General features: G+C 38.8%; 3 protein-coding genes and 1 pseudogene across 8 annotated transcripts; 3 read left to right on the top strand and 1 right to left on the bottom strand.

Annotated features, from left to right (window-relative positions):
• The first annotated feature begins 8,208 nt into the window (after positions 1-8,208).
• On the top strand, positions 8,209-37,816 carry LOC126637974 (pituitary tumor-transforming gene 1 protein-interacting protein-like). The gene is made up of 7 exons (XM_050311562.1): positions 8,209-8,476; positions 13,298-13,350; positions 17,270-17,378; positions 21,429-21,537; positions 25,085-25,153; positions 29,491-29,537; positions 36,220-37,816. The coding sequence occupies exons 1-7, from the start codon at positions 8,224-8,226 to the stop codon at positions 36,267-36,269; spliced, it is 690 nt and encodes a 229-aa protein (XP_050167519.1). The 5' UTR covers positions 8,209-8,223; the 3' UTR covers positions 36,270-37,816.
• Positions 37,817-55,570: 17,754 nt separating this feature from the next.
• CDK14 (cyclin dependent kinase 14) lies at positions 55,571-364,648 on the top strand. Of its 6 annotated transcripts, none has more exons than XM_050333430.1 (15): positions 55,571-55,707; positions 62,468-62,499; positions 138,170-138,415; positions 148,071-148,165; positions 159,085-159,164; positions 186,966-187,060; positions 201,936-201,998; positions 214,000-214,123; positions 235,940-236,060; positions 244,771-244,864; positions 267,467-267,530; positions 278,113-278,161; positions 299,196-299,335; positions 303,314-303,460; positions 323,687-323,759. In XM_050333430.1, the coding sequence occupies exons 1-14, from the start codon at positions 55,617-55,619 to the stop codon at positions 303,427-303,429; spliced, it is 1,410 nt and encodes a 469-aa protein (XP_050189387.1). In that variant the 5' UTR covers positions 55,571-55,616; the 3' UTR covers positions 303,430-303,460; positions 323,687-323,759. The 6 variants fall into 6 exon arrangements, with proteins under 6 accessions (XP_050189387.1, XP_050189378.1, XP_050189374.1 ...); XM_050333421.1 differs by lacking the exon at positions 323,687-323,759 and adding an exon at positions 355,728-356,048 and having other exon boundaries at positions 55,572-55,707; XM_050333417.1 differs by lacking the exon at positions 323,687-323,759 and adding an exon at positions 360,444-364,648 and having other exon boundaries at positions 55,573-55,707.
• LOC126650184 (exostosin-like 3) lies at positions 345,616-374,089 on the bottom strand (annotated as a pseudogene).
• A 30,231-nt stretch (positions 374,090-404,320) lies between these two features.
• Positions 404,321-408,119, top strand: FZD1 (frizzled class receptor 1). The gene has a single exon (XM_050333405.1). The coding sequence runs from the start codon at positions 404,552-404,554 to the stop codon at positions 406,292-406,294; it is 1,743 nt and encodes a 580-aa protein (XP_050189362.1). The 5' UTR covers positions 404,321-404,551; the 3' UTR covers positions 406,295-408,119.
• Positions 408,120-507,699: the final 99,580 nt, after the last annotated feature.

The following is a 507,699-nucleotide window of genomic DNA, read 5'->3' as shown; positions in this document are numbered from 1 at the left end:
AAGTACTAAAACGCTGCAGCTTTTGTTTGATTCTCAAGTCAGCCAAGTAAATTACCTTTTCTTTAGAAGAAATGTTTCATTTGACAGTTTCTGTCCCTGGAAAATTGTCCTTTTCTCCTAAGAACCTTTCTCTACATCATACTTCTCTTTGTTTCACAGATGACCTCATTCCCAAAACAATTCCAGGGTTCTCTGCTTGCTTTCCTAGCACGAGTAAGTCAGTTCTCTGGGTTCAGATGTCCAAAGCAGCCCTTCAGGAAGCATATTTTACACGACAATATCTCAAATGACACCTCATTACTTCTGCAGGGCACCAGAGATGGCATGAGGGGCTGTAAAAGCTCCTGTATGGTCTGTCACAGATAACACAGCCTACGACTGGATTTGCTTGAATGTTATTGTAAATTAACAAACTAAAATTGATCCTGCTTCCTGGGTTGGTTCTGGAAATTATTTTTTTTCTCACAGCTTTTTTTACAATGTTTTGCATTTCGTTTTGTTATTGATAATCCTCTACTGTAGTAATTCAACATATTTTCTTGGCTTTATTTCTGGCCCTGCTGTCACTTCTGTCTCCTAAGAGGAATAAACACAAGTTCCTTAATGGCAGAAAGCTACTAATTTGTTTTCTTGAGGTCTTAAAGTTTCCTCTGTACTTTGAAATTACTATAACATTTCCTGAAAATAATGTCTGTGGCCAACCACTATGCCTGTTGTGTCTCTTGTCACTTATCCAAAGTGCACAACTGTAACTGAACATGAGAAGGGAAGATGTAGCAGAAGGCAGAACTTCCTTTTCCATTGGCACAGACACGGAGGAAAAAAATCAGAAATTTGGACATCGGGTTTAAACTGAAAATCCCCATTCAGTATATGACCCACCCATAAACAAATCTGTCACCCACTGCCTAGAAAGAAACAATCTGTAAATCAAAGCAAGGATTTGATCAGAATTGTTTTGAAAATGTCTGTGTGTAAAGGCAGGCACTTGTAAACTCCCAGATTCCCAACATCACAGTTCCATAGCACAAGCAAGGAGATTTGGGCAGGATGCTGTGTTCACTGGAACCTTTGTAATGCTGCTACTTTCTGAAACAGTAGTTCTCTGCTTTGGGTAATACGGGTGAGTCTATACTGTGAAACTAAGCAGGGTAATCAACACTATCTTCTCTGTATCTGAACTTCTTCAAAGGAGCAAGATATAAGTACTTGATACAGTCAAGATTCCAGGTGAAGTAATTCTGGGATGAGTGCTGGATGGTGATACATTCCTATTTTTAAATATGGGAATTTTATACTGCATATGAAAGAAGAAGAGAAGGGATTCCTTTTCTGTGATGGTGTAGAACTGGTATTGCACAAAATTGCTGGACAATAACTAGACACAGATACAATTTCTTACTTAGCCTTAAATTAGCCTTAGATCAAAGCTACAGCAGGATGTTTTGGTATTAGGATTCTTCAATTACTTAAGTTGATTCAACGAGCAAGTTATATTAGCACTTTATATAGAAAATACTCAGAACAGAGATATATGAGATTTCAGTACTACAGTCTTTGCATAGCTATATGGCATTTTGAAACAAATCCAAGTCTGCAGCAGAGGGAAGAAAAGTTGAAGTACTGACAAGCCAGGAAATACACAGTATTAAGAAAAAGATCCAATATCCAACTGAAATAGTCTGTTAACTCATATGATATGGATTGTGAAATGCCAAGTAAAACCCGGTCCCCTTAAGTTTAGAAAATGGACTAAATAAGAGCAGCTGTGTGGGTAACTAATTATCCCATTCTTTGGCATTAAATTGTTAGCTGATTTTTACCAGTTTTTGACAACAGAAGTCTTTCTGTTGTTGAAGCCTGGGAAATAAGAGCCGAGGGATATTTTCTGTCAGTTTGTTAAGCCAATAGCTTAATTCAAGTGGAGTTACTAATTTCTGGAATGCAACAGAATCCTTCTTTTATTGGGCTGATCCATTTTGTGACTCTCCCATTTACCCTACCCCAACTGATTGCAGCTCTACAATGTCTCTTGCCCCAGCTACGACTGAGGCAAGACTTAATAAGGCAAAGCCAATGATAAATACAAAGCATGCAATTAAGTGTCATTACATTAATTCATTTGGAGGAAAAAGCAGAATCTTGGAAACACATTTCTCTAGAGATCAACAGCAATTTTAAACAGCACAAAGCAAAACAGCGTGATCTGTGTGGCATTATAGCCATGTTCCCAGGCCTTGTTAAACCTTAAGACAGACCCACAGGAAATCACGAGTTGCCTATCTTATTTCACAGCTGGATGAATGCTGTTCTGCATAGTTTTCAATTACAGGGGTGCTGTGGCAGGAGCTGTGGTATTTAAGTGTTGTGTGAGGCGGATGAAAGTCAAGTTGTCCTTTAGTTATAGTTGTGGTGTAACTGGTTCTTAGGGGTGTCCCTGTGTGCACACTCAGTGCCCCAAACTCATTAACTCCCTGGGTGATCCAGGAACTCCTCAGTTAGTCCCTGCACAGAAGAGACAAGCAACTGAGCAAAAGTAAGGTGACAGACTTGGCTCCTCACCACCTCCACAATAAAGGATCTGACTAACTATTGTGAGAGATCTGCACATGGGGATTTCAGACAGTCCTAAGGGTTCCTCCCAAGCAGCTCCTGCTGTCCCAAGACAAATTTCTACACCTAAAATTGTCACATAACATCCTGGGTAAAGACTCTGGCTCTTCCAGAGCCTCCTGGTGGTTCCTGCTGCAGCACTGACTGGATTGCATGCAGATAGGATGCTTGTAAACTGTAGAAACTGTTCCTTTAGATATAGAAGTGGTCACACAGGACAATCTTTTTGCAAATGGAGAATGATGCTTTAGTTTAAAATAATCTACAACAATGGATAATGCACATGCTGAAGTAGTCACATAGGAGCCAGCTGGCATGTGAAAATTGAGCAGAGAAGCAGCTGGGGGAGTCTCTTCTGATCCAGCAACTCCTGTCACTACCCAGACTGCAACCAACCATCCTGTTTAGGAGATCTGAGCAATATCCCTATGCCAAGGCCCCAGACATCATTTTTCTCGAACACTCCGTCCATTTTTTGTGCCACACTGCTCAGCCAAAAAACAAATCAACCCTGCCATCAAAGAAATGGTGCGTATAACAAATAGTCTTTGCCTAAGTAAGTCCAATGTTTTTCAAAATAAATTAGTTAGCCCTGCTAAGAGTGATTAGTTCAGTACAAGATATATTAGAAAATTCATTACCGTCTCTTGTTTGAAATATTACAGAGAGCTAAATGTTAACAGCTGTTTATGCACTGCCAGATTTGACTGAAATACAAGTTTTGAAGCACCTGGCTTGTTATTTTGGTCACAGTAGTATTACAATAAATCTAACAATAGACTATAATTCAATTTGACTGCAATTCAGCAGTCACATACACCTATTCACAATTATTCTTTTTCAAAAATATTCCCATGTAACAGGAGCTGAGAAAGTTAGAAGGCAAAAATTTTCACTATATGCTTTTTTTGATGAGATTAATATTTTTATCTCTCAGTATAACCACAAGATAATTCAGTAATTATGCAGATACATTTTTGAAAAGTATGTTTATTCCCTAAATATTAAGTGAATGGTCACCTGAGTACAGTCCAGTGAAAACCAAAGAAAATCACTTGTTACCACCAGCCTTAGCAGAGACACTGATCTGATCCTGTATATTCCCCTAGGTTACCTCTTTGCAAGTGAAAACTCACTGTGGGTGCAAATCTTATTTCCATGACAGCAGAAGCCTCCATCAATTGAGAAGACTGATTATTTTAACTGTCCCAGTAGTATTCTGCTGATCACGTCTGAATTTATTAAGACCATTTAACAGCCAATTTAATCTCCTGTTTAATCTCAAGGTTTGCCTGAAAGATGAAAGTGGGCCATGGCATTTATAGCAAAACCACAAAACCCTTGAATAAACTGCATTGCTCTGATCCCTGCAAATATCTGCCATCTGTGTGTTTGCAGGACTGGATCTAATTTGTTTATGATACTTAAAACTTCTAATCATTCAGATCTCTAGGAATTCTATTTCAGCAAAGATGATTTATGGAAGAGTGGTTATTATAAGACAGAAGGTGGATATTGACCTGGAGGATCTAATTTTCTTTACTTGACCTTGAGAAATAGCCTGAACTCATGGCTGCACATTTTCCTCCATAAAATAGTATTATTAATATTTTTAATTTCAGGAAGATAGTTGTAGAAGCCATTTTATCAAAGTCTGAATACACTTTTAAGAAGACTATATGAAAGTGCACATTCTTATACCCTGTAGGTATTTAATCAGTGGTAAAGGCGCGGCGCTATCACCGCGGAGACCCGGGTTCGATTCCCGGTCAGGGCCACTCCCGGGCAGGTGGGGCTCGTCAGCCCTTAAAGGCAACCCACCTACGTCCTGAGGACCTCGCTGCCACCGTCCAAGCTCGCTTGGCCCCAGCAGATGAACCTTAGGATTAAAGGGTGGGCTCAGTTCCGCGCACACTGTGTCTCACCTAAAAAATCCAATGCGCAGGCTGGAAGGTGGAAAGACCTTCCCCAGATCTTCGCTCGCGAAGACTGGCCATTAACTTTTAACAAAGTACTAGACTGCACATGTACCCTCTTGCATGAGTTCAGGGAAACCATGAAGCCTTAATATGAAGCCAACATATATTTAAGCTGGTCCTGCAACTGAGAAATCAAACAAACAAACAAAACCCTCGGGGATACAATTTCTCCTCTGCTATGCCAGCACAAAAATTTGGTACCGTGCTCAGTGAACCACAGAAACTAACTTCCACTTGCCCCAAACTCCTTAACTCCCTGGGTGACCCAGGAACTCCACAGTTAGTCCCTGCATAGAAGAGACAATCAACTGATCTCATATTCACTGTAGGCATGCAGGAACGTTTTTCTTCCTATACCACAGTGGTTTTCAGATACAAGAACACAAGTATTCAGGGACAGAGAAGTACGGACTGATTTTTTTGGAAACACTGATCTGAAGACACATTCATGCTACAGCCAGCCACAAACTAAAACAAACTCTTTGAATAATGTATTGCTGTAGTGAAATACCTTTTACCAGGACCTACGTTCATAAGCCCAACACAGGAAAAAAAAAAAAAAAGTGACATTTTAATCCCTTTTGTGACTTATCAGCTGAATTATTTAAGCATATTGCAATCAGGCAAGCTGGGTAAACTCAGTCACAGTGATGAAGTAATACTATCATTAAGGGAATCAACTGAACACACAGAGACTTTGTATCCCATATAATCACCTTTGAGATTGTTAGTGCCGGTAATGATGAAAAATAAATGAGCTAAAAAAAGAAGACAAGATTCTGTCAGCCCAATCTGTTCTTTGTTCAGCTACCCAGTGAATGGCTCATTCAGCTGTTCTATCACTACAGAGGAACTGGAGCAGAGATGAGGAAAAGGGTCCAAAGGTGATGTTGAAAATGCATGAGTAGAAAAAAACTGTTGAAAACCCATTCAAATCTACATGCACATGGAATTATGATAGAAAAAAGAAAAATCTGTTTTAACTTCTGAGATTTTTGTTTACAATCTTACTATATACAGCTTGTTCCAAACCCAGTTACTTGGTAGATCACTTTTTCTTGTCATCTACACTCCATTTCCTGGGAATTTATGTCTGCTGAGGGAGTGGCTACCTAACCAAGAAAAAATGTGTTTCATTACTATAGAAATAGTTATTGTGAGAGAATTACTGTAGCTGTTCATAAATTATATTAATGTTTTCTTCCCCCAAAGGAAAAATAAAGCTAAATAAGAGAAGATGGATATAACCATAGTTCCGAAGAGCTCTCAGCAAATTCTATTTTTCTCCCCTTCTCCCATAACACTTGGCTCCAGCTAAAAGATACTTCCTCTAACATAACCATGCCAGAGGCAAGTCAAGGAAAAATCACAAAATCTGGCTTGGAATTTGAGCTGTTTTATGAGAAGCTGTTCTTCACTGAATACATAAAACCATCCAATCCTAAGATAAAAAATTAGCTAGAGGACTTCCCCTTTGCCTCAAACATAATTCAGTAAAATCATGTGGAATATAACATATGCTCTGAAGAAAAAGAAAATTAATAAGAACAGATGTATAAAGTCATTTCAAGGGCACTTTTAGCCCAGTATCTCGCCTAGAATGGCAGTGAACAACAGCCGCCTAAGGAAGAATGTCAGAATAAAGCAGTCATGTAATGCATCTTCCTCAGCAATTGCACACAGCTTTTGGCAGTGTGGTTCAGGGACTTTCTGAACCAGAGGTAATATCTTGGTATTTAATAACTGTTAAAAGACATATTCATGGAAAAAATTCCAGATTGGTGGCCTAACCTAAACTTGTAGTGTCCTTAATATCCAAGTACAGAGTTTCACAACTTTAACCTCTTTTCTTCTAAGTACTTTTTTTTTCTTCAATCTTCTACTTGATAATTGTGTTCAATGCCCTCCAGGTCTTGTATTAGAAAGAAGTCCTTCTGCATTCACTTTTTCTGTGCCACTCATGACTTTATACATCTCTGTCATATGCCTCCGTAGCTATGATCTATTGAATTATTACTTGCAAACATTTCCTTATCTTTGTTAGTCTTTGTCACCTGTGTGCCTCTGCTATTCCAAGCGCACATTCCAAGTGACTTCAAGAAACAAGAAAAAAAGAAGGGTTTCAAAGCATAAAGATTTATAGATTTGAACACCTGACGAAAGATGTCCCTGCTCATTGCAGGGGAGTGAGACTAGATGACCTTTAAAGGTTCCTTCCAACCCAAAGCATTCAACGATTCTGCCAGCTGAAGCAGGCTGACGTCATGAGGAAGTATTGTCCTGCATTAACGTCAGGTAAAAAAATATCTTTGTGTCCATATGACCTATACACCCACGCTTTTGCCTTTATTTTTCTAACATCCCTGAAGACCAAGAAGCTGCTGCAAAAAATCGAAAGATGATATAGACAAAATCAAATGTAAATAACTTTTTAATGCAAAGATTGAAACTTAATTTAAGGTAAGGGCACCTTACTCAGTTTCTATCCGTTCAATTTTACACACTGGCCTAAGCTACCAAATATAATAGCAGTTGTCATAATTCCCTCTGAACTTTTTGCTAGAGCTACTCATCTTTTACTGTGTGGGACTTTAGGGAGATTAATCTCTGCAGTAAGGTGAATCAGATGTCTAAATATAGATAGGATGGCAAGGTCAACCGCTGTGAAGGACATTCCTCTTACTTCATGTAAAAGCTCAAGTGTATTTGCAAAAGCATTTCAAACAGCTCAGTTCTACTCTCCCTATACCCACAAACCAACTCCAATACTTTTGAGAGCAACACTGGTCTCATTTCACAAGACTAATAAAAATGGTCCAAATAGAAGAGGAGGAGTGTTTGAGAATGGAGGTCACAAGCAGCTAGAGTCATCACTGACTGAACAATAACATATTTGGAGGGAGTGTTTGCTTCCTACTTGAAGCAGAATCTTTGAGCACTAACAAATCCTACACCAGTACTTTGGTTATTGATTGCCCAATACCAAACTTCCCATTCCTGAACACAGTCACGGTGTTTAAAGTTCAGCTATGGGATCATTTAATTAAAAAGCAAGGTTGGTTGTCTTAGCATGGCAGGGTATCTCACTTGTTGGCCATTAAGGATTTGATTCGGTGCCTAACCACAGCTGTCTAGGGCTGCTGAGATGCCCAAAATGTTCTGTGTGTCCTTACCCTGCCATCTCAGAGGGTTTGGGGTCTGTTTCTTTTGTTCCTGTGCTGTAACTTGCAGCCTGATCTGGGTGTTCTGTACACCCCTTGGCACTTCAAAGAGTGTTAAATGCTTCTGTAAGGCCCTAAGAGGTGGGTCACTGTGCACAACCAACAGCTCACTAGTCTTTTTTAAGGAAAAGGTGATGGCAAATTTTCAGTTTGTCTCCATCTCTTTATTCTCTTCTCTGACAGCCCTGGCTTGGGGATGTCTTTGTTGGCTCTGGCAGCCTGCTGGCCCATCCTCACTGAGGAACGACAGAAGCAAGCAGGAGCCAGGGCTCAGGATCCTCGCCACCTCCTTGCCCTCACAGGCACCGGAGAGTTCACACTGCAAAGGCAGGAAAAGAAGGCGTCACATCCAAAGACCTACATGCCCATGGGAGAGGAAAAGGCCGGGTGTATCACAGAAATGGGCCACTATGACTGCAGCTCAGCTGCCCCGCAGTCCCGCCGCTCGCACCGCACCAGGCCCGCCCCGCTCCGCCCCGCGGGGCTCCGGCGCCTGCGCGGGCCGGGCGGGGAGCGATCCCGGGCCCGGAGCGAGCGCGATCCCGGCTCATCCCGCCATGGAGGCGCGGCGGTGGCCGCTGTGGCTGCAGAGCCTGGCGCTGTTCTGGGGCCGCGCCACGATGGGGTTGGCGCAGAGCCCCACCAGGACCCCGCCGGCGCTGGGTAAGGCAGGGCGGGCAGCACGGGAGCGCAGGGTTCCCTTCCTTTCCCTTCCCTTTCGCTCTCTTCCTTTCCCTTCCCTTTCGCTCTCTTCCTTTCCCTTCCCTTCCCTGTGCCCCGCGGTGCGGCCGTGGGGCCTTCCCGGCGGGTGTGCCCGGAGTCCGCGCTCGGCCCTGAGCGGGGCACGGCGGGGACGGGCCGGGGCCTGCCGGGGCCCAGCGCCGCCCGCAGCCCTCACGAGAGCCGGGGGAGCCCGGGGCTCGCCGTGCGGCTCCTCCCCCGGCCCGGAGCGGGTTCCGTGGGGCGGGGGGAGCAGCCCGCTCCCGGCCGAAGGACAGGCCGATGGCGCTGGGGTTTGCCGGCCTGCGGGCGTGTCGGGAGCTTTGCTGCTCGGGGCCGGCAGTCAGAGAGTCACAGGATGGGTCAGGTTGGAAGGGACCGCAGTGGGTCATCTGATCCGACCTCCCTGCTGAAGCAGGGTCATCCCGGAGCACACAGTCGCCTAGGTTTGCTCTGTCCGGGAGGGTGAGGAGGAACGTGGCTTGGAAGGAGAAGCTGATGGAGATGCTCTTCTCACCCTGTTCTCTTGGAATCGTTTATGTCAGAGCTGCTTTTGGCAGCCAGTTGGTGAAGCTCGGCCTCAGATTTGCTTGTCCGCTCACAGATGTGACCACAAAGGTGCATGTTGGGTTAGCTGGCATTAAATTAGGGTATCTCAAGTGGACCTTGATGTGTGTTTCTAGACTCTAGTGTGAGGTGTTTAATTGCTTTTAGTGAAGGATTTATACTCGAAAAGGGAGTATCCAACTTTGTGAGACAACTGACTTGAAGCAACACAGAAAGGGAGCTGTCAGTGTTCCTCAGCTGTTAAAGAGGAAGTAACAAAAGGTAAACCTGCCAACAACTGCGAGTTAATCAGCTTCTTTCTAGTAGTTCTGAGAAACGTAAACAAAACCAAAGTCTGAGTTTGGAGTCAAAACTTTGTTGAATTCGTAGCGGGATTCCTTATGGATTTCCTTAGAAGAAGCTTTAATGTAATATTCTTATAGGAATACAGGAATTTACTCTTGACAATAAGTTGGATTGTTACGGAATAGGGTCATGATTACACAGAAAGATATGGGTGACCTTTATGGAATAAATATTAGAAATATGTTTGAAGTGAAAAAAAAGATTGTTATGCTATATGAGTATTATGTATTATTCTAATCTTAAATTGAAACAGTTGGAAAAAAGTGGGGAGGTAAGCTTGTTGACTGTCAGATGCGTATCAGTTACTGAAGGGATGCTCTCCCCAAGACAGAGAAGACAGTTCTGTGGTAGTTTTGCAAAACTGTTGGACCTTGTATGCCATCCTGCTAAATATTCCTCCACCTCAGCACCTGTGTTCAACAGAGCTGGACTGGCATAAAGCAGGACTACAAAGGCTGTATTGTTCCCTGTTTCAGAAAATACCAAGAAGAGTATGGTTTTAATTGCTGGAGCAGAAGGAAGCTTGAGGGAGAAAGTACGTCTGTACCAGAAGGAGGGAACAACTGTTTTACGTTGAAGAAAGTGGTGTCCTAAGAAAGGAGACAGAGATCACATTAAAATAAACCAGCTGTGAATAAGCTTAATGTAGATGTTGGAAGGGAGCCCCTGGTGGTCTAGTGGTTAAGGGTGCGGTGCTGTCACCGCCGAGGCCCGGGTTCGATTCCTGGTCAGGGACACTCCCCGGGCAGATGGAGCTCGTTAGCCGTGTAAGGTAATCCATCTATGTCCTGAGGACCTCTCTGCCACCGTCCAAGCTCGCTTGGCCCCGGCAGATGAACCTTAGGATTAAAGGGTGGGCTCAGTTCCGCGCACACTGTGTCTCACCTAAAAAATCCAATGCGCAGGCTGGAAGGTGTAAAGACCTTCCCCGGATCTTCGCTCGCGAAGACTGACCATTAGATGTTGGAAGGTTTTTGACTGTCTGAGCAGTTGTGTTGTTTAGTTTTAGTGGGATGGTAAGAGGTATCACCCCCAGTTCCTCACTGATCTTAAGGCTGTACAGCAGTCATCCGTCCTTGTATGTGCTGTATAGACCCCTGTGTTCCTGGAGGGAAAAAAAGAAACCAAAAAATCCCAATGCTACATGTAATACCTTCATGCATAAATACATATTGGGAAGGGGGGAAAGCTGTTTTTAAGCAAAATAGAGTTTTATTGTCAGTGCTGTTCTATTTTGCCTGTATTTGGTGGAGGAACAGACTTTGTTCTATGTTTGTGCAGTTTTCCTTGTCCATAAGGATGTCTCTTAAAAAGTAAGATCATACAGATAGTTAGAATATAGTTAACTCAGTACAATTCCTGTATGGCTGGGCAGCGTTTTAGTTGTAATTAAAAATTAAAAGTGCATGGACAGTAATAGCTTTTTCTTATCGTGTGTAAATATAATCTTCATACAGCTACAGTTCACTCTGCACAAGGTGTTGCACTAAACTATTTTGGTAAAAATTGCATTTTTCAAAATAACGCTTCCACTACTTAGTAAACCAGGCTTGGTATGTAAAAACGATTTCTCATTTTATTGTATGTTAGGTCATTAAAGCTGATGTTATATAGCAGTATAGAAGGAATTACTATATTTGAAAAATACTGTTTAAAATACATTTCAAATTATTGTTGATAGTGATAGTATGGTTTACATTTATTGTTTTCCTCAATAGAAATAATACCGCATATTCTTGAAATGCTAGAGGGAAACTGTCAGCTTCATATATGTTTGAATGTGAAAAAAATAGTTCAAAGTTATTTTTGTTTAATGTGCTGGTACTGGTAATGCTTTAGCAAGGTAGATTGGAGGGGATGACTGTGTTTTTCGTTTTCTGTTTGAGAGACATTTTATTCTACCTTCTCCTGTGGAGGACGTTGTAACTGGTGGGAAATTTGTATATCTTTATAAGTGATGTGATTTGGTGAAAATGTATAAAGCAGAATGAAATTTTTTGTTTTCAGTCACATAGTAATGTTAAATTTTGTAATAGTGGTACATAACATTGGTTTTATTTTTGAGATATGTATTGCGATATATCTGGAAGTATTTTTGCTAACACTTATGCTGTTCTTTAGACTTCTAGAATTTATGTTTATTCTAATTGTTTTTAACAGTTTATGTCTCCATCTTTTGATTATATGTCTGTAGAACTTATCTACTATAGTATGGCAATAGGAAGGCAGTTAAAAAAGAAACAGCATGAGAAGTTTGATAAAAATCTAAAGAATGTTATATTTCTTCACTTTGCTGTAGATTATTCTGGAACTGAAAATGTAACCTAAATTTCATTTTAGAAATCTAAATCTAACCTAAATCTTGTCTAGTGTACTTGCATGTTTCTGACAGTGCTTTGCTAATTCATGTTCAGAAAGCTAGTTTGTTTGGGTGTTTTAAATCTTAGATTGAAAATGTAATTAAGCATTTTTATAGTAAGCATGGTGATACTCCATGCGGAATAATCCCATTTGAAAATTTTTGAGTTTAAACTGAGAACTGTTTCTAAAGCTGCTTTTCGTGTTGTTTTTCCATGAATTGGTGTATGGGCCTCACACTGAAGCTGTTAACCAGTGCCAGGCTGCCAGGCTGGGTCACTGTTCTGGTATTGGTAACAATTTAATTGGTACCAGAAAAAGTAGTAGGGTGTTTTTCTCTACAAAAATATTAATTAAAGCTGAGTATACATGTATATAATGTGTGTATATATATATAAAATATATATATACACATATATATGATGCATAATGTATATAAAATACATTTAATGTTAGGAATTAGTACTAGAAAGATATACTATTGAATTATGAAAAGAAAATATTGAAATATATAGTTGTCTCACAAGTAAATAATGTAGCTCAAATTGATAACTGCTTGTGACTAATGCAGTTTTTCATTAAAGCTTTAATTGAATTCCTGATTTGGAGATATTTTCCCCTTGTATTTGTGATATTTATAGAAATATTTAAAAGTTTGTTTCATTAAATAGTATAAAAATTATCATAGGAACTGCAGTTATTGGAAGAAAAATCCAGGTTTAGACAAGAAGAGACTTGCCCTCATCTTTCAAGTAGTTCATCTAGGTCAAGACTTTGGCATGTATGTGGTCCTGTGGGCAATAAGTTATATCTGAGTTATGGATAAAAAGACTGGTCTTAACATGATAAACATGCAGTACTTCTACAGGAAGTAAATGCGAACACCAGTAAATATTTTTTTTTTTTACATCCAAAGAGAATGTGCATTAAATGCTTCTGTGTCACTTGTCTTTCAAACTTCTGTGAAAGTTCTTGTTGAACACTTGCAAATTAACTTTGTGCCCTATGTTTGGAAGTGGTTTTTTATTGTTATTTAAAATCATGTCATTTGGAGAGCTTTATCTTTTAAAGCCTTTTCCCCCAGAAAAAAGGTTAATATCTATGGAAGGGGATCAACCGTAGGCAAGGGTCAGCTTTTGCAAAGGTTTCGAAGGTGCAAAATTCAGAATGTTCCCTAAATTGAAGTCCTAGAACTTCAGCAGAGATATGGGAGGCTTTTGGGTTAAATCTCCTGCATTGTCCATAGAGAAAAAAAAAAGGCATATTAAAGGTATCCTTGAGTTGCTTCCCTGTATCAGAGGTCAAATTTAAATGTTTTTTATCTCTGTTTGTTGCAGTTCTCCTAGAATGGAGTTACTGAGATTTCATTACCTCTTTCAAAATTGTGGCTTGTATCTAGAACCAGAAAAAAGAAAATGATAAATGTTATGATAAATACTTGACCTGGTGGAATAAATATATAATCTCTGCGTGTTTGTTTGTTTGTTTCTCTAGCATGTTCAGAATTTTCCCAGAAGTCCTGTGACGAATGTCTAAAAAATGTTTCGGTAAGATTTTTAGCATCTTTTTTGATTGATGTAAATTTCCACTTCTTATGAAGTCAAATTGTTAGGGTTTCTTTGGCTGTTTGGTGGGGTTCTTGTTTTGTTTTTAATGATGAATCTACTCAAACTCCCCCTAACAAGAGGAAGTCAAGATCAGTCAGTTCTGTTATCTATTCTTATTTGAATGATGGAGTCAACTGATGTGCTACTTCCTCCGTGCTGCCAGTGTGCTTTCACTTTGCCAGGGGTGCTCCATGATTTGTTCACTCAGTGTGTTTCTCTGCTTTGTTGAAGAGGACAGACTGAATCCAGGCTTCCGGTGTCAATGTATGCTCAGGGCTTTCATAGCTCAACTGAGCAAGTTGATGTTGGTGCTGGTTCAGACTTATTTTGTGAGCAGCACTTAGCTAAATGTACATCTTAAAAAAGAACAAGATAAGCTCGATTTTATGTGGCTAAAATGCCTTGCATTTCTTGTATGCTGAAAAGAAGAACTGGGAAATTAATGTGAATAAACTGGAAGTGCCTTTCTCTGAAGATGCCCCAAGAATCCATTTAACTGAGGCAGATTGGATCAGCACTTTGTAGATGTCCAGGTTTGTTGGCCTCTCCATTGACTACCTCGGACTGTATGTGCTTAAGACTGCCAGGCTGGGTCACTGTTTTCATACCAAAATATTTAGATTTCCAGTGAGATTGCAATAGGGCAGACATTTAAACATTAGAATTTGTTTCTTTCTCCTTTGCTGAAAACTTTTTTGACTCCACAGTAAGGATTGTAATAAGCATGCAAAGGGCGTCAGTCCCTCCAGAGTAAAGTGAGAGATTGTTTCAAATTCAAACTTCAGATGTCACTGAGAAGAAATATTTCAGGTGTCTTTAAGTTACATATGTCACTGCAAAACTTTTTCACTAGGGAAGACTGAGGACTTTCTGAATTTACCTCATCTTATGCATATTTTGACTTTTAAAGGAAAATATATTAATTAGCTTGTATTGATGTGGTTATCGCATATTTGCGATATGAATATTTGTTGTCAGAAGAATGGCATTGTGTAAAGAACTCTTCATCTTCAGAAGTATAGAGAAGGAAAAGGAAAATTACTGGTTAAATGTTCAGCACTGGCAGTAGTGTGACCCCAACTTCAAATAAGTGCTGCTGCAGGTACATGAGCACAGCTTTTATTAACCTGAGAGCTACATGTTCACCCTGTGAGAGAAATAAATCCTTTAGCTGTGTTTGTGTGCTGAAGACACTAACGGAGTTATGGATACATTGTTTTCAGAATCTGACACCAAAGACAGTGTCTGGGTTTGTTTTGGTGACAGAATGATGGATGATTCAGGGCAACTGCTTCAACAGCACCGGTGTTAACCTTGAAGAAACTTTAGACTTGATGCAGATAATTTGCACATACATTAAAAAAAAAAAAAAAAAGCTAGAGAACAAAGCCATTAGCACTTCTGTGAGCAATACAAAAGCAACAGATTGCTGAAATTACTTTTATTGCTTCAGTAGAAAAAAAATCAGGTTTTCATATTGGTGGTAAAATAGCAGCAGCATATAAAAATGAAAATTAAACGTTAGGTGAATAGATAAAAACAATTCCAACTATCCATGAAATGCAATCATTTACTTCAGTTAAATAAAATTATAATTCAAAATGATAAAATTTTGTTGATAATAATTTTAAATGGGTTCATCTTTTGGGTTGATGAATACCTATTTTTTGTGGTTTTTATCAATAAGTTCTGAGTGGCACTTTTACAGATAGGCTTTTGAATTTCATAGTATTCCTTAAATATGGTACATTAAAAGGTAACATATAAGGGTTTTGATTAGATCTGTTGAATTCTGAAACTCAATTTACTTACCTCAAAGTAGTATTTACTGCTATGACTGACAGATTACCAGGTATATTAAAATTTGATAACTTTATCTGTTATCAGATAATATGTAAATATTTATTGATTAAGACCTTGTGAGAGTTTTCTCTTCTGTGACAGCATGTGATGCAAGTACTAGTTAGAGATAGGACTTCATTTTAAAACTTGAGTGCATGTGTAGAGCCTCAGCGTTTTGGAGAATATTCCAAAGTCTCATTTTTAGCTTTTGAGTAGTCTGCTAATATGTTTTCCCCCTCAGCTGTTTATTTTTATCATTCTCAGTCTTTGTCCTAATAATAAATGTATGGAATCTAAATTCTTGTGGAAAGTGGATTTTAAGCATGCTACACATTAGAAAAAAAAAAAAAAAGGTAAAAGTAGCTATAAGAAATTGTGATCAAGAAATGTAGTCAATTTTTGGAGAGAAGGGTGGGGATAACAGTCACTTGCATACATTTATCTGAATATAAAGGAAGAAGAATTCATTTTGTGTTCATAGTTACTGTAGTATCTCTTTTAATACTGAAAATATGTCTTTAAAATGAGTGTTGACTGAATTAATGATGTTGGACATCAATATCCATTTGAAGCTGTTCTAAATTAAAGTCACTAATAGCTATGAGAGTATGAACATTGTTTCTAGCATACTCTCCAAAGGATATATGACTTGCCTCTAAATAAAGTCTTTTCAATCTTCATTTTTAGCTTATGTAGATAAGGAAATGTTTCACCCTTGGATGTTGAGTTGTTGGGCTTTTTCTAACTTGATAATTAGGTCAATTTTTAGCATTGGGAATAAGTCAATTGAAATATTTTCATGTAGTTCAGCCTCCACCCCAGTCAGTAGCTGTATCAGGTATTGCCTTTTGGGCTAGACACATTTTTACTAGTTAGATGCAGGAGTCTCCATCAGTGATCCAGCTGGCCTTTCTGGGCCCCTTGTTGTCACCAGCAGTAGAGTCATTCAGATTAGATGAGTCCTCATGAGTCACCTAGTCCAGCCTCCTACTCAAAACAGGGCCAACATTACATTTGAAGTTTAACAATGACTTTTACTATACCTCCCATTAGTCATTATTTTTTAACTCTTAATTCTTATTAAATACTCGATTAAAAAAGCCCAATTTTTTATCTTACATTCTTGATTAAAGGGACAGGGATTTTTGCAAAGTTTATTTTACTTTCCTAATTATTTTTGTTGATGTGTCTGTATGGGTATGTTTATCTTGCACAGTCTAGCTACTACAAAATATTAATGCATTTTTCTTGCTTCCACTTTTCTCAAGAAAGCAGAATCTGCTACAAGTGGTTTTGTTTGTATTTAACGTTTTCTAACCCGTTAAGAGCAAGATAACAGGTTTTGTGCAACTAAGGGTGTATGTCAGAGATGTTCTTGATAGTACTGTTAGATAAAGCATAGTTCCTGAATGAACTCTTTCTGTAATTAATCCTAAAAAACTATGTTTTGTCAAAGATTCCTATTACTGTTGTTCAAAACTACTTCACGGCTTTAGTTGTGTAGTAAAGGACTTTTGAATAAGTATTTATTTTAACAGATGAAAACCAAAATGTAAGCTTGATGCCCAGTGATGGCTTAAAAAGCATTTACTGTTTTCTTTCTGTTGATAATCAAATACAGGGCTGAAGTAAGATTATAAGTGTATTATTATTCTTTAAGATCCCACGTGTTTGAAAATCCTGAGCAGTTGGCTTTTTGATTTTGAACCTCTTGTTAATTCCAGTAGTTTTAAACCCAAGGCATTTTATCCTGAAGTATAGAGTACCTCAATATGTTCCCCCATGTATTTTCAGGCTAGTGTAAGTATTTGTTACCTTAAGTACAAAATGTTCTTATTCTCAATTCAGTTTAGGTTTTGCTGAGAAATTGTACCAGGACTTCAGTAGTCTTGATAATGTAAAGCACTTCCATTTCTACAGTATTGTACTCATGTAAGAATGCTGTCTTTGGAGAGGTGCATTAAATTGTTAACTGTTTTTGAAGATGAATAATTAGGGTTTTTTGTTTCTTTTGCAGTGCCTTTGGTGTTACACCAACAACACTTGCATTGATTACCCTGTAAGAAGCATTCTTCCACCATCTTCCTTGTGTTCCCTCTCTAATGCTCGATGGGGAGTTTGCTGGAGTAGGTACTAATTTTACTTTTGCTGTAGAGAGTTACTTATGAGTATGATTAAAATAAGCCTATTACTTGCTAGAGCTGTTTCCTGATAATTTATGTGGAGTGGTGGGGGAGAAGGCAGTGGTTATGATTTGGAGCCATGATCTCTAATCTTCTGGACTTACAGTCAATGTTAAAGAAGGTCTCTTTGTAAACAGCCAATGTAGTTATGTTGATCCAACGGCTTTAAAACTTTTTTACCTTTTTAAAAATTTCTTGATGTGTTGGGTGATTTGTCTACATCTACAGTTCCTTTATTATATTCCAGTGGCATCAGTGAACCAATACCACAGGAAAGAGTCACACAGAAATTCTTGAATGCTATTTTTACTTAAACAACTGAAATAACAGTGTAGTCTGTGGCACTGAAGACAGTGTAGATAAGGTTAAAAAGGAAGCTGCAGAGGACCATGTAGGTTTTTAGTACTGCATCATTTACCTGTTCTTAGATTTCCATTTGCTTTTCATGTTTTATTACAAAATACGGAACACACCATAATGCTGCCATCATGGGCTTTTTTTCCAATACTGTGCATACAGATCTAAATTTGGACTAGATTGTAACAGAGAACAAATTAGACTTTGGAAAGCTTGTCTTATGAAACAAGAGTACAACTTCAGCAAAGCGAAGGCTTACTGCTTTCTGTGTATTTGTTCATGGACACCAGGAGGCTAAAGAACAAAAACAATTCAGGGTGAACTATCAGTAACTGTTAACTGTAAATTAGAGGAAAGTTCCCACACTTAGCACAGAGAGATTATGCAGTAGTCTAAATCAGAGTAGCAGAAGTAGAAGATTGCTGTTCAAGTGGAACATGCGTGTTTCTGAACACAACCACTTAATCCCTGCAAACAGAGTGAGTAGATTAAACAGTACAGGAGAACTTTATCAATTCATTATTCTTACAGAAGGGCTTTGGACTTTGTTTTTGAGAAAAAACATTTGTGCTTTTGAACTCTTAGGGTACAGTAGAGACATTATTTCAGTAATAAGGCACACTTCTAAGAAAACTGGGCTTGCAGTATCATAATAAATGCTGTTACTATGAAATATTTAGCAAACTTTTTTTCTGAAAGTGTGGAGGGTTGACTCCTGCCAATGGCTAAGTATTCACACAGCTGCTTCCTCCTTCCCTCCCTTTATCCCTTGGGATGGAGGGAGAAAATAGAAAAAAAGCAAGAAAACTCATGGATTGAGATAGAGGTAGTTTAATAGGTGAAGGAAAAAGAGGGAAAGAAAAGAAAAAGTCAAGCAAAGGAGGTTGCTTATCACCTCCCGCAGGAAGGCGAGGTGGTAAACTCCCATTGGGTTTGATGCCTCCCCAAACAGATGACTCCAAACTGTCCCTTGGAAGCCAGTTATACCCTGTACTTATTTTTCTTTTACCTCAGATTTCATTGCTGACCACAACATTATAAGGTGTGGAACACCTCTTTGGCCAGTTTGGGTCAACTGTTCTGTCAGCATCCCCTCCTGACCTCTCCAGTCTTTTGTTTATGTCCAGCCCTGCTCGCTGAGGGGAACAGAGAGAAGGAGGGGAAAAAGAGAATATTTTAATGTTCTTCAAGCCTGTTCAACAACAGCCAAAAGCATTGGTGTGTTACCAGCACTTTTTAGCCAGAAATCCAAAAGCACAGCATCAAACCAGCTACTATGAAGTTTAACACTGTCAGACCCACCAAAGTAGAGAAACACATCCTTTTGCAAAACAGTGATTACCAGTGTCTACTGATACTAAGAGTGTTCTTAAGAGTTTACTCCTGCTGTAGAAATGGCTTATAGCTTGGCTTATACATATATGGCTTATACATTTGTGTTTCTAGATTGACTGTACCTTAATCACTAAATGAATACTTCATAATTGTCCCAGTTTAAGTGAGACAAGGGTCTTTGGCTGAGGAAGGATTAGGAGTTAAAGACCCAAACTTCTCTTTCTAAGCAATTATAAATCCAAAATTAAGAGGCTCTGATTGAAGGAAAACAAATTATGGAAAAGGGAAAATAACAGCCCTTTATTAAAAGGTATGTGTGTATTAACAGGAATACGAAAAAAAACTAAGTAAAATAACTAAGCAATACTCCTATACCCACCAATAATCCCCTTCAAGAACAAAACCGATACACCGGCAAAAGGAAGATTAAACAGTTCGATTTTGCACCCTTTGATGCAGTTCCAACCACAGTCAGCAGGGGGCGCCGTCGGGTCACTGGAGATGCAAAATTTGTAATGTCCTGTACCATTCACCAGGTGGCGCTGTTGGGTCACTGAAGGTGCAGAACTTGTAGTGTCCTATTGTAGTCACCAGGTGGCGCTGTTGGATCACTGGAGGAGCAGAACTTGTGATGTCCAGTGCCCGTCACCAGGCGGCGCTGTGAGATCCTTGGCTGCCGCCAGGTGGGGGGGTGGGGGGAAAGGAAGGGGAAGGAAAAACAACAGCAATAAAACAGAAAGTTCTCCCAATGGAAGAAAACTCACAAACTTCAGCTGATTAGGGTCCGTTGTAAGCAGGGCCTGCAGCCAGCCACAGCTGAGCCAAGAGCAGCAGCAAAAAAACTCCCCTCCAACAGGAAAAAAAAAAAAACAAAGAAACCCGGCAGTGTCTGCAGCCCACAGCAGGCTCCCCTCAGGGTAGAGAGACTGCGCTCTCCCCCCAGCCTCCACCCCTTTCCAGTCACACACCAGCCAACTCCTCCCCCTTCATTGTCAAGGAAACTAATCTCGGCCATTAGTGGGCAGGGCCGATTCTTTTTTCAACTAATGGCCCATATACAGAGCACACACACACGGCAGGGGGAAAGGAAAGAAAAATTCCTTGCTAAAATCGGAACTATGACAATAATGGAGCACATTCTCAGAAAAAAAACCAAAACAAGAACAAAAAAATAGTCAATTACATATTTCCTTAATAGATTTTTTACAAATTATAGGCAGCAGTGTGCCATGGGTTTTTATAGTCTTAGTGAGACTGTCCCCTTTGGACACAGCAAGAGAATTCATTAACTTGTGATGGTGGTGGTGCTGTTTTTCCTTTGAGCAAATAAAATTAAGAGATGAATGTTCTTCACCGTTGCTGAAAATGAAGGTGAATATTGGAGCTCTCAAAATTAAAAACAAAGGACTGGCTTCCAGTTACAATTTTATGTGAAATAAGATGTGTTGACAGATTATTAACCAGCATGAAGTGAAGAACAGTATAGAGGCAGTGTAATGCAAAGTAGCTTAATTGTGGGTTTTTTTCATGATTAATAAGCAAATGAAACAGGTAATGGAGACAGGAATGCAGACTGAAAACTGACAGTCTTTTTCTACAGTTTGTTAAAAGATTCAAAATTTTTTTTTTGCTTCATTTAAGTAGTATACTTAATTAAATTTTGTTTAAAACAATTTTTTATTTTTACTGAATGAGTTATATGTAATTGTTTGTAACTTGTAGGGAAGTAACAGAGTGAGAAATGTGGTATGAAATGTGTTACTTTCATAATTTACATTTGGGAATTTACCCATGTATTGTAATTGGAAACTATGTTTACCCAGTAAATGATAACACAGAAGCAAAAACACTTGCTGGGATGTAATCTTTGGCAGGATATGTGAAGGCTATGCCTTGGCCAGGCATGAGATGATGAGATCTGCAGAGAAGTAAGAGATTCTTTGGCTTGTGCATGTGATCAGAGAGCACAGACTCTCTGAACTCTGAACTTTGCTAGGTTTGACTGTCTTACCACAGAAGGACAGAACTGTGAAATACACGAGTAGACATGTAACACATGAAGTATTATAGATGACTTACTGGTATAAAGAGAAATGTTACTTAATGTCTGTTCAGATTGGATTATGTATAATAGCAAAATTTGAATGTGGTATGTTCATTTTAACCAGGGTAGTTGCACATAATTATGTAGGGGTTTTGCATATAGAGATGAAAAAATGCCTGGGAAGGAGGGGAAGAATTATCAGAAAGAGAAAAGTTAATGCTGAAGTCTAACAAGTTGATTATGTTCATATTTTTCAGTAAATTTTGAGGCTTTAATTATTGCCATGGCTGTAGTAGCTGGACTCATCCTGGTGTCTGTAACAGTCTGTTGCTGTTACTGCTGTTACTGCAGAAGACGTTCCAGGAGGTAAATACATATATTTGTTTCCTTTACTAACATTGGGTGCTGGTCTTTCCTACCTACCTACAATTTTTACTCTCCAAGAATATTTTCACTTGGAAGGAATTTTGGTCACTTTATTTTATTTGTTTGAGAAAGACAACAAAAAAAGACATGTTTAGTGACAGTATTGACACTGAAAATGATACTGGAATGACACTGAAGTGATGTTTGTAGTGGTAACAATGCTGATGTGTTCAACTTCAGGTAAGCTGTTGCTTTACTTCTACATTTTACACTTTTGTATTATGATTGGACATGAAAGATTTTAATGACCAAATAAATCCTTGCTTCTTGTGATAATGGAACAAATAATTTCTTTCAAGGCAAGCTCATGTACAGCAAAAAGGGACCAGGTGGATAGATAATAAGTAACTGAGCAGCAATGTTCTACAGCACTTGGCATCCACGCTTCAGCTCTAGAATCTGTCAGTATCTAACTGGTGATCTGTCCTTGGTAACAAAATGTTCTTGAACAAAATATTCTAAATAATACTTAAGAGAGTAAGATAATACTTAATTAAGTAAGATAATACTTCTTTTACTCTGAGATACTAAGAATGACTGACTTATTTTTGAATAAAGTAATACTGCAAAAACTAAATGTTCTTGGAGGACTCTTTTTTTAACTGGCTCCAAAGGGAGGGAAATAGTTGATGAGTACTTAAAATAGATGAGTTAGTGCTGCCTTGTGAACTGATCAGTGCTTATTCCCTAACGAATCACCTGGAAGGCCATGTTTATTGGGACAGCACAATATGCTTCCCTCTATCATTGAAGCTTAAAGCTCAGCTTTCTGGGCAGTGTAGTTTCATCTATCTCTGTTCCTTATGTCCTTCAGTACTTCTGGTGTGAATAAAACTTGGACCTTATTTCTTGGTCTGAAATAATTTGCATACTTTTTCAAGTACATGTGACTCTTGTTCTTGTTTAAGGGTTGTGTTTGGGTTTTTTTTAAAGAACTTACATAACTGTACAGTGTTTTGTGCTAACCTTTAAACCAGAGAAATATAGTACATCTGTGACTTTTAAGAAGTGAGAAAATAATTGTAAATAGCATCTCATTCCTTTCTTTCTTCCTTGAGGAAGATTCATGCACCTGTTTTGCTGGTAGGTTGGTCTGACAAGTCTGCCCTAGTGCAGACATGGATGACTCTTTAGCCCTGTGCTGATAAGCCCTGGAGGTATATGAACAGGTTTAGATCTTATGTAAGATCTGCCAGCATCCTCTGCAGAACAACTGAGTAGGCCCCTGTAGCTGACATGCCAACAAATAAAGCTTGGATCCTGTGAAAAGAGATATTTGTGCCAGACTTCAGTTTTATTAGCTAAGTTGTCAATCAGTACTGCAACATCTAATTCGACAAATAGAGGGTTAGTTAAGAGTCATCTTATGCCAGGACTCCAAAGGTGTCAAGCTTAATCTTCTGACCCTTAGAGGATTTAAAGGTCTTGTCAAAGTGGAGTCCAGCTTATTTCAGGAGGATTTGGAATGTGTCATTACACTGAAGCTTGATGTATTACTGGCTTTAAACCCACTAGTTCTTAGCAGGAATTCTTTTGCTCTCTTTTTCCTCATTTTAGTGGACTCATTTTCCACACAACTTTTTTTTTTTTTATGAATTGGAGGAAGGAAAGTTTATAGAAATTTACTATTTTATTTACTCTTTAGATGTCATCTGCGATCTCAGGTGTAAACTTTTGCGGAAGCATTGGTATTCCTTCTGGGAGTTCTTAAGCTGTGGTGTTTCAGTGCTTAGGAAGCCAGCACTTACCTTTTCCGTGAACACAGAGAATACTTAAATGCATTAACCCCCACATCAGTAATGTAGGTGACTCAGCTGTCTCCATTCCTACCACAGGAATTCTAGGATTATTGTTGCATTGTTTCAGTTCATTATTTTTATACTCTGTGTTTGGACTTCCCGTAGTCTGGTTCCATGCACTTGAGATAGTTTCATGAATAGTAATTGTTCGTGAAACTATAGTAAATTGACTATCTTGAACTTCAGTTACCAACCACTTTTTTTAATTGTATAATCTCATACTTTTCTGAATTTTGAAGAAAAACTCCATTTTCTGAAGGTATCTACAAATCAGAATATATTTAATGCTCTTTAATTATAGGGAAGAAATGTATTTTCTGAATCATATACCAGCATTTTATTTATTTGGTGTTTTCATATTTTGCAACACCGATGTGCAGTGAGATTATTGCTTAGTTATGCTGGAGTCTCCAGTAAAGTAGTTTTACAGAAAGGTGTCCAAGAATGGGGCACCATAGTCTTCCTGGACATGCTAATATGTGGAATTGATTAGTTTTACAGAAGGGTCTAACATAGTTTTCCAGTAAAGGTGACCTGTTGTGTTTCCTCCTGCTAAACTCCCCCATGATTTTTCTGGTTCTTTATGTGGATAAAGGAGGAACTGGAAAATTTTTATATGGAACATTGCATGGATTCTAAGTTACTGGGTTGTACTGAAATGACTAAAATGTTCAGAGATAAATGGACTGATTGAGCACCTTAAAGAATCAAGTTCAGATGTCCAGTTCTAGTGTCTGAATTTTGTATATTAAAGTATTTGACATGCTGTAATTAACCACTGGATGTCACCCTTGCTTAGCTTGTAGGCTGGATGCTGCAGATGTGTGGTGCTGCAACTGTTTAAGTATATTAATCTTGTAAATATTCTTCTCAAATATCTTCAGAAGTGCATTCACTTCTGGAAGATGATTAGCATAGCAGTTGTCCATTTACTAATGATGAAGAGTTGTCATTAATTCTGTCAGGAAAAAGCTAAAGACATAAACATTGTTTGGCATTTGTTTTAGCGTTCTACAATTCTTGTAGTCTCCCTAATGGTTAAGTGAAGCTGAACCTTTTCCAAAGCAGGTCACAAAGCTTAAGTGCCTGTATTCAGTGGAGCGTATCAGCACATGCACAACTCAGATGTACTGTGTAGGCTCAGCATTTCCCAGAATCACACAGCTGATGCACTCAGGTAAATCCTTGCTCATTCCAGAACAGACTGCTTTCCTGAGGGCAGCTTGAGATTGGATAGCAATGGTTGTTGAAAAGATAAATTGTTCTGGCATCAGAGGCTTATGAACCATCAATCTTCTTCCAGGGGACAACAATGGACTTAGCTGTGCATGTGCAGTACACTTACTCTAAAAGGGGGGGTGACACGTGGGGAAAATGGCAAATACGAGTTCTGCTTCTGGAACAATCTGCAGCCTGTTCCTACGAGGCTGTAAGTTGCACTGTTGAGGCTGAAGGGCACATAGCTACAGTGAGTGGGGTGTTTAGATAGTACAAAATGTGAAAGGATAATTACACAAACTTGTCAATTATACTATTCAGCAATGAAATTTTACGTGGCTGTGAAGAAATATCTCTGGTCAGACTATAAATTCTTTTTGAAAACAAATCAAGCGACTAGATAGTGATTGCTTAGCAGTGAAGTTGCTTTTTCCTCCTCTTACACTTTCCACTTCTCCTTATTTTTGTAGTAGACCAGATGAAGAAGAAGAGCAGCTAGCTAGGAAGAGAGAGGAACGAAGACTACAGTCTCTTCAGAGGTGAGTCTGGACAGCTTGATGTGCTTCTTGATGATATAGGAGTATTCTGCCTTTCTAAGGAATGCATGGAATACGAAACAAAGAGGCATTGTGGAGTTAGGCGTGACAGTGTCAGGTTTTTACAAAACAGGGCTTATTCTGAGATTGGTGAACCTGGTTAGGAACCTGTATTCTTGTAAGTAAACAGGGAGCAAATGAGGATACCCACTGTGGCAGGTACATGAGTACTCTGTGCCAACCAAGAGCAAACAGGAGGAAAGTGTCTGAAGTCTTGTCTAGTCTCTCCTGGACTGATGCCTGCCTGTGGCATGAGTTAATACCCAAGCTGAGGCTGGGATTAAGAGGTGAGATCCACTTGTTGGATACATTCGGTTATTGGTTCTTTTAAAATCTGGGAAAGGCAGAGAAGTTGATAGTGACATACCTATTTGAAATTTGGCTCAGGGACTCAAAACTTTGCCTCAGACCTCATTGTAGCCTTAATTTCATATTTCCATCCTTTCTGCTAAAGCTGTATCACAATGTAAAAAGAAGGGCAAGAGTCAGCTCTCATACAGTGTTTCTCATCTGCATTCCTTCAGATATAGGCGTTTATACCTTAGTTCTACCGTGACTTTTGATAGGTTTTACATTTTTCTTTAGATAAACAATATTCATAGATAGGGCAATGATGCCTGGTACAGGCGAGATGTACCTTTTGAATCATTCTTCCTTTCATGGTCTTCACTTTTGAGATTCACAGTGAGTTAGCCTTCAGCAAGACAAGAGTGTTCTAGCTGTCAGGTATGGGTTTGAATCCCCACATACTGACAAGGAAATTAATCTTAGGCTTGCCACTTCCTGGTTTTGTTCTCTAAAGACTCATCTGCCAAGTAACAGGTGGGCACCTTCGCTGCCTGCCTGATGCCTGCTGTTTTCTCCTGAACTCAGATTGATTGTTAATATGAGCAGGGAGTTAGGGAGCAAGGCATGCTTCCATGTGAGAATCCTTGTGGGGCTCTTGCATGAAGACATAAAGTTTCTCTATTACAGATGTGCATAAGGAGACAAGGCAGGTACATTTCTGACTGGGCACAGAAGTGGGAGTTAGTAAGGTGGTCTCACAGATGCATTTGCTGTTGCTCGTGTATCTGACTGGCAGGAGCTGAGAGAATCATTGTAAGGTAATGGCAAGCTTAATCTGAGAAGAAAAGGGATGCAGACTTGTTTTCAGAAACATCTGAATTTGAGAGCAGAAAGTGTTGTACTTAAGCGTGCACAGAAGGATAAGAAATAGGTGTCCAGTTTAGGAAATATACTCACACATAGTTGTTCCACACAGTTTCTCAGACAAGTGATGCTGAGTATTTGCAATGGATCAGAAAAAAAGGGAGTTTTCTACCTGTTAATCCAATTATAACTAGTCATGGCACAATAGGCAGAGTGCTAGTGTGAAGGTGATGTTTCTCCTGTAATGCTTTTATTCCTTTCTAAAGAGAAGGGATCCAGTGAGGAATAGCCAACATTTTTTTTGTGCCAAAGCTGTGTACCTTCTTGTGCTGAAATGTACATCCTTAATTATGCTGTTTTGTTCAGTTAGGGCAACACTTACCCATGTTTGTTATAAAGCAAAGACTTCTGACCAGGTGCATAATAGGGGTTGATTGTGTGGCATAACTTTTCCATTGTGATTTGTGTATCAACTTTAAATTCTTGGCACAGTTAATCTGTAGGAAGCCTGATACTGTTTGAGTGTAAGGTTTGCTGTGCACACGCCAAGTAAGTAGTGTTGCACCAGGCAATTAGCAACACAGAGCTAATACCAAGTCCATTCTTGAATTAGGCCTAGGAACAAGGATCACTGGGAGCAGACTACTCTGCCAGAATGATTGTTGCAGCCTTTCTTAGAGCAGCATCCCTGTTTTCCAGCTTGTCTCAGGAGTGTGTCTGTGAAACTGAAACTGTTCTGATTGCAGGAGAGAGTTTAGCAGCCCTGGGGTATTCCTGTGTTCTGAACATTCATACCTATTGTATGTGTGGCTGGGTGTCATGGGAAAACACAAGGAGTAAGCCACTTTCAGCAACCAGAACACCTCACCCTACCCATTGCTTGCTTCCTCTGAGACCTTTGGAGATTGAATTGTTAGTAGCAGGCTGAAGACCAAATTAATATTCTCAACAAGCCATTTTTGCTGAGCAAACTGCAGAGGAAAACACAGGATATCTGGAGTTCAGTTTTTGACTGAAAAGAGTTATCTTATTGCATAGCTTTAGGCCTTTATTGGACTTCATGTCATCTCTAACATGAAACACCATTTTTAAACATAGCATCAGGTAGTGAGTCTTTCTGTACACTCGTTTAATTATTTACAGCTGCAAATACATGGTACATTTATATGTTATATTTATATATTTTATAAGCCATTATTTGTTTTAGAAGTCTATAAACAAATGAAAAACAATGAGATCACTACCAAGTATAATTTTGTAGTGTACTGGTATGGGAGAAGTAGGAGGGAGGCCATGGAAAGAAAGGATTGCAGTTCATTTGTGAAGAACCAAGTATGGAAAATTATAATGTGAATTGTTAGTATTGGGAAGAATACCGTTTCAGCTTACAGCAGTGGGGACAACTTGCGTGAGGAACCAAGAATTTAGTGTACAGAAGATGGAGTAACAGCAGTAGTGTTAAGAAACAGAGCCAACTCGGAAGATTAAAGTGACTTCAGCTGATCATAATGTCAAGATGTGGACGGTGCAGTGAGTCACCTGGATGGCTGATTCAGTGACTGCCAGTTCAGAATTGCATCTGATTCTCCTCGGTCGATGTGCTTTCAGCAGAATTTCTCTATTCTCTGAGATCCCTTACCTCATATAATGTCTTCCTCTTACGTAACACAAAAAGCAGAAATCCTGTTGTCAGGTTACCCTCAGTAGGTCCATTTGTCCCATCCTTTTTCTGTACTCTTCAGCATCTCGGTCCTGACTTTCTTCCTCTAGGTGAATTTCATCGCCCTTAATCACCAGTCCCCTCGTCCTGCATTTGGTCAGGTTGTTTATTGTGCTGCCTGGGCTTAAATGTGGAAGGGGATGTAAGGGAGATTGGATATCTTAGGGAAGCAGAAGTGGAAGGTTTTTGAGTCTGTCTTGCTTGTTTTTTCTCATCATGCTTTATGTGCTTGCTTTTCCAGAAGTGCAGTTGCTGGAAAAGGCAAGTTCAGCCCTTCAGCTCTGTAGGAAGCAGGATAATTGCTTCTGAGGACACACAGGATCTGATTAGCAGTAGGAATAGTTTGGAGGTGGGATATGCATAGGGCAGTTGGGATCTTTGGTGAATTAAGCTGTCAGTGCTGAACAGCTTTCTGCTGAATATGTGCAAATTGGAATTCAGTAAAAGTCACAACTTGTCTAACTGGATTGAATTTTGACAGGGAGAGCAAACGGTGTATTTTTAAATTTTCATTAGAGACACTGAGTTGCCAAATTCTATGTCCCTTCCTCAAAATATATAGATCCTGGATCATACTTCTGAAACAGATGTGTAGGAGCTTTTGTGTTTGTTTTTTAAACTAAGCAAAATATAGGCTTCCTTTGAAATATATGAAAACAGTATCTGAGGAATGATGGAATGATTTCCATTTAAACATCCTTAATTTTTTCCCCCTTAACCTTTGCGAAGGGGAAGAAGAAATTGACTCATCAGACTCTTGGTTTATGCAAATAATTAAAGTTTGGCAATATTAGATACAGTCTTGAAAACTGTCTTATGATCAGAAACTTAAAGAACAGTTTATATATAGCACAATATTTTAATTTATTCTCTGCATGGATGCCATGCTGGATTTTTGACACCAGTAGTTTTCACTTACACTTGCTGTACAGCTTAAACAAAACAGCAATACACATTTTATCTTTTTAGAATGGTTACGATGAATTAGGATTCTGAAGCATACTGTATTCACAGCTAAATTTTACAGTTATGCTCCCTGCTGGAAAGCATTAGGGAGTCTTCCAGCATAGTGTAGTGCCTTGGCTGTTATCTAGAGATGAAAACCTCAGTGTGTGTATATGTGCGTATATGTGGATGTGTTACTTTTATACAGAAAAAACTATTTCTTATTACTTATTTTAATACATCTTATTTTGACATTATTGGTTAGTGAGAAGTTATAGGGTGTCTTGTAGATGCATAAAGTGTATATAGAAAGATAAGATCTGTAACTGCTAAATGTGATTTTTAAAAAATTTGTAATTGCTTACTAATGTAAAAAATGCTGTTGTCTGTTTTGGATGTAATTATATTTTGCTTACAGCTCAAAACAGTCTGAATGTTCTTTTGATGCCTTTATTTCTTGCAGGAAACATGAAAGAAAACTGAAGCACGATGAAATACGTAAGAAGTATGGTATGTGTTATCTTGTTTTGGTACTCTGTATCTAAGTTGATTCCTTTTTCCTAATTATTATTAAAATTCACAGCAGAAACAAGCTGCTTTATGAGCAGCAGAAGTAATCAAGCCCAGTTTCCCACTGATGCATGTCTTCTGACACCTGAACACCTGATCTCAGCACTATTATGTGCCTGTTCTCTTCCTGCACTGATGCTCCCACTGGGCAAGGCGCAGTGTGCTGGATGGGGTGTTTGCTTGGGATGGGCATTTAAATATATTGATTAAAATAAGTGGTTCTTTCTGTTTGGAAGTAAGAATACTGATTTTGGGGGCTCTTTTGTTTGTTTGTTCTTGAATGTGGTAAATCAAGCTAGTTGAACTTCGCTACTAAACTCATGGCTATTAAAGGAGGATAGACTGGCTAGCAGATAGGAGGCTTTTTAAATCAAGATTGGAAAAGAAGGGTAGAGGGTGCAGCCTAATGTAGGGATTAAAATTGTTATTTTTTTCTTTGTTTTTAACTGGAGCTATAGTCCAGTAGTATAACATCACAAGACTGTAGGACCTGCTATGCTGTATAGGAGGCTCTTATTATGTAGGCTTGTCAGTGCTTGCACTTTTCATTTGATTTGTTCATAGGGTTAATAGTACTGTGTATTCAGAGACAGATATGCTAAATCTCTGCTGCATTTTTTATTATGCAGATTGCACTGAAGTCAGAGGGGGTGATTCTAGGGGTCTGAACAGTCACTCAAAGCCGTTAATTTTCATCCTCTTGTTAAACTGATTGGCAGAGTCTGGGGATGTCTTCATGAATCTGCAGCCTGCCCTTTGGCTGATGCAAAAGTGATACAGACAATCTCTCTAGGGAATTCTCTGCCTGGAGAGCGTTTGCAAAACAATGTTGCTTTGCTGGAATGGAGAAAAACTACACTGAAGCTTGAGATACAGGAGGAAGAATGGTGTAGAAACTGGAAGTAATTTTTTGTTAAACATCAGTCTTTGAAGTTCAGCTCTGTGGTATTTTATACAATAATCGACCCTGTATACCAACCACAATTCAGTTTCAAGAGGTGTTTGGGGGGTTGACATCAATAATTCAGATGTAAAAAAAAAAAAAAAAAAAAAACCAAAATCCAAACAGCAAAATAAAACAACACAGGCTTTTTGTGTTTGTTTTTCCTTAGAAGAGACTTCAGAGTCAATCTCAACAAGTTTGAATCATTGGGGTGGATCTGGTCAAGAACTTAGGACAATGGCTGTGTTCTCACAGTAACTTGCAGCACTCTGTGCAGACATGCACATACCTTTGCATCTCATTGATGCAGCCAAGAATGGTCCTGAATTGGGTGTCACAGTTCTGGTACCGAAGCACTGCACTGGGAATGTTCAGAAGGCTGTGTTCAGTTCTGTTCAATCAGTGCATGGCCCTTACGTTTTAGTGAAGACAGTTCTCTCTTCAGTGCTTAACTTTCAGACTTCTGTGGGATGCTTTGCTGGATCTTGTTGGAGTACCTGGGTTTCCTGAAGTATATAACTGCGTAATCAGTGCCTCTGGAATATGTACACCAAATTCAGCAAATATTGCTTGTAGCTGTACCGTGCACACAATCATATGAGAGCCAGTGTCATTTTGCCTCTGCTTGAAGCATGTTAGTCTGTCAATGACTTAACTAGAAACAAGTTCATACTGACATCACCTTGCAGTTATGTTTTGCAGTGCAGTTTACCTGCACTTCTATACTAGCAAACTTCTATATGAAGTTTATTTATTGGCAGGTTTGCTTTATTGCCTAAGCAAAGATTAATTTATGTTATCAGGTATACATTTGAGGCCTGGATTCTCATAATTAATTTTTGTCCTAAAGAAAAACCTAATTCTTACATAAATAATTGGCACATCCTGAAAGAAGGTATGTAACTGAGTAAACATTAAATACAAAATATGTAAAAAATGTGAAGTATCCTAAATATAAATGCTATGGTATATATGGGTTGTATTCTGATAATATGCAGACAAATGATTGTCAGAATAATTCAGTGAGACATGGAGTAGACTTGGATCTTCTGTCCTCAGTTTTTACTGTCTAGGAAATATAGATGTTAGCATATTAAACATAATCTAAGAAAAATTGCTGCAAATAATTACGGAGGCACTAGATTGCTTTACACTCTTACACACGGCAAAGTGGATTCTCAGTTAAGTAGGCATGGGTGAGTGGCAGAACGACAATGACTTTGTTAACCTGACTCTGTAGATTAAGATGATCATGGCCGAAATTTCAGTATTTGGTTGGCTTTAAGGGAATGCCTTTTCCCATTTCATCCACCAGCTTTCCATACCCCATTTAAATGGTAATTACACATTTATAATGCATTGCAGGTGTCACTCTAGCCACAGTCCTTTGGGAGCATTGGAAGCAATACAGAGCTTTAGCAACCAGGAGTACACACTTTGAATTGTTTCTTTGTTGCACAATTTGATGGTATTTTTCATTTGCTCACATATATGAATGCAATATGATTACACAAATTATATGTTGACTCTTAGGAAAAATTTAAAGTAGAATTCAGAAGACTTTGCAGCTTGTGTAGTATACAAAGGAGCTATAATTTAATTCCTGCTGCATTTGCTGCTATTGTGTGTTCAGTATAGTATTAGTATAGATCTACTTTCTTATTTATTTCAGGATTTTGCCTGGTATTAGTAGAAGGATTCTTTCTCTTAATTTTTAGAAAATTACTACCATTTCATTGCTTCAGTTCTGCAAAGGTTTTGATCAGCTGTTTTAATGATATGTAATCCTATCTCCTTTGTTTTATGTGAGACATTGATTTTTATATTCAGTAGTTTGTCACAGTAAATATTCTTTCTGTTCAAGGTAGAACTTTGTCTTGACCTTCTTTACCATTCTGAATGCAAGGCAGGAAAACCTTGCATTGCTGGACACTGAAAGCTGTTTAGTTTGCTGTCAAGAATACAGTAGTCAATCTGGAGGTTAAAAATAAAGAGGAAAAGTTTAATAAGGGGTGAAGACATGCAGCAAACTAGGTTGAGTTTTTTCCAAGCATAGACTCTTGTAAGTATTTCAGTTGTTAATTCTGATTTTGGGCAGTGCTGATATATGATGAGAGTCAGATCTCAGTGACTGAGAACCTGCATAGTTAGATAGTATACAATCTAAATGAATATGTTGGAAAGAAACATTAATTTCTTACCATTGCTTTTTCATTTCATACATATTAGGAGGCCTCATGATTTCATACAAGCTAACAAAAGATACTTGACTACTATACCTTTCAGGTTTTTGAGTGTTTTTTAGATACTGCTAAGTAGGTCAAATACTAACCTCAAAATGAGGATAAATAGAACGAAGATGTTAAAAGTTCTTGTAAGTGACCTGTGTGTCAATATTCAAGTTCACCAGTAACATGTAATGGACTTGATTACAAACAGGACCCCTGAAGCAACAAACATCTGGCTTCTTTGAACCCCGGAGTGTAAATGACAAGTTGGGCAGTTGCTCTCATGTCAAATGGGAAACAGCAGAGAGACAACTCGTGTGTGGTTCAAGGCAGCACATGAGCTTTAGCTGAACCAGCTGTGCTGTCCCATTAGCATTGGCTCACAGCTCTGTGGAGAGGCACAGATAAGGGCAGCTGTAGCAGCTGACAGGAGCTTTTTGGCACTCTCCTTTTTTTGTGTGTCTGTCCAGATTGTTTTTGTCCACTTGCTGGAGCCTGATACAACTTCTTCAGTAAGAACTGGTGGAAGTGACGAACTGCTGTGTCCCTCCTTTCACTTAATGTAACCTTATGATGTACTTAGAATGTTGAGGAAAAGAAATTTAAACACTGGGTGCAGATTTGAGAGCGAGACTGAGAGCAAAGAGTATCGGGTGTTGTAACCTGTGGTTAATTCTCATTTGGAAGGAAGGCTTGTCATTTCTCTTGGACTCTGTATCTCCTGGGAGATCAATTTCTGAAGTCGTGACCAATAGTATTCCCACTAGATTGATGCATAGTTCTTAAAGCTTGTTCAGTTTCAGTATTGTACAATAAAACAGATCAGAGATTTTAAGTTAAGCATACTAATGCCTAGTTGGTGGTGATTATATCTGTTCATTCCTAAACATAATTCAGTAAAATGACAGCAAGTACTACTGGGAATGGCATTTTCAGTGAGGAGTAAAAGTTCCATACTCCCTTGAAATATGAGGATTAGTTCTCTAAAATGTCTTTTAGCCAAGTGTTTTGGGGCAGGGGCAGAGAAAAGTATATTTGCTCCTCAGAATAGTATAGGAAAAGTTTATCAGGACTCTTACACCATCATCTGGTTAATTTGAAATTGGCTTATTGGATGTAGAAAATCTTTTCCTTTGGATTTAAGCTGTAAAGAACAGTATCTTTTACTGTGCTGTTTTCAGACCTATGAAGTGTCGAGTATGTATCCTGAATGAAGTATCTAGAAGACATACTAAGCGCTTGCCAGACTCTGTAGAGAGAAGTATGCATTCCTATGTTTGTCAGGGAATCTGGTACCACCACTTGCCACTTGGTGGGAAGGGTTTTGAAGTTTGGTGTGTTTATTTCTAAGTGGAACTTAATGAGTGCAGGGAGTTTATGCAACGTCAATTGTAATAATAATGGCAATTTCTAGGATTGATGCTGATTTTCTGTAAATGTTGTGTAGATGTGGTTTTTATTTGAAACAGTTGAAATACTGAAGTACTGCAAATTTTTTTTTTAAATTGGACTACTTAGTTATGTTTCAGGTAACTAAATATATTAGGATCCATATATTCTAACTGCCAAACTATTAACCAGTCTGGAGGAAGGAGGGGGTGGTGGTGATGGTCTGGAAATAAAGAAAATATTTCTTCTCACTGTTTGGTTTGGGCTTATATTAATGCAGGAATGTTACCTGAAGGCACTAAAGGTTGAATGGCAGGCAAAGGATAAGAGGGATTTTTTATTATGTGTTAGGTTAGTTGTCAGATAGAGTAGACTTAACAGACATCACAACTCTGTTGAAATGCATGAAAGGCAAGATTAAAATTTGGCAAGTAACCTCTTTCTAAAATTTTAAAAATATAAAAATCTCAAAATATTGTAGATAATTTTCAACCTAAGCATATTCTTATTACACAAATGCGTAATTTTTTTTTTAACAATTAGAGAAGGGGATATTAGCCCTGATGCAAGGTACTATACCAGGTAAATAGGCTGTATTTCATGTTACTTGGCAGAAGCTTTATAAATGTGATTACCTTACTCCTTTTTTCACAAGTAAGAGCCATTGTATGAGGGCTGATTTAAATATTAGCCTTTACAAGATGACTGCTCATAATCTTGTATATTTGAGTGATTATAGGACTTTTCATACTTATTCCTTAATATTTACTGTTCCCTATCAGGTAGGTAGTTGCAGTAACTGATACAGTAATCAGCACTAAGCAGTTGTGCTTCTTGGTTGGGATCTTAAAATAACCTGGCAGTTCAAACAAAGCTTTCCAACTGCAACAAGGTGGGCAAAAGTCTAGTCTGCCTTTGACACCATTAGCTTTTGACTTTCAGGTAGACTAGTGAATATTCAATATCTGTGTGCCAGGTGCATGTGGAAAAGAGGTACGGTGTGAAAAGGTCTGAGGGGAGTTCTTACAAGATTTGGCAGTGACTAGTGTAATTTTGTTTTCACTGTTGTGAATCTGAACATTTGTTATTTGCTCAGCTGCACTGTCATATGTCTCCATGCCTAAACAATTGACCTACAGAAGAGTCCAGGTTTGCCAAACATCAGTATAAAAATCCCAGGCGAAAAGATAGCAGTAGTGTTCCTGTTCTTTCACAACAAAAGGTCAGCCCCTGGACTCTTACAGGACTCCTTTATTTTTAGTAAGTGCTTTTACCTGCGCCAAATCTGGTGGGTGGTTTCAAGTCTCTTTGAAATAATTATTGTGTGGAACAGTGATTGCTCAGCTAACCCTTACAGAGGATGGTCTGCATATCTAGACACTCAGAATAATTGGATAGCTTTGCAGTGCTTACTGTGACAGTATTGTGGTAAAGTCATTAAGGATCTTTGTGATGGAAACATACTGCAACCTGAATTAAGTGATGCTCTTGTTCTGGTCCCTTGAGGTTTTAGTGCATGTAGAAGTCATCTTCATTTGTTCTTAGAGATTATTGTCCTGTTGCAGAAAAGCTGTAAGTGGCTGAATGTGACAGATGGTTGGGTATAATCAAAGTAGAACTAAGTCAGAGTAGTAGCATCTTACATTTTAAAAGGATGATGATCTTACAGTCACTTTCATTTATAAACTGGCAAGCCTGAATCTGTTCTTCCTGGCACATCTCTATGCTTAGATTTTTGTCAACTTGACTCTCACAAGTGCATTTTTTAGGGTATACTTCACCATTGAGAAATGTTTTTTCCATAGTAATTTTTCATACAGAAATGTTCTCTCCCTGCTAAATCACGAAATACTATTCGTGATTATAGCTGGAGAAATACAATTGCTTAAGAACACTTTCAATTTATTGTAATACTTGAGTGTTTAGGTAATAGAGCAATTATTACAAGAATTGCCTTTTGGATTTGTCTGATGGAATACCTATTGAAGTGAAGTCAGTAACTCAAGGTATTTCTGTGATACTGGTAAGAAAGTGATAAATGTGGTCCTGTTTTGTTTTACAGGTCTTCTCCAGGATTCTGATAACCCATACAGCAGATTTGAGAATGAATAAAGCTGAGCACCTTCCACTAGATCTGTGATTCCAGCATACAGGAAAACTGTTTTCATTTGCCCTCTGTGCTCTTTTGCTTTTGGTTTTTTTCCCTGGAGTGTTTTTTCCTGGTTGGAAAACTAGAATCAGCTAAAGACTTTATGAAATAACGTGTTTCTATCTCCTACCTATATAGAACTAATTTTTATAAATGTTTTTTGTTGTTGAAATGTTTGGTGAATTTTATTGTGACTATCTTTTCTCTTCTTTAAACTGTATTTTATTACTTAATGTAGATGGTTAGTAGTCACAATTGTGTTTGAGTTCAGTCTTAACTGCCACTTAAAACAGTTGTTCCCATGTTCCTAAATAAAGATTTTATATATATATATATAATATATATATATGTAAAATAAAAAGCAATATGGAAGCACAGCTTCACATGGCAGAAATAGTTGATGAGAAAATACATCACGCACTTCTTGTGAGTAGAGGTTTTTTCCATCTGGAAAAAGATCTTCCAAGAGTGTAATATGTAAGGGTTGAGAGAGAGGAGCATATTTGTCTTTGAATAATTCAGTTCAGTTGTGGAAATGTGAATATGTACTCTGGATATAGCACTGATGTGAAAAAGAAACTACTTCACTTAGCAAAATCAAAAGAAGGTAATTCTTGAAATATACATGGTTATGTGTGCCTAAATATAAGAAACCTCAGTCTGTGTGAAATCTTTCTTTTGTGAGCTTAATATATAATGAAAAAAAAAAAAAAGTTAAAAGTTGCCCAGATTCTGCAGTTTACCAGAGCTGACCCTGACCAGCAGCTGAGCACTGCCCAGCTACTTCCTCGCTCAGGGGGATGAGGGAGGGAATGGGAACAGCAGAGGGTTGAGATAAAAACACTGTAAGTGAAGAAAAGGAGGGTAAGTGGGAACAAGTCATGCAAAGGGAACTGGCACCTCCCAGAATCAGATCTCTGCCCAGCCTCCTCTTAGTTTTTCTTGGTGACCCTTGAATATCATTTGGGTCAGTTCTGGCCAGCTGTCCCATTTGTGTCCCCTCCCAGCTTCTTGCTCATCCCTGGCCTACTTGCTGGAGCGGTCAGAGTGGGGAAAAAATGAAACCTTGATGCTGTGCAAAGCAACGCTCGGCAAAAGCCAAAGCACTGGTGTCTTACCAGCACTGTTCCTGCCACAAATCCAAAGCAAAGCAGCACCATACGGGCTGCTGTGAAGAAAGTTACCTCAATCCCAGCCAGACCCAGTATAGCAAGAATACAGAAGTATTTTTTTAACCTTTTATTGTTCTGTTGATATTTCTATAATGTGATTTATTTCCTGTCTTTCTTTTCATAGAGGTGTTTTCTTGAGCATTTTTAGTAGCTTACCAGTATGATGTGACAAGCAAAGGGCTCTTCTGCCCCCCCAGTCCAATGTATATTCCCATTTATTCTGTATACTTTAAATAATCTCCCTTGCTGTATATTATCTATTACACAAATGTACATTATTGAAGATATCTGTGTTATTTTTATCCACATTCCTAAAATAAACACTTTAACATCTTGAATTTGGTTCTGCTCAGTTCTGTTGTTCCATACAATTTTAAATTGTCTTGGTTTAAAAGAAGTTATCAAGTATGAGTTTGGGAGAAGAAAAACATTACTGGCTTTCTGTGGCAGGAATTAGATCTTGCCTGTGGGTGAGGAGGGGAATTGCCATTCCTTCCAGTGCCAAAGAACCTGCCTCTACTTAGGCTTTAGTAACTATCAAGGGTTGGGCTTGATGATCTCGGAGGTCTTTTCCAACCCAGTTGATTCTATGATTCTGTCACTTATCACTGATTTTGGTACAGTGTTTGCTTCCATTCTTTCACTGGTTTTACCTACACAAACAGTTTTTCTGTATAGAGTTTCTCAGGAATTTGTATAAAAATATGTTTTCCACTTCCTGAATCTGGACTGTAATTCGTGTTAGTGGAATAGTGGTCTAGTTTTCCTTTTTTTTTTTCCCTTAACTTGTATTTAGCACTTTATTAGTAGGCACTGTGTTTAATTTCATGTTTCTTTATCTGTCAACCATTGTCAAGTTTGAAGTATTATTCAAATGGCTGTCTTTGAAGAATGATGGCCTGTGATAACAGTGAGTTGATAGTGTGGAAATAAAACATGCTGATGGTTTTCCCTGGAGATAACTTTTGCAAAAATGATGAAGGTCTGCCTGCTGTCTCACGACCCAAGTAGTGACATTCCTGACTTAATAGAAGAGCATTTTTCTTCAGCACCTGCTACAGCATACAAAGGGCTGTCATGAATTCTAACAAAAGGGGGAGGAGGGACAACCTTTCTTACCATTTCAAAGATGGTAAAGTACTTGGAGAACCAAAATATTTTGAGATTAGGTAATGGGAGAATTAACATTCCTAAGTCACAGTTAAGGGCATCAAAAGGTGTTGACTGCAGTCAAATTTATCTTAAGTAGACTTACCATATACTAAACCCTAACTTTAGGCAATAGTTTATACAAAATGTTAAACTGGACAACTAATACAATGTAATTTTGCTGATACACTTAATGAGTTTGAAGAGACTGTTGTGGACAGCAGCCTTAGAACTTAATAGTAAAGGCAGAAATCCCCAAACAAGCTCTAGACTTTAGATTATTTAACCTTTTCTTTCTCTGTTCAGCAGAGCAATTAATAGTATGGAAAATACCCATATTTCAATATTTTAATTACCTTCTCTGCTTTCCTATATGTCAGTATTTATTTCTTTTACAGAAATACTGCCTTGGCTTATCAATAAAAGGGTTGCTTAGTGTAGCCACAAGTAATTGGGAAAACAGCTGTATAAAGAGGTATCATTGTATCTTTGTTTCTCAGGTGTGGAATCAAAGGGATTTACTATTTTCTGTGTAAGTTTCTCCTCCACACTTTTTCAACAAAAGAGAAAGAAGAGATGCAGCATAATAACAAAATGCAAGTAGGGAGACAGCATAAGCTAAGCCTCAGAGCTATATCTCTCCTCATCATCTGTTTTTCTGACTTCCCCTCCGTTCACAATCTATTCTCTTTCCTCTGTGTACACTTTTAGTGGTTATTTCCTGTTAATTTTAGTATTGAAGGATTACTACCTGAAAAGAAGAGTAGTCTCTGAAGTGAACAAGTTAAAATTTGTGTTTATCTTTCCACAGGATAGAACTTCCAGTACTGAAGAATCAAGTGGGTCAGGTTTAAGAGTGATGTAGGTGGATGTTAGTGGATGTTACTTATTTAAGTAAAGAAAATGTTAGTAAATTGAAGCATATTGTTTTAACTTACTTTAATGCAGGAACATACTTTTTACCACTTCTGAAATCTTCGATTTGATGATGACTCCATTAAGTTGTCTGCACCATGTCTTACTTCATTGTTATTTGATTATTAAATAGACACCTGGAAGGAATTTTGGAAAAGGGTAAATTCTTTTTTCCCTTAGAGTATCTTTGTTTCAGACTCCCATACATAGCTCTTATCATCTGTGCTTTCAAAAGTTTCTTATTACACCAAGTACATGTGTGAGGAAGGGCCCTGGGCTGCATGCTGGTGTCTTGCATCCCTAGGATGCCCCCAGCTGAACTGCTGATCATGCAGTTCTCTAGATTTTAGCTGGTCCAGGAAGTGAGAGGGAATCAGATGGCATGCTTTTTTCCTGTCTTCTTCTGAGTTTCAGGGGCCAAACAGAAACATGGTGAAGAACTAAAAAGACAACACTAAGGGGAAATAATGGGGAGGTGATCAGGATGGGACTGGGGAGGTCAATAGCCTGGGAAGATGGTGAAGTTGGCAGCAATTGCATGTGGTTGTGCCCCCAGTTTGTGCCTGTGTTGGGGCTTGGTCACCCTCTGTTTTGGGGTTCTAATCAGCCAGCATTTCTCACTGCCCTGGTGCTTCAAAGTGTGAACTGAGGAGGTTTTGTGGGTGAAAGGTTTTCAAGGCTCACATATGCTCTGATCTTTCCTAAGGCAGCAGGGCCAAGCTTGCTGTCCATTTTGTGATGTATCTTTTCTGTGGGTCCTAGGACAGCTACTTGAAGGGCAGAAAAGAGGCATGCTTGTCAAAGTACATAGAAAGTGGCATATCATGACTGAAGTATCAACATCTCCAGGGTATTCCTAATGTTATGTTTCTGCTTGGTGACACTTGACAGAATCCTCTGAGACCATTCCCCAAATGCTGCTTCACCCAAACCTGAGAAGAAATAGTCATGATTCTGATACCTTCAAACAATCTTCAAAACCTTCATTTATTTTAATTAATGGCTTCACATGGTTTATGCTCAATATCTGACTAAGCAAACACACTTAGTCTTTGTTGTGACATCATTGAAGGCTTTGGACTTGGCATGAGAGGATCAAATGTTTAAATGCTTAGAAGCGTGCGTTGACTCTCAAGCCCAGCGCTCTATTTTGTCAGGTCCATGTCAGCTTCCTGGCTAGGTCTTCTTGTCATGTGTCTCTGGTTATGTGTGAGTTCAAGTGTGTTTATCCTCAACAACATGCTTTAGTTATCAAGAAAAACAATCTCTGCTTGGTTTTCTGATTCTGAGTTCCTACAGCAGACATTAAATGTCATAGATGAAAACAGAATTCTTTGTTCCACTCTGACTCTTCCTTGCTATTTTTAAACCATGGTGAAGTGATAAAGACTTGGATATGTGCAATCAGTGAATGAACCAAACCATCCATGAATGGGAAGAGTTGTGGGTTGTGAAGGGAGGCAAAAGGGAATAGATAGTGGAGAAACAATAGAGCAGTGGTCAAAAAAAGGTGTTACCTTTTACACAAGTTTGATGAGATTTGATTTTATATTTTGTTATGTCCTGTCATCTTAAGTAGAAATCAAAATACACAGCTACACTATATTGCTCTATCAGACATTCCCAGGTTGATTTATTTGCTGCATCAATAACCAGGTTTACCACGTGTAGGAAGACTGCCTGAAAATCACTAACTTCCTTATCTTTTCCCTATCTTACACAGTTTACAAAGAAAATATTTAGTGGTGTCTTACGTGAGGTCCCACAAAGGAGGAAGGACAGAAGGTAAGTCTAGACCTAAAGAAACCCGCCAGTGGATTTCAGCAGCTTAACAATTTATCAGTCTTCTGACTGAATGTCTCGACCATCAGTATGTATTATTAATCAAATGGAGTGACTTTTCTCTTGCTGATGTAGCAATTGCTTCTAAACAAGAAAAAGTAATAGAGGGCAGAGTTTTTCAGCTGTCACTTTGAGTCAAGTGGTTGTGTGGCAGATAAATGGGTGATAGACTAAGCAAAGTCACTTTGAGAGCCCTGTAAGCTTGCATCTGCTTATTAACATGATGAAGTAAGACGCAGGATAAAGATAAAGTTATTTGCAGTCTGTCCAGAGATTTGGTTTTGTTTTGGGGTTGGTTTTTTTTTTTTTTTAAGCATTTGACCTTCAGTCTACTCCATGTAAGGAGCTGTCAAGTTGCAGCACAGTAGAAAGAATTAGGAAATGTTTAATTACTCCAAGTTGAGGTGGATTTTCATAGCAGTGTTTCTGTCATGGTTCCTAAACTCACTACTTCACTGACCTGCATCTCATGGGCAACCTTTCCTGTACCCCTACTTGTCGCCTGACTTGAAATAGTACCAGGCCCTTGGTGTTCTCAGACCTGCTCTAGTTACTTATTTTCCATGCATCAATTCAGGAATCACACACACATACCACTCTTGCCCTCAAGGGGAGTCCTTCAAGCTCCCATTACTTCTTTTCATTATTTCTTTTTCCTTTCTGTGAACTTGGCAATTCTTACAACCAATGACCTCTTTAAGTTCTCAGCCATGGCAAAACAGGGTTTGCAATGTATCAAAGTGGTAATCTCCAAGGTGACAATTTTGCCTATTGTACTGCAGAAGTACCATAGTTTTCTTTAATGCTGCAGTCTTCTTCATGTATATTCTTGAAATTCCAGTAATCAAGATTGCCATGGAGTGAATTCAGATCAGTTATGCACTGGACAAATGAGTTTGGTATGCAAAAGAGTCATCATGGCGTCTGCAAAGGGAAATCCTGCCTCCCTGACCTCCAGGGTTGTAGGAAAGGGATAGTGAACACACAGGAAAAATCCGTCTGACCTTGAATAAACTTTGGTGAATTTGAGCCAGTGGGATTAGCTGGACTATGACTTCCAAGGAAGAAATACATACAGTACACTCAAATTAGGCTGAGGTAGTCAGGATCCAAGCCCATTTCCAATTTCCCTGTTATCAGAATTGCCATTTCCATCTGTGAGAAGAATATGAAGAAGAAAAAAAAAAAGTCATGTTTGTAATAACAAACGGTCAACATAGGAATATTTACATAAGGCAGAATCACTCTTGTCTTTATTACACGTCCACGTTCTAGGAATATCAGAAGCACCAGCTTCATCATACTGATGCGTGCCTGACATTACCAAAATAGGTTAATAAATTCTCCCCTAGAGCTTATCATGCATACATATGGGCATCTATGTCATATTAAAAGGGTGTTTAAGGCTTTAACATGGGCCATGAAACTGCAAAAGGAGAGTTTTCAAGGCTATCACAATGCTGAACTAGTCCACTCACCAAATGTAGAATATTATGGTTAGCCAAAGCTGCCCAGGCTGATGATCATAGAATCAACTGGGTTGGAAAAGACCTCTGAGATCAAGTCCAATCCTTGATCCAACACCGCTGTGGTTACTAGACCAGGGCACCAAGTGCCCCATCCAGTCTCATCTTAAAAACCTCCAGGAATGGTGAATCCACCACCTCCCTGGACAGCCCATTCCAATGCCTGATCACTCTCTCTGTAAAAAATTTCTTCCTAATATCCAACCTAAAACTCTCCTGGCAGAGCTTAAGACCATAATTCCATAACAGGCAATGAAATGGTTGGGTGCAGGAAATCTTTTAGCACAAGGAGGTTTTGGGCCTTAAAACTGAAGTAAGAGTAAGGGATGGTTGTGGTTGTGCATCCCCCTTCCTCCCCCATAGGCCCCACCATGATCTGAGAAATTTTTTTAGCAACCTTAAAACACTCATTTTATTACAATGGTACAAACCCGTCTTCCTAGAGAAATTTGGAGAATCCCTTTTTCGGTGGGTTGATTTTTTTATCAAATGCGTTTTGTTTGCAGCCTTTGCTCTGGGCTGCAGTGCACTGGGCCAGCTGTGCCTAACACTTGTCATCACTCTGTGTGTATGTCAAACTGTTACCAACCTTGTAGCTCGTTTCTTTCTACATAACTTGCAGTAGTTCCAGCTACTCACCCTGCATTTCTATTAGTGGCATGAAACCCCTAATCGCCCAATTAGAATGTGTAATGATACTGTAAAAATCCCTATTAGACTGAGCAAAGGAATATTTAAAAAAGCTTGTAATAGTAGTCACTAGACATGATAGTAGAAGAGGGAGGATAGATATATGAGGTTTATTACATACAGATAACATGGTACTTTCTAAATTGAACTTCAAAGGACTATGCCCAGTTTGTTAATGTAATTACTCATATGAAAAATTATCACAATATAATGAATAAATTAAAAATGTTATCTATACAGTATGTTATCAGTCTAGTTCTCAGACTGGAATTGAAAAGAACACAAAGAATTACAAGAATTTAGGCTCTTGCTTATTTTCACATTCACACGGCATTTAAAATACTCTAGATCCTTTGTTAAACTGTATTATAAATCAGATTTAAATACAGGAAGATAGAAATCTCTTTGCTTTCATTTGGGAGAATACATGATGTTTTCAGACATATATTGTAGAATCTGGCAACTTAAATGCTAGATTCCTCTCCCTCAAAGAATAAATCAAGGGTTTAGAAACTATTGGGAGAGTGGGGAGGTAAATAAGTGAAACCCTTTGATATCTGTTTCTTACCTACACTTCAAGGTAAGGTTTACCATCTATTAACCTTGAGGCAGTGTTCTGCACTTGCCACTTTCTGTATCATTTTCCCTTAAATTACTCCATATTTATTAACATGTCTGTTAGTAGCAAGCACGCCCTGGCTGGGCCTTTCTCTCTCCTCTCTGTGTCAGGAGCAGAAGGGGAAGGCTGTGTGGGAGTTACTGCAGGCCCTTTGGCTGGCCCCGTGTGTGTGTATGAATCTCCAGCAGAATCCGTTCCCTGGCCCGGCTCACCGAGCAGGCACACGAGCCCCGGTGCTGGATTGTGCAGGGCAGAGCTCCAGCTGCCTGCCCACAGCCTGGCTTAACTCCTGGGGGTGTTGGCCCCATTGGAAGAAAAGCACCGTGCTGGCTTAGTTTTCATTCATGAGGAAAGATTTTTCTTTCAAAAGATTTTTAAACTTTGGAAAACACGAATAGACAGACTCTGCAGATAGATATGAACGTGTCAGTCAGAGAAGGTATTTAATGCCCTCAGGCTAGACACCAGCATATCTGGTGATCAGACAGTCCTGTGATGGACTTGGATCCTGAATATGATGGAATTGTTCTACGGTGTTGGTTTTGATCATTGCATTGGTTAGCACTTTTCTTAAATGAGAATCACAAGGGAGCTGTCATTTGAACAAGTACCTAATTAGATCATGTTGTGAAGCAAAAAAAAGGAACCATAAACCTGTCTTTTATTACAAATTTCCTTCCTGACATTCTTTTCAGTACACCAAATAGATTAGAAATACATTTTTGCTTTTATCCCCTGGATGAACCTGATGAACTTCTATTCTAAAATACAGATATATGACTTTCTAAAATACAGATAAATGACTTTGTCCAAATTAAGACAGATAAAAATATACTTAATGAAAGAGGATACTGAAACACCAAGGAGCAAAACTTGGTACCTGGGACTTGCAGCAAGACACAAAGTATCAGGTATCTTTTTAATTAATTTTGAACACGGTAAAGCAAGTCTTCACTTTTAAGTTATTCTCTGAAGATCTATGATTCAAAACTGTGCTGATTTACTCAGCATGAAAGCTGCTCAGCTGGACAGAAGGCTAGATGCAGCCTGAGCTGTTCGTCATTAGTGGGACCAATGTTCTTGTTGACATCAAACACAGACCATGAATCACAGCAGCTGAATTGTTTATTTGAAAAGATAGATAATCTTTGGACAACATTGCACCACAGCAAACCCTGCTAGGTCACTGGCTATCACTTTCCAAGGCCAACCTCTAATCTTCAGTGTAAAAGGGGAAAAACCAGAGTGATGCTGTGGAATCATCTTGTTTCTGGTAAACAATAAAAAAAAAAGCAAATTTGAACTCAGTTAAATGACAGAAAATGTCTATCTCTGTACAGTATCTGGAACTGCAGAATACAATGAACCCTTTGAGGTCTGTGTGGTTGCTGTGCCTTGAAGCACACTGGAGAAGGATCTAGCTTGTAGCATGGTTGGTCACTACAACACTGCTGATTTGAAGGTCCAAAATGATCAACAGTCTAGAGACAGATAGCACTCTCTCATGCAGTAAATAAATAGAGAGGTTACCCAATATCTACATATTACTGTGGCAAAGTTCTTTTCCTCACTCTGATGCAGCTGACTACAGCTGACAATATCTGTCTGTTCCCTGAAGGACCACGTCCTTCACCCCCTAGTCTGTTTTATCCTGAAGAATGTCCAGAATATACTCCCTTCTCCACTGCTTGATAGTTTCTTTTCTCTGCTGTTGCTCTCATAACAAGGAGCTTTTTGTGAGGTCATGAGTTATTCTGATTTACTGGCTTTCCATCTTTCCTCTTTCTGTTCTCATTAGCAGTTGGAAAATAGACTGATAAATTTTTATAAAATGTAAGGTTTAAGGTTCTTCTGTGTCAAAGTAGCTATCTATGAACCGGAGGAACCAGGTAAAAAGATGGGTCTAAGGCAATAGAGGTTTTGTTTCATTTAATTGGTGTGGAGGAATGAGGGCTTAGTGTCACCTCCTTTGGGATGCTTGGAGCACCACATGCAATTATGAGAGACTTGTTTTGTGAACTCAGGAAGCTGGAATTATCAGGGGCTTTCCTTAGGACTGTATCACTCACAAACTCTTTTTTCTGAAAGACATTTTTCCTAGCATGGACTCTGTCAAGTGAAGCTTTAGCCAGAAAAAAATTACTTTGCAGTGAATTTGTCTTCCAAATCACTCCTCGGGGATTTTTTCCCCTGGGTATATGCACTTATTTATATTGTGTATCACTTTTTATAAAACTTAGAGACACATCCATTCTGGATGACTGTAACTGCAAGAGGAATTTCAGAAATATTGTAAATGCTTTAGAAAGTAATGTGGGATTGCTTACTTTCTAAACTCTTACTGTAATAAACTGAATCATACTGAAAGTCCTGTCCATTTTGCCACATTTTATACATGCGTCTCCTTATAATGGAGAAACATAAAATACATATTCTGAAAATTTTCGTACAATTAAATGAAGTCCTCCTAGAGTACCTTGTGACTGTGAATTTTTTGTGTATACACTTAGAAATAAAAATGGGAATTAGTTCTGAATCACCTACTTATTTTAATCTAAATTTTCCTTCAAAGATTTTAGGTACTTCATTTCAAATTTGAGGTTAGCAGACATGAGTATGTCCCGGGCTTGAAGTCAGTGTTTTTTAAATCTGATCTTTAAATCCTCAGTAAGGTAAATAATCAAAAAATACAAACTTTATTTAAAGTTAGTTGCAAAATTGCATGTGTTTTGGGATCAATTCATTACTGATGCAAGCAGACTTATCTTGTAATAATCCATGTTTACATATGGACCAACAACAGTAATTAATTTGAGAGGTCAGTGGGATACTAGGACCTCTTATCATTGAATTCTGAAGCCACTCTGCAGTTCTAGCTTACAGCTTTGCAGGGATGACTCATAGGTCTTCCTCTCTGTCTTAGACTGACTTCCTTCTGCTCAGATCTGAACCTGCTTCTCTGTTAGCTCCTCTTGTGTGTTCAGCTGAATTGTCCAAGTCCACTGCCTTCCTCTTCATGTCATCTCACCCACGCCCCTCTGATGGGCCTCCTTGCCTCCAGCTCTGGTACCTCAAAAATGCATGTTTCAAAGAGACTGCTCAGCCCTTGGAGAGCACTCCTTCCACCCAGCACATCTCACAGAATAACAGTCACAGAATATTCTGAGATGGAAGGCACCCTCAAGGATCATTGAGTCCAACTCTTAAGTGAATGACCCATGTAGGGATCAAATCCATGACCTTGATGTTATTAGCAGCATGATCCAACAATATTTGTTCATGATTCTTTTCACTGCCTTTGGAGAGCTGTATATTTTACATACAATTCCTCCAAGAGGCAGCAGGATCCCAGTGGGGACTGTTGCTGTGCAGGCAATGGATGGAATGGACTCTGGATAGCCCAGGCTGCAGGAGTGAACTGAAAGAAGATTCCACTAAATCTAATGCAAATACTCTCTGCTCTGACTTTTTTTTTTTGCTAGTTTGTATGAACAACTCTTCATTAAAATAACTTGTGTTGTCACCTGGCTTATAGGTCAGCCACCCTGAGTTTTCACAGCACTGTCCTGACAAGACTGTCACAAGTACCATAATTAGTTGGTGTGCCTGGCGTCCATCACAAATTTAATACAATAACCTGAGCTTTTCTCCTCCTAATTTTTTTAGGAGGTTTCACCTTTTAGAATTTACTCCATACATTATTAAAAAAAAAAATCTGAGGAAATTGTCACATCTAATTTTCATAAGAATCTAGGCTATTTAAATCCAACAACCCCTTCTTGTCCAATGTGGCTTTTCTTCTCTCTTCATGCAACTAAAACTCTCTTCATCTCACAAGCTGGCTACCACAAGCTCCTAGCCTTCAGGTTTGACAAAGGTTTTTTATCCTGCTTCCAAAATCTTTTTTATAGGTCATATTTCCCGCATATCATACTGAGTATTTCTTTCCCACTTTGTTTCTTTCTGCTGCCTCTACACCTTCTGCTGCATTAAACACCCCCACCTTTTCTTTCCTTTTAAAACTCCTAATTACATAAATCCATGCACTTCTTAAGTTCTGCAGTGGCACCAACCCCTGCTTCTAATTAGTGTTTCCAACTCTTCTTAGTTGAATTTTCCTTAAAATGTCTTTATACTTTTTTCCCCTAACTCCTGGAAGCAGGGCTTTAAACAAGCACAAAGCCTCTCTTTCATCTTCCTCAAAACCTCATATTTCCTGGGAGTTATACTCCATAGTGGCCAATTTGCTGTGCCTTGCTCTTCTGACTCATTTTGCAGATGATGGGTACTACAGTTCTCCAGCTATCACATCTACTGCAACAGTCCTCCATTGACTGCAACACTTTTGTGACAGGGACCCTACCTGCATTCCCTGTGCAGATATCACTTCTGTGTGGCTCCTGATCACTGTATAAGCCCCCTAAATGGCAACCAGAGCCTGTACTGCTACTGCGTTGTAAGAAAGACCTGAATTGAGAGACCTGGAGCACTCATTTGTGCTGAGTATGAAAACCAACTATACTGCGATCTGGTAGTGAAGGACAGTACTCAGCTGTGATTTTGTGGTACTTAATTTTGTGCAGTACTTCGTTACCACAGTGATAGGAACTAAATAAAACTCTAAGATACAGTTTCTGAAACTTCCATCAGCACAGTGGCATGTGGGCTGGGCTGGACTGTTTTTAACCGGCTTAGGTGCTGATTTTGGGATGGGTGCTCAGTGGAAAGAACACAATGGTTGCCTACATGCCGGAAGTCCATCTAGATTTTCATATTAAGAGGTCAGATCTTAATTTTGACAAAGCAGCTTTTCATATACAAAACTTGCAAATGTTTTGTATTATTTTTGAGAGAGAATTTCTCTCTGCACAGGGAAGTAACATTCCCATTATGCTCTGTCCTACAGATTTGAGCAGTCCAAAAAGGAACAGAGAGATATGAATAAATGGAGTCCATCCAATAATACCGCTTCTCTAGCATGCTTCTTTAATATCTGGTGTAAATGATAGTAATTGCAAATGATTTAATTAGATAAGAAATGGGGATAAAATTCCAAAAACAAATCAAGAAAAAGTTGAGAGATTTTAGAAATAAAGTAGGGTTAATATTTCAAGCTTGTTTCTATGAGATATCAGCATATGGGTTTTTAATTTTACATGTAGTGCTTAAAAATTCACACTGAGAATCCACTGGCTTTGTGTGCCTATGTGTTTTTAAAATCATAGGTTCTGTACAAGACACCCTTGCCCATGAGAAAGTTTCCCTGGCTGCACATACCAGTTATCATATTTTCCCAGTTGGGAAAAGCCCATTCAGTTGGGCTTTGTGTGTGTAAAGGCACAGACCTTTGAGTTGTACACATAACGGCTACAGTGCTGATGAGATTTTTTGCAAAGAAAAGTCATGATGTTACAGTAAACACCCTTTATTCAATGGTTATGATCAAATGACATGATTCACACATGCTTTTTGAGTGCATCTAAGTGGATCAACTTCAGCCCTCCTGCTGTTTCGTTTTGCAATGTTTTCATCATGAAAGTATTTGTTGAACATTTTGGTGGCTTCAAAACATTGGGATCTGATATCACAGTGGTTGAGGCCATTACATATTAAATCCCATTTTCCCTTTTACTAGGCTTTTATCAAGATGGCACAAGAAAAAGAGCTTGTTAAAAGGTGTTTCCACTTATTTCACAGGGACAACATTCAGCATCAATTCTATGTTGCTAGGTAGCCAGGTGATGTTAAACTCGGCTCATTCCTGCAAATCTAACATACGTTCACTTGCCCGGCAGAATCTCTGAGATGGCACAATTTCTACAGAAGCATATACTGTAAAAGCTTTAAGTTTATAATCAATGATTATGTTACTTTGAAGTATGTAGGTTTCTGACACATTGTCATGATTTTTTTTCTCTGCACTCCCTATTGTCAGTGTGATTTCCATCCATCTGTGTGTACAGGGTCTGACTGGGATGGAGTTAATTCTCTTCATAGCAGCTTGTAGGATGCTGTATTTTAGATTTATTATCGAAACAATGCTGATAATAGACTACTGCTTTAGCTATTGCTGGGCAGTGCTTGTACAGCATCAAGGCCATCTCTGTTTCTCATGCTGCCCAAGCAGTGAATAGATTAAGGGTGCACAAGAAGTGGGGAGGGGATACAACCAGGTAGATGACCCAAACTCTCCAAAGTGATATTCCAAGCCATATAATGATATGCTCAGCAGTACACTGGAGAGGAGTAGAGTTTAGGTAAATTAGCCATCTTTTGCCTCAGAAAGAGGCTGGGCATCACTCTGCCTCGGGGACGTGGCAAGTGATTGCTCTTGTGTCTCTTATTTTTTGTTTTCTTTCTTACTCTGCTTCTTCTTTGCTTATAAAATTATCAACCCACGAGTTTTCTCATGGTTGCTCTTACTTTTCTCTTCTGTTCTGTGGATATGAGTAAGCAGCTGTGCAGTGCTCAGCTGCCTATTGTGGTTAACCCACAGTTCTATGTCATGGCCAAACCGAAAAGAATTCACGCTTCCCTAGAAATGAACTACTCGTGTACGCCACAAGGAAGCTGCCTAACAGGCACAGGAACTATGAGTTTCAAAGATGCTGTGTTCCACCTGTAGCCATTTCACCCCGATGTGATGGTGCAAAGTAAGAATGAAACAGAAAGAAAGTGACCCCGCACATTATTTGTACATGTAATATAGTGACCACGAGAGGGTACTAGAGGTGTAAAACCACGGGTGGCTCAGCAGGTCACTTCTAACCAGCAGCCAAACCTAAGACACCAGGAAAACCATTTTTTTTCCATTGTGGCTTTGGAATCATGGGTGTGAACCTTAACTCATCCCTTCCTACCCCACAGGGCAGGGTTTGGTGGCAGCAGCTGGGCTGGAGGGCCTGTTTGCCCTCCATTCATCAGCAGGGATGCATGGAATATCAACAAGGGGACATTTCCCCATGTTAATAAAAACTTTGATTTCATGACAACCACCAACCAGTAAGGCAACACATGATATGTCAGCTCTGAGACCTTTTTAGGGGAACAAGTTCTGATGTGGATGTCAATTACACAGGTACTGTTCTGTAATTGCCAAAGTTTACTTTTTGTCACTAATGCGTTTTGCTGGCAGAGCTTAAAGGTTGTGTCCCTAAGGATACAGCACCATTTGTGTTAGCAGAGCCTGGCTTTCTCTTCAGATAGCAGTCATCTTGGATTGAGTATTATTAGAGGACAAGTGAAAGTGAGATTGTGGGGGCAGGGTGAGGAGGGGGGTTGTTATGTGACTTTACATCCATCTTCATCACTGGAGGGTCATGAAAAGATTGCTGTGTTAACAAGCAACACAGCTCCCAGCACTCAGGTCCCAGACGCTGCAGCAGAGAGATCTTTTCAAGGTGAGCAGGCTGGCCTAATGGAGAATGTCTCCAGCCAGGGAGATTTATGAAAATCTACTTTACACTGGCAGCAGAAGGCCTCACAAGACTGTTCTCTCCCCAGGGGAGTTACGCTGATTGTCTCATCACCCCAGAGAGTCTTACTCCCTGGACAGACCACTAGATGCAAGGTCTTACTCTGCCCATATAACACTCCAAATCAACGGCATTAAATACCTCTTCTACAAACACACACTGCTTGTTTATGTGCTCCTAAGGTTTCTGAAATTCAAACACTTGGCCCAGGAATGTAACTTAAGTATGCTGCCTTTCAAGAGCCCCTAAGGAGAAATGTTACGGAGGTGGGGAGTGAGTGGGGGGAACAAACACTGGGGTTTAGAGAGAGCTCAGACCACATAAAATTACCCCATAAAATCAACAGCAAATGCCCTGAGATCTGGAAAGTGCACAGATCTGCATTACACTCTGAGCCACCATCTGCACCACGCATCACGGATTTACTTTTTGTCGTTTCATCTTACCCTGCAAGTAATGAATAGCGCAACCGCGGCTGCTCCATCTGCAGTGAGGAGACTGCTGGCACACCCTGTGCTCCGGGCCCATGACCACACTGCTTAGAGCTCCAAACAATATGTTCTTTTACACAATAACGAACAAACTGCCAGCCCTGCTCTCTCCCCTTCTTCAGAAATAACCTATGCCTCAGTGTGAAACACTGAAATGATGAAGCTCGCTGGCTCGCATGATACAGGGAGGCAAACGTTTCCTGTTGTCCAACTTACAAGTGATATCTTGGCAACTATTTTTCCTGCACTTGATAGCACTTACATTTGTAGAGTGATTCAGCATGACTCAGTGTCAGCAGTGGAGGCCAGGATTTATAGGGAATTCTTACCAAAGCCAGGCAAGGAGATGCTTGGGTCATAAAGTAACTGCAAGCAGTTTTTGTTTAGGGTGTATCTTCAGGGAGCTGATGTGACAAAGGATGCTGTAAATAACATGTCTGGCTTTTTATAATCTAGATGCCCCATTAAATGCACACATGCTTTAACTTGGTAGAGGCTTGTGAAAGAAGGCAGCAAAAAGCAGTATCATTTTGCATGTTTTTCATGTAAATTTTTTTATGCCACAAATTGCAAGACTTAAATATGAAACCAGAGCTGAAAGCCTGTCCCTACAAGGAAGTAAAACATCATCATCAGAGTAGCTGCTATCTCTGTGGTTTACAAATTACATGTTTCTGCTTTACTAGTTTCCTGAGATGGGTGATGGAAATACAGAGATGAGAAATAGGAACCACCAGCTTATGAGCTTGATCAAAGCTACAAAAGTGATTCCGCATTCCTGAATTAAATGAATTTTCAACACTAGTGCCCTTGGTAACAGAAGAGGTTTGGGTTGTGGAAAGAACAAAGGAAAGACTTAGAAATATTTCTGTAGAGTAAAGACCATGGAGGGGAAAATGACATGAATTGCAGTGTGCATTTTGAGAATATGTGCACAGCTGGAAGCTGGAAGATCATTCTTCCTCTGGTGGAGAAAGTCTGTGTAACACCTCTGCATCCTGAGGTCATACAATTTTCAGAAGACAAGACCTGGGTTTCTCTCACTGGCACCACATTGGTGTCTAATTTAGACAAAATTTTCATTGATTTAAAAGATCCTGACACACGCTTGTAGATCACTCCCAAGCAGCTGCAAAGCCAGATGCCTGTTAGAAATGCTGGGTTGCCTATTCTTCTAAGAAAGCTGAACCCACTGCAGTAGCCTGGCAGAGACTTGTCCTTCACAAGTGATAAAGTGATAGCTTATCCAGACATAGGGAGAAAAATGGGAATATCGTTCCAAATTCACTAGGTGCTAGGATCTAGGCTAATTCACTACATAAGACAGCACCTATCAATTAAGCATGGTTAATTACAGGTTCCTGAGAAGCTCTCAGGAATGATATCCCTAATTGCTGAAAGCAAGCCACAGACTGAATTATAGTGGTGTTGGTACAAGTCTCAGGCGAGCAGCAGGGCTGCAAAGAGTGAATGGCATGCACAGAAAATGAAAAGGGTTCAAATGCTAAACTCGGTTTTAGCTCCTGGACCAGAATATTTTATTTACGATGATGGCATTTTCCTCTCCACTCAGAGCACGGGTAGTTATGTTAGATTTAAACAAAGATCAAACTATCAGCTATTATTAAGGACTTAAATGTCTTTTTTTTTGCAGTGATTGAATTAAACATCCTTAAATACCTGTGTTCTCCGTCCTTTTTTCCTTCTAGCCCCCTTGCCTGTTTCTTCCTAGTTTTTATTTCTCCTCCTTTTCCCTGCATTGCTCTCTGCAGTGTTCCAGTTTCCACTCTTTCTCAATTTCCTTCCATAATATGACATAGACTACATCGAAAATGCCATTTTAGCTCCCATTTCAAAGATGTTAGCAGGGTCAACAGGATTCATGCTTCTCGAAACCTTTTTATCAAACTGTCTGTAGATTCTGGGGTTGTGAATAAGACATTTTACCAGGGTTGCTGTACCACTTACATAGCAGGACAAGTTCCCATTATCTTTTATGCCACAAGAGACAGATGCAGTCTACATACAGTAGATTAAAGTAGATAATTATAGAGTTGCACCTTGAGATGCTGCGTACTGTCCACCCCGTTGCATTGTAATAGAAAGGTCCAGTCTTAGAACGTAGAGTTGTAGATGGCTTGAACCCCACTCCCCTAAACACTTGTCTAGACAAACGTGCTTCTAAAACTGAGCTTAGACACTGTATAATCCCAGTAAAATGTGTTATCTAGCCTCATTAAAACCCAAGTTCATTTTAACCAGATAACATGCATTAAAATACAATTTGAACCACATCAACCTTGACTTTAAAATGTGTTACCTAACACGTATTGTTCTCGAAAAGTACCTGCTTTATATTTTAGACTAGACATGACCATCCATCTTGATGGGTTAAACTGATTTATTTTTCAATAATGTTGGTTCAAGTGAGTTAACAAGATCAAAAGCTCCCAGCACTCATTAAGTTGCAGGCTAATGCGCTTGGAAGGCACTTTATAGGGCTGTGCTTGGAGACACACGTGGAGAGGAGCCCAAGTTTCAACTTGACGGGCCGGGTGCTTACGGTGAGCGGGGTGCCCATTGCCCACCGAGAAATGATTTCCCACCACAGCAGCAGGGGCACCGTCCTTGGGGGCAGTCCGGGCGGGTTCATTCTCCCACTGCCAAACTCCCCCGACCCGCATCCGCCTCGGGCAGCCTCGGCCCGGGGGCGAGCATCGCTCCCTCGGCAGCGCCGGCCCCGCCGGCCCGGGGGCACCGCAGCGCGTCCCCAGAGACCGCGATGCAGCAGCGGGGGGCGCGGACACCCCCGGGAGGACGCGAGGCATCCTCTCCGCCTGCAGACGCCACCGCACACCCCTTTTCGCGCGGCCCCTGCTCGGAGCGCTCCCCGCGCCCGGGACGCGCCGCAGACAGAGCATCCCTCGGCGCGGCCCCAGCGCTCCCCGCCGGCCCCCCTCACGCCCCCGCCGCCGCCGCCCTTCCTCCCCGGGGCTCCCCGGCCCGCCCAGGCTCCTCCTCCTCCTTTCTCTCAATGCACCCTCCCTTCCTCACGCCCTCCTTCCCTCCCTCCCTCTCTCCCGTCGCCGGCGCCCGCAGCCCCTCGCCGGACTTTCCTTTCGCTCCTCCATCTCTGCTCGGCGCTGCGAGTCCCCCCTCGCCCTGCCCGCCTTGCCCGGCTGTGCCGGGGCAGCCCGGGGAGGGGGCGGTCGGGGCGATGAGCCGGGCGGTGGCGGCGCGGAGCCGAGCAGCAGCAGCAGCAGCAGCCGCGGCCACGGCGTAGGGCTCCTTTCCCGGACGGGACCGGGGCTGTCCCGCGGCGCTCGGCGGCTTCTCGGGGCACGGGGGGAGCCCCCGAGCCGTGGGGGAGTTGTCTCCCCGAGTCGGGGCAGCGGGGGTGGCGGCAGGCGAGCGGGGGTGGGTCGCCCCCCATGTGTGACATGATTGACTCGCAGTCCGCCGAGAAGATCAGCAGGATGAAAAAGTTGCGGAGAACTTTATCGGAGAGCTTCGGCCGAATAGGTGAGTTCCGCGGCTGGGCCCCGCTGGCACTGCCCGGCACCCGGGGGTCCCGGTGGGGAGGGGGCGGTGGGTCAGCGCTGCCAGGCTGGGAACACGCGAACCGACACCGTCCCCGAATGACGTTTCTTGGCAAGAAAGCTCGGGAAAATAACAACTCTTGCAGCCCCAGCAGTGCTGCATGGGTCCGTGATGGAGTTAGCCCAAAATCGGCTGGGAAGAACAAACTATAATTGAGAGTTGGCTCACGTGCCCCCACTGCCAAAGGGAAACCTCCACCAAAAGCAGTCTGTTATTTTCGATTTGTTGCAGGTCTGGTAATTTGTGCGGGCTGCAGATTGTTTTTAGTTGAGGAATGAGATGCTGAGGCAGGTAACGGCGGTCCAGGGATTTAGGAGGCCAGACAAAAGAAGTCTGTCTGTCGTCTGCTCGAAGTCTTGTCGTTCTGTCACTGACATAAAGCATCCTGAGGTACTGTCATCTGAATGCCGCTGCATATTACCTCCTAGTGTCACTACATCGTGTTTGGTTTTGACACGAGTTTATCTTGCAGTTGACTTTTTTACTGAGAACAATGCCAAAGAGTTCTGGTCTGCTTGGACTTGTGTTTCTCTTAGTCTTTGGCACTCTGTATTGCTTAATTCACTGTTTAAAACGTTAATTCCTGTTGAGAGCATCAACACACAGCTGAGCAGGGAGAGAAGGTACCTCAGAGGAGCTGTGAAGTACCCCGAGTTGGCCGATCAAAGCAGCTGGAGGTAGTTCTGTAATACCTGTGAGCAGATGCAGCAGCCCCTGTCCTTCTGTAAGGGCCCTTCCACAGTCCTCGCACGTTGATCTTCCCACTGCGATCTTGATCTTTCTCCTTACAGTCAGTCTGGCTGGCAGACCGGGGTCAATTTGCAGGGCTGCTTTGTCCCAGTGAGAGAATGTGGAGTGCCTGTGCCGCAGACATGAGCTGTGGCTCTTCCTCAATAACCCTACCAAAGAGGTGCACTGGAGTATTTGGGCATTATGATTTTTCACATGTTGTGTATGCATTCAGTGTACCACCTTTAGCTTTTAAGGACTGCGAGCTTTTAAGTGTACAATCAAATTCGAAGTCACGTATTTTTTATTGTCCTACTGCAGGATGAAAAAGACTGAGAAAAGCCCATTCGTATTTGTAAACTAGAGAGTTTCAAGGGTAAAGGCAAAGTTATGACTGTGAAGCAAATGTCAAGTCACTGTTATGAATCTCTCTGTCCCTGTATGAAAATAGCTTTCACCTATCACCAGTCTTAAACTTGTAAAATATGTTTAACTTTCTTTGATTACAAAAAAATTGAGAGCAGTCAGATATTTGGTCTGATATGTGTCTCTGTGCATGTATAGATGCAGAGACACTTCCACAGAACTGTGGAAGGGTTTTACTAATGGTGGAAGTCATTAACAAAGAAAATGTTTTGAATGAGGATGCTGCTTTGTTGTAACAGTGACAGTCCCGTTAATGCCTTTTAGGGAGCAAGGCCCCTCTGGCTGGTAATTTTTGCATGTTTCAGTTGGCTCGGTTGGGTGATCATCTGTTTTTGTCATTTTCCACAAATTAAACAACCTTTTAGTTTCCTTGGGAGCTCTGGCCTGATTTTAGGTACATGGATTTTTATGTCTTACAGCTCTTCCAGTTCTCTGTGTATATGTGCAAAAGTGTAGGAGTTTGGTTGGGTGAGGGGTTTGTTTGTTTGTTTGTTTGCTTGCTGGTGGTTGTTTTGTGTTTAAAACAGCTGCTACCAGCAAGATTTTTCAATCTTCAGGTGCTCTAATATTTTGACCATTGTTCTGGTAACTGCACTTTGAGCGAAAAAACTTCTAATTTATCTGTATGAGGTTTGAACCTAGTCTGCTCCCTATACCAGAGCCACAGATAAGCCCAAGCAAAGAAACTCTAAACTTGCATACCAGGAAATCCTTGGTTAAAAAAATGTGCTATACTTAACACTAATATTGAAGTGAAGGAGAGAAAACCAAAACCTCACTGGAAAAAGTCTTTCAGGGTATTTGCCACTTGGGTTTTAAAGCTCTTTTTGTAAGAGCTAGTTGTTATAAGTTAGTATAAGAATTTAGACAACTCAATTCCAATTAAACATTGATAAATTTATTAAGCAAGCGATAATAAAGCAAAACAGCGCTGGGTGGCCTGGAGGGCAAGTGCCCTGCCGAAGCACACACCAAAATGTAGTAAATGTTCCTTTTTATACATTTCCAAGTCCCGAGTTTTTAATGCGGCTGCGTTGAGGCTTGAGTTTGTAGCTCATTCTTAAGTGGTCATCTGGTATTTGTCAGAGATGAAAGGTGCAGTTTCTTATCAGTTGTAAATTTTACTGATACTGATACTTGTTTGCTTAGCAAGATGTCTGCAATTATTTTTACTGATACTTGCTTGATTAACAGGATGTCCATGAAACTTATCTTGTTGAATTATAACAAAAGTTCCTTATTCCCTCATACACATAAGATTTTATGAACAAAGTTAACCCTTCTATTACACTAGTCACTCAGTGAGATTAACAAATTACAAATTTTATGTGGATCTAATTGTAATTTTGTCAGTCATCTGTTCAGTTGTGATTTATTATAAATAGTAAATTCCTGACAGTGTTCAAGGCCAGGTTGGATGGGGCTTTGAGCAACATGGTCTAGTGTAAGTCATCCCTGTCCATGGCAGGGGGTTTGGGATGATCTTTAAGGTTTATTCCAACCCCAACCATTCTGTGATTCTATAAAATAAACATGATTTATTAACTTTTCCTGTTCTACTTCAGTTGTTTTCATAGGTTTAAGTACACAATATAGCATCATGACCATAGTCATATAAATGATATGAGAGTAGTATGATGTTTGAATCAAATAATTAGTGAGTCAAACCTTCATGTGCTGCAGTAGGGAAGATCTAATGATCATTCTTGAAATGACAAGGCACCACTAGGCCTCCCTGCGTGTGTGCAGAGTTCTGTCTGCCAAATACAGTTCTCTCAATACTGCAAGATCCCAAACTTTGATACCAGATTTCAGTACCAAAGTTTATATTAGCCTCTTGAATAAGAGTGGTGGAAATGTGCCCTAATTGCCATTGGCAGTGTTTTTTTTCCTTAAGGCTTGCAGGTTAGTACTCAATAAACTACCTTCTCCTCACCAAGTAATCCTATTTGAGAGGTTATATCTGCAATTAATTTATAAGATTATTTTTTTTTACAGTGTGCTAAACTGTGTTAAGTAGTATTTGAAGCTTTTTCCCCAACATCTCCAGATAAAGCCATTGTAGTTACTCCTGGGGCACAGCAGAGCCCAAAGAGTACCAAGGGCAGGCTCGACGTAGAGTTGGCCCATTTTCTCACCTGTGAACTGATGCTTTGGAGCCACTGGCTTTCCAGTGGCTCGCAGAGGATGATGAAGACCTGGCTCATCATGCAAAACTGTGATCAGTCCCGTAACTGTTACAGTACCTATTACTGAAAATGTTTATTTTGTTGAGCTGAAAAATGTGATGTATGAAATTGCCCATCACTGAGCCTTTTCCTTAGCATTTGCTTCATGCCATTATGTGCAAATCTGGCAAAGGATGATACAGCACTGTGGTGGGTTGGAGGAAATGTGTGTGGCCCGTGGTGCTAAATTGAAGTTTATGTTCTAAAACAGACAGGGTGGCTTTTTGCTGTAGAAATTACATGCTCCCACTTCCAGAGAAATGAGCTGTCTTTGCAGCTCAGGTACCCTTTCCTCCTGGCAGAAATTTTCTGGTATTTCAAGGAGTGTCCCTCTTAAAATTTATCTCATCATAAAGAACTTACATTACTAAGAATATGAAAGGTTTACATCATTCTTTTCATTGATATGTTTGTGCCAGCCTATCCATTTTTATGCAAACATCCATATTAGTTTAAAAAATCTGGTTTCCTTACATACTCTTGGCCATATAAATGAATACATCATAAATCTATGTTAAGATTCAGTTACTCACTGTTTAATTTAGCATTTAAACCTTTATTAGGTTTGGTTCTTAGTTTTTCACTTTGATAATTATGTAATTAAAATTAATAATGAATAATTTTATAAAATTAATGACAGTAATTTAGTTATGTAAAGAGTCCTTAGCTATGCATTTGCTGAAATTCATATAGTACCAAAATCATATTTGAGATCTCTTCAGCTGACGTCACTTAACTTCTGTTTTCTTGTACAATTTTTTTAGTCAAAACCTAACACCCAGTTGCAAGGAAAGGAAGAAAGAAAGAGAAAACATTGATGAGATTGATCACAGTGTGCTGAAAACAGTCTGTGTCCCTTCTGAGTATCCCTGGGCTTTGTTAGTAGTTCCTCACTAATACAAAGGTTATCTCCACTAATCTCCTCTGATGTACATACACATAGCTCACATACCTGAGATAATGAGAAGTTCATTTGTAAACAGTTTATTTTTTTTTAAGTTCAGCAGGGCTTTTTTTTTACCAGTTTAAAAAGGAAAGGGTTGCACTAAAGAGAAAAAAAGTATTTCTAATACATTTTGTTGTATAAAATATGCTACTTTGATGTTTACTTTTGGAAATGCTATGTAGCGAGTTGGTTGGGACTGATAATATTATTAAACAGATTCTTATTAAATGGGTGGCCAGAACTCTCATCTTCTTTTGGTGATTATTAAAAGCCCTCTTTTAGTCAAAGGTAGATGTTAAAGACAAGTAAAATATATGCAATGATTAAAGATTCCCATTTCTTCTTGTTCTGTTACATGGGGAATTTTGTTTAGCTATCTGTTGTTTGTCTATTCCTGGAATGTTTTGATCATGTGAAAATCTTGTGTTTTGGTAAGGGAGAAAAGCATGACCTAGGAGTGTCATATACTAATTTATAGCTTGTAAGTCATTGTGACCTGAAATGTACTTGAGAAGATGAAAAGTGTACTCTTAAAAAGTGTTCCACAAGTTGGGATGTTTTCTTTTTTTCTTTAGGTCTTTCTTTCCTTTGCTCTTTTGCTCTTTCTTTCGCTCTTTTGCTGTTTCTTTCTTTTGCTCTTTCTTTCACTCTTTCTTTTGCTCTTTCTCTCTTTCCTTCTTTCTTTCCTTTCTTCCTTCCTTTCTTCCTCTTTTTCTTTCTTCTTTTCTCCCTTCCTCCCTCCCCTCCCTTCTTCTCTTCCTTCTTCTCTTTTCTTTTTCTTTTTGGAATATCCTGACTCATAGTTCTGAGTATTTGGGATTGGCAGTCTGAAAACGTTTTGTTCACCCTTCAAAACCATAAAAAACCATTTCATTATAAAAATGTACAATGTGTGCCTCAGACCTCCTCAGCAAAATACCAGGTTTTTCCTTTGTTTTGTTGTTTGGTTTTTTTTTTTTTTTTTTTTTTTTTTTACTGACTGTGAAATCTAGATGAGTAATTGTGAAACAGTGATCTTCAAAGATTTCAGAGAAGATATGTTTAAAGGAAGGCTGGACCTTCCCTGTTTTTGTGTACAAGAATAACTACCATTTCTGCCTTGCTGCCCATGGTGGAGGTTCTGGAGCTGCAGCACTGTTTGCACAGGTGTCCTGCCTCTGTTGCACCTCTGATGCAGCTTCTACAGTTGGTTTTGGGTTATTTTTTTTGTTTGTTTGTTTTTAATCTGGTAACACAGTTGCTCCTGAAGACAGGTTTTAGAAGGGGTGTTGGTTTTGAAACTACTAGGGCAGGAGCATCTAAAAGAGCAAAGAAACTACTGGAGCCTAGATCCTCAGCCATGCTAGGTGCTTAAGTATTTATATCCTGCAGAAATAAATGCATTTGAAGTGTAAGAAATATTACACTGCTTAAATGGTGAGAAGGGACCCTTCTGGGGCAGCACTGCACAAACCGTATGGTGGTTCAGATGACCTCACTCAAATTGTAAACCTTCGTGATTTAAACTGAAAAGAAACAGCACAATCATCAATGCAATGGTTTATCTAATTTTAGCTCTTCAAGAGAAGGAAACAAAGAGCACTTTCAGGTCATGACGTGCAGTCCCTGGTGGGTTTGGTTGTGGCGCACAGAGAAAAGGAACCAGGCTCGTACCTTCAGACTGACACGGTTCAGTGGAGATTTGGAGAAGCTAATTTTCTGTACATTTCAATAAAGATGTCCAGCATGCTAAAGGAAAACTTTTCATCAGCTTTATCTTTGCTATGACTTCAGAACTATTCATGTTTTCATTTTCTTACTTTACCAGTTCACATGTTTTCTGCACTGTTTTCCCCTTCCTTGTTTGTTGATTAATTGCTTGTTAACAATTTGAGAAAGAAATCTCCTCTTCTCTAGTGCAAGCCATATTAAAATAATACAAAAGGAAAAAAAAAACCCCTACAATGCATACTACATCATAAAGGTTTAGCACTTGAGAAATTGAATATGTAGTTAGGTGTTTATTATACTTTTCTTATTTGAAGTTCAGTCAAGCTCTTCATAAAGGGTTTTCACCTTCACTAGGAATTAAAATAAAAAATAAAACCCATCCTTATGAACTCTTATTTTCTTTAACCGGAGAGGTTAATATTTTTCATAAATATGTAAATTTACTTTATTGGAAACACTCTGTGCAGTCCTACATTCCATTTACAGATTCAGATTTTGAGTATAAAATTGTTATTCATGCCAGCCAGTTCTTTCCTATTATAACAGGAAAATGATACTGTTTTTCTTTTTTCTGGTGTTAGTTACTTTGTGCTCATTGAGATGCAATACAGATAACAATTTCTTTTTTCTTTTTATTTTAAAGCCTTGAAGAAAGAAGATAGCAGCTTTGATGAGGTAGGTTAAATATCTTTGTACCTTACATAGCCCAGGTATGCCTCAGTATTTCTCAATAACTCTAAAAGAAACCCATAGATAGTAGTGTTATGATGTCCATGTGTGTTAGTACATGCATATTGCTCAAATGTATTTTCCAAATAACTGCCAGAAGAATCTGTTAGCCAAAAGCTCTGAATGGAATGCTGGGGTTTTTTGGAATAAACTAAAACTGAATGTTGTATGAAAGGTGGTCACTGACAACCATTCAATGCAGAGAAATACTGCATGCAGAGAAAATACTTTATTGAACTTTGCCAATGGTAATTCTCATAATTGTAAGCCTGTACTGTAACAGAGGGGGCAAAAACATCACTCTTGAGAGAACACCTTACATAAAGTGCTGCTGCTTTGGCTTCTTGATGATCATCTCAGAGAGAGAGATGCTTCTTAGGAAATTTAAAAAACAAACAAACAAACAAAACCACAAAAAACAACCAACCCAACAGCACAAAACCAGCAACTAGTTGTATTGATTATTCAATGTAATCAGTTTGAGGTCTTGACCTATCTGCCATATGATATGCATGTTAATTTGTAAAATATGCTGCTCACGATTTGTGCCTGAGAGGTCCAGGTCAGTGCAAGTTGTCCTGCAGAGCAAGTTTATGCAGGAAGAGGTTTAGGTCTTGGTGTGATGACTTGTCATACTGTAGTCAATACTTGCCTTGTACTTCCCTCTACCACCATAGCTGGAAGCAAATGGAAGTATTTTCATGTGTTGGTGTTATGCTTCTAGCATTTCTGTCTTTTCTTCTTCATTGCATGCTGCAAGCTTAAATTCTTGGCTGATTACAGTGAGATAGCTGTTGTGTAATGCCAGATTCTAGAATAAATAAATGATGATGTAATGTCCTGGATTCTGGATCAAATCAGACTTCATCTCTTTCTAAACAGATCACACTGATGCTCAAATGCAGTAATAGCAATATAGATGTTTTGTGCTTTTCTGACATGCCAGAAAGCTGTAACTTGGCTTGACCTCTCCCAGGTCTGGAGTGAAGGTCACAGGGTCAGGCTCTGTTTTCAGGAACTCTTTTTGCATCATGCGGTGGTCCCAACTATTTTATTTCTCTTGTAACACTGATAGAATTTGATTCCTCGTAAAAGTTAAACCTGTGTGGATACATAGTTGGTAAATTCTGAATCCTTGTTTTACAACCCTTGGTCTGTTTTTGTCCTGTACTTTCTTCTGAAGGCTGCAGTGGTCTATTTGTGCTGTAACGTACCCAGTGTGTACCTCTTATTAAATCTGATGCAGAATTTAAAGGGCACATTAAAAAGCAGGGTCTTATGAAGATGGCATTTTTTCAGTCCCCTCTCCTTCCCCAGGATTGTTTATCTGCAGGTTGCATTTATTGTCTTTAAACCTGGTTTTCTGCTTGAACAGGAGACAACTTGAGCAAACTTTGTATTTACATTTTGGAGGTTGGGGGGAAAATAATCTTTCAACTATGTTTTCAGTGAAATCTGACAGATTGTTGATGTGAGCTACTGCAGAGGCAGTATGAGATGGCTAGTGGGAAGGGTACACAAAAGAATTTTCTTCCATCTCCTGTAAGTAGGGAAGAGCTTGATGTGACATAAGCATCAATCGGTTCCATAGTTTTAGGTGTCATTTCTTAGAAGAAAGAAAAGCATGCTGAGATTTTATGTTGTCCTCTTCAAATTCAACACGACAGTTCTTGGCCATTTTCTATCCTAAAGTGTGAATCAGAGAATGGGCTGTACCACATATCATTTAATTCTTTTCCTTTCAAGCATCCTTCAAATCAGAAGATGAAATAGACTTTGGCAACAATAGTATACCTGATTGTAATGAAACTAACTTCTGAGGGAGACAGTATCTGTGAGCAGAGGAGTGGGCACATTTGTTGGTCTCAGAAGGCCACCCTGAAAAACACTACTAAGACCATACCATGATATAAAAGGAAAGCAGTATAGTCTTCTGACTAGTATATGTAGTATTGATGTATCAGGGATGCAGTTATGAAGGAAGTTAGGATGACAGTAAGTGGGAATATCAGATGAGAAGAAGAGAGAGGAGGTACTTGTCCAAAGCTGTATGTCAGCTTTGTGAGTCTCCTACTACAAAAAAATGAAATAATCAACTATTGAAGGAGAAATTGCATTTAAGAAACAGCATGTTCTCCCTGTATGACTAGTGGAAAGATACTCTTTTTCCTTTCTTGGTGCTGAAAGATACTGTGTATCTCTTCTCACCCTGTGTTTCCCCTGTCCCGCAGGGAGGTTGACCTGTGAAGCAGGACTTGAACAAGTAGCAATGAACTTGCCGAGGGGCTTTGCGCCACTTGGCAGGTAGAGGAGGAACTTGTGTTTTAGCCTTTCCAGTTGTGACCAGAACACCAGCAGCAGAAGATGGCCAGCAGGGACTTGAAATCTCTGAGGGGGAGGGAAAGTGGGGTGAAGAGGAAAGATGATCCTCCCAAAGCTGCAAGGTTTGGATTGGCAGCTGAGTCAGTTGTTAGCTTATTCTGTGCATTGTAGGTCTACATGAAGTGCTTACTTGTTGCTCTCTCAAGAAGCAAGAAGGAAAAAATTGAGCTGTTCAGTGGCTCTTATTTTACCTGCTTTAATTGCACACAGTAGCTGAGAAATGTACAGCACTGCAGGAAGTCGTCTTTCTTTTCAAGAGAAACTACTAACAATTAAGATGTCAAATACGACAGGCAAGTGTACCACATAATTGCTTTCTGTGTGTTATGAAATTAATCTCTCCAGTAAATTAGGACCAAAAGAATCATGAGCAGTGAATCCTGTGAATGAGCTGTGTGTCAGAAAATAGTCTTATTTGTAGAATTGTTTCAGGGATCTTAGTGGTGTAATTAGTCCAGCCTGTAAGGTCAGAGCACAACAATATTGTAAAGGAGTAGTCTAGGATTTCTCACTTTTTTTTTCCTGCCTGCTGTTGTGTTGCTTTGATTAAATTTTGAGTGAAAAAACCTCCTTTCTGTAGATGCCACCAACTTTAACTTTGGTCTGTGAGATCACTTGAATTAATCCATTTAATGGATTTAGTGGTAGCGTGCTCACCTTCCTAAGATGTTATGATATCTTCCAGAGACTCATATGAATAAAGGAGTGAATATAGACCACTCTTTCATTCAAAGGAGCAAAGTAATTATGTAGTTTTGTTTTTTTTCTTTCTTAATCTTTAGCCTGTTCCTTTTTGTCATACTGGTCACACTGTGGGAACTGAAACATGGGCCTGCACCAGTATGTATTGAAATCAGTGGAAATATTCTCAGTGTTTTCAGTGGTTTGTGGATTAGTTTCTTCTGTCATGAAGTATCATGACTGGGGCAGTGAGGGAGGGTCAAGCTGTTCTTCCCTGTTTTCAGAGTCAGTTTATTTGAGTGGGAGTGAGTCAGGCATCTTCTCCTTGTGTCCTAAAATATACCTTGCATGTTCTCTGAAGCAACCTAAGTTTCACTCTCTGAGTATAGGTTTTGGCACATTTAGCATCTGTTTTGCAGTTTTAGGCAAAGCACTGATTATCTACTCTGGATACCAAGATAAAATGAACAACTCTGAGGATCAGCACTGAATGAAAAGAGCAGTCTATAAACAAACGTGTCCCTTGAGTGAACATTTTATTTGTGCTCCAGTAGTTTGTCAAAGTTTAGATTAATAACTTCCAGCTACATAGGATTGCTTTGAAGTCTTTGGACCATTGGTGTAGCAAGTGTCCACTCTGCCTTATAATGATAGAACCATTTTCTTTTTCACGTGAATGTGATCAAGGCCAATAACATGTGGCTGAATTGTAGCATGTTTGTGGGAATGACAGCCAGTGTTGATACTGTGACTAAACACAAGCCTGGTAACCTGTTCCTCTGATTAGCTGCTTCCTGTTGTGATTTATTTCTAAATTATTGTCAGTCAGTCTCAAGCTGTTGGTTCTTGTCCTGTCCTTGATTTCTCTAAGCACTTATTTCATGGTTTAAGAACTTCAGTCACATGTATGCACACTAAATACTTTAATATCAATATCACAATGCAGTCAAATTGCTTTGATTATTGCTTCTTATATAGTGAGTTGTATTGCCATTGCTTAGCTGTATTTTAATGTTAATTTTTCCCAGTATCAAGATTAGGGTACTGTGATTGTGTCTGCTACGTGTGTAATACTGTCAGACTTCACCCAGTAACTTTGAAGCCGGCTGACACTAGATGTTTAGATGCTTGGTGGAAAAGCATGTGAGCTGGCTGAGGGATAGAGATAAGAATCTCCTTTGATGGAGAAGCTGGAATGCAAGTTCTTGTGAGTGTATGAGAATCTGTTTGGAGGTGTTGTGAATACTCTGAACTTCTCAAAATCATTGATACTCATCTACTCCTTACTACATTTAGAATCTCCAACTCTGAGCAATTTATTTCACTCATGGAACAGCTTCCATGTGTTTGAAGTGGAAGTGTGTGAAAGGGGAGGGAGTTTTGCCAAGTTACTTCTTGATTCTGTAATGTGCTTACTCTCACAGTCTGTCTCTCTCACCCCAAACCGAAAAGGCTACTCCCTCTGTGGGATGTTGGCATGAAAAATGTCTTGGTTTAAAGGACACCCGTCTCTGAACCAGAACTTTAGTGTAGAGATTATTTTGTATTTGAAGAGTTAAAGGAAAGGGTGTAGATGGAAAAGAGAAGGGCTCTGCAAAGCATGAACAAGAGGCATTTGAATGCCATAATGCAGGAGGCACATAATACACTAAATAATTTTTCTGTATTTTTTTTAAAGTTTTATTTATAATAAGTAGCTTGAGAGAGAAGTACATGTAGAAAGTATAGATATAGAACTACGCCTTTTCCTCCTGCAGGAATTATGGGAGATGGAGGAGAGAAAAAAATGTTGCTCTCTTGAGACTCGGTGTTACTTTTTGTAGGATCTTGGAGTAAACATTGATTATTTTGCTCCTTGGAGACTTAAAAGGTGGGGTTGGTATTTGACATATGTAGAGAACAGCTTATGATAACAGGGATTTTGAAAGACTGCTTATTGTCCCCTCTTCTCCAGTGCAGTAATTCTTTATTGGTCTAAATACAGTACAGACATTACTAGTCATGGCTGAGCTGTCAGCTCCCTGATGACTCTGTTTATATTTAGGAAACAGGATTCTGGTGGCTACTGAACTGCTTTATGTTGTGATAGGTGGTATGTTGTGGTGGAGAATTTCCAGAGAGCGGGTATGGGTAATGTTTATAAATGGCCTGAATATCTTTGAGGTGGTGCTGAGAACTTGTGTTTGACTTAGGGTATGTGATGACTTTGATGCAGTTCTCATCTGCTTAATACTGGGACAAGTAGCTAGTGTGTAGTTAGCAGTTGTGACATGTGACTGAAGGCTGATGGGGAACAGATGTAGGAGGGAATGTCATAAAGATAAAAAATCCTAAAACTGAATTTGGAAAAAACCCTAGAAGTACAGGTGTCAAAACAGTTTCTAAATAATACCAGGGAACTGGGTCAGAAAAACTTCATCTGGTGGTTTAAGTTACTTTGCCAAATGTGTACAAAGGTGTTTAGAACGTCTGGAAAAATTTGTTCTTCAGATATATTGTCACAAAACAAATAAGAGGAAACATAATTCCAGGCAAAAGATAACTCCGTACTGGAAGGTGCTGCTTTTGAAGTGTTATGAGAGATACGAGAGGAGCAAATTTTTGGGAGGAGAAAAGAGGGAGATAGAAGCTCAGTAATGTAATCCAATGCTTCCTGCAGGAGGACCGTCTTCATTCATGCTGTTCTTGGGTTCACAAGGTCTTTCTGTGTCCAATAGAGATTTTTCCAGACTGCCAACTTTGGGAGGGAAGATTGATCGGTGGGGATGCTGTTGTCTCATGCACCTGTCCCTTACAGAGGCAATTTCCCAGGAGATGGCTTGTGTTCCTACCTCTCCTAGTTCCCCTTCTTCTTTCCACCAGGGAAGATCCACTGCTGAGGATCTGGTGCTGGCACAGTGGATCCCTGGCACAGATGGCTTAGATATCAGCTTGCCCAACTGATTTACTGGTCTCTGTTGCCATGTGTCTTTTGAGGCCATTCCAATGAAATACAAATCCTAGTTGTATGGCTAGTTCTTAGGACTGGTGTGTGATGCTCGTGTGTGCCCATTTGTAGTACCAGCATTTCAGTTCTTATAAAACCATTGTCAGCTGCTTAAAGGGAGCAATTGTTTCCTCTACCTGAAGACTGATAGTACTATTAGCATTGCACTTTGGGTGAATCTGAGAATGAGGAGTGGGAATGGAAGAGAACAAATATTGTCATTCTGCTAGAGCTCCTTGTTGGATCAGCTGTGGGACAGATGTGCCTTCTGTGGGACAGATGTGCCTTCTGTGGGACAGATGTGCCATTGATCTGTAAAAATGCTGGTTTGTGAAACTTCCGGTGACTTAAAGCCCGAACCTTGGTCAGCCTCACATAATCTCTCAGAGAATTAACAATATTTTTATGGTGACCAGGGATTCCTGTCACTTCCCTGAGCTGTGTTGCATGTGGAGGAAAGTCAGGAAGACTTGAGACACCTCAGAACCAGGTCTAGGTGACCACAATGCACGCTGGTAACTGAGAAATGGCAGGAAAGCCACCAAGAAAAGCTGAGTGTTAAGTAACTCTTCTGTTGTGTCCAGTTTCAAGGCTTTGAAGCAAAATCTGAGACCATGTGGAAAGTTTTGAGATTTAATTGGCAGTGACTCTATACCCATTCAGTGCAGGAATTGTTCTTGATGTTGGGGGATGGACATGGCCTTTAGGAGATGAAAGTTTGAGAACCCTCTGTTGTGGCTGAGGAAGAGTTTTCATCTTGAAGCATCCCTTAAATCTGTTGAGTAGCAGTGGTTTGAATTTTTGCCCCAGTCATCAATGTGTTCAGCTGTGCATTCTTCTGCCTGGCGTGTTTGGTGACAATGCATCCATTTACCTTTCAGAACGTGTGCATTATTTTCATTGAGTAAGAAGAGTGTTTAAGTTAATTGTGAACCTAATTACTCTCTTCCTTCTCTGCCTTCTCTTCTCCTGTAGACACTGGATGGAAGAAGGGTTCATGTTATGAGTTAATATGCACGTGTCCTTTGCTTAATTTTTCTTTAAAAATGGATAGAACAAAAAAGCAGAACTTGGTCTAAATCCATGTCCACAGCAATGACTTGTGAGCATCTGGACAAAATGCCGTTCTGATCTACAGAAAGAGAAGCATTGCAAAATGAAGATAAATTTCCAGGCCTAGTCCTCTCCCTTGTACATGTGTATTTTGGGATGTTTCTGCTGATGAGATTGAGAGGATATGTGCGTCCCAGGAATGTGGACTCTGAATGAAAGCTGTTATTATTTTGATGAAGTATACTTACATGTAAATACTGCTGTTTATTTTCTTGGGATATATGGGATATAGTAATTTGTTGATAGATTAAATAGAGTAACAATAATGCTTTATGTATAGCTTCTTGTTCTTGGTTCTGCTGGACAATCTCCTGGTTGTGAGGAGAGAAATAGTCATGTCACTTATTACTTTTTTGCTTTTTTCTTTCTTCCAAGCCCCACTACTAACAGATGTATGACTATATCTAAATCTTCTCATGAAGGCATCTAAATGAAAATGATCTCTGTCTACTTTTTAACTTTACTGAGAAATTCTGCATGTATGATGCCTCATCTGCAGTGTGTCACAATATCACTGACAACCACATATTTGCAGGATCCCATCCGTGGTAACCAAGGTTTTGAGTCAATTGACATATCTTCCTATTTATTTGGAAGGGAGAAGAAAAGGAGATTACAGGCTCTGACTAGCTTATTTAAACCAAATGGATTTTATGTGCACAGAACAATGTCATTTTGTTGATATTAAGACTTAAAGAAATTGCCATTGCCTTATACCTCTTTTATATAAATTCTGGAATTTATCCATTTCCCCTTCCAACAAACCTTTCTACTTTGAAACCAGTTGAGTCAGTCCTGCTAGTACTTCTTGTACTCTTTTCAGATATAGCAATTCTCCTTATCAAATTTGAAAGTTCAAACTTGACTATTACAGGTTGTTTAAATATGAAATATATGCTGTAATTTAATAACCAAAAATAAGTGTGAATGCTGCAGAAAACTTAATGATAAATGACAGAGTCAGGGCTACTGAGAGAGCACAAAATGCATTATCACCAATTCTGAGTAACAACTGGAATTGATTGTATTTGGGTCTCTTGACATAGTTATTTAAATTGAATTATGTTTCTCAGTAGAATCCAGGTGTTCACTTTTTTAAGTGTCTAGAAATAAAAACACTACTAGCGTCAGAAGCTATTTATTCACTGCTGTGCCAACCCAGGAAATCCAGTGACTTACAGTTTTTTTCCTGCTGCCATGTACTCAGCAGGGCTTTTCTTTGTATGTGAACCTCTTTGATAGCTCACATGTACAAAAAGATGTTCTTCTATACACATGTATTTGAGGAATCTTTCTGTTTCTTTTAGTGAGAGTAAACTGAACTTGTTACCAGTGGATCATTATTGTACATAATCACACTCAGCACCATTTTATTTTAGGGATCTTTACCTTCCTTTTCCTCTGCTGATACTGCACACTGAGACTGTACCTGAGGCCGGCTTCATGCTGTTTTGGACTCGTTTTCTGTCTTCTGTCTTGAAAATTCAACACTCTGAAGGAATTTGTTTGAGGTCACTTGCTGTGATTAGTTAGGTCAGATATGCCCTTCAGCTTTGAGATATGAAAGACTTTTTGTTATCCCAAATATGTTGTAAGAAACAGTGCAGAGGCTAGGATTCATATTTTGGCTCGTGTTATTTTTCTTAAATTAATACCCTCTCAGATGAAGCATTTTTTCTTACTGTGTTGTTAGTTAGAAGGAGAATGTGTTGAAATTCATATAGAGCTTAATCAGTGTTCCCTTATTTTTATCTCCTTCTCTCCATTAACAGTTATTGTTGCTATCTGAGAGAGAAACAAGATCTTGACATATTATTTTTTGGAAGTCCTTCTATTACATTTGGGGTTTTTTGTTGTTGCTCATTTGTTTTTGTTTGTTTGTTTTTTCTTTTTTGAAAACTATCTGCACACACATCTGACCTGTCCCCCATGGGACTGGTGTGTCTAGCTTCTTCTTTATTTCTTTGTAATTAGTTGTCCTCTTACTATAACAACTTCTGGTTTTATTTTAGTTATTTCCTTTTATTCAGTATGGTGACCAAAACTGTATCATAGTTCAAATACAGTGCCTTTAGCTGTTGGTTAGCTCTTAGGCACAGAGACAGTTCTTTGATTTCTTCTTTTTCTTTCTTGTTTGTGCCTGTTTTCATTTATAGCTTAGTCTCAGTGTAATTATCTATGTTCACTGTATGTCTTTATTCTATTCATCATGTTCTTAAATTGTTTTTTTTACTTTGACCATGGTGACAAGGGTGCTACTGAAGTCCTTGGCAGTTGTTGAGGCAGCTGCTGAGGGCACGGGAGCCCATCCGGGTGTGAGCCCATGTCCTGAGTGGAGTGGGCAGGGAGAGGGGAGCACCTGCAGGCTGCCTGAGGCTGCTGGCACTGTCAGGCACTGGCAGAAGCAATACGAAGTGTGGTTTGGTGGCTTTCATTTATTTATTGGCCTTCTAAATAGCCAGACTTATTAAATGATGTCCAACCTGCTGTCCTTTGTCAATGCCAATTCCTGATGCAGTTTTACAGTTAAAACAGCAATCTCTGCTTGCACAGAAAAAAGTTTTTTAGCTTATCCGTGTGAAGAATGACGCCAGTTCCATTTGTCAGATTCATTAGAATTCTTACCATGTCCTGGCTTGTTTAGATGTGGGAAGTCTCTCATGACTGCAGGTTTGCTCAGTTTGGAGGGGGAAATATTTTTTGTTTTAAAAAAGAAAGAAAAAAGCAGTCATGATTTGTTTTGGCTCTTCATGCACAGAGAGGAACCAGATACAAACAGGATGTTTGTTAGAGGCATCTCCTACTGACCTTGGAGATGCACAGAATTCCAGAAACTAGAGGACAGCATCTGGAGAAATACTTGAGGGTTTTTTTGGTTTGTTTGGGGTTTTGTTTGTTTGTTTGTTTGTTTGTTTTTTAAGTTAGTTAGTTAGTTATTACTGTGGTATGGCTCAGTTAAATGTGATTTGTCTGGCCATCATCAAATAGGACAGATGCTCAGAGAAGATGAAGGGATATGCATAATTTGCTTGCCCTTCAAAAAGGCATGCCTGTAGTTCTTGAAGATTTTTCTGTTCAAATCAGTAAGAAAATGGTATTTTTATCTTTGAAAGTAATTTTGCAGCAACTAAGCGGTTACGAGTTGGGCTACATATATTTTTTTATATCTTAAGAACAGGCCTTTTCAGTGGTGTGGAGAGAATGCTTAGTTGTACATTTCATATGGACATGTGTAGACAGTGGGCTCAAACTGTGAGATTTGTGATGATATTTGGCAACCAAAAAGTTGTGATAGTCAACGAAAGGTTCTTCCAAAAGTAAAAAAAAAAAAGTTACTGTTATGAAGAAAAGCTCTATCATATTTGAACAAATACTGTCAGGAAACACAAGACTCTTTTTCCTAAATTTCTGTCTTGTGTGTTAATTGTAATGACTTTCTAACTGAAACGATCTGGTAGGTTTATTTCTAATATTCCTAATTCTTTCCTAATTCCTAATTATTTCATTCATCCACAAGTGGGGAAGAAATGATGTAGACTTTCACAGTCTAAGTGGTGTTTCATTTTGGCGTTGGCAGTTAAGCTTCAGAGAGGACAACGGTGTGAATCTATGCCCATAGGACCTAGTACAGCTCATGAGTATATTTAATACTCACTGCTGAGGAGCTGAGCCTAAGAGATGATTTCAGGAGGCTGCTGGGGTTCAGCAGTGATGCAAGACTTCGGAGCAAATGTTCTACTGTAAGTGGATCCTCATCTTAGAAGCCTTTGTGAATTGGGTTTATTTTATTGTTAAAATTTGAAAGAATGTCATGGCTGTCAGTTTCTTGCTCAGTTTCTATCTCTTTTGAAAAAATGTAGAGAGAAAGCCTCTTGGAGAGGAAGGCAAAAAATGGAAAAAGTAATTCTTTTTTCTTTTGCCAAAGAACATAGGTAGAATTGGAGATATTCAGTGGGAATATTTTAATTATCCTCTGAGTTTGCTTCTTAGCCTTCTTCAACATTTCGAATGTAGATATTAAATCAAGAAGTTAGACTGAATTGTCATGATTCACAAGCTCACTGTGTTACCACAGGACCACATAACTTGCACTCATGGTATGTCAGGAATGGTCTGAGCTACTCTGAGAGACAACATCCAGAATAAACCCAGTATCATCCACCACAGCCTTTAACTATGTACAGGAAGAAATTTTGCCTGGAGTAAAAAAAAGAGGCTCAGTCTCCAAGTTCAGACAACACTGTTTTCCTAATACTTATTATGCTGGGGACTGACCAGCTTTGCAGAATGGAACATGGGGGTCCTGGTGGACATGAAGTTCAGTGTGAGCCAGCAATGTGTCCTTGCTGCAAAGGCAATGGTATCTTGGGGTGCATTAGGAGGAGTGTGGCCAGCAGGTGAAGGGAAGTGATCCGTCCCTTTCACTCAGCACTGATGAGGCCACACCTGCAGTACAGTTGAGTTCTGGTTCCTCAGTATAAGGCAGACATAGAGAAGACCCACTAAGGTGATTAAGAGACTGAAGCATCTCTCCTGTGAGGAAAGACTGAAAGAACTGGGACTGTTCAGCCTGGAGAAGAAAAGGCTCATCAGGTGATCTTACCAATGTCTATAAATGCCTGAAGGGAGGATGTACAGAAGATAAAGGCTCTTCTTAGTGCCCTGTGACGGAACCAAGGGTAGTGGGCAAAAACTGAAACACAGGGAGTTGAAAACCTCTGAACATCAGGAAACATGTATTTTTCTGTGAGGGTGACCAAGCACTAACAGAAGTTGCCCATTAAGACTGTAGAGTCACCATCTGTGGAAAAGTCATCTGGACAACCTGCCCATCATGTGCAATGTGATTTAGGTGGCACTGCTTGCACAGATAGGTTGGACCAGATGACCTGCAGAGGAGCCTTCCAATCTCCACCATTCTGTGATTCATGAACTGTATTACAGGCTACTTTCTTTCTGCAATCGTTTGAAGCTTCATGCATTGCTTGTCACAGACAATTGACTTATTGATAGTTTTGTCATGTGTGATCACCTATGATACTCTAAGTATCTAAAGAGGCGTGATTTGCTTCAAATAATTGTTGCCCAAGTTCTATAAAGACTGTACGAGGTACCGTTTCAAACCACTTGTTTATAAAAGCTTAGAACAAATGTCAATGTGAAGATTATCTAGAAACACCTGTAATAAAAAGTTTATGTTTAGAAGCTCATTCCTATCCACTATTCATCTGCTGGAGACACCTCTGGAAAAGTCCTTCTGTTTCTTTCCCTCAAATCTCAACACTTTGTATTCCAGAGCAAGCAACACAGAGCTTATTGATGTGGTTTGAATTTTTTCCTCTTACAGGGATACGTAACTTTGCCTCTTATCTCTTATTTCCTTGAGGAATTAAAAAAAAAAAAAAGGGGGCTCTTGTGCTGTTTGTTTTTACATACATACATACATATATTTATACATATATACCCACATAATATGTGTATTTAAGCTTCTCCTTTCCCTGCTCTTCCATGAGGTTAGTTTCAAAGAGGGAGGCTCTGAGGGAGTAACCTATAGATGGAAACCACCTGTATTTATGAACCTTTAAAAGAATCACATGCTTCCAACAGAAATAAAACATCTTTTGCCTGGAATTATTCCTTCATAGCAAACATGCAGTCATTTTGCAGCTCTGGATTGATCTGTCTGGAAAGAGGAAATATTTGGTGCCAACAGCATGAGAGCAAAAATAAGCTTTGTCTAATAAACAGAATTCTGCACCATGTCTTCAGTTTTCCCTTTGTAAAGGACACTAGTAAAGTGGGAGAGGGACAGCATTGGAGAAGAGTGAAGAATTTTCTTCTTTTTTTATAGTGGTGGTTTTGGTGGTTTTAGGCAGTAGAGTGAGAGGGGAGATACTTTTTTTAGTATGTCGTCCTTCTTTCATAAACCTGGGGGAAGGGGGAGTATCCCATCACACTTAGTACTACTGTGTGCATTTTTTTTCCTTGGCTTTCACATTTATTTATTCTTTAGATATGTTTCAAACTCTTCTTAAATACACATTATATGGACTTGTGTGGAGCAAATCTGAGTTAGTTAAAACTTCTCAATTCTTAATCTGAAGTGTGGCCTTTAAGTGCTTCTTACAGTGAATTGCTCTGCTTATGGACTTGTTCCTGAAATGTTTCCAGTTCTGGAACTGGCATGAACATTAAGAAATATCCTGTGGAAAAAATAGCTGGGGAACCAGAGTGTAACCAAAATTACTCATTTAATCTTACCAGCTGTCAACGGGACTCCTGGTCATAATTCTGGCTTTGACACTTCGGGGTCTAAGGCTTGATTTCCAGGACAAGGTCTGTGAGTTGATGATGGTAATAGGGCTGTATTCCTAACTTGGAAAGGCTGTACTGTACCTGTAACTTGTTTGCTTATGCATAAAGCTACTGTCAGCATCAAGGAAGCACAGCTGAATGACCTCTATTTTTGAAAGTGTGGCATACCTTTATTTCATTTTTCTGCTTAAGATTGACACATGATCACATATTTTACCTCTCTTTTTTTTTTTTTTTACACAAAGTTTACCCTTTAAGAGGTAAACTGCCTTATATTAGCTTGCATTTCTGTGGAATTGCTGCCATTTCGTAATAGCAGGATGACATGCATCTTGCAAACTCATTCATGAAGCTCTGTGCTGAGCCCCAAACTTCTTCAGTAAAATAGTTCAAAAGATTGTGCTCATTATGCTAATAAATGGTACCCTTAGGCTCCTGCTTGATCAGGGTAGGGGATGCTTTAAAACTGGCCCATAATTAATTGTGCAGTAAAACAGAATTATTGTTAATTTATGTTTTTAAGAGAAGGGACTAAATTATGTTCGCTCTTGCTGCACAGTTTTGGAAATGAAAAATATGCATTAATAAACAACATGTCTGTAATTAATTAATGGTCCCCTGGAGAGGGTTTGCTCCCAAACTAGCTAATTAGTGTGTAAAATACTAAAAAATTAATCCCAAAACACATAATGAAAAATCAGCTATGGGTTAGTGAATTGTGGTCATTAAAATAGATTTTTTATTTATTTATTTTTTTTTAATTTTGTCTTAATGGTTTAAGTTAACAACCGAGACAAATGCAAAACAAAACACCAATGCTGAGGTGCATTTTGACACGTCTAATTAATATGCTGTGCCAGTAAAAATATCGTAAAGTTCTCACCAGAATTAATGTGGGCTATAAAACTATTGTTTATTCTGGACTGATTAAAAAATGAGTATCAACTACTGTTTTGTTTTTTATTGCTAGGGAAGACCTGGGTAGGGCCTAAATATTAGAGTCTTCAAATTGATCCTTCCCTACATTTTCTGTTATCACTCTTTAATCTTCTGTTACATCTGTTGTTTTTCTCCCTTTTCAGATAGACTGATAGATTTCTTGAATTTGATCAGAAAAACACATTTCAAAAACCTACTTGTAACCAAGATGGGGTCAGCAGTTAGTGTACCTTTTAATAAACAGGTTACTGTGTACTCCTCCTTCACATATTGGTAACTGAAGTAGACTCTAGTATCTGGTTCCTAAATTCTTCGTAAAGTTTTTGCACAGGGTGAAGTGCACTGTGCTTTGTGTGCTGAGAGCCTCACTGGCTTCCAGGGAAATACACGAACATGCCAAAAATGTGCGTACTCGTAGAATCAAGGCCTTAATTTGTAAAATGATACTTAATGAGAAAAACGGGCACAAGGTAGTAATTTTTCTTGTTGAAAACAATGGTTACTGCTCAGGTAAATGTTAGCAGAATTGATTGATTGATTGCCGACAAGAGGCGTAGAAGTGATTAACGTGACAATGTACAAATCATGTCACCATTTTTTTCCCTTGCAGCTGCAGTAGGCATATAAACTGAACTTTCAGGTTTCTAGGTTTTTTTGGAAGAAAAAAAGTGTGTTACTGAAAACTTGGGAAAGAAAATGAAAATTCTTTTGTACTTAAGTTTTCCTTGTGAAATCTCTGTGTAATGCTGCTTCAGCCTAACTGATATCTATTTCTTTTATACTATTTAAGTGATGCTTTGATGCATGCATAGGCACCTCCCACACTCCTTTCCTTCCCCACTCCTAAATCCTGCTATGTTATGCTTCAATATGAAAAGATGAATCCTGCTTTTCTTCTTAGAAAATGAGTTTTCCAACTCATTCTGCATTTGTCTTTGGCTACATGCAACATTAAAAAATTGTTTTAAGGAAGGGTATGTTTAAGAAGTATCAAAGGCTATTAGAAATATTCATAATGACTTTCAATCTTTTAAGGTAATAAAAGAAACACAAATCTGCTTTCAGATATAAGGAAAAATTTGGTATTGATTCTAAGGCTATTCAAAGCGGTTGTATCTAAATATGAATGCGAGTACAGAATAAATTAATTGCTGTTAATTGGAGGGAATTTTTCTGTGGAGAGCTCAATTGAATTGATCTCATTGCCTCGTGTTGCTGACTCTGCCTTCCTGCAGTACAAGTGCTCTAGGACTGGTTCTGAAGGCAAAAGTCTTGGAGTGGGGGTGATTTTTTTTCCCCCAAGATCTGGGACAGTGAAGCATGTCTGGGCAACAGAGCAGATGTTGGAGGAGGGGACAAATAAAAAACATCTGGAAGTTCCTCTCACTGGAAGGGTATGCACACTCCCTCAACAGAAACCACAGAGATTATCTATTGAGTGACAGAGAAAGCGTACTGGCTGAGTGGTTTCATCCAATTGGCATCCTTATGTTTGGAGCTAAGGGCACATAAAAATCACAGTGACGTGGTAATGTTTCTTAGGGGTAATTTTGTTAAACAATACTACTTTTGCTGGTGAAACTCTAGGTGTAGTTTTGGCTTTGTTTTGGTTTATCTTTTGCAGTTCATGATTTATCTTACTCAGATGCCTGGCATAAATAAAGAGAAGAAAATATATCATTTTGCTGAAATAAAACATCTCTTAGAAGTCTATCTAATCACTAGAGATTTTGACAAATCCATCGTGGAATAACCTAGAGAGAGAATGAAGAGAAGAACAGTGAAGAAAAACTAGACTATAGTGAAAGCATCTGGGTATTTTTCAGGGAGGGGAAGATGTCTTAATACTTACATAGTATTCAAAATGTGACTTCATTCTCTAGAGAATGTACAAACTTCACAAAAATGTTAATGAAAAGCAAGTGTTTTATTATGAAGTTGTCTTCTTTCTGCCTTCGTGAAAATTCTTAAATATTTTATAATAACTTACAACTAAACTGTTTTCCTCTGGTTCCTTTTAACATCTAGTTTCTATTTGCATTCCTAGTCAGAATAGTTTCACCTTACATCTTGGATTTCCTGTGCAGTATTTCTAAATGGGACCACAGGGACTTGTTGCTTTAATTTGTTTGTATTTTGTTTCCTTCAAGCTTGGATATATCTGTGGGCATTTTCTTGTGTATGTGTGCATGTGCTCTTTTGCTGAACAACAGGGGAGAGTTGTGAGTAAAGGCTCCTTTGCTGTAGAAGTGTAGTATGCCTTAATCTTTGAACTGGGAAATAAACATTTTATCTATCCTTCAAAGTACTGAGATTTCAGATCCCTTTTTTGTCTGTAGCAGGATGAGAAACCTCCTTTATCCTCTTCCTAAAAAAGATCCAGCCCTCTGTGAAAAAGCTGATAGTGTTTCAGCATGTGTGTCTTACATCCCAGCTGAGTTTTGTGATCGCCAGATAATATTCTGTTTTACAGAGATGAGGAGACAGATCTAAGTCCAATTTTGGTTCTGAAAAATCCTTTCTTAATGGCAGCTTTCCTGAAACCATTATGCTCCAGCAAAAAAATGGAAAATTTTTGCCCAGCCCAATGTTTTTCTATTTTGACACAATACATGATAGTGCTTTATGTTTAATAAAGATTATGTATAACTTTTGACATATTTCTTAAAGATGTGCTTATCATCATCTGTATTTCAAAATCTTTTGTGTACGGAAGTTCAGTTATCTTGCTTGTAGCTCTCACAGTAATATACCACAGGCTATTGTATATGTCAACTTATTTTTTGTGCTTTGTATGTCTACTTTTGTGGAATCATTTTCATTTCCTCTTCTCTTTACATTTGGTTCTTATGCTTCAGAATACTGCTTGTCTCAAATTAACTTTTTTTTTTTTCAAATGGGAGTATTAGTTTTTACCTTCACTGTGTAGAATTTTAGCAGTGTTGATGCCGTTTGTACTTCCATTGTTTGGGGTCTGACAGCCCTGCCACTAATTTCAACATTTCCACGGGTTCATAAGAATGCAATAAAATACTTCCGTGTAGAAAAGTGGCATACCAAAATTTCAACTGAAAGGAAAAAATAAGGTTGGAAGAAACCTCACTAGGTCATTTTGTGTAGTCTCCCATTTGAATATTTTGGAAAATAATCCTATAGAAAATACCTAGAAAACAAGGGAAGCTGGAGGGGTTTTACTTCTGCTCTGAATTTAAAGAAATACATAAGCCCAAAATACAGGCAAATATTCACTTTATAAGCACATTTTTTTTCTTCCCAAAAATAAAGGTAAAAGAAAAAAAGAATAGGATGTGCATTTCTGTTGGCATGTAGCCTCTTTCCACAAAAATGTTATGAATTATGGTAGTAGCCCATATTTGCATAACACTGGAACAGAAACTGTAGTTGCAGTATTACTGGGAAGAAATACTAGACTTGCTCTGTCTTGTCTCTGATTGTTTAATTACTAAAATTTATTTAAAGAACTTCCAGCACTTGCTAAAGGTGTTCTGCAGTTTCCATTCACAGAGATATATTTCTTGGTAATCCGGGGTTCTGAACCCTAAAAGATGGGATTCTGAAAGTACTTTACAATACAGAATGTCTTTTTATTCTTAAAAATGCCCACATTATCTTGCAGTTGTGTTAAATAATTTATTTTCATATATGGAGTTTGAAACATGGTACTTCTGCTGTTTCATTTCAGCAAATTATGAGTGCTTAAGTATGTAACAGAGATATATTTTAAACAGCATGATAACTTCATACTGCACATGTATTTATACTAGAGCTTTTTAGTGAAGACCTTATGTGATGGGTTTACCCCCGCCAGCAACCAAGCACCTAGCATTGCCTCCCTCTGCTAGCAGTGTGATGGGAGACAGAATTGCAAAAGAAAAGTCTGTGAGTTGAGGTAAACACATTTTAATAAGTGAAGGGAAGAAAAAAGAACCCCAAGTGATGCAAAGGCAATCACTCACCACCTCCTGCAGGTAGAGTGATGCCCAGTCAGTCTCTGAGCAGCAGCTACCTTGGAAACTTCAAACACCCAGTTTTTATTGCTGATCACCATATTACGTGTCCCAGAATATCCCTTTGGTCAGTTGGGGTCAGCTGTCCTAGCTGTGTCCCCTTCAAAGCTCTTGACCACCCTCTGCCTGATCATCATGTAGGCAGTGTGAGAAGCAGAGAAGGTATTGAGACCATGCGAGCACGAGTTGGCAGCAGCAGAAACATTGCTGTGTTACCTACAGTTTTGGTCATAACTGCAAACAGCACCAGATGGGCTGCCATGAAGAAAATTAATGCCAGCCAGGCAGGGACAGCACGCCTTACCTTGTTTTTCAGTTTATGTTGCTACAAACAGCAGTACTTAAATGCTTTAGGAGGACATTAACCTTGACCATGCAGTACTCTGGAGGCTGGAGTTCCTGCTCTGAGAGCTCCAAGGGCACCACATTTCCCAGAACAGCTGGGTTTTATGAAAGAAATGTTTTCTGCTGTTACTGTCAAGTAAATAATGATACCAAATTTTGTTAACTGTCTGGTGGCACCTGAAAACTTCTGGTAGTAACTGCAGCTTCTTAATGCATTTAATATTAAACTTAAAGGCTTATAACTTTACTAATGTTATGACAGATGTGTGTATGAATTTTTATATCCTGATCACATTTCTATAGGGAGTTTTGTGGTGTGACTTGGATGAAGTTTGTTGAACATTATCTTTGTGTACCATTCTTTGTTGGTGTGAGTGGTATGTGGTATCTTACTCTAAATCATTGTGGGACTTCCTTGCTGGGAGAGGGCAGTCTAGAGGAAAGGTTCCAGGGTCCTGAAATAAATCATCAGGAGCAGCATCCTACTTTCCTTTCATTTGTCTAGCAAAGCCACATTGTCCAGGACCCCTCTGGTTGTTTACAGATCAAGAGAAACAGTTGACCCATTCATGCCTTCTGGCATAATTGCATCTCATGTCTGTACTATCCTATCTGCCTGTTTTCCCAGCAGATTCTACTGTCCTGAATGACTGGCATTCGAGAGGGACCGGTTAAAGAACACGGAGTCTTGCACACAGCCATTGATATGGAGACTGCTGTAAAGGGGAAACAAAAGTATATTGTTGTTTAGAGACATCTGTCAGAGATGTGGAAGGACGGAAGGAATGAATGAATGAATGAAGGAAGGAAGGAAGGAAGGAAGGAAGGAAGGAAGGAAGGAAGTGGGTACACTCCATCTTGTGTCAGTGTTGGGGAGATGATGGAGAAGGCAACAGATGGCTTCAGTTACCTGTTGAAGGATCAGGATGCTTACAAGTTGGCTTAGAGGGGTCAACTAGATGGTCAAACCGGCAAAGTAACTTGGAGAGTCTTTTGGAAGGATGGACTGCCTCCTCTTCAGACAATTATCTGAAATAAAAGGAGATGAAGTAATTCAAACAGAACCTAGATTTGAGGCAGTCCACTGAAACACCATCTGTTTCTTGAAAATAAGTCTTTCAGATCAAGTGAACCAGTATTTTATCACCCCCCAGGTAAAAAGTGGGAAAAGGAGAGGAAGTTAGGAAGAGTTCTGTGAGTGCACATAAGAAAAAATCATTATGAAAAGTGATTAAGTACTTCAAAAATGTCACTTGATCTAGGAATTGGGTTTCTGACATAAAGCTCTGAATGTGACATAACAACATCAACATTCCCATCTGGTAGGGTGATTTCCTCCTTCAATTATTTTGACTTTGGGAGCCTTCTTGTTCTGGAGCTGCAGTTGACAAGAGGCAAATTTCTGTTCAGTGCACTAGGAAGGAGAGCAGGAATTCTGTGTCTTTGTATAGCATCTCATTTCATATGCACTTCAACATTTACTATTCAAATAATATTGAAGTAAATAATATCTCCCATTAATTAATGAGAGAGAAATCTTGACTGTATTTGAAGGACCTCTGCCCAGAAGGGAATTTAAACAAATTTTAAAATATGCATGACTAATCAGAAATCCATTTGTTAAAGCTGCACAAAAGCCACTGTAGCAGGGCTGTTTCTACAGATTCGTTGTCATCTTTATTCACTGATGTATAGATAGTACAGGTGTGAGTAGGTATCTGAATGAATTAGTGTTAGGGTCAAAAGGATACTGAGGGGAAAAAAGACATCTTGGCTCTTAGAAATTAAATCTGAACCCATATGAAGCTTTCTAATAGGGCAGGAAAAGCGGATCCCTTTCAAGATCAAAACAAAAGCTGAGAAGGGCACGTGTTAGTGGCTTCCAGACAGTTTCAGTGTCCAGCATTAGAGATAAAGGTCTTCATAGACAAAAAGCTGGAAAATTTTATTAATTTACAAAATGTGATGTAATGAAGTAGCTTAATAACTTATTGTGGGTAAATTAGTATATGAACACAAGCTATAAATTACATCAGCAGTTTGATCATCAATGCTGTGGTTTTTTTAGCAGATCATTTTTTCAATATACTTTGAAAGTGCTTTCATTGTATTTTAGGAGGTGAGATTCAGTCAAAAGAAAGTGAGAATATGTCACCAGTGTAATTTCCTACTAGTTGTGGTCCTGAGAGCTTGTTTCTAGTAGGTCTGATGAGGGAAGATAGTTAATTTGGGTTTCTAAAGTCTTTTTAGCTTAAAGTGCTTCATGCAGAGGGGTGTAATTTTCTGTTTGACTTCCACCAATAGCATTTGTATGTAGAAAGCAAGTAGTGGGAAGGAAAGGAACTAAATAGTTACAAAACAAAGAATATAAGAGTGCTGCTTTATTTTTTAAAAATTTCTGCTTGCTCTTGCTCCTTCTTCCCCTCTGAGCACAAATACTTATTTTTTTAAAATTGAGGAGTACTTTTCTACACATTGGAGCACTTTTCTATCCCTGGAAAGTACATAGAATATAGTGCTTACATATTTCTGAGGGCAGTAAGGTTGGGACAGAGCCTCGCTGAGAGGAAGTTGGAGTCCCAAGATGTTTCTTTTTCTTTCTTCCCTGGCTCTTCTGGGGAATGTCAGCCAGCTGAAGTGAACTCTGCATGCTCAAAAAGTAAAACATTTGCCAAAGTAGCTCTGCAGACTGTATAAATAAACTATGTGGCAGAAGGATGCCAGAGAAAATCTAAGATTGAGGATATTTGCAGTCACTTCCTTCAGTTTTGTAGCATTACCAAGACCTCTCTAAGATGAAGGAATGTTTTATTTTTCGATGTAAAGGGTCTGTTTTGCGTTGCTAAGGAATAACATGTGGGAAAGAGGAGGAGCAAGACACTATCATTTCTTTTGCCCATCAGTGAGCAATACTTTGAGGCAATAAGCAGATTCTCCTATAGCTGTGCTCAGCATGTTAGAAATCAAATAGGACAAAGCCTCCTTTCCAGCACAGAAGGAAGAAAGTGGAGTGAGAGGAATAAAAAGAAAAAACCAAAAGGTGTCTAGCCTGGTAGTATTACCAGAGTAAGAGAATTGTGAGGGAGGATGATGGAGAACACAGGGAAAGACTTGGAAGCTGATTTACTAGTTGGGAATGTATAGAGAGGCTTTTAATAACATCTCTTTGGGTTTTTCCTTTCTGAATCGTGTCATATGACTGATGGAGAAGTCTGTGAGGAAAAATATCCTCCAACCTTTTGTGGTTTACATGTGAATGGAGGCAGCTGGTGGGAGCCATGCCAGAGGTTGCTGTTGTGCTGTCCAAAGCAATTGCCTCTGAATTGCTTGCAAGGACTGAGAAAAATGGAACTGGTATTGCTTTATGAAAAGAAGTTACTCTGAAAAAGGTGTTCTTGTGATTCTGTTGTTGTGAGTCTTTCAAGCAAATAATGTATCAAATCAGTGCCTTCTTTGAAGACCAAAGAAATATTGATACTATGTTATTAAGGGACATAGAATCAAAACAGCTATCTTTCCTAAAAATACAGTTTTTGATGGCTGTACAAGTCTGTGGTATGGGTCGTACATTGCAGGGTTGTGTGCAGTGTTCCCCCCTCTAGATCAAGCTAATCAAATGATCTGCTTCTCTTTCCTATTTGGAGCGTAATGTATTCAAGTACCACTGAGACACACACTGTGTTTTGGCAAGGCCGTTTATTGTCTCTACCAGTGATTGCTAGGAAAAGTAGTTTATGTTGATGGTAGATTTCCAATCCCATGCCCCCTGAGCTGTCTTCAGTTGATAAGCTAATTAATTGGTGGAGAAAAATGGTGCTGAGACCCTTGCTGCATGGCACCATGAGCATCTTTAGATGTGGAGGTGAATCGAGCACATAATCCTAAACAAACTGCTCATTGCTGGATCTGTGTCAACCCACAGCAGCTGCTGGTTTTGAACTTGGGAACATTTAGACTTGATTGATTAACTACTAAAATGGTGTTAGCAGTAGGATTTGGATATATATTAAGCACCTGATAGGAACACATTACAAATGTATGCAGCTGCAGACTGGTGTCTGACCTAAGCAGGGCTGAGATGAACAGGATATACTCCTAATGAGATTAAGTGGAGTATCCCTTTTCTCATAACTTCACAGATGAGTCACATTCATAGGCATTTGATAAGCTCGTGGTCGGAACTGCAAGATCTAAGATCCTTTAAGATACCTGTTTGGCAGAGTCTAAATGTCAGTGTGGAAATGTGGAGGGTTACAGCTCTATGCACGTGCATACCTTTACATCCTTAGTTTATGTGCATCTATGCAGTGTTGGCTGTTGCCACAGGTTCAGAAGCATTTGAACAACAGTAAGTCCAGATAATTCTTTGTTCTTGTATTTCACTGCCACAGTATTCATAGAGTGTTAGAAAGTCCTTTTCCCATTGGAAAGTAGCACTGAGAATAGCAGGCATCTGAATAAATTATTTCTTTGGCTGAAGAGGTAAAGGCTTTTGAACAGAAGTCCTGCCTTCAAACCTGGGCAACAAATGTTCTGTGCATGCCAAGTGCGTGTTGTTTGTGCTTTCACTCTCAGATGTGGTAATTTCAAATTTAATCATGTGAAGGATTGTATTTATTTTACTCATGTGTTACTAATCTGTGTAATTTAACAGCAAGTAGGGACATAAACTTCATTAAGATCCAGATGATAAAAAAAAAAAAAATTGGCTGAGATCCCTCATCTCATTCTAATACTGAAAGCAGAAAGTGGCAGTGGGAAGCACAAAACTGTGATTACAAAAGCTGTTATTTTTTTGCTGATTCCTGCATTATAACCTGGGGTGATGGTGCAGCGGTGTTAGAAAGGATCTTCCATTTCTGCAGTTTGTTTCCCTCTGTGCTTGTCCCCTATGTATTTAATTAGATTTATTTGGTTGGTTTGTTTGCACTGGGACTTAGGATAGAAAATAGTCCTTAGGATGACTGAGTGCCTTTTGCCTGCTGCTGGGAGTGGAGCAGCACTGGTGAGTGCCTCTTCTGTATCTGGGGCAGTAACAGAAATGTGTAGCTACCTGTGTTGTGTACAAATGAATGCTTCAATTTTGGGGAGCAGGCTACACAGCTTCCAAGGAGAAAATGTGCAAATCTGTTTTGAAAAAAGTTACTCATATTTAATAAGCAGTACCTGATACATTAAAAAAAATTAAAATTGCATTTTGATTTTCATAATGAAACACTATTTTTTTAAAAATAGGAATAAAGGGTATGTGAGAATGCAAACAAAAGGAGTGGAAGTTTTTATGAACTTTATGTTTGTAAGTTGAGGGGAAACTACCTCATCATCAGGAAAAGAATAAAAAGCAAAGGAATTAAGAAGCCTGGAAAGTTTTTGACTTAAGGACAAGTTATGGAAATAATAAGCTTAATTTTCTATAATTTCATGCCCTGTAATACTTGTTTTGAAATCAGACTTGAAAATAACTATACCACCACAGGCCTACGTTGCCACCATCCCAGGGCACAAAGGTCATACTAAAGTGAGAAGCTGGTGAAGCCTGGGGCTGAGAGCTCAGGTTGCTGCCAGCTGGGGAAGGTGCTGATCCCAACAACAGCACCTGGAGGTTTTTGACACAATTGCTCTTGATGTTTGCTACTTCTAGAAACTGGATTCCTCAGTCTTGTGGGATGTGTCCAAGGCTGAGGAGTTTAGCAGTGGCTTGGATATCTTGGGTGTCACAACTACTTAACTTCATCTGGTTATTCTGTTATGAATACATTTGGCTAATGGCTTTAGAGAGCATGAAATGTACTAATTACAAGCATGTATTTAAAGCCACAAGGAGGTAAAATGAAACCCCTCCAATCTGCTCACATCTCTGGTCTTTTTCTTTTCTGTACAGATAGGTAAGGCTAAAGTCTGTTATATTGGAATTGAATGGTAAAAGTTAAACAATGACTCTATGTCTAATGGTTCTTGCATGTCACATATTCTTTGAGTAAGTTTTTTAGCCCAACAAATTAGAGATTTCTAGCTCTGGAAGTCAGGTTTTGAGTTGTTGCATCTAACTTCTAAAACTTAATATTTTTGTTCCTTGTGTGGGCAAGAATGTTTGATTTGCTTTCTGGTTTACTACAGCAACTTTTTTACTATATAAATACCTTTAGAATTTTTCTAGCAGTTACTTTTATTGGGAAGAGTGAATTAATTTTAAAAGTGTATCAAGCCCACAGTTTACTAAATCAGTATATTTAAAAAAACTTTAGTATGGAACACATATTAAGTTGTCTGTATTTGTTTTAAGTAAAGGCTGTTCAAATGAATTGTGATATTTGTTGCATACCAGCTATTGCCAGGAATCAGTGATTTGTCATTCAATGCATTACCAAAGGGTGGTAAGACAGATTTTGCATGAGAATGACATTTTCTTTATTATAATATTATTTTTCTTATTGACATAGTAGAGCCCTGAAAATAGGTGTCATGCCTTTATTTAACTGAGTGGGTGTGAGTTCAATGTGAATTCAAACTTACACTGTGACTGAGAAAGCTGGAAAATGTTTATTTGTGTCCAGCATCCAGTGATTTAATTACTTAAGTATGGCCTTTTGATGTTTGAAAGTTTGACATGCACTGGGGTGTATTACACTGTGGGAGCTGCCTTTAAAAACAGAAGAATTAGCCATAGAAAACTCCTGTTGAAAATTAATGCTTTCGTTTCTGCCTTATAAAATAGTTGTAGTCTCTGGAGCAGTTCTTTCTTCCTGCTTATATCCCCTTTGGATTTAAAGTGCTGTCGTGGCAGTAATTTGTAGGCAAAAGGGCCATTTTGTTTCTGTAGGGTATTTTTTTTGGTATGCTCTGTTCTTGATTGTGCAAGTCTCTCTAAGGAAAAAAAAAGACCACTAGTTCTTGAAGAATATGAGGTGCAGCATGAGCTAAAGCATTTGACAACCTATTTGATTAAGCTGGCTTTGGCAGGATTAGTCATATGGCATTTGATTACCAGACTTTTGATTAGTCATGGTGTTTCAGCAAAGCCTGTTTGAGAAGGACATCAACATTGTACAGTGTGGTGGATTGACCTTGGTTGGACTCCATGCCCACTATCCGTTCTATCACTCCCCTCCTCAGCAGGATGGAGGAGTGAGAAAATAAGATGGAAAAAAACTTGCAGGTCAAGATAAAGGCAGTTTAATAGAGCAAAGGTCACACACATGGAAGCAAAGGAAAACAAAAGACTTTATTCTCTACTTCCCATCAGCAGGGGATGTCCAGCCACTTTCTGGGAAGCAGGGCTTTAGTGCATCTAGTGGCTGCTCTGGAAAACAAATGTCATAATGATGAATGTCCCCCCTTCCTCCTCCTTTCTTTTAGCTTTTATTGCTCAGCAGATGCCGTATGTTATGGAATATCCCTTGGGTCAGTTGGGGTCAGCTGTCCCTGCTTTGTCCCCTCCCAAGATTTTGCCCAGCTCTAGTTTACTGGTAGAGGGGCTGAGAATGTTGAGGAGACAGCTCTGATGTTGTGCAAGCAGTTCCCAAAATACGAGTGTGTTATCAACACCTCTCTAGCTATTGATGTAAAGCACAGCACTATGAAAGCTGCTATGGGCAAAATGAGCTCCATCTCAGCCAGATCCAATACACATGACTTTGGATTCTGCAAGCTTCCTAGTGCTGAGGATTTCTGGATTTATGACATCATTTCCCAAAGCATTATGCCTAGAGAAACTGATTGCTTATGTGTTGGATGTCATACTCCTTGATGCATTAAAAACTAGCTGGATGGCTGAGCCCAGAGAATGTGGTGAATGGTGCTACCTCCAGTTGGTGTCCAGTCACTAGTGGGGTTTCCCAAGGTTCATTACTGGGACCAGTCCTGTTTAATATCTTTATCGATGATCTAGACGAGGGAATCAAGGGCACCCTCAGTCAGAGTGCAGACAACACCAAGTTGGATAGGACTTTTGTTCTGGTGGAGGCTAGGAAGGCTCTGCAGAGGGATCTGTACAGGCTATATCAATGGGCCAAGGGCAATGGTATGAGGTTCAAGAAGGTGAAGTGTGGGGACCTGCCTTGGATCTCAACAACCCCAGGCAGTGCTATAGGCTGGGGGCAGAGTGGCTGGAAATCTGCCTGGTGAAAAATGACCTGGGTGTGCTGGTTGGCAGATGGCTGGACATGAGCCAGCAGTGTGCCCAGGTGGCCTAGAAGGCCAATGGCACTTTGGCCTTTATCAGCAATAGTGTGGCCAGCAGGACTAGGGCAGTGATTGTCTCTCTGTGCTCAACACTGGTGAGGCTGCATCTCAAATAACTGGTTCAGTTTTGGGCCCCTCAGTACAAAAAAGACACTGAGGTGCCAAAGTGAGTCCAGAGAAGGGCAACAAAGCTGGGGAAGGGTCTGGAGCACAAGTCTAATAAGGAGCAGCTGAGGGAACTGAGTTTGTTTAGCCTGGAGAAGAGAAGGCTGAGGGGAGACCTCATCACTCTCAACGACTACCTGAAAGGAGGTTGTAGTGAGGTGGAGGTCAGTCTCTTCTCCCAGGTAATAAGCCAGCAGGACAAGAGGAAATTACCTCCTGTACCAGGGGAGGTTTAGATTGGATATTAGGAAAAAATTCTTCACTTGAGAGACATGTCAAGCGTTGGAACAGGCTGTCCAGGGAAGTGGATGAGTCACCATCCTTGGAGGTACTTAAAAGATGTAAGAAAAGTAAATGTAATAAAAAAGACACAAAAAAAGACTTGAAAGTGTAGATGGGGTGCTTGGGGATATGGTTTAGCGGTGGACTTGGCAGTCTTAGGTTAATGGTTGGAGTTGATGATCTTAAAGTTCTTTTCCAACCAAATGATTCTACGATTTGATGAATCTGTATCCTAATTTTTGCAGTGAAGATTTAGCCAAGCTTACTCAGTTTTCTATACTGGGAACTTAAATGTTGAGTATCCCCTTTTTTTGAAAGGGCTCCTTTGCTTTAAATTTGATTCTCACAACCTCTATTCTTACTCTGTTACATTATGTGTTTTAATGCATTAAAATTCACTAGGTAATAAAAATAGAGTAAATAAGTCAGAAGAAAATTTAAAAGGCTGTTTAATTCTTGATCTGATTTAAAGCGAGTTGAAACAGTTCTTTTGATGGACCAACTTTTACTTGTATTGGGCTTCTCTAGGGCAGTGGAATAATCTCTGGTGGGAGAAGTTAAATGACTTCAAGTTGGAGGATATTCCATTAAAATTTTGGCCAGTAAATGAGTTCTCTTTGAGTTTTGGTTTTTTATATTGAAGGCTCCTGCTATGAAATAGAGAGGCCTTCACTGCTTTACTTCAAAGCAGATCACTGCTTAAAAGTCTATGCTTCTGTTAACTCTGTTGTCCAAAGAGAACATTAGCTTCTGTTTTACAAATTGCCTTTAAGTCTTCAATTTCGTTTGTAAAGCTGTTCCTTCTGTGTTTAATACCACCAAGAGGCTAAAGGAAAATGCATCTCTCTCTGTCTGTGTTCAATACAGGAGACTCAAGTTCAGCAAGTATTTGAAAACCATTGTACATGATGTGTGAAATCAGAAGAGATAGATCTATACTGAGCAAGCTGTTTCCTACAAAATATTTCTCCAAATAGAATTGAAGTGGATGTGGAATAACTTATTTTCCATATAGGAATAGCGAGAACTTGTTGCCTACACAGTAATTCTGAGAACCAGTTGTCTCATGATCATCAGCATCACATTAGTTTTATTTATTTATCTATGAATCCATCTATCCACCTATATATATAGATATGTAGATATATATATGGCCAGTTTATCTACCAGATCACCCTTAAAACCTTAAGGTTAGCTCATCTGAATAAAGGATTTTCAAAATTATAAAGGCAGCTGGGACCCTCAGAATTATTGCTTTCCCCATGACATATTGGGAAGTAGAAAGATGTCCTACTCTAAACTGTTATGTTACCATCTGAGAGCAAGCAAATGACACAGTAACTCATGCTCAGCAAACCTCCCCTTGCCCCCAGACTCCCTTGGTGCTGGTAGGAGGCAGCAGCTGGAGCCTAAATGTTTTTGTACAAATTGGAAAACTAGAAAATCTTAATTTCCCCTAATGGTCACTCTGGGCACAAGGGTAGTGCTGTAAAATTGTGATTAGTGGGAATCAGAAGGGCTCTGCTGGTCCTTTCCTACTCTCAATTTTTCTATTTATTTTGATACAAAACATTTTTGCCGTGGCAAAATATAATATATTTGCTACTGTTGGTAATTATTTTTTCAAGAATATTTAGGAGTACAGTGTGCCTGAATGCTTTTGGAAACACTTAGTTTCCAATAGTTGTGTCCCACCCAAAACTGGTTCCAAAACCATGCTCTAGGAGTCCCTAGTGTGTGTTGTGCCACAATATGCACAACATTCAAGTTATAAGAGCAGCTAAAACAGCCACTGTTTCATTACATGAGTCCCTTCTCTTGACTGTCTGTGCAAAACAGATTTTAGCAGTACACTTGATAAGTAAAGAAAGTTTAGATAAAATGGATATATGAAAACCTGTCTTGATTACTCTGACTGAATCAAATATTGGTGCAGCAGATCTTTGTAATATCTTTTAGTCTAAATTGTTTTACTCAAGTAAAATATACCTTCTAACACAAGATTTGCCAATATATTTTCAGCTGCTTTGGTTTTTTCCAGTTTTTTAATAAAAATGCAGCATTGTTTTTCTGTCACCAGGAAGTGTGTATTTATTGCTTTGTGAAATGGAAATGGGTTGAGATCTCATAATAAACAGCTCCAACTATTTATTAAATAATTTTTGATAACTGCAGATTCATTATTTGATACAACATATATTTTTTTACATATAACTTAAAGTGACTGAACCAGTATGTTTTAAGTGCATCTTCTTGTTCTGTTTTTGTCTCCTCATCCTTTCATCCACACACAAATCCTAATTCTCTCACTCCCTTTTCAAAATGCCCTTTGTTTCCATCTCTGTCTCTGCACATCTGGTTGCCCTGCTCTTCCCCTTCCCCCCTCCAGCTTGATAGTCTCATTTTTAAAGCTTTGTACTGCAAAGTACATAATTAAGCAGTAAGACATGACAGGGCATGAATATTGTTGTATTAATTGGGAGGGGAGAAAGAGGGAAACGAAAGGAAAACTACAAAGAAACAATACCAGCTGGCACTCCATGGGTATATAATTTGCAAGTCATTTAGAAAAAGGCTCATCCGTGGGGTGGAATCTTCATTGGAAAGTGATGGCCAAGCCCATGCACCAAATGGATGCTTCTCAGAGAGAAGCTTTGCTTTGCACTTGCGGCAGCGTAGTTACTGGAGCTCTTACTTGTTAGATCTTCTCTGATCTCTGCTGCTGGTCTGTCATGACCAGAGGGGCTCTGCAGCCAAAAACCTATTAACTGCTCCACGGAGATAGATGGTTTCTTTTGGAGGAGGGGCTATTGCAGTGCAAGTGACATTTTTCTGCTGAGAAGTAGGTGTTAATAATATCATTCATACTTAGCCAAAGTGACTGTAACATCTGTCTGTGTGTTAGTAATTGTAACAGCCATTTCCACTTGAAAATGCGCAAAGAAAACACCAATGAGTGGTTGGCAAGGGCCTGCAAGTGTGAAGTCTCTACTGCCTGACTCTATGTTCAAGTGGTGTACAGTAAAACTGAGTCTTTCAGCAGGAAGAAAGAGGGGAAATAAATTCCCAATCTCTTAAGAAAAGAGTGAGTTGGTAGCAGACACAGTGGTGAGAGCTGGGAGAAATAACTATGCACAGCTCCATTGCTCTAAAACTAGAACTGCTCTTTATTTTTTCTGTAAATTTAATGGTATTTTAGAAATAGTGACTTGTGCAATTGCACTGGGTCAGACTCAAAGCTTTTAAAAGAAAAATTCTAATTGAATTCCAATCCCGTCTCTGGTTTCATGGACTTGTTCTGTTTGCATTTCAAATGCAATCCTGAATTAAAGTGAAGCTATAGAACATGCCTACAGATATTTGAAACAACGAGGCTTCTGCATGTAAATGTCATTGAGAATTAAACATGTAGTTTAACTTTATCATCTGTGTGCGTGTGTGAGCACAATGATACATTGCTGTCCTAGCCTGTAATAGCACAAAATGGTAAGGACCAGAGATGCACTTCATGACAGCTAATAAACTACAGGACATTTTGTCTGCTTTCTCAGACTTTCTTCCTCTCAACTGGTTACTTTCTTGAGTGGTTCAAGAAATACAGAGAAGTTATTCAAGAAATCAGTGACACATGGCAGAAAAATTTCTTCCTCTTCTGTAAATTTGTAAGTCTGATGTAAGACTGATTTAGGTGATCTTGGCTGTTTTCTTTCCATTTATAAATGAATTGGCAGGCAAATGTGCAGCACTGAATGTAGTTAGATTGCATGGATGCAGTGCACTCATATATATGACTTTGCATTGCATATGAAATTAATATGTTTGTATATGATCAGCAAAGCATTGGCCACTAGTTTTAATGCTGAACAGCTTTATCATTTGAGAAAGTAGTTTTTAATGTGTGTGGGTTTTAAAATAAGCTATGACACTGGAGCATCAGAGCCGTAGTAGGACCAAAATTTTTGTGGCCAGTTGTGCTGTTCAGAAGAAATTCCAGATAAAACATTCCAGCTTCTTCTTAGTAATTATCCTGAGCCAGAATAGGAACTGGTACCCACTGTGCTTTCATGCCTTGTTTTCCTGGCCACTGGAAAAGACAGTCTTGTTCTAATTTTGTATTTAAAACAAACATAATTCTGTTAACTCCATATGCATCCTGTAGACCACCTTGCTTTGTGTAGTGATTTTTACCTTCCAGAATCCCCTACATTATAGTGATTTATTTTCATTTTACCTTCTCTCTTGGAGGGAGGGCAATACTTTAATCTTCCATTCCAATGTCTGGTGGCTGCACTTTGTGTGCTCTTAAGGTGTGTGCGCTTGCACTTGATGTAGTTTTTGTTACTCATGAGCTGGGATTCATTCACTTTTCGGATTTGCAGAGTCTTGTGATTGGCATCTGTAGTCAGTGCTTGCTGAAGGTACTGAGAATTGAACATGAATATAACGTGGGCAGAACGTGGATCTGCTTTGAAAACTGTTGAAGCAATTTTGTTAATTTATTCATCCTGTATTATACTAGAGCAGCTTTGAGAGGATTGCCTTGGTCTCTTGGGAGAAATTCTCTCATAAAGATAAATGAATAAATAATGAAAACTCATTGAGTGATCCTACAGCAAATAAAAGAACCTAGTGTATTTCTTGAATCCCATTCTGAAATTGTTGAAATGTAGTAAACACGGGGGAAGGAAAAAACATTTTTCACTTCCATTTTGCTGTTTCTGCTGTATAGATTCTGTCACTGCTGCTTTATGAAGTACTTCGCTTTCACATTTGCATCCAAATTGAGCTAGACCTTTCTGAATCAGGGTAATTAAAAAAAAATTAATGCTTATTTTTTCCCCCTGAGAGTTAACTATGCCCATAGCACCATCAAGGGAGTGGATATTATGGCTTTTGACTGAAACTTTCATAGAAGTGCAGTGAGAACGAGACGCATTTAGCTGAATTTCGGACTTCTGATACACAGTAAAGTTGCAGAGCCCAGTGTATCAGTCTGTCTTCCAGTTAAGTGTGCTTCAAACTTGTGAGGTTCTTGCTACAGCTCTTGTGGTTTTTGATTATTTTTTTGTCAAAATAGTTCCAGTTTCCCCATTAAGACTTTGGTTTCCACCACACTTAAGTGAGGATATTGTATCATCCTCACCCATACAAAGGAGTGTTGCAGATGCCTTAAGAGGCTGCGTGACTGTAAGTAACTGAAAATCCAGTTGATAGATATTTCTCCTTCAACTTCTAGTAGCTCTCGTTCTCTTGTCCTCCTTTCCTCCTAGTGCTCTACTGCCTGGTAACAGATGCTGTTTGATTTCTATGTTTTCCATGTTTTGACTCACCTGTTCTGGATTTGCGTAAGAATTCAAAAATTCTGCTTAATTTTCCCTTTACATTTTTAAGTGCTATATCCCAGGCTTCAGAATTTGTGGCTTCTTTTTTATAATGGAGTATTAAAATATCTTGTCACTGATATTGTCTTGGCCTTTATCAGCAAGGTTCTTGTCCACATTTTCCATCTGAGAGCAATGGAAAGCTTGCCCTTGTCTCTGACTGCATGAAAAAAACACATTCTCACTCTGCTTTTGTTGTATCCTTATTGCCGCAAGCGGAATTTCATTTGTTATATGGTGGCATTTCTGTTTTCCAGATGTTAATGGCAACAAAAATTTCTTTCTGTCTACTTTTCTTTTTGATTCATTTAATTCTATTTTTTACCTCATGATATTCATATATTTGGTGTGTTTTATGTACCTATTTTTATTTATTGCACAAGAGGAGTATATTTCTTGTTTGAGAACATGATCTTCATTCAAATCATAAAATCAAGAAATCCATATGCCATTTGTTTATGCTAGTAGCAAAATTGCTAGAATTAGTAATTCTGTTGCAGTATCCTTTAGTGCATAGAAGATTTTGGTAAGCAAGAATGATTTTGGAGACCAGTAGTAAAGAATTAAATATTACTGGGACTGCAAAAACCTATGGAAATTTGACTGCATTGGTATGGATATGGAAGGGTGACTGTTCAAAAGAGTAATAAATATTTAAGTGTTTAAAGTTAAAAATCAAAAGAACCAAAAAGTCAAGGTAAATACTGCAGCTGGGAGAATTCTTACCTATTTAGACAATCTGAATCAAAAATACTATTTTCCCAAATTATTGGGTTTGGAAGTGCCAGTGCAGCATTAACCCCAAGTTAACGGGCAGTTGCTGGATAGGGATTAGATCTTAGGTGCCCTGTGCACCTATTTCCTGGGCTGCCAAGTCCACTTGTAACTCCAACACAATGCCTTGCAATAGGAAAATACATTGTTGGAATATCTGTGCCATATAGAGTTGTGGCAGAAAGTGTAATTCACATAAGAAATACAGCCCATGGAAGTATGACATGGGGAGAGAAAAAAAGGTGGGTGGAACACAAACATTTTCCTATGTAAATAGAAATAATTTTTAAGTGGAAAATAGAAAGGCTTTAACGTTCCTAACTATTTTCTACTAAAATCAGCCTCTTTTTCATGAGAACAGAACAATGTAGAAAAACTCTCTGCAACCGGTTGTCATTAAAAAAGGATTTGACTGAAATGGTTTTAATTTGTGTTTGTGTTTGTGTGTGTGTGTATGTGTGTGTGTGTGTATTTGGGGATGGAAGGATGTTGGCTGAGGTTGTGGTGTGACTTCTTTTCCCAAACACCAAGGAAGAGTAGTGAAGTTTCGGAGTCAGTTTTCTGATGATATTGTGGAACATTCACCATGTTAAAAAAAGTTTAAAAACTGGTTGAGATGAATACTTGTCAGAAATTGTTTCAATTTAAGCAGTTTTTCCTTGGGAATGTCTTGCTTTCCAAGAAGTTTAAGGACCAATGTAGATGGTTTCCAACCAATGGAAGAAACTGAAGGTCTTTCAAATCTCCAGGGCCGTAAACTATTCCCAGTGCACATAACTACACAGTAATGTAGTGGGCAGAAATTTATGCTTGATCTCAGCTGGTTATAAGTCTGTGCCCTGGAGCATGAAGACTGAGGTTCTTGCAATTTTTAGTTTCGTTACAGAGGCTATTAATCATTCTGTTCAATCCCTTCTTGAGTATTGCTAAGCTCTTTGTTCAATATGTTCTGAGCTATTGAACCTCACAGGTCAATTACTCAGTGTTTATAAAGCTAATTCTAGATTTTGACCGACAGTGAAAACATAACCCTTGGTGGGACCAGCTATTGCTTTTAAATCAGCTGTTGTTTTCTACATTACATAGGTGAGGGGAAAAAACAACAAACTGATAAACTATTAAGATTTCACAAAAGGGGAAAGGCAGCTAAATGCAGACGAGCTTTTGAAATTTCTGTAACCTCATCTTTGTTTCTGGTCAGATTTCTCAGTAGTAATTTTGGGGTTAATGTTAACTCTTAACAGACTGTCGACCTCCCACGTCGCAGTGGGGGGTTTTCTCCAGCGGATGGATGTCTACTTCTGCTGCAGTGTAGGGAACGTGTAGGGAATGTGAAATTTCATCCCTCACTCCCCAAAAGGCATCTGCACATGGTAGGCCCAGATAGATACCTGGGACATTTTTCTTTAAATCCCTAGTAATTTCATTAGCCTGATTCCGATGATGTACTGAAAAAAAACCACCCAAAACAATGAAGAGAACCCAATCCAAAATTAAATGCCAAAATACACAATGAAAACAACTGGATCCCAGTATTTTGTTACATATTCTGAAAATGTCAGGAAATCATGGTTACTATTAGGATAGCCGTCAATTTATAAAAGGATATCAGCTTCCCAGACAATTTAGTGGACTTGGGAGAAGACCATCTGGAGGAGAAACGGAGCATATCCAATGATTGCAGAAGAGAATCATCACCAGTATCACACTCAATTAATGCAAATGTTCAGCTGTCGAATTGCTGCATAAAAAGCTGACACAACATCACCTTGATTTTTCCTTGGGGAAAATTAAAAAAAAAAAAAATCACCCTAATTGGGGAATGAAAATTGCCTAGCATTAGGAGTGTAGGCCAAAAGTTATATGTTTCTTTCTCTTCTAGGAAGGGTGGTAGCTGGCTAATTTGTTTGCTGTGAAATGAAAACTTTCTCATGAACCTGCATGTAGTTGTGTAACATACATTTCATTGTGGTGAGTTGAATAGGCTGGGAAGTTTCCTTCCAAAATTAAATGTACTTCTTTTAGAAAATATTTTCCCAGCTTGAACAGGCAAATATTACATTTCTTTTGAAATGCTGAATGTTAAGCATGTCTGAATCAGTACTTCCACTCAGAAAGGAAAGGACCTTCCTTTCTCTTGCATTTATTTCCCCTGATTGGCCTCTGCAGTGAGGCCATTTGGGAACTGGCCAAAGAGCCAGTTCATCATGTAGGAAAGAGACCAGACTCACAAATACTTTCAATTTACAAAGTAAAAAGTTTTGGATCATGTTTTGAACTAAACAGGGATTACTTGAGTTGCTCTGTGATTTTCTAAGCAAGACAAATGTATTCATTCAAGTCGCTAAGAAATAATGTGGATTTTTTTCCTGCTAGATTCCAAATCTCATTTGGAAATCTTTCAAGTATGAGTAGACAAGTTGGACTGAGTAGTCCAGTTAGCATTACCATCTTACTCAATACTGTGTCAACTTCTCCATCAGACAGGAAACACTTTACTGCAGAGATTTTTTTTTTCAGCAGTAGAAAGAATTCTATGGAATTGTAGGTTAATTCAGGTCAGAAGGGACCTGAGGAAATCTCTTGTTCATCATTCTCACGTTATCCAGAAGTCCAGTCATTGCATCAGAGAAGGTAGTTTGATTGGTCAGGCAGCCAAACCCCTGCTAAATTCATGCCAGCTATTCCCAGTCACCACCACTTTGATGTCCTGGAAATGTGCTCCAAGAGGACTTGCTCCACAATCTTCCCAAGGACTTAAGCGAAGGTGACCATTTTGTAGTTCTCTGATTGTCCTTTTGGTCCAGTCTCCATTCCTAAGGGATTTTCATGTCACCTGAAGTCTACTTCAGGAAAATGTCGATACTTAGGTGTCTACTTTGCAAACCTAAATTCTTACTTCAGGCTGTCTGAAAATGCTTAAAAGAGAAAAAAATATCCTTTCACTGTTCTTTTTCTAGAAATTAAAATAGATTCTTTCAGGTGTGGGTTTTTTCCCCCAATACTCTGTTCTCTATAGAAATTGTAGTTTACAGTTATTATGGGTGTTTTCAAATACAATTAAGGCATTTCCACATTTGTAACAAGGTTGATAACCTGCTCACTCATCTAACCACCTAAAAACGTCAGAAACTGTTTTGTAGCACACCTCAGTCCTTTTTCTATAGCCAGATTTTGTCAGAGGTGCTGTGGTTGCCATGACCTCTTTATGAGGATGCCAAGTGCTAATGCAGGATCACAGTGCCAAGGAAAATTGTGGGGTTCAGTATTTGACAGCACACCCTGTTCTCATCCTTGGAGGGGTGGTTGGCTAAGATTCTGGGAAAAATGGTGGTGGCTTTATTTTTGGCAGAGAGAAGATGTTACATAAGTAATATCAAAGCTGCAGGTACCTTTGAAAATAGTTGTGTGTGCTGGATTTTTTCATTGCCATCTGATCTCTCTCTAGGATCACCTGGATCTTCAACACCGGTAGCTAGTGTTCTGACAGAGCTTATTGCAAAGTGTGAATCAGAGCCCTAAAGTTTTGTTTGTCTAAACCAGCAACCTAGATAGCATCTGCGTCTGCCTGGCTGTTTTCTTGACTCTAAGCATTACTCATTTGGCTGAACACTTGACTCACTGACCATTTTGCTCTTAGTGTACTCTGGGAAGGATTCTGGAATGCCTGAGCAAATATTTTGGAGATTTTAATCTCTGTTTTGACTAATATGAGCAGTGGCCTTCAGGTATTCCACAAAAGGCTCTTTGAATATTATTGAATATATACAAAAACTGAATCACTGGCATTTTAGGTAGGGAGTATGCAAGACACATGGATTTGTCATTGCACAAGTCATTCACATCTCTGCTTTGCCTGGGAAGGGTGTCTCTATTGCCATTTGCCTGGGGCTGGTCTGGTCTGGACTGATGTGATGATCAGCTGCACTGATGGTGCAGGTGAGTCTCGTGGTGGTGGCAGGGAGAAGCAGTGCCACTCAAGGAGATGTGGGCTGTCTTTGTCTGTGCCTGCTCACCCCAACCCACTCATGGGTGCTTCATGCTGAGAACCACCTTTTTGTGCCTCTGACATGTAGCATGAATAGTCACATATGTGTGGAATAAAAGTATGAAATCTAGACTGTCTTGTTTGTTATAAACAGCTGGGAATACACTGTGTATTTCATATTTATTAGCACTAAAAATTATGTGGTGGCACTTCAGCAACAAGGTTTTCACTATTCTGAGAAGCAAACATATAACCATAAATGATACTTGGGTGTGCAGGCTATTAAATATGTAGCCTTATCTTTATGTAGCCCTATTTTGTGGTGTGCACACAAACTGTGTCCTTCCATCTATCAGCTAGTATTGTATTGCAACCAAAGAAATAATGTGATTAATGTGCAATACAGATAGAAACACTGACACTCAGGGATGTGTATATAGGGCCCTATATAAAGATATTAAGCTAATAATGCGTTAGATTCATAAATTGTTTTCCAGAGTTTACTTACAGAATAAGTAAATTATTATGGATTGTTCAGTAATACTGATTTACACTGGGATAAATAATCTGTCATAGGAATGCAATTGGAAATTAGGTGTTTAAGTAAGTTTTATATTGGACAGTCTTAAAATACTGCCTGCAGCGTTGTTGAAAAAATTAAAGTTGTTACATAATAATATATCCTATAGAAACTATTTCAAGAAAGGTCTATGGAGAAAACTGGAGAAATTTAGAAGAAAGGTATCTTTTTTCTCTTGCATATGTATATATAGGTTGTATTAATCCTAATCAGACAAATATTTTGCCTTGTGAGCAGTATTTTGTTTGCCAAAATTTATTTAGCAAAAGCCTGATTTCTTTAAAGGCTACATGTCATAAAAAGCATATTTTTTTTCCTCAGTTCTCAGTTATATGATGGAAACTATGAAAGTGTTTAGAATGCCTTTTGTTGAAGCATCTGTGGTTTGTTAGCTTTTAACTAACAGGGAATGGTTAAATGTGTTAATTTTGCTGTATGAATTTGGAAAATCTCTGGGCCTTTTATATGAGCAGTTTCTTTTCTGCTTGTATTTTGTGGCCATAGTCACTTTCTGGCTTATTTTCATGCAGTTCATGGGGTTAAAACCTCTTTGGTGTCCACAGCAAGGCCCTTGTGCTTGCTGAATCCACTTAAAATGAATTCTGTAAAGCTACAGAATGTTGTATTTCAGATTGTTCATTGAAGAATGACTATTAAACATATATGTGAAGGAAGGAAGCTTAATGTTCCTGGATTTTCCATTCTTTTTCTTTTTCAGAAAAATAACAGAAAACCAGGTGTCCACAATTTCTAGCCTAAAGGTGAAATTTCCTTACAAGGTAGTTTCCTGTGGCAGCTGATTTTTTTTTTTTTCCTAGCAGTCTGCATGCTTTTAGCAGGCTGGCTTTTGTCTGATGGCTGTTAATGTCACCTGTACATGAGTTAGACCATTTTGAAGTCTTTTAAGTCTTGCAGATAAAGGGGGTTCATACATATGGTGGTGAGCTTTGACTTCTCTGATACAATACTGCAGCATCTTTCTCCAAGTGAGACAAAGAAATTGGTGTTGGGTGTGTTTTAGGAGAAAGCCTTTTTTATTCCTGCTTTACTTTAAACCCCAGAGTCTTAGCTTCAGAGGTCTACAGAACCTGATTGCATCCATCTATCGGTGCTCTCCTTGCCAAATTATTGCCTATCTTTTTTTTTTTTTTTTTGCATTTTTACCTTCACTGTTTGTGTGCCTTGAACTTTCCTTCAGTAAACATCTGCTAAAATTGCCTCAACCCTTTTTAATCTACTCTGCTTTTTTTGCTAGTTTTACTGTTATTCCTTTCCCCATGTTGGAGTCGTGCAGACTGCCCTTGTCATATGTTAGTCCATTTAAATAAATAAACATTCCCAGTTTGTTATGGTTTGCCTGTGGCACACTCTATCAAGCGGCGGGTCTTGGTCATGTGTTTCATGAGCAGGAGACTTGATTAGCGACTTCAATCAGTGACTTGGAAGGTGAGTGTCAGGTCTTTGAAAAATTCATATCAGCTCTGTGCACGGGAACAGCTTAATCCACTGGGATGCCAGCCATTTGAGTGGGTAAAATGTAAGCAGAGGGTTTTGACTGCGCCAGCTGTGCGATGGGGAAGCAGCTGGAGCGCTGCCGGAGAGCAGTTGGCAGCACTGAGCAGTGACAGAGGGGCTTCAGAGTCAGATCGCAGTATAAACAGTTGTCTAGCTGAAAGGATTAGAGGAAGCATTTCTTTACTTCCATTATTAACTGATTATGAAAAATGGAGCTAATGTTTTAACTGTAAGCTCTGATATGACAAATAGACTCATGCAGAATGTAGCTTACTTGGGACTGCAGTGAAATCAGTGGAGCAGAACAGGATTTTCTCTGTATTTTTGGTGGTGGGAGGTGGGAGTGTCATCGAGACATGCCATTGCAAAGCATTTTGTGTATCTTCTTAGACAACTAAACTAATCATTATGCAAATACATAGGATGTTAGAAAAGTATCTTAAAGACAAATGAGTGGAAAAAAATTCCAAATGTTACAGTTTTTATTATTACAACCTTTAAAGCACTATAATTTAAAATAGTTTTGACTGGGGAAAAAAAGTTGCAAAGTTTAATTGGATGGGGGGAAGAAATACCCTTTTACTGAAGTTTCAAGCCAGACTGCTAACCTCTTGAATGCTGAATCAGTATTTGACAGCAGTACTTACTTTTGCAGAATTAAAATATTTAACAAATGTTTTCTTAATTCAATAACTAGTTTATTCAGAGACTGGAAGCTAGTTGGAAGCTGCAAATCAGGATGCTTTGTTCTCATCTTCACTGTATCTGCAAAAATGAGCCTGAAGCGATGACATGTACCACTTCTTCAATGACAAAAAAATAGCAATGAGAAACCCTTCTGATTTCTAGTAACTGCAGACAATAATGTACTTGCTAAAAGATGAAACTTATTTTTGTGCTTTTTCTTGTCTACAATGGCTTTATTTACTCAAATATTTAAAATCATAGTATTAATGTATTTTAATTCTAGTTTCCTTTTAAGTACTGCTTAAGAAAAATTATCTGGAAATGATTTTTATTTATTAGACCTCAATTGCTTGTTTCTTAATGCTAAAATGTAAATTGAAAATGTGAATACATACATAATTGCTGAAGCTCATCACTGTGTATTTCTTGCTTAGAAGAAATTGCAAACTTAATACAGCACTTCCAGTTAGTTGAAAACAGCTCTTTTATTATCAACTGATAACATATAACCATTTAAGGAAAATACTTTGGTACAAACTTATAACAAGTTCTAAAATAAACTATTCAACTTGATTAAAAGGGGTGATTAAAATTTCTTTTCAACGGAAATAAGTAGGACAAATTTCTATATCTGTCAGTGGTTTTTATTCTTGAAGGCAAAAAACCCTGTCATTAGGGACTCTTAAAACATCCAGACATAGAGACTGTGGTTAAATCTGAAATCTAACAGTGTTCTGTAAATTCTGTGTAGTTGAGGACTCACAGCTTTTCAAAGAAGCCAACAGCTGATGTGTCTGAGAAACAGGTCACCAAATTTTCATTCGGGGGTAATTTTCTTTTTAGAGTGCAAAGTAAAGAAAACAGTTTAAGTTCTATTCATTCAATGCTACCATTTCTCAATGAAGTCATGTACTTACTGCAAAAATGTTTTCCCATGATGACCTTTTTCTCTTACGTAACTGTGTGTGATCTATGTTTCTGTTTGTGTAAAAACAAGAAATCCTACATGAATCAAAGCAATTAAAAAAAAAAGTAAAACACAACCCAACCCCTCCCCCGAGAACTGAGTCTACCATGTAGGTTATATAAAATGTACGCTGGTAAGTAAAGCCATGACTTTTACAGTTGTGAGGGAGGTTAAACAAAGCCTGGAGTCATGTGCAATGACTTTCCTATTTGTCTTCTGAAACCTCATTACACTTTGCAAATCTACTGCCTGTATTAATGCTGATTCCCTAATGCTAATTCTTGGGAGCTCAATGCAATATATTTCTGCTGATTTCTGACTGTCATTAGTAACCATGAAGATATTACTTATATCTGAATTTGCCAGTCCATTGTTTGGGGCCTTCTATTTGCAGTTCCTACTCATGAAGTCTTGGCTGATTTTTGTTGACTTAAAAGTCAGGCAATGTTCATGTTCTAGTGAAAATTTTGGGAGAAAGGGCAATGTAAGTTCATCTGAGAGGATAGAGAAGGGTTTTTATCACAGTATGTTTAATACGAAACATGATAAAGGCTAGGAGTTAAGGTTGAATGATTTAAATTTGAGTGATTGGAGTAGGTTTATAATGTGTAAGCTTAGTGGATCATACTTCAGAACTGCCTACCCTAAAACTGCTTCAGAAGCATTTAGGTAACACACTGTCAGTGCACAGTGTGCTCAAACATTTTTGAACGATCTGTGGTTGGGTCAGTGAGCACAGGTGACACAGAGGGTAAGGCTGTGTGGAACCAGAGTAGTGCAGACTCTGAGCAGGCTGGGTGCGTGGGGGTTTGCCAGTGTGTGTACAAGCACAGTAATCCAGTAAGCTCACAGGCTGAGTTAAGTTTCAGAAACCGATATCTGTTTTTGTTCAAAATCACAACTGTGAAATTATCTCGTGCAAATGAGAAAAATCCACTATATAAAATGCATTTAAAAAATGCCTACAAGAGACGACGGAGATGAAGCACTGCTGACCCCGTGCTACCTACAGTACAATGACCAAGCATTTCTATAATGTGATTACTTTTCACATTAAGTTGAGTGAATTACAGCATGTTTTGTCTGAAATGTGTGCTCTAGTTGCAGCATGAGTGAATTCTAGGGCTTTTAAAGTATTGCAACTGTTCTGTTGTCATGGCTGCTTTGCAATCAGTTGCAGTTCAGCACTTACTAAGGAATATAATTTCTTTTTTAAAGGGAATGTTATGATAGAGGCATATCTTAATAGATTACAGTGAGGGAAAGAAATGTTTTTGGAAGGAAGCCATGAAAGGAGGGAGTAAAGATGACATGTTTATGATACAGTGCATAATGCCTCAAATCTGATTTTATTTCATGTCTTTAATACTAATTATTGATGCTGGTGTTAAGCCAAAGTAATAGTTTAATATCAAACTTTAAAACCCTAAGGTTGTTCTATTGAGTGGAGACATTACGGCAAGATTGAAGGAAATGCTGTTACTGGAGTATGCCAACCTGATAGCAGAATAAATTTTGTATAAAAGGCCAGGATTGAATGAATGCATTAGATTTCACAGTACTTACAACCTCAGAACCAAGCTGCATTCAAAAACCATTTCTTTTCTTCTGGCAGAGAAAGTGCTGTGATGCTTTTGGCAAGTTATTAAACATCTGAGCATTAATATTCCATCTGAGGGAGAAAGAAATTATTATCTTTCTCAGTGGATTTTGAAGATAGATTTCTTAGCACATCTTGAAGATATTCAGATGTTACAGTATTAGGGTAGATGGCCGTGGAAATGCAAAGATGAAGTCAAATGATGAAGACAAAAGTTATTCAGTATTACTTGCTTTCCTTTGCCATCATAACACAAAGAAGTTTTATCCTCTTTAATGTGTTTTTTGGATTGGTGTGGTTTTTTTAGCCTTTTGGTCAAAAACAATGAAATGAACCTTTGCCAAGACTGAAGTTTGGCACCTTCTCATGAAAGAGCACTTTATTTCTGATGCTTTAAGTGCAAGGGCCTCCATGCAACAGTCTAAGGAAAATCTCTTTTTCTATTAGAAAATAGCTAACTTGGTTCTGCTCTAAAGATATTTTATTATGGTAAACCTACATTTTCCAGTGGAAATTAATAGGTAACCGTGCATCACTGTATCTTTTCCATCATATCTGTGAAAAATAAGAGAAAGCCACTGTAGTTGTTTACTATATAAAAAGGGGTGTATTCATATTTTTTCATATTAATATGTTAATTGGACTTATGCCAAGCTTAAATTAACAACTTGGCTTGTTCAGAAAGGATTTACACGAACTAAACTATCCCAGTTATGTGTAATGTGTAATTCAGGAAATGCTTGTAGCACTTCAGATATAAATTCTTATATGTGGGTTTGGGGTTTTTCGGTATTCGGCTTTTTTTGGTGGTGGTGGTCCGGGTTTTTTTCTGTGTGTTTTAATGGTTCTGTTACCTGTATCTTCATGCCCTGGCCTTTGCTAAAGGAATACCCAGGTTTGTGGGTTTTTACTTTATGCTTACATAATAAAGTGGGTTTTTTTATTTTGTGTCTTTTTACTTGCATGTTTAGAAACCTACTGCCAGGTGTTTTATTATAGTGCTGGTATGCAGACTTCCTGGTGCATCATATGGAAATGGCTTCATACCTTTAATTGTTATTCATTTTTATTACTTTGACTTGAGATTTTGGTTAAAGAACAGCTGTTTGATAAGGGCAGGCTTAATGTTGTTTATATTACCTGGGTTTGAAATGAAAAGCAGCAATTAAAAAATGTAAATGAATATTTCTGGAAAGTGACCCCAGGGATGCACTTGATCTGTGTTGTTGCTACTGTTTATGTAATGGAGCCGTATTATGCAGTTTAATTTTCCATGATAGCTTGCCCCTGCCTTCTCAAAAGTTGAGCTTTAGGGGAATGCAGTTGACAGAGTAAGAATAAAGGCTAAAGAATTAATTTAGTGCAAGGGAATCTCAAACCCAAGTCCCTTGAATTTTGAGATCATATCAAACATTGCACCAACTTGGAAGGAAACCTGTATGGCCTTTCCCAGAGTGACACATAGGCTGGTACGTGCTCTCACGTGGTAAACTCTCCTACTCTCTGTCTTCTGTAACTTTCATTTGCATTGAAATAACTTGGGAAATGGCAGTGCTCAGGCCTGGCATGATCCTTGGAATGATGTGTCGGCAAAGGCTGTTTCATTTGTTTTCAGTTAGACACCTGCTACTAGCAGGAAAGAATAAGGATAGGAAAAGAATAATCTAATTATTCAGGTATGGAACAAGAATTTATTTCAGATCTCTGTAAATACTACCAACAGCCTTTGCTGGCAATCATCATATTAAACTGTCCTCAGTGAGCCAACATTATTAAGCTATACTTTTCAAAGACAGTTTTGAATTGCTTGACCACCAATTAGTTTTTTAAAAAATACATGGTCAGTAAGTGTGCCTATCAAAAGATTGAGTCATTTTAGTTTCAGGGCTTGTTTGAAGCAGAAATACATCAGCCTAGAAATGAGTATGGACTTTGGAGGATGAGGTGAAGGGCACCCATTATTCGTTATGCAGAAAAAAATTCCAAATTATTCTGCTTGCTTTCTGTCCGCATTCTTCATGAAGGAGTAAAACGGGCAGAGTCACTGAGATGTTGAGGGAGGAAGAGCTCTTGTTCTCCTTACTTGATAGCACGTGCATTCTGCAAGCCAGGCTGTTAGCTGCTTCACTTTGCAGATGCCAATTTTTAGGAAAGGTAAGGAGATGTAAGAGCGATCAATAATTTCAGAAGTTTAACATCCTTACTGTCTCAGACACTTAGAGTTTGACAAGGGCTAGCCTTTATTCCAAAAAGGAGTTTTCTTCTCTTTTGTAATTTCATCCAGATTTCCGTAACTTGGCACACTGAAAACAGTCTTAATTAACGCCTATTAAAGACTTGTTAAAGCATAGCTAAACTTTGTAGGATTTCCTATTGTAAAAGCACACTGGAATTCCTTAGAGGACCTGTGCTAAACTACCTGTGCATATGCTGAAGCATGAGTAGTGACTTCACTCTGATAAGGGACAGAATCAGACTCCTTCTCCCCTCAGGATTTGGGTGATAACCTGAGGTGCCTGGAGAACGTGAGAATAAGGATGTTGTTGTTCCCCTGAGTATATTCAGTGCTTCTAATATATGCAGAAAAAGGAGCCTAACGAGAAATTTGGAGGGTTCAGGAAGGGTTCAGGTGTGTATGGGTATGTATAATACCCATATGAGGGTAATAACATAATACCTTGGATAAAGGCATAAGAGTGGGTATGGAGGGCTAGGAGCAAAGGCAGCATCAGAAGCAGTTTTTAGGCAGAATGAGAAAGAGTTTGGGAGTGTGGGGGAGATCATCTCTAGTATTTGGTGGTTCTTTTGGGAATTCAGATCTTTCTGTGGAGTCCTCAGTTTCCCCATTCTGTTTCAGCAAGTAGGTGTGAAATTCATTGATAAGCAAAACTTAAACACGGCTGATCCATTTGGGGATGATAACTATTACTGCTGGCATTGTTTGAACTTAATTACAGAAGTCTGTGATCTAGTCTTCCTGTTAACAATATAGCTGGAGATTAATCTTTATGAGAGAGATCTCTATTATCAGGTATTTTAGAGGAAGGAGGAGTGTTACATACAATGGACTTGAACCAAAATGCCCTGTTAAAATTTAGCTTTAGCTGTGAACACTATTTCTTTCACTTATTTTACTCATCTTTTATACTGAGGTTTTCAGTGTTGTCATTTCTGACAACTTAATTGTAAGTCTCATAAACTTTGTTCTTGTTCTGAGATGTTTAGGATTTGGCATTAATGTGACGATCTTCTTAGCATTTCAAAAGTAACTGAGAGATAAAACCAGTGAGTGTACTGAAGACCTACTTAATTGCACTGGGGATCTTGAGCATATCATGTAAACTACTATAGAACTTTTTTTTTCTTTGACTGAGTAGGACAACAGGACCCGAGGGGCCTCGACACAAGAATTAGTTTTCTGCTACTGGTACTAGCCTTCAGAGAAATTGGGAAAGGTGGTGTCCCCCTTCCCAGAGCTGTGAAAACTGTGATAAAACCAATTAGCCATCTGTGCATGTATTGTAATTGGAGGTTTGTACTGTCATGGGCAGTTAAAGGAACAACCAGTCTTTTGTGTGTTTATCTCTCAACATACTGGTTGCACTGAGGTTAATGAGACTCTGCAGGAATGTAAACATCTCAGATATAAGTGTGGAGTATGAGATGTGTATTTTTATTGTAACATTTCAAATAGGAACTGTTTATTTTGAAGGTGTCAAGTCTGTGTTTGGCATGTGAAATCCAGAGGCAGCCGCAAGACCTTTCTCAGGAATTTTATGTGTGTTTTTTTATATCACTGTGGCTTCAGTGGAATCTTAGTTGGAATTCTTCTTGTCTGAATTTTTATTGCCTTAGTAATTGTATCTATTAATACTCAGTCTTTTCACATTTTAAATTATTTCCACAACATTTTCTGGGGACAGATAGATATTCTATAAGACATTCTATTCTGTATAAGCCCTCAAAATTTTAAGCTCTAAAAGCATTGCAGGATTCTTTTCAGTCATTTTTGTCAAAACTTTGTCAGGCAGCAGCCATAATGTTATACTGGAGTACCTTATTCATAAAGGCTTTCCCAGTTCTGTTGGGAATCATACCTCAAAGGAGGTGTTCTGCAGCATTTACATTTCTGAGACCTTCAAACCTTTGCTCAGTTTAAGTTGCAGTTTGTCCTTGAAATGCTCTAGGGGAATCATAATTTGTATGTTTTGTTGGCTGTCTTGTCCTAGACCTCCTTATCCACTTACCATTCATAATTAAGTGCAGTATTGGTTCTTAGGGTAAAACTCTTGTTTTGCTCCTGATCCTGTAGGAGGTTTTGTAAACAGAGGGTTTTATCCAATAAAATGGGGATATACACATAAAATCATAGAATATCTCATAGTGGAAGGGATCCATAAGGATCATTGAGTCCAGCTCCATGCTTCTCTCAGGACTACCTAAAACTAAACCATATGACTAAGAGCATTGCCCGTACACTCTTTGAGCTCTGACAGGCTTGTTGACATGATCACTTCCCTGAGGAGCCTGTTCCAGTGACCTATGACCCTCTCAATGGACACCCTTTTCCTAATGTCCAGTTTGAACTTCCACTGGTGAAGCTTCATGCCATTTTCTTGTGTCCTGTCACTGGTCATGTACATATTGTAGTTTGGGTTGTTTTTAATTTGGGCAACACTTTAAAATCTGAGTAAAGCTTGCCTAATGACGTGAGCGGCATATTCTCACTCACTGATATTATCTGAGGCAGGCACAACCTGGCTGAAGATTAAATGCTTTATTTGAACATCAGATTAGACAACATGAGAGAAACAATCATTTACAGCAAATACATTCTTCAAATTGCAAACTAAGTTTTACAGAAAGACAAGATATGTAACATACACAAAAATGACAAATACATCTTGCTACAAGAAGTTTCCTTCCTTTTTCTTTTTAATAGATAGTATCACTGGTTTTCTTAATTGATTCTCCTGTCACCTCTCAACTGTTCTGCTTCTGGAACCCCCACACTGAAACAGAAGGCAAGGGAGGGTGGAGTTCCCTCCATCTTTCACTGGAACAAGTAGCTGGTTTGGCCAAGAACACTCATCTTGATTTTCTGTGTATAAAGAGTCTAGTAGTGGAGACCTATTTTAATGACTAAACTGCTAGGGTAATACTTATTTTATTTTCAAGTATCAGTTAAGACATCTTACTGATTGGAAGAACAACAGAATAATCAAGTATGAGTGATTCTACTTCTTACAAGAAATTTCTAAGACATTGTGTTCACTGCTGCATAATTTTGTCCATGAGCTGTATAGGTCATGATGTTTCTTTTTTTGAGAAACAGTACATTATTATCATTTTAACTGTATGTAGATAGTCAGGGGACATCTTAGACTGTGAGAATGACTGCTTTAAGGGATTTTGGCATTGTTTTATGGTAAAGTAAGAATTCTTTTCATAGTAATCTTCTGCTAAATCTGTCAGAAATTAAATATAGCACCAGGTTTATTTTTTTCCCACAGAAGATTTTGCAAATAGGTTTAGTGCGTCCATGAGTGCTAAGAGAGCTGGTGGACACCATAGCAAGCTGCTCATGATCATCTTTGAAAGGTTGTGATGATCAGGAGAGGTGCCTGAGGTTTGGAAGAAAGCAAATGTCACCCAGGTTTTCAAAAAGGGAAAGAAGGAGGACCTATGGCACTACCTGCCAGACAGCCTTGCCTAGTCCCTGGAAAGGTCATGGAGTACCTCATTTTGAAGGCATCTCTATCCACATAGATGACAAGAAAGTGATCTGGAGTAGTCAGCATGGATTTGCTAAAGGTAGATCATGCTTGACCAACTTGATTCCTTCTATGATGAAACCTGGATGGATGAGGGGAGAGCAGTGGATATTGTCTACCTTGACTTAGCAAGGCTTTTGACTCTGTCTCTCGCAACATCCTCATAGGCAAACTCTGGAATTGTGGACTGGATGGGTGGACCGTGAAGTGGATTGAGAAATGGCTGAATGGCAGATCTCAGAAAATTGTAATCAGTGACCCAGGGTCTAATTGAAGGCCCATCATTCATGGTGTCCCCCAAGGTCCAATACTGGGCCCAGTATTGTTAACTTGTTCATGAATTACAGGTATGAAGGGACGGATGCCTCCTCAGCAAGTTCCCTGACAACACAAACATGGGAGGAGTGGCTGATACCCCAGAGGGCTGTGCTGCCCTTCAGAAGGACATCGACAACTGGGGAAAGGGGCAAGGAGGAAATGTCTGAAATTTGACAAAGGCAAGTGCAGGGCCCTGCACCTGGGAAAGGATATCCCCAGGTACCAGGGCAGGCTGGGGACTGACCTGATGGAAAGCAGTTCTGTGGAGAAGGCCCTGGGGGTCCTGGTGGACAGCAAGCTGCCCATGAACCAGCAGTGTGCTCTGGTGGCCAAGAAGGCCAATGATATCTTGGGGTGCATTAGCAAAAGCATTGTCTACAGGTTGAGGGAGGTTATCCTGCCCTATAGTCGACCCTAGAGAGGCCTCACCTGGAGTACTGTGTGCAGTCATGGGCTCCTCAATACAAGAGAGACATGGAGCTCCTAAAGTGGGTCAAAAAGAGGGCTACAAAGATGATTAAGGAACAGGACCATCTCTCTCTCTTACGAGGAAAGGCTGAGGGAACTTGGCCTGTTCAGACTAGAGAAGAGATGGCTGAGAAGGGACCTCATCAATGTCAAGAGGATGGAGCCAGTCTCTTCTCAGTGGCACCAAACAATAAAACTAGAGGCAAAGGGCAGAAACTGATGGCCAGGAAGTTCCATCTAAATATGAGAAAGAACTTCTTTACAGTGTGGGTGACTGTGCACTGGAACAGATTCTCCAGAGAGGTTGTGGAGCCTCCCTCAGTGGAGACGTTAAAACAACTTCTGGATGCAATTCTGTGCAATGTGCTCTAGGATGACCCTGCTTGAGCAGGGAGGTTGAACTAAATGACCCACTGTGATCCCTTCCAACCTGAACCATTCTGTGACTCTGTGATTCTGTCTTGTGAGACTTCTGGAGAAGTAAGTGCCTGAGCACCAAGGCAACCATGATTCAGGAGAGATGCACTGGCTGCATTTATGCATATTTCAGATACCTTCTGGAATGGCCAAAACAAAAATAGTGAAGTTATAAAGCACTGTATGGTGGTTTTGATATATGATGACTACCTAGTACAAGTTATTTTTTAATCTTGGTGTTTGGAAGCACACCTCCCCCCACTCCCCAATATTACAGAGAACTGTCATGCAAAATGAAATGTTGAGTATTTTATTGTCTCTCTGGTTTGCAACATTGTGCTGTAAATCCTGTAGGGGTAATTTAAGTGGAAGAAGATGTCCATTCAACCTTAAACCTGTCAGTTCTATGGAATCATTCACCTCTTTTATCATAAACCTTAATTTCTTCTCTTTCCTTATGTAGTAGGGAGTCTTCAACTTAGTACAAAAGAGATAAGATAAAGGCTAGAGATATTAATGAGTGTATTTTTCCCATGTCTTTTAACCAAGAGAAGTTTCATTTGAATTTGAATTTATTATACTGAAACAATATGTTTCCTTTAAAATTTCTTATAAAAATTTAAGAAATTACTGAATATCTGAAACAAGGTAGGGGAAATTCTTTCCCACCTCTGAAATTGGTATTTTGCTCCTTTTACAATTATTAAAACTTTGGAGACTTCTTCAGTTTTTTTTATAGGCCACATATTTGCTCTCAAATAAATCTATTGATTCATAAATCTGTTCTAGCCCTCTGTAGCCACTGTGTGCTCCATCACATGAAAATCCATGTTCTTCTGCTTCATGAGGCAATAGCCTATTTAACAACATATTGTAATGGGGTTCAGCTCTAGAGATACAGAAAGAGGTGGTCTGAGGAGGAAAAAAAAAAGTGCTTAGGTGGAATTTGCTGTGAGAATGGCTGCTCTGTGAACATGTAAGCTGCAGTAGCTGTTCTACCACTACTTGCATTTCTGTAGAGGTATTTTTTATAGCATGAGAAAGAGGCTTTTTTCTCTTGTCCTTTCTGAAGTTTTCTGTCTTCAGCAGCTCACTCCTCCTGAGATGCTTTCTGTTTCTTGCCTTAGAAGTCCTGGGAAAATAGATAAGCTGCTCAACATGCATTAAAGCTTTATCAGCTTCTGGACTGAAGTGCCCTTCAGTGAGAATGCCCAGGTGAATGCAACCCTCTTGTCTGAATTACTGAGATAAAACAGGACAAGAAAAGTCTGCAAGGGGCTAGTGACCCAGACAGTAAAGGACTTTTTAGGTCAAAATCAACCCTTTATATTTAACTAAAGAACAGATAAATATTAGTGCAATACCTGCAGTTCTGGTGCTTGTTTCCTGTGAGCACTTGACTCAGCATTGCAACAGCTTGAGCTTTGGCATGCCTTTTTACTGATCATCATTCTATTTCTATTTCAATTTAATTAGTGAAGAACAAAGGTGTGGATGACTGCGGTGAAACTCTTGTCCATTAAGTAGTGCAGCCTTCTAGACAAATATAGCTGTAAAGAGGGGAGATGATTCTCACAGCTGCTCCTCATGTTTAATTATGAGAACCAACAATATTGCTAAATCAGGTATTACTTGAGTGTTTCTATTCAGTTCATCAGTGACTTCTTTAATTTCATACCATGCCACCATCTGACCTACTGTTTAGCTTTCAGCAGCAGCAGCTTTTCCAGTCATTGTGATCTGTGTGGTGCTTATACATTTGCCATGTGTCATGTATGCCATAAGGAACCAGCAATATACCCATTTTTGAGTTTTAGAGGGGAATGGCAACTAACCTTCCAGGTAGGAGAAACAAGACATGGAAGAAGGATGAAAAATTGATGCATTAAAAAAAGCTATTTAGTTGAACTGCCGAAAGTTGCCCAAGGCTTTTGCAGTATAGACTATCTGGATGATAAAATGATAATGTTATTTCATGCTGATATGTACAAACTGATGCATATGAAGAAATTAACTGCAGTTATGCATGTGTAATGGTGAGTCTAAACAAATTACATTATTCTGGATAAGAATGATATGGTCATTGGATAATAGCGTGAAGATAGTGACTGGTGTTTAACAGTAGTCTAAGAAACAAGTAAACCTTCAGAAACAAATAGGAAAAGAAAGGAGAACAAAACCAAACCTGCCATTATATTGCAGAAATCGTTTTTATAAAGATATGAATTATTAACATTCATAAAACAAAAATTACACAGTCCATCTCCTTCCTATTCTGGGGACCCCAGAGCTGGATGCAGCACTCCAGGTGGGATCTCATGAAAGCAGAGTAGAGGGGCAGAATCACCTCCCTTGCCGTGCTGGCCACACTGCTGGTGATGCAGCCCAGGATGTGTTTGGCTTTCTGGCTGCCAGGGCACATTGCTGGCTCACGTCCAGCCTCTCATCCACCAACACCAACACCCCCGAGTCCTTCTCCACAGCACTGCTCTTGATCATCCCCCACCCTGTATTTGATTCTGGGGATTGCCCTGTGTCAGATGCAGCACCTTGCACTTGGCCTTATTAAACCTCATGAGATTCCCATGGGCCCATTTCTCAAGCTTGTCCAGATCTCTCTGGATAGCATCCTTTCCTTCAGGTGTGTCAACCACATCACTCAGCTTGATGTCATCAGCAAATTTCCTGAGGGTACAATCATTCCCTTCATCTCTGTCATTAATGAAGATATTAAATAACTCTTGTCCCAATATGGACCCAACAACAAAGCCTTTTATGTGAGTATCTCAGAGTAAAAATGAAAGGAGGCTAAAATCCAGTGCTTTCAAAGAAGACAAGAATTTCAGGGCATGAAATATTTAAATTGAGAAAGAGGTGAAGGTGAATCCATAATTTTGGGTTGTTTTAATTAATTTATAGAAAGCTTGTTTCTTCTAGCTATAATGCTGTGGATAACTTTGGAATGGGATATCACTGAGCTTTGTTCCAGTACAAGATGAACTGTAGCAAAATATATAACTTGAAAGTGAAACATTTTCAGGGATTCTTCCCTGGAGTCTATACTAGTAGACATTAAAAATCTATTGTTAATTCTTTATAATTGTCCCTAGAGAAAAACTTTGTAAACTCTGTCTCTAGTATTCATCGTTAAACTTTGTGTCATAGACATATTAATATGCTTTCCTGATATAGCCTTTTTTTTTTTTTTTTTTTACTTGCAAACATGAGAATTGTCAGCTATGTGGTTTTAGGAATTCTGTGTCATAGTAGATAGGTTAGTTTAATTAAAGCTACTTCAGTAAGTCATCTTGCTGATAGTTATTATCTTCCAGTCACAGAGCATACATTTGAATTTTGTACTGCTTGAGTTCTTTGTGTTGTTTTTGAACAATGTTTGACTAAGATGTTGATTTAAATGTCTTTTTTTTTTTATTTTCCTGAGCATGTGAGGTTGTGATGCTTTTTACACAACGTATTAATAATATTAAGACTTAGGTTATGTGTGTATACAGGTACATCATAAGGCATGGGAATTATGGTGCATATTTTGTCTGGAATTTTATTTATGTATTACAAAGATACCTTTATTTCTGTAGTAAAATGTTGCTCCTGTTGTTAGCACATGTAACTTTATGATGCTGAAGATGAATGACTCTGCTATCACTTACTGTCCTGCAAATTGGGGATGAGGAATTTAGGCAAACAAGATGCAGGTTATTTTCCCTGACACTTGGTATAGGCTTCATATTCTTTCCAAATAGGCTTTTTTTTTTTTGCAGCGCAATTTTAATGTATTACAAAGGCATGAACACAACACTGGCTGAGGTAGAATTCTGTCTTTGTGTAATAGTTGTGATTGTTTTTGCAAGCATGAGGGAGACAGGGCTGGGAGAAGACTATTTATTTGTTTTTATATAGCAAGGCATGCTTTATTATTGCAGGCTGAGATATGCTGGAGTCCAATTTTGCAACTAGCTAGATGCCCACCAACCAGTGGAAAGCCCACGGATCTGCTTTCTTAAGAGTAGAATAATCACAGAATTCCATACTTTGACCAAGCTCTGTACTTGGTATCTTGTACATTAACTGCTGATCTCACTGCAGGTATGAATGCTTCTGGCCTTTGCATGTCTTCTCTTTAAGTACTTTGGCTAATAATCAGAGGCTAACTTAATTCTTTAGAATAGTAGTTGTACAACACAGTTAACTTAAACAAAGGAGAAAAAAAGTGAGGCCTGGAAAATAATATCTGATTTCCCTAAAAGTAAATCCTAAATCAAGGTAAAAGACCAAATGTAAGTTCTTATCATAGATACAATGTGTTGTAGTCTGAATTATTTTATTTATGAGATCTTTGCCACCATAGCAAGGAAGGCAGAAGCAACAATAACAAATAAAGCAATCTCTGTGCAACTGTATTAGTATTCACAGTAAGATGTGACCATGTTGGGAATGTTGGAGTTAGGTTTCCCTATTGCACAGAAAGAGTATAATTGTATGAAGTCATTCAGTTAACCCTTTATATGCAAACATGGAGCTGAAAATGTATCTGGACTGACTTGAATGTTTTAGATGTGTAAAGTCATTGCACAGTGTTCTCTGTGTTGCTGCTGTTCTGTTTGAATCTGCAGTTTAAACATTCTTTGTAATTCAAACTGTAGATGGAACCAATCCCTAAACCCACAAAATCTTTTGGTCTTAGAAGTTGCAAAAATAATGGGCACTATGTTGCACTGCATTTTATTTTAAGAGTAACTTTTTAAGTGACGTTCCATGATACCAGCTAGTGCAGATGGTATATTTCAAATATTGGTATTACGAAGCAAATTTCACAGCATGTTGTACTTGGAATAATTTGTCATGCATTCCATTGTGCAATATTATCCACTGCTTCCCTTGCTATCTTAAGATACAAATGATTTTCTTTGCATTCAAACATAGCAATTTAAAAAAGGGGTCATATTTTATTGTCAGCTGTGATAGCAAGGGCTTGAACTGGACTTGGACAGGTAGTTTCCCATCCAGCCCTCTGCTTCTGAACACGGCTTGTAAATAATTCTTTTGTGAAATATTATCAGTGGCTTATGAAGTGGCTGGTTAGATGTCTAAATGACTTTCACAAGTGAGTAAATTTTCAAAAGTGTAAAATGTGTTCACTTTTCCCTTGTATATTCAGTCTGCAGTTGTCATAATGGAAGGGTTTGTGCTGAGGATCAGTGGCTCTTAGTCACGCAGTTTCTTCTGTGAGGAGAAAATGGGCTCATGGATGTATGAAACTTGTACTAATTACTGCATTTGGGTATTACTTCTTGGAAATGAGTGAACTGTTAGCTGCCTTTCTTCCTTGTGCCCTATATCCTCTCATATCTCTTGGATGATTCAATGTAGAGTAATGAAGATAGGACATTACTTACAAATTCCATTTTAACAGTATGTAATATTACCACACAGAACACAGGGTAATTACTGGCAGTTTTTCACTGTGGCATATTAATAAATGATGGTTTGCATGTTTAGTTGATTGACCATCAGAGCTGTGCCATTGTTTAATCTGTTTGAAGTGTACCAATTTGCAGATGACTGTATAACTATTATCTTGAAAGCTCCAAAGATGCCTCCTTACATGTGAGAAACTGTTCTCAAGTGCCACAGAACATTCTGGAGCCTGCTCTGAGATGAAAGCAAGACTTAAAGTATTGATCATGTGAAACTTGTATTTGGAGCTGACTTCCATGCAGAGCTTTAAAATCAAAACCCATAGGTATATAATTTTTATATATTATTTTATTAAAACTTTTAGATTAATTATTCTCCCACCCCTTCAAAAACAAACCAATATCATGCTACAGGGGCCTTTGTGTGGTCCATAAATTGCATTGGTAATTCTAGATGACCTTAGCCTTTCAGCCAGGTTTCCCAGTCCTCTCTGTGGTTCCATGGGCAGCAACAGATCAGGTATTCATGTTCCAGCCACATTATGTTTAACCACAGTCTGCAACTGGGTTTGGGATTAAGGGAAGGGATGGGACTAGCACAGGAGAAGAAGGGAGATAAGAACAGTAGGGAGTCAAGCAAAAATGTTGGGAAGCTTGCATGAATGAACAAAGAGTTCCTAACAAGGCTCAAACGTAGAAAGGAATTGTGCAGAAGGTGGAAGCAGGAACAAGTAACCGGGAAGGAATACAGAGACATCTTCCGAGCATGCAGAGATGCTGTTACAAAAGCTAAAGCCCAGCTGGAATTGGATCTGTTGAGAGATGTCAAAGGCAATGAGAAGGGTTTAATGTCATAAATGCAGATTTTTTTCAATACAGTAAAAATAATTAACTTTAAAATGTGAGAGGGTTTGGCTTCTTTGAGTTATATGCCATTACAGAGAGGTCCTGCAGAGAGACCTGGACATATCCGAGGGCTGGGCAATCATCAGCCCTATGAAACTTATTAAGGTTGAGTGCCAGATTTTGCACCTAGAACAAGGCAACCCTGGGTGTACATACAGACTGGGGAATGAGAGGCTGGAGAACAGCACTGCAAAAAGGGACCTGAGGGTCCTGGCTGATGGCAAGTTGAATATGAGTCAACAGTGCCCTGGCAGCCAGGAGGGCCAGCTGTGTCCTGGGGGCATCAGGCAAAGCATCGCCAGCTGGTCGAGGGAGAGGATTGTCCCGCTTGCTCGGTGCTGGAGCAGCCTCACCTTGAATATTGTGGCACTTTTGGGTACCACAATACAGGAAAGATATAGAGAGTGTCCAACAGAGGGCAATAGAGATGGTGAAGGGTCTAGAGGGGAAGCCATACAAGATGCAGCTGAGATCACTTGGTTTGTTCAACCTGCAGAAGAGGAAACAGAGGGGAGACCTCATTACGGTTTACAACTTCCTCACAAAGGGAAGTGGAGGGGCAGACATATTTTTTTTTTTTGTCTCTGGTAACCAGTGACATGACCTGAGGGAATGGCATGTAGCTATGTCAGGGGAGGTTTGGATTGGATATTAGGATATGTTTTTTTACCCAGAGGTAGTTGGGCACTGGAACAGGCTCCTCAGGGAAGTGAACACAGCACCAAGCCTGTCTGAGATCAAGAAGTGTTTGGACAACACTGTCAGGCACATGGTGGTTCTTGGCATGGTCCTGTGTAGGGACAGGAGTTGGACTTGATGATCCTGATGAGTCCCTTCCAACTCAGCATATTCTATGATTATATGACTTTGTAGGCTGTTTGGCTTGGTTTCTGTCTCTGTGCCTTGGCCCAACTTTTTGCCTGCTTCTGGAATGCAGTTCCATGTTTCTCTGGCTTGCCTTTTGTGTTTCCTTTTCCCATGGCTGTCCATTACTTTTCCCTTAACATGGTGCCCATCTTTTGACACATACTGATCTCTGCATGTGCTTTTTTTCTCCTGAGCACCCTTTTGCCCTATTCTCCCTCAGCCTCAGACAAATTTGATGTTGACAGAATAAGGTCAAGAAATGTAAATGTTTCAAGTGTATTTTCTCATAATTTCAGCTGGAAGAACTTTTTTTTTTCATGTTTTCTTCTGAGCCCTGCACTTGAGATCCCTTAGAAGAATATTTCACCCTAGAGAGTGGAAGTCTTTTTTTTCTTGGGGGGAGAAGAGAGATGTGAAGCCTTCTATCTGCTTAGAAACCAAGTTAAGAAACTGAGAAGTCTTCTGGAATATGCCCCTGTGACTAAGGTTGTGAAATAGATGGGGGAAAAGGTGACAAGTACTATGTAATTTTGGGAGCATCTTAGGGAATTTACTCATGCCATTCAAGATTTATTGTCATGGAAGCCACTGGTGCTAGGTTCAGCTGTCAGCCTGGAGTTGAGAAGTATTTCAGCATGTGTTTAAGTCTTGGTGACTGTGGTGAGACTTGAGCAAATGTGGTGAGTTTATGCTTCACTCTGCATTCTTCAAAGTGGGACTCTACAGGGGAGCCCATTTCCAGTGGTTTTGTGATGAGGGTCACTGGAGCTGCCAGCCTGCGGTGTGAGCCAGGGCTGTGCTTTACCTGCTAGTTCACTGCACCTCTTCATTACATAAAAATGAAAAATATTTCAGGGTGTTGAGGATGTCATGTAAGCTGAGCTGTGTGCTTTCCCTCCTGAAGGTTTTGCTTATGTTTACATTACTGTTCCCTCTCCTAGTATAGTCTGTCCAGTGCTCCCCTAACCCTGGGAGGTTTCTGGGGAGCCAGGAGCCATCTGAAGCACAGGCCAGCAGGGGTTGCTGTAGGAGTAGGAGATGGAGAAGATTCACCGCATCCCTTTTGTAGAAGCCCTCCCTGAGGGTTTGGTCCTGCTGCTCTCTTTTCCCTCCTACCGCACCCAAGCTCGCTTGGGCTCAGTAGTGGATTCCCAGCACGGAGTAGGTGTCTGTTGCTTACTCACAGCTTTGTGTATTTTGTATGTTCATAAATTAAATACTAAGTTTCATCCTTACAATGCTGAAACTGACTTCAGAGTTGATATTTTGACTCAATAAATTTTAAGTTATTTTTAGTATTTATTGTTTCTGTAAAAGTGGACGATGATACTCATAGTGCTTGTTTCCAGATGCCCATGGATTATTGCTATAGTATTACTATTTGTTACTCAAGAACTTGCTGATTTTTTTCAGGACTGGGGTGGAATTGAATTGGGAATGATTAGTTGCATCCTTTTGATTGAATGTTGAGTTTTTTCCCTTAATTCCTGTGAAATCACCATTAGATATTTTGGCTGCAGTTCTGTGTTGGGTTGAGGCAGTGTTACATTGTAAATCGATATCTTTTCAAAAAGACTGCTGTAAATTGCCTAGATAGCATATGCATGGTTACTTTGGCTGCAATGCTGCTGCAGAGCCTGGATACTCTGCCTTTCTGGGAACTCCACAGGCAAGTCCATCATATTAAAAAAAAAAAAAAAATCTTTTTAGAAAGAGCATAGTATTGCTGATGAATTTTAGACAGAGAAATATTGTACCCTCAGTGCTCATCTGTACCTTTAATATTTTACTCCACAGGGATTACCCTGTCTTGAGGGATTTCTTTGTTTGCTGCTTTAGATTTCCCCCTTTCTTAGCTGTAGTACAGCCGTACCATTTCAGCTTGCTAGTGCAGAAAGATGTTGTGAATTCAGTTGCTGAATGAGCCCAGACTGACTGCAAACACTAACATTGCTAGAGAGATGCCAAAGAGTTGCAGGTGAATCTGACCTGATCCGGGCAACAGCAAAACGGTAAGATGGGGCTTATTTAAATCTCTGGGACTAATTGGGTACTGAGGTTTCCTGTTTCAACCTGAAGCCTAGTTATCACATGCTTCCAACTTGAGCAGGATTCATTCTGTGCATGTCAGGGTGGGTTTTCTCAGGAATGCTTAACATCCAGGCAGAGGGAGGCGGTGGGAAGCTGGGAACGCCACATGAGACCTCTCGGCAGCCACCCTGGTGAGATTCCCCAGCATTACTGCCTGCGGTTTGTAAATACCAGGGAAAAGGTAGGAGAAGGCTTAAAAGCGATGCTTTTCTCGGATCAGCTTTGTATTTCTCTCTGGCAGCCTTATTTATAATTGTATTAAGAGGGTAGTATGGGCAATTTTTTCCGATACATGCTTGGCTGAACGCCCTCTGGGACGAGTGAGTGAAGGACGTGATCAGCCACTTTTTCATCTCTGCTAACAAGTCTTTGCATCTTGCTAGATCTGAATAAATGTTTTTAATAGTTACAGATTTGCTTGGTGGTGGAAGATAAAATTAAAATGATCCTTTATAAATATATACTGTATCATGGATGCCAGAATATCTTTTTGCCTTGTTAACCCCTGTCATGATTTTATTTCTCTTGTCTTTATTTAATATAACAAAAAGTGAGGTAGTCTTTTTAAGTAGTCATTCTTGAATGCTTATATAGCAGTGTGTTGACAGAGGTTTGGATCTTAGGTGGAATATTTCAATGTATGAAAGCTTAGAGTAGCAGCATGTTCAGGGAAAGAGAGGAGAAAAAGAGCAGCACTTACCATTAGTACAAGACAGATTAAAATGTGGCCACAGTATGAAATTATTTGAATTATTTCTGATGCCTTAACTGACAGCTAGTGTGTTTCAGTTGTAGATCAAGTCCTAGATTACTCTCAACTGAACAAAATAAAATGTATTTCACCATGTGTTCTAGTATTTAAAGGAACTGAACTGTGGTAGTAATGGTAGAGTGAAGAGATAAGGTTTTTGCTATTACTAGTTAAGAGTAAAAGCACAGGGGCTCTTTTCTAGGGGAGTATGCTTATCATTATGCAGCATGTGAATTATACTCCAGGAAGAGATCAGTTGTATATCAGTGTGGGATCAAATAACTAGTTTGACAGCGATTCATGTTTGTTTTTTCTGTACTTGCCAATTAAAGGGTTTTTCTTCTCTGTCACAGAATATGATTAAAGAGTGAAGATTCAGTGTTATAGCAATTATTTTCTGAAGGTTTCATTATTATTTTGCTGGAGTTCCTTCTTTAAAAAACGCTGTATGTACTGCAATATAAGTGATGTGAGGTGATCTCTTTCACACTGTATACAAACCTAATTTACATAGTTTTGTCTCAGAAAGTAGAGTTGCCTTTTTTTTTTTGGGGGGGGGGGTCAAGAATTACCTGGAATGTTTTTATTACAATAATTATTTCAGTTGTATTATTTCTTTTATTGCTTTTATGGCAGTTATCCTTTGCTTATACTGTCATGCCTATTAATAAATTGCAAACCATTGTTTAATTCATAGAAGTAATTCAACCACTTGTGTTTACTCCCGTGTTATAGAAGGAATGAAAGTCCAGGCATGTGGAATTTTTTAAAGCAAATTTTAAATTACATTTTTCTCTTAGTGTAATGTTTTCATCTACTTCATATGTTAGATTTGTTGCTTCCATCAGCTTTCTTCCTCCAAGTGTTTTTTCTTCCCAAATCTAAAGCCATCATTTCTGTTTGCTATGTTACTACAGTCTCTAGAGTTCTCCCATTTTAGTTTTCTGATCTTAAGAAATGAGTAATATTTTGAACGTATTTTATTGATAAATAATATTCCCTGTGGTAATATTTAGTTAAACACAGATCCCAAGTTAACTAGGGAGTGGAAATTAACTTTTAGTGTGGAAAATGTGTCCAAAAGTTAAGAACACAGATGGGAAAGGGAAACAAATATAGTTTAATAGGTGGTTAGTGCCAAGTGCTCTATGAAGATGAAGATCTTTGTGTGGATCAGTTTTCTAGTGAGGCCAGGGTCTGTCACAGCAGGAGATAAGGGCTTATCTGAGGAATGAGTATTTGCCATAGTCTCCTTCATGTCCTTGAGTTTGGACAGAAAGAACTTCAAGAAGTTGTAGCTGAGCAGGCTAAAAATCATCAATGTTGCATCTTAGTGCAAGGAGGTTGGCCAGCCATTGAAGTCCTATAGCAAAAAGGGTCATCTAACTATCTTTTTTATTTTAGCTATTTTGTTGTGCAAATCTTAAATAAACCAAATCCCTAGAATCTCTAAAACCAAACCTGCCCCCTCAGTTTTTGACATATCCCCCTCACACTGTAAGCATGAGTGGGCTGTTTATAGAGCTGGTCTCTAAGCAGGTGCTCTGTCTGTCTTGGGTAAGCAGTTCTTGTTTCTCCCAGAGCCCTCACGGCTGAGAACACGGATGGAGCCATTGGAGGTGACTGTGATCAGGCTGCAGAGTCAGTGTGCCTGGCTGGTCCTACGAGGCAGCTGGCATGGGCAGCTCTGCTGGGCTCCAGCTGCAGAGGGAAGGGATGAGGGATTATTTTGTTCTTTAAGGGAGATCCTTGCACAGTGCCTGCTGCCACTGGGCATTTGCCCCTGCAGGTTTCAGTAGCTGCCCTGGGCAGGTCTTTGAGGTCAGCAGAAGTTTGCTGGGGTGAGAATGTGTGGGAGTGCTCAGCTTGGGGCAGGTGAGGTTTTGGGCTGTCATGTTCAGTGACTTCTGTATAAAGGTGAGTGTAGATGTGCCCCTTTAAGGGTCAAAGGAGCTGCTGAGCAGATCCAGACAACTCTGTGGCATTATTTGCCTTTGAAGTCCCAGCAAGGCAAAAATAGTCAGTTGTGAGGCAGTGCTATACACAGTTTGTGAATTGGGTTTTGGATAATACTAATGTTAAAATGTTCCTGAGTGTTTCAGGTAGTGATAAAATGATAATTACAGCTTAAAAACCCTGTTGAAATGAAGAGGAGTATCCTAGCAAATATTAACTGAAACAACAGAGTCTGTACAATACCAGTTCTCTAATGCCTATTTCTGAACTAAAGAAAAATGTAACTGGTGTTCTTAGTTTAGGAAGAACAAATTAATTACTATTTTCTGAACTTGAGTTCACTTAGGTAGGTCCATACTGGCTTCTGTGATCTCTAATTATATTTTTCTTGTGGTACTTTGGAAGATATTTGAATGTACTGATGGTTAGTTAAGAAACAGAACCTTAAGGCCTTTATTTTTCTTAATGCTGCTATCATAATGTTAATGCCAGGACAACTTCTCCCAACAACAGCTCCATCAGTCATTAAGTGCTTCTTCCACCCACCCTTCTGCGTTTTGGTTTAGTTCCGTATATAACCTTCTGTGATCGCTTTTTCTTTTGAGAGAAGTGTATTGTATATTGTCAGAATTATTGATCATATGCATCTCTTTCACATGTGGCATGTTTTTCACTGATATCTTCTCTTCCACTCTCTAATAAAAGCCTACATATGTTTCTGGATTTAACAGTTCAGCAAAAAGCAACTAGTGAAATAGTAATTTAATGTAGTACTGATTGTTGAATTCAGGGCGGTGATTTTGCAGTATAAGATTTTTGAATCAACCCCATAAACACATAATTTTGCCTCTGTAGAAGTAACTTCCAAGTTCTCTCTGTATTGCTGGTAAGAGATATGTTTATCATATTCCTGGGTGGATGGACTTCTCTGAAGTTCCTGTATCAGTTCTAGACTGGCTTGCAGAGGACATGTAGGCACACAGTTTTATCAGTTAATTGTCTTACTCTGTGTTGATGTGCTAGTCAGAAATGGTGTGAAAAGTTTGGGTGGAGATTCTTGTTTTATTTTGCAAAAATATTTAGAATTTATGCTAGAGTAGAACTTGCTATCTCATCCTGCTGACTAGAAGATCTATTGCAGCTTCTGATTGAAAAATAACTTGATAAATTTCAACTGTACAATAAATAAATATAAAATAATCTAAGCTTGTAAGAAACATCATACCAGCAAGCTTTTGACCCAGTCTTTATCATTCTGTCCTGCAAATTGAATAGAATTTATGTCAGTTATGTTTCGGTTTTGCTGTGTCTGATGTTTGTTATTTAATAATAAATAGTATACAACTTACCTGAAAAGGAAAATACTGAATGTTGCCAAGAGAGCAATGAGGAGATGAAACCACTAGAAAAAGGCATAATGTCTATTTATATATTGTGAACGCTTAGCTTCACTTAATTAATTTCTGATACTTTTCAGTCTACAGACTTAGTGCATTTGAATAAGTCCTCTTCCATTTTATTAAGTTTTTGTGTAAGTGCAAAGAAAATGTATTTAAACCATTAGGGAATACATGTAAAATATGTTGGCCCAAACTTGCCTGTCAATAGTGGGAATTTTAATGAAAAAGGGGTTCTGTTGATAAATGTGGGCTATAGAAATGTTATATTAATGTCATACAGAAGAGTTATCTTGAAAAGTTCTGCAGTTTAATGATGGAATGGTTGGTTTTACTGCTGCCTGAGAAAGTGGTAGAAACACCCCCCTAACTTTCAAGTTGGCAAGGAATTGCCTGTATCTGGCAAAGCAGTCCATATACGTAAAATTATATAATCATAAAATGTGATTGTGCTGCTGGTAGGCAGCTATGCAGGCAAAGCCAGGCAAAATATCTGCAATCAGCCTCAGTTTTGTGAAAGTTTTTCATGAGAAGCTTAATGTACTGTAAGGATGGAGGACTTCTCACTGATGTTCTAATGATGGCTGTGATTTTTGACCGATTTGATTCTTAGGATTTGTTGCTTGTTGAAAGTGATTCATGATGAACTCACAGCTTGGAGGTGTAAATTGCCACCAACTGCAGAAGCCTTGGCTGTTTTGTACTGTTACAGCTTTTTCTTTAGAATTGAGCATAGTCATAAGTCTACTCCAGCACATGTTTTGGCTTGAACACATCAAAACAGCAGCGGTGATTTTCACTGTTGAAATAGATAGTTTTTTAAAAATTGAGCATTATCTCTGTGCTATTCATAGAATTGTTCTTACAAAGTTGCAGTTCTTCTTATGATGAGCTCTTCTTACTATCAGTTTGAAACCTCTCCATTTTAAGTTTTAGATGTCATTGTAAGTAAAGATATACTGGAGTGTTCCTCATATTCTGAATAAGTTTAGATGCTGTAATTTTCATTATGCCAGCTGACTCAATTCTGAATTGTGGGACATGGTATGTTTCTGAGCATAGCACTATATGCACTGAGAAACAAGTTTCATTATGCTTCTGTACACCTTTTTGCTTTGGAAGTGATTGTGCTGCTGCAAGTCTGACAAACTTGCAGGAGCTGCTAGAAAATTCCTTTGAGACTTTTCATTCAAGTTTTATAGAATTCTGTAACCAGGTCATTTGTCTGAAGGGGGAAAAAAAAGAAAGAACAAGTTTAAAAAAAAAAAATTCAGATGTGCATGAGATCCAAACACAGAGGAGGACTTTTCATTTAATTATTTGTGAAACTGGGCTTATCATCCTCTTCTGAACTCTCAAACTTCCATGGAAGAAAACAATGGAAGAAAAGTCATGGATGGCTGTTACTAAGGTTTCTGGGAGACTGCATTGGAATATGGGTTATTCACATCTCTGGAGATTACTTGCACAAGTGAATAATGAAAACTTGAAGCTCTTTTTCTGCCTACTCCTTTACACTGTGCTGATTTGACAGAGGATACTTTGTCAAATTCAGTGGTTTGGAAGGTGATATGTAGGGGAGCAGATCTAGAAACACTTAAGAGAGCTTGTCTTTCCTTGTGACATTGATCTGCATTGGAAGCTGCATTTCTGAGGCTGTAGGGTTGTTAACCTCAGGGCTGAAGCACCTGAGAGCAGGAGAGATTTCTTTCTTGGTGCTAGAATGAAACTTTGAAATGCATTAGCAGAATGAAACAAACAACTTTCATTACCTAGTTTTTCCTCTGGCTTTTTCTAAAGATAGTAAAAAAAAAACCCAAAAAGCAAGGAAAGAAGAAAAATGCAGAAAACAGGAAAGGGAATGAAGTACATAGATTTTTGTGTATTTTTTTTTTTATATGAAGGAAATGGTCTGAAGGAAGAAGAGCCAAACTATTTTACCATTCTAGTTGAATTATTTCTTGCAATGCACTTTCAGAGCATCTGCTGAAGATATGTGAGTCTACCGCTGATTTGTGAAGGACCATACAGCATGCTGCTTCAGTGCAATGAGGGTTGTCATCATACCAGACAGAAGATGGTTGTAAAACCTCTCCATCAGCAAATGAATATATTTCACAAAAATGATTACATGATCTGTCTCCTTCCTCTTTTCTTTGTATTAGAAAAGTACTCTTCAGCATATATGTGAAGAGCATATTGTGAAAGACCTTGAGTAGTTAAGCTTAAGTCTTATACTCTCAGTTCCATGACCAGATCTGACCAACAGCAGTATTTTTGCTCCCTGCTTGTTAGAGGACAATTTTTGTTTTAATTTGAATCAGAAGTATTTGGCAATAACTGTGAAAGAACAAAGAGACTTTCTAGGGATGGGTAAAGGAGTCTAAAAGGACTAGGTAGAACCGATTTTCAAGGCATGGAATTGTTTACGATTTATTTTCTTAAAAACCTTACTGACAGCCTCAGAATCTAGCAAGAATAGGCATTTTGTTGTCAAGTCTCTCAAGATTTCTCACACTTAACGTGGCAGTGGGAAGACTTACTGCATTTATGAATACAGCTTTGATAACTTCATGATCAGGGGGAGTGATAGAATAAAATTATAAACCTGTAAACTCAGAAGGACTTAATATACTGTTCGCACAAAACTACTAATACTGCACTTATGGAAAGAAAACTGTATAAACTTGCACTGGCACATGTAGCCATCTGTCGGAGCAGGAGGCTGATATGGAAAAGGGATTGAAATATTTTTTTAATCTTTATTTTTAAATGCTGTTCATATGGTTACAGAGGAGGATAGACAACAGCTACAAATCGGTAACTAAGTAAAAGAGTATAGAAACCACCTGTCACAATTTCATGGGAGAATGTTTATGTTCAGACACTTTCTCCACCACTCTGTTGGTTACCAAGGCATCCTTGGCTCTTGCCTTGCAGTGGAAGTTGCCTCTCCCACGCAGACACCTCTGCTGATCTCCTACTGTGCCCTCCTGTTTGGTTTATGGACGAGTGACCCTCCTGCTTTTGAACACAGCAAGTCTGGAACCAGTTTAATGGAAGCAGCAGCCTGGTTGCAATTTCAGGAAAAGCTTGCATGGCATATTACATTACATGCCACTGTAGCAAATGTGAGCATCGCTCAAGTAAAAGGAAGAATTTATTTGCCAGGCTTTATTCTAACACAGTTATTGCCTTTTGGGGCATCGGTACAGAAATAGAGCAAAACGCCCCTTTAGATCAGCTCCGTTGAATTTCTGTCTCTTTTCATGAACATTACAGGCTGTCAGGACTTCGGTGTGACCTTTTTCTCAGACCCTGTCCTTAGGTGACTCCTCCTGACGTCTCTTGTCACAGAACAGGGTTTTGCTTTGAGGACATATGTAGGCTTTTATAGACCTAAAATCTAATCCAGGTTCTCTTCAAAATCGGACCTTTTCTCCCTGTGAGGAGAGGAATATCAACTTTAATAGACTGAAAACTCACTTTTCTGAAATTAGGCTGTGCTATGAACAGGAAAAAAAAAAAAAGTTTTAGAAGTGGTCAGCTCTGCTTTGCCGTGTTGAAGGGATATCAAATCATGTACAATAATTTCTGACCTTAGGATTGTGCTTGATTCAGTAATTATGGTAATATTTAGGTATCAAGTTAGTAGAATAAATATGTGCTGTATTGCAGCTCTTGGTGGGTTAGTGGTGGTGACAGGAAAGAGCTGTGTAAACACTGCACATAATAACTTCTAGTATAAACCATTATTTTTTGATGCAAGTGTTTGAACTTCATTTTAGATTTGTATGATCTTGTGATTCCTACCACAGCCCTGATCAGTTGGCCTTTCTGTGAGACTGAGTTGTTTCTCATTTGACAATTCAGCACAGACATTTAATCTGCTCATTGAGTTCAGTGTTTCAGACAAACACACAGAATTAATGTCAGAGCTTCTAGTTCAAAAATTCTTCCATGTGGCACTTCAGTGATCTTTTTATATTTGCCTTCTTCCATATGACAAAGACAGTTGGTTTAACATCAGCTTCGGCTTCAGGAATAAAATGGCCATTTTGGGAGAGTGCCTTTGAGATGGGCCGTGGGAGATGTATGAGTAAGTTTGTGCGAGGTACAGCAAAGAGCATACTGTGTCCCTGCATACCATTTTCAGTCTCTGAACTCTGGTTTCAGTTGCATTTGCTACTTCATAACTAGCATTGCTAGCAATCTCTTCATCCAAATAAAGTTAAATATTATGTGAGAATATGAATTATAGTTCTGGGGCACAGTTGAGCCTGTTACCCCTGGAGGTTACCAGAGAGAAATGATGGGCCATCAGGACAGGAAAAGAAATGTCTTATTGTACAACCTTTTCTTTCCTTGCTTCTTCCTTCCATCCGTTCTGCCCCTCTCCTATTTTTTTTCCCCCTATCTTACTCAAGTTCTCTTCCTACTTCTTTTGGCTGTGCCCATGAAATATTCAACCAAAGGGCTGGTGTAGGTGATTACGGGGAAGGGTGAGTGTCTTCAAGGACCTCTTTCAAAATGGGCCTGATTGCACTGGTAGCTCTGGTATGAGCTGGCTGATGATGTCGTGTAGCATTACATGCTCTACTTCCCCTTTCACAATTTTATTTGCTCCCTTATCTCATCTCTTGTTCTTCATAGATCTTTTCCTGCATTGTAGCTTTCTCACCAACTGAGCTCTCTCCTCAACCTGTTCGTTTTTCTGCTTGTGGGTGAAGCAGGGTGACCCTACCCTGGGGATGATGGAGAGTTCTACCAGCTGGGCCAAGAAGAAGCAGGCAAGACCTGTGTTTGTAACAAGAAAGAGCCTCCCTACTGCTTTGTTCTGCAAAGAGAATGAATCTCCAGATAGCTGCATTTTTATTTCGAACAGAGCTGCTTGTAGTACTCCAGACCATTCCCAAACTGTATTTTATAAGTAGCAAATGTCAAATTCCAGGGATGCCAGAATCTGCAGATGACTTGTGTAGTTCTCAATTGCCATGGTACCAAAGCATGATAGAAAATAACATGCTCATAAATGGTAATAAAACCTCATATCGAGATAGGATTTTTCCAGTGAAAATTAACGACAGGCTTGCACTCTCAGCAATTCAGCTGTTGAATCAGTAGTCACTTGACTGTATATGTTTTTTTCTTCATACATCTCTCAGCTAAATGCAAGTGCTAAGTCTTATTCTCTGTAATAATGAGATTGTTGCACTACCTTCCAGCAGGCTTTGGCTCTACAAATTATAATCTATATCTTCATAACATTTCACTTAAAAAAGCCCAAGTGCTTTACAAACTTAATTAGTTCTCTCAGTTTCTGCTTGTGATAGGGTCAGAAACATTATTGCGACTAGAAAGATGAAATGTGGAAAGCTTAAGTGACTTCTTTGCCTCAAGTCACTCAATAATTTTTTCTTTTTTTTTTTTTTTTTCTCTTGGTGCCTGTTAGGTCTTGCATTTCCTTATATCTGGCCCTTTCATACAATGTCTCCTGGAATGGTGCAATTCTGATATTTTCTTCAGATTTTTCATTAGAAATTTTTAATGTTCACTCTGATATTTACCCAGCCAATCACCCTTTCACAGGATATACACAGTCGCAATGACTGATAAAGAATAGTAGATGGTTGGCAATTTTTTGATATTTTACCTAGGTCCATAGGTACTGGATGACTGAAGTAAACATTAGTAGTAAGTTAAATGTAGGAATTAAACCCCAGGTATAATGTGTCTTCCTGAAAGATGTGATGAACTTCAGAATAGTATGTCTTTACACTATACAAGCATTTAAAATTTTTTTCTTCCGTGTGTGGTAGGATGTCTGGTCTTTTCTGCCATAGTTGATTGTTCTTTGTTACTGAGGATATCTTTATTCATATGAATGAATTCCACTGATAGGGGATAGTCTATCTTTTACTAAGTACCCAAATATGTGATTAATTCAGGGGTCATTCATGACTCTTTTATAATTCATGAACTATAAGGGCTATAAATTACTTACATATTTTAATTGATCAGTATCACTCTTTCAATGCTATATTACTTTAAATTGTAAATGAAATAGTCCATGAACCTTTAATTCTAAGAATCCAATTTGTTTGGGACCTTTTGATTTTGCTAACAGTGATGAAGTGAAAAATTCTTACGTTGAAACTGCATCACAATAACTAAACCTGATACACCATTTATTATTCTCAGATTAATCCCAAATGCAGACTAAGCAGTAGTGCTTGAAATGAGATATAAGGTAATTCAAAGAGGCATCTTTATTTAGAAATGGTTCCATTAATGGTTATACTAACTTTTATTTATTTAATGGGGCTTATTACAGTCTTTATACTTGAGCAGAATGAAATCACAAGAAGTGCATTTCTCTTAACTTCAGCAGTAGTCTTTATGGGAAAAAATTGGCTAAATGCAGCCATTATGTGTTGAGATATGATAAATACCATGATGTTAGGGTGGGGGCTGTAAGAAACTATAGCTCAGTGATCCATAGTGATGTAATGATGACTAAGTCTATTTATCCTAGAGCAGCCTTGGGATCTTCTGAAATTAAATGTGAGACTGGGCAGGAGGAACAGGGAAGAAACACTGTCCAAAGCTGTGTTGTTGTCTGTCATACATTGTCTTTTGATTCTGATCAGCAACTAAGAAAGCTATAAACTATGTTGTGCTTTTTTGTGGCTGTAAGATTAGGAATTTTGAAGTACTCTCTCTTTAATGTTCTGGCTCTTTCAATAAATTAAAAAAACACACAGAAAAACACTAAAATAACTTTTAATATTAAGCTGCACTAACTTCTGTGGTGCTGCATTTTATTTTGATTTGCATTTGAAGAATCTGTAGTAGCTCAAGTAGTTATTGAAATTGACATAAATATTCTGATTTTCTAGATAAATTTCCCTTTGACTATTTCTTTCCAAAGCAGAGGAGAGCTCTTCAGGCAGCTGCAAAGTGGCTGTTTGTGCTGCAGGTTTTAAGTGGCCAAATGACTTCTGTCTCATCATCTCTCTTTTTGTCTTGTGTTTTAATTGAGCCTGAATAAGTACTTGTGGTCAAATTTTAAAAGTGGGTTTATTTCAGTCATTGGAGTTTGGAAAATGTATATTGTTTGGCAGCAGAATGTGGAACAACTTGGGGAAATACAGTTATGTATTGACATTAATGATCCCTATGTGAGAAATGTCATGTTCAGGATGCAGCATGTTCCTGGAGAGGTGCTTGGACCACACCTGGACTGACAGGGATCTTTTTTCCAAGGCTGGGGTCAGGGACTCTGAACTACTAATACTGTTACCTCACTGGGTAGGAACAGCCATTGCTGTTTTCCAGATCAAATCCTTTCCCACAAGACACCAAGTCCCTGGACAGTTTCTGAGTGCTGCTTTGGAAGTGCTTTTCCAAAGACTAACTTCAAACACAAAAAATGAGTTTCTGTAGGACCCTGCTGTTCTCTGTGTAGAAGAGCAAGACTCCTTAAAGGGAGGTTGGCGTTGGAGTGTTAGTTTAGTTTTTTCAGGATTTTCATCTTGGAACCAAAGCAGAGACTGGGTGTGCATGTCCTACCTGTGAAGTTCTCTGGTGTGAACAGGATGCGTATCATTGCCGTTGTTTTAGCTTACCTTCTTTCCCTTTTAGGAAATATATTAATTTTTTTAGTGTCATCTGCCCCTTGTCTCTGCCCCTCTCTCGCTGTTTTTGCCAACATCTATTTTTCATCACACTTCTCTGAGGTACTGAGATTCCTGCCAGGTGGGAAGTTAAGTGGCACAAAGCAACTGTTTTCTCTCTTATGTTTCATGTCTAGGGCCACCTAATAAACCCAAAGTCAGAGGTGGTGAACTGTCAAGTGACTTCCTTGAGCCTTTTCTATCTGATACAAGGTTTGGAAGGATAGTAATATTTACTCAACAATCCATACATGATACAGGGTTTTTTACATATTCCCTGTTATACCTGTAATGATCTGTAGTTGTTAAGTGTATTAAATTGGTTGGCCTATTTTTAAATACTGTTTCCTGTAAAGAAGAGTGAAAGCATAAATGAAGATCCCATACCTCCCTTCCCTGTAATTATGAGATCTACTGACTAAAATACCTCATGTGAAGTGATAACTGTGGTTTCATTGCACTGCCTTTAAAATCCAAATAGATTTGAAAATAGTTTACACCTTAGACAATTACACTTTGAATGTAGTTTGTGGTGGGGGAAGCACAAAATCATGGCAGTTTGTGAAGAGGAAAGAATCACTTCAATTGTTGACATACCTTAATATTTACTTATATGATGACTTGTTTGAAAGAAATGACAATTAAAGCTGCTTAAAGGCTCATGCTGTTTTCTAGACAGAGGTTTTTTTAAATGCATAGCATATCTATACTGAAAAGTTTCTTTCTTCCTCTTGATCGCATTTTATAAAACATAATTGTCATCTCGTGTGTGACGAACCAAGATGTTACTTGTATTGTCTCTACATATGTTTGAGGTAAGAATTTGTAATAGTTAGGGTGCCATTGATCACATCTTCATGTATCATTGGGTTTTGACTGTGGTGGTATTTATAGCATCTCAGTGAGTGTCTGGGCTCCACTGTTTTAAGTACAGCATTACATAGATTTATAGATCAAGGGCAAGAAGGGGTAATGAATCATATAGATTGACTTCCTGTGTGTAATGGCTTGATTAGCTTCTTTAGGTTTGTTTTCTGTTCTGCTAAAGCAGATATTCCACAAAATCACCCAGTTTTGAGGCTGCACTGGCATAGTTTCCTGTTCTTTCTGGATTGTCATCTTCACAAGGTGCACAAGGGTTGCTCTGGGCACAAAAAAAGGGTTAGTAAAACTGCAGTCCCCGCTCTGCAGAACCTTTGACTTACGTATATAAAACAAATGAAATGGGGTCAAAGAAAAGTTCTGTCTTACAGGGAAAATTAGCTTAGAGGGAAAGCCCAGAGTGTCACACAGGAGTGTCTAAAAGAGGCTGAAAATGCATCTGTGTTCTTTATGACAAATGCTATGCTTTAAGTGGAAAATAGTCCTTAACTCTGTTATGCAAAAAGAAAGTTGGAAATAAGAAGGTGTGTTAGGCTTCTCTTATCTATCAGCAAAGAGCTACCAGGTGGTAGACAGTGGTTTACAGGTCTAACACCCTCTGATGCTAAGTATTTGTACATATAATTTGAGAGGCTGAAATTTCTAAGAATCACTTTTGCTATGCGGGGCAATGGAAAAATGGTATTTAAAAGGCTGAATGAGTGTTTAAAAAAAAAAAATCAAAGCCATACTGTCCCTAAAAGTGGTGTGGTCAAGCTGGCGAAATCCATGATCATTTGTATGCACAGGAAGCTCTCAAAAATATGTTATACTTTAGTTTTGTTCAGCACACTGTTGCTTTTTTGCATGATAAGTCACTACAGAGTAAGTTGCACTGTTAGCTGGAGCACAGGAGCAGCTTGTCAGCATGCCCACTGCCTGAAGGCAAAAGGAATTCTATTGTGCTCTTTCTGATGGAGGGAAACCTGAAATTACCAATGTGTCTTTAATTTGCGTAATTCTGAGGTTATAGCCAGTACTCAGTGCTGGCCTTTTAGACCTGCTCCTTTCAGATTTCACTGAAGAAGAATTTCACCATAAAGCTGGACTTGGCATATCAATGACAGAATGTAAAACAACTGCTTAAATACTGTTTCTCTTCAGTGTTTTGTAGGCAGGGTAGACAGTTTGGAAATGTGTACCCTGCAACAACAGCATAAGCTTAGCTTGTGCAGTGCACTTTGGTCAGCAGTCATTTGGAGAGGATGTTTTATTTCTGCTAGGGAACTTTTGATATTGGTGAGAGAGAAGTGATGAATGAAACCCTTTGCCAGCTCTACAGTTGCAGAGCAGGCAGAGGAGCGTGGTGAGCAGACCCTGCTTTTGCATTTCCCTGCTGCCCTCAGTCTTTTCCACAGGTGATGCTGGTGTCCAACCTGTAAATCCACCGAGGTGTTTGACTTCTGAGTGGAGGGGTGGTTGGTACATCTTGGTTTTAGTCATTTGCAAGTTGGAAGTTGGCTATTATACAATGGTAGTGAGGGTTTTTATTCTACTCCAGATTTAGTTAAGTGACCTGAAGGTTAAAGTGTCTCCCTCCAAGATCTAATTCCAAAGTATTACTGCTTCCAGTAGACAATCAATAGAAACAAATGTCTTGCTTCTTTTTAATTCAATGCTTACATGGCCCACATTTAGAGCTAGACATGGAGATTTTCCAGTGGAAAAAGAAACCAGAAGCAGCATTCATGTCATTATTATCTATAGTATATTTGTAGTTGTGTATTCCAAAAATTTTAACTGGTTACAGGTGGTCTTGTTAATTTAAAAGGAAGACAAGTACAGTTTTTGAACTTTTTTCTCCGTATCTCCTTCTTTCTAGATCATAGGATTTCATAGGCTGATTTATTTGCAACCATGTTGAATAAGTAACATGGAAGTGCTGATATATTAATAGCAATTTAAATTTACATTATATTAAAACATATTTCTTGGTAGCAAGCATTACAAGAACATGGATCTGGAGAGGACAGTGGACAGTATGTGGATGCATGTCTGTGCATTTAAGTTGTTTTAGGGGAAAGAAGCCAATTAGTTTTATGAGAAGGCTAATTAAAAATTCTTTGTGTAGAAGCTCTTTATCTTTTCTCTCTGAAGTAATGTATTGCTTGTCTCTGAAGTAATAGTACAACATTACATAATTGTCTTAATTTTGGCCTGAGAAGGAATTATCATTCAGAATGAAGGGGGCTGTTCCTTTTCTCAGTTATAACTTAGTGAAGTTTTAGTCTTGGAGTAGTCACCTTAATGAGAAGAAATTTGAACCCTTGTAAAAACTGGTCTGTAACAGTAGTGACTTCCTTCATTAGAGTTGACCTGGTGCACGATCGTTTGGCCAGATGGTACTGTGCAGGAAACTTACTTTAAATTTTTAATGTAGACAAGAAATCTTTAATCTACTGTTACAGTTGATCTTCAAAAACAACAACAAAAAATGAAACCCCACAAGGTATAGTCACCCAGTATTTCTACAAACAATTGAAGTAAGTTTGATTTCAGGGCACAAAATTCCTCTGGGCAAGACAGCAAAGAATAATTGATTGTATTGGAGACACTTTGGGCTATGGGAGAAGAGTCCTGATTTAATGATAATTTCCTTTTATTTTTTTCATGTTAGATGTTTTATGGACAGCAAGTTTTTAAAAATGCTCTAGATTATGGCTGCTTGAATGGAATATTATGCTTCTTTAATTGTATATATGTGAACAGTTTACAGCAATTTAGCAGTCTATCCTTAAATACATTCAAATATAATGGAAAAAGTACATTGTGGATTACTTTGCTTTGATTTACTATGATTTAAGGTATCTTTTCTGTTTTGCATCGCACTTCATAACTGAAAACTATGAAAGTCTGAAAGCTAAAACTAATTCTTTTCTTTCCAAGTAAAAATCAAGTGTCTTATGGGTGAAAATAGAAGCTGAGGTCTCAAATACAACTCCTTACCAACTGTGTGATTTAAAAAAAAAAAAAGTTGTATATGTTGGAGCGTATTAAAATTAAAACCAGAAGTGTATATGACTGGAGTTTCTAAACCTGCTGTTCTGCTCCTTCAGTTCTTTCAAACAAGCCATAGCATATTTTGATACCTCAAGCAGCAAGTGGCGATCTTTAGAGATTGGCAGAGCCATACTTCACAGTAACAAAGAATTGAACTTCTGTGCTTTAGTGTGCCATTAAGCTGCAGTCTCACGTTTCAGTGCCTGGGAATTGATTTACTGATTTGATTTTCTGAGACATATGGTGATAATAATAATAACACTGTATAAGCATTATTTAAAAATACAATAATATACCAGTATTGAATCTTTGGCAAGCCAGCACCGAAGTGCACACACAAACTACCATCATTTATTTTAGTTTTGTCTCATCCAATTTTAAACAAATGGAAATCAATACTGCTTGTGGATATCTGTGGCTAGATTGGAGAGAGAAGTGAAGTGGCATTGTTGCCAAGAACACATTGTACAAGAAAACACAAATGCTTGAATTTTATGTATGTTCCTCTTTTGCCTTTCTTTTTCTGGATCTTTTAGTGCATTGTACAAAGATAGGCTTTTTATAGTTAAAACTGTAGTGTGCATTCCCTATGTAAAATGCACGTGTTGTTTGCAATTTTAATGTAGAAATAGTAAATGAATGCTTATGAAGTTTTTGATGCTTATTGGTGCATGGAATGATATGGACTTTAAGCCTGTTAGAGTCAACAAATGCTTTTTTTGTCTTTCAGATATGTGTCACAAAGATGTCTACACGGAACTGCCAGGGAATGGATTCAGTGATCAAACCTCTGGATACAATTCCTGAGGATAAAAAAGTTCGGGTTCAGAGGACACAGAGTAGTTTTGATCCATTTGAGAAACCAACTAATCAAGTGAAGAGGGTTCATTCAGAGAACAACGCTTGCATTAACTTCAAAACTTCATCTGCAGGGAAAGAATCACCTAAAGTCAGGCGTCACTCCAGCCCCAGCTCTGTAAGTGCACAATTCTGATATCTCTGTGTACACCAAATGGTGGAATTAATGGCACCAGATAAATATTTTCTTGCTTAAAAAGGAATTGATTACTTGGAAACAAAACTAAAAGTCATGGCTGCTATTAAAGATGTTTTCTATATATATTTGTAGTGTCATTAATATGATAGAATCAGAAAATAGAACTTTAAAAAGAATATATTATGAAATTCCTGTCAGATATTAATTAGGGTGTCTTATGGGATTTTTAAGCATTTTCCTCTCCTCATCCTGGTGTTGCATTACTGCTGCTATAATGTTTATGCTGCATATTTTGCAGAGGATTGCTTATTTTTGAAGAGGAATTCTTTCCCACAAAGTGTAGGAAACCACATGAACTGCATTTTTGATTTTTAGATTTTGGTTTTAGAGAAACAGATCAGATTTGACAGATTTTGTTTACATTTTAAAATTCTCTTTTTAAAATCAAGTAGTAAAAATAACATTTATTTCCATGTCAGAAACTCTAGAGAGAGAGAGGAGAGAGAAAAACAACTGAAAAGGGTTTGGCAACACACCATAATTGTTTTATTCTCAAGTATTTTGAAAGCAACTAGATAAATAAAATGTCATATCTTTCATGAATAATGCCCAGAACAGATTTCCCCCAAAAGACCTTCAAAATTATTGAAAAACCATTACTGTTATGCTTTGGCAAGAAAAAATCCATAATAATGTGACCTTTGAGTTGAAGACTACAGATCTAAGCAGAATGGATGTAACACTTCAAATCTTATTTGGCATGAAATAATTTAAAAGTTTGATTGCCTCTTCTTCTTCTTTTCTTTGTTTTGCTCTATCTTCTGGACGTCTTCTGTCCTCCCTACAGAAGTTTGACTGAATCCTGTCAGACTTCTAACGAGAAATGACAGAGGTTCATTTTCTGTAGATGAGCTGTGTTTAACCCATGTGAATTTAGCGGGTAAGATGTCATGCCTCCAGGGGACTGTCCTTTTTAGAAAAGGTTACATTTTAAAATGTAACCATCTGTAGCAAAAACAAATTTGCTTTTTCATCACTGCCTGGCATTTTATAGCTGCTGCCAAAGATATCTCTAGTGTATTTCATCTGAGTCCACGACAAGGAGTTTTTATCATAAAACTTTTACAATCATTAAGGATGGATGAAGTGGTTTGCACCGTGTTTACTTGTTTGTGATGCCTCATTATTGTTTGGCACCACAACTATCAATTTAAATGATGGTTTTTGGAAAGTCTTAAGATTTTTTTTTGTTATTAACTCACTCCTGATCTCTCCTGTTCCTCTTGGAAACTGTTAATAATTTTTGTTAATGCTTTATGCTCTTCTTTTGCTTTTAAAGCTGACGGGTTTCAGTTGCTTTGCTTCCAAAATTTTGAAGCAGGTGTTTTTGAAACTGTGTTTTTAGCATCTTATTCTTTTTCAGAGGGCTGATTTTCTACTGCATCCATACAATCTCCTAAGATCCCATTATTTTCTTATGTAAATGATATTAATGCTTGCTCTACCGGTACACTCCTGGATAGAGCCCTAGTTATACATAAGCTTTTGGTAATCTTTATCTGTGCTGACTCACACAGACTTGCTGGATACAGGAGGTGCATAGGAATTTCTTGGGATACAATTCTCATTTCTTAGCTTTCTGTAAATCTCCCTGATTTTTAGAGCTCTGTTCATGAACTCAGTTCTTCCTTCTGAGTGGAGGCATTGTTAGTGATTTTTTAACTCTTCTTCACAAGGAGTGATACGAAGAGTACCTGTCAAGGAGTAACCTGTGGAGTAATGGGAGTGTTCATGCCAATGAAGAGGGAAGAGCAGAAGTTCACAGAAAAAGGGAATGTTAGCCCTCTGCTTGATCAGGTCACACCTGGTCCTGCCCAGCAGACCTGAGTTCAGCCATCCAAGGCAGAGATATGCTCAAGCTGCTTCGTTCCCCAAGCCTGAATACGTTACCTCAGGCAGTGGATGTTCTGGTGCACACATTGAGTGACACCTGTGTGGTTAGTTGCAGAAATTTATCATTCAGTGCTCTTGAATAGAATTAACAAAGGGTTTGGGGTTTCTTTTCTTTAATCTAGCCGTGATGTTGTCTAGTACATGCCCTTGCTACTTCCTTCCGATCATTACTTCTTTTTATTCCATGTTAGAGGACTACAACATATTTTCCCTTACTGAGTTCATACTTGATTCTCTGGAAATTCTCCTCTTGTATAGGTTATACCAGTCTGAACTGGCATCTCAGTTTCTGTAAATGTTCTTGAGCATGCTGTGCTCTCTGGATCATACTGGCTACAGTTGTGGAATTGTGTTTCAGTTTTGACTCTACTTTCTCTAAGCTTTATTTTAAGATACTCTGATAGATGTATGCTACCTTCAATTTACACTTTCCATGCTTGATTAGTAGAGGAACTGAATTAGAGATAGGCTTCAGTTTAGTCTCTTCCCTTTCATCATTTAAAGTCCTTTGTAGCCGTGAGATAGGGAAGTGATGTCTTACAGGTGGTACATGGCTAAGGCTTGCAGTCTCCATATCATTACTTCTGCTCAGGTAAAAGTCCTTTTTATCAGAAATAATATTTTTCAAGATGTTACCTGAAAGACCTTGCTTATTATGCCCTTGGGTGTTAGCTTCTGCTTTGATTAGTTTCAGAAGTTTTATCACCTATCTGACAGGTATCAGCTTCAGTGTTTAGTGAAGATCACCAAATACTCTGGAGGTGACAGGTTACCCATTTTGTGTTTTACATACCTTTGAAATGGTCTGCATCTTCTGATGAGAAAGATGAAACACACACAGAATTTTGGGAAAGCTGGAACTCTGTGTTCCTGCCCACAGATTGTCTCTTGGCAAATAAATCTCTTGCTTTTGAACATGAAGTAATTTTCAGCGGTTAATGTCACAACTCGTTGCCACTTGGTAGAACTCCTGTGTGGTTAATTAGTGCAGACAGAAGTTAGCACTTCTTTTTGTTTGTTCGTTCTTATAAGACAATCTTCATTTTTACACTGAAAACCTTTCCACCTTCTCCTCTTGATCTAAACATAAGAAAACATCTATGAGAGAGATTTCCAAACTGCTTAAGCTGATTGAAATTGGATGTAATTATGAAATGCATTTTCCAGCAGAGCAGACTTCCTCCTTTATCACATCAGAACAGTGGATAACTTGGAGGTAGTAAGTAGGTGTTTACCTACCTGTGCATCACCTGTTGGCCACTTTTAGAAGGGAATTTGGCTTGACAAACATTTTCTCTGATCCATCCCAACACAATATGTCTGTGTGTATATTGTATATACATATATATATATATAATATACATGTAGCTACAGCTGAGTGTACTTACCTGTCTCTCTGTCTATATCTTATCTTTCTAAAACTCTATTGCTGAGTTTTTTGCCTACCAAATAAGGAAACTTACTTTCCTTTTCTCCTTAACTGAGAAAAGGTAAAACTACAAAATAAACTCAACAAAATAAAAAAAACATAACTGAGAAACAAATACATGCAACTCTTCCCAAAATTGCACTGGTTTTGACTGTAATTATCTGAAAGTTTTGTTTGAGGTCCATGCTCTTTCAGCATATGACCTTAGTTATTTCTCTCCAGTGCAAGGTGAAGTTTTATTATATTCAGAGTACACATTTTATACACTAAAATAGTCCTTTTGCACAGTATGCAAATAAAATAGTGCAAGTTTTATAAGCTAGCCATCTGCTCAAGATTTAATTGAGTAGTGATATGCATCCATTTGTTCTCTTTGAGTGGTTTAAGCTCCCTGGCAATGAATTCACATGTCATGCTAAGGTATATGTCCTACCTTTCAGTTACTTTTTAAAAAATAAATGAAGCAAAACACTAACCTTCTGCTAACTCACATAAAAGTAAAAAGCCCATTCAAATAAAAATAATTGGATAAGCAATGCTTTACTGCATTGACTCTGCTCTTTTTGGGAGAACAGCCTCTTTTCTATTTCCGTAACTAGTATTAATTTTCTGTCCTGATATATGAAACTATCCTCCAAAAGGTACAACCAAAAAAGCATGAATCCTATTATGATCCTACTGATCCTATTAGCATGTTGTAAACCAGCTGTGTAAGAAATCTAATTTTGAAACAGACACTAATGTCAGGATTTTATCTAAAAGGCATCATTTTTGTCTGCCTAAACACTTACTGTGCCATTCTTGCCTGTCTTCCTCTTCAGGTATATGCAACCTTCTACAGTTTTAGGAACCTGTTAATTAGTAGGGTAACTGCATCCCTCCTGGTTGATATGTTTTATTGAGGTAAGATGATTTCAGAATTCAGTATAGAGAATGGATTTTTCTTTACTGGCACAAAGGAAGCGTTAATAATCGTTAACCTGAGGGATACTCTCTAGATGAGAAGGCAGATAAAATGTGGCAGTTGAGCCAGCTCCTCTGCTCTAATAGCCTGGAGAATAAGTGCACAGCTTTAAAAACTGCATCCCGCCCTTTTACAGAGAGAGATCTATGGTTGCTCTTTATTTATGTCTGTGTGTTAAAGGGTTAGGAAGATGCAAGCAACAGAATGGGACCACACAGTGTGAGAGCTGAGATTAAGGCTTGATTTGGATTCTTGAACATCTTTGTATTCCCTGAATATTGTCCTAGAAAACAGTCCAACTTTCAAGGTATGATCAAATTGACCTGTTATAGGATATGACCTGAAATTAGTGTGAAAATTGCATAAGGTTTTGTGAAAGAAGGTCATTGTGCCAAAGAAGAAAAAATATAAAATTATTAAAAAATAATTATTATCTTTCATTTTTAAAATTTCATCTCCTTTAAACCTCTTGGCCTGTCTTTTACGTTCAAGTTTTTCCAGCAATGAATTTGTTCCTTTTGAGGTGTAAAACAAAATACTCAGATACTCAGTTTTGATTTGCAATAATTCACAGAGGCAATGTGAACACAATATTTTCCCTTAAATGATAATTTTATACTGAAGTTTAATATCTTGCAGTTTAAAAAAAAAAAGTCTGTTGAAAACCTAGACTTGGGAGTGTGATGGTTAAGTGTGACATTCACAAGCTGTTTTGCAGTTATGAAAAATGCATGAGAACATAACCCACACAGCTTCAATAGGAAAGTCAGGTGATTTTCACTGTAATTTTCCATTAAAGCTTTCTTTACTACATAGATTTTGAAAATTGTTGAGAAAGAGAGGTATTCACATGGCAATATAGTGCAAGGATTCATACTGTAAGATATTGGATTAAGCCTGTTATCCTTCCTACAGTCTGTATCAATGAAATGTCCATTTGAAATGACATGGTCAGAAAAGACAGTTTCTTCTCATTTCTTTTTCTCTCTGTTATTTTTTACTCTCGTGTCAGTTTGAAATACCAGCTTCTTCTATTTCTGTACTCAACATTTTGGCATACTCTTTCTATCCTTGTTACTATGATCTTTATTTCCTTAACCAGAGGGGAAAAAATATCTAATCTTGGTTACTGTAAGCCATGCTGCTAAAAATGCTCACTCCCTGTGCTTAGTGGTGCTTAGACTAATCTTGCACTGAAAAATATGTAGGGTTATAATAAGAAAGCTACCTAATGAAAACTATTTTCAAGAAAAGTGAAACAAACAATTAAACAAGGAAAATTGCCAGTGGGTTTCCTGAAGGGAAAGACGTGCAGTATTCTGCGCTCCAGTTGATAATATCCTCTTGAGGATAACATAATCTACCACAATCTGTGCTGACTTTCAAAATGACTTGGGACTGTGCTCTTCAGAGGTATGAGGACCTTTACTCCCTTCTGTTATGGTAATTCATCTAGCTTTCCCATTTGAGTTCTTTGGAAGATTTCTCCATAGCGTGAAAATTCACTTTGCAGTGAGTTTTCAAGTGGTATCAATTTCTTGCTGACAGGTTGTTTACTGCCTATTTAACTTTTTGCCTATTACAGAGTTCAATCTTGGTCACATATGCACCTGTCTAGGTTTTTTTCTTAGCTTTGTAAGTTCTTTTTTTTGTAACCCATACAAAACTATAATATGGAGCAACAGGTTTCTTTATGCCTAGGTAGACTCACTGATGAGTAAGATACAGAAGTCTATGGGGCCACAGGAAGGAGATCTGCCCTAGGCTTATATCCAACAAATTGTGATAAGAATTTTGAAGAAATTATTTGAAGGCTTTAATTAACATAAGCAAAAAATTTTCAGATCCAGTAAATAACCAGTTTTCAGACATGACAAAGATTGTCCTTTTACCACAGTCATGCTATGTCATGACAAATTTTGGTCGACAGATGTCTGAACATATGTGGCAGGTGTGCCCAGGTCTGGCCAGCAGGACCAGGTCAATGATTGTCCTATACTCATTACTGGTGAGGCTGCACCTCGAATACTGGGTTCAGTTTTGGGCCCCTCACTCCAAGAGAGACCTTGAGGTGCTGGAGCGTGACCAGAGAAGTGCAACAGAGCTTCAAACTTAAGCTTTGGAAAGTTTTGTATTTTTACATTATCTTAGTCAGTTTTTACCTCCTTTGTAATCCAGAAATAAAAGGAAAGGTAAGAAGTCCCTGAACTTCTTACCTTTGCAAGCAATTTCTGATTAGAAGTTTGAATTGATGTATGAGACTTCATTTAAAAAAAAAAAATTGAGAAAATATTGGGGAAATGGTAAAGCTGTTCCTTAATTTTCTGAAGTAATTGCATTTTCTGAGTGTTTTGGTGTTTCATTAAGAAGTATCATGCAAATTAGTCTTCTTCTGCCTGAGAATTTATTTAAACTTTTTAAATAAAATCCTCTGGAATGATTTTCTACACCAGATGCCATCAAAAATTGTAAACCTTCTCAGATTACGAATGCAAGGAACCATAATGTCCATTTTCCCAAAAGGAGATCTAATAGTGTAGGAACATGGGCAGTCCAGTCTAGCGGTCCAGTTGGAGTAGAGCTGAACTTCACTGTGGAGGTGCTGTAAGCTGGAAAGAACACACAGGCAGGCAGTGGTTTATGCTTTAGGTTTTGGGTTGCTTCTGGTCTGCTCTTACCCAAGGTGAGCAGGCACTGGACAAGTGATGGGGGCTGCTTGGGGAGGGCGTCAGGTCAGCCTTGGTGCTCAGAGCTGAGCCCTGTGGCACTGTGTGGGGTTGCCCCTGAGCACAAGACCTCTCTTGTAGGATCAGGAATGAGCTCTTCCCCTGGTCCAGTCAATACCAGCATTTAAAGTTTTGCTGGTTTTGGTGAGGATTATGCAACATCCAGGAGGAGAATGAGTCAAAAGACATGACCTTAAATCTGTACTTCTGGCAGCCGGAGTATGGAGAAAGGAGCTTGAGGTTGTAGGAATAATTATTGTTGATGATATGCTGTGTGGTAATGGATTAAAGGCATCCTGTTTCCTATCAAGATCTTAAGGCTTACAAGTTGTTGTGACCTTTATATTATGGTTTCCAGCAGTAGAGAATAAAAGAAAATCTCAGTGTGAAAATAAGAATGGATGTGAAACACATGTATAAACCCTGTCCTTTTTCTGTCTTACTATGAGGAAGCCAACAGTGAACTATTCACTGTTAACTAGGGCAGCATTTCCACTCCAAACAAAGCTACTCACTGTGTGTTCATTGCAGCCTGCAATTTGGGAAGTACTTTACTGTCCTTTTTCATTATATGCAAGACATTTAAACATCTAACCACTCTTTTTCTTAAGTTTTGGTTCGGTTTGGTTTGGTTTGGTTTTTAAATTGCATTAGTACATTATTGGATACTTAAATGAAAAGGCTACTTGAATAAATATTTTAGTCACCTCTATTAGTAACATCTGTAATCAAATTGTGATTAAAAGAAAAAATTGTTTTTAACTAGGCAAAATGCCTTTTTAAGCACAAATTGGACACCAAGAATATTACTGCCTAATCTATAATGAAGTGTTCCAAATATTGTAGCAGGAAAAAGATCTGAGAGTTCTCATATGGCAAATTTTTGTAAATCTATTAATACTTAGGAATCGGATAGCAAAATAACAGGTTGTTCCTTGGAATGGAGAGAGGTATAAAGGCTCAATTTTAAAAACATACATGGGTATGTCCTTGTACTATTCAATAGAAAGCTGAAATGTTCATCTAAAAAAGTGTGTATATGGCAAAGTGCCAGAATTTTTGCACAGGACAAATGAAGGATAGTTGAGTAAAGAGAATGTTTGCATTTTCTGGCTAATGGTTAATTGGATGTGCTGGACAGGTATGAGGAACCAAGTCAGCTTACCTGGGATGCCTTGTCTGTTTAAATAGAAGCCATTTTTAGGCTCAGTTGATTTAAAACTTTCAACCATGGTTTGACAGGAATTTACACACAGATGTGTCCTCTACTGTTATGTTTGTTCCTTTAAAGAAACCTGAAACATGAATACTTTTTGTAAATCAGACCTAGGATCCTAAATGTGAGTGTACCATGTATGCAGCTGCACACATGGCTTAGAGCCTCTCAGCTGAATTCAACCCTAAACACACTGGAGTTGCTTGTCTGCTTTTCTTTGTTTTGTAGCATTTAACCATAGTACCATCAAATCAGTCTCTCTATGGGATTTGAGTGTTAGTGCTGACCCTCCAAAATTTCTGCTGACCCTCCAAAGCTTCTGCTTTGTGATCTTTTAGTTGGTTTAGATATAGAACATCTGAGCACTGAGTCTAAAATATATGTGGGTAATGCTGAGGGCAGTTGCAGGTCAGTTTTTTGCAGTGTCCATCTAGTCTTGAGGGAAAAATAAAAAGCCCTTTCCTTCCAGACAGCTGGAAAATGGGGAAATTCGGGAAAATGGGATGCAGTTAATAAAAATCAAACAAATCAATCGAGAATTTCAATGGAAAGTTCTCATGTCAGGTAAATTCCTGGTTTTGCAGTGTTGAGTTGTTCTCTGTTAAAACTGTGTAAAAGTGGGCAAGTACCAGTCTGTTGCAAAAGCCAGCTGAGCTATCTGCCCTTTGAACAAGAATCATTGCTTAGTCTCCTTCAGTTTTAGACCCCTCACTGATGCTGCAGATCTTAAAGATACAGCACTTTATTCGACTCTCTTGCGTACACATTAAAGTATGGTGTGATTATATCCACAAACTGAAGACTGTAATCAAAGTCAAGATACTATCATTAAAGATGCTCTCCTGTTGATGTAATGGGGTATTGACTAGTTAGAGCAATATTTTTGGATAGATTTTAGTCTAAAGTCAAATAAATTTTAAAAAAAATAAACAGTTCTTTTAGCCCTGATTTTTCAGGGCAGATTAAGGATGATGTTTAGATCTCTAAACATAAAGAAGATGCTTTAGTTGTTAGCGATCTTTTTCCCTCTATGAAGTTATATATGTGAAAAATAAAACAGAAACATCTCTTTGATTAAGAACAAAATCCTTTTGATAGTTCCAATGATATAAGTGTATGGTTAATATCAGCAACCACCATCTGGGGTGCTGAATGATCTTTTCTTTGAGTAATTTATTATAATGTTTCATTAGCTCTCCTATTAATTTTTTTATTGTTGTTGGCTGATGAAAACATGTAGTTCTATGAGTTTTGATAATGATGTTTGGTCTCTAAAGGTTGAATCAAAGCAGTTAATGTTACGGGTTCAATACATGCTGAAAAGTCATCTCTTTTGTTTTGTTTAGCCTACGAGCCCTAAGTTTGGAAAAGCAGACTCATATGAAAAACTGGAAAAACTAGGGGAAGGGTCCTATGCTACAGTATACAAAGGAAAAAGCAAGTAAGTGGTGGTAGTTTTTTTCTTTATTTAATTTTATGGTTAATTGGATGTGCTGGACAGGTATGAGTGTAAATGAAGATAAGCAGAAAGTATCAACTAATGTTGCTGAACATGTACATAGATCCCTATGAATCAAAGTGCTACTCACTGCCATGTGCTCGAGTGAAAGAGGCTGAGACCATTTTGCACAGGTAACATACTACCTTCACATCAGAACAAGATGAGATCCCTGTTAATCTGATGTTTGTTTGTACTCTAATGTTGTACTACTTTCTCAATATCCATACCAAATAAACTTTTTGGGGTAAAAGAAGAATATGCTGCTGTCAGGTAAATTTTTCTGATACTCTGAGAGTAATGCTGAATATATGTCATAAGTTGTTTTCCTTTTATTTATCATTATTTAAAAGCTTGAACAAAATAATATGAAAGGAATTATTTGAATTTAGGACTACTCTAGGTTTAGTTTGTTTACAAGAGTTTATTTACAATTGTTGCAACCATTCCGCCTCAATATAATCCACTGTATACATGTCAAATATTTTTTTCATCCACTTTAATGTTTGCTATTTGTTGCAGGTTTTTTATCCCCAAATGCCCTAAGTACTTCTATATTGCATAAAATAATTCAATAAACACATTTCTGGATCTATTGCTTCCATTGAGAGTTATCTTTTGTGAAGCAGAGTGTCTTCTGTGATTTCACATATTTAATCAAGTTTCAATAATCACATTTCCAATAATAATGAAGCAGTTCTGAAAGAGGGGTTTAGTACATGTGATATCTTTATTTAAAAACTTTGGCTTTTCAATGATAGATGAGACAACTTTACCATTCCAGCAGAGAGACTATCATGATACTCATGGGACAGAAAAAAAAGAAATATATGTTAACATTTTCCAGGGTCATGAAATTGGTTAGGTACAGAAAATTATCTTTTTTTACTGAATATTTCTAATAAATCAGAATGACAGGTTTCCTCATAACAGTAGCTTTGATATTGATAAGCATAATGACAGCTGATGTGAATAAAAACATATTCTAATTGTAAAAGTATTTACACTTCTACCATGCCACTGCAGGTATTGTCTCTCACTGGCAGCTTTCTTCAAGAAAATGCATTTACATTCTGTGGTTAATGATTCAGTTATGCATCTCCATATGTTCCAGACATTATACACATAGAAGCTTTTTATTGGGCTCTACGTAATATGAGAACAGAGTATAGATTTCAGTTTGTATCTTGTGACCCAAATCCTTCAGTAAAATCACAGTGAGTATCTGGTGATAGTTATTCCATATGCCTTGGCTTTCAATAAGATTGAGCTCAGGCAACAGGCTCTCTAGATGTCCCCTCAGTCAGCAGAATGGACTGAAAGTAAAAAACAAAGCAAAGTTCTTCCCTGAAGCTATTTCATTCAGTGGTAATTTGTGAACACGTTATGAAATATAGATTTGTTAGAAATACTGTTTTAGTAGAGCTGCCTGCAGATCTGTAAGAAATACTTCAATGATTTTAATGGCAGTTGAATAATAAATTGAAATTACTGAGCATACTACGTTCTCCATTATAAATAGCTAGCTCTAGATAAGTAGGGAGAGTTATAACCGTTACATTCAACTTTATCCTGCTGCTTTGTAACATCTTCTGCAAGGTCTTTAAAATGGAATGAGGATAAGAATTCATGTGCAGAGAGTATTTCTATTGTTATAGTACTATTCCTTCCCTACTATAGTACACTATTATAGTACTATTCCTTCACCTATTTTTTTTCCTACTGAGAATTCAATAATTTCCATATTACCAAGCACTATCCAGATTCAGCACCTCCAGTCCAGATTTCTGTCTCTTGACCTAGAGAAACAGTTGAATTATTTCACAGGAGGAAGAAGCTGTACTTTAATAACTTGGGAAACACTACAAGTGCTATCTGCTATTTCAAAATTAGTTGTTTTTTAAGGTAATGTAGCTTTGTCACCTTTTCTGTCCCTATGAGAAAATTAAGAATCTCTGGCCTAGGTGATATCCCCAAAGAAGAAAGAGCATTACTGGTCTGATGTACTCTCTGGGAATGGACGGGCGTGGAGCAGAATGGATGGGCCAAGATTGGCTGAGGCCCATCCCTGGAGGTATTTAAAAGGTGTAGATATACTACTTTAAGACACATTTTAGTGATAGGCTTGCCTATGTTGTGTTAATGGTTGGACTCCATGATCATAGTGGCCTTTTCCAGCCTAAACAATTCAATGATCCTATGGTTAAGAACCAAACCTGGCTGCTGCTTTCGAGGCACATTGACTCTGTTTATAGCTTTATCTAAAAATGATACAGGAATAGATACAGAGGTTTTTTTCTAGCCCCTGATGTGGGTACCTAAGGTGAGATTGTCATATGCATCACTGTGTTCTCCTGCCTACAGACTCAGTGGGAAGAAAAATGAGCAAAATAGGTCAGAAGAGGCTTGTTTATGTTTTTATATGCCCAGTTTGACTGCTGAAGAATTAAGCTCTCATAGCACACTTTAGAATGCAGACATGTGTTTGCACATGATAGAAGAGATGGAGCTGATAATGTTTGCTTGCACACAAGTGGATTTTGGTCAAAACATTTGAGAATCCCTAATAATCAACTCTAATGCTTGGCTTTCTCATTTTGCCAAAACGTTTCTAAGATGTGTCCTTAACAGGAGCTGAAGATGGAAAATTTAAGATCAGATGGAGCTGTTTAGAACGATGCTTTCTACTCAGAATTATTGTGCTTAACATTTGTCACCAGCTGCATGTGGCAAGTAGTGGAGTTTGTTTTTTTAATGCATTCCCTGAAATGCATTTCAGCTTTTAACATTATTTCCTCTGCTGATCATAAAGATGGAATAAAACATTCTTGATCTTAGCATACTATTTTGAAAGTCTGAAAGATACATACCTGCCTCCAAAGAGACAAAATCAGCCATTCCTTTCCTAAAATTTAAAGTAATGCATGCAGTAACTTGCTCTCAGGACAATCCTGGCTTTTTATAGCTTGGAGCAGGATCAGTAGTACCCTGATACCCTTTGATGGGAAGCCCTTGTCTTTGTGTCAAATCCATTGCTTTTCTCTCTATTTGATCGTTTGTGGTAGTATCCCAGGAAAGTGAAATGAAGTTGGCTAATTCCTCTTACTGGATGATGGATTTCTCTTTTTTATAGTCAGATAAAAATGAATCCCTGGGGTGAAGAAGCAGCAGAGTGAACAGGACTGTATTACTGAGGAAAGTGAAACAGCATTCTCTGAGGCTGGGCTTTTTTGTTTATAGGAGGAATAGCCAAGCAATCATTTTTTTCTGGTTGACAGTTGCATCAATAGGCAAATCTATTTGATTTCACGTGTTGCACATCAGACATATGTAATGAAACTCATCTTGGCATGTTCATTTTCTACTTTCATTCCTATTTGATTCTCATATTTTACTTTGTTATATAAAATCCCAAGTGGCTGCTTACTGCATGAAATTCAGATGACTTTGAAGTGATTTTTTTAATGTAAAATTTTGGAGAAGTAGGCTAAGTAATTTACTAATAACAGTGTAAAAAGTAGTGCAAGTTCCATTGTATTTGACTAACACTTGGGACATTTGCCATTTAATAGGTGCAAAGCAATAGGTGTCTTTTGAAGACACTGAAGAAGTGCTGTTTGTCTGTGCATTGACATGTATGTCTTCCTGCTGCCATTGACCTCCTTCCCTCCTGAGCTTAATTATACATTTATCTGAACCTACAGTGATGGGATCTGGCTTGTTCTGTGGCACATAAATGTTGATGTGAGTTGTGAGTCTGGAGACAAAGCTGGTGACAGCATAAGGGAGCTGCTGCCAACCAGAACCCCTGGTTGCAGCATGGAGACCTTGTCTTCCTGCACTGGGAACTCTGCATATTGCACTTAAGGGAAAAACCTGTGCTTTTGGCAGAGTTACGAGTTGGCAGCGTTACAAGTTCTGTCCTCTCCTCCCACCGTGTTCAATTGCCCTTCAAGGCAAAGAATTAAAAAAGATTACCTTGGCTAAGGCGATGTGATCTGTGACTGCTGCTTGCAAAGCACTCATTCTGTGTTTTGAGAGGCAAGCCAGTGGTATCTCCACTGTGGTCTTGATCTGTTTCTTGCAAGTTCATGTGATTTTTTTACTATACCTTTACTGGTTTTGGACACCTTTACTAAGGTGCTCATAGCAGAAATGTGTAGAATTTCTAGCAGCTCAATCAACACATTTCTGCCTAATTTCCATACCATGAAATTACATAATTTCAATTTATCTCTAGTAAAATACTTGTTCTAATGAATTGAGGTCCTTATCCTTTTTAACTATTAATATGAGAAATAAGGAGAGTGCAGAGCAGAGCACATTAAGCTGATGCTGTCAGCAACAGCTCAAAAGCTGCAGAGAGAGGGCAGTCCTTCAGTCAAGGTACCTCTCTCATTTCAGTTTGAAATCTGAATTGTTTGTGTTCAAGGTGATTCCAAGATGTACTTAAAGACAAAAGGTATTTTTTGAGGTAGCCAGGGCATTTGACATTTATCTCCATCAAAGACAGTACCTTTTACTATTCACTTGAAAATCAATAGGGAGTTCATGGTACAAAGTGGAGAGAAATTGTGCTCAGGCAGGCATTAAACTCTGTGCTGGCTGTGGTTTCCATGATGTTTGGGGTAGCAGGAAATATTTGAATAACCAGTGAGAACTACCTGTATTTGTTGTTGGCATGATATATTGTAGTGTGTGTTATGAATATATAGCTGACCATCATATTTCATATCTATGTGGATGTCTGCTCACAAGAAAAAAAGGATGGTGTGTGTATTTTGTTTTTTATATTTCTGATGCTGAATCCTTCATTGAGGATGATTGATAGGACTAATTGCTGTTCTGACTTTTGTTTTTGAAGTTGCAGGATTTCTTTTACTTGTCATGAAACCTTGACTCTTTGTCTTTTGTTTTGTGTTCGGTGTATTGCAAGTGCCATAGGCTTCAAATGTTCATACTGCCACTTTTTTAGTCATACCCCCATCTTCACTCTGTGCCCATGTGAGGTGACGTGTTCACAGGCTCCCTGATATGTTTATGTGCAACAGTCCAGTTTCCTTTCATAGGAAAGTTTTTCTTCATGTTGTGAAGAATTTATTTAGAGTAATTATTTCAAAATTTTTCTGATTCATATTGCCTAAATGACCTAAACTTCCTTAACCTTTTCTTTATTTCTTGCAAATTGTGTGAAATCAGTGTTCTATAAATGAAACACTTTTCATCTGAGGATAGCAGAGGGCTGGAAAAGGAATACATATTCATGGATTATGAAAAGGCATTTTATGGTTATCAGCTAGACCTTCCCTTTTGTTTTGCCTCAGTTTTTAACCTTAACTGATTTTTGTAGGCAGATCATGACATGGGTTTATAAAGTGTGTACATAAATGTCTTTTTGAAAAATCTCTAGCATTGTAAATCTTTAATAAAAAGAATAACTTTGAGTTGAACTAGATCCAAAACTAATGATAACTATATGTTCACCTAAAATGCCAAAGGGTGGAAAAAATTTTTAAAGTAGTCTAAATATTAAAATAAGTTACTAAGATTCTAACTAGAATCTTCTAGTCATTGACTACATTGATCACTTGCTTAGTGAATTTCTCAGCACTTAAAAGAAAGATTGGGAAAATCTTCCTCCATAGTTGAATGTATAAAAAGAACATTACAGTACATATACTGTGCTTTAACCTGCAAAGCAATTTACAGAGATGACTTAGTATTATTAACTTGCATAGAGGGGGACAAAATTGAAGAAAGTGTATTTTATTACTTTTCCAGGATTGCCCAAGAAAACTTGGTAGAAAAAATGGGATAGAACATAGTTATATTAGATACACTTGGTAGAGTTATTGGATAGTCACTTATTGGCCCTCATGCATATATGCATGATTGGAATGGTAGAGCAAACACTGAAGTAATTTGCCAACTAAACGCCGCTGTGCACCAATGTATTTTCCAGTTAGCCGAGGAACGTTATCTCTCAGAAGATCCCCTGTGACTCTCGGTGTGCACAGTTGTAAGAGGCAACGAGCAATATCATTATTTGTCTCCAAATTCTCTTTATATGAGCATCAGTGGGACCCGGAGAGATAAGAGGCACCTGGAGGAGGACTGGTGCTTGGCATTGCCTTCCTGCTGCCAGTCCCATGTGATTTGATTCCAGCAACCGTAGGTCAAGTACAGCCCCTGTGCTTAGATGAGCTGCTGATTAGTTTGAACTGATGTGGGCTGGGAGGTAGGAATAGGGGACCTGGAGATAAATGCTCACTTGCTCCTGTTCAAGTGGGGACTGCCACGTTGTTTGAGACTGCCTTGAGTCCTGTGAAGAACAGGGTTCCTGAGTTACAGTGACAACACTAATTAATAATTTAAATCCTTCTTCTCTCTCAGAACTCTTTGATCTTCTGTTTTTCAGCTGTAATAAACATCAGCATTATGAAATATCTTTAATCCACCAGCTTCCTCTAAAACAAGGTAACTTTTGTCTAGGATGAGGTTAAAAGATTGTGGGATTCAAAAAGAGAAATGCTGGGGCTGTGTTAGTCTTTTGAGTATTTACATCATAGGGCTTTAGCAGGATTGTGAATGGCTTTTGTAAACTAGAAATGTTAAGTCCTTTTTAGTAAGAAAAATATAATATAAAGCATGTTTACACTGAACTGCCTTTTATGATAATGATTAAAAGAAGTCTTTACCTCAATGTGGAATTAGTTATTTGTTGGTATAAATAATCAGAGGTGACTAAATCTACAGTGAATGTGCCTCTGTCAAGTTTCTTCAAAGGAAAATTCTGGCAGAGCCTGATTTCATTAGGCCTCCATGGTCTATTTGGGGTTTTAGATGTCTGTTTATGACATTAATATCACTATGGAGTAGATCTAATTAGATATTCCCAATGTTTGATCATCAAACTCTGAGCTTTTCATGTAAATGAATATTTAACAATTGAGAGTTACATTTCTTCATAAGAATTAGTTTCTTGAAATGTGTTATCACAAACTAGAGCATCATCCCAATACCATCTAGTGATTGAAATGTTCCTAAGCTTAGCACTTGCTCAGGTTATGAGCTCAGCCTCAACTCCAGCCAGTGGTAAAACTCAGTATTAAATAAATAGATTCAAATCAGAGTGGCAGATTTTGTGTGAATTGACTCTTTTAAATGTGTATATTTAGAGCATTTATTTCATCTAAATATATCTGAAGAACTTGAGAAAATAATGTTATTGTACTCTTTTCTTCTCTCTTTGGCATCATCAGCATTATCCCCAATGAAGTCAATTAAGTCATCAGTTACTTTATATTCCTCAGTGTTATATGTTCTTAATGATGCATTAAAGGACTAAATAATTTCTAATCTTCTCTACTTTCTCATAAATGGTCACTTTTTTATAAATGTATTAATTTTGGTAACACTGATAGATGCTGTTTCAGAAAATGCAGAATTTTCTGCATTATATTAGCATTTTTTGTAATATCTGGCTTATTTGTGTTTCTTATAACATGCAGACTTTTACTTTATGCCACATAGAGTAATTTGGACTCATTTTTCTTTTGCCTACACTGCGTATATATTAGAAGAGATTATGTAACATTAAAATGCTGAATTTCCATAAATTGGAAAACTGTCCATCAGCTGCAGGTGTTTTGCCTAGAGAAAAGTACTTTTGTGTAGAGACGCTTTAGGACTTCTGTACTTTTCTGAGGGTTTTTGGATGAGTGAGAGAAAGAGCATTAGTTTAGGAGGGAGGATGGGTTATAAGTTAGAAAATAGGAATTTTTTTAGTCAATATTGTCCTTATTAGAATCTAATGAGGAAGCTGACAGGATAGACATAAGATGATAAATGTAATCTGTGACCCAGTGAAGTGTATTGTTTTGAGAAGGTGTGAAATTGTTTGCTTTGGACAGTGAGTAATAGAGGTGGTTTAATGATTCCTAGATGTTGAAAGAGGCAGCAGTGTTGCCTTTTGACTGTCTACAAGGTAGTCCGCTTGTCAGTTTTTCTGCTTGCATTTGAAAATAATGAAAATACTGAGCATGCTTTGAATGCTGTGGAAGACAAATATGAAGTAATATCTGGAAGGAATTCTGCTAACCTTATCTGATCACTACTGAAGTCTGCAAAGACAAGAATTGATAAGTTGCAGAGGTAATTTTATCCAGGTCTCCCTTTTTCAATGTTGTTTCTAAGGAAATTGCCATATTGTTTCGGCATGGCACTGCAAGATTCAGGGCATAATTTCATGACCTAGCTGGCTTGAGCCCATGATGCATTGCTTCTCAAAAGGTGGACCCAGTTCTTCTCATATATTTTCTAGTGGTTTTGAATTTTTATCATGCCTTTATAATTTTTTTTTAATGTGAATTAATTCTTTTTGGAAGGGCCAGTCTTCTCTTATTTAAGCTCTCCAAGCAGTCTCACTGTAGAGTCTATCAGGAGCAGGACAAATACAAGATAGTGGCAGGAGTGTGTGGCAGGGATTTAGCAGGAGGAAGGCCATACCCTGAGGTAGCCCTTAGCTCACCTTTTCAGCATCATCTAACTGCATCCTGAGATTTCATCAGTGGGAGGATAGTTAAATGATGTGAATATACACCCTATCTCCTTAACTGGTACTTCATAATTTCTCATATCCACAATTTTATATGCTCCTGTTCACAGAAAATGAGCTGGGAGAAAAAAAAAGGTGTTAATGACTGGGTAATAAATGAAAATAAGGAGCCTGTTGTATTATGGAAATTATAGGTTGATATATTGGAGGTAAATAATGGTAAAGAGGAGAATGAAATCCCAGAGGAACACTACTTGAGATTAGTGCGATCACTTTGATAGTGTTGAGTTGCCATTATGTCTATCAAGATGATGACAGGTACCGATGACAAAGTGGCATTGATAACTAAATAGCACAGCTCATCTACTTTGTTTAATTGTGAATTCTTTGAAATGAGTTCCATACTACTGCTAATTGTGTTATTGCTTGCTCTTCATGAATCAATAGAATGTTGAACTTTGGTTTAAAAGGAATATAACCTATTCAATACTGTATGCTATTTACCTGTCTTTCTGGCAAAAGACTCCTGTTCCCTTAATACCTCCTTGATATACTTTTTTCCATTGTATTCTGCATTGCGTTCTCTGAGCACAGTATTTGTCCTGTTCTTGATCTGCAAAATGCTCTTGCCTTTCTTACTTAAATTCTTCCTGCATAGTTATTTCACCTGTTGTAAAATATTCAAGTTATCCAGATATCTAAATGATACGTATCTGATAGGTAGGGTGGTGTATTGACAGAGCAATTGAAAACTACATGTGTATATGTGTCATGTATATGTGTCATATATATGTGTCATCAGTCCTTCTGCTTTTATAATGGTTTATTCTCCTGTTTGAGCATGACACATGAAGTTACTTGAGGCAAGGCTTATCTTCGTCTGATGCCAGAAGTCTTGTTTAAATCCAAACAAAAAATATACAGAAGGTAATTAAGGTAATTATAAAGAGAAATCCAGATAATCCAGTAGGGTTAAGCTGATAATTGTCTTTCAACAGTGACTAGTGGCCTGAGACTTGAACTGGTGCCAGCCTGAAGTACTATGAATAATTGGAAGGTGATGAGTAAACCACCTTTAGGTAACCCGGGTTTCTTAAGATGCTCAGGGTCGTCCTGCAATGTTCTGTATAGGGCTAAGGACTTTTTGGCAAAAGAAGACTAATCAGAAGAAATAAGACAGTAGCCACTCATAACGGATGACACATAACTGCAAAAATTAAAAACCTGAGGGAGAAGATGAATTCAGCGTTGGTGGGTGTCCATATCATCTTGCTTCAAAAAAACCAAACCCCACATTTTCTAGGGCCTAGTACAATAGGGAATTGCCTCCATGACTACAGGAATGTAAAGGGTCCAGTGCTTTCTTGAGTGAGCTTTGTGGCTGTAAAGACTAATTTTGCTTTTACAGAAAGAAATAGTAATTATAATGTTAACTTTTTTTTAAACTATATTATGCCCTTTATGGTAGTTTAACCTCACCATTCCTTGTCATACATGGGGAGTCTGTTAAAGTTTCAGAGGAGGGTAATGAATATCTTGAGGAAGGTGATGAATATCAGCTTCATTCAGTTTTTGTGAGATTTTATTTAGATAATCTGAACCAACTGGATTTTTTTGCAAGGCCTGGAATGCAATTCATGTGTGGTGAAATTTTGACTCCTAGAAGTGAAACCAACCAAATGGATTTTACAGTAGAATGGCGTGTTGTGAAGTTTTGTCTCTCGGAGCACAAAATATTTTTAAACTTATAAATGATAGTCATTATAACCGAAAACTAGCCCAGCCAAGAATATGCCTCAAGAACAATCCTGCTCCAACAGGAAATGACCAGAATGACCTAAAAATTATTTCACATCTCAAACTTCATAGCTTTGAAGGCGTCTGATTATGTGTGTCATGCAGTAGGAAGGAGGCAATGAGTATAGATCTGGATATACTGCAAGTGGAGTGATTAAGGAAAATCATATAATTTTTCTTTGAAAAATTGAATAAAATAATGGACAGATACTTTATAACCAAATTTTACAATGTGATACTTCTTACCAAAGCTTCAGTTTAGTGCTGTGATAGAAAGGAAACAGACTGATTCACAGCAAACTGAGATAATTTCTTGGATTGCATCTGAGTGTGAAAATATAAAACTGACATTATGGAAGCTTTGAAATGTTTCAACAGTGGTATAAATGAATCACTGGCATTGACAGGAAGAAATTGGATAAGTACATGATGAGAAACAAGTTCTAGTATGAGAAATACTGGTTTTGTGATATTTTTTTTAATTTCTGCTTCCCTCTTTCCCTTTCAGGGTAAATGGAAAGCTGGTGGCATTGAAGGTGATTAGATTACAAGAAGAGGAAGGAACCCCATTTACTGCTATCAGGGAAGGTATGCACTGACTTATAGTGATTATGTATGGGTTTTTTTCTGTAATTACATTGCACTTCTTATTTCTGTGCTATGCTGTAGTGAATATCTTGAGAATTCAAATTATATAGTTATATTCTCAGTAGGAAGAAATGTCGGTGCTTCAAAAACAAAGCCTCTAATGTGGGAGTTCTTGTAAAAGAAGGCAGCTCTGCCTCTGCTTTGGCTCCTCTTAGATTTACTATACAAACAAGTACTTAAGAGCACTTTTACTGTGGGTGTGAGAAGTCACCCTGGAAGATGAGGGAGCTGTGTAAGATGAGTTTCTTGCCTGCAGGCAGCACCTAAGATGAAGGTAGATGTAATTTTTCATACATACACAGCATGAAGCAAAGACAAGCGTTTCTTGATAAAGGCAACCAAAAGATCAGTGAGCAAAACTACAGGCATCTTAGAAGCTGTGTGTAGTTTGAAACTAGCTTTTGTTTGTTTTTCCTTCCCAGTGGACTCTAACTTGCGTGCCTTGAGAGTGATTCGTATCTAGCATGCTTGGAGATGCCTGTTAAGCTTTCTGTTCTGCTCCTTTATCCTTCCTTGTCAGCCTCTTGTGGTCCCTAGTGATGGCTGCATTATCTGAGTCTGTCTGTATTGAGCTCCTTTGCAGAAATTGCTGGATATACCTTCTCTGTGTGGGCCTTCTCTATTAGAAAGTACTAAAAATGAGCCCTGATAGAGAAATAATAAACACTTCACCATCACACCGCTGTTTCAGACTCAGCTGCAATTGGTAGTGAACTAAAGAGATGAAACTGTTACGGCTTTGAGGGACCTTTTAAAATTGTACTGTCTTGGTATAATTCCCAAGGTAGGATGAGCCGGGGAGGTACTAGAACATCAGCCCTCACAAGGTCCACAGCTGGCCCTGCATGTGAGGTGTGCAGCTTCAATTCATATGCTATATATCTGAATGTACAATGAGCCCCTTCTGGAATGGACTGGCCAAAAAAAAATTATCCATGTTTCATGTGATTGACACCCTGAAGTTAGAAGCCTTTAAAGTACTGTGGATTTCCATCTCGAGGTTGTGCATTTTAAAGGGGTCTCTTTCACAAAGGAGGGAAAACCATGGGTGGCCAATTTATGAAGGAATTTCTGCAGTTCTTCTGTAGTGCTTTGTTTGAGTAACAATCATTGAATGATCTGACACATTTATTCATAATGATATCCATTTTATCTGTGAGCTGTCTGTCCCTGCAGCTATGCCAGGATAACGAGGTGTGCAGAGGGTTATGGGTGCAGCTTTCAATATTTGTAGTGCTGAGTTCAAGTCGTAGCAGCTTGTGTTTAAAATATATTTATTTTTCTTCAGGTTTATAGTTGATATGGTACTGACTTAAAAACAAAATAGTAGGTAGAGCTTTCTAGTGCCTTTTTAGTGACACTTAAAAGGTTTTTTAATCTGAGCTTGGTCTAGAGGAAAGTTTATAGCACTGTAACTGTCAAATACAGTATAGTTTGTTTTCCTTCATAAATAGTTTGTTGTGTGAGCTCAGTATAAATAAGTATTCTTTAGGAGCAAGAACAAAGATTTTTTCTACTTGATTTCTTTTTCAAATTGCAAAGTCACACTTACACAAAAATACTTCTCCCACTGTCATTGGAAAAGTTTCCTTTTAGCTGTGACTACAATACTGTGGTTGAAGCCAGTTAAAATTCTGGTGCTTTAATATTAGTAGAACAAAGCTCTTGTCTAGAAAAGCACTTGAAGTTAATAATTAATACATATTTAAATGTGCATTGTCTCACTGATTTTGATGGGACTACGTGCATCCATTATATTTTTAAGTACTCATCTAGGCTGAGGCTAGATCCAGAGTCTTAGGGTAATGAGAGAGTTTTTTCTTGTGTCTTGTAGACTTTGGTTAGGTGGAGTCAAACTTGGGTTATAGGTTATTTGTTTGTGGGTTTGTTTTTTTTTTTGTAAATGTAATCCTGTCTGCTAGATAGTAGAATTTCATTCAAATCTGTAGGAGCCACCTGTAGAAATACAGTCTTGTATGTTTTATATTATGTAGAAGTCACTCATACGTGATGTGTTAGATGGGAAGGGGAAAAATCTGTGTTTAGTTAGGCTTTGACTTCTCAGTTGTTGGTTTTGATTTTGTTAGAAAAAAAACATTAGGACCAGAAAAGTAAGGAAGGCTGAATTACAAATGTAATTTTCAGAAGGTAACCTCACTGATGTTGTGCCAGGCCTGTATTATTTGACAGTAACAACTGCTGATGTGGACTTCACTAGCAGGACCTGAGGAAACTGTTACTTTTAGCAGCATCTACTCTGTCTTGGACATGCTGGGCTCTGTAATGTAGCTATGCTTGAATCAGCTACGGGGAAGTGGGGGGGGGGGGAGGGGGGCAGGAAGAAAAAAGAAATGTTTCTGTGAGCTCTTGAAATTATCTGAGAAGTTTGATATGGAAAAACAGTAAGAATGGGACTCTGTATTAAGTAGGTTTTTCTTAATCTTCGTTGGATGACTAGGGCTCCAGCCCTGTAATTTAGACTGGGACAAGAAGAACAAGGACAAATACCACTGAAGATGAGATCAACTTCTAATTTCAGTTATCTGAGGAGTAGTGTTCCCCTAATGGAAGAATGCATGTACGGTGGTATGAGCCAGAGGTCTGTTGGAGGGCATTTCTTTCCAAACTTTTTCCTAATGGAGAAACCAGTCAGGGTTTGACCTTGACTTATTCCTTATTTTCTACTTTTCCCTAAATGCAAGGAAATTCAGGCAAAAATCTAGTTAGTTGTAAATTAAAACTACTGCAAGTAAATTGTTTAACATTTCTCATGGTTTCTTGACTGAAAGAAAATAGCATTCCTGCTCAGTACTCCTAATGGGGATGCTGTGTGATGTTAATTAGGGGGAAGTTACAGGCTGAAATCTTAAAGAAGTGGTCATGCTGAGGGAATTTTGTAGCTGTCTGTGTACAGGGAAGCATTGTTACTGTTGTGACAGCAGCAGAATGAAGTGCAAAGAAAAACAACACTATAAAAGAAAAAGTCTAAGAAAAATAGGAAAATGCAGGATTTAAATAGGGAATGTGTGACTGCGGAGACAAGCACTAACTTGGCTGAAACAGAAAGTGGAAGGAAAAATTAAAAAAACCAAAACTGACCAAACAAAAAACCTAGTGAAGTTTCATAAGAAAAATAATAGTTAATGTCTGAGGGAGCTTTAGTTGAAACTTCAATTAAAGCTTTTAAAGTAATTCTGCTTTTACAGCAGATATGGGTTGTAATGTGTCTTCTACCATTCATCAAAGTTACATAGGTTTGAATGAAAGTAGGTAAATGTGACAGATTTATTGGTGCTGTTCAGCTATCCACTGAATTTCTAGAACATAATTTAGAAACAGCCTGTGCTAAATGTTCTTTCAACCTATCCTGAGTCAGATGTACAAGTTTACGGCATGCAGTTTATAGAATGTTTCCCTCTGAATTTAATTTACTTAGCCTGAGATAATCTAATTTGCCTTTGAAGAGCCTGAGAGAAAAAAAAAAAAGGGGAAAAAAAAAAAAAAGCCCAACTGATTCCGGTGTGTAACCTGAGTGTGTTAAACGTTTTATGCGATTTTCTGACCCCATATATGTGAGTGGTGCAGGCCACCATATTACTGTTGTGGGCTAAATGTGCCTTCAACTTTGATATCTGAGATACCACAGAGTCTGAAATTCGCTGACATGCTATTTTCTCATTTAAAATAAATTTGGCAGAATTCAATTTAGCAAATGATTTCTGGTTTAGTGTAGTTGTGGTTTATTTTCTTTTATGTAACTCTCATTATCAACTGTTTAGAGATGTTTCAGCATCACACTGGAAGTGTGATTAAACCCACTGTAGCCAGCAGAAAAGTTCACTGACCTTAACTTTCATTTCAGATATTTCATTCCCTTTGTTTCCTGTAGTATCACATGTTCATCTAGGCTAAATCCTGAACTTTGTGGTAGATTCTAATTCTAGGAACAGCTTGATTTATAGTTCTATAGTTATCTTTTTTTACTTTTGAATAATAATATTACTCATATCCTGCATGAAAAAGATTTTGTTTTTTGGATATGTATGTAGACAAACATCCCTTGGCTTTATTGGCACTTTGTTTCTGAGGTTAATTTGCTCACTGTGTTCTCCAGCAAAAAAAAATAAAATTCTTTTCTCCCCATCCTAATTGTGAAAACTTTTGCATTTGGTTTTCAATTTCCACCCTTGGAAATATTGCTATTTACTACAGTAATAAAACTCTATTCCAGTGTTTTAGTATATGGTAATGTTTCATTTCCCATAGGTCTAGATGAATTTTCAAAGCATCATCCAAGCCAGGCATGTTTTGTATGTGTTTTGGTACTTTTCCATTTAAATGTCATGATTTGGCCACTTTCAGTTTATTTCTCTTTATATTAATTATTGTGTTTGCATCTTGCAATTCATAGCTATTTGTACTGATTTTTGTTTCACATTCAAAAGTGTTCAGGTGATAAGACAGTCTCTTAATCTTTGATTTGGCAGTTGCCCAGACAATAATTTTCCATCTACTCCACTGTCAAAGGCTATGGGGTTTTTGCTACATAGTGGCATGCAAAAATAGCACATAAGTGCTTTGGAAGCAGTCTGCTCTCTTGCATTGTAAGATTACAAAGAATATAGGATTTGCTTAATGAATTTTTTTAAGTTTTAAAGAGCAGTTCATCATGCATACTGAATAAGTTTATTCTGTGACTTGGAGGAGAAAACCTAGTGCATTTGAGTGCTACTACAGAGCATGGAAGAGAGATGCTTAACTCTTGGCCACAGAAGTCTTCAAAATTTCAGGCCTCTTCCATCTTATCTCACTGTGTGGTAGGAGCAAGTCTAGAGGAGGCCACCGAGATGATTAGAGGGGTGGAGCACCTCTCCTATAAGGAAAGGCTAAGAGAATTGGGATTGTTCAGACGGGAAAAGAGAAGGCTTCAGGGTGACCTAATTGCAACTTCCCAGTACCCAAAGGGACCCTACAAGAAAGACAAAAAGAGACTATTTACAGGAGCATGTAGTGACACGACAAGGGGGAATGGCATCAAACTGGCAAAGAGCATGTTTAGATTAGATATGAAGATTAGATATGAGGATTAGATATGAGAATTTCTTTACTGTGAGGGTGGTGAGACCCTGGAACAGGTTGCCCAGAGAAGATGTGGCTACCCCATCCCTGGAAGTGTTCAAGGCCAGGTTGGATGCAACCTGGTCTAGTGAAAGGTGTCCCTGCCCATGGCAGGGGGATTAGAACTAGATGAGCTTTAAGATCCCTTCCAACCCAAGCCATTCTATGATTCTAAGAGAAACAAAAAATGAGAACATGAAAGAGTCTCTAAGAAATATATTAGAGTTTACCTTTACTCTCTAGGACATATATAATATTATATTTTATAATATTATATATTATTATATATAATTATATTTTATTATAATATATATTTAATTATTCCCCAGAACATATATTTATACCAGACAGAATTTCTGACGTTGGGAAAGTTTTCTGAGGCCTCCCTTTCTGAAATTGTCAGGCTGGAGGGGAGAAATCTTCACAGAATAGTTCTGTGGAAAATTGAAATGGAGTAACTGCTAAGAAAAGAATACAGGGACAATTAGCAGTTTGCCAAGAGAAAACTCTTACCTAAGTGAATGTGTAATTTATTGCACAGTGTTCCTAACTGGTGCACAATGGAAAACACTGCTTTATAGTAACAATACTGCAAGTGATGTAAAGCAGCTGTGCTTCTGTATTATCCTAGAGACACAGCACCCGTACCATCTAAGAGCTCCAGAAAATTGTATTTTTTCTAAGTAAATATAATTCTTGTGATGTCATACTAAATTATTACCCGAGTTATTTCACCCACTTCCCAGCTCAGTGATTTTTGACTGATACAAGGCCTAATGATCTTTACAACACTTAAGTCAACAAATGACCTCATGGCACTAGTTAGATGACTCTCTGTGATAAACCTCCTATTCATTGTATTAGAGTAGGCCTGGAAGGTTGTATGCTGTAGGTCAAGGGCACAGTGAAACAATATCTGCCTTTTTTTTTTTTTTTTAAGAAGTGTTGGTTAATCTACTGGTAGAAAGTAAAAATGAAAATTGAAATGAAAATCCTGTCTTCGCCTTTCAGTAAAGAACAAAGTGTTCTTTTTCTCAGAAGTTAAATCATCCACTTACAAAAAACAAACCTATTCATTTTATGCAACATTGTTTTGGTTTGTTTTTTGATTTTGTTTTCATTTGGTTGGTTGGTTGGTTGGTTGGTTTTTGGGGAGTGTTGTTGTTCTTTTGGGGGGTGCTTTTGCTTTTTTCTTTTTTTATTAAGGACACTTGACAACTCCTTTCTTCTGAGTGATTGGAGTTTGGAGGACTTTCATATTTCCTTCATAAATTCCAGCCAAGAAATGTAAACTTCCATAACTGAAATGCCTAAAAGCTTCATATGTGTTTGGCTCATCAAGCCTCAGGGAACTTCAAGAGATTACATTCAAGATGATGGAGATGTAACTATTCTGAGAATACATGTCACGTGAGTTACTATAGGGGGTTTGTGTCTTTATGTTTTTAGAGTCTGAGGACAAGTTCACTCTCCCCAAAAGCCACATTGCTTTGGAGCATTTAAGTAAATAAAGAAAGGGACAGTAGCTTGGCTGGCGCTTGAGGAACTTTTTTCCTTGCCTACAGAGTTGGCAGAGCTGGTACCTACTGCAGGCTAAATAGCTATGGCTCAATTAACTGTAAAGTCTTTGCAAAGCCAGTTCAGCTTATAGTCGTAACAGCTTTGGTTTTCAGTGTTGTTAAAAATAAAACACACAAGCCAAGAACCTCTGGGACACTGTGTCGTTGAATATTTGAGCTCAAGAAGTATTCAGAAGTAAGAGACCCAGCAATTTTTATTTCTCTGTCTGAACTGTTTCTGTTGTGGTCATCCTGTGGCCTTACCCAAACTGTATGCTTCCTCAAGATAAAAGAGAAATACAGGATTTCCAAATTAAGTGTGGGTGGGCTTCAAAAACTAAAGGACATTTGGAAAAGGATGTTTCTGGGACATTTGTTATGAAATGAAGTCAACTTTTAAAATTTCCAACACTTTTGGATGTTACTTATTATTAAATACCCTCTCACAATGCAGAGAAATGCATGCTATTTCTTCTTGAACATTAATAATATAAAAATTGCCTTTCATTTCTGCAGGTTTTTTTCTGAGCATTTTTTTGATACTGAGATTTTCAACTATGTTTCATTTGTGCTTTCTCCTGCATGTGCTTTCCCATACGTCTAAGAGAAGCATGTTAGATGTTTGGTGATGTGATTAATCACAGCTTGGAAGCAGTAGGATCTTTCATCTTTACTCTGCTTTCCCTCCTGCTGTTCTCCTCAGCCATGACTGGCTGCTAATTTATTTTTTTTTATTGACAGTTATCATTTGCTTTTCCCTGAATACATTTGGACTGGCTGCCTGTAACAGGTGAAATGAACTCCTGGTTATCTCAGATTAACATGGGAGAGCCACGAGTTGTCCAATTTTGTATAGAGTGCAAGTGGTTACTATGATATTATTTTTCCTGCTTTTCAGTATGTACAAATTGCACTGTGCTACTTTCTCACTTCTTTTTAGTGGACCAAATGAAAGCTTCTGTCCATGTAGGGTGCTAAGAAATGGTAGAGATTGAAAAAGTATGTCGTGCTTGTTTTTTTGTACCTTGCTATTCATAGGCTGAACATAGCTTTTCCTTCCCTCCCTTTTTTTCCCTCTAACAAATTAGTGGTTTTCTCAATTAGAAACCCTTCAGGAGAGATGGGATTACATAAATGCAATATAAATTATGGTATTTCCCTTTGAGAATCATTATATAAATTTTAAACTCTATAATGAACTCCCATCATGTGGGAAAAATGTCATGCTTTTCTGAGAAGTACAAATGCAAATTCCAAATTATCCAGCTTCATAGAGCTAAATCTGTTCCACAGAATACTCCATTCCCTCTGTCCTCCTCCCATTCTCCCTCCAATATTTTATCTGTAGTCTGCTGAGATGGAAAACAGCTGTATAAATTGAATCTTCTTTCAGTACTTTTGATGTGCAAGCTGTGACCTTCTTCTGGCTTCTGTTCTTGAGCATAGTTCAAGCAAGAAAAGAATGGTGTGACACTTTGACGATTTCTTTTTTTAATATGATCATTTTGCCATCAAGAATTCTTTCCTCATCCTTGTAATGTTAGCTTAATGGCAGACCTTTCAGGCTCTGCCCTACTTCCACCAAAGAAGTTGTCTGTGCATCCTCAGTGCTCACATGGAAGGTGTTGGATAAAGGAGCTTGTTCCAGTGCTGGAAGGTTACAAATCCATTAGTTCAGAAATGCTGTTGAAATGCCTCAGCATGGCATTTACTTACAGTTTCCTCTGCTCCGAGTTTCAGGGCTCTCTGACTTGGCTTTTGCCCCTGCTGAGGCTTTCTGCTCAGAGCAGTTTTCTTGTTTTTCTTCTCTTCCCTATTTAATGCAGGAGTCAGAACTGTTGCCTTGCAGATTCTGGGCTACTGCTCTCACTACCCCTGATAGTATGACAGGAAGGGTAGAAAAACATGACAATTACAGAATATGGAAGATATAAGGAGGTTGGCAATCCCATCTATAAGTCATGCAGAACCTTTATGCAGTCCTCATGACTTTCTTGTTTGAGTGGAAGCTGTTAAGTCACTCTTCTTATGCTGCATGAAAATGCAATCTCCTCTTATAGCACATTTTGCCACCATAAAATGTAGAGCCAAGTTAATCCTTCTACAAGTAGCTTTAGTTTTTAATCTGTGACGATATCCCAATAGGATGGTGATACAGATACCAGTTTCTTAATATGAATGGAGATGCTAGCAAGTGATGGCATGTCTCAGTTTGAACTGCTCAGAGACCCTAAGGCACCCTTCAAAGTGCCAGTATCTTCCATGGCCACCTGGTGAAGTAAGAATTTGATACCAATCTGGTGTTGAGGCAGAGAAATGTTTCTTTGTTATATCTCCCTTTTGCGAAAGGAATGATCTAAACAACAATACCATTTTGCCTTGTGGTGAAAGTAGGGACTTCAAATCTACACAAAGTCATTTGTCTTTGTCAAGATCTCCTAGTGTTTTGTGTGTATTTTTCCACTGCTGGCTCCCGGACTTTGAAAATACCAGGGCAAGGTGGCAATTCAGTGCTTGAGCTGGTTTGGTCAGAGTTTTATCCATGGTCTTTTGAACATATAAAACCAGTAGATAACTGTTGTATCTCAGCAGAATCAGTTTCAATTTTGGGTAAATGCAAAATAAGGACGTTAGAAGGTTGTGTGGTTTCCTGGTGTTACGTCTCTCCCCCTTGAAGGAGATATATCACTACACATGTGGAAAGACGTGTATGGGTAAATATGTGTATTTTGCGGTCATTTGTCTCCTGTATGTCTTTAAGACTTAAAAAGCCAATCAACCCTGTCCCCCAAAGAACTAAATCATTTGTGAAGGGTGTGAACTGTCTTTGATCAACTCAGAGAACGTCCAATGTGAGTTGGACTTGAACCCACATCTAGATAAAGATAAAATTCTTCCTGTGAAAGTTGTAACAGAAGTAATGTCTAAGAAGTGATCATCTTCTTGCTACTGACTTAAGTCATAATACATAAACATGATCAGAACAGCTTTGTGTGTTTTTAACACAGAAAGTTAATGAATGAATTATCCTAATTCTCCTGGTGTGTGTAATTTATTTAAAAATATGATATGAAACAGTCTTGGTTCATCAGACATGAGTATAACAATGAGTATAACACAGTACTTTGCTGAGGATGAATTGTTTTTAAACTTTGAAACGGTTGAGAAATATTTTCAGCAGCCTGCATCTTTGTACTGGCATGAAATATGGCAGCAGCCACTGTAGTTAAAAAGGAACACTAACACCTTCCTCATATGAAGGAAAAGATTAATTATAATCAAGACAGAGGAAAAAGTCTGTCTTGAACAGATACATCTTATACTAAAGTTATATATGTGAGAAAAAAAAATAAATCTTTTCTTTTCCTCCTTTACGTGTTTTTTTCTGTTTCTTCACATGTTCCTTTTTTCCTTTGATCTACCTGCTGTCAGATGCTGTAGGCACAGTTGTCTAGGTGAAACCATTCCTTCAGTAGACAGCACTACACCTTTTCTTCTCTTGTATTTTTCCATAGGCTGAAGATTATGTTGCAAATATTTTAGTTCAATTTTTTCCTTTTTTTTTCTGGGAGAAGTGGGAGATTTATCATTCAGGAATTATATGGAACTGAAATAAATGCTTCATAAAGGGATTTCTTCTTGCAGCATGGGTGGAGTTACTGCTTTCAGGCTTTATAATCAGTATGAAGAGAGTAGCATTTCAAAATCAGAATTTGACCTCTACTGTCTTCTTCAAAGCAATGAAAATGAATATCCACATTATTTTATTTCTGAATGTTCTTCCTGAGTAAGCAATATTGAAAAAGAAGTTGATAAGGTATCGCATTTTTCTGCTGACATGAAGGGGAAGTGGATGGTTCAGAGACAGGTAATAGGATATTGTGACCTTCCACCTCTGACCCATTTATTAAAATACAAATCATGACTGTGGAGTCTCTAAAAGCCATCACTACAGGATATACAGTTGTAGAATCTGGAACTTTGTATTTCTGGATTTTTAAGGTCTGGGCCACTTGTCACAAACTTCCACAGCTTCTCAGCTGGCAGCACATTTAGCTGGAGACAACTGAAAAGTGAACTTACAACAAAATGAATGGAGGAAGCCTTGTAAATAAGGATATTTTAGGTATGCTAAACTCAGTGATTTGTATCTGTTCTGATCTGATATAGCTTGTTTGTCATCTGTGTTTTGTGATGCTTGGTTTAGAGTTTGTTTAATCAGTGCAGAAGTGGTATTGACCAGTTTTCTTTGACTTTTACTTTGGGGTGTTACGAAGGGGTTAATGCAAATCAGGATTCTGTGGGTTTTTCTCATGAGGAGATACTCATGAGGAGATATTTACAAAACTTGCATTTTCAATGACAGGTAATTTATATTATTTAACTTTTTGCTCTGGCCCTCATGTGGAAGCTTCCTGACACTTTCTTTTTTTTTTTGGCTATAGACAACTTAAGCTGAGAGTTAATTCTTTGAAGCCCATCTTAGTTGTACAGCTCAGGTAATTAGATCCACGAGTTTTATTTAGACTTACTTATCAGCTGGTTTTCCCTGAGCAAGAGCAATGATGAACATCCAGAAGGTGGTAGGAATCTTGGTGTACCAGCATGCTAGCTTTGCAGACAGGGTAATGGCAGTGCCAGTGTGGCTGGCTTCCATTTGAAAACATTCTCCCTTTCCTAATATCTCCTAAAACTTGAGAGGACAAAGGAGCCCCAGTTGCTCTGATAGGTTAAAAACAGCTAATAAAAAAAGAAAGCAAATCAAAACTGCTCGTGATGCCTTAAGGTCCTCAAGATCCTCAGATCCGAGTATATAGAATTTTAATATAGCTTTTAACACTTTATAACTGATGACCCTTTTTCACCCGTTGTGCCAAATTCTTGAAATTCTGTTTAATGTTCTTTGTCAAGGAAAGATTTTAGCAAGAACATCCAATCTGTTGAAGGTGTACCTAAAGAACATAATATACACATTGTTTGATATAACTTCAGACAAAACTATCCAGAGGGCCCAGAATTGTTGAAATGGCTCCAAGCAGGATGGGAGGTGTTTACAAAAAAGGGAAGATATTGAGGAAGGAGGGGTCATAGAAGACCACTGACTCAAAGTGGTCAGGCATACCTAGGGGAGGGCCTAAGGGAGGTTTGGGGGATGGACAGTTTTTGAGGCCATGATGTAATGGTTAGATGTGATAATTAGCTAGTATTATAAAATTGTAACAGCTCCTCTGTGTGCTTGTGCTAAATGTATTTTATACACCTTGATGCTTTAATTAAAGACCTGCTCTATACCTTATTTACTAAACTGTCCAGAGAATTTTTCTTTGATTTTAGGCAACACTTGCAAACTAAAAACAAAACAAAAACAACAAAAACAAAACCCACAAACAAACACAAACAAAACAAAACAAAAAAAACCACACAAAAAACCAACCAACCAATCAACCAAAAAACTTCTCACCATATTTTGAAGTTTTAGTTTGGAAAAAGTCCAAATTAACATCCCTTTATGTGGTCCAAATATTTCCAAAATTTTATAACTAGAAAAAATATAATCTACTCTACTTTTTACACCCCCCCCCACACACACACTCTTCACACACTCTTACTCACTTCCCTCTCCCCCTCTTTCTTTGAAATCCAGGATGCATGCTTGCTCTTTTGTGTGCAGTGAGGGCTCAAAAAATATGTTTAATAATGGCTAGAAAATTTTCATACAAGCATTTGCTGGATTGTGTAAAGGTTTTATCAAGAAAATGAGAAGACGTGAACCCCAACCATTTAGCATATTAACCTCTGGACAAGGTAAAAATTTGCTTCTCTTTTTGTTTCATTTCTGGTTTTCTCAGCGTGGCAGTGCCTACACTGCCACCGTTAGGAAACTGCCAGTTCCTGAAGGGGCATCTGACTCAAAACCCAACAAGTTGTAGGCCCATTGACAGAAAGCTGTAAAAAACTTTCACACTTTTCCAGGTTACTTGATGTATTTGTAGTTCTAAAAGGTATTTTTCAATTTCCAGTTACGTGTTTCTCAGAAGGCCTTGGTTATAAAGCTTGCATGGTTGAAATACTGGCTTTGCATCAAGGTTTCTAACAGAATTAGCATTTGAATCAATTGAGGCCCTATTCACAAAGAAGAGGACTATTTGCATAATCAAAAATGCTTTATTTTGCATGCCAGTGGAGAAGCCAAGGGTTGTAGCTGCGGCTCACAAACAAAATTCAAGTGATCACGTTGATGTATGTCTGTATGCTGCTGTCTCTCAGTCTTGCTTGCACAAATTAGTACAAATCTATATAAAGCCAAAAGAGAAGTTTTTGGAGCACTGTGTAGTCTCCATTAAAAGCCTGATTAAACAGGCTTGGCTTAAGTTATCAGTGTAAGGATTAGATGGACTTCCCACTCTACAAAAATGTGAATAAGTTTTGGGGGACTTTTGCAGCTGGGTTGTTGCAAGACAATGGATGTCTTTCTAAAAATGTGCTCAGTAAAAACTTACGAGCTTGAAAATTGCTCTTTGTGTTGAAGAGGTCAAACTAAATATCCTATAAGAGTTTATACCTGTGGATAATATGTTCAAGACATTAACACCTTTCTGTTGGATTTCTGCCAGTACTCCAAGAGGCTTACAAATTAAATTCATTTTTTTAAAAAATATACTAATTAAAAGCTTGAGATTTAAATAAAAAATAAAAGAAAGTGAGATTTAAAGTAAATTAAAATCATCTTCAATAATAGGTATGCTCCTGAAAAAAATAATCTGTGGTTTTGAGCCTTCAGTAGGACAGTTTGAGCTTTGTGTCTGTGTGCTTCTTTGTTAAATTCAACTTCTACCTCTGGAATAAAAGTATTTCTCAGAGTGCATCTAGATCTGGAAACTAGACTGGAAATTCCATTCATCTTTATTCTATAAAATTTTAGGTTTCCAAATACTCCAGAGTTTAAGTACACCACTAAGAGATATCCCTTTCTGTGCATTGCTTTGGAGCTGTCAGCAAAAGGTGGGTTTTTTACTCTGGTTCATACACCCACGTTCTCTGCAGAGTTTGCTGTTTTTATGGTTGACCGAAGCGCATAAATTTTAAGTAGTTCAGCTTCTCATTCATTTTAATTACAGAGGCCATTAACCTTGTAAAATCATTGACAATTATAAATCTACATCTTTGGGAATTATGTAAACAAGTTTATAAAAGCTCCTGAAGTGAAATGAAAGCCAAACTGTATACAAGGACAAGGTTTTATTAACCTCACTTGTTAAAGACCAACGAAATGTCAGAAATATACCTGCAGATAATCATACACTCCTTAATGACAGTGACACCACTGCATTTCCTATGATTGTGCAGCACTCATAGTTAACGTTAAAGATACCTTCAAGATACATATACACAACTGTAGTTTCTTCTAAAGTAAATAGTTTATTGTGGTCAGAGAACTTTGGGAAAGGAGTGTATTTTACTGCCTCAGACCAGGTTTGCTAATCTGTGGACATCTTGTCAGTTTGTTTCAAATGTTATCAGGCTGTCATATGTAAGCATCCTAACCAGCTGGGGGAGAAGCATTTTGATGGACCTCTTGGAGTCTGTGATCTGTCATCACTGGGTTGCTGAGCACTAATTAGAAATAAATGAGTAGTGATCCTGTGCCTGTTTCATGGACTGATCTTTCCTTTTTTTTGTTTGGGAATATTTCTGTTCTGTTTCCATAAGGCTAGTGCTATTTGAAATACTGAACTGTGTTGTGTATTTAATGTTTAGCCTTGTGAATGTTAGCTCTTTGGCTGATGCTATTTTAATATCAATATCTAAACTGGAAAGTGCTCTTAGGAGTTTTTGATGTAACCAGTTGTTGATTTTTAGCCAAAGCTTTCTGGCATGTGTTGGAACAGGGATTTAGTATTCCTCATTTATCAATCTCCCTTAGAGGCGCAGTTTACTGTTGCAGAATGTCTGATTTAACATACACAGTAAATGGCCATGATGAAGGAGGAAGGAAATTTATTAGTGCCTATGAGTACTTGCTTCTGTCCTGATTCCTGTGACCTTTTTAGGTCAGGCTGTTTTCCTTTGGCAGAAAAACTTGGCCCATAAAAATTTAGTGACTTTGTTGGAGTCATTCTTTGATTTACTTGGGATGAGATGATGAGGCAGCAAATCACTAGTAATGAGCTCCAAGGACTTCACAGTGCTTGAGCTGTGTTTTCTGGCACACTGAGATGTTCTCACTTTAGTTGTAGAAACTAAAAATGTTTTTGCCCTTTTGCAGTATCTCAAAATACTGTTACAGATGAGCTGTCTTCAAGAGGTTGTTCAGAAAAAGATTATTTAGAGCAACATGCATTCCACTGACTTTCAGAGGTTCAGAAACTGCTTCAAAGCACTTATGGTATTGCCATATTCCTAAACCTTGCTCTTATGTGCATGACACTGTTGCTTACACTGAATTTAAACTGCTGTGCAGTCTTTTGTTTCTGTTGGGCAAGTTTGTTTGGGTTCAGTTGGTGAGATGGCAGAGTCCCATCTTTGACCATGTGATAGTGCTACATTTATAAGGAGGTTATATCCAGTAACTCGGTGATGTTCAGGTCCAGTACTGGCAACATGCTGATACACTGAGTGCTCTGATCTGGTTTGTGCTTGGTCAAATCAAATCAACAGCTAAAGTTTGATTTTTCTCCTTGCTTGATTTTTGCAAGTAGAAAGAGCTCATCAGGTGGAGGTTTTGCTACACTTATTGATTCAGCCACTCAACTTATTAGTATTCTATTTGCTTTGCCTTTCTAATTAAAAATGGAAGTTATAGAGAAATACTGTACTTATATATATAATTTATATATATGTAACTTATATATACTTATATACTATAAGTTACAGAGAAAAACTAGGCATGTTGTAGTTCTTCTAGATCCTGCTACTTGCTAAGGTGCCTTACTTGTCTTCTGTTCCATTTCTCCTCAGGAATAAGAACCTTCATGTCTCATGTGTTTGGTTAGCGAGTCACTTTTGTGTTTAGCTATAATAATAAGCAAGAAATATTTAAAGAGACAGACTAAAAAATTGTCTTTATCTCTAGGCTCATGTACTATGTGGCATGACGAACCAAGAATTAAACTCTTGGATTTTGGTTTGTTGGCTTGTCCTTAGCCTTGAAGTGAAAGTCCCCTTGTGAAACTGTTTTTTCAGGTGGTAATTTTCATTGCAAAAGTGTAAACCTCCCCTTTGTATTTAGTTTTGGTTGGGGTTTTTTTTCTGATCTTGACAGAAGTAAAAGCTCTACATGCACTGTCCATGCATTTTTGTGTCCTTTTCCCTCTTGTATTTCCTCTAGCCTTCTTGCTACCCTTTCTACTGTGCTCTGGTAGCCTGGAGGAAGACTGCCCCACTGGAATTCTTGCCACTGTCCATACCTGGGCAGCAGCAGCGAGGAGAACTAGGAGAAATGGAGGTTAAGAATAGTTGTTGGTGTGACGATCTTAGGAAGAGAATTACAACTATCCCACCGGGTCTGGAAGAATGCAACTTACCAAGGCCATTCAAAGTAGTACCTGGTGTAGAAAGCAGTAATGGGAAGATGGGAAAGGTTGGTGACTTTGGCTGGCCTCAGCCAGGAAGGAGCCTATGGCATCAAGAGTAGGGAGTCTACTTGGACAGGGCTAGCGTTTCCCAACCTTTTTGTCATTAGCAGGAGTGAAGAGAGGGGGGAGCAGAAATGGAGGATGGGACTTGGAGATGCATTCAGCCAAAAACAGGTTCGTGATTGTGATTTTGGGGAAACTGTCAAAATAGTTCTGCTGATGACACTGTCCTATAATTGATGTTGGACTCCAGACTTCTTGTCTCAAATTTCTTCTGCCTCTGGCATATACCTGAATGTACCTCAGGGAGGACGGATTCTCTCTGGGAGACTTTATCTGCTTAAGCGCAGCTTTAAAGTACAATTTTCCATTGACTAGACGTAAACTTTGACAAATTGGAAAAATTTTCACAGAAACTAGAAAAATAATTTCCTTGACCTGAAGTGCAGCTTTTGAAGGCCACCTTTCAATGAATGAGTTCTGAGAACTGTTTGAAGAAAAGGTCAGCAACATTAAAGAGCATATTTCTTCTCTAGTCCTATCTTGGAAAAGGCTAACCTGTTTTGACTGGAACAAGCACTGTTAGACACAAACTTTAAAAGATGAGACCATTTGTTTAAAGTTTGTCAAGGCAGTAGTGTCATCTTAGAGGAAAGGGTACTTTAAGAAGCAGTGCTATCAATTTTGCTACTGTCATTGTTAATTACTGTGATTCTATAAAAAGAAATTTATCTGGAAAAGCAAACAGTAAATTGCTCTAATTATAATGATGAATGACACAACAGGATCGAAGAATGGTATATTTTCAAGGGGGCTGGATGTTTTATATCTGTATGTAGTAGACAGAAAATCTGTTGACTGTTGAGTTGGCCTATAAAAAAAAATTCTTGCCACCTGTGGTGTTAATGGGTTATGCTCACAGATCCCTTTAATGTATTTTCTCACATTTCTTGAGCGTGTTTTAATTATGTTGTGGCTCAGAATGCCTTCCAATATGATTTAGATACATAAACTGATTGGTGTCGTGCATCTACACAGGTAATTTTTAATTTTCAACTAGAAAACTATGGGTATGTTTTTAGCAGAAGTAGAAGGATAGAAATGGCTAACTTACCTCAACTACATCTTCTCCAAGCATCACTTTACTTTCACATCACCCTGTCACTGTCAGCTATGACTGTCAACTCCATGAAGCTGAGACATTCCTTCAGCCCGTCTTTTTCTGTTCTAGCACCTCTCCCGCGCTCTTTGAGGGCCAGATGCTTTTTTAAGGGGCATACGATCTCTTGCTTAAAATAAAATTTTTGTCCTTTAAAACGCAAATTTCCAAGCTGAACACTGTCCACAAGATTTCGATAAGCACATGCTGCTCTAGACAGTGACATGGTAATAACAGGTCTTCACTGTCATTTAAATGTAAATTTGTAAAGTTTGCTGTCATACTGATTTAGATTCACTTACAATCTGGGGTGAATAATCCTGAGACTCCTGGTTTTTTGTCTCCTCCCCGTTGCTTGCACCTTAAATTCAACTAACATTGTTCATAGGTGCTATGAACTGCAAGAGTAAATGACAGTTAAATGAAGGGTGAGAACTGAGACAATACCCAGAGACCTCAAGGAAAAGGCAGAAGGAGGATCGCATATCTGTACCTTGTGAATTGATAGAGCCTTTACATGGGATAAGAACACTTAGAACATATTTTCAGATTATGTGCTTGCAAAGTGGATGTCCAGCACTGTCTGCACCAAAGAGCTTTGCTGTTGGTGGTAAAGCAGGGAAGTCTGTTTCCAGTATAATCTCTTTCAACTGATTTAGTCTAGAAAAAAATTTAACTTCCACTGGGTTTTGCTGCTGTAGTGTCTGCAAGCTTGCATCATCCCTTTTTTGCTTTTTTCATGTTGGAAATTAGTTTACAAGTTACTTGAGGGAATCTTGCCATTTTATAGTCTGTGTGCTTAGCCTATTTTTGGATGTGGAAGAAAAATTTATTACAAAGCTTATAGAAGGCATCAAAGAGATGCCAGAATTAAGGTTATTTCCTGTCCTTAAAAACATTTTAAACAGTATGCCTTGTTTTCAATGTGATTAATTTTGTTTACTAAAATAGTTGTAAAAATTATTATTTGCTAGCTTTGTACTGCTAACTTTGTACTAGTCTGCCTTTCTTTAACATTTTAACATCTAAACCATTCCACAAGCAATGTCATGAGCATTCCAGCTTTATTTTCCACTTATGAGCAAGAAGGCGTATTGAGCCTCACCCACCCAGAAGAAGAAAATTGACATGATCTTTTAAAGGATCCTGTCTCGCTCTCTCTTTGAAAAATAGCAAGACATATGCCACAAGCCTTTTTTTCTCCTGCCTGACAAATGACTCTGCTTTTTTTTCTTCTTTTTTTTTTCTTCTGAAGGAAATAGCCCACTGAGAAATAGAGCAAAAGTAATTTTTTTCTAAAACAGCTTTTTTGTAGAATTCCTCATTTGTACGTAGTGGCTAAAGTATGCTGGTAGACAAACTCAGTTTCGTGTTAATGCAATTAAATGATTTCCTAGGATGCCTTTCTGTCGCCTGTGTACAAAAGAAATATTCATTACAGGTACATAAGGTTAAGTGATTTCTTGTCATATTGATGCATTGGGAAAAGCAAGTAACAGAATGCCCACTGACTTCAGCAGAGCATGAGTTTCAGTGCTAGTAGTTGGTTATTTACTCCCTCATTTAGCCACTGTGATATCAATATTGCAGGTATACCATTTACAGCAGAGGATCTTTATTCTGGTTGCAAAGTCAATCATTCAGAAGTTGTCAGAATTAAGTTTAGCTGTGAAAACCTAATTTGGTCCCTCTACTTGTACTGTTCCTTCCTTAATTATACAACAGCACCATGTTTGCTCCTGCTGTGTGATCTCTGCCTGTGTCGGATGCTGATCAATTAATTTAATTCTGTGTTCTTGATGGGTGGCTCTAGCTATAGGCACCTACTGTGCATTATTAAAACACAGATGGTTTTGAAATTTTTTAGAACACTCGTCACTCTACTCTGACTACTTAAATATTTGCTCATCTTGTCAGCACCCCACTTGCTAAGAGTCCTTTTAAATGATGATTTTGAGATGACTTTCAAAGTACTTGCATAGCATTGGGTAATATCAGTGTACAGGGTTTCTTGGGGTTCTGTAATAATTGTGTGCACTCTGTGGTTCTTATAAGTGAATTAAGATCAGACGTATTTCAGAAAATGAGGAACATGGTGATGATATCAGCTTGAGTGACTTAATGTGATGCTCAGCCAGGTAAGGTTAAAGATGAGGTTGATTTTTTTCTGACTTGGACCTGGAAGAGTCTTCAGCTTCTCTGATGGATGGACAAGATCCTTCCACTGAAACTTGAAAATAAAGCTGGATCAAGTTCATACCTGGGCCTGTATAAAAGTAAAAGTTAAGCAACTACTTATTCCATCTTAAAAAAAAATTCAAGACCTGGGAATACTTAATGGTTATGAGCACATAAGTTGGCCACTGCAGGGTAAGTTACGCTGTGAATTTACAGGTTGTGGAAGTGTGAGATAAATGCAAGATAGATATGAAGCAGCTGTGAGCTGGCTTATCTCCTGGTAGTGACATCAGGAATGTGTATCTTGGAGAAGATGGGTTTTCATTGCAGCAGCCCCTGTAATTGCAGTCTGTCTTCGTTTTGAGCACTTGGGATGGCATTCTGTATTTTAATTTAGATTTTTGTTTATATACTTTTCTAAGTGTTTGGAAAAGCAACTGGAAATCCATATTCAATTTTCTGGTTTTTGCATTCCAATGTTTCATTGTGTTTGCTAGCTCTTGTATGGACACATCCTACTTGACCTGAAATGGTAGCTGATAGCTGTTGAAAATTGGAGGAGAATGTGGGAAACTGCCAGACATTTTCATTGATTCCTGCTGAAAGCAGTGGGTTGGTAATCTGTGGAAATCTTGAGTTCTGGTATGGAGATCAGTGGAGAATATGTGCTAGTGTCTGCAGACTCTTGTGTACTTCCCCCTTCATGTTTGCTCACCCAGTGTGGGAGTGCCCTGTCCCTTTTCTGTCTTGTCTACGTGGTCTTACTTTTCACTTCCTGTGGTTTTCTACCTGTGAAAAAAATGTGTCCTCTGGCTTTTCTTTCTCTACCCAGCCATCCCAGCTTCCACTGTGAATCGTGGCCTTCTGTGCCATCTCCCCCTTTTTCTGTTTCCTCTTTCCTTTCATACTGCTGATAGTGAGGCTGACCCAAAGAAGTAATTTCAAAAATTTCAACTTGACCAAATTTAAAGAATTTTCATGGAGATGGCAAAGTGTGTATTTCTATTTTAAAGGCCTCTGTATTGCCAGACTTTGAGTCTCTACTCCAAAACATGGTGTTGAGAGGTTTGGGGTTTTTTTAAAGGGAAAGTTACTCAGTGGGTTATGGAAGTTGCTACTAAAGCCTGTTTTTTGGGAGATGGGAGGAACTGTTTAGACTGAAAACTTTCAAAGTCATCCTAATGTAGATAGATATTTATGTGAAGACAGTTCCTGAAGTTCATCACCATAACAAGGCTAATAACAGCCAGTGATGGTTTAATAATTGTACTACTAGTCCCAGTCATGCTATGTGAGCATAAAAAAGTAATAGAAAGATTCCTGTTTTCATATGCTACCTGCATTATAGAGCTGTTTTCTGTACACACTCCATATTTTTGGTTTACACAGTTTCCTCCTCTCGAATACTGAAATGGTCAGTGAAGGCAAGATATGACTGGCTGCTACAAGACAGGAGTAGCATATTGCAGCTGGTTTCCACAAGAGTCTGACTTTAATAGGATGATGTCTCATTATTTTTAACCTCCATCTGTACTTGTGTCTGAAGAGTGCTGGAAACCATACACAATGCATAAATTTATATCTAGAATGTAATGAAAGAGACATTTATTTCATATGGCAGCAGTCTTCTGTATAACTGTTAGAATAATACATTGTAGTGCTTTTCAGAGCTTATTTGATCAGTCCTTCCAGTGTTTTGTTCCAGTTCAATAGGCAAAGAGGTTTCAGCAGGTTTGTGACTTGCCGTTTGCTTAGGGGACTACAGCCGTAGCAAGAAGCAGCTTTGAAGATGCCTGTGTGTTGTTACACACACACTTTTCCTGTATTTCTTCTTTAATAGCACACTACACTTTCAAGAAGGAGCAGCAAGTAGAAGTTTCACAAGTAAAAAAAGTACATGGTTAAATGTTCAGGCCACTCGTGTAAGCCTGAATTGAGACTAAGGAGGTAGGTGCAGCTAATTTGATCAATCTACAGCAGAGCAGCCTACAGTTGAAGGACTACCAAATCCTTTCTTGCAAGCCTGTGAAGCACTGTGTGCTTCCTTAATGCCAGACTGTCCTTTTTCTTTGACTTAATAAAAACTAGAATAAAGACCATTTGTTAAATCTAGAAGAGATTGCCATGAGGTTGGAATTAGCTGTAAAGAAGGTAATTGACCTATGCTTACATAATAACCCATCTGAAGTTTGTTCTTCTGCTTTTTCTTCTTCCTGTAGCTCAAAAAATCTTTTGAAATTTGTTGAGAAACTTCCTCCTAAAAAATTTTCAAAGTGGAAGAGTGACCCATATATCTTTATTGCACTGTGTTCCCTAAGATCAGAGTGGAAGCTGATCAGTTCTGTGCATTTGTAGGTATGCAGCTCTAAAATCAATTACTTGGGATAATATATGTACTATAAATAATGATCATTCTGAGGAATATATCCTGTGGTGAGAAGATGGGAAATGTCTGGTCAGTGTGGTCTCACCTAGAATGTACAGTTTTCACCGAATTGAATATTATTATATTAAGATTGTACGAAAGCAAAGCATTTGGTTGTAGTAAATCATTTCAGATGGGTGAACTGGAAAATAGCAAAGTGTAGATTTGGGGTCTGCATTTCTGAGAAGGAAATTTCTGCACATTTATTACTGCAAAACCAACAGAATACTGAATTCCCCTCTCTGTGGTAGAGTTCTAAGTAACATTTTGCACTCAGAGAGCCCTGCTGTGTGGGAAGTGGATCAGAAGCATAAGGGACATGGTGCTCTCAGGCCAAATTTTAAAAATTGCTCTAAAAGGTGTGTAGATTGAAACATAAGTTGCTGGGAGGGAAGCAGAACTTTTGTAGTTTGTGCAGGCAGTAAGACACATTTGAATGTTTGTTTAGAACACGTGATGATAGGAAAAAACCTCCATGAATGTTTTCTTACTAAAGGTGCCTTTCCAGGAGAGCTCAGAGACTGAACCCAACTGTTTATGCAAGGAAGTTGGCACTTTGACAGAGAGCACCCTTCTGTCTGCAGAGTGTGACAAGCTGCAGAATTTTAAAGATAAGTTGTTTGGCTCTGAAGCACAGCAGCTTACTTGCTTTCACAAATCAGTGTTACTGAATAGACTGTGTGTGCTTTGGCATCTCAGAAATCCAACAGGGCAGCAAAGATGCACAGTTGCACTAACAGTATTAGAGAAGTGCAAGCTGCCGTGGTGTGCAATCTCCAAGAGTAAATGTCTCCCAATGAGAGATGTCCTCCTAGAGTGACGCTGAGAAAAGGTGAGCACTGCATGTGAATAGCAGTATGGGCAGTTGTTGTCACTGGTGCATGGTAACCCCAGAGGACACTCCTACTACCATATACTGAGGAAAGCAGGCATTTTTATTGTTATACTTTTTAGAAAAATGTTGGGAGTATCACAACCTTTGCATATCTTAGGAAATATGAGAGAGCATCATCAGCAGTTGTACATTATGGTGAATATGAGCAGCATGAGGCTGAGTTCTTCTTCCACTACTGAGAAAAGCTTCCATGTCACTGAAATCTCAGCCAATTCAGAAATCATGGGTGATGGCCCTTTTATCTAGTGAGAATAAAGTGGTAGTCAGGAGCTGAAAGACTGAATGGATGATCAAAAGGGCCATAATTAACGTTCAAGCTTAATGTACTTGCCATGTCCAAAAGTACTATCTTTGCTAGTGAAAAGTTCTTCTGTGTGGCCTGGGAGTCAACAGTAATAGTTACTTTTGTTGATTTTGTCATGCAGCTGTGAAATGTTACTTCATGGAGACTCGGGAATAACCTTTCTCAAAACACTTCCAAGCAGAGGCTGATCTAAAAATCTCAAGGCTTTGTTAATGGAGTGTCAAGCTTGAGCTGATGCTGTAAACCCCACAGGGAGCAAGGCACTGATTTACTGATGCTACTCAGGTTTTGGGTAAGAGCTGGCTGTAGTCCATCTGGCTTGCCTTGCTCGTAGAGTGAGTGTACTTTAGAATTCAGCTCATCTGGGAACAGCAAAAAATCTCCTTGACCAACACAAGCGATATGGCAGCTTGCCAGTAGCTCATAATAGATGAGAGCATCCCCTTGTTGGAGAAGTCTGTGATAGTTATTCAAGCAAATGCAATGTGTTTCCTTTAAGTATGCAAATATGGTTATTAGCCCTTGATGAAAAGTGCTGAGTGTTGGTACATTTATCAGCTCAGGTCATGAACTTGCATACAAGTCACAGAAATTATTATCTTGGATGCTGTTAATTGTTAAAGTATGTCAACAATTCATCTTCCCTGTTTTTTACTGTTAGAATTTGCTGTGAGGGACTGTGCAAACACAGGTGACAGAACAAGAACCTGGCAATTCAAACCCATACAATATTTTTTTAAAAGTGTTCTAAAAAAGCATTTTAACATTATTTGCTGCTTTACTTCCTCAGAACTCTTTGGGGAAATTAATTAAGAGTGCTGCCATCTGTCTATCTTACATTTAATACCAAGGGTAAAAAAAAGAGTGCCAGTAGTTTTGAAGCAGCATTGTATAATTTTGTTATTAAAAATACATGCTAAGGATACAGCAAGTACTAGTACATCATTTGCACTTTTTGTGAGTTGTTGCAATGCTTTTTCAACAACATTTTAGTCTTTTTATCACGACTCTGTGTGAAATCTGTGGGTGATAATCACTGGATGGAGATGGTGTTCTCTGGGAGAATTATTTTGTTCTAGAACTAACACCAGGCACAGCAACACCTGACTTCTCACTGAGCCCCAGTAGCAGCTGCATTGGCAGCTTCAAAGGTAAAGTCAGTCTTGTCTCAGGCTGACGCTGATAGATTCCCTGGACTCTTTTTTATTCTTTTGGATGTGAATTTCTGGGTTTTGTCTTTGAATTAGTGGAGTTCATCCAAAGTTCTATCCCCTTTGAGTAAAAACTTGCCCAAAACAGGAGGTGTATTGGTCATCTGTTCTGAAAGGCTGTTTTTCCTGGAAAAAAAACCTATATGAGCCATCGGTTTATATTTAATTTTGTTTTTAAAGTACTCTGTGGAGGAAGAAACAGCTTTCTTATTTCAGACAACTTTTTTTTCTCTGTTTAATTTCCTCCCCTCCCCCCCCCCCTTTTTTTTTTTTTTTTTTTTTTTTAAGAAGCAAAGCAGTGTTTTCACAAAGACAGGCAATCTGGTAAGAGTCCTGATAGACGAGCACATGAAGCAATTCTCTTGCTTTCACCAGTTATGTTTGGTTTCTCACAATATAAATTGATAGTGTAATTGCTTATTTCTATGGTGTAAATTAGTGCAATTAAGATGATTTTGCTCCCTGTGCTATATTATCTACTATATTTTACTTGGCCTAACGAAGAAGATAGAAATTTCACCCTGCAGGTGATATTTTGTAGTTCTTGTAATATATGGCAGATGTTGAATATTGAGGCTGTAAAAGGGGAGAATTGTATATTAGAGAAGATAAATAAGAGAGGGGAGGGGTCTGAAGACAACAGCATTTGCAAACACCTCAGGGTAAGCTGCTTTCAATGTACTGTTTAAGCTTTAATGACTCATATACAGATTCTAGCAACAAAGTAATGGCCAGCTAGAGGAATTAAAGGCCCCAGGTGATGATCTGAACAGCAAAAGCTGACAGAGGTCATAAATACTATTACAGTTCGACAGGCTCTGCTAGGAGACAGTTTTTATGTTCCCAGTGTCTCTGCATGTATAGTCATTTGACAAGGTTTGAGGGAAGAACTGGTGAAATCTCAGTTACTTCAGGTGAACTCTTCTCAGGGTTTCCCCAAAGTTAAAAGTTCTTGTTTCTGGTAGAAGACACCTTTCAGAACAGTTGTTCCGTCATCTGTTGTTTATATACATACCTTTTTCCAGTAGCAGTTTTTCATTGTTCTCTTTTCAAAAAAACCCCAACATATCCAAATCTCTCTGAGCTTTTGCTCCAAGAAATTCTCCAAACTATAAGATGAGGATCCTGTTGTGAGAAATTAAGTGATGTTTTGCTGAAGCCAGAGTGAGCTGGGGGGGCGAGAGGGGTGCAGAGGCTAACCCTTGTTTCTTGCTTGTAGCTGCTTATTGCTTAAATGTGGTTTAGATTGTTCCTTGCACACGCACAGAGTTGTTAAGAACCAAGAGGAAAGGCTATGCTAAAGATTTGCCAAAAAAGGAAGAAGATGAAGGGGGAATGGGGGAGGGAGACCTGGGGCAAAGGTCACCCATTTTGGTGAGTGGTGTGCCTCCTTGGAGAGGGAGACACCTGATTCATCTGACTCATTTAATAAAGTAGTTTTGCTTCGATGAATTTGTCCTCTCTCAAATATATCAAGAAGTGAGTATTTCTCACACTAGGAAATTTGTACATGGCTCTTTAAGAAAAAGGCTTCTCTGCTCGATTTGTGGAATGTTAAAAGTTGCTAGATATGCACTGATTAAATGTTTAACAAGTTTAATTGTAATTACAATAGCTGATATACAATTCAGTATCAACATACTCAGAGCACAGAAAAGACTGCTGACTTTCTAAATAGTGTGAGCTGTGGAGTGCAGGCCAAAGCAAACTCCTTTGAAACATTTCTTCTCACCTATTCAGCCAGGCTGAAGGGTTGCCTCATTCCAGGTCATGGAGCTTGCTTGCAGGTTAGCAGTCCTGTCATCAGGATATCTCTGGTAATACTTTGAAGCAGCTTTATGATATTTTCCCCTTTTCTATCTGCTTTCTGCCTAGTGTGAACTCCATTGCTGCTGAGGATGCTCATGGGCAAACACTGATGCAGCCCAATGCCATGTTGCTTTTGTGTTGCTTCCAAGAGTGATGAACTTGTCCGATTGATCTCTTTAAGACCAGTATGAGAGATGATGTGTACTTAGCCTATTTTGAAACCCCTGGAGTTGCCTCCGCCTGATGAAACACCCTCAAAACATCCTTAATAGGACAGCAAGGGATAATAGTGCTGTGGAAGCTCCCTAGTCTCCATTTTGCATAGTAAAGAATTGAGACACACATTTGGTCTTTCATTATTTGCTTTGACAAAATAAGGAGGGTGACAGAAGCAAGTTGCATATTTTTCAGTTTAGAAATATGCCACTTATTTGCATGTCTTTGTATCTATTATAGAATCATAGAATCAACCAGCTTGGAAAAAACCTCTGAGATCATGAAGTCCAACACTTGATCCAACATCATTGTGGTGCCACTCAGTGCCACATCCAGTTTCATCTTAAAAGCCTCCCAGGATGGTGATTTTACCACCTCCCTGGGCAGCCCATTCCATTGCCTGATTACTCTCCCTGTAATAAATTTCTTCCTAATATCTAACATAAACCTACCCTGGCACAGCTTAAGGCTATATTATTTACTTGCTGGGGTGACTGATAGTCCTGCTCAGATGTATGTGTGAGATGACAAGGCACCGATGACAAAGTGACATTGGTAACAACATATGGAGTGTCAGCATATATTGCTAAAATATGCCATGTCTTGTGCAACATTAAATATGTAATATGGTACGAACATTAAATATGTATTATGATGTAAAAAAAATTTAGTGGAGATTACCTGAAAGTTCACTAAATAAATATTTATTTGTCTTTTCTGAAAATGTGAGCTAGTGTCATTGAAAAAATAAGTGAGAAAATAGCATGTATTTATTCTCGTAGACTAATACAAATAATTCCATCAAACCTGTGTTACATTTGAGAGAAAGAAGAATTACAGCTTAAAACACTATTCTTGGGAAAGATGCTGCACTTTGTTTATACAGCAGCTCTTTTGTGTTGGATAAGAAAGACAATGTTTTGAAAAGACATGCTTGACTTTCATTTGAGACAAAAAAATTATCCTTGAGTGTAGAAGCAGAGTTGTGTCTGGTTGAGTAGACATGACTGATTCACTTAGAGGAGGTTGTGTAAGGAAAGCATCTCTAACCACAGCTCAATTTGGCCTCAGAGTGAGGTTGAGTTTGACCAACAAGGTGGAGAAAATAGCATTGAATTGGAAGGTGTGTTCTTCAAACACACTGAATGTGTGGAATTTATGAACATAGAAGATACTAAGGTACAATTGGTTGTCAGGTTATGAAGCTTATCTAAGTCACTAAAAAAAAGAAAGCCAATCAATGTAAAGTATTTGGATTCTTTTTAAGATAACATGTTTGTTTTGCTTTTCAGCTTCTCTTTTGAAAGGATTGAAACATGCAAACATTGTGCTGCTTCATGACATCATTCACACCAAGGAAACCTTGACACTTGTGTTTGAATATGTGGTGAGTAAAGTAACTATATGTTCTAGATATGGTCCAGAGTGTATTGAATTTCATGGAAATGCTCTCTTTACCATCAGTAATCTATGAATCAGGCCAAAATAACCTTTACTTTCTTCAGGAGAGTGGTGCCTATAAGAGATGATGCTTTGTAGTGGAGTGGGCTAAATGTGGAAAGCTGGGCTAAACCAGATTCAGAGATGGAGAAGTGGCTACTAGGGCTTTTGAAGGACCTTATACTGTTGAAGTGACTTTTCAAGCTGGTACCTTACTCTGCTTCCTAGTCATAGTTTTTTTATGGGAGTTTTTTCTTTATTAATGTGATCAAGTAAGTTTAAAATGGGTGAGGATATGTAGGGAAGCAGAACAGGACTAAAGTGCTTAACAGGTAGTTCCTTCATGAAAAGCATGTATCAAGTTTAAATGGCTTGTGTTGTGACTGGCTTGTGCAGAGTCTCTTTTTATAAGCAATGTCAGTGAAAAACAGAGTGTGTTGCATGCAATTGAGAATTTGGGCTTTTTTAATTTTGCCATGACTAATGTTTTACCTACTAATTAAAACTTCAATTTTCATAGTATGTAGTGTGAGGATCTAATTGTGTTCAGAGTATTACTTTCCAAAGTATTGGCCTTGGCCTCTTAATTAATCTTTTCAGTTTTTCTAAGACAAACATATGGCATTTATGTAGAACTACTTCAGCATTTAGCTGTGGAATTATGCAATGTACTATCATAATTAACCTCCCAGTTTTCACAGATGGGTCCAAGAACATGTAATTTAAAAGAAACAAATGAGATTAGAGACAGCTAGATCTTCAGTATCATATCTATTATTGTGTTGTCTGTAAGACACTGCATTTATAAAGTACGGTGATTACTAGCTCTAGTCTTAGTACGTCTCTGCTTAAGACAAGTGGAATATTTTTGTGTTTTTCTTGTGAGGAAGCCTTAATTTGGACATGATAATGCACACAGAATCACAGCATCTTGTCTGGAGAAGCCGTTCCCCTTGTCTATGTACATTAGAGTGCTACGATGTGATGGTGTGGGTATTCAGCTATGGCAGCCTGAAGAGTGTTTGCATACAGTACCTATTTTTTTACTTTAGGTATTGGAATATTAATAAAAATATAATTCCTTGTCTTAAAATCAGTGATTCTTCTGTTCCTTACACACTGAATTAACATAGGAAAAGCCCTGATATTTAATTTTATATAATGGTCAGTGTAGACTTATTTGCATGTCTTTACATGAATACATTTTGCAGTCCTTTTATCAGCAGCTGTATTTAGCTGTATTCATCAGCACTGGTTGAGAAATGAGATATATAGAATATGTTTCTCTGTGAAATAGATGGTTTTGCCTATTATAATAAGGTAAAATTTCTGGATTTTATATCCAGCAGGGTTGTTTACAGACTCTGGCTCCCAGTCATGTGTAATATCATGGTGCTCTCCGTGATTAAGTATGGACACAAACTAATCTTCATGCAGTGGCACATTCTTCTATATTTACTTAGCTGTTTGTTTTTCAACAAGGCATGATTGGGACCAACCCTGCTGGTGGTTGCACCTTTTTATTCCCATGGTGTTTGGTAGCTATTGAGACTGTTCTAGGATCTCATTTGGTAATGGTTTCTTGAACTGATTCAAGTAATATTTTAGTATTTTGGCTTGTGGGCAGTCTCTCAAGGTGGTGCTCAGAAAAAAAGGGAAGGGTACTTTGTTCTCTCCAAACACCCTGAGGACTGTATGATAATGACATTGTAACATGCTTCTGTGCCTTGAGATGACAGAATTGCTTCACAGAAGTCTGTTTTCATTGTTAGGTAATGTAAAGTTATAGTCTGATCAAATAGCTAATGCTATCTGATAATGCCCACGTAACCTGAATTGAATTCTTGTGGGAGTGCATGATACAGGTTTTAATTGCATGATCACAATGACCTCCTTTGTTCCTTTTGTTAAAAAGCTTCCATTCAGTGCATAATATGAATGTGCAGAGGTAAAAATTACAGTTGCCCATTTAAATGTACAAATTTTGGCTTGTTAACTATGCAATCTAGCCACATAATTGGTGTTACTGAGCTCTATATCTCTAATGTCTAGTTTGTTGTTACTTTAACACCTGTATGTGGTGTAGTTCAATCATGTCAGTAATTTGCACTGAAATAAGTAAAAATATTCGTTTGATTAAAATTACATGGTGGTGTAAGTTTTTGAATGATTGAAGCCTAACAAACCTAAAAGGGGTTGGATTTTATTTATTTCATAAAGTGACATCATGGAACTGATACACTATTTCTGTTGATCACTATTGACCATTTCAAACATAATAAAAAGCAGCTGAGTGAGATGTCATGATTAAATTAGGGATGAACAGTTAGTGACCTGAGAGTTCTCTGAAAATGGAAACTTGGGTTGCTAGGTCTGTGATGATTCCATTGGAAAAATAATACTGGTGAAACATCTGAGGTTGTCAGAGGTGTTTGGTTTCAGCACTGACCCTGAAAGAGTAGAATGAAATTTAATTTCATGTAGCACCTTTCATTGCAAAATACATTGCAGTTGTAAGTTAAAACCTGAAAGTAGAATAGCCTCTGAAAGGAAACACGGCAATAATTAAATTCTCTGGGTACCTCAAATTAGATTTTTTTTTTTTAATATGAAAGGCTGTCAGAAGAAAATATGCCAGGGTGTTTTTTCTTTAACCTTGGTGGTCCGCAGAACCAAGAAGAGTCAATCTTTAAAAATTCTGTCTGACAGCTGAAGATCAGGAGAAGTTCATTCTCCATATAAGGGTTTTGGTGGTGAATGTGGAGCTGTAGATTTCTGTGGAAGAAGAGAAAGAGAGCTTACTCCTTTTGAATGAAAGAATTTAGTTGAGAACAGTTTATTGAATACAGTACCTTGTTAGTAAGGCACAATTTCTTTGTGTTCTTTATTAACTCTTACATCAGCATATTGTGAAGGGAGATTAGAGCTCAGTTTTATCATTGGATGACTGAGAACCATTGCTTGTTACCTGGGCAGTTTTGAGAATGAGCTGCCTGGAATTTCCTCTACAAAACCTGAAGGGCTGATAGTCTTTCATGTATAAATGGTACAGAAAATGGTTTCTGTATAGTTAGCTGGGATGTGCTAAACAAGACCTGAAAATAAAATGTGAAGTTTTGGCACACTTTGCGTGTAGTATCTGAGACTGCAATGACTTCCAAAGAAAAAGGTCAGTTCACTTTCCAGTTCAATGGAGCAGTATGACTGTTCACATGGGTTTTGTTCCCTTCCTTGCCAGGCTCCATTTAGGTATTAGTTGAGAAAATGTTATGAGTACGCTGGCTTTAGTGCAAGTGTCACTGATATGGTCAGCTTTGCCCAAGGAGGTGATAAATTTTACAGGTGAGATCTGAGACATATTGAGAGATCTCTGAAGATGGTTTCACACCTGTTTGTTCTAAAATGATCATTAGCTGCTACTGTTTGTTGCTTCAGTTGTTTATTTAAAAGGAAGATGACTGTATTTAGAAACATTTAATTGGTCAAAGGCAATCCTAAGCAATACATGTGGCTGCAGGCTCTGTAGAACGATAATGAGGTTTTTAGTATTATGCATAATTATGTAAGTATATTATTATCAATAAATGAACCAGCAGCGTATCATGTAAAAATGAGCTTGTATAGCAATACTTTACCTCATGCTTTCAGTATTTACGATCTAGATTTGAAACAAGAACAGATACACTCACATTTGGAAGTACGAGCTACGAGTAATATTATTTCTGCCTCTACAGTGAAAAAGCTCCAATCTAAAAGCTCTAATCTAATAATGTAATTAAACCAAAGACTTTCTAATTACCTTGCCTATTTTCATCTGTGTGTATGTTTTTGCTTCTTAAAAATTACTTTCCGTTAAAGAAGAAAGTTTAATTCCCTTTGCTTCATTACAGCAGCTAAAATAGTTTGTTATACAATGAGTTTACTTAATAAAGTTCATTAGTTACATTACCCTCCCATTTCCTGTAAGAAGAAAGTAGGTGTGAGTTTCTTATTTTAATGCTTATTGGAAATTGACATGTATACTGTTTATCAGACCAGAAAAGCACATTATTTTAGTGGATGAGAGAGCAGGGAAAAGCAGTTGTGTCTCAGAACAGTTTTTGAGCTCTGATCACTGGGATCATTCACCTAGAGGAAATTAGGAAAACTGGACACAAGGAGGAAGGAAGAGTCTTCTAATCCTTGACTGAGAGTGGAATTTATTTGGAACCTGCATTACATTATTTTATTATGAAAGTGAAATGAGGGGGGGATTTTCTTTCCATTTGAGAAGGTGCTTGTCCAGCTCCAGTAAGCAAGGACGGACAGCTAGTGGCGCTCTGCAGCAAGCCAGATGCCTCCTGCCACCTCTTGGCAAACACCCTTGCTTGTCCACTCTGGGAAGGGGCAGAGTCACTGAGGTCTCCCAGCATGGGAGCAGTTGAATTCTGTAGTTTCTGTTTACCTTGACCAGGGAAGGAGCTGTTCCCCTGTGGGTTTAATCCCAACCATTGTGCCCCAGGTTTGCCCTGAGTTGTGTTGCATGAATCACAGTCAAAAAGATGACAAAGCAAAGCTTAGAGTAAACAGAAAGGAAATCCCCTACTACTGAGAAGAGGCAGTAAGGGAATACTGCTCTTGGGAAAGCCTTGTTTTTCAAGTTTTAATGAGCAGATCAGAGAGAGGAGCTGTTGATGTCCAGGTATAGGCTGCAAATGCAAACAGAATCAGCTTTGGGAGGTAGGGATTCAAATGGGATTTCAGAAGGAAATTGCTTAGTGCTTTGCCGAGAGGTAAAGACTGTGCCAGACATGGGAATCAGCAGAAAAGAAGGAATGAAAAGTTATATTTAAATTTAAATAAAAATACTCATGCTAGGCTAAGAACTTTACACATGTCTAGCAGGAGGAGGAAAGATGTTACTCAGTTTACCTCATCATCCTGACTTTGCAGGACCTCTCAAAAGTTTTGTAGACTTCATACAGAGGGCACATGCTAATGATGTGTTAATAAGATTAATCAAGATTTACAGTCCAACAGACTGGGAGGCTATGTGTATCTGAATGTCTATTTTTAGTGCAATTTAAGGTTTTTTATAACCTTACCAAATACGGGTTAGATTTGTAGTATGCTACAATAGATGCTATTTAATAATTGACATCCATTATTTATTCTTCTTTTTATTAACAAGTGTATTCATGTAAGTATTTAAAAAAACAAAACAAAAATTGCACCCACAGCAAAATCAAAGCATAAGAAACACTTAGAATTGAGCTGATGCATGCAACATTGGAAATCACATGAGATATTCTATCTACTGATAGATCTGAATTAGGGTTTTTTCTAAAGTTATAGATAAAAATGTCAAACGTGATTGTAGTAGGATGCGTATGCACAGTAGATATGCCAGTGATGACACTCCACTTGGTACAGGTAAGGCCACCATCCTAAATGGTAAATTTGTATGCACAAAGAAGAGAAGAATCAGCTGGAGACCTGAGGGGAAAAAAGACAAGAATGAGTAAACATTGAGAATAAAGGCTTCTAAGGAAAAGTCAAAATAAGTAGGGCTCTTTAGAGTCAGGGGAAAAAAAAGGATGAGATGTTTACAACCTTTAAATATAGCAAAAGTCAGTGACCTATTTCTGTGTGAATGGTAAAGAGGATAAAATAAGACAATCTGAAATAGCAGTAAGAAAGAAAAAGATTAAACTCTAGGAATGCCTCTTTCATGGTAACAATAACAAAGCACTGAAGAAACTACTATGGGGGGATAGTTTCTCTAATACTGTCAGTTTTTAAAAACAGTTTAGGCAAATAATCAGCAGCATTACATGTCATTGATAGGAGATATAGGTAAGATTAATATATTTTCTTTTTGCAGAAAAAACCAAATCAGTTTATTTTACTAGTTTAGACAAAATAAATGGACAAAATTCTTCAGTTGTAGGGGGTTTTTTGTTTGGTTGCATTTTTGTTTTGGTTTGTTTTTTTGTTGTTGTTGTTTTTGTTTGGTTTTGTTTGTTTTTCTTTTTTAATGATTATTTCTATGTTATAGATTTCTGGACAGCTCTAGTGTTGGTAGTTCTGGTGGTATCCCACACATTCCTTATCTTTTAATTTCAGTAATGAACTGGCATTCCCCAAGTCCCTCTGGGGTGAAAGCTGACAGTATCTGAACTTGCACCAGAGACTGTCCAGTCTAATTAAACTTGTTTTTTATCAGGCTCTTTAATAATACGAGTTGTTACTATTATTTAATATCTTTTAAAATGTGGAGCTCTGATTTAGTCAGTGTAGATTGAAAAAACAAACAAACCAACAAAACACCAACCCAAAACCTGGCTGTTTGGAGAGTGATGATTACCATGGTTCTAAATCTTTAAGATAGATTTTTCCTTCCTGAACCAGTAGTATGTACCTTTGTACTAATTTAATCATACTGATAAAAAGTACATATATGAAATCTCTAAAACCAGAAACTTGGGGTAAGCAATTCTGGTGAAATAATAGTAGTAAAAATCCTGAAGTCAGAATGAGTAAATCAGTAGTTGCAGATATCTTTATATTATGTTTATAGTTTTGTGATATAAAAATTAATTAAGGAATGGTGAAAAGTAGGAATCAAGGATCAAGCCTGAGTAATAAACAGAGCCACCTCTTGAAAGTTAAAAAGCCCTTTTTGTTTTTTCTTATTTTAGTACTTGGAGTAAAGAGAATCTAATCCATGGAAGCTTCATTTTTTCTTGTCTACCTTGCAGTCTGAGCAGCAATTTTCCCTATAAAATTTTTATTAATCTTGCAATCACGCATGGACAGTTAAGATTAGGATGCATGACAGGAAAAAGTCATTCAGCCAGGGTGAAGAGAGGTCTATGTAGGATGTGGAAGCTTTTAAAGGAAGCTCTGAAGATGGCCTGGGCTTTTGTGTCCCTCACACCAGCATAGCAAAGGCTCTTGTGACAGCTGAGCTTTTGTAGACCTGTCTGTACTATCCAGTCAGTCCAGGCTGATATCAGCATGGATACTTGGCTCAGTGTGGCTGCATGTGGACTATCAGCCTCCCTGCCATGTATGTGTTCTGCTTAAGTGGTCCTGGAGCAGATACCCTCACCATGAGCTTACGGGTATCTGCCATGCTCTTATAACGAGAAGCTTTTTTGTATCTTCAGATTTTGTTTGTTTGTTATGTGTGGATATAGCAGATATAATGTTCAGTGCTATGGAAGGTCAATGATTTAGCAAATTAAAGAAAAAGTGCACACACAACATGTGTTATGGCTCGCAAAAATTGTCCCAAGTTTGTTGATTTTGGGGTCTGTAAGTCCATCACAGTTAACACAAGGTGATGATTTGATGCTAGGTTTTGATCATACTAAACAGGAATTCCTACTGGTTTTTGCAATGTCATTCTTTAGTTAAAATAATCTCACTAAATTAGATATGTTTTGTGTCCTTTCCCTGATTTACTAAGAACGCAAAGCTCATAGAATTACTAAGGTGGCCAGAGAATAAGGGGGAAAATAAACTAGCATTTTTAGAAAATTATATTTTGTTGAAGATCTCTTAGTTCATTCAGCAATTCTTTCCTCAACTGTGTGTGTCTCACTTGTCTGTAAGGGACCAGATTGTTCTTTGTGAAATGAACAGAGACTTTGTATCTATAAATAAATTTATCTTTTCTAATAATAGCCAAAAATCAGACAACTGTGCATTCCTTTTTCTCTCTGGGATTTTCAGGTATGTTTCTATCTGTGTTACCTACTCCCCCGCTGCCCAGCCTCTTTTTCTATATAGTATTGTTCATGTATTTTGAAGTATATTTATCTTTGTTGACAGTGTGAGAGAAATCCAAGGCACTAGAAACATCTGTTAGCTAAATTGTTTTCATTAAAGGTGTCTTGTGGGGCAGTTTTTTCTTTCTTGAATCCTTATTATATATCTTTCCCCTGCTGCTCAGCCCAGCTGGTGCTGGTGCCTGCTGCTGTTTTGCTGGAAGTTGCTTAGGTATCACCAGAGATAGCTTGCTTGCAGGGTATTTTTTGTTAGCATGGCTAACATTGTGTCATCTCATAGAGGAAAAGGACTGAATTATAGAAAACCACAGAAATACATGAAAATAAGAGTCTATGACACTTTTGAAAATACTAGCAACATGAAATGAGTTTAAAGTGTGGCACAGTAATCTGCAGAGCACTTAGGTTGGAGGATACGTGCCATTTAAATGGAATTAACTTTTCTTTGTTCTCACGTCACTTCAAATATTCCTACTGCCTGTGCTTTTATTGGTAAATTATATTATTGGTTTAAGAATTTGTTGGTGATAAAAGGGAAAGTATTTTTGTCAGGAAAGCTGCTAGGGCATAAATAATGTGTGCTCTCCTTTGAACAGAGAGGAATGGCTCACAACAGCCTCGCTGCCTCAGTGGAGCAGCACAATCTGTCTGCTGCATGATGGCATTGCCGGCAGCCAAATACTCCCATTTTTGTTTTAATGGAAGGGTTCTTTCACATTGCTGGTTTTACATGATGGGAATGCGGTTGGAAGTGCTTCCTGTTCCACTCACAAGCCCCGGGCTCTCTGTGCATTTTGGCTTCAAAAATGACAGCTGAAACCAATTAGGCAGCGTTATGGGATGGCTAAGTCACATGGAGATTTATCATGACCGAGGAAGAAGAAGGAAAGAATATGTATTGCATGGGAAGTAGAAGTGACTAATTTAATTAGAAGAGAATGACAATTGTATTATTATTATGGAGAAGGCTGGCAAAGTAGAGCTCATTTCATGTCAGTGGTCATGCCTTTGAAAGGAAACATCCTGCCCTTTGTCTGAACATGTTTGTGTTTGATAGCAGAGTCTCTGATTTCTGAGCAAGATAGTTGAGCAAGACAGTTATAAAGTGAAGCATTGAACATATCTGAGGACATTTGTAGCTTGTGGTTTACTCATCTATTCATATTTAGAATTTCTTCTTCAAGGGGAGAAGGGTAGAGTCTGCACCATCAACATTTGTGGGTTTTTTTTTCTCTGTTTGCATACCCTCTCTTTTCCAGAAGTAGGATGCAATGTATATAAACCTTGCTTCAGCTGTATAAGTATCAGCCAGAATTCTTTTCCCTTCAGCAGATGCTTATACACAGTATGCTCGCAAACATAAGCACACATGTCTACTAACATAAACCAGAGTCTTGCAGAATAAAAATTACCTTCATATAACTATATGCTGCCCCAAGCTTAAACGAAAACCCCAGTTCATCAGTTCATTTCTTCGTGTAAGTCTGGAGAGAGTATTTCATGAGGTTAATGAAACACTTGTGGTATTGTCACAGTTGATGATGTAGGGATGAAGTGAGTGAAAAACATTATAGAAGGAGTCTGAGCAAGTGTGCATTTTCCTTTTTTCTTTTTCTTTTTTTTCCTTGTACAACTTTCTTAATTTTTATTTAGACTATGAGCAGTTATGTTGAATAAATAACTTAATCTCTCTGTCATTTTCATGTACCTGTAGGAATTGTGATACTTGTTTCCATCACAGGGAGGAAAATATTTGTAATTCATTGAAGTTTGGGTCAAAAATGGGCACTGGCTAATGTGCTTCCATATTCAGTTTGGAAACAGGGGAATGGCTAAATTAGCATAGCTGAGCATGAGTTTTCTATTCCATGTCCTGGGAAGCATTGTGCAGCCTCTGGTCTAACAAGAAATTGTGCCATCTATTCCAGGAATGGTCAAGGGTTTCTTAATGAAAGTCTAGTTACTTGAGATGTGCACTGAGGAAAGGGTTTGTGTTTTAACATGCTGAAGAATCAAAGGTAACAAAAAGGCTGGACAGGGCCTTCTCAAAGAGGGGTACCTTTGTGTGCCAGAGCCCTGAAGTCAAGGCACAGCCCTGCAGCAGTGATCTTCTGGCACAATTTAGTGAAATACAATTATTTGAAGAAAAAAAGTTGCCAAAGTCTGCCTTAGGTTGCCTAGATTTATTTTTAATTTTTAGCCAAAATGGCCAAGATATCTTAAACCTGTATCTGGAGGACCCTTATTATAAGCCTTAGAGCATGGATTTGGAATTTAGGGAATGGGTAACCTTGTGCTGTGGGTAGCATTTAGCTATTATTTTCAAAATTGGCTGAAATTTGGTCAAGAGATAAGCTTCAGAAAAATTGTAAATTGTACTTAAGAACTATGTCTTGGAAGATTCTTCGTCTCCTCTCAAAGACTTGGCTTTAGTCTTTCACTTCAAATATTGTAGATTGATTCCCTGGAGGAAGTAAATTTTTTCTGGAGGAGCCAGCAGTGGGAGGAGAGATCAAATTGTTCACTTAAAGAGTAACAGATTTTGCACAAAACATTATTTTGTTAGTGAGGTGGCAAAGTCAAGCTCTTAAAATTAGAGGATGGCAAGATAAACATGGCCTGTGCAATCTCCTTTGATCATACTTGTGGAAGAGCCTGTTGTGCAGCTCTCTAGTGGGTTGTGTGGTGAAGGCATGTGGGGGTTGTTGAACTTTTATTTTTTTGTGCATGTTGGAAAGAGGGTGTCTTCTGAGGTTCCTGCTTCAATCAAAGTATTGTTTCAAGATAAGACCAATAATAACTGCAATGGAGAACTGGGTTCCACCCCTTCTGTATTAGGAATCATCATCACCATCAGAAATTGCTGCCATTGTAATTCAGATAAGAAAAATTTTTGCTATTCATCATGAGATTCCCAGTCTCCTTTGCAAAAGCATTGCAGATTCATAGCTGTGACTGAAGTCAGTGCTGCAGAGTAGTCAAGACAAGGCTCTCAGCCAGGCATGACAAGGACACAATGATTATGTGGATGATTATGATTAGATTTATTGCTAATATGTATCTAAATATTGCCAATTCATTTTAAACTCTTGCAGTCCAGTGTGCACCAAAGTCAGTAACAACATCTCAGCTCCCCATCTCTGGAATGCAAGAATCCAGAGAGTTCATTCTGCAATACTGATCTGGTTTTCTTAGCTGAGGACAAGCCACATTTTAAAAGTTATCATAATGTACATTTATTGGGGAAGCAAATAAAAGGTTGGATAAACCGGTGGAGTGTGAAGAGCAGGAATTAATGGGATTTTCAATTTAAGATAAACTATACCATGTACCGTCAGCATGGTATTACTTTGGTGATTAATGTGTGTTGAGGATTAAACAGTATGGCTGATAGAGTTGTTAAGAGCTAGCTCAAAGAAGAATGGGTTTAGCCAGGTCCACCTGGGATCAGATGTCACCTTGTGACAGATGCTTGTAATTATTTGGAAGTCTCTGTACTGCATTCCCAGTGTATTCTGCTTCCCTGTGAGGTGCCCTCATCCTCCGAGACAGTGGAGAATGGACTGTAGAATGTATACTGGTTGGGTTTTTTCTTCTCTTTGTACCTTATTTCAGCAGTTTCATGTTCTTGGCAATGGTAGTTGTATCTTGAATATTGCTTTAGGGTTTATATTTTATTAGATCAAGGTGGTAACCACAGCAAAGTCTCCAGTGTCACAGTGTGGCATGCTGTATTTGCAGCCACTGTTCCACTTGGGAAAGCATGTTGTCTTCCACTTAGAAATACAGCACGAATAAAAAGACTCTGTTCATCTATACGGTACCAATTTCATGGAATACCATTAGAAAACTGCTTTTATCCACTTTGCTCTTTGTTTTCTTTTCTAATGCTTTCCTGAAACTTGCATTCATGTTGCCTTCTTCAATGTCAGCTGTGCACACAAGCACTGGAGTAGACACTTGCCTGCCAAAAGGGAAAATAGGTTTAGAAAGAGCTGTCTCTGCAGTGCTGTCAGTTTTCCTGGCTATACTAATGTTTAATTCAACGTGCATTTAGTCCCTACCTTGGGAAAAGAAAAGCAGCTGATGCTGCCTTTGCTTTGCTGCTACCTTCTTTTTCTTAAAGTGAGAAACAATGTACTCTAACATCGTAAGTTGCTTTCACAACTGGTACCACAGTGTTCAGTTACTTTTATGAGAAGGACTCTAGCTCAGTTTTATGAGAGCAAATTCTTGAAAGTTTGAACAGAAAAGACTTTCTATTCCTGTTTCTTGTCTGAATGAAGATTTGGTAGAGATTTCTCTATGTCTGTAGTGTGTCTGTAGGGCAAAAAATAAATGCCAAAAGACTGCAGTACAGTTGACTCTCTGAGACTTTCAGGATTCAGAGGAAATTGATGCTTACACTGTATTTTAAGTAGACTCATGGAATCAGTTTTTGAAGGTTTTGATGCAGAAGGTTATATCAGGCTCCCAGTTGCCTTGATCCTTGGGGTAGGAAGAAGAGGTTAATGATGCATAATATAAACATGATCGTCATTGATGTTTCTGTGTGGAGAAAAGGCATCCAAATAGTAACTGAAATATAAATGTAAGAAAATGGGGTTATCCTGAACATTTATTACAAGCATATTGGAAATAAAAAAGGTAACTTATTGGTGTTCCTAGTGATCTGAATAGGATGAAAAGCTTTTGGTGAATATAAAGGTGCAGCTGGTGGGGCTTGCGTGGTGGGGCTTCAGGGATGGGACTTTGAGAAGTAGTATTGGGTTTGTCTTCCTCTGATCTGGTTTCTGTTAGCTGACCAGTTGGAGATTATAGAAATCAGTAGAAGGTGAAGGAGGCAGTAAGCTTCCCACCTATCAGGTTATCTGTTGCTCACAAAGGCTGAAAGGCTGAACTTGCATTCCTTCAACCAACCCATGCAAGGGAGCATGCAGTGCTCAGGGTTCATGCTGGGCGTGTCTGAGGATGGGACAGCACTTCCCTGGTCACCCTGACAGGCTTTCTAAATTGAAATTTCAGGCTATTCTTTAAAGTTCTTTGAGTGCTGCAGGTGCTAGCAGTATTCAAAGATTTATATTTAGGTTAAAGAAGAGAACATGTTATTCCAACAGTCTTATATTTCTCTTCAGTAACAGTTAACCCATTAAAACTTCTTATTTGACACCAGCCGCCAATATAGTAATGGTATTTCAGTTGATATTTTGCCAGAGGCAGATTCTTGTGCTGGGGTTAGTACTCAAAACCTGTTAGTTTATTCAAACAAATGACAAGGTTAGCAGATGACTTTGTTTTGGTGTTGATATAGTAAAACAAGACCAAAGCCAGCAGTGCGAGGATGCATACTGAAGGATGACTTGTCCATTTTTGGCATGGTTTATTGATACAGTTCCAAAAAACTAACTGGGAGAATAGAAGAGGACTACGTACCTGAAGTGGCTAAAGATTTACAGAAATGATGAATAAGTCTTTAAATTTCACAGAGTCTTTATGCAAAATGCAGTTCACTGGAAGTAACTATTCACAGATAGAGATGTAGCTTTAAATTTTCTTTCTAAATGCATTCACTGAAGTGTGAACTATAAATTGAAGAATTTCTTACTGTAGCCTGTGTTTTGGAAGATTTATTGTGTTGTATTTAGTGTGGTTTGCCTGTTTGAGTATGCCCTTGTGATACCCTCACTGTTCATTTTGGGATTCAGGCAATTTCCTGTAGTCAGGGCACTTGCTCTCTTGAAACCATGTAGAATTTCTGAAAGTAGTTGTGCTAGTGCACAACCTAATCATCCAGTGCATCTTATGTCATTGCAATGTTCATTTCTACATGCATGGTAGGTTTTTGTAGAATTCAGAAGAGAAGATTATGCATAATAGTTGTGGCTAGAATGAATTTTGTGGCTTGGGTGTGAAATTTCCCATGTATCCATACAGCCTTGCAAAAGAGAACTAAAGAATGCCTCCTGTTTTGGGAAATGTTGCACAGAAAAATCATTCTGCTCTGTGGAAGGCAGCTTTTGTCCAAAACTCTCACCTTGAAAACTGCCTACATTTAGCTGGGCTGTTCTGTATGTGAGGCAGGTATTGCCAAGTAGCTTTTCAAGGAATGTTGGATGATTTTTACCAGATGTGTTCAGAAACCAGATGTGGAAGGCAGAGTCTGTCTCTCTGTCTATGCTGGTTAATCTAGTGCATATTTTTGCTTTGTTTATTCTGAACATAGTTCCAGAAGCTGAGCTGTGCAAACAAATCAGTGACGCAACATGCCACTTCACTAAAACCATGCTGCTGAAGTGAAGAAGTGTAAGAGAAGAATTCAGAGAAAGTCCTGTTTCCATAGTGAAAGCAATAAATATTTACTTATTAAAAATAACATTAATCTATACATTGCAAGTCTGCTTTTTTTTCCTGAAGAGATTTTATGTGATGTTTGCAGGGAATATAGGTAACTATATTCACTGTGAAGTAAACACTTTGGTTTTGATTCTTCAGTGAAGTTGTTTCCTAAAGTATCTGTAATGGCTGTACATGCCCATCATATGTGCTTCTTTCTGAGCTGGAAGGTATCATTCAGTACTCTGACATGCAGCACTTTTCAGCTTTATTTTCTAAACCCTTAAACCATCTTCATCTAGAATCACTATAAAATTATATTTAAAATGCAGTGTTTTAATGTGAACAATTAGAGTTGCATGTGAAGTTCTCCCTTTAGGTTCTTCCTCTTCCCTCTAGATACTACCTTTGTGGTATTGATGGTGATACTTTCCTTGCAAGGTATAAAATGATACTAAAATACAGGTAATGAATTTACCATATACAGGGTGTTAGAAAAAGTATTAATTTGCATTTATTGAATATTCATGTCAGTCAAATTACCAAGGCTGTTAATTAAAATTAGTGTAAAGGTACAAGTGTATGTTTGCACATGTGTGACTGAAAAAAATCTCCTTATTTTCCATTTGTTCTGTCCACTCCTAAGTTGAGGAGTATTTATTGCTGCAGTCATATGGATATTAATACACTTTTCTCCATCTGACTTTCTTTTAGCACACTGATTTATGTCAGTACATGGACAAACACCCTGGAGGGCTTCATCCAGAGAATGTGAAGGTAAGAGTCAAAAAGAGCACACTTTCAAGGCAAACACAGTAGCATTGCAAAATGTCATGTCAAGTCTTTCATAGAAACTGTTTATATATTATATATATGAGTAAATGCTATTAACAGTGTTGATAATTCCTCCCCTCCATTCGAACATTTGCCCTTAAGATAAGACAATATTGCCCTTAAACCCCAGACTAAATGTTTTTTAGGCTGTCAGTGCTAGATCTTCAGTGAGGTAAGTCAGCGTAGGTTCACCAAGTTTGAGGGAACTGTAATGAATGGTATTAGCTTTTTATATGAGCAGATAAAATATTCCCTAATCTTTTTGCTCACTTACTTTGATGAAGCATTTTCATAGCTGATCTCACTTTGGAATTTTTTTTCCTTCTAAGGTAGATACTTGGAATCATCATGCAAGAAAGAGGGGGTTTAATAGCAGGATTTAATGGAAATATAGATGGGTAGAGACTTGATCCAGTTACTTTTTGGGAAGCCAGCCAAATGATTTTAGCATTAAATGGAAGCCAACCAGACATGCAGAATGTGTCGTGTGTGTATAGATCACTCAGATGGTATTTGTTACACCTGTCTTGCACTTTGACATCAGTCCCATTGTTGTTCTACTTTGGAAGTGTTTAAATCTTCACTTATACTGAGAGCTTTATTCCAGTATTTAACTTCTTGAAATTTAGAAGTTCATGGAAAAAAATAACTCTCTCTTTTCTGGAAAACTCAGAGGGCCTGTTTGGTTTAAGGAAAGAAAATGTTTCAAAAAGAGGAGGGATTTTTTTTTTCTGCTGTAGCTGATCATTGTTGCACATCATCTAGTTTTGTAATGTAGTTTCATGACTTTTCCATGTTCTTTGACTGAAAAGTGTCATTTACAACATATGAAGTAGATGAGAACAACTGCTATCTAACGAATTTAAGGAAAATTCTTCCTTACTGCATATATTTGTCCTAACTAAAAAAAAAAAAAAAAATTCTTTTTGAAAATGCATGTTGTGTATTCTGCAAGATAGCATCCTTGTAATGTCTGACTGTCACTCAGACATATTGCTAGTGGGAACAGGGAAGGCCCATGGGTCTTCCCAGCTTCCCAGTGCCTCTGCAAGTGTTTGGTATAAGTGAAGACTGGCTTTGAAGGTTCTTTGTGCTACTACAGATTTGCAAGGCTGCAGTGCTGTATAGTTCAAGGTCTGATATACAGTAGTCATTGTAGCTGTAATTGTTCACTACTAAAAAGACATTATAATTTGCATAATTGTACTTTCATTCGATCTTATCATGGCCCAGTGAGCTTGTCTTTGAGGAGGATGGGTGTAGGCAGATAGCTGGGCTTGCTAATGTATCATGTCACCCTCTACATCCTGAGATACTTGTCTTTTAAAATAGTAGCTGCAGACTGAACTGCAGCAGCATTTCCTTTTCAGATTTTGCTGCATATATTTGCGTGGCTATCTTTACCATCTAACGACAGTGCAACACTTCCAAAGCTCATAGACACATTAAAAATATTTCTTTGAATAAGCACATGTAGAGTCCCAAGGTACTGCTAGTTCAAGTTTTTTATAGTCCAAATGGATTTTTAATAAAAGGAAACTGGAAAAAAAAAAAAAAAAAAAAAAGAGGTGAAAACCCCCCAAATTAGGAAACTGGAGCAGATGAAACTCCCCTTCTACCATGAGGAATCCCTTGTAACAGGTTTTTTTCTCTTAAATAATATTAATGAAAATCTATTGGATATATTTAGGGTACTCTCTTGCCAGGCCAGCAGCAAAGGCTAGTGTTAATTGATGCAGTAATTAAAACCTGACATGATGGTTTGAGCTCCTACCAATTTAAAACTGAACTAGCCAGCTTGAGGTTTTCAGTGAATACCTGATCTCAAAGCTGAGTGAAAAATAACCCAAGAGAGTGATTTCTTCAGCTGTGGGGACAGAAAACCAGTCATATATGTTAAAAGCTCCCAGACCTTCACCAGCATGCCAAACTAAAAGCTTGCACTACTCTTTTCTAACAATAAGATGGTTACTTCATATATCCTAATGCTTTGTTGTGCTGTACTCAGCTTGTTGACGTACATAATTGTGGTTCTGAGAGTTTGCCACCTATGTTGGTGTTAGTTTCTGGACAAAGTTGTCTGTCTGGAGATACACCTGATTTTTAAGGGTTATGCTGAGCCATGTTAATTAGCCTTCTCTCCCTGCCAGCCCCTTCTTGCTAGAGGAGCTTTAGCAATTTCACTTTTAGTCAGACCTTTGGACAGTGTTTGTTCAGAATCAGTGGTTATGTGATCCCTAAATCCATTTAAAAAACTTCCAGTTGAGCAATTATATTCCAGTAGCAATAAATTAGTCTCGTCTCTCTGGGGCTAACCTGTGGGATTAAGCCCATTAATGCTCTCCTAGTATGACAAAAGACCCCCTGCCTTTTAATTTTGTTCTTGAGGAAAGTATTGCCTGCTGATGGATATTCCTTTCTGGCTTCTTGCCAGTTATTATAAATAGAAAACCACATAATCAAACATCTTTCTTTTTCCAAAGAATATATAAGATAGTTCCTGTAAAACAGTACTTTATAGGAAGGCAGAAGCAAAACCATTATTTAATTATGTTTTGTTTTCTATGGGACATCTCCTGCCTAATTGTATTTCTGAATTTTCTCTATATTTACAAGCTAAAGACAGTGCTTGTTCCCTCAGGCTTACTTTTAAATGAAGAACTGTAAATAGAATAAAAATCCAAATTACTTTGATGGACACACATATTGCTGTCCCCTCGGGGGTTGTGTTTGACATTGCCTTTCTTTGTGGTTTCAAATAGGCTATTTGCTGTCATTTAAATATTTTAAATAAAGACTAAGCAGGATATTATAAGTATGTGGAAGTAGAAACAAGAATGTCTCAATTGGCAGTTGTAGAAGTCTTGGGACAGTATGTTTAGGCAAATAAAACAATATTGCTTCCTGAAATATTAGGTTTAGCGTTTTTAATGGTATGTATGTATTGACACATAATAATTTCAAAGTTTCATAATTCATGCATGGAGGTGCAAGTCTTACAAATAACATCAGGCTTTAAACCCTTCAAGGAATTTTTGTGTGAAGGTGAGATGTTTTAAAAATGTCTATCCCTGAGAATGTTAAACCAAGTATCCTTGGAAAACACAATTATTTACATCTTTGGTAACTAACAAGCTTGCATGTCTAACATTTATTTATGATTATATATTAATATACTTTCTACAGTGTTATAGTTAGAGATGATGAGGTGATCAGTTAATAAGTTCCTTTGTAGTAGGCAGGGCCTCATCTTCTCATGTGTGGTTTTGAAGATATCTTCCTCAGTTTTTCCAGAACTGAAGGCACACAATAAATCTTAAATACATGGCCCCTCATATAATTATGTTTCCTGTGGAAGCCACTGCTGCAGCCTTGTACATGATTGGAAATAAGAGTTGATTTATATTTGTACTGTGTGGCACTTGCCAAGCTGCAAAACGTGCTGTGGCAAACTGACGTACAAGGTTTGCTCCTGACTCTCCCTGTGCTGCTTCTGCTGGCCTGGACTACTGAAATCTGTACTCCTGGCTTTCTTTCCTACAGCTGTTCCAGCTTTTAGAGGTAGTTCAGGCTCAACTAAAACATCTGGATTGCTTCCTAGAGCAGGAACTCTAGTGGATCATAGCAAGTAGCTGACTCTACCAGTGATATTTTTTTTTTTTTTTTTTTGATGATCTTCATTCTGATTTATGTCCCTTAAGTACTTTTTTTGTGCATTTCAGCATGTCCTGTGAAAATGTAACTGTTCTTAACTTCTTCTAACCTTTGAAATATCATTGTTATTACCACCATGTCTTTTACTCCATATTATTACATTCCCAGTAAAGCACATAAATTCCTCTTTATGTCTTGATGTATTTATTTTATAGCTGAGTTTGTTTACTGTATCTCCTATTACTGATGGAATAAGCTTGCATCTGTCATGCCTGCATTGCCTGTTTGCATCCCTGCCTTAAAAATAAATCTAATAATGAAAGCTGATTTGCTTCCTAATTAGTGGTGCTGCCTCTAAATAGCTGTAGTCTTTGAGAAAAGCGTACTCATTTTTTTCTTTTTTCTTTTCTTCTACTTTCAGTGTTAGAGGTAATATTGATTTGTGTGAGCATTTGGCAGAAAAACCCCTATCTTTGACAGAATAAAAAGGCACTTGCCTGTGACCCACTGCTCCTTAATTCATGTAACAGCAGCCTGAATGACAACGGGTTGTCAGCCAGGCAAAAAAAAGGTCTCTTAATCACTCTCAAAATCTTTTACTTCAGGCAACTTGGAAGGCTCCTGTAGTCTACTGTGACCAGAGGGAGACGGAACTTCCAGTTTGTTCTTATTCTATCTAATATTGCTGCACTGATTTGTTCCTCTCCCTGGGCACCTTTTCTCTTCCTGGGGCCAAAAAGTATTAAGAAGAAATAGGCAGACCCTCTTGTTGAGCTTTGCATCAGGAAACAGGAATATTCAGCCTTTTCCCAGGAGTCTTCAAGGCTTCAGCTCTCACCCATCTCAATTTTGAGCCTTCCTTGCTCCTAGGAAGCAGGGCACAGCAGTTTTCTATGCATAATGGATGGATATTTTTGAAGTGAAACCTCAACCGACTAAGCCCTACCCCCCACCACAACCTTTTAAAATGTATTTTATCACTGTAATACTAAGTCAGGGTATGTGGCAAAGTGTGGATTGGAATTTGGGTATTCAGCTTGCTAGGGCAGTCCAATAATCTCTGTAAAATACGCTTAAATTTCAGCAAAAAACTATAATTAGTTTGTCTTAAAAGTTTTTAAAAATGGTTTAAAAGAAATGTAATTGATAGGAATTAATGAAACATAATGGGATGCTGCAATATTTTTCTGTGCTAAATGCTCAAGAAGAGGTCAGTCAACTTAATAGCAACTATATAGTTAAAAAAATAATAACACCCCCCCCAATCATATATGACAAAAATATTGGATTTATTAAGCTAAGGATTTAATGCTGGTCTTCTGCACATTGGATTGAAAATGTTGAAATACAGTGAATGTTAATTGCTGTTACCAGAAATCTATGACGCTTAATCACTTATGGTATTCATTTATTCCGCTTTTTGCTGCAATACTATGAACATTGTCCTTAACTAACGGTTGCAGTTTTTAAAATGGAATCTGTTTTTGACAGATGAGTAATTTTGGCATTTAATGACTATTGTGAAAATTGCTAATCTGAGTCAAAGCCATAGGGTAGTTGTCATCTGATGTCTTCTGTAAACATAAATATTTATCATCGAACTGATTACAGCTTTAGAATAATCTGAAGCACAAAGGGTAGGGAAGCATCCAGAACATGGAAGGATTAGGTGGTTCCTATGTCCCATCCATATGAAGCTTTGCTGCACTTGAAGTGCAGCTGCTTGAACTTTGGCAATAGCAGAGCATTGTGTACTGGCTCTTGCTGAGCTGTAGCTCCATTTATTTTTAGCAAGATACAAACCTATATGCTTGTTAGTAAAGCATAGTATCCAAAAAGTCCAATAAAAATGCTTTCGGTTTTAGCTAGAGTTGTTTTAATTATGTAGTCCTTCCTGGCCTACTTCTGTTTGCTTTCCATTTTGTGATAATATAAATATCTGTAGTGTGCACAGGACATTTGTGTTCCCCTTTTTTGTGGGAGACATACGTTGGATGACATGGCCAGTCCTGCATCTGTATGTGTCAAACACCTGATTACGTGATGTAGGGGAAGCTGTGGTGTGTGAGAGCCTGTGTGTAACCAGAGGTATCTGACCGAAAGGTAGAATGCATAGGCTTGGATGCACAGGAAGCGGGCAGTTAAACCGTGAGAATAAATCCAGCTGTGATGTATTTTCATGTCACTGACTCACTGGGGTTTAAGGAAAGTCTTTTACTCTGAGGTGAATACCTGCTGTGGTGGTCCTTTGAATTTTATCAGTTGTTACTGGAAGCAAATCTAACTAATTTCATTCTTTTGAAATCTGTCCCTTGCCCACTAAAATTAGTGATGCTGCTGATGCGGAGTTGAATTAAAAATATATTTCAGCAGATATGCTAAGTAAAAAGCAATGTTTAATGCTGTTGAGAGGTTGCTATTTTTCATTCCTCATCCAGTGAACAAGCAGGTGTGCAGCAGACAGAATAATGTTATGCCAAATTAAGGTCGTCTTTTACACATGGCATTGAGAATTGATTATTTAAATTAGACTTTTTAGTTATCAGACATTAAATATGGCATCAGCATTTCACTCTATGTCAGTCTTGTCACTTAAAGTAATGATTAGATAATATGCACAACTGTGAACAGTAAATGTAGAATCTTTATCAGCATGTTAAAATTCATGCTAGAAGAATGTCACATTCATAAATGTGCTTGTAATTTATTGTCTGTATGATCTGTGTGGTTCATATGGCAAAAACCATGAAAATATTGTAGGGAGGAAGAGAACACTTTAAAATCTTTAAAAGTGGTAAGGCAACAATTGCCACTGTGACCTAGTTCATCAGGTAAATGAACTGGTGAAAGGTAGAAAAGGAGATTTAATTGAATTTATTTTTATTTTTACAATTCAGAAGAAAAAAACCCGAGTCTTACACTTATTGAATGTTAGCAGATGACTATAACTGATCATAAGGGAGTGTCTTTATACTCACTTAATTAAGCACACCTTCCTCATTTCGAATGACTGTAGTAGTATCCAGAGGGGACAAAAAATTATTAAAAGAGCATCAAAGAGAATAGAAGTTAGCAAATTAACACATTCCATCTCTTTCCTTTGCAGTTCTGCTGCAAATAAGTGGAAAAATCTGTATATATTTTCTTAAAGCAGTGGTGTGATGTGCATTCCCAGTGGCTGTATCGTATGCATTTCTGCATCTTTGGTAAGACTCTCATATAAGGAATGCAGGAGCAAGTTAGAAGCCTTTATAAATGTATTTTGGAGTGAATTATTTCAGAATTCTTTTGGAGGGAACTCAGTTGATTCCAGGAAGGTCAGATAGGAGAACGTTTTAGTGAGATAAAGCTTATTATGATCACAATAATCCTGCTGATTCAAATAGCTAATAATTTTTTATTCAGAGAGGATCCTTTATTCTTAGAGATGCAAATTTGTCTCAGGTCACCAATTTGTTCCTGGAATTCCTTCTTTTGACAATTTAAACAAGAGAGTCTACAAAGCTTTGACCTAAAAAGTTCAGTATTTCCCCAGGACATTTTTAGAAGGGAAAAGTTGGATTTTATCTTGTTGCTATTATCCCGGTTGGGAAGAGGGAAAAGAATAGCAAACGAAGAGTGATAAAAAAGATAGTGCTTTTGAGTTTTTGACATGCTAGCAGAAGTCACAGAGGGCCATTTCTCCTTGCTTCTGTGATAATACATATTACCAGGTAGTCTTTTCTTTTGTTAATGGTTTAAAACAGGTTGATCTAAAACTCCCAAACAATCTAATAAACCCAAATGTAACTGAGGATTGTGTAACTGAGGTTGTGTCTATTTCCAAGGCTGTGAGGTAGTACTGGAGGGATTTATTATCTCCTTTTGCCTTTGTAAATAGCCAGTAATTCACAGAAGCCTGTAATATCCTCTGGATGATAGGGACTACACTGGTTGCAAACATGAGAAGGGATGTCCTGAGTTGCGTTTCTTTTACTGGCATTTTTTGATTTGATGGCCTATAAAGACTGAATATGATTTGATTGATGCTGAATACACATTTGGGAATTCAGATGATTACGTGATACCCAGACAGTGGGGTTTGATACTTAGAGCAAACAGGAGCTTTGTATTCCCATTGGTGACTGATAATAAAGCTTCTATGGTATTGTGCATTATTTTTCAAAAGTAACTATGCTAATGGAATGGTATGAGCTTGCTAAAGGAATGACACGTTAATTCAATCTTGCTTTCAGCTTTCTGCTGAAATGATGTTAACTCCTGGTCTAGGTTAGATCAGCCCAATTTGCAATCTTTTGCTGCAGAGAGAGCAGAACCAAGATTTTTACTTATCTTCTGTAGACTTAAAAGTTCTGTGTTGCTTTTGTATCTAGGGCCTGGTCCTTTATTGTCACAATACAACGTGTACTAAGGAAGCTCAAACGCAGGAAATAGGTCAGAAATCCCTCTGTGCCATCAGGGAAAGATTTAAAAAAGTCCTCCACAGGCCTCATTATTCTGCCCTTTTAGCCAACATCCTTCCTGTCACTGGGTTCTTGATGCCTCAGCAGAGACTACGTGGGAATGGTACATTTTCTGGAGAATCTCTCTTAAGACATGTTATGAATTTCTACTTTTCACTTACCCCAATATCCTTTACCAGAAATGCTCTACCATCTCTGGGAATGGAGAGCAACTACACAGAGTCATCTGAGCACTTTACACGGATCACATGTACATGAATGTCCCCCTTTATCATTAGACTCTTAAGAGGTTTCTGAACCCCAGTCAGAAAGTGTTAGCTCCCATCAGTCCCACCCTTTAGATGTGGGTTAGACAGCCTGTGTCGGTGTCTACCTTACAAGCTCATTTAGTGGCCAACAGAGAGCAAATCATTCTGCAGCGTATGAGCCACCTTGCAGCTGTTAGATCTGTGCATGTAATGGTCTAGGCTATACACTCACCCAGGCTCATGAAAACATCAGGAAAGCTGGACTGCTCAAATCTCTCAGAAAATCTAGTAGTTTAGAACTACTATAGGCATTTGGTCGAATATTGCATACAGCTCAAGTGGCTATCCAGCCCTTACTCTTGAAAGGCTACATAGGTGCTGTTTAACCTTTCTGTGTAGTTGAGGGCTTTCTCTTGTAAGTTTTAAAAGCTGCTAATATTCTTTTAGTATCACAGTCCATAACCACCAAATTAGCTTTGACATGCAGGCATTTTTCTCACTGACAGTGAAAATTCTTCATTAAAATATGTTGCTCATTAAAGTGAGAGATGCATTACAATCAGGGGGAAAAGGGTATTTTTAATTGCTATAATAAATAAGCGAGACCTGAAGCCACAAGTGTTAGATTGGTTTTTTCCTCTGAACATAAAGTGTTGAGCCTCCTAATGTTGCTGAAAACCTGACTTGTAGAGACAAATCTCTGTCCTGATTTCTGTCTTTTTCGACTCTTACTACAATGACCTTTGTCATTTTGTGTGTTTAATTTAATCATCAAAACCTCTGTTCTTACTATTAAGCTACGAACTGGACAAAAGTGATGTCCTAGCTTGTTTATTGCAGGTTCTTTGATACTCATACAGCCTTGTGAATATTAAAATTACTAACATAAAAGCTAAAGAGCTACCAATCTGTGTTGTTTCTACCCTCACAATCTGTGCTGTTTCTACCCTAATCCATTGAAATGCATATTGAATTTGCCACTGACTCCTTTTAGAGTTGTCCTCTGGTCTGCAGGGGTCCCATCCTGTGGCCTTGGGGAAATGGCAGTTCAGTTGCTTGTTCGAAACCTGCTGCAGAAGCCCAAGGCTGAGGTTTCAGTGATCAGAATTGAGTGAGGAAGCAGCAAGTTGAGAGTATGACCATGATAGATGGTATGTTGATTTCAGATGGGGTACATGAGTAAGAGTTGATAGTACCTCATCTAGCATTCATTTTGATCCTTATGAGAGTAATGGAGATATTCTGGAAGGGGAATGGATTTCTTGGAGAAGGCTTTCTTCAGGATCCTGATGGGAACTTGACTGTGAGAGGGCAGAAGTGTTTTGTGAGGCATCAGAAACAATTCTTTCAAATTCAACTTCTGTTTTTTGTGGAGTTGGGAACCACTGGGAATGGAGAGTATTTCTTAGTGTTTCCTCTTCCCGAGCAATTCCAAAGGGCCTCTGTTTTGCAGAGTGTTCTGCTGCCAGGCGTTAGGCTTGTGTTTTCACTTAAATCTCTTCACATTTAATATTACCAAATAACTAAGGTGAGGAGGAAAAGAAAAAGCAACAAAATATCTGAGTTAACCCTGTAACAAATTCAGGAAGATTTTTTTCTCTTTCATGGTCTTCCTCTGAAGAGGTGTGAGTGAATTCATTAACTTTTGTGGAACTACTTGATGAGTACAGCATGTCTACAGGTTTGGAATAAAATTGCTTTCCAAAGCTGGCTTCAAGAGCAGATGTTGATTCTGTTTAGCTGTGAAGTTGTTGGGCCTTTTTTTTTTTTTTTTTTTTTTTAGCACATGATGTCACATCACTTGACTCATTGCATTAAAGCCAAATGAAAGACCACATTAATAAATATATTTTGAATTATTATAAAGATTACAGTACCGAAAGATACCATGATAATTAAAATTTCTTTGCATATTTAAAAATAATGTTTAAGGTAAATACCATTGATTCACCCTAGAAAACTGGTTATTTTCTCTTTTTATTTTAAAAATTATATTATATTGAATTAATGTAATAGAATTTAATTTATATTTTCAGTGTGTAATGAAAGCCATTTCTGCTTCTCGCCCTTATTAAAATAGTTTTAATGTACCATGCATTCCATTTTAACCACAATTCAAAAAGGAATGTGCATGTTACTTATGACTTTCCTGCTATTCTTTGTTTCTATATTTTGCTCTTAGGTTTCCTCAGCACATTGTTAGACCCAGCCCTAGCAAGAAGGTGATTGATATGGCTCTTTGTGCCCTGGCTAAGTAGCTAAACATAGAGTGTATTGTGTCTGCACTCAGGGAAAAAATGAAATGCAATTAAATTCATTTCAACTTCAGTAACATGACATTTCTGTTTCTTTCATGTCAGGCTTTATTCTTTTCTATAATCAGATTTTGTAACCCTTTTTATAATGTCTCTTCACTTCAGTAATCACTAAATAGGATGCTTGTGTTGCAAGTTAATTAGAAATTCTTGTGTGCCTGGGTTGACTTTTCCCAAATCCTTGGTGTGGTTTCCACATCTTGTGAGAGAGTATGTTTCACTCTCCACTGAGCTGTTCCATATCCACTCTTGAATCCTCCATGTTTAGATTTGCAAGGGATTTTTGTGTTCCCTTTTGGAAACTGAAGTATTTCTTAAAATATTTCAGGCAATAGGAAGCGTCTGTATATTAGGATAGGTTTTTCATAACTTCTGGGAGTTTATTCACCCTTTATATTGCCAAAATCCATGACGGTTAACACAGCCTTTCACAGCAAGTGCCAGTAAGAATGCAGGACAATGATGCATGCGGGAGGTGAAAAGGGGAGGACAAAAGATCTTCATCATCCAGCTCTTTGTTCATAGTTGTAAATTACAATATACACAGTAGTAATGCTTAGTTTTAGGGGTAAGAATTTGTAGAGTTCAGTGAAGGATTCAAAGAAACATGAAGAGTGAGTTAAGCTCTTATCTAAATTTACCTTAAAGACTATTGCAAGTAGATTTCAAAAGTCATCTTTTGGTTCAGTGAGAGTTATTATTTCCTAATGAAAAATATGTAAGAAACTCCCATTAAAATAAACTTTGAGGGGAAAACCTATCATACTTGCAGATTTCCTTGGGTACACAGGCATTATTGTTATGCTATTAATTTCTTTGTTTTAGCTCCAGTGTTCCATCCCCCAGCCTAATCTCCCCATCCCTATCCACCCTGTACTGTTGTTTCCTATAATTAGTGAAGATACACATCTGTCTTCAGGCTACCACCTAATCTTTAAGGCCATATGGGTAAATGGAATATAATTATAATCTGGTAGACACCGAGTCTTCTGCGCATGGTTGTGTCGCTCCTGTTCATTTTTAAGCAGGCAAATTGAATCTATGATATAGTAGGGCTTGGAGGATGGATTTAGTCCTTGCAAAGGAAATATTTTTCAGATGAGAATTTTGTTGTGTTAAATTTGGGTGGGAATTGCGCCAGTTTGGGAGGAATTCTGACAAAATGTTACTGCAATATGCAAGCACCCTGCATATTGTGAAGAATTCACCTGTGGTTATATGCAAAATATTAACAGAGGTCATTTTTTGTCCCCCTCTTTTTCAGTTATTTTTATTTCAGTTGCTGCGAGGACTGTCTTACATCCACCAGCGTTACATTTTGCACAGGGACCTGAAACCACAGAATCTCCTGATCAGTGACACGGGGGAGTTAAAGCTGGCAGACTTTGGTAGGCAAGCAGTTAATTACAAGTCTCTTATAATGTTGTAGGAATGTCAGACAGATGGTTCCATTGATTTCTCTTCCCCCCACCCTATTCCTTAGACACACCTTCTTCATTGTAGATAATTGCACATTTTACTCCTGAGTGAAGAAATTGATTATGGTCAACAAAATGCTTGATTAAAAGGGAGCATGTGAAAAACAAATACACACTCCAGTTCTCTCAAGGAAGATAGTGCTGAAAATATTTGCATTTTATTTATCATGAGACCTCTGAATTAGAATTGAAAGCAATTAAAAAAAAAATAAATAAAAAGAAGAAAAAAGAGAGAGACCTGAGGAAATACAGGCTATATGAAGGGCACAATCACTTTATGGAAACAACTCTAGGGTTGTGGAGATCTGTATTAACTTTCATTAAATGGTTGTTGAAAGAGACTGAAGGACACAAGAGTAAGTGTTCCTTCTAAAGAATATAGTGCATGGGATCACCTGGACTGCTTTCAGTATCCATTAGTCCATCATTGGGAAGACTTATGTGGAGTTTAAAGTCAGGATGAAATGTTAGCCTTTTGCTTATTTTTAATTTTTTAAGCCATTTTCTACTGGCTACACTGGGGCAAGTACTCTTTCCTCTGAAAACTGTTGGGAATGCAGATGTGGAAAATGGCAATATTTTTCTTTAGTGGTTTTTACAAAATGTTGTAGAAATTTCTTTCTTTCCTGTAGGTCAGCTTCTCAGTTACTGATTCCAGCAGAGCTTCTGAAGTAAGATGAAAATGTGACCTATTGGCTTTTTTGAAATGTCTTTTATTTTTATGACTGCTATCCACATCATGCTTCACATTTCATGCAGTATCAGTAATGAGGAAACCTTATGTGCTAATTGGCAATTTCACTGTTAATGTAGTAATGGGTTTTTGTCTTTTAATTAGCATTACTGCAATTAACAGCTCAGTGTTTATTGGGATGCTGGAGAAGGGAATAGGACTTCAGGTGGACACAGTCCACAAGAACTTGATTGGCCTTTGGATTGTAAGGCAGTTAGAGAAATAGCATTAGAAGCAATTATTATCTGGTTTTACATGCCATTTTCTGTTACCATTTTTTTGAAAACTTGCTGTTTTTTAAAATATATGCTTTAAAAAAACATTTCTGCATTTTGCATTTTACTATGAGCTTTCATCTCTTAAGTACATGAAACAGGTGAATCAATAAGTGTTCCTGTAGTGAGTGAAATAGGAGATAGTCCTCTGTTAAAGGTGCTCTGCTGTTTGATAGTAAGATTTTCATTGTATCATTTATATGTATAAAACACTGAACTGATCTGATTCCAAGTATCCCCATATTATAAGTCTTTCGGGAGATTGTAATGATGGTTCTCTGGCTATTGTGGATGCTGAAAACCATATAAAAGATCTCACAAACTCTTTTATATGCAAAATGTTTCCTATGGTGTGGGGGTGGGTTGCTGAAGCTCTGTGGCTTGTGTGGATGGGGAGAGGGAGGCTGCACGCTTTTCAGCTGTTTAAGAAAAAAGAAAACAACCCCTCTTTCACCAGAACTGTTAAAAGCATTGCTGGAGGTGTGAACTCACCGACTCAGACATTGACCTGCCTCTTGTATTGCCTGATATTGCCATAGAACAGAGGAAAGGGTGGGACGTTTGTTTTGCCCTGCTGCAGTAGGAAATGTAAGTATTAGTTCTAATGAAATTATTGCCTCATTGTGGCACCAGGCTAAATGTCCCAGTAATGACATCGAAGGCAGGATTTTCACAGCTTCATCCTGGTAGGAGCTTAAGGTTGACCATTATGAAATATTTTGATAGACTAGAAAGGTGTGTAACTACAACCAAAATGAAATACACAGTTGTAGACAATGAATGTCTAATATTGTGCAGAGGATACAGAGGATAGTTTGTTTTGACCTAACAAAAACATCTGCATAATCTACTTTTATACACAGAGAGAAGACTATATATCACCTTTTTTTTTAAAAAAAAGCTAGATTTTCTTTCATCGCTCATGACCTCGTAAAATTGAAAACCAGATGGGTTAGACTTCTCTTCTGAGAACCAAGATGAAAAATTAGAAGTGGTGAGGTTAAAGTCTGAAGGGTCATGACCTCTTTCACTTGAAACATGAGAAATGAGAGCACACCCCTGTGCTGTGTGCCTCCCTGTGCATATTTACTTATTTAAATGCTGTATTATTATAGCTCATCTTCCACATTCCCATTATGACTTTTCTTAAAAAATATGTAAAATACAGTCCTGTTTCTCTTTATGTTTTTCTGCCACGAGTGACTAATTTGCAATAATGTGCTTGGAAAGGAAGTTGGCTTACACTGTGTATTTGATTAATTACATGAGGAGCAGTATGGGAAATAGAAAGATGGTTGCTTTGCCTTCAAATGCACTCAAGGCAGGAGAAAACCTATCAAGAAATCAGTTTCTGACAGAGATAGGATTGACTTTGCTAGCACAATAAACATAAAATCCTAGAGCAAAGGCCTTTTAATCTCTAAGGACAAGACCTTCAGATTTTGGTTTCCTAAGTTTACAGAAAAGTCAACAGAATCTCTGAAGTTTTTCATTTGGTGTCAGGCTTATTTAATCTCTTCACTGTAGGATATCAAATACTTAAAAGCAGGCTGTAGTGGATCATAGTTCTTGAATAAACAAGGTAAAAGAAAGGCTATTCATGTCTGCCAGTGCATTGCACTGTGGCTGAAGTGGAATCTTTGAATAACTGTGAGCATGTGTTTTTCTATAGCAGGGCTCCCAGACATAGATACTCCACTGTGTGGGAGTGTCTTTGTTCAGACGAACAGCAGTTTGCTTTTCTGTTCATTGTGCTCTAGCTGCTAGGAAATGAACATTTATGAGAAGTCTCAGCGGTCAAATGAAAAGGGAGAACAGAATATAGAGGCTTTATCAAATTAAAAATGGATGAGCTATAAAAAATGGCTTTCTTGAGAAGATATAATAGGGGAGACTACATCTTGAATAATTGTTGCTATGAAAAATAGTCCTTGAATGCGGTACCTGCATTCTTTTTTCAATCTAGTTAAAATTCCAGAGGAAATTAAAGTATATGAGGAATTCTCTTTATGAAGTGAAGTGTAAGAATTATTTTTGATCCTATGGTGTGAATTTAGCTGTCTACCGGTTTGTTTATTTTTCCCCACATATACATCTGTCTTAAGTAGAAAGAAAGTATTTTAAACCTTTAATGAGTAATACCATAAGCAATTTGCCTCAGTCTTTTACAGGAAATCCTCAGGGTCACCGTCCCCCTAAGCTATTTGATAAGGACAGGGAGCAGAATAGATCCCCTGCAATCCAGGAGGAAGTAGCTAGTGACCTGCTGTGCCACTTAGACACTCACAGTCTGGGGGTCCAGATGGTATTCACACAAGGGTACTGGAGGGAGCTGGCAGAAGAGCCCATCAAGCCATTCTCCATCATTTATCATCAGCCCTGGTTAACTGGGAAGGTCCCAGGTGACTGGAGGCTGGACAGTGTGATACCCATCTACAAGAAGGGAACTACAGGCCTGACCTTGGTTCCGGGGAAAGTTATGGAACAGAGTATCTAGAGTGCAATCACCTGGCATGTCCAGGACAACCAGGGGATCAGGCCTGGCCAGCATGGGTTTAGGAAAGGCAGGTCCTGCTTGACCAATCTGATCTCCTTTTATGACCAGATCATCTCCCTGGTAGAAAAGGGAATGCTGTGGATGTGTGTACCCGGACTTCAAGAAAGCTTTTGATACGGCTTCCCACAGCATTTTCCTGGAGAAGCTGGCAGCCCATGGCTCGGACAGGTACACTCTCTGCTGGGTTAAAAAACTGTCTGTATGTCTGTGCCCAGAGAGTGGTGATGCATGGAGTTACATCCAGTTGGTGTCCAGTCACTAGTGGGGTTTCCCAAAGCTCATTATTGGGACCAGTCCTGTTTAATATCTTTATCGATGATCTGGATGAGGGTACCAAGGGCACCTTCAGTCAGAGTGCAAACAACCTAGTTAGGGGGGACTTTTGACCTGGTGGAGGGTAGGAAGATTCTGCAGAAGGATCTGGACAGGCTGGATCAATGGGCTGAGGCCAACTGTATGATACTCAAGAAGACCAAGTGCCCAGTCCTGCACTTGGGTCACAACAACCCCATGCAGTGTTACAGGCCTGGGAATAAGTGGCTGGAATGCAGCCCAATGGAAAACGGCTTTGAGATGCTGGTCAACAGCCAGCTGAACATGAATCAGCAGTGTGCCCAGATGATCAAAAAGGCTAATAGCATCCTGGCCAGCAGGACTAGGACAATGACTGTCCCTCCATACTCAGCACTGGTGAGGCTGCACCTTGCGTACTGTATCCAGTTTTTGGCCCCTCACTCCAAGAATGACATCGAGGTACTGGAGCATGTCCAGAGAAGGGTGACAAAGCTGGTGAAGGGTCTAGAGAGTAAGTCAAGTGAGGAGCAGCTGAGGGGACTGGGATTGTTTAGCTTGGAGGCTGAAGGGGGACCTTATTGCCTCTCTATAGGTACCTGAAAGGAGATTGCAACCAAGTGGGGATCATCATCTTCTTCCAGGCAGCTAACAACAGAACAGGAGGAAATGGTCTCAGTCTGCAGTAGAGAAGGTTCAAGTTGGATATTAGGAAGAATATCTTCACTGAAAGGATGGTTAAGCATTGGAACAGGCTGCCAAGGGAAGTGGTGGAGTCACCATTCCTGGAAGAGTTCAAGAAATGACTGGACGTGGCACTTAGTGCTGGTATTTAGTTGGTATGATGATGTTCAGTTAAAGGTTGGACTTGATGATCTTGGAGATCTTTTCCAACCTTAATGATTCTATAACTCCATTGCAAATTTAAATGAAAAGGGAGCCTTGTGCTTGATGCTAGTTACCACACAGACTGGGTTGCGTAGCTGTTCCTTAGCCTTTATTTAGTAGTTTTTCTGCACTCCATACAGTTGCTTTTTCTTTGTCTTTGGATGTGTATTGATTTATAAAAAAAGAAATAGTTGAGCCTTTGTTTAAAAAGCCATTAAGCAGTTTTAAAAGCAAGGTATTTTTCTAAAGATAAGTGCATTTATCGTAACTGTAAGTAGTGTCAAATGTCTGTATGGTATGGCAATGGATAGGAGCATGAACTCAAAGAATGAGCATGAAGGATATTTTTTTTTTTTCAAGAGTTAGTTGCAATCAATCTAAACAAAATAGTTGTCTAAGGAAATACGTGATTCATGTTCATATTAAACATTTTATAACCAGTGCTGCCTTATTTTCCAAATGTCACTTTGAACCTCTAAGAAATGGTATATACCAAAGACTGTAGGAGAAAATGCAAGTGAAAGGACCAGAGGAACAGACAAGCTCTGGCAGGCATATTATCTTTGACTGTACAGGAGGGTGCTTTTTCAGTGGCCATAGGCAGAACAGTCTGAGGTGTGGGAGGAGTTTAGAATGTGGCCCAAGGAGTTATGTGAGGAGATTAAAACATCTGAGAGTAAAATGTGCTGATAGGGGAGAAAGTTGGCAGGGTGTTGAGGAGGCAAAGGTAAGACGCTGAAGGTGCTGGAAGAGCATGATGGAGTACAGCAATAAATGACTGTGGAAAATGTAGGCTCCATGCTAAGCAGGGCAGGCGATGTCACAGAAGATGCTGATAAGGCTGAGGTGCTCCATCTCTTCCTTGTCTTGGTCTTCATGAATAAGATCTCACGGGCCTTTGTTCTCAGAGATGTAATTCAGGGAGGAAGGGAAGAGAGGAAAATAACTCAATTGGGGATTTCTGAGAACTCTTGACCTGTGCAGGTTCATTGAATTATAGAATTTCCTGAGGTGGAGGGGACCCACAAGTATCACAGAGTCCAACTCCTGGCCCTGCAGAGGACAAACCCAGGAATCACATGTGCCTGAGAGTACTGGGAAAGCTGATTGATGTAATTTTCAGGCTTCTCTCTATCATCTTTGAAAGACTGTAGGTTGAGGGAGGTCTCCAATAACTAAAGAAAAGTTAATGTTGTACCCATTTTTAAAAAGGGCAAGAGGGAAGGTCTGGGGTATTGCAGGTCGGTCAACTGCTATCACTGAGAAAATAATGGAGCAAGGCTGCTTGAAAGTAATTTCTGTACATGTGAAGAAAGTATTTGCCAGTTTTTGTCAATGTAAATCATGTTTAATCCATGGGATTGCCTTCTGTAATGAAATTACTAGCTCTGCAGTCTTCCAGTACCTAAAGAGTTGGTTACCAAGAGGATGGTGATGCATAGCATGAAGGTGGTCTTTACTAAGGTGCACAGTGGGAGAATGAGGGATAATGACCATAAGCAGAATGAGAACTGGATATGGGGATTGAAATGTTCAATATGAGAGTACTTCAGCACTGGAACAGCCCAGAGATGTGGTGAAATCTGTTTGCTTCACTGACTGGACTAAGCCTTGGGCAATCAGGCAGGTTGAAACAGGCAAATTTTCCCTGTTGTGTGGCTCTGTGGCCCAGTAAATACCATGCTTGTTTTGTTTTGTTTTTTAATGATTGGCTATTGTCATTTAGCTATTATATATGCTGATAGAAATCAAGATTGGCTAATCAGTTATGTTTGCATGCTTAATAAACTTCAGCACCAAGTCCCTAAACAGCTGATGATAATCAGGTAGGAGGCACATACCACTATCTGTGTGGGACTTTCCAGGAAGGATTTACACTTTTTGTGCTTTTTTTCTTTCTTCTCTATTCTGTAACAGCCACTATCAACCTAATATTCTGACTTTTCCAGGGACAGTGTGGACCTTTAAACTGATTATATCATGGGTACTCTTACATATTCTTTAGTTAGAATAATGTTTTGCTTTCTGGATGGAAAAATTGCTAGTTATACTTGTTATTAGATATTTTCAGATAAAAGATTTATGTAGCTTTCACATTTTGATGCACTGAGAAAGTCATCAGGGCACGTGTGTCAAGAATGAAACATTTAGGCTTGACTAGCGTGTGAGACAGTAAAAGCTCTTCTGAGGCTGTGAGAGAAACTGGCCAAGTTTCTAGTAGAGCCCTTGACCTGCTTTATCTGTGAGCTGATCAACCTGCTGCTGAGGTTTGTTTTTCAGGGGATTGCTTGTTTGTGAATCTTCCCTGCAGCTGCCTCTCACCTTCACCTTTTATGTTAGGTCTGCAGTGGAAGTGAACTTCATGAGGTGGGTGGATGAGAAGTTTGAAGACTTGTTTGGTCTCTGTTTTGGATTGTGCAGTTACTGTATTGCAACGAACTTCTGTGTCATCATATATTTTAATTGGGATGCCATTCTTTTTAGTGTGTTTGCTGACTTTTTCTCTATGCCATGGCTCTAAGACTTAGTGTATAAACTATGCAGGTACCTGAGAGACAGAAGTGCAAAGTACAATTTCAAAGTATGGAACAGCAGGTCTAGAATTGCTAGCTTGGAAATAGTTTACAAGAATAGGAAAACTTGAAGATTGATGATTTTTAAATATTTTGTATGACTTATATGTTTCTCCTCCCACACACTCCCTACCCCAATTTTTGTTAGTTTTAGTCTAACTTTAAACTGTGGTAACATTACAACAAATTCTAGTGTTGCAAAGCAAGTGAGAAAGAGTATCAGGAACTTAGTACTTTAATGATTTACTGCTTGTTCCTGCAGTAAGAGAGTTGCTCTTTCTATCTGTAGGAGTGGGCTTTGGAGAGAAAAAACAGCATGACAATTTTCATGAAAATGTCTTTCATTTACTCTTTCAAATAACACTGACCCTGAAGCTTTTCCTGACTGCTTTTGTTTGTCTTTGGGGATCTCTTTGAATGAGTAAGAAGCTGGAGGCAGTTTGCATTATGGTGGAAGCCCTGACTTAAGCTTTTGGAGTTTTGTTAATATAAAGCCCTGTGATGTAGTAAAAGAAAGAATGAAGTAAGTGTGATTCAACCATGCATCCTCCTAGATACATAGGGTGATTAATAATAGATAGAAGGAGCAAGGAGACTTGAGGATTATAATAAAGGGAATTATACTCAATGGAGTTGCAGATTAAAACTGCAGCTGAGTATGAGAGAGAATGTTTCCATGTATTTCCATATAGATTTTTCTACAGGGAGCATGTCAGGGGTATGTCATGAGGGAGAAGGTTATTGCTGCATATAGTTTACTGTTAAAATTATTAAAGCTATGTTGACAATTTGAAAAAAAATGTTCTTTTTTTTTTTTCAGTAAGAATCCTGTAAGGAATTTCTTTATAATGTACTGTATAAAATTCATATGAAAGGTTGGATAGCATAAAAGATTGCCTGCATGGATAACTACTATGTGTTTCCTGTGTAAGTGCTCCACAGAGTATCAGTTCTTGAAGATGCTGATATAAGGAGTTGCCACAGTGCCTGAAGAGCTGATATATATTGTCAGGAAAGCTTGACGAAATTGTTTTCAAAACTCCTCTGAGAGCATCTCTAGTTATGTAGGCTGGCTCCCTCTGGTAGCCTGGCTCCAAGTGAGCCTGAGAAAAAGCATGTGGTGAGACTGCAGCCACCTGGCATTTGGAGTGAGCTTTAGGAGCAGCCTGGGTGACCCCTGAGGCACCTGGTCCACAGCAGCCCTTCTGCAGGGACCAAGGAAATGGTGGCAGCTGTCTGGGTATTTGTTATCAGAGGCTGCTGCTGGTAAAGAGAACCAGTTGACCCCAAACATTGGTTAACAGACCTCTCCCCTCTGATAACAGTCTTTAAAATCTGTTCATTGGTTCTTGTACCCCCAGGAAGGACAGTGATGGGCTTCTCTGCAGACTCTATTTGTATTAAATATCAAGAAATAAAGATTACTTCAATGACAATGTTGTAAGTTGAAAAAACAGGAAGTGGGAACCTGGAAAGTGAAACCCAAACAGCCCAAACCTGAGTCAGCTTGAAGGTCTTTATAAAACACAGTTCTTTCTGTAATTAAGGTGGGAGCTTATAAAGCTGTTCATGGTGGTGGTTGAGCTGGAGGTCTGGAGCAGCAGAACAGACTCTGTATTTGTCCTGGTGTAGCTTTGAATGCTTATTACTGAGTCATTAAAAAAACCCCTTGCTATCCATGTTGCTCCCTAGATCCAGGGAAAGTGAGGCCAGAACTTAGGAGCAGAGCTGATAGGCAGCTATCAGCTACTTATTTGAATCTAGGACCTTCAAATCTTTTCTCCTAGAGGGAAGATTAAAGTTATAGGCTGCGAAAGCTGTGGGTACTGTGGACCCAAAGACAGGCTTTTTCTCCCCACCCCCCAACCTTCTTTCTCTGTTTTTAATGGTATAGCTGGTTGCTGTCAGGGAGTAGCTAAAACTGCCTCCTTCCCCTTCCCTCCCATGAACAAGGACTCCATGTGCTCTGCTTGTGACCTTCTCTTATCATGCCCAGATCTGTGGTAAAAAGGGGAGAGGAGATGTGTAAGTGACAGAAATTTTCAAACAACAGCAGTGCAAAGGGGTAGATCTGATTTCTGGCATTTAGGCAAAAGAATTGTTTTAGAGGTGAAGATGTAAGAGAATGTGTGATCTAGTGCTGCTTCAGATACTCATGCCTGCTCATATCTATTTGGTTTGTCGTTCCCATCAAGGATCTCCATCTAAATTGCTTCAGAGATCTGATGGTTTTATTGAGGTATCAGTTAAATCTAAATAAAAAAATTACCATTGTGAGAGTCAGTACAGGAAGAATAACTTGTGGACAGAAGTTTGGTTTCACAGTCTATGGAGAAAGAGTAAATTTGACACATTAACTATCTGGATACAGCAATTTGCAAAAACGGTGAGGTTCTGATTTCAGTTAACACTTCATCTTCTCTCTGCTAGTAGTAAATACGAAGCAGAGCCACATACTGAATTTTTGTCCATATTGCTCTTCACTGATTGCTTTTTAACAGTTGAAATCAAAATTCTTTAAACTTACCATACCAGTCTTTTCTGCTATTACTAAAGTAGATACTGTAACTAAAGTTCTTCACACTGAGAAGCACTGTGTAGGATTATTGACTGAAAATTATTTTTTTTTTTTTTTAGAAAGCATGAAGGAGCTGGAAGTTGGTGTGATTCACTAAATGTGTCCCCTGTTAAATGCATCTCAGATTACTTAGGATTCCATCCAGTTTTCCACTGTTACAAGTTAGAGTTATATTGAGCCTTTAAATAGGAGGAAAGCATCTTAATCATCCATTAGGGGTAATAAAAGAAGTTGGTTATGACACCATTAAAACAACGGTAATGAAAAATCTGTTTCAGAGTTTTGTACTTAAGAAGAACATGAGATTTAGATGTCATCTGTATTGCATCTGGGTTAGTGCTGACTGTGTTGTTATGAGAATCAGGATTTTTTTTTCTTGTATTCCCCACCTAAGTGTCAACCAGGCTCTTATGTGACAATTGCACAAAGGACAGGAAGAACTGTGATCTGCTGTCTGTACAGGAGAGATCCATCCATCCAAATGAGTCTGTAGATGTATTTAAAACAAACATTGTTTTAATTGGAAGAAAAAAACCTTGTTCAGTTATGCTGGTGTTCTATCAGTTTTATATGAGAATTTTTTTCTTCCTACGTATCTTGCTTCTATCATAGCCTTAGTCCATACCCTTTTGATTTATATTGATGAAATACCCTGTATTTAAAATATTAAACTTTCTTTAAAATTCTATTGTTCTGAAGCTTGTTTACTTGTTTCTTATACAGCAGTTGCAGAGAAAATGTACTACAGGAAAAAGTACTACTCATGGTAAAGCTTTTGAATATGGTCATCCAGGTAGCTCCCATAGTACTCTCCATCTTTGTTTTCTTGGTCTGATGATGATTTTGTTTAATGTTTCCTTATTTAAGAAAACATACTGTATTATCTAGTGAGAAAATTATGCCAAATTTTAAAACAATTTGAATGTAATTAGTGTGTTAATAGTTATGCATATTTATTTTACAGGAAATAATCAGCTATGCAGATATTAAAGGTTAACTGAAAAAGGTGTGGATTAAAGAAAGAATTTATCATCAGTCAGAACAAAAATATTGATATGCAAAGAAAAAGATTAATGTGAGCAGAACTGGCAGTTCATTAAGAGAAATGTGCCATTTAACACCATCTGAAATAATACCGTAATTGAGATTGCATTTTAAAGAAGTGATGGCTCTGTAATTTATAACATCATTTGTTTTGCCCCAGACAGTTTAAAACCTTACCTTTCTGTAACACAGTCACTTTTTATCTAGGTAATTTTTAATAATTTATGCATTAATTTTTTCATTCCTCTGAAAGATACAGTACTGGTTGTACTAATATATTCACAGATGCACCATTTGTTCTGCTTTAAATGAAAATCATGCCTGCAGGTCTACCTGCATTAGGATGAAAGTTGCCCCTGCATCAATTGGCCTTGATGATAGCCAGAAGAGATCAGGCAGTGCTTGCCTTAGCAATACTTAACACTTCTCCAGTGATTTCCATTTCCAAAAGCTATACAGGTAAATGATAACTCCAGGTAGCTACCCTTATGTATGTTACAAATAACTAAACTTTGCTTGACCTCTCATTCTTATAATTTGAAAGACCCAAAGTTAACAAACTTATAAGTGGGAGATCAGGAATCAGCAGCTTTTTGTCTGGGTGATGTGGGAACATTAACAAATGCTTTGCACAGGGAGAAAATGGTGCTGAGTAACTTCAGTTAGGTGGTAGAGAGAATTACTGGTAAGATTTTTGCTTTGTTGAAGATCCTCAAGCTCTTCTCTGAGGTCAGTTCAGCTTTTACCACCTTTGGTTTTTATGGCTTATAGTATGTCAGATCATACAGCAATTTTTTTTGGTGGTCATTTGAGATAGGGTAGAAGAAGATTTTCAGATGTAATCTCTTTCATTCCCACCCACAGCCATGAACATAGTCATATCCTTCTTATTGCAGCAAATTTTAAGTCACTTGGACATCAAGTTTATTTGATTTTGTGACTATATTTGCTTTTAAGGATATTTCATTGCAATTGTTTTAAGTTAGTTCTGTACTCTTCAAGTCACTGGAAATTTGGTTCCACACTGTTTACCTTAGAAAAAAACTAACTAAATAACAAACAAACAAACAAACAAAGGCATGGGTGGAGGAAGGAGAGGAATAAGAAAAAAGGCAGGAGATCACTGAAATGTGCTTCACAAACACAAATGCCTAATGTTAACTTCTTGAAATTTTGCCCATTCTGTCTTACAGTGCGCAGGATGATCCCCAGCTTTGCTACACAGGTTGCAGAATGTGAAACTAAATGAGACATGCTTACATGTACTTTCAATTTGCTCATACATACAAACTTGAAATAATTTAAGTAAATAATTCATAAAAAATGGAATGTTTCAATAGTAGTATGAGAGTAGTATTTTGTTGGTGGTCATAATACTATTAGGGATCCTTTGCTTCCAATCTACAAGTAGTTTTTATTGAGCATTGCATTCAGAAGTACATCCATTGTCTTTAAGTTAAATGAAAGAATAGAGAAAAGAATGGTGTGGTTTCATTACTAACTGGTGGGTTGACCTTGACTGGACATCAGGTGCCAATCCAGCCTCTCTATCACTCCCCTTCCCAGCTGGACAGGGGTGAGAGTAAGATGGAAAACAATTCATGGGTACGGATAAGGCAGTTTATTAAAGCAGAAGCCAGACACAGACTTGTGCCCAAAAGCAAAACAAGAGATAACACAGTTTATTCTCTACTTCCCATCAGCATCAATGGACGGCAACTCCTAAGCAGCAGGGCTTCAGCACACACAACAGTTCCTCAGCAGGCAGCCATTGGAGACAAGGAATGCCCTCCTTCCTGCTCTTTGCCTTAACTTTTATGTCTGAGCCGATGTCATGTGGTCTGGAATATCCCTTTGGTCAGTTTGGGTCAGCTGGCCTACATGTGTCCCCTCCCAGGATCTTGCCCTCGACTGAGGAAGGAATGTCACAGTGCTGATGCTGTGCTCAGCAGTAGCCAAAACATCAGCATGTTATCAACCAATGCAAAGCACAGCACTGTGAGGGCTGCTATGGGGAAATGAACTCCAGCTCAGCCAGACCCAATACAATAACGAATTTTCACTTGTGTTAGTTGTTGGAATGGAAGGTTCTGCAGTTTTACTGACTTGGTAGGCTTACATCTGTGCATAACTGACTAGATTTGGATGTATAGCTCTAGTTTTGCCATTCTGGCAGTGGTATTTTAGTGTTCATTATCACTTTAGAGAAAGATGCTACATTGGGAGCATTTGCTTTTTAACTACATATTTCCAAAGTCATACTGTTAAGGCACAACCTTAATGCCCTTCTAATGTAACTTTCTAAAAAATGAAATTGTCTGCTTTCGTTTCTTTTTTTTCTTTGACAAAATTGTATTAAGAACTGATTAGGTGGCTCTGCAGGAATATAGATGCCTGATTACTGATGCAAAATCAAATAATCATTTAGACCTAAGCATATTGGAATGTCTCTCACGTTAAACTTTTCTTATAAGATTTGTGATTCAGCTAATTTAAGATGACGTATACATTAAATGAGTTTTGAGGAGCAATTCAATTGAACAGGTGAATCTGATACTCCAGAGATTTCTGGGTTTAGATGTTGCTTTATAATATTGCTTTACAGAAGCAACAGTACTTATACAGGTTTTCTTAATGGCTTCTCTCTTGAAAGCAAAGTGAAAACAATTTTTAAAATTAGTGAAATCTTTAAGTTTCCTGTATTTATTTTGTTCTTCAATGTATTTCAAAAAGCTTTTATATAATTGAGATTTTTTTTTTTTTTAGTTTTGTTAGTTTTACACCACTGCCTGTTTTCAGATAATTTTTCTCTTACTTAACCCAGTGCAGTCAGATGTGGTTTTAGATGCTTTGGGCGTTACCTGGTATGTGAATGTCTGTACTAATGTGATAGCATATGCAAAACATACTGGAGTTCTTCGGCAGAACTCCAAGCCAGTGTTTTACCCACAAAGGAAGTACTTACTCTGTGGAGTATAAAATTGTAGCAATGACAAAAATCAACTGAATATTTGTCTTATCTATAAATAGTCTGGCTTGGGTGCTGGCAGAAGCGATCATTAGAGAACTGTTTGTGCCAGGCAGGGCAGCCATGGTTCGTAAGCGAGGCTGGATGGTGGAACAAACACAGCTGCATTCTGCAGTGTAGAAATGTGTGCTCAGATGACACTGAAGCTGGAAAAGGAGGCACCTCAAACCCACTTGCATTGGCTGTGCAGTACAGGGGCTGCTAGCTGTAGAGTTGTGCCATTTATACATAAGTCAGGCCTTGTAAGGATTGATGGTTTCAGTACCCATGTGAAGACAGTTTATCAAATTCGCAAATTCCACTCCTGGGAGGTCATGTCAAATGGCAGTGTTGTTGGACTTATAAATAAAATAGTTGTTAGATCTACTTTTCAAAAGTACTGTTTGTCTGTAAATGTTAGTGTAATTCAAATACTTGCTTCTCCATATAGTCCTGTTCTTGTTAAACTGCAAATTTGCAGTTACTTGATTAGGCTTTTAGTAGCTGACCATAACTTAAGGTATTCTTTTAATCAAAGTTCTCAAAATATTTTACCTCTAGATGGGAAATGATGGATCAGCAAAACTGTAGTATCCCCCTGGGCTAAACCACTCCACTGAGTAACATCCCAGTGGCCACGCTACTGTTGTTGCCTTTCTTCCAGCACTGCACAGATTCACTGCACTGAATTGTGGAACCCTTCAAGAGGTGGAGAGGGCAGTATGTGCATCAGTGTTGTGTGATCAGTTAAGAAACAAAATCACCTGAGTGTAAATAACAGGGATTAGATGTTTGAACTATAAGACTGCTGGTGAAAGTTAGCTTTCATGTTTCTATTTGGGTGACTGTGAATCACTACAGTAGCACCAAACTGTGCTCATTAAATAGTTCTTCAGCTGTCAAATTTAATACATCACAAAACCAGAAGGATTTAAATGGTACTGATGCCCCATATACTATTGACTTGGATCTGGTATGTGTTCAGTCCTCTTTGCACCCAAAGGGAGTGGGTGGCAGTTTGTCTACATGATGATTTTCTAAGAAAGATTAGTCCTGAAGAACATAGAGAAAGCATATTTTTTAATTTACTGGTATATTGTATTTAACCTATCTCATGCAATGGATCAAGTACTTACTGCACTTTTATTAAATGATAAGTTGTCAAGGTACCAGCTGACAAGGGTTCGTTCATTTTTACATGAACCCCAGATGGAGTCATCCAGAAATGACTCTTGCAGTCCTGCTTTTAGTTGTTCAGGTAGGGATCATTGTAAATTGTTAGCTTCTTACACAATAACCTGCAGTAAGTTGGTAACTTCTGTGTCAGTGCTTGATGATACCTCACCAAATTGGACATCCATAGCTCTCAATTTGTCTCTATACAACACTTTTCTTCTGCATCACTTTTTTTTCTTTCTCTGTGTTCCTTTGATTTTTTTAGGGGAAAATCTCAATGGCAGTGAAATATCTATACCGCAATACCTTTCTTGCCTTCAGCAAGTTCATTGCTTAGGTCTTAAAATTCCACATATAAATTATTATTATTAGTCAAGTAATTGTCCAGTACTGATTGGGCTCATTCATTCTTGGATGTTTCCCAGTTTTCTCTTTTTTTCTCAAGGAATATTAAAATATCCTAAGATGCATTAGCTCTCATTTTCAGTGACAAATTATTTTCTGCCTGTTTGTCCTTTCTAGAACTTCCCTGCACTCTGCAGATCTTCCCAATTTAAAACCATCTGCTCAGTCATTGTTAACTCCTTGCCTAATAACTTCACTGTGGAATGAGTAATTCTGACATTTTCACTTACAGCCTTATTAGCAAAGTTGTGTGTTCCTACTGGGATGTTTTTAAGAGTCAAAGGCATCACCTTCTTCCAGATTTTTTGTGAAACAAGAAATTGTTAGCTAAAAATCCAGAATCTGAAAGCAGGATTTAGATAAATCATCTGTTAAGGCTGTTGCGGGCATGTATATCATGTCCATAATGAATCCAGGTCTTTTCTGTTGTGCAGAAAGTTCTGTTAGCTTTTGCATCTGTGTGAATGTTCACAATGTACAGTTTGTTTTCCTTTTTTTTTTTTTTCTGCCCGCACTGTTATTTTTCTACTTCCAGTCTAGCATAAAGCAGTTTGAACATATTCATCCTGACCAAGAAGGCCATGGGAATAGATAAATATTCCTGGTGTCAAAAGTGGAGTGTATATTTCTTTTACATTTCCATACCAGTTTTTGCTTAGTTCCCAGTTTTTAGTGTGTTCCTTTCTGCTTACGGACGATGAAATAAGTTGGGGGTCATGGTACATGTTCAACATCAGTTTGCTTTTTTAAAAATGTATCAGAAATTCTTTATAAGGATTTTAAAGCAAGGAAAGAGACAGTGTTGTGACTAGGATGCCTTTCAGTCAAATTAACCAATGTGGTCTTATAATATGCAATCAGTAGCTGAGCTCTTTCTTGTATCCCTCTTTTCTATTCCCTATGATCCTTTGTATGGCACAGGTGGCAGAGGAAAGAGGTGATGATGAAAAATATTACTGGACTTGTTGGAAAAACACTTTTCATGAGTGCTAGAGTTGTTCTTTCTGGTAGCAGAAAAAGTATTTCTACATCTCCCCATTCTGTAACTTATGTTTGTGAATTGACAATTGAGTCCCATTCACAGACTAGAATAATTATCACCTGTGTTACTGTAAGTGATGGTCTGCAGTCATATATGAGATAAGATCTGTGATGAAAAATATTCTTTTAATAGAACAACTGATAATAGCTGGAAAAACCAGACAGACTGAGAGGCAGGCATGCCTTTTGCCTTACTGTTCTCTCTCTCTTGGGAACTGACTTCTGTACTGCAGTGTGGAAGACTAGCCATTAGTGGATGTTGGAAATTCTAATTTTGGATCCTCATTAGACTCTCCCTGTTAGTGAGTGAGTAACTTTTATAAATGAACAGCACTACCATAACATAATGGCTATATTAGGACCAGGACATAGGATATTGTAGTTAATTTATCTTATTTGAGAGGAATTTAACTCAGGTGCTCTAGTAAAACTGCATGTTGGAGACATGCGTTCAGGCAAACTGCAGAGAGACCTAAGGGCTGCAGGACACTTTTGATTGCCAAGAACTGGCTTCTGGGTTAGAGCCCTGACTGCTTCTTTGAAGCACTGTCACTGTTTCCACCCATTTTACTTCAGTTTGTTGTCATTCAGGTATTCACTGAATAAATGTGCTTCTGTTGGAAAACAAGTAGCTGAGTAAATAAGTGGACAGTTCGTGATCTACAATAGACTACATTAGCAAAATTCTAATATCGTTACTGGGTCATAGTTATGGTTTGATAAGCCATTTACCTCAAACTCTAGGTAATTATTAAATAAGCAAAACAGGAAGCTAAAAAGGAAGCACATAAAGAATATGAATCAAGGGAAAGCAGCAATTTTCTGTATGCTTGCTAGAGCCACTTTAAATATATCTAAATCAAAATAATAAACTTCTCAACACATTTAAGTTAAAATAGAAAGGGAAACCATGCACATGCTTGGTAAGCCCTTGTTTTTGCAGATGAGACTGGTTTTCTCATTTGCAGAATCATATTTGCTGTGAACAAAGGCTTCCTGGTTGTCATATCAACTTGACTAGAAAGCTATCCTGCATCCAGAGAGATATCAAATATTAATATTTGTGCTCATGTAGTCAAAGGTGTGTGTATTAGATAGGTCTTGAGTCTGGATATAGCTACAGCCTCTTGTAAAAGCCAAATACAATTTAAAAATTACAGTGATGATAAATCAGTGCAGTGTGTTTTGTCAATAATTGATCCTAGATAAAATCAGATACATCCTCTGAGTCTAAGATAAAGTCAGATGAAGTAGAGGCAATTGGGTTTACCAAGGAAGAAAATATATTCTTTTTTTTTTTTTTTAAAGTTCAGAGTAAGAGACAGCAGGAGATTTTCTGTGTTAAAGACATAAGCATAGATCATTCACTCTCTGATTTAAATACAGGGCTTTACAGGATATCCTGAGCTGTTGCTTAATGCATGAGTTAAAATAAAGTTGTGGTTTGTGTCACAGTGCAGATAGATGATGTTGTGCAGGCCTTGCACTTGGTAATGCATCAGAACAGTTTCTTCTTTCATTTTGGATAAATAATGGTCACAGTGCCTGGAGAACATGGAACAGTGTCTGTCCTTCCTGTAATTATATGTAAGTTCCCCAGTGGGTCTGATACGACCCTAATTTTAATAAGTGGGCCTTATGCTTGAATTCCTTCTCTCAAAATAGGCTGCAACAGCAGGATATGTGTTGATCTTTTATCTTTCAGGTGACACAGGAAGCGGAGGGGAGTTCACTGCTTGTCAGGAGGTCCTTCCTCCACTTTTCCAGGCAAAAAAGTGCTCAAGCAGCAATATGTAAATCTTGGGTACTCACCTGGTGATCCTCCATTTACCTTTTTGCTTTTATGTACACTGGCCATTAAGGTTTGAAGTTTTGATGATCCCCTGTAAGCTCTGTCTTTTTAAAATGAGATTGTCGCTCTTCCTGTAGTGTAACCATGGAAACAGACAGGGAACCCTTAAAGAAAGTGATCGAACATGCTGTGCTAATTAATCCTACCCTTCAGGTTTTTTTCGGTTGAAGGATGTGGTTAAATAAATTTTGCATGAGTAAGCATATTTATATGTGAAAAGGGGTATAAAATATGTAGCAAATTTTCTTGCAGAAGGATATCTGAAAAAACCCTGGTAACTGTCATCTATTTGCATCTCAAGCATCAAAACAAGAAATGCAGTTTCACATTGGTGTTTCACATATATATTTTCATAGCATTCTTTTTATACTGTAAATATATCTGAAAGATAAGAGTATTTTTTTCATGTCTCAAGTGTGATGAAAGACATTTGCATCAATTTTTAGTCTTTGAGTGAAAGTGTTTAAAATTGCAAATGCCTTCTTTATACAGACCGTTATTCAGAAAAAGTAAAGGTTGCTCCCTCCCTGAAAGAAAGCAGCTCCTCCAAGGCATTTGTCTAATTCAGGTCCTTTGAGTCCTGCACAGGGGTAGTGACTGACTGAACAGTGGAACTGTGCCAAATTTTCCCCCTCCAAATTTTAGTTTTTGTGAGTGTTCACTCCTGCTTTCCACTGGGACATTTAGTTTCCAAAGAAGTGTATGTGCCCAACAAGGAAACCAACTGGCCACGACTGAAAACATATGGCCTGTACCCATAAGCCTCCCCATAAACCAGCACACCTCTTAAAGCTGGTGATGATGTCTGATGCAAATGTATGGCCTCAACTTGCTTTTACAAATGAAGGTTTTAGTTTATAAGTTTCTCCATTCCAATGATGATCCTCCTATAACCAAGAAACCAGATGCAACAGTGAACCTCAGATGAGACTTTCATTGTGTTTTGGGAGTGAAGAATGTATTAAAGAAAAACATTTTGTTGCCCAATAGGCTGGGATTAAGTCAAAAGGGCCATTCTTTGAAAATCAGATAGATTTTACCTAACCTGGAATGGATTACAGGTGGAGTAGATCTAGAAGCAAGCAGTATGCTGAGGAAACAGCATGGATGGCATTCTCAGCAGGATGAGAGGATTTGTTCCATGCTGAATAGTCACAGAAGAGGAGGAAAGGTGTGCTTGGGCTGACTATAACGCTTGCAAAGCTCCATCCTGACCATCAAAGTGGCAGAAACTGGCCAGCAAGCATGGATATTGTATTATTTGCAGTGTGACTTCTGGTATGGCAAGCTGGGTAGTACTGATTCCTCTGTACATGGGAGATTTCTGGAATGTGTGGATCATCAGCTTTGTGTCATGGAAATCTGAGTTCATTTTTCATCCCACAAGGTCTAAAGTTTTTGACAGTTTTCCCCAAAACATATGATGTTGCTGACTTCTTCAAAATGCCTTTCCCCTGCTCGCTTGTGTCTCTTCTCTTATGAGAGCTAGCGTAGAAGATTAGAGAGGAAGTTGTTTGCAACCAAATTCAGTCTTCCTCAGACAAGACTAACAGGGAAGGCTTCGACAGGCAAAGAAGGATGGAGTCATTCACCAACCAGAATTCTCAAATTCTTTCATAATTTTTATGTTGCTTAATAATACTAGGTCCATACCCACAAATTCAGGAAATAGTGTTTCAGTTTAGTCACATGGAATATAGATGCTCAGAAACTCAGGCTTGTTAATGGTTCTGTGTGCTAGGAATAAGAACTGTTCACTGGCAAAAACATTAATCTAGAGGCAGAGGCACTGGGGAGCATGTGATGCAACCTCTTTGGGGCTGTACCTGGCCAGTCCTGGGCTGTATTTGTGAGCCAACTTACTCATCAAGCTGGTGGCCCGGTGCACAACTGTAAAAGAAGTGGAGGTCTGAGCATTTTAAAAAATGGGTTTTCTTGTTTCGAATGTAATTTTTTAAAGAAGAAATCATGGCATACAATTAAAATTATTCCTCTACAGTGGTCTAACCGCTATAATCAGCTGATAATGCAATCTGCTGGCAAGATTTGCCATCATTACTATGGAGATATATTCACTGAGACTAACTGTTCTTAAATAGCCTTTCCAGTGTATTAAGAATAAAGGGACAAACCACTCCTCATCTGCACTCTTTTTAGAATTCTCATGTTGCTTATTTCTTTCTGAGTGTATGACTTTGCTTCCTTGCTTCTGTAAGGTATAAAACATTTAGTAATTTCATTTGTTTTGTGAAAGGAAAATCAGTAGTTCAAGAAGACACAAAAAAGCACCCCGTAGTGCATTCTCCTGATTTCCATTACTTGTGCACGTCCAGTGTTCCCAGCAAGGGAGCGGATGGTCTCAAGGCAGTAGCTAGGAGCCGGTAATTTGAAAAGGCATTTGCAGGCCTTTGATTGGAACAGTCACCTCTAGCCCTGAAAATCTTTTTCCATTTTCTGGAGGAGAGAGTCTTCTGTAGGAGAAACATTGTTAGAAAAGTGTGCTCTCTACTGCTGCTTTTAGCATATGATGATCTCTCTTTTACATGAGGTAGATTATGGTTATGTAGTAATGTGAATTATTTTAAATGACAAGCTTAAAAGACAATTATTGTAAATAGTATATCTTCAGTAGGCCACAGATTTCACTGAAATGATTTCTGAAATTGGTACACTGCCAATACACATTTGTCGAGAGAGAAGAATTTTTCACATACCATTTTCTGGTGTATTTGTACAATATTAATATTTATTTGAATGGTAATGTGTAAGTGTATCTACAGCTTTCAAACATAAACTTGAATAAGCAAGCTGGGGTTTGCAGTGTAAGCTGTGGAAGATTTCCTTAGGATTCCCTAAAAAGCCAAATCTCATCTGTGACATCATTTGTATGGGAGTTTCCTTATAATTTCCTTTTTGTAAATAACTCTGAAATGAAAGGATATCGATGCCTGAGGATGAGCAGTTAATGTCAATTAAAATCTTTCTTTGTTAGTCTAGATATACCTGTTTATTTGTTTAGGTATACCACCATGTATCTTTGCATCTCTCCTGGACCTATGGTTGTCATTATGAAAAGCATATTTTATTGTCCCTTCATAATATTCACAACTCTGTTTAGCCAGGTACCAAATCATAGATGCTATCATGTTTTTTTTCATTAAGTAACTTACTCCAGTAGCAGAAGAAAAATACGGTTGCAACATGCCATCACATTACGTGTGCTCATATATCCTTTAAGGATTGTAGCTATAGAGCAAACTATTTCTTTCTTTTGTTTACATTTATTTATTTGTGTTTACCCCACAGGGCTTGCAAGAGCTAAATCAGTTCCCAGTCATACATATTCTAATGAAGTGGTAACCCTATGGTACAGGCCTCCAGATGTCCTTCTGGGATCAACAGAATATTCCACCTGCCTTGACATGTGGTAAGTGTAAGTGACAAGACTCTATGTAGACGCTTTAGCTCTTGTGGTTTTTTTGGCATGTAAAGCGAATATGTAGTGAAATTAGTGAAAGAAGTTAAAAAAACTTGTGTGTAGTAATACGTGTGGTTCACTCGGTATCTTCCTAAAGGAATCCCCTCCTGCCACCCCACTGATTTGCAGCTGGTACCTGCTGTTGACACAGCACTAGAAGACCTATTGGTGTTTTGCAAGAGATTGAGTTATTGCTTGACTTTTGTAGCCTTAGTGCGGTGCTTTCATGTGATATGACATTTGTTTTCCGTGGCCACTTGTAGCAAGGAGAAAACCTGAATCCTCTGTGTGTGAACATATAGCCTCAGTTCTTAATCTACTGTACTTGTTAGCAGTAAATCAGCATGACACTGAATAGTTTTTTTTACAAACCTACAGATTTTATTTAGACTTGCAGATTTGGAAGGGCAGTTTGATTTGAGGATTGGCAGTTTGATTGAGGAATGACTCAAAATGGTACTTCAGCAACCCAGGTCATTATTTTTTTCCTGACTAAAATGACGCAAGTACATTGGGGAAGAACACAATAATTACATCTTCAATGATATCAGTAAATTATGTCCTCTTGCATAGAGCATTTTGTATAGGTCTGGAAAAGATCCAGGTACTCAGGGACAGAGGTGGTTTGTTTGGTTTCAAATGAAGAACAGTGTCCTATTCCTCTTGTGCTTGATTTGTAGCCCTTACAATATTTTTGCTGCCCTGTACAAACTGAAGAACTATGAAAAGCTTAGGAAAAAAGCCCCAGTAATAGTTTCTTTCACAAGGCAGCAATCTGTGTAGAGGCTCAGCTACTGCCACATCAGAAATCAGATTAGGCCAAATGTGTATTGTGTTTGACAGAAGAGGTTTAGGTTTTTACTTCTATGCTTTTCTGGGTTATCTGAGACAGCACTTCCACTTTGACTGTGAGAGGTGTAGTTTCATGTTAAGGTCACTTGTGCTTACTTGGCACATTCAACAGTGAGCTCTGCTGGAGCACAGACAGGCTTGGGGCTGTACTTACACAGTGGTTGTACATAGCTGAGCCATAATTACATTAAAACCACTTGGTGGCTTCCCAGAGTGGGAGGAAGGGAGACACAGAGAAACCTGCCTACCATCAAATTCCAAGATAATTTGGTAATTTGTTATCAAAAGTGTGTTTGTAGCATTAGCATTTTTATGCAATTACTGGCATTATGTCCTTATGGCAGATACTGTGTGCACTCCTGTGTCGTTATTGATGATCTACATGATGGCAAAACTAGGCAGCCACTTCACTAAATATTTAAATAATGTTGAGGTAGAAAGCACAGCTGTTTCCTCTATTTAGAGAGAAAAAAAAAAAAAGACACAGGGCCTTTGCTATAGCCATGATAAATAACATTTCATGGTTGTTCCCCAGGAACAGAAAGTGGGACTCCCACTGAGTAGAAGACCAGCTGCATGAAAAAAGAGTCCAAATATTAACCCCTGGACAGTGGCTAGGAAGCAGGTGGCAGAGGCTGCAGGCTATTTTTACACTTCATTTGCTGGTGTAGAGAATTAGAATAGTAACTAAAAGCTAATGATCCACATGCAATGTTACATTCTCCTGCATTCTTTTTTTTTTTTAAATAGCCGCTGGCAATAAAATAATATTAATGAAGACGTACATGCATTAGTGGTGTCAGGCTGCTGATGGAAATCAATGGTGGGCTTTGTGATTTACTGCTGACAGCGTTTGATACAGCAGCATTATGTGAATGTATTATACTACCCATGACTGCATCAAAGAGTTGTGATAACCTTTGATATAGCTTGCCTTTTTTTTTTTTTCCTCTTGATGAGGACTTACTAGTAGCTAGAAAAATGGCTTTGCATTGCCTCTGGTGTAACTTGCCGTAATCCTTGAATTTTACAGTCCTTTGGAAGTCAAAGCAAGGAAAATAGGCTTCAACACATAAAGGGTTTAGGGATTACTAAAACCCATACATAAGTAACACAGAAACATAGGGAAAAAAATCCCCAAATGAACCTATTCTATTTGTTCCTTACAGGAAGAGTATAGTATTAGTAAATGAAGCAATTTAAACAGGTTATTATATCCATTTGATTCTGGTAATGCATGTGCTGCTGCTACATCTGGGTTGCTTACATCAAGAAGTCACTAGGGATATTTTATTTTGAAGTGCAGCTGGCTTTAAACTGTGTTTGCTAACAGCTGGCAATTCTTTTGCATTTCCTGTTGTTTCACTTTTTTTAAAAAATGCACTCTTAGTCACAGTACAGGTAACCTAAACGGTTACAGGCTGGGATATATTTTAAATTCATTTTCATTAACTAACATCAGCTATGTTTAATGTCGCAGAAGAAATAAATTAAAAAAGGCAAGTAAAATGTTACAAAAATGCTTCTTAAGTCACTATTATGTAACTTTGTAACATTGTTTTTTAATACATGATTTCAAATCAGATCTTAGTTCAGGGAAACCTCTCCATACAGTTTTTCTATCCTATTATTAGAAAAATAAATTGTGTTTTTCAAGAACACACCGCTTTTCACACATAGCCTGCTATGAGTGTGGATTTGAGTGCTTACTGTAATTCCATACTTGCTTTAATGAATATTTGAACAATGAAGACCTGTGACAGTAACTAAGATATTAATTACATAAAAATGGATCTTGTCTTAGGCACAGGTGCATCAAATGATGTTTTTTACACAGGGGATCTTACAAAGGCATCTTTATCCTGTTTCTCCTGCAAACATTTTGCAGTGGGAGAAACCTGAGAGCAGGAGCTCCAGTACGCCCTGAATACTTCTTGGGGCCTGGGAGAGAAAAGAGCATAAGGGAAATTAGCTCTTCTGACCTTGCCTTCAGGATTATGACTTCCACTCTTAAGAAGTGCTGATGGTATTGGTATTAATGCTGATGGATTATGGTATTAAGGTGATATGGCAATAACTATCAAGCTGTTGTTAATTAAACTTCTCTCGCTGTCAGTAAGCTCTTCAAAAGTTGTATCATCTGAATTAGCTTTTGGTTTGAAAATTCTGTAGGGTCGAATTCATAGAAATGCTGTTTGGGAGGAAACTGTCTGGGTCTGTAGTTATGGGAAGAGCATTTCAGTTCCTATCTGAAACCTACTTTTATCTGCTGGGAACATCAGATTTACTGTTACTTTTTCACTGCCAGAAATACATTTCATGTGTGTAAAGAAAGTACATTATAAAGATGCAGAAAAGAGAACCAGAAAGAACATGTTCAACAGGGAAGTATCTCAAGTTGCTCACGTCCATGGAGTATTTCCTCGAGGTTATTTTGCACTTTGCTTTACTGAACAAGTGAGTTCGATAGAAAGATTCTTGCAAAAAGTGATCATGTAGATTTCAATCTTTCATGAACATAGTATTTCTGAATATAGAAACTGAGCATTGCTACAAAGCAAAACAAATTTCTGGAGCTTTTAATTCTAGGTAACTCTGTGACACAGGCAAGAACATGAGTACTCTAGTCACTTCTAATTACAATTGCTTCAAGTTTGACTGTAAAGAAATACCTTGAGCTATCTTGCTTTCAAGTAGATCAATTTTTATTCATTGCATCTGCTTCCTGCAGAAATTTTAATGATTTTTGTCACCATGGAAGAGAAATTGTGATTCACTCATTATTTCTCATGTGAGAACTGCAATCTGTTTGCCATATTGCTGCTATATTTTTATCAGACTGTATCGTCCATCATATGTTATTTTTCACTTACCAAAGAGTAGTGGTCATGAAAGACAAATTCCAACCAAATTCAGCATTTGTGAGTATTCTGGCAGTGTGCTACTGTAGAATTAAATCAGATTTTTGTCAGCTAAGGAGACAAAAGTCTCTTGCTTTTTATTCCTGCCCTCCAAAATTTGTTTTCATAGTTCTGTTTATAAGCAGGATCATATAGGAATATGATTTTTTTCTTTTCTGAATAAATCAGATGAAATAAAAGTCTCTGTACCCTTCCAACATGTTGTATATTACCAGAATTTTATGGAAGAGGCTGCAGTACTACATCTTGGTGACAATTCCATAAAAAAATTAATCAACTGGTTTTTGAGGGGGAGTGTGTGTGGGTTTTGTGTTCTATGTTGTTTGTTGGTTTTGAGTTTTTTAAATGCTGATATATTCAACAGTACAAACTCTGTGTAGTTTGTGAAACTTGAATGAGAACTCGACTGTTCTTTTGAATTTTGGAAATCCCACCAGGGGGATTGCTGAAAGCAGTTACTTGGTTTTCATAAACTGCCTTCCAAATGCTGCACATGGAATACAGGCTTAATGACCAGATAGAAATATTATGGGAAGACCCAGCAAAGGTCTTCACCATGAAGGCCATACGGAATGTTATCACCTGTGCTGAGCCTGCTAGAAGGCAGATATGTTCAGGGCAGAAAGTTCAACAGTTTAAAATATATATAGTAAGAATGCAGGGTTTCTTTATTCTCAGTTTAAGTATAAATTAAAACTTGGGTTGGAAACAGCTCCTCATTTTGGTGTGTGTCTGTAATCTCTTTTATGGCTCCATCAAGAAAAATCATAATATTAACTGAACGAAACAACCCTTATAATCTCTTATATATTATGCCTTACCAGAGCTGTTATGTTATTTTTTTTTTCTTTTTTTACAGTGTTCAATTACATCTAGGCTGGAAATTCTTGTAGCAATAAGGATCTTTGTTACATAGAGACAGGAATGTGAATTCTTAAGCCAAACCTATAAAACCAACCCACCAGTAAGCAAGTTAATTTTAAAGGAATACCCTCTTGAATTATAAAAGCTGTGTAGGGAAAAAAAAAAAAAAAAAAAAACAGGTTCCTGAGGCAGCTTCATTTTTACAGGCTCATTTACTATGTCAATTCAAATGCAAGAGTAACTCATTTAGCTGTTCTAGTAATTCTTACTCTGTATAAGGCTGTACAGTAACAGCCAGAGTCCAAATAAATTAAGCAGGACAATAGAAGAGCAATATTAGATGCTATGGCCACATATGATCTCATCTATACATCAATAGGTTTAGTTATGCTTTTTGTCATCAGTGAGTAAACCACCCATTTCAACATTAAATGGCTGTCACTTTTACTTTGCTAGGTTATCCTGTGCCATTGCATTGGAAAGATCTATGAACAAATTTGTGGCATTTGGCTTATTTATCCAAACTCAGAAGTCCTATAAAGAGAGTAGGAAAATCTGAACTGAATACACTGAAATATGGGTTTTTTGTCAAAAAATTATTTTTCAAGTGCTGCATAAAAATGTCATTGTATGCTGAGCATGCAGACATTATACCTAAATAACACACCTTGGAGATGGCTGCACATCAAAGCCTGTATTTCATATTTCAAGGAGTAATCTTTGCGTCATCAAAACTAGGGATGGGAGTGATGCGTGAGACCATCTTATCCACCCTACTGTTAATGCAAGTCTGTTTCCTGAAGAATATTCTTATGTATTTCAGGTTGTCTAGTTTTACACAACTGTAACTCTTCCTCAAGTCCACTGGGAGGCTGAGGTATAGCACAAGTGTTAATTGTATTTCCCTATCACTCACCCTAAAAATTTTATTTCCTAAAGGCTTTCTGCTATTTCTGGTTATACTGCCTTGGACCTACCTACAGTTCTGGAAACCATTAAAATCCTAATCAGTTCTCCCTGTCTTTCATTTTGCATAATTTTAAGTACAGAGTCATCACGTTCTCCATGTCCCTTTGGTTTTCTCATAGCCAAGAATGACATAATTTTCCTAATTTTTCCTCACAAACCAGCTCTTCTGGCATGAAGATAGTTTTTGCTTTGCTCAAAACTATCTCTAACCAGTTTAAAAGTCTGTGAGGTCTACAAAAACAAGACAAAATTTTGTAGATGCTTTATCTCTTTTCCCGTTTAAAGTGTGTGCAGTTATGGTTTGTGATGCAGGGATCCTACTGTAGACTCAAGTTTCTACTTACTGTGAACCTGAAATTCACAGATACCATGAAGACATCAAAAATACCATCGAGCCATCTTGAAACCTTCCTGTGGTCTTATGGCTTTCTGGGTTTTTTTTTCCTATTTTCTAGTTCAGTGTCCTATGTTTTTGTATTATTATTATTATATTATTTTCTTTTTTTTGTTTCTATTCATTAAAGCTTCCCTTTCCATTGGCTTATTCATCAGTGTGCCAAACACCATAACCTTTGAAAACAAGGAGAAGCTTAACTTTCAAGTGGGCCGAAGGGAACAGCAGTCTTCCAGCTCAAATTTTGAATGTTTGTGCTTCTCTCCTGAATGATTTTAATAACCTTTTGATTTTTGTATTAGATGTTTATTTAACTGCAGTACCCTTTCATTTCAGCTTGGGACTAAATGAAGCACCACATTGCAAAAGAGTCCAAGACACAAAATAGGATTCTTCTTTCCAAGCAGAAAATTTTTCTTCAGTGCTGTTTGCAGTTTTTACTTGATTTTTGGCTCATATTTGTATCAAAACCACTAAAAGTGGAAAAATTTATAAATAATGTAAAACAATACAAAATTTGGCAAAATCTTCCTGCTGCCTTTACATCATTTCTGTTTAAACAGCTAGATATAGGTTCTCTGCAGATTTGTACATGCTCTCAAATGATACACTGGTTTAATCAAAAGCCTGTTTTCTGGTTGCAAGAATAGAACTCTAATCCTCTTTTCTTTCATCTAAATTCAATTGTTTTATTGCTCATCTTGAATAAATGGCTTCTGGCTTAAATCTTGATTTTTTCCTTGCCTGAGATGCTGATCATGTTTGTAAAGTATTTGACTAAGATATATTGTGCCTATCTGTGCCTAATGAAGCACTAACCAGACTAAATGATGAATGGCAGTTTAATCAATTCAGTTCATTTGGTAACCAGCAGAAGCATATGGAACATAAATTTTAACCTCTCTTTTATAAACACCTAATTTATTCTAAAATTTGACCACAACAGTGCTTTTCAAAGTTTTCCTCTACTTATCAATGCCTGAAGAGAAACTTTACTTAATATAGCTCTACTTTGGGATGTAGAATTAGAAAATAGTGATGTATATTTAATTTTCTTCTTCAAGAAATTTGACTACCAACTCTCATTGTCCTAGAACATAAAACTATTTCATTGGTTGGTACTGGTCAAAGCCTGCAGAAATGGGTGAAACATGGGTAATCTGCTGATATTCTTAGTTTAGTGGCATCTGCTAATGCCCAGCCCCAACCTTAAAGAAAATATGCAACTTGTTTTCATTAAGTTGTTCTAGAACCACTTCCTCACCAATATATGTAGACATATTCCTAAAATTAAATGCTGCTTTCTGAATGCATCATCATGATCTGTAAGCAATGAAAAGGTATGTAATTAGTACATTGCAAATAATTTAGTTCTAAAAACAAAGTTAAGTTAGAGGTTATTGCTGTGATTTTCTGACACATAAACACAACTCAGTTTTAGGGGGAGGTGGTACTGTAGTTAGTTGTACAAATTCTTAGTTCGTTTTGATATATAGTTTGGGGGTTTGAACATGTTATTGTTTTGAATGAAGAAGGTTTTTGGATGGTTGCTTACACAGACGTGGTACAGCATACATAGGTGTTTGCACATGGAAGGTCTAGAAAAATATACGCAGAAAAATGTAATTGAACAAGTTACGGTATATAATCAAATTCTCCATCCTATTGCTAGCATAGAGGGATGTTTTCTCTTAAGATTATTTTGCTGAGGGAACAAGATACTCTAGAGCTGTTTTCATCCAGAAAAGATGCAAATGCAAGTTTATTTATAATTTATTTATAATTTGTTTTCCTTTTGAGATGCAGGAAGTTCACAGGTTATTTGGAATTTGAGTTAGTCACAGAAGCTTTCCTCAATGTTAGAGAATCTATTCTTTTGTGCTGTAGTTAGTGTGTCTCAGATATTTTTTCCCTCTGATATCCCAGTACTTCTACCCCTGGCTTAATTCAATGGGATGAGGGAGACTTGTGTGAAGTATTTTTTGTGAGAAATCAAGTACAGCAGCTGTAAGGAGGTGGCTGTCGTGGTGGAAAGAGGAGGGACTCCGTGTCTTCTCAACCCATTGCAGCACCTCTCAGCCAGAGCTTGTGGGGAAAGGGGTCAGCAGCATCCCAGAGCTGTGGGCTTTGAACTGCTGTCATTTATGCTGGCAGAGGGGAGAAGAAAGTCCAAGCAATCCCATCCCTGAAGTTATCTGCATTTGGAATTAATTTAGTTTTGTGACTGTGAGCAGCCACAGGGCCTTTTTCTTTTTACTCACCCTTTTCCAGATTCTCCTCCTATGCCAAGCCCTTCCAATGTGCTTCCATGTCCCCATTCAGCTTCTCCCAAGAGTGTACTCTCACACATTTCCAGAATTTATTTGGGATGACTATGCTACTAGGAAGCACTAATATGGAGATCAGCAACTGTGTCTTTATTGGTCTCAGCACCTATGAACCATATTCCTGCTACCTCTTCGCTTGCCTTCAAATACCTGAGAAATGTTCATTTGTATTCATTGGTTTTGTTAAATGCACATTTGTCCTTCAGCCTGGCATCGATTAAAAATATATATATTATTTAAATACTGATAAAGGATGCACAAGTGTTATTGCTGGCCACTTGGTCTATAAGAAATCTTTCTAACATTGCATACTTCTTTTTTTTCTTCTGTAGGGGAGTGGGTTGTATCTTTGTAGAAATGATTCAAGGGGTCGCTGCTTTTCCAGGAATGAAAGACATTCAGGATCAACTTGAAAGGATATTTCTGGTGAGTTCTTTATTGCTGAAGTAATGTGCCTAAGACAACCAGTTATTAATTCAGAAATGTTCACATATTTCTTTGTGTCAGGAATTAAATTATGAATAGACCCAAGGATCAGAAGACTAGCCCACAAGGTTACTTGATATATTTTGTCTTAAAAGTTCAGTTTCTATTTTTTTCAATTTTGTAAATAAAGGTTTTTATGCAATTGTGGAAAAAGTTTCCTAAATGTAAGGCAGTGGAAATGCGGCTGGTTTGTCATCCTCACTTTGCAAGTTATCAAAAACAACAATTCTGGATGGTGGTTTATTAATATTCTACTAATATTGTAATGTCAATGGGAAGCATTTTTTTGTGAGACAGATATATGAAGGAATAATAAGGTAGGAGACAAAGTGAGAAACAGAAAGGGAAATCTGAAATCATGCTTATACTCGAGTTCAACAGGAGTTCATGACTACTGCTTCTGCAGCAGTCAATGGCCCTGGTTGGACCATTCATAAGGTATGTGGGTCGCTCATAGGCTCTGGTGACACATCCACATTGGGAGTGAAAGAAGAGCTAATTTGTCTCAACCACAGTCATCACTTCCACATTTTTCTTCCCAGGGTTGTGTTTTTTGGGGTTTGTTTGTTTGCTTGGGGTTTTATTTTCATTTGCTATTTATCTCACTGTGTTTTGGTTTGGCAGTTCTCTTACAAATGGCTCAGGAATGACTTTTCTTGACTCCCTGATAAAGGTCTGTATTTACTCCAATACCTCCTGGGAGCGTTGCTCTTGTGGATTGAGTTTATTCAGGGAAACTGCTCACCCAGATGAACAACAGTGGCTCCTGGTGCTGTGGGGTGGCCATCAGGGAAAGTATTGCAAGAGCAGCATCTTCCCTCAACCTGGTAATCTCTGGATTGCTTCTAACCACAAATTTAGAAGGGAAGAATGAGCATACTGTTGCTTTCAAAGGCAATTTTGTAAGTGGTCATTTATTTCAAGTGCAGAAGATTTATTTGGTATTCATTTTTGGCCCATGGAGAGAGAAAGAAAGTCTTTCATAATCTGTTTAAAACATTTACATTTTCATTTTACTCAAACTTTCTTGTCCTATATCTCTTTTGTTGGGACATCAGGGAATTTAGCATCTGCTTTTATGAAAGACTCATAAAAAAATACCTCTCTAAAACAAGACCTTATTTGATTGTGATACAAAAATAACTCATTTTCTGTAAAATCTTATGTTATTCTGCCCTCTTGGCTAATACTCTGAAAATTCTGTGCTATGGAAAAATAGCTGTGCTGCAACATAGACTGGGAATAGCACTTCTGAGAAGTTCCTGTGACGTGTCTCATTGCTTTGTTTGTTTGCCAGCTTGTGTATTTTAAGCTTAGCAACTTCTGAGCCAGTTTCCGGCTTTTGCCTTCTTAACTTATTATGCTTCTCATTTATTGGTTTTGAATTTTCTCCTTATTTATAGAACATAAATTTTGTAACCAATAAATTCCTCTTTGGGACTTCTCATCTCATTTGTTGCTGTAAAATCTCAGTGACTGTTTTTGCTGTGGAAATTAAGGGCACTTCTAACAGCAGAAATCCCTTCCTTCAAGAGGGTCTTTTTCCACACTCTATTATATGATACTGTATGTACAGTGCAGAAAAGCGATACTGATAGATATATCATATAAACCTATTTTTGTATGCCTTTTGTAAACCTTTTGTATATCTCCATTTACTTCTCTATCCTCACTATTATTTGTGAGTTAAAATGCCAAGATAAATATAACCTAGGATGTGTTTTGAGGCCTGCCATTTTTTGAAACTCTGTTTTCAAACTGCAGCTGCAAATACTGAGAACAGTGCTGAAATAACAAGGAATAATTTATTGATAATGTTTCTTTAATTTCATCTGTTGCAAACTTTCAAATAAATAGATACAATTTTGGACTGGATAGTTTTATGGTCCATTGCAAATCAGAGTTAATTTTTAAATCCCAATTAATTAGGCTTTCTAATGGAAGTGTCTAGTTACCCTTAGCTAAATAGTTTCAGTGAGTGCCTTCCTAATGTACTCTAAGCATCATTAAGAATTTAAGTTATCTACTAAAAGTTATAAAACAAAGGATTATTCTTGTTTGGTTTTGTATTTGAACAGAAGGATTAAATTCATTAATTCCCCAATGAATCATGTGTAGTGTAGTAGTTAATAGCACTGAAGTACAAAATTAATCAGGTTGTTTTACCAGATAACTAATACAATTAACTCCCACACAGTGAGCACTTACACAACTGGGAAAGAAACAGATTAGCCATTAAAAGGCTTTTCCATAGTCTTCCCATAGTTCATGTTTTCAACATTCTCCAGTGATGGTTTTCTTAAAACTGAGGGTTGTCTTCTAAAAATGGAGGAAGGTACACTCCACCTTCACACTACTCCAGCAATCCTTTTGTTCTTCTATAATACACAACTTGCAAAAAAAGGCATATTAATCTACGTCATATCTGTTGCTAATTGTTATTAGTCACAGCTATGTGTCCATAGTATGTAAGAGTTCAGGTTGCAACTTGAGGCTTTCAGGGAAGCGGTTGTATTGTAGTAGGAAAGTCACAAAATACTAAGAAATAATAGCAAGAAAAAGGGAATAACATTTAACGTGAATAAGAGTTTTAAAATCTTAAATGGCTGTTTGATTTCCTATTATATAGTGTCTATTATTAGGTAAATGAAATTAAAATACATTGTGTGTATGCTGTTTTAGCGATTATCAAGTTGAAGTCAGAGAGTCTCTAAATGTTTCTGTGTATCTCTGCCCCTGGCCTTCTTCACATATCTACATAGCAAAAGTAGATGCAACTCCGATTACCACATTTCTTCCTCATTCTGACTGATGTTAATTTATGTTTCACAATGGCTTAATTAAGTGATTGGATATAATACAGTAAGATCAGAGGTTGATCTTTCAGTTTGGTTTAAGGACTTTTCTCTTTAAGCTTGTCTCTCCTGACTTCTACTGTTTCAATTTGTAGGTTTTTAAATGGTAATATACACTGATTATTCCTGTTACAGCAGCTGTTTATAATAAGCATTCTCAGGTTCCATTACAGCCATAGGTCTCAATAAAATAGAATGGGTTTAGATACAGAATCTGTTCTCAGAATTGGACCAGCACTTGATGAATTGATGAATAAGCAGGCTGCAAGTTTTTATTGTCATACTTGGAATCTGATAATATGAATTCTTTTTCCCCCTATACTTAAAAGTGTTGATAATCTCTTTAAAAAACTGTATTTACCAAATAAAATGGGAATCACACATATAAGTAGGTTGCTTTTTCAAAGAAGCTGAGCAGTGAATTAAATGCCTTAATGCAGAGGTGTTTTGGTTTAATCAGTGTGCTTTTACTTTTACATCTTTGCTCCTGTTTTTTTCCTACATATTGAAACTGAGGTTACTTTCTGGATAGAAATGTGCCATAGAAAATGAGAGAGTAAAGTGTAAAATCAAAAAATTAAATCATAAAATCATAAAGGTTGGAAAAGACCTTCAAGATCACTGAGTCCATCCTTTGACTGAACACCACCTTGTCACCTAAACAGTAACATTAAATGCCATGTCCAGTTGTTTCCTGAACACTTACAGGGATGGTGATTCCACTACCTCCCTGGGCAGATAGTTCCAAAGCTTGACAACCCTTTCAATGAAGAAATTCTTCCTGATGTCCAAACTGAACATCCCCTGGCACAGCTTGAGGCCATTTCCTCTTGTTCTGTGGCTAGTTGTTGTAATTACAACCTGTAAGAGCTAACAAGTCTTTTTCCCTTTTTAGTATCATACTAATGATGTATCATTATCATTTCCAGCAACTGTTTGCTTTGTCATTCTCTGTGCTTGAGGTTTTATTGCAAGGTGCTAAGTCTGATGGACTGATAATGTGATGCAGTAATCTCAGCATTTCTATTTAGTCTTGTAATATGTGCACAAGACAGGAATGAAGCTTCAATGATCAAGTACACGTTGAGCAGTTAAACCATGAGAACAGGAAAAATATGTGAGGCAATCTGTTGAATCAAATTAATTACTACACAAAATTGGGAAATAGCATTTGGCTTCTGATTTGGAATAGCTAAGATATTTATCAGTAGTTTATTTCTGTTGATCATTTGTTAGCCTACATATCTCTATATGCAAACTTTGAGGTTTTCTGATCAAGGAGTACCTGCCATTGTAAATATAAAATTTAATTATGTCTAGAAGTAAAAACTGCCCCAAATATCTTCAAGTTAGCCCTGTACCAGGGAGAATTGACAGCTCCTTGGATCTGGGGATGATCACCATGAATTAGTTGAGTGTTAAAGCTGATTACACCGAGCAGCCTGCAGTGGGCCTATGTGTGCCTTACCCTGAATCATGCTGGACATAGCAACTTGGTTACAGCTCTGATTCTTATATAAGGATGTGCTTTTATACTTGCTGTTCTTAAAGATTCAGACCAGATCAGAGTTGAATTTCTTATGTTAGCTAAATTTTTCTTCTGCAGAGATTTTTTTTAAGTGGGAGATATTTCTGTATTTTCCATTTTATGTGAGCTTTCTGAGAGCCACTATAGATCAAAGTGAATTTTCCTCCCAGGCTCCGAAGCCTTCCCGATAAGGGAATAATCTGTGCATTGGCTGAACTTTAGTCTTGGTGCCAACTACATTGCAAATTATATTTCACTGCAAGAATAATGTACAAAGAGTTCTCCTGATACTTTGTAGATCTCTGCACAGGCAGGACAATGGCATTTAGATGCTATTTTATCTGTAAATGGGCATTCACTCTGTAAACATCATTCCAGGAAGCATGTGCACTGCAGGAGCATCACGCTGCAGGTAACATGTCACAGCAGGAGTGCAAATTTGCAGCCAGAAGCTTCTGTCTTTCCTGACATGCCTGTCAAACAAGCTGAGGACTTCTTTCTGATATTGGATGCTATTGCTCTGTTGGGTACCATAACACACAGTATTAAAAAGTAATTAAAAGAGAACAATATCCATTTGTTGAGCCCAGCAGCCTGATATGCCAAAGGGTGACACCAGAAACGCGAGCTTTTTGCATGCAACTGTTCAGCAAAGACTCACAAGAGTTTACTGTTTCAGATAAGTATGAAAAAGTACGTTTTCCTTTTCATTGGAAATGGAAGTGTTACTTCTGTTATTCAAGATTTAAAAGGCTAGCAATATTATTTTTTTACATATGTATACACATATAGGTGTATATGACAAGCCTCAAGTGTCTTGTTTCATGTAATGCAGGCCAGTAGTGTTTCCTCTGTGACTCAGATGTTGACAGGCATTTGTGAAGCTGCAGAGCTCTCTCCATGTGGTTCTGTATCTAAAGGTTTGCTTCATGTCACTGGCATCCTGAAATAATACTTTTTGAGAGCTTTTAAGATTATGGCAGAACCAAAGAAAACGTCCTTTCTGGTACATTGTATTAATTGCATCTTTTGGGAAGCTAGCAATGCTAAATCCAAGGGAGGAGTACTTTAAACCATTGAGTTTTAAAGTTCATCTCTGTAATCAGGTACTTAGTCAAATTTATTGTTCTTTCATTTCTGTTTCATTATTTAATACAAGTTTTTCTGTCACTCAGTAAATACTTCAGCTCTGATAAACAGCTCATTCATCTCTGATGGAACAGATGTATTTGTGAGGCTGGACCTGAGCTGAAATTTTATTTTGTGTAGGCATCGTATCTGTGGTGCTGTCTGTGTTGAAGATGATGAATCTGGCTGGAGAAAGAGCCTTCATCTTTGTAATATGGATAGTTCCTGCTTAGAGGGGAAAGTTTGTGTTTTCTGCCCACCAATGACTTCATGAGGAAAATGAGGTGTTTATTTGAAACTAATTAAGTAGAAACCTGACTGCTGAGTTCTATAACACAGTATGTAAGTAGAATAAGAGAAGTGCAATCCTGCTAATAAATCTACCTCTCCTTTGCTTTGTAATAACAATATGCAAAATATTTCGCTTCTCTTCAATACCACTGAAATTATTTAAATAAATGGTAGGCTTCTCTACCTGTGGGTCTTCCCTTTGAAGTTGTTAGCACTTGTACAGTATTTTACTGTAGTTGCCTGCAGGTTTTGCACTGATACCACTTTTGCAAGGTTCCTTTCTGAGATTTATGTCTTATGCCAACTTCAAATAAAAGTAATTCTAAACCAGGAAACTATGAACAAAATTAACCTTTAAAATTAACTTTTAAAAACAAACTAAATCTGCTATGTGTCTGTGCTCTGTAAAGGATTTTGGTAATTTTTTAAGAGTGCTTTTTAAGGACTTTTAGCTCAGTTTTTGCTCTCCTACTGCACTATATTGTTTTCTGTATCACTGCATGTGTGGTCTTTTTCCCATATAACACAGATCAAGGTATGTTAGCTAATTTGTATTTTCATGAAGAACTCCCATCCTCACCATGTCTGAGTAGTGATGATCTGTGCTGTTCTTTGCCTTATATCATTAAACCCATATGGTACTGGGCAAACAAACTAGGCCTAGGATTTAAAAATAGCAATCTTGTAAAAATGTAGGACATTTTCCAGAGGAATATTGCCTATGTGTGTCAGGAAAGAAGGCATATGTATCCTGCACTCTGTTAACATTTCTTTTGGAAAAGGGAACACATAATCTCCCATTCATCCATGTTTAAAGTCATAAAAATACTGACCAGTGTATTACGGACACTTGCCAAGGGATCTACCAGCTAGTAGCAGGAGGGAAGAGGAGGAGAGGAAGTAATTAATGAATGCGTAAGCCCATCCTTGTCTTTCAAGGGCTGGCTGGATTTTAGGCCAGCCAGTCTCACAAACTGATGCACATAGGTGTCATCTGCTTGGAAGATGTTCTTGTTCAGCCTGCTAATTCTGAGCAAAACTCTGAGTGTGGCTGGGCTGGCATTACAAGAACTTGGCTTATTATCAGCTTGGTAGTGCAAAACATGAGGAGTAATCGGCTATCGGGAAAACAAAACAAATTAAGACATGGTTCAGTGGAAAACAATGGCTTTGTGGTTTACTTTGGAACTGGAATGATTTTTACTTTCTGTCATGAGAAAAGAGCTATAGTTGTAAGGAAACTGTAGTGGGTTGACCCTGGCTGGATGCCAGGTACCCACTAAAGCTGCTCTTTCCCTCCCCTCTGCAACAGAACAGAGAAGGGAAAAAAAAGCAGTGAAGGATTCATGAGTCAAGAGCCTGGAGAGGTCACTTACTGATCACCATCACAGGCAAACAGACTCAAAGTGGGGATATTAATTAAATTTATTACTAACAGGATCAGAGCAAAAGAGTGAGAAGTAAAATAATCTTTAAAACACCTTCCCCCCACCCATCCTTCCTTCCAAACTCAACCTCCTCCCCCCAGTGGTACAGGGGGATGGGGAATGGGGGTTATGGTCAGTTGTTTCTGCCGCTGCTCAGAGAGGGGAGTCCTTCCCCTGCTTCCCATGGGGTCCCTCCCATGGGAGACGGTCCTTGATGGACCTCTCCAGCGTGAGTCCATCCTTTGGACAATAGTTCTTCATAAACTGCTGTCCTGTGGGTCACTCCTCCATGGGGTGCAGTCCTTCACGAGTGAGCTGCTCCTGTGTGGGTCCCCCACACAAGTCCTACCCGGGAAAAAACCTGCTCCAGCATGGAGCAGGCCTCTCCAAGAGCTGCAGGTCCCCAGCAGGACCCCACTCCAGCTTGCACCTCCCACAGGGTCACAGCCTCCTTTGGATATCCACCTGCTCCAGCATGGGCTCTCCGTGGGCTGCAGGGCCTCAGTTCCAGCACATGGAGATCCTCCTCCCCATCCTTCTGCACTGATGTTGGTGTCTGCATTGTTGTTCACTTGTTCTCACTCCGCTCTTCCCTGGCTGGAATTTTCACTGCTCAATAACTTTCTATTCTTGAAGATGTTATCACAGAGGTGTTACTATCTCTCCTGATTGGCTCGGCCTTGGCCAGCAGCAGGAAGCCCATCCTGGAGCTGGCTGGCATTGGCAGGGCAATCAGAAGCCACCCCTGTAGCCTCTGTACCCCACCTCCACTACCAAAACCCAGCCTCAGAAGCCCACTACAGAAGCTTTGTTTCTTTTCCAGACTCGCCTCTCACCACTGAGCAGGTAGTTACAGCCAACACCTTGAAAAAAAATATGCTGAGACTCAGCTGATTTAAATCAGTAACTGGTGTAAATCAGTGGAGCTCTGTTTACTTACACTGATGCACATCTTTGCAGTCACCTTCCTTCTTAGCCCTGTGCACCACAGAAATATACTTATTTACCGTGTAAAATCCCTCTCTGTGCAGGTTGTGTCCACAAGTGTTATGGAGCTGTAATTGCAAACATGTTGCATGCAGGTGACACTGAAAAGAAAAGCAGTTGCAAGCAATTTCTGTATATTACTAAAGGAGCTGAAGCCCATTTTGAACAAAAATGTTGGTCTGTTATCCAAAAACTTTTCTTGTAAGATACTATTGTACTGTAAAAAAACACAGGCACATTCATAAACCTGCTCTGATATGCTGGCTTTATTTACTAGGGAAGATAATCAGGTATCAAGTAGTCTCATTGCTTTATCTTTTGTAAATAAAGGAACAATATTTAATGTGCTTGAATCTTCTCTTTTCCCTTGCTTCTTTTACTTGTGTCTGATTTCACATTGCATGCCAAAAGTGGGTTTTCTGAAGAGCATCCTGATGGCTGAAATTGTTATTTATAATCTGCAGCTCAAGTTGAAAATCCTTAAGGTTGAAAATGTCTAAAAATCAATGTGAGGCAGTTTTAGATGATGATTTTAGAGATGGGTTATAAGAATCTAAGATTGATACGTCTTGCCTGTCTGCACACATTTCTTAAAAGACTTCAAGAATAATAGCTGATTTCTTCTGCCCTCTTAAGAACTGGTAAAAGTAAAAAGCTTTTTCTGTCGTTTGGGGGAAACATCCCCTTCAGCCCATGCACATGCTCTTGAGGTACCATTTGCAGTTGGGCTAATTTGAATAAAGGTAGACTTTAATACCTGTTTTAGTGTTTCAATAATCAGTGCCTTAGACTACATACTAATTTAGCAAGATGCTGAGCACTTGGCATAAGATTGTCTTCAACTATGACTGCCATTTACACAAGCTGCTAATCCTCAGTATCTTTCTATAACTAAATGTAAATTTTGAGATAGGCTTAGTGATTTCAACAGGCTTCAAGTTTTCAAGGGCAAACATTAATACACCTTGATTAGAACAGTGGTTTTTCTAGTTCATTAAATGGCTGTGGTTAAATAATTTAGGCATTTAATTTTCATATGTTGAAAAATTTGTATAACCTTGTCTAAGCTGCTTTTCATTTTAAGAGAAAATTAGCCAACAGGAAAAAGAAGCTGCATTAGTTTTAAACTGATTTGAAAAGTACTAGACACAATTATTAGTAGTAAATAGGCAAAGGAATGCAAAAAGGCTATAGAAATGAAATGTACTCCACTTCATAAGAAAATGTCAGAAAAAGAGGTCTCATAAGGCTTTGAAAATAGGAGAATTACCTGACTAGGATCCTAATGCAGTAGGCATTCTCAGTGGTTTCAGGGTGAAATAAATGGAACAGGTTCTGACATATGCAGTATTATGTCTTATTCATGTGCTTTAGTTCTTCCTTCCACAGTCTTCTGAGGGCTCCATTTAAAATAACTTGGAGGCCAAAGCAGAACTGGGTTCCCTTGCTGTCAGTTATGGGAAGAAAAATGTCCTGTGTTCGCTGTTTGTCTTTTTAACGTGCATGTATATCACTGTGTAGCTGCATTTCTGGCAATTGAGGTCTGTTTCTGAGTACATCAGAGAAAGCTAATAATATATATTGTAAGACCATAATGAGACAGTGTTTTTTTGGGGCAGAGCATGATCCAAATGTGGTGCAAACTCTCAAACCTGTCAGGGATGGAGCAGAACAGCATAAGTAAATTCCTAACAGAAAGCTTGCCCTGATGAGGAGAAATCAAAATTTTTAGCTATCTGCTTAAAAACACTGACATTTTATTTTTGATGGGTGAAAAATTAGTTGACCTTGTGAACTTGCAATTTGATTAAACTTTAATCTGTTATAAAGAGGGACTTATTGTTTTCAATAATGCCTGCTTAATTCCTTTTGCAGTTATTTTAAAATATTTTGAATTTCCTTCTCTTTTTCTAAATGGCATTATTTGCATTATAACTCTTTTTCATCTTAGAACATATTATATTTGTGGGGTTTTTTCCCTATGTATCCTGAATGTAATTGTTTTACAATAGCTGGCAATTGAGCTTTTTGCATAAGAGAAACAAAAGTGGTATCAATTTTGTATTGCTGAACTGGCTCTTCAGGAAAATCAGAGAGAAAACAGCCAGGGACTTTATCAATCCTTTAGGTATCCTTCATGTCTCATTTTGGTGTGCATCCATACAACAGGTTGTCTTAATTACTTAAAAAGAGGCCTTAATAATTTGGATGTTGGAGATCCTGAGCATTTTGGTATAATCTGCTCTGGTCTGATGACTGAGACATTCAGTTAATGACGCTGCTATGCTGCTGAACCAGCTTGTTAGAGTGTGCTAGTATTGCTTCTTCCTCTTTGAAAGGGAGGGGTAGCGATGAGGTCCTGCTGATATCATATTGCTTTATCAGCTGCTCAGCCGTTCAAAGCAGGGTAATAACTGTAGCCAGGGAAAATCCTCTTTTGTTTGTTTAATGGGTCTTTTCATGAAAGCTCTGCAATACCCTATTCCATAAAAAATTACTCAGACCAGTGAACGTTGCTGAAAACTAAGGATAGTGAAACATCTGTTTCTTACTAAAGTCATCTCTTCACTGGGCATGATTTACTTTCAGTAAAATGTATTTTCAGTGCAGCTTCCTACCACTTCTGTTTTATTTTATTTTTCCTAATGTTTTCATGGTTTTTTTCTTTTGTGGCCTTTTAATTAGCTTAATAATAACACTGTGCTGCTCATCTGCATTCCTCACATAGTCCAAGAGATCAGCTCTGCCTACAGGGTTGAGGGGTTGATTTTTCCTCTGATAACTGGTGTAGTTGATTGTCCATGTTTCATCGGTGTAACATCTCCCTTTCTTCTAATGTGGTCAGATCTTTAAAATTTATCTCTAAAATGTTATGATTTGCCTTGTAATAGCCAAGCTGCTCATGTTAAAGAATCGAAGTTGTCATTTGACTGTTCTTGTATCTGATGCCCCATCATTATTCAGGCTTTGCATCATCAATATGTCAGGCCATGAATTTCTGTAGACCTTAGTGTATTAGGGGTGGAGGATAAGAAATTGTAACTCCAATCTTTCTCTTCCTCTCTATCATTATTGATTACTAGTGGTACTGAAGTTCATTGTCATATGTTTGTGCAAATTTTCCTTTCTTTATTTGCATATACTATTTATTTAGTTACCCATTTCCCCCTCTGGTTTGTTTTTGGTTTTGTTTTTGTTTTGAAAAAGAGTGGAAACGCAGGTGTTAAGTAGCTCCAGTCTTTCAAGAATTTGCTGTCATTCATGGACACTTCATCAGTGATTGTTTCAGTGCAAGCCCCCTCAATTCCTTTTGGAGCTGTAAGCAATATGTTCTCCAAATTCTGCCCAGGTCTCATAGCTCCCTTTTCCACTGAGAGGATTGGTTCCAGCAGCTCCAGGGAAATAGTTCTCTTTTGCCCAAAAGTAACACTACCACGAGTAAGAGCTGCCACTGCAGCTGCCCTGCATGTGGTTTAAAGTTTTATTGCAGGCAGGAGATGACTACACCCTAATCCCTCCTGCATTTTGTTTTTGAGAGCTCAGAAGACATGGACAAAGTTACCGAGTGCACTAATGTTGAACCAAACTAGTGGGTTCCCTGAAGCTGGGAGTGCAGCTACCTCTTCCAGTTAAGTGACACCTGCTTTTACCTTCATTTAAATAAGCAAAATGAAAACCCTTAGGCCACCTGCCTGCTGGTTGTTAAAGCCACAGCTGCTAAATGAGAAATAAATCACAGCTAAATCACAGTTTCCAATTTTTGAAAATTTTACCATCTCGACATTCCTCATTCTTTCAAAACCCACTTCTGATCTCAACATGCGAGCATGTACCTCCTGGTGTCTGGACAATAAACTCATCCCTCTTAATGGATTTGCAAGGCAATAGGCAAAGAAAGTGTCATGAAAATGGGTAGATGTTCCAGCAAAGAATTCATTGGAAATTTCCAAAGTGCTCTGGAGTGAGGTGTGCTAGCTCACTCTGCTGCAGTGGAGGATACAGGTTCTGTTCATCCAGTCGTCCCGTAGATCTTACTGGCCTCTGGATCAGAATGAGTAACTCCCTGGGATTCTGCCCTGACCCCACTTAAAATATCTCAGGTGCTCTTTATAGCCAGTGTCTCTCCATCAGATGTAGGCTGACATTTCCCTCATTTTAGAAAATGAATATTTCTCTGCTTTGATTTTTCATTCTGATTGCTTGCTCTGTCCCTGTGATTTAGAAAGATAGTATAAAATTTTTGCTTTTGTAGCAGCAAAATGCTGCAGTTTGAAATAAATACACCAAGCATCGTGCAATGTTTTGTTGTAGGAAGAACACCTGAAGCTGTATCACTTGACATGGATTTTAAGTGATAATGTTAGACATTTTTAAAAGAGATTTGATTTGGGAATTCTGATAAGGTTCCATACAGGAATCAGCTGGATATTTAGACATCCAAGAAGAGTACTCTTACATCCACTGCATATACCCATCAGAATTTGAGCTCATTATTAATGCCCCACTGTTTCAGAAACATTGTTAACACCTGGACCTGCACATTCTTCAAATGGCAGTATGACTGGCTGCCTTCATTTTCTGCAGATTATCGCTTTAAAAACCTTGACAATATACTCATTGCATCACTGAGCTCCATGTCGCTGCACGAATATATTAAAAATTGAGATTATCACAAGAGCAAGATTGTAATTGTCAAAATAAGGAGTTGACAAACTTCTAGATGATCTGATCAGATTCTAGTGTCATGCTGTTCTGTGATGCTGAGCACCAGGCTTCATATATAGGTCTTGGTGTGTGTTACCTGCTCTGGTTTTTTTTTGGTGAAAAAAATTTTTTTCAAGAAAGTACTCTTTTTTTTTTTTTCCCAGACAGTGAGCTCAATCAGCTCAGTCAGCCCAGCTATAATATTCCATCTGCCTTAGCACAACAGCTTTCCTCAGGTGCAAATATATTTCTACCACATAAGCAGCACATGTCATGATCTTCTATTGTGCAGTGCATATGCTGTTCCTTGTGCATAAGGAATGGTGAGTCCTGTTGTGTTGTCATAACGAGGCACACATTCCTCCAATGTGTTATGACTGGGCACCAGGCCAGAGACAAAAGGTTTCCAGTATCAGAGAAGTACAGTGTGCACTTCACTGCTTCAGAATGGGGGTTTGTTCTGGGAAAATGTTGGCTGGTTTCTGTGAAAACCATTGGGTCAGGTCCTGAAGCGGTGCTAATCATTATGGTGAATGCATGTGATCCCAAATGTTCTGCTTTGTTCAAACAGTTGTAGTTAAATGACACTGTAGTGAAGAAACAGTTATTTTTATGATGATTCATGGGAAGATGCATAAATATGGTCTGTTAATTATTTAAATAAGCTCTCCAGCTGAATGGCAGCTTTAAGCCCTTAATTATCCTGATGCAGTGGCATAGCTTTGCCTGTGCCAATGAGATTGGACACTGCACTACTAGGTAGGAACTCATGTGTGTTAACTGAGCCAGTTTTATGGTCTTCAAAAAGACCATAAAGCCAGCTTTATGATCCAAAGGCAGCATTGCTTTTCCGATAAGCCAGCATTTCCAAAAAAGAAAATCCTGTGTAGCATACCTGGAATTCAAATGAGCCAGCTGCTGAGCCAGCACAGCAGGGCTTCTGGAAGTACATTTCATAAAAGCCTCCCACAGAGTTTTGGCTTTTTTTTTTTTTTCTTTTTTTCAGTTTAATGAAAAAAGTAAAAAAATTAGAAATGAATCTTTAAAAAGCATGTTTAGGAGAGGGCTCTGCAATATAAACAGGGTAGGAAATGTGAAATGGAGAGTATATACCTTCCTGTATAGAGTAAATCAGAGCAGATTTTAAAGGATATGTAAACAAGCATGACTTGTGAGCCAGGGGGTCCTTCTAACAGAAAATTGCTGTCTTCTTTTACATAAAGAAAACTGTTGTTTGTTCCCAAATGTAGGGAAGGGGGCTTCCTGGACAGATATCATCAGCATCTGCTTCTTTGCATGCATTAACACCAATCTCTTGGTGAAATCATTCCCTCTGTGTAACCTTACTGGAGAGTTCACTAGCTCTGTCAATGCCAGAAGAGCAAACTTTTCTCCTTGGAGAAGGAGCAGAGAAATCTGTTGAGGTCAATTGGAGTCTTCTGCATTAATTTTCTTCCCAGTCTTTTCCTGATCCACAGCTTTGAGGTCCACAAAAGCTTTCAAATTCTCTTCTCTTCTTACTAAGGATCATTTTCATCCTGTTGAGGTCTTTTATAATTTTTTCAGATCTAAAGCAGATATCAGAGACACTAAGTCTAGTTTAATGTCAGAATTTTTTTATTCTAGTTATGAGATTGTCAGTGGAAAGAGACTCCTCAGCACAGGTGTCTGGGACAGCTGAAGGAGCAGGTTCTCTGTTCTGCTCCTTTAGCCACGTCAGTATGGAGCATCCTTCACAGTGTCTTATTTTGGTGTGTATATAAGTTTTTAACTAACTTTTGATTTGGCAATATTGCTGCCTGGTTGCACTGGTCTGAGGGAAAATGCAATCTCAATCAGGAGTTTCCTTTTTTCCCTTCTACTGCTAATTTCACATTATGTCTCTACAACACAGGCCCCTCTGTTTTCAAAATAAGTTTGCCAAATCCTGTTCTCTTATCTTTTTTTAGAATTCATCTCATTCGCATAAATGTTTTAGGAAGAATCACTAAATAAAAAACCAGTTCTTCCACCATGTGAAGCTTTATGAATGTTGTAAGTTTCTAAAATAGGGCCTTATGATGAAATGTGCTGACTCCCTGTAGGAAGAGGATGTCATAGCCCTTTACGAGTTGTTTTACACTTGCTTTATTCTTGTTGTGAAATTTAGATTGAATACTCTGGTTTTGCTCTCACTCCAGTTTGGATTATGGACAGAATTAGTCTCTAAAAGTCATCTCACCGAGTCGCAGAAACAGCTCTCTCAAAGTGTAGTACTAAAGTATTTAGTAGGTACTTTTTGGAATAAACAAAACTCTTCCCTGACTGAGCATTTAAGGACACTGGCATGTCAAACCTCTGTAGTGCTTTGTTGTTAGGCTGGGGATTTCATTTAATCTGTCCTGATGGTCTGCAGTGCTGGGTCTGCGGTGATGCCTCTCAGTTCCTCCTTCTCCTCCTCCTCCCAGCTGTCGCTCCCAGATCACACAGAGAGAGTAGGTAGAGCCTGGCTCTGTGAAGGCAGACAGGCATCTTTATGAAGTCTCCGGTCCCTGTTGATTTCCTCATGACAGCACAGTTGCAGTGGTGTCTCTGTCAGGGTCCCTCAAAAAGGTAGCTGTGGTTACCATGGGTATGAACAGAATGATGAGTTTACTTGTGCTGCAAACAGCATGGAAACAGCGTTGGGATAAATTTAACTTGGCAATGCAGGCAGCTACTCAAATATCATTTACATATACAAAGTAAGGTTGGAAGAAATCACATATTAAATATGTTTCCTGGCAAGACTTCATTGTATTCTGCCTCTATGGGGAAAGGGAGTTAAGAGCAGTTGGGTCCTCTGCTGGTTCAAGGACCTCATTTTTCATACTTTTGTTAAAGCACAAATATTAGTTGAGCTTTTTTTTTTTTTTTTAAATCCATGTGTGTTGTTAAAATTTTATGGTAATGTTTTGCTTCCCTCATCCATACTGGCACATTACCTCAATGTTTTAGAAGACAGCTTCATCATAAATCACTTCTTATGCTCAAAGCAAGTGGTTTTATTACCCAAATATAATGGAACCATGATATTCCATTTGATGCTTGGAAGAGTCATCCTTTTTTTGAACCTCATTCTGTTCTTGCTACTTCTTTTTTCACTTTAAAGAATAAACCTCAGTAGCTTCCATTTTTTTTCACAAAACAGCATCACTTTTGAACAGCAGAAACAAGTTTATGGGGTTGGTGAGGAGGTGCCTTCTCTCTTTTTTGTTGCTGTCGTGAGTTGGCCTCATTATCTGTGTAGCAGATAGTTCACATGACTCTTGAAAGAATTTATTACCTTTTTTTTGTTAAGACAATGTTTAGGTCATTCACAGAATAACTTCCAAAGAAATACTCCAATCAGTTTGTTTTCTAATCACCCTTGTTTTCTCTTAAGTCCAAAATTCTGATTTAATTTCCTGAATGAATGCAGATCAGATTAAACACACTCTTCTGCACATTACCATTGTGCATATAAAATGGTGACTTTTGAATTTCTTTTTCATTATGCCATGTATCATCTCTGTAAGGATATTTTTTATGACTTTACTGGCATTTACAGGCACAGAAGGAAGCAAAAAGAATTATAACTGATTTTATTCGAAAAACAGAATAAGAATTTTAAAGTCTGATTTTGTCTGTAAAGAATTATGGGTTCTTGCTTACTACTTTTTTTCTGAAGAAGAATCATACAACTTATATATTCTGTCTGCTTTATCTGTTTCACTTTTTCTTTCTTACCTGGGTGGAAATAATTAAGGGATATTTTTATGACAGTTGGGTAAAAAAAGAGGGAAATTTTGCTATGAAAGACAAATAATTTTTGCTAAAATACAGTTTTTAGGTTCTGAATGAGCCTTTTAGTGCTTTCCACATGGGAAGAGACTGCCTTGATCACACAATCTCACATGAGTTGTTTTAACTTAGAATTGACATGGATTCTTGATTTAGGAATGATATGTAATTTTTGCTATTCATTTAATGACGTAAGGCTTCAATATTTTAAATCTCAAGGGCAATGAATAGGCATATAGTCTTTATTTTTCATGATTTCAATTAATATAGTGTTGCCATCTTAGCTGATAGACATTGTTTCTTTAGCAAAAAATTAGGTGACTTTTTCATTGCAGATGTGAACCCTGAAACATTCACAATCTTCCCAAAGGTGAGATGTGTTCAGCCTCAATCTAACAAACGTGTAACTGTGTTACACAAACAAATAGGTTTACTGGCCCTTATGGAAAATGAATTGCAAAACCAAACCGATGAGGTCCTGATGTGAAGAAATGACTGGTACTGAGGCAATTCAATTTCTGACTCTTATCTTTTGGATATTAAACTTGACACTCAGCTGTCACCCATCGTGCCCAGCAGAGAGTTGAAGGAAGCCTCACTGCAGTTGTCAGTCAGCAGACTCTGAGTCAGCATGCATAAATAGTTGCTGGTTTTTTTAACCTGTTGTACTAAACCCAAATGCTAAGTTGAAAGACGAAATTCTTCCCTTGTTCTTCACTACTACATGTACTTTGTGCTCACTGGTATTATCAGGTCGTAATACACCACTTTCTCTGATTGTGGAAGATGAGGTTAAGATCTACCTAACAGTGACTCCTGAAGGGAAATGTGACTGCAGGTGGATCATCTGGACAAAGGGCTTAGCACCAGGACAGACTGCAAGAAAGAGATGGCATAAGCTTCTCCTCTTCCAGACAGGATGGGAAATTCTGTGTTCAGAGGTGGCTCTGAGAGTGGTGGACCTACCATAGAAAAACCCTGGAACTTACACTGCTTCTCAAGAGCCATATCTCAAGCAATAATGTACTTTCCTCTAATGAAAAGGAAAAGAACTCCTAGGGTTTTGACTAAGTCATTAGGTATGTATGTTTTGCAAGAATGGAGCAGATTTTTGTCGAAAAACTGAACCTCCAAATCTGAAACCACCAAATCTCACTCAACAGAAGGAGACTGCTGATCTGGAAATGGCTCTGTGGTGATCATTCTCTTCCTCTTGTTTTCAGTTCCTGAGACAGCTATTGTCTCCCATGGTACATCACAGCCAAGGATTCACTAAATGCAGCAAACAGGAAGACTGGAACATAAATCTTGAACATGCTTAAAAGAAAATATGATTAAAAAACCTAAACATTTTTACGTTCAGCTTGTAACTCTTGTTAGTTAAAATTCCAGGGCATTTTTCAACAGAACCCTATTTTTTTTAAAAGGAAAAAAAAAATGCATTACTCCTGACACTTTTTTATTAAACTTTGTTTGCTCATCAAGTTGACCTAACATTAAAAAAAGAGAAAATTATGCATATTGGTTAGCCCGATTTCCATAAACCTTGTCTAAGGAAAGGCAGGTCATTTGCATGCTGATCTTGTTTTTCATTCTGCTCTGAATAATACCACAGGCTGCATGTTCTTTGTCTTGTTGAACTCCAAACCATCGCCTTTCTTGAGGATCATAGGATCTAACAAGGGTTAAAGCATTATTTCAGTAATATGCAGCTCTGTATATTCAAAACTTGTAGTGTAAAGGGGAATGCTTTTCTTTATTAATTATGCCAGCAATTGGGAAAGAGCTGCCAGGAAAGATTTGCACTGCTGCTCATCTAATACATGGCAGTAATGTGGGATGTTTTTGCTTTCAAAGCAGAATACAGGACAACATGACTAATTGTGTTGGTAAAGCGGCGTAAAGCTCACCGTAAAGTAATTATTCCCTTGCACACTGGGGACTGATGACTCTTTGCAAAATCAGATGCAAACACAAACTTTTTTCTTCTATTAAAAAATTAGGGCAATGCAATAGCCCTCAGTGTGCATTTGTGTTGTATTTGCTGGGAACATTTCTATATCATGCTTGGGTATGGAGATTTGAACAGCATGGTGTGTTTCATATCTTTCTGTCAAACTGTAACAACATCAACTGCCAGTACAGGTATTTGGACCTCAGTACCCTGATGTATTGTAAATCTGTTACTTTTACATAAATAGACTTCTTAACGTACAAATGAAATTAGAATCTGATCCTGATTTTGAATAGCAAGTTTCAAATGAGAAGGTCATTTTATCTTGTTTGTTAGAGAATAAAAGAGCCCAGAGTGTTGTCTGCAGTGTGGAACAGCAGAACCCCAGTAGGTTTTGGAATTTTCTTTGAAGAAACCATAACAACACTGATCCCTGGAAAACGTTAAATTCCATGTGAGAGTTATAGATTATTCTTGTGTTAGGAACTCAATTTTTAAAAAATAGAATGTTAAACCATGCAAGTTGAATGGTTATCTCACTGAGAAGCAAATTATCAGTAGAGAATGCAAAAAAGTTAGTCTTATTTTTTCAAATTGCCAATGCTAAATAAAAGCTTATTTCCAGTATTAAGTTGGGGCTTGATTGCCATGACAGTGGTGGTTATTTTTAGGGTTTGGAACATAAATTGGAAAGAAAAAGTGTTAAAATGCAGAAGAGGCAGAACTCTTGGTGGTAGGCTTGGGATGAGAAGTGGTGGACCATGACTGGATAGTTGGGGCTAGAAGGTCACCTGTGAAATGACAGCTCCCGCTCTTCAGTTGTTGTCCCAGGCTGCTGTGCCTCCTCTATCTCCCATTTCCACTGCTGAGGTCACGCTCTCCAGCACTGGCAGGGTACACAGTGGTTTGCTCCTTCATTTGATCAGTTAGATCCTAAGATGTTTCCAGTGGGTTGGTCTGGGTAACTAGTCTTCACTGCGAAGTGGCAGTGGTTTTTGAGTAAAACCAGAAGACTCTTGGGTTCTTCCTTCCTCCTCCACTTCCCTTTTCCATACTGGTCCCTTAATTCTCTTTTGTAAGCCACAATGTGTGAGCTCCACTTTGCTTTCTTTATAGCAGGTGTCAAAACTCATTGCTTTGGATTGCTTAATCCCACCTCATCAAAAGGGAATTGATTGCTGCTTAGAAGCATCACTTACAAGGTGATGCTTACAAATCTCTTTATGTTGACATACCTGTGAGCAGTGACTGTTTCATCTTATCCAAAACCACAGTTGTTAAACTGCTACCCTCTCCTCCTTGTTTGTTGATTGATAGTCACATATTGTGAATTTCTGCACTGTGTGTGTTAAAAATTGTGTGGAAGAAGGATGATCTTTATAGTGTTTGTATCATGCATTAAAATAAAGTGCTTGGATCCTTGCCTGAACTACCAAGTGCCCCTATCTTAAAAATGGTTAAGACCCTAGTTCTTTTCAGCCTGACTTCTATGCTTGAGAGAAGGTATAAATATTGTAGGTAGTATGAGTACTCCAAGGCACAGAACTTGTTTGTAGCTGGCTCTTAAATGCTGTAGCAGCAGTTGGGCTGGAATATTATTAAAGAAATGGATTGGAAAACCAGTTAAACAAGAAATTGTGCATCACATATGGTTCGTTTAAGAAGTGATTTCTCATCAAACTCCCTGTTACTGGACCTTAGCTGCCTCTGTCTCATCTAAAACAAGAGGTGATTAAGAACACACATGTAGAAGGATGTGCTTAATTTTCTTATATTCATAATGTTTCATGAGAGAATATTCCTTTAATTTGCTACTAGGGGTTGCAAAATCGAGTACCTTATTTCTAGATTTAAACTGATGCAAGAATGAGTCTCTGTTTTTGATCCACGGGCTCCCTCTCCTGGTCTGGGAGGTGCTTGGCACCAGGAGCCTGATCAATGCAGAAAGTAAGTGGAAGTTATTTGCATATTGATTTAGGGATATAATGTAGACAGTGTCTCCTAACTTCTTCCATGTTTAATGACAGAACTGTACTCTCTCTAATAGCAGTAATGAAATTAACAGGGGTGTTGTGATGAATGAGAATCGCAGGGTCAGGTTTATCTTATTCAAATGCCAAAGACATCGCAAGGACTGAAAGCGATGTGCTACAAATAAAGCAATATTTACAAATAAAACCAGTGACTTTGCACATAGAAATAACTTCATGAACAAATACTCTCTATATGCACTGATACTTCATCTTTGTTTCTGTGACACCTTTGTATTAATATTCTTAGATTATTAACCCATTAGTATTGTAAATTGCTTAAAAAAATTGAGACATTAGAGTCATAAAGCACACCTCATAGGTAAAAAATTTATCCATTTTAGAGGTCACTTACTTTTGCCTCAAGTTTTTAAGCCTGAATCTAAATTTTATGAAGTAAATCTGTGGCAGAGTTGAAGAGAAGTTTTTTGTGTTTTACCTTCCCAGTCTTGCTTCTAAGAATTTTTATCAGCTTGAGTTTATTGACATGAACAAATCTTTACATAGCTTAAGAAGTGAAATAGGTGTTCTAGAATGGTCCTTCCTATAATGCTGTTAATTCATATGTAAATTGCAGCTGACATAATTAAAAAAAAAAAAAATCAATCTCTTTGATTTCAATGATTTTGAGTAGATGCTGTTTTTCACATTTTTGAACCAAAGACTTACATGCTAATTTTAGGCTTGCTTTATGCTGAAATAACTGACCACAGAATGTCACAGGGATTCAAGATATGCAGGTCCAAAAGATTTATTCAGAAGATCTGCAGTGCAAGTAGGGGCAGGGCTGGGACTGGCTTTTGTACATTGATGACAATGCAAAACAAGCACAGACTGATGTGAATTGCTTTCACTTTAGAATATCAGCCTTTTTTCCCAGGGCCTGAGTTTATCACAAATATTCAAAGGAGTCTGTAGCATTTTCATTCATGTTAGAAATTGAGTGTAAATTTTGAAAAGAAAGATCTTTTACTAGTGAAATATCAAATTCCAGAGTTCATTTAGAAATGTTTTGCTAGAACTGCTAATTCAGGTGTTCCTCTTGGCTTTACTTAAAGCAAGTGTTGACAGTTATGTCTTATGAAGCAAAACCAGATTTGGGAGAACTATTATAGCAATTTTCTCAACTTACCTACTATTTGTTCCAAAGACACTGAGGGTGAACTTTTCACATGAGCAAAGGATCTAAGACGCGTGTGACCAGTGTTAAGTGTTTTGCTGCTGTGAGTTGGTCTGACTAACATTGCAAGAAGACAGTAGAAGTGAATAGAAACAACGCGTAAAATATGAGTCAGTAAAGTCTGTGTCTCCTGAAAATTTGCTGGTTTTATGTATTCTACAGGCACTTTAAAATGACAACTGTTTACTGTGCAGTTCTGTTATGCCACACTCTTTATTATCCCCTTCACCATCTTGTAAATCTTCTGTCCTGGCATCTAACAGTTATCTCTTCACCTTATTTAGGTTTATAGGGATTGAAATTATTTCTGAGCTAAATTATCTAGCCCCTGTAATGCCAGTGCTCTGAGATAGCTTGATACTTTTCTATGGAAAGTAGCTTTAACATCTATTGGTTAAATAGGCAACCTGACAGGAACACAGCACTCCTGTCTAGTTTACTGACTCACTTTACTGCACTGGTACCTTGAAACCGCAATAACATTTTAACGTTTTGTACCTTCTTCCTCCTCCTCATCCCCCAACTATGAAACCTGTTTAAAGTTTAGACTGTAAGGTACATTGAGCTTACAATGAGAAGTAGCTTTCTGTAGTGCTATGGCTATTTAAGTCTTTTCCATTAAAGCAATGTGTGTTTTTTTTCTTCTTTTGTGCACAGGTACTTGGAACACCAAATGAAGATACGTGGCCTGGAGTCCACTCTTTACCCCATTTTAAACCAGGTAGGCTGAAGTACCAAGTCCAACCAAATTCTCTCCCTGGAAGTACAGAACAGAGATAGCTGCATCCCTGCCCACAAGCTTCAAGATGACTTGGTGTGCAGTGTGTGAACCATAATGCACTTCTTCTGCTGCATTTTATTGTGCTCAGGGGGTGTGTGGGGGTTCTTTTGTTTAACTTCTTTCCCTTCTGTTTCATTTTCTTCTATTTATTACAGTATGAGCCCTGACCTGCTTGCATTCCTCAGCCACCAAGTATTGTACCTTTCAGACTGCTAGTAGGGTGATTCCTAGTCAGTATTACTCTTCTGCAGAGCACACCAAACTTTGACAAATACTAAAGGAAGCTAAAGAGTAAAGACATTGTGAAAGCTGAAGGCATTACTAGATCATCTGTTAGCACCTTTCTGCAAAGGTTCAATTTTTGAATACATATTATATTTGAAGTTGTCATATTCTACAACCATCCTTGAGAAGCCATTTCACCATCTGATACCTTTTTGTGAGATGGAGCAGCTTGTTCCCTAGAAACTAGATGGATGTGGTCAGCTTCATTATGCTACATATGTATGCATGTTTATACATGTAATATACATAGTATTGTGAATTTCTGAGTGGGGATCTTAGAAAAACATTTTTAAACAAGGAAAAGCAGGTGAATGAGTAGGAGATGTGTTGGCTCTTGAGGGTGATCAAATACTGGCGTTGGCTGTTCAGAGAGGTTTACCATCTTCATTCTGTTGAAACCCTGGCAGGACGGGACCTGAACAGCCTGAACTTGTTGGACCTGCTGTGAGTGGGTTTGGACTAGATGATAAAGAGGAGGTTACTAGATGCGCTTGGATTAAGGACTTAACTGGCTCACAATACCTTTTGCTAGGATGAATCATCTAGGTATAACCATATGACTGAAGTCTGGACATAAGTAACAGAAATTGACCCAGGAATCCACTTTCAAATATTTTTGCCCTTGCAGACCTAAGGTCTCTCAGTAAATTCCTGATTTTCCTTTGCTGTGATGATACTCCCTTCAGCTTCAGTGATAAACTGTGAAAACCTCTATCATTCCATGTTATTTCAAAGTCATCTCATAGGCCAACCATAAAGAAGAACATTCCATTTTCATTTCAGCTTGTCTTATACATCAGATCTGCAGAATCACAGTAGCTTTTTTAGGCAGCAAAGAGGCAGGAGATAAGGTAGAGGAGCTGTAAAGGACAAAGGGCTCTAGGTAGCTCGCTCTCTCTCTCTCTCGAGAAACAAATACATTATAGGGTTTACCCTGATAGGAAGACAAAACCTCGAGAAAGAGGAATGCAGACAGCTATCTTGAGCTTTGCTTTCAGTCTCTGTCCGAGACTTACTGCTGTTTAGTGAAATCACACTATACTGAACTCTAGAACTTCTTTAACAAGTACAGCTTTTCACTGAAATACTAAAAATACTACAGTGTTCTTCCCTAAAACAGCTTCTGTGTTTCTCCTTCCCAATACTAACTGAAAGGTGAGCATATACACAGGATCCTTACAGAAATATAGTGGTCTGTAACAGCAGTCCAAAGATACTGGTTTTAACAAGAATAGCGAAGAGAAGAAAACCAGGAGGTGTCAGTGAGTGCTCTTTGGGTGGATTTGTATTTATTCTGTGTGATACAGGAAAGTTTTGAACAGCAGATGGCAGCCAAGAAATTTCCTGGTTTCATTTTTCAGTTTGATTTCCAAGTGTGTTAAGGGAAGTGGGTTTATTACCATAGAAGAATATCAGGAAATAAATCCACTGTAGGCACTTCATTAAATCTGATTTTTATACAGGCATTGTGTTAGACTTGCTCTTATTTCCTCCATCCCAGACTATGGATTTTCTCAGCTAGGAATACATAATATTTATACAAGTACAGAGTGGGGACAAGAGGAAAAATGCCTCCAAGATAGGAAATGGTCACTCAGTATTTTCACCATTTCTGCATGGTGTGGTCTTTGTTCTCTCAGATTCTTTCCACATCTGTGAAATATGTACATTTGTAAGTCAGAGTAATTACTATTCTTAATGGCAACTATTTAATCATTCTAGGGCCTGTTAATGCAAAGTGCTGAGCTCCTTAATTCCCTTGCACTGTGGAGGTCTTAGAGCACTTAAAAATAAAATCCCTTTTCTGTACACATACTGTGTTCTTTACTCCCTGTGTACCACCCTATATCCTTGATGACTTTGGTAAAAGGATTTTTAGTTTGTTTTACGGTTCCTCATTTGCTGATTTTAGAAATTACAGCAATAGAAAGCATCATCTAACTGGACAACCAAAACTGGCTTACATACCCCAAAACTAGTAGTTAGATTTTATGCTGGTAAGGTATGGAATGGTTAGAGCAGCAAAACACATCACCTCTGGGATCATTCTGGTATACCAGGTATGCTCTGGACAAAAACCTCTAACCCATGGGCTAGGCTGGAATTAAAACTATTTGCTCAGGCCTTTAGGGTTGTTGGAGATATTTGGTCATGGATACCAAGTTCTCTGTTGCTTCTTAAAAATATGCTTTCCTTCGTGCCATTCTGTGCACAAAAGCTTTCTGGCTATGGCAAGGCTGTATTATCCCCTTCCACAGGTGCTCAACCAAATATGCTCCCCTCCATGATGGTTGGAAATTGTTGCTACACTTTAGCTTTCATGACTGACTTCTTTGGAGCAAAGATGGAGTTTAAAGCTTTAATAACACACTTAAGATGGCTTAATCTTTTCCCTGTGTTAGCTGAACAATGCAGGAAGGATCCTGACATGTCTTTCCAAGTCTGAACCAATTCCATTATTCTTCAGGATTTGTGAAATGACTGTGTTTAAATATAAGTGATATGGGGTTAAGTAACTCTTGTGTTTTGCATGTGTTTGTGAATTTAAGACTGATAGCTGCTAACAGTAAGTGTGATAAATTGAGAAGTGCAGAGAGCACTGGGGATGAGGATATCAACATCCACTCAGGTAAGGCTTTGGTGCTATAAACTGAGTTGTGTAAGCACAAACCAAAAGGATTTGAGCAGAAAGTATCAGTGATAAATAGTATAGTTTAAAAAAGCTGGGCACATTAAATGTCTGTGGAGTTGGAAAGATGATTGAGAGTAGAAGCAAAATTCATTGTATTTCTTGTTTGCATACAGACTTCAATAACTAATTTTCATGCTGTGATTTGATAGGGCATGGTGTGCTGTGGAGAGCTAATCACAGTTTACGAGGAGGAACATGTCTGAAAAACATGGCATTAGTCTCTTCTCTACTACAGTGGACGAGGGTCTGATTATTATGGAAAGCAGCCAGTGCATAAACAATGATGATCTCTGACATCTTAATATTCAGGAACATTTCTGAGCTTGAATAAGAAATGTGTTCCTAAGGCTAGCTGTGAGTGGCTCTATGTCATCTAAACCTCTAACCTTGGTGATTTTAACAGATTATAATATTGAACATAAAATGGTCATAATTTTGTTTGCCATTTAAAAAATCAGAAAACAACTTGTATTTTATCTTTCCACTTTGAGATTTCTGATTACTTTCTATGTAACAAATACTCCAAATAATATGGAAGATATTTAAAGGTAAAAGTTGACCTGGTCTTTAAGCTTTCTCTGGGCCCTAGCCATGGTCCTCTCAGTTTGCATTTGTACATTGTGCACACAGTCACACATATATTCATGTTCTGCATAGTAAATTACTTAAGGATAGTCTAAATAATGTATTTGAAAGTTCTGAAATACTTCAGAAGTGTTTCAGTTACTCTGGTTACCTTTGTGATTTGCTTTGGTGCTGTTAAGGATGCTATAATCTTGAGAGGGTCTTCAGATACTCAGGTGTCACCAAAGAAACCCAGCAATTCTGGATCAGCGTGAGAGTAAATTATCTGCCTCAAATAAGAAAATAGTTTGAGAAAATTATGAAAAAGTGTTAGTTGCTGTTTCAAGAAAGTCTTGAGTTTTCATCTGGAATAGAAGCCCACGTTATTGGACAGAGACACTGTAAATAATGGACATGACCAGCTGACACAGAACTTGAAAAACGTGTTTTCACTATTTATTCTTTTGTTACAATACTTTCAGAAATGTGTAAATTTGCTGCACTAAAGCAGATCCAACCACCGATCATTTCACTGGACCTATATCTCCAAGATACTGGCATTAGCTACGTCTTACCTACATGAGTTGAGATGAAGCAGTATTCCAAAACAAGCTGCTTCCTTACCAGTCTTGTGTCCGTGTCTTCCTGATTTTTGTGTATTATTCTCTCCATTGTTGTTAAATCTCCCGTTTTTCTTAGTCTGGAGTCTTGCCGACTTTTCATCTCCAGCCATTTGTCCTGGATTTAGAGTCCTACCCAAATAATTGAGCAAGATAAGTCTTTGGATCAACATCTACACTTAGTCAATTTTCACTTTTCCTGCATTCTCAATTACTGTTTGGGACTGATGCTGTGTAACCTCTATCCTGGGAAGTTAAATAGAGACTTATCAGAAGGTACTGTCAGTGAGTAAAGTGGGAGAAGGTAAGAGATGGTCACAATAGAAGATAAATGAAATGACCATGGCCATGAAGAGATGGTGATGGTCAAGGAGAAGAAGTAACTTGTTAGGAACGTGGAGAAAATGTGAGAATGCTATGTCATGTTCACTGTGCCACAGTTCCCTTACCATACTGTTTTTAGGTGAAAGAAGGTTAAATATTTAATCTTGGGCTGATGGTGTAGGAGCCTGAACCTCACAATGCTCAACAGATGATCAGACACAATAGAGAGTAATATACCTGAAAGGTGCCTTTATGAGACAATGAAAGCATCTGCTGAGCACTGATTTTTAAAAGAGAATCCCTAAAGTCAGGATGAAAAGAGGCAAGAGAAAGAGACTCTCCTTAAGGAGAAAGCAGAATACAAAAGGAGATACTGCATAAGACAGAATTTGCCAGAGACTGACAGGTACTTGATGTATTTATTAAAAAATCACAAGTCTATGACTGACAAAACCACTGCAGAACTGGTGTTCTGATTCAGAAATTCTACTTTGCTTCTCAGGTGATCAATAAATATAGATTTGGTTTAGAAATATGATCTGCCTACTTGCATCTTAACAGCTAAGTTGTTTTAATAGCCAAGTTGTTTTCAAAGGATTTAGTCGTTTAGAGTAGGGTTGGGCTGAGAGACTAAACTCTTTTGGCACAAACACATGAACATACTGTATATGAGAACATATGGCTTTTCAAACTTTCATAGCAGTTTTTCCTATAGAGTTTCACCAAAGCCTGTCAACAATTTATTACACACTGAATCAGTATCTTGTTTATTTACATCTACATTGATGCCAGCAAATGTTCCCAGGCAATGTGGGAATCTGCTGTTAAACTATTAGAGCAGCCTCTGGCCTGCCTTACCTCATGGCAATTAGCACTTACCAATAATTAATTCCTGGGCATGTTTAGGGAGTTAATGTAGGTCAGGGACTGTTCCCCATAAGAAGGAATTTCCCATCTCCTATACTGAAGGATGGAAGTGGAAGGGTGCTGCAGTAGTACTACAGGACAGTGATAGTGCATCAGCCGGACAGCAGTCTTGAGCACATTTAAATTACTGATATAGATGTATTCTTCAAGGATTTGAGTATTTGAAGAAAGGAGAGGGATCTGTAAAGGAGAATTAATTTCAAATTTCTCCCCCCTTTTTTTTTGCCAAAACTAAATTGTATTATTTGGTGTTTTCTGTGCTATCCACAACCTAAGAGAAGTAGAGTTGTGTATGTTTTCACCATTTAAAAAAATGACATTAAGCTGAAAAGTTGCAGTAACCTATTACAGATGCAGGGGAGCCAGGGTAAGCACTGCTGAAAGGCGGAACCATTTAATGTAGAAGTCCAGTGCTTCAGACAATGCTAGCTATTAAAATTACATTTTCTAATCATGCTCAGTAGGGAGTTTAAAAAACAGTATCTATCCTTCCTCTTTACACAACCTGTGCACTTCTAAAGCAGGTACTTTTGGAAGGGAGAAGAGAGGCGATGGGATGGAGAGGGAGGAGTTGAAGTAATTTTTCTCAAGGCATTTGACGTACAAAACCCCAAAGTTTAGGCTCGTGTATATGGTAAAACTCCAGCTGTGAATGAACTTCAGTGAAAACTCTAATTTCATATTAGTGCTGCAAATATTACAGTGCTTGAAAATTTGCTTGTCAACATGGATGCCTGTCTTTATATCTTCGCTATCATAAGTTAAATATTTTTAGCATTAAATCTTTAATAAAATAGCATATGAGTCTTACATATCACAATACAGTGTTAGTCACATTAGACTTAATTTAAATGTAAAGAAAACCCTTTTAAAGAAATAATGAATTAGACTTTTCAAAATATTAATTATGGTGATGTTTAAATATTTGCATTTAAGCTAATCACATTTGGTTTTAAATAGAGAAGAACATTAATCAAGGAATGCATATTAGCCATCATGTTTTGATTAACAACATAAAAAATGCCTTGAAGTCAAACTGCATTTTAAGTTCTTCGGTTTAGACTAGAAGCTGATTATCAATAGCACTAAAAAGAAGCTAAAAATCAAAATGTATTCTGCCTCTAATTCCTTATGTAGCTTTTCTTGCCTATCCTAGGTCCTTTCAAGGCAAACGTGGCAAAGGTATAATAGTTCATGTATTTTTCTGACTGATAAAAGAGAAAAAACCCTCATCTTGTTTTATGTTACTTAAAATGCAAGTGCTATTTTTTCAATTCTCACAGCAGACCAGTATTCCTGCAGTGGTCTGCTAATAAGCTCACTAGTGAGTTCTGCTGAAATTCACTTCTGTTTGAACCTGCCCTTGATGCTGGGCTGTCAGATGGAGCATGTTTATCAGGCAGATAATGATGTTTGCAGTGGAGAACATGTAGGTATATGTGTGGGCACACAAGTGAGTATGCATATGTATCAGTGTTGCTGTAGAGTGGTTGTCTAAAGGAAATAAGAAACAGACAGAAAGAAATACTGTTGTTTCTAGGACCACTTAGTGCAGTGTACTTGATGAGCTCTCTGGCCAGGCTTTTTTTTTTTTTTCCTAGGCCTTCAAACTGTCTAGAATTTGGGAGCACTGGTTTTAAGAATGTAATTTTTTTCTGATGCATCAGCTTTGTCAAATCAACCATCTCAAGAGATTACCTCCTTCTCTTCCTCTGGTTGTTCATTTCTTTTCATTGTTTGTTATTTGTTATTTGCTGTTGTTATTCAAATAACTTTGCGATGCTACTGTTTGTGGGGCACAGTCCTAAAAACTTCCTAGGCACACAAGGCATTGAGTAAGCTGTGCTGCAAGGTATGAAGCAAAGAACAGCTCAGACCCATGTACTGCCAGAGTAATTGTGTAACTGCATCACCCAGCATCGGTGGGTGGGTTGTGTGTGATGCCGAGTGGAACAGTGAGTCTGGGTTCTAAGGCTGGGCTTTTGAGGCTGTGGATGTAATATGTTAGACTAGTCCTTTGGTATGCTCCTCTAACATCCTACAAGGCATGCTACAGGAAGATGTTGTTACATCTTTCCAGTAATGAGTATGAATACTGTATGTTTGCCCTTGTTTATGCAGTCCTATATAGAGATCTCTTTACACTGCATTTGATTATGAACACGCCACTTACTCTAGATTTGGCTAACTTGGTCTTCTAAGAAGAAAATGCTAAACAATTTTAGGTGCTGTGGGATTTAAACAAAGCTAAAAATCTCTTTCTTCTTTTGTTTCACATAAGCAAAAAATCACCTTTGGCTAGTGAAATACAGCACCCATGTGAAAAGCCAGCTCTGTAATAGTGAGACATGGTTCTAGTGAGGATGATGACCGTATATTTGGGATTAAAATGCAGAGGATGAAATTTTGTTTCCTGAATTTGTTACCAAAAGATTCGCAAATATTTAAGTGCTTGCATAAAGGAAATTAAAATCATACATTTACTTTAAATTTCAGATGAGCTTACTGTGTTGATCTTCCAGTGTTTTTATTAATAATAAACACATTTAATAATAATAATAATCTAAAAATATTTGAACTCTAGTATATATACTCACAATTTGGAACTATACAAATTCAAAATACATCTGAGATCAAATTCTGATCTGTAAACATAAAGTTTTTCAGGTTTCTTAAAACTCAGCCTCATCAAAATGAGCAGCTGCCTCAGCAAAATAGTGTGCCTCGCATTCTTGACTGTGGCTTGCCTGCGCTGGAGGATGGCTGTGTGGGTGGGTGATGATCTGAGTGTCTGATGATCTGAGTAACTCTAGCATCTGCCTGTTTGCTTTTCAGTTCTGAAGGAGAGGCATTAAGTTTTTGCTATACAGGTTTTCTTCCACAAGGTTGGACTGAGATTTGGGTGCTGACTCTCATAATGAACGTCAGGCAAAGATTTTTTTTTGGGAGGGAATATTCATGTTAATTGTGCAGTATTCCCAGGATCTCGACATGCAGTCAAGATCTCCTGACTAATATTACTGTTCTTTATGATCAAATCAATGGGAGCATCTGAAAAATATGATATGCCTGAAAGTATCATAAAACGTAATTTCATGCAGTTGGTCACAGTCAGACATGTATAGCTTTAGATTTGGTTTTATTTCTAAGGAAATCTCTTCACTTACTCCCCTCAGTAAGAATTTACACAGCAACTTCTTGTTTTCCCCTCTTTAACCATTATGGTCTGCACACATTGTAGTATCAGGACTTAAGAGAAAATACACAGTGGTTTAAATTGCTTTTCCTTTTTATACTACCCAAGCTACTACCCAGCTACCAGCTACTACCCAGCTGCTAAGTGCCTGGACTGACTTTATGACTAATTGAAAAGTACTGTAGCATTTCTAATTTACAAAATTTAGGATAATGTCAGAGAAGTCAGCTAATGGTCATTTACAGTCAAATATTTTCCAAATGCAGAAACTTTGTTGGTAATAAAAGCAAAACAAAACAAAAACCCCACAAAAAACCTTTCAGACTTCTGTTTTATACACTCATCTTTGTCTAAAAGTCTTTAGCAGTATGACTATGTAGTTAGCATTTGGTGGTTTTTGCTAAGAAAGTTATTGAGTAAATTTAGATACAACATTACATAAGTGCTATTTATAATTTATATTGGTGCTGGAACTATTTGTAGTCATGTAGCTTTGACTTTCCAGTACACTTGTCACACATATCTAAAAGGGAATGATATAATTCCTTTAACTGCATCACTATAGTTAAAGCAACAAAATCTGTAAGCATGAAGTGGCCCTCAGACACAGTTTACAGGTCTGCTGCTTAACAGAAACTTCCAGTAGGGATGTCAGTGAGAACTGAAGCTTCTGCATTTGTTTTTTTTTTAGTTAAAGAGGAAAAAAAAAGAAAGAAATAGGTATAAGAAAGAAAATCAAAGCATCCACATTGATGCTAGGATTTTGCATGTGCCTTGGTTCTGGCACCTTCAGAACTGACTGCATATGAAGTGTACATGACAGCTTTAGAATTCTGATAAGCAAAGTATAGAAATACAGGAATTTGAATACAATCCCTTCCAAGTTACATTTACAGCTGTTTTTCACAATAAGACACGTGCATAGCTATGTGCATATATATGTAAAAATACTGCTGCAACTGTGCAGTGGGTCTAGTAAATGTCATGCTCATGGGTGGAGAGGAAGCAAAGTTTTTTGTTGTTGTTGTGTTTTTTTTGGTTTTTGGGGTTTTTTTAGCTTATGGAGTATTTTGTAAGTTTAGGACTTCTTCACAACAATTAATGCAATCACACTAGGGTAGCTGGCAATGGTAAGTACCAGTTTACATAGTAGAATTTCAGTGCAACAAGTCTTCATGGAAAATGTTGCTATATTCTCCAGCTGAATTTGAATGAATACAACTGCATTTGATTCTTCCTGAGAGGCATTTAGCCCTTGTTGCAAAGGTTAATGAAGTACTGCTCTTTGCTTCTGCAGCAGCTTTCATAGCATCTTCCTCTTCCAACTAGAGTCCTGCTGCAGATCAAGCATCTTCTTGGATATGAGAGGGAAAGCACTTACATCTAAAATTAAGAACTTAATGTTTGAGTAAATAAGCTGTCATTGTGCTTGTTACTTCTGCTCATTAATTGTATATATTCTTTAGAAAATGGACTCTTATGTGGCCATCACATTCTTTGTGTTACACAGACCCACACTTACTCTTATGCTGCCTGAGAAGCATGAAAACATGACAGTGAGGTCATGGAGAATTGTATTTGTCATGAAGAAAAATAAAAAAACAAACTAGATTTCAGCCTTCCCCCCCCCCAGCAGTCTAAAACTACTCCAGAAGTAATTGTAAAAGTTTATGTTCCTGCTGATGTCATGTTAAAGTTAGGGTCTTTTTTGGGTTTTGGTGTTTTGGTGTTTTTTCTCCCTGTTTGTATGGCAGTTGCTCATAGGTTAGTTTTCTTCCCTTGCCTTAGGACTTGAGCTACAGTGGATATATAGAAATTATGAAATTATGAAAATTGACAGTAAATAAATATTTTTTAAAACTAAATTCTGGTTTTAGTGTAAGCAATTGAATGTGCCTCTTCTGTTTCTTACAGAACGGTTTACACAGTACGGCCCTAAAAACCTTAGACAAGCCTGGAATAAGTAAGTATTTTTTTTAATTGCATTTTTGACTTTTTAAGGATATGATTCATGACAAGTTGAAGTTATCATAGCTAACTTAAAATGGCTCTATTCTTTTCAAATAAAACAGATTTGTATTGCCAGTTGCCCAAAAATAGGGTGAAACTGCATAGCATCATATTTTCTTCTTGAGGATGTTAGTTGGCAAGTATTGAGCTCATGGAGAGATGTTGTGTTATTGCTTTGGGGTGTCTGTTTTGAATCCTGTTTTCTCTGTTCATCTATAAAAATTAAGGAATTTTTAAAGAATATATTCCTAATCAACTTTTGAGTGTTGTTTCCACACAAACATCCCATGTTGCCAGATCTATCTGGTTATTACCATACTATTTTATATCTTAATTTTCAGGAATGAAAAAAGGCAGTGTGAATTCACCATGCTTTTTTTTTTTTACTTTCAATGTTTCCTTATTTTTTCACATTTACATCAGATGGGCATTGATACACAGGTTTTATACTCAAAATACAGATAAACCAGGGATGCCTAACCAATCTTCTGTATAAAGGTTACTAGAAGATATCTCGGCAAATGTATAATTTTGTAGACAGGATATTTGGACCTCACTGTCTTGAGCAGTTAACATCTTTTATATTTTGAAGAAAGCATACAGAGTTTGATTTGGATGAGCAGGATCACAGCTATGTCAACAATTTGTCATGTAAGAATTTTTCTATACTCTCTTTTGACCAAATTTTTTTGTAAAAAGGCTAAGCCTTTGCTGCACCAGTATTGCTATTTTCGTTAATTCAAAATTTTATTTTTGCTACTAACTGTCTGTCTTGTTGGTAGTTTACCAGGAAGTTCAAGAGATAAATCATCAGGAGACTAAAAGATCTCTAAGTTCACCACTGAAATTGAAGATGCAAAATGTTTTAGTGAAGGAGCTTCCTTGCTATAAAGAAAGAAAGTTATTGATAGAGTAGAAATCCAAATCCTTTTTCTATGTCTTAACTTATTAGCAATGAAGTATGTCTACAAATGCAAAATACATAGCATGGTCACTTGTCCAAGATGTGTTTAGGTTTATACTCACTTTGCCATTCTGTTAATTTTTCTCTATCTACTCCTTCCCAAATCAATTTGGACTGAAACACAAAGGTATTTTTCATTTAAAACAAAACCCCAATGATTTTTTAAATTGTGGTTGACTGAACAGCGAGAAATCTCTTAAGGCAGCAAAACAATTGTTAAAATTAGGTGTTAGTTGTTGGATACCACTGATGTTCATCCTTTGAGTCAAAACTTGTATTTCTGCAGTGCCAGGGATCTTTCATGACCTTGTACCTCACTTTGCAGTCTTCCATGGTTAGCAGTAGCTTTCTGATTCCTTCAATGGGATATAAACCTGGCACTGGCTTCAGTGCAGGCTTTCACAAAGGTTAGGTGTGGCTGGCTTGCATTAATTGACTTCTAACAGTCTATAGAAAAGTTCCTGGCTTGTCCAGTTCAGACTAGGAGCCTAATTTGGTGGCTTTGGTGGATAAATCCGTCTCCTGTTTACTCCTGTAGACGGAGCAACAGGAAGATTAGCTTCACTCAGATTTGGCTTTTGTGAATATCTCAAACCATTTTGCCAGTTGTTGTGATCCTTGCAGGCATCTTACAATGTTTGACTCTACCTGAGTCTTACTGCTTGGAATAATGCAATTTCCTGAAAGTCACAACTCTCCTTTTAAAAAGGAAGTCACTATAATTGTCCGTATTCTGTCCTTTAGCAATCAACAAACTTGCCAGGTAATTTTTAATTTGAAAGTAGTTAACGAAATCCAAAACCTTGGAAGAAGCAATTGTATTACAACATAGGCAATTAGATCTGGATTGGGAAAGGACAAGGAAACTAATATTGCTGTGAATGTGTTTGTTTGGGGGCAGATATTTGCGTAAGTAAGGTGAACAGATACTGGCATGCTATTCCATCCATCCTGCAGGCCTGGACTGTTTTTCTATATTTTACCAGCAGTTAAACTGTTAAAATATACAGTTATGTATTAATAAGTACAATAATGGGTTTGAATTTGAAAAGTTGCTATCTTGTATTTCCTTCAAGAACATTACATGAAATTTGTTCTCATAAAATAAATAAAAACAAATAAACAAACAAAAAAACCAACACAACCATTTTGCCTAAAACAAAGTCTCAGTCTCTCAGATTTCCTAATTGACACAAGTTGACTTAAATAAAACCATAGTTTTTTAAATTCTAAGAAACCTCTTCAAAAATATTTATACATTTTCCATGCTCTGTGCATAAAGGATTTGCAATTCTTCAGCATAAATGAAGGGATTGAAAGACTGAAAGCAATGACAATACATAGAGTTCAGTACTTCATTTGTGCAGTTCTACTATAATAGGAAATATTCAGTACCTCAAAATTATATATCATTTACATTTGAAATGTAAAGGATTTTCTCTTTTTCTAGTGTACATCTTTATCTGTGTGCTGTATTAGAGTGCTGTTGCTTGCACAGCTGTAGTTGAGGATGTATAAACATTTCTGTTTAAGACATCGTATTCCCAAGGGTTTATAATTCAGCTGTAAAACTTAACACATGGATAGACTGATTCATTCTAGAAATTTAGTTTCTTTCTTCTGGTATTTCAAAAAGCAGTAATTTCTTAAAAAACTAATCCTTTTTAACTTCCTGATTTAATTTATTGAAGATTCTTGATGACACAAAATATGTCACATTTAGAATTGTTTTAAAGGTAGTTGGCAATAAACATGAGACCCTGTGTGGAGAAAAACATACAGCCTTTTGTTTTTAAATATATATTGGTTTTGCTACAGAATTACATCCTCTCAACATCTTAGTACCTTAGAAAAACACATCTTTCTTGGAAGGATTAATGTGTATGCTTAAAATTTTCTTGAGGTGAAGTCCTGTTACTGCATTTTGTAGGGGAGGGGTTGAGATAGAAAGAAATTTAAGAATTTTTCACACAGAAATTGCCATAGAAACTGTACCACAGAGCACAACATTGAACCTTGTGCTCCCTGACTGGAAGAGTACACCTTTAATTTTCTAAACACAATGAAACTTTCACTATCTACTGTTTCATCTTTCAGGCACAGGCTGGCCCTTCATCTTGTTTATATATATATATATGTGTGTGTTTTGAGGTCCTGGCATGGAAGGGTGAGAATATGGGTTTAGAAGTCTTTTACTTCAAAATGTATGTTGTAATTCAATTTATATAAGGGGAAGTTACTAGAAGTAAGAATAATACTCTTCCAACATCGACAGAGCCAGCTTCATGTAAATTAGAAGAAATAGAGACAAAAAAAATCCAACTCCAAACTTCCAAAAAAGCCACAAATGGTAATCTGGAGGCAAAATAATTGCACCTGACCAACTGCACCAGCTTCTACAAGATGGGAATTTTAAAGGCAGGGCAAGACAATGGAACAATATTGGACACAAGCCAATAGCTCTTTAATTCCCAGTCTAACTGGAAATTAGCTAAAAGTGTGGAATTTAACAGAAATGACAAAATGAAACCCAGCAGGCTCATTATTTGAGATCCCTAAAATTCTTAAAATAGAATTGGTCAATATTAGAGGCTACTTCTGGGAAGTGTTTGAGAGAAAGAATGTAACTCTCACAGTGATTGTCAAATTACTGAAAGATTATAAAGAAAGTATTTACTAGATAAGATGGGATCTAAAAATTTTGTAGAAATGCTTATAAAATTAGGAAACAAAACTTGCATTGACATTTGCTTCTGTCTAGTAAGAAGCTTCACCTACACAGCATGACCTAACATACTGTGGAATGTAATTATAAAATACTGGTCTAAAAAGAACTAAGATGTGGTAATCTGATCTTCCTATAGAGTCCATAATGAATTATATTTTCACCTTTTTTCCTGAACTTTTCTGTTCAATTATCTCTACACAATAAAAACCAAGAAGAGCTCTGCCTTCAGAATGCAATGCAACCTCTTTCAATTTGCAAAAGCTTCTCCACAATAATAAACCCTTACAGGAGAATAACAAAGGAGAACTAATTATCCTTGTGTATATTTGGTAGGATATAAAAAGCTTTTTCAGATCCTCCTGTCATAATGGGTTGTATTGTGAGAAATGAGGTTGGAAAGAAAAGGTGCAGTTGAAAACAAATTCTGCTCTGCATAAATAAGACTACTACTTCATAATTCCCCAACATGGCTGTATTTATTATATAAATATCACTTTATTCTCACAGCCAGTCCCACTGCTGGGGATTTCTTCCTTTAACAAGATGGCCACTGTACTTGAGACCTCCCTTTCTGAGGCCAGGGTGTTTAAAAGTTGCATTCCAGGATGGACTGGCCTATTTTGGGACTGTTACTCAGTGAAAACTTCCTGAAGAAAGCAAAGTGAGTGAATAGAGACGAGTCCATGTATTTTGAGTCTGTATTTCATTTCAAGCATGACACAGACTATGGAGTTGTTTAAAGCTGAGACTTGGAAAGTGGTTTTGGTTTGGGGTTCTGTTGTTTGTTTTTTTAAGAAAATCTTTGCCTTAGTGGGATTTTGGTTAAAGAAAAAGCGCTCTTCTAATTGTCACTTTTATCCCTTCACCTCTTGTCCCTTCCCCAGCATTACTCATTGTAACTTAGTCTGTCGTTCCACTGAAGGAACACTCAAGCTCTCCAGCACAGTAGAAACAAAAAGCTTTAGTGTCGTCATTGCAGAAACGTTTCTGATGGGTAAATCCGAGCACTGAAGATTTCAGGCAGTACAGAGCAGAGGGGCTGGCTGTGTGCTCTGTGCTCAGTGTGGGTTCATCGTGGGGGTGCTGAGGCTGGCCCCTCACTTGACTGGCCAGGAGGGATCTTGGATCACGCTGGGGGAGCAAGGATGGAAACTGGACACAAAACGAAAATATTTTTTTAAAAGCATCTGTGATTTAGAGGCTTATAAACCTGCCTCTGTCTCCTAATGGTTTGCAGTGATACTGCTGCACTGGAAAAAAACCAAAAACAACAAAAAACCCAACAAAACAAAAACAAAAACCAAACAAACAAACAAAAAGCCATTTTAGATTTCCAGGGGTTTTTTTTCCCCTGTTTCCCACAAATACCCGTTGCCTGAGGGGCCTTAGGAGCCGTGTCACGGTGTTAACCCGCGGCGCACACCATCGGCCGGTGCTGTGTGGCCGCACACCCGCTAGGGGGCAGCGCCGCGCGGGCGCCTCCCGGCACCGCTCTTGGGTTTTTTGTTTATTTCACTGCTTGTTGGGGTTTATTACATTAATTTCGGGGTGGTGGAAGCCACTTGTTTGCACTGAAGCTGCCCTTTTTTTTGTGCCCGACTCTTAGCTCTGTTTTCTGTGTGCGTGGGTCCGTCAGCGTTGTGGTGAGGAATTACAGGATGCTGACTGAAGCCAAAGACAGAGAAAGATCTCTAGAGTTTCTCTGTTTGTCCTCTCACCAAGCTGAAAAATCCTTTCTGATTTATATTCGAATCTTTCTTTCAAATTGGAGCAACCGTAAAGTGCTAAAATGTTACACCTTCTAAGGGGGAGATTATTCCTAACAGACCTCATTGACAGAATATTTATCCTGACATTTAATTTATTTTTACTTTATTCTAAATTCCCCCACTTTTGTGTTGCTAAGCTTTAAGTATTATATTACATCCTCTTGGCCCAGTTAAAAATACTAATAAGCCTCCTGAACTGGACAACAAAAGCCCTTGTCTTTTTTTTTTATTTTATTTTCTTTTAATTTTTTTTTGTACTGTACCAGGAACTATGCTGCTTCATTAGTAAATTTACATTGTTACTGTCCTCTATCTTTCCCATCCATGACAGCCATGAAAATACAGCTCAAATGTACATGGATAGTCTTTGTTGTCTTCTGCAACATTTAATTCGGTATCTGGCATTGGACTAGAGTTTGTTGGCATTATTATCTCTGAACCTACCCGTATTCAGGGTAGTTTTTCCCCAGAAATAATTGTTTGTAGTTTTCTATGCTCTATCTTTTTTGTAGATTTTCTGTCCACATATCTCACTTCTATTAACTTCTTTTTATTAATTTCTTTTTCTTTTATGGTGTTTTCAGCATTTAGTGTCGTCTGAAAATTGAATCAGTATGCAGTGTATCCCTTAGACTGGGTCATTAATAAAGATGTTAAATAAAACTGTGACTAACGCTAATCCCTCTGGGACACAGCTGGACACTTCTCTTCCAACTCAGTACATTGCCGCTCATCATTACCCTTTACTTTTGGTCTGTCAGCAAGTTTTCAGTCTATGAGGTGGTGTATCACATCCCAGATCTTCAGAGTTTGTCCACAGAGCAAGATTTTTTTAATAGAAATTGCATCAAACATCATCTCTTCCTGCTTTGTTCCGCCAATGATTATGCCCTTTTTAAAAAATAATTTATCTGATGTCTTATTCATGAGTCCCCTCTTCTTTTGATTGCCATTGTTGTCTTGTTTTTTTCTGAAATTTGATTTTGCTTCCATATTGTCTGTTTTGTTTCTTTTGTATTTTGCTTCTATATTTCGTGTCAATGCCCAACAAATATTTGCCAAGATTCTATAATTTGAATATGAGAAAGGAATTATTAGCATATATTTATAATTTTTTAAATGTAGTACAATACTGCAGAATGCAGAGCAAACATAGATAATGTTACAGTAACTTAGCTACAGTAATAAGCCTATGAAGAGGAATGAGGAAAGAGAACTAAGTATTCTTGCGTAGATTTACTGGAAAGACTTTTAAAAGGTGCCTTACATTTGTTTGCTATCCTCACTAATTCCTTAAGAGTTCCTTAAGATATTGAGTCATATATCAGACAGACATGTTTATTTGGTGTTTCCAGGTATGATTTTTTTTCAGTGTATGTTCTTCATTAATGTTTTTGAGTACTTTCTGATCAACTCTTCAGATATTTCCAGTTTTTCTTTCTCCTTATGCATTTCTGCAAGCCAATGTTTTATTAATTTCTCAGAATTATGTTTTTGGTTACTCATATGTTGCCATAGTGTCTGTGTTCATGTCTTGGTTTGAAGTCTAATACTTTCTGATCAGAGGCACCAGGCATCATTATATACTCACATTCCAAATTCTACCGTCTTGCTGAAGTTCTGTACTGTTGGCTTTTCTGCTGAGTTCTCTTTTTTCCAGGTAATGACATTGCTGATAAAATTGAGTCTCTGAGATGTGTTTTTAAAATATTTGTCTTAGGTATTGAAGACATACTGTGAAGGCAGTAATATAAGTGAAGTAGACCTTACTGCTGGGTCTTTCATTATTTGTATGCAGCCATTAAAGGCAAGATTTTTCCAAAAGGAGAGTAAATATGATAGGCACCCTAAGAACTGGGTTGGCATTCAAAAGTGCTTACTGCTAAGCAACTGCTGTTGTCTCACGTGGTTTGATGCTATCCTCTGCAGTCTTGTATTACAGATAATTTTTGTCATGTATTACAGAGAATTTTTCTTTAACTGAATAGTTTCTTTGATTCTCATCTTAGGATTTCAGAAATATAAATAATTCTGAGAAATGGTGCAGACAGGCAATAAGTATAATAATATGAATAGTGCTACTGGGTTTTGTCACCACTGCAGATAGCTTAAACCAATCTCAAAACCCATGCCGTTTGGCTCAGTTGCCAGCCGGAGGCTTACAGACAGCAGTTAAGATTTTTGTATTGATACAAACATCATAAAGTATCTTTGCCTTAGGCAAATACTTATTTTACTGACTTTTATGATGATTTCATATGGGGGTTTCAGCGTAATTGTGACCACCACCTTTTCTGTGGTAGGATCACAGGTATTCAGGCATTGCTGTTTATGAGCATCTCCTGTGACCGTCTCTCAAAATTCATTCAAGAAAATCACTTCCTTTCCTGCATTTCCAGTTGCATTGTTTCATGTATCTGCCTCCAGATTTATGACTTCTTGCCTGCCACATAGGACAGAGAAACAAGAATTTTTGCTTTTTCATGAGTTGTTTTTTTTTATCCCAATTAGTGATGCAGAAAAACATCACATTGTAGGAGACTAGTGAAAACAGTGATTTCTTTCATAACTTGAAGTTATTTGTTAGCCAAACAGTTTTGTAACTCAATTTTGTGATTCCTTTAAATGACCTAGCTTAGAAAGGTTTAAGCTACCGTTAGGGAATTTGTGAAAGATGTTGGCTGCAAGCAGGTCACCATGTATGTACATTCTGTGCCTGCTTGACCCGTGTCAAAATAGGAAGATAGGAGACTATAATCCTTGCTGATGCATTAAAACAGAGAGGTTAGATTATGTATCTGCAGCAACACACTGTGAATAATGAGCCTCAGCACAGGGCTGGTGCACCTGTCATTGCTGGAGGGCAAAGAGGCAAGTGGTTCCAAAGGGAACTGACCTTTTTCTTTCAGGCATTGAGTCAATCCCTTATCCTAAGGCACACATTCTGCGTTAAAATTATTATAACTCTCCTGGTATTAGGCTGAACAACAGCTTCTGGTGAAAATCTATGGGAAAAAACAGGAAAAATATTGTGGTGATAGTTGTTTGTCTATTGTTTTTAATTAAGTCTTTATAGGAAATATATTCTGTAATTTTGAAAGACATCACTAAGTTCTTCTCTGATAAAGATGAATTTAATTAAAGTTTTAAATAAAATTTTGAAATCTTGTTTGCCTGAATTAACAGCTCACAAGATAGCAAAATATAAATGACAATGTTTATCAGTGAATGGGATAAAAAAATCCTTTTAAATTCTGTATAATACAGTGTATATCAACTGGCTGCTACCTCAACTGAATTTCTATCTGTAAGATCTGATTTACAAATAGACAACTTTCTGTTAAATTATTCACATCTCATAATAATTGATGTAACAGAGTTGATCTTATGCTGGTGCATATTTGATCATAAATTCAATGAAAACAGCCACCATCTTTGTGATGTTTGTCCAGCTAAATCCTTCAGTGAATAAAATAATAAAGATGCCAGCTGTGTTTGTTTTGTGATCACTACCACAAAAGAAGGCTGAAAATACAAATGAATAAAAGACCTAATTTTTCACATTGGATTTATAAACTCAAAATCTTACTGCAAAGAATTCAAATTAGAAAACCTAAATTTTTACTTCTGTCAATTCTCATAAACTTATTGTTTGCTTATGTTGTTCCTATGTTTAAGAATCCAGAGTATTTTTAAAATATTCATATTGTTTGGATCCAAACTTACTAAACGTAAGGGAATCTTGTAAAAATATATGACATTTATGGTTTTCTCTCTGACGTCATTGCACGTTACCAACATTTTTGCATTATCTTCTTTGGTTAGATTTTTATAGCAGTCTTAAAGCTCTGTTTACTACTGTATACTGTTAGTGTGTCTCAAACTTAATTTCACCACCCTGACATAAAAAAATCATGCTCCCGATTATTATTGGCCTTCCTTCAGCGTTATGACTTTTGCAGAATACTGTTATATTCCTTTTATTTCTTTCCTATTTGATCCTTAGAGTGCCCTTGAGTCAAGCTTTATTCGGCAACCATGAGGGCATGAATTTTCCTGAGATGTTGACAGACAGTGTTTGGTGAATATCATTTTCCTGTCAGCTACAGCCTACATCTATACTGCTAACTAAAGCAGAGCCAGGGACTATCTTCTGGCCCCCAGGCCATGTGGCAGGCCTTGGTTACAACTATGCTAAGTAACACTCGGGTGTGCATCTCCTGTGGGCTTTATGTGGTCCCCACACAGCTGCAGGTGCAGTTATTATTTGGGGGTTGTTCAGCATTAGATTTTTAAATCAAAATTTCCAGATTTACTTAAAACCCATGTTGCGGACCGTAGGAATTGTGTTTTCTAGAGTAATATATTTAATGCCTGGTACCTGTGGCCTTTTGGTAATGGTGCCTGGCATGAGTCGTTCCCTGAATTGTGTCTAGGAGTGGATTTGGAGCATGCTAATTGGTGTAGGCAAAAATAATCCAGGGGCAGTGTGGACATTCAGTAGTTGAGCAATCAGGGTCTCTCCCTAGCTCTGCTTAATTTGGCAATATAGGCTTCAAGAGAGAGCTTCTTACTATTCCCTATGCACACTTGAGCATGTTCCCAGTCGAGTTTCCTACTCTCACTGTAATGCTCGTCTTCTTTGTCACTTAGGCCTGAAGCCTCAGGGAGGATTTTTATCTTTCTTTTCCTGTCCCATGCATCCAGAACGCTATAAACATTTTACAATATTTTCCAACATACTTTTTTTTTCTTCCCCAACCAATTCTGCCACCCTGATCTTGATTATTGTAATATAGTTTTCATGTTCTCTCCTGATCAGCACCCTTCTTCAGATCATACAAAAAGCAGCTAGTAAATTCAGTTTATTTTTTTTGTCTTGTTTAGCTCCCATCCAACACTGATCATTTCACTCCCTCATTTTGAGCTCCTTCTTATCTTTTTCAAAAACTCCGTAATTTTGCCTCTTCCTCTTTTCCTTCACAAAGCCATCTATTTGCTCCCATTCCCTATTTTTGTGTCAGTGATCCCTTTCTTATATTTAAGCCTTCTCCTGTCCCCTGGATAACTCAGACAGACTCATAACTACTGCCTTCCTTTCTGGGAATCAGAGGGGCTTGTGCCCAGATACTGCATTTATCAGCTGCTTGTGGTTCCTTTTCTCCAGGCTTCTTGTTCTCATTTTGGAAGCTTCTAGGACTTGTCAGCCTCAAATATCTGCTTTCACAGAAGGTTAATGTCCATTTAGAACCCTAAAACAAGACCTAGATGTTTATTTACTGCCCCGTCTGATTCAGTGACAGCACACATGACCAGACCTGTCACAGAGCTCCATGGTTTCCAGAATTCCACATGTGCAAAATCTTTTGAAAATCCAGCTGCTTATTTTGGGTCATTAGAAGTGGTCTGAGCTCTGCTGGCAGTCAATTTTTAGTGATAGCTGGCTCATTGGGAAATCTGACCTTTAGCGGTCACTATTATAGATAACAATTTTGATTTTAGTTCTTAAATCACCTATGCTGATTTATGCCTAAATAGCAGTAACTCCCTGCTTAGCTGTCTCTCTTTCATGATACTTTGACAGGATAGGATTTGCAAAAATAGTTCAGGGTTGAGTTCTTCCCTACTGCAAGCCAATTTCTGAGTGTCAGCTCTGCATCCTCATGTGTATGTTAGTACAGGCACTTAAAAGTCCCCGTATTTCAGTAATTGGTAGTTAAAATATATGATATTTGTGGCTTGGTGCTTGACCTCCAAGCTGTTTATAGGTTAAAAGGCATAAACTCTTGCATAAAATTCAAGCAACTTTCTAAAAAGGTACTTCCATACGGGTATATGTGGATGTGTAATGTTTCACTTTTTTAAAAAAATCAATGCAAAATCATGTTGTGCTTTCTCCAAATTGCATACTAGAGAGATCCCTGATTTCTCCTTCTATGGGGGGCTGCCTAAGAAACCTAGGGGTTTTTCCGTCTTCAAGTTCAAAGTCGAATTCATACTGCCTTTAACAGATTAACGCAAGCATATTTGTCTCTCAGCAAGTATTACTGCTGTTGGCATCAGGCACTGAATTTTCAGTCTGCCAGCTTCTCCCTACCTAATGTTCACTTTAGAAAGTATCTGTCTCCATTAATGTAAAGAAGGAGTGGTGTGCTAAATCAGAAGAGTGGATCTGGAGAAGGAATAGCACTTTCTGCACCACAGTGCTGGTGTGAATGTAGTGTCCCATCCTGTGTTCTCTTCTAATTTCATCTGAACCAAGTACATGAGGGTTAGGGAGCTGCAGCTAGTTGTATATGATGTCTGTCTAAATACAGAGGCATAATAATACATAATAAGGTGGTTTTGACTGCATAGCTTGAATATATTGCCCATATGCTCTCATTATAACCATTTCAGTCTCCTCCTCTCAGTGTTTACTAGTTCTACATCATTTCCCTGTCATATCTTAGCTTAGGAATATAGTTGCAAAAAGATCAGGATGCCTGCTTTTACATAATTGCTTAGTCTCATTGGGTTCAGCCAGGCAACTCATCTATACTAAGCTAAATACATGCATATGCCTGGGGTCTGTCTTCCTGAGCTTTCTAGGCTTGGGGCATTCTCTCTGCCTCCAAATCTCTATCCACTTTTAATGAGCTGTATAAATAAATACAAAGTACTCCTGTTGGTTTCATATCCATAAAAAATATATTTTATTAGTAGGGAGGTATACAGTAATAGAAAAGATCACACCATGCTGTGGTTTAGGGAGCTGTGGGAGGACAGGATGAGTAGCTGCTTCCAAATGGTTGATGGATCTGAGGCCCTGGCAAGACAGAATTGTAGGTTAACTGTGATAAATGATCTTTGACTTCACTGACTAAGGCAAGGTCATCCTTCTTGGGGCACTGCCTGCATGCTGCAGCCTTGCAGCAAACTCTTGTTGAAGTTCTTGAGCAAACAGACCAGTTCTTATTTACATTGGAATGAAATTAAGACTTCTGAAACCCAAGATGATAAAATATCAGACAAGATGGTAGAGTTGTATAAAGCAGCAGTAATGTTTACTTACTAGCACTTAGTTCTGTCTTTTTGTTTGTTTCCTAAAGGCAATAGGTCCAGAAAGATGGCTGGATAAAGGAAGTAAAAGAAAACTTAATTTGCTACCCTAATGGGTGCACCCACTTGACAAATTTGAAATTCAGTTTGTTTGGGGTTTTTTGGTTTCCTTTGTAATATCTTTTGCATGGATTTACTTGAAGAGAAGAATCCAGGCTGTGGAGGGTGGGAGGGGAAGGAAAAGCACAGAGCTTTGACTACATTGTGTGCCAAAGGTTTATTTCAGCTATTTCTATCTTGGGGGTTGAGGGGGTTATTCCCTCCATTTTTTTTGGCTTATGTCCAGCCAGTGAGGAAATAAATATGTGAAGGAAGAATGCTATGGAATGTTAACTCCACTGCTGTATTTTCTTCCTTTTATGAAGCCCCGAGATTCAGTGAAGTTGATATAAATTCACCATGCCTTATTTTAAAAAGCATAACAGAAAGGCATTCTTCCTTTAAGAGTCAGACTGTAAAAGGTGATTTTCTTTCACTCAGTTTGGTTTAAGCCTGTAAAAAGCATTAAGTGAAAAATCTGATATATTTGTTAGGGCATTTATTGCATTACTAACTTATATTTTCAGTTCTCAGTGAAAGGTTTATAGAGAACATAAACCTTGAAGAGTTTTAGTTCAGGATTAAGGTTATATTTTCTCCATTTTCTGCTGAAATAATAGTTCATAAAATGATTGTTAGTAATTATTTTTAGCTCTGTTTATTTTCCAGGGATGTTCTGTTCAACTTTCTGAAGTGCACAAAGACAGCCTTTAAAAAACATTCACCTTGATCAGAAGATTCATGCCCTTTAAAGAATTTCCAAATAATCAAAAGCTTCACTGATATGTCACCACTGTGTTATTGTTCTTCATTAATTGCACTTACAGCAAACAAAGATGTTCCAGTAAATTACAAATCCAACATATTCTGTAATGGTCTTTCGCAGTGTAAGTAATGTGCTATGTCTTCCATAATTAGTATCTTTAATATTGGGCTAATTGGGATGCTGAAAGAATTAAAATAGCTGATTGGTGGTGACATATAAAATCAAAAAGAAGTAATTGCTAAATTCTTTCTAGGACAAAATAGTAAGGCATGTTGTAATTAAAATTTATTAGGAAATACTTATTCTGGAAAATACCTGCATCTAAGAGAAACTGCTGAAAACTGAATAAAATAATGTGAATTACTTAAGGTAGCCCTCTTTTAGTTTAATGAGTTAGCTGTGGTTTTAAACAGTTGCAAAACACTGTACCCAGTAGTCACGTTGCCTGGAATATCACAACCCCAGAATTCTCAGGCATTAAGGAAGTTACATGATCCTAAAACAGAAAAACAAATTCTCAATAGCTTAGAGTATGTTATCACTGGACATATATTGTATGTTTAATGTTTAAATAAGCTTTTCTTCATTTTAATGTCTGCTGTGTAGACTCTATACTTCTTTCTTCATTTGATGCTCCAGCATATATTGTCCTGCCAGAAAGATGCCTTGCATCAAATGTTCTGATGCTTACTCTATATCAGAATAGTATAGAACAAGGAGGGGAAATATCTGCAATATTGTCTATGAACAGTATTAGCTATCTTCCTGCCATAAGTTCTCAATAGTTGGTGCTGCGTTTGTTTGGAAGGTTTCACAGCCCAGCATATTTATTCTGAGACACCAGAGCAAGGGCTAGTCTGGGTGCATGTCAGGCTACAGAAGAACAAAACACAGGATACTGTTATATATTGTCTGTTGTCTATTGTCTGATTCTCTTTAAGCTTAGCATTTAAACATCAGATCTACCAAATTCAATTATAAGGTGATGTGTTCTGTAATGGTGTTAATGTTCTGCTTCCTCTATGAAGCAAACCTTTCAAGCTGGATTTCTCAAGCAGCATTATGTTGAAGAAATATCTCAGTACATCTGAAACAGACATGAAAACACATCAAATCTAGTGCAGAAAGATATTCAGGGAGAAATAGACTTGTATCTAAGTTTTTGTCTTGAGTTGCATTCAATGATTACACATACAAATGATTTTATGATCAAGTTGTAATTTAGCTTAATGGCCACTGGCAAATGTGAATTGCCTTGAAAGGTTGGATCACTTCATTGTCTAGCTTAGGTGTGACCAGACTGAGTCTCTGAAGCCTAATGTGACTCATGAGCAGTTAAGCATCTTAATTCTCTGTTCTGAGTTCAGGAGTTGCAACTATAATTATGATTTACCTACTGGGTTGATAGATTCTTTTAAAAATTTACCAAGTATATAAAAATGTACGACTAGAGGTAAATCTGTATTAATTAAAATAGAAAGAAAACCTACTTGCCTATATTGTTAGAACCTTCTTTTGGTATGTTCACTTTTTTTTCATTAAATGCTATTCATCTTGGCTCCTTTCCAGCTAATGGCATCTGTGCAACTGTCAAGTGAGAATTAGTTCAGACAGGCCAGGGTTATTATTACCTTCCTGGAATGCACTGAATGAACTCACCTCCATAGCCTTCCAAATGGGACTCTGACCTCTGCAACATCGACATTAACAGCAATACCAAGGAATCAAACACTGATACTTTTCTTTTTATCGCTGTGCCATATCAGTGCATATTTATCATCGGTTGTCATGGCTCTTACTGTAATAATAAATATTTTGACCACCTTTTCAGTACTTCAATGGAGCAGACTGCTGATGCTGTGATATGGTAACAATTAAAAGCAATCAAACTAATTTCTAAATTTCTGAAGAGATCCTTTCATACACCCTCATGGAAATGATGATGATCTGAAAACTGTGGAGTGCAGAAGCACAGACCACAGAGCACAGAGCAAGGGCAGATGCTGGGAGCACCATAACTGTGTTAGTGCAGACTTTGCCCCAGTCTAGCTCATCCAAGAAACCTGAGCAAGATGTTGCACTAATATGACAATCTTGCTTCTAGTGAGGTACTGAGCTACAAGAGCGCAGTTAAATTGATGGCCTAGGCAGCCTGGAGACCAGATTTTCCTACCCTGCATGTGTAGAGAGCTCAGTGTTTCTGAATCTAAACTGTTGCCAGTATCTCAATTTGGGATGCAGGTGTAGGGGAAAATCTCAGCACTGACGTGTCATTCCTGTGGCTCTGTTTGATTGTATTATTTACTGTATAGTTTGACTTGAGGTACCTCTACACTACGCTGTAGAGCAAATTCTGTATTTTGTGATTGATCAGCAGTGAGTAAAACACTGCTTCAGTGAGCCTTCAAACAGCTTTGTCTCTCTTTGTTCATCAGTTTTAGTCCTCAATACCCTCTGTGTAAAACACTGAAAAAATGGTAACATCTTTACTCTGTAAGATTCTCTTCTTGAGGTACCACCTTATGCCTTTATCTGTATCAAAAGCTAAAAGCATCGCATCAAAACTTGTTTTCACTTGTGGTGGTTTCATGATGGCTAAATGAGCTCTACAAAAGCTCCATGGAGGCACACCAGGCGCGTTAGGGAAGCAGCTCCTGCATGCTGGAGCTGGCACGTCAGGTCTTTGAAGACGGTAGGTGTTCTCGGCATGGCTGTAACTACAGAAAAAGCCGTTGTATTTTGTAAAAAAGGAAATGCTACTTAAGGTAAGCCCTGCTCTCGGTGCCACATAGCTGCTGCTAATACCATGGCGTGCATATTCAGAGGTACAATCAAGGCACATGAGGGTATGTCTGTATCTGCTGATCAGAAGAAAATGATTTGCAAAGAAAGCATTAACTACAATATATGGTGCTGTACAGTGTCAGAACCCAGGAGAGGCTAAAGGCAAGGACAAGTAGGAAAGATTGCTGTCCTCAAGCAGACTTGGGTGAAAATGGAGAGTAGAACCATTGTGGCAGTGTGTTGGTAGTGAGGTACCACAGGGACTGTACAGGAACCCTGTTTTTGAGGGGAGCACAGCGTCCTGTGTGAAACAAGCTGTGTATGGCTACTGTATGGCTGCCTGATTTATACCAATTTGTTTGTTCTCTTTGTACCTATTAAACTTTAAACTCTACTAAATGGTGTGATTGTTCAGGTTAACGGTTGTTTTGTCTTTCAGCATTTCAGGTTGGGAGTGATTGCTTAGAATAAAGAAGCAGAGCTGAGATTTCCAAGGGGAATTAGGTGCCTCTCTCCTCTAGGCCATGCCATTAGTGCCAGTTGAGAAATTAATTAATGATACATTGTGAGCGTAGTATCTTCACATGGAAAATATGCACAGCAAACGATTTTTGCTTTGGGAAGTATTTACCTCATGCTGTTAAGAGCATATAGACAGCATATTATCTCCATTTGTTTCAATGCCCATTTGTCTTAATTATTAATGTGAATTTGAGCTGCCTTCTTCATTGCATTTAAAAGCAAATCACCCCAAGTTCAGAAGTTCACTGCACATGCCCCAAACTTTTTTTTCTCAAGAGCTTAAAGCAAACTTCAGTGATCTTAGTCATGTTCTGCTTGACCAAATACTGACCTTCCTTTGCAGTAGAAAGACATTTAAGCCTGTTTTCTGAAATTAAATCAAATTCTTGTAATCCAATGAGATTTACAACTGCTCAAGTCTAGTCAGATTCATATATGTTTCAAGTGAGACAGGTTCATATGGTGTTTGTTTTTCTTGAGCTAAGGTGGTATGCAGCACTTGGGATTAAATTGAAAATCAGTGTGTTTCACAAATGTCATCAGAGTAGGTGTGTAAAAATGTTCCCAGTATTTCTCAAAATAATATCTACATATAATTTAATGCTCATTGCCAAAGGTTTCTCTGTATTCTGCTGTACACCACATTTTCTGAAAGTATGTATGCTGTCATGGCTAGTAACCGTTCTTCAGTGATTAGTGTGACAGTAAGTGAAGCGTGAATATTGAGACTTGCCATATCATGCATGCCAAGTTCCTATATGGCCCAACTGCTGTGAGACAAAACATGCTATTATGTTTTAGACACAAAGCCATATTGTATGAAATTCCATCCTGTCTCGTACTGAAGAAGGTGTATTTAAAAACCAAATCTTTTTTCTTTTCTTTAGTACTTTTTGTTAACTTTTCTGTATTAGCTATTTAACTACTGAACCCCATCAGAAAATTTAGCCTTTGTCCCTACTAAGAAATCATCTTTTAAGTTTAAATCAGGCAAATTATTAATGTTTTAAGGAGGATATTTTAAAGAGACTATTGTGAAAAAAAAATAATGAAAGAAACAAAGGCAAATGTTTCAACGTTCCAGACCACTGAGGTTATGCACTAAATGGGGTTTTCCGAACAATTCCGGTGTAGCATATGTAATTTAAACACATGATCATACAGTGCATTTTTCAGAAGTAAAATAATAGCTTGTCTTTAAACAAAGCAACAAATTAGTCATGCATTCCACTAAGGCATCAGTTTTAATACTGACAATGTCAGGAGCCCACATGCATATGCTTTTTGCAGTGTCCACTGATTTCCAGAAGTGACCTTCGCAGAATACATGAGTTTTGGAGAAGATTTTTTTCATTTCTGTGCCAAGCTCCATAAACAAAATTAGAACTTTGATGTAGAACTTTAAAAGTACAGCTGAGCCTAGGTGAAAGTGATGATTTGATCCATGGGTTACTTGGGTGATCTTTGGCCTGTATTACACAGAAAGTGACACTAGATCATTATGGTCCCTTCTCAGTTTAAAATCCATAAATGCTTGGAAACATAGTACTAATAATGTAGCAACTAGAATTTTCAAAGCAACTAACAACTAACAAACAACTAACTAACTAACTAACAACTAACAACACCCCCACACCCCGAGCACTACCTGGAGTATGATTAGTGCAGGTAGGTCTAATAATTATAGCAGATTGATCTATTTTTGCAGACTGTGCAATGAATATAGTCTTTTTTCTATGTAATAATTATAAAACCAGCTCTAATTATGGCTGATTTATTCATGATTATTTAATTAGTTGATGTGATTATGTTGCAGCCTTAGATATTTTTGTTGAGTTTATATTGTATTAATGGATAATCTGCTGATTATTTGATGCTTATCTTTGGTTTCTTGATTGATTTCAGTAAACAGGTATATTTTTTTTGTATCTAAACTGGCAAGGTGACTTTGGATTTCTAAACTGTTCCTACTCAAAATATTTTCAATTTATATTATTTAATCTGATTTTCTTGCAAAAAAAACCCAACAATAAACCTTTGCAGTATGCCAGGTACACTGATGACCTTTAATACAGTCAAAATGTTAGCATTGCTCTGTTTGAGGAACTACAGTGTCATCCATAATTTTGCTTGCAATTCAGAATTAGCTAATATTTGAATGTTACTTTCTCTTGCTTTGTCTTACTTAATTAGCATCTTCACTATACCTGTGGGTTAGCTAATGAATGGTGTAATTCTTATATTGGAAAGTAATGTTTCACTACTTACTTAAGTGGCCTCATTTTTCTGAATTAACAGTAGTTCTTATTCAAGACAGAGCAAGTTTACTATTGTTCCTAAAAAGGATGCATCTACCTCTGTGGGGAAAAAAAATGACATTGATGAAATGCATTGCCAGAACCTCTGAACAATTAATTGATGCAGGGGGGATTAGGGCTCGACAGGCCTCACAAATTTAATATAATCACCATTACATGGAAATTTTGGATGTGTAGAAGAATTAATACCAATTCTCCCTGAATATTTACTCCTCCCTTTCCTGTTCTTTCTTATAAATAACCTTTTCTTTTGGTATTTTGCTGTGTTCTGTGATAAAATTATCAGTAATTTTCATAAAAGTTTAATGAAGAATTCATTAAAAAAAACATTCAAGATGCTTCTATTTTGTCACAAACTGAAAATGAAAACAGAAAAAATTATGCCCAAACACTGGAGTTCAGATGTTTAACCTGAAATAGCAGTTCTGAATCCTAATCCTGGGAGTTCCATGAAATTATGACTGATGAGATACAATGTCCCAAAGTGGTCAGCACTTCTAGGCAATTCATCCCTGGGCAATTTCTGGACAAATATCCTGCCAGTTCTCAAGTAGAGATCAGATAGGCACAGTATTCAAATTTCTATCTAACATGCAGTTGCTAGAAATTAAAAAGACAGCCAGTGGCATATTTTTTGAATGATTGCAAATACCAGCATATCATACATATGCCAGCACATAATTTAGTAGAGATGCTTTTGACTTTTAATTTATTTTTCACACCAGCTATAGTATGGGCATGGACAAAATGTCCTTGTGACATTTGTAACTTAAAGGTCTCAATGTAATAACAATTTATTTTTTTCATTTAGTGTTTTTGGTGTTGTCTGTTCTTTGTTGAATAGACAGTTTTCACCTCTGCATATGCTGATCCATATACATTAGGCCATGTCAGCCTAGGAAAAGAGTGATGCTGTTTAATCCATCTTCTTGAATTTGTTTTCTGGAAAGTCAGCTTGAGCTGAAAATAATGAACATTTGCATGAAACATGCTGTAGGATTATCGATTTTAGAGGATAACATCATCTTTTTCAAATACTGTGGTGTTTTGGACTGAAGTTGAGAAAACAGTGCATTTAAAAATAGAGACCTTTTATACACTTTGGCATTTAACCAACAAGAGATCTTTATTGAGCATGGTTGAATTTATGAAGTTACCTATTAATAATAGAGACATGGTGTTGACAAGATTTAGCATCTCTTTTTGACTGCATATTACAAAAAGTTTGGTAGCTTTGGAAATTTAGGAGGCAGCTGTAGGTTACTAGACCCAGGCCACATATTACTGATTACCATTTTACTTTCTCCCCTCCAAGTCTATTACTTTTAGATTATATCTTGCAATATTCCCAAGAATATAGCTCCCAGTGAAACAAAAAGTTTTCTCAGACTTCTCTAGGAAGCTTAGAAAAGATAATTCACTTACAGTTTAATGTTTGCATTGCTTTAACACTTAATGAAGAGTCAACCCCCTGCCATGTGAATATATGAACAAGTAAGAAGTCAGTACGTCCCGAAAGACAAATGTCTTTGTGAAACAGGATGCGAATGTTGCAAGTTTAGCATCATTGGATTTAAAATTTGATACTCATGAAGTTGTATAAATGTTGCTGTTATTGTGAGCTTGGATTTCATGCTTTTAGATAGTAATAAGCATTTTTTTTCCAGCACTGTACATTTTTAGTCTGTCAGTATGCTCAATAAAACATAAATGGAAGAATCAAAACAGTTGCTTTCAAGATGCTGTTGCTCATGATGCTTTAGGATACTAGGCAGGGTATATGTGATATGGTATATTATATGCTCTGTAGTTGTAAAATTGTAAAATTTTGAGCTGCCAAGACAGAAATAATTCATTAACTCCCTAACCTGAGGAATAGCTTTCTTGGCCATGCTCCTGGCTATCAAGATTTGGTGTTTCAATTTGCTGACTGCAGATGGAATTAGTAAACAGAATAATGATACTGTTTTTCAGAAAAACCTTGTTTGTGTTTCAGGCTGAGCTATGTGAACCACGCAGAAGATCTAGCCTCCAAACTACTCCAGTGTTTCCCAAAGAACAGATTGTCAGCACAGGCAGCTCTGAGCCATGAGTATTTCAGTGATCTGCCCCCACGGCTATGGGAGTTAACTGATAGTGAGTATAACCACCTTGAGATGGCTTGAAAACAAAGATGCTAGTTCGTACAGATGCATTTGTGTGTGCTAACCCTCACATGCAGACAGCTTCATGGACATACACAGCCACACACCAAATATGTGACTGTGATTGTGTAGATTGAAATTACATAGTTAGCTTGACACAGGACAAAATGGATTCTTTTTTTTTTTTTTTTTTTTGCTATCTCTGCTCTGCAGTCTGCAGCCTGCTATCTTTGTATTTGATTATGTGTGCAGCCAATTGAATTGTTATAAAGCAAAAGGAAAATACAATTTACATATTTAGTGCTTCTCACTTTATAACATACAGTACTTCTTAACTAGCTGCAGCACACAGGATAAAAATCCAGCTGTGTTTGATTCACAGAATCTCTGTATGTTATAGCAGTAACCTTTAAGAAAGGACTTGGCATTCAGAGGTCTGAAAAACACCAAGTAGACAATGAGTTATTTTGATGAATCAGACTGTGTACAAAGAGATTATATTCTTAACTAAGCATGCTTTTACTGTTTACATACATCTTTTTATTTCTTTCATTAAACAAAATGCATTCCAGTTGACCTGTCATAAATATTCCTATCATCATGTATGTTGCCAATTATCTCTTTAGTAATTGTAAATCTTTTATATTGTACACATCTGTGTCATTTCTCAGTGTTAAAAGCACACTACTATTTATTCTGGGGAAAAAGTACTATCATGCATGATATTTTTTATTCGGAGAAGGTTCTTTTATTAAAAAGAGGTTTCACAGGGGAATAACAGCATTTTGCTTTAACTCAGTATGGTGAAGAGATGCATGCTTGCATTGGAACACTGTATGTTCTTTTCTGCTTACATCCATTAGCAAAGAATCTAAATCCAGTACTTCAAGGCAGAAGGTTCAGAGATGCAACCATGGAACATGTGTGTGTAACTGTGGCTGATTTAAAAGTTTGCTTGTAAAATATAGCTCCCTTTCTGAATATTAAGCCATGATAGAATCTGCTTGCTTCAGTGTCTGTATGAAAACTTTCATCTTCCAGAGGTTTAGCTTTTCCACCCTCAACAGCTGTAGTAGCCATATTTTGAGCTGGTTCTGTGGCCTGGCTGTCCAAGTACCCTACTCCCAGCTCTACTCTGAGGATTGCTCTCCCGTTTGTAAAATATGAACATTAAAATCAAAATAGCACCATTATTTTTGTCCATCACTGTCATGGATTGTGTCCTTTCTCTGCAAAAAGGTTCCCAGTTTCCCCCTCTGCCATGATGACCCACCACTCAGTTTGCTGACTGTGGTACTTGATAGGCAGAGCATTTAAAGGATGAAGGCTTTCTGTTGAATGTCTGCCTTTGCTGAAACTGATGCAAAAGAGGTTCATTTCTTCAGGAATAATGAAACATCAAGAATGCCAGTTCATTTATCCTATTTCCACTAAATGGAAAACAAAAATCACTCTGCTGTGGAGACGTCTCAATCCTTCTGACTGTGTGATTTAGTCTAGCCAGGATTTTGAATTCTGAATTCTGCAGTAGTACTTTTCTGTTAATATGGACTTATTACCCACTTGCCACTTAGTTTATCAGTCAGTGGTTAAATCCAGTTCTATCAGTGAAGTAAATGCCTACACATTATCACTCTGCAGCAGGCTGCCAACAGAGACAGTCTTGTCCTAGTCATTAACAAGCACAATGTATGCAGAACACCAGAGGGGAATTAAAACCACAAAAAATACCTCAGGGTGGTATTTTTAATATGAGAATTTAATTTGTAATTTCACAGATTAAGAATTTTGGCTGCATTAATCCTTTTATCAGCTCACAGCAGGTTATTTGCAGAAGCATAACCATAAGGCGATATTCATTGGCAGAAACACGTCTTTGCATAACGTTAAACATCAGGAGCAGTGAAACCTTTTGAAGGGGGGAGAATAAAGATGGAAAATCATTATATTTTAAAGCAAGGTTCTTCTAAATGCCTCCAGTAAAATTTGGAGTTACAGAAAGACTATTTCTGTGTCTAGTAGATAATCATTATGAAGCATAAATCCAGATGCAAGAAAGGACAATCCCAGTATCAAATACTACAATCATTTCTATTTAGTACGACTTGGATATACTTGTAAACATATTTACAAAACAAAGAAGTCATATACTTTGGAGAGTTGGGAAAATGTTTACTGTGTAGTGAAATTACTATTTTTTGTGATTCTAGTTTTCTGTGTTAATATTTTACATTGGGAAACACTACAGATAGTTAATTAAATAGAGGTATAAACATATTGAGTCTTTATGCACAACAGAAGTGTGTGTACAGACAAAATTTCCTGCTTTCCAGTTTGGTTCTAATGCTGAATTGCAAATTTGGGGATTTAGCACTAAAAAACAAGGAAAGACTCACATGTGGGGAAAAAGGCAGAGGGGAGGAATCAGTCAAATTATTTTCCATTGGAATATTGTTTCCTTGAAATCACAGCATTTCACAAAAGCATTATGACTCTACCTACATTGAAAAAGTAAAAATAGAGTGTTTCACTTTCTATTCTGCCTTAGACTGTAGTGCTATATATTTGTATTCTATGTAGTATTTTACATTATAATTTTTAATGTGGTTTATTTTAGAAATGTGTGCAAAATTAGTTTATGTGAGAAGCACAATTTCAATTTTTTTACTTGGTTGAGTTTTAAGTCAAGGCATCATTTCATCTGGATTGGAAGTTCAGTTTCCAGATAAGCTCTGTCTAACAGGTAGCCACTTACAGGTTTTAAAAACAGTACACTAAAAAAGTAAGAGTAGTGCAGTTCTGGTGAAAAAAACATTCTCTGGAAATACAATGCAATTCATGATGCAACATAGCTTTTATTCATCTCAGACCCAAGCAGTAATCTATAGATTACCTATTATACTTATTTTCTATTAAAAAAAAAAAAAAATCAGTCCTCCCACTCTTCTATTTTAATAGTGAGAGCTCATATTGATTTATTTGCATGGAATATATGCCGTTCACAATGCATGTTACTGAGGAGAGCATAATATGAAATGCAAGTTGAGGTGTCAAACTGCAGTGGGAAGGTCTGTGCATAAAACAGTAGCCAGATCTTTTAAAGGCATGGAGATGAAAGAGTAGCTTCAAAATCCACAGCTATGCCAGTTGTTAGTGCAAACCCAAAGAAAACTGTTATGGCCCTGATTAGTTCTTAGACATTTCCTTATGCAATCAGCTCTCCTGAGGATATCGTTATATGAAGGTTTGTTTTCAGGAGGGATTAAAAGTCATTGATTTTTTTCCCTGTCAGTTTGAGGCATCCTAAGTAAAAGTGAGTTTTCATATTATCAATATGTTAGTCCTTAACCATTTGCAGTTGATCCCTGTGATTATTAACACCGTGTCTACTAGTAATTAGTAGCCTGGTGTTACATTGAAACTGTCCAGGTTTTTCTAGCTCTTGCAAAAGGGGGCTGCCTTACGTAAAAACTTTTTGAGTTGTTGGGATATTTTTATCAAGCCTAGTTGCCTTTAAAAATTCAAAAATGAAAGTCAAACAAGATAGTTCATTTCTACTGACACCAAGATTCTCAAGATGTAATATGTGATATCAAATTATTGACAAACTTTGCTGGATTTTTTTACATTCTTATTTCTTTCTAAATGCTCAGCAGAAATTTGAAAGTGAAAAATACTAATTATATAGTGGTGTACAGGAAAAATAAACACACACAACCTGGAAACAGGTTTTTTTAGAAGATACATCCAGCTAAGAATGTTTGCATCATGCAACTTCCATCATAATGCATGCAGCTTCTTTCCATTCACAATTTGTACAGCGCTTGCTTGCATAAATAGCTGGTAGACGTAAAAGTTGTATTTATTTACTATGTTGTGTTGGCCATATATATTAAATAATTACTTTTAAATTCTGCTTTTGCAGAAAAAAAATAATCAGAGTTTCTGAACTGACACTCTTTTTTTGCAGTGTCTTCTATTTTTACTGTACCGAATGTAAGATTACAGCCAGAGACTGGAGAAAGCATGAGAGCCTTTGGAAAAAACAATAGTTATGGCAAAGGTGTATCAAACAGCAAACATTGAAGAATATCTGTGTTCACAACTGATAATGCAGGTAAGACATGGCTATTGAAAGGTATATCTTTGAAAATGCTCTTTAATTATCCTTAGAGAAACAAAATATAAAATTCAGCTGCACGTGTTCATGTGCAGGCTGATAATCTGTTTTTGCAGTCTTATGGCAATATGAGAAGTATAAATTTCTGGCCTTATGGGCAGGATCAGTGTCACTGACAGGTTGAAAATATTGCAAAAAGGTGGTGCTAGCATATTAATCAATAGGTTGCCTTTAATTTGGATTGGTATTTTTTTCCTCTGGTAAGATATGCAGAGAGAAAATACCTCTTGCCAGTTCTGTTGTTAAACTCTGGGACAAGGACAAGAAATTCTGTGATTCGGTTCTATGATTTAGTAGGTTTGGTCGTCTTGATACCAGAAGGATGTTCTTACAAGAGAAAGAGGTGCTGTCATATTAGTGAATATGATCTATATCCCTGGATCTACTAGTACTGTTTCTGTTCTTCAGTGGCTTTCAGTCAGTATCCCATCTTTTCAACCATAGTTATTCAGCAGTGAAATATTGTGTTGTGTGACTTCTGGTATTCTAAGTGTAGAACAGAACTTGTGAAGAGCTGGAGAGTAGAGAGGCTACTTACCAAATTACAGTAAGGGAATGGTGGGTGTTATATCATGGCATTAATTCTCTTCTTCCCATATGCATCACCCTAGTGTTTGTTCAGTGGGATTTAGCACTTGACAAACTCTTCCAGATGAGCAGTATTCCCTTATATAGCTGCTCTGTTTATGATGCTTCTCTAAATGATTTCATACCACAGTGTTTCACAAAATATCTAAAGTGCAGATCCTTTTCATCCAAAACCCAATGTCTGCCTCCTTATTTTTTATTTATTTTAAAGTCACGGTTATTTTTGCGTGTTCAGTCCATTATAACAACTTGTTACAGAAGTTCTAGGAGCTGAGATAAATGCACATGCTGCTTATGTACCTATTTGAAGATATAGTCTCATATAACTGTAGTTTATGTCTGTCTTTAGCTGTCTGCCTTTTACAATATACCTTTCTCTAATTAATTACATTTGGATTTACTGTTGTGTATTTATGTTCAATTGTTTTTTAACCCTGTAATGTTATGAAATCTGTTTGCCTGAAAGGCAGTAACTACTGAAAAACTGGAATGAATAGATTTCAGTGTTGACAGTCTGCCCCAATTTTTGCACAAGCTCTTCGCCAGCAAACCATTTAAGATTCTCTAATGTCAGAAATGAGGCTGCCTCAGAGCAGTCTGTTTACATCTTTATTGACAAGCTAATCCCTACTTTTTCCTGGGGCTGTGTCCCTGCAGACGTCTCTTCAACCTTGTCTGTTCTAACGTGACATATCATCCATCTAAAGTAAATTTAGAATGGGCCCATCTGTGCTAAAGACCTTTTGTATAGAACCTAACATGCAGAATCTCAATTCTCATGTACAGAATTTCCTTTCTGTTGCTTCCAAACAAATGTAATTTTTCATTTCTACAATATGCAGTACAAAGTTTGCATGTGCAAACAAGCATGTAAAATAGCACAAAAGAGAACTGATGGATTATTCTTACTGAATATCTATTTGAGGAGATACAGATTATGTTTTAAAAATTTTACATGTAAAGAGAAAGAGAGAACCATAAGTACCTTTGACATACATCACTGTACTGTTATGGCTGCTCAGCCACTGTTTTAATACAGAATATCCCATTTCATTGTGTAAGGTCTGACACCACTTAACAAATGTTCAGACATGTATACATTATTGATTGCAGTTTTCCATTGTGGCTTGGGATGTTGTTGTATTAGGTGCTTACCATGGAACAACATATCAGCTCCCTGTTGTAGTATTTGACTTGTGATATGAGATGGGGAGCAGCAGAGAATGCTGGAAAAGTATTAGCACCAAGCAGAAGTCCTCTTCCTTGTACCATGTGGAGAGCTGGGGATTTTTGAGATGCAACTAAAATAAGAGATGAGGCAAAAAAAAATGTGAACATTGAAACTGGATTTGAGCAAGGAATCGTTAGAATTACTGGAAACATTGAAAGGCCTGAGACCCCCAAGCAGGTGGAGGTATGAGTTAGTGTGGGAAGTGAAAGGAGTTGGGAAAAAAGACTACAGTTTTGGTTATGTGAAAAGGAGGTCTGGCACTGCGATTTTAAGCAGTAGAGCGAGGACTGGCAAGCAGGATGTTCAGTCTGCAAAATGGGTGAGTTATGAGTCAGTTATTCTAGCAGAAGTGTCAAGTTGCAGTAAGCACGATAGTAGCATTAAGGAAGGGGTATTTATTACAAATATTCTCTTAAAGTCTCCATTCACAAGGCCCAGTTAAACAAAAACGTGCATGAATAGCAAAAAGAAAGATGGCAGTAGCTCTCTAGGGCCATGAAGTTAACAGGTAAACAAGGCAAGTAGAGTTAGAGGGATGAAGGCAAACAGTACAAGCTGTTAAAATGTCAGTGGGCTTGATCAGATAACATCACAGCCAGTAGCTCAGACTACTAATAGGGTTTTTGTGGACCATACTGTATCATTGTCTTGGACTCCAAGAAGAGACAACACATTATTGCAGGAAAAAACCTAACATTTGGAGTTACCAAGGTCAACGCTGAGGCTGCTCCCTGCTGGACAAAATTAGCAAATATGTGGTAATGAGCTCCACTGCACACAGAAGAATCTGTCAGCAGTGAATTAGAAGCAGCTTTTGGTGGAGAAAGGAAAAAACCCTTTAGGCCATATCCAAGCATCTTTAAAGCTTAGTGTTAAAGCAAAAAAAAAATTATTTTGTGCCTGATGGTTTTCAGTGATATTAGTTTCCCCATGTGGAGGAAGCATCTTGGTGGAAGCATTCCCCATCTCTACATGTATGGTTGAGTTATATTGTATATATTATAGTCACCCATCTCTACATACACAGTTTTATCTAGACAAGGACCAGAAGGAACTCTAGAGCTCCATTTCCATTTGGCCAGTGGAACACATGGCTAAAGATTTTTCCTCTCTGGAGAAGGATGATTCAAATAGTAATTGAAAAGACAAGGCATTACCTGATACCAGATAGCACACAATGTTTTCTTGTGGTGATTTATAATCCCCAGTTCCCATTGGTGGACCAGAGACATGAGATGTGTTCCTGGCCTATTGTCTGCTTCATGGAACCAGCAGGGACAGCTTCATTCAGGATGGTAACACCATATGCTTTTAAAGTATTTAACCTGTATTACCATAATGAGATCCCCTGGCTTTCTAAATCTCTTTGACAATTCACTGAAGCAAAACAGAAAGTGGTCTTTATTTGTATTGCTTCACCACACGCACATGCATCCGAGCAATCCTGAATTTCAATTGCAGGATGCTGAATTCTTTCTTCTGTGTCCATTTAAATCAGCAACTGCCACCAGCCCAGCCAATCAAAGGGATGATGGCGTCATTTGGGTCAGCTCAGCTGTGTAAAACAGAATAAAGCTGAAGAGGTGACAGTTACTACTATAATGGCAAAAAGTGCTAGTTATTTGGTTCCTTCTGACCGGGCATTTTCAGCAGCACAGAATTGTTATGTAAAATTACCTTTTTGTCTTTGCTAGCTAAAGAGGTGAGTGTTATTGCATCCCCATCCAAATAGTTTCGTTTTTGTTTGTCATATTCAGTTTTACATTTATAAATTGTGTAAGAGTGTCTCTTCAGCTCTGCTGTGTGGGAACATAATTGTTGCCTGCCTTGCTCTAGTTAAGCTGCAGGGAAGCTATAGTCCAGCAGTGCATGTGTTCAGCAGTCAGTATTGAAAAGTCATTCTCATTCACTACTCCCCAGCGTTTACTGTGTTCTGGGTGTCCCAGTGTTGCTGTGTTACTGTGGAAAACCATACACTGTGCATCTAAGTCTTCATCTCTGCAGCTTTAGGGGATAAAACTGTAGTAATTACAGTGGAGAAAGGTCTGCATAAAAGAGAATTTCTGGACTGAGAGACTGCATGTCAGCCAGATTTTGTCACTATTGATTTAATCAAAAGCTGAAAGTAGCCAGTAGTGCTTTATAGGTGCAAAATCTCAAAATTCAGTGTAAAACCAGATTTGAGTGAGAAAAGCAGAGCTATTAAAGCACAGCAGTTGCCAGTTTAATTTTTTAATGTACTTTCTTTTTTTTTAATAGATGGATTCAGATAAATGTATATAGTTATTGTGCTGCTGCAGTTGAAAAGACGGAGGCCTAAGCACTGAAGATGGGAGGTTTAAATTTCTCGTGCATCTTTTAGTGCCACTGTTTATGCATGAATGTTGAGGGTCAGTTTAATTATTTAACTAATACTGGATTTGCATAAATTGGCTTCAGTGAAAAGGCTAATAAGATGCAGTTGTGGTGGGCAGCTGAAAGCAATTTGGGTTTGAGTCCAGTAATGACAGTACTAAACAGAGTTGAAATTGTAACATCAATTTTGTAAAATGTTAGATTAGTATTAAGCTGTGAAAGATAACTGCAGAATCCAAGATACTCTTTGGCTCTCTAATACTTTTAGTGTCATTATTTTCATATGTTGACGACATAATGGTTTTATGAGACTGTTCCAGCTGTGCTTTACTTAGTATCAAAGACTAAGATCACCACACTGATAGAATATATCCTAAATTAAACACACAAGGGAAAAACTCCAGGAATCGAATTATATTCTCCTCATGATATCTGTTATCTTATTTCTGTTAATCTAAAATGAAAGTTATAGGGTGAATTTTACCCTCTATTCATCCATAAAAAATTCCACCTGTATTCACTGGACTCTGTGCAGAGGGTGAAATGGACTGAGCAAATAGCTGGCCAGTGCAAGGCTATCTTCATAAAAACCGCCCACCTTACCTAAGTTACACATGGGGACTGAAGATGGAGAAGCTGTCCATCAGGTCCCCCAGTATGCCACAGTAAAGGGAACCCACCACTTGATCAAGATGTTCATAGGGCTTAGAAAATATGTTTAATGGTGTTCTCATGTCAGTACTGTAGCGATGTCACCTTGTCTGTTGTCATGTGAAATACAGTGATTTAGTTGCACTCTGAGTAAGTAGTAGAAGATACGGTCTCTTGGCTTTTTTGACAAAAAGAGTTGGTAACATAATGCATAGAAGTATGGACAGTGAATTGGTGAAGGATGCCATGCGGTCTCACTAAGATAGCTGAGCACTGGTTGTGCTGAAAGCCTGTCCGACCTGGAGACTGAAAGACCAGGCCAGCATTTATGCCTGGAAATAAGTATATGGAAATAAGTAGACATGAACAGGATTTCTAAAATCATGCACAGGATTCTCAGAGGAGAGGTACTTTGGGACTTTCTTTAGGAAAGAAGGAGGAAAGAAAGGAAGCAGAACAGAGATGGGAGGTCTTCACATTTATTGTTGCATACTCTACTTGGTAGGACAAGTATTTCAAACCTTCATGTCTAGGAGATGTTAGTTTCTTCCCTGTAATTATATACTCCAGGCCATTCTATGTGAAATTACTGGCTACATATTTATTGGCATTACTTTTTTAAATTGCTGTGTGTCGTGGCCAAATCAGCTGCAGAACTGGCAGAAGAAAAACGAAGCATTACTACTGTCATGGATTACTTTTGTCAAAGGACAATACCATGTTTTCTTGTACCGTGGCATAGTATGGAGCCTATTTTCAGTTCATTTCTAATGCATGATAACTTGCCTTCAGCACTGTGAAGATTCATTTTCAAATAATTTTTAATGTAGAGGTTTGTAATTTAACAGTCATTTATGCTATAGGAAAGATATTAGTGATATTTGGCATGAATGCATGTGCTCCGTTGCAGTGCTGTTTATTTGTCTTTCCAGCTTGTTTGCTCTTAAATTTAGGAGATGAAAGGTGGAATCCTCTGTGCCAGAAGTGCACTATATTGCATTATTAATATTAGGATAGCAAGCAATTCCCACTAGATGGTCTTTGTTGGCTGTTGATGCTTTAAGAAGTGTCTAGGCATGAAAGGCCATTTGAGTTCCAGTGGGCTGATAGTCTGGGATGACATTTGAATGCGGTGAGGACAATGTATAGATGACAATGACTGGGAGGGAGGCAAAAGCGGGTCTCAACTCTCCCTATTCTCTCATGGACAGTCACCTCTCCTTTAGGATTATTTCCTCACGTGACTCCTCAGTTAGGCTTTGTCTAAGAGGAAAGTGGAACCACTGAAGGGGAGAAACTGAGGTTTCCAGACAAAGCAGAGGCTTGCAGTGCTGCCACACAGCTCGTAACCCAGAGAGACAGCAAAGCTAATAAGAGGCATTGCCTCTCAGGCATCATTTGTAACATTCACAATTAACAGAACATTTTACTTTCAGCCATATCATAAACAAAAAATTAATTTTAGTAATTCCAGATACCAGAATTGTGTCTGTGGAGAGCAAACTTCGTGTTGCCATTTTGAGTCTGAAGCTTTCAATGCCTGATTCGCTATGAAATAAACACACGGCAAACCACTTTGGGTCTGAAGGCAACACCCATTAAAGTAAATGTGCACGGATGTTTCTGGTTGAGGGAAGGTTCTTGCCTAAATGTAGCAATAGTTTACAACTCAGTTAATAAATTACATTAATTTATTCTGCCCCATAAACTGGGATGAGGATGGATGGGTTTCCCACATCCTCCTAGTGTTAATTGCTGTAAAAAATCTTGAGAGGAAAATTCAAAAAATTCAGGAAAGAATACTAAATTCTCCAATATATAGAAGAATAGCACTGAAACATTATCTTCAGATATTGTAAGAAGTGGAAACAGAATTGAGTACTTTCATAATTTTGTGGTCTTGTTATAAATTAATCGTTGTTTTGGACCATGTATGTATTTTGAATTAGTATTTATGGAGGATCATTCTCTGCCATTAGTAACCTAGATATCAATTCTGTACAGCCAGTTCTGCAACTCTCTTTTGATGTTAATATAAGGACAACTTGTGCATTATATTGTCTGGCAGGTATATTGTAACAATACAATCATAGTATATACCTCCCTTGTTCAGTATGTGTGCTGCATGTATATTAAAATCTAGTTAGCTTACAGTCTGAAAGAAAAGAAAATCTGCACAATTAAATCTGTCCTTGTGTGCTTGAAAGATACAGCTCTAAGTAATCTGTCACATCATAAAAGGAACAAAATCAAAACAACTGAGTCATTATCATGACTCTGCTTGGTTTCAGCCCACAAAGTCACATCTAGACTCTGCAGATACTGTATTTGTCCTTTTATGTATCTGTGTGCAGACACTTGTAAATACAGAGGTGTAAATGTTGCCAGCATTTAAATTAGGTTAAAAGTGCTATTTATGGCCTGCATCAACAACAAAAAAATATTCATAATCATCCCTAGGTGAAGACACTCATTTAACGAGCTTACAGCTTCTAATTAATTCTGTAAAGAACGCCATTTGGCAGAGCAGAATTATGAGTTTTGCATATTGATGGTGGCAGGGAAAAATATATCTGTTTTCTATTTATATGGTAAAATTAACTTCTGTTCTTTAGAAAATGGCACATCTCAGAGGTATTGCTTTCAAAATGATCTCAGGGTGTAAAGAAATCAGTAATAACAGCACCAGGCATTCAGTTCTGTCCTAATTTTCCCACCAGTTTTTCAATGTTTCAGCTGCCTCAGAGATTTAAAGTACTCTCATTAGGTAGCTGGAGAGGCTGCCTGCTTGCCTACTCCATCACTAGCTTCCTCTCTCGCTCCCCCTCTCTTGCTCTCCCTTTTTTTTTCTCCCTCCTGCCTTGGGAGTGACTGTGAAGATCATTTGCTGGCATGATTGGCAGGTTAGAGCATTCGATCAGATGAGTTCCTCTTAGAGCAGGTCAAAAAGGCTGGTTAGCAGGAGCTGTCGAAAAATGCCAGCAGCATTCGAAATGGGAAATGTCATGACTTCGAGGCAGGGGGTGCCACCTGGAACAGAAAGCCCCCAGCTCATTAGCAAGTTACAGGATGCAAGCTTAACTAGAGGGAGCAGAGGAGGAAAGATAATACCCAATAGGGAAAATTATTGTGAAGTGGAATTGATTTCATGTATAATTTGTTTATCACTAGAAGGGACAAATGCTGTCCTCCTGACATGTGCGGAGGAGTGTGGACTATGAATGAAGCAACTTAGCATAATCTCCAGGTTGAGTTCTGGATTTAAAGAATGCCAACTTCTTTCTTCCCAACTGTGGAAGTGATCAGGTCATGTTGTATTAATTAAATCTGACATACTCTCAAATGGTTTATCTGGGCAATTTTAGCAATTTAACAGAACGCGGTAGATATGAGCTGCATTCATTATTAACATGGGGCAGTGGTTTGTCTTCTGAATGCAATGGGATTGGGGTTTTTCTGCAAGCTCCTGTTGTAAAAAGACATGTTTCTGTTGCAAGTTGAATTATAAAAGAACTAATTTTTCATGTGTAGTCGGACTGCATAAAATCAGAACGCAGTTTCAGCTGCATGATATAATTTTATTTCCAGGAAAAACTACATACTCTAGGAAAGTATGGATTTAAAAATAAATAAAGCATTCAGGCTTACTGTATAAAATTTAATCTGAAATGAAGACTACAGAGTCTGCTGCCTGTCATGGACTTAAAGAATGCATATAAAAAATATCAGCATTACAAAATGCTTAGTCTTCTCCAAGACATTCTGTATTAGTAAAATTGCAGGCAAACTGTTCATCCCAGGCAGTTTAACAAGCCCCTGGCTATTAATGTTGCTAACCATTCATTTGCTTCATTGGTCTGTATTTTCATATAAAAGGCATATTGCATATCAGTAGAAGTGACTGCATAGATTTTTTTTTCCCCATAGTTTTTTTCAGAAATGGTTAAGAAAATAAGATGGGATCATGATATTTTCCGGAGTCTTTCATTGTGGTATCTTTGTGCAGCTGTGAGTCTAGCTCTGCTCCTCCTGAAGACAATGGGAGAATTCTATAGACTTCAATGGAAGTAGGGCTGGCTCCCTTATCAAAATTAACATAGACAAAACAATACCATCTCAGGCTGAGTAAATGAGGTTTAAAGGCTGCAAGAGTTTCCTGAAGAACTGTTTTGCAAATTGTATTTCTTCTTGTTAAGGAATTTTGTCTTTTATATATTAAACTCATACTTCTCTCAGAAGTTTGCAGCTCATGCTTAAGCAATCTCTTGCTCAGATGCTGAGGAATGTCTGCTTAGTGTTCAGATTCTTGATGATTTTTTTTCAGCCTTCATTTTCTTCCATCCATCAAAGTTTTAAAGTCAGGAATGGAGTAGCCAGTGTTTGCTTTATTGAGTAACCACAGGCTGTTGGATTTCCCTTTCTCCACCTAATGTGAATCAGAATCAGATTTTTTTTAAAAGAGTTTCTTAATCAAAATATTTGTACAGAGTCTAACAGACAAGTGTTTTCTGTTTTGTATTTCTTGTAAAAAGCTCAGCATTAACAGCCTGCTTGTTTGGCAAAAAGAGGAGTTACTAAAGCACCATAAACACAGACATTCTTTACCTTCCAGATACCTTTTTAGTGTGAAGTTCTTTCAGATGGCCACTGTGCACACTGCCTGCTGTAGTCTGCATTACTGAACACACAGAGGTTCAGTCCTTTGCAAAGGTAAAGTTCAGTAAAGAGACCAAAATATCAAAATAAAATATCCTCTGTGCAGATCCCATGGGAGGATTTTTCCCACTGTGGATAGCTCTGTAGATGCTCAACTACTATTAAATAAAAAATTGGAAATTAATTTCAGAATTTCAGAAGGTGGTCATTACTGAATGTCTGTTCTGGTACTTTGTTTGGGGAAGTGATATGCATTTAAATTATTTGTATAGAGTTTGGAAATTAGGCATCTTTTGGTAAAAGAGAGTAAACTGTCTGGGAAATCTCCAAATGGAGTAAAGACAAGGATCAGTAAGCACTGGGCAGACCTACTAGACTTACTTTAACCCTGAGATGTATTTGAGGGACCTGTGGTGGCTATAGTTTCTGTCTGCATCTGGCAACGGCTGCTTGGACACGAGCAGAAGGATGCTTTGGCTAGGAAATTGGGCAGATGCAGATAGGTTCTTTTCTAAGACTGTATGTGACACAGGTTAGTGACCCATGCATGTCCTAGTTTCATGACCAAAGAAGGTATCACTAAGAATTAGAAAAAATAGTTAAACAACTAATATTTCCCACATATCTACATTTTCTGGCAAGAAAAAGAAGTCTCATCTGAAACAGGTGAAAGAATTTAACCATTACTCCTCATTTTCTAACCAGGCAACTTCTGGTTTTTCAAAACTGACTCAAGTGTTTTCTTAGCTTCTAGGAACTTATTAATTCAAATGAATAATAGCTGCCAGGAAAGAATTAGTAAATTCCTTACTTCCTCTCAAAATTATTATTCCTGCAATTTTCTGTCATTCACTCAAATCTTGACTTCTCTATTCTAAATAACTCCTATTTTGTTTCCTGACTCTCTAGGGAAGATGAGGCAGAAGCAATGAGTGGGAGAATTGCATATTCATCTGATCTGTATATTTTTTCTCCCTTAAATTTCTGAGGAATCACTGGAACTTACTACAGTGTGTTCTATGACATTACCCATCTTTGTGAATCATTTTTCAGATGAGAATAAGGTCTAGCACATGGTCCATAGTCCAAGTCAGTGACTTCTTTTTATCATTATTTGTGTGTAAAAACACTTTCTGTATGAACTGCCTTTGTCTTTTTTAGGGGGTGGATATATACAGTGTGTTGGAAAAATCCAGTGAGGCCTGAGGTCATCTAAATAACTCTATGTAATATGAGCAGCTGTTGATGAAATGTGGTTCAATCAGTAACATTTCAACTTTTGCTTTATGTATTACATTTCAAATTAAATAAGACAGTATAAAACAATCTGTAAGTTCAAAATAAGATTGGTCCATACAGATTTTTTTGATGTGTGTCTGTAGTCCTTGACTTTGATATCATCCACTTTTTAATCTTCTTTTTCATATGTGTTGTTAACTGTGGACTGCAGTAAAAGGATCTCTCTCTCTCTCAAAATCCTTTTTTAAGACTTTGCCTCACCACTTCTTTCTTTACTAAGCCCTTCCCCTTCATTAAATATCCCACAAATTATTTACATATATTGCTAAATCTTCAGGGAGGTATGTTTAAATAGGTTGAGGCATATTAGAGATGTCTTAACCCAACCCTGTCAAAATCCTTGAACTTTGTGCACAAGTCTTGATTTTGATTTTCTTAGCAGATGAAGCATTGCTTTTGGAACATTAACCCTTGCCCTACTTCTTCAGAAAACGTAAAAGCTGAGATTTTCTGAATTTTCAAGTCCTGGACTTGCTCTCTTGTATAGGTTGTTTTCCTCTCTTCCCAAAATCATCTCCAAACTTCACAATTTTCTGGGAGACTACTGTACCAGCTTGTGTGATATCAAAAGTAGGAGAATTGCTAATAAGTCATAGCATTGCTTATGTCATCAGGCAGCAGGACATGGTCATCTTTCCTTCTGCCAGACTCCTAAATGCAGAGCAGAGAAACAGCAGCACACCTGGGGATTTAGAGAGATGATTGAAATGTTCTTCAATGGATCAGAATAATTTAGCAATCTAATTCTCTTTCTTTGAGTTACTGTGGAAGGAAGAGGGTAAATGCTACACAGTCTGAATGCATGAGTCCTTATAGATCCATTAGAGGTAGAAAAAAGGTCTCCAGTTGCTGGACTGAAGGCAGCAATGCTGCTGGAGAGCAGCTAGAACACTACAGGCAGGTGAAGTTGGCAAAGCTTACTTATGTGATGTTTCTCACCTATTTTATTTGCATGAGAACAAGCATAGTTTCTTGCTAACAAGCATCAACATTTTCAGCTCATGTCTACTGAGAGATGCTCTGTTTTAAATTTCTGTTGTTAATCCACTGTGTGTTGTGATCACAATAATGCACAGAAGTTAAACAAACAACCCCCACCCCCAAACCTCCTCCCCTAAGAAAACAAAATCCCAGACCATGATGATAAAATAGTTCATTAAGATTTCCAGCAACAGCTTGTCAGCTTGGCTCTTAGTACTTTTTTTCCTGCCATTACAAACCACATCGATCCACAAATTACAGTCTAGGAATAAAGGGAGGGGAAAAGGATTTTACAGACATTTTATCCGTCTTACTCTTCAACATTAGGATTCTTTTTTCAAAACAGTGTTTGTACTCTAGTGTTTGAACAAAAAAAATTGCAGTCTTTTAATTCTATAATATTTTACAAGTTTAAAGGTCCTGGTGCACATCCAAATGGGAAAGAGATTGGAATGCGAAGAGATTTGGCTTTGTTGTCTCTCACTTTTCTAAATGCCCTATGCACATTTATGATGGATAGGTGTCCCAAACTTTCTGAAAGGCAGAGAATTTCAGTAGATGCAAAGTGTGTAAGTAAACGAAGGGTGCTTTCAGCTCTTCCTTTGTTTAAACTAAACCAGAAAACAGATAAGGGCAGACTTGAGGTCACATTTTGCCTTTTAAGGTAAATAATCCATGTCAGCTTCCCCAGGTTTCCATCTCAACGGTGATAAACATGAGCTGTATATAAGGCTGGATCCATCATACCCTATCCCTGTGAGAACCCCACTGTGTGCAGTGGGACATGGTATATGTTTATGTTGTGGGGAGGAGGGAAGAGTAGTATGTAAAGTGCTTTACATGTGCATAACTTGAAGAATTTAGGTTGGTCAAATGCATATACTCTGGTGCTAATAGAAACAGAGATCACTTATCACCATATCTAAGGAATTAGAAATGTATATTCATGACTCTCTGTTCCCCAAATAGGATGTCCATCATTCTGCATTAATGACATAGCTCTATTCTACTCATTTCATTTTTCTTTATGTTTTACCCAGCTGAATAGCTTAGTGCTGCCATGGGGTCCTGTATCGTATGGCAGACTTTGCCTTTTGAACTGCCCACATCACAGTTTTCTGCAGCTCCCTATCTCCACCGTCATTCCTTTTCTTCACTCTAAATGTTTCTAAGGACGAAGAAAAGAAAGAAAGAAAAGATTAAAAAAAAAAAGGGAGGGGGAGGGGGAGAGAGGAGGGGAGAAAGAGACTGCTGTGAAAAAATAAAAGTTTAAAAGAGAACCAGAATGAATGCTTCACTTGTTGGCTTTTAGCACAATTACCATACCTTAGGAAATATGCAGGGAATAGTTAATTATGACTAAATGAGCTCCTTTTAGAGTTCATGGCAGGCCCCAGCATCCAACTGTCAGTGTTGTGAAAGATTGAATTAAAAGGCTGGTCTCCCTGTCAGCCGGTAGGATGGTCTGCTGGAGGAAAATAGACAGTGAAAAGATAGCTGGGTTAGAGTAGCCTCAGCAAGGGAAACACGTATAGCATTTGCATACTTCTCCTGCAAAGGGGGTTTAATCCAAATAAAGGAGGAGATTTCAGTATTGTCAGCCAAGGCTTTGTTCAGTGTGAAGAGCAGAAGGAAATCTGATGAAGGGGCCTTTCTGAAGCCCTTGCACACAGACTGGAGGTTGTTCTAGTAAAGTTATATACTTTGGGATTGTTTACACACTATTGTCTGTTTGAAGATCTCCTAAACTGAAAGACTCAAAGTATTCCTCTTTGCCAATACAAAAGTGGGGAATTTGTGTGGTAAAAATTACTTATACTGCAAACCTGAACAAATTCTTTTCATTATCTTCACAAAATACTCTAAAGTTCCTTTTTTTTTGGTGAAGGCAAAGTTCCCTTCTACCTCTCGGCCAGACTCATATATGACAAAATGTTTTCAGACTAGGAGATAAACGGGAGAATTATGTTCTCAAAATGCAGAGTGCACAAAAATCAGATACTCTTCAGGCTTGAGGCAGAAAAATTCTCATTGTTTTCTCCAAAACACTTATTTGCTAAACAAATAGTTTCATGCCAACTAAAAACAGGGTTTTGAAATTTAGGTGGGGCATTGTGTCTCTACTGTGATCTCTTCTGTACTTTCTGATTTTTTTTCTCACCTGACAGATGAGCCAGAAGCCCCAAACTAAACCTCTTTTGTACTTAATCTATAGCAGACCCAGTCCATGCCTTCGAGCTTTTGCAGCTAAAATAATGGATTTGTTTTTCGAAAAACTATTTAAAGGTGATACCAGGCAAATTACTCTCCTTAGAATGGCTATCCACTTACAGTGTATACTACCACTTTGCATGGTTTTCACATGGGAAAAAGTGCATAATCTTGAGATATGATTAATATTTGGGGACCAAACAGGTCATCTAACAGCATGGCACCTGAAATAGATGGCTTTTGGTATTGTTGCTATAATATTTTGTGTTCTTGCCATAGTCTTAATGATTGTAGCTAGTATTTAATTATTTATGTGAATGACAATAAAGATCTAATTACTTATGGAAATAGTTCATAAATATATATTTATATATATTTTTCTATAAATGTGTCTTAGCTCATTTTCTCATCAGCTTTGTAGCTAATAGTCATTGTAAAGCAACATATGTTTCCCTGTAATGCTTTGTGAGTGTTAGGGTGAGCAACATCCTTGCTTGAATAGAGCTTGAATTTTCTCTAATGAAAATGAGTATTATCTTTAAAGCTTGATCAAAATCTGGGAAAGAAAATGAAGCTCTTTCAAAGATACCAAAGAATATGAGGTTGGATATATCTGTATGGATATGTTTGTATTTACTCTGCAGTTGCTTAATAGTTACAATTAAAGGAAGAAATTACAATCCTGTTAATATTAATAAATGACTACACATATGATGAAATTTGGCTCTCAGTTATATGTGCTGAGACTTGGTTTGGGGTGGTATTTTTAACCTTAAATGCTTCTTTATACTCACTCAGAGACAGATATTGATGATTCAGCTCAGTTTTTGTTCAGCTGTAAGAAATGTGAATCATTAAATTCTCCTTATTTTCTCCCACATGGTTGTCATAAAATCTCACAGAAACACCAAGCAGAAACAACTCTGCGAGCAATAGGCTATAGGGCACCTCCAGTCCTCAGACTGTTGGTGCAACTTAAAAATCAGTTGTCAGAAAGGGGAGATAGTTGATGGAAAATGTGCTATATCCTGTTACTTGCTGAGCATTATCTGCCATCTGGACTCAAGAAAAGCCTGAATGGATTTCAGCATCTCCCTTTCTCCTACACCCTAGAGAAAACTGGAATGGAAGATAAAATTTTGGTAAAAAACAGGAGCTGAACTGAAGCGTCAGTTGGCACTCAGTGTGCAGTTCACACCTTCTCTTATTAGTTTAATTTATTCCTTAAAATGTTTACCTTTTTCAGGCTGACGTGAGTAGTAGAAAATAAGGTATAGTATTTTACAAGGATTGTTTACCAAATTATATTTACTGCTGGGAAGCATAGCAGTGCTATCTGTAAAGTAGTTTTTGACTGCCTACAGAGACAAATAGCTTGAATCCAGACTAGGTATAATGTAGTATGCAATTTCAAAACAGTTACTTTTATATTAACTCATAAGTTTTTATTGCTTCATAAGGAAATTATAACATCCTCCTACAGTTCCTACCTCCTCAAGGAAATAAACTCTTGTGACTTTCTCACGTGCTGACCATCTTTGTGCAGCCTTCACTGGTTATAAAGAAGTCATACTCCAAAACACACTGTTGGGAAAACAAAGGACAGACCGCAGTAGTAATAAACATGTCGTTTAAACCTTACAGCAAAATGATTGTGGTTTATTCAAACATCCCTTCTAAAGAATAGCTAATGATAATATTTTAATCACACAAAGAGGGAAATCTTCTAATGCTCCCATTCCTGGGCTCTGTTCCCACTGAAGGCAGCAGGAGCTGCACATACAGATCCAGAGGGCTTGCAGCTTGAATAGCATCTAATATGGAGTTGAACAGTTTTAAAAAATAGGAACCCGACTCACTCCAGCGCTTACAGTTTGTGTAGTGAAGTAATGTTTTCACTTTTCATCTCCTCCTTTTTGTTTCACAGTGACGGTGCAATCTCCAATTAGAACTAACCCTTTGTTAGCAGTAGTCAACGGCGCCTCGTCCCGGTTTGCTTTTTTCCTGTGAGAAGCGTGTCAGAATTTGGGGGGACTAAATATACTCCTTTGTTGGCGAGCTTGTCAAGCACCGCGCTGTGTTCGCTTTCCCACCAGGAAGGTCAGGCCGCTGGGGGGCCGCTCTATTTTCTGAAATGATCCCAACTGTCTGTCCATGCTGTCTGACAGATTGAAACAGTTGTCTGTGTCACTGCTTTCAATGCTTTTTAAATGCCTCACTTTCTTTGAAAGACGTAAAATATGTAGGCAGTGGGGGGAAAAATGTAAAAAGAACTATACTTTTTCCTGCTTAAAGAAGTATTGGGGTTTCTGTTCTAAAGTAAACTTAATTTTGTTTAAAATATGTTTATAAGCTGACTTAGGGAAAAAAAACCCAGCTGATCTAAAAGACTGGGTAAGTCACAGCTTACATATTCTATTTCTGAAACCTTGTTTTAAAATGAGGGCAATAAAATTATTAAACACACATTCATTCAGTAGCTGAAGTGAAATAGTACATTTTCTTTGTTCACTTATATTTCAGTTTAATATATTTTGATCTGAGGTATGTATAAAGCCTGAAGAAATTGGTACTGTGCTGAGCCTTCAATAGTCTCCAGATAATTGAACTAATTAAATCTTTACCAACATTAACACAACTCCAGCATTCCTTGGACAGTGGTTAATTATTGCATGAACATGGCAAGCTTAAACTAAACAGATGAAAATAAAATCCTGTGGAATGGGTATTGAGTTTATTCTTTATTCATCTTTTGATAAGGTTTAATTAAAACTGCCTCTCTCCATTGTGGTGAGAATGAATGTGCTTGTTTTCTTAGTGAAAGCCAAATTATTCACTTCAGCCATGGTTCAATAATCAAAGCCTTTGCAAAGTTTTGGGTTATATTGTAGCTGTGGAGATATAATTGCTGCAATTCTCTATGAAGGCTTTATCTTTTTAATACATTTTCTTTTATTTTTTTACCTTATTTAAAAAATTAGAGCATCCATTTTCCAATTCACTATTCTAATGTGCTTTAAGCAGGGCATTCTTGTCAACAGGGAGTGAGCAGTTGAAAATAAAATTGAAAATAAAATATTTTTTTTAATAACTGGAAAATTAGTTTCAAAACAAATCTATTTTCCAGTTTTTTAGAGTAAAATTTAAGCGTATGGCAAAAGCTGTCCTTATTAACTGCTGAATATTAATAAAGGAATTGTCATTTCTTTTTATGACAGTAACAGAAGGAGCAGGTGTGGTGACTCCCCATGCTTGTACAGTGGCTAACTGATCAGTGAGCAAAAATTGTTGAAAGAAGCAGTGATGGCTCATAATGTTAGAATATGCAAGATTGTAAAGTTGCTAGAGCTGCTTAATTGTGTATGAAGTGCAAAGTGCAGCACTGGTGATACGATGGAAAAAAACAAATTCTTGGAAGTCATGAAAAATTTTGAGCAGGAGCAATGGGATACAACTGAAAGAAAATGAGATGCATTTGTGACCAGATATGCATGCGTGCAGACTGGTGTCACTTGTGTTGCCATGGACTTGCCTTTCCAGTTGGAGAGCTGTAAGCTGTAGATTTGGGCTTCGACTCTTAGGTATAAGCTCCTATTGCAAATTCACATGCATTGACTGAGAAAGAACAGAGCAGGCAGGAAAAGGATCAGTTTTCATTTAAAAAAAAAAAGTTTACCACTCTCTTTTCATACAGTTCTGCATGTGACTTAGATGGACCACCAAAAGGTCATCGAAAGAGTTGCACAGTTTTATTTGTATTCTCGTTGCTCATTCTGTTGTATTTCAGAATTACATCCTGGCAGAACTTTGGTTTCCTGACAGACTTCTACTTTCCAATTTATGAAATATTGTTTTCACTTTCTGTGATTTATCACAAGCAGCTATGACATTGTTCTGTCTTGGGCTCACGTTGTCATGAGGGGATTCCAGGATGGCACGGTGGTTTTGATTTAAGGGAGGAAAATGTGTTTGCTTCCTTTTTTTTATTATTCTATGAGTTGTTTCTCTTACAGTAAATTTCACTGGGTAATAAAAAATTTAAGACTATGAGTTATATCCATGCCAAAGGAGAAAATAATCTGAGCAGAGAGTCTCTTGAACCATGGAGTTGGACTTCACTTCCTCCTTTTCGAGTGATGGTCAGTAGCATGCTGGGTGCATGTCAAGTGAATCCAGAGCTATTTGGAGTCCCTGGACAAAGGATCATCTGCTGGGAAGCTGTAATCAGATTTACAGAAATGTGTTGCTCATGCTCTTTGTCATGAAGGAGCAGCATTTCTGTCCCAGTTGACCTCTCTTAAGAGTCTGTAAGTGCAGACATTTATTTAGGCTTTACACTGAAGTGAAGATTTGCCCTATTCTATTTCTTGAGGTATGGGAATGTACCCCAGTCTGGAAGAGGAGAAAGACTGCATGTTAGCCTTGCCTTGCGTGCCTGCATATGATCAGTCCTGTTCTAATGGTGAAAGTTGTATTCTCCTTTCTGCTGACAGAATAGCACCAGCATCAGAAATACCTCTAAAATACCTCTAAAACATGTTAAATTAGGTAATTTCTGAGACCAGACATCCCCTTTAGTTGTTTTGTTTTGTTTTGTTTTTCCAAATAGACCTTTCCTATTTTGTGAAATTTCTTTTTATTTGCCATGAAGAAAATAGATATGGAAGAATTGCTAATTTATCTGTGTTCCTTTGTACTACATTGTGTCTTTCAAAGCATGGGAAATCTCTTATTCTAAGAAATAGATTTCTGGATTATTGTTAGGACTTTAACGTATTCTGCATGAATAACACCGTTAGAGGTGTATTTATTGCACAAAGAGATTTTCCAGCATTTACAAGAATAAGGTTATGGTTCCACAGTCATTGAGATGGCGTTTGTGCACTCCCACTTTTCCAGCAGCACGAATTTGATCCGGATCAAGAATGGACACCTGATCTCATTTGTGGAGAGTACAGTGGCTCCATGCTGGTTACTGGGGAACCACCATAAAGCCTGCTGGTTCAAGGTTAACCTATCAGGTTATTTTTAAAATCAGATTTGAAACAATAGAGTTAGATTGTACTGGGTCAGCATGATTTTCACTCAGTCACAGGAGCTTTAAAGCTGGATTTGTAGCCTTGTCACACATACTTCTGTCAATCAGATTTTCCTGAACTCTTAACTGTAAAAAGTCATCTTCTAATACTTGGTTACATTAAAATAATTTTGCTGGGTAATTTATTTTGAAATGGTGATAATAATCTTGAATGAGATAGGAAAAACGGGATGTCCTGGAAATAAGAAAGAGTTTCTAGCTGGAGTTGCTGAAAAAACTGCTTGTTCAAGAGATCGTAATCTAATCTGAGTGTACTGAAAGATTTGAAAATGTCTTTAAATGTGAGGAGATTGTTGCATGTTAATTATCGATTAATTCATGTGGGTTAATACCCATTAGCATTTTTGAATGTGGGCTGTACTGCACTCTGACAGCTTTGCATATCATCCCTACAGATGTCTTAATTTAATGAGATTCTTAAGCACTTGGATAATTCCAGGCAAACACCAAAATGTGTTGCTGTGTTTATTAAGGAGCTTCTCAGCCCTCCTGCAGTAGCCATTAAGTAAAGTGCACCTTCTGAGGTGCAAGAGGACAGACTGGACTATTGTGACTTTTGACTGCAATTTTTTTAATTTTTATATAATTTTTATATAATTTTTTTTCAAATGATGAGACTCCTTCATGTTTCTCAAAATAGCTACATAAGCAAGAATAATTCTGCTGGTTTCCATGTGCTTTCTTTTATTTGGCATAAAAGCTACAGGAGTGCAAAAAGGTGATTTCCCTAAAAGCAGGACCATGTATAATTTACAGGGCTACCACAAAGAAATCCTAATGACTTACACATACCAAGACTATTATTAACTTGCCTCCAGCCACAACACTTACATGGTAATAAGTTGTCATCTTTGTGCTATCAACTACTACTTGATCCAATTCAATCCCATGTTTTCTTTTCTTTATAGTTGCTATGTCATGGTGATCAGCCCGTGTATTTGCTGTCAACTTTGTTGTTCGTTCTTCTTCAAAAGTCCTTCATTATCTGCAGAATGTGGCTGGTCACTTGCCTGAAGTAGAGAATAAGGTTTTGACATAGCAGTGTTTAAAAATTTGATGCTTTTTTGCCTCTAGAAATTTTGGTCTTTTTTAGGAATGTGTTCTGTGAACTATGGAAGAGAAATGTGATTATTTTACATTTATCTTGAGATGTGGCTCCCCTAGCTCAGAACAAGGATAAGTTCAGTTATGGTAAGTACCATGCAATCATATATTAAATAATACTCCTTCATGCAGAGATCTCAGGCCACGTGTTCAGCTTTGCAGACTGCTCCCTCCTCTGCATACAAACTGCTTTTATTGAGGTAACTGTCTGGCCTTTCCATTTGGGATTCATTCCTCCCTGTTCAATGATACTTAAATGCTCCAGTCATAATTATTAGATGGGAGGCTTGAGTAATTATTGAATTGCTATATCTTATGAGAAATTCTAGGAGCCTTATGCAGACAGATAGGAAAATAGTGTGTAGATAAAAAGGATATTGCTTTAGGAGAAATGTTAATGCACAATTTCAGACAACCCTGCGAATGCAAATTATTAATGGAATTCATATTATTATTAAGAACTGAAAACTGAGACAGAAGTAAATAACTTACATTTATTGAACTTTCTTTAGTTATGTGAGAAGTGTGACAAAAATATAACCAAATCTTTTGGGCTAGAAAACATTGCTTCCAGGTTTCCAGTGTAAAGATTTTACTCACTCTCTCATCTCCTTCAATGAAGGGAGTCAAGGTGAAGGCTTCTACACTGATGCAAAGAAGAACTGCTGTGATGAGCAGGAGAGGTAGCAGATGGGAGGAATTCAGTCCATTATTTTGAGAATGCTGTCAGAAATGTCCTTGCATCGGTAGAAGACAAGGTAGCCCAGACTGTTTTAACTACTGTGTTAAAACGGGCTGTATTCACTGTTTTAACTACATTGGACTTGGTCCTCTGAACCAGTAAACAGTGAGTGATGCCATTTTAGAAAGGTTCAAGGGCCATATGCCAGTAACAAAGGGAGGATGTGCACAAAGCTTGAGTAAAAACAGAATACACAAACCTATGTATATCATCATTAACTCATGAAGGTTCACAGTTAGAAAGATACCTACTCTGTTGCCTCTAATGTTTATTATTGCATGTATTCCAGTTTTTACCTATGAATATATCTGATGGGCAGCTGACCTGTAGGACAATCCTAAAAAATCTCAAATTCAGGATGCTTCAGATAAGTCTGTGGGGTTTTGTCCCAGAAAATACCCAGAATGCTTGGTACTTAGACTGAGGAGTAGCCTTGCCTGTTATGCACAAAGCATTGCTGGAAGAGAAAACAAAACCAAACAAACAAAACCAAATAAAGCAACCAAACAAACTAAAACAAGTTTCAGAAATATGCTATTCACATGAATAATATTAATTTCTGGAAGAGTTGGGTAGTTCAGAATGAGCTGGCATGTGGAAATTAACATGACACCATGCAACTATCTCTGCTATCACCCATTACAAAGGGTCAGAATCTAACAAAGATAAGCAACTGTAATGACAGAAAAAAACATAAACAGGAAAATCACCTTATGATAAACTTGGATGCAGAGTAGGGCTTTCTAAGGAATAGGGCAAAATAGCCTCTCAAATTCAGAAGCAGAGAAGGCTTGTATCTGACATACCATGGAGGATGCTTGACAGAGGACTTCTTAAAAGACAAGGCTGCATAGTTTTCTGTCACATGAAACTTTGTACAGGCTTTTCAGAATGATTTGGCATTAAAGGGCTTCAAAAGATTGTTTCTCTGAGTATAGATAAACTATGTTCTTGAAAACATCCTGAAACCTTTCACTAATTTGTCACTGCTCCTCAAGCCAAGAACTGACACCCCCCACACCATCCCCCACCAAATTTGCAGATATCATTTTCATAGTGAAAGAATCCAGAAGTGGGAGTTAAACCTTTCCATGTTCCTTGGGGTTTTATACAATCTTTCATCATCCCAAGGAAATCTAGTACTCTTAAGTGAAGAATCAAATCTCAAAGCACTGCACAAGTAAATGAAATCTCTTTTGCACACTAGGGACCTTTTCATCATAGTTTTGTGTTCCAGGGGATTTTACAACCTTTACTTGAGGGAAACAAATATTCAAATCCCAGTAAGACCAGAGTAGAGGAAATATGCCAGGTTCAATTACCACTGGAATTATCAGCCTATGAGAATTTTTCCATTTGTATCTTCACCATCTTTTTCATGAAGTTCTTCATAAGCTGTTCCTGGGATGTGGGAGCACAGAAAGGGAGTGACCACTTTAAAACTAATCAGAAGAGAGAATCTCCCAGAAGTCTCAGTCCTGAGCAGCATGTTTCAAATGAAGTCTGAGAGGTTTTAAAATCTTTATTAGTATAAATTTTCTGAATGTGAAAATCTGCCTGCAAGTACATATATGTATATATCAATAATCTTATTTGAAGACAGTGAATTTGCAAGAACCATTTCTCTATTTTTTATTACTGGTTTGAATTACACTAAATATATGAAAAGCATAGTTTACTACTTGGTGTTGAATGTCATTCACACACAAAAAATAAGGAGACAATTTATTACCCATTAAAAAAGAAAATAAAATGAGCAGAAAATACTTTTGAGATATTTTATACATATAAAAAAATGCCACAAGAGAGATGGTGATTTCCCTGGTTAGGTAATACGTATGGATGATGAGGTCCAAAGAACAAATTAAGCAGTATGGACTGTATTTTCTGTGATTCCTCTATTTGAAGCTGGTGCAGCATAACAGTATTTCACTTATTGTGGCGCGGACTACGGATTTTCTGGTTATTTGAAGCTCTGTGTAAACCTGCTGACTGTATGTGGTATGTGGAGAGCTTTGACATTTTCAAATAAGTAGTCATCTAGATGCTGTGTAGCTTCAGGGGCTTCTGACATATTTTATCTATTTCTTTGTCCTTGGAGATTGATGGATGGGAATGTGATTAGCTCCCACACTTATTAGCTCTCATGGTAACCTTGCCCCCAGTCTCTTAACATTTTTAGAATACCCTGTCTACAAGATGTTGCAGCCAACTGTAGTGTATTGTGTCCTTGTTTCTCAGGTACTGCTAAGTACTTAGTATTAACTATCCTGTTTCCTTTCCTCCTATTTGCTATCTATTGTGGCTTCCTTCGGTGGGTGAGGTGGACTTTTTCTTGGTCTCAAACTCTGTCTCTCAAAGAGAAATGCAGTGGGAGAAAAAGTTTACATTCACTGAAAATTGCAAAGAATGTTTCTACTCAACATTTTTTTTTCACCTTTGCTGCATACAATAGGACTCAGATTTTTGCTAAAATAATACAAAGGTTGAATTAAGTCACTGACACTGCCTGCTTTAAAGTGGTAAGAAATGTCATCTCAGGAAATCAGCTATGCAGCACAGTGGGAGGGTAGATTCAGTCTCCATTTGTGTAAAAAAAAGTGAGTTCTGATTCTTCCCATACTTCCTACAGGACAGGGAGGAAAAGCTCTACTGAAGGCAGTGAGTTGCACCAGTTTAAAAATAACATGAGGTGAGAAAAGAATCAAGCCCCAGGGTGTTTCAAAGCTATGTGCTGAATCACTGAATCATAAAAAATAGGGCAGGAAGAGCCTTGAGAGGTCATCTAGTCTATCCTGCCTACCCCAAGGCAGAATCAGCTCTATCTGTGTCATTCTGACAGATGTTTGACTAACCTGTTTTTAAAAACATCCAATAATAGCAATTCCACCAGCTCTGCCAAGTAGCCTATTCAAGAGCTTTTCTTTCCATCCTGTTAGATATCAGGAAAGGCTTTCCAACCTTAGCTGTTCCTACTGTGGTTCCATAGTAACTTCTATTTGCTGCAGACATGAAGAACAGCTGAATATGCAGAAGCCATTTTAAATATATAAACACTTCATTCCTCTGTAAATTAGAAAGTGACTTTTTTTCAGTCTTGGTATTCTGGCTTTTTGAACTCTGGAGGACAGTGGTGGAGAACTGAGGGTTTGTTTGGGACTTAGAAAGGATAGACTGAGAACTGAAGTTACATATGAAGAAGCAGATTCCTACCCAGCAGTGAGATGGGTGACTTTCTTTGGACAAGTGAGTGGATGTTCCTCCAGTGGAAGAAATAGTTTAACAATATAGACTTATAATAAAGTCACCCTTTTCAAGGGTGTTCCTATCAGAAGAGAAATTAGTCTTAGGGTTTTCAGCAGACAACTTGATTAGGGTAAAATGGTCAGTAGGATTATATTCAACACTGCTCTAAATCCCTCTGTGATGGCTGTCCTCCAGACCAAGACCATTGTTTCATGTCAGTACTATTGACAGTCATTCTTCACCAAGAGTGTACAGACATATGAGGTTCAATTCACATTGCAATGTAGCTGCTCTGAAACGGATTCACACCTAACACTATTTGACTTATTGAAGCTATAATTCCTGGGAGTAAGAATATTTGATGTTGCACAGTGATGTTTCTCTTCAAATGCAGGAAAAAAAATATTATTTCAGACAAATGTTTGATTATGCAAAAGTAGGGTTTTTAACATGTAGGTGCGGTTTTTATTTCTGTTGTCGAATGATCTTGATTTGCCATCTGGCTTTGTGTTAGGAATTTTTACCCTGCCATCAAAACTAGAGAGTAAAGCTTGCCTAGTAAAACTGGTAGAAGCCTGTAGTGAGCACCATTGAATTACCAGTAACTTCAGGTAGGTTTGGATCTATCTTAAGGCTTTTCAGTGTGGTCCAAAAAAATTAGTAGTCCAGAGTATATTACTAAGCTAAAAACTTGTTGGAAATAGGTCACAGTAGCAACCATGTTGTGGAGCAAATTGGCCCTGATTCTCAAGCTGAAATATACCAGCTTAGCCTCGTGCCTTTATCTAATCCTCCTTCCTACTAATTAATGCAATGAAAATATCATCCATAAAATTTAGCAGTTTAAATCTGTCACTTACGTTTACTCTCTTGTTAATGTAAAATGATGTAATTTTTTTTAAAGGAATAGTAAAGCTTTTGAATGTCAGATTGTACTACAAAGACAGGTCAGTGCAGGCTGTACAGATCACTTTGTTTTGTCCAATCTAATGTAGGTTTTCTTCGTTTTTATTTAAAAACTGGAGCCCCTGGTGGTCTAGGGGGTAAAGGCGCCGCGCTGTCACCGCGCTGTCACCGCGGAGACCCGGGTTCGATTCCCGGTCAGGGCCACTCCCGGGCAGGTGGGGCTCGTAAGCCCTTAAAGGCAACCCACCTACGTCCTAAGGACCTCGCTGCCACCGTCCAAGCTCGCTTGGCCCCGGCAGATGAACCTTAGGATTAAAGGGTGGGCTCAGTTCCGCGCACACTGTGTCTCACCTAAAAAATCCAATGCGCAGGCTGGAAGGTGGAAAGACCTTCCCCGGATCTTCGCTCGCGAAGACTGGCCATTATTATTATTATTTAAAAACTATATCAAGAGCATATTTTTCACATCGTTATAATGAAAACAATCTTACAGCTTGGAAGAGATTTTGTAATTCTCTGCTGTTTCATGTGTTTTGCTCCATGTGCATTTTTCCTCTTGTTGACCCTAGCGCACAAATCTGTAATGAAAAAAATTGATTGACTCTTAGAGTAGGGGATTGCAATGTCATGATTTCACGCTCAGTTGTTGGCTAACAAGGCTCTGTAGTTTTTATTTAGAGCAGCCAAGTTGCAAAAACAAAAATGAAGAATTATGTTAGTCCCAGCTGCCAAGGTTACAGAGCAAGCGGCTCAGATGGCTCCAGGGTTCCAGGAGAGAGAGGGATTGTCTCTGCCCAGCAGGTAAGGGATAGAGCTAGACAGACACCGTTGTGTGCAAGATATTGACTGACTGACCCCAGCAATTCATAAATCCAAAAAATTACAACATTTTCTGCTTATCAGTAAATGGAGCAGACACTCAGCTGTGTAATTAACCCTTTGAATGTTCGGCCATGGTGCAGCTAGCTCTTTTGAAAGATGCATATCCTTTCCTTAATGCCTCCCTTGTAACATCCTGAGGATATCTTGGGTGCTCAAGGTATTCACACACTACTGACAATAATTATATAAATTCTTAAAATATTTCATATATCCATTCTAAGGATTATTTTTCCTTGTTCTTAACGTTTCATGCTTAATTGTTTATAATACATCTTTACATGTGTCACCTAAAACATTATACTAAATTTTCTGAGCTGGTATAGCTGCTTCAGGTAGAGAGCATAAAATATATGAAAGGAGAGTAAGTCAGATACCCAGCCCTTACCTGGCTCAATTATAGGAATATCTCTGATTTTAATTGGTGGAAAACTGTTCTAAAAAGTCAGTTGTCAAAGTTACCTAGCAGCTGTGAGCTTTCACGAGGCATCAAGTTGCAAATTGCAGATAATTTTATGTACTTGACCACTGTATCTTGTATTGTTTTATTAATGATTTGGTTTGGGGTTTTTGTGGTGTTTTTGTTTTTTTTTTACTTTTTAATAAATCCCTGTGTGACTAATTCTCAAATTGTAAATACAAATTTGAAAGGCCATCAAACTCTGCCTCTGCATACCAACCCAAAAGTCATTGCAACTTTAAAATACAGTCATAAAAGAGGAGACAGCGACTGCAATGATGGCAAGCCAAGGTGGAATAAACAGACCCATGTAAAACAGTTCGTATTTTTCTTTTTTTTCTTTTTTTTTTTACCCTCTTTGGGTTTTTAATCCCTGTTAGACAACAGCCTTATCAAAGTATGCCACTTCCAGTATTCTGTCAGGCAAACTTGTATATGGTGAGTGCATTTTTGACCTGACCCCAGTTCCTCCCTAAAAAGTATTCCACAGAATTCTTCAAAAGACATTCACAAGGTTTCTTGGTGCACAATCCTTCAGTCTAAGTGACAGATGAACCTTTAACTATAGAACTAGTGAAAATATAAGAAAGCATGGATTTACTCCTTCAGTTTGTCATTGCCACGTAGAAGGAAACTTATAGGCACCTGGGCTCTTTGTCCAAAGGTACTTTTGAGAAAAAAACTCCTCTTGGTGTTTGCTTTGCCCTGGCTCCCCAGAAGGAATTACTGTCTTCTGATTCTGCATTCCCTGTCCATCTCCTGTGTGGATGTGTATATTGTTAATCATGGCCAATTCAAGAATATTCATTAATTTAAGACGATATTCATACACATGCATTGTCTTCTTTTGTGTACTGTGTGAGGTTGGGTAATCTTGGCTAAATTTAGTAGACAATGTGACCAGTATTTTCTCTGCAGATTTAAGATTAATGCCTTTATTTTTAATACACCTTGGTACTGTATTTTCTCACACAATTGCTAACACACTACCTTTACCTTCCAGATGTCATTTGGTGTTACGCAGATGCTGTTTTCCTAAAATTCTACTGTATCAAGATGTTGCTTTCTTGTGCCATTTGGGTCCAATTCTGACATTTGAAAAAGTACATTTAGTGCAGCACACTTCCCCCACCTCCCTGGGGTATCTCATCTATCATGTGTATTTGCTTGCTGGTATTTCATTATCACCTACTATTCACATTTGCATTTATAAATCATGCATGAAATTCATTTGCAAATCTGTAGGCCTTTTTCTTCTGCAGTATCCTGTACTGTAGTTAATATCCTTTTACATAGACTAAGGTACTCTTTTATTGTACTGCTTAATATCACATATGAGATTTCTAGGGTGTGCAAAACTGTATGAATATTTTTAAGACCATTCTCAGGGAAAAAAATAGCTGTATTTTATTACAGTAAATGCTTGCCATGTTCTGCTTTTGAAAGCAAAGCTACTTTTAAAAAGTATACATGCATAGCAGAAGTTCTTATGACCACAGAAATTTCCATTTGTTTAATATTTTTGTCACTTAAAGCAAGCTGAAAGAATTTTTAGAAAATACTTTCTTGGAAAGTTTTACATCATTACTGATATTGTTTTAGGTCTAGTTTAAACCTTTATGCAAAGGTTTTCAAGCACTAGAATGTATTGCTTACCCAATCGGATAAATAACTGTCTAGTTAGCTGAACAGAAACATCAGGCAGTATGTTATTTCTGATCCTCTGTTGCAGAGCATATTGTTTTCCTTTTAATTAAATTGTTCCATGGTGTTCTACTCTTAAGATTGTGTGCTTGCATTTCATTATCACTTGTTATTCAAACTTGCATCTCATTTGAAATTTGCAAACCTGGCAGGTTTTTTCCTATCTTTGTTATAAATTATTACTTCATTTCCCATCTCATCTGTTAAGAGTGTAGCCTATTTTTAATGATGTTTTCTCATGTGTAATGTTTCTCCAGCTCTGGATTCAGTCAACTTCGACTTCATTTCCCCCCACAAAGCTTGCTGAATCTCCATGCTTTTATTACTTTTGATTTACTTTCCTTATGCAGCTTCCACTCTGATTTGCTGTTTTCCTCCTGCTGCCATAGAGCACTTCTGTTAAAAACTCCTCCTTCTGGTTCAAAATAAATGAAAAGGAAGGAAGTAATATGAGATTTATGGAGTGAAAAGTACACTGGTTTGTTTAAGAGAGGGCAAAAGTGTAGTTGGTTCCTGTCAGCAAAGAAAGAAGCTTCTAGCACGTAGTAATTTTTTATTTTATCCACTCTAAAAAGGCTGAGAAATCTGTGCAGCTTGTAGCAATCTGTACAACTTGTAACCAAACTAGGTACAATGTACTCAGCTTCCTATTAAATAATAATTACTATTATCTGCTTACAGAATGTTAAACTATCAGCCTCTGCCAGTCTGCCACTAAGCTACACCGTAAATTGCCTTTATATTTGGATTGCTTGGTTTGCTCCCCATTTATGTGGGATGAGAATGAAGTTGGTCCCATTTTTTTCATCAATCTTGCCCTTCATTCCCACCATGTGTGTTTATGGGATACTTAAAATTACCCGTGGAGAGGCAGAGAGAACAGCTGAAACCAAGGCTCTGGATAGAAGCTGCAGGAATTTCAAAAGGATTCCCTGAGTGCTGTTTCACTCTTCAAGTAATGTGTCTTTATCAAGATTAAAACTGTCTTGTATAAAACTATCCTCTTTTTTTTTTTTTTTTACACTCTGTCTTTGCCAGTTCCAAAATCCAGTTGAGAATTGTGCATCTTGAATGCCTGCCTGTACACATATTTTACATATTCATTCTGAATTTACCATGCTGTGTTTTTACAGCCCCACTGCAGGACCTTATGGAAAGACCACCATAGGAGCTAGATACAAAGGAGAGGGCTGGGATGGGGGCTGCATATGCTGATTTAGCCTTCATTTGGCATTGCTCTTGGGGGCTTGGCCTACCTTGAAGCCACTGATGGAGCCAAAACCTATCCTTCTGTTACCCTTTGGATGAAAACCCCGAATGAAAGCAGGTTTCATTCAGCAATGGAGTGAATGGTAGCATTGCTGAACCCAGTGTCATGAGCAGAGCACGAAGAAAGCCTTTACCCACCAGCTAAGTATGTGGTAGAGAGAGTTGTCCTTCTGCTGCTGAACTCAGAGAAGTCAAATCCACAAGGTAGAGGAGTCCATGCAAATGTCGTCTGCCTGTATACCAAGGAGCTCTGCTCCATGGGATCATCTTTTGCAGAGCCCTGGAGGCAGAGTGGGCGATTGGTGGGAGATGATGTGAAACAATGGGTTTGCAGCTACATGGACCAACCAGCCATTCTTCATTTTCCACAGGGTGGAGAGCAGGAGCCTCTTGTCTCCAGAACAGTGTGGTCCCCAGCTGCAGCAGTTTCTATGTTTCTCTGAGGGAGTGAGAGCTGACTTGTATTCTTTTCTGGTTATATAGGCTCAGACCTCTTTTGTTTGGCTTACCGTTTAGTTATTAGAAGTTTTCCTGTTAAAAAATATTTTGGGGGAAGAAGTATTCATTATGTCTTTAAGTGGCACAGGAACACAAAAAGAAAGATTTCATAAAATGTAATTATCAGGAGAGGATAAAGTTTTAACCTAAAACCAGAAAAAGATACATGATAGAAACATTTATTGTAGCAAAGACATATAATTTCAAAATTACAAAGCATATGGATAAACCCTGTGTAGAACCAGATTGTAAAGATAAACATTTAAACACCTCATTTAAACATTTAAACCTCAGGACTGCCAATAAAAATGGCAATCACAGTGCTTATCAGTGCCCTTATCCATTCATGGAAAATGCTTGTTTATAGTGTTTAAGTCTGTGAACACTTTATTTAATATTCAGCAAACATTATATGTTGGCAGTAGAAACCACATATTATAGGTTTGTGGTTTGAATTATGGTACCGTGCAACTCTGATCTTACAGTCATTCGGCTATGGAGATAGTTCTCTCAAATGAAAAACAGCACCATTTTTTGACAAATATTATCTGGCACCTTCACATTGCTGTTAACTGAACACCTAAAATGCTTGCTCAGGTGTCAGGTTCACTGAAAAATGTAGACTAACAATATGGGTAGTACCACGAGAGGAAATAGATGAGAATTTAGGACTCTTTCGCAGTTTTTCAAGTAGTTTTTCCTGTTGGGAAGCCCCTGGAATTAAATAGTGGATTTTTTCTTCATCACTTAATCTCTACTACAGTAACTGTGAGGAATATGGACATGATGAGAATTTAACATGATCTGTCATCCAGAGCTATCTTTAACACAGACTCTTCCATATATAGGAAAATTTGCCTCAACCCCCCTCATTGTACTGTCCTCATAAGTGAAAGTATTTGTTGATGTGGGAGGAGAGGAGGTATAATGGGAGAAAATATGTATAAAAAACTTCTTTCCCAGCTTTGCCATATAAGTAGAAGAATTAAACTTTGTACTTTACTTCTAAGTCTTGATTCTGTCTTCAGCTTTCAATATTTCACCTTCTTGAGACTATGGTTAAGCATGGAGGCAACTCTGTGTGTGGTACTCTTCCAGCATCCCTGGCAGGGGATATGCTGTGGATACATTTTGAGTCACCTACTTAAACTGGAAAGCATCAGTCAGTTAGATAAATAATGAAAGGCCTGTACTGCATCTGTGACAATGAAAGGTAATAGCTTGACATCTAAGATTTGTTACAGACTAGTGGACAATGCTACTATTGGCAGATTTTTTTTTTTTTTGCTGGTGAACTTGGAGGCTATCACAGATGATCAGAGCAGTTTTATTTGTTTGTATGGTGCTGTAAGATATAAGCTTTTCCCCAGTACTTCCAATTCTGTAGTGAAGAAATGCATGTTTTTGAGAATAAAACCACTTGTGGATATTTTTGTCCCCTAAAAATACTTGGGATAGTAACATAAACCAACAGTACTGAGTGTTCATAGCTAACATAGGTATAGGGCATATAGGGCATATTTATATGAAATCAATGATATGCTTTCACTACTTTTCTGTAGCATCTGTATCAGTATTGTTTTCTATGCTTTTCATCCATGTCAAACAAGAAAAAAGAAGTTCCTCTGTGCACTCTTTCTCCTGTGCTAAAAGAAAACAAGCAAAATTTGCAAAACATGCCAGAACCTTTCTCACTGTGGTCCTGCCTGGTGATCCACAACTAGAGTTGTGAAAAACAGAGTCAAAATGTACTTTAACCTGCCACTGCTACATGTGCAATGGAGAAAATATTTTTGTTTAAAAACAGCAGCTGAGCAGCAGTTATTTTGATCCATGCTGCCTGAGGGATGGATGGTGGGGAAACAATAATTTTGCTCTTCAAGATTCCTGCACAGTTTCATGGCCATGACTCCACCAGAAACTGGAACTATAATAACACTGCAATAAGCCAGGAGTTGTGTTGCAAGCATTTCCAGAGTTATACTTCACAATCACATCCAGTTTGATTTCTTATAGACCTAAGACATTTAGTTTGTTTGGAAAAAATAATAATTAAGAAGCAATACCAAAAACCTTTTATCTAGCTGAAAAGTACTTGCACTTTTAATAGCATGCATTCATTAAAAAAAAAAAAAAAAAGTGACTTTGCATTCTATAGACTTAATAACAGTGCAAAAGGGACAGTGAACTGTGCTAAGAAATCCTCTTCTCCAGTGACTAACTTTTGTGTGAAACTCATGTGCAGAGATGTGTGCACGGACTGAGCAGAACTACTCAGCCTTCACATAATCTATTGCATTTCTATGATTTAGTCTGCCTAAAATATGTAGGTGAAAAATGGAAATGTGCTTCTGTTTGTATGTTTAAGAAAAAAGCTAATTATCTTTGTAAGTGAAATGTGAATATGAAATATTTGATCACATAATATTTCAATGCTGTCTTTGCCTAACCTGCCTTTTCTAGTTGCCTTGCCATTTCTGAATTACAGTACCTTTCCTGTTCGTGACAATAACACCTTTAGCTGTCACCCTACCACTGTGCTGATCAGGCAACAACAACCAAAATGCAGAAGAAAATGAAACAACTCCCAGATAATCTAAAGTAACAACTATTGAGAGTGGGTGTTTCTTTAAGGATGGTGACTTGAGTTCCACATGTACTAATATTTCTTACCCATAGAGCTGAAATCAAATGATGAGCCCATTTCCAAGTGTGGAAATTCCACTTACTAATTGCTTGTTCTTGACATTGTGAAGTGTTTGACCTCAACTCAGAGGTATTTCTGCATAGAAAGAATTGCCATGTCTGGTCCCAGACTGAATTATTTAGAAGCCATGTCTCAAGCTGTTAGCCTGCAGAGCAGCTCTGTCATTGCTCTTTCTTTTCCTTACTGACCTTCCCAGACATGAAGCAGGATTTCTTACCAAAGCAGAAGAGCAGATAGGGAAACCAGTGGGAAGCAGAAGATGAGAATGCAAAGGGTAACACAAAAACAAAGGGAAACGTGAGGACTGGTTCTTTATTATTGCTTAGGAATGTTTAAGGATTTTTCAAAAAACTTGTACATGTGTGCAAATATTATCAACATCTTTAGAAAGAATATAAAACCTAGGGTTTAGCTTTTCTCCTTACATAATCAATACATGTAGATTTTTTTATTAAGTCCACATCTATTAATTTTTGTTAAAAACACATAAGGAGCACAAAGAACTTCTCAAATATGTTACGAAGATTAAGACTGCTGTGAAAATATTCTGCTACATGCCTAAATTATTGCAAATATTGTAAAGGGAAGGAGAGACTGTTTTGAAGATGGAAATCATTTTGTTAATGGTTATATCTCTGTTTTGAAAGCCTGAATATGTTTGTCCTGAAGATCTCAGTGGGCCTGGCCTATATGCGCATAAGTATATAATTTAGTTTTATTTATTTTGAAATTAAACAAGTGCATAAATTCCAGGCTCACATGGAGATTCCTAATCAGCAGTTCTCTCTGTAATTTTAGAAAAGAAATCATGGGAGCTTTGTGTAAGAAAACAATGTGCCAAGTTATGAAATCATTATGAGCTAATTGCAAGCTAACTACTTTAAGCTAGCTACTAGTTGCCCTACTCCTCTAATATGGGTCAATAATTATATATGAAATTATGTTACCAGCATAACATAATAATTACCAGGATGTTTTTACCATAGAATTATTGAAGAGTTTTCAGTTTTTCAGCTCTGTAGCCTAAAATGGGTGCCTTGTACAGGGCTGTGCTCTGATTCATCACTTTGGTCACTTGTTATGTGGAGCTTGTAGTGGTGCATGTTGTTAATTACAGTGTTTCAGATGTCATTATCATGCTTATGGGATGACTCTTGGGGCCCACTGGTTTGCATGTACGGATTATCTAGTTGGCTGACCTATCCAGTGGAAAAATTGCTATGCCCCACAGAAAACAAGGGAAATAGTCATCTACCGTGTGCCCAGTAATGTTGCAGAAGGAATTGTGGAACTGGGAATTCTGATATGCAGACTTAGGGCTGTCTGTGTGTCACTTCTACTCAGCTCCTGCTGTGCTCTACAAGCTCTAGGAAGCTGATCTCTAACCTGAGAATAATGCAAGAAGGAACTGATGATAGAAAAATATGTGCCGTACTATGGTTTTGCAATAGGGGATGTGGGAAATAGGATTTAAAAGTGAAACGGGTGACAGAATTTCTTATAATTCTGGTGAAAAACTTTTTTTCAGATATGTTTGTCTTACTACTCTTTGCCCCTTCCATTTTGACAGGAACTTTTCTTTCCTTAGAAAGATCAGTCCTCAGGATTAAATTTTTTTAAAAAGAAAAAGACGAATTCCTATTCTTACAAGAAAATAAGATAGTATTTGCAGATTACATTTTTCCCCCAAGACAGTGGCTTAGAAGAGTAATCGTAGGGCTGAAAGCCATGGGAAACTTTCCACTTTTTTGTATTTCTGCCACCAACTGTCCTTAATCCTTTTCATTTATTCAGACGTACAAAGATAATTCACTTAATATTGAGAAACCATTTGTCAAGCAGGTGAAGTATTATTTGACAGGTGGGCTAAGACAGGCAGCACTTGTGTGATCCTTTCTGATCCTAAGTATGTTACTAAAGGCAGTGGGTGCATTGGTGTTCCCACTTTTGGGAGGGGAGCACTGGTGCTTGAGCAGGAATGATCGCTGTGAAAAACTGCAGAGGCAAGGGGGCCACAGGCGGGGACCAGACCCGGATCAGCAGTGCTGAAGCTGAGGAGAGACCGTGGCACTGCCAGGGGTGTTCAGCTGCATTTATTCTTCAGTTCAGTCTTGGAAACACTCGCCTGTCCAGTGTAAGGGGAAGAAGCCTTTCCCAGGAAAGCAGGAAGAAACGGTCCTGCATCGAAGATTTTCTGCTTCAAATAAAACAAAACCGGAGAAACCCAAAGACGCAAAACCCCTTCACATGCTGAGCTCCAGTGGCTCAGAAACCTCTCAATGCCTCAGGTGTATTTGGGCCAGTGGTTAAGAAGACAGGGCTTCAGTGTGGGAAGAGGCTAAGTGGAGGAGGATGCCTTCAAGTGAATGTGTGTGTCCAGGAAGATTGGGTAATAACTGGGCAAGGGCAGGATGACAGTCAGCTGTGAAAAATAACTGCAAATACATGTATGAGTGAGTGCCAGGCATGAAGGGTTTTGTGATGAAGAGATTAAAGAGTTTACTGTGCAAGTGGGTGTTGGTATTTATGGTAACAAGATGGGGAGGTTTGTAATTTAGTTCTGCTTAAAGTGGTAACTTTTTTTTTTTTTTGACAGCTTTGCAGTCTTTGCCAGGGCCAGCAGTTTTTGCAGTTATCCTCGTGCCCACAGTAGATGCTTCACAGAACCAAATTAAACAGTAAAACTTCAGAACTTTTCAGAGGAAGTTTGAAGGTCACAGAGTCCTGTTCGTTCAGATATTTGGGATGCTTTAGTCTAAATTTAGTCTAGATTTAGTCTAAATCATACAATTTGGATTGTTTCAGAAGCTTGTACTTCAACACTGTACAGTTTATAATCAGGATGCTTTCTCCTTTTTTAATTCTGTGCACCTACATTTTGTGTTTTCTATTGCTGAAAGGGATTACCAGTAATTGTAAAATTGTGGAAATGGTTTTGAAACAGCATAAAATTGTTATAGTGTCATCAACTTCTTAGCTTTGTAGACAGATGTAGTTTGATAAAACCTTGTTGTCTGAATACCTCTACCAGCTTTCAGTTTGCACAAGATTGCCAGAAATAGGAGACATTGTTTAGTCATCTCATTTAGTGCATATTTCAGCCAAAATAAATTCTGTTGCCCTAATTTTCTTCTTTCCTCATGCAAGATGTCATCTCTGTAACTTTCGTTGTTGTTGTTGTTGGGAAGCATAGTTTTGTTCATCTGGTTGAAGCACCCTAACAATGAGAATTATAAATATCTGGATTCTGGGGATTGTATATAACATGACAGATGTGGCATTCAATATCCTGTAACTGTCCACTGAAACAAGCAGATATGGGGCTGATTTGTGTCTACCCACAAACTAGAATTATGCATTTGATACCTATCTATCCTTTTTTAGGGTTATCTTGAGATGGTACAGCTATTGATTTCATAAAAGTTAAGTTTCATGAGGAGATACTAAAAGGCATTTTATGGGAAACTGTTGACGTACATATGCAAGGACAGACATTTATGTATATTAGTGTGTAGGATTCAGGAAATGTGAACATCTGGTTTCTCTTAATAGCCTTTTCTAAAACTATTTAATTAATAATAATTATTTTGATATCATTCATGTCTGACCTGAAGAATTCATGAAATGTAGTTCTCTCTCAAGTCAACACATCTCCACTGTGTATACATATTCGACATGTCTTTGTGAACTTAGTAAATCCATCTATTTGAAAGGACAATGTGAAATTCTGTGTTAAACTGTGGTCTGCTACACACATGTCCATTCTTCTTTTATTTTCTTTGAACACAGAACACAGTAAAATGTATTGTACAGCGTACCAGTTTGATATCACTTTGATAGACATGATGTGACCTTATATACACACTCCAATGTACTCTAATCCGTGGTCTCCCAGCTCCCACTCTGCAGGATTTTTGCGATGTTGATGGAACCCTGTGATTTCACAGAGCAGCTGCGGTGACCCCTCGCCCTGCTCACTGCTGCTGACAGCTGCCTACCATGTGTAGAGGAAACCTCACAGACTAAAATCTCCCTCATAAAGCAAAGATCTTTAGATAAGCATGCAGGTCTGATCATGCTACTACTTTAAAAATAAATAGTTTAAACCCAGAACTTTTTGTGTGGTGCTAAAAGAGCGGTAGCTAAATATTCAAGGCATTCTGCCTGTTAAAAATAATGGATATGTGACACGGTGTCTCTTTTTAAAAACAGACAGAAGAAAACTTAGTATAAACAATGAAAGTATATCCTAAGTGTAAATAATCTGCATAAGAAATGAGTTATGTCTTTTAGGACAGGTTTGACTTGCTAAACAAGGCTCATCAGGTTCTTCCGGTTTATGTGTAAGAGTAGTGTCATAACTACCTGAAGTCAGAAAAACATCTATCAATAATTCATGTATCAAATAGGAAAAGTTTGTTTCATCTGAATTGTAACTTTTACCCAGGTGGTGTATTTACTTGTATCAGGATTTTTGTTTAGGAAAAAATAAAATGGAATGGAGGCATGAGCTTAAAATAAGAGCATCTTTTGTCTCGCCGCCATAGTGTTACATTGATGTACTTTCCCCATTTGGGTAGAGGTCATTATCCTGGTGCCCAGTTGCGTTACCTCTGCTGAGCAGGTTAACTGCTTGAGGTCTTTTATCTAGACAAATGTTTTACCAGAGCTTTTTCTCCACGATGACACAAACTGTTCCTCAGAGGTCAAATCTAGACAGCATTAGCAATGCTGCAATAGCGTGTTCCCTGTACATTCACACACTCATTCAGACTCATGGGATTAAAGGTATCAACTTTCTGAAATGAATAAAAGTAATTACTAAAACATCCTTTCTTTCCCAAGACTTTTTCTCCCCAGTACTTGTATGTTGCCTTCATTCGGTATTTTTGTCACTGTAAAACTGAGTTGTCAAAAGAATGATATTTTACAATCAATTTAGACAACTGTATGGTAACATAATAGCCGATTCCTACAAATAAAGTGTGTGCATATGAGCTCAATTCACAGTTCACATATTTTTTATATGTTAGCTAATTATATCAATGTCTTCTTTTAAAATAGTAGCTTTGAACTGTTAGCCATTCCCTGGGTGTTTCTGCTGGTTTCTTTCTGTGCATGAGTGATAATCAAGAGGCAAAATAACAAGTGGGAAGATGCCCTAAAGCGTGCTCAGCTGGGCTAAGATTTGACAACATCTAGTTTTTACTATCAGTTGTAGGTTAAAAGGTCTAACAAGTACATATCACCCATGCTCAGGGTCTTAGTAGGTTGTGTCAGCCTTGTCCCAAACAGGAAAAGATGTGTACAAGAGCTTTTGCATCTCTTCACAGGAATTTGCATGTGTTCCTTGAATTGTGAAATAGTATTTGCTAAGACCTTGCTGAACAAATGTGATGAGCACTGTAGTTTTTCATACAAAGAAAAGGTTTTGTTCATTTCCTATTCATACAAAACTCAATTTAGGAACATAGGTGAAAAAATATTTAACTTTAGGGATGTGATTAATACCTACTGAAGCAAACAAAGTTTCTGGAGGTACCAATGTGGGGAATAGGAATCCTTGTCTCAATCTGGACTAAATTTTCTTTAAAATTTAAAACTTTTAAGCTTAGAACGACAGAGGCAGGATCGAGGTCACTTGCCTTCCCAGAGATCTAAAAGGTATCAATGCATAGTAGGATTTCAGTATTTATTACTTTAGCTGCAAGTAGTTAATTTATGTTGAAAATACCAATACACAAATTTAACTCAGTAATTCCCATCTCTTCCTGTCTCCCACTGGGAAAACCACATTGACTTCAAACAAGCTCTGTGTGGGTACCGGCCTCTTTGCATGGAATCCCTGAAAGGGTCAGAGGTACAGTCTTCATATGGTAGCAAAAAAAGAAGTTCAGTTTTATCCATGTGTGTGCATAAAAGCAGAAATATATATAGATATATATCTCAAGGTACGTCGTGTTGCTTTATAACTTACAACAAAGTGCATCTCTGAGCTTTGGAGCCAACACTTACTGGTCATGGGTGATAGCTGCAGTCATGTTAGGAATACATCTGCTGCACAGAGAACCTGAGGGAACATGCTGTTTGTGTGAGCAATGCGTTCACTTTTTGTTGCTTAGGGACCTTAGGATTTTGGGCTGGGTTTTTTTATTTAGTGGTACATACACAATAAGTCTTCTAAAATCTTGTTTGTGTGAAAGCACTGGGAGCCAGAGTGAAAGAAAAGTGTTCTTTAATTTAAATTATGATTTAGGCCTGGCAAACACTTAGTTCTGGGGACCGGTTTCACTCTGGAAGGAGATTTTCAGGTGAATAGGAACTGATTCAATTAGTGCTTAAATTAATGAGTGATGTCTTTTCACTGTCTGCTGTCCCAGCTGGGGATTAGGCTCAGTCTGCTAGGAAAGATACAGGGCTCATCTGAAATACTGAGGCCATGAGGATGCAGCAGAGGTATAGAGAATGGGCGTTTTTATTTTTCAGTTAGGGCAATTACTTGCATTAGCTTAATCATGTCCATGTAGCTTGGTTCTTGCAAGGAAATTTTCTGCTTTGGTACTACAAAATGATCAAAGACTGTCACTAGAATTTGATTTTTGTTTGTTGTATGAGTTCATTTAGAGTATGCCAGCGGCTGCTGCAGCCAGTGAACCTAAATAAATGCCTGTTGGATATCTATTTAGCAGCAGGCTCCACTTTTTTCAACACCGTCTCCATGTAACCTTTTAATCTAATTCTTGTCTTTGACTTTTCATATTTTATATATTTAACCCCTTGATGCAGATATTTTGTATTAAGTGCTTTAGAAATCCTGATTTACTGCCTCAAGGGATTAACCAGAATTCCAGTATTCTTGCTTTATCTACATTCATTTACACAGCCCATTTATTTCTAATAAATACATTGGCCAGATCATATTTCTCTGCAAACTCTAAGCCCTGAAAATAAATTTATACAGTGACATAATGAAAATACTAAAAACTGTCTGGCATATTGTTCTTATTCTTGCTTTAAATATCAGCTTCCAAAGGCACAGTGGGTTTATATTCTCCGAGTAAACACTACATTTGAGCTTAACACTGCAAAGCTCTAATTTTTAGTTGACTTCTAAGGGAATTTAATCAAACTACAGGATATATGATTCAAAGCAAAAAATGTAATTAAGAAAAATCTTTTTCTGTAGGCAAAGAGCAGCTTGTTTTCATTAATTTTATGAAGAATGTTGTTTTTCTTGGCTGAAAACTTAAACTCATGGGACAAAGGAAGATTTATGGGGTGATCCGCAAAATCACACAGGTTTTGTGTTGCAATGCTGTTTTTGCAGTGACCACTGGAGTCCCTATAGTTGAAAGCTTATCAGTGTTTCTTTTTATAAATCTCTATTTTCAGAAAGGGCTTTTATTCAGACACTAGCTTTGAGCTAAATATATGCACACAAAGTCTCAATGTATATGTAGTGTGGTAAGCATGTATATTTTAATGTAAACAGTTCATAATACTTTAAGAGGTCTTACATTACAAGGAAAAATGAAAAGTAAGTAAGAATGGCTGTTTAGATCTTTCATTCATATACTGCTTGCGCTTCCTTCTCGTTATGCTTTGTTTAAACATTCAGAAAACTCTCCAGCAGTTGCTGAAAGCCACTAGCATAGAAGATCAGAGACATGATGTCTCTTGCCCTACTCCTTTAAAGTATCAATGCCACTTGTGAGGTGCTTGAGCCGAAATTCTGTGTGCTGTGTAAAGTTTTCATTTTTGTGATCATTAGAGTGGAGGTGCAGAACCCGAGACGCAGCTGGGTTACTGGGCGGCAATTTGAGTTATTTCTCCCTTCTGAGTTTTGACCCCTTCAATTTGAAGTTCAAATTCAGCTTTAACTTTGACACATGTATTTTTAAACCAAATAATGAGTTTATTTAGTTAACTGTATCAAATGAAATACCTTTTGTATCTTTAAGACTCTCTCTTTAAGTAGATCAGTAGTTCACGAACAGTAATGAAACAAATATCTTAACAGAATGCTCTTTCATTCCCCATAATGTCAGCAAGAGTGTCTACTTGTTTAATATTGTAGTAAACAGAAAAGTTCATGGTTCAGTGCTTAAGCCTCTGAGCTGTCTCCCCAACTGTTCCTGGCTGCCAGTACTTTACTTACTCAACAGGAAACTAATTTAATTAGTACAGAGAACAGGCCAGTACAGATGCCTGTATGAAATTCTTCAGTTTTTAGAAGGCATATGCTGAACTCCCTACATTTGATGGAAAAACAGAGATTGTAAAATTTACACAATGGAATATCTGTTATCCTCTATTATCAAAGGTTGCTGTCTCAAATTATGTTACGGTGGTCTTGCAACATCAAACCAGACAAAATATTTCAGTTGAAAACATCAAAACTGATAGTAAATTTGAGACAAGCTTATGTTTCATATTAGAAATCTCTTCATCTTCTATATGAGTAACTGGGAAGATATACCATTAGTTCCCAGCAACACTGTCTTCTTCTAAAGCCTGCTCAAGAAATTTATTAAAGTGGCAAATTCAAACAGTGCTTAGGAAATATAAAAATTAAAGTTCCAAATTTAACCATCTCCGCCTGTGGTTTATGCATTCATCTACAGTCTTTATTTGCCAGGATCATATATACTATTATTTTCTTTGGGACCTCAAGCCACTTTTTTACGGGATAATGGATTGTGAACACAGATGGATAGTTGACATTTCTTTTCATCTTCATCATTCACTGTTCTATCCTATGCATTATGCTTACAGTGTCCATAATCTGCACAGGTACAGAATCGTGAGTTTTCATGGAGGCTTTTTGTGATGCATTGTATCTAGTTCTTTGCCCCATTGTGAAGCCACCTTCATAGTACCTTCATGAGCTGAGATGGTATGCAGGTGTCCATTTTACGCACTAGGAGCTGAGGCACAGGTATTAAAATGGCAATTGTTGAAAATGAATCAATTTTCCTTGCCTGATTTTTCGGAGCTCCTAGCATCTTTTAGTGGTTAATATGTTCGTATTGGATTTCATTCTGCATTGACCTCAGTTGGAGCAGTGAGTGCTCAGCATATCAACAGCAACAGCCAGGAACCATCTTGGACTATAAAGGAAATGAGAACTGCCAAGTGAATTTCAGTTAGAAAAAAAAATAAAATGTGCTAATATAACTTCTCTAGTATCACATAGGAGCTCTGACAGTTTTCTAGCATCATGTAGGAAGTGTGGCAGAAGCAGGACTCAAATGCAGCGTTACAGGCATTCAGCTACTGAAACTTTGTTATCTTGTCTGCTGCTCAACTTACTTGAGACCTTCTAGCTTCCACAATAAAGGAGTCAAGGGTCTTATTTTCAATAAAACTCTTTGTCTTACAAAAGCATATAGTTTGAGCAGTAAATGTGGCAAAGGTTTCTTGTGGGACAAGAAAATGATCATGTGTTAAAAACTACTACAGATGTACAAGGGATTAAATATACTGCCCAAGCATTTTTAACTCCTTTCAAGAGTTGTAATCTCTGAAATTTTCAGAAACTGAAAAAGCGGAAGAAAGAAGTTTTGGTATATGGAATCACACTGATGCCTTTTTTCACCTTCATCGAGATCTGTTGCCAGTGGGATTCATACCTTTCAATCCTCAGTGTGAGGCCAGTAGGTAGCAGTAGGAGGTGATTATCCTCTGTGTCAGGCTGACACAAGAGAAAACACAGTGCACTGTGCAAACAAGCTTACCTGCTGTTTGCTGGACAGGAGATAATGTTGTGTGACCCAGGAATAATAGGTCCTCCTGCCGCTGCGGAGAAGACATGTAGCCTCGCGGCTGTACACTCTTTGCTGTCTGCCCACTGCCTCTCTGTGTCTCCTTCTGCCCTTTTTCTTGACAGTCATATCCCTGTTCCCTAACCTGGTGCTTCAGCTGGTTCCCCCGTCCTTGTAAAAAGGAATTGGCTATGGGATTACACTCAACAGTGCCTGTCCTGATTACTGTGTGTTTGACTTGCAAGGTATTTTTAATGTTGCTCTGGTGCTTAACAACCCTCCATTACGCCACCTCCAAAAAAATCTCCCAAAAATGGTATTTGCAAGGCTGGGAACAAGAGTGCATCCCTATCCTTATCAAAGTTAAATGTTATGAAAGTTGGTTCTTTCTCTTTCAACATGTTATCCTTCTGACTGTTTTGTTTGCCTGCCTGTTCTGGTCAAAGATTAAATGACTGAGAACATGGCAAATCCTGGCTTTCTCATTTATCCACTATTAATCACTTGACATTGCATTTAGAGCTAGTTTGCACAAGATATGTGAAAAGCAAAGAGCCTCACTCACATGCTGGCTTAACTGCCGGGAACATTTTCCCCTCCCGTCTGCTGTGTTCATCATTATTTAAAAGCAAATCAGAAAACAGAATTGGATTAGCAGAGTGGGTGGCACCAGTGGAAAACAAGCTCTGTGTTGGCAGTCACCCTGCCAAGTTCATGTGAAATTGCCCATTTTAGTTGGCAGCTTCAGTTTAGCTTGGTTTGATGACATATGGGCCTGGAGGGTAAGAATCTATTTCCATATTATAGCAGCTTCTGCTGTGAAACCTCGTAGTTTGTAGCTGTGAGATTGCCTGGCTTTGGCTGCAGACTGCCCTCCTGGTCTGCTCTGTCACACAGGGCTCCTTGACCGTCATCTCAGCGTTTTCCTGAGGTTCCCTTAGCAGCTCTTCCTACGTGTTGACACCCGGGTTGTCCCCAGCTACTCCACTGGTCCCGAGCCATAAGCGTGTTGAATGTCAAGAAGCAAAACAGGGAATCTCATAACCCCCTTGTCTGTGGGGCCCCCAGAATCAAAGGAGAGAAATGAAGCCCTTGCTTTGACTTTCAAGGGTCAACAGTTTCTCAAAATAGCAAGGATACGTATTTTATGTTTGAAAAATAAATAACATAGCATGTAATTTATACATCAACTCAAAACTCAATCACCTCATAAATAGGCAATTGCAAATGAAAAATTAACTTCTTAAAATTAATAAAAATCCCCTGTTTCAAGTATTAGTGTTCTAGAATTTTCCAGGATATTATTTCAGCATCCAATGTTGTCCATTGTACTTCTGCATAAAGGAAGTTTTGGTGCCTTGCATTGAAATCCATGTGACAGGGATACCACCAACTTAGTCAATTCTGTAAAATAAGCTCAAAGGTATTCCAGAAACCAGAGTGCCCCTAAGTCCCTCAGCTGTAATTAGTGAGTTAACAATAACATTTCTTATTTCAGAAATCTTTTTCATTCTCTACTTACTATATAAGGAAAATAATTAAAATAACTCTATGCAAAGCCCTTTCAAAGCACAAAGAATGTATCTCTCTGAGTTTACAGTACTGTTATTGTTGGTTGTTACTTGATGGGATAAAAATGTTCAAGGAGGAAGAGTTACAGGCTGTTGACATGCCTTTAAACTATTTATTGTAATTTTCAGAATTTCCAGTGCCTTTTTTGATTGCCTTTTTTTTTTTTTTTTTTAACTTTGGGTACTCTCTACTATTAGACCTTACTTTAGAAACCTTTGTTTTGGGGACAGTGAAGAGAAGCCTTGCTGTTGAGAATATATGATCCTTTTCTGTGCAGTGTGAAAAATGGAAGAGTTTATTCCTGTTAATCCTTGTTATCACAGACTGTGCATGGTAACAACCCTGGTCTAACGCAGTTTGACAAAGGTGGACAAAACATGATGCATGATGCCATTAAGACACCCCAAACACTTATAATGAGGAGATAAGTTGCACTTGGGAAGATGAGAGTCAGTGTGCAGGACTGCCTTCCTGCCAGTGCCTTTGCCTCTGCTCACACTGTGGTGGGAGCTTCTTGTGCACGATGTGACTGTTGTTGTCATCTTCCTGCTGTTAATTCAGCAACGATGGGTTGAGAAAGGTGTCAGGAAATGGGTAAATATGTCCCAGTCAATGATCAAAAACCTAACGCTCTTGAATACGTGTGTATTTATCACCAAAAGGCTGCAAAATAGAAACATAATGCACCAGTGAGGCGGTTAGATGGTATCGTTATCAATATATCAAACTAAAGGCCTACATTTTGGGAGGATTTAATTCTGTGATGAACTCAATTTATGAAGTCCCTGCTGGGGGTGAGAGATGTGATCAATGCTCAGGCTCCAGTGGCAGTGTCTTTGTCACTGCCTATGCAGAGACCTGAGCACATCACGTAGGCACAAAGAGGCAGCTTAGTTCTTTGTTCATTCTTTATACGTGAGCTAGTCACTCGTTTCTTCAGACATAACTGCTATCATTATTTACATCAAAATTATATTTTGTTTCTGGATGAAATTAAAAGGTGTTGCTGGTTTTTGGAAGGGTCTAACAATCAGAAGCCTGTGTTTTAAGGTGAAAAGGGCTAATGAGATACAGAAAGTCACACTGTTTGTAGAGAAGAATGCAGTGTTCTCCTGGTACATCTATTTCACCTTCTTTTGATAATTAAACCCAGAGCATGTCAGGTACAGAGGTGTTGGGTATCCTTCTGTATAATTATTATCCGCCCATCTGTTCTGCTCTTTCTTTCTCTCCTTTCCTGTAGCAATTTTTAGCCTCCTATCTTTGATATTTTTCATAGATAAAACTTACACTTCACATGACTCAAAACAAATACAAGCTAATCAGGTGGATTGAACTTGCCTCAAACAAATGAGGACTTACTGTAGTGCAGTGATGTTCAGTAATGCTAGAGAAGATTCAGTTTGAGAAAAACCATCATAAATGAATTATATGCCCACCCAGATTTATTTTAATTAAAATCATCCATGAGTCTTGGCTGTTGCTTTGAGTACTAAGTACTTACAAATAAGCTTAATAGACATGTTTATTTTTTCCACAGCTGTAAAAATATGTATTCTGCTACATGATTGGTTTTTTATCTGATTTATTTAAATAGAGTTAGGTAAAGATGCAATTTGTAGGGAAGGTTAGAGGGTCAAAATCCTATTTAATTAACTTATACTCACTTGGGAAGCAGCCAAAGTAAAAGAATGCAGTGAAAGTAAGCTTCAAATAATATGAAATCTTTGAAAAGGACTAACCACCTTCAGTGAAAGGCTTTCCTGTTCTTAACCTTGTGTCATTTAAACTATTTAAATGAGCTATGCAAAACCTTACTTTTATAATGGACCTTCAAGAAAAAAAAAAAAAAAAGATGAAGTATTTCTGGCAGTTACAAGAAAACCAATGCTTATGGTACTTTTGAAAGAAAAGCCTTTAGTACTCCATCTTACCATGATGCCTGTCTTTGCATACCATGAAAAGCTCAGTATGTTGCACCTGACTTGACATCTACTGTTTCTTCCACATGTGTGAAGCTTCTCAAGACTGTGCAGAGACTGCTTTTTAAAAACATTTAAATTAAAAAAAAAAAAAAAAAAAAAAAAACAAAAAACAAAAAACAAACAAACAGAAAGGAGAGGGGAAGCCTCTGTAATACCTACAGGAGGCCTGATTTTCAAAGGTAGTAGGTCCTGCATGCTTTCTAAAAGTTGTGTCATTGAGAAGTACCTCATGTTGGATTTCCTAAACCATGCGTAATATCCGAACATCTTACTCATACATGTGGAAAAGGTTCTTACCTCAGCCAGAGTGGGAATTCTGAGAAATAAAATCACTGAGCTGCTTTGTGGTCTCTTTATGTACTAGATAGGATATCCTCATTGCTGTAGTGATGCTCTGTAGAGGTCCTAATTCTGGAACATTTTTTCCATGTAATGCCACAAAGACCGCACTGGGGAAATATTTCTGTTTCAGTGCTCCATATGGTTTTGTATGTAAAAATGGAACTGGCAGAAAAGAAAGCAGCTGGCCTGAAGCTGCCAGTAATTATTTCTAATGTCATAGATTCTCAGCAAGAATCCCAAGTGGAAGCTGTATAGGTGAAAGGACTGCATAGCAATATTCAGTAAGTATCAGCAAAGCCTCTAGGGAATGAGCACGGAGGCAAGCAATATCTCATAAAACACCAGTGCATTTCCTAATCTGGGATTTTTTTCTCTTCTGCTCCATTCTAGTCTTAAGAACTCTCAGGCTGGGAAACAACTCAGGCTTGAAAAGGACAACTCCAAAGACTTCATGATCTCTCTGTCAATACCACTGCATGGCACTTATGGTGTGGGTGGACACACAGACTAAGAGTTTTAGACATAATGATATTTGGAAATATATCCCAAAATTTAAATACATCTATTACTTACACTTGCCATTAAAGTATTATACTATAATTGTGGGAAAGATCCTTCTGATTCAGATCCTTCTGATGCTTTCTGTCCAATTTATGTCTACATAAGGGTTGCAGTGCTGTCCTAAAATTGTATTTTAATTGACATGACCACTTTGACATGATGCTCAGTCTCTGAAAAGCCACAGCAGCAAAGTATAACCAGATGGTGTTTAGCTAGAAGGGTCGTTGCTATCCAGAATGCAACTGTTCTGTCTGTTCTGTCAAGCTAAAACAAAGGCATTCATAACTCCATATTCCAGATTAATTAAGAATTCCTTGCTGGTTTGAAAAGTACAATCTAGGAAAAACACAAATGAAAATAAAAATACTGATGTGAAATGGATTTTTTTTATTTATTTTGTTAATTTACCCATCCCTCTTTCTTTTTCCTTGTGAACCTGAACAATCATTTTGTCTTCTAAAAAAAACCAAACCACCAAATCAGAACAAAACAAAAAAAAAACCCAAACAAACAAAAAAACCATTATTTAATTCCAAGCTGCCTGTAGGTACTTGAAGGCTAGTACAATGATTTTAGTAATGATAAACATTCACGTTTTATTTTCTTAATGTTTGATATTTATCTGTGGGGACTGAGGTAGTTTACAGTGTTGTAAAGATCCCTTGCAGAGGTATCTTTAAATTCCAAGGAATCTTTGTAAGACCAAATAGTCCACACCCATCTCAAGACTATCCCATAGCTACTCAGCACTGATTACACTAGTGGCATTAAATTTGTTCCAAGACCACTTATCTTTCAAGAAGTAACTTGGCTAATATTAACAATCACATGTATACGAAATGCCCTATTTTTAAGTACCTGTGGATTCTTTAATCTTAGCATGAGGCAGTGCTTAATTTTTGGGAGGAGGTGAATGCTAATGAGTCACCTGGAAGGCATTTAGCCTTTCATATGTCATTTTGTCCAGCAGACTTCACTTTGGGGATAAAAGCCACGACAGGGAAATGCAGGAATAAATTTCCAATTAAGTCCTCTGACCTTATGTACTTTTTGTTATGTTGGATGGGAAAGAATGGAGAGAGATGGTCAGGCACATCATCTCACTGGGTTTTGAGTTGGTCAGCTGTTGTGTTTCAGATAAAAGAAACAGGTTTAGGTTTGAGTTGATAAATAGCACTGTTAAATAACAGCGACCATCACTCCTGACACTGGCAATCAGTAAGTTTCATTTGTGGTATTTGGATTAGGGCACAGTTGATCTGCTCTCCCTGAACTCTAGGGTCATATTTTTCATTCAAAGCTAGATAAAGAATCAGATGCTTTTCTATCCCTTCTGAATTCTCTGAACTCTGCTTAAATAAGACTTGAAGCTTCACAAACTGTTAAACATCTTTTTGATATGTTGGCAGGCCAACGTATTTTTACTGCTAAAAAAAAATTAAAGCCAACCAAAAAAATTCAAAGAACTTCCAGTCAGAGGCATGGGCTCTCAGCCATCTCTTGTTTGCTGCTCCCTTGAAACATGTACAGGAGATTATCCTTATTAGGCAATCTTACGGGTATTCCCAGATCTTTTGAATATGGTTTTCTTCCTTTTTAATTAGTAGGTCATTATGCAACAACTTCTGTCTGCTCCCCTAAGTGGCTAGCTATGGCAGATTTCACAGTGTTTCTGGATACCTGAAAATAATTAGCCATTTGTGAATTGGGAGGTGTCTTCAGACGTTAGAAAGGGAAGCTTTGTTATGAGTAATGCACTTGGGAACTGCTGTTGATGAAAAATAAGGATGTTATTCCATGATTTTGTCTTTGCAGACAAGAACAGTCAAGTTTCTGCCTAGCTCCATCCAGGTAGTTCCTTCTTGCTACCTCACCAGTTTCCAATCCCATTAGTTGTAATGTTGTTTGGAAGTTTGGTGTAAAAGGGATCACTGAGAAGATCTACATAAAACTAATTTCACTTCTGATACTTTTACTGATCCAGTATACAGGAAGTCCTGCAGAAAATTTTACAAGACAAGTGACAGAGGCACAAGTTGCAGGGTAGGAACAAGGAGTGAGGTTTGCAGCAGTGGGATTTTTTTAAGGTGGCTCTGCCACAGAGATGAGACATGATAGAAAGGTACCACAGCTCAGCTCACTTGCACCTAGTTGCTTGTAGTCCCTTGGCTGTTTAGTTTAGCAAGAGAGTACAGTGAGATTTCTCACCAGCTCTTCTGGTGCTCCTTTTCTCCAGAGATGGGTTCAAACCAGTAACAAACCTGTTAACCAGAACATTAATGACTTTATGTCATTTTCCAACAGGTATTTTCTTTTCTGAGTTCTGTTATGTACAACTGTAATGGATAGGCTCTTTCTTTTCTCCTTCAGATATTTTAATTAAGCTATCTACAAATTTTGTTCAGGTATAGCATTTACTTATCTGTTTCAGAGTAGAGAGCTGGTGATACAGCTGAGATAAGGATCCCATTGTGTCAAACACTGGCAAAAATTGTAGGTTGAGGCTCTCTCATTATAGATCCAGGCAGACAGCATTTCTCCAATTCACATTTGGTCAGTTTCCTCTTTGGCAGACTTTTTTGCAAGTTATCAGGGTGAGAAGCATAGCAATTTAGACATGTCACGTTAATCAGATTTTAAAAAAAAAAATTATAAGAAGTTGTAGGGATTTGGCTGTTTGTAATGTTTGAGAAGTATATTCTCCCAAACAAGTAGCACTAATATATTTCTGGTCTTTATGTGTACCAAAATCTTCAGCTTTCTTTTTTGTTTTTAATAAGTTTTCCATGGCTTTGCTTGCAAACCATATTGAGCTCAATAACACTGCTATTTTTGTAGTATCTTCGTCTGAAGTACTAGTTTTCCCAGAACTCACTCACAGAGGGCTGTGCTTTATTCTCAAAAACTAGAAGACGTGTAGTAGATTCAGTCCTGGCCATTTTTCATGCGAAGCCTTATTCAAATGGTAATTGTGAAAGGCTTTGTGGACTTTGTTCTCAACTCAAAGAAAAAACTTCAGCTGTGGGCAGCTAGGGTAGAAAAGAATTTTTGCTGAAAGACTTGTAGAAAACTAATTTGGAAGTTATCACAGCCACTCAAAAGTTAAAGGTACACCTACAAATCAACTGTGAAACCAATCATGTTATCAAACAACACTGGAAGTATGTACTGTGAATGAAATATATTGTAGTGAAGATCAGGCTTGTATTCCTTTTTTTCCTCACAAGACACACTATGAAGGAATTCATTAAAATATTTTGCAGAGACCTGTGTGCAAAGTATGCATGGTTGGTTTGCAATTATTGATATGCATATAGGCTGCTTAGCAACTGGTGTGTAATTTAAGGGCAAGTCTTGGCCCTTCAGAATCAACTGGACTACTGGGTGCACATTCACAGAGTCTTAGGAGATGTAGGACTTTCATTTTGAACTCTTACTATGCATAAAGGTGCAATTTGGAAAACACAACAGTCCAAGTAAATATTTCAACCGCTACCAAATTTTGCAGCTGTTCTAATATTGCATTTTTGTTAAATTTAACTGTATTTATGTAATTTGAACTATTGGTGGCTCCAGCTAAAACTGAGCACTCATTTTGTATAGAGGTGTCATTTAAACATTAAATGATATAAAATATTGCTAAAGAAATATAAAGCGAATTGGCAAAGATGTGGCCTGTCTGAGGGGAAGGTGGTGAGGGTGTTTTCTCTTTAAGGAGTTATGCCCCATCCTTGGAACAAGACTGGAAGTTGCATTTATAGTGTACCTGGCAAGGGAGGTTACACCTGATGTTTCAACCACACAGGTAACTTGCACATATTTTGTTAAGGCTTCTTTAATTAGTTACAGCAGTGCAGGATCCTGAGTTGACACTATAAACTGACCATGTCAACATGGGCTTTGACACAAATTGAAATTAAATTGTAATAATTCAGCCTTGTTCAACTTCTGAAAGTTGCTTTGTAGACATATCACAGGGAAGAAGATATTTGGTTTCAGTGCTATTCAGTGCTATTCAGTGCTAAATCCTGTGTGTTACAAGGTATTTTAGTTCAGGAATCACTAACAAGCCTACAGTTGAAAATATTTTTTTTAAAACCCTTCTCAGTTTGTAAACAAACATAGTTTTTCTAGTGTGTCTCTCTCTTTTTTTTTTTTTTAATAAATTTTTAATGACAGCCTTAAGTCTTGCCTCTCCTGTGTATTTTGGGGCATGGATAACTAGATAAAACTAAAGCCCAGCAGAAAGCAACTTAAGTAACCTTATATTTAGCCTTAGTGAACAGTATTCCTCAGGAAACCACAAACAAGGTATAGTCCATCGAAGAAAAGCTTCCAAGAAAGCTAGACTGTATACTGAAACAATCTTTGAGCTAACACCTCTGAAGATGCACAGAGCAACTCTATAAGCAGCAATCTTCTGAGCTTTGTCCATGGGGTAATTCTGAGCCTGAGCTAACAACACTGCACAGCATTTATTTTTCATATATCAGAACAAATACATTTCTTTTAAGTTTCACAGGAGTTAAACTTCCCTGCGAAGGAAGGGATGCTATACAGTGTGAAAATTGCATATTCTAGAGCATATATTTATAGAAATGTCTTTATGTATCCATCCTTCCCACACTCATTTAGACTCCTACATACACATTATTTGTGTGTTTGCATTTGTGCACATATATTATAGAAACAGATATAAAACAAAACATGTATGCATGTACATATGTATTTATATTTGAAGAGGGAAAAGAATTTATGGTGGCTGGCCAAATCTAATTTGTCTGCTTGTATTTAGCACTTAAGGGCTTATATATTCAGTTTGTGCAAAAGAGTGAAGAAGTACTCCTTGCTTATGCCTCAAATCAGAAATGCATGAAGTGCAGCTGCAGAGATAATACATTCTCCCCAAAGGCTTTGGCTGAGCAAATTAGGTGTCAATGGGGTGCCTGCGCAGGCAGTACTCTCTCTAATTAGTCTCTTGAGCCTAGTTGGTGGCAGGTATAAGATGATCTAATCAATTGGTCTGTGTCTGATGGTACGTGTAAAAATCCTAGCAGGCAGAGCTGTCTCCCACAGGTCACTCACCTGCACAGCGGGAACGCTCATTTTCATTTTTCATCTCTTCCATCACATGATGCTGACAGTTGGTTTTAAGGAAATTGAATCCAAAAAATATCTAGTTCATAGGGCATGTAGGTCAAAATAAAGTTGCATTATGGGTATTGGTGATCCAATTAATTAATATTTATAGCAACAAGTTGCATGTAGGTACTATCCGGGTGCAAACAGTATTGATAATGTCTGATTGGCTTTTTAAAATGACTTCTCTAACAAAGCTAGGAATAAAAGGTGCAAGAAAAATCACCTGTTAATAGTGTACTTTTTTTTTCCAAAGGGGATGAACAGCATCTGGTGATATGGGCATGTGTGGTGGAGGAAGAAACAGAAAGAGCATTATTGTTGATAAACCTAAATACCCCCCTGTTTCAGCTCATAGAGAATACCATATCTCCTGTTGTCAGCTCACAATTTTACTTTAAATCTGGAATACTCCTACAATAATGCTAAATCAGCTGCCATGTAAATAGACCTGCACTCTGAGTGTGCTTTGCATACTAAGGACTCTGCGGGAACATAACTCCACCCTATGTGATAATTCATACAGAAATTAAAAGTGTCTAGAGAAGGATGCTGATGCTGCCAAAAGGAACATGTACTGAACTGGCATTTTTACAGGAAAGGATGTTCTTTTACTAATTAAAATAAAGAAAAATATTTGGGATTTAATCACCATCCTCTGCCTCATGTCTTGAAAGTATGATTTATTGTTTAAATTAAAAGCTTTGGTATCCCTTTCTAGAATCACTGTTACATCAGCACCTACTGTATTCTGAAGTTGGCAACTGCCATTTTTAAGGTGGATTACTCTTTATCCCATTGTTGTCCGGGATGCATGCAGCGGATGATTTCTCTAGATAAAAAACACAGAAATTAGTTACTTCATGTAAGTCACTTAGTATTCCAAGTACATAATTAACTTGCTTGAAGAAGACTATTAGGTTTGGTAGAGATGTCATGAAAACCAGAAGTACCTGAATCTGTGGTGAAAAATACAAGTTCATTTTTAAGGCAGTCTGTTATGTTTCAGGGTTTGTTGTTTGTTTGGGGGGTTGCTTTTGGTTTGCTTTGCTTTGCTTTGCTTTTTAAGGAGATATGAAAGAACCCTATTTTGCTCTTGGGAAATCACAAGTTGTAAATACTCCATTTAACAATTTATGCTTTTATAAGCAAAGCTGTGACCAGAGGCCATAAATTCAATCTGCCAAGTCACCAGGCAAAACTTTTGATTTGTATGATCAGGGAAATGTATTAAATTCTAAGCAAGGATATTTCTAAAATATATCTTTAAAAATGCAAACATGGAATTACTGAGCCACTGTATTGGTTTTGGCTGACACAGAGTTCATTTCCCCACAGCAGCCCTCACAATGCTGTGCTTTGCTTGGTAGCTAGAAAGGTGTTGGGAACACACCAGTGTTTTGGCTACTACTGAGCACAGCATCAGCACTGTAACTGATGGCTGGACACCACCTGCTAATGAGAAGTAGAGAATAAAGGTTGTTATTTTCCTTCCTGCTTGCATGCACACAAACTTTCACTTTTGCTTTAGTAAACTGTCTTATGAGCAGTTAGAAAACCTTTGAGTCGTTTTTCATCTTCTTCTCTGTTCCCTGTCCCCTGGGAGGGGAGTGATAGAGCAGCTTGGTGGGCACCTGTAATCCAGCCAAAGTCAGCCCACTACAGCCATCTGGAAACTGAATGGCAGCACTTTGTGGAGGGCCCTGCCTCAGGTCTTGGTTGTGTGAAAAACTGATGTTTCAGTTCAAGAGCCCCACTGAAGAAATAATGTTTTTTAATAAAAAGACTGTTTCACATCAGTCTAAAGGTTTCTGTTTGTTTTATTGTTGTATTTTCTGCTGTGGATAAAAAGGCACCTTCATCTTCCTCCAGTTTAGGAGAGGTGTCTATTTGATATGAATCCCATCTTCAACAAAAACAAACGTGAAGAGAAGGAGCACAGTGCTTACAGCACTCCTCTGACATCTGTGTTCAGTCTCTTCCTCAGGATAGGAGAAGACTGACACTCCACGAGGGCACTCTGATGCCAAGGGAAGGGACTTCACATGTTGACACCACTCTGAATCAACAATAAACATTTAAAGAATTAGGGATTCAGATGCAAACATTATCTATTCCTAACCACAGTGCTTGTTGTGTCATGTAAGGACATTTTACACATGGTGGAAATGCACCATCAGCCAAAGCTGAGGGTTCAGCCCTGGCCATTACAGCACTGGTGCAAGCAGCGGGCCAGTTCCTGTCATGCAGGCCAGCTTCTCAAACTGAGCATTTCAACACGTCTTCAGAGAGACTGTGACCACCATACTGTTCCCTGGTTCCACTTGCAGTGTCTTCTAGCTTTCCCCAGCCAGAACCACTGGTGAAATGTGACATCGAATCTTGTTCTTTTCTGATGATTTTACTGTTTGATCTAATCTAAATCTTGAGCCTATGCAGAAGGTGGGAGGTGGCGTTGCCCACCATTCTGTTACACGGGCTCTCAGCTTCACAGGAAAGCAGTTACCGCAGTTGCAAGCTTGGCATAGCAGAACCCAGCTGGAGCTGGTGGAGTTCTGATGACAAAATTGTCAGCTGCCTTATACTGAACCAGAGCAGGAAACCTGTAACTTCTGCTACCCTTTCTTAGTCTTCAGTGTTCTGCCCTTGTTCTGTGTTGCTGCTGGCACTGGTTGCCAGAGTGCAAAGATTTTTTTCCCCCCTGTGTTACATATAGCAGCTCTCAGTTTATTCATTCCTAAGGAAGCTCTTAATGTTCTAGAGCTTGATTCTGGAAGTGCTAAGCTTCTCAGGAAGGTATTCCCCATTTCACAAGCTCAGGCCCTGCCCTGGATAACGTGTCATCAGCTTTGCCTACCGAGCCAAACTTGAAACCAGAAAATGTAGTATTGTTACTGGGAAATGGTAGCATACTCCTGAGAGAAGTGTGATGCTTACCTCCTTTAGAAATTGTCACTGATAGAAAGGAAAAGTTCTGTGTAAGTAATGTAATTGCAGTTATTCTCAAATCCTAACAATTTGATAATTACCAGAAAAGCCTCCATCCAGAGGCTTTTCTATCCTTATAATTTTGTTACCTGTCTTAGATGTCCCTGCTGCTTATGCCAATCTCTGGAACTCCAGCAATTTGGGCTTAGCCTGAAATCAGGCCAGCTATTCTGGATGTGGCTTTTAAAGTGCAAGACCGCCTTTCAGAGCTGTAGTGTGGCAGGCGTTAGGGGCAATGCAAGCTCAACTTTTGAAGGAGTTTAGTTGCTTCTCTGTAAGGAGGGGATCCAAAAAGGACATCTCTACAAAGTGCTTTTGAAGGGAAAAAAAAATGTGAAATTTGGGGAATACTGTCACTGGTGTTTTACCACTGAGCAGTTGTGAATCTCTGCAAGTTCCAAATACTGCTTTTCTTTTTAAGTTTATGAAGAGTAAACTAAATGCATCAGCTCAAATGTATTTCTTGAAACAAGATCTACTGGCATTTCAGCCAAGCTCTGAGGGAAAGTAGGACTTTCATGTGGAATAGACAGTCCACACAAACGCCAGAACCATTTAGGAACTAACCCAGGAAGGACTGTAGAGGTAGTAAACCAAGCTCCAAGAGGGCCCAAGACTATTGTTAATCCAATTCAGGTATGCTGGTGCTTAAAGAACAGAAGAAGACCTCTCAAGAACACTGAAAATTATGCAAGTTAAGAGATTGGGCTGTTTTGTTGAAAGACACAATTAAAATGCTATTCTTGAAACTGCAGTTCAAAAATGATGCCTTGCTTTTCTCCTGCTTTTGAAATGAGGTCTAGACTAGATTCACTGGCACCTGCATCTAGTTTGATTTAAATATTTTTAGGACATGCTAATACAAACCAGTTCCATGCTCAATGAATATTTCAGCATTCTTTTTTCAAGTGATGAAATTCCTTCACATCTGACTGTCTTCCTGCAACTACATTTTAAAAATGTCTCAGGTCTGTAGTTATAATCTTTGGTCTTGAAGAACCTACAAAATATTTTTTCAGAATTTTTCAGAAAGTCTCACTTTATTACTTGGCATAGAATTTTACTTGGACATTTATTAATTAAATATGTTAATTAAAAAATCCTTCTGGTGGCTTCAGTTCAACTAGCCTTTATTCAGCCTTTACATGGCTCTTCTTGCAGTTGTTGGATGCTTTGTTTCACAGTAACGTGTCCCACATTCTCAGCCTGCCTCCTGTTTTGTGTAAACCTCAAAAACATCATGATATCTGCTTGCAAGTTCAGTTACTGCTTTGAGTTTATACATCAGCAGAGTGAAAGATGACATAAGTGACGCTATGGATATAGTGTTTATTTTTGTATTTGAAAGGAGAGTTTTTAGTCATCTGCCTATGAATAGAAATACAGTGAACTAAAGGGGAGCACATTTAAACACACCACACCAAGGAGCTCCATAACCTGGTTGTGTTTGCAGAAATGTTTGTGATGTACCCCGGGGTACCTCAAACAACTCTTGGGAAGGAAACCTGAGGAGACCTTTTGATAAACTAGTTGCAAGCATTGCTGTGGAGGTGATCAGTAGGGACTCCATGAGAAAGGGGTCAAGAAGAGATTGTAAACTCCTGAAGCTGTGCCAGCATTTAGCAACCTTCCTTTGCATTCAGAGGGTGTAACCACTTTTAGAAGAGCTGACTGTCTATTTATGGTTGTCTATAATTTCCATGGAGAATGTGAGTGCTAATGGACCTCTGAAGATTAGCACTTGGGACAGAGATATATTAATATGGATTAATATATCTCACTTAGGCGACCACCCCGAAAACATTGGTGTTTTAACTTCATTTTCCTGACACACCAGCTCTAAACGTGCTTTGGAAGTCTGTCCTTCACTCTGAGCTGGTGTCTTCACAACTGGCTTTGGACTAACCTATCTTTTACCGAGTTTAAAAAACATTAAAAAATGCAATTCATGAGGCTTATTATAATTTATATTGTTTCCTTACAGGATTAAATTTACCAGGTTGGAGGAGGGAAACAAAAACCTAATGAGGAGGCCGACACCAGGAAGGAACCACGGCCTGTTTCCTTTCTTTCTCAATGGTGGATTTCATTCAAAAGAAAATTGAAGCTGGCAAGACCCTGTTTTTTCCCTGCAATTTATTTAAAACTTTGCACGCATTTGGATACCTTGTGATTTCAGAGAACTATGTGCAGATTAAGCTTTTGCTTACTGATACATGGCATGTACTCTTTCAGTCTTTGTGTTTGATTTTGTTTGATTTTCCACTGCAGCGCTGCATCTTTGTAAGCACCAGCAATGTCTTAAATACTTTCAGACAACACATTTGGTGTTCACACTTTTTCAGTAACAACTGTACTAAAAGAGGCAATGGTGACATAAGGAATTGTGTGTTTTCTTTGAGAGTTGTGCATATTTTGCAACCAATGGGAAGATTATTTCTTCCAGGGCAAGCCCAGTTTGTCTGATCAGCTGACAATTATAACACCTTGCCATTCTTCCTGAAGTGTTGTTGGGTTATTTCTTTTTTCATTACCCCTCAGACCATCCATATCTATTTTAAAAACATGGCAATAATTGCATGTTTTCTTCAGTACTCTGAATTTGGTTACTCTGCTTAGGCTATGTAGCATGCCAGTTTTCAAAATAGGCCTGTGAGAAGGACAAAGCAAAAATTATGAGATGTATGCAGCTGACAGATATACAGTGAATTCTTTATGATTTTACTCCCTTCTAGAATATATATTTCTTTTATGGGTCTTGGTTAACATCTCTATGTTTTTCCTCACACTAGTTACGTTTTTGGAATGTTTTCTTGAAAACAGAGATGATAAAACTGTTCTGTTTAATTCAAGGCAGATACTAAGGTACAGAAAAACTTCCATTGAATGAGCCATTAAATCTAGCTGTTTTACTTTGCCATGTACAAAGCAAGGTGGAGAATTTTCCTCATCCCAAACTGTTTGCTGTTCTGCACCAAAGCACCTTTCAGGTTATTTTCAGTAGGTATTCTGAGCTGACTGGAAGGCACTACATGATCCTTGGTCTTTAGATAGCTTTTCTGAACGAATCATTCAAATGAAAACTTTGCAAGAAACTAAGTTGTGTGATTTTAGAAAAGGAAGCCCTGATACATTTTGGTTGGGGAGAACATTGTGTTCAGGGATGTGAAAAACTGCCCTGACTGTATACAATGCTTTGCATTCCAAAAGGGCAGAGTATGGTGCAAAAATCACTGTTGAGTTATAGTCCTACTCGGACAGAAACGTTTGCTAGGCAATATTATTCTACACATAAATTTGACATCCTTTGTTTGCTGGATGCATTGAATTACATTTTTAAGAAGTGTGGTAATGCTTTGGTTAGCTTTCAGTGTTTAAAAGGAGGGGAAAAGGATTTGTGCTACTGCCATCTTATTAAACTCCAGCAGTGTTTAATAAGAAAAAATCACCCAATAAGGCAAATCCTTGAATGCACAAGTAGCTACGAAAGGTCTCTTAATGAACTAGGACAGGAGTCTACACTTTCAAAGAGCTGAACCGTGGAAATATTCTCAATATTTGTACAGCCATTAAAAGACAATTTTCCCCAATGACATCTCTGTTTCAGGATCTGCAAAAAGCCATCTGAAAGCCACTTTCAGTCACAATCCTAATTAGAACTTACTACAGTTTTCCCCCCATGTTTTAAGGGGAAGAGTGACCACTGAACTTCTGAATTTATCACACACTGAAACTGCCTTAGATGTGGTTTGTTTGGGTTTCATGTTTCTTTTTTTTGTAAGAGAAAAGTCTTTTATACATTATCTTTACTACTTAAATCGTGTGCAGTTTGATGATTAAAATTAGCTATTTTTAAAAAAAAAACTTGCTGCAAAAATCTGAAGAATTTTTGAAAATGTAACAAAGACTTCAATTAGGAATATAAGGGTAGTTTCATAGATGTTTCTACTTGGCAGCTTAAATTGGGAGGCGAGCAATTATGCTGCTCAACTAACCATCTGAAGGTTTAATACAGAGAGTAATTCCCCAGCTGTTCCCACAAGCCTAGCACATTACTATCCATAGTGACTCACGTAGAGTGTTTGTTTAAGGTATGTACGTATGTGTGTATGTGTGTGCACACACACGTCCAAGCGAGATTATCTTCTCTGCCCCATTCCCACTTTTAAGCAATCACTGAAATAAAGTTAGTCCAAAAAATCTTCAAACTCAATTGCCTGAAGGAAAGTTCATAAATATCTAGGCTTCTAAGTAGTAACTTATTCTTCAGCAGTAGTGAGGTTATCTCAGTTACTGATCATTAAGGAGTGACCAGGATCTCTTAGTTATGCACCTACTTTCCAGGCCCCCTGATTGCCTGTGGTGACATGGGTCTGCTGCTCTCCCTTGGAGGCTCTGGGCCCTGGGGATGTTATGCTGGCACCAAGGGGACCTATGCTCAGCACATTGGTGCTGTTCACATGAGCACTGCAAATTAATCTTCTGAAACCTCAAATCTGATGGGAAATATCAAGGTTTTTTAGAAAGTAGAAGCTCCGTTGGAGGGAACTGACAGCAGTACAGCCTTATTTCCCTCTTCCCCCTTCCAGCAGAGCCCTTACCTGCATGATTATCCTGACAGACACCCATCAGCTAGGACCCCCTGACAGCTGCCCACTCCTCCAGCTGTTTTCACCACAGCTCTTCTCAGTGTTGCAGAGTGGACTGTTTAAACCCCATCAGTGATCTTGAGACAGCTTCAGCAAAGATCAGTACCCTCCTTTTCTCTCATCCTTCCCAAATCAGTTTCCCATGGAATCTTCAAAGGGACAAGAAGTAGCCCAGCCTTCCAGATGTGCTGTGGGTGCCTGGAACATGACGTTTCGTGCCATCAATAGTCAAAAGTTGGCTTCAGTAACCAGTAGTCTCAAGGGCACAGTCCTTGAGAAACTGTGCAACTTACTTAGTGTTAGTAGCCAGCAGCAGCATAGCTTGCATTTTCCTGCCACTTGACTGAGCCCCAGTAGATCCTTCCTGGTGATACTTGAGAGGATGTAGCTTTGCTGCAAGGCGGGAGAGCAGCTTCAGGGCAACAAGTATAGCAGGCAGATAAAAGTAGGAGGGCATGTTCTAACTCTCTGTGGGATCTAATATTATGTGAATGGGGAAGGGAAGATGGTGATAGAGATGGTCTGCATGATACAGAGAGTCCTTATAAGTTCCAAGTTCACAGAACCTGACTTTACAAGTCAACCATCTGGAGATGGCTTAGTCCTCTCTCCTGCTGGGTTCAGATCAGCTCTAATGCACACCCAGCAGGCACTACACCAGACAGGACACTCCAATAGTTCCGATACTACATTACTATATGTTGTCCTGTTTCGGTTGGGTCCTTTTAATTCTCACAGGATTTTTTTAAATCAGAACCATGGGTTAGGACAAGCCATCAGTACAACAGTGAAAATTCAGTCTGTAGTAGACAGAGGCACAGGGGGTTTTGCTTTCTCTTTAATGCACAGGGGTTCTGCACTTCAGATTCCTGGAGAGAGAAGGTTAAGATAATAAATACCCTGTGGGCTGGTGGGTGAAGTACACCCCTCTGTCAGTGCACGTGACCAAATGTGTAGTCAATGCTCTGATATGCTCATATACAAAATATTCATCTGTGAATATTATTGGGTCTGTAATCTTTGTTATATAAAAGGTTTAGGCTGTACAGACTGGGGAGCAAAATGCAGACACCTCACATAAACAGAATTAGGCTGCGTTACTGAGCATAACGATACTCTCCCCTACCAGCATTTAGGTGGAGTGACTGTATGTTACTGCCTTGCATTTTTCACATAAGCAAAAAATCTGAAAGTAAAGGATGCACTAATAATTCCCATCCCCCAAAATGCATTTCAATGGTGCTGCATACAAAATCCCTGCTTGCCAGCTTCCACACGGATTTTTATGTGGTGCACCAAGAGGTGTTCTTTTTTTAACAAATAAAAAAGGGGAAGGCTGGTACATGAAAACAATGTTAATGTTATTAAATATATATATACTTCAGAACAACAGCATAGTAAGCAGTACAGTAAAATAAATGTCGCATTATTTGTTACACCTTGTAATTTGTCTGTATTATGAAAGATGTAATGGTTTGTCAGCTGTAACTGTTGTTTTCTTGTAACATCATATTGAATAAAGTGTAGCAGAATCTCTCTTTTCCTTCGTATATGTGATCTAGACTTAACCCAGGGAATAAAGCCTTTCTTTTCCCTTTTGTTCTCCAAAAACTGAGCAAGGAAATGTTTGTAAACAAGAGATTTTTAAGGAATGAAAAGTACTTGGAAGCAGGCAGGCACTAGACACTAATGAGTTGAAAAGATTAGGCACTGATTCAGTCAAACATGAGCTTCATCAAAACTACAAGCCAGTGCTAACTACACTGGGCAAGGCTCTTCATATTTTGGTCTGTAATAGTAAGTTAATTATTTGGTGTCTCTTTCCACTTTTTTATTTTATCGCAGAACATACTGAGTTGGAAAGGACCCTCAAGGTCCATTGAGTCCAACCCTTAGCTCTGCACAGGACCATCCCCAAGAGTCACACCATGTGCCTGAGAGTATTGTCCAAATGCTTCTTTTGTCATCCAAATGCTTCTTGAACATTGTCAGGCTTTGTGCTGTGACCACTTCCATGGGGAGCCTGTTGCAGTGCCCAACCACCCTCTGGGTGAAGAACCTCTTTCTAATATCCAACCTAAACCTCCCCTGACACAACTTAAGGCCATTCCCTTGAGTCCTGTCACTGGTCACCACAGAGAAGAGATCAGAGCCTGCTCCTCCTCTTCCCCTCACAAGGAAACTGTAACTGCAATGAGGTCTCCCCTCAGTCTCCTCCAGGCTAAGCAGACCAAGTGACCTCAGCTGCTCCTCATACGGCTTCCCCTCGAGGCCCTTCACCATCTTCATTGCCCTCCTTTGGACACTCTCTAACACCTTAATATCTGTCTTGTATTGCAGTGTCCAAAACTGTACACAATACTCAAGGTGAGGCCACCCCAGTGCAGAGCAGAGCGGGACAATGCCCTCCCTCACCCAGCTGGCGATGCTTTGCCTGATGTCCCCCAGGGCACAGTTGGTCCTCCTGGCTGCCAGGGTACTGCTGACTCATATTCAACTTGCCACTGACTAGGACCCCACATCCAGAGTTGCCCCACCCCAGGTGCAGAGTCCAGCACTTTCTCTTGTTGAACTTCCTATGGTTGGTGATTGCCCAGTCCTCTAATGTGTCGAGATCTCTCTGCAGGGCCTTCCTGCCTTGGAGGGAGTCAATAGCTCCTCCGAGTTTTGTATCATCTGCAAACTTGCTTAGTATCCCTTCCAGTCCTGTGTCCAAGCCATTTATGAAGCTGTTCAAGAGCACAGTGCCCAAGATGGAGCCCTGCAGAACCCCACTAGTGACAGGTCACCAGTCTGATGTTCCCCATTCACTATTACCCTCTGTGCTTGGCCAATGACCCGTGAGCCAATTCTCACCCAACACATGATGTGTTTATCTGGCTGTGACAAGGGATATATATGTGACAATCTATTTACAGTACACTGGGCTTTAACTGAAGTAGTAGAAAGGCCAGTATTCTGAAAAAAAAGCCCAACAGGTCTGATTTAAATATATTGTTGTACAGAGGATACACTTAGCCTTATTGCAGCTTCTCTTGAAATAGAAAACTGATAATTCTGGTGAAAAATCAGGCAAGATGTACAATATGCATTTTTCTTAAATTTTATGTGGAAGTGTGATTTATCCCTGTTCACACTGGGTTATTTATTTTGATCAGTGAACATGTGCTGCCTGGATTCTTAGCCTGTTTATTTTTGTGTTATAGCACTAGATAAGCAAGTGCTCACTCACTCACACAATATAATCAATATGTGTCTTCAGCATTTCCTCCTCCTTTCCGATGCTTCTAGTTTTTTTGGTACATACATCTTGCCAGGACCTAATTTTAGACCATGAAAGCTAAATCAATGCAGCTTGCACAGACTTGGTTAGAATATTTGACCAAAATGTCAGAATATGTTGTTTTAGGAAACACAGGAGCCTATAGGAGTCTGTTAGTCTTAACATCATTCTGGTCTGGGATGGGGGATGACTGTAGAGCAAGTCCTTGCACCTTGTGTAGCCTGATAGGGCAGCCACTAGCCTAGAATATGGATAATGGAGGACCTAAATTCTAGTCTTGGCTCCTGCTGATTAGAAGTATTTGAAAAAAAAAATGGTCTTCTTTGGGGCTAGCACAATAAAAGCTTGAATGTGAGTCTTGTGTCCCAGGTTTTATCTAGTAGAATAATGTTCTGGCCCAGCTCAAATCGCAGAGCACTTCAGGAGAAGAATCTTTTAATCTAGAAAGTTGCTGCAGAATGACATCAGCTGCACCCAGAGGGCATTGCACAAAAACAAACCAAGAAAACATATGCATGCTCATCTCTTTATGTTTTACGCCCAGTTCTCACTGGCTAGGGCAGGTTTAGGAAGGTGTTGTCTTTTTATAGTCTAGATGAATAATTGGTATTCCTGACTCATTACCTGTATGGCAACTTTAACCTACAAATCCCTCAGATACAAATGAGGACCAAGAATTATTACCTAAAAAGGTTTGTATGATTGAGCACTGGGTACCAGGAAGAATGTTCAGAGTGAGCTTTTAATTATGTAGTATAATCCTTAAAGCCGTCTCCTGACCCCTTTGGCTGCACTCCTAGCCTGTTTAGCCCCAAGGTTTTCTTCCTAAACTAGCCTGGCTTCTACTGCAAAGCAAGAGATTCACTTAACTAGAATAGCAGCCACCCCTTCCCCGAGAAAAGAAAAACCAGAGGGAAGGCGTTGGAGCAACCCTGTGCCACTGGGTTAACACATACAGTTTCTCAATAATGCCTCTCCTTGTAAACCTCTGCAAAGTAAACCCTACAGCAGCGGAAGGGCTTGCTGCTACCAGTGGGGGGTGGTGTTATGGCCATTAGATTTGAGAAGCTTATATAGCACATGGGTAAGGATAAAGGGATACAAATCAGAGAGGAGAAAAAAAAAAAAAACAAACAACTGAAGAGATTTTTAAAAAAATATACAGGGCCAAGTATTTACTGTTCATTCCCCTTGTGAGTAGTGTGATATATTGTCTGCAGTGAGTCATGCTGAGAGAGAGCCAGGCACAATAATAGCTGAGAGCAGTCCTGCAGCCCCTTCGTTATTGCCTCTGCTGGCTGATACTGAGTTGGGAAAAACAAAGTTATTCCAAAAATGTTCTTTTTTTTTTTTTCTTTTTCTCTTGTTTCCCAAAGGGCCCAGTAGTGATTGCTGGGGCTGTACTACCTTGAAAGGACTTCTAAATTAAAATCAAACATTTTAAAATTAATTTTTCAAGGACCCATATGGTGATTCACATAAAAGATGTAACAGCTCTAAGTGCTATACAACGAGATACTGCAGTGCTGTGTATCCCAGGAAAGTCTTGAAGCCTAAGGAGATTTATGATATCATAGAAACATTTCAATCTCACCTTTCAACTGGAATTAGAACTATGGCATAGGTTTCAAAAGGGTAGGTGTTCATTTTATAATCCAGCTACTTATAAGTTTACCCCCAACTTCCACTGGAGAGCTCAGATTTATTTGTGCATCACTGAAATGAGGTGTACACACAGCTCTGGAATATACCATATTATTAATATACCATAGATGTGAAGATCCATATTTTTGTATAAAAGTATAGGAAATGTATATTTTTGTAGAAGAAAAAGAAAAAAGAACCCATCCCAAACCCCGACACCCCAAGATACAGTTCTTTATTTTCAAAACGTTGCATGGGCACAAACACCCATGATGTTCACTTGATGTTTGGTGAAGACTGGGCATTCAAGATACTTTTATAGAACTGTTTCTGACAACAACAAAGTGTAACTTCTGTGTTAAAAACAAGTTATGTTTCACAGTAGAGACAGGTCCAAAGATAACAATATATTACATGCCAGAGTGTTGTGGTCTTATAGGACTGTGAAGTTATGTTTCACAGTAGAGACAGGTCCAAAGATAACAATATATTACATGCCAGAGTGTTGTGGTCTTATAGGACTGTGAAGAGTTGTTGTTCATTGACCAAATGCCTGACATCATGTCAGTGTGGAGCAGGAGAAATTCCATGTACCATCATGTCAGCTTTGATGGGAAATACTATAAACATGAACTGCCACTTGGATGCATCAGGAGACACAGACACAACTTTCAGAGACCATTTCAGATGTTCTTCTATAGTCTCATTCTTTTTTTATAACACACAGTATAGATAGCAAAGCAGAAGTGACTTTCTGCATGGAAGGTTGTGCTCTATAGAAATAACCCCTTTTATATAGATGGTTAACATTTTATAGATACTTCTCTCCCAGCATGCTGTTTTGGCCCATTACACTAATAAATTCAAACCACTTTAGTATGCCCTTTGTATGTACATTGCTCGCTGCTACAAATGCTGGTCACTCCAAAAGCAGCCCAGTGTAGCGTATTTTGAAAGGTAAGGAAGTGAATAATGGACTAGCTGCACTTCTGGTCTCCCATATCCACTAGGTCCTCTCCAGAAATGCCTGTTTGCATCTGGGCAACATCTGTGTTTTCACTGCTGTCTGTTCAGCTTGCGCTTGTGCACGTGGAGTGACTAATCTGGCATAGCAGGAACTGATAATTTTGGGAGCAGCTCCATTAGTGGTCATGGGTACCCTGTTCTTCTGCCAGTCCAGAGACAGCAGCAAGTGAGCTCTGGTTGGAAGAGTGAGGATTTGCTGTTGTTTTGAGCTCTGCTGTTTTGAACTCTCCTTGAACACATCTGTCAGTGTAGCAGGACTGGAGGTGGAGGAAGCAGGAGAGAGGACATGAGATGGATGCACATGTGGTCTGGGGGTAAGACCGTGAACCTGGCAGTAGTTAGGACTTGGTCACAGGCAAGTTCCCCTGTTTTAGAAATCTCATCTTTTATGACTCCACACATGAGAAAGGGACATTTGGATATCCTTTCCCCAAACAATTGCAGTTTAGATTTAGGACAAAAGATTGATCAAAGGAAAGGGGAGATTCCCAGAGGGTTCTGGATGAGCCCGTATCAGTCCCTAAATACAAGGAAGTGTGCTATACATTCACCACCTGTAATAACACAGAGTTTTGAACATCCCAGTGTGTTTCTGCAGTGCTAGCCCAGTGGGGTTCACTATGACTGCCCTGCTGAAGTAAACAATACCCAGTTTTTGTGAGAGGATGCTTATGGCAAATCCCAATTCAGCAGCAGTGCCAGGTGGACTGGAGGAGACAGGGAAAGACCAGGGAAAAAAAAAGAGCCATAGCCTGGGAATGACATCAGCTCTTACTGGAGCCCTGATAAGAGACTGGAACTAAAGCGACTTTGTCCCCTGCTCCTTGTTAATGCTGAGTCTAAAATACATCAAACCATCAGTGGCTCACTTGGTGGTGGTCTCCCATCCACCTGCCTAACACGACTGTGCTAATTATATGGGAACTTCATGGTGAGAAACCACAGTGCCCTTCCAAACACTGGGCCCGGTGATTCCCACACCTGCGACTTCGGCTGCTGAGCAGCTTCACACCAAAATGTTTTGACTGCAGGAATCTGTCTGGTAGGAAAGTGTGCCAGGAAGGAATAAGGCACACATTCAAGTGCACCAGCCATGCTAACACCCCTCAGATGCTCGGTTTGCACAGACACACTTTCGTTCTCCACAGGGATGGGATGGCTCACAGGGCATGGGCAGAAAGCCTGTGGGAGGGAAGGGACTGTGGCCTGGAGCACCATTCGTGGGCAGCCCCATGGAGGTTGGAAGCTCCGTCCTGCCACTGCCTGATCCCACCCAGGGCCACCTGTGCAGGGCGGGAAGAAGGCTTGGAACAGGGCCAAGAAGGGCCACCCTGTGTCTGTGCCTGGTGGGAAATGGGGAACTCTGGTGCCAACGTGAGGGAAAAACAGCTCCAGAGTGTCCGCTGTGGAGCCAGAGAAGGAGTGTTAGGTCCCGAGCTGGCCCAGGAGCAGCCCAGTTCTGGGTTTGTGGGGTCTGGTTACACCAGGTACTGCAAGGCATCCTGGGAGTTGTAGTTCTAAGTACTCTGTCACACATGCTCTGTTGAATGCTTGTATGGGATTGGCTTAAGAAGTTACCTGTGTGACGTGGCAGCATTTGAAACTGCTATATAAGCTGGGACTCCTTGAATAAACTCTCTCTCTCTCTCTTGTTACACACCACGTTGGTGTCGCTATGGTCCCCATGGGACTTATTATTTATTATATTAATAACTGCTACATATGGCGCCCGGAACAGGGACCTAAGCCTTATCCTGAATCAGGAAGAAATACGGACCAGGCGTCAGGTACCAGCCTATATTTAACGCTGAGGGACGTCCGCCGTGAAAAAGAAAGAAACGCCAGGTACCAGAGGAAAGGAAACTCTGATGGGCGAAGGCGGGAGAAACCGCGATTGAGCTCGAAGAAAAGGCCTGAATTCGGTAGGAAATTGCCTACGTTTTGAGAGGGCGCTCTCGAGAAGAAAATCTACGTCCCAGGTGAGAGGGCGGGAGAAAAAGAAAAAGAGAAAAATGAAAACTTTTAATTCACGTGAACCGCAGAATATTGGAAAAGCCTTAAGCTTAATATTGAAAAGACTTTGGAGACAAGTTAACAAACATAAAATAACTGGACTTTTAAAATTAATGAAAATAACTGTTTTAGGACTACTGTTATTTACAATTCTTAGTGAAATTACTTGGAAAGAGGGGTGGAGAAGCAGAGAGAAAATAGAAATAAAAAAGGTGGACGCTTTAAAACCCTCGCAAGAGAACTCGTCCACAGAGAGAAACTTTGAATCTTCTACTCCCCCAAACGTTGTAAAGCATGGAACTCCACGTGCTACTGCAGTCTGGAAAGGGGGAGGGGGTCCGAGAACACGGAAGAAAAGCCTTAGAATATACCTTTTTGTGCTGAATTTTCGCGGATACGAGAATTCCGGGAAAAAGGCGCGTGTCGCGGGTTATGTGACTGGTAAAAGGGAACAAACTTTGAATCCCAAGCCATGGCAAACCTGCAGACACGTGGAGACCACGCCTAAAGCATGGCGGCGCCATCTTGCCCATGCCGGGAGCAGGAGGTGATGCCTTCTCTTCCTGTCTCGTGGCCATGTTGTGGACTGCCTCTGCTGGAGGCATGCATGGAACATGGTCCGTGCTGGGAGCCGGTAGCCAAGCAACAGCTGCTGTGCCTACCAGCAACAGCGGCGCGATGTTTAAAAAAGATCCGTGATAGCCGCTCGACGTTGCGAGCGGCGAGGCCGGCGGCGGGCACAGAGCGCGGGGCTGTCGAGACGCTCAGCAGCCGCAGTGAGTCAGGCCGGGGACGGAGCTGCGCACGGCTCCGCAGGACTGCTGGCGGTGGGCGGCGACTCCGGCCCCCCCCGGGGCGGGCGGCTCCGGGACGGGGCTCGGCAGCGACGGCGACTTCCTTTCGCAATACTGGCTGGTGTCGCGGCCAGGCTGCGGCGGCGGTTCCTGCGCAAACCCAGATGGCAGCGGCGGCGGCACCACCGGGAGCGGCGGGCCCGGCGCACAGCGTGGAGGGAGCCGGGCGGCTGGAGCGGCGCCGCCGCGGGGCGCCTCTGTCCGGAGCCCGCAAGCGGGCCAAGGTCCGGCCGAGGCGCGGCCGAACGGGAGGCGGTGACCCGGCGCGAAACCCCGCTCGCAGCTGGCGGCGACTGCCGCCGCGCCCCGACCCGCGTGGAGCTCCCGGCGACCTCCGCGTGGAACCCCGGGCCGGGGGCGGCCGCCATGCCTGAGAAACCGCGGGGCGGCCTCGCGGCCATCCCGGGCGGCCGAGCAGGCTTGCACCGGGACTGTAGTGCAAGTTTGTAAATGCAGCTGGGCGGCGCGGGCGCCAAGGCGCGCGGCGGCTTCGGCGAGCACGTGTCGGCGGCGCAGAGCTGCGAGGCCTTCGCCGCCCGCCTGCACCTGGAGCGCGGGCAGCCTGTGGTGACGGCCGGGCCGTGCCTAGAGCTGACGTCCCGTGCCGCCGCTCGCCTGAAGCGGACCACGCGGCGCAGCAGCGCTGCCAGGACAGCCGCACAGGCGGCTGCAACGCGGCACCAGGCCGAGCCGAGCCGAGCCGAGGCCCGGGCGGCGGTGACCAGCGACATGGGCCCCACCGTAGCGGGCCGGGCCATGGCCGCAGCCACTCTCGGCTCCTCCGGGAGCCCTCAAACAGTCTCATGGTTGCACCCAGCGGAGATCACCAAACGGGTGTCCCCGGGTGATGATCAGTGCAAAAGTAGAAAGCTTTCAGTAGCTCTAGTCTGTACGTCCCTTTCTCCACACAGAGCCCACTCCAGTGGGCAGACTCGCTTGGGCTGGCTTCTTACACGTGAACTCCACCAGAACGAAGTCCAGCTTGCTGTCCTGGACGGCCTTCAGGGTGGTGATGATCCGAGTCGGTCGTAGGTCAGCCGGGCGTTGCCTTCGATCTCCTCCCCGAAAGAGCGAACCTCCTGCAGGCTGGACCTCAGAGACTCGATCTTCTCCCCTGGAAACTGAACAGGTACTTACGCTGGACCGGCACCTGGGCGGGATTTCCAGGAAGTTGGGTTCGGACATGGCGTGGACCAGGGGCGACACCACGATGTCGAAGCCCGGGCGATACTCGCGCGTCGTAGAAGGTGGACTGGGCGACCATGGCGTTGCGCCCTGTGCTGACGTTGTAGAGGAAGTTCTGAGTCTCCGACTTCCTCGACAAGTTGATGATGAGATGGCTGTGTCCATCAGTCCTCCAGTACGAGCAAAGAGTGCAACTGTTGCTCTAGTTCAGTAGGTTTTGGCATTACGGGCTCTTGCATCTCCCCCGCTAAAACTATGTACACACAAGCAATATTTGCATTTTCAGTAACATAAACATTAGTTCTGACGGTCGCCTCAAAGGCTTGTTTAATTAAAGGGTCCAAGGAGCTACCAAAGGGGTAATCGCCACTGCTGTAGACATAGACTGGGAAGCCAGACGTCAAGGGGCAGCGTGAGTAGTCGAAGCAGTTGTGCAGCCTGCAGTTCCTGTTGGATTTTGGCAGGGGGAAGGTCGCGTCGTCCTTGTCGGGCAGCAGCCGGATGGGCAGGGAGAGCTTGGGCTGGTTCTGCGCCATCAGCTCCTTGTAGGAGTGCTCGGTCTGGCTGATGACGTTCTTCAGCTGCAGCAGGTCCTGCTTGGCATTTTCGATGCTCTTCTTGCAGGCCTCGATCTTGAGGTTGAGCTTGGCGATCTCGCTGTTGAGCTCCTGCCGCTTGGCCTCCAGCTGGAGCAGCTCCTCGCTGACCAACCCGCGGATGCGGCACAGGTCCTGCACGTGCTTCACCTCGCACAGCCTGCTGATTGCCCGTCCGGGGCCCGAAGATGCGCTTGCCGGGCGTCGTCCGCGTCGTCGATGGTGGTCAGGTAGTAGTGGGCGATGAGGGGAAGAAGAGCGAGGATGATGAAGAGGGTGAAGCTGAGCCAGGTGAGCCGGATCCGACCTGGACCACCTCAACACCCAGGGCTGGCCTCCGTTCCCCACTCCCCATTCCGCAACATCGTATATCCAGTCATGGGTTCCGGAGTCGCCAGCGCCCAATCACGTCGGGTCAGTAGCCATAGCAAAAGAGAGTTCGTGTAGCGAGTCTGCCGGATAAAAATGTTATTGTGCCTGCTCAGCGGAAGCCAGCGGAAGGGGAATTTCATCTTCTTGCCGTGCCAACGGCTCTTCCACGGTCGTTTCGCTGCAGGCGCGACTTTTGACCCCGCTGGAGTCGGTCATTGACCTTCTCGCCCGCCCCCAGCCCACCCTTTCCGCGGGCAACCTTTGCCGGGAGTGTCACGGCGTTGTCATGGCCACCCGAAGGCCATGCTGGCCGAAGGAAAATGCAGTGGGACGGAGCCAAACTCTACCGCTGCTCCCGACATCCTGCGCTACCACCCCGGGAATATGCAGCGGCCATCGCGGAGAAGGAGCCAGGAGGGACTCGCAGCAGCGTCATCCCCGCCGGAGGCCTTCCCAGCCGACCCGGAGCCGGTCGCGTCCCATTACAGGAGCCAACCCGCCCGTGCCGCCGCTCCCCTGAAGCGGACTCACGCGGCGCAGCAGCAGCGGTTCGGGACAGCCGCACATGCGGCACAACGCGGCGCCGAGCCGAGACCCGGCGGCGATGACCAGCGACATGGCCCCCACCGTAAGCGGGCCGGGCCATGGCCGCAGCAACTCCGGCTCCTCCGGGAGCCTCAACAGTGATAACACCGCCTCCCCACTCCTGTGAGAGGGGCGGCGGCCCGGACAAAGACCTGGGCCGAGGCCAAAACTGTACAGACACTGAATTTACTGACTGTTTTTACATGTTTTACATATAAGCCTTTAGAAATTATTACAAATGTTTTTATCTAAAATAATTTGGTTAACTGTCTTTAGTTTTCTATTTAATAAGAGAAAAATTCAACATTACCTTATTGATATATTTTTAAGTTTCTAATTTCCCTGTAGCTTTGTTTAAATTACTAATAGTCACATTTACTAAGTATTGTTTAAAATTGTTAAGTTCTTAAATGTATCTAAATAAGTTTAAGTTTGTAACTATCTCGTTTAAGTAGTAATTAGCATCTTTAAGAATTTCTATTGTTATTAACAGATTGTAATAGTAACCTACCTATTCATTTCTCTAAGTACACACTCAGAAATATACACACTACTTACCACTCTTATACCTTTAAATTCATTAACTTTTCCATATTCACAACAAAAGAACGGGAGTAGAGGGTAAAAATATGCATGTAAATAAGTAAGTAAATCCTGAGCCAAACAACTTTCATTCTGACCAAACACTACATAAAAGTTTAAGTGGTATAGCTAGAATATGAAAACAAAGATTACATGAATGCATGAATATAGAATGATTGGGGTGGCCACCCAAATGAGTGAAAGAGAGATTGTGTGAATGTATGAATCTATGTGAACCATTTACACCTTATACAAAATATCTGAAACGAACACACACAGCAAACACTACCTCTAATACATCGCCTTAATAACAGACAACTCAAAACATGATGTTCCTCCTTTAAACTTTTCCTTGTGTTTTAATAAAGTAAGTTTTCCCCAGTTATATGTAAACCCTCAGATTGATAAAAGTTTTTGTTCTACCCAATTGCAAAAAACCCTTAGGTAAATAAGGTTTTTGATTAATAAAGTTTTATTATTGCATAGAACTCTTAGGTATATAAAGTTTAATCAAACAATAAGTTTATTATGTCAAGTGAAAAACGTTTTGTTAAGAATTACACTGTTTTTTGATTTTACACTGTTTTGTATCTTGTTATTAATAAAAATGGGGGAATTGTGGGGTCTGGTTACACCAGGTACTGCAAGGCATCCTGGGAGTTGTAGTTCTAAGTACTCTGTCACACATGCTCTGTTGAATGCTTGTATGGGATTGGCTTAAGGTACCTGTGTGACGTGGCAGCATTTGAAACTGCTATATAAGCTGGGACTCCTTGAATAAACTCTCTCTCTCTCTTGTTACACACCACGTTGGTGTCGCTATGGTCCCCATGGGACTTATTATTTATTATATTAATAACTGCTACATGGGTTTGGTGTGGGGAAGCAGCCAAATTGCCGTGAGAGGAGGGATCGGCAAGGGTCAGGATTCTCACACGGTTTTTCTGAAGCTTGTGTGAAATGGTGCTGTGAATGTGGGCATTCCTCTCCCCTCTCTCCTCAGCCACTGCTCTGTTGGGCAGAGTGGGTGCTAGGTATGGGTTTCTGGGAAAAGCCAGGCCCCTCTCTCCCCTCACGGCATCCTGAGCTGCCACAGCCTGGCCGTCAACACCTGCTCCTCCAGCCTGTGTCCCAGCATCCCGCCGATGGCTACTGGGGACCCCAACGCAGTCCTCTGTCCCATACCATCCAAACGCTGTCACCTGCAGAGTTTCACAGAATCACAGAATGGCCTGGCTTGGAAGGGACCTAAGGATGATCCCATTCCAAGACCCCTGTTGTGAGCAGGGATACATTCCACTAAACCAGGTTGCTTAGAGCCCCATCCAGCCTGGCCTTGAACACTTCCAGCAATGGTCCATCCACAACTTCTCTGGGCAACCTGTTCAACCTTCTTAGCATATCTGAAGGCACTTTGCTATGACCCATCAGTTCATGTGCAACACCTACAGTCCCGTTTACTGTATTGCCTTAGATCCCTCATCTGCCCTCAGATACATCCATGCAGCAAGTGGGTGCAGTAACAGGGGTTTGGACTGGTCTGTGAATACCTGAAGATGGAATTGGAGTACATGCCATCAGTGAAACACAATATCAAACTCACACTTGCCCCAGATGCTGATCTTTTATTAATTTCTTCAATACAGAGAAGAAAAATAAAAAGCAACCAAGTTCTTTTAAAGATATCCCTGGAGCCTGAGTTAGAGAAATGGCCTTAGGTGGATTTTTTTTTATCATTTTTTATTTTTAACATGGGCATTTACTACAAAGAGAGAAAGAAAAGGTGCTGTTTAATCTCTCCTCTTGTGTGTTCCTCAGTGTCTACCTGGTTTATTTTCCACACATGTGATTTCTTCTGTTCTCTGATAGTAATCACCTAAATGAGTGATTAACAGATGAAGGATCAGCCTGCACTGTTCCTAGCTGCAGGATGCTATGTAAGGGAAAAAGGCAGAAATCCACACTGGTTATTTTTCTTTCATGCCTCAGTACTACACTGTCCCAACAGAGAAATTGGGGTTGTAGCAGTACATACACTTCTTTCTTTTGCGATGTCCCTCAGCACTTCCACAAATCTCCCAGAGCTGTCCCTGCACCTTCTTTCAATTAAATTCTTTTCTTAACTTAATCTGGGACTGTTTAATTAGCGCTGGTTGGAAATTTTTCCGAAGCAAGGTTATTTAGCAGCTTAGAAAACCACTGATTTATCAGGAGAGAAAGACTTATCTTTCAATTAACTTCCTTCACCTGTGGGTTGCCAGGAGCTTGGGTTTCTCAGCTCAGTGACAGGATTCCATTTGAATGACTATGGGGCTGGAGACTTCACAGGTTTTTGTCTCTTCCCCATGGAGCCAGGAACCAATGGGATCCTCCAGTGTGTACAGCTATGGGGCAGTGCAGATGCCAGAAATCACTGACTATTTTGTTTTCAGACTCCACAGGCTTATGTCATGAAACTCTGCAAACTGCCATCCCCAAATATTTCAGTATTTCAATTTAGACACCATATTTCAATGTCCAAATGTTCCCTGTGAAAGAATGAATTACTGATCATCATTAGTAATGAAATATGTTTCATTAGCAGACAACAAGCCTCACTGGCTGGAGGAGACACCGGGTAAATCTGGACTACAACTAAGAAAGTAATGACTTAATAGACCCTCCTACCACTTATGCAGGGCAGGTGTGGTTTTAGTGTGGTTTGAAATCTGTTGGAATCCTGGCAACCTTGAAGTAATTTTTTTTAGTTTTGTCTTTTTGTATCGGTTTCAGTAGCATCAGGACTTTGTCTGGGATGGCTTGCTAAGACACTGCAGTTTAAACACAAATTGGAGCTGTGTGTATATTCCACTTTGTGCATGTCGATGTGAGCACGAAGTCAACCTTGATAGCCTTACAATTTGTTAATTATATAAGAAGTTGCAACAACTGTGTGGTTTACCAGTGGAGAAATTTACATTTTGTCCTGTTTTATCATATTTACAGATGTTACTGGTGCCATTGCATGACAGTCCTCTTTTTTTACCTTGAGGTGATGACAGGGTTTTTGTCAGCTATGAATACAGATATATGCATTTCTTGGAAAAAGAAATGTAACTGTTGAAGTGATGCAGTCCTGAAGAAGGAATCCAAACTCTTCCTTATGCCCAGTATTACATCATTTGAAACAGCACACTATCTCAAGATCTTCTGAAGACAGAAATTGCATCACAGTGGAAAGAATGGCATCTTAACTTCCATTTGCATAAAGGTCCCACTCGCTCTCTTGGCAAAATCAACAATTACTTGGCTGAAAACCTGTTCTCCTTACAGCAGCAAATGCTATCAATTGTAGCCTCACTACTCAAAGAAAAAAAAATGCTATCTGCAGAAGGTCATTATTTAACAAAAATATATCTCCATTCTGTCAATTTTTCCACTAAGAAACCTTTAACTGAAAAGACACAAAAGTAGGGCACAGAGGTTAAAATGAAGTAATTCACATTTTATTTTGTTTGTACTCAAAATTGGTTGCAGCCTTTGCTTTCTGCTGTGATTTGTCTCTAATCAGCATTCCCACTGTTCTGAAAAATTGATTTGAATTCTAAGTTGATACAGGAGATGCATATAAACAGATCTCCGCTCCCCTCCTGTGAGGGTAAATTATGCAAAATAAGTTTAGGGGCTCTGGGATTTAAAGTTTACTGACTTTTGTCTGTGGGAACTGGAGTGCCACTTTGCACATCGTGAACATTGTGAATTACCTGCCTTAAGGGGGATTGTTAGCACATGAATCAGAAGTGGCTGACTAATGTAGAACATCTCAAACAAAAGGATTAGACAATAGCTGAGATGCACCAAGATGCATTTTAAATCAGCTCAAGTTAAATTACGTGCTTTCAGTCTAATACTGCTCTTAAATGTAAGGTTGAACAATGACTGTGAAAACAGGCAGATATTTGTACCCTCACTTTGCTACAGAGACAATTCCATCTATTTATTTTCTCCTTAAAAGCGAACTACTTCCTTTACTCTTGGAAATGGTACTTGATCAGCCGTATGTGCTTCATTCATAAAGGAAGAGCACTATATTCCTCCATACTACAAAGTCCATAGCGATTCTCCTTTGATTATGTGCATAACACTCTGGGGAATGAGACAATTATGCACACATTTTACTGTGTTTTTATATTGAAAAAGAGGGTTTTTTCAGATGCTCCAGATTTACTTTCTGCTCCTGCTAAGAAACCTTTGCAACAGCAGCCCCAATGTGATATTTGTCCTTGAGAATCCTGCTACAAAGACAACCAAACCTGAGCTCAGCACTGATCCTCTGGGATGTGGGATCTTGCAAAGGCTGCCTCACGTCATGTCTAAACTTTTAGGGAAAGTTTAAAGTGGCTAAATGGTATTCAGCTTGGTGACAAATGGAGAAGACTGATTTCATCTGGTGTAAAGAAAAAAACAGACAGGTCTGCAGGGTGCCTCCTGCTGTGGCCTCACCTGACACACTGACCTGCTTGGTTTGCTGAATTCTCCCTTTGTGTGTAAAGAGGATGCATGGCCTGACATGCTGCCTCCCTTCATCTTCAAACCAGACTCCATGGAAGTCTGAGACAGATAAAATAAAGTGGTTTGGGCCAATTCCGATCCTAGTAAATGGAACCTTAATTTCATGGGATCAGAATTTGGCCCTTAGGTAGTGAAGGTACATTACTTACTGCAGAGAGGGTGTCCCATGTTGGGTGCCAAAAATGACTGTGGTGGGTTGACTTTGGCTGGACTCCAGTTGCCACCAAGCTGCTCTATCACTCCCTCCTCAGCAGCATGGGGGATGGAGAAAATATGATGGAAAAAACTCGTGGGTCAAGACAAAGGCAGTTGAATGAAGAAAAAGCAAAAGCCACGCATGGAAGCAAAAGAAAACAGAAGATGTATTCTCTACTTCCCATCAGCAGGCAATGTCCAGCCACTTCCCAGGAAGCAGGGCTTTAGTACACCTAATGGCTGCTCTGGAAGACAAATGTCTTAATAACAAATGCCCCCTCTCTTCCTCCTCCTTTCTCTTCGCTTTTACTGCTGAGCAGACACCACCATATGGTATGGAATATCTCTTTGGTCATTTGGGCCCAGCTGTCCTGGCTGTGTCCCTTCACAGCTTCCTGCGCACCCCCAGCCTAGTGGTGGTGGGGGGCAGAATATTGAAGAGACAGCTCTGGTGCTGTGTGAGAGCACAGCTGCCAAAGCACCAGTGTGTTATCAACACCCTTCTAGCTAGTGATACAAAGCACAGGACTATGAGGTCTGCTATGGGGAAACTGAGCTCCATCTCAGCCAGACCCAACAGAGGCCATTTACTCAGGGCAACAGCTTTTGGAACTAGAATGCTGATCAACCAGGCTAATGTTCTCAGCGAAAAAACAGGAATACTTGCTTTAACTGGAGCTGTATGAACCACTGGTCCTATCTGGAGGAAAGCTGTGCTGGCAATGTTTTAAAGAAAAAGGGAAAAATATTTTTGGATTTGCATGAAACTAAATTTTTTCAGACTGTATGTCAGATAGGTAAGGGGTTTTTTCAGGTTGAATAAAGTATTTCATATTGATTTGGGACATTTCTAAAGGGCATGAAAGCAATGTGAAAATAAACTCATGCAGGGTGACTGGAGCAATATTCACAAAACTGAGGAGGGCATATTCCCTTTTGCTGTGACTGTGAAACTTTGACTCTTTAGATAGGAGACTCCAACTGCTCCATAATCCCCAGGTTTTCCTCTCAGAAAAATGTCCAAAATGCCAGGCTGTAGGGCTGGCTCCCCAAACCATGGCAGATCAAGTGAAACTATTGAGATGGATGTTGCCTGAGAAAGTAGCTCTGCTGGATTCAAGCTTGCTGAGCAACTTGTATGCCATGGGGTGGGACAGGTGAAACAGCAGAAGATATGGTGCTGAGCACTGCTTTTGGGTCCCTGCTCTGCCTCCTGCCCAGCCCTGCTCCCTGTGTCCTGAGAGATGTGGAGTTCCTGGCCACCTCAAGGCATAGGTGCTTGTGTTGAAGAAAACTCACTGTGGCCACTGCAGATGATGCAAAAGACCCTCTCTCTTGAATGCTGGTGTGTCCAACCTCATGTAACCCATGAACACTCACTGAGTAAGAAAACAGGTGATGATTATGGTATGGCCTTGAGTCTAGGATTCTCATCTGAATTTTCCAGTCTCTGCTTCCAAGTATCTTGAAAGGGAAAAAACTGAAGTTGTCCCACCCAGAATCAGTATCACTGTGAAAGAAGTGGGTGGCCCATAATCCTAAGACCTAGCTTTAAGTAAAGTAGTAAAAGGAGTGGATATTTGACTCCAGTCTCATACCAAGTATAGTTGGTATGGCATAGGGTACTCTTTTCCCATTTTTTATTGTTTCAGAAATTGTTTTCAAGTCAGCTTGTACGTCTTGCCTGAAAAGTCAAAGCAAAAAACTATCACAAAAACACCGAAATAATCCTTTCCACATTTTATTTCAGGTGAAACTGTTGACTAAATTTGATTTGACATTACACGTGTTTGCATTTTTCTGTGACTAAGTGATTCCTTACACACTCTGTGCTCAGCTGAATCCTGAGCTCTGTTTTCAGTTCAGCCTCCCTGTATTCTGCTTTGGGAGTGTTTAAGATACCTGTTCCATCACTGAGCCACAGTCTCCTCCGCAGAGACGGGCAGACATGCCAGCCTTGCGATTGCATTGACTTTTCTGGCAAACTGGTTTCTGTGATAAATACCTGAGGCTCTAAAAAAATATGGCTTCAGTCCTCCCTATCCAAAATCCTCATCAGACAGCTGTTGCCTGTATATATTCTACTCTGGCAAACATTTCATTCACTCTATAATCTGTGGAAAATGTAACAATTGATCTCTGACAGCATTGCTAAAAGCCGCAGCCACTTTGTTTTCACTTGGAGAGTGTAAATGGCTTTTTGGCAGATTTGACTTCTGGGCAGCTCCTGGCTGAAAACACTATCATCAACATTGATTTCCCTCCTGGCCTGTCACAGACAAGCCATCCAGAGATCGAATGGCAGCCTGCAACTATCAATATCCATTACTGGACTTCTTAACTGCTGTGCACTACTCTTCAGCATACTGAAAGTAGAGCTCGGCCAGAGGTAGATCTTCGTCTTCAACTTGTAGGGCTTATGGGTACACACTGTGGGGACATTTTCAGCCATAAAGCAATGAAATTGTACTGCTTGCTTGCACCCTGGCCCTTTCCATCCCCACTGAAATGTCACGCCTTGCTGGAAGATTTTTACATGTAAATTCTAGGCTGCCCTGAGGCTCTCCCATCCTCTTCTTTCCTGTAAACCTGGCTTCTTATAAAAGCTCCTGCTAAAAGTGTGAATTCAGCTGCAGTGGAGGGGTCTGTCTCCTTTTCCAACTTGCTATAGATCGCACATCTCAAAGGACAAGAGAGAGATGGGTGACTTGTCCCCTGCCCTCTTCTAAAAGCTACAGCTTCAGGGAACTACAGGAGGTGTTTCCAGCTCTGCTCCCTGCACTCCTCATCCAACAAATGAGCAGGTCTTCTGCCTCACTCCTGATGATGCCTCTTTGAACCACCATGTGTGGGCCCACCTTGTGTAATCATCTGTTAGCTGTTCTTCTGTCACTATAGGTTCCTCTGGAAGTGAAGCAGTTTCCTAGTGTGGGGTAGCTTTGCCACATGGAGACCCACAGTGGGGCAGGTCTGTTCCCATGAATGTTCCCAAGAACTCAGCTGCCACTGCATGAGGATTTTGGGAGACTGAGCCCATGTCTGTGCTGTGGGACTTGGGAGAACTAAACACCTTCCAGGGCTTAGAGCGTAGCATGGCTTTACCCTGCCTCATCAAAATGGCCTTAATTCTTGGCACAAAAGTACTCAAAGTCTTCCAACCCCATGCCTGGCTGCCAATGCCTGAGGAAGGGTATGTGAATGAAGAAAGCCATAGCAGTATCTTCTCTAAGTAGTCTCCCAAGTTTCAACAGTGTCCAACTAAAGTACGTCCTGAGTTGGAGGTGTGGACCTGGCAGGTGATGGTGAATGCACTTTTACTGCCCCATGAGGTAGCAGCCTGGGTGAAATGGCCAGGAGGAGCCACAGCAAACCAATTAGAGCACGCTTGTCCCTCAGCGCCAAAGCCATGCCTAGCCCTACTGAACACAGTCCTTTACAGCCAGATGTTTGAACAGTAGAAACTGCTTCCTGTGCAATGTACTGCTGCGCTCGTGAAAGAAACCTGGAAGTGAGCTTCATATTTATTAGATCATCTTTAATTCGGGACATCAGTGGGAGTTTTTTGCGTTCCTCAAACAGCTTCTATCTGTGTGTATGAGCTGTAGTTCCCTGCATTTCCAGGTTGTAGCACATGTGTGTCTTTGCTTAGTGCTATCAGTGGATACACTTAATGAGCAGATTCTTTGTGTTGGTTTGTGCTGGATATTTCTAATTGCCAAAGTCTCTTGTTAGTGCTCTCTAATTACCTTTTTTATACGGTCACCCTGTAGATCACACAAACCCATATCACACTGTAGAGTGGGGTCAGGCTGGAGATCATATAAAGATGCAAACATGCTGAGAGAAAAATGAGGTACTGCCCATGTGTATTTGAACTCTAATTCTGTATCTTGATATGCCCACTGTTCTGCATTGCAGGTCTTCATGGTAGGAATATTTCTAAGTCCTACAGTCCTGGTTCTTTGTTTTGCTCTATTTGTTGTAAAGCAAGAGTATTTTTCTACAGTTGGCTCCAACCTGTATAAATAAAACTGGAAAACAGGAAGCAAGCCTTTAAACTCTCATGTGTATCTGTAATAATAGTGATTTTTCTAGAGTCAAAAGGATCCTCCTTTTTATCCATCTTCTGTGTTAGCTTTTATCTCAATTCATAGGTTGAGTTTTGCATTATCATGTTTGTGAGCCTACCTCAGCAAGGCCCAAATAGTTTTTTATCATCTGAGCTTCATTATCAGAGGGTTACACCACAATAAGGTATTTTCTCTTCATTCTCTGCTGATTTCCTCCCACTCAATTTTTTCAGAAAACTATTCACCACTATCCTTCCTGTGGTGTTGCCTGTAACTTTGCATTACCCTTGGGCAGGTATGTTGTTTTCTGAAATGTCTGCTTAGAGAAGTCCTTCTCTAGCAGAAAGTGGACATTGTAAATACTGAGTTATGCTGCACACTGTATCTCCCCACTGCAGTTCATTCCACTCTAAAGAAAGAAAAAACCCTACCTACTGAGATGGTTGTTTCTGGCTGGGCTTGGGGCTATTGAGATCCTCAGGACCAATAACTGCCTTAAGTGCTAGACCTAGACCTCTGGTGAATGAGGAAACCAGTTCTGTGCCTGGAGTCCGTCAAGGAGAGCAGTAACACTGAGCTGGTTTTGCAATGCAGCTGGCAGTGAAACTGACAGCCTGGGTTAGGGTTTATCACTCAGCTGAGTCAGTTGAGATTTTCAATAAGATGGAGAAGAGGCAAAATCAATTAAACAATCAGCTGTGGAATTCCTACTTCAGATGAGATGTACGGAACCCCAATCATGAAGGAGATTAAGGAACTGGCTGTGAGCACCTGTGTATAAACTAGATATATGACAACCTGCTCAGCACAGCTGATTTCTTGAAAGTCCTTCCATCCCTGTTTTCTGTGACTGAATCTGGGAAAGCTGCTCTGCCTGTTTAGGCAAGAAGGGGTACAGGGAAGATTAACAGGGACCGCTTGAGATGCTTCTACCAATTGTTTTGTAAGTCACACACTTTTGTGACTGAACTCAGAAACAAGCTGCGGCTGAAAAAAACCTGTCCCATAAAGTAGGAACATGGATGGTCTGTTGTTAGAGATGAGTCCTAACACCACAATCTGGTTTTCAAAGTAAAGTACAAGTTCTACTCATCTTTTGCTTGGATGAAGATACTGCTTGTGAAATTGGAGCTAGGATCAGCAGCCAAAAAATGTAGCTGTTTGGACCTAGCATTTTAACTCTAGACTATCAGTACTGATTGCTTTTACAGATATTTTATTAATGTTCAGGAAAAGAGGAATAGAGTATTGCACACTCTTCCCCTCCGTGCACTCCTGTTATAAAAGCATATTATGGGATATACTTCTGCTTAGGCTTGATTTACCAAAATGAGATTTTCATTTTAAGTGTCACAGACACTTGTAGTGTATTTTGTGCTGGTTGGGTTTATTTTCCCAGTTGCCATTCATTTGATGACATTGCCTGGAACTCCAAGACACAGCCAGACAGATCTGCTGAACAGATGAATACCAAGGAAGTGGTTTCCCTAGTAACAATAAACACGTAACAGCTCACACAACTTCCTGCCCTTCCTTACGGGATTTGTTTGTTTGTGTGTTTCTTACTGGGTTAGATAGAGGAGACACCAAAATTGAGGCTGGCTAAAAGTCATTCAGGATGACCTTACTGGAAGCGGGAGAGTAGAGACTGCTGCATTTGCACGAGGTGTCATTACAGAGTCTGGTTTTGGTTTGTCTTATAGGAGTTATCCAGGGGCATGCTCTAGCTGCCTCTGAGCATGGACTGAACAGACTCTAGTACAACTCAGGTTCTTAGTTCAGAATATTTTTTACAGATGCTTTTCCCCCCTTTTTACAAATGAAACTATTGTCATAATGGATTAAATGCAGCTTTGAGTCAGTAATCAATTCATGGAAAGCAGAATGGGGGAACAAATAGAGACCTTAAGGATGCAGTCTCAGTGCAGGACTTACTGCTAGCACTTTAGAGAAGGTGAATTAAGCAGCATTTGGGAATATGGATGGATGTGCTTCTGGGTTCAGACTGCTAGTAGGGGGGTTGTCTGGCTGTCATTCTCTTGCTGTGGAAGAAGAAGGGAGATTCATTCTCTAATACATTGCAAAGTATTCCTCAAAGAAAGTAACTATACTGCTGGTCAGGGGATTCTGGTAGGCATATTATGTATGATCATTAAACTGGGTTATCTTTTTAGTCTTCTAATTAACTAGTCTATTTACAGGTCACTAGAAGCCAGGTGAAGCAATCTGCAGTACTAATCCCATACTTCATTAGCCATTGTTCATATATGCATATTAAATGTTGTGACACTTTGTGTCATTTTTTACATTAAAAAGGTGCTTTTGCTGAAAAATAAAGGCTACTATTACCTGTCAGTTCTCTGTAAAGCTGTGTCTTACTTAAGAATGGATCTGTTCCTGAGCAAGCTGAAATGATTTTATCCGTTGCTAGAAGCAAAAACTGATAAGGGCCAAACTGCAATCAGCTCTGAGTTTGCTGTTAAGATAATAAACATGAACAGACACTGTACAGAGATCAGCCATGCTTTCCTTTTTCAAGATCTTTGACCACAATGAAATCATGACACCATCTTAAAGCTGACACATGTAACTCTAGTCATACAGATATTTACAGCTAAAAATTATAAGCTTGATCCTGAGAGATGCTGGATACACCCATCCTTGCTGCTTTTAACGGCAGTTCTGGGCATTAAGAGCCTTTGTATCAGACTAAGATCACCTCAACAAATCACAGTGAGGGAGACAGAAAGGAAATGGCTATCAGAAAACCAAAGACAGGCTAAGATTTTATCCTTATCAAAGTGAGATGTGGTGCCTCAGAAAAATATACTGATTCTTTTCCCAGGCTATATAAAGTATCAAGATTTGCCAATGGTCTTTAGTTCAGGATGACTGTAAAAATAAGTATGAGCATATTTGTAATTTGCATTTACACTCTCCCAGCATGTGAAACTCCCGCTACCACAATATTACCTTCACAATATCACAGGTGCCATATTTTAGGCTAGGTTTTTTAAGTAAATTTTATTTGGGTCTTGTCTAAACCACCAGTGTTGGAATTTTTATCATCCAAAATCCATGTCAAACCTGACAATATGATCTTGGCAAAGAACAACACTGTTTAGTGCTCTGAAGATCACTGACAGTAATGAAATAATCTTGTCTTCCAAGTTGGACCAATGTTAAGTCCAGTCATGTAAGAGCACATTATGTTCTTAGATTAGTAAGAAAGCCAAGAGTTAGTAAAATCTACCTTTTGATTTTAGAATTTCCTCGAAGAGAGTCTTCCAAATTATTTTACACTTTCAAGACTTTCTGTTTCTGTGTGCAAAATAAACTTTGCAATTAATACTGACTAATTAAATAAATCCAGTGGGTTTACGTGTCTAATGACACGTGTGCATCAGCAGAAATCCCATAAACACATATGCAGATGTGTGCATTAATTTAGATGACTACAGGAGCATGGCTATATTCAATTGTGAAAATAATAATCCTGTTCCTAATTATTTAAATGGTTGGCTATGATGATTTAAGGCAGTATATTTATTCTATTTTCTAACTGTACATCAATGGACTCACAGACTGTAAGTTGCCAAAGTCGAATAAGAAGTGTGATAGAAAATTTTAAACATTTACCATTTTGTCCAATATCAAAACATTCTTGTTTTCACAGGAGTATAATGTGGGCCTTGCAGTGCAACAAGAGTTATGAGTCATTTGAAAATGTGTGATATCCTCTATATATCACAGATACTCTTCTCATAAGAAACTTTTCACCATAGGAAGAGTTTTACATGACTCCTGCTTGTTTCCCAGTCTATTTCTAGGCTAAATTTACTGTAAAGAGAGAGGGTTTGCATCTGCCTATGTCAGTTCTCCAGTGTATTGAGGTCAGCTTCCATTGTCCTTGGCTCTGATGCCTGCCTGTATAAATACAAATTCCATTTCCATCCTATTATTTTTCTAATCAAGGGTTTGTCATGCAAAAGAAGATCTGAGGTGACTGTGTTTTCCATTATGCAAAACATTCCATTATGATAATATCTTCAGGATAGTCTTATAAAGGTGCCCTGCCCAAAGAAATGACAAATGAGAGCACTGAAATGGTAGACAAATCCTGCATAATTTGCCCTCTCATTTAACATTCAGGCCACAGAGTTCACCCTAATTTGCCATACACATTTCCTCTGACATTCTCAATCTGTACATATGGTAAAAATAAAAATTGGCAGCTTTCACTGAATAGACTTCTGTTAAGTACTTATCAAAAGATGAAGAAGAAAGGGGTTGTAAAATGCAGTCATATTTAGTACATCCTTTGCTTTCTTTTGCTTTCTCTGCTAAACTCACACTTAGGAAAATCTACAGTCAATGAAATTTACCTTTTGAGCTCAAGTTGTTTCCATTCAGAACAAAGTAAAAAATATGCCAGCAAAGAAAACCTGATATTTCTTAGAAATTCTCTATTCTTTCTTATGCCAAATCCCAAGGGGCAGGGCTCCACAGAAAGGGAGTTTATTTTCTAAATCCTTTGAACACAAAGCTTTTACATTTTCCAGGACGTTTTCCTAGACAATCTCAATATTGTACCTTTGTATTAATACTTTCATCATAAAGGTGAATACACACATATTTTATTGTATATATTTAATTTCCATTAGATGTTGTTTCAATTATTCAAATATGAATTGGCTTGCGAACAGACTCCTGTGAAGACTTGTGTCTGAGTCTTGGCAAGCACATAGTATTTCTGCAGCTTCTGTGCATTTGATTTTTCTCTTCTTTCTTCTTGCTGTGAAAATCTGTGTGTTGTATGTGCATGTGTGTTAAATATGTAGGTCAGTGAATCTACACTGACATCATTGTTTGAAAAAGCTTCTGAAATTGTGGGGTTTTTTACAAGATTTTAATGGTGATAATTGTTTATGACTATTTCTATAGCCAGACAGATAAATTTTAGGGCTGTAGAAAACTTAGGTATTTTAATTATCATCCAAAATACATAAATGGTCCTCTTCTTCTCTGGCTTTCTAGAGTGTCATTCCATATCTGAGGAACACTATGCCATTGCTGGTCTTTCCTATGCAGGGATTATTCCACTATTAAACAAGATCTAGCCATGAACTAGATACCAGCTTTTGGGCCTTGAATGCATTTTTTTTGGTTGGTTGGTTTTGGTGTCATGTATTGCTGTGGTCTAGTTTATCATAATCATTATAATCCTTTTAATTTAAGTGAATCAAAGGCTTTAATTAAAGCCTTGAATTCCTGACTCGATCTCTGATATTTTAAAATGTTTTCCATTTCTACCAGCAATATTTCAAAGAGCTGTCTCCAGTCTTTTTTTCAATTTTATCTCATTTACTGGAGCTATTTCCAGTCCATGAAGTAATAATAAATTTGACAAAACCCCATATGGATTGTAGATGTATTATCCTTATTGACCCATAATCTCATCATCTACTGTGCACCATTTGTGACTAATGTACACAACTGTTTTAATTCATCTTTACTGAACCACTGATGCTGAACTTATTAATGCTGATGTGGATATAACTACATGTAGAACTGGACTTCTCTGTAACTTCCTTTATGTTTCATGTCAGGACAGTATATACTCTTCCTTCTCCAAGATGCAGCCATCTCATCTTCTTAGAACTCCATACCATCTTCTTGGAACCAGTTTTAAGTTCAAATCTACAAAACCAGTTTTCCAAGGTGGCAAATAATGCTTTCATTAAATCAGACATATTTGCCAGTGATCAATTATAATTTGTATTTAATGGAAACCTTTGCTATAGATCTTTCAAAATTATGCCCCCTCCAAGCCGTCTAACAGCAACATTCAGCTTCATTCTGTGTCATTCTATGTTACCCTGCTCCTTGGACTTGACAATTGCTTGACATTTCTCCCATTTCTTACTGCACTACGGGAGTCTCAACATGCACCTTTTAGAATTACAGTTATCTGAAACACCATATGATATCCACACTCTCTAAATTGTATCCACTCAACCGATTGTTTTCCTCGAAAAGCTTTAACCCACCTTTATTGCTTCCCTCTCATCAGTTGTCAAGAGTGATAATTTGATCAATACAGCTTGTGTCTGCTGTGAAGTCATACTGCATCTGGCCCTCTGCTTCCTCTGAAACTGGTCTTAATATATTGGTAAATATGTTCAGGATAATTTTTTCCACCAGTGACTAAGGTTAAACTTCTGTAGTTAACTGGATCAGGGGGATCTTCCTCTCCTTAAAACTGGTAGAGGTACTGCCTTTAGCTGCAACCTCCTTGTGTCCCTTAACATCTGAGTATCTGTTTGCCTGTTTTGCTGGTGCTTGCAGTGGCAGCCTTCAATAGCTTGACATTACACTTTCTGTTCCTGCAGCTATCCCACTTCTGACCACTTTGTTGCTCTTCTCACTTTTCTTCTCACTCTTCTTTGTCTGCAAACATAAATAGAACCAATATTCAATCAACATAACTACCAGGAACTTTCAAGTCAGTGATGTAAATGTTTTGTACTTTAAAAAAAAACAAACAAACATGATCAGGATTACTGGAACAAGGCCCAGCTTATCACAGCTGTATGCACAGCTAATATAGCCATATTTATGATATTTTTTTGAAGTCTGATTCCTTCAAAGTGATCCCTAAAAACCAAGTTTCTATCCTCATGGGACAGAAGATAGAGCTCCTGAAACCATCCAATGTGCGTTAATATGAATTTATGCACTGTTATGCAGCCAGATTTAAAATTCTTGGTTGCAGCAGACTGAAGGCCAACATCAGTAACCAAGTCTGCTCTTTGGATCTCCATGGTTTAGCAGGAACTATTCAGATGGGAACTTGCCTCTCCTGCAATTTCTGCTACCATAGCTGCTGCTTATTTCCTGCCACCAGGGTTCCAAAAGCAAGCCAGCACAGTGTTGGATGTACACAGCTAGCAAAATGCTTGCAGCACTATCTACTCTCTCCTCTCCCCAGTGTTTCTGATGTTAATTGAATTTGGGTGGAGAAACTGTGTGCCCAGATCAGCTACCGGAGCTTAACAAGTTACTATGAAGCTGCTGTTCTGTGGTATCTGCTCATTCTTACCTTGTAGAAAGTGCAAAGGGAACAGGGGTATGAAACTCTGAAAACTTGGGCATTCTACAGGTTGCAACTCCATAGCTGTGCTGGGGTCATACACAAAAAACCGAAGCACCTCTGTCTGCAGTCCTGGGCATCCATGGCATAACTCTGGCACATTCAGTCTCCTGGTACTGCTGTGCCTGGTCAGAACTGGGCACCTTCTGCCCAGGGCAGTTCAAACACCACCTGTTCCCAGTGCAGGAGCACAGCAGAACCGTGAGATGAAGCATAAATGAAAGGACATATTCTGCCTTTATTGCTGGATGAATCTGAAGAGTGGCTCTGTAAGAGAGCACATTCTACCTGCTCAGTACCAAGGGGATCAAGTGCCACAGTGAAATAGTTGCATGGGTGAAATGGTTGCACTGTCTTGACTACGAGTGTGTGAACAGAGCTGTGCTTTCTGGTTCACTATCAACATTATTATTCTTTTAATTAAATAGCAAAGAATGTGCTTACTTAATTCTACTTTCTATTGCAAAAACATATGATAGTGGAAATTATGGATTCTGGTGTCTGCCAGGTCCCTGATACCCTTATGTGTTTTAGAATCTAGGCTATTAGAACATTCACGTGGTAATTCCTCCATTATACTTTTCACATTAATGTATTTTCTTCTGAATTGTTTAGTCAAATTAATTGCACTGAGCCTTATTTTGGGTATACTAAGCAACCTTCTAAGGAGAGTTATTAAACTACTAATTTTTATCTCACTTAAGAATTGCTGTAATAACATTCAGGAAAGCTGGTTTATGATCTGATAGGGTGATAGCGCCAATTTTTATATGTGTTGTGTTGTCAGGCAGCTTGTGAGATAATAGAAAAGATCTACTCTTGGCTAAAGAGAGGATGAGTTGTGAAGTTTTCTCTGCTGGAGTGCATATGCCTTCAGACATCAAAGCTTTTAGAATTTTCCATAGAGCTGAATGGAAATGGGACATTTTATTACCTGGGGTGCTGCCTGCTCCCTACTGCTTTGTCTGCCCAGCAGCTCCCCACGGCAGGAGCAAAAGCTGTTCAGATCAGAGGCCAGAAGTGAGGGCATACTCCCAGCTATGGCTGTGGGCATCCACTGACACTGATAGATGCCAGGAAAAAAAAAAAAAAAAAAAAAAAGCAACCCTGTTTTTCTTGGGACCTTTACTATGACAACAAACCTCAATAAAGCAGCTCTATCCTGGGCAATTATAAACCAAGCACCTACAGGAGACATTTCTCACGCTCTGACCTTCAACTTCACATCTCCCTTCTCCTCCAGCATGGTATGGAAATAAACTGTAATAGTGTAGCACTGACAGTCTGTATTATAATCCCTCTTGCTATAAGATAGGGTAGATGTCTGGTTACAAAATGGAAATGTCCTAAAATACACACCCAATTTCTTTGTCATTAGTCTACAGCAACATGAGAAAGCTATGCATGACGCTACATGTGCTGCACAGAATTGGTCAGGGAGCAGCAGTGAGAAAGACACAGCTGTCTTCTGCAGATGCAAAAGGGATCTCTGAGCAGTATCAGCTATGAGCAATGTCAGATATTAATATGGAAGGGTGACATTTTTATTTATTTTTATTGGGTGATTATCAACTTGTGAGAAACACAGGCCAAGAGTTGAGTCTGGGAAAACTAATTATGTCTGGAATTTATCTTGATAAAATGTAAGGGCAGATTACGTTCCTTGGGTTAAAAGCTGTCAGCCTAAGTATGATATTATGAGTTCCTTGGTTCTTTACTGTTTTAAGAAAAGAGAGAGTGAGAATTTTTAAAGAAAAAACAAGAGTAGTGAAATAATGACTATGTGCATGCTGTGAGAATTTGTGGATTAGGCTAGTAGGTACTTCCACTAAATATTCTTGCTGATTTTAGGTGTCATGTCCATTACCTCAGCCAAAAGGCAGTTAACACAAGCACTATAGTAAATAATCCTCCCTATAGTTTGTCCTTTTGTTTCTAAAAGATCATCTGATCATCTGATTCTCTTGGGGAAAAAAACTGGGAGTCCTTTTAAAGGCAAAGTACATACTGAAGAAAATCTCATTTTCATTGCTGTCAGAGGCAGCCAAAGTGCCACTGCCTATATATAGGCCAAAGGAAGAGGAGGTAAAATATTTGGGCACACGCTAAAATACTGTATATCTATGAAACCTCCATTTCAAATCCCAGCCAAACCTTCTCTGACCAGCTTGAGATAAATAATCACCCAACACTAATCAGCAAAGTTAAAATGTTGGGATTTTTCAACTTCATTTTTAATTGAACGATTCCATATCTAAGTTCTTGTCTAGTAGTTGCTCCAAATATTTTACAATGTGGTTTAGATTTGAATCCTGAGGATTCAGATTCTTAGCCTACACTTGAGTTTTCATGTTGGTGATCATCATTGCTAACCATTTGCCTCTAGTCAAATTTCTTTTATGGAGGTCTTTTTTTAATTTATGTATTCACTGAGGATTTGCTGCACAGTATGACAAATACCCATCTGCCATGACATGTTCTCAAAATCACTGGTTAGGCTTTTTGAGAAGCACTCAGGACTCTCTACCTCCTACCCACAACATAAAAGGCACAGCGTTTGTGTCTCCTCTTGCACCATTTCCTCTTAACCAAGGGCTAGTTCTTCTCCCATGAAGACACCTGCTCCTTAGCGTGAGTAGTGGCACTGGGAGATCCACTCCACAGCAGTAGTACAGGTTATCTGGCTATTAAATTAAGTTAATCTGCCCAATCCAGAGTTTTTCAGTGGCAGACAGCTATCTCCTCACAGTAACAGAGGAGTACATCCCCTTCAGAAATGGTACTCTGCAGCTCACACTGGCAGACAAGACTGCTCTGCACCACTGTCCTTGGGGTTTTCCTTCCTATTAACTGATAATGTGTGAGCTGCTTGCATGGTCTGATGTGTAATTTAAATTGCTATTGACAATGGCATGGTGACGGAGACATTTATTAGTTAGAGCATAAAAGGGAGGTAGGGAAAGGAAACTGGCGATGAAGCAAGTAAATACATAAATATAAACATGCTTAGTCAGAACATTCATCTATCATCTTGACTGCTTTTCAGATAAGAAAATAGATATTAAGAAGCTTGTACACTACTATGAGAGTCTAAGGTGATAGCCTGGCCATGGACTAATACTGTGGCTTTAAACAAATCCGTTGTCAAGGGTCCTGCTATACATAGCAGGGGGCAGGTGATAAAATTATGGCCTCAACTCCTGCTGCCCCCCTATTCAGGGAATGAGTGAACATCAAGGTGATTCAAGGTCTTTTCTACTCCCAGGTCCCTCAATTTCCCTTTGCAGTACTGGAAGGAACAAAACAATAGGGATTTCTCACAATATTTGTAACCTCAGCATTTGGTCCAGCTATGACTATATTTTTAGTTCGAGTCAGAATAACTAATGATTAAATTTGCTTTGCAAAGGTGCAGTCTGAGCTGAAGCTTCATGACTGCTTGATGCCCGTCAAAGCTGGGGTTGTTGCTGACAGGAACCATCCCCTCCTCTCCTGTCTTTCAGCTCACACCTTCTCTTTCCCCTCTGCTGGCACTGGCAACCCTGCAGCCATGCCAAGAGCTGAAGAAGGGAATTGCTGAACTGGAAGTGCAGTGGGTTTTGCTGGTAAGCTTTCAGCTGGGGCAACACATTTCTCTGCTTCTCCCCACTGCCCTGGGGGTGCTGCTGTGGGAGAAATGCGGGGAGTGGGACAAGGTGTGGGACCATCTCCCTCAGGGGGCTTAAAACAACTGTGATTCACAGCCCTCCAAAGATTTCCGTGGAGGAAAAATAGGCCTCAGGAAAAAGAATGTGTGTGCCAGCTCTAGGTTAAATTCCCTTTTCTATCACAGATTTCCTACCTGACTTTGAACAAGTCATTTTAATCTCTCTCTGCCTTAGATTTCTCTGTCCAAAACAAAAGACAGAGCAGTACTTTTATCTTTCAGAACAAACACATTAGAGATTTTGAGGTGCTGAGGTGCCCGGGTACTCTGGGAATAGGGGCACAGAAAGACTTTTGATAGGTCTGCAAATATTTTTTAAGTAGTTCTGCCTCAAGGTTCCCGTTTTAATTGCCTTAATTGCAGATAGCATTTGTACTACACAACTAAGGTCTTTGTAGCTTAATATGCTGTAAGTATCCATGCTTTTGGCAAATCATTGGTGTAACTGAATTCCAAATAATAGAATTCAAGGTATAAATCTGAGATACATGACAAAGGATGGAAGTGGTTTTTCTCAGGCTTTAAAAAACATTTTCACCGTGTTTAAAGTTTCAGTAACTTTTAGTAGCATCACTCAACAACAGAGTGAGTAAGCCCTCCATGATGAAAACCCCAGCTGTGGTCTATTTTACATGCTGTTACCTTTCAATCAGTCATACCATAGCATTACTCACTCCATCTGAACCTCAGCCTGATCTGAGGAGATCAATTCAGACATGACATTGTCATCTTTTTTCCTAATATATGGTTTTGTTTGTGACCAGACCCATCTCTTAGAGGGCTTCAGACTAATATAGTTGTTTCAATACAGAGCACACAGAGTGGTTATTTGGACCATAACCATTTTTCCAGAAATGGATGATACTACTGCATCAATACTGTCATTGTGGTGCTCTTCCTAGTCTAAAAAGCTCTGTTCACAGAGTAATCTTTGAAATGTTTATTCCTAGGATAAAAATATACTTGGTGTAGCCATAACAAGTGGTAGAGAATATCCTTTTTGCCTCAGAAATTGAGATTAGAATGTCTATGTTTATACCTAAAGGAGGATACCACTAGAAATAAATATTTAGTAAGGTGGTGATATTATTACAAGGGCAGATTTTCAGTAAGAAAAAGTCAGTCTTGTATTTACAAAACTCAAATGAGAGATTACAGACTAGTTATTCTTGGATACATCTGTCCAGCTCTGGCAATCTGATTTTAAAGGGCTGATTACCAGAAAGCACACAGGCACCAGCACTTTTTACATGTAAGGTTTCAGAAAGATGCTGGGACCAGGGGTATTCAAAGTCATTGCTCTGTTTCTGAAACCAGCTTTACCACATACTCCTTTTTTTGACCTTGGAAATGCACTTCATTTCTCTATATTTAAGTTCCTGCATTTAGAAAATGGGGATTAAGAATGTAGATGCAAAGCTGCTCTAAGTTTATTGATATTTGCAGCTTTCAGAGCTTTAATGGGTAGCACTATACAAAGGCAAAGAGTTCTTTACATTTTACTGATGTGATTCATTTTTCAGCTGGCCACAGTGCTGTATCGAAAATCTTCAATGAGTGAGAACTTGCCAATTTGAAGAAATAACTGATTTATCTAAATAGTTTTTCAAAGACACATAGAGAAACTGGTGCAACCCCATCATGGAGATAAATTTATATCAGGGTAAGTGCCTCATATTGATTAAGCTTATGTCAGCAAGGAATCAACTTGCTAATGCCATGAAAGGCACTTTTAAACTGAAATAAGAGTGTCTACACAGGGGATTAGTTTAATATTGGCATTTTTTCCCAAAAAAAGACAAGCCTTTAAGTCTCATATCCCTAGTGCTGTGCATTTATGAAAGAGAAAAAAAAAAAAGTAATAGAAGTGGCATAGCAGACATGGCAAAACCAATTAGTGCCTGTCCTTGGCACTCTGAGTGCTATACTGGCTCACAATTAGGCTTGCTATGATTTGAAGCATCTTTAAGCCTGCTGCTATTTAACACAATATGTGGGAACACAGTTCTGTCACATTTTTTAATGCTCAAGCAATGCTGACTGGCATATCCCAGAGATGTGAGTTCAAGGCTGTGGTTTTATGGCAGTCTAATTTCTACTGCAGATCAGCTGCAACTTATGAAGTCATAAATACATCATTTGTGAGAAGGAGCAAAAATTCCCTCCTAAAGCAGTTTGGTGAACCCTTTTGCTTGCTGTGCAAGCGGTGTGGACTAAGTTTAGGACGAGCTGCTCTAGCCCTTCTCTTCTAGAAAGAGGACCCAGACTTCCAAACTCTTAATACCATCACATATGTACTTGGAAGAATGTACGTGTAGGCACAGTGCAGACTTTTAAGCAAATATTTACATTAGTCTGCATTTTTAAAAAGTCATGATGTATTAAAAGAAGCAGCTATACAATTGTAAAAAAGTATGTAAATAAAAATATAAAATCTCGATGCCTTTGCAGAAATACTTTGTCCATCTGCCTAGCTATAGTAAATGGCAGAGCAACCATACCCAAAACAATCACCATCAGCAAAGTACTTCCCAAATTTTAACGATTTCAACTTAAATTGATAACACTTAAGAGCCAGAAGGTAGGTATCTCATCTTTTCCCTTCCCGTCCTTTTGTATTGGTTTCTATTAACTGTGCATATTTTATGTATATCCTTCTTCATTAATTTAAGAGCTCCAAAAATTGAAGAATAAACATGAAGTCCTTATCTTTCTCACTTTCATGGTAAAATATGTAACGATGGGCATGAGTGGACCTTGCTTCCAATAGTATGGCTACCAATGAGAGTCGTAATGGGAAAAGGAGATGTTTTCCTCTGAAAATAAAAAATTACATAAACATGACAGAATCTTTTGGATGTTACATATTCAGTCAGCCAGCTGTCGCACTGGCTGTGTCTCCTAGATAATGGGCTCATTCCCGCTGTGCAGGCTTAAGGCTGAGGGTGCTACTACAGTTGTGTGTGGCTGAAAGGGGCTGAGGCTGCTGAGACCAGCCATCCCTGACATGATGGGCATGAGGCCAGTATGACACTTTGAGATAAGGAAGCAAACCTTGATAGACTCTGTATTCAGCACCTGGACAACTGAAGGGGACAGAAGACCTGGGACACTGAGAGGACCTGGTTGCCCTCCTGGTCTTCAGTGCTGGGAACTCTGCAATAATTTTCTTAGTCAGCAATGTCCTATGAAAATACACAGAATTAAAATAACCATCCCTGCAGATGGTAGATGTATGTCTTTCCATAGATAAGTCCAAATCCAGCAAAAATTACGCAATCTTGTTAGTCACTAAGAAAAACAGAGACATTACGAGATCCAGAAGCAAAGAATCCAGATGTACCCACCAATGTGCAATAGGTTAATGTTCTGACAGAGATACTAGGGAAGGAGAGGCTTGAACAATTTGCAATTGAGGATAAATGTGAGTGATACAGAATGACTAGCTGTGACAAAAGGGAGTGAAATTTTATCATCCTTAAGGTAACATTCCCTACTGTGAATTTTGAGATTTTTACGAAGTGCTCCTTTTTCACCTCTTTGAAGACTGTGGGATCAGACTAAGGATGGTTTATCTGGGGCCCACATGGGATATCTGATATACTGCTAGAGGTGCAGCAGTGTTGAACAGTTGTTGCGCAGCCAGGGTCAAAGAGTAGGGGAAGTACAGACTATAAAAGTCAGCTGCAGAACTGGAGGAAGGTCTAGAACACTAATCCTGTCTATCCTTAAGACAATTCCTTTCATCCAACCAACCCAAAATTTCTGAAAAGAAATCTATTTCAAAATACAGCTGACCGCTCCTATACGAAAGAAGAATGTATTTAGGGGAGAAGTGTTTACAAGCAGATCCTTGTGGTGCATTCCTTTCAATCTTGCTGGGCAGTTTGCCTCTGTTTACACTGGTTAAATATTTAAAACTATCTTTATAAAGAAAAGTAAAAACTCAAAAGGTTTTTTTCTAAAGGGAAAGTTGAGATTGTCCTTTAACATGTACAAAGCCACATTCCATTGAAAAAGGCAAGATGCAGGCTTGGAATTACTCCTGCTCTGATCTCACCCTGCTCACTCTCAAAACAGCATTCATGGAAAATATGCACCTAAAGGAGGCATAAAACTAACTTTCCTCCACTCTATCTCCCCACCTCATACACATACCTTTTCAATTTGTGTATCTTGAAATACTAATGCAGCAAATATGATCTGAATCTCATTTACATCAGTGGAAATGAGGAGTCATTTCTTTAAAAGGAAGGTACTTAAAGCATGGCAAGAGCAGTGTGAGGCCAGAAGTAAGAGCTCATCACATAATTTCTCCTTACATCACAGGCTTGTGAGGCTCTACTCCCTTCCCTTGCATCTGTGAAATCAGCAGGTCTACTCCAGGGAGTAAGGATTGCCATCTTAGGCCCTTAAATCAGCCTCTCTGTGTTTGAAGAACAAGAGAGAGTCTGTGTTTTCAGGCACTGTATGTAACTGTAGAAGAACTTGCTCAAGAAAGGGAAATAAAAAGAGAATAAAAATGTTCGCATTCTCTCTGAACAAAATGAGCTGTGATCTGCAATTGCCCTTTTAAGAGTTGTGACTTTTTCTTGTTCTCCGGAAAAATTCTGGCAGCAGCAGTTGGGCTGCAGCCCCTGCGCCTCTCACCCCAGCACAGAACATGTCAGGGAAGGCAGGCAACATACGGCTTTAATTTGCAAGGGATCATCTACATTTCTTCTGAACAGAAAAGAAAACCAAATCAAATCTCCACATACTCCATCTATCTTGAATAAACAGCATTAAGGAAAAAATGCTGTGGGTACTGGGAGGAAGAGACTCTTTGTAGTTTGCTTTGACTGCACATACCGCTTCTCCTCATGCCTCTTTAAAGCATATAAAATGACTGTAATGGGTGGCTGACTTACACCAGTGCTGGTCAAAAACTGCTCTTCATTTCTAGCCCATGCTACCTGGTAGAACATTTGCCTTACAACAGGTATCACTCAGCAGGAATAAATTACCACTTACTTCAGTGGCTAGAGATGCATTTCCATTCTATTTCTCTTATTCCCACAACCCCCAAATACAAATGAAAGTACAGTTTTTAACCTAAATTGACATTTCCAAACTAATATAACAAATTAATAAAAGGCAGCTGGGATGAATTTGAGGGTAAGGTGACCTGGGCCACCCAATGGTAACAGAATTACTTGTCAAATGCTTGTTTATAACAACTGCCTCTGCAGTGAGATGACTTTCTAAGCACTTGGCTGTACTGCCTTGAGACCCTTCAATGCAGAAAGTATTCTGGCTGCTGACTGCACTACCACCTATGGTTCACATTCAGCTCCTACTGATTTTCTTTGCCAATCACTGCACGCATTTGTTATTTTTGTCAGCACAGGCATACTTCCAAGAATCTTCTAGATGTTCCAAGAAACAGTCAGTGTCCAAGGTAGGCTTTTACATTTTAAGGATTTTGTTTTTCTGTCAAGACTAGGTCCGTGAGATGCTATGGCCTGTGGCCCTGGGGTAGATGGCTATGTCATTGGCATGCTGCAAAACAAAAAATACCTTACCATGCAACTTTAAAAGCTACTTGGGAGTCATGTCCAGGTACTTCTCCAGAATTTTGTTTTGTAGACCTCTGTGTCTCAGTGTCTTTTGTAGACCTCTCTCTCAACTTTTAGGGTCAAACAGTTTAGTTTAAGGAGTGTGTATTATCTGCATTAACGATTTTATCATCAGAAATATATGGTAGTTTTAATATGGCAATGTAAGGGTGTACCTTATTTCATCTTACAGTTTGAGATGTATAACACTGTAATCATCTCTCCTTCATTTCACTGCATTTACAATCTTGCTACTAATTATTCAGCAAGTGCCCCTGGTTGTGCATCATGAGGACTTGATGCGTACTGCCAGTACGCAGATTGAAATGTGACCTACCTGAGCTGTGGACATGTACTGCCTCATTTGGAAACTCCAAGAGACTTCACAAATTTAGTATAGACACTGCTGCTGCCCATCATACATTACAAATTTTAATCCCTCTCTCTACACAGATCTCAAAAATCCTTTCTTTCCACCCAGAACTAATGACCCTGCACCCAAAAAGTATTAAATTTTCTAATTAGTGAAGATTCATGCTCAATATGAGGCAAAGTCAACTTTTAACTTTTGGTCACACAAACTTTTCTTTGGGTTAGAATCGTCTTTCAGTTAAGAGAAATTGTTTACCATTTGCTAAGATACTCCTTAATTAAGCCATCCATCTCTCAAAAGGAAGAAGGTGGTAGCTTTAGAATAGAGAAGACATTAATGATGTTAAGGATGGGAGAAAGACTGACATTTATGAGCTAAGTAAACAGGAGAGACAAGTACCTTACAGTCTGTTGATTTGGAGAGAGGTAAGCAGAAGACATGGTGGTATGTGGAAGCAGAAAGAAATTACAGTGTGTTGGCAGACCAGCATCTCTGCTGAGTCCCCAGTTTTGGGTGTTTGACAGAGTTAGGAAACCTAGTTACCATGTGCACTTCTGTGGGAGAAGATCTGTTGTTTTCCTTAAGGATCAGGTCTGAAAGGGGAGAGGGAGAATGTTCTGTTTTGTGAGAAACAGTCCCTCACCAACAGAGTTGTGTTTGGAATATGAAGTTAGTCTCTGGGAGTTCATGCTGGAGCTGAGTAGTCATTTTCAGCAGCAAAACTACAAGGAATACAGCCGTGCACAGGATAAAGTACATTGTAGCCCTGGAACATCAAATGTAAGACCAAAGTATGATGGTGATTTGATGGCAGGGAGTGTTCATTGCCGTAGTAGTCGACAGGCATCAACACATCTTAGATTTCTTGCTCAGGCACAGTTTAAATTTATCTGGTGTTTTGGACCACAGAGGATTAAGCTCTAATGATGAGTTTTGTGGTTTGGGGTGTTTGAAATGTAGGACAAGTGCTTCTGGGAAGATTCTTTTCCACACAGGATTTTGTTCTGTTATGTGAAAAATCATTAAACAGTTAAAACTAGCAAGTCCTAGGAACTTTTCTGAACTTACTGGGTCCCAGCCCTCCCACAACACCCCCTCCATTCCCACTTTTTCTTACTGAGCTGGTCTTACTGTTACATCTGAACTCGCAGCAGTTCTGAAGTTGCATTTAGCTTTTAGATAATTACTGCAATTTTGATAGTTACTGCTTCAGAACCAAAAATATAGCTTGTTATTCCAGAAATGTGTCTGCTTTTCCTTCTATACCAACTGGTCTGAAAAAATCCGTTACCTACATGTACAAACCTTTCCTGTATACACTGCTCTTTCCACTAGAACCGTCTTCTAGCTTGTTGCAGACAGCAGCTTAGAACAGCAACTTCTCACTGTTTTTTCAGTCTGAGAAGTGTTTCCTAAATATTTCAAATGCAGATCCCCATAGATAGAATTCCAACCAACTGATGATGGAAGTAGGCATCTTAATTACCTTTCCTGGATTGTGTGATGTGTCCCCAGGTCTGAAGAAGAGAGGCAGAAAGTCAAGGAGGCTTTCCAAGACTAGTCAGAAATTCACACTCATTTTCTGTGAGAAACAGCATGTATAATACTTGTTCCTATCTAAAGATCCAGTGTTCAATCATTTTAGGATGAACAGGGAAACAATACTGCCATTTAGGGCTGGATATAAATTAGGTTTTGTGCTAGAAAAGAGTTACTAATATTAATTACTGAGTGTAGATCTGAAGAGAAAAATCTGTAGCTTAAAACTATAAATACAATATTCAAGGAACCAAACTTTTTTCGGCAGAAGATGGAAAAAGATATTTGTGTGTATCATTTTTGAACTATGGTCCTCTTAGAAAAGAGTTTTTGACAGAACTCAATGAACCTCAGTAAACAAGGACATCAGCAATCAACATATTTAAGGATGTGCAATTTCTAAACATGATCTCACTCCTGCAGTCGTTACACAGCACAGATTTCGCTATTAATTAGTTTGAATGTGGGACAGTACTACAGGGAGAAAGAAAGTGGCCTAAATAGCATGGTCCAAATTTTATCTATAGCTATCCAAGAAATACGGATGTCTTCTATTAACCCTTGCCACCTGTGACAGCTAGAAATAACTGCTGGACGTCTTAGTCCGAATGGATTTTTGCAGCTCATTAGTATGTAAGGCAGAAAGGGTGAGCGCATGCTACAGAGAAGGAAGACAGCTGGCCAGAGAAGTTCCATGCCTGGTTCAGCTCTAAATGGCAAAATTAACCTTCGGACAAATACAAGGACATTCATATACACGATGCAGAGTCTTGGTTACTGAATGGAGAACGGTGTAGGGTTCTTCTCCTCTCCGGGAGCAGTTTATTGCTCTTTTTCAGTTACAGATTATTGTAAATCCCCCATTCAGCCTCCATCATTTCTCTGGACTACGCTTTTCAGCAGAGCCAACAGGACCTCCATTCTGTTTGCGCAAAGGTGCTCCGGAGGTGCAGAAATGGACACTGCTGGCAGGCACTCTATGCCCATTTCACTCCCTCCCCAGAATATAGCAAAATTTTCAAAAGCCTGATGGGAGGTATTGCAAGTCACAGAGCATTCATCTTGAATTACTCTGGAATAGCTGACCACTAGGCAGAGGGAGGAAGGGGAATGGCAAAATCCTGCTGGGATTATTTTCGTATCTCAGGCTGCTGCTGTGGACACGATGGAAGGCACAGATAACGCAGTGGCAACAGCTCGGTAGCGAGATACTTAAAGTATCTCTGGGGGGAGGCGAGTTTTGGCCACTCGCACATCACGGCGGTGTATGTGCGATATGCACATCGCGGGCTGTGTCCGCATGCTGCTGCTGCTGCTGCCGCCGCTCCTGCCCGCGCCCCAAGTGACCGCAATAAATCCGTCTCCCCCATTTCAGCCCTCCACAGACGCCCTGACTGCTCACTGCTCCCCGGAGCAGAGCCCTGACAGCGGAGCAGCCTTCACCCACCAACCCTGCCCTTCGCTGTGTGCCAAATATTGATCCTCCCGCCGGGATTAGCCCGCCTGCCCTCCGGGGAGGTGCCGGGACGCGGCCCCATCGGGGTGCGCCATTCAACGGCCTCAACAATCGTCATCACCGGGACACCCAAAAACACTCCCAGAGCAGCCGGGACCGACACGGCGCGGCCCCGTCCCCCGCTCTCCCCCCCGGCAGGGGCCCTTCCCCCGCGCCGCCCCCGCCGCCTTTGTGCGCGGCGCGGGGCAGCCCCGCGCCCGCCTGCGCCCGCCCCCGGGTGAGGCGTTGGGAGACGGTCCCTTACGCAGGAAAGTTCGGCGTCGGTTTCAAGGCTCCTCCCTCCGGTGAAGGCAGACTGCGGGGCGCCTGGAAACCGGTCGGAGGGAGCGCGGCGCGGCGAGGCGAGGGGCGCGGGCTCGAGGGGCCGGCACAAATGGTCAGGCGGCGGCGGCGGCGGAGGCGACGGCCGTAGTTGGAGGCGCGGCGGTCGCTGCCGCCGGTGCGGGGAGAGCTGCGCGCCGCGGCCGCGCGAGTGGCGGCCGGGGCTGCCCCGTCCCTGCCCGCCGCCCCCTTCATGAGTCGCAAGTTCGGGCCGGGAGGAGCAGCGGCGGCAGCGGCGGCGGGGCGGCGGGAGCCCGGCAGGGCAGGCGGCACCGACTGAGCATGGCCGAGCGGCGCGGGCCGGCGGCGAGCGGCGGCGGGGAAGTTGGCGGCGGCCGGTGCCCGCGGCTGCCTCTGCTGCTGGTGCTGCTCTGGGCGGCGGCGCTGCCGGTCGGGGGGCAGTCCAACGGCGAGCGGGGCATCTCCATTCCGGACCACGGCTACTGCCAGCCCATCTCCATCCCGCTCTGCACTGACATCGCCTACAACCAGACCATCATGCCCAACCTGCTGGGCCACACCAACCAGGAGGACGCGGGGCTGGAGGTGCACCAGTTCTACCCGCTGGTGAAGGTGCAGTGCTCGGCCGAGCTGAAGTTCTTCCTCTGCTCCATGTACGCGCCGGTGTGTACCGTGCTGGAGCAGGCCCTGCCGCCCTGCCGCTCCCTCTGCGAGCGGGCCCGACAGGGCTGCGAGGCCCTCATGAACAAGTTCGGCTTCCAGTGGCCCGACACGCTGCGCTGCGAAAAGTTCCCGGTGCACGGGGCCGGCGAGCTGTGCGTGGGGCAGAATGCCTCCGAGCGCGGCACCCCCACGCCCGCCCTGCGCCCCGAGAGCTGGACCAGCAACCCCCACCGCGGGGGCGCCGGCGGCGGCCCTGGGGGCCCGGGGCCCGGCGAGCCCCGCGGGCGCTTCACCTGCCCGCGGGCGCTGAAAGTGCCCTCCTACCTGAACTACCGCTTCCTGGGGGAGAAGGACTGCGGGGCGCCCTGCGAGCCCGGCCGCCTCTACGGGCTCATGTACTTCGGACCCGAGGAGCTGCGCTTCTCCCGCACCTGGATCGGCATCTGGTCGGTGCTCTGCTGTGCCTCCACCCTCTTCACCGTCCTCACGTACCTGGTGGACATGAAGCGGTTCAGCTACCCTGAGCGGCCCATCATCTTCCTCTCGGGCTGCTACACGGCGGTGGCCGTGGCCTACATCGCCGGCTTCCTCCTGGAGGAGAGGGTGGTCTGCAACGAGCGCTTTGCTGAGGACGGCTCCCGCACCGTGGCGCAGGGCACGAAGCGGGAGGGGTGCACCATCCTCTTCATGATGCTCTATTTCTTTGGCATGGCCAGCTCCATCTGGTGGGTCATCCTCTCCCTCACCTGGTTCCTTGCTGCCGGCATGAAGTGGGGCCACGAGGCCATTGAGGCCAACTCCCAATACTTTCACCTGGCTGCTTGGGCCGTGCCGGCCATCAAGACCATCACCATCCTGGCCCTGGGACAAGTGGATGGGGACGTTCTCAGCGGCGTCTGCTTTGTGGGCATCAACAACGTGGATGCCCTGCGGGGCTTCGTGCTGGCCCCCTTGTTCGTCTACCTGTTCATCGGCACCTCTTTTCTGCTGGCTGGCTTTGTGTCCCTCTTCAGGATCCGGACCATCATGAAGCACGACGGCACCAAGACAGAAAAGCTGGAGAAGCTCATGGTGAGGATAGGCATCTTCAGCGTCCTCTACACGGTGCCGGCCACCATCGTCATTGCCTGCTATTTTTATGAGCAAGCTTTTAGGGAACAGTGGGAGAGGAGCTGGGTCACACAGAGTTGTAAGAGCTATGCCATTCCCTGCCCCAACAACCATAGCAGCCACCACCCACCCATGAGTCCCGACTTCACTGTCTTCATGATCAAGTATCTCATGACTTTAATTGTGGGCATCACCTCGGGCTTCTGGATCTGGTCTGGGAAAACCCTGAACTCCTGGAGGAAGTTTTACACCAGGCTCACCAACAGCAAGCAGGGTGAGACGACCGTCTGAGACCCCTGCCTGCCGGGTCAGGGGGATGTGGGCGGCCAAAGGACCGAGGCTCTGCCTCGGGAAGCAGCTCCGTACCCAGCCTGGGCAAACTTTGGGGACTGCAAGTGTCTTCCACCGGCGGCAGGGAGTGGAGGACGAGCAGGGGGGGACTCCGGGGCCCGGGACCGCCCGGATCTGCCCTCCCCGCGCTGCTCGGGTAGTCTCCTGTAGGAGCTGAACGCATTGTCGGGTTGGGGGAGAGGGATGTAAATAGCCTCTGTAAGATTTTGTAAGTATATTTGTATTTAAATTACAAAAAACCTCACTTTTTTAATTATTTAGGACACTTTTAACCCGTTTGCGGATTTTACTTTCTCGCTCCCCCCCTTCCCCTGTTTTATTTAAAGAAAAAAAGAATTTGGATTTTATTTCGTGGGGCAGGATGGGAAAAGCTCCTGGTAAGAGAAACGAAAAAAAACTCTTTTCTTCTCCCCCACAGAGGTTTTGTGATGGCTTTGGTTGGAATTTCAGCTGCATGAGCAGCAGGGCCCGGAGCGGGGTTGCGGCCGCGGCCGGGATCGCCCCTTGATCCGGGCTGGGTCCTGATCCCGGCCTCGAGGTGGAGATGGGCAGGAGCGCCGCTTCCCGCCCCGGCCCCGTGTGGAGGAGGACGGACTGTATCCCGTCCCCGTACGGGGAGGACGTGGAGCCGCCTGGCCATGGCGCAGGGACGGCGCTGCGCCGAGCCCGGCCTCGCTGACCCCGCCGGGCCCTTCTCGGGGCGTGCGATCATCCAGCCCTGCCCGGAGCAGCGGCCGCTCTGTGGGGGGGAGCGCCTGGCGGTGCCCGTGGCTGGGCCGTCTGCGGGGCCCCACACGGCTCGGGAGGAGTTGGCCCCGTTCCCTGTAGGAGTTGGGGTTCAGCACCGCCTGCACCTGTAGCACGTCCGATGGCTCAGGAGGTGGCTGGGGACAGAAAGACACCGAAATTCCCTCCTGCTGTGGTGTTTTTTAAGCCCACTTTGAGGTCCGGGGGAGCCCCGCGGGTGCTCCCTCTGCCGCCTGCCCCGGTCCCTCCCCGCCGGGCCGCGGCCGGCTGGGGTCAGCAGGATCAGGAAATGCGGGCTCGGTGAAAAGAGCTCCGTCGGAATAAAACACAGCGTTCAGTTTGAGGCTTTTGTTGGTACACGCCTCCCCTCCCCCCCAATTATATTGATACACCGGCTTCTCATATGGGAAACACTGGAGCCGCTGCCATTCCTCTGAATTTTAATTCATTGAGATTTAATTCATTACACATAATGAAGGTGTGATGATTTTTTGCCAGTAGTAAAAACGATCGAAGGGAAAACAGAAAACCAGAATGTGTAAACACTCTGGTGAGATGTGAGACTTGAAAGAATATCTGCTTTCTTTCCCCCCTCTTTTTCGGTCCAGTAATAACATTGCATACTGCAAGGATAAGATACCATGTGTGCAGTATATCTACTACCCTATATGCTCCTGGGTATGTGGGATTGTGCTTCTAATACATAAAAAAAGTTAAAGATTAAATTGTAACTTTCGACAGATGCATTTGAATATGTAGACCTCTGTATGAAAAACAGCAGAATGCTTCTCTCCTGATTGTATTGTTTTAAACTTTTTTTTTAATATTACAAATGCCTGTATTTAGGTTCATAAACATTATCTATGGCTACCATACCCTGAAATGCAAAATTATTTTAATTTGGTATGCATTTATTTCTGTTCATTATCACAAGATCATCTATATTTATAGAGGAATAGAAATTTATATATATTAAATACCATATTTTTAATTTCTCTGAAATAAATTGAGGTTTTGTACAAAACTATCTTGTCCCTTATGTATTCCTCTGATGAACTCAAATACTGTGTGAAAGCAGTGTATATACTACAAGATATGTGGGATTCCTCTTCTCTTATGTTGAGTTCACAGTAACAAGCTGGAATTCAGTGTAGGAATTCATTGTGCATTTTATCTTCTATTTCTGGGCCAGTCTAGATTAATCGTTCAGAAGAAGTAACGTAAACTGTTCAAGATCTCTGACAGGGTACGGTCGGTGGTATGAAATCCAAGAAGAGAACTGCAGGAGAAGAAAGAAGCTCTCCAGTTCTTTTTCTTTTTTAAGCGGTGTTTTCTTTTTGGTTGCAGAAAAGGATTCCCTCAGCTTAGCCTTTCTTCTTCCTTTCCTATTAAAATACAAAAAAAAAAAATTCCCTTAAAATGATATTCTGCTTAAAATGACACTCAGACTATGTTACAATATAGTCAAAACGTTTTAATGAGTAAAATAGTTTTGTTCTCTTGAATTTTGAATGTTTGGTTAACCCAGAGTTAGGCAATAGTTTAACTGGACAGTTTTAATGGAAGCATTTCAGATCTATGGAAAGTACAAACATTCTTTAATCTTTCAACACAACACATTCCTTTTTTTTTTCTTTTTATTTTTCTGTAATTCGTTCTTCAAAGTGCTGTTCTGTAAGTATGGGTTAGGAAAGACTGAAAGACTGATTAATTTTTAGTGTTATGAGCTAGTAAAGCGTTTCATTATGTAGATCTGGAGGCAGATGTAAATGATTTTTGGCTTGTTTACTTTTTTCAAATCATGATGCATAAACAGAGGTAAGTAAGGGAAGCATAGCAGAATTTCTTTAAGGTGAGGCAAGGGGGCGGGGTTTTCTCATTATTTTAAAATTTGTTTTGCATAATCATAGTTCCTGCATTCTCAGATATTTGGACATTCTTCTCAATATTTTTCCCCCTTCTTCTCTTTTTTTTTTGGGGGTATGGATATTTTACCATTTAAAATTGTGCTAATCATCACCCTGCTGATGACCTGAAGTACAAGCCATTCACTTTCAGTTACAGTGGAATTCTTTTTGGTCAGTGTATTATTACATTGCAGCCGTTTTGACCAATCTGTTTTCTTGCAACAAAATATATGTGATTTATTTATGTGTGAGACAACATAGTTATTTGTAACAAGAGATCTTGTATTTATGGATTTGGATGGGAGAATCAGATTTTAAAAATAATTCTCAAAAAGGAATGATGGAATTGTTTCTACAAAAGGTAAAACTTCAGTATTTGCAGTTCATTATTTGCAGCACATATGGATCCCCGTAAGTTCTTTGGAATTTTTTTTTCATAGGTTGCAGAGCCGAAGCTCTGTGTTCAGTCTTGGTTATTGTAATAAATATACTAGAGAGCACAATATGATCATAAATCAGTTGAAAGAGCACCCCCTGCTTTTTTGTTTGCTAATTTTTGTGACCCTTCACAGGGCAGTAATTTGCAAAGGTCACAATCATTACTGAATGCTGTGGTGCTATCTGTATGACTCACCTACCTTTTTATACTTTCATTTCTCATCGCATAATGGTATTTCAGGTGCTTTATTTATACAACACAAAGGTGGGTTTTGCATGGGTATATAGTAGTTATCAGTAATGTTTTACCTCACTGTTAAATCTATCCATTGCTCTGGGGAGTTCAGATAGGATTTTTTACAACATAGTCTGAGTAATTGATGTGCTATGTTTACCAGAGAAAGTATCACTGTATACAAAGAAGCAGTTTTGCCCACTTCTCCTGTCCCTGACAAGAAAGTTAATATAAGAACAAAACTGGTATAACAAAGTTTGTTGGGCTGAAGTTCTAGTTAAGGCATTCCATAGTCAGCAACTTCGATTTCTCTCATGGGATATATTTATAACCTGAAATGAAGGGGCACTCAGAATCACCATTCCCCTGAAGAGGGCTGTAGCCTGAAGAGCTGGGGATGTTGATTTACTGTTCATCCTTCAGTAACAGTAATGCTCTGTAATGTAGTGGCAAATTTGTGGTATTGAAATGAAATTATATGCTGTTTCCATAACAAATCCTATTGGGAAGGAGAAGGATTTCTGGTTTGTTCATATAGTAATGCCCAGAATTTCCGGTATATGTATATACTTTTGCGTATTAGTGTTGTGTTTAGTTTTGGTTTGGGGTTTTTTTTGTTGTTTGTTTGTTTGTTTGTTTGTTTGTTTTTAATAGAGAGGCAAGGCTGCAATCTAGTGGGCCTGAATGCTGCCTTCTGGACAATGCCCACAATTCCACTGCCATCCCATTGCTTGTTGTTGGGCATAAGTGCAATTACAGGTGGTGCTGAGGATCCCTTTCATTCAAAGGAACAATATTTGCACTTTTAAAAAAATTATTATTCAAAGGGATGATAATTAGGCATGAGAAGAGGCTGCTGTATATTTACAGGATGCATATTTTTCAGAGTAGGCTACGGACTAGTATCTCATCAGGCTTTTGCCAATCCTAGTCACAAGAGACAACTTCCAGACATGATGATCCTTTTGAATGGGTGTGCACCCTGCAGTTGACCAGAGAAAGTAATCATGGTTTGGCATGACTTGCGTAGTTTAAAATTATTGAGGGTACTCTTGCAAAAAGTTTGCATTTGTGTGACATGACTCTTCCACCCCAGTGCTGCATGGCCTCAGAAAGAGTTTCAGCAAGCAAAACTCAGGACAGCTGAAACGGTGATAAATAAGAGTTTAAATGCTGACCTATAAAAATAAGGAAACTGAGGTAAGGCTCTGTTTTCAGAGATGGTAAATCACAAATTTACCATCTAGTGCTCAGGCACTGGAATTGCATTATATTTGACAGATCTTTCCAAAGACAGCACTACAAGACTGTGGCAATATTGTGCAAAATCAGTTATGAATATCAGCCCCTTCCCCCTTTTTAATTCTAGATTTTTATTAGTTGTTGTTTACACTTGCTGGACTCAGAGCATCATTGCTCTGCCTGTTGTGCAAACTTGGAGTGAATGGATCATAGGGATTCTGAATTCAAATATTTATTAAAAAATGCAAGTGCATTATATGCTTGGTCCCATTAGAAGAGCTGGTTGCTCTTGCGTCCATATCTGTGAGAGTTTTTCATATTTGTAAGTCTCTTGCCTCTATTGTTCATCAGTTGATCTGGAAGGCTTACGTAATGATTCACGCTCATTTGGAGAGGGCAAACTTCGTTTTTCTTGCCTTGAACTGCCCCCCTTGCTGTTTCTGTGCTTAGAGCATACAAGTGTCGCCAAAGTAACGCTTTATCCTGAAGCTCCTGATCAATTTTAAAATAGCAATACCATAATTTATAAACAGGTTCGCAGGTTTAGGAAGCTGAGGCTTTGATTTTTGCAGTTAATTTTTTAGAAGTCTACAAGAATTTAAAGATGTGAAACAGCTTTTTAAGGAAGCTTGTCAGGATTAGGTCCTGGACACATTGCAAGCATTGTGAGCCCCATATTCATTTGAGAGTAGCCCGGTGATGGTGTTAAAGCAGACAAGATAGGCCCTATAAGAAAAAAAGAAAGGCATAATTGCATTTGTTTGCCAACTGAAATTCACTCTGCACTTTTTGTCATTTGAGGTCACTAAATGGAGAAGGAAATATAATTTCTGTCATATGGGAGAGATTTCAGTGAATTAGCAAAATAGACCTTAATAAGCAGTATGTAATTGCAAGTGCAATTACAAAGCAATACCACTTTGATAGTTCAGTTGTAGACAATGCTTTTCAAAAATTTAAATACTTTAAAACACGCTGATTTTGTAGGCCATGGCAACTGTGTTTCAGATCCCAACTTGTGTTTAGTCTAAACTTCCAGTGTAACCACATCAGAGAGTCTTCCAGGCATGAGGTCTTGCCCTTGTTTGCATTCAAATCGGCAGCATTAAGTATTAAGCTTATCTTGAGTTTGAGTAAATAAACTCTAGCTTTCTACTCAGACAACACTTAATGAAGACCACATTCAGCCACCAACCTCTTGTGAAATGCTGCTGAGTCAAGACCCCAGAAGCCTTGCCTTTTGCCTGTATCCCAAGGCTTTGCAGTGCGTGAAAGTATTGGACGTGATTGAACTTCACTAAGGTGAAAACTTCATAATAACCATTAAACTGATGTAACCACGCTGCACTGAGAGGCTTCTGTCAGCCACCATGTGAAGTATTTTTGATGGGTTATCTTCAAAATAATTTCTTCAGAAATATTGAAGTGATAGGCTTTTATTTGCAATTAGCTGTTGTTTGAACAGTTGCATTGTTAACATTCTGCAATATTTAATAAGGGGTTATCCTAAGCTAACATATAATGCTACCATATGTCAATAGTGCAGCACAATAGGTGGAGCTTGTCCACCTTATTGTATCACCAGGATCCCTTTGGGTGAGCAAGGAGAGGTCAGAGAGAGAAGAGGAGGACGGAGGGACTGCAAAGGGGGAAGGCAGTAGGAGGTGGTTGTCTGCACAAACCAGGTTTGAGATGATGAACTGGGAACTGTGGTAGTGCAGGATTTGTGCCTCATCTGTCAAGGGTAACTGAATGTCACCATAACTCAGATGTGGGAAGGGGAGAGTTTCCCAGAGCATGCAGAAACCGTGGAGAGGTCCTTCAGCACATGTCCCAGAGCCATGGAAGATGGAGGCAGGGAAACAGCTTCTGTCTGGGTGTTTCTGAATCCCAGCAAGACAAACCTTCTTTGCTGTGTCACTGAAGAGAGACAGAGGGCTGCAAAGCTGGGGCTGGGGTGGTGGTGGGATGGGGAGCAGAGCAAGGCAAGGAACCCAGACAGAGCCAGCTCTCTCTAGATGGCAACCACAGGGCTTCCGCCAGGTTTCCCTAGATCCTGTTTTCCACTCCAAGATTAAAAATCTCCCCTCAGGGGAGAATGAAAAGGAAATTGTGTGGTAGGCTTTTCTATGTTTCCAGCTGACTATTTCCATAGAAGTGGGCAGTTGGGCCCAGTGTTTCTTAAGATATCTTTCCAGTAACAGTAAAATCCCGGATCTGCTGAGGGCAATGGGCAATAGTGAGCCTCCTGTTGGTCTCAGGAGGGCTGTAATTTCATCTTGGCTTCAAGATGCATTAGGAAGTGCAAGGATATCCTGGGAACAGAAAAAGGGAAAGTCCTAAATAAAGGTTTCTCATCCAAAAGCTGTTCGTGGTGCTTAGTTCATTTCATCAGACTTCAAAATGGTTTTGGTGTTTTTCTGATCCTGTTTATTAAGGTTATATAGGTACTATGCAGAGCAGACATTATCTAAGCATCTGAGATTTCAGTAGTTCACTCCTCTGTTTTGTTAAAAAAAGAGAGGTCAATATTAGTTTCTCAAAAATCATCAGTTACAGTATGCTTATTTTGATTTTAAGGTCCCTAAAAAAAAAAAGAAAAAGGTAGTAATCTATTTGAAATAGGACTACTTTTCATTCTATATGTGCTGGCAATCTGAATGTCTAACAGATATTTCTACTATCGCTTGCTTTTCCAATTCTTTGTGAAAGTCCCATTTTATACTTTCTCAGAAGTGTTTCTTTTCTTGCAGTAGTTCTGGAAATAGCTTTTCTATCACAGCCAACGAGGGGATGTGTATCATCCGTGAAGGCAGCCTGGAAAGCAGGCACAGGCAAACTGCAAAACAACATAACTTGTGGAATTAACAGCTCACGTTGACACCCATTAAAAATATTCAGAGATTGACTCAGCCTGCCCATGTTGCACAAATAATATGCTTGGCTCTGAATGATTCAAGATCTTATCTGGTCTCAGCGCAAGTTCAGTATGGAGGGCCTGATCCTGTTCTCATTAACCACCAAAGGAGTTTTGCTGTGCACTTCAAAGAGAATTACATGAGCCGCATTTGCAGTGAAGCACACATGGTTCCTGTATCTTTTCTCTTTTTTCTTTTTAAAAAATAGTATTCCAAACTCCAGCAAAACAAAAAAGAAAGAAGGCTAGGAAGCAGTCAAAATAAAGTTGCTGTCTGTTGAGCTGTATTGTTGCATAAGAGCTCTGTTTGCTGGGAGCTCTTAAGTGGAAATTGAGAGTAGAAACCAGAAAGAGCCGAGAGGGGTTTGGTTATATTTGTAGCTGACTACCCTTAATTCCCATCATCCCTCAGGCAGAAGCCTTGTATGGCCTGTGGTATTTCTTTGTACCTTGCACAACTATTTGTGAAGAACTGGAGCTGAGCTGATATTGTATCCATGCAAACACAGTGCCTATGGTGGTCACTGCAAATGGCTTTGCTAAGCCCCCAGGAAGGTAACCATGTTCTTTCTTTGTTTTTCCTGTGCATAGTTTTTGAAAAGGAGGAGACACATATGGAGGATGGATGGGAAAGAGCAGCCATTGGGGATTTTGTTTCTTTCAGGCTGTCAGATTAAATAGTACAAGTTCACCCACATTTTACCCTTTTAATTTTATTGCTTTATAGAAGAAAAGCCTACAAATAGACTGGTTGCTTTGGCAGAGGGAGCAGCAAACGTAACACTCAGCCATTCAACATACTTCAGGTGTACAGCAGTGGATGCCCAGAAGAATCATCCCTCCCATGGAGGCCCAGAGACACTCCTTGCCTCTACTGTCCTGTTTCCTCCATCTCCAAACCATAACCACAGCATCTGCCTCAGTTCAGATGCTGATTTCTGCTGCGTGTTTGTCCATGAAGATCATCATCTGCTGCTACCTGACACCCTATGGTAATGAGATGGTGACAAACTCAGATAGTTACTCCTGTTGTCTCCCAAATTCAAACCTTTAGACTTTACTTGAAAGGGTCTTGTATCCTAATTTCCTGTTATCTGAAGCTTGCTTACCTTTTTTTTTCAAAGCTATGAAGTCATCCTCTGTGGGGGATGCTCTGTGCTGTCCTGAGGGAGTAAACATGAATGAGCTCGCTTCTAGTCTTTGAGGGTTTTCCCCCCTGCCCTGCTGTTGCACTGTTTGATTCTCAGTCAGCCTTGCCAACTCCTCACCATGCCAGAAGATGGTTTCCTTACCCCCATGCTGTAAACACCCTCTTCCCTCCTGGCTGTGGGCAGGCATCCCTCCAAGCTGTTTCCTTCTCACTTTGGCAAGTCTTCCAACACAAGAATGGAGGCAAATGACATGTGGGGACATGAACTGCTGCTCTTTTCTCCACCAAAACTACCTCAGCTACTGGAAACTGTGCTGTTCTCCAGTGGGTCCCAATGAGTGTCACCATCTCAGCCTGTATTGCTGTCCACATTCATTGAAATGCAATGGGAGATTGAATCTGCAGTTCAGGGCTTTGCGTGTCTAGTAAACTCAAATTTTGGGTCCACATGTCTGCTCTAAGGCTGAGAGAGTAGGAATAGGACTTAAATTTACTTTATCCCCCTTGAGCATCCTGATAGGTTATTCTGAGGATGTGTCCTCTCTTTTTTCACAAAGAAACTGCTAAGCATCTAAGGTTTCTCAAAATGCAAGATGGGAAGAAGACTGAAATTGTAAAATTTCAGAGAATGGTAAGTGACCTGTTTTCAAAGCATTATCAAATGACTTCTTTTCAAAGCATCATGTCAAGTATCTTGGTGGATGGCTCTTTAGGTTGGCCCTTGCACTCTATGCTGTCTTCTTTCTGGTATCAGGAGAACCCAGAAACCTTTCTGAAAATTTGGATGATTCTGCTTCGAGTTCCTCTGGTGGACACCATTAGTGATGTTCATGGGGAGGCCCAGAGAGCACCCTAATAACTGGTGTGAAGGCTGGGGGTAGCAGCAGTCAGTCAGAAGCCGCACTGCCCAGTAGGTGATTTGGAATGCTTCAGGGGTGAGCAGTCATGAGCCCTGCCCTGCTGCTGCTCTGCCCCTCCAGAGTGAAAAGGATGATGTGAGGGAGGACAGCACACAAACGTGACAATAGCTAGTTAAGAAAGCCTTGATGTTCTTCTGTTGTGTTCTTCATGGAAAAGAATGATCTTAGATAATCACAAAAACATGTCCTGTGGAAAAAACCAATCTCTACCACCTCTGAGTCTGTTTAGAAGATGACATGCTCTTGGCAAGTGCTTCAATAGCCCCTGAAATGCCCAGTGCATGTTAACGATCTAACCAATAACATATAGGTTCCTACTTTTCTTTTTTCACTGAAGAACATTGACAAAACTGCAAACACATGTTTCTGCTGCTAAAGCTTAGTCTTATCACAGTATGAAAATGTGGAAAATCAATTACATGCTTTGAATTGCTCCCTTTATTGCTATAAAAGAATTTCTTCATTCTTTCAGGATAGTGTACACTTGGTAACATCTACTGCTAACAGGCTGTTAGGACTTTCTGCTAAATTAATACACTACAAGTAAACTAAACAGAAGGCCAGTGGAATGCTAAACATCCACTTTCTCCTCTGTAGTGGCTGTGCTGCAGCTTGGGAACCCTCAGCCTTGTTGCTACAACATCTGGACAACATTTGGGGCTGTCTCTCAAGTGCACGAGTGTGCACCTCCGGTGAATTTTAACTTTCAACATCTCTCTGCCTCTAATCTATATTTAATGTTTCATGACTAGTAGTCAAAGAAACTCCAGCTAAATATCAGGGTGGAATGAAAATGATCCTTGGGAAAACACTAATTTTCAGCATTCGCCAGCAAAGTATCTGTGACAGAGACATTCCCTGGAGATTTGTAGCCTATTCTCTCACAGTAATAATAATTAAGACTCATGATTACTGCCCACATAATCAAAGATCGCTTCATAAAATGTACTCCCTAAAGGGACGAATTCCCTGCTCCTAACTGGATGTCAGTCATAGGGATCAGCACCCCCAGGGATCTGGAGTCTTTGCTTGCCCTTTTCATTACCGTGTTGTTAGCATTGTGTTACTTCATATTCTTCTCAATGCAAATGAGTAGGTAATCATGTGTAAATCGTGCCCTCCAGAAGGCACATGTAGTGAGGTTTTTTTCCCCAAATCTACCACAGGGATTTCTCACATGGAACATAATTACATCTCTGCCATATGGGCTCATTTATATTCTATTACAGGTTAAGCTAATACGACTCAGAAATATGCTAAAAATACCTCAAAGTATTTTGAGCACTGTCAAAACACTTGTCATTTCTTTCTTGCCTGTTTGATTGTGAATGACTTTATATTTATTTAGAGATCCGCAGTGCCAAGTAACTTCAGAAAAACAAAATCAGACCAGTCTGTGTTGCCCAGTCTCCAAAAAATACTTTAAATTCTCTCCCATGACATCCTTCTTCAGTGATGACAAATGGATGGGTGAACAATAAAACAGAAAAGCCTCTAAGACATATTTACCTGCAGCAACACCTCAGTGGGTTTTAGGTTTCCCAGGAGGAAAGGAACACGCATTTCAGTCATGTAGCTTTGTCATCATTAGGCCAGATCAGGTCTGCATTTTCCCTAACAAAGCTATACTTGCTCTTTAGCCAAAATAAAAGTACAAACCTCTCTACCCACAGAGGTAAGGCTACTGCAGGACTAACAGTTGCCTAAAAAAATTATGGTGAGATAAGAATAGGTCACCTTTAAAACTGAAGCAGCTAAAAGTTGTATGATGCTGTTTTCAGAATTGAGGTACTAGATAATAATATGTTGTTTTCCTATTTCAGTGGAAATACTTCATTTCAGTGTAAGATTTTATTTAAGATTTTTTAATCATTATTGTTTCAGTGATTTGTAAATCTACTACCACTAACCTCTTGATAAATTCTGAGTCCACCACAGTCAACCTTCATTTTATTATTTTTATTCATATATTCAGTATTTCACCCTTTGAAATTTGACCAGGTATCTTTTATTCCACTAGCTAAGAGGAAACATGTAGAAAGTAATACACAGGTTAGGAGGATTAGGCCAGAGGATGGGAGAGGACCACACTGGACCTGCATATGATTCCTCAGATAGTACTGTGCAAAAGCAGTGACTGACTTTGGTTCCAAGGAAATACTTGCAAGAAATTGGACCAGAGTTTTGAAAATGGCAGCTGTGTATTTCCTATAAGCAGGAGATAAAATTCAGACCCAGTTTATAAAATCCTTTGAGGTTTTCAGTGATGGAAAATTCTATGTAGCTATAAAATCCAATCTCTAACTATGAGATAAATTCTGGTACCTTTCTAAAACTGATTAATATATTTCAGAGTGTTGCTAGGAAGTGTTTGCTTCTTTTGCTTTCTGTTTTTATTATGTGATAGCATAATCTTTTAGATTATTCAGCATTTGAACACTAAGCACAACCTTTCCTGAATGTTTTTTTGCATGTTTTCAGGGAACAATAATTATTGCTAACACACTGTGCTCAACAAAGTGTGTAAGCAACTAACATTAAGTGTATGGAAAGCCTGCTTCAAGTCAGATACTGAAGTATTTTTTTAGATCAAAGCCTAGGAGTTACAATCTCTGTAATTGTGCAGTTACATCCAACTCACGCGAGAGTTTCCTTGGAGTCTACCTTGTTCTTAAAAGACACCTTCCAAAATCAGCTGAAACAACAGGGTTTTGGTCAGAGCTATGCACTGGTCCTTGCTGAATAAGGAGAGCAGTCTGTTTGACTGTGTGTTCGGTGCAGAAGGGAAAAAATTCCGGTCAGCTATGAGTTTATTACCCAAGAAAAGTATTTTTCCAGCCTTCGTAATTCCTGAGGCAGTATAAAGGACACTACAGTGATTTCATACTTTAGGGAGAAATAAAAAAAGAGTGGTCTCCTGGGTTGTGGAACAAAGAGAGACAAATTTCAAATCTCAGAGCTAACTCCATTAACGAATGTTTTAATTCAGCTGTCATAGATGTTTGATTAAAGAACCCGCTGTACAATTTCTTTTGCAGTTTCTATAGCTTCAGTTGTGTAAAAGCGTCCCATGCCCTTGGAAAAACAACCTCTCCTTACATGCACAAAAGGGAGTCTTTTACATGACATCTTCACAGCTTGCTTCCTTTTTCTTCAGGCAAGGTTTTTCCTTTTCAGTCCACAGTTTCATCTATTATAAAAGTACGGTCACTGTGGATACTGCACTGCTGTATTCATGTCCTGGTTTTATGCTCATCCCCGGGCATCTGCCACGGACCATTGCTGGAGCTGGGTCAGAGTGCTGGCACAAGCTGACGGGCATCCTGACATCCCCATGTGACACCAGACCATGGGCAGAGGCAGCAGAGAGGGGAACCAAATCAGGTAATGGTATTCTCAAATATTGCAGAGAACAACCTTTCCAAGGCAGGGGATGATTATTAATGTGCCCTCCTAGAGATCTCCTTTATTAATTGCATGCTGGAAGCAGCAAGTTGGTGATGTTTCCATTGGATATTTGTCAGCATATGTATGTCAATATTTACCTCTAGAGGGTGGGCAGCCATGGATTTTCAGCAGAATTATTTAGCTGGTGCTGCTCATATATGCTCAGTTCTGTGCTGTGGGTGAGGTGTTTATTTGTGGTCAGTCCCTGGATGGAAAGTTCTGGTCTGCACTGGAAATGGGTGCATTTCATCATGCATATGGTTTGCGGGAATAGGTAGATCAAGAGCCTTTGTATGAAAATTTGATTCTTAATAGCCACACTGATGTTTTAAATCAGTCATTCCTGGGTATATAAATCATCTCACAATTAAGTTTGGATCCTCTTTGTCATTTGATTGATAAATGTGAAATTATTTTGCTGTCTAACATGATCCACTGTCTGCTAATATCCAGCTCTCTGAAACCCTTTGTAAATCATTGTAGTTTGCATCATTTATTTGGCTAACATACAGTGTCTGCTTTCCAAATCTGTGTAGATGATAATCTGTTTTAATACCTGTACAAATCAATTAAATTTATTCTGTGCATTGTTCACTGTATGCCAAATTGGGTGGAGAGTAGAAACACTTAGCAGGGGAATCAGACTTTACATAAACATGCATTAAATGAACCTTGCAGTCTGAGTGGGGGAGGAGGAAATTTAGCATTTAATTTCCTCATCTACAAACAGATTAAAAAAATGGCTTCCAGAAACAAAATTATAGGGCAGAATTGTGGAGCCCTTACTCATGTTGTTGAGCAAATTCTCATTGGATTTATCCCACTGAAGCTTAATAATATCACCTCCAGGGTGGCTGAAAGGATGCAGAGTTTCTTGCAAAGCACTTTGATGCTTTGTCTACCACAGAATGTAGGCAGCATATCTTCAAACCTCCTCATGGGGCCAGACTTCTGACTCCTCTTTGCTGTTTCTGATTGACATCACTGCAGCGTAGTTATGGAGCCTGTAAATGTCCAAACTGCCTGGTGGTAAAACTGAAGGATGTGCTGATGTACCTGGTGAATTCTGCAAGAGGAGCTGGGTTCAGTTTTCAAGCCTGTGTGTCCCAGGTTTCAAGCCTTTATTTTAGACTGCATGAATTGCATCATTTGCAAAATTAAGCCTTCTTTAAGTAAAAATTATTGACCTCCATTTCCCCCTCACAACTATTCTCCTGGAGAGAGTATATGGAGGTGTACTGGGAAACTTTAAAACCGACTGATCAAAATGCTTTTTACTCCTGACTAAAATCCATAATTAAGCAGTGACACAGATGGATTCAAGAATAAATTGCTAAACACACTTCAGAAAAGGGGGGTAGTAGGATGGAAATCTGTGCCAAAAAACTGTTGTAAGTCAAAGTATCTATCAAGTAAGTGCTGCTGGATTTTGCAGCATAAAACACTATAGAAAAGGTCATTGTCAGAGGGAAGATGGGTTGATTCATCCTAGTATTACAACAGTAGTCCTGATTGCAGGTAACTGAGGACAGTTTAATTTTAGAAAGAGCAGTATATCCTTTGTTCACTTGGTCTTTCACTCGTGAAAAATATGGAATTTTCCTCCTCATATTGTATGTAGAATTCTTGTTAAAATACTCCATGCTACAAAATTGATTGCAGAGGACAGAATACCAAGCAAAAATGAGTAAGTATTTTAAGATTGTTCCTCTCAAAAAGGAACATTATATACCCATATCCTTTTAGTTCTTTTGGAGGAGAATTTTCTGGAGAATGCAGAAAGAGGGCAGGCAGGTAATCCTGCTGCTGTGCCAGCCAGAGTTACCAGTTCCTGCCATGACTTTGCTTTGGGTCTGTGACCTACAAAAAGGCAATGATGATGTAAAAGCAAACCCTGGAGGAAAGATGCTGAGTGTCATAGTATTATTGCAATGAAGGTATTTAACATACATGGTAAAAAGTAACGACTGTGGCCATAAAGAAGAGGACTGGAGATCATTCTGGTGGCAAGTGGGCAAGATCATTCATCATCCCTCAGAATGGTGCTATCATGTCAGAGCTCTGCTCTGAAGAGGAGCAGCAGAAGCGCCTGCCTGCCTGCTGTCCCACCTGGCCCCACTTAAATCTCCTACAGGTGAAGAAGTTATGAGTAACTGTGTCCTTTTATTTAACTCTTGAAATTCAAAGGCATGACCACTTAGGGTCTGACTGGGCAGATCCTCTACTGACTCTTTCACGCATACCAGAGTTGTCTTTCTGACATGAGTAGGTTGCCAGTAGAAGTGTGTTTTATTTAGACTGTGAGGTGCAAGCCTTTTCTTTTTAAAGTATGTTGCTTTCTTGCTTTCTGAGCTCCAGCTTGGTTGTTAAAAGTGTTTTTTTTGACAAGGGTTGTCATTGAATGGGGTTTCTTTCACTTTCCCCAAAACAGTAAAAACTCATCCTACTGTTGTTCATCCTTGCATATGTGATGAAAGTGAGTTTTGCAGAGGCAAACCCAAGTTTACTTGCTTTTGAGAAGCTTGGTTATATTACTTCTTCTTTACGGTTGGGAATATTTTACTTGCCACCAACAGCCTGCATACTGCTGGCTTAAATTCAACACTGTAAAAATCTCATAAAAAATGGAAACACCCATCTTTATTCAATATTCCCAGTAAATTTGTGCTAAGTCTTTTGCAGCTGAAAATGTATTATTAATTTTTATAAACATGGTGGAAAACAAATCATATTTTGGAGATAGAAAATCATCTTATGTTTAAAATTAAAAAGTCTGAAGGACTGACTAGCTGCCCCTCTGAAACTATAATCACGAGTGCTGTTAGTCACTTGAGTTTTTACATTTGATTCCCCTTCCATAAGCATTTTGGTTATTTTTAGTCTTGCTATAAGTACACTCCAGAGTTTTTTAATTAAAGGTAAATGTACCAGAATTCTTTCAATTGATTGAGAATTTTTATTACAGGCATGGTCTGATTTTCCACTAGCTTGTATCCTGAATGACTGTTTGCACCAATGAAAAGAAGTTGTTAAATGGTGAGCATTTTTACTGCACCCTTGTTTAGCAGTAGTGCTCATAATATGGGAGGTAACACAGTATTCAAGTTATACATGCATTTACCAAGAATTTTCAAATATTAATGTGATTGGAATTTAAATGAGCCAAGAATTCCAGAAACAAAGTCATATCTTCATTTCCTGGTAAGGAACAGCAGTTCTGATGTTGTAGCTCATGGCTCCGAAGGCAACATCATATTGATCAGGAAGCCTTCAAATGGCAGTGACCTCCATCACTGCTTGTGTGAACTGGATTCGACATGGTGACCTAGAGTTTGAAAGGCCATACTTTTTATTTTGTATGTCATTTGCTAATAGATATTCTTTTTAATTCTATTCAAGCTCTTATATGCTACCCACCGCTGTAGCTGAATGCTTTCATTTGAATGTTTCTGAAGGGACATGAGGTAACCAGACTCATGCGCTGTTTCCAGTTTTCCTTTCTCACAGAGTCACAGAGTATTCTGAGTTGGATCAGGAGATCACAAAGATCATCAAATCCAGCTCTTAAGTGAATGGCCTACTATGGGGACCGAATCCTTGACCCTGGCATTATTAGCACCATGCTCTAACCTACTGTGCTAATCTCAGTTTTCCTGTACATGGACATTTCTGGAAGGGTAGATACTCTACTCTTTATTTTATTTTTTTCCTTTTTTCTTTTTATGAATGGAAGGAGATTAAGGACCTTATCAAATGCACAGAGCTGTTCAAATTATGTCCGCAGCATTGATTCTGCTTCCTGGAAATCTCTCTGTCTTGCAGAAAAGACATTATTCCTCATTACTGAGAGATCCTTCATGCCCAAGTAATTCAGTAGTCAAGTACATTCCTTGCCTCCACAATTTTTTAGGCCCTGCAATGGGAGCATAAATCTGAAGAGAATCTCTATAAGCAGTCAGCGTAGTGAGTGGTCAGACAATGTTTTCAAAACAGTTCATGTTGCTGATGGGGAAGAAGGGGGCTGCAAGTTACAGTTTGCATAGGCTGTAATTTCCTTGATGGATGTACTACTGTAATTTTTTGTATGTGTAATTCCTGCATAGTCACAGGTATTTTTTGCACATCCTTTCTATTTCTCATGCATGAGTCAAAATTAGTGCCCAGCTCTATACATTCATCTGCGCTGAACAGAACAGGTTGAACTTGGGTTGGAATTTAGCCCTGTGAGCTTTGTCCTGTCTCAGTCAATATGAGGTTAATAGATGAAAATGTGCACTTTGGCTATTATTGCATATTTAAGGAAAAAAATGTATGAATTCTAACTGCGAGATATATTCACAGAGGAATGGGAATAACCCTTAGGATCTTCTACTGCAAGTGATATTTGAGGGGTTTAATGCTAGTTAAAGGTCTGTGGTAGGGTGACCCCATTTGCATGTAATTATGCAAAGGGCAGAGATTTCCAGAAAGAGACTGGGCATGTATGTGTACAGTGCATGTGATATGCAGGCAGAAATATTATGGGGACCCCAAGGCAAAAGCTGGAACTGTGACCCCACTGATTTATGGCTCTCAAAACAAGAGCTGGACAAGAAAAGCTTCACTATGAGTCATCCTGACTGCACTTCAGGGCATGATTTGCTGAACTGACTACTAATGGCATGTTTTAATTTTAAGGATTTTGAAGTTGGGTAGTGATGGAGATAATACAAATAGTGGCAGAAGAAAATTGGGGGGTGTGATATACTGCAACATGGGTATCCTGGTATCATGTGGTCCTATCTTCCTGGTGGGGGAAACAACCCCAATACCATCAGACAGCTGAGATGGTTTAACTGGTTGGCAGTAGGTGCCCAGTGGTGTCATATTATCAGCAATTCCCACAAGACTGAATTTTCCTATTTGACAGAATATATTGCTTCTATCTTCCAGACCAGATTGCTTTCATTCCTTGTAGAAAGGGAACTTAAAAAAAAAAAAAAAGTAAAAATCAAATAATTTTAAAAGAAGTTGCTGGTCAGAAAAGAGGAGGAAACCATCTTGCTCTAGTATTATTCTGGATCTGTACTGAAACACAAGAGAGCAGCTGCCTTGGAGCTGCCTCCACAGCAGCGAAAGACATTTATCTACGTGTAAAGATTCAGTACACAGAAAGCAGAATGACAATATCTCTTCTCATTTCCATGCCCAACAGCATGCACTCCAGCATACAGCTATGCTTCTTCTACAATATCCCTTTATTGTCCTTTATGTCTGCTTTTCTACCCACTTCCTTACTCAAGCCCTTCATTGAGCTTTATATTTTCCTGTGTTTAATTTGGAACTTATGCTTTTCAGTGACCAAATCCCTCTCCCTTTGTCTCTCATCATAGCCTTCACTGCTTTACATCTGCTGGGAAGAACTGATCCAGTTATCTCCCAAATTGTATTTCAAGAGCCTGCAAGCCTGACTTCACAGATAAACTGTAGAGCACCCCAACCAATATAAATATAGTACATAGCCTTTTCTGCTCTGTTCAGCGGTAGATGATGATTACCCAGTTTTGCTATAACATCAATTCCTACCATAGGGAACAGCATGCCCTGAGACCATTCCCAGTATTCAGTCAATATATTGTGATTGCTATTGTCTCATATTTTATATAAAGGTAGCAATTAGCACTCTCAGAACTTGATGTCTCCTGTCCAAACAGAGAAGAAGGTTTCACTCCCAGACTCCTGTGTGCTCCAGGCAGCAGGACACCTGCTGGACAAGTCCTGTCCCCCATCCGGAGCCAAGCACACTGGAATGCCCACCTCACAGAGCCTTGAGGAGCTACTCTAATGCAATTCATGTTTTCTCTCCCTTCTTCCTCTCTCCTTTTGTTAGCAGGGAGGCTGATGGTGGCACTACCCTGCTCAGAAATAAAGCAGTTGCTTAAGCTTGCTCAGAAAGGAAGCATAATTTACCTGCCCAGACAAGTTTACAAATGTAGAGCATAAGTTGAAGGAGAACAGCAAACTTAGAGTGGTTGGGTTTATTTTAATGCTCAAAGTGTGAACTCATGTCTCCCTGTAGCCTGCATTCCAACCTGAGCTCCACAGCTGATTGCATGGAATAGTGTCAGAAGGACCACATCATCCACACTTCGAGGGGAATTTCAGCTTATTAACAACATAGTCTTCATGGCTGACATACACTCTTTCCTACCTTTCCTATTGCTTCTGTACTGTCCACATCTGCTTATGCCTAGCTTTCATGTTTCACCTGGTCTTTCCTAGGAAGCAAAGAGCATGACTTCCGTGCCTTTTGGTGTATTTTAACTAAAATATTCATCACAACTGAACAAAAGTTGTCCTTTTTGGAGATTAATGATTTTTCATGTGTGACAACAATTTTAATACATTGAAATTGTGTTTCTCAATATAATTTTAAAGCCATTTAGAGTGGCTTTGCTGGTGGCTTTTCAGAAAAAATGTTATCCGTGTTGAGAGGAAGAGTTACATTTTCTGATCTGATATATTTTAGTCCTCATCACAAGCTGTAGTTTTCCTAACTCAGAATTCTATGGAACTTTTACTAGTTGAACAGTGTTTAATATACTCAGTTGACAACTGGTATAATAACAAGAAATTAGAATAACGAGCAAAATCAACAGAAATCAAACTGGGTCCTAGTTTTGTGACGTATCTCTCACCCTCATCTGATTGTAAGATGCCCAATGTCTGTTTCCTAAACAGGTGCTCTGGCACCTTTTCAGAATAAATAAAGGATATGAGCTCTGTACCTTCTATATTATTCACATTTTATAAACCTGATTTATTGAAATTGCTTGGATGAAATTACTCAGATTAAATTACTGCTCAGTAGAACTTTGAGATTGTTACGGTTTCTTTGTTTGGAGTTTACACAGAAAAATGAAGTTCTGCACCATATCCTGGAGACTTAAAGCCCAGAGCTGTCACTAGCAAATGTTAATGTTATGAATCTGCTCTCTACCCCCTGGGTAAGCTGCTACTTCTCTGGCTTTCTCACTCTTGGGTTTTTTCCTGGCTTATCACAGATAAGCTTTGAGCACCCTGCTGTGTCATGACCTCGGTGGTAGAAGATGTACCCCTTCACATCCTTGTTTGCATGGAAAGCAGCAATCTCTGGGCAGTGGCCAGTGGTTGCTTTGATATTTGTCTGCCAGCCTTCTCACCAATGATTTCCAAAGAAAGCAAGTGGGCAGTAGGCGATGGCTGCCTACTGCTGAGCACAATCCTTACCCTGTTTCAGCCTGACCACTTGAAAAAAATTCTCATGGGGAGAAAATTCACGAGGGTTGCTCTGGAGTTGGAATCAGGATGGTCCTTCAACCAGCCCCTCACACCTGGATTTTAGGTTGCCGCACTGGGCTGAAGACTTCAAAGCATGCTCAACTCTTTGCCTGTACTCCCTGCTAGGTCTTATTTTTGACCTTTCCCCTGAGAGATAGGTCCATTAGAAGATAATTCAGATCATTTGATCTCTTGGGACTCCCACTAAGGGTAAGAATAACAATTCAGCAACAGCTTTACTGATTTGCATAGAAAATTCAGGCTCCTTTTTTGCTGACCCTCCTGGCTTGCCACATACAGCTGTAAAACTTTATTCTTGTAATCCAGAAAGGCAGCTGGAATTTTCAGCCATAGGCTGTCAAATGTCATATTCATAACACACTGGATTAAATGATAATAGCAGAATAATTCTTTTAATAAGGTATTTAAGACATATTCAAATAGAAGCTTTTGTGAAACAAATACGTAGGAATTTTACAGCATCAGTGCAAGAGAACAGGTTGTTATTGATAATTCAGCAGATCTGTCTTGGTAGTGTTACACATATTACCTCAGATTCTAGTGGAAGACCACCAGACTATTCATCTGGAAACTGATGCTGAAAAATCTGCAACTTCACAATGCCCTTAGTGTGCAGCATCACTTACCTTTCTCTATTTTTCATAGCTGCTCAGCCTATGCAAAAGGTAAAATTATTAAATGAGTGTGAACTGAAAAGGGCTGTTTAAGTCACTGAGCCCAGCTACTTGTAACTTCATTTGACCATTCAGTAGATATTCAGCCCCAAAGGAGCCACAGAAAGCTTGCAAGCTCCCTATGACAACTTGCAGATCTATTAAAAAACATCCAAACACACTGTTATACAATGCAAAGACAGCTGGGGGTTCAAGGACAGCTGGGGCTTCATGGGTTTCACTGCTGATTTCAGTTTTCATTAGTGTTTATGATGTTAGTTAATTGTCAGATGATCCTAACAATTATAACACATTGTTCTACAGAGAAAGGTAGGTAACACTAAGTCATCCCCCCAGTCTGATTTTCTGGAAAATTCCTTTGCAGCCCCAGATCTGTCAGGTGGCTGCTATAACCTTCTGGGTATATCTCAAAGGCACATGAAATACTTAAATTTCAAAAAGTCATCGATGAACTCTGTCCTATCTCTAGTTGAGACCTATCTCTGATACTTCAGATGGGAGCCAACAAAATCACAGAAGTGAAGTTCGTGGGAAGAAAGGAAATCTATAAAAAGGTCTCTATAAAGGCCAAGAAAAATATGAGGCATGAGATTACATAGTTGTGGTGTAAATGAAGACAATGAACAAATGCTTCCTTCTTTTGGAGACAAAGGACAGAAGGACTCATTACAAAGTTTCAACTTTGATACCAGGATCTCCTCCTTAGCCTACCATTCAGTCCCCTTCAAAAAGCTGCAAGGCTCCATTTTACAGCTGATGAGGATCTTTGCATCTCCTGGCCAGACAAGAGTTCAGTTTCTGCTCATCAGTTTGAAAACATGTTCCTAGAGGCTGTGAGTCAGGTTTGCATTTTATTTGTTATAATCTTAAGCGGAAGAAATTCTTTCTCTCACTTATTGTACAGGACACTGTATAACTTTCATGCCTTTAGCAGAATTTTCCTTCCTTCATCAATGTTTTTTCAAAACATGTTACATTCCCAAATGGGAATGCATACCTGGCTGGTTTAATTGCATGGAAATAGACTGGCACTTGTTTTATTTAGTGATCTGCTTCTATAAATGTAGACATATTCACACTGGAGGACCTCAGAGCCTGCTTAGCTGTGAAGACGTAGCCTGTGCCCATAAGGTTGATTGTTAAACAATGTCCAGCTGTTACCATCCACACACCCAATGAACACAGTCAGATGTGATGCTCAGGACCGTGTCTCTCTGCATCTTTGAATAAGAACAAGGTGTTTGCTGTCCTTAGCACAGGTGACCTTTGGTCCCTAATCAGGAGGATATCTTCCCAGAAAACACATACGAGCTGAGAAACAATCTCATTCATTGGCCATAAGCATAATAATTTTAATACAAATGTTTTACTTTGATTGCAGGTAAGAGTTCTGCTTAGGTAGGTAGATGCATATATTTCCTGCTTTTGGGTCTCCCTAATACAGTTCATAGATTTGAAATAAAAAAAAGAAAAATTGTGCTTTTAGTAAGCTGTAACTCAGTTTAATTAGATTGGGTTTTTATAACATGTTGTATCTTTGAAAATGCTGTAACCATCTATAGAGGATTATTTTTTCATTATTTTTTCATAATGCTGTGCATAAGACAAAACCAAATTTGAGCGGTTTCCTCAGTGACTGTTAATAAAGGATCTAAGAGCCCAGTGTCAATATAATAACTTACAGCTGTTGAGAAGCTATTTTAGTCAGTGCATACACCAAGTTTACAGTTACTGTCTCCAAATACCTGTGGTCTAGGCACTTACTTCAGTCTGCTGATTATTTAGCTGGAATAGTCTACCCATAGCTCCTCCTTCAGCTCCCTCCAACCCAACAAGAACCTAATGCAGAACCATTTAAAGAAACCCGAACTCAGCTTCTGGGCACCTCCATGACACGCAGCCTGAGCTTTGCTCTGCTGGTTTAGGCTGGCTGTGCCAAGGATGGTTGCCAAAGCATGTTCGGACCCACTGGGACCGAGGGTGAAGGGAAATGTCCTCCCCCTTTTTCTCTTCCTGCTGAATTAGGGGAAATTTCATATCCTGATATGAAGGCAGCTTGGCACTGGATGTTTGATTATTTAATTATGATTTTTTTTTTTTTGGACAAAAAATTATTTTCATTTAATTTGATCATTACCTCTAAAATTGTTTCATGGCTTTAATATCTGAGTTAGTCTAGTTCCTGAAGTGAAGCAGGAATCTTTCTAACGAGCCTCACAGATTAATTTATTTCTCCCAATTATTATTCTTTCTGGGTTTTGGGGGGAGGAGGTTCACTGTTCACTCAGTGTAGGATTTCACTAAGGTTTTTTTGATCCAGTTCTTTTAATGAGCGTTGGAACCAGTCTAGGAAACCATGATAGAAGGTAAATCCCTTTTAAACAAAAAATAATACAGCTGAGTTATCTGCTACCTCTTCTGGGGTTAGTAGGGCTGCTATGCTTTTGTGTACGAATTGCTTTGGGATAATAATGTTTTCTACCTGCTTATACATTTTTCATCAGACAAATCAGGCAAAAAGGTTGTATCATACAGATGTGTAACTGTAGCTGCTTTCCCATCCTGTAGCTGCAAGGTAAAGATGAGATACGTTTTCAAACTTGGAGAAAAAGGGTCAAAGTTAGAGGGGTAAAACTGTATGAAAGTGCAAAGCCTTGGATATAAGTAGCTAGACCCTAAAGCAGGTGCTAACAAGACCTTCTTGACAACCACTGAGTTTTGTGCATAGCAGAGGAAAAGTTACAGCTGAAAGAAAAGAAACAGGCAAGGAATAGCATTGTACTGTATCTGACTGGGATTATAGTAGCTGAATGAGTCATTGTTATAAAATATGAGCAGCGGAGTGTCCTTTCAAGTCTCTCAACGCAGATTGAATGCAGTTCTGACCAAGATGACAAAACTCATTTTGATTGAATAGTTGTCCGTATTTTTAAATGAAATGCATGTGGGGCTATTAGCTCAGCTCCCCGTCGAAGGCGGCTGCGCCGCAGCCTTGCCATATGTTTGGCAGTGTTTGAAGCACCTGGCATCCTCCAGAACAGACAGTCACATTTGAATGGGGATAAATATTGAACCGTCTTGCGGCTTTCGCTTCCAACTCCAGGGTAGGTATTTTTTACATTAAAAAAAAAAAACCACATAGCACAATATAAAAGGTTAAGCAAAAATTTATGTACGTTAAGTGTTTCAAAAACTGGAAAGGAAGAGGAGGACAGGACTGGCAGGGATCCTGGATTCCTCCCGTGTCTATGGAGAACAGGATGGGCAGGGACACAGATTTCTTTCTTTGTCTGAAGGCTTCGGGGACTTGAGAGTGCAAAAAATACAAATAATAATTTGTGCTTTTATTACGGATTTATCACAGTATTATTAAAGCTAATGTGCAATTTCTCATCCTGGAACAATCACTCCCCCAAGTCCCACCCCTATCCAATTTTCTTCTCTTTAATATCATTAAGAAACTGATATGCTTAGCTGCATGCTGAGATCAGTCATGTCCTTTGGCTGAAAAATGAACAAGTTACTTTTCCATCAAATAAGGTTTAAATCTTTAGTGTCCCGTGAATGTGAATTTAAACCAAATAGGAATATTACATGTCCTTGTGCTTTTCCTGGGTCTTTGGTTTTTGTTTTTTTTTTTTTTTTTTTTTTAGTATTGACACAGATTTACATTATGTTTTGTGGTGTAAAGAGCTATTGATTACACGGGGCACTATTAGAGCAGTCTCAATCACATCCACCACTGAAAGGTGAACTCAGGCAGGAATAGGTGAAAGCAAAGACTAGGAGAATAACCAGAGAACGGAGAGCCCATCACATGACAGAATTAAAAAGGACTTTGCTAGTTTTATGTTGCAAAAGAAAGTCTTAGAGAAGACACCATTTATTTCTCTAAGTATGTCTCCAGGAGGAAAAGGACCTTTCTCCTCAAGGGCAATGCAACACAAGGATATAAAACAGTGTGAATACATTCAAGCTGGACACAAAAAGGTCTGGCAATGAAAGGAGGGAGAGTCTCAGCTGGACTTCTAGAAAGTTACTGGGGCCTATAAACCACAGATTGAAGCTAATTTTTGATAGCTGTATTTATAAAGTGTGATGATATGGATGTCTACAGTAGCAAGTAGTCTACTTTGATGAGAAAAGAAAATGACTTTTCTAATCACTTTATCAGTGTTCCTAATACCAAAAACGTCTTCCAAAATAAATTGATAAGAAATACTAAGGATTTCTCAACACACTTTCTTTCTGGAAATGGCATAGCATTACTTCTTTTCTTTAAATGCAGTATAAAGGTAGAAATGAACTAAGTGCTCGTGTTGTTTCAGTCATTCTGATGATCTTTTTCAGATCCCACTTGCATCATTTTTCTCCTTACAGCTGCTTAAACATCTCAGAGGGTGGACTCCATCTAAGAAATCCTTGTGCTTCTGCCAGGATTTGTCTCCCGTTCCAGCTCCCCAGCTTTTACATAAATTCTAAGTAGTATATAGCAGTACTGATGTACTTGTATTAGCTCAGTTGGTTAGAGCATGGTGCTCATAACACTGAGATTGTGGGTTCAATCCCTGTACAGGCCATTCACTTAGGAGTTGGATTTGTTGGTCTTTGTGAGTCCCTTCCAACTCAGAATATTCTGTGATTCAGAAAAGATGCTGTCACTGGAACATAGCATTTTCTGGCAGTGTTTTATTAGCTAATATGAAGGGCCAGCTCTGTAAGAGGGCCACTGGTGTTTATTTTTCTAGATAATTATTATGACCATGCTGATTTTTTTATAACATTCATCCCTGGTCATCCATATCCAGTGTTGAAATACAAATGAGCAAAAAACACGGCCATTTTTTTCTACTGTATTTTTTACCTGAAAATAGGCAAAGGGTAATAAATCAAAGGAAAAACTGCTGAAATGAAGGAGTTGGACATAATGCACAACTGTGTTTACTGGTTTTGATCCAGATGACCACTGGTGGGCATTACCATGGGAAGGTGTTCGTTGCCCACCTTGCTCACTGTGCCTTTCACTGGAGAGCCTGCAGGAAGTCTGAAAAAGCAGGACCAGAAAGGTGTTTGGGTAACTGCACACTACTTTATGGCTACCAAGTACTACTAGAAATCCATAAAAATGAAAATAAGAGCACGGTTATGAGATACATATACAACTCTACATATTAATATGTTTCATTCATAAGAGGAGATTCAACCTCTGTGCAATTATGCTGCTTACTGCAATGAAAAGGCTGTTCCACTCACACAAGCCAAGGTAGGTCATTATCTGCATTTCCAAGTGTTTGAAAAATAAAATGAAATAGCCTTTTCACCCATATATGTTATTTTGCTTGCTGTTTAGAAATCGTAGTAACAGGAGCCTCAGACTGTTATTTTTTTATCCTTATGGTACCAAAGAGAATATATATCCTTTGAAAACAGACCAAAATAAAAACAGCGTGAAGGAGGAATTCCTGAGGCCAGTAGACTGTAATTAGAGCTACCATCTGTGTTCAGGTGCCAGGAAAACAAATGCCACACTATCCTATCAGCTCTGCCTTGGCTCCAAGCTTTAGCTGTACCAGCTCTGAATTTTTGTATAATCCATATCTCACCCAGATAGGTCAGTCATCATACCATATGGTATCATACGTATGTATCAGATCATGGTTGCCAGCTCCACAGCTGCTGTAAATGCTATATAATACATCATAATAAAGGTGTTGTTTCATGGTACACTTAATTACTAATACATTTAACCAAACATTTTCACCACAATTTTTTGAATCAGTAGCTTTAAAGGAATTCAGGGGAGGTTTAGAAATATTTGTACACTCTTGATATAGTTTATGGGCTTTTCTGCTTGCATTCCTTTAAATACTAGGGGGAGAAGTGCTTCATTGTTTTGACTCAGGGTTTTTTTGTGTTTATAAAGCAAAATGCTGATAAAAGCTGTGAACTTCTCCCGTACTTATATGTAAGGTTTCAGATACCATCAGTGGCTTGAACATTTGTGATTCCTGCTTCCTGGGCTGGCTTGCTGCTTCTCCCTGGCCACAACACTTGCTTTGGCTTTGTTATGCTACAGTTAAACTGCTACCTGGGCATGTTTGTATTGTTACATGGGCATGGTGACCTTTGGTAGTAAATCATTTTGACTGGACCAGATTGGGTTGAATTGCAAGGAGCAAACACATGCATGTTTGTTTTCAATCTAAGTGACACAGTAATTTAGATCAATTTAAATTTTTGCTGCAGGAAAACAACCTCAACTGTATTTATATTTCATTATCCCAACTTTGATATACCTAGAGTGTGAATTTGTTTATAATATATAGAAAGATACTTATTTATATGCATTTATATGTGTATCTATGTATCTGTACAGCAAGACTCATGCACAAACACATTCTGCATTACATACACGGTAATAATATAGCTCTGTCATTATGAAAATATGGAGACTGGGATTCAGCTCACCTATATTTACCCATCAAAAATTTGACATCTATTCTAAGTCAGTCATGTAGGTCCCTCTGAAATCTATGGAGGGACACAGCCAGTTCCAGAGGGTGACCTATACTCATCTATTCAAAATGAGATATTGCTTGCTGAGAAAGCCTACGTGACTAATTCAGAGCAAACACATAACTTTCAGAATGTTAAAGTTAGGGACAGGAAACCCAAATCAACTGCATTCCCAAAAGAATCCTCTTTTGGGGAGCTGAGTGATCTAGGTTCGTGCACCAGTTCTGGTTTCTATGCTTGTTTTCTGTGGTGGTGATAATAGTGATGGTGGATACCACCAAGTTAAAAAAGATGTTTTCCACATTAAATCAGAAAGTGTTTTTAGTTTTGGTTTGGGGTTTTTTGTTGGGGTTTTTTTGGGGGTTTTTTCCTTTTTTTAATGGTTATGGTAATTATTAAAGTGAAGAGGAAATTGTTCCTGTTGCCAATCTATCCTTTTTTTTTTTAATTTTCTCCTTTAAAATGTCTTTGAAGCAGATAATTGTATAAATGTGACTTGATGACTGAAATCACTGGGTGGACTTTAAAATCATGAGGGAAGAAGGAAAAGGGAGGAGAAGAATTTATGAGATCTACAGTAAAGAGAATTATTAATTTGCAGAAATATGTGCCTCTGTTACTATTGGCTCTGTGAAAAACTGATTTCACATGTTATAATGTGCCTCCTAAAACTGAAAAAATAAGAATGGGTGTGGAAACCTACATTTGTACAGCGTATGAACACTTTGATCTCTTAAGAAGGCAGATGTAGAATAAAATGTAAATTAGATCTGGAAAAAAATGCAAACCCATAAGAGAAACAAAATTAAAACCCCCAAATCATGTCTCCTGGTTTAACGGTGAGACTTGGCAATAACATCTCAATGAGCTTCTGAAAGGAAAACTCAGATGCTTGGCTTAATGTGTAGCACAGAAATTGCCTTGAATATAAATTTTATCTCTGCCTTTCCAGTACATTTTGAGAGCCAAATTCCAGCACTGTCTGAGAGAATGCTAATTTTTCTTTACAGTGATGGTATGAATCAGTAGTTCATCCTATAAGCAAGGAAAATCATTGTGACAAAGTTCTTTGCTTAAGTAAAACAAGTAAAAGTGGAGAACATGCTGTGTTTAATGCAGGCTTGCTCCTGAGCTACTGTAAAAGGGCATGCAGTGCTTTGCAAAATTTGGAGAACATGGTAAGTGCACTAAAAGAAGTGATAACTGCACTTTTGGAGATAGTAATAATCTGGTAAAAAAATGATTAACCAAGTTAGTAGCATTTTGCTGTTATCTAGGACAAGAGGGTTTAGGGCTGTAGTAATTTGCAAAGCTAATCTAATTCAGTGATCCGCAGGCTGTGACCTCTGACAACCTTCCTGGTGACTGAAAGAATAGAGCATCTGGATGTCAGGAAGATAAGAAGGTTGGGAAGGCAGCTGGGTCTGCAAATAAAAGCAACTAACCCCATTCTGCGAGGTTAGTAAATATGCCTTTTATTTAGGTAGATGATGGATAATTTGAATGTATTAACACCTAATTTTCAAAAGTTGCCATTGACTTAATATGCTTCAGTTTCGTAGAGGCCAAACTAAGACTCTCTGTGCCAATTTTCATAACTTCAAAGTGATATTGGTTTCTAAATTAGATAAACAGAGCTTCCAAAAATTATGTCAACTATGTGTCAAGTTGGCATAAAAAAAGAGAAACACCCTCTGTCAGTGTCATTTAAATAAACAAGTTAACAGCTAGTCATAAAGGCCATGAAGGGAGTAATTTAGGAGAATATGAGTTCCTGACTCCAGAATTCCAGTTCTCTGACCCAAACAACAGCACTCCCACACACTGGGGAATGTTTATTTGAAATAAGCATGGGAGTGCCAAAGCTGGAAAGCTGTATCAAAAAAGCCCAAAGACACAGGAAACTGCAGATTTGGATCTCGATTTAAAATTCACCACTTTGGCCTCTGTCCAAAATTAAGTGCAACTCCCTTGAGTTTTGGGTAGGACTCAGTATCATATGTCAAATCCAGTGAGAGGCAAAAATGAAATGGCAACAGACACCCAGGATGGCAAGATGGGTAGTGCTGGAGTTAAGAAGAAGCTGCTGAAGACAGGGATTGTTTTCAAGGGAACCGGATGCTGAGAGGAACTTGGAGAATTGAGAGGGGATGAATAAAGTGGAAGGAACTTATGTTTCATGATGGTTCTCATATGTCATCAAAACATTGCTCAGCTTAAGTGATTAAGGCAGGTTTGGCACAGAACCGCTCTAATATGAAAACAGGGAAAATGAATGCTGCTTTTAATTTTGCAGAAGCAAGTCCTAGGGTTCATTCAGATATCAGTGTCATTTTTTAACCAAGCTGCTCTATTCTGAAAGCACAGACACTTCTCAGTCTCCCTAGGGAGATAAGTTTCCTCTTTAGTCTGGTTCCAATCTCAAAAAAAAAAAAAAAAAAAAAAAAAGATAGAGATATGAACTGCAAGTTGTTTATATGAACAACCTCATGTCGAAACCTCTAGAGCTTTATCCATCACTGGTGATATACAGTCTTAAAACAAAACACTCAATGGGAAACAATTATTAACTTTTATATCTCCTTTAGTATACTGACTTCACTGAGTTAATAATAATAATGATGATGAGAAACTTCAAAAGATTTATGGAGGCCAAATGCTTGTTTCTTTTTTCTAAGGTCTTTAATGTATCTCTACCATCTTTGGAAGCCAGAATTTCTGTGAAAATTCTTTATTAAAGGGGTTTTTGACTTTGGTAATTGTCTTGGGATTAATGTAACTACTGAGATAGAAAAAACTCTTTAGGTTGTATTACGATTGGGAATTATGTGAGGAATATTTGAAAAAGAAGCCAGCCTTCCACTTTTTATTACTAAGTATGTCCATCATGGTTGCATGAAAGATACATCTTTCTGTATACAAACGGATCAGATGAAGTGCTCTGGTTGCAGCTGTGATTGTAACGGGGAGTGGCACACCCTCCAAAGGCAGAACAAAAATTAAAGACTATCCCAAATACTTTTAAAGGTCAAATGTGGATTCAGGTTTGCAGCTGGAAGCCAAACGCAGAAGGACATCACCATGGAGTTTGGAAATTTTCCACCTGGAATCTACATTTTACAGCACATTCCTCCCTGTGTAATGAAACTACAAGAAAACATTGACATGAATACAAAAGAAAGAGGGAAGATCCAGATCTGGATCTGAAGTTTTCATTTGCCTCATTTCTGGTCTCCTGATAAAGGGGCAGTTCACAGATGATCTGGAGCCAGTGTTATGCCTTCTTTCTTTCTTTTCTCTTTCCCTCTCATTTTCTCTCAGCCTAAGACTGGCCTGAAAGAGACACGATTCTTGCTGTGAAAACAGTCTATGTCACTGGACTTCTTAACAAATTTTCTTTTGTAATTTATGGCAATGGAAAAGAGTTTGAAGACTTTCAGAAAGACATCCTCCTTAGTCCCTCCTTCAATCCTTTTGGAAGGCTTGGGATGGAAAAACTAGACCCTTGAGAAAAATATAAGAAAAATTACAGGAAATTTTTTTCTTTTAGAATGAAAATAGGGAAAAGGATTGAATAATGTCTAAAAAGATATTATTACTGATTTACTTTATTGCTGCATTCACTGTTTAATTTCAGTGATTAAAACCACTTTCAACAATGAACAGTATTCCCAGTGAAATCATTAGGTATTTCCAGTGCATTTATTCTGTAACTAAACTTTACAACGTTATGGCAACTATAATTCCAATAGTTATGATTTCCAAAATATGTTGTGGGCCAAATTTATTGTTAGCATACAACACTTCACTGCATGTATTACATTACTGTGAATGTAAGGATATCACATACATTTTCAAGTTTTTCGTCTAAAAATATGATTTTTTTTGTATTAGAACCCAAGATACTAACTGTTTCAGACCTGTACGGTAAACATTTCCTTTGATTTATAAGACAATACTGTCAATACTTTCCAGTTTATTTTTCTCCCTCTATTTCATACAGAAAGTGTCAGGGAAAATTACTTTTTCTTTTATGGGTAGCTAACCTCTCTCTACAGCAGTCTCCTATTTCTCATTTTATTTTTTAAAGTATATTTTTGTCTTTTCTATATACATATGTATTCATCATTATTAAAGCAAAAAAATACTACATATATTTCAATTACTCCTCAAAATTTGTATTTTCAAAAAATAATTCAGAAAATTTGTTTAGATTTTTTTAAATCAGTATTTCATATGCCTAACACACATAAGAACTTCAGGTCCCCTTTAGGGCCACAGTCGTTTATTTGGGTAGTTAGCTGTTCATCTGTCAAGAGTCTTACAGCTATCTTCAAATACCATGTCACTACCAATTCCTTTCACCAGTACCTAAATGCTATAAAATTTTGGGAAAAAATCTGGTTCTACACTAAAGCTTCATCAAGAACCATTCTAGTGATTAAAATAATAATAATAAGAGTATTTTTTTATGTTACAGAGTGTCTGAGAAACTCAAGTAAAGGACTGGAAGAAACATCACATAGAGAACTCACCATACCATACATTGACAGAATGGTTGGGGTTTCTGGCAGGAGTTGCTGTTGAATAGAAGCAACATAATGAACAGATTTTCAGACTATTTAAAACTGACATGCAAGCAGGGTGGTCTCCACAGAAGAATTCTTCACTGCCTGATGTGGTCTTTACAATTTAGGTATAGTTTGAATTTTACAAAAATCATTTATTGCTTTTCAATTAGTACATTTGGGTTGGGAGAGAAAGTGAAAGGTGCTACTGCATGGGAAGAACACATTCAAGACTGCACTACTTGTTCCATGGGACAGTATTTTTCTCGACATGTGAAAAAATCTAGATCTTGCTTCTACTAGCAAAAAGGTCAAGCGGTTTGGCCAAAGATTCTCAGCTATCAGAATTAACCCAAATGTATGCAGCAGGGTCACTCTCTGCCTGTATAGTATTTGATGTGAAAGATTTGTCTGTCTTTGTCGGTTTTTTATCCTGAACTGACAGTGGTATATTATAGATCAAGGAAATAATACCTGACATTTTTGTTGTGCCATGCAACATCCTCTTGACACAATTAACCCTCTTGGACAAGTTTGTTTGTTACATAAATGGTGAAGAAAATGCTTTGCCAGTTTCAAAATCCCCAATCTAAGCAAGCTTGTACAGTAATAGAATTTAAAATTATGTGTCCTATTCACATGCCATTCATTCTTTCCAGGTTTATTCCTAAGAGATATCCTGTATTAAATATACACACAGCTTGAACTATATAGCCTTTTCCAAGACCAGCTTCTGCAGCCCTGTCTGGATGTTTTCTACATGGGTACCAAGTCCTCAGATTCAGAAAAAATTAGCAACCTTTCATGCCAACATTCAGATTCTGATTAAGCTATCAGTTGTTTGCCACAATATACATTTCTCATTTAGATTATTCTCATCAAATTCTCCAAATGGAATCTGCAGGGTATTTGCATGTATTCTGGGGAATACAAGGAAGGATTTTTATTGTTATCGTAAGATTTCTCCTCATCATCCTTCAGTCCCTTATACATTTCTCTTAATGGTAAAGTGACAGTTGCTGAACCGAGTTTTTAAAATGCATGTCTATCTGTCAGTTCCACTGCATCTCACAGTGGCATGCATTAACTTATCATGCTTGAAAGTACAAAAAGATTATGCTGCAGTGAAATGTTAACAAGGTCATATCATATACACACTAGCTCGTTGCACTTTTCCTCCTTTCATTGCTCCTGTTAGGCATTATTTCATGTCATGCATAAATAATGTTGCTCTAGAGAGAAAGTCAGTGTATTTTATATTACTGGTGCTGGTACACTATTGAGACAGGCTGAACTTCTGGAGTGAATGTCAGAACATGTCACTTGCTAAATTACTGGTACCTAGCCATCAAAGACAAGTATAGTGGATGAATACGTGTATTCATGAATAGATTACTTTGTGCTTTGGATCACCACAGCAGTAACCATATTGAGATAGTTTTCATATAAATGAGGTTTGGCAAATCATTGTGCGGCACCACACATCTGATTTTATGGGACTTTTGTACAGTCTTTCAGATTGTACTGGGCAAAGCATGGAAGTTCAGAAAGCAACACAAGAGGGCAATTCACACACCAAGGAAATATTTCACAAGCAGAAAGTTTCAGCTACTGAAAACTCTGACAGAGAGCCAGAGGTGAATAATTTTCTCTTGACACAATTCTGCAGTGCTATGGTGAGTGTGCCAGTACATCTGCTGAAAGACCTCAGCTTCTCCCTATACTCCTCTGCTCCCAAATGTCACCAGGAGCATGCTTGGACCTCCACAAAGTCCCAGCTCCAGATTTTTTGACTGATATCATTTGGTCTCTCTGAAATGTGTCTGTGTGGGCTATCTAGGCCTAGCTTCTGCTTCCCACCCCTTTTTATTCCCTCCAGATGGAAAACTGAATTTTAGGCTGGATATTCCTTGCAGGTGTTGTGGTAAGAGACCTGCTTCAGGCTTTGTCTTCCCAAATAAATTACCACCCACATGCAAATTTCGGGTTTAATTGTAAGTAAATCTAATATGATCCATGAACTTTTGCTTGAACATCTGTCACAGACTGTCTTTGCTGGTGTATTTTTTCACATCTATGTGTATTTATCAGGAAATCTCGCTTTGTCCATGTCAAACTTATCCATAGCAAATCCTTTACTTCCATGGGTAACAAACAGCAGCAATGATCAATTACAAATGGAGCCATAGAGATTTGTGTGGGGTGAAGGGGAAGATATAAATTTTATTGTTAGTGGAGAAAAAAGCATGTGCTATGTTATTATGGTTGATCCCATAAATTCTGCTAAGTTTATTTCAGCTTTAATGGATATTTTTTTCACAAGTAAACAGTAATTTTATTTTACTCAATAATTATAAGAAAGGAAATTAATGCAAAATCAGGTTGAAAACAATCACAAGAATAATCTGGTTAAGGTAGAGTTGCAAGTCATGCAAGTTCCACACTACAGGCACATTTGCATCCAGTCCTACAGTCCCTGAGTTTGCTGTTATCACACTCCAGCAATGTTTGCTATTAAAATAGCAAAGCAAACTTAAAAGTTGACTTCCTAAAATACAGATGAATCACTTTGGTGGTTGAACTTGTACAGTGTTTGGTGGTCTTTCTAATGGACTTTGATTCTATGCTTGTAACACCATGAGGCTTTAATAAATCTACAAGATAATTAACATAGGCATGAATAGCTATGTAGGAAAAGATTGATCTATTGTCATTCTTCTCTTTTAGGCTGCTAGCAATAGCTTATGTTTATAGCTCTCAGTTTGAAGAAGAATTATCTCAGTTTCTGACTCTGAAAAGATGGAAACTCCTGGGTTAGAAGACAGTGGGATAGGTAGCAACTTCTCTGGGTGAAGCATTCTTCCTCAGGATTTGATTTCTTTCCTGAGACCATGAGGTAAAGCTCAGGACTTCTATATCATTGTAAATCCCAAACACCCAATGAGCCTCCCATATAGCAGCAAAAGTAGAAAATCTTAATGTAAACATCATTCTCTATGTGTTCTTTTGGGGAAAAGTGAGTACTTTTCAGTTTTCCTAAAATAAAATAGAGATGCAACTGCCCAGTTCTTGCATGGAGGCTTTTGGGAGCTGAGGTAAGTCAGACAGCAAGAAATAAAGCAGGTATTTCAGCAGTCAAAGATCCTTAGCTCAGGACAAACTACCACCAACTCTGAGAGTTCAGAGGAGAAGTAGCCACACTTTTCCTCCTTGCCCTGGGTCTCCTCATTGGTACAAAGCAGAGTCACTATGGCCTTGATCAGGAGATGCAGTTTTTGGGGACTTCATGTCTCATGAGTAGCCTGATGATGGGACTGCAATAGGAGTAAATCCCTGAAAGCCCAGGAGTGCCTAGGATGAGGGATTCCTCATGAAGCAGCAGCCAAGCCACATAGTGAAGTTTGTTCTTCAAGCAAACCATGAGGCAATTTGAGGAAGCCTGGCAGTTTTCTGATGCACTTTGGACTTTATTTTACTGCAAATTCTTCTCAACTGACTACTTTCCATAAAACCCTTCAGCTTACTTTGAGCTATTACTTTCAGATCAAAAATGCTTCATCAAATCATTCCAGACCAGCTCTACCACTGAGTCTGTTCAGATTGTGTTACCTGGGGGCTGTCTCAATAAAAGCAGACTATCTAATTTCCCTTTAGTTTATAGTTTCTAACATGGCTGTTTGGAAAATGAAACTTTTATCCCCAGTAAAATTCCAGTTTCACTACTTGTTTCATCTTGGAATGGAATATTTAAAAACATTAATAAATTGTTTTAATTTGGTTTGAATTTAGGTTATCAAGATATGAGAAATGAACTTTAGTTTTCCTGTGAAATTGTTCAGATTTTGACAAAATCTCTGGAAAAGTGCCTCAGGCTATTTTTTCTTGTTTTTAATGGAGTCAGTTTCTCCTACTCAAAGACTGCTGAAATGAATCCATACTTTCAAATCAGGCAAGGTTATTCCTCCAGTTAATTGTCTATGAATAATTAAAGTTAAATAATTATGAATCTGTGTCCTACATCCTCTACTCGTCCCTTCCACCCGAGCTCTTCAAATTTAACTTAACTTCTTAAGCTTAACTTCTCCCATGGAGCAGTCATGGTGGTCCTACTATGTATTTTTTTTGGATAGGCAAGAGCACAACAGCTGGGTCCTTCAAAACAAGTTAAACTGGAGGAGGAGATGCATGAACCTGAAATTTCCCAGGACTCTGCATCCTGTATTAGTGACCTAGTTTGGGGTTTCCATAGGGGAAACTCCACATGTGGCAACTGGACTAATCAAAAATAATGTTGGCAGGTGCAGATATGTACAATCATCAAAATAGTTCGATCAGGAATGAAAATTGGCTGTGTGCACTGTCACTTTTTTCTCCATCACTGTTGCTTCACAAAGTTTTTGCTTGTATGTAATTTGTCAGTCTATACCAGTTTTAACCACAGGCCATTACTCCCTTGTCTTGTAGACTGTCATTTTACTTAATAAATTAAACTAAAGGTTAATAAAACTTTAATTTCTGTAGTATGACTAATGCCTTTGGACTTGGACTTCCAGATAACCTCTGCCAAAGTATATAAATTTCTGTAATCTCTACAGTGAAGAAGATTATTAGCAGAAAGCAAAATTTCAGCTCTTTTACAGGGAGGAATTCAGCACATATTCTGATATATTTATGATTTCAAGAAAGCAACAAAACTGAGGAAGGTTTATTTTTTGTGGTGAAGGTGATGTTGGATTGCTGTTGAATACTTTTCATGTATTTTTTAATAGTTAAAATTCAATATTCACTGAAGGATCAAAGCACAACAGGCCAAATATTACTCTCAGATGTATATGTCTGGCTCACTTTTCCTGGGATCATCTGAAATTTGAGGCACAGCCTTTTCCATTAGGAACTTTATAACCTGGTGAAAGCAAGGAGATGCTGCTGCTCCGCTTGGCAGCGAAATCCTTGAGATTGTTCTCTCAGTGCACAACCCTGTGCCAGTGGTACCACCGGGCTTACCTGCAGCTCCCAAAGAGGCAGGAGGCAGGCAGAAAAAAGCAATGTATCTCAAACCCGTCTTTCTTGGGTATTTAGTTGCTTAGCATTGCCCCAAGTCCACAAACCCTCACACTTACTCAGCTTCTGCCAAAGCAGCTCCCCTTCATTTGTGCACTTTCCACACCCTCTCACCTCCCATCTTTGTATCTGACAGCTTCACTCTTGGTAATCATATCCCACAGTACAATCCTAGTTGTACCAGGCGCTTGAGTGTCTTACCTCCCCAACCTCTGTCGGGGGCAGTGAGTGAGTCTGCCTGGTCCCGTCACGCTCCAGAGGTGACCTGTACCGTGACAGATGCTTGCAGGCCTAATATCCCATTGAACTTTCTATACCAGGCACGTCCATCCTGCAGGGGCTGCAAGGATTTCTGTTTGCAGGGCTAGACACTGCTTTTCCAACCAGGTGATGTGAGTTAGTCCCTGAGGCCCTGATTTTGCTCTGTGAGTTGCACAGACACAACTGCCATTTGTAAATCTGTCTCCATTGTCGCTCTATTGGCCCAGGGATACCTAACTGACAAAGACAGCAAAGCCTGATTCTCAAGTCTATCAACTGGAGCATTCATCTGGAACAAAAAAGTCAGAAATTTCAGTTCTCCTATTCCAATGCATATCTAAATGCATTTTAAATCTATCACAAATATTTGTTGGAACATGGCTTACTCCAGATTGCTCTCCATTGTAAGCATGGGAATATAAAAATCATTGTGAGAGTCACTTCCTTTCTAGACCAAATAATTTTTAATTTATCCATGCACAGCGGAGCAGCAAGAGCAATTTTCAATACATTTATCTCAGACTAACATGGTGGCCAAGTCACTTGTCCAGATCTTGATTCACATCCCTTGGGGCAGAAAAGGAAATTGAACACGATTTCCCACATTCTAGGTCAGTGTGCTAAATCTGTGGCTGTGAACTGGAAGCAGGTATCAGCATGCTCAAGAAAAGAATAAATTGTATGCCTAGAAATTGAACAATAGAAATTGAAATTGAACATTGAAAGTACACAGGTCTTTACTCTCTGGTTTTTGCACCATGGATGTCTCCTTGTTATACTGTCTTGCATTAATGGCATTGTGAGATGCCTGTCCCCAGGCCACTGAGACAGTGAACATAATCAGTTCAGGGCTGCAAATCACAGTGCCAGGGAGGTGCCAACATTAAATTCAAAAGTCTTGTCGCATCCACGTCCCCTCTGTGATGCTCTTCATGACTTGGGTTGGATAAGCAAATTCAGAATCTATTTTCTATGTGAAAATTTTGAGGTTTACCTAAACCCATGGGTTGGGACAGCCAAAGCTCCAGCTTCAAATGGGCAACCAGTGGAAGGTGGGTGCCTCTCTGCCAGCAGCAGAGCGAGGCAGGACACGAGCACCAGAGAGGCACATGTCCTGCAACAGTAGCCCTGAGGCCAACCTTGCAGACAACATTTGGAGTGTGGATATGTGAACAATGGAGCATGGAAATACAACTAGGCCAAGTGTTGAGCAAACATCTGGCATGGGTGCTTTCAAACCATCATCTGTACTTCATTTTGCTTACCAACACACATCATTAACTTTTAATGTAAAGAGCAAACAAATGTGTTTGTCAGCAAGGTGATTCTCCTCCATCCATTTTTTTCCCATCTCTGAACATGTTAATTATGGTTTCCCCTGAAATATCCATTATTGTTAGTGTTCTAAGCAAATATTTCTACAACTTGGAGAATTCTATAACATGGAGAACTCATGAGGGCAGTTTGATAATTTTCCAAGCTTTCGAAAGCTTTTGGTTTCTTACACCTAAATATTTATGTGCACCCAGCTGCACTGTCACCATTCCCAAATGTTCCCAAGGTGTTACTTTATACCACTCTCTTCCTCAATTTCACAGTGAACCTACCATTCAGGATCTCTGTGCAAAGCAGATGGCAATATCCATCTCCCAGATGTGGTCAGTATTTATTGTGTAATATGGAATAAGAATCATTGAGAGGCCAGGAGGACAGGCAGAAAGCTGCAATAATTCAGGGACTGACTAAAATCAGTTTATTTCATCACTGATACCAGAAATAGATTTTTCCAACCTCCATCTTATTCTGATCTCACCATCAGAACCATCAATGTACAAACACACAGTTCCAGATTATAACAGATTTCAACTGTTATCAGCTGAAATCAGAAGAAATTGTTGAATATCTGTTGCTCTGAAGGCAAGACACTGGGCTCACAGAGTTAATTTTGCTTAAGGAATCATATACACAGTGCTGTTCTAGAAAGTGACTAAACGTATACCCAAGCATGAAAAAAAGGAATTTGTAATGAGAAAGGTCAATTTGGTTTTTTGTATCTGGAGCTAAAAGCACCCTGAAAATACCTCACAGAAGCTAAGTGGAGTGTAGGTGTTCTCCAAGACTGCTAGCACCGATCAGAGTAACATGTGCAACTCTGAAGGAGCAGTGAGTAGCCAATGCCCACAAACGAAGCTTGTATTTCTGATACTGACTAGTTTTGGAAGTCTGCAGTGAGGAAATGGTTTATAAGGAAGTACATATTTTTAGAAGCCATCATTATGAAATACTAACCTAGAGTTCCAATATCGAATGAAAGGTTTTCTCCAGCACAGAAAAGCATATTAAAAAGATTAACATAGCTTATAAAAAGTGAAAAGAAAAAAAATGTTACTTTCCAGTCCTTCATGATCCCTAAATGAATCAAATCCTGCAATACAGAGCAATTTTAACACATTCAAGGGTTAACAAAAAACTTTTCAAGTCAGGGTAGGCCTCTAACATACTGAAGAAATTCTTCTTGTACTTAAACTCCAACAAGACATGAAATATTTAAACACAAAAAGCTATTTCCCCAGTTACATGGCAACATTGCAGCTTTAAATATTAAAAACAATAGCACTGCAGCATTCTAAGGAAGTACAAGAGTTCATTGGCACCAGATATCTCTCATATTCTCTTGCCGGAGTGGTAGAAAAGATACTTAATTATAAAAACAAAGAGAAAATACTGAGGAATGCACACTCCCCAGATTCCTTCCTATCAGAGCATGGAGAAAAGAAATATCTTTTTGATTTATATATCTAGGTATTTATATAGCACCATTCTCGAGAGTATCTGGATTTGAGGAGTGAGTAAGGCAAGAGGGATCATTTGCTTGTTATGGGAATAAGGTACGTAATTTGGATCCCTTGTGAGTGTGTATAACCATAGCTCAAGTAAATAGCAGTAATGATAATTTTGTGAAAAAGCAGAAATATATATACTGAAAGCCCTTTGTTCTCAGGTCAAAAAGTGACACAAAAATATGCAAAGAGCTGAGAGTAATAGCTGGAGAGAAATTCATGCATGCAACTGTGATGATGTGTCTTGTTTATAAGATCACCTCTTTATTCCCAGTCAGGTGGGGCAGATATTATGGTAAATCAATTTGGAGGTCAGAAGCCAGAACTAAATATCTCAGGATATGCCTGTTGCTGAGTTCAAGAAGAGAACCTTCAGAGACAAGCACAGCAGCACAGCTGTTAATCCAAGACTCTTGGCTTTCCATTTCATCTTAAAGTCTAACTCAAATTCTAGTTTTATATTGCCTTGGGTTTTGTGGTCTATCCAGCAGCTTTCCCAGTAATGTATTCTTTGCATCAGTTTCAATCTTCTACCCACCACAGTTCTTATCTTTTACTCTCTTCTCTTCCATCTCTCTCCTTCCCTCTTACATTAGCTTTTAATTGTTTCCTCACATGTTCCAATCTCTTCTAATTGTTTTCTTCAGTCTTCTCTCACAGCCTGTACCATAAGAGATCCCTTAAACAAACAGATAAAAATAATGAAGAAAAATGTCATATAGCACAGGTCTGGCTGCAAAAGAACTGTACAAAACCTGCAGTTTTGCTCAGCACATTTTCTCCCTTGGTGTATTTGTTGCCATACTGATGACTTAGCAACAGAAAGTTGCCAAGTCTCTGCTCTTTGCTGTTGCTAGCAGTGCAAAGCAGCATGGCCAACGGAGACAGTTTGACTCCTTTTGTTGGCTGCCAGCAGACTCAGTTTTTGTACTCTAGTTGTGTGCACAGATTCTGGGACTGAGCTGGGACTAGGCCAGCTGAGGAGCCATACACACTGACGTCCTCCTTGGTAGGACTGGTCCATAATATGGTCAGTCATGGATGGTAGTTAACATGAGAAGGAAATATTATCATTTTAAAAGAAAACCCAGATGCTGTAGTACTGATACCAGGAATTCCTCTGCTTACATCTTATTACTATGGTTGATCTGAAAGAGAATAAAGTTGACCCTTTTATTAGACACACTGGATCTGTCTTTGTGGGCAGGTATGGGCAGGTGCAAGTTACTCTGCCTGTGGACCAGAAAAAGCATTGATTCCATATTCACAAAGTTAAAGAAGTCCAGCATTGTGTGCTAATTATACAAATGTATATTTGTGCATTTTCTGGTCCAGAGGAAGTTCAGCTTTGCCCAGCTCTGCAGACAGGAGGAGGTTACGCACATCTACCGGCCCCTGTGCATCCCAAAAGGTGGTTGAATGCTTGGCACAGGAGAAGGGGTAGTGAGGGCATGGGAAGACCCTGCCATTCTCCCTTCATCTCTGTGAAACCACAGGCACTCCCAGCACTGGCACAGAGCTCTTTATGCTGCTGCTGATCCCAATGTGTCAAGTTACAACAGCTCCCAATACCAGTCGTCTGTAACAGGGACCACGAATACCTATCAGTGCTCAAGGATGCTTAAGGCTTTTCATTATAATACTTAAGATAAAGGGTGCTATCTACTGTAAATGCAAAGTCTAAGCTGTGAAATCAGCAAAATTTCCAGTGCTTAAGAAAAAATATATCAAAAACTGAACTCAACGTTTTCCTTCCAGCTTTGCCTGTAACAGGTCTCGTTTGTCAAGGAACACTACATAATCAAGCTTCCAGATTTTCCTGGTACAGGAATAAAAGTATGGAATGCACCTATCTGTAATACTGCAAGATGTGAGAGCACAGCCAGTTTGGGAATATTGTTAGCTAGGCCTCATTAATAAAATAAGGCTAATGATTTATTCATATCCAGGACAATAAGAGGACAATGTAGAGCAGTTACATTAATGGTAAGTAGATGCTTTGGGGGAAAAATGTGAGCAGTAATGGAAATTAGTTCTGTCTGTTTCAGTGTTTTGTATAAGACAGCGTGGGTGATTTTTTCTGACCAAATCAGTACATTAGGGACACAGAATTCCCTATTCTACACATTAAGATAGGAACTAGGAAGTTATTCAGATTAATATAAGAATATATTATTACTTCAGTGCTTGAGTAAACTCTCTCAATCTCATTTCCCCACATGCAATCTTTTATTCTATCTTTTCACCCTCGTTTTCCAGAAGCCTTGAACTTGCTACTGTAATTATGAATGCAGACATTATTGCTGTGAAAATAACACTCTGAAAATGGTCTGTGAAGACACTATTTGAAATGGTTACTATTTAAAGCTGACTTAGCTCTACTTCTGCTGTGCAAAATTATATAACGTATGCCCTTCCAGAACAGTCCTGTAACATTTTAAACCAGTGGGAGAAATTTTTCTGCAATAGTGTGGATTTTCTACTCAGAAAACAGACTATGTGAGCTGTGCATTTGTCTCCCCCCAAAATCTGTGGGCTGCTGATCAGGTAAAGTTGTGGAATCCTTTTAGTCACCTTCATGGTTATTTGGTCACTCAATAGTGGCTATATCTTGTTTGGATTAATTAATTATTTAATTTGAATTCAGTAGTATCAGAGTCCTAACCTGGGATAAAATCCCTCCAGTTCAGAGCAAGTGCTGTGCTCCCACTGTCCCTCTTCACAGCTGTCCCAGTACCACCTGAGAGTCTGAGAACCAGAAGCTCCAGGTTTTTTCAGTTGTTTTGCTATACCAGGTGTATTGCAGAAACGTGACCTACAAACTCTCTCTAGGATAAAATTTGAAAGATAGTTGAAAACTGTCAAAATCTCATGAGATTCATGAACAGGTGCTGATGACCTGAAAGGTGACAGATGACCACAACTATGCCCTCAGTGATTGGCATCACTTTGTTACTGGGCTGCAGCATGAACATAAACATAGCTAATTGCAGGATATCATCTGCTGAGCAATATCACATTACTTAACTTTAAACTTACACCTATGTTTAAAAAAAAAAAAAAGCAAAGAAGAGATAAATTCAATGACGGTGTTATGTTATACGACCTAGAACTGTTGAATAGTAATCCCATTGATAAAAAAGATGGTTACTTCTCCTTTATATGATAGTCCTCTGTTACTAACATTTTATTATATCTGTACTAGCAAATGAGATGGAAGAGGATCAGTCAGCTGAGTCCAAGACCTGGTGACTTATTGTTGCTTAGTCTACATGCTTGAACCCTATTTTCATTCCAACAGAAGGGTCTCTTTCACTGCACCTGCTAGGAACAGTCCTTGGCCCCTTTTAGAGCCTTTAAGTGTGTCCAAGCCTTGTCTGAAAAGGTCTAATTGGCAAGAAAGGTGCTAGTAATTACCCAGTACAGAGGGTGGCATGGCAGGGCTCTAGTGGCCACTGCCATGCAGTTAACTAGCATCTATGCAGTCCTTAACATTTGCAGCATCTCCTCTGATGTGGGACAATGTTTCAAGGCAATTATGAACTTCCAACTAGGCTTCAACTGCCCTAATTCCCAGGCAAATGGGTTCACTTTCAAGCCCTACTTCCTGTAGGCAAACAATACTTGTCAGGGAGATTGAACTGTACTCCAAAGGCCAAAGAAATTTCAGGAACCACCTGAAATTTCCATGGGTTATGGCAGCAGACTGGTTAAACACAATTCTTAGGTGAAATCCTGAAGGAAATGTATTCCTGAACCTTCCATCTCCACACTAGGTAACAAAAGCAGGTAACAAGTAACCCCACCACCACAAGCCCTCACAGGGCACAAGGGTCCCAAAGGCCAGCAGGTCAGATGAGGAACATCAAAGGAAGGGCAAGCTAACCTACACAGGAGTAGTTAACTCTGTGTTGTACATTATGTAGCCAAACATGACGTGGCCTACCTTCTCCAGGCAATCCTGATTTTTTTTTTACCCCCTCCATACTTTTTGCCCACCTATTTTCTTATTTCCAATACCATATAAGTCAGAGCTGATTGATGCACAGGTTTAACATTTAAAAAAAAAAAAAAAAAAGCTCCTCTCTTTTTGCAAAGCAGTTGCAGTTCTTAATTTTTCTCTCTGCTGCATACCTGAGGAATCCATGTTGAAAATTTGCTGAATGGTAGGTAGTCTAGGGAATAAAATGGGAGAAAGTGGAAACCCATGCTAGCATAACTGTCAGTATCAGGAAAAGCGGATGATTTGGTGGGGGAGAAAGAAAAGAGTTTGCTCTTTTCTAAAAGAAAATTTTTACGGAGATGAAAGCAGAAGGTCAAATTCCATTCTTTGACCAATGCCAGTGCTTTGTACTGGGATAGAAGAACTGTCAAAGTAGCTTAAACCAACATTGTCCTTTCTTTTAAAACTATTATTTCTCTGCTAGGTTTGATAATGTCATCCACAAAATTTAGATCCAAAATCTGTATTTCACAATAATTTTGTGCTCTGTACATCAGGTTTTGGGTTCAGCCTATTAGTAATTACTGTTATTGCTCAAGCTATAAAAACAGATTTTTCTTTTATACAAAGGTTCTGCCTCTGATCTTGTTCTTGATTTATATACACATAAATCAGTGATGGATTGAGCCTCAGCTGAACTGGAGAAGCGGGGGAGCTGTGTGCATTGCCAGTCAGGCAGCAAAGGGAAAAGAAAAGATGTTAAATTGCTCTTACGTTTGCTTTGTAAATCTGTCCTGTAAATTATTGCATCAAAGTCCCAGGAAGCAGCAGTGGTCAGAATCTACTCTCAAGGATGTGGCGAGGTCTTACAAATCACCCTGTAATGCCCAGGACAAGTGAATGCTTTATGGGCTTTAGAATTGCCTATATTTCACCTTCTCGACAGGTTAATACAATTTCTTTTTGAAATCCAGACAGGGCCAAAGGCACAAAGATTTCTCCTCTAGCCTGTGTTGTCTTCTCTCTCTTGCAAGGGATGGGAACAGCCTGCACTGCTCTGGTGGGTCTTCCCAAAGGGTTTTTGGGCCCCATTGTCTCAGTCATGATCTTGCTATCAAAGACATCTAATTTCTGTTGAATGTTTTGGTAGATCTACTGCCCCAAAGCTTCCTCAGTGCAGTCTGACCACACTGGATTGAGAACCCTGTCTCATGCAGGTGCTGTGCATCCTTCCTTGTATGTCCTACCCTGAGATTCATTACTGGTGGATACCTTTCTAGCCCTGATGCTGTCTCCTTCAAGTTTCTGCTTACTGTTATGCCCAGAGATATAAAGAGACCTTGCTACCCAACATTTGCACAATCTGTGGTGAAGTTGTTGTTTTAGGATATCTCTGTGCCACAAGTGCTGCAAGTCCTGCTCACCAAATGTTGGGGTTTTTTCTGTTTTGTCTGCCTCTTTATGTAGATTTCTGGAAAACATCAGGGAGTAACTTAGTGTCACCAGGCAAGTCTAGGTCTTCCGAGCACTTGACCTTCCAACCATTAGGCTTTATGCTGCTTGTGCATGTTTACTTCATAACTTATTTTCTACAGGCAGAAATGGGTACAGAAACCAGAAATGTGTTATCCTTAGCAGATAACCACTGATTTCCAGTTATAAATCAAACAGGGCTCCTCAGTAAGATGTCAGAAATTTTATACTATGGCAGAAAAATGAGGCCAAGAGCTTTAATTTTTGTAATGGCACAGAAATGTAAAAGAACTTATCATCAGCAGTCATGTCAGGATGGCTACACTTTGTAAGTGATATGAATTTCAGGTCTTTGACTTATACTTCCTATCTACAGTATTTTAAGATGGTTGTAGCTAGTTTTGGACATGAAGAAGTTTATTCTAAATAATAGAGCTCAAAAAAAAAAAAAGACTCACTGCCTTTAATGCAACAATTAAATATCCACATTGTATAAACCACACTCATATCCACAATTATGCCCAACCACGAATCAGTTTTTGCAGTTTCCTTGGGAAAAAAAAAAACAAACTAGATATTTCTTTCCACAGTTAGTCTGTTAACACTGCTTTTTGATGATGTTAATGACCTAACTTGAAGTTGTTCTATTCATCATAGAAAATAAATGTATGTGCGTGGTGCTTTATATAAGGCAAGTTCAGTAGACCCATTGACATCTGAACGTACTTACAAAGCAAGTTATGTAAGATTAGTGAGAGGAAAGCAGAAAGCAGAAAGGTAGCAGTATAAGAAATTTGAATATGAAAGCATCAAATTCAGATAAATTGGGCCATTTCAATATGGTCAAGACTGTACTGTACACAAACATACAAGAGAAATATCTCTCTCTTTCTCTTCTTTCCACCCCACTGTGGCTCCAAGGCAGTGGTACCCAGGAAACTCAGGACCAAAGCTGCTGTTTCAAGTTCAGTGACTATGCAGTGGTCAGTCCTCCTCGTCGACTAGTTATCTGCAATTTCAAAATCAGTGAGACAGACTTATTTCTTTATGACAGACAAGGAAGAGGCCAAATTCTTCTTTACTGCCTTGGGCATATTATGATGCTCTTGGAACCTATTGCATCCTATGGAGGAGCATAGGGGATGGATTTTGTGCCTGTCTCTCTCATTGTGCATCAGAGTTATTCTCTCACTCCTCTGTGCTAGAGGGTGCAAGAATTTTGACCCAGCACTGTGGGCTTTCTGCCAGCACCACAATCCTCACATGGTATCTGGATAAACTGATCTAAATACAAAAGCCTGTCCCTTGGTATAAATAGAACTGTCACAGCAGATCAGTTTTATTTACGTCAAATTAAACAAAATTATGCTTTTTGGCTGAGAGTTAATAGCTGTCAGCCAAAAGCAAATTCTTACCTCTGAGTTATATAAACCCCCTAAGTAGGCTGTTTGTAATACAAATACTAACAGGCATGCAGCTTCTATGCAGTGCTGCTTCCAGGTAATGCTAGCAGAAACATCAGCTAAGTATCACAGGAATGACAAAATGATGCTCGATGGTGGATGTGAGCCCCTTATAAAGCCTTGTGAGGAGGTATCAGACTGAAGGCTGAAGCTAGGAGACATTTATTTTTAGGCTTTAGGTTTTTAAGGAGAGCAAAGGAACTGAGAGGGGAAAACAGTGTCAACAGTTCACACAGACTGGCTTTTCATGTTTGGGAGAAGCTGAGCTAGACTGAAACTATAACTATGATGGGATTTAAGAGTAGACACAATAAAGGCATCCACAATCTATACCTGTAACAAGGAAGGTCACTTCTAGGAGTTTTTGATGTAGTGAAACTTGAAAAATATATTCATTTTTGCCCAAAGGCAGAGGCTGGCATGGCAGCTTGGGGACCACAACGGTAATTGTTCCTAAGAGGAAAAGGAAAATGTTCCATAAAGTTCCAATTGCCTTTAAAAGACAGAAACATTTGAAGGACTCTTCAGTGCTGTTCCAGGTTCAGCAGAAGGAAACCTCTCACATAGGGCTGCTTTCATCTGCAGGTGTTGCCACAGTCAACACAAATTGCTGGAGAGAGGAATAGGTCAGGGGTGGAGGGAGGTGTTGCTCTGCAAACCGAAGCTGGAATAAATAGAGCTTAAAAACCAAAAAGTACATTTTTTTTGGTAGAGCCCTGAGCAGTTGAAATTCAAAATGGGGGAAAAGGGGAGAAGTGGCAAAGAGTCATTGTAAAGAATTTTTTTTCAGGGAGGTCGGTCTCTATCAGTTATTTTGTTGCATTGTTGATTAATGTAATTGAAGTATATATAACTGAAACAGAAAGGGAAATAGGACTTCTTCAGGGACCCATTAATTTCTTAAGGATAAAGTGTTTGAAGGTTCAAAGGCTTTGTAAAGCTTATTTTAAATTTAAAATTTCCATTGCCAAGGGATTGATTACCATTCTTGCTTTAGCTTTGTCAAACAATAAGTTGATGCCAATCCTTTCAAAGTTTTATGGTGATGTACATACGATATTCAGCTAATTGTAAGAAGAAGGGACTGCCTTCTATACTCAAGGACGGCTATTTCAAAAAAGGTCTGCAAATGTTCTTTCAAATGCTTGAAATTTTGGAAATTGTATGACTTGTATCCACTATTGCAAGTCACGTTATTCTGAGGTATCATAATTATTCTCAAATCTTCGTTCGCGAAGCCTAGCCATGATGATCATCATTATTTTTAAACATTTCTTTGCATAGGGAAAATTGCATAACATCATATATGTCAATGTTTTGGGGTATGTGTAGTACTGGATAATAATGTAATTTCATGCCATTTAATAGAAATTACACCATCCTGAAAACTGCTCTTGTGGCAGGCTGAGACTCTTGTTTTTCTGCTAAACTCTGTGTTTTTAATGTGACCTCATCACCCTGACTCATTTCTCTCTCCTCTAACTGCTATCTATGTTTGTATGTATCCTGGAGCAGGGACAGACTTTTCTCTCACTGTGACATCTGCTACAGTAGGACTCTCAGTTGCAGCTCTGCAGTATTCCCATCATAGGAATAAATAAAAGGATACTTTATTTTTCTTATTTTATTAATAAACTGACAAACAGTAACAATTGATGCACATGTACACATACAAACAGAAATGCTTAAACAACTTCTTCGCATAAAAAATATAGTCAATTAAATAAATATTTTTGTTTTCCAGAATTTTGATCCTTCAAAGAAAATTCCGATTCGGGCTTTCAAATACATTTTTTTTTTTAATTCATGTTAAAGCTGATATCTCACTGAAAAAATAATCTTTCACTAAAACAAACAAACAAACCAATAGAAACCATCAAGATGATTTGTTATTTCTATAATGGCAGTAGTTAAAGACCTTGACCATTTTTCCTAGTCAAATCAAAATGATTTATTCAGTATCTTACTCTTCACTCAGTAGGACTACAGTTCACTCTGCCATGTAATAATTTCTAAAGCTTTGGAGTATATTAAAGGAGGCTCTTTCAAAATAAGAGTACATTTGGAGCATTTTTAAATCAGAAGATAATATTACTGTTTACTCTTAATTTTCTACTCTTCAAATGTTATAAAATGGAACTGTTATTAAAGATGGTGAGATGAGATTGGCCTGAGCTGCAAAATGTGTTTATGCACTCCAATTTTGGATGGATATCATGTGTCCTGGCTCTCTTATCTGACATAGATGAATTGGTTTCTTGAGGCAGGAAGAGATGAAGACAGCAAGGGAGCCAGTGACATAAAATGTTGGCAATTCTTGAGATTTTATTACAAGTCTTAAAATATTTGATATTTTTCTTAAAGCTTCATCTGTGTAAAGAAGCTATTAATGGCAGCCTGAGGTCCCATTTTAGGAAAAAAATTATAGACTTCATGATAGCAATCACTGGCACGACTCTGGAAACTCAAACCCAGAAGGCAAATAAAAAAACCCATCAAAATAAGCAATTTTGAGACAACAAGATTTTAAGGCTCTCTCCTGAATTTAGACAATCAGTTCACATTATCTTTGGTGCTAGTGATTGCAGCATCTGTCAAAGCTGCACTGTATGTGTGGACTAGAGATAGAGAGAGTAATGGGGCCAGTAGTGCCTGCTGTGGAGCCAGCAAGGGAGCCCAGAGACACCTAACAGTTCTTCCATGCATCAGAAAGACTTTTATGCTTTACGTTTTGGTTTGACTTTTTTTTTTTTTTCCAGCCAGACTGGCTAGAAGCTGATGATTTAAACCACTGCAAGCTCTGAGCCTGAGGAAGGCAATGTCCCTGCACATATTCCCTGGGAAGCCACTCCATCATCTGGAGGTGGAGGGAGGTAGGGTAAGACTTTTAAGATGCATTAAATAGGCAAAGTCACTGTTTACAGTCAAAAGCTTCTTTTTAAGATTTCATGAGTTCTTTATTTAAAGACAAGCAAACAAATTCAGGTCACCTCTTTATCCTACTTAATTTAGGAAGACAACTCTTCAAGCATATTTTCCTCCTCTATTTTTCCTGCTGGAATCATCATCATCTTGTGCACTGAATCAGGAAAAATGAGAAAGTGGGAAAGGCTGAACTTGATTAATCTGATATTTTATATGAATCTGTCTTAACAAGTTATCCCACAGTGCATTCCAGTCCCCCAGCACTGTTGCAAGACAGACATCTCACCTGATGACTCTCACAGACAGCCCCACAGTGGGTTAAAGGGGGAAATTATTCTTTTCACCTATAGAAAAAAATTTCAAACCCCATCACAGGCAGTAGGTTGTGCTTAAGTTTTCTGCGTTTTTCCTCAACAACAGCCATGTATCATCAAGTTTGCTGGGATAAATTATAGCTGGTCTCAAAAGCATAGCCTCCACCTCACTGGAGACTCAATGATTGTCTTGATGAATTACTCATCTGTCCTGTTAGCTTTCTGTAATGAAGATCATTTGCGTGGGTTGCTATGTCCATAGTGACAAAACTACATTATAAAGCAGTACAAATAATACTCCTTGCCATAGGCATCCTATAGTGTAAACTAAGTGAATACACACAGAGCCAGCATAGCAACATGCTGGAAGCAATTTGAGAGGAGGGAACAGAAGGAAATACTGTTCCTGGAAAGTACTTTTCACAAATAGAGAAAACAACGTATTTTTCTAATTCCTTATGAATCTCCCAGGTTAACTCTGACACCAGTGAGGTTGCTGCTGAAGCAAGTTAAGAACACAGGAAAAATGTGTTTTGTGGTTGGAATTTCAAGGAAATAAAAGCAGTGGATTTTTGGCCAGGTGCAACTTGCTATTTAAACTCCACTGCTAACATAACATTCACAGCAAAATTTAACTGGTATGGGCTAATATACTTATGTTAAGTTGGTGAATCAGTATGGTTTTGGGAACATGAGCTCATTTCTGTTTTGCCTCAAACCTCAAGAATAATGTTTATAAATGCAATACTTGCAGTCTGAGCTCAGATGTCTCCTTTTGGGTGGGAAGAGGTGAGGGAAGGTCTGTGAGAGCAAGGCAGAAGGCAAGGAGAAGCCAGCAGGGTGCATCGATAATGTACATACATATATATCCACAGCAGTGCAGCTGCAGCTACACGTGAGTTTGTATTGATGCTTTTCATTCTCCACTAAACAGCGTGTAAGCCTTGTGTCTGTAATTAACAGCTGGAGCTGTCTGAACTCTTTGGGTATCAGCACCAGCAAATCAATGTTTGCTCTGGGTTTGGCTGTGTCTGGATACAGGGTGGTCACGCAGGGGAGGGTCACGGGGCAACACTTCAGTCATGACATCTGCTCATGCATGCCACAGAGCTGAGTGTGTCTGCAAACAAGGGCTATATCTGCAGTGTAGTGCTTGGAGAAAGTGATGTGAAAGTGGGCCTGTGGAAAGAAGTCAGGGATGGGAGAAGATGGGGGCTTGCATGGTCAATGGAGAACCATCAGCTCCTCTCTTACAGCAAAGTACGGGTGAAGATGCTGGGATTCACTGATGCAAATTGTCTTAAGCAGAGCAACTTCTCTCTTGAGTTATACAGCTGTGTGCTGTCACCCCTTTTTGTACTTCTTATTTAAATAATGAAGTACAGTAAAAGCAGAACTATTTGTTGACCCTCTGAGTAAAATAAAAAAAAAAAAAATTCCAACATCATCAAGCAACTTTCAGATGAGTCTTAAACTCCAAAAATGAGTGCCCATGCTGACTTCAGTCAGAATCTGAATGTACCTACCTTCAGAGCAACCCATGCACTTTTTAGGCAGTCGTCGCTGGTGGATGCTACTTGCCACAGCATCTGCTGAATGAAAATATACCAAAGCCCTCATCTATTTCAGTGCTAAGTGTGATTTTACAGCTTGAATCTATTCATTTGACACTAAACACAATTATATTCCACTGGCTCCATGATAGCAGAAATAATCTTTGGGTGATGACAATGGTAAGGTGGTGACATCTTCAGCCACCCCAGTCACACCTTAAAGAGGCTGCCTGCTCTTTCCCACAGCTCAGGTGTCAGTGCACTTTCCCAAACTGCAGGAAAACGAGATGCAAGCTCCTTCCTGAGCAGATTTTAACTCACACTGCAAAAGATTTCCCAACCTTTTGATAGGGGGCTTCGTTCTTTCTAAAATTTTCACGTTCACTAGGTAAAAGGGAGAGAATCCTGTATTGTAATGATACCAGTGCGAGTGTAGCATTGTAACTGTTTTATTTATGTTAGATATCCATGAAAGTGGAGCTGAAATCCAAGTTTCAAACAGCCAAGATCTACCTGTGAAGCTCTAGAGGCTTTCTCAAATTTGTCCTGACTGAAAGGTATCTTTCCTCATAGATTATCAAAAGGACAAAAGGATAAGGTGATGTTAGTGGCATAGGTGTTAGGGTTAAAGTCCCCCTCAGACTGGATAAGAATCCGGAAATTGGGTCTTTTGAGTGCCCACTAACCACCAAGTGGGTGGATTAGTGCCCAGCCTGGTATCCACTCACAGCACATGGACACCCCTCTGTGGATATAGTCCTTTTCTTTAAGGTAGTTCTTACATACTGGCGTTTTATAAGTTTTCTAAAACAGTACCAGCTGTGATCTATACTAGTCTAAGCATTTTAATGACTTTTGGCTAAACCTTCATAGCTAACAGTTAAATTGCCAAATGCTCCATAAAACAAATATGCAAACAATTCACTAGTTAATCATCTATCATAAATGGACGTACGCAGCTGCTGAGATATATAATTGCTGTTTCATCCGGGTTGGTACTTTATTTACATAATTCCCTTACTGATTTTAATATAGATTTTTCTTTCAGAGAAACACAGAAAGCAAGAATGCTAACATAATGTCTCATTAAATGCAGCATGTTAAAGAGACAGTTCTGGTCACAGCTGGTGGATAACAATAGTAACTTTCTTTGATGTATTTTTAAAAATAATTGAAATCTGTGTATCTGTATACTTATATATCTGCATCTATGTGCACGCAATGTTATTTACTTATACAAGGTATTTGTATATAGAATAAGCATACAAGTGTTTGTGTTAACATATTAAAATTAAGATCTCTTGAAAGTGCAGAAAATATGACTTTTATGCAAGTGAGAAAGATAAAGCATGAGCAATAAAATATAAATCAGCATTTTTTTCTTTGATTCTGTTCAGTGTTTTTGATTAAAGAGAATATCAGCTGCAGATAGAATCCAAGCCGTACAAATTAATATGTTTTCTGGCAAAGCATATTAAGAGGTTTAGTGGGGTTTTTTGTTCTTTTTGGTCTTATTTTCTTCCAGAAAAATTCCAATTAAAAATGTAATGACACACCTTATTAGTGTTTTCTAGTGAAAGTGATAGAAAAGAGTGGTTGATAGCTTTCTGATTTTATGTCTCCTTTTCTTTGTCAAGCTCTAGAGAACTGATGAAATTATTCTAAGCCTAGAAAATTTTAATGCTAAAATGATAGCTTCTACAGTTTCAGAAATAACACTAACAAGGAGAGTACCTGCAATACCCAGGGCTGCTTTCCTTGAAATGTTCTGTTATTTGAATGGAAATTCCACACTGGATTTTGAAAGTATTTTTATCAGAGAAGCAAGGTATAAAGAATAAAAAAATATAGCATGTGGTTTTTAAGTTGTGAAAGGGGTTTTCGGGTGTTTGTTTGTTTGTGGTTTTTTCGGGAAGGGGCAGTTATTTTTTTTTCCCCCTCTCTATTCTATGCTTTGTTTTTCTAGATTCAGGTATGAAAGATAAGAAGAATTTCTAGAAGAAGGCTACTCAATACTTTCAGTGTTACATTCATGCCTTTAGGAAACAGTTTAAGCTCTCTCTTTTGATAACTGTGCAATAAGGAAGCTGCAAAATGTCAGGATTCTCTGAATTTAGCAATATGTTTTACTGACTTGGTAAGCTCCAGCTTTTGTATAGGTCTAGACTTTGGAAATATGTACAAGAAATATATTTTCATTCTTCTATTTTGCCTCTTCACTGGTGTTTTCATTCTGATTCTTGAATTCCCTTTGCAATAACAAAATATTAAAGTAGTTTCAGCACAATGCTGGAAGAAGAACATTCGAAAACATGACTTATTTTACCAAACAGTATAGCCAATAGCTATGCTTTTTTCCCTTCCCTTACCAAAACTTTTTAATTTTCAACAGGAAGAACTGTCTTTCAAGTACTAGGTAAAAGCAGTCAGCAGTTCCCAACTGCTTTTTGCCTCTTAGCCATAAAACATAATTTCAGATGAAGCTGATTTCTACCAAAACATCTACCATCTATATCTACCAAAACTGGATGGAGATCATCAATGTTTCACTGTCTTTCAGTCATTAAAATCTGACAAAAAAGTGATTGAATGGAGGGCACAAGGTACTGTATCCCACTCTGGTATTTCCACATACCTAACTTTAACATGCTGATCTCTAAGTTATATGCCTGTTAGGTCAAATATTCAACGCTACAAAATAAGACTAGAATTGGCTTGGTTTGACTTCAATCTGGCCTCTTTGAAAATATTCCTCATGCCAGCCTTTAACAGTATGATTGTTATGTTTATTTTCTTCCCATTAGAGTCTACAACTGTACTTGCTGCTGCTGCTGTTCCAGGCCCCATGAACTTGCAGTCCTGAAAACTTGGAGGTTTTTTGCCTCTTCTCTCCTTTGATCTCATGAAAACACCACCTCTCCCTTAAAAACTTGGGGACAATTTTATATGATCTTTAACGTTACAATAGAATTTTATATATGAAAAAAAACCCAGCTCTTTGTGACTTCATTTGCAGTGGAAAACATTTGTGATTCATGAGAACAAAATGAGAACCATGAGACTGAAACCATCCTGTAGTGCCTTGTATGACCCAGGAGACATTTTCCATTATGAATGAAGCAATCCTTCACAGTCTCTCATCCACCCACCAGCGTTTCATGCTCTAAATGATACTTATCCTCTGCTCTGAAAGAGTCAGGGTGCCCAAAATAAATGAGCATGTAGTCACTTCTTTTGGAGCACTATCCTCTCACATGAGTAGCAGAAGAACAAAGGAGAGAAGTCCATCACACAACCAGACTTGCATTTCTTGACATTGCAATCTTGGTGTTCTTTTAATAATAGCCTAATTTAATTTTCTCCCTTTTTAAAAAATTAAAGATGAAAATGTCCAAGTTATGTCCTGACAATCTCAGGATCTGTAAAAGCTCCAGGTTTCTGGTAGTGGATGACTTGAAGCAACCGATGGCAATAGAATGCTGTTTGAGCCATCTCCCAAAAGGGCTGCCACGCTGTTTCCATCAGTGGTTTCACAGGTGTTTGCTGATAGCAGACTGTTGAGGATGAGGTCTCGGGTCCTGTGCTGGTGGAAGTGTCTTACAGACTAGCGCTTCCCTTTCATCCTTCCCCCCCATTTATCTATGGCACCTTTGCTGCCTTCTCATGCCACTTGTCTTCTTCCTCTTCTGCTTCTGCCTCTCATTAGTCAGAAGTGATACAACCAGCAGCTGGAGTCATGGGGAGGACTTTATCCAGTATGCTCACACATGCTGGGGCTTTAAAGTTGTAGAGCTGGCAGTTGGAGCAGTTTGCATTGCTGAGCCTCTCAGTTCCCATCTGAACTAGTCCCTCCTGGGCCCCCACGGACAAAACAATGCCTTTTCCTCCCTTAACCTCATTCATGGAGCCAGGAGAATTACTTTTGCTGAAACTTTCTTCTAGAAAATCATCCAGAGCCAGACACCCAGCATGATTTTCTTCAGTGCTTAAAGATGGTTAAAAAGTAAAAGTTCTAAGCAGTTGCATATAAAATCTTCTGCCATCTCTAACAAAAAGTTGGAGAAAAAGAGGGCACATCTCTCCTGACCTGTCCAAGCTACCAGGTACTGAGGGACTGATTGACTACCAGAATATTACAAAGTCCTCAATATGAAGCATGTACTTGTGGATATGGATTTATAGGTCTTGCAGGCAAAATGTTATTTTTCTTTGTAAGGCAATGATTTCACTCTTTTCAGTTTGTCAAGCAGTAATATGGACTTGAACCCTCAAGTTCCCCCTCTTTTTATTTTTTTCTTAAGCCAGTGGGTCAAACTCTGTCCTTTAATGCACCCACCAAGTCCCACTAATGTCAGCTTTCCTTCAGAGGATAAAATAATGTGATTTAGTCCCAGAAAGCAGACCTCAAAGTCAGAGGCTTTTATAAGCATGCTTCTTAGACCAAAGGCTTTAGCAGGTGGATTCCAAGGATTTTATTATGAAGAGCTTGACATGGGGTGGAAATTCTGAGCCATGAGGATGTGCCCTTTCCCTCTGCCAGGCTGTCATCAGATGTGACGGATGCTGAGCTACAGGTCCTCTGCCTTTGTTCAGGCTAATACTGACAGCAGTTCACCTGCTGCCAAACAGGCTATGAAACAAACACCTTTCAGCAAATATCTTTTGCAGCAAATATTTTTCCAGAATTAAACTGTGGGTGAGGCATATAATACTAAAAAAAGTATATCCAGAATAAAACAAGTTTAAATAGCTATAGGAAATTTAAGTGTTTATATGTGTTAATGAGGGAAATGACTACTTTATAATCAAAACCATAAACTGTACTGTGTTCTTGCACACTAGCTTGTTAGCTTAATGAAGAAAAAATGAATTAATTTTAAAAATGCAGTGGGCTACTTCCTATTTATAGACTTTACAAACTTCAAGGTATGTTCCTGCTAGTTTAAGAGTGATGATTTTACATTAAATACTTTTAACAGTTACTTATTACTGTCTACACTAGTGTTGATAAAAACAACTGTCCTCAGAAAGTGAAAAATAAATCCTAGCTTCGACTATTGCTACAAATAATATTCAATGGGAATTTCCTAACTGTAGTTAGTATTAAGAGATTTCACTTTCTTCTCTCCCACATCTTTTCTGTTGTTTACAATAATGTCAGATTTCTACAGGCCAGCAGCAAAGAATACATCCCACGCTCTTGTAGAGCCTAGTGGAGGTTGAAGCGGTACCAAAAACTTGTCTGACTGTATTCCATCAAAAGGCTTTTGCCACCTGTTGATGAATATGGCTTTGTAAGTTTTCATGGTATTTCTTGTGAGAAGTGACTATTCTGTCTGTACACACCAGTGCTGGACAGTGTGAGCTGGACCCTCAGCCATGTCAAAGAGATGTAGCTGCATGAGCTCTCTGGAGCATGGCTAATTCCCCTCAGCAGTGCATCTTGAATAAATGCATCTTGTGTCAGGTCACCGTAAATCTTCTGAAAAGCTGCTGACTTTGCTTTTCCTTCACTGAGTAGGGAACTGAGCTCCAGGTGCAACAGAGGAAAGAAGGAACATTTGCTGTCCTCCACCTGTGAGAAAATAGGAGGGCTCAAGGTGCCTCACACAGGAATAAGAATGTATGCAAAGTTACTGCTAAAAAGAGAAAGGTGATGTTGCACTTTATGAGGAGCTGAACACAGGCTCGTGGCCACCAACACACACTTGTTGTCAAGGGTCCTGAAGGAAGACTAACCCCATCATTCCCTTTTTTTTTCTTTTTTGTCTCATTCTGATTTCCAGTCACATCCCTTCTGCAGTGCCCTCCCTCATAGACTTAATTATTCAAAATTATAACTTCAGAGCACTACAGAATCTCTTAAAATTAAAAGCAGTTACAGAGCCTGATGAAAACTGGATGTGATCCTCATTCATTTGCCTTCCTCGGCAATCAGTGCCTTACTTGATATTACAAGTTTCTGAAGCCTTTAGGAAATACATTGCCTAATGCTGTCCGAGAGGGCTGGGAGGGTACATTCCATGGTATTTCATCATGGTGTTGTTCTGTGACAGACATTTCTCACCTCAGCATCTTATTAGACACAACACAGATGCTCAACAGTGAATTCTCTCTCTAGGGAACATTTCCTAGTACAAACATGACGCAAGTGAAAAACCTATAGATAGGGAATTGCCAATAAGGCAAGAGCAATAGGACACTATCAACACTCACAATTCCCCAACAGTAATGGAATAACACAATTAATTTTATTGAAGGCATTGTATAGATAGAGCTATAAATTGCAGTTTAAGGCATGTGAAGCATTAAATTATATTCTATCATCTGAAGTCATAACTGGCTTGCTCTTTGCTCTTGCATAGAAAGTTATACTCTGTATATCTGATGTGGCCTTACAGCTACAGTCTGTAAGCTGCAGGACTGTGTGCATGTGCATGTCTTCAGAAAGCAGGCACTCCTCAAAGAGCTGACCTGCATCCACATTCCACTTTTTTACTGTTGTTTACATTCTTCTGTAGATAATATTTATGTGAATGTAGAAAAAAACCTCACTTTGTTAAAACTGTGGACGTACAGGGTGAGAAGTGAATTCAAGAAATACTTCAGCCACCTTTCCATCTCTCCATCCCTCAAAACATGCTAAGTGCATGCTGAAGACTTTGTGCAAATTTAGTGTTTCATTATTTTTTTAAAAATCCTTCCTATTACTACCGGTGATGTCTGTGTTGATTGTCAGAAAGAGGCTTTTTTTCTGCAGCCTCACTGACATTTGTTCAGCAGCATAATCCTTGGGCTCTGTCTGGCAGTTATTCTGTGAGCCCCAAGATAGTGACACCCCAAGCAAAGCCACCTACAAGAAATCCTTCATAAGCAGCTTGTTGGTGTCCTCCTCCTGCTCTCCCTTGCTGCTGCAGTGGCTGCAGCTTTTCATGACATAGCTCTAGCCATGCCAGTGGTGTTGATCTGCACTAGCTTGAGTTATTATCTCATGAATCATGGAATATTACAAGGATTTCTGACTTTGAGCCCCAACAGGCCAAAGGGAAGGAAAAACAATGAGAGAAAATTCTGTATCAGCTCTTGATCAGCTGACTCACCTTTGTGAAAACAATCCTGCATTTGCAGGTGGGATAGGAATACAACCTCTTTCCACGCTGTCCCTCTTGCAAGCATCCACGCTGTCCCTCTTGCCTCTTGCATGTGCCAGTGTGCCAGGCAAGCCAAGCCTGCTCTTTCCTTCCACAGACACAGTTCATTTCTGTTATGCAGCATCAGAGCTAGTGTTGCTGGTTTAAAAACATTTTTTATTTATTTAGTTTCTTTTTTCCCCCTGTTTCTTCTATACTTCCTGATTAAGAATTGAATCAGAAATACTGAAGTACTTCTCAATAGTTTTCCAATAACCTTCCCAAGACTTTGTTGCTAGTAAGATTCAGATAAAGTTTGGGCCAATATCAATGTTTACAGATTCTTGAGTGAGCTGAACTGAATTTGTCAACCTGAGCTGTCTGACATTCACTGCAACACCTGTCTTTGCAAGGAGTTTAGCTCTCTTGCACTCATGACTTCTTATATCTTGTCAGTCATTATGGCACACCTCTCGTATTGGAAGGTCTGACAGAAAAATTGTCTTTGATCAGGGGAGATAGTCACTTTTTTATGGGAAATTAAGGCAATGAAAAGTACCACTGACAACAAAAAGACTCACTGTCTTAGATATAAACATCTAAAATAGGTCAGAGCTAAATCTCTGCTAATCACCGTGAGCTCCCTTGCTAGTCTAAGGAGCAATCCACCTCAGCCCAAAGCAGGTGTCAGAAAACAGACAGGTCACCAGGTCCCAGGAGTGCCCCCTTCTCTCTGCTGGACACCAGGCAAGGCAGGGTGCAGTGTAGATTTAACCAGTTAGTTGAGATGAATCCTAAAAAAATAAAATTGTTGAAAGCTGTATTCTGTTAAAGAATATGGTGAGTCAGTACACTGAGAAGCAATTAATAGCGATTCATTGGGGATTTATTTTCTCTCCCACCCACTTTCTTTTTTTTTCTGTTCTCAGCTATATAGCTATAAATAGAGACGAGCAGTGGAGTGCCTGAAGCAGTCATTTATCTTATCAGTGTCATCTTGCTGAAGTCTACAATTAATTTCTATATTAAAAATGTCAATTGATTGAAATTTTCTCATTGTGACTGAACAACCACAAAACATTTATTAATTCTTGCACTGGCATACACAGGCAGTTAACAGCCATACATACTCACCACATTAATCTTCCAGAGAGTGGTAGAGAGAGAGAAATCTTCCTGCAAGGGTCAATCTGAAATGTTAGTTCATTTCAGATCACACATCATGGATTATCTCTTTTCCTATTTGCAAATTTCATTATTTCACCTTGGGAAACAAAATTAGGAGCCTGGTAGTGCTGTAGGGCTGGGTCATGGTAGCCTGTGCCTCCTGCTCACACCAGTGCTGTAGGAGAGACCCAGGGATGAAAGGATGCTGCATGGACAAAGCAAACCCTCCTAAGCATGAGCCACCACTGCCTGCAGGTCCTGTGGAAGTTTCTTGTGTTGTCTCCACCTAGCAAGAAGGGTCTGGATGTGTGTGAGCCTGAGGAGAGTGGAAATTACCCTAGAGGTCCAATAGGCATTGTAAAATTACGCTGACAGTTAAAACAATACTCTTGTCTGTTATAGCCTTTGCCTCCTCACGTAACTCATTGTGGCAATGCAAATGCAAATGGGTTGGAAATACAGTTGTCATTGATCTTTAACTGTTTCTGATGTTGTAAATCAAGGTTTGGAAGCTCTGTGAATAAACTTCTAATATTTGCATCCCATTTCATGCACTTAATCCATTTTCCTGGAATAACAGGTCAGCACAAAGTGTGAACAAGCATAATCAGCAGAATCTAAAATTTTTCAGTTATGAAATATGAGAGTAAAGAATATAATAAATGCAGCAGATAATAATAATGATACCAATAGTAAAGGTCTAATAGCAGCATAAAGTTCAAAACAGGTTTACTAAAGATGAATCGTGCTGAAATAATACAATATCCTTCCTTGACAAGGTAATAGGTTTGCTTTAAGCAGAAACAGATTTTTAAAAGAGGAATTGTAGCAGAACTCATATGCTTTTCAAAATGCAGTTGACATTATGTCACATAGAAAATAATTAGTTAAGATGAACATAGAGATAATAGATGAATTCTGAAATAGATAGTGAGCTGGCTCAAAGGGTGATGGCAAAGGATCCTGCTGCAAAAAGTACCAATGAATAGCTGTCACGTGCATCACAAAGCTTAGCCTCAGAACTGATCTAGGTTCACGTTTTTATTAATCATTTTGGTGTGCAAAATAGAATGGGCTGGTGAATGATACAGAATGAGGTCTGAGAGGGCCTGAGGCCTGAGAAGCAGGAAGTGAGTGCTGTCATAAGGACAGACCTGAATAAATTCAGTCGTACGAGTGCAAGGTTGTGTCGGATGTAACACCAACTCCTGCTATAGGCTGGCAATGGAAAAAACAGGATAGTTGATCATGCAATAGTTTAAGACATTGGGAAAAATGAAAATGCACTCACAGTGACATATCAATTTCCATATTTCCAGTAGAAGTGGGTAAGTACTAATGCCAAGTACAAGCCACTGTTGGGACATTATATAGAAATTTGCCAGCAGTGGCAGTCATCCTAGACAAATTCAGACATGGATTGGCAGGGGGCACTGCTAAAATGAACCAGGAACCTGGTCCTTGTAGCAGAAAAAGAAGCTGAAAAATCTGGAATTACTGAGCTTATCTCTGCCTGTACCAGAAAGGCTGGCTAACTGGAAACATCTTTTAAAGTTACCAACTGCATTTCAGTCCCCCTTTTGAATTGTAGCATTTAGGCACTTCCTCTGCCTGTTTGATTGGTGTCCAGTTGATCAATTGCAGTAGGTATCAACTAAATATCATGGGATGGTGGGCAGTGTGGCCTGGTAGTATTTGTAGCAACAGGAGGAAAATTATTATGCTGAGTTAAGAAGACAGAGGGAAGCAAATTCCAAAAGACTGTACCAAGATTCTCCTATACCCTATTCCTTTAAATATTCATTATACCTACCAGTTGCTGGAGTGGTTCTTTATCTGGTGGAGTGGCAACTTTCCAAGTTAATGTTGAAGTTTACTGTCACTTTTGACACCCCTCAGAAGACACCTTCAGTCTTCACGGTGAAGCTTATCTTTGAGGGCCTTTCACTTTTTTTTTGAAAGAGAATCATCCAAATTAGGAAAGCAGCAAGACCACAGGGCTGTAACAAACAATCACACAGCTCACTGGCAAGTTTCTATAAGTATTATGCAATTAATTTGTAATTACTAAATAGAAAACTCAGGCAAATAGAAAAATAAGTGAACATTCTGACTTACTGGTACTGCATAGATCAAGAAGTTGTTAGAATATGTTTAATAAATAAACTTTCCAACAAAAAGTAATCTTAAAACATTACAAGAAAAATTAAGACTATGAACAGAAAGATTCCAGAGGGTTTCTAGGCATAATGCCTGACAATATTTTACTCAACTGGTAGCAAGGTATGTTTTTAAGGCAAATGGAATATTACTGAGAAGTATTTTTTTTACCACTCTTTGTTTTGTCATATCCTTTTACAGCTTCCATGTTATCTTTAGTTTCATTATCCAAACAATTATAAGTTATTTGTACAATCTTAAAATATAGAGTTTCTCTAATTTAAACAAACTGGACAGCAATCGTAGCCCTGTATATACATTTTACATTCTTCTGTCTATTTTTTATGGTGGCATCTGAAATAAAAAGGTAATAAGCACATTTTCTAAAAAAAAAAGTCGCCTCAGAAGGCTCCTTGTTTGGGGATTACAGATATTCTATAAGGCAGGAAAATAGCCAGACCCTGAGCAGTAATTACACTCTGTCAGTTGGTTTGATCTTCTCCAACTGTTAGTAAAGGAAGGAGTCATTCCCACAGTGGTCTTAAGTGACCATTTGGGTCCAGACAGTGGGCAAATGCCTTTGGAAAAGCTCTTCCAAGTGAAGTGCTCAGGTCTCTAAAGGTCATTGCTTCTGGCCATGGATGGAGAGCTGTGTACATTTGTTCAGCTGGAAGACCCTGATATGATATATTTTGCCTGACTTTCCAAACTGAGGTTAAATGTTGTCCACGTAGCATTATTCATAAAAAGATTTCAAAATACTTACCAGAAGAAAATCCTTACTGTGAGGGTGGTGAGACACTGGAACAGGTTGCCCAGGGAAGTTGTGGATGTCCCAATCCTGGAAGTGTCCAAGGCTGGGTTGGATGGTGTTTGAGCAACCTGGTCTAGTTGAAGGTGTCCCTGCCCATGGCAGGGGGATTGGAACTAGATAAATTTTAAGGTCCCTTCCAATCTAAGCCAAATCATTCTATGATTTTAAGTACTCCAGTGATGGTGACTTGACCAATTCCCTAGGTATCCTGTTCCAATGCTTGACAACCCTTAGGTGAAGGAATTTTTCCTAATATCCAATCTAAACATCCCCTGGCACAACTTAAAGCCCTTTCCTCTTTCCTGTCCTCTTTCGTAGGAGAAGAAATGATCCCCACCTCACTACAACCTCCTTTTAAGAAATTGTAGAGAGCACCAAGGTCTACTCGAGCCTCCTTTTCTTCAGGCCAAACAACCCCCATCTTCTGCAGCTGTCCATATGACTTGTACTGAGTTTAAATTACTCAAACACACTGTTTTAATCCACTATATCTTTTACCCTTTCTCCAAAAAGGCCTTAGGTGTGACGCACAAAAGCAATTAATAAATTATTCAACTCGGTCCCGTGACTTTGTGCATTAATACATGAAGCCTCTGACCCCCTACAACATGAATGTTTTAACGATTAAAGAGGCACTCTGGCATAAATAGGTCAATACAGAGCTCTGGAGCTTCCTTCACCATCTAAATCTGAGTTGGTAGTCTTTCTCTCCTTAATTATAAATCCCAGAAATTGAGGGAAATACAGAGAAGCCTGAAATCCTATAAATAACACATAGCAATGCTTGGCTTCTTTGGGGTTTCTCAGGTGTTGTCATGTTCTGAACCGTGCAGCCAGCATTCTTCATACATTAATAATCAAGAGAAGAGACATTAAAGAAGAGGAAATATGTGAATAATACAAGAGACAAGGGAAAAATAATGAAAGCAAATGTCCTTCATGTGACATTGGGCATGATCAATCTGTCCCTGTGCAAATACGTTTCTGGCTTCAGTTTTGGTAATGAGGCAGTAAGTTCCTTATGAGTACTACTGAAGTCAGATAAAGACAGCTGTACTTCCAGATAGCTGGGGTTTGGTTTTACATGGTACTGCAGAATTAAGCCCTTTAAGATAACAGGCAAAAATTAAAAAGGCCTCTTAGCTCCACTGTGTTATAGCAGGGTTTCTGGCATTCCCTGGTATTTGGAAAATCTGCAGTAAAAACAGCTTGGGAAAAACAAAGCTGTGACCTCCCTGTGCAGCTCTCCCAGTCCCATCTCTCTGGGGAGGGCTGAGTCCCTGATGGTAACAACAGATCACAACCATCAACAGCCACAGCAAATAGGTGATTTAATAAGTTTGTTATACCCTGATCATTTAGTGTCTTTCTCTAACCCAGATCCAACATCCAGTTTTTTATTTGTTCTTATTCCCTTGCCATCTTATTTCCCCATAGTGAGAATTCCCCAAGCTCTTGTTGCTGACACTGGCTGCCTCCCAGAGGTAGACAGGCAGGATACTAAATTCATCAGCACTGGTGTGCCCATAGCTCAATTGCATGTTTTGCCCCCAAATGAAGCAAATGGGGACCCAAAAGATCTCTCTCACTATCCTGCCTTGCTCCCATTCTGTCTCTGACTGCCTCTCAGCTGCAGAGGCACCAAGGCTAATGGTTATGTCAAGATGTGGAATCAACACCTCCAGATAATTTTTATACTTCAGGAGCTTTATTTACATATTAATATTACTTAATTAGTCAGAGAAAATGATTGAGGAAGAAGTCAGGTGAAGAATACAGCTTCCCCGTGCCAAATGTGGTAATTTGAAAACTGCAGTTCAAAATCACAGCCACTTCTTGTGTGATGTGATTACTACCCTTCAGACACAAAGCCCCAGCCCTGTATTATCCAAAACTTCATTTTGAGTTTTGGTTTTGTCTGATGATAAACCTAATCTGACTTCAGATGTCTAATAATCATCCTCATCAAAAAAAACAAAACAAAACAAAACAAAACAACAACAACAAAAAAAACTATAATCAACATAGCATAATGTGCACCCACAGAAATTCATTCATCACAATTACTTGAATGTTTATTGGAAAAGGGGATGATTACTCTTTTTCATGCCTTCTTCACTGACTTTATTTGTAGCTTGTTAGGCCTCTGAGATCTGGTGAGGAAAATTGCATCCCAGTGACTAGCTAGGAACTTGGAAACTTCAAGGGATCAAATCTCACAGACTCTGTGTGCTATTCGAGTCCCTGAAAACTCGCCTGGATCCAATGTCTCAGCATAACACCTGGTATATGCCACACATTTAAACGACACTTAAAAGCAGAAGCAATGCTAAAAATGAAAGTACAGTATCAACCAGGAAAACCATTAACACAGATATATTTTTCAGAAAGGAAACCACAGATTTGTTGCCTTTTCTCTAGCTGAAGTTTAAAGAAGCACATATTCCATATTGGATCCATATATATGGATTCTCTTCCAGCACCTGAAGGGAACTTACAGGAAAGATGAAGCAAGACTATTTAAAAGAGCATGTAGTGACTGGACAAGGGAAAAAGGGTCCAAACTGAGAGGGGTTTAGATTAGATATTAGGAAAAAGGGTGAGTGGTGGTGAAGCACTGGAATGGGTTGCCCAGGGAAGTGTGGATGCTGTGTCCCTGGAGGTGTTCAAGGACAGGTTGGATGGAGCTCTGAGCAACCTGGGGTAGTTGAAGGTGTCCCTGCCCATGGCAGGGGGATTGGAAACAGATGAACTCTAAGGTCCCTTCCAACCCAAACCATTCTACGATTTTATGAAATTCTCCTTGTTGGTTGAACTCAGCACATCCTATTGAATTAAGCTTAATCCTACTAACTTTCAGTTAGAAGTAGTGATTAAATCTTCTCAGAAACAGAAAAAATATTTTTAATTATTAGACATCAGTCTGGGAGGAGAACATGTATGCTGACAGAGAGAGAAAATTAAATAAATGCCATGTGGCTATTACACTTGATTCCAATACAGCCACAACCCTACTGGTAGTGACATTCTTGGAAAAATGCCATTTTTATGTAGAAATAGGCTTGAGCTACAGAAATGGAATGCAGATTTTTGGGCATTCTTTTTGGGTTTTGGTTTGACCAACTACAGAAATAGAGTCCAGTGACAAGTATCTATTTGCATACTAAATATGGATTTGTACAAATAAATGACAGATTACATATAAGCACTCATCCTTTCTAATCTGTCAAAAAACAGTCCTGCCATATTTGGTGGGCGTGCTTTTGCAGTCCAGCTCAAAATATTGTCCTTTTCCCATCTAACCTTAAATAACATGCAAACAAAATAAACTGCCATATTTCTATTTGAGTGAAAAAATATATCCTAGTCATATCAAAACCTTTACACCATGACTGTGTTTTTTGTGTGACATGCAGGGACTCTGTTCTGGCAGAGGACGGGAAGGTGTCAGGAGTGCCAAGTGGAGACCACAAGCATTTCAATAGAATATTTTTGGCTGGCCCATCTGAAATCTCATGTGGATCCTTAAGTACTGAGCTCCTTGGATTTTGTAATTTGTTCCTTCCTACTCAGCTCAAGCAGAAACTCCAGCAGTCTCCAAAGTTAAATTTGTATTAACAGGACAATAGTTTCTGTCTTCATTTACACCAACTTGATGGGCTTTTTTATTGGCAATTGGAGCCTGTGGATAAGCTATCTTTTCTGCACATACAAAAGGGTACATGTAATACCTATTCTGTATACGTTTAAGAGACTTATTATTCTAGCATTTTGCTTTCTTCTCTAGCTTCATGTCATGCCTCAAAAATATTTATATCCTCCTTTTGTGAGTCATATGCCTCAAAGTTGGAAAAAACCCGTGACAGTTTGTAAGCTCTCATAGGAGTAATCCATTAATAAAATGGCTATGGATTTCTGTCCAGTGTGCAGCCCATTAACTAGTACTGCTCTACAATGCAGAGCTATGGATGCTTCCTGCATCACCAGCGAAGATCTCTGCATTTTGTGCATGGTGAATAGAGAGAGCAAATAACTGTTTAAGTTTCTGCTACAAGAGAAGCTCAGTGTATCATTCTGTACTTAGGAGCAATTGATCTTTAGTCACTACCGAAAATAGACTCTATGCAAAGCATGAACTTGGCGACGTGAGCATTTCCGATTACACGTCTTTGCTTTCATGCTCAGTGCAGTATATCAGTTCTCATTTGTCAGTGCACCAACTTCCCAAACCTTGTGCTACATCAACCAGAATGGCATTATTTCTTCCCTTTTCCCCCTGGTGAATGTAGTTTGAAGAGTGTTCATTATGGGTTTTATTCTTTGTAATAGGGCTGTGCTGACACTAGTCATTGAATTAATGAGAACAGGTGTCTTTTTGTATTTCCTTCCTCCTGTTCACCCTGTTCTCCCACCCCCTCAATCCCTTTCTTTGAGTGGAAAACCGCTATTTCTTTGTGCATGAACAACGTGCTGGTTTTCAACTCAATTAGTATATAGCATTAACAGAGATATGTCAGGTGTTGTTAACTGCAAGTCCCCTTCTCACTGAAAACACTGTTATACATTGCTTCTTCTATACATCATCTAACCTAGTCAATAGCTAAAATAAACTTGGTAACCCAAACTGGAGTGTATCATATTTTGTCAAGGACATATGAAGGTGATTTCCAGCTATGGGGCATGGTTTACAAAGACATTTCTACACCCATGCCCCAGAAAGGGACACAAGAGGATGTGGTCATGGAAGTATGATAGCTTAGCCTTCATTCTCTTTTCACTGAAATAGAGAAATATCAGAGAGCCGCATGGATGCCAGTATTATAAAGCACAACACATAAAACAAAGGTATTTGGATTGCATATTTGATTGCTTTTTGAAAAGCTTGAAGAGTGGTTAGAAAGAAAGCTTTAGAATAGGCTGAAGAAATCTGCAAAATGACATCATATCTGGTACAGGTGATGCTAAAAAGAACGATATGAGCATCTGATTTTTTCAGTGAATGTTCTGTGTTAGGACAGTAGGTTGTAAATTATATACTCAGTGGTCAAAATTACTAAGAGTCTAAATAGTCTAACATGAGAAAGAAATAGCTTGGAGGCAGGGAGGCAGAAAAACAGTACTTCTGGGCACGTAATTTCTTGGGTCATAAGAATCAATACTAGCTGCAACTTACTGGGTTTATATTTTGGCCAAATGTTTATTAATTTTAATTTGTTAATGCTTAGTATGCAGTGGTTTCAGCAGGACAAGAATATTTTCTTGTACCTTGAATAAGAGTCAAAAATAATTTAGAAATACATCGTATTCCTAAAGAGTATGATCTTTCCTTAATGCCATCTTGATAATCAAATATTAAAAGGAAATTTTCCACACATTTTTTCAACTTCGTTTTCTATCAAACAAATGGCATATTTTAATTCCTGCAATTGAGAATTACTGTTGAACTAATATAATATCAGTTCTTTTTCAATTGAAATAATTATATTAGTGATTAGGAAAATGAAACAGTCAAATTACAAAATAATTGAATCTTAAGGAATTGAATATTAAATTGTGGAGAGGAGAAAAAAATAAAGTAAATTTCATGTTGAAAGAAAAACAATAGGTGAAAACTTTAGAGGTTGACTTGATGAAGTAATAAGCTAACATCCCCTTTTTTATCTTCTGTTCCTTCATATCCCTGGGTTTGAGTTTTTCCTGATCTATCTGGTCTGAAATGAGCACATCAACATATTGTAATGGTCTAATATACAAAATAGAGGTAATATACAGAAAGATACATGGCCAGTGAAGTCAACAGTGACAAAAGTCAGGGTTCTTTATGGTTTTCAACTGCACTTTTGAAAGTTCGGGAGAACAGAGTGTACACACTGTTTGCAACTACAAGATGTCTGCCGTGAAGCTTCTGTGAATTTAACCTGATTTAAAACTGCAGAGCAACTCCAGGCTTTCTCCATAGCATCCCTGGGCCTGACCCTGTATAAAAGGTAGCAGTGTTGGTCACTCCCTGGGAGCAGGGACTGTGCTTGGACAACAGCAGGTTGTACCAGGCTGTGCTCTTCAGGTGTCCCCTATGGAGGAAGCTGTCTGTTTCTCCTGGTCTACCCTAGTGCAAGGCATAAAAAGTGGGAATTGTGGAGCCTTGTGTGTTTATGGCGATGGCAAACAAGCATGGCCTTTGGCTCAGGAATGTCATAAATACATAGAAAATTCACTCTTTTCATGGAATAGTCACTGTCACGTTCTGGTGGCGGCCCCCCCTTTGTAGGGAAGTCTACTTCCTACAGGGATCTTTCCTGGATATGATTACTTCTATAAAGACCATCTGGGATGCCTCAGAATTTGTCCCACTGACAGTTTTTCCTCCCAAAATCATCAGCTATCAGAGTATATTTATATATTTTCTCTTATTATAAAAGGTTAGATTCCAGATTCACATGGGATTTTCAGATCCTGCTTGGATAAAGCAACAAAAAGCAGAAATAAATATTACATGGTTCAGATAAAATCCTTTCGGGTCATTTACATGGTAAAGATTGATAGCTGTGATACAAATTATATTTGCTGTCTGATTGTACTGCAATAACTGCCTGGTCTGTACCAGACAACTAAATGTGCATTGCAGAGACTTAACTGGCACTAATTAAACTTTGTACTATCGTTTGACATTAGCAATGGTTTTTTTGAAATTTTACTCATTTTTTTGAACTATATAAGCACAGGCTCATATAATATCTAGTTATTTGCTTTAGCTTATTCTTGACTTTCCCCCCAAATTTTGATCTTTGATTTTGTAGCTCCTTTTAAAATCTTTGTATGAGAAGGTTTCATATATGTTTTTAAGAATAAAATTGTTTTAAAACATAGTAAAAACATTTTAGCTGAAATCTCAAAGTGAGTTAAATTTTTGCAAAAATTCCCAAGAAACTTATAGAAGTTCCAGAATTTAGGGTAATTACTTCCTGATTCTGGTCAGGTGCCAGTACATAAAAGTACCATATTACATTATATTGTACATCACATATATATATATCAAACCCAGAACCTTAGAGGATAAAATCCTTCTAAAGTGATAGTAATTTACTTAACATTTTCTAATGCTAATCTAAGAAACTGCTCTTTACAATTATTTCTAAAATACGTAAACAATAGATTTCCCTTCCAGTTGTGCTGAAATACAAGTGTGAGGAAGGAGTGAAATGGAATGGCAGAAGATTTGATTTACTACATTTTTTATAGCTGTGGATATTACAACCAAGCTATATAAATAAATGACTCAATGCAGAAAGGTCTATATTTTATAAGCTAATCCAACAAATTCCAACTGTTTTAGTTAAAATTGATGGCTTTTTAAAGGTCATTCTATCACGTCTGGAAGTATTGCAGGCAGAGCTTTTTACTGACGTTCTTAAACTCAGATATGCACATTTTGTCTTGATGTCTAACATCCACAGGCATGAGCATTTCAAAATGATTGTGTTAATAGAACATGTTATGGGTCATGCACGGTGTTTTCCAGATCATCAAAACCATCCAGATGACAATTACCAGTTATACCAGTTATTAAATGAGGTCAGTCACGGTACTTCAGAGTAAGCTCATCCTCACTCTAAACAATCTGAAAGCTGCATCATCTGCTATAAATACAGATGGGTATGTTTAAGCACACAGTTTAGTAGTATACAGAGTGCAGGAGCACACAGCAACACAAAACACAGTGGTAGAAAGAAGAGATTAGGTCTCTCAAAAGGATGATACTTTACATTTTCTCATCTCTACTTGATATGTTTTATTTTTATTTTCCATGCTCTCTCTTGATTACAATTATTTTAAAACTATTTTCTTAATTTACTGTAGCTGAATCAAAAACTAAACTACATTTTCCAGTGAATTAATACCAACCTACTGCTATGCAGTAATATATAATTAACACAAAAAGATAATTAATTAATTTTTAATTATTATTTCAAAAAAAGAGATTAGTAGTATGTAAAATAAATAAAAATTTGTACTTTTTTATGTCCTATTTTTCCCTCTAGGATTGACCTCATTCTTACTGGTTGGATGTATAAGAAGACACAAATACTTATGACATCCCACACAAGGGATGTAGAAAAACTGAAGAAATAGACTGAATGGACATCAGTGAGATAAAGCTATTTTTATAAAGGTATCTGTTAATTGTGATTGGTAGAGGATTCATAAGGATCAAAGTTACTGCCAGTAATGACACATACCTCAGAGCATCCTCACTTCTCCAAAATCTTATTCTCTCCAGTACTTGTAACTCAATTGCTCCAAGATAATTAGAAATTCAAGGACAAATGTTTTGAGGAAAAAAAAAAATCTCACAATAAAATCTGTGATAACAGAGTCACAAGCAGTTATACTGTGTATAGTACTAGTTACAGAGCCACTCTTTCCTTTGAAACCTAAAATCAAACAAAAAATCCTTCTGCTCAACATCTCAGTGCCTAAATCTTTGGTGCTATTATTGCCCTGTAAAGGGGATATTAGGTGTTTGCATGTACATCAAGTTGTGGTTACGTGTGCAGCTCTGAGCCCTAAAAACCTTTGGGTTCTAGAAAACAAACTGTGCTCATTACATGTCCAGTTATAGGTGTTTCAAAGAGATCAATTTAAAAGATGCAGGGGGACATATATTCTATCCTGAATTACACCAGTTCATGCACAGTGGCACACACATTTGTGCATCTGATCCAGCAGAAAGAATAAGTGACAAGGAATGAGTACTCTGATTTGGCTGGGGGGATCTCTGCCCAACGTTCTGCTTGTTTTATAGACAGTAATAGAGAAATAATTCTTCTTCTGACCTACTGAGCAATGGTTTCCTTGTGATAAAAAGTGCTAACTGAACTACTTTTATCTGGGCCCCAAGTTAGTGAAATGTGAAATACTTGCTGAAGATGAAGCTGAGTCAACAAAACTCGTTGCATCCAAAATGTATTGCCATGTGGGTATTTTTTGCCTGAAATGTTAAGAGCTGAAAAGCTAGTGCTTTTATCCAGCATGCCATCCAGTCATCTGAACAATTACTTGCTGAAAGCAAATGACATCTAGATACTGGAGAGAGATAAAGTTAAAAGTCAATTCATTAAAAATATTTTTCTCCTCAAGAAATGATTTGGGTTTTGAAGTAAATTGAACATAAATGGTAGGAAGGAAGAAGAAAAATGTGAAATTTTATCATACCATTTTAAGTTTGATTATGTCACAGAGAAAGCAAATGGCAATAGAGTATAAAGGAATCTAATCCATAAAGGAAGAGAAAAAGGTTAAAGAAGTCAACAGTAATTAAATGGTGATTGAAGCTGAAAGAAAATTGATCTGTGTTAGCTGAAGGCCATTCTTGCCTTTTGGGATGTTATGCATCGGTGAAGAGGGGAAAGAAAGGTTTTTCTTGTTTTGATATGGAAATATATGTCACATCTTCTTAGTCTATGGTGCTGTGACTCAAAACTGCACTGAGTTTCTGGTACACTGATTCTAGTGTCCTACGCATGCTTGTGGGTATTCTGTAAAGATAAGATGCTCTAACAAAGCTTGGCAAGGTCAAAAGGCATGGGAGCTTCAGCAGTGTGCATGTGGTTTTGTCTTGGGGAGAAAAAGAAAAGCAGTCTAGAACAAATGAATCTAAATAGGGATAGCACCTACACATCCATGTAAAAGCTGTGCAGTATTCACGACTTGGGAATCAGTCTGGCTATTTGGCCAGCTCTTCTGGATGGATACTTGGATGTGCTGACATTAATTGATATGAAAGAAACACATATGAAAGGTTGAACTGTATGGAGTAGTTTTTAAAAAGTCAGCAGTGATGCCAAGTACTTTAAGTTTTAGTTAAGTGCTTCAGGGGCTGCATTTAATAAATTTCTCTCAGGGCATGAAGAAATGAAGCTAAATCTGTCACCTAGCTGAAGGCAAATGCTGAAAATAACAAAAGCATTGACTAATGCCACTGTAAACAGTAGTTACCAGGCCAGATGAGAATCCACCTCATAGAAGCCTTTTATTCTTGTAAAGATCAGTGCCCTTCCAGGCACCAGAGCATTGTAAGATGGGCCATAGACCCAGCTGAGAGATGTAGAGCACAGGCTGCAAGCAAGGTTCAGCACTGCGTAGGAGAAGACCTTGCAGTTGATTGTGTCGGAATCAAAAATGAACTGCAACAATGAGTTATAAACCCAGCAATATTCCCTGGTTAGAGACCAAATCTTACAGGTATTGTTTTGTCACGATCTCTGTGGACATCACTGGGAGTACTGAGTGTGTAATGAGTCAGTAGAGCATGTTTTGGTCATAGCTACCAAGATTCGTGAAATAAGTAGATTAAAACAAGAAGATCGAGTAATTTGCATTACTTAAAGAATAACAGACAGCCACTAAATGTTCTGAGCTACAGTTTTTATGAGCTTTTTGTCACTAGAGAGAGCTGTAGATACATACAATTAATAACATTTATGTTAAAAAATACATTAATTCCTCCCTCAGTGAAGAATTAGGACAAATAACAAATAAAGCATAATAACCTTTTCTCTCAGAAACCGCTGTTGGGAATCTTTCCCTTCTGAAGCGAATATGGCAGTAGCTGCCTGCCATCATCTTGTTCAAGCCTGTCAAGTTTAACAAGGATAAGAATCGTTTGAGACGGCCACTTCAAAAAGTAGCTCAGAAAGAAAAGTCAATTTATTATTAAAAGGCACTAGTGATCTCTATTTCTCACAACTAGCTTCCAGATGTAGGAGATATAGGATAGAGACATTTTTCATATCCATTAAGACTAGGATGAATGTCAGCATTTGGGTTTTCTCCAGTTAAGCTGTCAAGTTTTCAGAGAATTACTTCTATAATTTCTGGGTTTGCTGATACCTTAGCTTTAAATTGAAGCTCAATTCATTCATTTCACTCAAGCACAAAAAAAATCTATGCTTAACCTGATGCTTCCACAAATGGCTTTGAGCTTGTTTTAGTTAAAAGTAATATAAATTTCCAGTGCTTTCCAGTGGTCATAGAAATGTTGCTTCATAACTTTATAATTAAGGATTATTGGTATTTCTATCACTCTTTAATGATGATATGTAAGTTAAATACTGCATTCTATCTACCTAGACACTTAGGTATTTGCTTCATGCTTCTTTCACACTGCAGATCACTTTGACCATTCCAGTTATTGCTTTAGCTTCATCAAGTTCTCCTCTGCATACCTTAGTGTTGTAAGCCTAACCTCTAACCAGTTTTCAGGACACCCAGTCCTTTTTGCCTTGTTACAGTTCACATTGAAGTCTGAGTGTTCCAGAACCTATTTTTAAAATGATATTCACCATCTTTTTCTCCCATGAGAAAAAAATAGATATGTTACGACCTATGAGGTCTAATTAGGATTAATTCAACACTGAATTCTCACACAGAGATTAAAGCCACAGGAATATGTTATACTGAAATTCACTATATCTAGGGAGAGTGGGACATGAAAATTTGAGTTCTTAAGTTTTAGGCATCCTGAAGCTTCAGGTATATATTTCTATTCAGGCTATCCAAGAAGAGCACTGTGTGAATGGAGACTGTTGTGCTGGCACCTTTCAGGGAGAGGTCATGTCCAATGCCAGCAGCTTGGTCAGGGATGGAAGTGATGAGGGCTCTGTGCAGCACTAACACAGGAGGCCTTTGGCCATTTTGCATACACACCACACGGAGTAACTTGCTTATTCCCTGCATGTCAACCACCACAACTGTTCACGGGCTCACTCTTAGCTTTTTTCAATGTGCAATGTGATTTTCCTTTGAGGTTTAAAATAGCTCACATTTGCTATGCACAGGTGGTTTATGGCTGTACAGAGCGTACAAATGATCCGTAGCTCCTCTGACACTGGGGTTTCAATTCATCTGTCTAAATGCAATCACCTACTGCGCTGGCAGACACATCTGAGCTGTCACCGTGGGCTGGCTGTGTAGTCCATGGGATGCACTGTAGACCTCTAAAGTGGGTCAGATGAATCATTCCTCAGAAACTCTCTTTTCTCTCTGCTGAGCCTAAGAGGAACTGAGGATGACTAATTCAGATGTAAATATCTACACTGCAAATGTTTAAGGTTAGGTGATGTAAAACCTGAGAATAAGGATGAGTTAAAATTGTAGGCAGCAATTCCGTGGGAGTTTTGAGAATCTCAGTAAAACATAAACACTGGATGTAGGTGCCTAAGTAGCAGCCAGTGGTATAAATCTCTTTGTTGATTCAGCCCTTTAACCTAAATTCAAAGACACCCACATAACAGAATTTTGACTTCTGAATGAGAGGTCCAGTTCTTGCCTCACTATCTCAGAGGAGATTGCCAGAATCTAGGAGGCAGCACACAAATGCTGGCCAGACCATGCAGCAGAACCTTGGGCCCTGAACAATCTTCTGCAGATCTGCATTTAAACTGCTTCTGTCAGAGGACTCAGGCTTAACCTCTATGTCTCTAAAGATGGGAGTCAGGACAAAAGAATTTTAGTATCTCTTTCTGTCTTCTGACTCTGCACCAATTTCAGTTTCAAGCTGAGAGCCCATGGCTGAGTTCTCACTGTGGTCATGGCGAGTTTGAACCCACACCTCTCAATGTGTTCCTTGAAGACCAAGTTACAGTGTCTTGTGGACTGAGAAAAAAGCAAAAACACATTCCTTTATGCCCAAGTTCTACTTTACATTGATTGACCGAGCTATAAGGATAATCAATATGGCTCTGCAGCTTGGCAGCATTCACCATTTAAGGGGGACTGCTGAGTCCTGCTGCACTAAAAGCCATATATGTGCATTATTGAGCTGTCATGTAACGTGTAACAGAGAAAGAGGCAGGTGATGAGACCCAACATGAGACTTCTCTTTAGAAATAAATGTTCTGCCACCTAGGAAACACTTTTAAAATGCTGTGAGAAAAGGAACATCTTCAACAAGAAGGGATGAAAGAGATATTGTCCAAAAATAGCCTACCTACCTTTTGATTAGGGCATGGATATAGGCCTGAATTATTCTTTCAGCTGTTTTCTGTGAAAAACCAGTTTTGGTAAGAATCCGACTGTGCTTAATTCCAGCTGAGTGTATCAATTAACATAGCTGGAAAATCACTGTTTTGTATAGTATGAGGGCATCCTTCTTCAAAAAACTGAAGCCATATCCAAAGAAAGAAAATACAATAATAAATCTGGAATTTCAAATATAAAAATTAAGTAAGGCCAGTGCAACTATTAAAAATGTATTTTAAAGAGTAGGGCTTTCTGGAACTCTGCAGGACTACTCATTGATCATGATACAGAAAGAAAAGATCACTTCAGAAAAGTTAAATTAATCATTTTCATCAGAGTTCGCTATGGAAGAAGCTAAGAACATTTCCACTAAGGACAGGGGTTTGTTTGTTTTTTTGAGGGGTGGAGGCAACAAGTAGACTATCATTGAAATTGAAATTACTGCAAAAAAAAGAATGAGGAACAAATGGTCAATTGAACATCAAAAAAAGAAAAAAAAAGTCCAAGAGCAGATGTTATTCAGCTTGTTGTTCTAGGACAATGCTAGGATGCAATAGTAGAATTATTAGTGAGGGTGTGTAATTTCGTGCCTGAAATTGCCTTAGCAGCAGGACTGAAGAGTGCCAAAGAGGGTATCAGTTTTTAGAAATTATTCCAGGGAAGATCTGAGGAACTGCAGGCCTGTAAGACTGACATATATACAGGCTACATCAGTAGCATGTTTAATAAGAATAGAAATAATGCACATCTGGAACTACTCCATGTCTTTGTCCATGGAAGTATTGCTTTATAAATGTAGAGTTCTTTACAAAAATAAAAAAAAACCACTGTCGATAAGGGTAACCTGGTACGTACAGTCTACTTGGATTTCCAAAAACTTCTTACAAAATCCTGTCAGTAAAGATTTTAAGAAAACTAAACATCTCTGGGATGTTTAAAGGGGAATTTTTGTTTAGAAGAATATCTGAATGAAAGACAGAAGACAGAGGGTAGGAGTAAGTGTTTAGTTTCACATTGAAGTGAACTCACCAGAAGAATTCTGCAGGGACTGTTTGATATATTGACCTGGGTTAAAAAAAAATTGTGGTATCCACCTTTTCTTTTTTCCAAATATGCTTTTTTTGGTCTTTTTGGTGTTTTACCTTCTTCAAAGAGACTGAACCACTAGTGGTTAATGATACAAACATTCGACCACCTGATATAAGAGACTGGACTATTGGTGCTAATGGCTCAGTCAGCAGCATGCTCTACCAGCAATGTGGCCAGCTGTGGGTTTTTTTCTGTGTGGGGGAGGCCAGCCACCATCTCAGTTTGGTCCGGTGTGTGGGGCTTGGGAAGTTTCTCCTCATCAGTTGGTTTAACCCAATTTTATCTGTATAGTTATTAGCATTCTTCTAACTAACCAAATGGGCAATAGGAGCAAAATCTAGGTGCAAAGGTGGGTAGCTAAGAAAGTTCATACAAATATTATTTGGTGGTCAAAAAAGAAAGTCAAACATTAAGAATTTTTCGTAAAGGATTGGAATGGAGAACATGACTATGCCACTGCATAAAGCCATGATCTGCCCGTGTCCTAAGACTCTGTAAACTTTGTTCTCCTTTTCACAAAATGGTTGCAATAGGTCTAAACCAGGTTCTTGGTGACGAGGTCTGGAAAAGAGGTTAAGTCTATGAAATCATTGCTGGCATCACAGAAAATGTTTCTTCATGGACTCTCCCAGTGCTAGACCTTCTGGGCATGCAGTGCAGGCAAATGGAGCTGAAAATAGTTGAAAGCTGGATGTGAGGTTCAGTGCAAAGTACTGTGCAGACTTGACTTGCTCTTATTTTTTCATGGCCACATGATAACCTCCACTGCTGGAAGCAGAAAACAGAGCTACACTGACATGTGATCTGAAGTAGTAAGGTCATGCTTTTATTTTTAAATTCTTTAGTGTTGATATATGTTCTAAACCGAAGGGGATGTAAAGTAGGGTACTTGAGGACTCTAAAGCTCTCCTTGAGATAGGCAGCTTGTAGATGGAAGTTGTGAGAGTTTCTGTTTGTGCAGTAGCTCCAAAGTCAGTTCTCCTTTCCTTTTCAGCTTTTACAGAAATACTGTTGGCATTTTCACATTGGAAAAGACAAGGACTCTAAGGACATGGAAAAGAAACTGCTCTTCAGTGACACAAAGGGATGTCTGAAGGCCAAGATTAACACACTGGCTGAGCTGCAGTACAGTTTGCTTCTCTGCTCTCTCTAGCTTACTTAGTTTGCATATAAATGGATCATTCTGCTATGTGTGATATATATGGTGTCTGCAGCGTGAAAGTCCAATATCAACAAAATCCAGAATTGTGTGTTTTGCTTGTTAGAAAGATAACCATACATTTTCCCAATCAATAAGAGGTATTCTCCTGGATATCTCATCTTCAAATATCTGTAATGCTCTGTTGTACTTCACTTTCCATTTTAATGAAGTATGAGGCACCTCACTTCCCCTGGACAGTTAACCTCCCCAGTTCTACTGAACTGAACTTCCAGAAAAACTGAACTGCCAGGACACAGAAATTGAAGGGGGGTTAATTCTTGTTATTGTTTTAAACAATTCCATACTTGCCAGTCTTGTCCTTTGCTCTTGTCTTAACATCGACATGATGCTGTATTTGACATCAGAAATGGAAAATACTTCTTTTATGTAAACATAGGTGTAAAATCATAACCAGCTACTTGGGGCCATAGTTCTACAATAATCTAACACAAGTAATTACTTCTGGGATTCACATACAGAAAAGTAATACATACTTACTTTTGAGCATAAGAGTAATCCCAGTGATTTTAACTGTGTCTGAGATAACAGAACTCTCCAAATTTCTGCCAGAAGTTTTTATGGCATGGGACCACAACTCCTTTCTTTCATTGCTCAGAAACATTGTTCAGTGTTTGGCTCTACTGATATATTTCGAGATTCTTGTAGCCTTATTTTATGGGGAGATACTTTGCTTTGATATGAAATAAGTTACTCAGAGTGGAAGATACAATCGTACACAGTTGAGTATGTTACCTACTCGTCCATGCAAGGTCATGAATATTTGTTGACTAAGGAGGATTTCTTACTGGTAATGAGCATGACTTCGGTCATATTAAAAAACTTCAGTAATAAATCCTAGACCGCTTGAAAGAAAGAAAAATACAAATAATTTTTCTTTCCTGTGTTTTTGACAGATAATAAAACTTAGTCACTGATAAATTCACAAGAGTTAATGACAACAAGTATAAAAACCAAGTTCCAAGTAGTACATGGCCAAATTGTCTTACATCCAACCATGATTCCAAATTATTTAATTCTAGCAAGAAAAGTAGCAAGTAAATGGTCCCCTTATAAAATTATGAGCTCAAAACTTTTTAATAAAAGGAAATAGTTGCATACAACATAAACCTAAATTGTGAAACACATTGTCAAAATATGTTACAAAACCCAAAATGATAATTGAGCTCAGAAAATAATTGCACAAATTAAGGGAAGAAAATGTCCACTAAGAGCTATTAAACCCAAAGACTTGGATATAAGTTCCAGCTATTGTTGTCCGTGATTTACACATTGCCAGGAACCAGAAGGATGTAGCCGTGAAAGGAACATGGGAGTATTGCCATCTGAGCATCTTTTCCCACACAGTGTCAAAGTCAAAATAATGAGTTTTATGCTCTCCTAATCACAAGGAATACTAGATGAAGTTTCTTCTAAGTGTAAACAGAACTGTTCTAAATCATCTTCCTCAGGTAGCCAACTACAAAAAAAAAAAAAAAAAAAAGGAGAGGAGTTGAGAAATAAAGGCTTTTAACAGTTTCCTAAAGAATTTTCAAGGATGGGTTTCATCCTAGGTAAATAGTTGCATTACCCCAGTTAATCAATCCTACATTTGTTGTTAATACTAGTATATGAAAAAACTAAAGGGGCTGGGTTCCTCCCACTCCCCACACACTGGCCTGCTCTTCTACTGTAAGTGTTTTTGGAGAACAATTATGATCTGAAGAAATGTTTTAATCTAGAAAGAACTCTTTTATTCACAGTAGAACATGCCTGAATTTTACAGATCTTCACCAAAAAAAGTTTTTTTGTGAGTAGTTGGTGAAAGAAGCCTAAGGAAAATGTGTACCTAATCCTATTAGCTGACTTAATTTAGAATTATTAAAAGGCTTGGTACACAGGATTTAACACAATCTTTCTAGCAGGGTGTGATGTAATCTATTTTTGTTCCTCAGCTAGCAGATGGCTTACCTTTAAGTTATTTCCAATATGTTAGGAGATCAAAAGCCATCCTTATGCCATGGAGGCAGTAATCGTTCCTCTCTGCTGGGGGTTGCTTGGTACTGTGGTGCGGATATGCAAAAGCTGCTGGCATTTCCAAGCGTAGAAGGCCGACATTTCTTCAGACTTTGAAGTTAATAATCCTTCAGAAGTTGAAAAACTGAGAGATTTTCAAAACCCTTTTAATGTTCTATATGCCATGTGCTAAAGTAAATACCTGTAAGTAACCACTGTGGACTAGTGCAAGGAAGCACTGCACATGCAAGCATGGAGTGCAGGCCACCACAGGTCATGCAAGGCACACTGCTCTGCTGTGGCAGCACTGCTCTGGGATGGAGAACTGACTGGGTGGCACAACTCACCATCAGGACCGTGCTATCAGCTCAGTGTACGCCAAAATGATAAACACTGCTCAATAGCTCTACATGCGCCCTCAGAGCAGCCCTGTGGTGTGCTCTCCCTTGCTGAACCTCTGTGGCAGCACTGTGTATCACAGTCTGATCGCTTCCTCTCTGCAGAGAGAGCAATGTTTTGTTTTCCTGCAAACAGGATGCTCAGCCTCAAAGTGCCTGTTAGCAGACGGGTTCAGACAATAAAGGAGAGGCAATTAAGATTGCTCATGACAGCACCATTGATTGTATTGCACAGTTTTCAAAGCAGACATATTAAATTGTGTGATATCTATCCCTGTGTCAAGCTTCCGTATAGCTAACTTTAATTTCCTCCTTGGGTCACTATTCTCCAGCTGGGACAAGAAGAACATCCCACTCACGAAAGAAAAGCACCAGCCCAGGAAGGAGCAGTGGCCTGGCCAGATCCTCATTTAGGAGCAGGGGATTCAAACATTTTGAATAAAGAACACCAAGGCTTAAAAAAAAAGTCACCTACTGGGCACAACTTATCTGGTAATTGTAGGTTTTGGCCTTCTTAAAATAAAAATAGCAGTTACAATTACAGTTACTCTCTCAATATGATTTAGCAGTTGGGAACTTTTAATCAACTTCTTCTACAGACAAAGAGTGTAAAAACTAGTACTCAAAAATAATAATCAAAGGGACTGTATTTAGGTGTTGCTAATACTGACTCATTAAAATACTTAAATAATTTAAAATGAACTCTGAAATTAGGTTAACCTATACAAAGGCCTAAGATTACAGAAATAACTTAAGGTCATTTCATGTTAAATTAAAAATAATACTTGAGTTAAGCATATTTATGCTAGAAATTTTAAGAGTCTCACTATTCAGGAGTAGGGTTTCGATGACTGAACACCTGGAAAAATGTTTGCTTTTGCCAGCTGTAGCTTCCCCACAGGTGCAGAGAAGGTTTTTTCTGCATTTGGTCTTATTTAAGACATCCATTCAAGCTGAAAAACTGAGCATGTACTGAAAAAACAGGAAAGCTTGCTTGTTTCTTTCAATCTGTGAATAAAAATTGGGTGGTAGACACTTGGATGCATTAGTTTAAACCATTAAAAAGTAGAAAACCTCAGGGGCATTAACAAAATGCAGTCTATACTACCATACTCAATTTGAGCATATTTTGATAACAAAAATCATAAGTTTCCAGAACATTCTAATTAACAGGAAACATTTTTGCAGCAGTTTCCTGCAAGCATCCAAAAACAATTTATAGGCTACTTTTGAGCCAAAGAGTAATCATCTGGCTGGTAGGGAGCATCATATACTGTTTTATGAGCGTAAGACAATGCAAAAAAAGAAAAAAAAAAGTGACAGATATACAATATGGCATAATATCATTACAAAAAATGCAGGTAAGGCACACCCACAGCACAGCAGATATCACCTGGGTGGTACGAGGTGCCCAACAAACAACGTCTGGAAGTCGAGGCAGATGTGTGCCTGCCTGGGGAGACAGCCGGGTGCCCATCTCTGAGGTGTGGGGAGCAGACCCTGCTGCAGGGTGCAGGTGGGGCTGTGCTGGCTGTGCTGGCCTCGGGGGAAGCCCTGTCCGCCCATCCCACCACTCAGATGGGATGGAGCGGTGGGTGCAGGGCCGCTTTGGGTCCCCATGGCTCAGGCAGAGCTGTGGCTGCCATGGCCATGCATCCCGGTGCACAGGGGATCAGGAGGGCTCATTAGCTGCTCTCTGCTGAATTCGAGCAAGTGCAGAAATCTTTTTCACTGTTTAACTCTCCCAGCAGGAGAACTGGCTCAAAGAAAGGTTAGGGCATGACCACGTCAGTGTTCTGTAGTAGTGAAAAGAAAGGAATTATACTGAAAGCATGGCCAGGAGTATCACCTTGGTCCAATTTACTTCTGCCAAGGTTGCAGAGAATGAGGCAACAGTTTTAACGTGTTTTCAGGGTCAGGTCTCAGCTTCATTTGTCCAGGCATAAATAGTGGGGAATATCAAACATGGCACACTCTGGGGTAGGGTTCAGCAACTGATTGCTATGAATAGGAAAGAAATATTGTTAAGGATACTCTTTATTTGCAATCATGAAAAGCCCCATGTAAATAGTCTACTATTTTGGGCATACTGTAAATGTCTGTTCACTTGGGGGAACCAGGGATAAAAACATAACGAAACAGTCGTTGCTGATAACCATTTTTATACTAATTGTAGTAAGAACAGCCTCCTGATACCTTGGAAGTCTCAGCTGGAGATGTCCAGCCCCTCACTCAGGAGCCTAGAATTTTCACACCTCAGCTTGGGAAAGCCTAGGGCAAAGCAGTAGTCTCAACTGTAGCTAATTCTGTCCTTTTTCTTCCTAACTTCTTTTCCTGAGAGGACAATTCTTCATGCATGGAGACCTACCTGTCTTCTCCAGTACTTCTGCAGCCAGAGTGGCTGCGCACCACCTCCCCTTTCAAACCTTCTCTGCCTGCCTCACTGTGCATAAGGATTTCTGACACTGGATTTTCAGGTGATCTGGGTGTATCCCCCTCCTCAGCTGCTGCTTCTCTGCCTCTGTGTTTTCATCTGTTTGCTTGTCTTTTACTCATACTTTATAAACATCAATAATTTTTGTCCAGTGCTGTTCACCTGTCAGTCTCCAGAACTGAAGAACTGTCTGGTTTATTCCTGTTTTTAAGTTGGGAAACTGAGGCTCAGAGCAGGAATGTGATTTATCTAACATAACCCAGGATCTTGGTGCTTTAATCAGTCACCTCTGCTTCCTCTCTAAGCTCTCTGCTTTTAATAAAATGAGCCTTTGCTTTGACTTAAATATCTATCTTATTAATGAGAAACCTACACTTAGGGGAAAGCTAAAATTAACTTGTAGTCTCACTGGTCAATGCTCATAAAAATGAAATCTCTTCAGTCATGTGGAGTCAAACAACAGGTTTAAGCAACTAATAATGTGCTGTGTGACCACAGAGGGAAATACAGCCATCCCACAATAGGAAGACAGCTTTGTATAATCAAGGGAAATCAAGCAAGATTTCCTCTGGTGGCACATAGCTTGCAAAAATATCTAGTCCAAAGCAGTCTCTTTCAGGTATGCCAGCATGGGAAATCAAAAATCTAAGTTAGCAATAGGTGTCTGAGGAGGAGTATGAATCTTGTAGCCATTAAATAGAAGGGGGAAATCTCCCTAATATGTATGTGCATTCTACTGGGTATTCTGTATTCTTTCCAAAAGCTAAGCTGGACTGGATGCCCAAAGGACATAAACTGAATGTTTTCACAGTAGGCTGTAAATAGGGAATAGCTAGGGTTCATGCCAATTAAAAAAATGAGCACGTCCTCAAGTTCATAGCTCAGTGTCTAGGATTCAGGTCCCTGTCTGAGCACACATTTGCAAAATACAGACATCTTAGCAATGCTACCCAGGTATATTTGCTGCCTGAAAAATGAACTGAGTAGGAAACTCAAGCTGGCATATTAACAAAAGCAGAAGACACCAGTTTCTTCCAAGCACAGCACAGGGAACAATTATGCACAAAAATCTCTCTGATATATAACACAGTGCAGGCCAACATTACACAAGCCATCCCATCCCAAGGTGTCTGGACATAAAGGGCTTGTCAAAATGAATATGAGATGACTACTGTGTGTCTGTATATACAGAAAAAAAGCATAGCACAGCAGTGACTGCACAGCACTTTCTGTATTCCTACTGTGTACCATGCAAAGATTTTTCAGTTCATACATCATTCACAACTTGCTACAGGGATTCCACAAAGCCAGTACATATCCTCTGCACAAAGGAAGGGGGAAAAAAAGAATAGATTCAGAAAAGAAAATATTCTGAAAGTATATCGGCTGGAGGAGTAGTCAGTGTCAGGGGCACTAAGAATACACAAAGCTTAGCAAGAAACAAAATAAATAAGGAAACGGTGACATTGCTCCTACCCCGTCCAAGCCACTATGAAGCAGAGAGTCACATCTCTGATATCATGGTGTATCATCATCCAATATCATGGTGTATCTTCTCATAGTACAGAGAGCAAGCAACCTCCAAAGCATTTTCTTCCTCTTCCCTAGTTAAGTATTTGCACCATCTGGGATACAATCGGAGAGGGAAAGGAAGAAAAGACTCCATATAAGAAACTATGTGTGGGGTATTAACTCACCCAGCTTCAGCAATCTACAAGTTAGATGTCTCATCTAGGATACTTATTTATGCTCTTCTATAGCATTTAGGGAGAGAGAGGTCCCTCCAAGGGCCATACCTTTCATCTCTCTTTGCAGGCTATTGTGCAAGCCTGACAACAGCAGAGGTGCACACAGATGGACAGAGGATAAGCGCTACTGGATTTGTTGTTTAGACAGGAGCCCTACCTTCTTGACCAGAAATTGAACCCAAAACCTCTCTTGCTGAAAGATTCTCATCATTTCTGCAGAAGAGCATCTGTCCGGGGACACACAGGAACCTCAGTGATTTATTCACCAGTGGGTACATATGGACAGTGACACAAAATGAGAGAGTCGCCTGTAGTAAAAGCAATTCAGAAGGCAAATTTACAGCTAGAAAGTCCAAAGCCAGTGGTAAGACAGAGCAGATTAACATCGATCCATATAATCGTTTCTGCTTAGATCCCTTTTTGGGATTGAAAACAACAAAATGAAGGAATTCTTTGGAACAAACCATTTGTGAAGCAGACATGGTGGCAGGAAGAGAAGATACAACAAAAATGAACCACCTTTTTACACTCAGTCCCCCTCAAATTTTGTTAAGAAATTACAATAATATCTAGTATGATTGAAGGCTACAGGTAATGCCTGGTGTTGTATTCCTAGATGCACCATCCTAAACCCACTACTTAAGTAAAATACGCTGAAGAGAAAATTTTGAAGGGCTTCATATAGCATTTATATCACTATGGGTTCTCTGCCATGATCCATGGTTAAAATGTAGTTTATTATTATATTACACACAAGGCAGTGCTGCAGCATAGTGCCAAACCCAGATCTAATCTAGAAATGTGTTTTGACTCTGAAATGAATACTGTAACGTAGACTGCCTGCTAGTTCAGTTTCAGTCATATTTTATCACCTGGGGTTCTGAGCTGATTGTAGCAGAAAAAGGTGCCAAGACAGTCCCTCATATTAAACTATATGGGTTACATATGCACCAAGTTTTATACACAGTTTAGACTTAAATATTAACAGCATAAGGCAAGTTGGGATGTAAACTGTTTTCAGATGTGTCTACAGGCTTGAGTGGAAAGGAAAATATTAGCGGTATTCAAACTGATGGCAGCCAGGATGCAGAAGGTAAGCTTCAAAGTTCTGAAGGGGAGCTGCTGTGTTTCTCAAAAGCTATAACCTTGACATTGAGGTTAGCTCTGTTTCTCCCTTACACAGCTACGTGTGGCATTATGGCTGTCTAAATATTCCTGGAAGCGTTTCAGAGATTTTGTGACCCAGATGTGGATTATGTGTAACACTAACTATGTACATGCTGGAGATGGTTATGCTGGGAGCTTTCAGATTCCATTCTGCACGTGTAGCACTGAAAAGAAACTTGACTTGTACTTATGAAATTCCTTTTGACCATAAGAAAAACAGAAGGAAACACCCTTTGGAGACTTCCATAATAGGAAACAGGAAACAGGGCTGTCGAGTGGAAACTTTGCAGCACAGGAAAAACAATGGACTATATAAACATAAATGCCATTATCAGATACTCTGCAGTGGCCTTGTGATAGGTCTGAAGTTGAAAATATGCAGTGGTTTGTGTTTTCGTTCGTATCTAAAGATTTCTTTATGGGCTATTCCTGTTCCTGTTGAGATCAAGTGGTATTTTGATACTGACAAATGGACAAAGGTTGAAACACAGGGATAGTAGTTTAAAAAAGATACTATTTAAGACAGTTGTCAGCATCTTGACTCACTTTGGCTCCTTGTTTTTATATATCTTCACAGCTAAAGCAGTGAAATTGGAGCAGTTATCACCAAGCTTTCTCAGGTAGCAGTGCAAGGAGTTTCAATGATAACACCTAAATACTAAAATCACCATCCTGGTATTTCAAAGTTCCATCCATGACTTTAATTTCTCTACATTATTGATAAAAGGCTAGTTCTTTCATGAGCATGGGAGACTTTGTTCTAGGGAGCATACTGTATCTAGTTGTTTAGACCTCAGTTAAGGACACTCTCCCAAGGCTTCTCTCAAAGGGAGAAAACACAGAGGATGCCACAGTCTGGCTGCCTGATGCTTGAGGACTACAGAGGAAGAAGTTGATTATTTACTTGGAGTATTCCTACAGTGCACCAGAGGTCAGTGATGGTAGATGTTCTGCTGCAGATCATCTTTAAAACAGTTTAAAACCAGTCAGCTGTCTAGGGAAAGACAAAGAAATCTCCAGACAGCTTACACTAGTATATGTTTATACTTTAAGGTCTGTGTTGCAACAAAATTCTCTTGAACAGAAAATAACCATAGCCAAAGTTGCCCTGTTTTTAACTCAAGGCCATAGAGTTTTACAGATTAATGTTATCACCAGTTATCCTTCTCAGGAAGCTTTCTAGCTCCTTTGCACTGATGCTAAAGAAGGCTCTAAGACACATCTATGGGACAAAAGTTGAATCCTTGTTCCACAGGATTTGTTGTACAAATAGGAACACAAAGGCCTCCGATTAAGTATAAATGTTTATACTGATGTGGTACCAACGCCATTAATGGCAGTGGAACCAATACATGCTTCATTTCAAAGTTTTAAAAACATTCCCTATGAAATGCCTGTTTCTCCGCATGGCCTGTAAATCAAGACTATCTTGGGCAACTGCACCCTCACTGTAAACAACAGATTTAGGCCAGATGAATTCCACCCCTGACTTGTACTTGCCAAATACATCTAGAAGCCCAAGAGGGTCACTTGCATAGTTTCATGGTTTTACCCTGAAAAAAAGGCTAAATTCAGCTCAGCCTTCTCTGTAGCAATGGTTGTTTGCTGCAGAGACAGCTGGGCTGAATATGGAGCAGGACAGAACAAGCTCTCTTATGCAGAAGATTTTAGAGAAAGAATATATTCTTCTCCAGGTGGGATATACACAGCCTGGGCTTTCCCTGCCTTCAGTAACAGTGTCAATTGGAGTCTATTGCGTGCCACTTCCTCTCTGATTCTGTATGACTGCCATAGTGAGAGTTGGTTATTGCTCTTGGAGTCTGTAGACAGACTTCGTGAGAGAGATTGGGTTATTGATTAGATATACCGAATGTATCGCTTATCTTTTATCTTTAGAGATATTTCACAACTATTTTGTTATTCCTCCGTTTGAAATCATATGGTTGATACACATCAATATCTTCTACTTTGCTAAAGCCAACAACAAAGATTTTTAAAATGTCTCTTCTGCCTCAAGAATCAGAAATTAAATATTTTTATGGCCTCTAGAAAATTGCCTCTTTCATCTCAAGCAACTTCACTGGCAATGTTTAGATCTGATAATCGGATTACAACCATGTTGAAAGATACACTCCCAAGTGAATGAGTAATGCAGTTTCTGTGTAGCACAAAAGATACCTACCCGAAATGGCACCATGTACTCTGCCTGATCTCTAGTATCTTAAAAAAACGATTCAATCAAAGCTGGTTGGTTTAATTAGTACAAGACTGAATTAGCTCAGTGGAATCAGAAAATACTTGTTTATCATAAAAATATTAATTTTGCCCTTTCACCCTGCCCTTACTCACAGGATGTTCCATCCATGCCAGGGAACTGACTCCCAGCATCCCTTGGGTATCCTCCACCTTGGTGGCCACACCCAGATGGGAGGTCTCTAGTGAAGAAGGTCCTGTTTCCCCTGGCGCAGCTAGGGATTTCCAGGCTCAGCACAGGGTTTCCACTCCCTGTGCCTGGGAAAATGTCTTTTGCTGTGATGCTCAGTCCCACTGAGGATCAACCTCTGCCAGGCTTCTATTTTCAATTTCTTTCTGTTTTAGAGTCTGAGCAAATGAGGAGCCGATTGGTTAAGTAAAGATGCACATCTGCCCTTTTAGTCATCGCTTACTCCATGCAGTTCCGGATGGTTCTCCCGAAATAGTGGTTAAAAGGTAGTGATTATACTGTGCAAAGAGGACAGACAAGGGTTTCAATTTGTCAGACAATTCTCTGCATTTTCTAGTTCTGCAGTTCCGCGGAGGTTTTCCTAAATGAGCTGTGGCTGAGGGAAGTACAAAAATTAACTGCCTCTCTTCAGGATATAAGGTGTAAAATTAAAGTGATCAGAAAGAGGAAACCATGTTCCTAACAACCAAAGGCTCAACTTCTGTCAGCTCAGTGCTGAGCTCTCCCCACCATTGTCTGCCCTTGGAATTAGATTCCAGTTGCCTTTTTCTGAAGTACCTCATTGACTACAGCTTAAATTTTCCTTATGTATGATTTGAAAAGCCTAGCTATACTTTCTGTTCACCCCGGCCACATCATTTTCAATGACTTCTTTATTCTGGAATTAATGACAGAGCATACTTTGTGGTCCTGTTGTACAGATCCTAGGAACAAATGACTTCAGACTGCTCTAGTCATTGAGGAGAGATAGGACATTCACAGCGTAATTCATCTTTCCTATCTTAAACAGCTGGTTTAGGATGGAATAAATCACCTTCTGGAAGTGTTTCTCCCTCCCCATTGACTATTAAGGAACCTTAATGACTGGCAGAGAATAACTCCCTCACTTCAGAGGTCTAAGATGAAGGCCAATGGATCTCATAGGATCTCATAAATAGGCAGCTGAACACTTCACCTAGGCTGTATTCCATAACTGGAAAGGGACTCCAGGCAAATGTAAGCATCCCCAAACTTTATGTCTTCATGGAAAAGCTGATTTTTCTTTCAGGACTGAAGAAAAATGTTATTGAAATGCTACTTCATTAGTACCTTAGAAGAAGAAAGAAAGAAATCCTATGAAAAATGTTAAATACAAACTGGTAGTTGCCAGCAGGAGAAACCCCAAGCTATATCTATTAACAACTAGGAGGTTCCTTTAACTTCATAGATGTGGCTGGCTGGTGTATGCAATTTGATACCTTGTGAGAGATGGGTAAAAGAACCTAAAATGGGGCTTCTGGTCAGTAGCATAACTGCTGCTTCTTTACGCTGAAGTGCAAATTTAAAGTGTGGTAGGAAATATTTTCAAATTTCTTCCAAGAATGAACTTATTAGCCACCGAAAAATAATGTCTCCCAGAAAACCTTTTTTTCCCTCTGCCCTTCTGATCAGATTTGTTCCACAAGTGCTTCATAAAAAGAAACCCTGAAAGTTTAGGAAAATGTTCTCAAGAAAATGCAAATAAGGACAAATAAACTCAGAAAAAATAATTTTCTACCTCTTTATGTAAGGTGCTTTTATATTTAAAATCTTGAACCTCTCACAGTGAAAAACAAGTAGCAGAATAACACTTTTGTAATGTGTTGTACAGATTTGACTTCAAGCATAATTACTTGATTTCTAATTTTCTGGTTTTAAATTAACAATTACTGCAAGAATGTCAGTACAGGTATTGTTCATTTTGCTTATCCAGTTTGGGGGGTGACAAAGTTGAGCACAATGGTGATTCGGGGGCCAGTGGGTGATGCTGCAAGAGAGCTCATTTTTAGTGTTCAGTGTTGCTTACACACATAACTTTTACCTACTCTGGGACAGAAAAAGTCACACATGTACACAGGATCAAGCTGATGATTTAGAGACAAAAAGTGTTGCAGAATAATTCGTGTTGAGAAAACACCAGCTAAAGAAAGTACTTGGAATGCTCATTAATTTAAAGTCACACTTGGTTTTTTTAAAGAAAATTTGTAATGAGTAATATTTTACAGAGTTTATTTTAGTCACTCTTTATAAAATGAGATAAAAAGCTTTTCAGTAGTGTGTTTTCCATTCCTCATCCCTGAATATTTCCTTCATCTCTGAATATCTGGAGTGACTGGAATCCTTGCTGTCTTGCAAGATCACTTTACATTTAGCAATATTTTACATGTTGAGTCCTCATCAGCTGAAGCCCAGCCATAAATAAAGCCTATCAGCGGAACATCACACAGACAGATGTATGCTTTAGTCTCTTACTGTTGTGCAAAGGGTCACTTCTGTTACTTTTCATTATTACTGTCTTCAAGGAGAGGGTAAGGCAAACTGCACTGCAAGAGAATGTATGTATTTAGCAGATACCTTGCTTGTTAAATGTAAATCAGATGTTCAGATTGCACAGAGTGAGCTAAGCACTTGAAATGTCATCAAGGAAGTGCAGAAGCTAAATATATAAATAAAGCCTTTTGGATCATCCATCACATAAGTGGCACTGCTGCTACTGTTGGTCTTCCTAGTATATCCTGATGCTTGAAACTGAACATCTTGGCCTGTACCGTTTTTTTGCATGGGATCAGATTTTTTCACCTCCACCCTCAATAAACAGTGACTATTATCATAAATCAAGAAGAAATCCTTCTGTGTGTTTTGGCTGAAGTCACTGTTGCTCCACTGAGCATCAAAGGAGGCATCAGAGCCATGGCTGTGCCCAGGGCAGCTCTCTGCTGCAGAGCTTCTCTCTGCAACCTGACCCCAAGGAATCTGTTCTGTCAAAGAAGTGCAAAGTGTTAAAGCAACAGGTGTAGCATCAAAGATGACAAACCTTTCCCAACTTCATCTCTGAGAAAAGCAACAGCATAATGAAGATAAATAGGAATTTTACGGACAGGTTGTCACATGATAACAGATTCTTGTTATTTAATACCACCAGAGCTATTTCAAATAGTGTTAGGACTTGTCTGTGCCCACCAGGATCAAGTTCTGCTAATCAGTGATCTGTAAATGTGCATGGTTCATTAGGGCTCCGAGAACAGCTGTCCATGTCCGCTCAGGATCAGATTACAGGACATCATTAACTTGGATTCTATATCCGCTTCAAGGCTTTTGTTACAACTAACTCCTAATTCTCTTTCTGCTTCCCTTTCTTTTTTTTTTTTCTTTTTTTAAGTTGTCCTGGAAACTAGGAAAGCTAACGACTAATGTTTCTGTTTTACCAGCTTCTGTTCAGTATCATTTTAACATACATTCAAAAGAAAGCTGTAAACATAATGTTCATTGTAACTAGTTCAATAAAACACAAAATAGTTTCATGTCTCTTACACATGTCTGTACTCAAGCTTTATAGTTGAATTGTTTTAGTGGAACTACTTAAATCCACTCTAATCTCCTACCACCTGTAAAATATGTAAAAATGCATATATAGAAAACCACATTGTATATTTCAGAGCAAGCTTTTCACTTTAGTAACTTTTATGTGATAAAAGAATACATCAGTTTGGCTATTACTGCATGACTTAAGTATAGTTCCGGAAACATAAGGTTGAATATGCTCCTTCCCATGAACTGTACTCTAATGATGGTACGGGTTGTTTGATTTTAAATGCTTTCTACTACAATAACAAATTTATAGAGCATATGTAGAAAAAAAAATGGTGGCGTTATTTTTCCTTACTTTTTTGAGGCAATTTTCTGCTTTCAACTTTTTTTCTTCCTTAATTCTAAGAGAAACTAAAGAAATTAAATTAAAGAAAAAGATGGATTCACAATTGATATAATTGGGAGCAGGAATAAAACTCAATCAATACATTATTATCTGAACATTATTGTTGTAACTGTTATTCTCCCAGGGAAATCACAAACTGGATTCACAACTCATTCAGGCAAATAACAGTACTCAAATTCAGTAGTCATTATGAATAATTACACTAGTAAAAAGCAGAAAAGAATACTTCAGCAGAGTCACTGCTGTCTACAGCAAATGTGAGTTTGTAATATCCTGTTTTACTCATGTCAGCCATTATGCAATTACTGATTAGTAGATCTGTTATCAGATACTAAGCCTGATTGTTCACTGATGTGCTTATAAGCAGATTTCTTACATTCAATATGACCAAAGTCTGCTTATTTCTGTACATGGAACAGGATTAGGTTCCTAAAACAGCTGGAATTCCTAGAACAGCTTACAAAATAGTAAGATCAATTAATTAAGATTAATTAGTCAGTAAAACATTAATGCACACTGCAAATGCCTTATGATATTCAAGCTAGGGCTCTGGGGCAAAAAGTGATTTTGAAAGAAACTTTGAAGACTTTGTGGCCAAAAATCCATCCCTTGTATTTTCAGGCTCTACGGAAAATCCAGATTTGGCATATGCCAGACGTTTGGGTAGTATTTTAAATGGAGTGCCTCTGAAGTGAGACTGTCAGTCCATACCTAGACACCAAAATGAATGGATCTGTTCTCTCTAGTAGAAGTTCATAAAACATCTGCAATAGGAGTTGGACTGGTCCCCTCATCGGCAAAGTCCCACATTTATAAAACCACTTATATAGAAGCAAAGGCTGCCTGAAACAAAACAACACATATGTGGAGGTTTAAGGTGGCATTTATAGAGCCCAGTTATATTTCAGGCTCTTGGTTGTCTCTTTTTCTTCCTAAACAGGCTTTTCCATAGGGATTGTGATAGTCAGACATTGAACCCTGAAAATGTTGGCCATACAATTTAGCTTTCTTTAGTCTGAATCCAAAAATGTTAATGCTCCTGCTCTGGCATGGATGCTTAATAATATAAGTAAGCAGAATTAAACACAGTTGTGTATGCTGTGCCCTTAAACCTCTGGCTGTGAAAATGTGTTCACTTTTGCTTTGTATAAATGATGTGCTATATACATTTTCTTAGCAAAAGACAGGCAAAATAAGACTCAGATTTTAAACACTTTCAGATGACTTTTGCTTAGAGGAAAAGTGCATTTGTCTTTAAAAACAGAAGGTGCTGAGGACTGCCTTTGGCAGAAGCCGCATCATGGGAAGTCTCATGTGCTAACGTACTGACCCACAGTCCTCGGCTGCTGAAAGTGCTGAAAGACCAGTTTTAATGTTCCCCTGTAAATGTTCGTGCTTGCAAGCTGCTGAAATGTCCCTAAGGGGCTGCCAGCACAATCTCCTTCTACCTGTACAGCAGACCATCCCCAAAACCACCAAGAGCTCATGCACTCTCCGAGGATGGTTGTAGGCTGGCAGGCTGCAGGTAGCAGTCCAGGGCTAATGGGATGAGGGAATCCACTGATCCTGTGCACTGGCCGTGGAAGAGCAGGGCCAGGTGAGATCTTTCTGGTCAGTTGCCTACCCTTGTTCTGCTCGCTGATGATATCCTAGCAGGAAATTTGCCTTGGCAAAATCTTCTTTCAGGTGTTCACAGTCTGCCAGTCCATGATGGTAATTTAGACTGAGCATAAAATTAGGCTGAAACCAATTTATCACTGGAATATTCTATTAGAGCAAAACAAAACAAAATTATTGGTAGGCAACATCAGTTAAGTTACAGGTAGAGCAGAACTGTGAGGCTTGTGGCTTGGGTTGGATTTCTCCCATCTGGAAATGTTGCCACAAAAAATGGAAACAGATTGTGGGTCATGTTCTGTAAAGAAGAACTTCCATCCTGGTTGGAATAGCTTGACACAGAACTCATGCAACATGCAGGAACAAAAGGGCAGCCTGTCATACAGCAGTTTGGGAACTTCTGATCTGTCTGAAGGCACTTGCAAGCTGTGTGATCAGGCAACCAGCATTCATCTCTAAGGATTTATCAGCATGACTGAAGAAAACCCATCTCCTTTGTCTTTCTAGAGGTTACCTCCCTACAGCTAGAAGTTGTAAAGATTGTAAGTGGCATTTGCATTCAGCCACTAGTGTGAAAGATCCCAACACTATTAAAGTCATAGCACTGAAATCTATTGGTAAAGCAGAGTCTTGGCTATAAAACTGGGTAAGCAATAAAAAATAAAATTCATGGCTACTTTATTTATTCATGAATCATTGCCTAATAATGCTTATTAGTGGAAAAGTATAATATCAAGCCATCTGGTACGAAAAGATAGGTTTTCGTAAAAGCTTATTAAGGCTTAATAAGCTACAAATTATTACTATGAAACAAAATACAACAAATGAAGTGCTGATGCTTTTTCACAAAAGATTCATCCTTTAGCTCTGTTCAGTGACTGGTATTGAAATCCTGGCAAGACCTCAGTTTTCTGTTGAAACCATGGTGAAGAATTAGCGTTGGAATCTGTTGGCAGGACAAATCACAGCAATGTGCTTGATGTATTTTTCAAAAGTATTCACTTTAATATAGGAATCTTTCTATCTGATGTAGTTTAGTGAATGAATGGTAATTAAAGGTAATCATTTAACTCATTTAGTGTATTTTTTTTTCCAACTGAATAATAGGCCTGTTCTAAAAGAGAATGTTTCTACCCAAAATTTCTTTTGATAAAGCAATAACAAGAGACATAACAAAATGCTGTGATGAAAACAAAGTCACAGCTCAGAGCCTTTTCTTAACAGCTTTTCTTGCAGCTGTGGCCCAAATTATAGGACTTTTCCACATACTTAACTCTGGCTCTAATTTACAGTAAGTAGTTTTACCATGGGCATCTGGAAATATGTGATTTTTCTTTCATCATATTGATTTATATGAGTGTAATTATGACTATCATGGTGTCTGGGAAAAATAGTAGTTCTCTGGTTACCTGCTTGGACTTGTTATGTTGTGCAAACCCCTGTGGGGCTTTTTCCAAAAAAAGCACGTCTGCATCCTGGCTCCTTTGTCCTGTTGTCCTATCTGCTCTGTCTTACGCCTGCAGGAGTTGGGGCACAGAGGGACCGGCAAATGCACAAGGCTGCCTGTGAGGATGGCAGCATGGGTCAGCCATGGGAAGCCTGATCTGATGAGAGCTTTAGATGTTTCTTTGTAAAAATATAGACCCTCTCACCCGCTTGAAAGTAGGGCCAAAAAGAGGGTGGCTCCTTCAAGTTGTGCCTCTCTTTGTAGCATTGAGACCAAAACCCCAAATCCATACATCCCGAGACTCTCCAACACTTGAATCCTAGATCCAGATCTGGACACATCTTTTGCATTTTGGGCTCATTTGTGAGTAAGCAGGAGCAGTGGTACCCCCCTGATCCAACATTCATATCTACAGCCAAGGAGACATTAAAACACAGCAAAGACAATCTCCCAGCACAGTCAAATTCTGAAAGAAGGGATTCAAGCTGCTGCTTTGAAAGTAGTTGAGGAAGACTTTCAGATGTCCCAGTGTTTTGCATCAACTTGCCAGTCATTTATTTTCATCATTAAACTCAACAAGGGTCATTAGCACAGTAACTGGATCACCTTCCCTTGTGTAAAATACGTCCTATAAAAATCCCACTGAATCCTCTGAAGATACAGAGCAGAAACAATCTCTTCTACTGTGAACCTGTGATCTTTATTGTCTTAAAATCAAGAAAGACCATCATGAGAAGAGATTACTCTGGGACTTCTTGGGGAAACTGGTCCAGAAACTGTGGTATGCAGACAGCCTTCACTTCTTACAAGAAGTAAACCACTCTCCTGTGCTAGCAAACCATTAGGGTTTATTTGGTTGAATTGACATATTTGCATGGCTGGCATAAAAGGGCATGATGTGGGCTAATTTCTAGTCTGCCTTCACATGAAAATGAGATTCATATGGCTTTGCTGTTTCCATCAGTATATATTTTGACTGTTTGCCTTCTGGGGTTTGACAGAGGTCTATAAATTTTCTATGAGCTGAATGACAACAACTAGCCACTAGATGGGAAAAAAATTCTTGCCTGTATTGAGGGAAAAGCATCAGTAAGTGTCTTCGTCTCTATGAAATGTCACAGAATCTCAGTTAGGGACACTGACTCTTGGGAAGGCAGGATTGCTGCTAGATCCACTGCTCATAGAGCAGCCTGCTTGTTTGGGCAATATTTAATGTTACGTTAATAAATCCTTGACAGTCATTCACATTTTAAACCTCAGGAATTGCAAGTTGCTGGAGACTTGTTCAGGAGATAGGCCAGTTGTTTGGGAAATGTCCTCTCCATGGGTAGGACTTTATCAGAAGAGGAATGAGCATAATATGCTATCACCTGTGGCTTCTGTGCTCTGACAGGTTTCTGAATCAGTTGCTCCATGTCAGTTGTTGATATACAGCCCAGGTTCCTACAGAAACACAGCCATGGGATGATTGCTATCTGTGCTACTGCTTCGGTTTCTGCAGACCCACACCTTGTGAAAACAACTTTTCAAGGTGTTACATATTTCAACCAAGTTCACAATGGGATAAATTCTCAACAATCACTCATTTCCTACAAAGTAATTTAGTTGGGAAATTGCCTAATTTAAAAAAAAAAAAAAAAAAAAAAAAAAAAAGAGGGAGACTGTGCCAGAATCCTGACAAAAGTCTTCAAAGTCTTCAGGCAGGGAGTTCCCACCTTCCTAGGCACCTAAAGCATGAATACTGTGGGACCTGCTCCACACTGTTTTTCTGGTTTCCACATGTGTGAAATACATAAACGAAATGGAAAGTGGCTGTTTAAAGTGGCTAAGGGCATCCATTAGCTTGCCAAGTATATTTACAACACATCTAAAAATTGTTGCTAGGATAACTTAAATGTTTATTGGCCGAGTATGAGGAGAGAATTTTATAAAATGTCTACTTCTGGACAATAAAAAGGAGAAGAGGGTGATAATTGTACTTCTGAATGTCTGTAACCCAAAAGTTTTCCCAGTCCCAAATTCCAGACCGTTTGTAATGATATATAAAAGTCATACATTCCATGTCTGAGCAGAAGTCAAGTTAAGGACACATGACATCTGCTCCAGATGAAAGTAATTCATGCTCATAATGTAATTCCACATCTATAACAACTTCCTCAACTTTTTTTATAGTTACCAAGGAATTATTTGGGGCGTATGGGGAGGAATGGCAATGTGACAGTATTGGTTTGTTAAGATAGTTTGGAATTCAAATTCCCCTTGTGAAGGTGAGGGTTAATAACTCAGTCACTACTATCTTGTAAAGAATTATCCATTTGTCACACACAGATATGTGAAAGATTTTCTTATGCTGAAGTGGATATTCAAAAAAGTGACTTCGCTTATTTTTCCTGTGCAACAAATTCTACAGGCTTTAAGTGGAAGCAATGCTCCAGCACTGCTCAGTCACAGTGCTCTTCATCAGCTTAGTACTTCTCAACCACATGGAAATCTTGTCCAATGGCACAGTGCTCTGCAACAGATTATGGTTTACCACCGCTTAAAGACACACTTCCTCCAAACATACAACCTTGCTGGTATCAGCACCTGCATATTTTACACCTTTTATGTTGCTGCAGTTGTTAAATCTATTCAGTATTTCCTTTGGCACCCAGAGCAGTTAATCTGGAGACATAAATTCATAAGGGCTCAATGCTCATCTAATAAAAAGTTAGTCTCTACCTCAGTAGCATTTACTGCATCATCACTTTTCTTACAAGACATGAATTTTTCAACAGCTTGTGAAAAGTTGTGAACAGAGCCTTAATTAAAACCACATTCTGCAGAAAGGTAACTTACACTATGAGTGTAGGAAAGATCTGGGTAATATTAAGCAGCTGTTAAAATACACAATTAAGTCAAGCTAATTGTTATTACTGGCAGCCTCAATGACAGATGAGCAGTGGAACGCTTGACTGAACAGGACATTGGTCAAACAACTGATGTTGCTTAGCTATTCTTCAGTAGGCTCCTGACCCCATTCAATACAGAGATGTAACACTGACAGTCAAATAAACAATGGAATTTATATGAGAATCAAAAGCATTGTCCTTCCTCCTGTTCTTATTGAAAAACACTGTCTGGCTGAATTCAGACTTGAGAAACCCTAATGAGAGTTCATAGGTTTGAGGGACAGGAACCACAAAGGCAGTCTGGTCTCCTGACACAGGTTCACAATCTCTTCCAGTAATTCCAATTCAATATTTCATGGTTGAACTGGAACACAGACCATTAAACAGACATTTAGTCATGATTTTATAGATACCAGGGATGGAATTTCTGCATATTTTTCCAAAAGTTCTAAAGTTTCTAAAGGTTTCAGAATACAGGTGACAAAGCCAACATAATTTCTTGCCTTCCTTTCCCAGCCTCTGGCTACTCCTGCTCATTGTGCTGTTGGTCTCTCATTTGTGCCAATGAAGCTCTTTGTAAAACAGATTGCTGTAATGATTATAAAAACCCATGGGAACTTCTCAGTTTGACTTAATTACAGAAGAAACATATTGTTAACTGCCTCCTTATAGGCTGAGGCATTGCTGCAAACTTGACTTAATCTTGTTCCACAGGATTTGCAGTTATTTACATCCAAAGCATGTATAAAATGCTAACTTTCTGCTGTGGAAAAGCTATAGCCACTACAGTTGTATTGCTTTTGCTGAGCAATATAAAGAGAGTGAGGAAGATTCACTGGAACTGGAATTTAATTCAGAATTTAATTCAGAATTTAATTCAAATTTAATGTCCATTGTAACTGGAATTCAATTAGGAGATTATTAAAAGGGTGAAAATCTAACATAATCATTTAAGTAGCAGGACAAGAATATGGGAGATTAGAGATGATTTAGAGAATGAATTTTATGCCAAATTGCAAGCAAAGTATTTCAGTCAATATCTCACTTTTTGTTTTAGTTTAGAATTGGGAGTCCTGGTGTCTTCCCTTGGCAAGTCTTGGCAGTTGACATCCTAGGAGCTTTCTTGAGCTTAATCTCTAAGAAAGATTAATTTCCTTACAGAGTCACCCACAGGATTATTTTTCATCATTTGAGCCTACCTGGGAGACCAGGGGTTGACAACCAGTTCCAAAACAAAACCAGGCCTCCTTTTCTCCTTGGAACTCTTTTAATTTCTACACTTGGAGTACTTTGGTGCATCAGCTGGTCTGGCTATCACACCTGGCAGTAAGGTGTCCAAAGAAAGCATCTTCTGCTTCAATCTCTACTCCTTGACCAGAATGATGACTAAGTACCTGCACTGCCTCCAGGCAGCCCTGCTGTGCCTTGTGCTTGTGGGAAGCAGGTTGTCTTCAGCAGCTGCACCAAGACACAGGAATTTACTCTTGAAGCAACTTGGCCTCTTGGCAAATTCTATCTCTTTCACACCTCCACTCAGTGAAGGGTTCTTTGTCCACATGTCCCAGGAGGCACTTACTACGTGCACATCCCACGGCCAAGGAGATGAAAAGTGAACTTTTGTGTGTTGGTGCTGGTTTTACTCTGAAAGGTGCTCATATGTATGGTGATGGGCACGTTGGAGGAACCTGAATAGGACAGAATATGCTGCCAGTTCTGCTTGAAATCACTTTCTTCCCAGTGAGGTGGTTCTGATTGTGCCTTCATCCTGTGCAAAGACATTATCATTAATTTAATACAGCTTAGAGTGGAAAGATAAGAGTATTGTCTCTGTGTGGGGGACTCATCTAAGGCTGCAGTTCATTTCTGAGCTGGTGAGCAAACAGGAGCAGTTACAGGAGGGAATACAAGTGAACAATGTAGAACAAGCCTGATGAGATCTACAGATGAATCATTCCCTTTTCTAATCTCTTCCTTTAAAGAAAAAAGAGAGAATAAGACTGGAAATAAAGCACTAGTTTTTTAGCAGTGCATGCAATTAACTATTGAAACAGCTTGCTGTGGATTGTCCTTCATTTGAAGGCTTTCAAACAAGACAGAATGTCTTTCTAAAACAGATTCAAATAGAATCAGCCTTGATGGCAGGATTCCTGTGTTGTGTGAGGGCTTGGATGAGATTTCTGTTACTACCCTCCTAACCCTAGACTCTGAGTTAGTTTTACTTTAGTTGCTCTCCCTCTGCATGATGGGAAAAGGGCATTTTGTTTTAATCAGATAACAAAGCAATAATTTAATTCTTATTAATTGTGTATATATATAGTTTTAATTTTAGTTGTAGATTCATACAAAAAAGCTTCTGTGTCTCCATCATGTCTTTGTTTTTCCTTATGCTGATTAAATTTTTAAGTTTCCAGCTCCTGTGACTAAAGCCAGCATCAAGAACAGAAGGCAGCTCTTTGTTTTAAATCTACTAGGATTAAATCAGACACAAATAAGCACAAAAATAAACCATCGTATAAAGATGCACTGCAAAGTCAAAGATTTTGATACATGTGTGTGGCTCAGATAATGGGACTTTGCTGCCTATCATTATCTTCCCAGTATGTTCCTTAAAGTATTGCTTTTTAAAGAATCATTCAGTGTTTAAACTTAGGCACATGATGTCATTTTGGTCACCTAAAGTTACCTACCACCTGCATTGATAATATATGCATAACTCAGGGTCACAGAGGAGGCTTGTTCCCTTACAGAATGACAGCAGAATGATCAACAGGAGAGCCAGGAGGCTCTTAAGTCTTACCAATACCTGTGTTTCACCATGGAGTTACTCAGACAGCAATTCACTCCTCTGCTGTCTAATATATAAATAATATCTGCTTTTTTTTTTTTTAAATATAAAAACCACAGAAATTTAAGAAGGGAAATAAGTATGAGATTAAGGCTTCAGATGGCCTGCACTGGT

The sequence above is a fragment of the Myiozetetes cayanensis genome, unplaced genomic scaffold (assembly GCF_022539395.1).
Source record: "Myiozetetes cayanensis isolate MyiCay16 unplaced genomic scaffold, myiCay2020 scf1, whole genome shotgun sequence".
Lineage (NCBI taxonomy): Eukaryota > Metazoa > Chordata > Aves > Passeriformes > Tyrannidae > Myiozetetes > Myiozetetes cayanensis.
The sequence above is the reverse complement of the archived record's forward strand: the minus strand, read 5'-3'. Positions and strand labels throughout refer to the sequence as shown.

Excerpts from the sequence above, each read along its gene's own strand:
- LOC126637974 (XM_050311562.1), top strand. The coding sequence starts at position 8,224 with ATGACTGCAGCTCAGCTGCCCCGCAGTCCCGCCGCTCGCACCGCACCA. Across the intron at positions 13,351-17,269 it reads AATGTCTAAAAAATGTTTCG|TGCCTTTGGTGTTACACCAA; the intron begins GTAAGATTTTTA and ends TTTCTTTTGCAG. Across the intron at positions 21,538-25,084 it reads TGCAGAAGACGTTCCAGGAG|TAGACCAGATGAAGAAGAAG; the intron begins GTAAATACATAT and ends TTATTTTTGTAG.
- FZD1 (XM_050333405.1), top strand. The coding sequence starts at position 404,552 with ATGGCCGAGCGGCGCGGGCCGGCGGCGAGCGGCGGCGGGGAAGTTGGC.
- CDK14 (XM_050333417.1), top strand. The coding sequence starts at position 55,617 with ATGTGTGACATGATTGACTCGCAGTCCGCCGAGAAGATCAGCAGGATG. Across the intron at positions 138,416-148,070 it reads GTCACTCCAGCCCCAGCTCT|CCTACGAGCCCTAAGTTTGG; the intron begins GTAAGTGCACAA and ends TGTTTTGTTTAG. Across the intron at positions 267,531-278,112 it reads TTTACCCCATTTTAAACCAG|AACGGTTTACACAGTACGGC; the intron begins GTAGGCTGAAGT and ends TGTTTCTTACAG.